This window comes from Hippoglossus stenolepis, chromosome 6 (genome assembly GCF_022539355.2).
Source record: "Hippoglossus stenolepis isolate QCI-W04-F060 chromosome 6, HSTE1.2, whole genome shotgun sequence".
Classification (NCBI taxonomy): domain Eukaryota; kingdom Metazoa; phylum Chordata; class Actinopteri; order Pleuronectiformes; family Pleuronectidae; genus Hippoglossus; species Hippoglossus stenolepis.
The window spans coordinates 6,437,790-7,014,505 of record NC_061488.1 but is presented as its reverse complement, the minus strand read 5'-3'; the positions used below and the strand labels follow the sequence as shown (position 1 = coordinate 7,014,505).

Below are 576,716 nucleotides of genomic sequence, written 5' to 3'. Positions count from 1 at the left end.
GAAACACTGATATAAGGAGCATTGAATGTTATACTAATTTAATACTAGTCTGTACCCTGCAGTATGATGCTGCTGCTCACATATTACTACCATTACAATAACATCATGAGGAGAATTAGCCACAACCAAGACACTAAATAGAATTTTTATATTAGAGACATTTTACCCAACTGCGGGACTCAAATGCTCAGACCTCATGGTTGACATGCTTATGATCAGATAAGGATGTTTGCCACTCGTATTATAACAAGAGTAAAATGGTTGTGAATATGGAGGGCCAGGACATAATAAATGACTAGATTTCCACAAATGTACTGAGACATTTTGCAGCAAACATGATGGAGGGATTGAGTCTGGGGGAAATTTAAATTTTTAGTGCAGATCTGGTTAAAGGGGCTGAGGGAAGACTTTCAATTGCTTTTCAAAAACACTGCAAGATAAAGAGGGAATCAATGTTTCCATCCATTTTTCGGATCTTGATCAATGCTGTTTTGTGAGAAAAGGACAGAGAAGTTTGCTTCATTTTTAGGGATAGTTTCCTTCTCGTTGAACCAAAACGCCATACACATAATGTATGAGAGGGACTTTCAGGAAGAAAAAAATCTGCATTCAAACAGCATCATTATTTCATTCCCCTCACCGACAGTCTGTCTTCTTTCCTCCTGCAGGGTGACCGTGGTGAGGGCGGTCCTCCTGGACCTGCTGGTTTTGCTGGACCTCCTGTAAGTAAAGTCAACACAAGTCCTTTAGTTCAAATGAAATGACAGGAAAATGTATTTCCATTCAATGGCAGTCAGACTAAATGACTGTTCTGTTTAAAATACCCAGGGTTCAGATGGTCAGCCTGGAGCCAAGGGAGAGCTTGGTGAGACTGGACAGAAGGGAGAGGGTGGTTCTTCTGGACCTCAGGGACCATCTGGAGCTCCTGGACCTGTGGTGAGTGTTTGATCAAAAATAAATAAAATATAGAATACATAGTATCTTAGGTTACATCTCTGGATCAGCTAAGTGACAGTATAAGAGTATTTAAACTGTCACATTTATGAGATATGAATGCATATCAAGTATTACTAATTAGTGATTAATTGTTGTTTCTCTTTTTCAGGGACCTACTGGTGTATCTGGACCTAAAGGAGCTCGTGGTGCTCAGGGAGCTGCTGTAAGTAAATCATGTTCATATTTTTTCACATGAACATCCCACAGTTTATCAGCAGTCTGTAGAAACACATTATACACACTGCATCACACAGCCTATATTTTAGACTTCTGAATATGGATTTATTGACTCTTTCACTGGAGGGCAGTCGCTTCAATAACTTTAAACCCTTTAAACATATTTAACCCTGTGTCTCCACCACACCTGTTAATGTGTTGGTCTCCTATTGAACAATGCTAAAAACAATGACCCTCAGTAGAAACAAATTGCTGCCGCCATTCCGGCTCTTTTGATTCACCTTCACATATTGACTTATAGAGAAATTAAATAAATTGTCTTTTCTGAACTCTTCCTGTTATTGAGGACATTGTTATTCTTTTCTTTTGACAGGGTGCCACTGGATTCCCTGGTGCTGCCGGCAGAGTTGGATCTCCTGGCCCTAATGTGAGTATTTAATCAATAATATATTCAAAGAAGACACATGTTCACTGCTGAGTCAGTGTGAAATAATTTGTGTTTGTGCCTTTCTGCTTTTACTAACTGAAATTCTCTGTCTACCTATCATAGGGTAACCCTGGCTCTGCTGGTCCCGCTGGTTCTTCTGGCAAAGACGGACCAAAGGGTGCTCGTGGTGACAGCGGCTCCCCAGGAAGACAGGGAGACTCTGGGCTGCGTGGACTTGCTGGCACACAAGGAGAGAAGGGAGAGGCCGGAGAGGATGGACCACCTGTGAGTTAGAATTTGTACCTCAACATCCACTTTTAGTCAATGACTATATCAGCCTAATATTACCAAACAATCTGAGTGATTGTTTTTACTGACATGAGAAGAGGATCTGTGCTCTCTGAATCCAGTCATGTGAAGGTGATGAGAACGTTTCATGAGTCAGTATTTTCTCTCCTGACTCTGTAGGGTGTTGACGGACCTTCAGGTCCTCAGGGTCTCGGTGGATCCCGTGGTATTGTTGGTTTGCCCGGACAGCGTGGAGAGAGAGGCTTCGCCGGTCTCCCTGGACCTTCTGTAAGTGCCCTTCATCCATGAATGATTTTAGCTTTAGGTTATGATTTCCCCATTTCTGTTTGATGCCCCTCAGCTTTTTTACAAATCACACCTTCATCTTACTGTAAGTTTGTCTTACATTTAAGGCTCATTCTTGTTAGTTGTCTTTGAGGTTTCACTCTTACTTTCATGCAGACAGAAATGACACAAATATAGATCCAATGAAATTCTGTCATTATTATTGACATATAATAAATATTTGTCCTTTGTGTTTAGGGAGAGCCTGGAAAACAGGGAGGTTCTGGTTCCGCTGGCGACCGTGGACCTCCTGGACCTGTCGGACCCCCTGGACTTACAGGACCTTCTGGAGAGACTGGTAGAGAGGTCAGAACCAAACATTAGTAACAAAAATATGTCCAAAACCATAACGTCTGGATTTCAGATATGTATCCACCTTTTTGACTTAAGAAACAATGACCACACTATGTTATTAAATCATGTTTCTGTATCTCAGGGTACCCCTGGATCAGATGGACCCCCTGGTAGAGATGGATCTGTTGGAGTCAAGGTGAGAGATTTCAGTCTCACATAAAAATCTAAATCTAAACCAAATAACACATTTTGAGAAGACTTTGCTGAAAATCTTGTCATCCTGAGTCATCACCTTGTGTCCTCCTGCAGGGAGAGCGAGGTAACACTGGTCCTGGTGGCGCCCCCGGAGCTCCAGGAGCCCCTGGTGCCTCTGGACCTGTCGGACCTCTCGGAAAGCAGGGAGACAGAGGAGAGTCTGTAAGTAACACAGGGCACTGTAAGGAGTCATAGGGGAAAGTGTTGTGCATTGTTTCATATTTCCAGAGTTGATACCAGGAAGAAAACACACTCTTGTCTCTTTCATTAGGGTGCTCAAGGACCTGCAGGAGCCTCTGGACCCGCTGGCGCTAGAGGAATGGCCGTAAGTGTCATCATCCCAAACTGCAACCTTATCAAGTTTTTTAGATTTAGATTTGATTTAGATAATTAAATCTGCTGCATATACACGTCATGAATTTTAATACATGACAAACTTTTACTTCAGGGACCCCAAGGACCTCGTGGAGACAAGGGAGAGGCTGGTGAGACTGGAGAGAGAGGACAGAAGGGCCACCGTGGCTTCACTGGTCTGCAGGGTCTCCCTGGACCTCCTGTAAGTAATCCAAATCTGACAGTTCATCCCTGCAGCACCATTTTCTTCTGTCCCTACTGTCATCTAATTTGACTTCATCCTTCGCTAAACAGGGTACCGCTGGAGATTCTGGAAGTGCTGGACCTGCAGGCCCAAGCGGCTCTAAGGTGAGAGAACTGACCCAAAGCAAAGAGTCAAAAGAGAAGAAAAACTTTTATTAGGTTTCCGTCCTGCAGCTTTAATGCCAAAAGATATGTGATGGTAATGAAGGGCACAGGTTAGTCTTTCTGTAATTCTCCGAAGATGGGGACAGGAGAGGCCACGTGCTGTAATTACCCACTGCTGTGATAAGATGGCCGGCTGAGGCATTTTGTAATTACTCTCTGCAGGGAAAAGACACAAAATCACTCCTGCTGAGATCGGAAATGGACTTCAATATCTATTCTAGATTAGCTAAGCATTCTGCAGGATAAGAAAAATGAAGGGAAATGTCACCATACAAATAATCTTCATGCATAATAAAGGCAAAGGGTCTGAGGGTGATGGGGCTAATGGAGGGAAACTGCTGGTGCATTTGAATTGATGTTATTCAAATGTGGCAGACTGTATGGTGGATCTGAAAAAATTAAGTTTTACATTAATACATGTTTTACTCATGTAAAAAGTATAGTTTTCCACTTAGGACAGAAAGCTCAGGTTCAGCAAATAGAATAATGCTTTTATCCACTAGTTCTTAATTTAATCTAAAACTCACCTGTGTCTGTAGGGACCACCTGGACCCACTGGACCCGCTGGCAAAGATGGATCTAACGGTATGCTCGGACCTATTGGACCGCCCGGACCTCGTGGACGCTCTGGAGAATCTGGTCCTTCTGTAAGTAACATGACATTAGAAAAATTACAAACCCACAAAAAAAAAAGCCTGTATTCTGTACTATTTCAGCGGTGTCTTATTGTACACTTGTTTCTTCTGCCCTCCTTCAGGGACCTCCTGGTAACGCCGGGCCCCCCGGTCCTCCTGGTCCTCCTGGTCCTGGCATCGACATGTCTGCCTTTGCCGGTCTGGGTCATGCAGAGAAGTCCCCTGATCCTCTCAGGTACATGAGGGCCGATGAGGCCTCCAGCTCCCTGAGGCAGCACGATGTTGAGGTCGATTCCACACTCAAGTCCCTCAACAGCCAGATTGAGAACCTGCGCAGCCCCGACGGCTCCCAGAAGAACCCAGCTCGCTCCTGCAGGGACCTGAAACTGTGCCACCCTGAGTGGAAGAGCGGTGAGTCGGGCGGAGGGGGGGAATAGGATTAAAATAGAAAAGAAAGTCTGCTGATGTGTTGACTTTTAGATTTAAAATGTTCCTCGCTGGTGAATACACTGCTCCTAGCTCTCTTTTAGATATCTATTTCTATATCACATCATAAATCCTCTTGGTTGAAAATGAGCTACGGTACTAATTAGAAGTACAGTAATGTTAAAGAGAAATTAATGCTTATAACAAATTTAGCAATCAGCAAGAAATCAAGTAAATAGACTTTGGTGTCTGGGTCCAATAGTCTGAGACCCCCACCATATATTCCTGCAAAATAAATACCCAACTTGATGTTTGGGCATCATTCAACAGGCCTGTCAAATATTTGTTCAGTAAAAACTAAGTTTGCAAAAGTAACATTTAGTTTCTCAGCTTCACTTCTCATTAACGCTCTTCTCTCAACCCTCCAGGTGATTACTGGGTTGATCCCAACATTGGAAGCACCGCCGACGCCATCAAGGCCTTCTGCAACATGGAGACTGGACAGACCTGCGTCTACCCAAGCATCGCCAATGTGCCCAAGAAGAGCTGGTGGACCAGCAAGAGCAAGGACCGCAAACACATCTGGTTCGGAGAGACCATGAATGGAGGATTCCACGTGAGTGCACTTGTCCACTACAGATTATTTCTTTCTGAAACCTGATCCCGAGGAAATTAAATGAGCCTCAACATGAAAGCTGCTAATTCTGTTTGTCTGGTTCTACAGTTTGACTACGCTCAGGAAGGCCCAGCTGCCATCGCTGCAAGTGTCCAGCTGACCTTCCTGAGGCTTCTGTCCAATGAAGCTTCCCAGAATCTCACTTACCACTGCAAGAACAGCGTTGCCTACATGGACCAGACCACAGGCAACCTGAAGAAGGCTTTGCTGCTGCAGGGCTCCAACGATGTGGAGATCCGCGCAGAAGGCAACAGTCGCTTCACGTACAGCGTGTTGGAGGATGGCTGCAAGGTGAGAGCAGAGGCAGAAAAAAGATTATCCGTTATATTTCTAATTGTAGCATGAGTCTGTTATTAACACATTTCTCTATTGTCAACCTACAGAAACACACAGGCCGGTGGGGCAAGACCGTCTTTGAGTACAAAACACAGAAGACCTCCCGTCTGCCAATCGTAGACATTGCTCCTATGGACATCGGAGGAGCGGATCAGGAGTTTGGAGTGGATGTAGGCGCAGTCTGCTTCTTGTAAAGCGGAGTATCACAATGGCCCCCCCCTAAATAACAGGAAATGAAATGACACTCAACCACGAAAACATTACACACACTTCCACAATAAAGAAGACTGGAAATTATAAAAAAAAAAATTGATACTTTTTGTCTAACAACAAAGTGCTCTCCAAGTTGTACTCCCTGGATGTTAGCACTGAAGGGCACCGGCAATATCTGTACACCACACCAGCAACATTCTCTGTCAACCCGCTTCCTGAGATCCAGTCATGTTTCCGATGGCCCACAGTTGACGGGAATGAGTCAGAACCAGGAGGAAGAGGGACCAAGCGGACAAGTTATGGAGAACAGGAACATGACTTGATGTCACTTATTTATTGTCTAACCTACACGGGCAGAGTTGAGGTAGGACTGGACGGGTTTACTTTGTAAGTACGACACGCCCCCTTTCCACTACAGAACAGCCGCACAACCTCTGTCCCAGTCCTACTCCACCTCCCACCCTGTTTCCCTCCTGACACACAAATACGGCATTTTGAATCAGTGTAGACCAAAAAACAATATATATATTCTCAGTAAGTAAAACCAAATCCAGGCGCTGCAGGTCTTCCACCACGAGCAGGAGCCAAAAAACCTTTACTGTGTATTATAAATCCTTGGTTCTATTGTTGTAAAGGTCTGTGTTTATAAACAACCAGATGGTTTGATATATATTTCCACATTATGTGTGTACATGTGTCTATATGCACACCAACACTTTTTGGAAAGTGAGGTTACATTTGGGATGTATGTTTCCATGTCCTGTTCCCCTTGACTGCCCATCAGAAGACGGCCCAGTTCTCGTCCCAAGAAATTTGAGGGAAATCAATTTTGCCTTTGTATCGTAGTCGTCCAGATTTTTTTTTAACGCTACCTCACGCTGAAAAAACAAAGTGAAACTGTTAAGTTTAAATCTGAGCTGACCAAATCATTATAGCTTTCTGGTGGATCTGGGGCTGAACGGCCATCTTTGCTTTGGGTTGCTCTCTCTTCAGAAGGTGCTATGAGTTCTGTAATCCCCCCCAACTCCCACAAATCCCTAATTTCCCACTAGCCTCACACCACACATTCACACTCCACCCTGGAGGAGGGGTGCAGTCGGGTTATGACAGGGGAGACAGGGGCTACTTGGAGGCCTTCTCTCGAGTCCACATCCCCCAAGCTGAACACGGGACTCTGAGCACGGGCGCTAAGGAAAAAAAAAACATAACCAGGGTGGGTTGTCTCTCTGTGTGTGTGAGGGTGTGTACATTTTTTGAATTAATTTTATTATGACCATGACCATGATCATTTTTGTTTTTATTTTGTTACACTTCTAATTGCTGTAAATTGGAAAATAAAAGGAAAACCGAATTAAGAATGAAGTTGATTTTTTTGGGGGGAAATTTGAACAGAACCAGAAATGGTCGTGGGGATGTTTTTCTTCTCTCAACAGAACCGTCACATGTGCTTAAAAGTTTTTTTTTGTTAAACTTGTATTTCTTGAGGTCAGTTACTCTTGACTGTGAGTGCGTAGTCTATGTGTGAGCGTGTGTGTGAAAGTTTAAGACTGTGATGCACATGTGTATTTTCATATTTGAGAATCTCATAACAAAAAGGAAGAAAAAGTACTGTATTCGTTCTGCGGTTTCACGTTGTCTGAACTAATAGGCATAAATAAAAAACATTTTTTGACTGGAATCATGTATTTTGTAGAGTAATTATGCATCACTACGTCACTACTGGTTTTCTGTGACCTGCTTCCTCTCTGGTCTGTCCTGAGTCAGAGACATATTATATAAAATAGAAAAGACCCTGTAATTATCCAAACATACAATTAAATTTACAAAAAGTCTAGGTTACATATCCTAGATATAAGGATTAAAAACTACACAGTCACACTCTCGATATAATTGTTTAATTGTTAAAGATAGAAAAGAAACTGCATTAAATCACATATAGGAAAAATCCACTGATTTCACACATCAAAGTGAGTCTGCTGCTCAAAGAAGTGGTAAAAGAAACTGCCTCAAGTGAAATCAGTACAAAAAAAATCTATTGCTGGATAACTGAATGGGTCTCCCCGTTCTCAGGCCTCAGGGTTCATGGAGAGAACTGATAGAAACACAACATGACCACAAACAAGCCAAAATTACTGTAAAGTAACTGACACCCAAAACAACCACAAGATGTGTAGGGCAGGTTGGGGAGGGAGGGAGGGGGGGTCTTCACATATCTGTGCACAGGGGCCCACTTACTCATAATCTGTCTGTTTCTGCTCAAATACTGTTTCACCACAAACCACAATTTGGAAACACATCAGCATCACACACAAAAATCTACTGTAATTTGAGGCTTTATACACAATTTCCCCCCTGGGATGAATAAAGTATTTCTGATTCTGATTCTTATCATCACTTTTCTAGAGTGGAAATACAATGTTATACAAGCGCTTCAATGAAGGGCAAAGATTTCAGCTCTAGCATCCACGTTCCACCACGACCTCACAACGTTCATCTGGTTCAAATGTTTTGATGAAAGAAGGAAGCAAACCAGTCGAAGTGTGTCAAGAACTTTCTAGACTTTTATTGACAATTCATTACATAAAAAATGACATATGTGTGTGTGATGGTTGGTCAAGAGATTAACTCTGTGAAGAGCGACTGATTGGCCAAGGCACTCGGCCTTTCCTGCGGGCGAGGCAACAACGGACTGCCACTCAGGCCAAAATGGGGGACAGCAGTACTCAGGAAGTAGAAAGGCACATGGGTAATTCTTCCATTGGACCAACACTGAGAACAGATGGAGAGAGAGAGAGAGAGATATCAGTGTGGAGGTGAAGCCAGTATGGTTTTCATTTTACAGAGTTTTAACACCTTTGTATACAACATTGAACACAATTTAACACTTATTTCTCCAACATACAGGCCAGTATAATGAAATGATTTACCTCTATATAACATTTTTACAGTACTTTACAGTAAGCAATAATTCCTTAAGATATACTTAAATATATCAGGCATATAACAGATGGAAAAATCAACAAAATTAGAAAGAATTGAATTATTGGGGCTTATGCTAAAATTTACACGATCGAGGAGATGATGAGTTTCTAATATCTTCTGTTAAAAGCTTTATTGAGAGTTTTCTGCAGGTCTGTCTGAAACATCTTAAAAACAACTACAAGACACTGACAAAAAGCATCCCATGTTATTTAATAAAAACTAATCAAATGAAAAACAGGGATTTGTAGTTTAAGACTAACCACAGTGAGCAGGGCTCCGTGCTGGAAATTTGGGTGGAACTGCATCAGTCTGGGCTCTGCGTCAGCTTCCCCTTGAACAAAACCACTAAACAGGGAAACAAAAAAAAATAGTAAATCCAGACGGGATACACTGTAGTACGATCCTGGGAAATGCAATACTGAAGCTAAATACAAACCATGGCAAAAGCTCAAAGATGGGGTTGGTTCTTGTCTTGAACACGGCTATGATCGCAGGTCGGTCTGCTGCCTGTGGATCTCCTGAGAGACAAAAATGGAGGCCGAGTAGAGTTATTACAACTATACTGAACTAATAATGAATGGCTTCATTGATGTGAATGAAAGAAAAGTGTGAAAGACCTTGAAGAATCACTGCGAGTCTCTCTCCTCTTGGATCCCAGGCTATAGACTGGATCTCTCCACCAAGACTGGTAAAGAAATCAAAGAGAAGTGAGTGACGCTGACCTTCAAGGATCAAATAATCAAGTGGTGAAGAGAAGCATTCATGTCGTCTCCTTCCGTTTCTCTCTGGACTGTTTGGAAGCACTAATTGCCTCTGTGGACTAAAATGCAGCCAATTAGTGATTTAGCTTAAAGATCTTACATGATGTCTCCATCTGGTGTGTTAAAGGTTGTCTCCGATAGGTCAGCCACCACAGCTGCTGCCTGTGATCCTTTGGATGTGCCTGTAGAGATGCCTGCAGAATAACAATGACAACGTTTCAAGCTGTAAAATCAACTGAGCTGCGTATTATTGAAGACGACTGGTTACTCTGTATCAAGACTGAGACATGAACCTGGTGCGTCAGTGAAGGTTAGAGCGTAGATGACCATCTCGCCCTGCACAGTGAAGAGAAGCCGACTCCCATCCGGACTCCAACAGCCAGACTGACAAAAACAGATTCATCATTAGTTGATAAATACAAAAGATGTAAAATATTTTCTTGTAACTCTGAAACTTGGAGAGAAGTTAATCACCTGGCAGCGTCCTTTCACACATGGCCAACGCTCACAGGTCCACATCCTGGTCTCCCAAACCCTGAAGAAAGGAACTTGACTTATTAATTTGTAAAAACCTCCCTCCAATTATTATCTGGGGACACCTGATTAACTCCAGACTATGCCACTAATCCCTTACATGTTCATAAATATTCATGGCGCTCTACAATCATATAGAAAGTGGCCAATGTCCACACACATTAAATATGAAGGAGAAAAATTGGCAGCTTTGCATATCTTGAACTTGAAATGTGCAAATGTAGCTCAACAAGGAAAGAGGGACTGAGGGAGGGTAGCTAGACAAATAGGAAGCTGGGTATTTTAGAAACTCCCGATCTCTGATTCGCTGTCTCTAACCTGAAGAGGGCAGAGGGTGTAGAAGTCAGGACATGGCTGCCGTCAGGGGACCAGGACAGAAAGGTGACCCCGCCTCCTCCGACCCGCTGCAGTGGCACACAGCTTTCAGCAGCGACGTCCCAAACCTGAAACGTACATGGACGTCAAAAGGCCGAACAACCTTGTCAGAATTTCAGTCAATCACTTAATATGAATCAGTTGCCTCGTACCATTACTGCAGTGTCCATGGGCGAGGCTGACACCAGAAGAGATCCGTTTGGAGACCAGGCGATGGAAGTGACTGGGGAGTGACCAGGATGAGACAGAACTTGAGCACAACCAGATGAAGGCCTGGACGGGTCCAAAGGAAGAAGAACGGGGCATCATGAAAAAAATTAAATACAACAGGTATATGAGAGTTTCTACAGGGTTTATCAATTAGATTAAAGATTTTTAAGACTCTTTTAATACCTCATAGCTTTAACATTCATATTCAAATGACAGAAAAACTTTGAGAGTAAAGTCTCCATTTATTTATTAAGTGAATTTATGGACATTTAAATCACATTTTGTCTGTACTTCCCGATAATAATCTGTAGTGATACAATTAATCAGTTCAGATGATTTGGGTTGAGTAGTGACAGTAGCATTTACGACAGTTTGGATGGTGCTGACTGAAAATCCACAAAAAGGACTGAATTCAATGGTTTTGAACACATTATACTTTACATACCTGGTTGACAGTGAGCAGGGGTCCACGTGCCAGACCAGTAAACAGTTCTGACAAGCGACAGCCAAAGCAGACGCACACAACGGCTTCCACTGCACTGCTGCCACGCTCCTCTGGAGACGGTGCTTTAGTGTGGGAGTGGTGGCGCTGTCAGAGAACAAAAGAAGCAAACGTCAATACCTAAATTGCTATGTCAAAGTTTAAGAATAACGAGTTTAGCTATTGTAGTCTTAGGGTAAAAGGGTAAAAGAATAACTTGCAAAGAAAGCAAAAGTTAATTGCTGATATGCAGTGTAGACTGTATTCTATGAGCTGTCATTTTGGCAACAGCTCTTCAGGGCAAAGTAATTGTACCTTTTAGGGTTGTAGATTTTAATGGAGTCGTCCAGGAGGGCGACAGCAAATTTATCTGTGTGAGGATGCCACGCAAAGGCTCGCACCACACAGTCAGACCTGGTCATAAAGAAGGGATAAAAGCAGAGAAAGGTTGTGGACTATTCAACAAACTTTAGTTTTAAAGTGTAAACAAAGACAATCTTTTATATCGAGCAGAAACTATGATTGTTTTCATTATCCATCAATGTATATGAAAATTTGGTTTGAGAACTATTTACTTTTTTACATTAATTGTCAGGAACACTGCTGAATGACGAGATTATTCTTTTAATCATCACAACTGCACAAATACATCTTTAATCTGTGGCACTTACCAGTTCAGTACTTGTGAAAACTCAGCTATCATGTTTTCACTGCTTAACTGTGGAGCAAACGACAAAGAGGAAATACACAAGTTAATGTAACACAACAAACAAGTGATAAACACGTGCAGCACTTTTTCTAAGTAAGAACTTACTGTAAGATGAGGAAACAAGGAGCCGTGAAACGAAGAGACCCTCTGGAGCAATGCCAGGGTGCAACCAGAACTCACTGACAGCCATTTTGGCACTGCAAGAGAAAAACATACAACAGAGTTATTGAATATTGGATATGAAGGATCAGGTAGGTATGTGTAGAGACAAAAACACAATACAAGATCCCATACCCTCTGTATTTGAATTGGTAATTTCGGTCAGTAGTCCTGTGAAACCACCATCCCGCCTGAAACAGAGAGAAGTCACATTATTACATTTCTCTGTAATAGATTTGGGACAAATTATTGATAAGACAGAACATTGTCTCGACATGATGTCTCACAGGATGTCATCTTCAACTTATACCCAGAAAGAGATGAGGGCTTGAACCACCAGCCTCAGCAGTTTAAACTACCAGCCTCTGCATTTTCATACTTCAACACAAGTTACATAAGATTCCATGTGAATTGTTTCTTTGTTTGTTTTTCTTACAATATGTTGTGGAAAATTGTAATATCCAAATGACGAGAGCAGCAAATATTCAGCAAATATAACCCTATTCCCTAGTCACAGAGAAAATGAAATATCCATTAAATTAAGACTCATATCGCTACAACAAAATCAAGTATAGAATTACCATCCTAGTTTAAACAAGGTGTATCCACTACATAATTTTCCAACCAGAAAACCCTGTTAAGTTGTACTTTTAGTGTAAAATGCCCTCTTCGGTACTTCAAAATCATTCAAAGCAAATTAAAATGGATCCTTATGAAGAATATCAATGTCATCTTCAGAAATCCTAGGTTGTCCAGACGGTAATAACTCTATTATTAAAGTTATAAATCGTCTGCTACATGTACCACACCTGCATGTTGTGTGTATGTGTGTACACAGACATGTGAGGACCATTGTCAGGGTGGGGGTCTCAGGAATGTGTTGTATCAATGTGTGTTACCACGCTGCAGCACTCCTCATCCACAGGGTCTCTGAATGGTCCAGAAACGCCGCCTTGCTGCTGCTCTCTGTTCGGCTGTGGAGCTTCAGAGACTCTCGGGGGAAGTAGAGACTCAGTGGACTGGTCTCCTGCGGAAAACAACACAACGTGGGTGAAGACACATTCACTGGACCCGGTCCATCAACATCAGCAGAGACACTGGACTAATTCAACACCACCACCACCACCATATAAGCTCCGGACCTGCTTGGCTCGGTCCTCGGTGTTGTCCCCGGGCAGCAGCTCGTTGTTGGACTCGCACAGGGTGCTCTGTCCGAGGGCCAGCGGAGGGGGGAACAGCGACAGAGAGCACATCTTCTCCGCGGGGAAAGGACCCTGGAAACACACCATGGCACAGTCAGGTACACACAGTCATAGCGGCTGCCATGTTTACACCCCAACAACAGCTGAGTGTAGCCGGGGCGAGCAGCGGGTTAGCTAAAGTTAGGAGTTAGCTAGCTAGCTGGTTCTAGTCCACTGCTTTAGTGTCGGTTGTTATAACCGTCGGTGTCCGGTGAGGTTACCTTGTGGCGCGTCCTGTCCGTGGAGGTGAATCAACACGAGCTGTGTTTCCAGGCAACAACTGTAAAGCTCATGCTTCTCTGTTGTGACACTTTCGGTTCAACAGCTTCAAGCTAATCCCGCCGTGCGGACTACGGCGAGTCGGAGGGACAAACCGTGCGCGAGTCTCCTTTTTTTGGTTGTTGTCTTAAAGCAGCTTTATTTAAAACTCACAGAAAACAAGTGATAAAGCGACATTTATTTATTTATTAGGTTGATGATATTAATGTGAAGCTAGAAACTCAATATGCGTAGATTCCTTTCTGATTTCTTCCAACTGGATTGTTTTGAAAAAGAAGAAATGTGTATTCTGTGGATTTTGGGCTCAGGCAATAAATCAAGTTTAATTCATGAACTGTATTTTTATTTTCTTTAGCAAACTACTGTTTTGTGCATCACTGATTATAAGACTAGTCTGTTTTATATTGCTGCCATTGTAAAACCCTTTGTATTGTGGATTTTGAAAAGTGCTCTAGTTTTCGTGAAGTTTATTTATTGCAAATAAACAAGTAAACAAAAGCTCCATCTCTCTGATTATTAAAAAGATCTGAATATGCAAGTGCTCCAATAAAGCATTTATATTGTATTAACTAGAATAATAACGGACATTAGTTTATCAAGTTAAACTCTGTAACAATGAATGTAACTTTACCTCATTCTTTCTGTTTGATTAAAATAATCTCTGCTGGTTAGGATCAGGAATTCACTCCCTGGTTGTCTTGCTGACATGGTGCAGAGTTCAGTGCACAAACTGCACAGAGCTGACATGTTGTCCTCTTCAGGACATAGAGCGACACTGCTGCATCAATCCTGAGAAACAGGTAACAATTATTTGTTGTCACATACAAAGCAGGGATTTTATTTTACTGTCACCCGTCTTAAATTGTTTCCTCATGTTTTTCCCCTGCAGTGTACTTCCTCCATTTTCCTGCTAATGCGAATTGTGATTATGATGAAGATAATGATGCTCTGTTTACTCCAGTGAGAGCTGAGTGCATGGTCAGCAGGATGATAATATTAAGCTGTTAAAAAGCCACATGGGCTCCTTCCATCACCCCTTTGACTATACACCATTAAAGGATATTTGTCTGTTCTAAAACAATAGATAGATGCCCACACTAAAACTGGCTGTGAAAGTATTTATTTTATGAGACTTCAACATCTCTGTGTTAGTCAAGTTGACATCTTCCAAAGTTTCCTGTCATGGCTCTCAATTGAATCAGATAACCAGGACTCACCTCAGTGTTTACCTATTTATAACTGAATCAAAATAATAGGGCCAGAGGAGACGAGTAAATAGTCTTTTCTAATCTTGATGACCATCAAAGTGCTTTACAGTACAGTTGTTCCATTAATCCATTCAAACACACTTTAATACTCTGCACTTTCTCTATTAGCACACCAGCATCCCTGGAGCCACGTGTCTTGCTCAAGGTCACATCAGCAGCAGGATGGAGGACTGTGCAGGTGAATTTCTCAAATGTGGTTATCAGTGAATGAAATGAGCACAAAATTAAACAAACACAGCATGCGGATGATTGAAAACTGAAAGCCTCGTTGTATGTGTGTGTTGTGTCTTTTGCAGAGGTTGGTTCTAGCGCCCCCACGCGGCGCAGGTCTCATTTCCGTGACGTCAATTCAGCACTGGGAAAGAGACAGCCCCCCCCTCCAAAAAAAAAAAATAACCCAGCGCGCCTCACGTTGCATGGGTCCCCGGTTATTGATAACACGATTCGGCCGCTGGGATCGGTCCCAGGAACGTGAAACTCGTGGATCTAGGAAGGCGAAATCCAAAGAGGAAAACTGGACCGAGGAGGAACAACGATTGTCTCATTATCGCGGACAAACAGAAAGCGGAGCCCACCCCTTCACTTGACAACGCGGCATCAAGCGGGCAGAAAGGTAAGGGAATGTCATACTCTCCGGTTAAATGCTGATTGAATACAGGATAAGGGTTAAGGGTACATGGAGCCTGGTGCCGCTGCTCGGTGCGGTCGCGTTCACGCCGCTTTGCACTGCACCAACGAACCGATGCTGCCAAGGAACCAATCATCGTCGACGGATGCAAGAAAATCATATTTGTGCAGCAACATTATGAAATATGCGTGTGCGTAACGATGCCAACACCATGAGTGGATGTGGAGACGCTGCGGCACTTTCACTTGGCATGGACCATAGTAGGCATCGGGCTCGCAATTCATGCACGTCGGCTATGATGCTGCTGAGTGTCATCATCACATCCTCGGTTATTTAAAGATTGATCTTCCTGCGTGTGCGTGTGCGTGCATTCGCGTGTGTGGCTCTGTGTGTATGTGCATGCATGTGCGCACTGCTCCCTCGCACAGGCCCGGTTGGTTGTTTATTGGCCGTTTTTTTTCACGCTCTCATTTGGCTCCTCTCATGCAGTGGTGCAGTATAAGACATTGAGCTGGTGTATGTGTAGGATATGTGAATAGTATACTCTCTCTTTCTCTCTCTCTCTCTCTCTCTCTCTCTCTCTCTCTCTCTCTCTCTCTCTCTCTACACCCCCGCCCCCTTCCACCTAACCGCCCCCCCACCACATGCACGCAGGCACGCACGCCGAGGTGGTTATGCAATTCGCCATATTCTTGAAAAATGCACACAATGCTCTTGCACTTGATGCACGACGCGCGACATACGGGAGCCGCTTTGCTCGGATGCTGTCAGGCTGCATGCGATGCTCCTCCGAGGGACAGTCAAAGAACAGGTGACAGTCATGCGGCGCTGAAGCTGCACAAACTCCTCTGCTCGATTCATTCATAAAGCCCCCTCGCCACTCTCCGGGTGATGGCTCCACTGGGCAGGCTGGTTTTCATTCCCATTCACAGACACAGAGATGAGGCTTTATACTGCGTGATTCACACCGACTTCTGCTGTGGAAATGGAGCGTCTGAGTGGTTAAACTGGGGGACTGGCTGGATGCCCAACTCACAGCACGACTACACTCGTCTGGTGGTTCTAAAAGATCAGAAGAGACACTAACAGTAATGGCTAGAGTCATTTCAGCACTGGACAGCTCCCTGAGTCAAACCGAGCTGTCCAGTGCTGAAATTGATCCACGTTTGTTTATATCTTAACAAAATATAGCGCACTGATAGCCATGATAATAATAGTACGAATTATTATAAACTGAATTAATAAAGAACCTGTTAAAACACAGTGACAATGTGTATTACAAGGTCAAAATGGAAAATTGAAGGCAAACAATAGGAAACAGTTAAAAAGCAAACGATAAGAATCTATTTAGAAGCAATTTGAAGATCACACAACAATAGAGAACAGATACCGACATAATGAAAGGTTGCTGATGAGGAAAGAGTAAAAACAAGATAAAATATCAACATAAAATGCCTGTAAAAATGTGTCTTTAAGAGAGATTTAAAAGAGGACAAGGGGTTTGTCAGATGGATCTCCTCAGGGAGATTGTCCCAAAGAGTGGGAGCCCTGAAAGGCCCGGTCACCTTTGGTCCACAGCTGGGACTGTGTCATTCTAATGCATTTCTTGTCATAAATCTTCTCCTTCAGGTTTACCTCTCATCTCTCCATCCTCCATCCACCCTAACCTGCGGTGTTGGGGAAACCCCTGATGAGTGGGACCTGTATCCATGAGCCCCGTGCCCCTTCCCCCTCCCTGTCAGGCTTCAGCACCCCCATCTCAGAGCCCCCCTATCGACGACTCGATGGAGACACCCCTGCCTGCACCCCCGAAACGGACCTGACCCCCACACAGTGTGTCATCCGTAACGTGCTGTCCATCGACACCGGTGGACAGGGGGCGCCTGGTGGCAGCAGCCCCACTCCCAGTGATGGACCCTCGGGCCACTTTGACAACAGCGTGCTAAAACTACATGAACATGAGGTCTGCCAGTGTGGCGGCGGGGCCGAAGCAGGGCACAGTCCGGAGGCTGGCGCTGTGCGGAGCCAGTCGGACAACATTCGACTACAATCGGGAAGTGGAGGTTTTTTGGAGGGACTGTTTGGCTGTCTCAAGCCAGTCTGGACGATGATTGGAAAGGCCTACTCCACTGAACACAAGCATAGCCATGAAGGTAAGTGGACATGTTCTACCTTTATGCTCTCTGACCTCTGCTGTGTTCTGCACAATGAATCTAAATGCCACAGAACAAAGAAAAGACGACAATTCGTGACTTAAACACGTCATTTAGTCATTTAGGATATGATATTACTGTGTAACCATAGAGATGTACCATAGAAAGAGAACAGCTGAGCCCAGGGATGGAGCTTGAACTCCACACTGATGAAAGAGCATTCACATCCTTTACTTAAGTAAAATTACCAGTGCAACAATCTATGATTACTCCACAAGGAGTATAACTGAATAAAAGTACTAATTCTGCAGAAATAGAGTCACTGTGACTGACCTATTATAATATATTACATTACAGTAATGTTGGTGATTTATCATTACACAGATACAATCTACAATTTTTTATGAAATATTGAATCATTTGACACCTTTGGGCCTTGAAAAGTTAAACCCATCTGAGATCGATAGGATTTATTATTTCAGTGTATCATGTGTTTTTTTTAGGTATAATCCTAAAAGCAACTATAGGTGTGTGATAAATGTAGTAAAATATTTCACCCTAAAATGTAGAATAGGAGTGTAAAGTAGCAGCATATATTCATATACAAGTACCTTAGATTGTGTCACTACTTGTGTACATTTTATTTGTCCTATTCCATAACCAGGCCTCCATTATTTCCATTGCTCTCTCACTGCCACTGTGTCCTTTAGCAGCACGACTGTGGTCAGCTCACCTCATAGTCATGAGACAGTGAGTTTTCACAGCTGCACTGGGGAAGCATCATGTGAATGTGCCTCCGCTGCAGCTCTCCAGAGATCTGGACACTTTGGTGGACCTCATGAAGAATTGATTCGCCTGTCTCTTTTATTCTGCCCAGCTCGTGTCTCTTTAGTGACCATGCTCTCGAAGTCGTTTAAGTCGTGTCACTATGACAGCTGACAGATTAGACCAGATGTGGATTGTTGTTCTTTTCCCTCAATTTCTCTCTTATCTCTGCATAGAAATACTCGATAAGATGTCAATTTATCATTTGTTCGAACATGGCAGGTTCTTTGTGTTATGTAATTGTGTTCTGCCAGCATATTCCTCTGCAAAACCCCCCTCCTCTTTTTCTATACTAACAAGATATTGTTACTACATATTGACATTTGGAGGCTTTGCAATATGTGATGGATATAACTAAGTGATAACTCTTTCTGTTGCTGTGTTTGTGTTTATAACTTTCCATAATTGCACATGTAGTCATAGAGTTTTGTTTTGTTTGGCTTGTTGGTCTGCGTCTAGAGTCCTGGGAGGTTCCCTTTGAGGAGATCTCGGACCTACAGTGGGTGGGCAGCGGAGCACAGGGGGCCGTCTTCCTCGGCAAGTTCCACGGAGATGACGTGGCTGTAAAGAAAGTGCGGGACATCAAAGAGACTGAGATCAAACACCTCCGCAAACTGAAACACCCCAACATCATTACTTTCAAGTGAGGAAACCCGTGATATCTGTACCAAGAGTTTAATATGCATAAATCCCACTTTTATATAGTGTTTCCTTTTCTGGTTCACTGTGGTGAGTTATCTGACTGTCTTGCCTCTAGGGGAGTGTGCACCCAGGCTCCTTGTTACTGTATCCTGATGGAATATTGTGCCCAAGGCCAGCTGTATGAGGTGCTGAGGGCGGGCCGTAAAATCACCCCTTCCCTCCTGGTGGACTGGTCCATGGGCATCGCAGGGGGCATGAACTACCTACATCTCCACAAAATCATCCACCGAGACCTCAAGTCCCCCAAGTGAGTCAACACAGCTACAGCCTGTAACGCGAAAGCCAACACAACATCTAACGGATTCTTTATTATTCCCACGTGAAATCCTGTGTAATCTCTCCTTTGCAGCATGCTGATCACACACGATGACCTGGTGAAGATTTCTGACTTTGGCACCTCGAAGGAGCTCAGTGACAAGAGCACCAAAATGTCGTTTGCTGGCACCGTAGCCTGGATGGCTCCGGAAGTGATTCGGAATGAGCCAGTGTCAGAAAAGGTGGACATTTGGTAAGTCTCATAAATGTTCTTATTTATTTTGAGCTTATTTCAATGCTGCTGTTTCACAATTATCTTTAATCTACTACTATAGATGTGCAGATAATGCATCAGTATTGTGAGTTAATGGTTTGTGTTTTCAGTGTTTCAGTGTTTCCTCAAAGGGAGTTGTATGATTTCTGCTTTCATCTTGTTGTGATGTAGTACAGTATGTATTTAAATCTCAACCTCAGTGAGACTTCCTTGGTGGAAATAGCAGTAACTAAATACATTTACTCAAGTACTGTACTTAAATACATATTTGAGTTACTTGCACTTTACTCTTGCTGATAATCTTGCTGATAATACTTACAGCACATATACTTTTACTTAGGTTAGGTTTGGAATGCTGGAATTAGTGTTGAATCAGTAAAGGATCTGAATACTTCTTCCACCATTGAATATATTCAGGTCCTTCGGGGTGGTGCTGTGGGAGATGCTAACTGGAGAGGTCCCTTATAGAGATGTGGACTCATCTGCCATCATCTGGGGCGTGGGAAACAACAGTCTTCAGCTGCCCATACCTGAGAGCTGCCCCGATGGCTTTAAGATCCTCCTCAGACAGTGCTGGTGAGTAAACGTCTGGAAACAGACACCTGGGATGAAGCAAGAGAAATAAAGAATTTGGCTTATCTGTGGTTTAAGGGCTTTATTGATTTTTACAGTGAATTGTAAATGTAAACAGCTGTCTCCCCCATCTCTGATCTGCAGGAACTGTAAGCCCAGGAATCGTCCTTCTTTCCGTCAGATCCTTCTTCATCTGGACATAGCATCAGCTGATGTACTGTCCACTCCACAAGAGACGTACTTCAAGTCTCAGGTATGGTTTCTTGTCTCATTTCCCATCTGAATTACTGAATATACACCAAATAAAAACGGCCAAATTCATAATAAATAGTCAGACATTTCTGCAGCACTAAAGAGATCTGTGTTTGAGCTCAGCTCTGGCTAGACAGAGCTTGTTAACAGAAATGTGCTCTCATCAGGCTGAATGGCGAGAAGAGGTGAAACAGCACTTTGAGAAGATTAAATCTGAGGGTACTTGTATCCACCGACTCGATGAGGAACTGATCAACAGACGCAGGGAAGAGCTCAGGTATATTTTATACTCATACCTCTCATATACCGTGTTTTATGTTTATTCACAGTATACCAATTATAACAAATTGTGTTGTACTGGATAGTGGTAATTTTACGACATTGGTCTGAATACATGAGGCCACTTACATTCTGTCCTATTTCTCTATTCCACTCCTTTGTCTGCCCCTGTGGATGAAATAAGTGCCTTGAGCGGACGCCTATTGTAGAGGATTTGGATTCTCTCATGCGTATGCACAATGACATCAGTAGCCTCTTTTCTTCACAGGCATGCGTTGGACATTCGTGAGCATTATGAGAGGAAGCTGGAGAGGGCTAACAACCTTTACATGGAGCTAAGCGCTGTCATGCTGCAGCTGGAGCTTAAAGAGAAAGAGTTGCAGAGGTACGAATAACTGCGTAGACGCAGGGTGTATTTTTGCAAAATGCTGACATTCTTCATTAATAAGCCGCACTGTTTTCACACTTTTTCTGTCCAGGAGAGAGCAGTCTTTGGATAAGAAGTATCCAGGCTTGTTTAAGCATCATAGCTCCAGGCAGGGCAGCTCCTCCAACTCCATGGACAAACTCATCAAGAAGAGAAATGTCCCCCAGAAACTGCCTTCAGGAAAGAGGTGTGAGATCTCAGTTCAGCGGCTATTTGATAAAAGTTTAAATCTGAAATGGAAAATTTTTAATATTTATAAGGCTTGTGGAGTATAGTTGTTGACTAACCCCTCCCACTCTTTCAGGCCAGACATCCTCAAGTCTGAGGTAATCATGCCAAAAATGGATTCCTCCGTAATGCAAGTCACTATCCCAGCCTGCCCCAACAGAAGCTCCACTTCTCCTAACCGGTCTCGACGGGTAAAGACCCGACATCGCAAGCCCGGTAAGGGTAGCAGTGGGGACCTGGCGGGACTTAAGGTGAATCAGTCGTCCCCTAATAGGGACACAACTGCCCAGGTTAACAGTTCTACCACTAACACCTCCAAGCAGCTCCTGGAGCCTTCTGCTGCCCTGCGGGGCCACGAGCAGCAGCAGCGGCAGCTCTCCTCCTCCAGCCCTGACCTCATCTGCACCACACTAGAGGCAGAGGCCCAGGGAAAAGGGGAGGCCTCAGTGGGTGGGCTGGAGAGAGGGGGGAGCCTCAGTGCCTCTGCGGGTTTAGGGGGGTCCGAGGTGGGTGCAGCTGGCATGGATGACATCATAGAAACTCCTCCGCGCAGCGACACTCCCAGCGAGGATGCCGCATCGTTCCCGTTCTCCAGCAGCCCAGACTCACCGTGTGGGAGGGGTGCGGCAGCAGGACGCGGATCTCTGGGATCTCCACGGCTGCCTCATGACGGAGAGGACAAAGAGGAGGGGGCCGGTGCTGTGAGGTTGCCCCGGGGGGCATCAGGGGGAATCGGGAGTCAGCACCTTACACCTTCAGCCATTCTATACAGGGCAGCTATCACACGCAAACAGGTACAGAGCAGGATGTGTGTTTGTTTTCCTCAGTGCTCTGGTCATCATTTCCATCATTTTCACTTGTGCATTTTGCTGTTTCTTACTACAGAGGCGTGGAGTATCATCAGAAGAGGAGGAAGGTGAAGTTGACAGTGAGGTTGAGTTACCACGGCGACGGTGAGTAACTTGATGTCCGTCATCAGTGGAAAATTCCCTCAAGCCATGTTCCCTCTCTGACAAGTTGTTGACTCATAGAGAGAAGAAGAATAACGTCATTCTGCCATATTGGCAATTCTGTGATTTTTTTTTAAAAAACCTGCTTTTGTTGGTGTCTGTTTTCAATCTCTCCAGACGGCCGACCAGCATCACCAAGTGCCAGTCGGTGTCTACGTTCAGCTCAGAGAACCTGTCGGTGTCTGACGGCGAGGAGGGCCACACTACAGACCACTCTCACAGCGGTACTCCAGACGTGGTCAGCACCAACACCGACGACAGGTTGGACGACCGCAGCGACGATCTCCTCTCGCAGGGGTCTGAGATCCCGGCAGACAACACTGATCCTGCGCAGGCTTCTGATGGCCTGTCAGAGAGAGACGGAGCCCTGGGCCAGGCGAAGGCTCAGCTGGACGCTGGGCAGAATCCTAATGAGGTAAAACGGCTCCACAGAGGACTGCATGTGTCAGTTTATGTCATCTTCTTATTCTGATGTAAAGCACAAGAAAACAGTGGTGGAAAGTAACTACTACTCAAGAAATGCATTAATGATGGATTTTTACACTTCTATGTCATTACCAATATTTACGTTGGTTACCAATAACCAACCTTTTTTTAGATAAGCGAGCCAAAGACAGACAGAGATTTCCGATAGATTTTTCTTGTAAATGAGTATGTTCACGTTGGTTGTAGGTCATGTGTGAAAAAACTTTTCCTCTTCTCTGTTTAGAGCCGGGCTCTGTGCGATGACTCCGACTGCGACAGTGCTGAGCTGGATCAGCCTGGCAGTGGAGAGCCCAGCCGCCCCCCCAGTGCTGGAGCATGGGTTCCACCGTCTCAGTCCTACCAGGGGCCTCCACAGGCGCCGCACACAGGACCTCCATAGATCACTGGACACTGGGGAACGACCTCCAGCCACCCGACAAAGAACAACCATCACAGGCGTACACCAATCTGTCAGTGCAGTACCTTACTGTTGTCATGAGGGATCACACCCACTAAAACACTCAGACTATGACAAGTCGACTTATGGTGTCTCATAAGTTTGTAGGCTGGCAAACCGACATCAGACGACATAGGGCATTTGTCGTAACCTGGCATCAAATATTTTGGCAGCTTTTGACATCTGATAAATGTCATTTCCGTTCAGTAGGTTTTTTTAGGCAGATTAGTTACCAGGGTAACCTTAGCCACTGCTCCAGTTCAGCAAAAACTCTTTCACAGACGCACGCACAAGAAGACACCACACTTGTAGTCCTTGAAACACTCTAACCCTCACTCCTGGAGCATCCTTCATGGTACTCCACACACTAATGCATCGGATACTAATGAATAATAATGTAAATATCCATGACATACCACATGAGAAATATCTAACTTTATTTTATTTGTAAGATAAAAAATAAAAAAAAGTAAGACTAAACGATATGCAGCCCTGTGAACAAATGCATGACTACATGTTTATAATTTATGGTTTGAATGTGTCCGTTTTATATTTTGTGAAAGTTTACACTTTTTTAATCCTGAAAGTATTACTTTTTGAGTTATTTTGATTTTGTTAATAAATGTCAGCACTCGAGAAAGAGAAAAAAAAAAGTCATAATGGAATGAAAATCTCATCCGGACATGGATCATGATGCATAATTAGAGATCTCAATAAGTGATATATATATTTTTTAACCCTCCTACCACTGAGTTTCACGCACACATAAGACACGCGTGAGGTTTTTATTAAGCTCATCGAGTTTAGGATAGGATGGGAGTCGTCTGTATATACACTAAGGTGCCAGTTTTATTAAGGTGCTACCACTAGTGCAGTCTAAATCAACAGTGGTATCGTCAGGGGTTGGACATGTGCACTAGTAGCCTATGGACTTAAATATGTAAGTAGAGTTGCATACAAACACAAGCACAACTCTTAAAAACACAGCACGTATTCCCCATCTCTGTTCAAACATGGTGCCTACATTGCCCACAATGCAACATGGAGATTTGGGTTTCCAACTGACTCACATGACATCACATGAGGCAGCATCTATTTAGAGATTATACGACTTTATTTCCCATATGTGGTAATTTAGTATTCCCAAAGACCTTTAAAAATCGATGTTGGTGTGTAAAATAGTTGGAGTTCCCTCTTTAGTAATGAACCAAAACGAGTCGTGTAGCTCTCGACGCTGACGGGCTTCATAAAAACCTCAACTGTACATTTGACCCTTTAATATTACTGCAGAAGTAGCCGGATAAGGAATAGAGCACTTCTCCGTGGTGGTTACTAGTAAAAACAGTAAGTATCCTTTGGGTTTGAATAGAAATGTTTTGTTTTTATACGGCATTGCACATTGTACCTGTAACATAGGAGTTATATCGAAAAAGCAAAATATTATGAGCAACAATAAATAATGTATTGGTTAAAAAAAAAAAAAATACAAAGCAAAACGTGTGTTTGTTTAAAAAAGACGGGCCAATGACGTAGCTGCAGTTTGCGCTGTCGCTGCGTCACATAAGACAGCTGAATGAGAAATAAATGACTATTTTCAATGACTTTAAGCATGTCCAAACTGATCCAGTGTCATTTCTTCACTTGCACATTTGTCCTTTCATACCTGAAATAAGATTCCTCACAAGACAGGACCACGTCTTTGGATTCATTATTACCACTTTCTGATAAGGTACCAGTTATAAACAGTTTAGAAGCTGTTATCGAAGGCTTTATTACGACTTAATGAATAATTTATCTATTAAATCTAATTATTTATATACCAGCTACTAAGAAGAACTGCTGGGTAGCCAGGTTACAGAGGATTAGGGTCAAGCACAAGAAGATTTATTCTTGAAATCCAGAATGAAAAAAGAAATATTCCTCGTCATATTTTGTCTTTTATTAAATTCCTCCTCCAGACACTTTTCAGTCAACAACCTGATTCATTGATTCATTCTTAACAATTACTGTTCCACCATTTATCTCCTGGAAATCAGCTTATTCACATTTACTATGCGACAACAGACTGTGTTACTGTCAAGACCTTTGCAAATTATTTATTGACATTCAGAGGTGAACCAACTATTGCTGATGGCTTATTACAAATTGAAAAACCCTTATTGCCCTTTATTAATGTCAAACTGACAATTATAACTCCATGCTGGAGGCAGTACCTTTAGAAAGTGAGAAACATGGAACCCTTAAAAAAAAAAATTCACATTTATATAAACAGACTGCTGGAAGAGAACCAGCGACCACCATTAATGCGTGTAACTGATCCATCAACTATTTATTATCCATTAATAAAGCAATTAAAAGCTTATGAAGCCATTAAAAGTGAGGCCTTATCAGGTGGTTCCAGTGAACATGACTGATAACTGGTGAATAAAGGTGTCCATCTAGGAGTTAATTTCACAATGTAAAAATTACCAACGATCTCTGCAGCATTTCACATCTTTTTTTATTTCTGCATTTCATTTCAACAATTTAATTGCACCCAGATCTACAATAGTTTGAAAACGTGCACAAAAACGTGAGTTTCTTCATCCTGCAAAGAATAATAAAAAATAAAATCTGACCCAGGCAAAAAAGGATAGCAGGAAACTAGTGTTAATTCTATAATTCTCCTTCTAGTTAATCATAATTTAATACCTCAGCATAATATACTTATAAAGACCAATATGTCTTGTAGTTTTGCCCCTTGCAGCATTCCCCAGCCCTGCAGTTAAAAAAAATATTTTCTCTATTTAAAACAAACATTTCAATGTTATTATTATAATCTTCATCATCATTACTATGGTCTTAGTAATTTCTGAGAAAAGAAAATATTTTCCTCTCATTCAGGCCCACTCCTTGTCACCGAGGCCCACCCACCCTTATCAGAATCCAATATACAACAATGCTCAAAAGTCCTGATCGAGAAATATAACGGATGGAAACACAGGAATGACACAAAACAATTACTCTGAAAATTAGAGGTGAGACTTAATGTAGCTTAAAATTCTCATCAGCACCCACACGAGGGATGAATTACCTTCTGACTGAAAGGTTGTTCCTGCACACACCTTGAACTGGAAACCATTTACACCCACTGAAACCCGTTAAAACCCACAGTTCCTCATCCAGGACCTACAGCTTCACACTGAAGATGGCAAATATTCATGAGCTCTACTCTCACAAGGAGCTGTGTTTTAAATAAAAATAAATAGATATTTAAAAAGGAAGGGAAAGAACAGTCCATCTATAATGTTATTGTCTTTTTTTCTTCATTTTAACATTTTCTAAGAAAAATCTGACATAAGAAAATCATTATTTATGCCTTTTCAGATTTTTCTAAAACTTTTTATATTTTACCTATATCAAGAAAATCATACAGATATACAACAAAATAAGAAGAAAAAACAACAACAGTATGAATCCTTTAAAAACTATATGCAAAGGGAATTTTAAAAACAAATAAATAAATAAAATACCAATATCGATGATGGTGTAATTAAAACTGAGGAAGAGTCTAACCAAAGCAGAGGAGAAAACAGTGAGTTTATAGTACTTGGTTTTTGCATTAAGTTCAATAAGGGACCTCTTGGTAAAAAGTAGGGGGAGGGGTTACATTAGGTGCTGATGATGATCCTCCATGTCAGTTGGCTGCAAGTCCAGTAGCTTCAGAAGACAGCCTGAGGAGAACAATGGAAAATAGAACTTTACGTTAACATTTCATTAAATAATACAGAAAAATGTACGTTTAAATAGTGACAACACTTGATGTAGAAGATTAATATTGATGGTTGCCAACTAAAAACAATGATTAACTATCAAACTATCTGAGTGAATGGGGTGAAGTTTGTATGTTTTGCATTAATTTAAGAATATCATAGAACACCTGCCTGAAACAACGAATTCAACCCTGCAAGTGCAAGACAAGTATTTTATTATTCACAAATTTCCTAATGAAATATTTTACTTTGTCCAAGATGGGATGTGTGGTTTCTAAAAATCTGAAAACTACATTACCCGTCATCCTACTCCAACCATGTCAATGTTATTTTAAGTAGCTTTAATGCAGGTTGGTGAAATTCAAAGCTTATTGAAACTAAGGCACACAAAGATTGCAAATGATGAAATAATTACTAATTAGAAAAAGGTTTAAATATGACTGCTCATAATTCATATTTTTACCTGAACACAATTGAATAAATTAATAACAGCAATGATAAAACACTCTAAACCAAACAACGGCTCAATAATAGGAAATTTCTACATTTACTTTAAGTTTGATTAAAATCTACTGTCTTATCCAAATCGGACTGATGCGAGGAAAGTTTTGGTCAAGCAATTGTATTTTGGGGAAATAGAGCTTTGTGCCTCTTCCTCTGTTTGTAATAAACCTCAAACTTTGCGACTTGCTGGTCGTATGGACACGATAAGACCAGATCTGTAAACCTCCACCAACCAGTCAAGCTGCAGGAAATATAGTCACGATCTCCCTTCTGTTCCTGAGTCACTGGGTTGAATAATGGCCAGAAAAGTGTTTGCAGAACATTTAAATGTCAGTGAAGCGGACCTTGAAAATATCACCACTTGATCATTTTATCCTATTAAGACATTCACATGAAAATGTACCATAATTAACCTATTAATTCCAGAGTTATGGCCAAAAATATATTTTGTGGGATCAGAGCGATTTGGACCTTCGAGCACCAAAATCTTATCGGTTGATCCAAATGAACGTTTGTGCCAAAACTTAAGAGAACCCTTCAAGGTGTTGGAAAGACCATTCATTACAATATAATGTCTCTGGTTGTGGCTATCACTGTCAGTTGAAAGAAGAGATTATGGTGTCCAGTGAACCCTTTGTACTGAACCTGTCTATCTACACTCAAGACAAAGCAAACAAAACGTAGAACACTCCTTTCAACCTGCTTTTGAAAGGATGCGTCACAGAAGCCTACAGCCTCTTTCTTACCGAGCATTAATCAGGTACTCAGCCAGGCTGATGCTGGCGTGGGAGCCAGTGATGGTGACCTGTCTGTCAGTTGAGCCCTCCACGGGGTTAGCGATCTTGATCTGAGCACCTGACATCTGACGGATCTCATTGATCTTTGCGCCCTGACGACCAATGATGCAACCAATGAGCTGAAACCAGAAGAAACCGTGACAACACATCAGCACCTTCAGTCCCACAAGGTAAATAAAAAAAAATTAAAAAAACAGGACAACAGGATATTTAAAATAAAAGCATCATGTTTCCACGTAAAAAGCAAAAGGAGGTAAATGCTACTTACATCGTTTGGAATGGTCAGCTCATGAGAGCCAGTTTGTGCAGAGGCATCCATCCCGGCTGAAGAAATGCAAAGAAATCCATGAGTGTTGACTAAACAGGTTATTACGGATTTACAGCAATCAAACACCCTCTTTCAATCTGTCCACCTACCCTGGAAGCTCTGGTTGCCGTGTGCAATGGGGAAAGGGCTCTGCTGCATGGCCAGCTGGTGAAGTTTGGTGAGCTGTTGATAAACAGAGGAAACGACGTGGAGAGCAAACAAACACAGACAGACAGACACAAACCAGGAGTGAGGAAAACTTTTACGACAGCAAAGCTGAAATGTTGCAAATATTTCCCTTTTGTAAACAGGTTATAGTGAGGATGAGAGGAAAACATGGAATGAAGCATGGGACCCATGATTGAGCCTCAAGCTTGAAAAATGTTGATGTTAGAATTTTACTCTACAATCTTTGGGTTATTAAATGAATGTGACTGTCAAGCAACTGTGGTTGAAATAAATGGGTCAGAGGGATGGAATAAGAAGGTGGCATGGCTTCCCAGGACCGAAGTTGCAAATATATTGGATCACTTACAGAGGGCCCTTCACTTACATCAGGCTGTGGAATGGCGTGCTGCCCTTGGACAGCGTATGCCTGCAAGGAGAGAACAGCACTTAGAGGGTGTGGCAGTGTCACACACACTGAACCCAAATATCCATCAGTTCACTGTCCTTGGTGAGCGGCAAAACCAAAGCCAGGCCGGCTATAAACAGCAGACCAGCTACTGGAAACAATGGCCTGTGTATAATTTGACTCATTTGACCAGAACTGCTTCAGGACAAAGTGAAACTAAAACTGGACACTGTCAAGGCAAATACTACACGTGACAAAACTAGACAAACAAAAGAAATGCTTTCATTGTTTACCTGACCACCTGCAAAGATGACAGGAGAGCCTGAGGGTTTGGGTCTGTACGGGATGGTTACTCCCTTGGGTGGAGACTAAACAAATAGAAACATTCACTATTGAAGCATCATCAACAGGAACATAGAAAATAATAATTCATCATTGGTATCAATAAGAGCCATTGCAAAAGGTTGTCTGTACCTCAAGCATGACGACACAAATCTGCTTGACACACTCGATAATGGACTGGGGGGTCCCTGCAACGGTGATGGCACGCTCTGTTGAGTTGGGCAACATGTCCCCTGCTACTTGTACCTGAGCTCCTGCTGACTGTGGACACAAACATTGACACACAGAGAGTTAGGACACTTCAAAACAAATTCAAAACATCACAAAAACAAAGAAGCCCGGTGACAAACCTCTCTGATTTCCTTGATCTTGCAGCCACCTTTGCCAATGAGCGAGCCACACTGGCTGGCAGGCACGACAAGGCGCATGGTGACTGGCGGTTTGCTGGTGGCTGTACTGTTAGTCATTGAGGTGCTGATGTCCTATACAGAAAGAAGCACGACAGGAGAACAGTGACAATTAGAACGTTTCAAAACTGTTGCTGTATCACGTTTGACGCAAGATGTGGCGAGCGACTCTAACCTCTTCCAGTTTCTCAATGATCATGGAGAAGGCTTTGAAAATGGAGGTGGTTGGTCCTGCGAGGGTTATGATCCTCTCTGGACAGTTCCCCTCTGAGATGTTGATGCGAGCTCCGCTCTGCAGAACAAAACATGGAGTATTTAGATCAGTCACAATTAAATAATGTCACGCGCAGGAGTCAGTGTCACGGAAATTATGGACAAAAACAAAAAAAACCTACCTCCTCTCTCATCTTCTTAACAGACTCTCCTTTCTGTCGAAGAACGCACAAGTACACAATATTTACAAAACACACCATAGGACAACAGAAAGATGGATTCACTCAGGCATCAACACAAACGTACCTTTCCAATGATGCTTCCAACCTCCTGCGGATGGAGATAAGAAAAAATGACACGTTAAAGCAAGATATGTATTGTTAATGGCCACCAGACCTGATTATACTGGGGGGGAGATGAATGCTTGAAATCAGACATCGCGTGCAGGCTCACTCACCTTCCCGTGCATGAGTAGCCTGATGGTTAAGGTGACATTAAGTCCTCCTTCAACCAGGCTCGAGTCCATTGCTGCAGGTAAATCCAGGGTGAGTCTTTGGTGACAGGCTGAAAGTCTGAAACGAGAGGAAAACGTGACAATCGGGGACAAACGTAGCAGCTGGACACCTCAGCCCTTTAACAACAGCTGCTGTCAGTGCAGAGGCGTGGAGCGATGCAGACAGTGCACATCTTGAAATGCCTCTTATTGTAGTTTAATAACGTGCGTGTGTCACTTCGGAGACAAGGAGACGCCTCAGTCCAGAAATTCACGTTAGACTGGCCCGACTCCACTGATTCACGTTAGCACAATGACCCACTGTCTCTATGGGGTGATGCCTAGTTCCTGGTATGTAACAGCTATGGCGACACAGATTGTCATTTATTTAATGGGCTCGAATCACGCTGGGGAAACTTTTGATTTACATCTGAGTAAGTTTGAGTCGAGTGCGCGTCCACATTGGCAACGAAAGACTGGAAATGAGCTAACGCTAACGTCGCATATCCCCTGTCTATTTTGGTGAGAGCAACCCAGTCACGCAAGGCTACGTTAGCTCGTTAGCACAGCCACATTTCTGAATAACTTCTCCTTTGTGGTGTTTGGCGAAATAATTCGTAGAATACATTCAGGGACCGACGCCAGCGCGCAACTCTCCGACGGGCCGCGACGCTCAAAACATTTCGGGGGATTTTTTTCCATTCGCGCTCGCTAGCGTTAGCATCGTACGCTCCAGCGAATAGTCGGGTCCCGCGGCCTCCGGAGCGCGCCGAGTAGTTCCTGCCCTTCATCCCGAAAGCTGCGGGAATAAAAACAGAAAAGCTGAACGTGTGTCGCTCTTACCAGAAACCGGCCCTTGAAGAGTGTTCAGGGGGTGGGTAGGGTGGCAAGGGTGGAAGGGGAGAGGTTCGGGAGGGAGTTTTAAAAGGATCCGGGGAAGAGGGAAGCGACACCGCTGCTCGATCGGACTCTTCTCTCCTGCTTAGCACAAAAGACCCAATGAGTTCAACTTTGACCTCCGCGGCCCCGCCCCTCCACGCACGGCCCCGCCCACCTCGGGGAATACATCACACACGTAAAATAAAGGCCACGATTACATTTTTATTTATTTTATTTTATTTTATTTCAGTAGGGAAGCTATAAAGATCCTGTAAGACACTATGATGAGAAACAGAATAATAGCTAAGTATCTCATTGTTATGACTTAGTATCTTATTATTATGACTTAGTATCTTATTATTATGAAGTACTATCGCATTATTATAACTAATTTTGATAATTATGTACAATTAAAATCATATTTAGTTACAGAAACTGTCTTATAAACACTGTATAAACAATGTGAATATAGGCTGTAGATGGTTGATAGATAGATAGATAGATAGATAGATAGATAGATAGATAGATAGATAGATAGAGATGGATAGATAGATAGATAGATAGATGGATGGATGGATGGATGGATGGATGGATGGATGGATAGATAGATAGATAGATAGATAGATAGATAGATAGATAGATAGATAGATAGATTGATGGATGGATGGATAGATAGATAGATAGATAGATAGATAGATAGATAGATAGATAGATAGATAGATAGATAGATAGATAGATAGATAGATAGATAGATAGATAGATAGATAGATGGATGGATAGATGGATATACAAGTTCAATTCACGCGCTTTTGCACCTTCCTTTTAATATTCATCCTACATTATATACTTTCACATATTATTGTCAGCAATGATTTTTTGACGATCATTTACTGCTACTAAGTAAAGATTAAATAGTCAAAAAATAGACATTGGTAAAAGTAATGAATAAGTGAACATGCAATATAAGAGCATGGAAGTATAAAATAGAAATATCATTGAAATGATATATACAAATGAAACAGAATATATACAGTGGAATGCATTGCACATTAGTCATTGAATTCCACAGATGGGAGTGAGTATTACATGGGTAATAAATATTGTAAAAATAAAATCTAAGACATAAAGTCTTCAATCTTTGGTCTCTCTAATTGATGTGTGAATCATTGATTCCACCTTTTAAATACGCAGGAGTAGAAGTCATGATGGCGCCTCCCTGATCTCAGACTCTTCTCTCCTATGAACATTCGGTGAGTCACTTTAGTTCTTGTTCTTCTAGACATTTGTTCGAGAAGATGTGTCACTAGTGGAGGAAAAGCTTGTTTATGTTTGTTTGTATTGTTTTGTATTGGAAAGAGGATTCACTCTGCTCGAAGTCTGAGAAATGGAATGATTTGAACTTATTAGTTTGTTGTTTATCTCTGAAAGTGTTATTGTCTTGTTTGTTTGTTGATCTCTGGACTCTATTGTATCATTCTCATTTCGTCATATTGTAATTCCGTGTGTTTACAGACAAAAATGTTTGTTAATTCAAAATGAAAAGTTTATTTGTGGTTGAAGTTGTTTCAACGTTAAAGAAATGTTTCTACAGCGTCTTTACATGTTGAAAAAGAGTCACTGAATCACTAAGGGTCAAGTTTCATGTAATAAATATTGTGTGACTAGGCCGACAGCCTGCTGTCACTACTAAGGATTTAAAACTCAATGAGGATTGAACAACCAGTGTTGAGGAAGGGGACTCTTGTGTTTTACATAAAGATTTATTTCACTGTGATGCATTGAACTTCTCTGGATTCAGACAATAAAGATATTATTTTTTATGAAATGAGGAAGTAAATGAGGAAGTAAATCAGAAAGTCACTTTTGGAGGGAAACTGCAAAGGCCTCACATCAAGACCTCACCTGCAAAAAAACAAAAATAGCCATGCGTCGAGCACTGGTCAGGCGGCCTCCCGGGGCATAATTATGAGATAATAAGTATATAATAATATATAACTCATGTTAGATATATATGAAGTATGTTTGAAATATATCATGGCATCCACTGCAAATTAAATAGTTAGAGAAATATGTTTTTCTCTAATGCTTGCTTGTAGAGCATCAAATATTGACATTACCTTGTAAAACTTGAATACATTTAATCTAGATTAAAACATTTATAATATTGTAAACGATGGATTATAACCCCCCGGTGTTTTCATGTTTAAAAACAAAGTTGAATTGTATTCTGTGGAATCTCAGAAAAACACAGTGTGAAGCTTTGACCCTGCTGATGACACACACTGCTGCAGTTTTCTCTTCATCCAACAGATGGCACAACAACACTGTGAGTACGGTCACCTCAGCACTGATCTGGTTTCAGTCTCATTTCAGGGGCTTCATCCTTTTTAGCATCACCCACATACAAATCAAGCTGAACGTGTTGACTTCAGTGTCCTGACCTTACTGAGTAAAATAACTGACGAAGCACCGTCAAGCAAATACCTTTAAACAGGCATGTCAGCCACTTAAAGATATCAAATTAAAGATAATAGTGAGGGGGGAAAAGTCGTCACTGAGTGAGTCAGCACTCTAAATGTAAATCTTCTAAGAGCAGGCAGCAACCTTGGCTACTTGGTTTTACTTACACGGAAGTTAGATGTGTGACCAGAGGGATGTAATATGAAATAATAATAATTTGTATCTATTATTTGTAACAATGGCCTTTAAAGCCATATGTGTGTTTCATTTCTAACAGCAAAGAAGAGTCAAATGGTCAGTAATTAGTAGTAATGGCTAGTAATCAGTCATATTGCTAACATGGCTATAAAATAGGCCTTTTTTTGGTTTGCACCTCCAGGCTGTGATGACGTTTGAAAATCTGCTGATACAGTGTAAACGATCCCAAAAGGACAACTCGACCTTGTGACCTGAAAATAATGAACCTCCGCTTCGTTATTTCGTCTTTTCTTTGTTTATACGTGAAATGTGATTCATGACGTTCCGCTTCATGGTGGATTTCCTTGTTTGCTTGCGAGACTGTTGTTTTGTCACATGATTGATGGGATAAATGAGGACCTTAATTGCCTGCTATACTCTTTTATTTTGAATTAGAGGGAGCACGACCGAAGCCCTGGATTGTACAGTTCAATCCTTAAACCAGCGTACAACAGAAAAACAGAGGAGACGGATGAAATGGAACAGTACAGCCCTGTAACCATGTGTTCATGGTCTGGTTGACGGAGTACTCTGCCTGAACTCACTCAGCACATGTTCATTAATCTGGTGCACATCAGAGCATCCACGATACAATTAGTCAATGGCTGGAATCACTCGCTATTGTCTGTAACCAGTCTTCTATTCCCCCTGAATCATTAATCTTTTATAAATCCAATTCTCCATCAGAACTGATGTCCTACACAGCGTGATTTACACACTGTCGTTTACATGCATGACTCGTGAATCACGTCTGGCTCAGTGTCATGGATTCAGAATCACTGCTTTCGATAGCTGGCCCCCACGCTGGAGGGGAGATGGAGCTCAGCTGATCTGAAAGCTGTTTGTCTCCAGTTCTGGGTCGTTTTATAAAATATTATTTCCCTTTCTGGTCATTCTAAACTGAATCCAGGCCGTTGGAGGCTGGATCTTGCTTTTTGCAAAGCCATCTGCAGTGCTGCCTGAACGGTGCCAGGCTCACAGGGCTGCTGGTGCTTTTAAAATAGAACCATGGCTGACCAGATTTGCCCCCCAACCAGAGGCCGTCATGCTCCAGTAACAGGTAAAACATCTACTGTAAGTCCACCAGCTGCACGCTGCATGAACAGGGTTCTAGCTCTGTACAATAACACTGAAGAGGAAAATACATTAAAAACACATGAAGCTAAAGACAAAGAGTGTTTTTTTGTTGTTGTTGTAACAAAAGATGTTTAATTAGGTTGGGAACTTCACTGAGAGCTGGGTGATACAGAGGAGAGGGGGTGCAAGCTCAACAGCTTTTGCAAACAACACATGGTCTCCCTGGCCTTTTTTTATGTGTCTCCTCCATCAAACAGGCAGCTTACGTAATCATCTGCTTACTTGAATCTCTGCATCTTTCACACGATTTCTGCTCTTTTTACACATCCTCTGCCCCCCTCCTCCCCCTGCCAAATGTAATGCATCCTCTTCTTGTTCCGTTTTTCTCCTTCAATGCTTTTATCTGACGTGCCCACTGGCACACACTCTCTCTCTACCTCTCACTCTCTCTCTCCTGTCCTTCCTCCCTCCGCTGGTGAGTGGTCATTGATTACTGTACATGGATTGTATGATGAAATGCCACTCGCCCACCTGACATCCTCTTGTCAGCTGCCCCTGACATCCCACTGCCTTCAGTACAGCTTTAGCCCTGCTATATTACTCTGTTGTGGTATGGATTCACATCTGGAATGACTTGAATTGTGGTGAGCTTTCAAGAACAGTAATAACACTTTTTTTCAAATTCCAATTTTGTAGTGGTGGGAAATTTGTTTGTGTTACTAAATCCTATTTATTCTCTTGAGCAGTAAATCGTCTGCACATAATAAAAGTAAATGATCTGGATTACAGTGTGAAACCTGATGACACACTCAAAGCCAGAGAGAGGGTTGTCCAATTAGTCACCTAATTAGCAAGTGGATGTTATTTTAAAGATTAAAGGGCTCGAAAATAGATGGAAAACAGAAGCACTCATGATTAAACCTCCTCCAAAATAAATGTTGTTGCTTGTTTTTTTTGGACTTGAACCCATGTACTTTGTGTGTTTGAGACAGAGAAAAGGTTGGGAGTCATGTTTAACACAACAGCGGGCAAGATGCACAGATCCGTTAACTCACTAAAATGGAGATACCGAGACGCACAGTGGGACTGAATTCTCTCTGCAGGGGTGTGAACAGATACAAAGCCCTGTGCTCTTGGTGACTGCAGCATCACTACCTATCCACAGCCACAGTTACATGCACCTACGGGGTCACAGCGAGAGGTGACGCATGCCCTCGTAAACTGTCCAGTCAGGAGACAGAAAGGATGTAGAGAGGCTGTGACTCCCTGCTCTTATTTTAAGAGGATCTTCCATAAATAGGTTGCTCCCACAGAGACGGATAATTGGCGCGATATCTTGGGGGCACGAGCATGAGGAGCAGTCTTCATTTTGAAGCCAGGCCCTCCACAGGAAGAACCCAGTTATGCAAGCCACTGGGCCGGCTCTGTGGACTCTGTGTTGAGGGAAACACATGATAAACCAAGCTTATACAGAGTGTGATAGAGAATCCTCCACGATATATCCCACATATGGTGAGTTAAACCAATTGTGATGAGCAGAGGAGGAGCAGATCACTGAGTGAAAGTTGATTAATAATAGACTGGAACTCAGATCTAACCCTCAAATCTCATCCTGCATTTATTTACAAACTGAAAAATCTCAACAAACTATTTGATGGGTTGCCTTGAAATTTTGTGCCGACATTAACTGAAGAAATCTACTGATTCTGGTGATTCCCTGTTTTAGTGGCATCATTATGTTGCCTTTTTTATTCTCTAATAAAATGTCTGAACAGCTATTGCATGGACTAACATTAAGTTTCATCCACACGTTCATGGTGCCCAGAGGAAGATTTAGATTTAATGCATGGATTTGCATTCATACCTTCAGGACAATGTATTCTAATGAATCCACTGTCTACACTAGAAGCCCCAAAATACACCATTGCCCCCAGAGACTAATTTGTCGTCAGTGCAGATAGTTTCAGAGATTGGTGCAATTCTTTAGTTTATGCCCCAAAACACTGAAATGCTAATAATATACCCATCAACTTGTGCTGTGTGCTAAGTGCTAACTAGCAAATGCTTAATAAAATAGTGATACTTCAAGATGCCAAAAGCAGAGAGCGGCCACAGTGTTAATATCATGGTCTGGTGGAGTCTGGTGGAGGAATCGGGGGTTTAAGTGCAGTCACAGACTTGTTGAGTTGATTGGAGAATGAATCTCAGGTGAGTTGACGGGAAAACCAAATCCGGCCCGACACACACGTGTAAACATAACAAAACAAGGACAAACAATGTACATGAGGGAAAACAGCAGAAAGACATGAGGTAAATGAGGAAGGTGGACCAAATCCTCACAGACAGAACAGACTGGTGCGACGAAGCTTGGCAGTTGATGGTAGAACAGCTTTCTCCCTCCTCCAAAACACTCTCACATGACAGCACTCACTGGCCTGAGTACACACAGAGAGGCCAGACACAAAGCAAAAGTATCCCACTATTTTCCCTCCATCTGGCAACAATGTGTCACGATTCTGCTCGGGTGACACGGCTGAAAGGAACCTTGTTTTTTTTTTACATACTTAATTTCAGAGAAAAATAAAAGTGCATGTGGACTAAATGAAGCACACACAGTGGAATACACTGACAATAATGAATGGACTGTGAATTCCTATTCTTCTCCATCTGGAACATAAAAGGCATCCGAGGAAAAATACATTTTATGGCAATATTCAGCCACATATATCTTTAAAATGTTGTATTCAGACAAACTGAAAACCACAGGCATCGGTTTGTGTTTTATTTACCTGTCTAGATCCATCTCGACTTTTACCGGCTGTTGGAGCTAAGTTAATTAGACACGGTCTGCTTGTCGCATAAGCATTTCAGGGAAAAAGCTTTATGTGCCACATCAAAGCTGCTAAATAGTATTCGACTAATTTGCTCTTTGAGGATTTTCTACCGCAACAAAGAAACTCTGGATCTTCATTATTGTTTCCTGTTCGTCTAAAATCCAAAGGATAAATGGACTTTGACGAGTTGAAACACTTTAGAGAGAACGAGAGCAAACAAAGACGTTTACATCTGTTTTCCCTGTGAGTCATTTTGGAGTCTTACTTTTCTTTTTTTTATATATGAGCATCTGCAAAACAGTAACTATTACCTCAGTATAAACTGTACATATAAAGTACATATACAGTACAATACATATACAGTAATATCATACATGTGCCTTTCATGTACACATTCGATAATACAATAGTATGAAGTAATGGAACAGAATACTACAATACTTTACTACAATATATAATTTATAGCTAATGATAGTATGTTCATGTTGGATCATCACGTGCTCATCTTCACAAAGTCATTGATTGTTTAGTGACAAACATGCAGCCCATTGATCCCCTGACTATTTGAATGACTTCAGCCTAAAGCCTGGTGCTGCACCATGTCACCAACCCACATCCAGACTCAACAAGGTGTCAAAAGATTAAATCAAACACTGCTAAGGCAGCTAAAGAACACAAGTGACACCTCACCATGCAGGTAGAGTCACAGTCACAGTCCACTACAGCTGAACAAGGAAACTGAACTAATTCTCCGACTATACATGAGCAGGTTGCCTTGAGATAGCTTGGCTCAACTCTATGGAAAAGTACAAGCTGAACAGAAAAGTATTGAGCTTGTACAACAGAACCTTTGGCTGCCTCTGTTGATATCCACGCTGGGATCAGATGCAGAGTCATTAGTCACGGTCTTGTCCAATCAGACACCCTTAATGTTTGTGCTACCGGGCATTACTTTGGAGGTCTTTTGTTGTCCGTCTGATTTCAAACTGGACATTAGTCATATTCATGCTGACAGCACACTCCTCGGTATGTGTGTGTGCCATAATATTTGCATTTGTGTGTCTAAACATCTGTGTTGCCATTATTCACCCTGACAAACAAAATTCATGACTAGCCTCCATACCTTCATGGAACAACTGAGGCCATATAAACTAAAATCCTATAGCTGCTCCACAGACAAATAATAACTCGGAGCATGCATGTCACCCTGAGGTGTAATAATACATGATTTGATATGATATATTAACTGTTTAAACACCACTCTGGGATGCTTCATAAGAGATTGAACACTTTACAGAACTAGTGCAGTGCCCAATGTAAACCTCCCTGATTTGTTTGCTTCTGTCAATGTTCCCGGAGCTACTTAAGAAGTATTCCTTGTCAATAGTGATTCCTCTTCAAACGGTTCTACAATAAACAGTCACTTTGAATTTGTTTGTGTGCTGGATTGTTGTGTGCAGAGCTTTTTATAAACCGTCTAAGGATGCAGACTGAAGTTAGAAAACTTTGTGTTCATCCTACCTGGTTCGTCTGCAATGAAGATTTTACAGCCAGTGTTTTTCATAAAATCAAACTGAATTTACTTCATTACATATATTGTATATGTCAGCTGTTTCAGAAGTCTGCAAAGCAATTTACACAATCTTCAGACGCAAGTCAACAACTTTTCATTATCATTAATTATCATTGATCCAAATCGCACCAAACTCGGCTCTACACTTCCTCTGTCTGTCTGTAATACACATGCCAAGTATGAGGCTGATAAGTTGAACGGTTTTTGAGATATGCGTATCACATACAGACAGACAGATGTTTTTGGAATAGGTAGGTAGATATTGTGAGAGTGCATGCTGTGCTGATTTTGGCTTTTACACAGGTAAGCTATGTACACATGTTTAATAACGTTTTTATCATAATCAACTGTGTAAAAGGCAACAATTATCACAAGAAAATGGATGAAATGGATGAAATTTCGCAGTAAAATGTATTTTCTCTGCCTTTGATCATCAAAGAGCCTCGCTCCATCCTGAGTAACGCGTCGAAACCCTGATAAAACACACACCGTCCACTCATATTGCCTCTTCGTTGCGCATAATGATTCATCAACCACCGTTTGCTCATCATGAGTCCGTGATTTCGGCTCGGATGAGTTCATCCTGTCGGCAGCAGCTGATGATGACTGTTCGGTCGTGGGCCCTCGGATGCCCCCACCCCCACCTCCCTCATCCCGCGTCTCGACGGACCAAACGCTGCTGCTGCATCACCACCACCACCACCTCCACCACCACCACCAGCACCGGCAGCCTCCAGACTGCGTTTTCCCCGCCGCGATGGATCCCTGCGTAAACCGGTGAGCTGCAGCCGGAGGACGCGCCGTGGAGAAGGAGCAGGAGAAGGAGGAGGTGGAGGACGACCGAGCAGCGATGACCGCGGAGAAATTGTCTTAAGGAATAAAACAAGACAATTAATATTTGCGGCAGCGCGTTGTTTACCTTCCCGACTGATACCCAGCCGGCTGACAGTGACACCGCACGGCCGACATGTAAGAGCCCGGATAACTATTCAGCCTCCATCTGCAGCTGCTCACAATAACATGAGAGAAGGTAAGAGTGTTGTCCAGGATTCACACCGGGCGTTGCGGGTTTCTGTCAAATAACAAAACCATTGAGGCTCGGTTGAAGCCCATCAGGCTGCTTTGGTTGAAACCTCCTTTGAATTGGTCCATGTTCACCTGTGCACGTACATGCGACCTGAACATGTCATGTCAGCAGCCTGTTTGCTTGTCTTGTTATTATTTTTTTTTTATGGGGTATGAATTTGACTGTTCACCTCAGGATGTCTGCACCAGAGCTGGCTCCTGCTCCACAGCTGCCAGAACCAAAGTCAACCCACTGAGGCAAAATACATGCAGAATACACACTTTAACCTGTGAGGCAATTAAAACCATTGTTTTTCCAGCTGTATGTGAACCGTATGAATGTGTGTGTGTTTGACAAAGTTACCAGACCTCACCTGCCTTGGTTTCATTGAGAAAAAAAAGAGAGATTTCTTAGAGGGAGAACCCCTCTTCAGAGAATAATTAGTTGAATCTCTGTTAGGTTGTTAAGTTGTTGTTAGATTTTGAATTAATCAGCACTAAATTACCATTTACTTGTTGGTTGAATATCTTGCCCCCTCGCTCTTAGATTAGACTGCAAAACCACAGCCGCATACTCCTCCTATAGCCTCCCTTTGAAGTTTCATCACTCCCTGCTTTAAAAAACATGACATTTATTTTGTAGGTAGTAAATAAAAAACTCATTTCTCGACTGCTGCCTGCTGGATCCCTGTGTGGACATAAAGCAGCACACACACTTATCCTCTGCTGATGCTGATGCTGATGCTGGGAGGGGGGGGTTTCAGGATCGATCAGTCAGTTTGTGTCGAGGCCTTTGTTTCAGTCGTTGTTGTCAAACAGGAGACCCGACAATTAAAAGCCCATTTTGTTGGTCGAGGGCTGATTATTAATTCATGCTCAGCTCAGTGGGACCACAAATCTGCGGATGACACAGTGAAGAGTGTCAGTGTAGCAGTGAGCGAGCCTCAGCCTCAGAGACACACTGAGTGCTCGGGCAGCCTGAAAGGTTTACACATCACAACGCAGGCTCCGTTCTTTCTGTTTTCTGAACCTGGGCATGCTTTTAAACATATAGAGGATTGATCGCTCCTATTACGAACAGCAGGAGAATAACAGAGGTACCAAACAGAGGACAGGAGCAGCTCTGGGCATCCAGTGTACAACAGCTCTGTAGGTGGTGGATTTTAGGCTCCCACTTTAGGTGTCAATGTCATATCTGCTGCCAGAGAGCCAACAGCCGTGATTATACTCCACCAGATAGTTTGAAAGACACCCAGCTGGCTGTGATCCAGGGCGGTGGGTGTTTTTAAACGGGGCTTAGTCAGGTAACCGCAGGGAGTGATCAGACAAGATACTGTACAGTATCACACACGCATCAGTGTGACGTCGAAGGACACGCAGCATTAAAAGTCCTTTCACACTAGGACCCTGTGGGATGCTGCAACAACTTCACCGGCGTTGCGCTGACACTCATATTGAAAACACTCAGTTGGGATTCGGATTGATCTCACGCTAACTGTCAACATTTTTGTCTTAATCTGAAAAGGCTGCAGTTGTTGTATTGATCCTATTTTCCAGTTTGATTGTAAACATTGGAGGACTATAACAAAGTGCATTTACTAAAGTACGGTCCTTTATACATGTTAGTACTCTGTCCTCCTATTGAGCATATATAAACTCTTTCGAAACATTTAATGAATGGTTTATACAGACTCTAGTTATAAGCATCCTCCAAGGTTATTGTTGTATTTGTCAAATACTATCACTGCATTCTCTTATGAAGGTTCACTAACAGGTGTAAGAAGGTTTAATATAAAGCTGTGACTGATTTATTTATATATATAAAATGTACCCACATGTCAGAGGCTACTATGTAAACAGATGGCTATGTAGTAAAACACAGTTCTAATATATAGAATATTATTTGATAGAAGAACCTAACATAGGCTAACTAACACTGTGGTTAAAATGAGCTACAGCTCGATTAGCAAATACGGTAAAATTACTTCATTATTGCATCAGCAACAATGATCCAATTATATATTGGTTAACAGTAGTTACTATAATTGTTTGCATAGCAAATAACTCACTTTTAAAACTTACATTTTACAGATAATACTGGTGTACCTTTACTTTTAAATGTGCAGTAACTGATTTTTAGCCACTTTGAGGAAACAGGTTATGAACTGACATATCATCATGCAGCTGCTTATTTACACATGTAGATGTCATAGAGCAACATTATGATTCAATTGTAGTCGTGTGTCATGGGTTTTTAGAGCTTTTTAATTCTCCTGCTGTGGCTGAAATCGATGTGACCAACAAGAGTGGACCAGAACAGGGAAGTTCCAGGTCGGGCAGATTCACAGTGAACTGCAACTCCCTGTAAAGCTCCAGAGTTTAAATGCAGGACGATGTGAAGGCATTTACTTACACTGCTGTATTGCAAATTTCTCTTGTCTAAAAGATCAGAATACCTCCACCACAGCAAATACTGCAATAAGGGTTGTACGTTATACAAATGACAGCAAAGAGAGAACAAGTGTGCGTCTGACCTACGCTATTAGAGCCTCAGCATTTTAAGGAAGTACGACTGCACATGCTGGGGAACATTAGCTGCATCGTGAGAAGAGAAAGAGCAGAAATGTCACGAGGTATTTGGCCTAATTGTCATTTCAATGAGCACGGACAACAGTTTCCAAAGCCCAGAGTCCCCTCTTCTCTTAGTTCTCTCGTTTTTCTCGTTCTCTCGCTTTATCAACTTGCTGCCGGTCTCTCTCTGCTGTATCAGCCGAGCACGGTGGGTGTTGAGGTCAGCTGACAAACACAACAAGGTAATTACAACATAGCAGATTCACCAGCACTTCATGTCACTCGTCACGCTGCCTGATACTGGACGATGTAAGTGCTATAACGCAGTCGGTATGGATTACTGAATTTCCTATGTTATTATGTCTGCTGCCGTATGAAGCTCATGTCTCCAGTTAGTCTGTCATTACTACGACAGATCCACACTGTGATTTACTGTTTGACGGGAGAAAAGACAATATAGGCCTCGTAGAGAACCATGAAAAACCAACTGAAATGGTTTTAAGTTGGACATACAAATTAAGTTTTGGCAATTCAATTTTATGTCAGTTATGAATTTGAATTTCATGAGTGATACAGACTCTTCATCATATCGTCATTATGGCTTAACTGAGATTTTTTGGAATCATATAATATGGTGAACATTCCCTCTTTATTTCTGTCTAGTGTATAACACTGGTCTGATGTCTTGTCGCCTGCAGTGGCGCTGTTAAAATGTTATTGGTCCTTTGACATCACTATTGACTTTTTTTACAGAACTGAGGAGAACAATGACAATTTTAAGGGCCCCACTCTGGTAATGGAGCTGCAGCTATTGCCTCCTCTAAGGAGGATGTGCTTTCATTTGTTTAGTAGTTAGCAAGGTTATACAAAAACTACTGAAGTGATTTTTTTGAAATCGTATGGAGGGGTGGAGCAAGACTCAAGGAAGAACCCATTCAACAAAGTGGATCCGAATAAATGAGCAGAGCCAAGAACTTTATTTTTTTCATTTTATTTAACATGGCGAGGTAGGGCGTTAGCATAGGCGGTGGTATGAACTCTCCAATTGCTCATTATTGAAAAATCTGTAAGTAAAATAGAGTACAAGGTCAAATCGTCAAAATCTTGTTTTGTTTTGTGTCTGTTCAAACACTTTGTCAGAAAACAAAAGTGTGTCAAACAACAACAGGGGAGTGAAAACCGTCATAGAGGAGAGAAAGATGGGATTTAGAGTTTTCAGGAAGTCATTCATTGTGTTGGACTCAGTTGTTCACTTGAAAAGTTCAGTAACGTGAAACAAAAGAGTTAAAGGAGAGAAGCTCAAACCCAAACTAACTTGAGTGTAAATGTCAGTTTGTTGGTTTCAGAATTACAGAATTAGTCGGACACAGAATGCTCCAATCTGACGTCGAAAAGGTATCTGAATATTTGACAGAGGGAAATAAACTCCAAATTATAAATTTTCATATTCATCAAGATATTCAACATTTTCCATTGTGTAAGTAGGGTAGACGGCCAAGAAAAGCATTTTTGTGAACCTAGAACCATCAGATTTTGGCATTTTTGCTTGAAAACAAATTAATCGATTATCAAACTAGTCCCAAAATCAAAAAAATGTAATTTGACTAATCGATTAATCACCTAATCACCGCAGCTCAACTGACGAATTTAAAAATGCAAACCCTCTCATGAACAGTTGACGCGACGCATTCCGTGAGTCTGACTTCATCCGACACTCGAGCAATCCTCAGAGAAAAGAAGAGAGGTTGAGGATGATGTTGAGGCCCATTAAGTTCGCTGCCTGTCTGACTATTCTTTCTACGTAACATTCATTTCTATCATCTCAAGTCGTTCCTCTTGACATTCTTGCACCATAGCAACAAGCCACCCTGCAGCAGAACTTCAGCCCAGGCAGCAGCGTGGTGCTCCGTCAGTGTGTACACTTCCTCCTTGCCATCGGTGAAGTGTCTTACTGCTCCATCTGTTCGGCTATTGTCTCATCGTTCGTCCTCCTCGAACTTCTAGATAAAGAGGACTCGGATGAGAAAAAATAAATGGTGTGATTTCATCTGTGGGGAGAGAGAGAGTGGCTCATCTCATCCTGGACGTCTTCAGCAGAGGGAGGTTTTATGACCTTGGTAACGCTGCTCTCATCGTCCGTCTCACGCAGGAGCTGATGAAGTGGTTGGAGGTGATTAAACTCTGCCTTCACAGATGCTGCTCTGTGCTGCTGAGTCAGTGACCTTTCCTGCCATCCTGCCCACCACCCCCCATTTCCTCTCCTTCTCTTTTTTGTTTTGTGCCCTCTCCTCTGCTTCGGGGCCCTTCTCCCCCTCTCCTCTCCTGTCCTTTCTTCTCCTTTAACCTCTGCTCCTCCTTTTTATTTTTTTCCTCATCTCATCTTGCCTCTGCAGATTTTTCCTCAAGCTTTTTTTCTCGTCTCCTTTCCTTTCATCCCATGTCCTCTCCTCCCCTCACTTTTATGTTCTCTCTTTTCATCTCCTCTCCTTCTCATTCACTTGTCGCATCTTGTCTTCTCTCCTTCGTCCTCTCTTACTCTCCCCTCTCCTCTCCTCTCCTCTTCTTTCCTTCCACCTGTTTACCCCTCATTTCTCCTCACTTTTTAACCTTCTCTCACTTTGCCTTTTCTTCCTCCTCTCCTCCCTTCTCCTAGTTCCTAATCTCCTCCATACACTTCTCCTTGTTTCCTCTCGTTTCGTCCTGTCTCCTCCTTTCCCCTTCCCTTTCACCTATCTACCCCTCTTTCCCCACTTTTTTAAACTCCTCTTATCATCTCATCTCATCCTCCTCTCCACTCCTCTCCCATCGCATCTCTCTCTTCTCCTTTTACCCCTGTTTTCTCTTCACTTTTTAATCCTCCTCTCACCTTGTCTTGTCATTCTCCTTTCCTCCATCTCCTCTACCAACTTCTCCTTGTTTCCTCTTGTTTCATCATTTAGTCTCCTCTCTTCTTCTCTTCTCCTTTGCTTCTGCTGAATTCTACCCCTCTTTTCTCCTCCTTTTTCAACCTTCTTTCATTTAGTCTCCTCTCCTCTCTTGTTTAACGGTTTATTTAATGCAGCAAAAAAACGAAGGACAAATCAAATCAGATGGTAAACAGTTCACTGCATCACACCAAAGAGCTCTCTCGTCCTCCTCGCATTTCATCCCTCTCTCTGTATTCGTCAAACGCCGGTTGTAACATCTTACATTTCTCCACTCTTTGCATAGGAGCTGAAAATAGAAACAACAGTTTTACAGTAAGGCCCCTGACAGGTGTCCTGTTATCTCCCTGCGTGTGTCATTTTACAATGAGTCCCTGCCTGGGCTCTGCCGCTGAATGGATCCTGTGACACAAATTTGCATGTTAAGTTGAACATTGCTCACCAGAGACCATTTATCAGCACGCAGCAATTAACGACTTTGTGTCCCCTGGTGATTAATTACGTCTCGTGTGTCCAAAGCAGGGAAGATCCTCGCAACAGCTGTTTGTTCACGTCAATGTTTTTATGACGGCCCATATTTTTCATCCTGCGTCGGAAGAATAACAGTTTTCTGGAGATATTAAGCATCAAAATATTGGGTTTGAATGAAATGGAAACGAGAGAAAGAAGAATTGATGAAGGTTTGGCTTATTTGTCCTGCTTGTAGTTTAGCATCGAAGGCTAATTGATATGGACAGGAAATAAATCAGGCTTAATGGAGGAGCAGAGAAGAAGCAATAGTGCCGAGGACGCTGCAGGAATATAGTGCAGGCTGATCGTTAAAGCTCAGGGATATTTAGTTTTCTGACCAAATTTCTTTCCTTGAATTTCTGGGGCAGTTGGTGATGATTACTTCTGTGGATGCTTGTGTGTTATAAAGACTTTGGTCAGGGACAGTGCTGACTCATTGTAATATCCACAACCCCCCGAAACCACAAGTTGGCTATAATTACGTCTGTGTAAATAGAAGAAAGCAGGTGATTTTTTTTGCCCTCTGGAAATCTGCTTCTGGCAGATCCAAAGCAAATGCGTAAATCCCCCCCCCCCCATACATATTCCAGAGAATAGCAGCAGAAATGTTCTCCTGTCGACTGTTTTGTTCATCAAGCATGTGGGAACATTGTGGTAAACAAACATAATGAATGCAGAAAGGATGGAGGGAGAAATGTAGATTTTTCAGGAAATATGTTCTTGTTGCATCAGGAAAGAAGATCAATTCCTACCTCAGAGGCCCTATAGCAGGATTCCCCAGGTCATCGTCATCAATCACCTCAGCAGAGACGGTTATGGTTTTGTTTTGTTGGTCTGTTTGTTAGTGAGCAGGATTTACACGAAAGTTGGTGGAGGGATAGGACAAGGCCAAGAAAGAAGCAATTCAATTTTGGGAATTTTGTGGATCCAGGATGTTTTCTTTCACTTTCTTTAACATTGCCAGAAAAGGATTTAGCCACATTGTCATTGATTTCTTAGATATTCAAAATGGATCTTGATGAAAACAATCAGGCATGTTTAAGCGACTGATAAAATCTGGTGAATTAAATGTGGTTTCATCAGGGGACTGTTCTACCTCATGCATTTCTAACTAGCTCGCTGGTGATTGGTTCCCTCAGCTGAGATCTCCATGTGCCGTTTCCCTCCAAACTGTAAGTGTGCACACACAGTTTGATCTGGAGTCAGAGAGAAGATCTGAGCCCTCTGAAGATTAACGCCCTTGAATGTCTGCCCTCTGGCTTCTGCCGCCAATTACGTTCACTCGAACCAAGACCTGACGCAGGATGTGCCTGTGTCACAGCCCGGGCTCCGAGCGTCATGCGGACACGGCATCTGACGGTTTCAGGTCTGTTGCCATCACCACCTCACCACTCACCCGTCACACCAGAAGACTGTTTTCACCTTTTCACATCATGCATGGCTCCACATTATTTCATGCAGAAACAAGTATCAGGGTGCTAACTTTTCAATTAACACATGACCAAGGCCAATGGTTAATATTTGTGCCTGTGGTTGCACTTTTTACATAATTATTAAGTCTGTTTGTTAGGTTTTACGTTTCACCAGACTGCGAGAAACTACATCAGACAAATAAACAATATGAGAATATCATTCAGGTCCAATACCAACATTTTTAAATTTGAGCAGCTACTTTTCCAGAAATGAAGAGAAGCATTAGCTTAGCTTACATTAGCTCCCTTCACCTTCCCCTCCTTATTTCATGTTGTTCATTTAAATAAATTTATATTGCAGCAGAAGCCTTGAGGACATTGGATTCTTTGAGACCTCCATCAAAAATCTGTCTTTTCCACCGGATAAACATTTGCAATAATTTCAATTTCTTGATGCAAATGTTTCTGGCAAACAGCTTCTGTATCTGTTTACAACACAACATTATTTTAATAAAGATGAGGGTCAGTAAGAGTTGTAATCTGATTGCATGAAGCAGCAGGACGCCAAGAAGTTATTTAGCTCACTGAGGAGTGTGCAGCCTGTTGCCTGCAGCTTTTCATCTAACAGCTCTCTATGGACACTCCTACTGTAACTGTTCCACGACTCCCGAACAAAACATTTTAAATCCTCTGCTGAGGAAAAAATGCAGAATGTGGCTCTTGTCTTGTTTTGTAGATGCATTTTGGGTAAATGATTGCAGTCAGTCCGTGTTTTGCCATTTGAACACCTTTAAATTAAAGCAGGAATAGTATTCACTCCTAATAAAAGTGAATGTATCAGTGAGATAACACCGCAGTGGATTACATGCTGCATCGTTTGTCTGTGGATCTATTGTGCTTAAGAAGGCAATCAGATTCCAGTGGGGGGGGGATACTAGACTCTGCCACTACCAATGAAAACAACTACACAAGGCTGGAAAGTTAGGGAGAGATACTGCCTCTACAATCTTACTTTCCTCCAGGGTTGCCAGGTCTGCCTTTTCCTGCACAATTGAGGTGCCGAAATTGTGTTGAAATTTTTGTCCGCGGTTTGAGTAACCCTGTTTGCATAGGACCAAGATTGAGAGGGAGCCATAAGCATCTAAACAAGAGACATTGGAAATCGTAAATATTTACTTGAAGTTTTTTCTTTTTCTTTTGCTGCAAAGAGATCATGTTCAGCCTTCTATAAGATAAACAGGCAACTTGAAATAAAACTAAATTGTCAGTTTTTCTTTTCTCTTCCTTTTTTCCTCCTCCTCTTGCCTGGATGACACGAATTTACAGTTTTTATGCCATTTTCATTTACATAGTCATACTGAGTAAAGACGTAAACATAGACACTGTATTTTAGTTACAATCATCATTAATTAAATTCCTAGGGGCAATGGCTGTTTATATTTTTTCCTAAACTTAAAGTACAGCATTTATAACACAACGTCCAGACTGTGAGAGCCCCTCACACCTTTGTGATCATCTGAGTCAAACCACATTAATCAGGAGGGGTTGTCATAGTTTAAAAAAAAAATCTCCATGTGCTGAAAAAAGCCCCTTTCTCATTAGTAGGCTTTTAATTTGAAAGAATCTACTCTTTCTCATGGAGGACGCTGACCTTTAATATCTTAACATGTCTCTGCTGCAACAGCTCTAACCTGGCAGTGTGTATCCCAGTTCCATTCAATTATTTATCAAAACACTCACACACAGAAGCACAGTGGAAGACCAATGTGCAACTGCCACAATGTGTGTCAGCAAAAAACCTTACATCACTTCCACTGGAATGTTGTGTCCAAACCAACTGGTTAATTCACACATGTCCACACACATGTGCACACACGTACTGGTTTGATTGCAGGATTTCAGGGAGGAAGACGTTGGCGTTTTGTGAACTCGCAGATTAAACTAAGCTTGAGTTGGGGACTGGAAAAAAAATCACACCATGGCTCCGCTTTGACATAATCCTGCCTATGCACTGTGTCGAGATCTTGCATAATAATGTAAAGTCGCTGCCACAGCTTGAGATAACCGAAAAGTTGGAAAACTGCTAAAATATTATAACTTTCTAAAGTTGTGCGTGTAAAGTGCAAAACCATCAACAACACGTGCAACTTGTGACAAATTAGCCCATCTCATAGATATTAAGTCAAAGCCAATGGCAAATTTGTTTGCCAGAAAACGTTTTTACTGTAACATTATTGCTGCTAGGATTATGTTTAGTTATGATATTTTCTAAATGAAGGGAAATCAATGTTTTTGCATCAAATGCAAGTCATAGCTGGATGGTGGGGGTTGAAATGGGTAAAATTATATTTGTATTGCCTATTATTGTATAATTCCAAAAATGCAACTCAACCACCACACTGGTAAGACAAGGAGGCCATAACCCAGTTGATGTGAGTATTTGGCACGAGTGTTGGGTCATGGGTCGCGGGACATGTGTTAACGGGTCCAGGCAGGTCTGCATTATTGTGGGTAACATGTCCGGTCTAACAAAGAGCTTTGCGGCTGCAGCTTTGCAAAAAATGGACCCGTGCAGGACTCTGGATACATCACGAAGGATATGACACCAGTCGTTCATATAATAAAGGTATAAGGAGGAAATTAACTTTAGTTAAAGTTTAAGAAACATCATGGTAAATACATTGTGTGTCAGGTCAGAATACAAAAAATAAAGAGTGTTAAGATGCTTAAGTGCCATAGTGAACGGGGTAATATTCGTCATACATGTGCTTTGCAGTATTTATCCCTGCTCCAAGTTTTATTCTGCATTTTTTGTGTTTTCTTCCTGTTTTGCTGTATTTGGTTGAGGAGAGACACTCACACGCACCCACACAACCCCTTCACTGTCAGGGCCACGAAGAGTCAAGAACAACATTCACCCTTGTGACACTGCACACCCGCATCCCTCCATCCCACACATGCACATGCACACACACACAAACTTTGACTGTAGCTGGAAGGAGTGATAGTGCATTGTGTCATCCTCAGCGGTGAGGCAATTTGAAGCCTGTCTCCCGCTTCCCAGATAGATGCAACATGTCCCCCAGGACTGCTGAACACAAACACTCATGATCACTCACCCTCACTATAACCTTGAAGCTAAACAGAACAGCTTAGCACATGACACAAGGTGTGCTACTATATTTGTCTGTATTACACTTCTAGTCCTTTGTGCATCTCGTTTATCAGCCTTCATTATCTTGTGCCCTGTCTAACGCTAATGATGATATTTTAAAAAACAAACTCTCCTCTTTGTTTGTGTTTGGATCTCCACATGCAAATTCCCAAAGAGTTGAAATACTGTTGTTTTGGTTTTGAACTCACTTCCGCCAAAGGAGAATAAACTTACTGAGCATGCTCACAATGTTCTTCTCTGGTATTTGACAGATGTTTACTTTATCGCCACCCACTGCTCGTTGGAGCGTTTGTGTGTGATATTTGTGTTCTTGTCAGGACGGAGCTATTTTGTCAAATGTAGGTCGTGTGGACTGACATTTTTCTAAAGAATCCAATGGTAAAATATCTGTTCGAAAAAATATGCCAGTTATGCTACTGACAAAGCTATAGCTTTGTCAGTAGCATAACTGTTACAGAAAACAACATTTTCTCAGTTTAACATCTTTTCACTCTTAGGGTCTTTAACAGTTAAAGGTTCAGTGTGTAGAATTGAGTGACATTTAGTGGTGAAGTTGCATGTTGCAGCTGAAAACCCCTAACCTCACCTTCCCCTTCTAAAACATGAACGAGAACCTGTGGTAACCGTCAGTTGTCATAAAAACTCAAAAGGTGTTTAGTTTGTCCAGTCTGGGCTACTTTACCTCCGTAGAGAGGACCCACTCCTTATGTAAATATAAAGTATTAAAATATAAATGGCCCATTCTAGGGTAAAGAAAACAACAATTTGTACAATTTAGATGAAACACAATGAATCTTAAAACATTGTATTTTATTCGTTGTTAATCCTTGACGTATAAATCCTCCCAGACTTAGTTGATTCTCTCTCCATTTTATCTCAGTGATTAGCATTGCGAGCGATTTGCATGTAAATGTGATCACATCTTCACACTCTTCAACTTAACAACGGCACGAGCACGTGCAGTATGATGGCTGCCTCTGTTTCTCTGCTGCAGTTGCTCTCTATATTATTCATCACGCATTCATGTGCATTCACACTCAGTGCACAAAGTGGAGCTTGTTGTGTTTGAGTAGCACTCAGAGCCACATGAATAATGACTAACGGTTACATGAGATCTCGTCATATTAACGCCACACGTTCAGCATGTTATGACCATCTCTTCATACGTAATATATAAAAAATTAAAGGGAAAAGTAAATGGGATCTAGTAACCGACCCGGTTGATTAGTAGCAGTGCCGTGAGAAGATGTAATAGAAAAACTTGTGTTTCTAAGTTGGTAGCAAAGTTTTTAGAATATAGGTCAAGATGTTGAATAACCCTTGTACGTTTGAAGGTCTTCTGCACAATTTAAGTTACTTCAGTTGTGCACCTTAGTGTCACCGAGTGTTTGGGCCTTGTGATCAATGATACAGGCCGAACTTGAGGGTACGTTGAGGCTAAAGGTAAATCTGAGAAATAACTTCTGCGAGTCTTTTCTGTTTGTTTCTACCTAGAACCCTCACAGTGCTACAGCCGGCTGTCGGTATCGCTCTGATTTATTCGACGTGACTCGACCTCCGGTGTCATTGTCTTCCTTGTGCGTGGAGCAGGTCACCCTGAGCTGTCTGTAAACCCCTTGTCGTGCTAACTGTCGGGCAGCCCACTCTCGCCCAGCCTCCATCCTCAGGTTATATACGCTTTTGTGTGTATTTCCAAAGGCGGTGCAGCCTCAATGTAAACACCACTGTTGCATAATTCTCAGCAGGGGGGGAGGCAGCTGTTCCTGAACACTGGCAGGTAATGGGCACCAAGATGCTCCTGAGTCTCAGAATTGCCACCTGCTTTGAGAGCATCTGTCTGTCATCAGGAAGCAATCTCACTCTTTATTAATCTGTTGGGGGTGGTAATGAATTTCATCTGGAGGAATCTGAGGACTCCCAAAGGTCACCGCTCCCATTCCAGGTTTTTTTCATTTCTTCATCTCTGCGTCTAATCCTCTGCTCTTCTATTTTAATTTGTATATTACACAGAAGCGTACACTTACAGTAAATACCATCATGTTCTGTTGTTGGTCTATATTCTCTAGTCATTAAAGCAGACAAGCCCTTAACGTTCAGCCCTGTCGTGTAGAGACAAGTTTCAATGGGTCACTTACACCAGATATTTGTGTCAATGGGAGAAAAGGACATGATAAACATGTATTTTTATAAATTGATGGTCCGAAATGATGATAATCTGATTTGCCCGACCATTGATTAAGTCAACATGTGAACGTAATTCTTGCACAAGGTTTAAAATTTACGACACAACTCTAAATCCAGATATCAATCAAGATATCAATCAATATAATGCGATACAATAAATCCATCTGGTTCAGAACAGAACATTGCTCCACATTATTGGGATGTATATCAGTTGTTTGTACAGTAAGTAGGCTCCGAACATCGTAACTCATCGTAAATCTTTTGGGGCATCAATTCAGTTTGCAGGTTTGACATAACTCATGCAGTGCTCATTGTAAACATGCCTGTTTGGAAAAGGGACTTTTCTTGTCCTGTGGTATTTCTAGTTGAATAAATGATTTACAGACAGTTTCAAGTCGTTTTCTCGACACATGACCTTTCAGTTAAGTAGAAAATACAGAGCACCACACTGGTGGGAATGTGTCTAAAACACTCCCACACTTTAGATGATCGAGGACGAGGTTTTTTAGCTGCAGCTTGTTCTCCGAAGGAATCATGCTAACTATATTGACCTTGACACCGGAATTGCACCACTCCACTTCCTTGGATCCTCATATATATATATATATATTCATACATACAGACATACACACGTATATACAGAGATTGCTTGCGTTATAGTAAAATGTCATAGACTTGTGGCTCCTCTGATACTGAATGAAAGGTGGCTGTTTATGTCTCGGCTAATATGGATTCTCCTGTGTCTATGCTGTGCAAACAATTCTATTAACTGTCTCGCTGAATTAAACAAAGCATTTTAGAGTTTGTTATAAATCCATTTCAACAATCACATTTCAATCAGGGGCGACTCAGTGGTGCGGTGGTTAGCGCTGTCGCCTCTCACCAAGAATATTAGGGATCTTTCAATGTGGAGTTTGCATGATCTGCCCGGTTCTCTGGCTTCCTCCCGCAGTCCAAAGACATGCAGATTACTTAATTGGACACTCTGAATTGTGAACATGAGTGTGAATGATTGTTTGTCTCTGTATGTTGGCCCTGCGATACGCTGGCGACCTGTCCATGGTGTAACCCTGCCACTCGGAATGGCACCAGTTCCACCCTCAACATAAAGGATAGGCAGTATTGATAATGAAAGGATGGATAGATGTTCAGACTCCCGGGGATGCAGCATACGACAAGACTGATGTGTGCTGTTTGTCCATGCTGCGTTTGATATGAATGCATAGTCTGCACCCGATTTGTCAGAAAACGTTTTGCAGGCTGAGAGGATTGAGATGGAAAGAGACGAGAGCGAATAACTTTCCTCTATTTTTCTGAATGGCGGCGAAAGAGAGAGAGAGAGAGAGAGAGAGAGAGGAGGAGGAGGAGGAGGAGGGGGAGGAGGAGGAGGGGGTGTCCATGAGGCAATATGCTCTCTGGTCGCTGTGTGATCACTCCTGCCTGATCCTCCTGCACACGCCTGGCCACTGCGCTGCGTAGTCTCATTAGTATGGGTGTCGGGGCCTCTCCTTCAGCCCAACCTGCCATGCCACTACTGTAGTAGAGCTGCTTGCCTGCCTGCCTGCCGCATTGTCCCTGGATGGCCGACGTGAGGCTGCCAGCTCCGTCTCCTCCCAAGGATGAACTGAAACGTGGGCAAGCGTCAGAATGTGAATGTCATGACTCAAGCAGAGGAGATTATGAATGTTTGAAAGTGTCGCACAGGGGAGCGTGTTTCACAGAAGGAACAGGGGATATAAAGGAGGTGGTTGTTATTATCGCTGCTGACAAAAGCCAAACCACATCAGAGTGAATTGCGACAATTGACTGGGCTGTAAAAAACTATTTAAATGAATGTGAGGGGGCGAAGACTCTGATTTAATGTAGAACTATACTATATATTCTTAAATAGCTTGGGGCTGTAATACAGTCACAAAGTACGCAGATGCAAAGAGTCAATAACCCATATGATTTCAAATGATAACGGACTCCAGTGTGTGTTTATTTCTAGAATCTTTTTGCATTTTTTGCTGATTTCAGTTGCACCAACTAATCTTGGATGCAGGTCGTCGACAGCCGAGCATGTTTGTTAGTTTATTCTGACGGCTCTGGCAGTCGCTGTACCGCCGGTCTTTTTAATAAGCTGCACAGGTGGCGATGTACAGTACAATCCAAGGTCAACACGTTCACAGAGAATAAAAAATGCTGTCACTTGATCCAAGCAGATGTTTGTGGGACAGGCTCAGCTTTTGGAAGTCATAAGAAGAGGAGTGTGAACAGGAGATGTTTGGAGAAAACAGATCAAAACAAGTCAGATATAAACTGGTGTTTCATTAGGAGAGCAGCCCAGAAGGTATCATGTTCCACCGTGCTGCATCATGTCAGGCATCACATGTGACGCTTCAGATGAAAGTGGTGGAGTCGGAGCTTTAGACCTGGACTTGACTGAGCTAACTCAAACTTAGGGGGCTTTCACACCCACCTTGATTGGTCTGGACTGTCAGACCTTTCAGTTTAAACTTAATTTAAAAAAGTCAGCAGATACAATATTGACAACACGCCAACGTCAGACAAACGCCTGCCTATCATTGTGAAGTAGGTAGACGCAGCCCACGTAGGTGATGACGACAGGAGCTATGTCTGTAAAAGTCTTTAGTGCGCTCCCTAAATTACAATGTGAAACCAAATCTAACCGGATCAAATGTAAATCGTGTTACAAAATCGTGAGCCATGATCTCTGAACTCCCTCAGAGAGACAGTTTGACAGTTTGGGAAATATTCATGTTTAATCTTGGAAACTACCGGCAGAGGCTGGTTAGCTTAGTTCAGGATAAACACCAGAAGCCGGAGCAAACAAGTAACCTCCCTCTGAACCTTAGAGGAGCTGGTAGGTGGATATTTATTCAAACTTGGGTCGGAGCCAGGCTTTCTATTATTTATGCTAAGTTAAACTAACTAGCTGCTGGCTGTCACTTCATATTTTCTGCACAGGCATGACAGATGAATCAGTCTTCTCATCCAACTTAAAAACACGCATTTCAAGGATTCCTTTAAAAAGCATAAACATTAAAGTTTCATTCTTAGAACAATAAAAAAGTTAAAAATACAGAGTCAGGGTGGACGTTTGATTTATTAGGCCTATAAATATATTCAGCTGTGCAACAAACACTGATAACACAACTTTGAATTGAAAATGCAGTGTCATTTTAATAATAAAGATGAAGAGACCTGGGAGATCTTCAGTGTGCATGACCTCTTGATCCAAACTCGTCCTATAGAACTTGGGTCAAGTCAAAAATACAGCTATATAACTAAAAACTCAAAAACTAGTTTCTCATTTCAATATAGATGTAGATGTAAATGTTGGTTGGTTTTGGAAAGTTACAGAGATGTGACAGACCCTCTGCGTTCAGGCGCTATAAATAAATCTGAAACTAAGCACGCCGGCCGTTTAAGCCTGTCAAGCAAGAAATTGCTCAGAATCTCTCATTTCAGCAAAGTATTTACTGAGCAACTCAAAAACTGCTGGTTTTCAATCAACAACCTCAACCTTTGCCTATCGGACTCAGGTTCTCCCTTTCCCTTTATCACAGAGCATTAAAGCCAAGTGAGGTTTATACTGGGAATGGGTGGAAGGAAGGGACAATTACATAAGCATGGAAAAGAGCTGAGAGCGGAGATGTTCATGTATTATATTCCTCCTGTGTGCACTCAGAGCGATTGTCCTTTGTCCCTCCTGGGTGCCAGGGGGTAAACTCTCCACCCGCTCCCCCCCCGCTGCTATGTCATCACTCCTGGCCTTCATTCAATCCCTGTGACAATAAGATGAAACTGCGCTTCTCTTTGCAAAGTCACCTGATTATGCAATATTCTGTTTTTAGCCTTCCCTGCGTCGGCTCATCTATAAAACCTGTTGTTATTGGAGCTTTATGCTGCGCTTTCGTTGATGTGATATCAAATTGACAATGCTTCGTTGTGGCGTGGTTTCACCGGGGCCTTGCTGTGAGGCGCTGCCATTTCCCACCAACTTTAAGACATCACATTTCAGTCGCCATGGTTCCCTCCCACCCGCTTCCGTGTAGTGCACGCCGCGGGAGTGAGAGTTTTTTCCAGGCATGACTCGGAGACACTGACACCCACCGGTTTTGTTCCTCGTGTGCTCACAGCGAGACATATTGACGTGTTGTGTCAGTGTTTTTGATAATGCGTTGGGTCCTGTTAGATAAGAGGCCCATACATCAAACCGTGACAGGTCTGTCAAGCAGCAGCCTCACCTCATCACTCTCATTCATCCTGTACACTTGTTTTTGTCTGTTACTTCCTCACATTTCTGCTCGCTTTCTGATATTGTTCTATCTCTCTCTTCTGGCTGTTTGCTACGGTGGCCCTGAAGTGCAGTTCACAAAGACACACATTCACAGAAGACATCCACAGTACATCCGTCCAATCAGAGACCAGCCTTGTCGATAGCATGTATCTACCTCTTACGTTGAAAGTTGATGTTTGTGTGGGGTTTTTTTTTCATTTGCTATTGTGTTTTGTGTTCTGTTGTTGTTATTGTGTTTTCTTTTCTAATTTGTGATTTGCCGTTGTGATTTGCATTTCAGGGCCACCGTAGTTTTCTCTCCTAAACGCTGCTTCACCATTCGTTTATTTTCTCTCCTCTTTTTCTCTCTCTCTCACGTTTTTATTCTCCTTGTCTCTGCCCTTGTTACTGTCTGTTCCTTCTTTTTAATGTTCTTGGCACCGAGTCTGTCGCACTGAGACTCTGCTTCAGCTCAAATTTCACCTCCCCTCAGACTTTCTCTTCCCCTTCTTTTGTAGTCCTCCATGTTTTAATTATTCTCGTTTTAAACAAACGATAAGTCACGTAAAAGGTGTGTTCCCCTCTTCTTCATCGTCCTGGTAGCAGGAGCATGAAGACATAAACATAAACACCTCACAGAGACTGTATTTAAAACTTAGGCAGGCCTTGGTTTGAAATGAGTGGGGTAAGCAGGTCCTGGGGGTGCGCAGGGCGGGACAGGCTCATTTGTCACGAGCCGGAGCCTTAAAGGCTTAAAGTGGGCGGTGGAACAGGTGAGTGTGGTAAACCACAGAGGAAACATCAGAATTAATGCTGCTTGTGCTACAGTGAGAAGGTTGTTGGGGATTCATTTCAGTTTTTATCTTAGATGGTCAAAGTTGACCTAAATGATGCTGCTGTTCCGGATGCTGATGAGGCTGGACATGGTGGACGAAGGCACCTATCGATCTCTAGCTGTGTCTCAATTCAGGGGCCGCATCCTTCAGAGGACATGGAAGCATCCTTCATCATCACCACGTCGGCCAAACTGAAATGAGATCCTCTGGTCTTCTTATTGCATCACCAGCTTCTCCCGCTCTTACAGCCGTCGCCTAGCGTCAGAGATACGGACAAAATAAGTTCTTTGATTGATTTAAAACGTTGAAAATATGTTTTTTTTTTCATGTGTACCGTAAGCTAAATTCTTTCTTCGCATTTTTTACTCGCTTTTTGCTGCCATTACCTCTTTGAAAAAACAGAAGCGCAATGAATCATGGGATATGCTTGGCCCAGAAGGAGCCTCCTTTGCTCGGGGGGTTGAAGCACACATTTGTCTGCTGCATCTGGAGGAGAACTTTCTACAGACTTTATACCAGGGGGCCAGGCGGATACAGTCCACAGATACTCCGGAGGCTCTCACTCTGACATTTGCGTACACACATGCACCTCCTCTGGAGAAACTATGGAGGAACTGCAGAGTCAGAAAGCAGCTTTAGTTTTCTGCAGGGAATGATTAGGCCCTGATCTGCATATAGAGAGAGTGCAAGCTCGTGAGCAATGACGCAGCAGCTGCATAGGTGCTGGTAAAAAGCAAGTGAATCAGAGGAGACCTTGACACGCACAGTAGTAATGAAGCAGGGCTCATGCTACTTCAACCCTGGCTCTTATTGTCCTGATTTAATACTGTTAAATCTTTTAGACCACACTTTAGAGGAATGCTTAAAGGAATTGATTCTCCAAAACGTGTCAGTGTCAGTTCTGGGAGGTTTGATTCATGAGACACCTTGTATTGATTAAGGACCCCCTCCCGCTCACTGTCTCCATCCAGGGTTTCATTATCAAAGACTTCTCTGCGCTCGCTGTCACACAAAATGCTGATCCCTGTGTTCTATCTGTGAACAAATAGAGTCTGTCTTCTTTTTCTATATCGTCCAAAATATTTTGTTTCCTCCCCCGTCGTTCATTCGCTATCGAAACAGCTCAACTAAATAATTCCTTAACCTTATCCCCACAACAGATCTTTTTTTTTTTTTATATAAGCCACTTATCACTGAATGTATCATCCCCTGGTTCCGGCGAATCTGGGCATCAGCACCACTGCAGGATATACATGAATTTTAAGTTTGCTTCAGAAATAAATCTGAATCACTGCCCTCGAACTGTTCAGACGGCTAGCTGACTCACACTATGTCTTCTTTTTTTTTTGACACAATCAACTGGTAGTGCTGATGTCAGGGATTATTGCTTACAGCCAGACTCTGCAGTCACACAATCACAAACCCCACTTTTCCTACAGTTTGAGGCTCAAATATCTGTGTTTAAAATGAAATACACAAAACGTAAATACTGTACATTCATTTAAAGATGTGATAAGCATAGGTACAAGGGACAAAAATGGTCACTCACACAATTAAGGGTGCATATTGTAAAGTGCTAAATAGTTAATCTGAATATATACAGCCCCATTTATATTTAATTTTGTTTCAGTTACAGACATTATTCCTCTACATCACAGAAAACCTGCAACAGGGGATATTAATTAACAATCAGCTTCTAGAAACAAAACCATGGCCTGTTCTCTTTATTCTACACAATGGGGCTGTAAACATTAACAATAGCCGTCAGACTATTGGTTTGAGCCAAAGTCCATTTTCAGATTTCAGCACACAGCGGTTTTTATCTTTGATTATCAATATTGGGACATTGAAATGGTTTCTCATTACTCTTTTTCAATTCCCCTCAATATAAAATGTCACTTAAAGACCCTGTATATTGGAAACGACAGACAACAATGCCAAATCCTATAAAAGGGCAAAGCTATTATATTTTATCTCACTCTTGCTTCAGGTCTGTCAATATAACAGACCTTATCAGTCACCTAATCAATACAGTTATCGGTCATTTTAAGACATTGTGGAGGAAATAACTCATTAAATCTCTTCCCAGAAACATAAGTCTACTCCTGTTTCTTAGTAGCAGTGTGTGTTGATATTGTTTATCCTCCCTGTCAAGCCTCACCTGAGTTAAAAGCCCTCGCTTCAGGCACCGTGTCGTCTAATCACAAGCTGAAGTCACTTTCAAACCGCGAGAAGACAAAGGAATATATTGTAGATATATAACAGCGAGAAACAACACTGATGAGACAGTGGTGAGTTACAGACGCAGCTGCGCATAGAGCGACTCAGCTCTTTACAACTGTGGTGAGCAGAAAAGCATCAGAGTGCACAACAAATCAAACCTTTAGGTGGACTGACGGCAAAAAGCAGGAGACCCAGTCAGGCTCCAGTGGATCTTCCGATCTTCCAATGGATACTCGCAACATGATAATGCAACATGCGGCACGGCAGAGGGCGTCTCAAACTGTTTCCATGAAAATGACATTGAGTTCAGTCACTGGACTTCAGGGCTCTTAGTCACCAGGTCACAAGATGCACCATTGTAACTCCACCAAGGAGGTTGTGTCTCCGTTGCCATCTGTCCATCTGTCCATCTGTCCATCTGTCCATCTGTCTGTCAGTTGGATTACCCAAAAACCCCCAAATTGATTATCATGTAGAAATAAGTTAGCCTTGGTAGATGAGTGCGCCTCTCCATTTGATATTTAGATATCAAACAGAGCAGCTTTAACTGAACTCTTTACTGGTAAATAAACCCTCCAAACGTTTTATGAGGAACATCTCTATACCTGCTTCTTCATGCAATTATCCAATCAGCCAATAATGTGGCAGCAGGGTGCAAAATCCTGGTGCTACAGATCAGGAGCTTGAGTTAATGTTCACGTTGATCTCAGTCGCTTTGACAGTGGCATGATTGTCGGTGCCAGATGGGCTGTTCAGAGTGTTTCTGAAACTGCTGATCTCGTGAGATTTTCACAGACAACAGTCTCCAGTGTTTTCACTCTGAACGGTGCCAAAAAACAACAATCATGCAGCGAGCAGCAGTTCTCGTCGATGCACCTTGTTGATGAGAGACGTCAGAGGAGAACGTGGTCGGCCGGTCGGGTTGGAGCTGACAGGAAAGCTACAGTAACTCAGATAATCGCTCTCCACAACTGTGGTGAACAGAAAAACATCTCAGAATGGACAACATGTCAAACCTTGAGGAGTTTCATGATGGAGCAGCTGATAGATCTGCAGAAATGATGTGTCATGATTGGGAACTGAGAGTCAGGCATCTGCTTTTGGGTCCTATCAACTATAAACCCCGACATTAAGGCATGTGAGTTTGTTCCAGAAGTCTGGTAACAGTTTAAGACCTGGAGGAAAGGGAAGAACTCATTACTCAAAACTCATCTTGAGAAATTTCATTCGTTGTTCGTTGCCAATTTCGATCTTCTGTTCGTGTGTGTGAGGCAACATTCGCTGAATTTCGATTTCACTTCAAACAAACCAAACCGAGACCATGGCACCAAACTCCAGAGAATCTCCGGACATTCTCTAGAGGAGCTGTATATGTGAGAGGGTGCAATGTGAGAGCTTCTTCCCCCTGGTGTAAAGTCTGAAAGAGCCAATGTGAGAAAACAGCAGGAGATCCTCTGCAGGACTCCCCGAGAGTGAGTGGGGGTGTTAATGACGTTTCTAACATGCAACAGAGGTAGAAGTTAAAAAAAAACAAAGATCTCCACATGAAGAAGTGGTGCCGTGCACGGAGAAGACACCCACAAAGATGTCGAGAGAGTTTTGTGGTTATAAGAGCCAATGTCGGTTTTGATGACCTGTAAAAAAACACACGTGATCTCTCCGGACATTTCTATGTCCGAGCGAAGGATCTCCTGCTGCGTTGTTTACGTCTGACAGGCAAACTCTGGAGAAAGTCCGGACCCAGTTCTGTGAACATGTCTAAAAACAACTATTATGACCTCACCTCAGGTGAAAGACAAATGAAGAATTTACATGATTCCACAGCATTTCCTGTTTCTTATTTTGAGAAATAAACTTCATGATTCAGAAGATCAGGTCAAACGATAATTTCTGTGCCAATTATAACCCCTTTGATAATTACCCCCGTACAGTTCTTATAATCCTGCTCAGAATGTAAAGATGATTTGTGATAATTACGTCACCCCCCCAGTCAGTGTTTACTATTCCTTCTTGCAGAGCAGACAACAATCCAGTGCAGGGAACAAGTGGGAAGTGCAGCAACTACTGTATGTGTCATTTCAGTGATTAAGATTTCTGTGGTGACGTATGTGAGAGCTTCACTGACGCTGCTCATCTTAGTCCTGACACTGGCTCTCTGCATGAACGACTTAGTGATAAGCTGTGTTGCGGCTTGTGTGTGTGTGTGTGTGTGTGTGTGTGTGTGTGTGTGTGTGTGTGTGTGTGTGTGTGTGTCTGTGGCCTGACAGCAGCGTCATGGCTGTGTGTGATGGAGTGCTCACAGCAGGCTGACCAGAGTAATGAAAAGTGCACGGCTGCAGCTGATACTCCGGGGCCTGGCTCACCTGAAATGGATATCCAGTCACGCACACGGCCGCAATCTCGCCCCGATACAATAAACTTAAAGCGTTTCAGAGGATGCTCGAATCACTTCATTTATCAAGCAGCTTTTTTGACCACCTTGCCACTGTGAGCAAGATTTATGTGTGATGCTATCTGAGCTTTAATGGCATGAGCCCCTCTTCGCTTTGTCAGTGATATTGACCGAGGTTTCATAAATGCTGTTGTGGAAAATTGAGCAGTTTAAGTGTACTGCACCCCGAGGATACAAATTCCCCCTTTATTTATCATGTCCGTCGCTGTGAGGAAGCTCGCATGTAGTTCCTGTGGTCGTAGATGCGGCCGGCTCAGACTTCACGCTCGATCTCACTGTGGGATCGATATGATGTGCGGACCTGTCTCATGTGTGTTGTCCTCCAGGAACCCCCTGGCAGATATTTATTCAGCCGGGGGTTTGTCTTTAGCACAAGGACGGAGAGTGAGAGCGGTCAGCGTGGCAGAGTCCAGGAGTCCCATAGTGACTTAATGGAGCCGGTCTTAAACTGGTACATGGAGGCTGCCTCCCCAAGACAAATGACAGCATCTCTACAAATCCCCAGAAACATCCCATCTACAGTCGAGGGACAAAGCCCTGTGGCCTCCATAGGAATATGACTCTTGTCCATCTGGAACAAAGGAGGTGTTAACAGAGGGATGAGAACTAGAGTGTGGACACCCAAGCCTGTCGGGACTGGACGGGTCGGCCGGATCCGGACAAAACTTCTGGTCACGTTGGCTGGACTATCTGCACGTGCCTGGGTGCAGTGTTTTGCATTTATTCATGTAGTGTGTATTGACTGCTGTGTTGTGTTTATGCGGCTTTGTGTGTTATCGGACGGCGGTGTTTGGTTTTGGGTAAAGATAAAACAGTTTAGAGTCAATTGTTGTCAAAGGCTTTGTGAGTTTAGCTGTAATTTGGGGTTTGTGTTTCCTGTTTGGAGAGGAAGTTTCAGGAAATGCGTTTTAGTAATTCAGAAAAACTATAAAATCAATCGTCTTTCCTTCACTGAACGTGACAGAATGTCAGGTTTGGGTCGGGCTTGGTTAGTTTTCTCTCAGGCAGGTTTGGACGGACAGTTCTGGCCCCAGTGGCACTCGGTGGCGGCAGGATCTTTTTTCTCTGTGCCTCCTAAAACTGTTGGAAAATGCATGTTATCATGTGACAACTCTGTGATTTAGGTAGAAAACAACTTGGTAATGTTTAGGGAAAGATCATAGCTTGGTTTGAAATTACTACTTCACTAAAGTTAGAGGATCTTTTCTTATTATATTACTATGAAAAGCACTTGGTGAAGGTTAGAAAACAGATTTGGAAACGAGAAATGAGGAGCGGTCTTCTAACCAATGTTTTGTTGATACTTCCATCTACTCCGACCTCCTCTGCACATCAACTCTGACATTTCACTTGCTCTTTAACTCCGGCCGCTAGAAGGCTTTGTCACTTCAACATGTTATTTTGAGCCACTGAAGAGGTCACTGAAGGTTGTTTTTACACATAAACAAAAAAACGGCAAATTTTCACTTTCTGTTGCCCTTTTGTATTTTTCCTCGCCTCTATCTTTGACCTCACACACCACCAAAAGACTCATATACCGTATATCCAAGGTTTATTTAAACGCCTTTAGAGTGCGACTGCTCGTTTCCCTGACAACATTAGAGGCAATCGATTGTGCTCAGCTCCTCCAGGCGTGCGGATCATCCTCGCTTCAATCACCGATGCACCTGCTGTACAGTATCTATTAGTGATTTCACAGACACTCGCTGCATGTGGAAGTTCCTCCCAAGCGAAGCAGCGCGCCCGCAGGAAATCATTAGGGCTTGTTTTACAGGCCGTGAGTGTCCTCCAGCATTAAACACTGCAGGTGAGACTGCATCGTTTGAGAGCGCTGCCATTTTCATCATCACAGTGTCCTCCTCTTCTCTTAGTGATCTATTGCTGCTTCATGCTGTTGTATCCCTTTGTCGTTTGTCTTTCACAAACCTATAATCAAAGAGCACGTGCTTGAAACCTGCTCTTCCGTCGCCGTGCCCGGGCTCATTGGCTCGCGTCGCCGCTTCCTGCTCCACAGAACCACAGAAGCTGGTGCCATACATCTCTGTTCATGATGTAACCGAGCAGCATGATGCCCGCTGCAGCGCCTTGATGTCGCCGAGCTGTTTGCAGTCATTTCACTTGCTGTCATTTCCTCCAGTGTCGAGTGCCTTGTCATTGCAGCGTCTCTGTCTCAGACGGTGGCTCATCGAGGCTGCTGTCGCTGACATCAGGCAGCTGCTTCAAGGTATCTGAGACGAGGACACACAGAGCAGATGGAGAAGCAGCCTCTTTACTGTTTACTCTTAACCTTATAGTAAAATGCGTCACACTGACAATAACCAGTATGATGTAGAAGATATTCTTTTAAACCACATCAATCCCTCTTTTCTCTCAGTCTATTTTATTAACTTTTAGTATTTACTGGTTTTATTCCCCATATTATTCTGTTACGAGTTAACATTTGCATATTGTCCACCTAAAAAAAAAAAAAATTTGTTCCCAGAGGTTTTCAAACTTGGAGCTCTATGGCTCATGGCAGCAATTAAGGTCGGCTACTTTAAAAACCTTAGCACCCAGGTTGCTTTAATTTGTGTGAAAAAAATCAATGACCAACACATAACTAAATGTGCATAAACCTGTTTATACATCACAGTGAAAAAAGACGCTAATTATAACTGCAAAACTCGCCTGAGAAAGTTTTCTGCAGTAAGTAATTCATTGATATGACATCTGTAGATAGAAAATGGATCTTCTAACATAATTTTTGAATAAATAATTTGACATACACTTAATTTCAGCGATTTATTCTCTGTCAGAAGTGAATGTACGGCTGTGGTGCAATAGTTTATATTTTCTATTTAAAACATTAATATATATATATACACATCACTGGTTGTTTTCATGTGTTGTCCTTGAAGCCCCTCTGCACTTTTCTATTCTCTCTCTTTAACCCGTGACACGCATGCATGATGCAAGGTCATCTGTCTGTGTATAATGTTTGTAGAAATCGTTTTTGTTCTGTTGTGTAATTATATGTTTATCTTTATGTGAGGTAATGGACGTCTTGGGATGCAAGACAGATTTCTGATTCTGACAATAAAGTGTAATCTAATCTAATCTAATCTAAAAACGGCTTCAAATCCACGACAAGTGAAATGTGTTGAAATTGATCCTGGGCTTATTTTGAAACATCAGACTTTAGCAGAGGTTTAAAGGATCTGTCGTTTGCAGAGGAGATAAGAATAGACTGTTTAATCACATGGACGGGGTAAACTTTTTCTAAATTATGAAGCAGAAACGCAGCAACTCCATGTTTACTCAGAGACATCCACGGTCACATCTGCCAAACATATTCTGCGAGCCACTTTACATTCTTTACCTATTTTTCTACAGAGGCAGAGTCTCTGGAGGACAGAGCCTATTAGTGCGTGATTGACATTGGTGGAATTTCTTATGTAATCCGTGGAGGGACAAGGACGTTGTTATTGTTCGCTTTCTCTGTCATCGGAGTTTAACGGCGGCGGTGCTTCTTTTTTTTTTTTCTCCCCCTTTTTTGGTTCAGCTCCCAGGGCTAAATGATTCAGAAATGCAGTCACATGACACGAGATAATGAGGAGACCGCACCACTGCAGCATGACAGCGAGGAGGCCGGCGTGAATACATTGCGGCAACGTGCGCCTGAGTATACAAGGACAATGCTTTGTCACTTAACGCTGTGTGTGTGTGTGTGTGTGTGTGTGTGTGTGTGTGTGTGTGTGTGTGTGTGTGTGTGTGTGTGTGAGAGAGAACTTGAATAAGAAACTATACCCTGGCCTTCGTACATATAGTGCACTTTAATGCGCTGCCAGGCAGAGCTGTCGGTGCGGCTTCAACTAGAGAGTCTGTGTCCTACATCCGTATGAAACCCATGTTGGATGCAAGATTCACTTTGTTTGATCCACGTACCCCGGACATTACTGTAATTGGAAGGGAATGTGATTGCATGCTAGGATAATTATCTGCCTAACTGAATCCAAAAATGAGGAGCAGAGCTGCCAGATGTACAACATGTGCCCTTTAAAACGTCTCGCTTCGTTTTAAGTGGAGTGCACTGTGATGTGCTGTTTGTTAAGAGAGCTCTCCAGTGACGGCCACGTGGGAGAGAACTGTGTCCCCTCTCCCGTGAGTTGAGGTATAGGACAATATCATAATTTTTTGCTTTTACAGATTTTGCGATTTTGATCATTTAACCTTCCTCTGAAGTATGGTATGAAACTGAGGATGCTGATCTGATTGAATGTTTCCCTTGTCAGGCATCTCTGCCTCTCATTAGGATTTCTTGGGCTTTTTTTGAACAGCAATTACAGTAAGAGAGGAAGATGTTCATTAATAGAGGAGTCCACCAGTTTAACATTGTGCTCCTATAACAGAGTCACAGTATTAAAGGCAGCAGAACCACAGATAATCTACTTTTTCATTCGCTTCCTTGTCAAAACCTGATACCTACATTACCAACAATACAGAGCAGACGGTGAAGCAAACTGTATCTCTGCCTTTTTACTATTTACTCTTTTAGTAAAATACATCATACTGACAATAACCAGTATGAGTTTTTTTTCTTTTCTCTCTGACTTTTTTTATTAACTTTAATATTAACTTTTCTTTTTTATTTACTGGTTTTATTCCCCACTTTGTTCTTTTATGAGTTAAGCTACATCTGCATATTATCCACCTAAAATAAAATAAATCTCTCTGTTCCCAGAGGTTTCAAACTTGGAGCTAGATGGCTCATGGCAGCAATTACTTTAAAAAACCTTAGCACCCAGGTTGCTTTAATTTGTGTGAAAAATCAATGACCAACACATAAATAAATGTGCATAAACCTGCTCATACATCACAGTGAAAAAAGACGCTAATTAGAACTGCAGAACTTTTACTGAGAAAGTTTTCTTTGACTAAGTAATTCATTGAGAGAGGACATTACATTCATGGATACATAACAAACAGCATCTAGAATACCCACAATGCACCTGGAGGGCAGTCAGAGACAGTGTGGTCACAGATTCCGGTGTCTTACGGCCTGGAGCCATGTAGCCTGCAGCAGAGACGAGGATCAGGCCACAGACGTCTGGTACGCCCGCTTCTCTCTAACTCCAGTTTCCTCTGGAGTCAGTGAAAGCTTTATGAAACATTTTTCCACACATTCATTATTATTACTCCCTGAAACCTGCGAGCAGACATTGATGTGTCTTTAACAGGCAGGTTCGGTGGCTGAGCAGACACGGAGTAATCCAAGACTTTAGTTTTTTGCGCTCCCATAAATCCTGGTGACTGACAAGAGAAAAGGTCAAAATCAATACAGCAGAGTTCAAGATATATCCTGACACTTAAATGGGCCGAGCTCCAAATACACTACTCTTCACTTTATGCAACTCAGTGGTGTCTTGTTGTTCGAGTCTCCCTGTCTGGTAAATGTCACGTCTTTTTAAACTCCACAGTTTGTAACACAGGCGAGTGAAATAAAAAGAATTCTAGTTTGGACCAGAGCGGTTCAGAGCCGTGTGTCATATGACTTCCTTTAAATGTCTAGATAAGGTGTGTATTGAAAAATCATTTATACAATTTTTCAGTTTTTAGCTGCCTTTAACAAACATCATTTCCCAGGAGCCCTTGAGCATTGCAGGTTAAAGAGAACAGACCAAGTCCATAAGTGAGTGAAACGGTTGCAGTTAGACTCCAACATGTGTTAAACAAATGGTAAATGGATGTATTTATATAGCACTTTACTTATCAACTATTCAAGGAGCATTTATATACAGCACTTCTATACTGGGCGCTTTTTCTATTACACATCATTCCCACACTGTCAGCACAGCCATCAGGGGAAACTGAAGCTTCAGTGCCTTGCCCAAGGACAGTTCAGCATCAGGGATCGACCCACTGACCTCCCGGTTATTGGACAACCCGCTCTCCCTCCTTAGCCACAGCCGAACACAGGAGGTCAGAGAGAAGCGGTTGCCAAGTCTTTCCGAAGCTCAACAACTGCTGCCAAGTTCAGCCAGAGAGCTTCTGCTTAACACCACCAGCATGAAAAGTGACTTTAAGAAATAAAAAGTTACCTGAAAATAAAAATGGTATCTGTAAAAACACCATTATATATATATATATATTACTAGATAAGCACTCAGAAGAGCACATACCTCCACCCAGGCTCAACAGTCTCAATTAAATCAAACTGCACCAAATTGCACATAGTTATAAATATCAGTCCCCCAAACATGACAGATTTTTTCATCAAGATCCGTGAATTATTGTCTCAGAAACTTTTGAAAACGTCAAAAAAACTGACCCATAACACATCCTTCCACTAGGTTGGTGGATGGTAATCCTTTTTTGCATGATCGTCAAATTAATCAACAAATAAATGCAAACAAGAAAACGCAGCTTCCTTGGTGGAGGTAGTAAAAAGAAATAAATGAAATAAAAGTGTTGCGGTATATGACAACAATATATGACAACAATGAACATATAGCAAGACAACACAATATTGATATAAGGCCCTGTGAGGTGTGAACTCTTTGCACATGAGGCAGGGACAAACAGAGATGACATGAAAGACAACATGATAACACAAATACAAATAACATTTTATGTTTTACAGTTTTGATTTCTAATAAACCAGGCTCTTAATGTGGAGGAATGGTAGTTGGCACAGTTTCTTATGTGTTGTGTTTGTGTTATTATTACTTTTTCTTCTTGTAATTGTAATGTTTCTTTTAAAATCTGTGCCGCTCAATTAATTAATCATTTTAATTATATAAATACATTTTCTATTTATTAAATGTTATGCAACACAGTGTTAAATATTTAAAATGCCAGGGAATTTTCAGACGGCATATTAAAGGCCTAAATGTGCAAACAACAACAACTGTGTCTGATATCTACCACAGGGTTTAGCACTGGCTCAGCAGTAGAAGGACACTTACCACAGTGTTTTGGTTTTTTTTCCTGTATTTGCTAACGCTCCACTGAACCTTCAGACAGACTACTGGCCCATGTTCTCATAAATGTACTATACATGTTTGTATTCAGCATCTTAGCCTTTTTCAGCGCAGAAAAGAGCAGAGGAAAGATCAGTCTGGCCACTCATGTGTATTCAGGCAGAAGGAACAACAGCCGGCTGCGTCCTGTAGCGACTATAGTGACTTTTGTCCTCGTCCTCCCCATTTAGAAAGACCATGCAGAATTAACCTGCCGGCTCCAGACTCCAGCAAATCTTCTATTCTCACGTTCCCACTGAAGCACCAACACTCTCATATATAAACACTCTCTGCACACACACACATTTACGGTGCTTACACAACAAATGCACACACACACACACACACTGCAAGTCCCCATCATGAATATTGATAGTAACGAGCTTTTCCTCTGAATCAGGCCTCATGCTTATGAGAAGGGATTGTCCCTCACGGCGGCGGTGGCACTGTCACCAAATGAAGATATGCAGTTCATCTAATATTGAATATCACCCTGGGTGGGATCCATAATTCATTATCTAAGTGAAGACGTGACTCTCGTGAAGTGGATGAGATTTAAAGGCTCAGTGGGAGGGGTTGATGGAACAACGGGCCGCACCAGGTGCCCTCATTCAGGCGGCAGCTGAGATCACTCCCTCTCTCACTCCCACATCCCTTTGAGAGGTGAGGTTCAAGGCTTGTCATTGCAGGAGGTTATCACTGTCTTCTAAAGAGCTGCCACAGTCCCCTAACATTCAGAGCTTATGCTAATGAGCACGAGGAAGCACTTAAAAGCTTTTAATTTGCACCATTTGACACCGTGCCATAGGTGATTTGTCTAATATATGAGCGGCGGAGTTGAAAGCAAAAGAAACATGCAGAGTCATATTTTGCTCTTATTTGCATTCACTGAATAAAAGGAACGTGACGTTGCGAGGTTTTCATATTACTGTGATGCTGCGTAGAAAACAATGTGACTGCGTTCGGCCTCATTATGTAACCAGACCGAGCCGCGCTCACGGCCGTGTGAGGCCCGGGCGCGGTGGTGCTCTGAGCTAAATGCTAACATCAGCATGTTGCATGGGAAGTGACAACATTAGCATACTGATGTTGAGCATGTGTGATGTTCATGAATACCAAGTTAGCTTTGCGTGTCTGCATGCTCACATGACACAGTACAACTTTGACCTGATGAAAACTCAGCAACACTCGTGATTTTCAAAGACTGAGATTCTCCCTCATATCGACCTGCACGAGAAGACTTGTTGGCCCGTGTGTAATGTTTGTTCTCTCATAGGCTGTTTATGGTCCTGAGGCACGACTTTTTCCTCACCCTTGATTTAAACCATTAACGGAACAGCGATGTGCCATCTATGCACGTGCTCAACCAATCACAAGTCAGTCTTAGCTGTCAATCATGACGATTCTCCCTGTTTTTATTGCATCAAATAACTTAATAAAACTAAAATTACATGAGAAATGTGCATGTGAACATACAACAGTGTGATAAGACCGAGCATGTGCTTTGATTTTGTTTTAGTTTAGTCCATGTCTTAGCTGCTAACATGGAGGAGGCAGGCTTTATGACCTATACCGCAGCCGGCCACCAGGTGGTGATCAAGATGCTGTGGTTTCACTTTTTGGGAGCAGTCATGTCGTCCATCTTTACATACAGCACGGTCTATGATTTAAACCAACACTATGCAAACCGTGGTCACTCAGTCAGCACATGGTTGGAATTGTTATTTACTGTACGAGCACATTACCATTTGTGTAAATGGCCCAATTCATCCATGTATTTAAGTGCTTGTATAGAACTGGAGTTGGTTGAATATAATTGAACACATCACCAAGCGCGGTGGTGTAATCGATCAGACTGTAACAGTAACTCTGAGATTCCCTCTTGCCCCGTAGTAGCATTATTATGAATAATTCAGATGATACACAACGCCACGTTTAATTTAGATATTCAGAGCGGCTGTGTTTACTGCATCATCCCTCGGACAGTCGGCGCTTTTTTTTGTTTTTTTTCTTCCATTTTGTGTTGTGCTCTCAGTGAGGGGTGAGACAAAGACGGTGAGATGAGAGGGGAGGAGAACACAAGGAGGCATTGATGCAGCAGCAGCAGCAGCAGCAGCAGAGATAAAGAGTGTGTGTCTGCGAGTGTGTGGACGCACACTCGCTGCAGCTCTCAGGTAGTTTGTTGGGAGAAGTGATTTATGCAGCGACACACTCGGATGTGGATGTCACAGTGACCTAATGAAACAAACAGGGAATCCGCCTGGGTTTTTAGCATTCACGCGCTGCTCGTACAATCCGCTGCGCCACCGCGGCTTGTCAAAGTGGTTTCACCGTCGGACTCCATAATTGATAGTCCTGCCCCCAATTAGAGCAGTAATTATACCTGCTGCTTTGTTGGAGCCATATAACTCCGGGGGGGTTACAGGTGATGTTTTGTCTGCGCAGCTCAACCCACAAATTACCACAGCGGCTGCATTTACTACTGTACAATGAAATAAACACATTATTATTATTGCCCTACAACATAAAATAGGACTTGGTGTAATCTGTACTTTACAGTTTACAGTTTTTCTGATAATTTTTTGTTTCTCAACACATGCAATGAGTAGGGTTGGGTCCTGAAATCCAGTGCCAATCAGGCTGGTACCTTCAGGAACGAATCACAACGCAGACTTCGCCGCCTCATTTTAGTGCCTGATGACTACACTGAAATCACCTTGAGTTCCTCTGTAACATTACATTGAAACCTGGTGGCAACAGACTCTCTGCATGGCTCTGGCAACACGTTCCGTTAGCCGACGGCAAAATGACGAAAGCTAAATGGTCGAAAGTGTGGTTGTATAGGTCGCAAAAGGACCAGGACACTGGGACGTGCAGCAGCTGTTTGAGAACGATTCCGTGTAAAAGGAGGAACTCGACAAACTTGAAGCACCTGGCGACAAATAGGAAAACATTTGCGAGCAGAGAGATGCTCTGTTTTAGACTGACCCCATGCCGAGTGCATCAGCCGGCAGTGTGGGCGTCCCTGGCCCTGGAGATGAGCGATGACGAGTTTGGAGCTGGATTATTTTGTTGTGTGAAGCACTGAACCTGTTATTTAGTGATACATTTTTGTAGTTGGTAAGGTGTTCGTCATGCGATTTTGTTATGCTCATAGAGTTAAGAGTTTTGCCAATACATTTTAACCTTTGCCATCGTTTTGTTCTTTTTAAAAAGAGAAAGTATCACTTCTGGCTCTGTTTAGGCTTCAGTATCATTTTAAAGGTATCGATTTAGCCCCCAAGCCTCGCAATTAGCAAGTAGAAGTGAGCTGTGAGTGATTGATGTCTCACTTTTAGAGATTATTGCAGGTGAGGTTGGCTGCAGGAGGACATCTGCCTCTGTGAGGACTCACCCCTCACTGCAGGACATTGTCAGTCTGCACTCACAGCTTTAATTATCCAGAAAGATGTCTCCGCTGCCCATCAGGCTCAAGCAGGAGACAGCTGACTGACAAGCAGGGTGGACGCAGGTGAACCAGAAAACACACGCAACAGTAACCCACCACTCGTCTCTCAACATGGTGTCAAAGAATGATCGAAGAGAGAAGACTGCCGCCTTTCGCCTCCACGACCTCAGTCAACAATGTACATTTGTGCATTGGAGGAATAATGAAGAAGTTAAAACTGTCTGGTTTTCAGGGCCTAAATAAAGCTAAGATGACTCATGTGGCACTTAGAGTAAAACCCTAACGGTCCGAGGCTCCGCACCGCGATGCACTTTCTCTATTTTGATTCAGCCCTTTTATCAGTGAATATTGTGGACCGTCATTATTTTGGGGAACATAAAGAAAAAGCCTGCCCTGTAAATAATAGATAAGTAACCGGAGATGGCTCTCGGTCTATAGTTTGTTTAAAAGATGCAACACAAAATAGTTCCTGATTGTGGACAGCCAAGCAAAGTGCACATATGGCATCGCATCTTATTGTTTTATACAGAAAATATGGTGGAGGATGGTTTATATCGTGGGAAAAATGTGGTTATTTCATCCTGCAACAGAGTGTGTGTTGGTTTCTTCTCTTTGTAGGAGATCATGTATCATCTGACTGCCAGAGCCTATCGTGACGAATAGTTTTGGCAAAGCCTTTGGCCCCATAATTAACACCGGTCCAGTGAGGAGCCATCTTTGCCTACGACCTGACACGCTGGCCTCACACATCAGGGCCAGTGTGTCGGAGCAGATCCCCATTCACACTGTCTGCACAAGGGTTGTCTCCCTGGACTCCCAGTGTGAGCTCCACCGAGGCCAATCCCAGACATAGTTTCCACCAAGTTTCATTACATGTCTGATCAGTGACCATCAGCATCACCTGTGACATTACAGCCTGCGTATATATAGACAGTATCATCATTATCCAGGCAAAAAAAAGAGGTAAATTTCCCCGAGCACACCTGTCAGCTGTTCCGGACTGAAAACCACCAGGTTGTTGTTAAATCTTCCATATCCTCCACCACTGCACGGCCTCCTGTGACAGAGTGCCTCTTTAGTATGGAGGTGGGGATGGACAAAGGAGACTTGGGAACCGAGGGCTCAGCGAGATTTGTCACAGTTTGACAGTCGCTTTGCTCCGGTAACCCGTTTCACACTGGGTCAACTTAATCCACCGCGTTTCTGCACTGAGAAATTTCCCAGAGCAGATAGAGGATGATGGAGGAAGATGTCGTGCAGGTAGTCACACCAGGTGGACGACGCTCCTAAGAGTTAAAATAGGTGCGTTTGATTTATGCATCAGTGTGGTTATGCTTAAGATTACAGCCAAAAATTTAAATGGCAAATAAATACTCCATGGACACCTGTTGCTACAAGTTTTTTTTTTAAGTACAAAAAAGGAGGTATCGAATTTGAGCTTCTAGGGGGCAACCACAATTCTTACAATTTAGATGAAACACACTAACAGCACAAGAATTATTTTATATTCAATTTTGGACAATAAATCACTTTCACCTAAATCGTACACACTCTGCATATGTCTACCATCATTATCCATTGCTGTGTATTAACCAAACAAATTTTAAATATCAATATAAGAAGTAGACTTTACCCTTCACATGTCTGCACCTGGAGCGCACACACACACACACACACACACACACACACACAAACAAAAAGTAACTTGAGAAGCCGTCTCTCCGTGGCATCATAACCTCCCCTTGGGATGCTCTGATTAACGATTCCTAACCACAGAGATTTATGTGCTGCTTCTTTTACATAATTCCTTATCTCTACCCCATGAATAATTCATGTGGAATTGGAGAAGTGAGAGAAGACATTGTGCTGGAGAGGGCTGGGAGACGAGCGAGGACGTCTTGCCTCAGCTTTGTTGTGAGTTTGTGACCTGAAGTAAATACTGGGTTTATAATTAAAGCACAGCGGCAACAAAAAAAACTGAATCTAGTGTGGTTCTGTGGTGAAATGAAATCCTGGCAACTTCAGCGTACGTGTTAAAAAATTCATATTATTGATTAGAAACTAACACATTGCAGAGTGTGAATCATCTAATTAATGTTTCTAATTTTCATTAAAAGTAAATGATGATCGTGGCAGCGAATGGGCAGCATTTAGAGCGGTTGTACTTTGAGCTCTGAGCTTTGCATGATACAGCATGAAGCCCAGATTGGTGGAGCGCTGCAGCCATGGTCGTCCTTCTGGAAGTTTTTCCACTCGTGATCTCTGGAGCTCAGCCAGAGTGACCATCAGGTTCCTCTCTTACCAGGGCCCCTCTCCCCTGATTTCTCCGATTGGCCCGGGCGGCTATAAGCTCCAGGAAGAGTCCTGCTTGTTCCAAATTTATTCCATTTAAGAGTCATGAAGGCCACTGTGCTCTTGGGAACCTTCACTGCAGCAGAATATTATTTGTAGCCTTCCACAGATCTGTGCCTCCTGTTCTCACTTCATCATTTTTGGCTATTGAGTCTAGATTAATTGAGGCAAAATTAATTTAAATGATTTTAGCATAGCATTATAAACTAAATGCATTCAGTTACCTTCCACCGCTGCTTCTTGTTAATCAGATTTTTTAAAACCTCCTAAAAGCTCTCTTGAATATAAATTCCTTTATGATTTCAGTTATTGCTGTCGTCACTGAGTTTTAACCTCCGGTTCTTGATAATTGTTTATGAATAACAACAGCAAGGCGACCTTTAGTGCTTTCATGACTCAGCCCTTCAAGAAATCCCATTGAGATAAGTTGTTTTCTGTTTTTTACGTTGTGGTAGAAACCTAATCGCTGGATTCTCTTCAGGGGCCAGCAGCGAGTTCTCCCTTTGTCATATGTTCTTTTCCCCAGACATTAGCACAGTTGGGCAAAGCTACAGGTAAAGCGGATATGATGGATTTAAAAGGTGACCAAAATAGAACATCCTGTAACCTTGAATACAATTTATTCAAGGTTACTAGAATAAACCAGAGAAATAATAACATTTCTCTGGTTTAGAACATTATTGGACAGATATCTGAGCTGCAGTGAAGAGCACTGGAGAAAGCCAGTGAAAATAGTAAGTGGACCTTTAGTTGAGAATTTATTTCCAACCTGCTGTTTCCATGATCCCACAGATTAATTGATGTGAATTAAGTCCAGCGTTTCTTTTGTCTTCTGGTTAAACTTTTAAAACTGTCAGATCGACTTGCTCCGATGTTCTCTTGTGTCCGCTGCTCCGTTCTGACTCAAATATTCCGTCTTGTTCTGTGTAATGTATTCAAAGGCGTTTTGGTGAAGCCTTTTTTCCCCTCTTTGAAATCAATTCAAAGTCTTGGCTGTCAGAAAACTAGCCAAATGATTTTGGGTTGGAGCTAAGCCTTCTTTTGCCTTTATGCATTTTCAATGTCAACCTCTAAATCTTTCACACAAACGCCTTTTCTCTCTGCCGGTCGGCCTCTCGCTTTATTTTCCTTTTTCCATTTCTCTCCTGCCCCGAAAGTCATTGATGCAGCCATCTACCAGAAAAATGTCTTGGCTAAAGAGAGAAAAGAGAAAAGACGTGAAGGGTCGGTGAAGACCTTCAGGGTCTATTCATGTGTTTACAATGACAGAAGGTTTGCTGAGGTCTCCAGAGTTTATTGTGTTTGTGTTTAATCCCTTCAAGTTATGCAGACCATGAATAGCTTTCAGGGGAACCTGTTTACTGTTCTGTGCAATTCAGTGTCGTGCTATTAAAGATGTAAAATGTTTGCCTAATGCTCCTGGTTCAGCTTTTTACACACATCAGAAAAACAGTTAAAATGGACTTTTATTAAAGCTCAACAGTTTGGAATGGGGTCAACCTGATTTGCCGCTCTTGGCGTTGATGTATTTGTCACAGCAAACCATTTAAAATGGGGTTTGAATAGTTTTCTGAGGTTATGTAACTCTTTATTTTGTTTTAATTCGCCCATCTTTTGAGATTGGTAATGAAAAGAAGAGAAAATGGCTTCCCATCCCCGTCACTGAGCCACAGTCATTAATTTCTGGTGGAGTTTTCGGCCGCTGGAGGGAAACTGGAAGTCGTAAAATGAAAACTGTTGCAGAGACATGAGCAGTGCGGACATTCAATGTCAAATATCACAGGAGGTTTACTCATTGTAGCACGAACATGCATGAGAACTGAAACATTTATTTAGTGTTTGATCGTAACTCAAGTCATGAACCTTTGACTTTTATCAAGAGTATTTCAGTGACAATTCAGTCACAGCCTCTTCCTCATGTGTTGTGAATAGGTCACATTAAACCTTAAAAGAATCGAAAGAGAATACAACCACAGGGCAGTAATTCCTTTTATTTGTATCCCTTGTGTTTAATTGTATTTAATTGCATCAAAGTATAAATAAAGATGAGTTTATCCTGAGAGACAGACGCACTGTTACCAGAGAGACATGTTGCTCCTGAATGTTCACTTGAATAAATATGTCTTGGTTTATTGTTTGTTGTTGAAAGCTCCATAAATTAATAACCTATCCAACATCTGAGAGACTTGCCACATTTCTGAATAGTGCGAGATGTGGTTTGTTGTTAAACCTTCAGAACCACAAGTTACAGATTTCGCAGTGTAAAAGATGTCATCCATATTGGAAGATACAGCTGCATGAATCTGAATAACGTGTCTCCGCGGTGGGAAGATCCATTATGTAATTAGGCAAAATCAATAAACATCTTATTATTCATGAGTGAATCTGTTTGAATTGATATTGGACAGCTAATGGACATATTGTGCTTCCTTTAATCACATCATGGGCAAAGTTCTCCAACTGCTGACTGTGTTTATACTGCTGCTTCTGCACTTCAGCTGAGAGTCGATTGACTTCACTTCACGCCCAGTGTATATAAGAAGTGATGATGTGAGCGCGGGGCCTTCATTTAGATGAAATTCATCCCCGGGAGATTAAAGGGAAGACTGCGATCTCTGGATCTCTGTATCATCTGAAGTGTGATGAAGAGACAAACCACTGTGACCTTTGACCCTTCAACGCAAAGGCACAAATGAGATACGGCAAAAAAAAAAAAAAGGGACGTGACACATTGCAAATAAGCTGAGGTTTAGGTTCCGCTGAGGGTTGGGGATCAGAGCCCCTTAATGATGAACTCCGAAGCCGCCTGCTGCCACGGCGACAGACGGGCTTCTTCGAGCTGATTGGCACTGAGCTGTCCAGGGTTGATGGAGCTGTCCAGGGTCCTGACCTCTGGTGCTGTCGAGCAGCGGAGCGTCTCTTCACGGGCCGAGCAGCACAAAGCACTGAGCTATTTGTGTCGTATTATGTGTTTAATATGTTGATGTTTGGTTTAGGTCAAATGCTAAATTCCACGTACTGTACAGGTTGTCATGCTTAGGATCATCCTGCAACTATTCTCCACAATGCAACATGATTTCTGTTTTCCACCGTCCTGTAGAAAATGCAGTACACAAAACAAAATGGTGTCCATTTCTTAATTCTGGAGCTGCACTTGTTTTACACATGTAAGTGTGTTCACAGGTCCTACTATTTTGTGGTAGACAAAGCAGGAATTTGCCTGGGGCCCCCGAGCTTAGAGGGGGCTCCCCAAAGTGCGAGGCATATTTTTCCATAGCAATGACTATTTTGTTGAAACATCCTCCAATTCTATGATTGTCTACGTACTGGGGACTGCAACTACACCATGGTCTGAAACCCTCAAAGCCCCATGCCGCAAGCTTTCTGATAAAGACTTTATAATTTTAGAGGTTTGGTCGAAGGCTTGAACGTCTATTTGCGTGTGTATGATGTGTCTAACTAAACTATAATGTATTTGCTATAGTGTGCACACTTTGTTTTTTTTATTTTCATACCAATAGATTAGAATGATGCGGTTTGGTATCATGTGTAACTTCTCTTTGGTTTGGTTTGATGTGGGGTCTCTTCTGCCTAAAGCCCCCATTGTCCCTCAAAACACTCCTGCTCATAGATGCTGCTTGTAATGGATACTGATAATGTCGTTTGATGATGAGGATTTATGACTCATGAATTGACTGTATAGAAACTGGAAATAGCCTCAGACAGCACGAGTACGTCACGTTCCCCTGCTCTGCTGTCGAGTGTGACTCTGCATCTCTTCTCTAGGCCACATTGTTCTGCTGCTCCCCACCAGCTGTATATTTAAATTTTCAGACACGCAACAAAAAAGTGCTGCACCAGCGCTGCCTCGGTGCCACAGATCTTTTGAGAATGGCCTCTGTGTTGCTGCTTCCTCGGAACATTGTTCCTATTAATCAGAAATCCATTTGTGATGCCGCATTAAACCCTTGGATGTCTAAAATGTGACAAATGATGATTACCTGGGGGAAATCGATGATGATCACCACACTATTAATGGTCCCTCTGCAGGAATAGTATCCATCGACGTACAAATCTGCCGAGAGTCACCAGCAGAGAAGGAGCTTTTATTTAGAACTAGCTCTGTGTCGGGTGATTCACTTAATCACAGAGGTTTGAAAAAGGGCCCTGGTTTTAAAAAAACTGTGTTTGATTCTGCTACGTCAGGTTTCTTCTGACATCACACACAGACCAAACAGAATTAAGAGTAACCCTACATTGTCTTAACTGGCCAGTGTGAGTACAGGGGAGGGGTGTAAAACACTTGATAGTGTGTGGTTGTTTTATAATAGTGAGTTTCTTTCAAGGTCAGAAACATACTCACTCATCACTTATTGCCCTTGGCCTCTCTCAGGTCAACTGGGGGCAATGGGTTCAGTGGCATTGACTTCCTCGTCTGTGCAGCCATTGGTCGAGCTCACCGTCACTTCTCTCTCTCCGCCGGGAGTAAAATCCATATGTCACCTGCAATTTATGGTCTGCTTCTGTATGTTCCCTCATATGAATAAGTTATCATATGTGTGTGTGAACACGGCTTTGAGCTGGTTAGATAAGGGCTCTAATGTGCATGTGTGAGATCATATGTGTAGCGTGCACAAGGGCCGGGCGGGGGGGCCTTTACTTATGCATTAGTTCGTGGTTCTCCAGCTGATCACTTATTTGATTTGATTTGCCATGAGAGATCCCTGTCTGAATGTGAAACGTCATGCTGGATGGAAAAAGCTTTACCATAAAAACATCAGTATGCAGGTCGTCAGAATATATTCACACATGTAGTATTATTTTCAGTGCGTAGTATTTTTTGTTGATTGTGTGATTCAGCTGCTGTAGGTGATTGTGGACATCGACCTTCCTGACCTACTGGACTCCTTTCCCAGATACCGATGTGGGCCACTTCAGGCCATGATGCAGCACTACCTGTCTTCTTGTGGCCCGGATTAAATGGATGTGAGCCGAAATATCCCAAAACAAATGTGGGCTTTATTTGGCAAACATGCGGTGCTCTAGGAAAGGTGAAATCTGGATGTGAGCTTAAAGTGGCCCATGTGGTAAATGGTGAATAAAGCCCAAATGGCACAAAACTAATTTTGGCCATCTGTGGTATATTGCTATGGTTATACTTGTTGCCCAGATCTGGCAAACAGGAGTGGAAAGTGCTATCATTCCATGCGGTATGTGGGCCGGATGTTGGGAGTGTGGGAGACAGGATATAGGCCAAATCTGGGCCAAAACAATTTTGCTATGTGCAATTTTTGATCCACCATATTTACCAGCTAGTCGGTACATTCTGTCTGTCTGCTGTTTAGTGGGCAGGTGGCAAACACTGGGTTTACCAGAGGACAGCAGTGGTGGTGGAGTTTTGAGGCCATGAAGGCAACACCATAAGCTAAATGTAAAAAATATTGATTATAGCTGCTCTAATTTAACCATCAATGACAAATATAATCTATATCTAAGTTCTAAGATTTTATTTTTTGTTGGAGAGAAAAGAGATACACAAAGATGTCATTTTGAGCTCTGTGAAATTATGCTAAGGATTTTTCGCTGTATTTTTGGGACCATTTTTTCAAATAAAGGATTTGTTGGACACATTTGAAGAAGCCTTTAAAATGGTGTCAATGCAATCAACCTTAATTTGCAGCCTTCAAAGGATGTGGCCCCTGAATTGGGACACATATAGACAATCTGGGGATTGAACGGGGGGGTATATAACAGTGTGTGTGTGTGTGTGTGTGTGTGTGTGTGTGTGTGTGTGTGTGTGTGTGTGTGTGTGTGTGTGTGTGTGTGTGTTCTCCCTTGTTTGTTCTGTTGATGAACAAAACTGCACACCCATGTAGTGGTGGTAAAAATGTTAAAGGTTAGTAGAGTCTCATTGTCCTTCTGCAAAACGATCACAGAGCAATAAGATTGTGCGCGTGTGTGTGTGTGCGTGCGTGGAGGAAGGAAAACAGGCGGAGGCAGCAGAGTGTGTGTGTGTGTGCGTGTGTGTGAATTTACAGTATGTGATTGCGCTTGTGGTAAGGAGAAGGAGAACAGGAGGAGGAGATAAACAGAGAAATAGGTATAAGAGAGAGGGAGGAGATGAGGGGACAGTGCGAGAGAAGGAAGGGAGGTGGCAGGCAATAACGCAGCCCATCAATCTGCTAAATGAGTGTCCTTCCAGCAGAGGGTACTCTGAGAAATGCAGCCTGCTCCATGTTCATCAGTCACAGGTTGAGCTCGATCTCGTCCTCCGCTCCAGCAAGTTCCTGTTGAGGAAAGTAGCAGCTGAACAAATGCTCGGTCTCCTCTGCCAATTAGATCTCATTTATTTACAGTAGGACCATGTGATACCTTGAAGGATCATACCCATGATAGTGAGGCTTTAAATTATCACTCAGTACACCTGTAGTCCCATGTCTATGTCTTTATTATTATACTCAGTGTTAATTCATTGTGGCATCTATCGACCCCTGTCTGTCTGCAACACTCTAAACTCTCTTTTTGTCTGCAAAGGGTTTTTGCCTTCAATTGCAATTTATTTTCCTGCTAGTTTTGGTGAGCACTAGCAGGAAATGTTTTATTTGCTCTATGTGATGGTTGTGTGTGTGTGTGTGTGTGTGTGTGTGTGTGTGTGTGTGTGTGTGTGTGTGTGTGTGTGTGTGTGTGTGTGTGTGTGTGTGTGTGTGTGTGTGTGTGTGTGTGTCTTTTTCGGGTTTGTGTAATGCAATGACTCTCTGGTAGGAAAATAATTATAATGTCTGTAAACTATATTCCTTCATGCTTCTGCATCCTAGCTACACCATACTCCCATTCTCTGCGAATGAATTGAAGCAGGTAGAGCTTTGATTGTTCTGGGTCTCGACATGAATCATGTTTCTATGTAAGGAACAGAAGGCGCCACAGATGGATAACCTTCATAAAGACCCGAAATCTCAGAGGAGCTTTAGCTGCACATTTGGAGAGTTTTTAGTGTCATTCTTTGCTAAATAAAACATTCTGCATATTTGGAAGATTTAGTAATTTATTTTTGCCGGAGAGAAGCAGAGATGCCGTCGTCGAGGCTGAGCTTTGTGCGTGGAATTGCTTTGTGATGATGTGATGATGATGCTCGGAGCGCGGAGCGAGCCAAGCGTTTGTCATTGTTGTCACGAGCATTGTGACTCGACCACACAATCCCATGGCTGTTTGTGGCGGTGACAATGTGAGAATCAGTGAAACACTTCGGAGATGAATGTTAAGACTCTGTTCTGTTCGCTCGCACAATGATGGGGATGTTTGATATCAGTGTCAGTCGCAGAGTTATAAAGAAAGAAATGATGCACAGATTAGAGTTAAATGAATGGGGGGGATGTTGCTGTTCATGTCTGCGTGTGCGTAATATAAATATGAAATATGTCTCAACATTTTCAACTGCCACAATGCCACTCAAAGAAATATTATTTCCTATGAATATTCCACTTGATTTAAAGTAATTATTATTGCACAGTAACTGAATGAATGATTAAAAAATCCACTTGTTTGTCCCCTGGAGAAAAAGTACTTGAACAATGTCCTTCGGGGAAGTTACTGAATCGTAAGAAATTTGTTTACGAACTTTTTTTACCCTTCACAAACATGACATAGAGTTTTTTCTGTGTAATAATAAATTGTGTTCCTAATCAGCCGAGCGAATCATTGTTCTTCATGAGCGACTTTAATTAGCATCATGTGTCTGAACAATAAAACAATTAGATGTTGGATGTTAAGTGTAAATTATCGTAGCAGTCGTTGCTCACTTCTCCATAAGTACCTTAGGAGCAGGAACATAAAAATAAAATGGAACCAGCAGCAGCAGCTGTTATTTAACTAAAGGTATTAATATTCAGATGAATTCAATCCTATTATAACTCTTGATGTTACACTCACACAGTTTTTAGTTCACAGATACTCAGAAACATGGATTGTTGGACAGCAGGCACCTGAGCACACTCATGTCAAAGTCTTCCCCCCCCTGCTGCATAACAGCCAAGAGAGATGTTTTCCATCACATAGCATCTATTTGTAGTTATTCTGTGTGTGTTTGTATTCATAGAGCACGAAGCTGCTGCATCTATTCATGCACCATCATCTTGATAAGTTGTTTCTTTAGTCATTCTGTATCCTTTTCCAGTCGTTTGCCTCTTTCCAGTCGTTTTCTGTCTCCCTCTGATTGTTTTCTGTATCTGCTGGATGTATTTGCTTTGAATCTCTTTATAGCTGTTTAATTGACTGTCCAACAACAATTTACAGTAACTTCAAACAGAGGCTGTCTGTCGCAGGGGCCCCTTGACCCATTGGGCCCCTGGGGTCTGTGCACAGTATAGAGCCTGTTTTCCACTGGTTAGAAAACCCATTTACACCCACTGACCTCACAACCTTCTCTGATTGGCAGTCATGGAAACAAGACACCCGAGGGTGAATCCGCTAGTTTTATTCATCCTTTTCTTTATTTTGGCAGCGTAGATGCTGAGGCTGCACTTTTGCCAGCACAATGTTATGACACCGATTGAACATCCGGGCATTTGAGCTTGAATATTTGTGTTCTCGTTGTTTTGTACATCTTGGGAACAACGTGCAACAGCAAATTCTTTCTTCTTCTTTGTATTGTGCAAGATGCAACTCTGGCAAGACAGTGAGTTCTCTGACATGTTGGTTTCCAGCACTTTTGTGACTTTGAACATGACTCAACAAGGGAAAAAACTAAAAGGCAAACTCCCCTTCTGGCAATGGGGAAGGAGTCAATCGCCTTTTGTAAGTGTGTTTTCCTACGTTTAAATAACCTGTGTGTACCTGCTAATTTTGGTGTAAAAGAAGTATAAGGCAGTTCATTAATCCTTCCATGTCCAAATCCAACTAAATGCTGAATCATAAACAAGCATACTAATCATCCCTCATAGGCTCAACATCAGAAAATCACCTGCAGCAGGAAGTTACTGCCCTTAAGCTGACCTATAAAGGTCACACTGATGGGCAGATCACACGTTTTCAGCGAGGATCAAACCAAACGTCTTCAGTCACTTAGGAGGAGTCTGAGCCGGTTGGAAATGTTTGGCTCATAACAGTAATTTACTCGATGCTGTGATTGCCTTTAATAATTGCTGTGATCCTGTGGCCTACACACCTGTTCACAGCTCACTGCTCTGAGTCTGTGCCCGGTGGCAGGCTCAGGGAGACAAGGATACCCTGGAGACGGGCCCGGCTCAGCGCTCTGTCCGACAGCGCTAAACAGTCCCACAGGGACGGACTCTCACCTCCTGTCTGCCTCTTCTTTTAAAAGCCGCCTCACTGACTCGACTGGCTGCAGATGAAGCGAAAGAAATGTGTCCTCTGCTTTAGTCTGTGTTTCTCACAGCCTCTCCAAAGTCCAACTGAAATGAAAAACGTATCTGTCATCTGCCCTGTGCTCTCCTTCGGCAGAAATTAAAAAGAAAACTCAAAGGGAGAAAATGATATCTATGTTTTTGTTTCATGATGGCACTTCCTATTTTAGCATTCATTTCCTGGACAATTAGTTCTCTATTTACATTACTGTTAACATACAGCCAATCAAATCTTCAAAGCCAATCAAAGCCATTATTATACAGAATGTCTCATCCTGCACATTATTAGCTTGTTGACTGAGCGGAAAGACAAACATTCATTAGTGATATTCATTAGAATATTGATGACATTTCTTTGTTTTAATTTCCCCCATTTTTTCTGCCTTTTAGTCGTACAAACTTATTAAGATATTAAGACACAAGATGCATAAATACAAAAATCTACAAAATAATAACATTTTAAAGTGAAAACACAGGACAACAAAAATCCTGAAATACGGTGTGGTGGTTGAGTTATTCCATAACAAAGATATCATGAATTGTCATAAATAACGTTTTTAAGGTAGATGTAACATGAGGCTGTTTCACAACGAAGCACAGTGTTTAAAAAAGTAAAGAATGAAACCGTAGTTATTATTTCATGCTGTTCTGTTTTCAATTCTGTTCTTAAAGCATTAATTAAAAAATAAGATTTTTTTCTTTCAATTGGAAACATCTCTTCACTTCATCACTGGAGACGTTAAATGTGCGGATGCTCCACTCTTCTCTAATCCCAGCGTGTTGGTAAGCACATCATGAGCTGTGCATATAGAAGAAGCTTAAAGTATGGAATCTAAACCCACAGACAGATGTTCTATTTTCACTTCGCCCGCTCTGTAGGCTTAGCCCCTCATCTCGCCTCCAAGATGGCTGCACAGTCCGGGATAAATTAGTCTGACACTCAACTGGCTAAACACTGCCCATCGCGCCCCATCTTGGTTGCAGCCGTTGATCCACATTTACTCTGCTTGCCGTCCCTGAGTGTCAAGCTCGCATGGGATCACAGAGCAGCTGTGGGGCGCTGACTTATGAGCTTTGTCAGCAGAGAGACGGCAGCAGAAGCAGTGGAAGTTCTCCCAGCGCTTCGCCAAGATGGAGCCACCGGCTGCTTGCTGACGGGAATCTAGAGCACGTCCTCGTCAAGATCTGAGGATCTTTAAAAAGAAAAGGATGCTGGCTGATGGGGCTTGCTCCGATCGGGGCTCACATTGTCAATATTTATTAGACAAATTCCAGGCTGCGCTTTGTGAAAGAACGGCAATTAGATGATGCCCACTTCTTGCTAGGGCACAAATCTGAATCTTGTGTCCTGCGTGTGCAACGGATAAATAAAATTACCAAGATGTGGCGGTTGGGCTTCATTACACCACGAGCATTGAAAAAACACAAGTACATCATCCCAAAATAGGGCTCATTGTTTATACCTTAAAGGACGAACATGCCTTAGCCTTGGTTATTTCTCTATAGCCTCCAACCTGTAGCCGTACACAGTGACCAATGCTTGCCCTGCTTTATCTTCACAGTCCTAAGGGTCCTATTATTTATCTGGCCATTGCTCTGTCTCATCCACCAGTGGCAATAGCTCTGTTCCAATATTTATTTTTGAATGTGTCTGACGCTAAGGCAATGTTGCAGAATGCAAGATCTTTTTTTTGTTGCCAGAAGGCACCAAACATCTTACAGTTGTAGCCACCAGGGAGATACACGGACGTCTAAAGAATCCTCTTCATCATCAAATGCATCTGAGTTCAATGATCTTGTTACAGAACATGTGAACTCTCCACTGCAGTTAAATGGGCTATATATATACTGTGATTCTCCAGGTTTATCGACCCCTCCAAGCGCTTTACAGCACAAGTTGCATTCACCCAATGAAGTGCACATCCATACAGCGCTTCTATGTGCAGGGCTTTTTCTATCATACACTGACTATTGGGGGTTCAGTAACTTGCCCAAGGACAGAATGCAGACTGGAGGAGCCGGGGATCAAACCACCGACCCTCTGGTTAGTGGATGTGCTCTATACCCTCTGAGCCACAGTCGCCCCTACAATTAAATGTGTGCTCAACACGCCTCGGCACTATGCACTACACACCGATCAAGAAAAAATGTCACATGCAAATGTACAGTGCTGGTGGAGATGGAGGTTAATGACCTCGAGTGAACCCACCGGCACAAATGATGCTGACGAACAGATAATTTATTGGTATCTTGCCTCCTTGGCTGGGGGGCAGAGTACCTGCCTACTCTCCTGCTGTGGGGCGAGGGTGGAGGAATCATTTGTTGGTTGGATGATGCCAAAGCCTCAGTTTGGAAATCAGGGTTGTTGTGCTCGTTGTGCTGGGTTGAAGCGAGATAATAAGAAAAGCTCAGATAATCTTGGTTTATCTGCATTTTTATCAGCGTCTCGGTATAAAAAACTATAGGTTATTATTTTACGCAGCTTTTTGCTCCTGAGTTGTGCCGGAATGAAAAAAACTGGCAGTCTACTCTGTCTTTTCCATGCTGACCTAATATTCAGCACTTATAGTTATGAGTGCGTTCGTGTGGCTTCTTCTGATCCTATTACTCTATCGCCGGCTGTACAAGCTTTGATGTTCACTCTAATTAGACCACTTTGCGGTTCTTTTTTAGAAGAAAAAAAAAATATCTGCACATACTTAATATGACCTTGGTGTAATCCTCACAACAGCTCCTGCTCCCGTGTAAGTGGCTGTTAATGGACAGATGTGCTCCTCCTCCGTGCAGCCCCCTGCGCTGCCCTGCTCGACCACGGCCGCTGCAGTCGAAACCTGCTCTGTGTGGTCATGTGCAGTACAAATCGAATCCTAAATCCTGATACCGTCGGACGATCTAATCCCTTCACACTGCAGAGAGCAAAACAGCATATTCATTTCATCTTGTTTCTACTGCCGGGGCCAATTTGAGCAGCGAGGGGCAGCTGCTGTTCGCCGGGGCCTGATCTTGCCTTTCGACGGATTTACACGGGACTATCGGTTTAATACGACACCCCAGGCTGGAATTTATTGTAGCTGAGGCTGTTGTGGTTTATTGTAACGCAACTGCAAAGCACCAGTGTCGCAATATACTGTAGGTTGCTCTTTATATTTCAATTATTAGAGAATAGGTCAACTTTATGGTGTATTTATTTAGATGTAGCTTATTTTAGAACTAATCTTGTCCGTGTTGGTGTTTTATTCACAAGGAATCCCACTTGTCCTTGTGATGAGAGAGAAGCAGAATATTCCAGATCAGAGTCCACACGAGCCGCAAAGGATATTTATTTTACTGTACGTGCATGTTACTGGCCGATTCAAAGTCACTGTCCTGCTGTATATTGGAGGAAGTCCCTCTGGAGGTCAGCTAGCATTAAAGGAGATAAACCCCACACAGCTCACAATGAGGCCGATAGACTTAATCCAGCCGGCACAGACTTAACCTCAATATGGGTTAGAAATGCAAAGGGCCATTAAGATACAGTGGTGCAGAGCAACGTGCCAGACAGCAGATTAGTTTAAAACTCAAACAATGCTCAAACAAAGCAATTGTATTACTTCTCATGGCATAGTACTGTCTCTAATGCCTTTTCTGTTTCCAGAGTCGACTGAAGCGTTTCCTCTCTAAGCCCGAGCCCCCGGGACTATTAAAGCTCTGACAGCATTTTAAACGAGCACTGGTGGAGGATTCACCCGGCCAGCTACTAACCAATGGCATGCAATAATTCTCCGGGGCCCGGGAGCTGTGCTTGAAGGTCTGGGCAGTGTGTGTGTTAACAGTGCAGACACTGGGCCGGGGCATGCTTAACATGCATGACACACCAGCACATGACTGCAGAGGTTGACGTGTGCAGCTTATTGTTGCTTTATGTCTTGTTTCGCCTGAGACCAATACAGTGTCAAAGTCATTTTGTCAGTGAGGCGAGTTCACGGCTCCCAACACAGCTTCGGCTGCAGGTCTGTTTTATGCAGCCAGACACACAGAGATTCACACTTTCAAAATCATCCTTTTTTACCTTTCATTTCTAGAATGTACCTTTTGGTCTCTGCACTGGTATCTTATTATTAAGTAAGATCTTAGGATTCAGTGCTCATCATTGAGCCAGTATGAAGATGGCAGCTACTTCTTTAATTTGAATCCAATCTATCCAGCACCATGTCGTGCACTCAGTCCTGCAGAGCTGCTGAACTGGACCTCTGTGGTCCGGCGGTGCTGAAGCGCCGGCACAAGATGTTACCAAATGAATCCACACTGAAAGGGACCGGCGGCGATACAGTGAGGATGGTAAATGGCCCCAGGGAAATGTGCAACCTCTCTCTCTAATTACACTTCAGTGCGTGCAGTGGTGAACGAGGGAGAGCGGTGCACTGGGATCGCTTTAATGGGCAAAGCACTGATGAGAAACCCACGAGCGCTCCCTAGCTCCTAGCAAAATGCTCCCGGCTCTAAATATTTCAGCGTGAGAGCAGCGCACCCCATGTTCAACAATGTGACGGGAAGACGCTTTCAGATTTTGGAAGGCGTGTTTGCATGCCATCAACAAAGTTCCCTGACTAGACGGCCACCGAATGACATGACATGGTGGTGTTGTAAAGAGCTCCATAGCTTTAGTAAACACAGTGGAGCGGCATGAAATATGTATTTCAGCTGCTTGTGCTGAAATGTAAAAAAAACCTCCTCCTTGATTATTTGTCTTTCTCTTAGTTTTACCACAGGATTCGACAGGATAATCAAAACGTGCAGAGTCTGAATGTACAACAACCTGGTCTTCAATAATAAAATCTAATTAAAATGTGAACAAAAGACAAAAATGCAAATCAGTACCAGATAGAGTATATTTTTCTAAAAATTATTTAGTCTTATTACCAAATACCAACCTCTGCTTCTTCCTTTTGATGTGATTGAGCAACATCTGGCAGTTAAATCCCCTCTGCAGAGAAAGAATGTCTCCACGATAGGAGATGGCCCCTGATGTTAAAAAAATCCTGTTTGAAATGAACGGTTCAGTAAATATCTCCGGCCACTCTGTCAGAATCACTCTGTTACATCTTAATATCTTTAGTTTCCAGCTTACTGGATGCTCAATAGTGCTGATAATTCTGGAAGAGCGAAAAAAACAAAAAAAACATGGCATGCCACCACAGAGAGGATTCTCGTTGTATAACTCATATTTGTACATGTGAGGTTCATCCCTCCTGGTTACGGACTTGGCCTTTTCAGCAACACAGAAACAGAAGAGGGGGTGTTTGGGTGCAGCCATGTGTATTTATGACCTGTTCTGGTCACTTTAAAGGAATAGTATATCGTTTATATGCTGTTTTTTAACTCTCAACCAAGAAACTCTGTTATTAAACTGTCTTGATGATTTAATTGAGCGCAGGTCATTAACATGTGGCTCTCGACCGCTCGATAACATATAACATGAATGAGGCAAAGGTCTGACACTTTTATTTCTGTTATTGTTAACATTGTTAACAAGGGTTTTATTGCTTTATTGTTTTAATATATTCTCTTTATACACATCTTTTGTGCCGTAAAGCATCATGAGCTGCATTTTAAGCTATGAAAAGTGCTATATAGATCAAGTTTATATTATTATTATTGTTGTTGTTATTATTATTATTATTATTATTATTATTATTATTATTATTATTATTATTATTATTATTATTATTATTATTATTATTATTATTATTATTATACATCCCCTGAATTGTCATGGTTACACTTGTTTTTGTGAGCTTCAGAGGGCAGATTTAGTTTCCTCTGGTCAGAGTGAGTCTCACAGTTTTCCCTATTCCCAGTCTTGTCTCTAAGTTAAACACGAACTAGCTGCTTGTTTAATTTAACATATTATATATATATTTTATTTTATTTTTATATATATATATATATATTTATCTCAGTGGTACAGATCTGAACGTCTAACTTTCATCCCCAACTACTCCTTTAATGCTTTAAGGCTGTAATCTATAATTTAAAAAGGCTTATTGAAATGTCAGACTTGTGATATGTTATTTAAACATACAGCATATGGAAAAATATGTTTTCGCTCCGACTGGCCCTGTTGTTGACAGAAATGAGCCTCGCTGCTCCTGCTTTCCTGCAGACGATCGAGAACAACACTTGCAGCCACAGCAAAGAACAACACTTACTTTATCGACAGGAAGCACTGATGACATAACTTTTCAACAAGTTATTAGGAGATTCTCACCAGACAGTGGGGATGGTGCTGGTTCCTCTAAAGTGTTAAACGTGCAGAAGAGAGATAGATTCATGCTCGCTGGTTGTGACAATAGATGAATTTGAAACTATAGTCTTCCCCATGTTGACTGGACGTTTGCATTAGTATGAGCAGAGTCGTGTTTATACAAAGAACAGGCTGACAGAAAGCAGAATACACACATTAACAGTTGCACAGTTGACGTTTGCAGGCAGTGATTGTATCGGACTGTAGTGTCAACGCCCTGGACGTGTGGCTGGAAGAGAACGGATGAGAGGCAACTAGAGACAAAGGTGATTATTGAAGGTGACTGCAAAAGCCGATACCTGGCAGCTGTATATTCACCCTTAGAACATGGAGCGAGCCCCAGATCAATACCGCTCTCGTTCTCTCTCTCCCTCTGCTCATCGCTGGAGGATGTAGTGGCAGTGCACGGCTACAGGAGACATTTATTACGGGCCCTGCTCGGTGGCTCCGTGGGAGACGGCGCGGCAGCCCTGGGTCCGGCTTGTTATCGGGCCACGTGTAACTGTAACGGCGGCTGTATGTCAGCGTTGGACCGTGTGACATCCCCTCCCAACGGGACAATGATGGGGGGGTTTTGACAGAGTAGCAGCGATTTCTCGGGCCCCTCGGAGGATGATTGTTTTGTTAAAGTACATTTATTGTGAGAGTTTTGTCGCCTATTTGTGAAATTGTAAACCTTGCGCAAAATGGCGACAAAATATATTTTAAACATCTTTCATTTTGCATGTTTTGTTTAGTGTTTTACTAAAAGAAAAACACAAGAGCAAAAATATGTGGGGTTTTTTCACAATTTATTTCCATCTCCTTTATCTCAGTTTGACTTCATGAATAAATGTGTGAATCATCCTCACCGATGCAGAACTGATCCAACTGTGAAACATTTATTTATTGACTTCTCTTTATTTATCGTTATTTACCCACATTTAACCAAACCTACATGCCCAGTTACAGTTATGACGTTAATTGTGTGTTTCATGACAAAGTAAAAGGCAATTTCATGCCTGTTAATCACAACAATCCTAAAAAAATTATGAAAATGTGAGTGAATTTTCTAATTTATTCACGGTCATTGAGTACAGTATAATTAATTCCATCTTTTAGAACATAACTTTTTAATGCAATCAAATGGCACAAAGGGAACATGGCATTGTGAGAGAATTAAAAATATGAATCATTAATTTTGATGCCGGTTTAAACAGATCTACTAATTGAAAAGTGTTTAATTAAATAGTTTATTTCCATTGAAGCATTATTTTTTACAAGTATTACCTCATAGTGATGTAGCGCCAGAAACAAGCGTTATCCTCAGACGTCTATTGTCAGCGCAGACTCAAAGACACCAGTGGACCAAAGACTCACTTTATGTTGCATCATTTGAAAATCCCCCAAAATCCCATACGCTGGAACTTTAAGGAAAAATACCAGTCGGAGCGCCACGCCCTGCTACCTGCGCCTCCGTGAAAACAGCACGCAATTGCTTTTACATCAGTGTCGATCAACCCGTTTGCTTTCGTTTCACAGTGTATAGGCGTCACCTTGCATGTGCTGGAGGGTGTCTTGCTACGAGGTGTTTTGTATGCTACATAAATACTATAGAGATTACACAGCTACTCGTGTATACAGAGCTCGGTACAGAAGGACCTTGACCACTGACAGGTTGTAATGTTTCCGTGCAGACTCTCAAACCACGAGTCACTGTTGTCAAATCTAATTTCCCATAATGTTTAATGGCTGTTGGGATTTTTACAGTTCACCTTCACACACCAATCAACCAAATGCCTGGATGAGTTTTTACCCTCCAGATGACCCGCACGGCACCAGAATACACAAACCACTGTAAGATCACTGTCTGCGCCACGTAAGTGCTCTGCGATTGCACATAGCATTTACATATGAATGAGGCCGTTTGAGGTTACACTTTTGATGCACAAACGCACATATAGACACACACACACACACATACATAGTGCATACAGATGTAGCTGCTGTTGAAAATGAACACTTCTCTCAGTGTGCAAGAGTCTCTGAGACAATACCCACTGTGGTGTGTGTGTGTGTTTTTGTGTGTCTGTGCGTTGTCCAGGTATTACTCATATAAACTGACAAACACACTCAAGGGGATTGTCTTCCTTGTGGGGACAAAAAAGCAAATCCCCAAAACGTAAATAGAGATGTTGTTGTGTTTTAAGGTTAGGTTTAGGTTTAGGTTAGTGTAATGTTAGGGTTAATCAAGTACTAACTATGGTTAGGATTAGTGTAACGTTCCAGGAAATCGAAGGTTAAAGGTTCACTGTGTAGTATTTAGTGACATCTAGTGGGGAAGTTGCATGTTGCAGCTGAATACCCCTCGTGTGTGTGCGTATGTGTGTGTCCAAGGATTCATTCACCTTGCATTGGTGCTACAGGCCTCCACCACTCAGACACACACATGCACTGAAGCTGTGACTGAACTGTGAGCCTCATTTCTTTCTCCTCTTGCTCCTGTGATGCTCAACACTTGACAGGGTTTCGTTGGTGTGGCGGATTGGCGGGTGGGCGGTTAGCATGTTTGTGTGTGTGTGTGTGTGTGTGTCAGTGTCAGTGTCAGTGTGTGTTGGTGTGTCAGTGTGTAGGTGTGTGTCAGTTTGTCAGCAGTGGCGCCTACAGGACGTGAACACGTGGGGGCTACAGTCAGCTCGGGTGGGTGAATTACAGCAGGCTGTGCCGTTGTAAAAAAAAACAAAAAACACGCTGGTGTGTTTGTGAGCACGCTGCTGCAGCCGTCCAGGAACAGTGACTCAGATAAGTGGCCGCTCTCACACTGTGGAGAGTGAATCGGAGGTCAGGGACAAGTAAGAAATGGCAAACCAACACGGTGGAATGAGAGCGTGCGCAGTTACCGTTGCACATTCAGCTCCCGGGCAAGACTTCATGCTTTGCTGTGGGAGAGGGCTCTTACCATTGACTGATCAGTGAGTCACTCCTCTGTGATATAGACAGCAGCTGTTAGAGTGAATTCACTGCAGCATGGATTTCTGCCGTGTGAATGATGAGTTTTCACAACCTTGATGTAATGTTATCGCCTGTTCATAGTGAGCTCGGAGAACGAGCAGTGATTGAAGAGGACGAGCCGGTCGCCCCTAAAGTATCTCTCTCCCCCTCATTTACTCTGGATTATGTTTGTGTTTCCATTCTCTCCGGTTATACAGTTGTTAAACCACTGCTGGGTGGCTGGGGGCATTTAGCCAGGCTACCCTGTTCTCCGTGATGGCACAGATACATCATACGCAGCAGGTGACAGAAACAGATTAAGCGGTATATTAAGATTAATTGTTGTGCATACATTGGAAACTATAAGGCAATGTTATGTTTGGCTCTATCCCAGAGAGGCTGTTAGAAGTTACCTCAAGCTTCTTTAAACATCCGAGCTGTCATCCCCTGTGATGATCTGTTCCACAAAATCTTTAGTTAGAACAAAGAGCTCTTCCCACAAAACAAAAGCATTCGCAGTAATAACGTTACAGCTGAGGGAAGTTTTATCAGATTGAATTCAGCATTATATTTCCCGGCTCAAATCTAATACAGATGCCACTGAAATGCAGCTAAGAGATATTTGTCGTTGCCCCAAATTTCCTCTGTTTTCCGTCAGCGGCAAAAGAAGATTTATTGTTGCCCCATGATGAGAAAGTAAAGGAATCAGAGTTTATCCCAGTAGAGAGTGTCGTTTTCAAGAGGATGGCAAAGTACCAACAGTGATTTGTGGAAATGAGGGTTTGTTTCCTGCTTGGGAACAAATGGAGCTTCTTAAATATGAAGCTCATTTACAGGTATGAGTTACAAAATCGTTTCTATGCATTGTCAGTTCCAAGCTGTAAATCCTGGTGATGCCTCAGATCGGGTCTCCAGAGGTTTCAGGTTTTATGATGTGATGGAAGAGTTCATGCACTAAACTGCAATGAGGCTCCTGTGATTTAGTCTGTTTGTCTTTTGCGTTTCACCCTCGTGGCTTCAATGTCTGTAAATGTTATCAAAGCTATGTGAGGATCTCATGTTCCAGTTGATTTCTGTCATTCCAGCCACATCTGTAAAACAGACAGTGGGACGAAAATGTGTTTCTCACGACCAAACAGTTAAAAGACAATACAAAAAAACAGAAAAAGACAAGTGCTATAATCATAAAGTACAATTAAGTGCTTGAGTTAAAACGATTAAAAAATAAAAAACATTTGAGCTTATTGTTCCAATTTAGAGAGATTTGTAATATGTAATGTTAAACTGCCTTTAACCACTTAAAGCACACACATATAAAGAGATATGTTTTTATATTATACAATTGCATAATTTTAAGCTTCTATACACATGATTTACAACTTTGACGTCCTAATTAATTTTTGAAATGTTATTTAAGACTCAAACACAATGTGTGTGGGTTTTTCACCCAGTGTCCTCTGTGCACTTATTACTGCCACCTGCTGGTTTGTTGTGAGTACTGTGACTGTGGCTCTGTTCTCTGCATCAGTCTGTGTTGTGCTGCTTCTGTTCTCTGCACCACAATCCAGAGAGAGTCTGTAATGTTTCTTTATTTAGCTCAGTCACTTAGAAGAAACTCTTGTGAATTGACTCTAACTCTAATGTGTTCATTAAATTTAAGTATAGATGTGTCGTGTTCCCACTCTGCGGCTTTATGTTCTACACAAAGGACTATTTTACTGTTACACAGTGTTAACTCGCCTGACTCAGTTTAAAACTGTTTTACAGCAAGTTTGCAGGTTCCCCCCCGATATACACTTTCATTTAACATGCACACTAAACCACATTACAATAAAAACCTTAAACAGTAAAGACTTGACTCAGGCAGCAAAACAAAATACAACAAAATACATAGACTCTACAGAGAAGAGGAAAGTGGAAGAAAGAGCAAGATCAGTGATTGTAGGTTAAAACAGAAGTTGTGGCTCTAAAGTGAGGGGGTGTCATTATTTTGTATAAAGCCTAAAAACTATCTGAATCAGAAATGTTTATTGGTTTTCGTTACAGTCGCTCGAGCCGTGAAAAGAAATATAAATGGAAAATAACAATATACAGAAATACAAAATGTAGGTATCAGTATAAAATAAAAAAAATATACAATATATAAATAGAAGCCAAATAAGAATATGTAGAAATACAGTTATGTTGTTTTTGTGTGGTTTATCTAGGTATGCGTTCTTGTGTTGTCTAAAGCAGTAAGTGCTGGCAGGTTGTTATTGTTTTGGATCTGTAAAAAGAGTTTAAAGGATGGGGTTCATGTGGTTCAAGTTTTAAAAGGTTTATTCAGAATGCGACCTTGCACTAAATAGCAGCATCAATCAGACAGTTGTGTGTTTAATGGATCGTTTCTGTGTCTCTTTCTTCGCAGGATGAGTCCTTCAGGTCTATAGACCCGTACTGACTGGAGACATGTTCTGAGGACGACACATGAGCCACCATGAAAGGGTTAGGAGCCAACCGCAGTCGTCACCTGTCTGACTCGTGTGAACCATGCCAACAAAAGCCTCTCTGTCCTCTCACCTCAGACCCTCACGGCTCCTTCATGTTGAGCCCCACCATTAACCACTATGGCACTCTGGACCCCCATCTCCACCAGTGCTCCCCCACCAGTCCCACCACCCTGCCACCTGACTGCTTGCTGCCTTTCAGCCAGATGTCCAACAGCAGCACCTTCCCGCGTCTGCACTTCACCTCCCAGAACGACCAGGTTGACTGCTCCCAGGCCTGTTTGGCTGGTGGTGGAGTTGGGCAAGGCAGCAGGGCAGGCACACTGTCCAACTCCATGTCCATGGGCATGGGCTTAGGCCTGGGCTTCACTGGCACTCCGATGATCACCAGTGGATCGGCCACCATATCGTCTGCAGCAGCAGCAAAGATGAATCGGTTACCTTCCAACCTCTTGGATCAGCTAGAGCGGCACCTGCCCCTGCAGCGTGATGGCTTCAGTACTCTGCAGTTTCATAGAGGACGTATGTCAAAGCAACGCAGTGAGAGCCCAGGACGAATACGCCACCTGATGCATTCTGTGCAGAAGCTATTTGCCAAGTCCCAGTCTCTGGAAAGCTCTGCAATAAAGGGCAGCATAAACGGGCGCTCTGTTGGAGGAATGACTGGCACCACAGGGGCTTGTGAGGACGGGGGTAGACAGAGCCGCAGGAGCAAGAGTAAAGACAGGGCTAAAACCGAGGGGCCAAAGCAGAGACCGAGGCCCAATGCACTGGGCCTCTGGAGCTCGGATGATGCCCTGGACACTGACACAACCAAAGCTGGCACTATCGCTGTAGGTTACCGCAACCCGCTGAGCATGATGACTCTTGGCAGAGCGGTGTCAGACAGCCAGGCTCCTCCCAGGCATATCCCACAGGGCTACCACACCATTTCTGCACATCCTCTCAAGACCTCGAAAAGCAGCAGTGACCTCAAGTTCCTGGCATGCCAGGCGACACAGGTAGGATCCAAGGATGCGGAGGGAAGAACAAGAGGAAGCAAGGATGACACGTTGGTGAAGAGGGGCACCTGGTCCACTCTCACCCTCAGCCAGGCCAGGCAAGTGTTGCAGAAGGGCTCTGCTACAGTCAACAGGACCCTGCTTAAAACAAAGTCATGTCACCCCGACCTGACGCAGCAGTTCCTTCAGGTAGGAGGGACAGTGAGTATTCATCTTCATCTTCATCTTCTTTGTAAGTTTGCATGGTGTCGTGGCAATTTCTGCAATCCCACCTTAACAACGAGGAACGAGACACAATTCTCTTACAGTATTGTCACACTTTAATGCTCAGAGCATGGTGCATACGGCAAAGGTTAGTTTGTAATATGCACACCGATGGGAAACAGTTCTTTGTCTTTATACATTTGGCTCATCCCTCCCACTCTGGTTGGGTTTGTTACAAAGTCAAAGGTCAGGATCTTCTGATGACATCAAGGCAACAATGCCTTAGTTAAAGCAATCAGGCCAAGATTCATTCAGTTGTACAGGATACAGCATGATCAAGGTTACATTGTATGAGATTCAATCATGATCAATCAAAGGGAAATTAACATGATCATATTGTGGTCAAAATGTTACATTTCCTTTACAATGGTTATTCTTCTATTTTCCTAATTTCTCTTTTGTCGGTTTGTCGGTTTTATTTATCTCTCTGGAGGATGCTTCCTGATAATTCTGTCAGATTGACCCTTATTCTATTTATCACATACACTTTATCCTCATATTCATACTCGCCTACACTTGACATTCAATCAAGTCCTGTTTTCTTTTGCTCCACATGCCCTGACTCATATTTAGTTCACAAAAGTAGTCCAAATCAGACACAAACCATGAAATACACACAGTATCAAAGGAACACAACTGAAATAAATATATTACAAAGTTTTATGGTCTCACAACTGTACATATATGCATTTTAATCTAGGTCCCACTGGGTGAATGGACAGGAACTTTGGGTCGCGGCCGAGCCAGGGGAACCGAGATCCCCTGTCGACGGATGCGCAGCGGCAGCTACGTGAAAGCTATGGGGGACCTGGAAGACAGCGAGGACTCGGAGGGAAGCCCCAAGCCTTCCCCCAAATCTGCTGCTCGTCGCCAGAGCTACCTGAAGGCCACCCAGCGCTCCCTGAGCGAGCAGCAGCAGCCGCCACCGCCTCCACGCAAGTGAGTCATAAAGCACGTAGAATAGACGTCAATTTTGACCTTGATTATCTTTTTATTGTTTTGCCATAGTTGAGTTTCTTTTACTTTACATTCCTCCAAACAGAAAGACGCATTGAAGGGGTTTATGTTATTGAAATTGTGGGTTTCAGCATTTTTTTCTCGTGTCCCCAAAGGTCGTCAGCAGGTGGCAGCAACTTGTCATGAATAATAGTCAGAAAGTGCAGCAGCTCTTATTGAAGTTAATGGGATCAAGTCATGGAGGTAGAGATGCAGCTTAATGGGAGAAGACAGGGCGTGACGCACAGTATCATCTTTATTTGCTGCGAAAGCAAGAGGAGGTGAAATTTGTGCCGTGTGTTTTACCCCCACATCCGCACGGACAGGCCTCGTTACTACGCTCTCATGCGGGAGGATTATCTGTGGTCTCCTCTGCACAGTGCATGCTCTGTGCAGCATCTGAGGTCAGTGTCATCCATACAGGCAGGCAGTGTGGCCCCTCCCCCCCACCCTCACCTGCCCCACCGCCATGACCCCACCGCCTTTATTTGTCTAACCCCTCCCGGTGCTTTTCCTCTCCATCTCTTTACCTTGCAGGTCCTCTGAGTGGCGTGTCGGTACTTAACACTCACCTGCTTCCTCAAGCCCTGGTTTTCATAACATGCAAATTTCCCCATGGAAATCACTCAAACACACCCTGCTGCTTACTGTGCACATATTTTCCCTCACACTAAATAGGTGAGCCAGAACAGAGGAAACTGAACAAAATGTTCCCAGATCAGTCAGAGAGTAAATTTATAAATAAAACAAATTTAGCAGTTTTACTCAAAAATCTGTTTCCTCTGTGCTGCGATTTTAAACCCAACCACATAACCCTTATCCACACATCTCGATTGTATTAAACTTTAATATACCCAGGTGTCATTTCAAGTTTCTCCTGGATATCATCATGTAAACACAGCCCTCACTTATTCCAGACTCTGATGTCTGATTATCACGTTCTCTTCCGCAGCTCACTGCCGTCCCTGAAGGAGCTGACGACCAATCGGAGCCTGGATAACTTGGATTGCCTGGTGAGCCCGCTGGAGGCCCCTCCACGCCACAGGAACCATGATTTCAGCCATTGCTCTGCCACACTGGGCAGAGCCTCGGGCACTCAGGTACGGCTGCGGTGTTATCAGACATGTTTAGGCAAATATCACACGTACGCTGATGCAGGCAAATGTCACGGGTCAATGTTCACCTGGGTTGAACTGGACTCAAACTCAAGAGTTGTAGATTAAAGTCGATATCAACCGATGTTTCCATGACAGAAATTTTATGTGTTGCTTATATAAGTATTACAAACAGCTAATTAGATCATTTTGCATTGACTCCTGTGACCCCCAAAGAGAGATGAGTAAGTGTGATCACATGGGATTGAGCAAAAAATACACAACTCCGAGGTTGAAGCTTCTGTGAGAGAATATTTAAACATATGCAATGTCTGCTGAGACGGCCGAGAGACGGTATATGAATCAACCAGTTGGGAATAAGGAGGTGGAATTTTAAAAGAAGCTTGCGCATGTTTGCAGATTGTCAAAGTGGGATATCTGCCTCAGAGTAAACTTGAGGGAGCTTGTATATCTCCATCAGCACGATGTAGAATCACACACCAGACTAATGCAAACAGCATTTACAAGTGATGGTATCAGCCCGTATTTGTACAGTACATGGGAACTTAAACATCCATCACATTAGGATTCAGAGATTCAATTTCCTTGAAGATGACAGTTAAATCAGAATAAAACATGTCTGGGTTGTAAACTACCACAAACGGAGGCAGTAGTTTTTGAGGGAGTATTATTCACGTTTATGTTCCACCCACGGCACGTTCATATATAACAGTAAAATGCCAAACATAAAAATAACTAGACTGCTACTGGCTGTGTGCTGCTTCTTTTAATGTTTCTTTATCAAACATGTCAGATCAATCCCATCATAACTTGACAAGACAAAGCCTCGCAACAAAGAGATACTGAAACAGAGCTATTTTGGGTAACTCACTGAAAGGCTGCAGAAACATTATTTTTATTCTGACTCTGAACCAAGATCTAAAAATAGTCATATCATGTAACAGCTTTAATTATGTAGACAATTTAACACTGGTTTTAAAAATGTTATAACTTCATGTGTCCATGAGATCTTTTTTAAACATTTGAACTAATATTTAAAATGTGGTGATGGACAGTATCTAAGATCCATTCATTTTAGTGTTAATACGTTTTTAGATTGTGTTTCTTTTCACCAGTCACATAAAAAATCAACCCATAGCCATCATAACATACATATAACACAATATGTTTACACTGTTTCATTATTCTTCTTTATAAACTAACTACGAATGAACCAAGTATATTAAAGTGAAGTAAAAGTACCTCAAAATTGCTGCTTTGTACTGTATGTTTTGGAGCTGCCAAGATCTTGTACCTGATTGGTCGGCAATGTTTGAATCATTCTCCATCACCTTCAGTAAGGAGAGACGATCAGTTCCCACGACTCTTGTTTCTCAGATTAGCTCCTGGAGTGTTTGCACTTACAGGTGCACAGTGCGACGTCTTAGCATTTCTGTCAATATTGGCTCAGCGGATAGTGTTGAATCACTGGAGATCGGCCAAACCCCCTTTACACTCTATGTACAATGTGTGATGGGACTTCTCAAACTTGAAAACCTTTACTCCTCCACGAGGGGTTCAGGGGTTCCTCCCCTACTTTGAACAAACATCAAGTATAGGTGTATGAACCTCTCTCCCAACCCTCAGAGTGTTTGGAAGAGTTTATTTTAAAAATTTAAAATTTTTGTTGTATTTTGTTGTTAACTTCCATTGTCAGATTGGGTTTTGTGAGACAAGATGTTGAATGTTAAATTGTAAATACATATATTGAAAAGGTTTAATAAGAGCATTTTAAACAAAAAATTATTTGACTTGAATATTTCAACTGTAGGGGATGCTTCTTCATTTATTACACACCACAACAGTACAGTGGGAAAAATGGCTCTTTATTGTCTGAAATCTACGGCTACTTTTCACAATATTATTTTATGTTTAAAAATATAAGTAATAAGCGCATAGTATACCCTTTATAATACCCTGTGACACTTTACAATAGACACAGATGAGTTATTAACAATTCCAGCTGAGTGACTTCCACTTTAAAGGTCTTAGATGTTGCATTATGAGGCACAAAGAGGTCAAACTATATGAAATATTTAATAGAGTAGAAAAAGTTTTTTTCATAGAGCTTTTGTTGTTGTTCTTTCTTACCACATCAATCCTCTCAACTCTTAAGAATTATCATACGATCCTTTGGAGGGGACCCAATGCTGTTTATAAAGTGGTGCATAAGAATTAAGAATCTAATAATGTCACATAAAACAATATGACAGTCATAGCCTTTGATCATTTAAGTACATTTCAGTGATAATATGTCTGTGCTTCTATTTAAATAGGATTTTGAATGAGGACTTATTTGTAATTGTTTTTACATTGTTGTATTTGTACTTTTGCTGAAGTAAAAGAATAATGTGTACTTATTCCACCACTTGGGAATATAGATCCAGTGAATGCATGTTTCTCAGTCTGCCCTCTGCCCTCAGCGTGTGAGTCTGCACACGTTCTTTCAGGTATGCGGGCAGGGCTGTGGGCACTCAGTGATGTACTGTGACGGGGAATCACAGGCAGTGGAGGCCCTGGATCTGCCCGCGCCGACGTGCTTCCGGTCGCGCAGCCACAGCTACCTGCGTGCCATCCAGGCCGGCTGCTCCCAGGATGAAGACACGGCCTCTGTGGACTCGGACTCCCCGCCGCCCACCGCTGCAGTCTACAGCTACTGCTCCGACACCAGTGAGTACCAGAGACAGGAAAGACAGAGCTGCTAGACATAGATTACAAAAAGTATTCACTGAAAGAGAGGAAGTACAGGACAAATATCATAACACAACACATACATTTAAAGTGAAAATTGTCCTTGGAAATAGATAAGACACAATTTAAAACATATTCACTTGTAAATTATATTCAAAACTGATTAAACTTTTCATGTTTGGTTAAGAAGAATAGGAAGAGAACACATAGTATAACTTTGGTCTTCATTATTTCTCCACAAGTATCAAATACATTTCCGCCTTTTTCTTATCTTACTTTGAAGGAAATGTTTCTGAGACACAGTTTATGATTTGTGTGATAATGTCTCCACCAATGAGAATGTTTTAGAATAAACACACTGCTGTGTTAGGAGTTGTGTAAAGGGGTTGTGTGAACACTAAGGCAAATGCATACAGCAGCATTAAATTAAAGTGAATTATATTTTACTCATTTTGGTTTTAACACCTGATGACCAACCACTCTTGACTTTATATGATAGAAATATTCCTCTTCCGCTCTTTTTCTCTTGAAGGATGTGATATATGAAAAGTCTAAATTTATATTGGACCTATGCTTCACATATTGCACATTTATAATTAATACAATACCACCAACAATTTAATTGATAGAAACTTAATGTATATTGTCTGTTATCAATTTTATGAATGTAAATATTTACTCGTGTTGAGTCTTCTTTGATACTAAACACAACGTCTTTGTTTTTTAACTCCTGGTTTGACAAGCGAAGCTACATGAGTGAGTTGATTTGCTGTAGAACAACTTCAGAACAAATGACCTCAGTATAAACAGTTAAGGTTTATAAATTCAACTTTGGCACATGGTCCTTCTTGAATGATCTGGCCTTTAAAGGGATAGTTCACCCAAAAATGATTATCTATTCACCACTATGCCGATGGAGGGTTGGGTGAGGTGTTTGAGTCCACAAAACAATTCTGGAGTTTCAGGGGTAAACAGTGTTGCAGCCAAATCATAGTGAGTAATGACTGACTTGTTGGTGTTTTTAAGGGCCCTGTCTATGGGAGGATGGGCCTGCATATTTAAATTAGTGCTAATCTTTAATTTACGCTTGGAAATTAAGAAAACATTGTTGTACAATATTTTAGATAAAGGTTTTTTTCCCCTTTGACTTACTTGAGAGAAAATATGACAAAGTGAAAAAAAAACCTTTGTCAATAATCGCGCCTTCCAGTGTTTGATGACATTTTAATGTCTGGACCGACTCGGGTGTGATCCCCGCGGCGTCCAGGGACACAAATGAAGCGCACCTTCCGCGATGAGCGCGTCCACAATACAACGCTACTCTAAACCAATCGCCCGGCTCACCGATTAGCGCGAGGAGCCGAGCGGACCAATCGCGTGCGTCGGGCGGTAAAACGGTGAAAACGTGGACTCCAATCCTGGTCGCGAAGGGCGTGTGGATCGGATCCTTTCTTCACAGCGTCGCTGCGAGTCCCGCCGCTGATCACCGCCGCGTCTCCTCCGCTTCATGAATGAACAAGGAAAATTAAGGATTTTACCCGCCGCCATTAAACAGTAAGACTTCCCGTCGCCTTCTTATCAGCGCGAGCGCCTCTGCTCGTGATGTCTTCCTGCTGTCGGCGCGTTAGCAACAGCGAAGCTAGCACAAGCTAACGCGGTGCTGGGTAAGCTAGCTAACGTGGATGAAGAAAGGGAATGAAGCGCCTGTGATACGAGCTGTTAGCGAGCAGGGTGGAGGATGAGGATGGTGGTGGTGTAGCTGCTGCTGCTGCGGTGGTTACACTGGTTACACTGGTTACACTGGTGCCAACGAGGCTTCGGTGGGAGTCGCCGGTGGCAGCGTCTCTTTTGTTGGTTCACCCACACGTCTGCTATGTGAAGCCTCCGGCTAACGTTACCCAGCGATCAGTGCCCGCGATGAGCGTCCACTGGCTGCTAGCACAAGCTAACAGTAGCCGAGGCGTCAACAGCTCCACGCCCGGCGACTTGAGCCGAGCCCTTCACTTTGTTTTACCGCTGGAACATGACCCATCCCTGCTGGACGCCATGTGCTAATATAAGCTGCTTGTACTTCACCGATCAGCTTGATTTAGAGATGATTAAAATCCTAATTCACGCGCACCGATGATCGATTTAAAATCAGAAATCCATCCCTGAATTGATTCGTACAAGGGGGAATCCGGACTAGTGGAGGGTATCGATTGGGTTTGTAAATGAACATGAGCGGTTTGAATGAGGCGAGGTAACGTTACACGACTCTTCTCTCGTATCCATGTGACAGTGATGCGAGCCCGGAGGCATGGAGGAAGCTATGATTCACCAGCCGGCCCATTTAAAGAGTCGTTAAAAAGTTTCAGCCCTTCTTCTCTCCTGCAGACTGCGGTGTCTCGTTGCTTCCTCCTGGAATGAGTCAAAAATACTTAACAAGGTCATTAACACATTGTTCTTATTGATGGATGAGAGAAACACCCTAAATGTGGTTTAATAGTTGTCTTAAATCCCATGTGGCCTGTGCAGATCCACTTTTAGTCTTGAAAGCTGCCTTCAGAAAATATTTCTACCTCGACCGCAGTGGCTATTTCTGATTTACAGTCAGTCTCATGAACCATTTTTTCACAGAGCAGCCTGCTACCACGTGTTAAGACCTGAGGACATGATCAATAATTGATCAGCTTCCTGCTCGGCTCTGTAGTGCTTTGCAGTTAGGACACTTTGCTGGGCTTTTATAAGGACCCCCTGACATAAGAAGGATGTGCTCACAAAATAAATGCAACGTCAAGAGTGAGGCACTCAAGATCAACTCATCTGTCTGTGCTCTCAGACGTGATCGATCAGGACATGTCCTGTGTAGTATTGATTTATTTTAACCAATGCTTTTAATTTTCCATTCTCCGAGGGCTTGGAAACCACCCATCAGGCTACTGAACAGCTGTCTGGGTGGGAACCATCAGCCTCATTGGCTTTCAGCTTTATGTAGCCACAAGGCGTGTTCATTGTATCCAGCAACATATTACACAAGGCGGGATGCGTCTGTCTGTATTGCCATGGATAGAGAGTGAGTCACGTCGCACTCATTGATGAGGTAATCTCTCTCTCTCTCTCGACTGAATGGGTGAAGCAGTTTCACAGTAAGGTCAACAGCACACCAGCTTCCTAAGGATGTCTGCATGTGTGGAGCTTTTTGTTAACATAGTTAACTGTCCACTTCCTGCACTCGTGACTTTCTGATTTGTGAAAGTACTTTGTATCAGCTTGTGTGAAAAGAAAATAGTCTGAGTATATGTTAAGAGACTGTTTGTGCAGTACAGTTAAATACATTTTTGCACTGACAAATTTTTCCACTTAAACAAATAGATGATTAATTGATGAGTAGAGGGACATGGGCTATCAGCTGTTATTTTTTATTATAAGTTAATCATTAAGGACATATTTAAATAGGTGTGAAATATTGTTTCGGTCCGGTTATTCAGTTATCAGGATTTGCTGGTTTATTTGGTCTGATGTCATGTGTGTTGGTTGCACAAATCCACATTTTAATGTACAGAACAAAGCATTTACAGAAAGAAAACACCAGGCAGATTAAGGAAATAATGGAAATAATCACCCTTCTAATCACAGTCTTGTTTTGTGTTTTTTTGTTTTTCTTTGTCCTGTGCAACCACGTAGCTCGATTTGATGACAGATTGAAAAGAGGTTGCATGTCTGAAGCACATCCTCACATCCGTACTGATGAATGGCAGGGTTTTAGTTTTTAACCACACTACCCACCATTATGCTGTAGCTTGCAAAAGCCAAATGCTTGCTTGTGGAGTTAAAAAAAAAAAAAAGGCTTTCGAGCTGACATAATGAATCTCTAGCTGTGTGCTTTTAACCTTTTGTTTGATTTATTTGTGTGTCGTTGTATTTATCTTTCTTGTATCTAAACGAAATCAAAGTGGCTCAGGCATGCTGTGTTAAAGTGCCCCAGCTTCCCCTCCTGATTTGTTTGACCTCAGAGGAACTTCTCACGTGTCTTAACGTCAGCTGTTCAGGCGACAACCCAGACCGCTGCCCCCGTCCAACAGGTCAGACTTAGAGCCACAGCCGGTCTTAAGGACATCGCCATATGCACCCGATAGCAATGCACAAACCAAGACTCCAGCAGTGCAAAGAGTGGACTAAATCATTTGGGTTTTGTCTCGGTTTCAATGAATGTGCTCAAGGCAAGTGCTTCATTTAAAGTTCTCCTGTTATTTACTTTAGGAACTCCCAACATTCATGTGATAGAACAAGTTGCTTGACTGGTGGTGAAATCATAGCTGTTTGTTCTTTCTACGTCATTTTTTAGTTTTTGGTGTTGTCACTGTTTCGGTCTGTGTGTTGTGCAAACGGTTTGCTGTTTTTCTATTAGTATGTCAGCATTGTCTCCTGAACAGCAGGCTGCCTGTCTCTCTGTCGCAACAGATTGTTCTCTCTGTCATGATGTCTGTCTCTGCTCATTGATTTAAATTGTTTTACTCGTACCTCTTGAGTTTGACATATTCGTGAATTGGAAGAACAAGAACATTGTGAAAACAATGATATAGGTTTTAAGGCTAAGGTGACGGATTTTAATTTAGTTCCACAAGTGAACACAGGCCAGTTTCCTGCCGATATGTGAATGTACAGAAATGAAATGATCAGTCAGAAGTCATCCTCAGACATGTGTCCCAGTCTAATCTTTCAGTCTACGACTCCCACAGTCTGTCAGCCTGCCATATTATCTTACAATGAGACTGCTAATCTTCAACAGCGCTTCTGTCACCACCTCTTTTCATGATACTTGGCTCATGTCCAGTTTCACTGAGGTTCATGCAGAAGGAGCTACAACACTGTCCATAAGGCTTTGTGTGTAATTCAGGAGAAACTAATGTGAAACACTGCACAAAAAAATAACAGTTCAAGCCTAATTAACTTTAAGCCAAATCCACTCAGGAACGAGTTCAGCAGTAATCAAGACTTCTTAAATCCCAAATCCCAAACCAGAACACCAAAACACGGCCACTGAAAGATAATCATGTTCTGTTTTTGTAAAAATTAGCAAATGGCAACAGCGTTTAAAAGAGTCGATCATGTTAACTATAGTTTTAGTCCGCTGTGGAGGGCCCATTAGTGGTCATCTGATAGCTCACAGACAAACCTGCTGATGGAGCCGGAGAATATCCTGCCTCAGAGACTGCATAGCTAGCATAAGTGAGGCAATTTACTAAACATGTGTTCATGGTGGTATAGTGGTACATAGGCATAGTGGTGTTGACAGCACTGTAATTGATCTTAATTGTTTTGAGAGTAGAAGAAAGCTTTTGTTTCACTGAATTATGTGACTCAGACAGCTGCTGTCAGTCTGTGTACGTGTGACCTTGTGCGTCACTCAGGAAAGGGAGGCTGCGTTATGACTAGTGTAGAAAAAAGGCAGCCTTCTCATTTATTTGAATGTGGCCAGTCGGGTAACGTAGTGGCTTTGCATAGGCATCCCACCTATGCAAAGGGACCTTGCTTAAAGTTGCAGGGTCGTAATGTAAATGTTGTATTTTCACTGTTAATGTTGCAATTGTAACAACAAAAGATAAAACAATTGATGCAATAACCTGCCACGGTTGTAAAGTAATTTCAGGAAATACCAACATTGGCATAAACAGCTGTTTAATTAACAAACTTGCAGAAACATTTAATTAAACTTGATTGCTTTACTCATGAAGCACTGTCTCCAGCGGTGGAAAGCAACGTCAAGGTTGACTCTTGTTTTGCTTCTATTAAAGTTAGCATACTAGCCTAGCTCTTTTTTATAGCAGGCTAGTATGCTCCAGTCTGCCCTTATGAAGTACCGCTGCTCAGGGCATATTAAAAAACGTCTTGTAAACACAATGATGGATGAAGCACTTAAAAAGTGGCCATCACCACCACTTGCCTCCGACAGGAAACCACATTTGGCAGCAGAGAAAACATATAAAAACACCTTTTGTAATTCACACCTCTAATTTTAAATTGTCGTTCATTCATGCGTTCAATGACCAGGGTTTTAACAGCAACTACGCACCTTTAGGGATCTGAAGAATTAAATGTTTCAGCTGGAGGCTGTGTGCTGGCACTGCCCTAGAGATCCAGGGTCTGGGCAGCACTGATCCCTGCTTGGCCAATCTCCATGGCCAGGGGATATAGAGCCAGCCACCACATATTGCACTCCGACAGTGAAATGGATTGTGCTATTACCTAAAGGTGTGAATAATCTGCAATTAGCCCACTTCACTATGACCCATTTGTTGTTGTTGCTAATACATCGTGCTAATGTAGAGCTGAGTGAGAAAGGCTCCTGTGTGGTCAGCTGTTGATGGATATTTAGCTTAGAAGAGATGATCTAACTCAGTGTAAATGTGTGTGATGCGTTGCAGCCTCGCAGACACAACAAGTGTTGGGCATGTGTTAAGACTTGAGGGTGTAATAAGACACATCGACGTTGGGAATGTTGTGCATCTGAGCTATGAGAACCACAAGGAGTGTATCGCTCTTTCAGAATAAATGTTCTGCTGTTTGTTGGATATGTTCTCCGAGGCGAGATTGTCACTGCAGGTCAGGGCTGCGTGTGCGACTCGTGAGTGGATTTCTACAGCCATGTTTGTGTATGTTTGTGGGATTTAATGAGGGCTTTGCTGGTGCCGTGACTCACAGGCTGATGACGGAAGTGCAGAGCCCTCACAATTATAGGGTGTTGGGTTGCTGCTTGGGAACCACTGCTGGACAGAATGAATATATTTTGTTGAATTTCTTAAATTACTTTCTTGGGTCGGCTAATTTTATAGACTGAACACTGTAATGGGGCAAAAGTATTTGCTGTGCTTTACAGCTCTTTCAGTCGGCAATGTTACCAGTCAGCAAGTTGTTTAAATAGCATCTGCCACCCCCTTACCACCACCACCACAAACTCTTGAAGAAAGCCCGAGGTTTTTCTTGCTTTCCTACGTTGCTTTACTTTAGTTGACTCTGTATCATCCACCACAACCCTGCAGTCAGACTGATGACAGGAAAAGAGGCTCCGGTCTCTGAGTCAGATCGGTCTTACTCGCTAGTAATCCACTTTCAGGCCTCCTTTTAGTTTTTCTGTAGAAGGAGTTTGGGAATCCAAGGTTCATGTGTCAACGCCAGAATGTGAAACCTTTTGAATAGTCGTTTACACTGTGTGCGCAATGGTGACTTCTCTAATTCTAATAGATTGTAACAGTTGAGGTTATAGCAGTTATTGAGCAACATTAGCATCCATGTGCAGTCATATTTCTGGCCTGCTGAAGAACGTACATCCTTTTTAGCTCTGATTTTGGTCTCTACCAACTTCTCTCAAGCTGCTAAATCCTCTATTCTGAAACAGCGTCTTGTTGTGGTTGACAATACGTTTATGAGAGCAGCAGGTGTGAGGCAAAAGAGAGTAGCTGCCAATTTGACAATATACATTGATCAAATTCAGTCCCTATAAATGTACATGTGTGTTACATTTCTGAGCGATGGGGTGTTTTCAAACAACCTATGTTTCAAGCAGAGGAACTAGAGACTGAATTTAATATCTGCATTGTAGTTCCATGTGCCAAATAGTCCCTGCTCCAGGCTTTTCAAGTGGTTCATGTTTATCTGGACAGAGTTTGGTAAAACATATGAATGAGCATGTGCTTGAGAGAGTGAGAGCTGGGGAGTGAACGCAAGTGATGAGAGAACAAAGCCAGTGAACAAGAGAATTAAAATTTCCTTTGCTAAAAGTTTAATCGCTTAGGCAGCAAGATAGAAACTTTAAATATGCAAATCTTCAACTTCAGAGACAGGCATTGAGGAGATTTTGTTCTCCTTTTGTCTGTGCATATCTCCCATTTCATCCGCTGAGACATGTAACAATAAATCTAAAAATAACAAAACGACAGGATGACTGCGGTGTCACTCGTCTAATCTTCACTGTGTTGGTGTTTGGCTAATCTTTGGAGTTCTTCAGATGTAGGAGGAATACAAACAGGAAAGCACAATAAGAACACTTTCTTTCCCAGTTTATTTCCTCAAAATTGCTTTGAGCCAGGAACAGAGTTGTCCTGTCATACGGTCCCCAGAGGGTCTGTGACGGTGTGGCATGAAAGCAAAGATCCTCATAGAGACAGACTGACGTCAATGGAGCACAGCATCCAGCAGCTTTACAGGGTAGCAGAGGTAGCATTAAGCACATCCTCATGGAGGCAGCAATAAGGGCAAAGTGCAGGTTTGTTTTTCAGATGTTTATGGTTTTATGTTTTATACTTTTGCTTTCGTTCTGAAGTCCGGTGAGCCAAAGAGCAGGTTTCTCATGCTTGGCTCTCTTTTCTTTATCTGCTTCTTCTGCCAGCAGTCAGCAATAGGAGGGCCCCTCCTCCAGTCCCACCCCGCACCACCTCCAAGCCCCTCATCTCAGTGACACTGCAGAGCAGCACAGAGTCAGCCCAAGACGTGTACCTTGACCGTGGCAGTGAGGCCAACAGCCAGTCAGGACGCAGCAATTCCTCTGACAGTCTCTGTAGCCTCCGCACAGGCAGCCTGGCGAAGGGGACCCAGCCTCCACCAGCTGCTGTCCCTGCTGTAACCCCTACACCCACTGCAGGCTCTGTTCCTCCTGTTCCAGCCCCTCGTGACCTGCCTCCCACTATCACTGTCACCAACGTCACCACTTCCACATCTACCCTACCCCAAAATGACACCCTGAGCTCTCTTGTCACCCTAGAGCAGCCCCCGACTGCAACCAAGAGGAAACTGTCCTCAATAGGAATTCAGGTAAGAGTTGTCTACTTCTGTAGTGGGACACATCATACTGGCAGAAAGATAAAGCTTGTATTTGACTGCTTTTCTGGCATCAATGATTGTTCAGGTGGATTGCGTACTTCCAAATCCAAGAGAGGAACCACTATCACTGACTACGCCCCTAAAATTTCAGTCAATTGGAGTTCAAGTGGAGAACGGCAGGCCGTAAGTATATTCTCACACTTCACATTAACAGTGAATGAAAAGCCATAAGTAATGATTTGATGGTTTATGTGTAATCCAGTCTTCAAGAAGATGTTGCAAAGAAGGACATGATGAGAATTTGTAGGTTACTGATCATCACAATTTTCCTGTTTCACTGCTAAGCTGCTTTCAGACATGCACTGGTCTCCGCAGTTCCTCTGTATTTTCTCCAGAGGAGGTCAACGTGTCAACGCAAATGTCAGATTTTCCATAGTTTCTGACCTCCTAGTATAAAGTCCGCAGAGAAGGCGATGTGTTTAACACAGCAGTGGATCCCCCGCTGGATTCACAGCGAGTGTGGGGGGGCAACAGATGCAAAAATGAAAAAACTAACAAAAAGAAAAGAAATGTCTCCCGGGGATAAGCGGCGTCATACACGTAGAAGACACCGACGCAGATGTGAAGAGAGTTTGTGGTGATAAGAGCTGACGACGTGTCGGGGTGCTGTAAACATGATCTTGGTAGCGGAGTTAATTCGTCACTTCCTGCCTCTGCCTGCTGCTCCCGGCCGCGCAGCCTCTCACCTGATTTGATTATTGGCTGTTGTGAATGCGTCTGTGCACAGAACCTCCCGTTGAGTTGTGCATGTGTGAAAGGTAAACTACGAGTAAACTCCGTAGCCAATTCTCCGGATTTTACCCAGAGGTCCTGGCTGAAAATGGCTTTAGTGAATCACTCTGGAAAGGTGTGAACGGATATTCCAGTTTCTTCCAGTCAGTGGTACTTTATTGGTTGGATAAAGGTTTAATAATTGGATAAAGGTTTAATAATACTTATTATACATTTATATATACTCATATTTTTTCCAAATATGAATATAGTGATACCAGAATACATTTTAATATTCCGATACCTTTTTGACCCCATTGACAGGCCTGGGTCTGATGCACTTTAGTTCTTCTGCTTCCATAACTGCACACACTCTGTTTTGCTGGTGAACCTGACGCTTCAGCACCAGCGAGTGGTTGAGGTCATTCAGCAGCAGTCCGCCTGGCAGCAGGACAGCAGCCCAGCTCTCTGATTGATGCCCTTTTACTCTTGCTTTGACTGTAGTGAACTGAAAACTGTGAGAAACGGACCATTTAAACATTTCCAGTACTCTGTAATGCCCCTTAATCACATTGGTTTGACAGTCTGTTTCCTTTTCTCCTCCTCATTATCTCTGAAGCCAGCAGCCTGCTGAGCTTTAATCTTTTATACCTGGTTTGCCGCTAATTTCCATTTCTCTTGGTGCTTCTTTGAAATGCACAATGCCGCACCATCATCTGCCATGAACGTCTGTCAGCTAATCTCACTGACCTCAAACTGTTTCAATGGAATATATTCGATGCATCACATCATTGTCTTATTTATTTAACTGTCTGTCAGGAGCTCATGTTTATTCATGTCTCTGCAGTCTCAGCCGGGAAAGCAGCATGTCCTCCAGACAAAACACAGAGACTGAGCCTCAGGAGCCCCAGGATGCCGCACCCACAGAAAACAACACAGCCAACTGCACCAACAGTCAAACGGTGAATACCACTGCGCCCAACGGACCGGACAAAGCCATGGAACAGCAGGCCCTTAAACACACCTCAGCCCCACCCAGGATATCCACCTCCCCTCCGCAGAGTCTAGACCCGGCTCTGGACCCCTCCTCGTTGCCACCACCAGACCCCAGCTTGGAGTCTGGAAATTGCAGCAACCACGGAGGTAATGTTCAAACTGGCACGCCAGCTTGCCTCCGAGACGGCAACTGGTTTCTGAAGCTCCTGCAGGCGGAAACAGGCCGCATGGAGGGCTGGTGTCAACAGATGGAGCAGGAGACCAAAGACAACAAGATCTCAGAGGAGGGTAAGTAACATAATTACATGAAGTCACTATCAAAACATTTAGGTCCTGTTAACACATTTGCATAAAATCCAGATACATTTTGAGATACTTTCTTACATAAACTGTATGTGTTCGCGTTCGTCACATCACAAATGTGATTTGCGATCCATATTTATTTTGAGCTACATGCAAATCATGTTCTGCTGTAATTTAGTTCAGAGCATGGTGGTAATGGACCATAATCTGTTTAGTAATTTGTTGTCTGTTGTCTGTATTTGTTCAATTCCCCCTTTCCCCCGTTGCTTCAGTGACACGGGGAAAACAGTTGTAAATTTCAGTTTCTCTTTAGCTGACGTGATCACGACAGAGTGGCTATATCCAAACACTACTTTGTAATGTAGTGCCAATGCGTGCTAGAATTTGCCGTAGACCTTCTGAGTTGCTATTACTTAAGTATAGTCTTTTAAAGACAAATGAAATATTGACATGATAAAAATGTTATCGCTAATTCCCTTTTGTGGGGAGCATTGTTCCTGAAACGAGTTCTCCCACGCTCAGTTTGAACATGAAGTACAGCGACTGTTAAAATATCCTATGACCTGAAATTGTAAGTACTGTGTAATGAGACAGTACCTTGTTCCTTGTAGAGAACATGACATATGAGCAGTTTAGTTTATATAAGTTGCAACTGTAAGTTGTAAGAAGCTTTAAGGTGCAGGGAGAGGCATTCATATACACTATATCGCTAGATTTAATAGATAGCACAGTTGTCTTCCGTCTCGAAAAAGCCATGAATAAAACATAAAAAACTGAGGCACAATATAACTGTAATAAAGTGAATAGCTTGTCAGTGAGTGATGTGAAGGATTGAATTGATGTCCCTGTTACTGGAGTTCACAGACAGGGGAGTAGGTCAGGCGACGTCCATGTAGACAATGAGGCCAAACGTGACCAACTCAATCCTGCTATTGACTCACAGTATTGCTGCTGGTTAGAGTGGGAGTAAGCCTTGTTTTAGCTTTGATATACAGCCACAGCAGAGTCATTCCACTTCTCTCTTCTCCCAGAATACCACTCAGGCTTTTAGACTGATGTATCTCTGCAGTGTCTTAAATATGAATGAGCACGGAGGACACGAGCAGCCGAGGCTCCGTCAGATTATCATTCCTGCACCTCTCTGTGGACCTGAATTATGAATTTCCATTTACATGCAAATATTAGGGCATAAAATAGCCGAATAAAGAGCTGTTTGTTGTCCTCACTTAGATTGAGTCAATAAATTACTTCTAAGGAAATCATTTACTGTCACAGAATATTACTTGGTAAATGTGCGCATAAATATTTCATTACTAGACTACGGGAATGAATTCTACCCCCCCCAGCCCTTCATTTACAGTATCTCTCCAGTGCAAAAGGACTGGTGTCTCTATCCTACAGCAGTTTATGACTTCTTTGTGGGGTTTTCAGGCTCAAATGCTTTTATTTGTTTCTATGCTCATTCTTGTCAACCGGTTGATGAGTAATAATATTCTCTTCTCTGCTTTCGTAGTGTTGGGGACGATCCGCAGTGCTGTAGGCAGCGCTCAGCTCATCATGGCACAGAAGTTTGAGCAGTTCAGAGGCCTCTGTAGAGAGAACTTGGTGAGTGGCTCCATTACATCACGTTTGTTTTTTCCTCTCAAATTCTCATTGACCCCAATTGCTTTCAATCTTTGCGCTGCCAACATCATTTGTCGTTCACACTGACGCGCAGGAGTCGATTACATTACATTTAGAGAGGAAGCGGAAACAAGAAATCCTCTGATTTGTTCAGGCAAATTTATTCTGATAGATGATCGCTCGGCTTACTTGACTCAATTGTCTGCTCTTCCTTCTTGTCAGACACTCTATCGCAGGTCTAATATTGCCGGAATGTAATAATCTGAATGTCGATTAGTGTCAGTTGTGTTTTCTCGTCATCTATTTGCTTGAAGAGAAGCTGCCCTGGAAATTTGTTTGTGCGGAGGGATGTGACTAATTCTCTCTGGTTTCTAACACTTGTCAATACTGATTCATTTTCCCTTTCCCCAGGACATGAATGCCCACCCACGACCAACAGCACAGGACCTCGCCGGGTTCTGGGATCTGCTTCAACTCACAATAGAAGACATCAGCATGAAGTTTGACGAGCTCTACCAACTGAAAGCCAACAACTGGCAACTTCCTGAGAAACCGGAGAAGAAGGTGATGTTTGGTGCCACAGAGTGTTCAAGTTCTTTCGGGTAGTAACTCCGATAGAGCTGGAAGAATTACGTTTTATTTAATGTCGACACAAGGGGTCAAAGGGTGACGTACATTTGAATTTATAGTTGAGCCAGATTTCATTCGTTGATATCTCCTCTGCATCATTAGAGTGCTTTGTATTCCCTGCAGAAAATTGATTTTACTGTCTTTCATTCACTTTGTGATACAGAGTGACGCTGAGCACTCATAGATCTGGAGTGACATCCCTGAAAGAAAACTCAAGCAGCCAACCACAGTTGTTGCTTTCCCCATGTGGTACCTCTATTGAAGGTGTAGCGCTGATGCGTAGTTACATTTCCGAGCAGGCACACGTCACCTACACCTTAGTTTAATTTATTGAATTTACCACTTTAAGAAAGTGTGGGTCATTAGGTTTAAGTGTAAATCCAGCCAGAACCAATTAATCATTCTCAGAATTGATAATAACGGAGCAATTATTTTTAACACCGATAAATAGTTTCTGACATTTCCAACCAAAGTTGCCAAACATTCGCTGATGCCAGCTTCTCAAATGTGAGGATTTTTACGTTAGTTTAGCTTACAAATAACAATATATCAATCCCACTGAAGGTTTTTGTTTTCAACACTGTACCATATCCCTCCTCTTTTCTAATTTGATTTCTTCAGGATGAAAACAAGCCGCTTCCAGCATCTGTGCCAAAGAGGCAGTCAAAGCCCAAGCTGTCTGCAGGCAAGGACAGGAGCGTGGACTCGGCTGTGGACAAGCAGCGACAAGAAGCCAGGAAACGGCTGATGGCAGCAAAGCGTGCGGCGTCAGTACGACAGAACTCCGCCACAGAAAGCGCTGACAGCATCGAAATCTACGTCCCCGAGGCCCAAACCCGCCTCTGAGGGTGAACCAGCACCAATGATCGAGGAATATCCTGACTCACTTTAAACATTCATTGACACAAACACACAAACAGATCTGAGACAAACACGCAGACACACAACGGATGCACAGAGGCGATCCCTCATAGCAGAGCAGCTGATGACGGAAGGAGCTTTGGGATCACACGGAAACAATCCAGAAAATTACAGATCATGACCCGGCTGCCATGGGACAGAAATAACATTGACCGATGTTTAATACTATTGTTATTATTGTTATTATTAATGATTATTATCTCCTAAAGTATATCAAGACTGTCTTAAATGTGCAAGGACATCCTGTACGTTGTGAGCTGAAGAAACTTGGTATCCCAGACGTTTACTCTCTTAAAAACTCCCTTCACTGCTGAGTCTACCGGCAAGTTGTGGCTGCCTGGTTTACGAGCTGAGCTACCATCCACACACACTCAGGACACACATGCAGGTGTACTCACTGTCCACAGAGTCTTCCTGTTCTCTGTTTGTATTAGGCTGCCCCTCGTTGGGTGTGGTGTGTACGCTTTACTGTGTAAGAATTATAAGACGGCGATAATGTACTCAGAGGTTTAAAAATGCAGAGAACCAGAGGAAGGCAGTAGCATATATATTAAAAATATCACACTACTACAATGTTCATTTTGTAAATGTTGTATACCAGATTATTTGTTAGAAAGAGGTCAGTGTTCAGTACCAAGGTAGTTTTTTATAGATCGAGTACATGTACTGTCATGATATATTAGCACTTGATGCAATCATTCACTCCACCTCTCTCTGTTTTCCTCTCCTCTTCACGAGCGCGCACTACACAGTCTGTGTGTCTGTGAGAACCCATTGTTAAAGTCTTACATTTGTTTGTGTTTGTGAAGCGATGCGAGGACCGACTGTCCAGCCAGTGAGCTACGGAGGAATGTATGACATGTATGCATTTACGGCTCATGTTGACTTGATCACTGCACTTTCCATTCACCTCAGATCAAGTCCGCCCCACCTTTTGTTTGCCTGATCGTTCTGACATTCACTGCATCCCCGTGCGATGCAGGGGACCAAGACTCACCACTTGATATGGCATTCCCATTCCACCAGACTTCGTGTGATTTGGGTGGGGGTTTTCTTGCTACTGGAAAGGAAATGGAATAACAAAGCAATAATCATGTTAGAACAAGCAATGCAGTAGGTACCCAGTCTTAAATTATTTAACGAAACATCTCTTAGCATGAAGGATGAATGTTTATATCTTTTCTGAACTGACTGTCCTTGGAGAAAAAACAAAAAAATCTCAGGTTGAACTCTTAAACTCTCACCAGTGCAAAACCACTATGGATTGATTATTTATTATATAACCTCAAATGAACTGGCTTCACGCGCTGAGCCGTTTGCCAAATTTTTCTAATCCAGACCTGTTCAGTGTTCTCGAAGAGGAAAAGTTACGTTCACCTAAGGTTTGGTTCAGTGAAGCACGGGCGTAATTTGAATTCTCAAACCAGCCGCCGCCTTCACGCTCCTTTCTAGCAGCTCGAGCTCCCACCCCGTTTGTTGAGAATGAATAACTGTGGTACATTTCTAATTTAAATTTTTAATGTCATTTGACGCCTTTTGTGACTTTCATCGGAAATGAGGTGAACCCAAATATGTCTTGACTTCTGTAATTATGAAAGTTACTGGTGCTGCGAGGGTATCGTATCGTGCCAAGACAACAATGATCATCAACATTTCAGTGTCATTTGATACAGCTTTTATTTAAACGTGATTATTTTATTTAATCTGCTCATGAGCTCAGCTGTCTGTGTGCGCATTCTCAGCAAAGTTTTGTTTGTGTTCGCATCAGCTCACTCCACATGCGCCATGCCTACACGTTGAGCATGGGACCGGTGTAGTTTCCATGTTTCAGTTTTCTTTCACACAAACACAAGTGCCAAGGGAACACGAGTGGAACAAGGCATAGCAGTCGTAGGTCGACTCACTAGTTTTTTTTCCATCTTTTTGTTTTAGTAAGAGCTGGCTCTCCCCCTACTGGTCAGTCCTTGCGTGACACTCCAGACATCATCTGCTCCATTTTGAATTCCTTAATTTACATCAAACCAGAAATCATGTTGAGCTGGGAATGCTGACACAAAACCAAGTTGTTGATTTTCTTATTCTCTTATTTGTATTACATCAACAATGGACATGTGCATTTCATTGTCCAAAGAAATCATTAAACATCCCTTTGCTACATGTCCTGGTCATCATTCTTGCTGTCGTTTTTATTGCTCTCATCCACATGACGGTAATATTAACTGCTGAGTTAATATTACACACAAATGAATCATTAGCATTAGACATGTCATTAATGTGTAATCTCTAAAAGCATGGCCTTCTTACATATAAAAATACACTTAGATCCTTGCCAGTGAATTTTTAGTACTCCTTTAAATGGGTCTTGCAAAAATTGATCTGAAACTGTTCAGTCTGTGTGAGGCATTCAGGGTACGTACTGCACGTAAGAGTTTATAACTGTGACGAATGGTGGAAAGTCCTCTCACTTCTTTTTCATATCATTTGAGAGCTGGATCCCTTTATTTGTCCACATACTGAACTTTAAGAGAGCACGACCTGATCAGGGAACTTCAGACGGTTCGTTTACCAGTACTTCCTGAGTTTCAAAGGGCTACAAAATGGACTGACGGTGACCAGATCTTGCAACTCTGGAGGCAGATTATGTGGAAGTGCTGCGATCTTTTTTTTTTCTTGTAGAATTTACAGAACAGTCTGAGACAAAGTCGGTTTCAGTTGTCATCAATACTGGGTCAATGTGTACGCTTGATGGACAGAAACACGCTGAGAATCATAAGCCCATTATGACTTGTGCACCCACCCTTATAGCAGCCATCTGTCCCTGGCTACACAGCCACTCTTTGGCATCTGTCCTCTCAGTGATCCAGCTTCGGGGAATGAGCAAAAACTATGTAGTTCCAGATTATCTTGTACTGACAAATATAATTTTACAAACTAAGCACATATCTTACAAAGGGTTGTTTAATGTAATGGTGTATTAGTTAGACACTGTGAGGCTAGTTTCCTTTAAGAGAATAAAGACTTGTGATTGCAATGAGTTATGTGGCATATTTTCTGTATGAAATAAACTGTAGAATTAAAGGGGAATGCCACTCAGTTTTTTGAAATGCATGTTCTTCCTTGGATATGTGTCAAAAACTAATTACCTCGATTCTTTTATTGTTTTTCCTGGATATGAAGCAGAATTAGTGCCCAGCAAAAACCTTTCTTTGTGATCCCAAAGCAACTTATGTTTCTTTTTTGTGCAGTTGTTTTTATTGTTTTATAACTCAAAATAAACAAAAGGGTCAGCAAAACACTCCATTTGGTCCACCTTAGTATGTGGTCATACAAGCAACACTTAGAAGTAACAGTAATTCACAGTAAAGCTCTGAGCAGCATTAAAGGACCCTCTCACCTTTGTGCACATTGGGGTAGATGCCCCACATGTCTAGTGCTGACTGATAATTTGACTTTTCACACATGAACACTGGACTGACATAAAGTAATAATTATGTTGGGATGGAAACCAAAACCTGGTGGCGTAAAGACTTGGGTGGAGTTTACAAGATTCCAAATTATGCTCTCACTGTAGGATGTATGTCATGGACCCAAGAGACTCGGTCTAATATGTCTGCCAACCAAATTACATAAATGTAGTTAAAACTTACCACTACTTTTATAGGGAGGCACTAGAGAGGATTTTGCCTCACCATGCAATCCCATCAAATTATACACCTTTTAGGCTTTCTGAAGCGTGGGACAAATTTTCTCAAAGTTTCCAAACATGTGAGGCCCCTCAAAAACAGCATGTAACGTGTTGCCATGGTAATTTCTTGAGAAAAAAAGCATGAAGTCTTTGGGACTATTCCATACAGATTTGCAAGATTAGCTGGCTGCTGACAAGATGGCGGATCTCCGTCCTCCATGCCAACAGACATCTCCTCACTTGACAGGAAATAAAGTGATCCTAGCAGCGAAAGTTGGTTTTCTGTCGTTTTCATCCCCAGGAAGTGGCACAAATACTCTTTACTACTATTTACTACATTATTCATTAAAAATGTATTTTAAAAGTCAACTGACACTCTGTAATTTAGATAGATAGATAGATAGATAGATAGATAGATAGATAGATATAGATAGATAGAGTTTAAAAGATATTGTTTGTGATATGAGAGAGTACAGAATGCAAAGTACTGAGTGTCAGTTGACTTTTAAAATAGATTTCTAATGAATAAAGTTTGTATATTTTTATAAATTTGTGTGTTACTCTTTTAAATCCATGCAAGAGTATTTGTGCAACTGCACGAGGATGAAAACGACAGAAGGTCAACTTCCTTTCCTTTCCTGTGACCAGCAGGTGTCGCTATGACCAAGACCGAAATTTGGCCGGCAGCTAGTGTCAATATTTTAAAATTCCATGATGAGTGTTCAAAATGTGCAGCGATGCAATGGCAACACCATGTGGTGGAAACTCACAATGTTCACAATTAAATTAAACAACTAATTCACCTTCAGTGTGCATCGCAATAGGTTTTTCATGTAGTTGGATAAAGTCTGAAAGACACTGACAAAGAACTCACAAACAGAATTTTTTTATTTAGTGTTTCCATTTCCAACCTTGATTTTAATGGTTTTATTCTAAATAGGTGAAGCAAATTACTCCAGAGGATGCTATTTTATTCATTTAATCATATATTCATACAAATACAAGTCATACAAAATTGTACCATTTAATAAGGAGTAAAAAACACTTGAGGCCCTACAAACACCTACTGTTCTTATTGCTTTAATATTCTTAAATCCATGTAATGTTTCACTATAGTGTCTGATTTAAATTTTAAAAAAATGTGTATTTGTGAATATAGTAGTTCCCATATAGAATGAAAATGTTCAACGTTTAATCTTTCTGAAATAATAAGAAAACCAGTCAATGTTGAAAAAAGGTCTTTATCCAACCAAAATTATTTCATACTAAGGCATTTGAAATTACTAATGTCTCAGATTTCTTTCAGCAAAAAACACAATTTACATTCTTCCTCCATTTTTACAAAAAACTTGGCATGTGCAAAGTTTCAGAAGATAACTAATAGTGCATTCGTTTCATTATAAACACAAAGTTATAATCAAAACTGTGGATTCACATGAAAATATAATTTTTACTTGAATTTAATGACAGAAGATATTGCACTTGGCCACATGAAAACTCAGGGTCAGTAAAGGTCTATTTTCACAAAGTAAAAACTGTATTTTTTCATGTTTATAAAAGATGTTTTATTTTGAAATCTAATGTCCTTATTGTTCTGCAGGAATGTTTATTATGTTGCCGGAAGTTGACAGTGGCGAACTTCCGGCAGCAGCAGCCGTCACACCGGGGGGCGGAGCTACAACCCCCGAGTAGAAGCAGGAGAAGAAGAAGAGTCTCCGTCGGGGGAATCTGGTGATGGCTGCTCTTTAACAAGGAGGAAAACTAACATAACCAAACACCTGCTGCCTGTTCGGTGAGTTTACACCTTTCATATTTAACTCAGACTTTCCCTGAAGGTTTGCTTCCTTGTTTTAAAGCGACATTCGCCCTGAGATAAGCAGGAGTGATGAAGTTTGCAGCTCAGTAGTGTTGCTGCAGCTCATCTGTCTGAGACAGGATGATGTTCAACTGACACACAATGGCGACAGGGTTTCACTAAGGTCACACATGTTTAACTGATGGTTTACTGTCAGTTTAAAGCTTTCACCTGATTGTACGTCACTAGTTCTGGGATTCGTGGTTTTCTTTTACCCTGTGAACGAAGGAGGCATCAGTCCTCTGGTTGTCCTGTGAGGGGCTCAGGGGGGTTATGTCATTTTATACATCATCAAATTGTATTATTAACTAATAACTAATGTCAAATAGTCCTGACAGCCTCCATTGAAGCCTCCATTCACATACAACTGAATGGGACTGATCAGTTTGCATCACTTGGTTAATCGATTAGTCGATCAGCAGAAAAATATTGTTCTATTTTGGCTCCAGTTTCTCAAATATGACAATTCACTGCTTGTCTCTTGGTCCAATAAAACAAGACATTTAATAGTGTCCCTATACTTTGTCCTGTAAGATATTGCAGCCCAATACTGCATATGTTCATTTTAATCAATAGCATTACAATATAATACATATATATTAATGTTTCTTATACATTGTGCAAGCTCAGTGAGGAGGTGTCGTTTTTTACTCACGAGCAAAAATCAAACTTTAAACTTAAAAGAAATAATAAATTATCAATTATCGCCTGAGATGAAAACTTTTGCAAAACATATGGAATCGATCATTTCAGCAAAAGAAAGCGATTCTTCTCGTCCCTAAGGCTTTCATCAGCGAACACTTGTGATGTTTTATTATAGAGAATTGTAAATTAACAACTTGTATTTCCTGTCGATCAATGATTGACTTACAATAAAGGAACCAGTTGGAAGGTCATGTTGTAGCCATGTGGTTAATGTCTGCACCAGTGTCCTACAAGTAATTCAGTTTGTTTAGTTCTAAGTCTTCAGCATTTTAAATGTATTATCATCTCGGATCCTAACACAAGTTGGCATCTGACAGTGTTTCCCTGCTCTGATCGGTGCCACTGAGCAGTGTTTGATATGATACAGCAGTGTCCTGTCCTCAACAGAGAGATGCTGACCTCATCACACCAGTGACCTTATAGCTCGCCAATCCCCACGTCAGCCGAGACGGGCCAGAAGGACACAGATCAGCCCCGTCATGGCTGCCCGGCAGCAGAAACCTGCAGCTGCAGTGGAACCTAAAAGGACGGACTACAGAGCCAGCGAGAAGAAGTGCTGTGAGTGGTTTGTCTTTCCTCTGAAGGTGAAACGTTGAATCATTACCTGAGGCACTAACCTGTTGTGTATTAATGATTTAACTCTGTGCACGTTGTGAAGTTGTGATCTGATGCTGTGTCATAATGGTTCTTTAGTAAAGACAGATAAGGTTTCAGGAGGCACTGATATCAGCTGTGACGTCCATTGTTAGGAGACGTACAGCGCATGGGTGTGTTTGCACAAGCATACATTACCACACACACATACACACCCACATACACACACATGCACGCACACACCCACACACACACCTTTTGAAGGAAAGCACTACTGAGATTATCAAGGTCAACTGTTAAAGTCACTTAGCTCCACATAATTATAACTTCACAGTCAGACTTTGAAGAATCTGTTAATCAGAAAATATAGGAAAGAAATGATTCCACCAAATATGTTGAGCACAAAAGGACTGCTGCCTGTTTGGTCTCAAAGTTTCAGGTCTTGAGTCAAGTCTTTGTTTGGTTTTGTCGTGGACACTGACAGAAGAAGGAGAATAGTTGGAATATTTTCCACTTCATGTTCCAGCCAGCACGGGCTAACTAAATTTGGTTGCTAAGCAGCAGGACTTTGAGAAACATTATCCAACAGCCGAGAGCTGACAGCGCTATGATGGAAATGTTAAACTGAGAGTTAGTCAACCGGTAGATGAACTCCGCATACGTGACTTTGGATTGTTTCACAACCCTTTAACTCCTTGGTGACAATATGTATTTGTGTGTGTTTGCACATTTATGTAAATAGTGTGTATATCTGGCCCTTTATCACCAATAGCAGCTTTGTGAGGGGATATCCTGAAACTCAGCATGTTTAATAATTAAAATCTGTGTTTGTGTGTGTGCACAACCTGCAGCTTGGGCTTCCTACATGACCAATTCTCCGACTGTAATCGTGATGATCGGGCTGCCCGCTAGAGGGAAGACCTACATGGCCAAGAAGCTGACGCGCTACCTCAACTGGATCGGAGTGCCAACTAAGGGTCAGTACAGAAGCAGCACATGTTTGAGTTTTCTGTATATTCTATATTTGATTTGTTCACAGAAAATAAAAGCCAATAAAAAAACTGAAATGGCAACGGCCAAGCGATCCCCTTATCCCACATCTATAATCACTAGATCCTGATTTTTATATGGATCTACACTCATAGATATCAGTCCCCTTAACATGCATGATTATTTTTCATCAAGATCCTTGTATTATTCTCTGAGAATTTGCTTCATCTCACAATGTTAAGAAAAGTGAAATAAAAATTCCTTGATCTGGAGCCTCACCAAAATTCTTTCCTGACCCATCTTTTCCTGACCCATCTTTTCCTCACCCCCTCAATAGGTTTTGTAGTAATCCATCCAATAGTTTTCCTGTAATCCTGCTAACTAACAAACAAATGCAGACAAAAACATTAAAACCTCTTTGGCAAAGGTAATATGTTAAAACTGAATTCAGTACCATTTTGAGGCCTGTGAAATATCTGGTTTTACAAAGAAAGCACTGTGTTATTGTTAAAGGGACATGTCTGTGTATTCAGTGCAAACATGCAGGTAAAATAGGGCGGGGCCATGGTTCATGTTTCTTACAGGAAAACTAATGACATTCAGGGATATTATGATCAAAACTCTTGTGCTTAAGGCACTGTCGCGTTAATCTGTTGTCATGATTCTGTTTGTAGTTGTACACTTACGTTGTCATTTGAAAGGAATGTAGGTGAACTGGTTTTGCAGAGGCTGTTGAGATGAAGGTCGCCACCTTGATGGAGCTCCTACAGTACAGTAATCCTTTCTCATGTCGATAACTGACTCTCTGCCTTTATTCTCTTACAGTATTTAACCTCGGAGTTTATAGGAGAGAAGCAGTGAAGTCGTACAAATCGTACGACTTCTTCAGACACGACAACAAAGAGGCAATGGAAATTAGAAAGTGAGTCAACAAAAGACATTCATTCATTACATTACAGTCATCTCTGGTGTCGCAGACTTATTCATCCTCCACTGCTTAACACCTGGTTTATTTAACATGTATATCCTGTTTTTATAATTATCATATGCTGCTGAAGATGCATTTAAATAGCTAATGATTTTCCCTGATAATTCTGTTTCCACAGACAATGCGCTCTGGTGGCACTAGAGGACGTCAAAGCTTATCTGAACGAGGAGGGAGGCCAGATCGCTGTGAGGACACACAAAAAACTGAAGTTCCTTCCCTGTTGATGAATATTTTGTGTTGTTTTTAATGTAACTATCTTACATTGTTGGTCAGGTGTTTGACGCCACCAACACCACCAGAGAGAGGAGGGAACTCATCCAGAATTGTGCCAAAGACAATGCATACAAGGTCAGAATCTCATTGAGGGTTTAGTGGTGTGACCTGATTTTACAGCGTTTATGAATTAATAATTCATATGTCTTTTCTCAGGTGTTTTTTGTAGAATCGATCTGTGACGATCCAGACGTCATCGCTACAAATATTCTGGTAAATGATGCGTTTGTGTCTGTTCACTCACGAGAACACGTCTTATCCTGCTTAGTTACACAGTAAGTCATGGCTACAAATGTCTCTTTCATAAAGGATGTGAAGGTGTCCAGCCCAGATTACCCCGAGAGGAACAGAGAACGTGTCATGGAGGATTTTCTGAAGAGAATAGAGTGTTATAAAGTCACGTACCAACCTTTAGATCCCGACGAACACGACAAGTAAGAGCCTTTTTTTGTTAAGAATTTGCATGTCTTGAAATTGGTAACACTTCTCACCTTTAACACAATCCATGTAAATGTCAGTCAGAACTTACTGTTTTATTGTTGTTTTCTTGTCTGCAAGAGCGTGTTGTTGCAGAAGTTGTCCAGCAGGTGGACACAGGAGCTCATTTTTTAATATAGACGACTATTGTCCAGTGTATTGTTTTTTCATTTACACAGTAAATCCCAAACTAGGAAGGCTTGGGCTTCTTGTTGTCAGAAATCTAGATCATGTTGTGACAGGAAAACAAAACAATTCAGACATTGTTACTTTTTAAACTCCTGTTGGCTAAACTGTGTTCCACATATGTAACAGTGTGAGGATATGTGGAAGAACCTGTTTGTTTTCTTTATTAATCAACTGGTGATATTTGCAAATCCAAATTACACATCTTGTATGTATTTAAATAAAGTAACACAACTGAGACTCGGTAGATACCTTATTTATGATCTTTAATTGTAGTCACGAGTAATAGTTGTTGATCTTGTTGGACCTTGTCACTGTTAATGAGCTGAGCTGCTGACGCACAACACTGCAGCATGTGATAGATAAAACATCAGGATATTTTGGCTGCACCAAAAGTACAAGATGTTCATTCCTTATCCTTGTGTCCATTTTAAATCTCTCCAGCTCTGTGCGTGTGTTTTTAACTCACCTTCTGTCGTCTGTTTGTCTTCTCGCTCTGACCCACAGGAACCTGTCCTTCATCCAGGTCATAAACGTCGGCCGTCGTTTCTTGGTGAACAGGGTGCAGGACTACATCCAGAGTAAAATAGTCTACTACCTCATGAACATACACGTACACTCCCACTCCATCTACCTCTGTCGCCATGGAGAGAGCCATCACAACGAGGAGGGACGCATCGGGGGAGACGCTGAACTGTCAGAGAGAGGCAAACAGGTTCTTCCACATATCCTCACACTGTTACATATGTGGATGCTGGAAAGACAGCAGAGTCTCTGAAAGTCTTAAAAGAATTGTTCGACTTATTTCAGAGTTAGATGAGAAAATGAATGCCACTCTCGTATTTGGCTGTATATGGTGTGGTATACAAATGATCTCAAAAAGCTGTGCATACAGCGTAAACTGCCGGGCTGGAGGTACTGCTGCTCCTTACAAAAGAGTGAAACACATAACCGATGTCAGCATGAATTAAAGATTCTTGATTTATGTTTAAATGTGTTAAATGTGAAGTCTGTACCACAAACATTTGGCATTTATTTTTGTCCACTGGTTGCTTGGAAACCTCACAGACGCAGGTCACTGGCGAATAACCATCAAAACCACATTCCTCTGTGTAATCCACGAAATCCATGAAATGGATTACACACAGAGCAGATTTATCGTTGGTCTTGATTCTAGAAGTGCCTGAAGCAGGACTTTGTTTACTTTTGGACAGAACCAGTCTCTGAGCCCTTCCCCCCTGTGTCCACTTTGCATTAAGCTAAGCTAACGGTTGCTGGTTTTAGCTTCACAATTGCTGAATAAGAACAACGCATCTAAATCTTGGCAACAAAGCAAAAACTAGTCCTTTATAGTGTTTGGTACAACTCAACAAGCTTTGACAAACTGATTCTGTCAAGTCGTAAAATTGACAACGTTCAGGTGGCACATCACAGATGACATTTAAAAGCATTAATCAATGAAATGCTGCTGCTGCTGCATATCAGCTTAAAGGCTTTTAGAGAAGAACCACTTCATTTCATTCACTGCAAAGTTTCTTTTCTGTGAGTAGGTGTCAGTTCTCCAGTGTAAAAGTCCCTTTTCTCTGTCTTTTTCATCAGTTCGCTGTAGCTCTGAAGGAGTTTGTTGAAGAACACCGCCTGTCGGACCTGAAGGTTTGGACCAGCCAGCTGAGACGGACCATTCAGACGGCAGAGGAGCTGGGAGTTCCCTACGAGCAGTGGAAGATCCTCAACGAAATAGATGCTGTATGTCTTCTTTAACACCACGGACAGATGCAGTGTGCGGCCATGTCATAGGGTTTTCAGTGTTTTTATTTCTCTTGTGTTTCAGGGTGTGTGTGAGGACATGACCTATAAGATGATTGAGGAAACGTTACCGGAGGAATTTGCGATGAGGGACCAGGACAAGTATCACTACCGCTACCCTGGAGGAGAGGTGAAGGCTCCTCCCTCTCTTTACTATGATGGTGTTGAAGAATAATTTGTGCTGTTGGCAGTTTGAGTGTGTTGAGGACTTTTTGACCATCCTCACACATGACCGTATATGCTGCTATATATTATCTATATTGTATATTACTTTATATCTGTGCAGGAGAATAGTGCCTGTCTAAATTCCACAGATACTCCCTTCTCCCTTAGCAGTACCCAAGGTCAGGTTATAGATAAAGGGCCGACCAACAGCTTATTGTAGCGTCTACGCTTAGCGACTTTCACACGACAGAGAGGCAACAACTTCAACTCTTTTGCGTATTTCACCAGTGGAAAGACGTAAGGACACAATGTGATTCAGGAATGCATATTTAGACTGAACTATCCAACAGGATGCAAACACCTACATGTAACATAGAGAGTGACAGCAATTCTAGTCTTTCATGGATGTGCTGTTAGAATGGGCGACGCAAGTAGAGGGAGATATACTGGGATGCTGTGGGAGACATCTTCAGACTTGGGGGGGTGACAATTGCTCATGTTACTGTGTTAGCATTTGTAAATTGTTTCACCTTCTGGTCTCCTTGATGCATCAAGTCTACATTATACTCTTCTGCATAAGACATCAGCTGCTGCCTGAGTTCTCCTTTCACTATTTTCCAGAAAACTTCCATAACAAAACTGACCTTCACTGATATGAGGGGTTGTTCAGCTTGTTGTGGTCGTATAGTACACTGCACTGCAAGGTTACAGTTAGCAGGAACTCACACTTTTCTTTTTTTGACTGTGGGAATAAAACATGCATGTGACAGGTACAAGCTTATTTGTCCTGCTTTTTCCCATGAAAAGAGATTTGTCCGTTTCAAACTTTGTAACCATTAATACCCACTTACGTCTTTGAGAGACCACAAATAATAGTTTTGATATAGCTAATGTGTAAAGAAGTAAAACAGCATAAGAAAGTGACATAATCAGCGTGTGCTTGAACACTGTGTGTGTGAATAAATCTGAACCAAACCAAACTCTGTGTTTCCTCTCTGTCCGTAGTCCTACCAGGACTTGGTTCAGCGGCTGGAGCCAGTGATCATGGAGCTGGAGCGACAGGGGAACGTTCTGGTCATCTGTCATCAGGCCGTCATGCGCTGCTTGCTCGCCTATTTCCTGGATAAGGGCGCAGGTAACTTACACGAATGACAAGACACGTTTACCTCGTACTGTTGACCCCTCTGGCACCAGCTGCTTTTATAATATTACTAGAATTTATTGGATTATTACCATCAAGCGAGACTTCTCCAGAGAACAGTAACCGAGCTTAAACTGTGGCAGAACAGCTTCACTGAGTAATTCAAGGTCATATTGTTTGAGTGTTAAACGTTTCTGAGGGAGGTGATAAAGACACACTTGAGAGATATTAAATGACCCAAACGACCAATTTACATGTCTAGTGCTTTAAGGGGAAATAGGAGCATCTGCTTTCACGATACAAAGATAACTAGAAAATAAATGCCTCACTCTAATTAGCAGATTTACAGAAAGACTTTTGGCAAAGTGCAGATTTTAGGGGCTTAGTGCTTTGTTGATGCCAATACAACGATAAGGCCTCTTGTTTTAGTTGGTCTGCTGGAGAATGTCACATGTAGCTCGACAACATTTAGATATTTTTGTGGCCTTGGGATATATTTACCCATTTCATCGTGAAACTCAGTTGGATGCTGCAGTAATGTTCACTCCTCAGATTCTGTGGATTCTGTGTTGAGCACTTTTCCCAATTGAGTAAATACTGTTGATTATATAAACGACAGCATCAATATAGAAAAGTACCAAAAATGCAGATGCTCTGTATTGAGAGCAACATTAACAGTGGATTGTTTGTATCATAAATATGTAGGTATGGGAGTGTTCCGCAAAAAATCAAGGATTAGGGCAAAATAAGTATAATTTAAAAATAATGAAATAAACAAATTAAATCAAATGGGAAATGAAGCTCAAGGCCTGATCCTGAACCTGTCATACAGCAGACAGAGGGTTTCATCAGTCGGCAGAGGAAGTGGTCATTGTTGCAGCATCTGTGTCAATGCTAAATCACAGTTAAACCAACCAGCTCTGACTGGCATGTTTCCCCACTGGATCCTCCCATAGGACATGTTGCACCGCAGACTTAAAATAGCCTTTTTACGAAGCACAGCATAAGCTCTGCAGTAGTTTAACACAAACATGAGCATCCTCTAATCTAGAATATAACCAAAGCACAGAAAGTCTCACATGTTATTTTCATTTTCCCTGTCACAGATGACCTCCCTTACTTGAAGTGTCCGCTGCACACCGTCCTCAAACTCACGCCTGTGGCTTACGGTGAGACTCACAACACAGTTCATAGGTTAACTGAACCTTCCCCCGACAGAGTTGTGACGCCTTTTTCTCTCGCCCTCCTCTCCTAGGCTGTAAAGTGGACATGTTTGACCTGGGGGTTGAGGCTGTCAACACCCACAGGGACAGACCATTAGTAAGCTTCTTTCTGTGAATGTAATGTCTGTTTTGTCTGACGTTGTCGCCGTCCACCCAGTTCACTGCGGTGCAAGCGTCACACTCAGGTCAGGGTTATATTCACAAGTTCAAACCAAAATTACACACGGCAGTTTCCGCTTTCAGGAACCAGATATTCAGTCGTTTCTAAAGCAGATGCCACAGCCTCAAGCTCTGTGTTTGCCCAGAGGGAAATCTTCACACACATTCTTCTACTCAGATGAATAAGTTCATGTTTACACTTTGTTCCATGATATGCATCTGTTTGAAAAGTGCTTGAAGGCAGACTTTGTTACTGTTTAACAGAGCATAGTTTGCTGTTTTCCCATTTCCTGGGCTTAGCCTTCTAAATAACAGGTAGTTAGCCACGATGTCGAACTGTTCCTTTCACTTCTACTGTCTGTTCCATCGGTTAATGAAAAGAACAGAGTTGATTTCATGTTTCAAAGGAATTGATTGGTCAGTGGGTGGAGCTTTAATACATCTTGATCCCTCATCTCCGTGTCTGTCCCCTGGTTGTGCTGTTTGTGTCGGTTTGTGGCGAGAGTTTCAGACAGAGTGGGTGTTAACACATAAAGACATTTACTGAGAAACCCCGCTTGTTAAATGGAGGGACTGAGCATTACAGTGGCTTCTATATTTAGTGATGTTTGTCTCAGTAGCTGTTTTTCTCTCTTTGCCTTCTCACAGTCAGTTACACAGGACACAGTGATTTCAGGCCGAGGACAGATTTAATTAGTCCCACATAAAGAGACGTGTGTTAATCCGTCCACCTCGTCCGTCTCTTCCTCACTGAGCAGAGTAAAGCCCAGACAGATGCTGTGCCGCCGGCTTTCTTCAGAAGAAACAGCTTCACTCCGCTGTCCAGCCAGGACCAGATTAAACGCCCTCGTCTCTACAGCATGGGCAACCCTCCACAGGCCCGCATGTCCCAGCCCCCCACTTTACCCAGCATGCAGTTCTCCGAGGCGTCGGAGGGGGCGGAGTTGCTGCAAAGCCAGGTCAGTGTTGTAAATATAACAGGTTTAAAGATACTGTAAATGGAGGAAAGTATATAAATGATAGTTGTGACAATAAAATAAATAATTGGTGAATGAAAATCCAAATGTCCTCACATCAATTCACACAGTAAAAAATATTTTCTTTACAATCTATTTTTACTCTTATCTTTCAGTTGCTCATTTTAACCTTCAGAATCTTAGTTTTTCCCTTGTTGTGGAGTCTCAACTCACATTTAATCATTTGTTTACCATATTTTACCCTTGCAACCGTTCACATTGTCCTTTTCGTGAAAACAAGAGGCGTCCATGTATTTCTTTGTCTGTTTGCAACATCAGTGGTTAACCAGTTTTATTACAAAGCATGTATTTTAAACCATTTTGTCTGTTTCAGGCCTTCATATGTTCAGATGTGTGAGGTCACAGCTCCCATAAAAAAACCTGCGGTTGTGTTTTTGTTGTTTTCCATGTAAACGGATGTTGACGGATGTCAAACACCAGTGCCCTTTACAAACATGTTGGATGTTGTAGTTTTTCCATGTCTCTTCCCGGTGTTGTTGCCCACAAAGTGACCTTTTATCTAAGTTTGACTCCTTCAGAAACAGGGAGTGCTTTACTTGGGCTGGTGACCTCAGGTTTTAATATTAGCTCGAGCTCAGTCTGTGCCAGTCAAAACAAACTGCTCATTCCTTTCACTGGTTTGATGTTTCTCTGAAAGTCTCTGCCTCTCCTTTGCCTTTTAGCAGGACTCTCTGAACGGTTTCAGTGCAGCAGACACAGACGACTGTGTTCGCAGTTAAAGCAGAACTCCAGAGGTATTTTCAGAGTTTTACCCTCGTATCGTTTATGTGCAACATCTGAACTCTCCACCACTAATATCTCCCAATTCTTTACCATTTATCGCAGGCTTTTCTCTGCTTGGATGTGTCACCAGTTCTGAGGACCAGCAGTAAAAAGCGCTACCAGCTTCTGCCATCATGTACTTAAGCACCGTAGTGTGCACCATGTCTGTATAACAGTATATACGTGTTGTCTGTTTAGTTTAGAGTTTTATTTTGTGATTAACCTCGAAATAGTCCAATCTCAGAGATTGTTATATTTTATGTCATTATTTCGTTTTATGGAAGGTTTATGAGGCAGCGGTAGACACTCCTAAAGGATGTATGATAAATCTGTTCAACCACATCACGAAGCATTTGAAGGAACATGGATCGACTAACTCACTGGACCAACATTGGAAAGCAGCAAACGATGGAAAGAGGTGGCTGAGGCCGTCTCGTTCGCTGGACATGTGCATGACCATATGGAAAACTGTCTTTCAAGCAATATTGTGTTTCAAATGGTGCAAATAGAAAAGTCTGTGTGCTGGATATTCTTAACTGTAAATTTCAAAATCCGCATTTGTGATCACGCATCATTATTGTGTTGAAAAAGATTGTGATGTCTTTTTTTTTTTTTTTGCTCACCCGTAATTCAGTTATTGTTGGATAATGAATGTATGTGTGTGTGTGACTGCGCACATGTACATGAACTCAATGCCTTTGCACAACAGCCTTCAAAACTGCTCTGTAATCCTGCTCATATTAATGTAATGATATGTATGGACTCATTATGCTGTATTAGATGTAGGAAGCTGTGTGAAGTGTGTACCTCAGGAGAGTGCCTCTCTACAATGCAGCTACATGCAGCCTTAATGTGTTTGAATCTTTCTTAAATTGACTTATCTCAACATTCCCAGGTAATGTGCATCCTTCCTTTGGTGATCTGATAAGATGAAGTATTTTATTTTTTAAGCATATTAAACATTAATTCGATTTTTTTGCTATGGGCTGGGATATAAATGAATGAAGCCTTTTCTGTCCCCTTTAAAAAGTGCAGCAGCTACAGTGTCTCTGTGACAGTTATTCCACTCGTCTTCAATGACTGTTGCCTTCAAGTCAACTAACAGCTTGAACACATTAAGCTTTCCACTGTGATAATAACAAGCTCATCATATTTGAACTCTGCAAAATCGATGCTGATATTTCAAACGTTAAATGATAAAGTTTTGATTGACACTGGGTATTTTACTAAACTTTGATGCCACCTACGTTCTTCGTGTATAACTTCCATCCATTATCTATACCACAAAAATACTGTTTACTCAGTACCGCCTGAATAGTATCCTGATGACATCCATTCATTTGACATTTATTCCTGATGTTAAAGTTCATCTTTTGGGAAAGTGCCTTGCAAGGCTGTGTCAGTAGTAATCAAGGTTATTTTAACATGTACGGAACATGAGATATAAAATTCTGTGGATTGGCAAAACACTTGGGTGTTTCTAAAAAGCTGTTATGTGATTGCGCAGTGTTATTTTACGAGTATCGTTAAATAAAGTTCAGTTTAAACTGTTTTTACACTGAGTTTTATTTTGACCTCAGTCATACACATGACATAAACACGACAAACAAACAAAAACAGCTCATCTCATTAAATCGTTCAAGTTCATACAGAAGAGAAAGAAAGTAGTCTTTTAACAGATACTGGGCAAATCAGCAGATTTGAGATCATTTATAATTCTAATAATTATAACACATTTTCCCTTTTTCCTTCACACGTTTACGTTATAGTTCCTAACAATATTTATATATGACACATGCTCCACTGTCAAATCTAGATTTGTCAATGAGATGTCAATGATTTATGTTGTTTGTTCACTTAGTGTGTAGAATGCTTTAAATTAAAGTAATGAACTCTTTTACTGTGTGAATAGCATTATGTTTGGGGTTTTTCCATTTGTCCTTCCATTTGTTTATGTCCCGTCCTCATGAACACTCTGAAAAACCTTGAAGGAACTTCTTCCAACTTGGCACAAATACAGTCAGATAAAGGTTGTGCTCCATATGAAAGCTACAATAATAATAATAATAATAATAATAATAATAATAATAAAGAAACAAAACAATTAAAAGCAGTTTAGAGATCACACAAGATTAGAGAAAAAAGAAAAGAGAAAAAGATAAAGCGTGACCTCAGTCTGCTCTCTCTCTCTCTGTGTGTGGTGTGTGTGTGTGTGTGTGTGTGTGTGTGTGTGTGTGTGTGTGTGTGTGAGTGAGTGACTGAGTGAGTGAGTGAGTGAGAGAGAGAACCACCCCCCCCTGTATAAATGACTCCTCTCCTCCTCATCTCTTTAATCCTCTCTTCCTTTAGTTTCTCACAGGACACAATCATGAGGAGTCTCTACTGGGCGGCTCTGGGTTTATTCTCTGCTTTACTGGCTTCAGGTAAATATCCCACCGACAAGAAGGACAAAACACTGAATGTGATTATTTCTGATGTTGTTCACTGACGGTGGCTGATCTTCCAAAAAAATAAAAGCCGAAGTGGCAAAGAGATGCTCTGCACCTCCGGAGCAGCCGCCTGCCCGGCTGGAGGAGAAGTTCAGCCGCAGACGGGGCTTCAGCAGCGGGGAGAAGGTGAGCTACACCTGCCCGGAGGACTTCACTCCCAGGGGCAGCAGGTCCGTGCAGTGTTTGGAAGGAAAATGGACCAAACTGGCTCTGAAGTGCGAGAGTAAGTTAATGACACAATTTCAGAAATACAGAAATATCAGAAATACACTTTTAATGTTGTTTTTCCACCGACATGATTCATTTCAATGGGGATCTATGCAGAGACTTTATGTGATTCAATTTGAGAAGCAGCCTAACGACCCCTAGCGGCCTGATGGGTGACCTGCGTGCTAGACAACCAATACTACACACTAGACCTGCATGGATATGAAAGAAAATAAGAAATATCTCCCATTATAACAGGGAGCTGTCCCAATGTTTATTGAGGAAGAAGATTATTAGATTGTCTTGTTTTGATTTATTTCTTGAATACCTGAGAAATACATTAAGCAGTTTTCATAAGTTCATAAGTTAGTTTTCGTGGATAGTGTTTGGTAAAACTTGCTGAGGTTGGTGAAGGATTTGCAGCAGCTGGTAAAAAATGTATAGTTTCTTCGTCTGGAAAATTCTATTCACTTTCATTTGTATGACATTGAATCACAGACACAAACATTATCTCAAGGCACTTTGCATTGTGAGGGCAAGACCTTTAAATATTCAGGTAGTCAGATTCCACCCTTTAGCTCTGATTGATTATTTACCTAAACAAATTAGGATTAAAGAATTCAACCCTCATCTAATTTATTTTCATTATTTACAAGATTGTTGAAAACTGTTTATCAACTGTGTGTGAGAATGAAAGAGTTTCAGATTCCGCTGGTTTTAAAACCCACGGACTATTAGTGTGTAGAGTACATCAGAAAGACAATATGTGATTGAAGAATGAAAGCGGCCTTTTAAAAGAAGCAGCGAACGTATGTCCCTCAAAGACATCTTTCTCTCTCTCGCTCTCTCTCTCTCTCTCTCTCTCTCGCTCTCGCTCTCTCTCTTTCACATTTATTATAGAGAGAGTGTGTGGAAACCCCGGGGATCTACCGAATGGACAGTTCAAATATAAAGGGAATTCATTTATTGGCCAGAAGGTTTTCGCGACGTGCAATGAGGGGTAAGTTGTACCTGAGGACGCTCGTATAAAACCTGGTCAGCTGTGTGTGACTGTGCTGCACATTTCCATGTTGACAGATACACTCTGAAGGGACTGAACTACATGGTATGCAAGAGCTCTGGGTGGACCGGTGAATTCCCGAAATGTGAAGGTGGGTCTGAAACTCAGTCACCTTCTTTGGTTGGCAGAAACCTCGAGGTGAATCAAACTGGGATGTATTGTGTCTGTAAGAACCAGTAACCGCTCCCTGAATGTGACACTGTTAAAAGTGAATCCCTTGATTCATTTAAGCGTAATCTTTCCACCATGTGAATAAAGCTGTGGAAATAGATATTGAGTAATCCGGTGTGACGTGACATCAGTGTTTTGTCATTTTGGAATAAACTCACCTGCTCTAAAATGACATTCTCCTCCGTGTGTGGCAGGATTGTGAGTTTCAGATTTTCTCAGATCGTCTCCAGCAGAGTTGTGTGGTCTGCTGTTACATAAATATTTCGCTTGTGTGCTTTGACGTTCCTTTAACTTCTCAGTTTATTTAGAAAATATTCAGAGGTTTAAACCTTGAGTAAGTTAAGGAATACAATTAACAACAGAAGGATTGGAACAAAGTACATTTACTTAAGTACAAAACGTAGGTACGTGTACTTGAATACTCGTATTTTCTACGTATTTGTCTCTGTTTCAGAGAAATGTTGTACTTTTTACTTCACATTAATGAAGTGTGATTATTTTCTCATCAGAGGGAGCGGCCACCTGCTCCTCCCCTGCAGTGGACCACACTGTGAAGGCTGCTGGGAAGGTGTCTGTGTACCAGCTGGGAGACAACGTGACCTTCACCTGCAGTCAGGGCTTCCAGCTGAACGGAGCTCCGCAGGTCACATGTGGCCCCGGTGGACGGTGGCAGCCTCGGCTCCCTCGGTGTCTGCCCTCGAAAGAAAGACCTGCTCAGCCCTCTCGCAGTAAAAGTACGTTTTCTTCTGGATAAACAATTATTGCCTCTGTCAAGTTTTTTTGTTGGTATGTTTGTGAGCAAGATTACAGAAAAACAACAGAACAGATTTCCATGAAACTTGATGACAGGATGCGATATAGGTCGGGAACATTTGGCACAGATCTGGACAAGTGGGATATTCTGTTGGTCAAATGTCACTCTGACGTCACAAAGCACATAACTCATGAATTAATGATGAAGTGATGATATTCCTGAGAAAGGTTAACTCCACCGTGACATCATAATGTTCTGGGCATATTTAAGACCATCACTCAGGAACAGAGGGAAAGATCGTGACCTCATTATGACACAGTCACTGTAGTTAGCAGAGATATGGAGGAAGAGGAGGAGGAGGAGGAGGAGGAGGAGGAGGAGGAAAGACTCACATATCAGTTTTATTTCAGAGAATTTAATCTATGAAGCTGTGAATATTTCCTATGACTTGAGCAAAAAAATAGGCCACATAGATGTGAATTTGATCTCCACATTTCAAATCCAGGATTATCTTTTCACTTCCTAGCTTTGTGAGACAGGACAATTTTTATGACACCAATTTCCCAAGGGAATAATTCATGGATCTTGGTGAAAAATACTTAGTACATATTTCATTTATGATTGTTATTCAATCTGTTGCAGATCCAAATAAAAATCTGGATCTAGCGGGTTTAAATGTGGTTTTATAGGGTGTAGGCTTTTTACAGGGGATGAACGATAACAAATGGGACTAAAAACCTGTAACTACATTCAAAGTGTGGCTGTGATGATGTGGATTCAGTAGAAAAACAGTTAGTATGTGTCTTTATAAGTTTTAGAACTATTTCCGAACAAACATGAGGGAATTTAATCGGACTGTTTGGCCTTGATGGAGGTTTACTCCTCACTTGTGTCAGTTCATTGACACTTTTCCTCTCCAGCAGGTGGATGTGGCAAACCGCTCGCCACCAAAGAAAACAAGGCCAACCTCGCTGACAAGTATATCACCATGGCAACCTTTGCGTCCGGTGACCGAGTCCACTACACGTGTGACGTTGGACACGCTCCAGCTGGAGGCAGCAGATTTCGCATGTGCAGGAACGGGAAGTGGACGCCGCTGTTCCTGAAATGTGAACGTAAGAACTTTTAGATTCTGTCACAGTCAAACTTTAGTGTGACGCTTTGTACACATGCTTATGTTTGAGGTCTTTGAAGTCCTGATGTCATGAACAGTATTTGATTCATAACTTAAAAGAATGTGAAGTCATCAGTTGCCAAACCCTGTTCTTAATCTTTTAAATAATGATTTTGGATTTTAGCTTGACCATTTTGCAAGTCATGCTGTGGCGGTGAACATTTAAATTTTATTTTTATTTCATGTTTGTTATCCTCCATGCAGCCGTAGTTTTTAATCCTAAACAATTGTATTCTTTCAGTGTGGCTGTCTTGATGGAGGAATATATAAAACTCAGTGATCTTTAAATATGAACAATATCAACTATTAATATCACAAATACTTTCCTTTGAACAAACGTAATTCATTACCGAAATAAATTCATTTTTAGCTGGTTATCATTTTTCTTTTTCATTTCAGTGGACATAAAAATAGAAACAATATCTTTCAAGTTAAATGTCCTGACAAATTCTAAGAGGGTTTTTGTTGTTTGTCTTTAAAAGCAAAGCAGTGCGGCTCTGCAGGAGAGATTCTGAATGGACAGTTCACATACACTGGAGTAGAGTTTGGAGACACCGCTACAGCCGTCTGTGATAAAGGGTGAGACACCAAACAATTCAAGCTCTTCTTTTATACAGACTGTTGTTTTCTACATATTTAACTCTTCTCTTTTTTATATCCTGTCCTCAGGTATACTCTCGTCGGACCGGCCACCAGGAACTGTAAGAACAACGGCTGGGATGGACGTGTGCCTGTTTGTGAAGGTGCTGTGAACAAACAAAAACATCATCAATTCTAAATGTCCTGAATCTCTTTAGTAATATTTTCTACATCTACGGCATCTCCTCCAGCTATGGTGTGTGAGACGGCTCCAGAGGGGACCAACGCAGAGAGGAAAAACCTTCAGGAGCCACCGTACACGTTCAGGAGCGTGATTGGCTATAAGTGTCGTGAGGGAACTCTTGTTGGACCAAAGGAGATCTGGTGCACCAAGACCGGGACATGGAGCGCACCTCCTCCGACATGCAAAGGTCCCAGATAGACACAGCCTGTTTTAGTACAACTTAACTTCTTCATCATGAGCAAAATTTAAATTTTAACTCCCTGTCTTTGCAGTGATTACATGTCCGTCTCCAATCGTGTCCAACGCCTCCTGGGCTGGAGCTCAGATCAACCTGTATCAATACAGGGACACCATATCCATCGAGTGTAACACAGGCTACACCATGATTGGCCAGAGCTCCGTTACCTGTGGTCTAGATGGCCAGTGGTCACCTGACCTGCCCAAATGTAGACGCACAGGTAAGTAAACAACTATTTGTTGCAGAGACTTGATATGTTTTTACTTTATAAACACTATAAACTTAAAATGAATGTTTTTTTTTTCTCTCAGGGCATGCAGTTGTGAACTGAAATGCAAAACCAGAGTATTCCATCGAGCCAATAATGCAATAATGATCTTATTTGCTCATGAAACTTAACTTTCAGACATTAAAGTGTGTTTGAAATGAAGCTGAAGTACAGTTTGTTTATTTCAATAAGTGTTTCTGGGCAGCAACAGGTACAAACTTGTTCCATTCACCTCTGTACATTTCTTTTTCTTTACAGTTGATAATGTTACTGTATGTGTATCATCTCTATAGACTAAACGGTGAGTGAGCATTTCATGGACAAACAAGCTACAAGAACATAAGAACACCAATTCCATTCATTTAAAAAGACAATACAAAATCCAGACATTTTTTTTTACATGAGCAATAACAATTCAAGTGCAAATATCATTATCAACTCTATGATACATCATAGCAAACTCTTGTTAAAAGGCAACAATTAAAAACAAAAAAAACTACAGGTTGCAGGAGAAGACGATGATGATGATGATGATGATGATGATGATGATTTTGGCCGGGGAGGGGGGGGGGGTGTTTGGGGGAATGAGGGCATGTGGGCCGAGTGAGCAGCGGCACTGGGACGCTGCGTGATGACGTCTGCACGGAGGAGTAAATGTAAAATAAGTATTTAAGTGAGATGTGTATAGAGGGATTTCGTGTTTTCATGGCTCGGCCCAGCGTTGCCCTCAAATCTGACAATGTGGTCAAATTCCCTTTGTGTCATCCTAGAGCTCAGGTACGTGGAGACGTGCAGGTGCATGGTACGACTTGTAGCGTCCCGCGTATTCTTTATTTACATTTACAAAAACATCCTCCCTGATCTATTCATTCGTTATCAGAGAGTGAGCGTGAACTCGATTTAACTTTTTATTTAGAAGGTTGAATATGTGGGTTAAAGTGGGGGGGGGGGGGATTATCATTGTCACTTGCCCACAGACCAACCATGTAGCCGTCTGCACTGATGACACTGATATTAAAAAGGAGTAGCTCAGACATTTTGGGAAATTTGCTCATGCACTTTCTTGCCGAGACTCCCGTCGTCACTGTGCTCGATCAACTCTTTAGTAAAAACCACACACTGTTGTTTCCACACTCAGAATTTTACATCAAAAAAGTCTGAATGTGTTAATAATTGAGCTTAAGAAATGTGGTAGGCAGACAGGACAAGGCTAGCTGTTTCCCTCCATTTCCACTCTTTATGCTAAGCTAACTATCCACCGGCTGTAGCTTCCATACAGACGTGAAAATGCCAAAATGCCAAATTCTACTCCTTGACTACTTTGCAGATCCTAACATGAAGCAAAGTGTCAGATTTGACTAAACATTAATTATTTCACCCTGTTTTGGTCGCTGTTTTAATTTCATAACATATATATCTACATATTTTTAAACACACCAAATACCATTATTTTTAAATCACATTTTAACGGATTTAGTTTTCTTTTTGTATTTTGCCCGTTAAGAGTACAATGTCGTTTCGAGAATTAAGTTGAAATATTGTGAGGATAAAGTCGTAATTGGGAAGAAAGTCATAATATCATGAGAATGAATACAAAGGAAATGAGCTGCTATTAGAACCTGTGTTCCACTTCGTCTGGATCCAAAATCTTCAACCAGTCTCCAGGTTTCTTGAGAAACTGTGAAACCACTTTGAATATCACGCAGATGTAACCAAAGATACACAATCGACCACCAAACATTTCCTCCTCCACAAAAAGAGGCAATTTCCTCCAAATCTGTGTCTGTTTGCTTCTTTCTTTGAAATAAACTCATTCACAATCTTTTTAAAAGTCCTGCTAAGTAACTTGAAAAGTGTAACTTAACAAAGATGCTCCCAATTCCTAATTTTAACGATGGCAACAGGTCTAAAATCTGACTTTTTATTGTCATCATTTTACGACTATATTTAAATTAAATTTAAATTTCAACCTTATGATATCACGACTTTATTTTCGTAAAACTTACAACTCAACTCTCAAAAGCAATGTTCTTTCCCTTTATGTTACCGTAATACTTGGTCGTATAAGAGAGACACGATGAATCCGAGACTTCTTCTGCCAGTAGTGACGCATATTTCATACGAGTCTCGACAAGACCGACGCCCACTTCAAACACCTTTTCACAACCGCTGTGTGGGTCACAACAGGGCGGAACCAAAGTTAAAGGTGTTATCTTCTTTTGTTCATTGAACTTGTAGTGAAAAGGTAGGATGACGACTTCTAAATCTAGTGCACAAACAACTTGACCTTCCCCTCTTTTTTAAGGGCAGTCTTTGGAAGAGCTGTCTTCATTGGGACAGAATAAAACATGAGCGGGGTGTGTATGGAGGGGTGGGGGGGTGCGAGTAAGTACTAGGTGTCTTTGGATCTGAAGACGGGCGCAACATTAAAGGGTGGAAAGTTTTTAAGGGGGGGAAGGGGGGGGGGTCCTGCGTAAACAAATTAGGATTGAAGAATTCAACCCTCGTCTAATTTATTTTCATTATTTACAAGATTGTTGAAAAAAAACAAATAATAATAAAACACGGTAAAACTAGAAATCCACTGACAGGCAATGTGAGATTATCAATTTATCAACTGTGTGTGGGAATTAAAGAGTTTCAGATTCCGCTGGTTTTAAAACCCACGGACTATTAGTGTGTTGAGTACATCAGAAAGACAATATGAGATTGAAGAATTAAAGTGACCTTTTAAAAGAAGCAGCAAACGCAATGTCCCTCAAAGACATTTCTCTCTCTCTCTCTCTCTCTCTCTCTCTCTCTCACTGAGACATGTTCCATCTTACATCCCATTATCTCATTTCCGTGGCTCTCATTATTATTATTAGTTTGTTATTCGTCCCCTCAAATGTTCGCGGGTGTTCCTGGAATAAAACCAATAAAACCAAAAAAAAACACCACCTTTCTATTTGCTTTGCAAGTTGGCTTGTAAAAGAGCGACAGGCGTGATTTCAAGGTTTGGAAAACGCCGGCGCAGTCGAGCAGACAGACGGAAAACAAAACACAGATGAACTGTTTTAACAGTAAAACTCGTGGAAGTCGCTCTAAGAGCTCAAATATAAGTAAGGCTTTAAATGACCTGGAGCGCAGCTGCGACATGAGATTCAGCGACGGCTCCTCCTCGAAGGGCGGCACACAGACACTGAAGATGGAACCAGGGTTACACAACACTTACACAACACGCACACAGTCATACTTAATGGTAGGAGTTGGAGCTGGAACTCAGACCACTCATTTAAGCAAATACGACAACAACAAGCTCTATCAAGCTCAAACCGCACACACACAAAACATCACTCCTGTCTGAAGTCGACGTTTCTATTGTTATTTTCTGTGTGTGTCTGTGTGTGGTTTTGTTTCACAACACAATAGAAAACCAAACCCAATCACACACTCTACACCCCCACTAAGGGTTTGAGCTCGGGACTGCAGACCTGCGCTGAACGGAAACGGACAAGAATTAAACCTAAAACACAAATAATGTTCTCTTCAGGTCTGCATAGTGTTTATTGTCAAAGCCTATGGAAAATACGAGAGGGTAAACAAGGTGGTAGGTTTTGTGTTTCGTTTTCTTTTCTTTTTTTTTTTTAAGCCCTGTGAGAGTTGCGGGATGTGGCCTGCAAGGCGGAGGGGGGGGTGTCGGGGGAGGTCACGATCCAATGCGTCGGCCGTGCGACCTTTTTACTTGTATGGTCGCAGGAAAGCGGAGACTTTGCTGCTGATGAGACGTATGAAGGAGCGGGGGAGCATCTCGTTGGACTCCCGAGTGGTGTACTTGAAGTAGTTGTTTGGGTGAGCCAGCACGTCGAACAGAGTCTTAATCAGTTTTTTATCCTGTGGAGAAATAATGTGTAAACACACATTTCCATAGTTATGATGACATCTTATGCTACTACACAATGCTATAAAATAAATCACACCTTCTATATGAGATTTACATCTTATTATTATTATTAATGCACCATTTGACTCATGCAAGCACCAATATATTTGTTAGCAGCAGCTTTACTTTGCCCAACAATATCTTACAGCTTAAGCGCGAGTAAAGACCAAAATAAACACAGTAAGAATAAATAAAGTTGCAAACCTTGAGGATTTCTTGGTGGTTTTCTGAAGAGTAGAGTCGTCCGTCCCTCACGATGTCCTCTACAAGCTGTTCATAGTCCTCTGAATTCAGAAACACACGGGAGACAACACAGGACACAATTACTAGCCACCGTGGGACATACAAAACAGGCTTAGTTGGGGAATAATATAATACAGAGGCATGACCAAAAAAAACAAAAAACAAGAAAAAACAAAGACACAGCTTCAGTATCAGTTGTTTATATAAACGCTGTGAAACATATCAGTATGTGTCTGCTGATAAATAACAATTCTTTTTAACTTATTTGTAAAAACCAAAACAGCGCCCACTGTGGCCACATGGAGTAATTACACATTGAATTCCATAAAATTTTCTGTAATCTTGAGTCAGTTTATTTAAAGACTTCGTTCTTAACACTTGAAACTGGATTTCCCAAACCATGTGTGCTTTATTGCTTTAAATAAAAAAATGTTACATGTAAGAGGAAGATTCTTTTGTTGTCTTTCCAAAGCTACAATCTCTAAGGTGATAATAAACTCGTCATAGAGTTTAAAAACTTGTTTTATAGACATTCATATTAGTAGTTAGCCGCTGTGATAAATGGGCGTGTTCCATACCATCATAGGTGACGTAGGGGATCTGGAAGCCCCGGGCGCTGTTGGCCTCGTTGGACTTGAAGTTAATCCACAGACGTCTGGAGCGAGCTGTGAAGGCGATTGGCCGCTCGTACGTCTGACACGTCTCATAGGTGGTGATGGATGTAGCTGACCCTTGCAGGGGCACAGACGGGACAAAGATGACCAAACAGGTTTTCAGAACTGTTCCTTACATTGTGTGCTTTCAGTAAATTGAAGACTGGAAAGGAGAGGAAACTCACAGTTCTTCCTCATCACCAACACATCTCCACACTCGTCCTCGGAGGGCAGGAAAATCTCCGGCACCACGATGAGGATCTTGCGTTTGCTGGGCGGGTTGATGTTCCAGATACATTCCACGTTGGCGGGGTAATTACCGGGGTAGTTCGGTGACTCAATGTAACCCATGAACTCTCCCATCTCTCCACCGCATTGCCTGTCTAGACATACACAAACAAAACACATTAGATTCCAGCCGCTGGTTGAGAAATCACACACAACACTAAACTGTCACTTCCAGGCTCACTCTTGCACTGCGATACGCTCGTGGCCCCATCAAAGTCCGTGGTGGTGTTTCCTGGGCAGGTGATACAGTAGTTCTGTCTAAACTCTGTCTGATAGGTCCCCACAGGGCAGCGGATGCACCGGTGTACTGTGGTGTTGTAGTAATGACCGGGAGAACACTGAACTGCAGGGTGAAGTGGAAAGAAAGACACGTCAGTGGCTGCAGCTTTGTTGATTAAACAAGTATATTTTCCTGCCTTTTTAATCAAAAAGAGCACACGCTGACCTTTGACCTCACAGTCGTGGAAGGAGCTGGCACCTTCCCGCTTGGTGCCCAGTCCTCCGCCACAGGGGAAGCACAGGGTCCGTCCCAGATCTGCCTGGTAGGTTCCCAGAGGGCACGGCTGACACGGTTTGAAGCCATCGCTGGAGAAGGAGCCTGTCGGACACTGGCCTGGATTTGATTTGAAGAACACAGAGAGTAAGCTTGATTAGGACAGAAGCTCTTAATCTAAACACATATACACCTCTTTAATATTGTCTCTGGGACTACCTGCACAGGAGGAGATGTTCCGTGCCCCCACAGGCCCGTGGCCGTCGCTGCCGGGGCAGAGGTCACAGGCCAGCTGCCCCTCCCTCTCCTGGAAAGTCCCCGGTGGACACTGGACGCAGCGCTCCTGCTCGCCGTGGTAATACGACCCCGACAAACATCTGACTGAGAGAATATCCACAACGGATCCAATCAGAGATGACAAACATTTAAAAAAACTGAAATGCAAACCTTAAACTATGTTTTGATTTCAGTTTTCTTCTTGTCCCTGGAACAGATGATCCACTAAATATGAATATACTGTTCACGTTACTAGATACACTTGAACAATCTAATGCAATTCAATGTGTAAATCTATATTATTATCATAGAGATCATAGTTACAGGCGGTGCTGAATATATTTAATCGAAAGGTGTTTTAAATGTTATTGTCCTTACGATTGACATATTAGAAACACCTCTGAATAAAGTGCAGTTCTCTTCCTCCACGGACTATGACCTCACAGCTAAAACACGCTGTATAAGTTAATTAACATCACTACGTGCACAGGAACACGTTTGGCATCATAAAAATAGACTTCATGGCTGAATTGGATCGATGTAGTCAATAAAGTGGGTAAAGAGCGTATACTTCAGTGTATTGCATATTATGGCAGCATGTGTTTTGATATAACATTAAATTCAGAGTCTAGTTTTGGTTCTAATGGATTTTGCACTAAAACAGGTGACTCGTCAGCCCTGGTCCCGCTCCACGGTCTTACCACATCGGCCGCTCTCCCGCTCCGAGCCCGGGCCACAGTTCTCTTGACTGGGAGCAGCCTGGGGAAGTTTTTGGGCGACCTCGTATTCCAAGCCCGCGACTCGGATCAGGAAGCGCTCCTGGTTGATGGACTTCTTCAGAGCCTTGATGTACGTCTTCACCTGCTTCTCCATGCGCTGTCTCAGGCAGCTGAGGTTACAACTGCCTGGTTTTAGGTACATTAAAGACGTAGAAATAAAAAAAAGAATAATGACTGACAGTGAAATCTGTGGCACAATACGACAGCCCCAAGGTCAACAACGTGTTCTTCTGAGTGAGGTGACCGACCTGTGGTGTCTCCAGGTTTGACCTCGGCCTCCAGCTCCAGAGTAATGCGAGTTACCTCTTTGTTGGACGGGTTACGAGCACGTCGTCCTTTGGTTTTCTTTGAGGAGTCACATCTGAGGTTGACAAACGTTACGAGGCAGTTGCTGCAGGGCTGCCCCCCTCCTGTGAACACATGATATCACAGTCTGTGTGAGATAAATCTGCAAAGCCCATTTATAGGTGAAAAATAAGAAATGTAGTCATTAGTAGTTACATTAGGGAAACAACTATAGATTGATTAATCTGCTGATTATTTTCTTCATTGGTCAACTACATATCGCTTCTATTAAATGTTGTAAAAAAATTCTCAGAATTTGTCAACAATCTAAAGCCCCGTAATATTCATCTAAAATGTATATAAATAAATCAAAATAAAACATGAAAAGATTCATTTAAAATATATAGAAATATGTCAAAATAAACCTGATAATATTCAGTTAAAATGTACACAAATATATCAGAATAAAACCTAAAAATAATTCAGATAAAATATAAAGAAATATATCAAAATAAAAACCTAAATATATAGAAATATAAAAAAATAAAACCTACAAATATTCTGATAAAATATATTGAAATATATCAGAATAAAACCAAAAAATATCCAGATTAAATATAAAGAAATTTCTTAAATATAAAATCAAATATATTAATAATAATATTACGTTATGTAACAAGTAGCAACAGCAAATCCTCACATTTGATTTGCTTGCAAGAAAAAACCTTTGAATTTCAAATTTGGAAAAATTATGATTATGATTATAATTTTCTACAAAAGACAGCGCACACACACACACACACACACACACACGCACACACGCACGCACACGCACACACACACACACTAAGACTGACCTGGTCCTAGTGTCCGTCCCCTGTCCTCCGTCCTGCCGGTCAGTTTGGGGTGCAGGTGACATTTGGCGTTTTTAATCTTGAAAGAAGCCGTCTGCTTCACTGGAGGAGCCAGAGTCTCTACACACAAACACAGCAACAGCGTGTAAGAGCACACAGAAACAGAGAGTGTGTTTGAATTGCTGTTTGATCATAAGAATCTGGAGGGGAATCGAACCTATGCAGCTATGACTGCTGGAGTTGAGCCTGGAGGGAGACTTTCCTCTGAAGATGGGGATACCACAACTGACTGAGTAGCTGCTGTCAGACTCTGGAAAAGATCACAAACAAAACTGGAAACTACTTTGACTTTCAGGGTTTAGCATTGTAAGAGTGCACTCTCACTGGGAGGGACGTACCTGCCAGATAGTGAGCTTTAGAGGCACAGGTGAGGGAGCAGCTCTCTTTCTTGCCCGTCTTGCTACAGGTCAGTGTTGCTTTGGGTGCCACCAGTCCAGCAAAGCACTTCACGAGTTCTGAGGAGAGAGGTAGGTAGACACAGAAAATAAACAATGCATTCCACGACACAAAGAAAACACAAAAAAGATTTGCCAAATAGCAAAAAACAAGAGCAGAAGTAAAAGGCTTCGGGAAAAAATACATTTCAGAAAATTTAATTTCAAGCAAATGAATCAACTGAAACAAGAACAGCTAGAGGCTAAACAAGTTGAGATTAAAAACTTAAATCGCCCTCGGGATGATAATGAGTTGAGCCTGAGATTGTTCTGTAAGTTATTTCATGTTGCAGGGGCATGATGAGAAAATGTGGATTTATCAAACTCAGTAAAAACAGTGAGCACCTGCAGAGAATCCAGTCATTTGAGCTCAACCCACATTAAAAGACGAGAAGAGAAAGCAGTGAGGTGAGGAAATCTGGAGTCAGAACAGTAAAGGCCTGATAGATAAATAAAACCCAGGGTGTTTCTCTAACACAGAGAGAGAGAGAGAGAGAGAGAGAGAGAGAGAGAGAGAGAGAGAGAGAGAGAGAGAGAGAGAGAGAGAGAGAGAGAGAGAGGGCCATCCCACCTTCGCAACTGTAATTATCACCAGTAATGAAGCAGATTGAAAAACAGTGTCCAACAGTTTCGGGGCTATAAATAATCTATAGAATGGCAGTAAGGTAATATATCTAAATAAAGAAAGCTGAGAGAGAGACACACACAGATATATCCCACAGCCAGAGGAGGCCGATGAGTTCAGAGTGTGACTCAGTGGATCCGCCACACAGGGGCAGTGCTGCTACGTACCAACGCAGTCCTTCCTGTTCCAGTGCAGCTTGTACCCTGGTGGACAGGTACACTCGTAGCTCCCCAGAGAGTTGATGCAGCCATATTTGCACCCCCCATGATTTATACTGCATTCATCGATATCTGCGAATAGAAACGTTTGCATATAGATGTTTAGTGCTCATGCAGATATGGGAGGGAAATAAAAAAAAAAAGGCTCACAACATCAAGAGACAAGCATCAAAACAATCTGGAGTTAATTTCTGTCGAATGAAATCATTTGAGGAGTGTCTATGAGGTCAGCTGGATCCGTCCTGTCAGAGACTCACATCCAGGGAAGATTAATGTGTTTGCCTGTAAACAGAAGTGATTCCGTGTTTGGATGACGCCACATTCAATTTCATGGTCAAAACCGCTGCGCTCCTCCGTGTGGGGACGACTTGTGTGCGGCCAACAAATTATAATCACCTTTTCCCAACACGTGCTGAGCTCAAACCACTAAAATTATCCGGGATCCAGATGCAGGCTGGCCGCCATTGACGGCCAGACAGAAAATTAGCTTAGCGAGTGGAGCAGAGGACGTGCCAGGCTGCGGACAAAGTGGTGGGGACACCGGGAGAGAGAGAGCGAGAGAGAGAGGCGCAGATAATGGCAGTGATAGATGATCGGGGCCTGCTGATATGAAATGCTCTTCCCTGTCTCATTCAATTATTCACCCTGATTAAAAACAGTCTGTGCGCCTCTGCACTCCCAGAAGAAGATGATGACTTCATCAGCCGCGGCGTGCCAGCCGGAGCTGCTGGTGAGCGATGCGCTGCTTATCCTCCGCATCAAAGCCCACAATTTAAGAGACAAAGAACTCTAATGAATATCTGATGGAAGCTGAGCTCATCCGCCAGCAACTGCTGTTTTGACTTCTCTGTTTTCCTCGCGCACTTGCAACCAAACAGACGCATTCTGACCTTTCTTCCACGTCTCTCTGTGGTCTTTTCGTTCTGTGCTCTCAGAGAACAAGGGAAGAGAAGAGCTCAGAGGGGGGAAAAAAGGACACAACAAGACAATCTAACATTTAATTCAACAACTGCTTTGTGTCACGGAGAGGAATTTCAGGGCGGGTTCGGGAGCTCATGGAAACATCAACATCTTCAGATTTTAATCAATTTTTCTGAGCTTACTCATCAACATCAGCAACTCCCAGTGCAACCAACATCCTAATGTGAGCACGAGAAGGGAGAACTCTGGCTAAACTCTGGCAAGTCTGAACAGTCAGGTTGTAATTCCCCCGACAAGAAGGCCAAGGTCTGTTTGTTTGTTTATGAACAGGATTACGCAGGAACTACTGGACTGATGACCATGAAACTTGGTGGAAGGATGTGGTTTGGATCAGGGTAGAACCCATTTAATTTTGGTGCGGATCAGAATCAGGGGGCGGATCGGGGGAATTTTATTTTTAGCTTTCTTTAAAATCGTTTTTTCAACATTTCCATTGATTTCTCAGAATAATTCATGGATCTGCATTAAAAAAGAAATCCGGATTGTTTAGGGGACTGATATTTATGAATGTGTGTAATTTTGTGTGGATGCAAATCAAAAAAAATCCAGATCTAGTGAATTTAAACGTGGTTTCATAAGAGTTACAATTACAAAACTTAAACTCTGTCTGTAGATAAAGCAGCTCAGTTCAGTTCAGCTCCACGCTGCCAGGATCAGATGACGTAAACTCAAAATCACTTACCAAGTCGGCTATTTAGCTGCAACTGCCGGGTCTATTTTCTTACCAGATAAGCAAAATATGTGTGGATTGTTTTGCTAGCTGAGAGGGAGAATGGCTGGACATACTCTCACTCGGGAGGAATGTTGACGGGCCTCGGCACAATGCTTGACAGCAGGTCAACGACCTAATTGGGTTGGTTTAGGGTGAGTCTATTGTTAAACACTGAGCAAAGCTTTCTGCCTTGTTTGACAGCTATATTTCGGCTGATAAACCACACTGGGAATAACATAACCTTGGTTATGGCCAGGAGTGGAGAAAGTACAGCAGCGAGTGCCATAAATCTCGGGGGTTATCTAAGAGTTCCGACAGCGCCGATGAAAGGCGAGGGAAATCATTCATCACCGCACCGCTCAACAATGGTACAGAGAGTCATTTACGCCTGACCATCTTCTCCTCACGGCAGCTCAGTGGGGCCTGATCACCGTCCATCATGTGAGTAAAAGGCCTCACAAATCCAATTCTGCAGCTTTTTATTCCCTGAGCTGACAGCGAGTACAGCTACCTATTGTGGAAAGGATCCTGTGACCTACAGGAGCATTTTAAAAGGCATGGTTATCTTTATTAGATTGTGACAGCGGAGATACAGACAGGAAACATCATGTAACCTTTTGAGGGTGTAATTAACTGCACTGCTGTGTTTGTGCAGACCTGACAATCCCATACATCTTAACTTTACCGCTGTTCTCGTCTTTGTTGCAACATTCCTGATCAGTAGACGTGTCAAAGTACAGACGAAAACAAAACACAGAACAAATCACTGCAGAGCTGTGTATGTTTGAGATGTGAGTGCATACGCTGTCTCTCTCCGTGTCTCTCCCACAACTACTGTGAGGCCCTGAGGCGCTGGAGACAGCAGCAGATTCTAACTGGTGATACACACTCCATCAAAGAGCCGCCACAACATCCTGATGTGCTCCGGCGGGCCTCTTTCAGCTGCCTGCCAGGCAGAGCCGACGCGCCCCCACACACCTCCTGACACCAAAGGCTAGTTCTGCTATTTGTTCCACACCAGAGTACAGTGTACCTGCTAGTGCTTGATGGACGTGGTCCTCCTCTGCCTGACGCCGATGGTTTGTCATGTTTTAGTCCATTAACTGCAGCGCAAATCGTCTACATTTTACATTACTGCCAAGTGTAGCGTAAGTTCTCAGATTGATTTCCTGCCTTCCAGGCAGCCACCTGTTTCAGCTCATTTCAGTCCATTTGAGAATCAACTTGCGGAGACTTAAAACTGGCTTGTGATGGGTAATCCATCAGAGCGAGCATTTAGCTACATGTACTTTTATCCTTGAACGCAGATGCATGCGGCAACTCTACCGTGCTGATGTTTTTTCAAGGACTGTGACATCCAGATTTACGAGGAAGCTGGTGAAAAGCAAAACAACAGCAGAACAAAAGCACAATGATGTTGATTTCTTTAGTTTCTTGTTGTTCTGCATCTCTAACATCTCTGATATCAGAATGAAGATGTTTTTTTAAAGAATCGCTGAATGTTCACTTGACAGGAACAGTAATAATAAAATGCTTTGATGGACAATCTGTCCAGATGATTCAAGTTGATTTTCACATTATTCATCAATACTGATTGTGCATGTGCTCCTCCGAAGGTCCTATTCACCGCTGTAAACAAAATGTGCTGTATTTATGTATTTAGAATGTTAAAGCAGCACCTTGACGCCTCCTTCCATTACTTACATGAGAACAAGAGCGAATACAAAGGATCAGGTGTGACAGACATGTATATTATATATAAACGTATGCATGTTAATCATAAACATCTGTATACATTAAGTGCTTTGTGAGAGACAGACACACAGTTTGCAAAGTGACAAAAATGAAACATTTGACAAGTTCACATTAGAAGTTATTAACTATTTAAAGCCGATTGTAAAATTAAGTTAACTGGTTTATAAGTGATGACGTCAGGAAGTAATGCAGGCGAACGTGTATGAAAATGTTTATGTACCAACATATCGTAGAACGTCAGCATTTGCTCATTAGCACTAAACACAAAGTACAACTGAGGCTGAATGATGGTATTTGGACATGTGAAGGGAAAAGCAAAGCTATAATAACTCGGGGTTATATAAAGGGGCGAATATCCCAATTAAACCTAGTTGGGATATGTCACAACCATAATTATTAACCCATTAACCTCATGGTGGTGCTCATTAGTTATCATGACAATTCACTCTCAATGAACTGTGAATGTAGTGAATCCACTCAATACTTGTTGACACGTTTATGACCATCTTACTAACATCACTTTAGTCACTTTGATGCTAAAAACACTCAAATAAAGTAGGAAACTAAATTTACAGACTGAAACATGCCTCGGAAATTAATCAGAAATGATCTCAAGTCGATAAAACGCTTTAATTTATCAGTTCAAACTCTGCTCTGGTCCCATATAAGCTGTCAGAATAAAATTTAAATCAACATTAATCATCTCTTTCTAGTGTTCTTGTGTTTTTCCTGCCAAACAGGGACTGATAGAGGGTTAGCGATGAAGTGCAGGATGCGGAGGAAGAGTGAGGGAGGTATGAGATGAAGAGGGGGGGGGGCTCACCTCCACAGTGTGCCAGGCCGTACAGGACGTAGCCTCTTTGACAGAGGCACTGGAAGCTGCCGGCAGAGTTCACACAGAAGTGGTCGCACGCGCGGTCGAAAGAGCATTCGTCGATGTCTGTGTGGACAGAAAGACACGCTGTTAGAACCTTCTACATCACTTCAGCAAATTACAGAGAAAAGATCTTTCCATTTTCAAACAGGATTCTCCCCGCACCATCACAGCATGGGTTCCTGCTTTCATGTTTTCTTATGTGTTCATTGTTTGCGATGGGTCAAATCACAACAACCAGAAAAAGGCATCTCTTGGGAAAAAAAGAAGACGTCTTCTGTTCCGCGCTTGGTGGCTGACCTCCTGCTGTCGTGCAGTTTTCCATTTTGATGCTCTGAAATGGAATTCTCAAAGTACTTTTGAAATAACAAGCAGCCGCAGCAGGAGACAAAGGAAATTCTGCTCTGCACCTGATAATAGGGACTGAAGGAACTTTTTTTGTTGTCCCCACACAGAACCTGCCAATCACTTCTCCTCTTAACCATAATAGAAATGACCCAGAAATGTTGGAGACTCCGTAATCTGACGTCTTTACTCTTCTGTTTCCCAGGTCACATAAATATCATGCATTGAAAAATCCTTGAAGAAAAGACACATGTAGTAGGTCACAGTATAATCTCTGATCTTTCAGATTCTCCAGAGAATCTGTACGTGAGGGACGAGAGTTTGGGGCTGATAACATTCTGGTTTCTGTTTCTAGTTTGACGAATCAGGTTGGAGCAGGCTTTGGTTACCTGTAAGTAAACAGTCCGTGTGGAGACCACATTGACTGAGGCTTCATCCACATACTACGTTTTCTTAGTGTCGTAAAATGTACGATTTAAACGCACAATAGCCCTGTGTTGCGTTCTATTCCGTTAGCCAAGACTAACGACAAATTTCTTCTAGAAGTCGTCACGTGATGGAGCCTGACAAATCAGTGAAGGCTACATTGGGACCGAAAAGACCCAATAAGCAAGTTTTGAGCGTCTACGTCATCGTTTCTGCTCGTCCAGACTAAAACATCCCAGGAGTTTTCAAAGTAAAACAGGGTGAGTGGAGTTTCCAAATGTTTCCATTGTAGCGGCTCTGAAACTCGGCAGTAGTGTGGATGCCAGGCGTATTTGTATTTTCAAACTAAAATGTATCGATATGGATGTAGAACGAAATGCATCTGCTATCGGATTTTAAATTTATCTGCATTCATTTGTGTTTTGTCTGGAGAAATGTTCTACTCTGACTCTAAACGGTTTATAGCCAATGGAAGACCTGTCTTGGCCTTGATATCCACCATCTCCACCGGAAGCCCCAGAATATTGGCCGTTGCCCCCGAGGCTAATTCATCGTCAGACGATAGCCGATTGGCCCAAGAGGTTGGTCACAGTGGGAATGAAGATAAGACGAAACTTCAACCTCATCAAACCTGCAAATCCACATTGAAACGGCTCCTTCCTGCCCGTCAGTGTCTTATCTTCTTCAGCTCCTCTGCTCTCTTACATGCGCAGGCTGATAAGTTGCTTTTAAATGTCATGGGCTCAAAGTCCGTTGGGATTGATACATGAAGCTACAGGAGACGGATGACATTTGGTTTTATTAACATCAAAGTTTCCTTTAATGTCAGCAAGAATCTGTGTCAAGCCCGGGCAGCGCATGCTGGGAGAAAACGGGGATGTGCTACAACTTCGCTGGATGTTTAATTGGTTAATTAAACAAATAAAAAATAAAGGTTTGGAGGATTTTCCCAGGAATATTGTGCATTTCATCCTTTTCATCCACTACAGCGCCAGCCACCATCAAACAGATGACACAGGTATTTCACAGCAATTACAGGAGTGCAGTTAAATAATGGGTTACCTGGAAGAAAGCAAGAAGACAGACTGATAAATGTCTGCACAAATCTCCCATGCTTTCATAATACTTAACCAAATATTCACACCAGGCATAATCCTTCAGAGTCAGCACAGCTGAACTCTGTGCAGACCAGTAAAAACACTTATTGAAGTTAGTGCTTGGCAGATCACCAGAAAAAGATGAAACGGTGCCGAGATTAAAAGTTCATTAAGTGATCAGTTTACAAGCTTTGGAGGAGATCCACAGGTTGATGTTTAAAAGTTTGAAAACCCCCGGAATGTTTCGTTGATGGACGCATGACTCAACGACACCTCGCCGAGGTGAATAAATTCCCTCCCACGAAGAAAAAAACAATCACAATTCAAATGGAACAATCTTTTAAAATTTCCAAACCTGGCGCACCCGCAGATCAAAAGTGACCTCAAACAAAAATGAAAGCAGAGAGTCCCTGGGATTTGTGGCCTCAGGTGATTAATAACAGCACAGGAAGATGAGAGCAGCATGGGCTGGCACACGCCCCATGAGCCATTGCAAAAGTGATTGTTTTGGGCATATTAAGTATAAACTATGCTTGGTGCACTTTTAAGTGAAGAGTCTAAAACCCTCTGGGAATTAGGGCGTGGTGACTGAGTTTACCCTCAGAAAATGTTGCACTAAGTGACGCCAGAAGTCGATCTGCAACTTATCATTATATCGTTATTTTTTCGGGCCATGCAGCAGAGTAGAAGTGTGGAAGACATCTGGGAGCTACAGCCCCTATTTACCAAGCAAGGTGAAGTATGCAGTGCTGGGCTGGACCACATCATGAGGCCACGCACATGCAGGGAGCAATGGAAAGATTAAGTGAGAGCAGTCATATTAAGAGACGGACAGACTAAGATGGAGTTTCCTTCAATTATTTCCTCTCTTTGTTCTCTCTCGGTTTATCCCTTTAATCTCCGCCCTTGCTGAAAAAATAAAATTCTAGGGAGGCCAAATGGCATTGGCTGAAATTCAGGAAGAGGTCACTGTTGTTTATATACAGAACAGATAAGAGCTTTATCATAGATGTTCCCTCTGGAGAACACACGCGGGCTGATGCACATCTCCCTAAGTGCCCTCATGGGGATTAGGAGTGAGGAGGAGGGTGTCGAGGGTGGAGGAATGCCGACAGGGGCTCAGCAGACGTGTCCCGTCCTGACTCTTGGGCCACGGTCCGCTGACAGCAGGGAAACACCATGACTGTTTAAACCAAGATAAAGCCAGAGTTCAGTTTACACATCTCAGCACCTCGTGGAGACGGCAAACGCCTGGTTAAGTGTCACTGATGTCACCGTGACACCTCCAACAAGCAGCAGCTTCTATTACCAGGAATACAGGGCCGTGGTCGTGTGATGGCTGCAGGGGCACTACTTTGTTTCATTTACGTGAAACCGACGGTTATGACAGGATGTTAAGTTCAGCCTGTGAAGATGTACAAATAATGTCTTCTCTGACTAAATAAGAATATAACTCTGACTGATATTTAAAGTTGGGCTCTAATGGGATTTTCACAGGCAGTAAGGACCACATAAAAGACACCATCCCAAATTAAAACTTACTGTACATATGTATAATTTAATATTCTATACTTATTATTCTTATTACAATTATACATTAAATTCAAGTTGAGTACATATAGAAGCTCTGTTAATTACCTCAGCCAAGGAGGTTATGTTTTCACCCCCGTCCATTTGTTGGTTGGTTGGTTTGTCTTAAGCAACATTACATAAAACTATTGGACAGGTCACCACAAAGAGAGGAGGTTTTTAACATTTTCACAGATTTCCAAGGTAATTAATCAAGAATCTTGACCAAAAAAAAAAAACAGGCATGTTAAAGAGACCGATAATCCTTTAACCCTAACCTGACCAATAACCCGAACCCTTTTAAATTTGCAATTTGGTGCAGCTTGATTGAATTCAAGGGGCCGTTGGGCCTTGGTAGAGGTGTGTGCTCTCCTGAGTGCCATTCTGGTTCATACAGTTTTCATTTGTTTTTTATGTAGACACATGCTATGATCTTTTAATGCCATTGTTATCCTGCCATCTCTGCAAATACATTAAGGGGAATTTGAAGTTTGCTTCATACTAGGGATTCATATTCAGGATCTTTTGGTTTATGTAGAATTGATTTTGATCTGAAAGTGTAAAACTAAATCCTTGTATCAAATCACACATTTGTAAACTAGCAGAAGATGGTAACATTCTCAGAATCACAGTGGCAGCAGCAGCAGAGGAGAAATCATGAGGATGAAGTTTGACCTCCACTGAGAGGCATTCTGCTCTTTTTTTTTTTTTTCGCCCGGCTCTCATTCAGCGAGTGAGAAAACCGCCAGGAATGAGAGAAGCGCGGATAAGGAGCAGACAGGTGACTCAGTCGGGTGGAGTGTGTGAGCCTGGCATCACCTCACTCAACAGGAGGTGAGCTTTTATCACGGCCCTTCTCTCCAGACAAAACACACAACACCAAACAAGGACAACGCTGTTCCCGAGCTGCCCCCGTGCACCCAAACAGCACATGGCTGAGTTGGTTGAGGCACGGTGCCACAGAAAACAAGCTGTGATTTACATTCCTACATGCACAGACCACATTTTCTCAGTTATCTGTTATTTTGGCAAAATAAACTTTGAATTGTTTGGCTCCAAATAATGAGGGAAAGGCATCCCACTAAAAAGCCGATACAAAGTGACAACAAAGTGGCTGCGAAGCACAGTGACGTGGTGCATGTTTTCGTTGACCACATATGATGCTGGTGCAGAGCCGTGTGATTCGGCGCTGCATTTCTGAGCTCGTTGCATGACACTGATGTGTAGCAGGCTGGATATTGATTGACCACATCAATACAGAAAGGAGAATGAAAAACAAGAAGGAGCATGTCATCTGTTTTTCCACCCAGAGAGAGACTCTGAGCTCGGCTCCACACTTCTCGTCTGCCCGCTCTCCTTCCACCAGATCCTTTCTGTAGTGGCTCGATTCTTTAAAAGAGGTTTTAGAGCTGAAGCTTTAATTCCCCACACCTGTGTTCAGCCGTGGCAAACTCTTTATTTGTTCTGCAGCTAGTCCTCCCGGCTCCTGCTGAGTGACGGCTGCCACCAAATTTAACAGAAAAACAAGCCAGAGAACCCTGCTTCGTCCAGGAGGGAGCCGATTATTGTGCCACTTGGAGAGACACTTTTGGTTAAGTCATCATTCTGTATTGAAATCTACACAAAACACAAATAATATGTTCATTTAAGCGACAAAAACGTGGTTGAATGAGCTTCCTACCTTGACAGGTTCTCTCATTGGTCAGAAGCTTGTAGCCTTTCTTGCAGCTGCACTCAAAGCTGCCGACGGTGTTTCGACACACGTGATCGCAGCCGCCGTTGTTCAGGCGGCACTCGTCAATGTCTGTGGACAATCGTCAAGAAGAGTGGACACATCAGACCACACGTCCCAAATGAACCGTGAACACAGTGTTTATGCATCATCTTTGAAATGAAGAACTCGTGTGCTAACAGCTGCCTGTTTGAATGTCCAGCAGATGGAGAGCAGGACATTTTTATCAACATTATATCAACATTACCATTATATTACATTTATTAACATTGCAAGATAGATTTCTGAAGTAATAGTTCATGGATCTTGATAAAAAAATATGCATATTTATGTGTGTGTGTGTGTAATTTGGTGCAGCTTGATTGAATTTAAGGAGACTATGTTTTTGTCCACTTGTTGCTCTGCTTTGGTCTCCACCAGCTCCCGAGAAAGACATTTGATTCATGAGCTGCTAAACTCTCCTCTATGTTCACCAGCTAGTCCCTGACTTTGGTTGCTGGGTCGGAAGCATGAGCTCATTGTATTAAAACTTTCCTGTTGAAAACAACAACACAATAGAAGCAGTGAGAGCAAAGCAAAGTGGTGTAAAGTTATGGGTCATTAAAATGAACTGAAACGCTGCACAGAGCTGAGAGGAACTGCTGAGTTGGGCTTTAATGATAAATAACAACCTCTCACGTACAAGGAATCTTGATTATAGCAGGTTTAACAAAATCTTGTGAAAAACAACGTGCTAGAAATAATTAGACATAATGTCTGTACGGGCGTGATAGTCTTGCTGAAACCAGGAATGAGCATCAGGACTTTTCCTTAATGTCCCTCAGAATGGCTGAAATCTGTTTGCGTCTGGCTGTAATGGGCTGCAGCTCTCACACGGCAAAGCCTCGATGCAGCGCGAAATCATCATTCCGATTACCGCGCTCTTTATTTCTGCAGCCAGTATTGATGTATCGTGTGCGCATTCCTGCGTTTGATGGGTCCCTGCCTTGATAGGTCTGGCAGCAGATCTAATTAAGCCTGAATTATCATCACAAATGAGGCATTTGTCTCTGGAGGGGAGTCTTCATCATCTGGTTAAAATAAAATGCAACCGAAATGGAATAAAATAATCCCTTCCTCGTCTTTGTCTCTGTTCTGCAGAAGTGTCTGGCCCTGCAGCGAGCCCCTGTCTTCTTGTGCCAGTGCTGCCTGGATTTGTTTTCCTCCTCTTCTTTCCTCTCAAACCAAACTAATATAAGCCAATGTATCATGGCTTGTTGGTATAACATTATGAGCCCTAGAAAGAACACAGATTTCTATCCCCCGGCTCCTCTGGAAACAAAGTTTGTCCTCAAGCTCTCCAAAGTTGCCTAATCCATAACTGTCAGTGGTGTCTTTAATCCCTTAGTCCCCTAATATAATTCTCTGTAAAGCTTGGAATTGATTTCATAAGACATAATATAAAAAACCTGTCAACACTAGAAAAGGAATACAATGGTAATGCAGTGGCATGATAAAAATATTACTTTAACTATAAGGCTGAACACCAGAGATTAGTGTAACATCTGTGGAACCAGTGAGGATGTACGATACAAATTGTAAGAGCACTTGATAAAGAGAGAATCCAGCTGGCGGGGGTGTTAACGTGGACGGAGGCAGCGGCGTCCTTCTCCATGATGATACCACTTATGAGCTCCAGGTGGAGAGAGACGCTCTGGAACCGTGTGGCGATGCTTTACCTTTGCAGGTCTTGCGGTCCGGCTGCAGGGTGAAGCCGACTGGACAGCTGCAGCGGACCCCCGTCACCGAATCATGACACGTGCTATCGCAGCCGCCATTGTTCACTGCACAGGTCTCTGCAGGAGGGGGGGGGGGACAAGCACTCACAGTCAGACAAACCCCTGGGAAAAAAAACAATGCCGTAGATGCTGTCTTGACCTACTTATTTCTTCCCCCCCATCGAAACATGCATGATGGTGTGATAGTGAAAATGGGAAGACACACCTTTATATATACAGCATTCCTTTTTGTTTTTTTTGGTATCTCACAGGAGACGAAAAAATATATAAGAAGCACAGAAGGGTTATAGGTGTTCAGAGGTGGAGAGGAATGAGGAGGAGATACAGATACATGAAGCAGCACAATGAGATTAACAGTGGAAAAATAATTAAAGGACACAGTCATTAGGGGAAAAACACAGACAAATATAGTGTGTACATGTGTGTGCATGTTTGCTTCCCTTTGGTCAAGGTGAATTACAACCTCCAGAAGTCCTCAGCACTGTAGGACATCGGCCCCCCCACCTCCCTCCAACGTGAGGGTTTGACTTCCAGACACACGCGGACAAAACCACCACTTTTTTTTCCTGGTTTTGACAAAAACCTTCCAGGCATTTTGGGGGATAAAAAAGCAATTTCAGCTACCTGCACCCCTGCGTTGGCCAGACTGAGTCGAGAGGAGGCCAAAAAAAAAGAGGGAGGCACTCAGTCAAGATAGGAGCGCCGCGGCCTCTTCTCCAGACAGTGACAAATTTCACTGAGACTTTCATTTTAAGCAACTGTACAGGAGAAATTTGTTCTCACAGAAGAGAGGCCCGGTGGACAAAGCCTGAGAACAACAGAAAACCTTTGCAACCTGGAACAATCTTTAACTCGCTGCACGGTAACCGGTCATTCACACAGCTCATCGCTCCTCACCGATGGGCTGGACGCCGGCTGGCAGCTTCTCTAAAGAGGGAGCTGGGTTAGTCGAAAGGCTTCACACTGGCAGCGAGATAGCCTCCCTCACACGTGGCACTAAAGAGGGAATGCAGCTGCACCGCTTCTTTTACAGGGAGCGAGGATCCCTTTGGGGAAACACCTAATCCTCTTCCCTTAAATCTGAAACTGCAGCGCCTGCAGCCGCCGTAATGAAACTTTTTAAAGCCCTTTTCTCTCAAATAAAAAAAAGCTGCTGTAGATTGGAATTATGTATCAAAGGAAAACAGGTGCTTACAGCCATGTAATGGAAGGTTTTATAGCCGGTTCACAGACAGCAGCTGAAAACAGTGGATTGCATCGCTACAGGGTGAACACACACAGCAGATTTCGAGTAAATCTTAACACACACAGGGTTTAAAAGAAATAACTGAGACAACATTACAAACAGTGCTATAAAGATGGTCTTGCTGTAAATGAATTGCAATGAATTTGGGCTGTTGGTTGATCAGTTCCACGTTGGTCTTTTAGTTGTAGTTTTATTGCAGCTTGTTGTAATAAAACTAAGACAAATGGAGACATTAAAAACTCTGCAGGCTGCTGAAACATTTCTCTTAAAAACAAAACAAAACTTATTTTACAGCACGAAGGAAGTAGGAATAAATGAAGGCAATATTAATAAGACCTACTTAAAAGTGTACATATTTAATTCAAACTTTTTAGTCTAAAATTCAGATTATTTAACTTTTTAAGACCTGGTAGCTGATCTCTTTCATCGATACACTTTTCTGTGTTTAGTATGTGTTGATATCGCATAGACATGTTCCCTGATAATCTAAATAATTCTACATTTCTTTTTATAGCTGATCCTCCAGCAGTTTACTTTAAAAATCACATATCTAACTTGACAAAATGCTTAAATAAAACACTCTGAACTGAGTTCATCATTGTGATTAAAGGCATCGTTTTAAAGAACAAAAGCGCAATCTTCTTAATTCCAATCTATAATCATTAAATCCCACCCTTGCTAGATCTGGTTCCCTGGAGCTGGATCAACAGAAGGGCGCAGGGCAGGGGGGGGGGCGGCGGAGGGGGGCTTCCAGTTAATACCTCCGTCCCAGCCCAGGCTTCAGAGCATGGCACTGTGGCTTCACATAATTGCAAAGTGTGAGCAGAGACACTTGGCAGACGAGACAATAAGACAGTGTCAGGACACGTCTCCAAAACGCTTAGTCAGACAGCCATCTCACCAAACTGTAATGATCATGCATTAAGAGAGCAAAGAAATATTTCTGACATTATGGTTTTGTGAGGGCAGGGGAGAGACACACACACACACACACACACACACACACACACACACACACACACACACACACACACACACGCACGCACACGCACGCACAGGCTCTGGTATGTGTGTGGGTTTGTGTGTTTTGGATGCACACCAGCCACATCCACACTGCACCAGGTTGGGATCTGCAATTACAGTAACAGTGGGCAGACTTTTGTAAGTATTCTCCGGGGTGATGTGTCGGGTCTTTGGGTCTGATGCTGAGCCCCGGCAGTATACGTTTCATACGGAGAGAGGTCCAGACAGTGCGCATCATCTTTTTAACAGAAGCCACAGGATTTATGGCTGCACCACTTCTTGCCTTTACGTCAGAGCTGTTGACAAGCAACCTCTGCGCGAGCTGTCATCAGCCGTTTATAACGACCGCCAGCAGAATGCAGCAACGGGCGAGAGGACAGAGAAAAAAAAGGCAAAAGACAACGATTTGCTGAGAGTTTGTCACTGGGAATAAAATGACTTCAGTGGAGAAGAAGAAAATATTGTTTCCTTGACCAAAACAGCAAACATGCAGCTATAGACAGTAGAGCAAAGTCAAACTGAAGGTGCATCAGAACAAAAAAAACCAGACTACAGCCCTGAAGTGAATGCTCTCTCAATAACACAACAATAAAACAAAACCAATGAAAGGAAGTCTACTAATGTTCAAACACAGGAAATCAGGGGACAGATCAGATAAAGCAGGATGCAACATGTCTCCTGCTCTTTTGTTTCTATTTCAGAGGAAAAAATAAATCAAAAGTAGGCCACAGAATCCTGAAATAGGGCAGAGTGTTGTATTCTAGCAAGTGGGGAACTCGGCGCTCGTGTACTTACAGTAGTAACAACTACTTACTTATAAAACCCTATTGTTTTTTGCTCCTTACCTTGAATGGGCTTCTCCTCTGGGAACAAGCCTCCTCCCTCTGTTTCTTACATGAAATAATTAAATCCCAAGTCTCTTTGATGTGTTAAGGTTTGATTCATCGCTCGCAGATTTATGAGTTTATTCTCCCACAGCTCGTCCTGAAAGTTGGGCCTATTTGCATTAGGGATATTATCATAAACTAAGTTTTGATTCTTTTCTCTCCCGCCACATGAGCTCCGCTGTCCCTGATGCAAAACCCAGTGAAACAAATTACTTTTGCCCACAAAGTAGAAAAACAAACTGGACTGATATTGATTATTTTCACCATTTCAGGCCACGAGATTCCACATGTGTGAAAAAAGAGCAAGTTAAGAGGGATTCTGTGTTTTTATCGTTAACGTGAATTATTGCTGCATCGTGAGCTCGTTACGGCTCCGTCACCACGGCTAATAGAGCACGATGATGGACTTTAGAGGCTGTGACCCAGTGTTTGAAACAACAAAAGATTAATTTCCCTTCTTTCACTTCAAAACACACAGAATTGAAGTCTTTGGTCTGCCTCTTTAAAGCCATCACAGTTAAATTGAAAGCGTTTTTAAATTGTTTGACAAAGGCTACTTGTGTTAATATTTATAATTTGTTTATGACAGCGCTCATTAATCAAAAGACAAAATGCTGTAAAGGATGTTAGCTTATAGGCAAATGTTCCTCTGTTGTCCCTATAGCCAGTTACCAGGCAACCTGAAAATAGTGTTATATATTTACAAATATCCATTTTTAATTTATTTGAATTATGCATATCATCCAAACTAAGTGTACAACAAACCCAAGATTAAAACACTAACGCTGATTAAAAAAAGAACCTGATTAAAACACATCATATTACTTTTTGTTTGGTAGATTTATGAAACTGTAGCGAAGGAAAACAGGAGTCAGACCATTTGCTAACAAGTGGGGAAAGAAATATTAATAATAAAAAGTTTCTTTGGTGGAGCAGCTAACAACTAAGACCCAACAAAACATTGTTTAATTATAAGGTGTCACACGTCAAAAATATTAGGAACCACTGATTTAATCTTACATATCATATTTTACGTTTTATATGTTTATCATAGAGTTTTTTAATGTCAAATCTAAACCTGAAAAGTGACAGTCAGGTGAATGTGGTGGAGTATTTGCCGTAAAGTACCTCAAACTGTCCTTAAGTGCAGCATTTGACTCTGACAAGTAGAATCTCGACGTGTCAGATACAGTGCATCTCCATCCCTTCACATGATGTTCATAATGCTGCTCGGAGGCTCCCTGTCTGCAGCTGTGTTTGGAAAAGGTGTGGTTTGACACGGGCAGCGGTTGTTATTGAGAGGGCATTCACAGAAGGAAGAGGAGGAGGTGTGGAGGGTGTCAGAGGTCAAAGGTCAGAAGGATGATGCCCCTGTGGGGAGGGGAAGGGCCCGGGTCAGTGTCTGCTAGGTTAGCTTCCTCTACTCCCCACACCCACAGACCCCGAGAGAGAGGAGTCGGAGGAACACATATTTACCATTGGGGAACAGCTGTGGGGCTGCCTGGGACTGGACACTCCTCTCTCCTGCATGCACACGCACACCCACACACACGCACACATTTTAAAAACACCACTTTAGTTCTCCGTACACTTTGCGTGTTATGTAAATCATGAGCATGTGACAAGATCTGATGTGGTACACTGTATATCCACCTTGTGTCCCGACCCGCGACCCCCCCGCATGACTTATGGACTGAAGCAGCGTCTGGGAGAGTTGGTGGGAGGCTACAGGTGTCTGCTCTTCTTTGGGAAGTGAATGACGTGTGAACACAGACTCTTACACAGTCTTCAATGTGATAATGTGATCATAAGAGTGAGAAGAACGACCTGAAGAAGAGGCCTTTATATATTTAGCTACTTTATTGATTCTGCTGGTAATTTCTGCTGGTTTATCAGAACCTCATAAAGTCACACACGTTTTGTCAGATGAATTTGACGGAAATTAGAAGCAGATTTGTCTTCTTTTGCTAGACAACTACACCAAAACTTACAGGAACAGTTTCTTTACATTTTTATTTAATATTTAAAACAAAGTTGTTTAAGCCACACATTTTCTTTAACTTGACTGTTGATGCAGTACCGTACCCCAAAGGGTCAGAGCAGGGATTTTATTGAGGATTACTTTTGCGGTCCCTCACAATTCATATTGCGTCACCTTGCAGTAGTTTTCTTTTTCTATTCCTTCCAAGCCATATGAAGTATTGGTCCTGAGTAGTGTGACCTGCGAGTACTGTGTTCCTGCCACACATGTTTATTGCTTGTTTTCCCGGGGTCCCGACGGGTCCGCACTATGGATCAGCTTATTGATTTAGACTTAAACAAATTCTTAAAGCAGGAGGTCTCTCCAGAAGAGCAGTATGCTGATCTGCAGGAAGGCGTCTGATTCACGTGGAACCAGTTACTGTACTCAGGACAACTAGCCGGATACAGATGACTGCACACTCGTACACCTATAATGAAATGACTATGTTATATGATGGGAACGGGAAAGTAACATATTGCGAGGGAACGCAAGAGCAATCCTCAAAAAGTTCTCGTTGTGACCATCAGGGGGCTCCATAGAGCAGCAGCAACTTGTCTTCGAACTTTCGAAGGTTCTAACACTAAGCTAACTTATCATGTGAGAGTTTGTGTTCTAACTTTATTCATATGTAACACCTGTAGCATCTCTGCTCCCACGCAGACACCGGTTCAGTGACAAGAATAACTGCGAGCAGAGTCCATAATTCATGCAGAGTATCATGAGCTGAGGAACAAGGTGGATAACATCAACGTGAGGTGATCATCTCTCCTGATTTAAACACATCATTAAAGTCCATTTATGCCCACGGGAGGTGATAATGACATGAGAGAATGGCGTTATCTTGTCGCAGCAGAGCAAACAGCAGTGATCATTTTCCAATCGCTACGACCACGCACTGCTGATGACAGCTCCTCGTCCCAAATGAGGGAGGGTGACATTTCAAGGCAAAAAGTGTTACCTCTCGACATGCAGTCATGCAAGCAGATATTCCCGCACAGCGCAGACAAAGTGCAGTGTTGCTGTTTCTAAGTGAGAGGAGGCTTCGGCGAGTTAGTACGAGCACTGCGAGCCGTGACAGACAGAGTGAGTGGTGGTTAGTGCTGCAAGCTGAAAGACAGGGACAGCCAGAATCGTGTCTGTGCTTTGGGAGAGCTGTTATGGTCCAATCATTTCAGGATCAATGTTATTACGCTGCTGTGTCAAGTCTCTAAAGGCCGTCAGGTCCAAGTGTCTCTTTGTTTATACTGAACTTTACCTCAAAACACGCCTGTTAATAAATTCTACTAGATTTTCCCACTGAATGTACATCTACACTCAACTACAAGTACACATTTTGGTATGTAGCTCATGTACTTTCACCCATGACACAGCTGGGGTGTCTTTAAATTTAGAATTTCAGTAAAAAATGAAAAAATACAGAATTTATGATAAAAAAAAAATCACTTTCCAACCCTGGAATTATCCCACATACTCTCTGAGATGGTAGTACACGGATGCCCGATTCTGACAATGACAGGTCAATGCCACAAAGCATGCTCAGCTCACACGGACCGCCATGTTTTCGACCAGCGAGTCCCAGTCCCGATATGCACCGTCCAGAAACAACCATCCACAGCAGTTAGAAGGGAAAGAGAGATACCTCTGAACACACAGAGACGTGAATCCACAGACCACCCGAAACCAGAGCGCTGTGTTTATGTCACGGGCATGTGCATGTAGAGACTGCACGGGGTTTACATGCATGTGATGCATTCATGCTGGATATCGTATCGTATGTTTGTGGGGTTGTTTGTTTAGCTTTCTGTTTGTGTTATAAAATGCATCTCTCGCTCTCTTACTCTTGTGTGTGTGTGTGTGTGTGTGTGTGTGTGTGTAGTGTGTCCAACTCTTCAGATGATTGAACTCCTGAGCATGCCTGCATCTGCCTGCTATTTGTGAATGTTTATGATTTGCTGTGCTAACAGCATGAATGCTTCCACATGACGGCTGCTCCCTCCTGATATTTTTAAACTTTCTGGATTCACAGTCATTACAGGCAAAAAATAAACCAGATTTATAGTTTTTTGGGACGATTTCAGTCAAAATCATGACTTTTTTGTTTGAGTTTGAGCAGTTGATTAAACGTGTGTCTCTAAAAGTGTGTGTTGACGTGTGTGTGTGTGTGTGTTTGAGTGAGAACAGTCCACGTGTGGCGTCCATACAAAGCCTCCACCGACATTAACATTCTCACCTACAGCCGGCACAGCATCAACAGGGGTGAGACAGGAAGGATGAAGGAGCAACACTTCCCAACCGCAGCGGTAGGATATTGTGTATTATTACAAAATGCATGACCGAGCCCGGGTGAGGAGAGACACCACAAAGTGAATGAGAAAAAGTTGCAGAATGCATATGAAACACCCGACCAGATGGATTGAACAGTGAAGCTGCAGAATACTGAAGGAGACAGGAGCCACTGACGAAGATGTGTTGGATTCTTTTTGGTTTAGGTATTTAAATCAATACTGAGGTTAAACAGGAGGGTGTTTTCATTTTGTGTAGTTGCCCTGGATACCGTCCACACTCTTAACATTAGTACTATTTCCGAACGCGGTGGCTAAAGGGTAATTATCACTACGTGCTGTATGCAGACAGCACAAAAATATAACAACACCGGCAAAGCCATTTTCATCTTCATGTGACAATTAAAACTATTTCAATTTAATAACATGATTAAAATATGATTTCTTGGCTCAGAGAGATTTCTTTTAAGCTTTGGAATAAATAAAAATGGAATCTCTTTCTTCAAAGGAGATGCAGCTGTTGCATTTAGTAAGAAGTCATACATGTCAAAAAACAATGCCAAGGGTTAAAGTATTTATACTTAAATCTGGCGCAGCAACTTGGAATATCTGTTTAAACCTATGCAGCTTTTACAGAAGTGCAGACGCTGCTTTTTAATGGTGTGTTTTTTATGGTGGAAACCCCTCCAGAATTACAGTCCTAGTGCGCGGCAGTGGTGCCTCACTGAAGGTCTTCCAACGTTCTTGTCACTCACTCTCCCGTCAGCGGCTCATTTGGCAGATTGTTTGTTTTATGGAGGTTTTATTAACTAATAGAGTGTCTGGGAGATGGAGCGCCCCTGTGTCGACCACAGAGCGGCTCGCCCTCCACCTCCGTAACCCCAGACTCTGTGGGGGGAAATCAGAGATCTTAACTGGCCGGCTGCTTCCTAATCTGGCACACCGAACGTGCATGTGCTCTGCCTTGGAAATAAAGACGGGGCTACGGCATATAATTTGGTCGCGGTAAACTTTGTGGCGTCCCCCTAGCCTAGCAGGGCACAGCAGTAATGACAGGTTGGCTGACCAGACCTTGACATTGGTCTGGCTTTCATCAGCGCTGTGGTAATAGAAACACTGAGCTTATCAGCCACGGCCCAAATCAAACCCTCAAAGTTTAACAGCCACCGAAACCAAGCGACCGTCTCACCAGTCTCGCTCTGCAGGCGCAGCATCTAATTCCATTACTGTGTTTGTCTCCCTGACACAAAAAAACTATGTTTTACCAGAATCCCCGAGGTTTCACGTTACAAAACCAGCTAATTAACACTTCGAAGCCCTGGATAAATCGGTTTAAACAGGTTTGTAATGTAAGCAGAAAACATTAAAGGGACTTCAAATAGACGGATACAATAAAGGCCTGTCTGCGTGGCTGAACACAATCCACACACATCAATCGAGGACCTCCGCTTTGACTCCTGTGCACCTGCAGGTCCCATCCGATGCACAAACTGCCCTTCAGAGCGGCTCAATATGCCCGAGTGGCCGAATGATTTTTACTCAACTTAAGTCAACTCAGGCAAACACTGATAAATGCCAGCGGAAGGTTAGGTCAGCTGTGTGAGTTAATCCCTAATGGGAAGCAGTGGAGGAAGTGACCCAGGGGCTAATAGAAGGTGTGCGTCTGACTGAGTGGCTGAGGAAGGGAGGAGAAAAGGGGGAGAGAGCTGTTGCACAGTGTCCAGTGAAGGAGAGGAGGAGGAAGAGGAGGAAAAGCCGAAGCAGATGCAGGGACTGAGAGGTTACTGGAGCAGCAGCAGAGGGGACAGCACAGTGGGTGGTAGCCTTTTGTCCTTGCATGTCACAGATCAAGAGGAAAAGACTCAGGCGTACGTCTTCTTAACAAAAGCCTGTATTTTATCACTGAACACCTCATTCCAGATGTTAATTCAATTTGCTGTTTGGGCGCCGAGTTAATTGTTTGTGGCTCAATATTTTCTCATTTGGTTTTCTTGCCCTCGTCGTTGTATCAGGGGTGAGATGACTCACCTACACAAGTCTTTCCATCGCTGTGCAGGACGAACTTCATGTGGCACGAACACTTGGGGCCGTGGTCCGTCTCCTCGCAGATGTGCTGGCAACCCCCGTTACCGTAGTTACATGTCACTATCAGAGGATACACGGAGAACGTAAACTGTACATAAAAAACATTTTTGCCTTTTGTTCAGCAGTTGGCTGCACAGAGGTGACAGGACGTGAGGATGGAGAGAGGACAGACAGATACACACAATATATATGACATTCTCTTTTACAGAATAAACAACTCAGAAACGATGTTCATTTATGTTGATATTGAACATTTTTTATTTTCTTATTCGACTTCAAAATATTTGGTTGTATTTGTGTTTTCTTTTTTTAAATGGTTTTTATTACGGTATCTTATGAATCTTTTAACATATATATGTATATTGGCCGATGAACATGTATCTGTATGTGAATTTATTTTACTACCTACTATCAATATTGGCATTGGACCCAAAAATCCTCTAGTTTTTATTATTATTTTATTATTTAAACTCAAAAACTGTTCAATGCAATAAAAGTATTGCAAACAAATGTGACCTAAAGACATTTAGGTCTATTTAACACTGAACTGGTTTTAGATTAAGGTGAAAATCTGTGAACCACAATATGCAGAAGGTCATGATATGATTTACATATTTGATGCCTTAAGTGGTGAATGTACAGTATGTTAATCACTGTCACAGCTTCCATTCATTACTCCACATACTAAATCTTTTCATCCTTGTGACTGAAGAATTACTCGGGAGTTGCGAAGGATTTTGAAAGGTCATATTTTAAAGTCTCCAGCAGCTGAGGCGTCGGCCTTGAGCAGGAGGCTGAACTCACTCACTCATTGTAAGTCACTCTGAAGGGTGCGATTCCCGCTCTAAGTTTGTGTGCTCATGCGTGTGTCTTTGCAAATCTTTAAGTGCAAATACATTTATATGCTGGCGGCTGAAGGAAGCATTAACCTTGGCACTTTAAACACACCTGTGATGACAGAGTGAAAAAGAGCCAGAGCGAGCCAAGCCTTCCACCGCCATCCTGTCTGCACCCTACCATCCCAGCGCCTTTTGCCCTTTTCCTGGGCTGTCACAGCAAAACTATAGAATAACACTTCTCCAATCCTTATCCAAACACAGACAAATCCCCCATCAGCCCCGGCCCCGGCCCTGACAGGATGATCTCTGTTGCACAGCAACAGGAAGTGTGCGCTGTCCGTCAGAGCGGTCCCCTTCGAGTAACCTCCACACTTGCCCTGGTTGTGTAAATGGTCGCTCCTTATTTGATAAACATGTTTTCCTTTTACGAGGACTATTCAGAAGATTAGTCGCAGCCCGGTAATGTAACGTAAATGTCAGGAACCGGCTTCAAATCTGTTGGAGAGGTATTTGTGGAATGAGTGCAATTATCCGACATCGGCAGGTTTCTAACCCCAATCACCTTCTTCATGAGGAGCCTATAAATCCTCCCTCCCTCCGTGTGTGTGTGTGTGTGTGTGTGTGTGTGTGTGTTTGACTTACATTTGCAGTCCTTCATGTTACGGGTGAGCTGGAACCCAGGTCGACACTCGCAGGAGATGCCCCCCTTCTGTGATTCCCTGCAGATGTGTGCACAGCCGTGGTTCTTGTCCATACAGGTGGGTCCGTCCTTACTGCCTTCTGGTTGCGCTGTGGAGGAAACAGCACGAGGAGAGAGAGAGTTTAACCTTAACTTGTTTATTATTTAACCATTCAGTCTTAAATTAGATTTTACAGGGTTGTGCAGGAGGAGTGAAAATCTTTAAATACCCGTCATGCATTCTTACCCTGAGTAGCACATATGCCTACTGCTGGTGACGTGACATGCCCCGTACCCCCGCTACAAAGACTCAAGCACTTGTTGGAACATGCTCACTTGTTTCAGGCTATAAAAAGAAGGCTGCCAACAGAAAGGATAAAACTCCCAGCAGGAGCTGATCCAGTAGACCTGTAATTTTAATTGAGGTAATCCCCCATAAAGGAGAGAGGGAGAGAAAAAAAACCCTCCTTTGTTAAAATCTCCCTGTAGAGACTGAGTTTAAAAGCACACAAAAAAAAAAAAAGTCAAGTCAAGGTCGAAGCACTTCAGTTAAGACTCTAAAAACACAAAATGAATATATCAATGATATTGAAAATAAATGCATTTTAATAATTCACAGCTTTGGTACAACATGGCACGCGGCGATGCATAATTCCCGTGTGATGTATAGATGTTTGATGAACAGACGACCACCAACGCATTTGACTCGGGACCCTCGTGTCATGAATGATGATCCAACCGGACGCAGCCCTTCCTGCACTCAGCTCCGATCTGTAATAACGCCACCGCCTTTGAGGAAGGACACAGATATTTGACTTATTTATAGTGAAACTTCGCCGGCGCTACCGACGCGGTGACAAACCCCAGATCTCTGTCTCATTAAAACAAAACAGATCTCCTCTCCTGCTCTTCTGGTGAACAGGGAGGTAGAGCACTCCTCCATTAATGTCACATTAAATCTGCTGTTGCACTGAAGGGTGTTTTCAAGTCGAACTTTCTTAATTAGCTAAACTTTTTGGCTGTAGATTCGATCATTTGCATATGTGTCGACACCTGGTGACGCTCATAGAGGTTTTGTTTGGAAGATCTCATTCATTTTAGATGCAGATCTGGATCAGGAGGGAGGATCCAGGACTTTTATTTTACTTTCTTTGTATGTGCAATTTGGTGCAGATCCATATCAACATCTAGCGAAATTCAGATTGATTTCAAACTGGGACTGTTGGGGCCTCGGTTTATGGAAATTTAGCAGCTCATACATGTAACTAAAAAATAGAGATTTTTAAAAGATTTAGAATCGGAAATAAATATTAACAAATACTTGATGCTCTTTTGTTAACTCCACAGAGGAGGTTCTGTATCTATCAGCGTTTGTTTGAACTGATTTTCATGAAAGTTTTAAACGGATTTGGATAAATGGATGAATTCAGGAAGGGCAAGATAGAGCATTAGCCTTTTTGGAGGTAAAGTATGTGCCCTTGTATGTTTTTTTAAACTTTAATTTATGCCACCATAATCCCTTTGATTTTCATACGTTGTTTCCAGAAAACAAAACTTGCCCTTTAATGCAATTCCACTGTGGATTGTCAAGAAACCCATTCTGAATTTCTCTTTCCTTCCAGGAGCTGACAACGTGAGTGATGTAGACAATCCTGACCTCCTGCTTAAATACTTTCCATCACTTTAAGTCTGTCAACACGTGTCACAAGGTCATACTATCCCCCTCAGACGTCTCCCTGCCCGGGCGCTTGTCATTCTCGCAGACGACGTCAGTCTTCACACACTAACTGCCGCAGCAGCCTGGCCCTGCTACACAAACACCAGACCAGCACGTCAGCTGAAGGAAAAAGCCACGACACGACTGAGTGAAGTGACCGTGAATGAGCATCAACAGAGCAGCTGCAGAATTCACAGTGAGCCACATTTAAGTGGGAAGTGGAATTCAGTGGTCCCTTCTCTCCGCTCCGCGTCTTTCTGAGGCCGGCGCAAGAAACCGACATCTGTGAACCTAACAGAGGATTGAATTTCCAACCAAGCAGCCCCTACGGACTAAAGATTACTTACTACGGTTGTGTTATGGATCCCAAAACTCACTTCACTCCACCCTTCATTTTTATGCAGCCCCTCTACCCAAATGCTACAGACCCATCCATCAATAGCATGCGGAGCTGGGGCCAGAACCTGGGCCTTCATGTCTCTGAGGGCCAATAAAAGCCAAAGTGTTGACACAATGGCCCTTTTCTCCAGACCCAGCTATCATCCTCCATGTGCTGTTCCCTCTAACCGGCTGCCAAGGGCCTCCAGTTTTTATCATTACTAAATGATGGGAAGCAGGAAAAAAAAACATACTTTCATTAGGAGGTGGACACAAAAAAAACAACCTCTAGATCATATATACCACGATCAACCAAAACAATCTGCTGACCCATAAGACATAATTCTTTATGTAGAAACTAATAAAAAGTATTACAGACCACTTTATAGGCTGAGAACTGGACGGGAAATAGAGTCCAACGTCTTGGAAATGAGAAGTAGTCCTTTCAAATAGCTACCGAGGGACAAACCAGGGAGGATATAGGTTTTCACACAGCTCAACGGGAACAGAAACTACTGTAAAAAAAAGGACCAATGCAATTAAACCGAGGAAACAAGTGGGAGCGCTCCCTCTGTGAAGTGACCACAACTAAAAGGTCATGACCTCTGTGTCCACCACTAAAAGGTGGCGCTGTTGCCAGGAGCCTATAAATATCATTCTTAACTAACACTTCGGTCGCTAGGGGTCCCTCAATCAAAGAAATAACAGAAAACCTAGTTTGACGATGTCGTGTGTTCACCACCGGTACCAATGAAAATCACAAATCCAGGTTTTATTCACTTTATGCACCAAACAGAAGTTATGGCAGAGACGGAGAAGGCCACAGGTTATGATGTGTATTTTATATTTATAGTTATTTCTTTTTATCTTCTCAGATTTTTTGTAAAAAGCGCTATACAGATAAAATGTATTGGTATTGCTGTTGTTATCATTATCATCATCATTATTATTACTATTTTTAAAGCTTGAATAAAACTGGAATTTAACATAGGTCAAGTTGTTTTTAGACGTTTTAATACAAAATTGTTACATCTTTAAAGGTCCAGTGTGTAAGGTTTAGGTGAAAGGGATCTATCGTCAGAAAGCCATGAAGCCATGACAAGCAGCTAGTTAGCTTAGCATGAAGCCTGGAGACAGACAGTGACCACACAACCCAACACCCGTCATTCATTTTTCCAACAGAGCCCATTGAAAAACAGAGGGAAGAGCACAGGGGAAAAACAAAGAAGAATCTCTGAGGTGAAACAATCTGAGCTCTGGCAGAAATGAGCGTGTTCATGCAGGATCCTTTCACTCACAGTAAGAAACCAGCTGAGGAAATAGGTTCTCAGCGTGACTGCAGATGCACTTTTTTTTTTTAGGCATTCTCAATATAATTGTGACCCAATAAGATTTTGCTGAGCAAGCTAAATATCCAGTGCGTGCCTTTCCTATTCTTACCGAGAGAAACAACTGCACGATCCTCTGGGAGTAAAGTGACCTACACGTTCAGGTTTTTCCATCTGAGAATCAATTTGTGCGTCCGTCACTGAGTCAGTGCGACTTGGACTTAATATGTGAGATCAGCCTCAGCACCTGCAGGACACGGCTTTAAGTTCAGGTCACATCACACGGCTCTGAAGAACCAGCAGGTCAAGACAACAGGGGGGGGGGAGAGAAGGGACATAGGGATTTACTGATGAAGGTAACTCCTGCAGGCGAGTCAGTGGGAATGAAAAGCACTTTGGAGAAACTGATTGGAGCTCAAATCACTATCTCAGGCAGGGGCTGTAATTTAAACTCTATAGCTTCTGAGCCGAGTTGTTTCTCCGGCTCTCTTCGAACCAGACGTCCACGGAAAACACAATATGCTCGGACACGGTGAAACATCTACATCTTGCAAGAGAGGATTCTGTTGCACCACATGTTGGGCTCCAGGCTCTGTGAGACTTTCTTTCTGAGGTGAAACCCGCCTCCCAAAAATACAAACAACAGTAAACTTTCAATAGCAGGGTGTGCGTTTTAACTTGACCTTAGGGAGCTGTGCAAAAGCAAGGAAAGTTAACATGGGTGCTCCAGCTGAGATGCCGACTCCTGTGATCCCAAAACAAAAGCTCCGAGGAGGCCACAAGTTCTTCACCACAGCGCTGCGAGCCCTCTTAAACCTGAGAAACATGAAGTGGAGGGAGTGAAACAATGGGGCTGAAGTAGAGGAAGGCATGCCAAGGGTTTATGGTCTGTCCTGAGTGCTCGGGGCAGTGAAAAGAGGGCTCATGGTCCAGGGTTGAGCCGCTGTCATACGTCTCCCAGAGGGGGGGACGGTCCCCTCTTTGCCCGACGCTGGCTGGAGAACATTAAGCATCTATAGCTAGTGTTGGTTAAAGAAGGGGCCTAAGCATGGAGCCACCACACTATTAAAGCAGCATTCCTTCCTCTTAGATAATGGGCCCTTAAAAGTTTTAATGGGAGGATAAAAATGTCAGCGCATGGAAAGGAGAATGGGAAAGGAGCTGCACCGGATTGGGTTGGGCTGAGCTGCGACGCAGATGGTCAGGCGGCGCGACGGGGAAGCCATCTGGTCAAGAAAGTAAGAGCAGAGGGAATCCAATCCAAGTGCTACTGTTTGGTCGGTCGCGCAAGTGCCGATTTTTCTCCTGCTCCAAAAGGCCTTGTGGAGGCTGCGCACGCCGCTTTTCAGAGGAGCCACTAAAAGAATAAACAAGCGGTGAATGGAAAAGACAGCAGAGAGAATTCCGGACGGATACTTGTCACTGCAAAAGTGCTTAATGTACAACTATATATATATATATATTATATTGTGCTCCTGAGATCGAAACCAGAGACATTTAACATGCACAGTGTTCCAAACTCTAACTGGTGAAGTGATATACTTTAAGGGAGCAGGCTGTAAAGGAGAGACATGAATACAGTGGAGACCCTTGTAAAAGGCTCTTGAGAATCCGTGTGCACGTGCGCGTGCATGTAAGCATACATTAATGTATGTGTATGCATTGACACAAGTTTATTTGCATAATGTATGCATGTCGCACACGGGCATTTGTGTGCGTCCGCCCATCTGTGTCACTGACAGTCGTGCAGCACCTGCTGGGGACGTTGCCACTTTTCCTTTCACTCCGATTCTATCAAGGTCACCTCATTGTGCAGTCCCAAAGGAGCCGGGCGTCCTCCCAACAGAACAGAGGCTGCAGAGCACGAGCACGGCTGCTATAGCTTTCTTTAATATAGAGATACAAAAAGATACGAGACACTCGATGTTATCACAGAGACGCATTCTTTCCCCCCCCAAAAAAAATCAAAATCAAAGGGAAAAGGCAAGTGAAGAAGGCGTCTGTGTCTGCAGGGCTCAGTCTGGCCCGCTGGTTAAAGCCATGACAGCCAAGTGTTAGTGGAAAAACCCCACTGGCACTCAGGCAGTCCGCAGCAGCACGCTGGGCTGGCCGGCTTAGAGATGGCCTTCAACAAACCCACGAGCAAAAGGGATGCCCATCTCAAATGAGGTAAGGAGAATTCAGTGGCGAGGCAGCCAACGTTTGCTGAAGCCCAAGCCACTGGTGTATATTTGTTCAAGGGTGGGGGCGAGAGGGGGGGGGACATGGGGCCTGTGAGAGTCTGGACAAAGAGGGAAGACGAGGGGAGATCATGACGGAAGGAGACGGGCAGAAAAAGACGAGGACAAGGACAGAGGGTGGACAGAAAGACACGAGAGGGACATGAAAGTGTCCCGTAGATGTGTGTCCTCCCTGCTGCAGAGAGTGAATAGGTAGCGGTGGAAGCACGAGGTGTTCCTCTCGCTCCACTTCCCCAGAATAGGAAAAGAGCCTGGTTATACGGTTGGGCTGCAGAGCAATGGAGCAGCGACTTCTGCACTTGTAAAAACAGTCTTGTGGCCAACGCACAGACAGAGAGGCAGGCCTGCTGAGAACCACCGACGGGAACATGTAAGAACCATGTCGGCTCCTGCGCAGTGGGACAACCACACAGCGCAAGACAAGAACATGCATGAAAAACCCATAAAATGCCTTTTCACAAACTTTTGACTTTGCAATATTAAACAGTGCATCACTGGGATGATGGAAACAGGCAGTTGAGCAGCGCGATACTTCCTGAAATGAAAGTGTGCAACATTCTGCCAATTGGATAACACAATGTTGGAAAGAAGGGGGGTTTGCATTGAAAAAAGCATTAAAACAGGTTCAGTGCCTGATTTCATACAGAAGGAATGTCATGGCTGCAGGGCAAAACTAACTGAGAGTATGATGCGGCCATTTATTATGGATTTGATCACATTTATTGGAAAATTCCTCGCGCTGCTGCAGCTCTGGCCCGTACAGATGCTGCCGTTCTGGCCGGCAAGTCGACATGCCACGCTTTGCATCTAAATGTCATAACGGAACGTGTCTGAATTTGCCTCCAGCGGGATTAAATTGAAAGTTATTGAGTTGTGCTCCTGTGCGAGTCAGTGTGTGATTATGTCCGTCATGTCGGCATCTGAATTTGAGAAAGAGAGAGCGGGAGAGGGAAGAGATTAGCTGCTTGAGGGGTAACAACCCCTTTGGGAAGCTAATGGAAGTTGTAAACACAGGAAGAGGTTTTTATTTACAGAGCAAACATTTCCTGGAAAGACAAGGCCTACTGTACGGAGAGCGGCACTCACATCCTCAGCCAGGTGCTGATAAAGAACAACAAGCCTCCTAGAGGAAAATGTTACACTTTTCTAAGATGGTAAAGACAACTGGGACAAATCCCGTCATCGATTAACCTACCGTTTTATTTTTTATAAACCAATTCCTCTATAAAGTGCGGCACGGCGCTGTGGTGGTTAGGTTAGACACCTTTGTGTCACAGCAGGAAGGTTACCGGTTCAAATCCTGGTTCGGCCGTTGACTTTCTGTGTCGAGTTTGCATGTTCTCCCTGTGTCTGTGTGGGTTTTCTTCAGGTGCTCCAGCATGCAGATTGGGGTTTGGATTATTAAAGACAGTAAATTGACTAAATGTATCGATGGATGCAGTTTCTCTTTAAAATGTTAGAAAATGTCATTAAATTCTCCAAAAGCCTAAATCCCAAACATTTAAGTTGCTTATGGTGAAACCAAAATATACGACGAAGAAAAGCCTTGAAGTGTATTTGATTGATTGAGTTGTTAAACACTTTCTCTTGATTGACGACTCAAATGATGAAATACAATTTCTCGCTCTGCATTTTCTGCAGAGCAGCCATCTACGTTTAATGGAATCCAATAAAATAATGTCTTTTTGCATGATAGACTTCCCTCTGGATTTAATTTATGCTCACTGGCTTGTGACTGTGCTCATTGAGTGCAGTGGCCTATTAGTGCATTTATACCGGCAGTGAAAGGTGACGCTGAGGCCTCGGGGCTCATGTCATCAAAGATTTCCCTGCAATGAGCTTCAGATCCTAATGTAATCATCAGGCTGCTGTGAACTTTCAGACTCGTTTCTGATATGCACGTCTTTCCTCACGGACCCAGCCTCACTCCTGCCATATTGATAAAGATGATCTTATTACCAGTTACATCTCTACATGCATCTGTTACGTGACTGGTACTACTTCAACAGAGCTGACTTTCAATATCACATAATAATTTTCTGCTGAAGACAAAAAGGACTGAATGCACAAGTTGCTGTACGTGACTTACGTAACAACTCATCAGTGAACACTTAAGGTAACTGCCCGAGCGGATATTCTGAAATGTAGAGGGCTGAAATTATGGATGTGTGGGTTGACTGAGCCTGAAATTCCTGAATTCCAATGCGCTGGATCCCGTCTCACACACATACGTCCCTGTTATCCTCCTATATAAGAGAGACAATAAATCAAACGCAAAGCACTGGAACCTTTCTTGACCTAAATGGCATTCCTATCAACCGCTAAGCACCTTGGCTGGCCTTTCAAAGGCTTTATTTCTTGACTGGAAGAAATGTTTGGGGAGAATAAATGAACTGTTACATTTTGGCCAGCGAGACAATGGAGCCTTCATTTGGCCAGAGTTATTCCTGTTCAGGGGGAAGGGGCAGGTCTAATAAGAGACAGGCCAGCAGCAGCCCTGTCATTAGCTGAGAGGCTGGCAGACCCCTGCTGCCTAATTGGCACCGGCTCACTGCTAACAAGAGCTCACCAGCAGGGGAAACAGCCTGGTATCACCGGGCGCCGCGGTGACCAGCTCTCCACCATCATCAGAAAGACTCCCAGTAGTTGCCCAGGGTACACCTGACCCATTAATGAAAGAAATGGAAAGCTGATGTATTTTTAATGAGAACAATAAAGCTCATGAGAAAACGGCACCCCGGGCTTTGCACTTAAGAAACAGAGAGACTTGGCAGAATGGATGGAGGGCAGCGACTTGGCCGAGATTAAATCAGTTTTAATTTTCTCAATTACTACTTTTTTCCCTTCCTGAGCCACCTGTGCATAATTCTTCAGTGAGTGGGGGAGAGCGGCGTTTGCAGCGATTCTGCAGGCTAACTGTCCAATAACTTGGCAAAGCCACATCCTCACCACCTCCATTTTCCTGCAGACACACAGCGTAATAAGAGCAGTAATAATAAGCAGATGAGTGGTTGTTCTGTCTGTTCGTCTTTCAAAAATAATGAAACAATGACAGGGTGGCTATCTGCCGAGCGGAGGAAGTTTATAGACTGATGGCAGCATTAATCTCTTGATCCAAATGGGCCTCATCTGGAAGCAATAAAGACAAAATGAATATGAAAATGGAAGATTAACTGAGGAACTGAGGGCATTTGTCGAGAGGGAAAGAGGAGAAAGGAAGTGAAAGAGAGACGGAGGGAGCGTGGCGAGACGGGGGCCGGTGCTCGCAGTCTGCCTCCGACACCGCTGATATAGTTGTGGCACTTGGAAACACATGATCCCGCTTTTCGCCCCACTCAAAAAACACTGCGTTTATGAAATGTAAACATTGACAGTTCACAGGGCCAGACTGATCTCATAAACCAGACCTCCAAGATCATCGGTTCAACCATCCAGGGGACTGAGGAACATCCTCGTGTAATGACTCCCAGCTCGAGCAGTTATCTCACAAAAGGCAGAGAGGAGGAGGAGGAGGAGGAGGGCAGAGATAAAGAGACACTCGGGTTCTGTCGGCTCCCTGTGAGTGAGAGAGGCTCGGCTGCAAGAGACCAGGAACCTAAAAGAATCCACAGCCCCGACCTGTCAGGGCTGAGGAATCTGAAGACAGCTGGATAATTACTTTTTGAATTAATGTGCTTTGTGATGGGGATGGCAGCTGTTCATTTTCTCTGGTGTTGCTTTTCAGAGCGTTGACGAAAAACTACTGAACAAAGTACAATGGCAGCCTATTTTGTTAAAATGCTTTTTTCCCCTTTATTTTGTTATACTGAAACTGATCTTTTATTATGATATAAATATATAATTTTGTGCAATCTTAACAAACAGGAGTGAATTTGTTACAAACTACCACCACTGTGTTGTTGTTTTATAGCCACTGTAGAAAATTGCAACGAGACAGAATGCAAAAATCAAAACCTTATTCCAGCCATGACGTTATGAACGGTGCGCCCGTGTCTGATGAGTAAACCTCAGAGCAGCCTGGCTCTGTACTTTCTCCTGTCACGTCTCCATCCCACAGGAATGCTCGAAAAACAAGAGGCGTGTCTGCCCCAGGCTGCACCTTTAATTGTTTTCTCTGCTCGCAGTACCCCGCAGGCCACTCTCATACCACGATACCTTCAAATGCTGCCAAGCACTAGATTGGTTCAATTTGAAAAGGGTGGGTGGAAAAACAAAAAGAGAGATTCATCCCTGCTCTTTTTATTCCCCTCAGTCTGGAGACACTTACCTTTGCTCGCCTTTCATTTACGCCTGTTAGAGCCGATCCCAGAGTTTAAACCTATACAACTTAAACTGTTAAAAAAAAAACTGAAGATCCACATCTTACATTGAAATAAAGAGCATTAATATTCAACCTAAAGTCAAATTCACCACATGTGTCCTGCTTTTTCCCATGAATAAACAGTGCATGCGTGTGTGCATGTGTTTAACCTTTAGGCCTCTGGATGCAGGTGTGCTGGTTGTCGCTGAGGAGGAATCCTTCTCTGCAGCGGCACTCGTAGCTGCCCATCATGTTGACACAAATCTGCTGGCATCCGCCGTTGCCTTCCGAGCACTCATCCACATCTGCCAGGAGACAGACATAAATTCAAAATTAATAACATCACTTTCAAGACAGAACAAATGCTACATGGAAAGCTGTTTGTCTGAGGGCTTGTCTGCAATCAAATCAAGACCCATTTAGAGCTGTAAATCAGAAACTGGCACGGTTTATAGGAATGCAGATATATATCTATATTCTGTTCATTTACAAGTATAATGACATCGGGGAATGTAACCTGCTAAATACAGCAAAAGTGATTGTTTAGAAAAATGCAATTTCCCGAGCTAACAGCACAGTAACTTCTGAGACTGTGTCGGATTTAATAGTTTTACCTCGGCCAAGGACGTTCAGTTTTTTGCCCGTATCTGCTTGTTTGTTTGTTTGTTTGTTTGTTTGTTTGTCAGCAGGATTACGCAAAAACTGCTGAACAGATTTCCACCAAACTTGGTGAAAGGATGGGACATGGGCCAAGAGAGAACTCATTCCAACCTGAATTTTTAGTGAAGCTTGTTTGAGCTTGATAACAAACAAAAACTGCGTTGGACAAACTGACGAACATCCCCGTTCCTTAAGACACGTGGATAGCATGGCTGTAAACCTGCTCTGTATTCTTTGTGTAAAAACCTTGTGTAAAAATAGATTAATTTTTCTTTTACTATTGTATATTTTTTCACTATTTCTTAAAATTAAATAGAATTTAAATAATTTGTGTTTTAAATAATATTTCTTAAATTCTCACATGTATCATTTAGCAGGTAAAACAAGCAGAGGTGGAGCTTTGATTGCAAATGTCACACAAACAGAAAACACACAAGGCAGGAAAAAAAGAAGTGTTTGGATATTTTTGAAAAGCCAGAGGAGTTTGTCTTAAGCCGTCTGAGAAGGCCATGTCTGTCTTAATGGTTATCAGACATGGCAGCCGACCAGAGGTGCACTAAAAACCTCCAACTGTGCAGCGCTAAGCCATAAAAATGCACACGCGGCACAATCCCCTGGCAAGAGGGGGAACCTGATCCACCTGGGTCAGAGTACCCGCTGATGACGAGTGTCTGTCAGCCCTGTGACAGGAGGAATGCGGGGAGAGGGAGGAAGGAGGAGGATGAGAAGGAGAGAGAGGAAAAGTCGAGATGGAAAGAAGGGAGAGTATTGGGGGGGGGGGCCAGGGTAACAAGCAATCATATGAATCCACCTCAACAACTGCGTACGAAAGCAGAGCGTTTACAAAGGTGTCGCCTCGGGCCTTGTTCTCCCTCAGGGAGCGACAGGGACACTGACCACAAACCAGAGCTGCTGACTTCATTTCCACTCATACTGAATTGTGCACATCCAGGTGTTCTCTCCTAAAGACACAAAACTTTTTCCGTCTCCAACTCAGTGTGGGACTCGACCAGAAAAAAAAATTGCAAATGAACAGCAGAGGATTTATCCATTAATCTTTTCAAAAAAACGTTTTTCAAAATGAAAGATGTTGCACAATGGGATGTTTTGCAGCCTTCATGGGGGATGGCGTGCTGCAGAGCTTGGCGGCCTCCGCTGTGCATGACTACGCTGTGAGGCTTCCCCCCGGAGACCCGGGCTCCGTCCCTCACCACCGACCACACTGGAACCTTATCCATCCCTCAGCTCGATGCATCAATAATCTGCTGTATACACAAGACTTTTTCTTTCTTTTTTTTAATAAACCATCATGCGAAACTAATTTACTGTCTATTTGTCCAGTCTGAGACGGCCTCGATTGAGTTTCATTTCTGGGGAATTCTCAGCCCCGGCAAAAGTTAGAAGTTAAACGTCGCTCTGTCCTTTCTTCTTTTTTCCACACAGAAATTTAGACGGACGTGGATTCACCGCGTCTCAGGACACACACACACACACACACACACACACACACACACACACACACACACACACACACACACACACACACACACACACACACACACACACACACACACACACACACACACACACACACACACACACACACACACACACACACACACACACACACACACACACACACACAGGGTGCTCGCAAAGTGACACCTGATTCGACAAAAACCTCCGGGGGCGATAAGTAGGTCACTGGCAGGTAGCACTCACGACCCCCATCAGTTTGCCAAGTCTCCTCTCGTCTCGCATTCCACGAGCAAAAACTGTCTCGTCCCTCGAAAAAAACAATGTGTCATGTCAGCTGAGGTCGACTGGGTAAAGCGTCACTCCGCAGACAGCTAAAGGGAGGCCGGTGTCGAAATAGAAAATGTTGGTCAGACTTTCATTCAGCTGTGCGGCTGCTTTGGTGTTGACCCCATGGTTTCATCTCTCCACCATGAAAGCGGCAGCAGCAGAGCGGAGACCTCTGAGCTGATGAAAGCTGCCGGCAACCTACGGCTGCACCTTTGCAGATAAACTGTTCGCAGGAGCCCAAAAATAAAAAAATGAAAAACTCCAGAAAACATCCTAACACACACATAAACCCCAAACTTGTCAACGCTACACAAATACACAAGTCCTCAATACATATGCACAAAATGCCCATGAGATATGTGACCAGCTTCCGCCGCCCCGGGGGATTTCTCTTTCCATGCCCTAAGCGCATCAATGAAGGTTTCATTTCCTGATTCCCTCATCCCTTCAAATGAGGCGTCGCCTGTCAGTAGATTTCTCCTGTTTAAATAGCTCCCATAATTGCCTGTGTTGTGTGCTGGGGCAAGGCTGGCGTCCAAAGCAAATATTTCCAAGCGGAAAGGGGTTCTGGCATTGGCCGGGGGAGAAGTGCTCATGTTATTTGGACTTAAAATATATTTTTAAAATTCTCTTGAGAGGATGGAAGAGGAAAAAAAATGTGTGTCTTAATCAAGTTAAAAGAGCTGCCTCACTTCAGAAAAATGAGACATGTCCCTGCTCTATCCTCGCTTCAGTCGGGGGAGACCAAGGGAAAAAGTAAAAGGTTCAAACGGAGAGAGATTAAGAGATTGGTCGTGTTTGCGGAGGCCATGTCCGCTGGTTTCTCAGATAGCCTTGACTGTATATATAACATTTGGCCTTGTGCGGAGCTTTAGAGCCATGTAAACACCGTGGTTGCCTCGCAGAAACTCCTGAACATATATTGGAGAAACGCTCAACTGCTCTCCTTTATTTCTAAAAGCTTGAGCAACTTCGGGGGCATTTACTGGCCCCAGAGGGTTTTTTATTTTTGCAGTGGGTGGGGGAGTGAAAAACTGCTGCTGTCTGTCATCAAAGCTGTCCATGCATCCATCCCACTGCTCGGTTTCTGTGTGATTCAGACAGAAAGGTCTCTGTCGTCTAGACGGCCCAGAGACGAGGAAGCGAGTGGACGGACTCCGGCCTCTTTGGGCATTTCATTTACAGGAGTCGAGGAGGCGCACAGTCTTTAATAAGGCAGCTAATCGGAGCCATGTGCAGTGACAGGGAGCGGAGCGGCTGGCTGGTAAGGGGGGCTCTGGTAGAAGAACAGGCACTAGCTCGGCTTCTCTCAGCATCAGTGAGTAAGGAGTGGCACATACACAGCCAGCTTCAATTAAAACAAGATCCCCTCTTATTTTAAACAGGATTACACCATTTCCTCTTTCTCTCCCTCGGAGTTCGGTGACGGTGCAGTTTTTTTCACATCACTGAACAGAGAGCACGGCGCCGGGTTTGAACCCTGAACCTGCAGGGGAGTGAAGCTGAAACTGGTCTTGTGTTAACATACTGTCAGCGGAGCTTGTATAAAATAATATGCTGCAAGATGTCCTGAACTTTCACCTGCAGAAGACACACACTCTCTTAAATCGAGTGTGAGAGTGTTACAGGCTGAAAGCTGATGTATTAAAACACTTAAGTGTAGATTTATTAGATTTATTGGCTCCTGTACTTCCTGTCGGCCTGAATCACTGCGTCTAAAACAACTGAATCATATCTGTAGCGTTTTATTCTTACACCAGCAGCACTGTTGGATTTTTATGCTTTTACATAAACAAAGCTCATTTCACTTTGATGGAACTCAGGCTTTTTCGACTTCAGGCCCGTCTCCCAGGTAACCACTTTGGTAAATAAGCACAGACTCCGCGTCCAAATCTGTCGCTGAGTTCTTTCCTAAATGAAAAGCTATGAGCTAAGATCATGCTAAATGGCATTTCTCTGTTCCTCCAAAACAAGTCTGGAAGTATTTTAAAAACAAAACCCCAGGATAAGTGTTTCGGGTGGACAGCCCTATGCCAAGCAGACAAGAGGCCCTGTGCTGACGTCTGATGGCTCCCAGTCTGCTGCATGCCTACATCCCTGAACGCAATCTCAGGCTTCAGTTTCCCCCCAGAGCCCTGCCAGTGGGCGCAGCTGGAATTGTTCATTTCATGGTGCACGGGACTGAAGAATCCTGAGAGGAGGGAGCGAGTGAGACAGCGTTCAGGAGACAGCTAATGCACCGATCTCAAATCCATCCCTAAACTCACCACTCCGGCTCCTCTCCTCTGAACTGTGGAGAGACGGCCGTGTCCGAACCCGATCCGTGCATGTTTTCATCTGCATGGAGGGAAGTGAGGAGTGTCTGTGCGAACCCTGAGCCCCCTCTGGCTGTAACGCGAGAGAAGTTAACCGTCATTGTCCCGACTAAATCCTACACGCTCAGGAGTCAGAGGTGGAAGTTAAAGGCACCTCATGCAGGCTGGGATCAGGATATTTTTCGACTCGAGCGGGGGGTGCAGAGGTTATCACCGCTGCCTCGACACATTTAAAAAGGAATGCTTTTAAAAGGCTGCAGAGCAAATCCGCGTGACGCTCTTTGATGGCCACTTTTTCCCCCCATCAGAACCTGGTCAATAATACATCAGGCTGAAACCTCCTGTTTGATTAGCCAACGTGGCAACAAGACCCCAAAGGAGTACGAGAGGCGGGGGATACAGGCTCCGAGGGCGATGCCTTAGAGAGACTACACGTTTGATGGTAAAGCTTCATCCGTCATCAAACAGTCTGAGGGACTCTCTCAAAGTGATTCTCACGTAAACACCATTGCTTTACAATTAGAGATATTAGCAAAAGACAAAAGACAGTCAACAGATCGGACCCTTTTTCTTTCTGGCCGCTTCAAAGCTGTTCTTCTAAAGCCCATTTCGAAGCTGCAGTGACATTGCTTTTGTGTTATAGATCATGTTACGTCTTTGGGGAAGGTGAAAGTAAAAGGGCATTCATTTCCCTATAAATTGCATGGGGAATTGAGCTCTGCTGAATCAATACAAACCAAATCACTGTTGGTCAATAGGAATCAAAGAAACAAGGTCTGTTGAGCTGTGTGTGTGTGTGTGTGTGTGTGTGTGTGTGTGTGTGTGTGTGTGTGTGTGTGTGTGTGTGTGTGTGTGTGTGTGTGTGTGTGTGTGTGTGTGTGGAGCCCCAAAATCAGCTCCCTGGTTACAGCAACATGTGATGAATGGATGAAATAAGGTAAGTTAACGTTTAAATGACAGAAGCTCATCTTTTACAGCGTGGCGGCGGCGGCTCTCTGTGGAACATCTGTCTTGTCCATTTGGAGCCGGCCCTTTGTCTCTCCCAGAGAGTCACATTAAGGCTGCGTGTTATTGTGGCATTTCCACTTTATGTATATAAAGTGGAAAAATATCTGCGTTGCTCCAGATAGACGTGCACTGTTGTGATTTGTGGTTACGAGGACGGGGGGAGTATTTGCGCAGATGCTAATGATATTAAGCTACTTGAGAGAGTTTAACGAACTAGTAATGATAAGCGGGCATTTGGGTTTCTGTCAGCCCTCAACCAAAACACGTAGGTCATAAATGTGGGGACGGCGGTGCTGCAGTGGGGAACTAATAGCCTTCCTGCATCTGGTTTTCATTGTAAAGAGGATGTGTGTTTTGGATTAAATTGACATTGATTCCTCTGTTTTTCCTAAGACTCGAAAAAACCCTTTACAGCCTGGCCATGAAAGAAGTGCGGTGATTAAACGCCATCCCACCCTCGCCCTCAAGATAACAGTAATGACAGTTATAAAAGATGTAATCAACTTCTTATATGCCTCACTTCCTCTCTTACGTGCGAGTTCGGAGAGGGTACAAAAGCTCCCTGTGAGGTAAATTATACAGTGAGTGACATCTCACTCGGCGCAGACAGGAGCATCGTGCTGTGATATTGCATCGCTTCCACCTTGCTGACTCCCTGACATTGTTGTGGGGTTTTAGGGCAGACAGGGGGAGACCTCAGAAGCCAGAGCATCCCCAGTGAGGCGCACGAGGCAGCGTTCTGCTTCACGCTCTGCCGCCTCCTGCCACCGCCCAATGTCATTATGCTGCCAACACATCCAATTACAAGGAGCCGTGCGGCACGCGCGACAGCGAGCAAACAAAGGCGACATGGACGGGGATGCGTGTGCGCCGGCCGAGCTCGTGTCCCTGAGCTGACAGCCGCTCGACGCAGGGTGCCCACTGGCCACAGAAAGGCCTCGGAGGGCCGAGAGCGGCAAGTTATGCTCCACCACTGAGACTTTATACTGCAATATTAACCTGAAGAGCTGAGGAAATAAAACAAAATAACTGGAGCTTGGTGGAAAAACAACACGGGGTATATCTAAAGAGAAACACCTCAGAGATCTCAGACTCTAAACTCAGAGTGAACTTTGGAGGATCAGGTGAATGTCTCCTTCTCCGCAGCCTCGGGCACATCTGGTCTTTAAGGGCTCTGAGGGTTTGACCTTGTCTGGGAACCAGCCGCTTAGGCTCTCCACTCCGGGACCAAGGGGAATAATCTTTTTCTCAGGGGCCAAAAAGGAGCTTAAACCTGGAAGAGGAAGCTGGGGCCTTAACATTAAACCCCGGCTCTACCTCTTCCTCTCCTCTCTTGTGTTTGTGCTGGGGATTATTTCCTTAGCTGAGCAGAGCAGGGGCATTAGAATAAGTTAAATTCTCAAGAAAATTAAGTCTTTAGAGTCCTTTCGGGTCTCAAGGCAATAGTAGGATTTGTACTTGACAGCTGCATATACTGTATATCGTTTAGCATTAGGCCCCATCTGCTGCGCTGGAATGAAACACATATTTTTTCATTGAATAAATAATTGGATGGTTACTTCACAAGGGAAACCTTCCAGGGACGTCTGTGCCCTCTCGCACGGACCAGAACAATAAAATAAAAAAACTCTCTGCGTGTTTGATCGTGTGCTTCACAATGACAAATGATATCAAAGCGATCAATGGAGGCAACACTTTGATGCAACAGCGGCAGACACACAGCGATATATTGCGATTACACACCTGCACGCAAGGCAGGAGCCGATCCACGGTGAAGCAAATGATCCACGCACAACTGAGCGCCATTGCTAAATGGTTTGGAAAATAGCCCGGCTTTACTCTGACACAGGAGCAGGAGGGAGAGAGAAGGGATGAAGAGAGAGACATCTCAGAGGGGGAGAAAGAAAGAGAAAGCAGACGCATCGTCAAGTCAGAACAGGTTTAATATCGATCTAAAGACGTGAGTTTTCCATTCCAGTGTCGCTTAATCCCAGCATTACATTCAGCTCACCAAGTTACTGAGGGACTGATATGATTATGTTGCCTTGTGCGTGTATAGGCCCTTTTTCGCAGTGAATCATTTGTTAAGTGCTGACAAGTTTTTCTGTCATCGCTTCACCTGAATGTGAAATCCGCTGTAGCCGCCTGCTACTTTTCTCTGCAACATACTCACAGCAGCGAGCAGGGTTCGCCAGCTTACAGTATCTAAAACCGTTTTCAGACATGACCTGTGGATAAAGTCCAGGGGAATCGGGTCCGGACTTTACCCGCAGTTTGCTTTTCACACAAGCACAACGCAGCGGGAGGTAACTAATTCAGCAACTAATTCTCTGCAGCATTAAGCTGAGGGGTGATGCAGCAGTCAGAGGATGTAACGTTTTCATTCCTGTGCGGAGATCACATGATTATCTTGACAACACACAGACACCGGTGTCAGCTCTCATCACCACAAACTCTCGGGACATCTTCGTCGTGTCTTCTTCGTGAGAAAGGCAAAGAAAGTCCGCAGATAATCCAGAGGCTCTCACTCGGACACACCTCCTCCGGAGAAAGTGCGGATGACTCTCCGGAGTTCAGTGCATGTGTGAAAACAGCTTAAGTGAATCGCATAATGCTGAGGCTGTAACCGAGAGGAGGACGATTTCTGAGGAGCAGCAGGGTCTGACTTGGGGGGGGGGAATCATAACAAAAGGAATGAAAGGTGGGTGGATGGGGGACAAGCAGCGAGATGGACAGAATAGGCTGGTGGGGGTGGATGAAGTCTATGTTTAGCAGCTCCCGGCCGCAGGAAGAGCACTGTTTTTTGTTCCCTTCATTTCATATCCTTTTTAAGTGTAACATGTTCTCTGTGAAGCTATATGAATGGCACACTGGTGAAATATTAAACCATGGGAAAGTACGGTCGGCTGACGGCTCACTCGGAGCTCACAGCTCAGGGTCAAGCTCTTCATAAATTCACCCCTCTTTCGTCAGATTTATTACCCAAAACCTCTCTTTTTTTTCACATTTAACAAAAACACACTGGAGACTACCTGCAACATGAGACTAGGAAACGGCTAATATGTGAAGCCGCGGCCTAATAAGAGCTCAGTTCAGCCCTGAAACATACATTACCATCCATGGTGTGACATGAGACGTGCAGAGAGGAGAATTTATGCAACCACATGGGTGATGTCAGGTGGAGTTTGAATTTTGACACCTGCAGTTTAATGTATAGGTTCTTCTGACAAAAAGCCTTTATATAACAAAGTGTTCCTGCATAATTAACCCAGCTGCAGAAAATGTAGGGGGAGAGAACAGCCTCTCTCTCACACACACACACACACACACACACACACACACACACACACACACACACACACACACACACACACACACACACACACACACACACACACACACACACACACACACACACACACACACACACACACACACACACACACACACACACTTATTATACGGCCGCACGTCACATACTCACCGAGACAATTGTGCCCGTCATGTGCCAAGCGAAAGCCATCATAGCATGTGCACCTGTAATTCCCAGGGATGTTGATGCACTCGTGGACACAGCCGCCGTTGTATTCAGTCGCACACTCGTCCACATCTGCAGAGAGAAGATACACAAGGATCTGTCAACAACTTGAAACAATCCAGATTCATGCAGGACTTGGGATGTGGGAGCAGTCTTCATGGAAAAGATGGGAAATGCATCTTGCACTCGACGTAGTTTGGAGCCAAACTCTCCGGAGTAGTGATGGTGGTGGTAAGCTGTGGTATTTAAGTCCTGCTCGACCAATCACAAGTCAGTCTCAGTTGTTTATAAAGCATCAAACAACTAATAACCAAACTTTTCTGAAAAATTAACATTTAAAGATACATTAGTGTGATATATGACCTAAAATGACAGGAGGCGGGGATTATTAGCTATACTGCAGTCAGCCACTAGGAGGCAATCAATAGGATTTGGCTTCACTTTTGGGAGGCCTAAAACCACTAACTGTCACTTTAATAATAAATGTCTTCATTTTCTAGTTTTGTTTTTTAACATGAAAACTGAGATATCTGAGCTTTGCAGATGTTGGTAGATGAATTGTTGCTAAGTTATCGCTGTTTTCGGTCTTGGTGCTAAGCTAGGCTAACCAGCTCGCTGTGGCTTCATATTTTACCATAAAGTCTCGAGAGCGGTATTGATCTGATAATTTCCTAAAATATTCATTAAAATCTGAGCACAGCTTATTTATTTGGTGCAAAAATCACTTTTGTCTCATCTCTGAGAGCAAATATGAAATAAACAGGGGACCACAGATGTTGTAATTTGTAGGTTCACCTGTTACTGATGTTGCCAGAGTTTCACAATTATTATTTTGGTTTTGAATGTCTAATAATGATGATAGCCAAGTTTTTATGCCATATTTTACAGTCCAATATTTGAGTGGTTTCGTGCCAAGACATTCATTTTTTTATGTTAACATTGGCAGAATGTTAAAGCATCTAAAACAGACTGTATCCAATAAGTTATATCAATTATTTATATAAAACACATTTCTGTATGATTAAAAATAAAAAGGAAAGGAACAGTTTGTGTTAAATGTGTTATCAGAGAGGAATTTCCATTAAATTAGCACTGACAGTATTGACGTTGCTGACATTACAGACTGACTGGCAGCCAATACTTAATAACAGGCATCAGACAGATAAATCAATGTTACCCTAAAGTTCATCTGTCCCGGTCACTGAAACTGAGGCAAAGCGATGCACAAAAGAAGGAGCAGAGGCAGAAAGATAAAGAGAGGCTGCAGATCGCTATGACAGCCTGAGTGGAGTTGTCTGTTACGGTTATGATGACGGGTGAGGGGGCCCACACCGAGGAGACCCAGACAAGGTGGATTGAGAACACAGTGCACTTCCACTCAGCACTTACTGGCCCATTTAGGGCCGACGATCCCAGTTGTTGGGCTCCCTTCTGAGCCCGTCTCACTCAGGGGCTTAATTGGACTTGACAGCAGAAGGATGGGAACGCAACAAAAGCAACACTGTGCAGAGCTCCGGCCTCTCCGCTACTTCCCACACAACTCTGTCACTCCTCCATCACAGCGCACACCCGTCACTGTTCGACTACACTAAAGCTGAAACACCCAGCGTGTTAATGCAGAAAGGATTCACCTCCAGCAGCTTTGAATTTGTTTTTATTTCACTGCTCGTCTATGTCGACTTTATATCCACAGAAGAGATGTGGATTTGTCTATTAGTGAAACTCTTATACAGAAATAATAATCAAGAGTTAAATTCTAAGGCTCAAATATTTTAGATGCAATATTGCTCTTTGCTTTGCTGGGAAAAAAAAGTTTTATTGGTTAAATAGATAATATCAGACTTGTGCATCAACGTCCCTGTTGTTTAAACTTACTTATTTTTTTATTTTTGTAAAGTGTGAAAAGTATGTTCACCTGAAACCAATGGAATGAAAATGTATTAAAATCAATACAAAATCCTAAATACAAAATTAAATAATAAACCGAAAATGAAGTGACTTTCAAAATTCCTTTAAATGTGATTTAGGAGATTTGGGAGATTGTTTATCATTATTATCATTATATATTATCATATTTTTTGGTGTGGACGATAAATCTTAATGGTTCTGTGTGATGATACCAACATGCTTCAACTCATACAGGCAGATAATGACACACAGCTACACTGATCGAAGCCTTTAGATAAACTCACTAGCACTTAAAGCTTTAATCTGAATCACAGACTGCAGAGACATAGAAGTTTGAGCGACATCAGAGCCTCCTCACAACCTGGAAATACGACTTTTTCCTTTCCTGCCAATTATTAATACAAAAAGGTGTCAGCCCGCAGCACAGAGACCTTTTTGTGAATGTTTAATTTCAACAGTCAGCTCCTAAAACCTTATCACCAGTTATTTAAACACATTTGTGTTTCTTTCTTTTTATCAGCGCTGCTTTTGAAATTTTCAACAAGCATATCAGCCTCCAGGAGCCATCAGCTAACCTTCAGCTCAATGGAAACCCAACCTTGCATATATTTTACAAAAGACTCAATAAAGCAAACTTTTTATAACCTACAGGCAGAAGGCCATGAAAAACACTCGGTCAAGTAAATGAAAGAATAATAATGGTGGGGGGAAGAAAATGACATTGAGAAATATGGTTTTGTAATAATACTAATAAAAATTGTGGGATATAATGATCCGGAGGTTTTGGGCACATTGAACGAGGCAAGAAAAACAGATTTGTGTCTGACAGTCTACGAGGGCCTGCCTCTGGCAGTGGAAATATCCCCGACTGCTTGGCAGGGCCTCTGACTGCCGCTTCAGCCGCTATCTTAATTCTCTCCTCTAACATGTGCAGGAAATTTACTGCTTCATTTCATCTTGTCACAAAGGAGCATTCTGCACCTGGCTTTCCCCTTTTCTCCGTCCGCCACTCGCTCCCTCCTCCCTCCTCCCTCCTCCCTCTTTAGGAGAGTCTTAAAGCTAATAAGTTGTGTTGAGTGAGACACAGGCTCTTATCGCGCCTGTCACTGGCCCAGGGGCTCACGTTCACAGCGATATGGAAAATCGACACGAGAAATGTGGTTTTACATCAGCGTATGGTAAGAAAAATCCTGCCCAGACCCCGACAGAAGGGAGCAGAAGTTTGTGCCTCCAACCACAGGAGAAAACAAGCGTATTAATCCTGTCATTCTTTTACCTTCACAATGTTTGCCGTCCCCTTTATAGCCCGACTTGCAGATACATTTGTATGACTTCAGGGTGTTCTGGCAGATGGCATCGATGCTGCAGTTGTCAAGCGCCTCTGCACACTCGTCCACATCTAGAGAGAAGGGGAGAGGAAGGGGGGTGTCACATTTTACTGATTTTCTCAAAGTAAGATTTCATATGAGCATGATTATGAATCGTGTTGAGGATACATTTGGTTAAATTGGTGGAAAAATATCGAAAAAGCCTGAATAAAACATAAAGGGAAACTAATTTAAGACAAAAAGACGTCAATCATGAACCTTTGTTGAACCTTCATCTTCTGTGATCTCTCCACTCAATTTAATAAATGAAACACTGTCCAAAAACAATTATAAAAAAACAATAAAGTCCCCCGAATTGGCTTTTGACAAAAAGCTTTCATTGGACTAAAATTAAAGCAAGATTAAAAACATGGTAAAAACTGCATTAAAAACCAAGTGGAACTGAGGCTCATTCATTTCCAGTATCTGGTCAAAACACATTGGACAAATTTAAATTCTGACGGTGCCACGAGAGCAAAAATTCAATTCTCATAAAAGGGGGACCGCAAGTGTATTGAATTTCATGGCAATCCATGAGATATGTGTTCAGATGTTTCAATAAGACAGAAAATGTTTGTATCAGTGCGCGAAACGTCAGGGGATCACAAAAGGCAATATGATTCATCCCGTGGACAACGTGAGCGTCTGTATAAAATGTCACGGTCGAGTCATTTCATGAAATACTTGTTGAGATATTTCAGTCTGGGGCAAAGTAGGGGACCAACCGGCCGACTGACACCGTGCCACCGTGTTGAAAAGCAATAAAACTGCAATAAAAACACATTTTCTCGAGCAGCACTGATTCCAAACTATGACTATAATGTGCGTCAAGAAGTTCAAAGAAGAATTTCAAACCCGTGAATAACCCAAACCTACTTCCACTGAATTCTACGGCTGCTCGCCCTGAATATCTGATGTGGACCGAGATAAAATGGTATGAAAGTTAACTGTTGAGTCACTGCTGAGGAGTGTGAAACTGTAAGAATGAAAATGGATTTAACAAGACGAAGTATGATCAGGTTTGCCTCATGGAGCCCCTAATCCCACCAAATCCCAGTTAACTAGCCCAGGTGTTTGGGATTACCCCCCTGCACACAGGGGAAGGGCAGCTTAACAAGGTTTACATAGCTTCCAGTATCCACTCTTATCACAAACCCTCTGCAGGAGCCGGCTGATCCCACTGGGAAATGACCTGCGATCTAAACCCCTGAGCTTAGTACATTGACTACATCTGCCTGTTCCTGGAGGACACGGAGTCTAGTGCTGCCGCTGCCGCTGCCGCTGCTGCTGCTGCGTGGGGAAGCAGGACAATGACGGGGCAGCGTTCACAAAAAACCCTGTGGAAAATGTGTATCACAAAACCAAATCTAATACGGCCGTGACAACACCTTTGGGCAAACGCAGTGGAAACATCACGATCGCAGGTTATTAACGCTGGGATCTCTCCAGGAGGAGCACAGAGCTGCAAGGTCAGACGTTAGAGACGCAGAGTCCAGTAGGACGCATCCTGCTAAGTTTAACATTTCACTAAAAGGTTTGCAGATGTTCCTCTGATACTTGATGACTGTGTGAAAAACTGTTAAGGGCCTGAATCAAGGTTGGTTAATAAGGCTGAGTCTGTGCAGCCAGGTCGTCGGCTCTGTGAGACTGAACTAAGGCACAGATGTGTTTTGAGCTGAATTATAACGTTGTAGCATATTTGCAGGCAAATATGCTACAACGACAATAAATGAAGAAGAAGTAATAAATACAAATTTTATTTTTAAAGACATAAGTAACAATTGCAGATGTTTTCATCCGCCTTTGGTAGGATAAAATAATTGTATTAGTCCCACAATTGGGAAATTTGTCAAAAATAGGCATCAGTAAGTAATAATAAGTAACATGCAACACTTAAGTGTGAGCACATTTAGAGAAAATAAAGAACAAAAAAGAAAAATATCCATCCCCACGTCCCCAGTGTAACTTAAAAAGTACTAAAAAGTGTCTGAGTCTGTGTTAAGCATATAAACAGGAGACGTGCACAACATGTCGAAAGAACACACTTAATATCTGATTCAAATAGATTCTGAACCTCAACGCTGGGCTGTTGAAAGGCTCCACTTCCTGTTCCACCTCAACATTTGGCCTCACATTATCTTCAAACGCTCTTTGATATGACTCAGCATTCAACAGACGGCCAAACAACCCCAAACCATGACACTTCCACCACCGTGCTGCTCAGATTTAATCTCGTTCTTCTCCTGAGAAGCTGCTTTCGCTCTTGACAACTTCATGTATGATCCGTCGGACTTTTTTGCAGGATATTTTGAGAAATCCCTTCCTTATTATAGATGCATCTCTGACCCCAACAGATGCAAGAGTTACCTGCAGGTCCTGCGGTGGAAACCTGACTTTGCTCGGCCTGCCAAATTTGCAATCTGTAGAAATGATTTATTTCAAATATTTGGAAATCTTTCCAAATCCCTTCAGTCAGACTCATGAGCTTCCAAACCTTTTTTGTAATAAAGGTTCTAGATCTTGGCCCCGATGACACTTGATGTCAGAGGTTCGAATGAGACACGCTCTCCCTACAAGGAGCCTCTGATCATCGGCTTCTGATCTGGACTCTAATTTGACAGGTTCAAAGATGTGATGGATAACAGGGTGTATATTTTTAAAGTTTTCCGTGTAACCGATCTCTTTTGTGCGGCTACATTTTTTTTTGCTGTCGTTTGTTGAAGTATATCACTTTTATTAATAGCAAACATTTCTGAGGATCAAGTGTCTGCCTGTTCAAACATGTTGAAGAAAAGTCAACATTTTCCACGGGGTGCACTTCATTTCTCTGCAGCACCTGGGAGAGTCGTGCAGTTGCTCGCTCCCTGCTAAGTTTCCACAAACCCGTTTAATGACGCAGGAGCCCTCCGAGCCCTCCATTGATTTATATTATGTGAGAACAATATCAATTCACCTGAAGAGCAGCCCGGGTCCTTTCTCTTTACACCGTCTGTCTTCCAGGATAAGACCAAGAGCAGCCAGGTGAGCAAGTGCTTTTCAATGGAGGGAGTATTAATCACTACAGAATATCCGTCTCCCTGTCAGGTTTCTTTGTTGCCGAGTCTCCGTGGTAATTATTATTCATCATGACAGAAACTCAAAGAATCCCTCTTTTCATCTTGTTATTTATGTTTCCATCTGGAGCATCGGATCACTTTATCTTTCCAGTCTGCAGGGTTGTCAACTCTCGTGCCTTTTTTACACACACACACACACACACACACACACACACACACACACACACACACACACACTTTTCAAACATGCCTCAAGCCAGAAACTACAGTTAGGATTCAAAGATTAACAGTGTAACACAATCGACTGTAAATTTAAGCAATGTTTTTCCAGAGCTATGACATACAATATGCATTCACACACACACACACACACACACACACACACACACACACACACACACACACACACACACACACACACACACACACACACACACACACACACACACACACACACACACACAATGTCACTTATCCACGTCTCCACCATATCTCTGTTTTTCCCTCATTCAAATTGCCGTCTAAAAAAGACTTTGATGCTGTGGCTCCTGCAGGCAATTGTTTGAGTGCAAAATCAAAGCAGCAGATACTGAGCTGAAAGCATCTTTAATGTTACGTAACTGGCGTGTTATGATAACAGTCACATTTTTAATGAGGGCAGAGAGCTGCTCCCTCCGCACCTCAGGTTTTAAAACCAACAAAACTGCCTCTGTGTTTGGTGAAAACCACCTAAACCGGTGACATTATGTAACGAACTGTGTCAAAACCTGCTCCCTCCTCGAAAAAAAAAATCCCCTTCCAATCAATCAACGACAGCTCGACAGCACCACAACCGCATCTTTGTGCAAATATTACTTTGACACAGTTATAGCACAAGCTGACACTTCACCCGTCGGACTCACCGGATGTAAGACCGGCGGGTACAGGCCGGCCATTGGTCGCTTATTTTAGGCATCATTCTCCTCCCCTTCCACTTCACGCCTGTTCCCCCGCCATTCGTCTTTTACTGCCGTTTGTGGCGTTTTATTTGAGGAGAGACATAAAGATGGCAGCACGACAGCCCCCCCCCAAAAGTGAAGCCAAAGCGTCTCAATGGCCATCTGGTGGCTGGCTACAGTATAGGTCATAAACCCAGCCTTCTCCGTGTTAATGGATGAGACATGGACCAAAGTCAACATTATGTTGCCAGTAAATTTGGTTTTAATTAGTTATTTGCTGCTATAGAAACTGCGTGAAAGTCATCAGCTGAGACTGACTGGTGATTGGTCGAGAGCAGGACCTCGAGACCACAGCTCCAACCCCCCGATCGCTTCTGTGTAGACTCTGGCTCCAGTTATTTTAGCTTCATGTCTGGATAGTGGGAGGAAGTGGAGACGTGTCGTCCATCTTGATATTCAGTCTATGGTTGCACCAAATCAAGTTTCCCCCCCTGACTAGTGTCTTGTGGGATTGTCACTGCATCCTGGATTTAGTGCTGTCCAGGAGAATTGTAATCGGTTTAAAAAAGACACAAACAAGCTAGAGGTTTTTTTTCCTCCTACAGCAGAATGATAAGGGCTGCAGCCAGAACTCTCTCCAACGCTGACACAACACTTCACTAACAATGAATATCAACATGAGAGAAATAATTCAACAGCCATTGCAAACACAGAGGGATCTATTTACCCTGATCTGTACATCAAGTGGGACTCAAGGAAATGATAATGAACACTAATGTCAAAATGAACACATCCACATTCCCCTTTGCCTTTGGTGTGAGCTCCACAGAATGAGATAAATACAAATTTAGAAATCCTGGCCCACAGATCATAATCATCCGTGTCCGTCAAAGCATTGTTTAAAAGATCCAGCCATGAGAGTTACTGTTCCGACGGACACGTGAACAACAAACCCAAACTGCCTGTGCCATGGAAATAAACATGTCAGAATGAATACATCCTTCGGTTCGGTCCAGAGGACGCTCCTGTGAGGGCTTGAGACAAATGCAGAGTTTCAGCAAAGCAGGCCTGGTAATTGACTCATGCCTCAGATGAAAAGATTGTGTTTTTCATTGAGAGCTTATTTCATTCTTTTGAGCTGAGGAGTCACAGTTGTTGGGAACAAGTTAAGGCAGCGGAGGACGGAGCCAGCGCTTCCAGACAAGGATGAATAAACAAAGTCGAAACAACAAAAAGCCCAAGAAGAAAGAGATGTTGGGCAACGCTCAGATGTTTTAAACAGTTTCCCCCGGGGGGGGATGTGTCATTTTGAATATTGCTGCTGCTGTAGCTCTCCCCTCTGGTTCATGCACTTGAGCATATTAAAGCCACAAATAGCTCGAGTCTGTGTTTAAACCCACTGACATTCTTGGAATATTGAATTCAATGATTTTGTTGGATGAGTCCTACAGAATCGACGCATGTTTTCTCTCTCCTGAAACCGATTTACTTCATGCTCCATTTGTACGCTCAATAAAACTTTAAATTTGCAGTGTGTCGGACGTCCAAATCCCTCAGTGAATTTGTTGCATAGTCCAGAGCAAACTTTTCATTTGTGGAGAGAGGAGGAAGGAGGGACGCAGGCCTAGACGGGCCTATAACTGGGATTTATTAGAACTGTATTAAAAGTGGCTGGATAAAACATTCTGAAATCCTCAAAGGTGACGATCAGGAAAGTTGTTCTTAAAAGTCATTAGTTCATTTATTCCAGAGCCGTCCCCACATGTGAGTCGGAGGGGGCTGCTAAGGGCGGCTGGCCGTGGAGGTGAGACCTTGTCAGAGTTGCTTTCCTCCCTGATTAATGGGGAGGCTCTGGGATAAGCAGTGTATTTAACTGGGCCAGCTTGAGGGGGTGCGAGCAGGAATCAGGCTCGGGAGGGGGGAAAGCGCGAGTGTGTGGGAGAATTGTCGGGCTGAAGGTGTGCAGTTCAAACATAGGGTAATGTTTACTTTGAGTGTTGAGACCCACGCTGTTTGCTTTGCTCCCTCCCCGCCCCCCCCTCAGCCCATCACCTTTCCTTTAGATACAGAAATAGACTGAGTGGAGCTGGGACACCCATAGGTGTAGCTTTACTCGCAGCGCCCGCAGCCAGCTCCAAAATATTGGTCAGAAATATGGACCAAGTGATGCATTCAGTCAGCGAGAGCGATAAAACATTCAGCTGTGTTTTCCTGACGGAGTGGCCGTGTGCGGCGTTTGAACATTTGCGGGCTTTTTTTCGCATTCGAGACAAAAACATTCTTTCATGACATTCTCAGAAGAAATGCCTCGTTTTCACGAGCCCCTCGCAGCACGGGAGGAAGGGTGTCGGGTTCAATTCCATAAAAAAGGTGTTCTCTGGATCACGGTGTTTGTCATGTATGTATAATTACACAGGAACAAGTATTGTAATTATCCATCTTAGAACCACACTTACACTATACTTAGGGTTGCGGTCGTGCAGGATGGGGATAAGGTCAGGATAATTACTGTAGGTACTGAGCAGTATGGCTATAGTGTGTATATGCGAACCTCTTTAATCTATAAGTTCTAAATGATCCATATTCTAGTCAAACTACTTCAATTTGTAGTAAAGCAAAGCAGCAGATCTGTAGCTGACTCATTTCTGCTGTATTTCTCGCGCCCTCAGCAAATTCTGACCAACGCAATATACATTTCTGTCAACAATAGTACAAACATTAATTTTATCCGCACACACCAGACATATTTAGAGACAAACATATTCTACATTGATTCAGTTCTTTTTTCTCAAAAGTCTTAAAATTACATTTAACTGGTTTACAGCCTCTGCAGTGTCGCCAGCGGGAGGGAGCGTGCGCCAGAAATGATGTCATGGCATCTTTCGCTTCAAAACTAGTGGCGGCTCTTGGTCTTGCACCTCCTGCCTGCCGCAAACTCATTCCAATATGGACGAATTTGAGGGACGACTGGCTGAGCAGGTTCGCCTTTACAAGCATCTCTAAGACTCGTGGAGCTGGGACGACTGTTCCAGTTCATCAAGCACCAAGAAAACTAAATCATCAAACCATTTCGACTTGGAGCTAGGCCACAGTAAAAACTCACGTACATGCAGTGTTTGGCAGCGATTACGATTGTTGCTAAGCAGCCTTGTTTCCTTCATTTCTCGGGTCTTTACCCACAAACTGTTTTCTGCACTCTGCACTCAATTCACTCCGTGTTGCATATTGCAACACGGAGTGAATTGAGTGCATGCTTGTAGTTAGCGCACCATCTATGGAGTCGTGTATGAACAAGGCTTTACTCTCTCTCACAATGTACGAACATTCAAATATTGTTGATTTCAAAAATCTGAATACGATACACAAGATGTTTCCATGTTCAGGGAAAAAACTCAATTCTCAATACTCAGCCTGAGTTCACATTTCCATTGGGAAATGTGAATATATAAAACATGTCACGTTAAAATTTGCATACTTAGTGTGTATACATCCAGTTCTATTTGTAGCACATGCTGATATAATGTGATGTGAGTCCCTCCTTTGGTCGGGGGGCCTGAGAGGAAGTGAGGACCAGGTTGCGGACGGGACAGGAATCTACGGCTGCTTGTCGCAAAAACATTATCACAGCACAGTGTGAAAATGTCGCTGATTTTTCAAGTTGTGCAGGACATGAGACTCGCTCACCTCCACCTCCTCCTCCTCCAAAAAAAAGTGGTTTTGATGAAATGCAGACGTCAACATTAACACAAAATTTAGCATCCCACCCCCCCCTCTGCTGCCCAGATCCCCCTCCGGCTAATGAAGGGACACACTGTTGGCTGTCCGGCAAGGCTCTGAAAAGTTGTGAATAAAAATATCAACTGCTTCCATTCGGGATATTTACACTCATCCTTCACACACTCTAAATGTTTAGGAATCATGACCACTGACTGATCCTGCGCTTTCAAAAATCTGTGATCACAACTTCAAAACCCCGGGTCCCTCCCTGCTTATGTCCACCAACCATGAAGCCTCAGACTAATCTGAGGAACATGCCGGCTGAGCTTCAGCAGAGCGACAGTATGTTCACATGCCTGAAGACATTAACTGTGTCAAATCGACGCCTTGTTTATGCCGACCCATGCTTTCCTATTCATTCCTTATGCTTTTATTAAAGTGCAGCACCTCATGAGGTAGAGTTTACTTTACACAAGGATTACTACTCGGCCCAGGAAAACTGTTGTGTAACGTCCCGGAGGGAGTTTTTCCAAAATGTGAAAAAGAAAAAGACCCATGATGATGATGTCACAGTGATGTTATCGGTGTCTCTTTCTCGGCTGGAGCTGGAGGCATTTTTAAGAGGAGGCCTATCTGCTTCAGCTGTCTCTGCTACAGATGACGTATGAAAAAGGAAAAACACACAGTTAGCCAGTCGGCTGGTTTTCCTTTCACCGTTTGTATAAAGTCATCATGATTCTTCATTTCCATTTGCTTCTGTCGCTGAAGCTCCCCCAGCAAAGTGCAAACGCACACAACAACCAGGTGACCCAAGAGGATTATGGGACAAATAAATCGAAACTCCCATGATTCCACGCTGCTTCACGATGTCATGGAACTATAGGTCTTTGATTTGTTTTGTAGTTTTTCAGATTGTACGTTTAAACTTTAATTTGAAAGAGGTAGAGAAGCCATGCAACGGGGCCGGGTCCAGGAGTTATTGGACTCCCCCCATTTTCAAGTTTTTGAAGTTTGATCCAACCTATGCTGCAATAGTTGTCCCAATTCTTTTTGGAATTAAATAAATAAAGTTCCTCCAACTGCAATACTAAATTGCTGAAATTGAAAAAAAGACTCTTATCTCCATCAAGTAGGTCATGTTTTCATCTGTGTTTGTAATTAAGCAGAATAACATTAAAAACTACAGAAGTGATTTCCATGAACTTTCCTAAAGGGGCGAGGCATCACTCAAGGAAGAACTACTTTTGGTCCAGATCCGGATCAGTGGGCAAATCCAGGCTTTTATTTTTTCCTCTTTCTTTAACATTGTGATGGCATTTTTCAACATTTTCCTTTATTTCTCAGTGAATAATTTTGGGATCATTATGGGATTTATATTTATGAGTGTGTGCAATTAGGAGCAGATCCAAATAGCAAATCTGGATCGAGTGAATTTTTAAATGTGGTTACATAAGGGGACTGTTGGGCCTTGGCGGAGGTTTGTGATAAACTGAGTGCTGCTTCTAGTTTCCTCCTTTATTTTCTAAATTAATAATTTGCTCTTCATTACCTCAGCGCATATTCAACTTGCAATTAATCAGTTTCAGTGTTTTGTATTTGTTTATTCACTCATCAACATCATTAAACCACAACAAATGCCAGACAACTGTCTATTCAGTCACATATTTGTTCACACAAAGAGTCAACTAGTTTCCACACTGAGGATTAACACACTTTATCTAATCTAAATATTTATTTTGTAGCTTTTTAATTTCCCGTCAATCAAAAATGGAAATTATGGAAGCAATTGTTGACTCTAATATTTTCTTTCCAAGGTTTTGCTCGGCTTCAGTCCAAAGTAATAAAGTACTTCATTTTTTTTATATATTCTACATCTCTCAGCTTCTGTATTCAACAAACCTGTATATAATGGATGTGTACTCTGGGATGTACTCAACGTCTTGACAATAGTTTGAGCCAACACATACAAGGTCTATTTATGTAATTCCTCAAACTGTTACGGCTTCCATGAGACTTTGACAGCGTCTGTGTTTTCCAACAGCACAGGCAGCGACGCCGATGAACCCGGCGACTGCAGAGTAAAAGAGCAAGTGGACGCACCTCGTGTCATTTATAAAACATCTCTGGAGGAAGCTCAGGCTCGAGCTCCGTGAATAAATAATGTTGATTCTCTGAGATTTTGATCACAGAACCGAGCATCTGGTGCTGGTCCTTTAGCATGTGTGGCCTTAATAGACTGTGACTCGCAGACCTCCGGACCACCTCCAGAAGGAAAACACTTATTACAGTAATTAAGTGAATCATGGAGTAATACTAAGAGAGCGCAGAGAGGGGCCGACGTGACACACACATCAGTGTCAGAGGTCTAATACATACAACACTGAATAATTGAGCGTAACTTGTAACAGTTCCCATTAGGAGCCGAAGAGACAGGAAATTAATTTGAACCTTTCGGGGGGGTTCTCACCCTCCATGTGGCATGTGTCCTTCACCGGTAATGATTTCTTGGCCTCGTGCAGCATATTTTATAAGCGGGTAGGGTGGCACTTAGTCCAGCTGTGTACCTTATATTTATACAACCAGAGCTAACTGACATGACACTCTCCCCTCGGCACACAGCAATTACATTCATTGGTGGTTGCTTTAGCCAGATACAGTACCAACTATAAAGATGGCAATGTAGCAATTACAGCACAAGTGTGATATTTTTAGATGTTTCCTGTCAAACTGGGGTATAAAGTGGTTCTCTGTGTAAGCTGTGAAGCAGGCATTAACTACCGAAGCTCAGAAAATGTGAAGTTCAGTGGGCTGGAACTGACTGGACGTACGCGTCGTTTGAATGCTGAGAGACAGCACAATCACTCCGGGCAAACATTTCACTTTAACAGTCGTATCAAGCGTTTAATGGCCTCTCAATCAAAGTTTGTACTGTACTTTAGCAGACTGCATAAGTAGGACGCTACAGCGAGAGAGAAAAGAAAATAGAATCTGTAAAGTTATACCTTCGCAGAGGGAGGCAAAAAAACAAGGGGTTCATGTGGAGACATAATCGGGTCCGGACTTTACCCGCAGTTTGCTTTTCACACAACTGTCGGATGTAGGGCTGCAACTAAACATTGTTTTCACGAAGAAAAGCCTCAAATTGTCAAATCTAAAAAGCCCTATTTCTTGAAATTATGATTATTATCATTGTTATTACTGAAAACTACATTAAAAGTTATACAGTAGCAGAACCTGATGGTGTATCGTCACCTGCTTTATGGACTCAAGTGAACTCTGCAGTTAATCTGTGCAGCACCATGTCATGTCTGGAGACTCCAACTTGGCTTATTACAAAAGTATAATTGTGTGGACTTTTTTATTATAAAGAAAAATTATAAGGCTCGGGCAAAAGCTTTTACCTTTAGCGATGGAGCCTATTATATGTTCTGTACTCTTTTCTTACATGTCCTGATCAGTATGAAGAAATGTAAACCAATGCACAATAAATAAATTCTATATGTATATAAATAGCTTTTCACTTTTATTTTGAATATTTCAGACACCGGGACAATGGAATTACCCTGGAGTAAATGCCTGTAGAGCTGCAATAATTGGTTGATTCATCTTTTAATTGATTAAAAAAATTGATCAACAACTGTTTTGATGATCAGTTCATTGATTTGTGTCATTTTGGCCCAAAATCCTATGGTTCCAGAAATTTGAACATTTTCTTATCGTCTTAATCTTCTGTGATTGTAAACTAAATATCTTTGGGTTTTGGATGATGTCCCCTCTGGGAACCGATGAGCATTTTTTTGCTATTTGCTGACATTTAATAGAAAATAATCAAGTACTCGATAATGAAAATAATTGTTAGTTGGAGCCCATAAATGCCTGCATGACGGATGGTTACAATTTAAACACAAGAACAAACATTACTTGCCATTAATCATATTTAGAAGCTATTACAGTCTACAATAAATATATATCTGGAGTTCAGCAGAGGTGATTAAACACTGCAGTGTCATATGGGTTTTCCCAGGCCTCTGTCCATTGAGGAAGTCTCAAATTCATCAGTGAAGTCATTCCTCTTTCTACCCAGAATGCATTGGCCAGGGCCCACCACATAAATAACTTTCTTCTTTTTTTTTTTTTCATCTGGATTCCTTGATGTATTGGGCTGGATTTTTCCATTACTAAGCAGAATAAGAGCATTTCCTTTCACTTCCAGCAGTCTCTCTAAAGCTGGCGCTCACCATCAGGAATGTAAACACACACAGTCTGTAAACAAGGCTCTCTCTGACCCCCAACCCCCCTCCGACAACGCTGACCACCGCAGACCATCCTAATGATGTCCCTCGTGGACCCCCAACCCCCTTCAAACTCTCAAATAGAGACGCAGACCCATTATTCAGCCAAGAGGTCACAGGAGGGAGCGGGGAGGAGGGCACGAGAGGAGGAACGACGGTGTGGAGTCAGTCGTGGGCCCAGGAAAGTGCAGAGGCCGAGGGGACAATCTCACTGATACCTCCTCCTGAATCACACTGTGCCCAATCAGTGAGTAATGCAAAAGGAAAACAAATGTGGGCTGAGCGGTGGGGGTGGGGGAGCGGTTAGAGAATTAATGATCTAAGAGTCTCTGCAGCTGGCTGAGGGACAGCACTGAGGCTCCTCAGCGAGCCGTTGGCGCTCGTGGAGGGGGCTCGAGACTTGCGGGGTCAGAGCGCTGTCGACGCCGACTCCATCCTCCCCCGAAACCAACAGGGAAGTTGTCAGCGCAGCGCCGCATCGGCACGGAGAACAAAGGCCAGTGACGGGGTGAGAGGCAACGAGAGGGGAGAGATGGGAAACAGGGGAGAGAGTTTTTCGGATGTTAACCACAACGCCACAGTTGAGAGAAGCATCACAGGCCTCATTTGGAACATATTGTTCAGTTTAAAGCCTCGATAAATAAACAAGCTCCACACAAGGTCTGCACTCCTTCCTCCTGAGTGCGAGGGTTTGAACGTTCTTCAACGCTGGACACTGGTACGAAAACACAAAGCGGTTTAGACGACTGAATTGATATTTATTCCCATCGTCTGTAGCATCAAAGGAAATGAGGTGACAAACAGGGTCACAAGGGCCTGATTAAGTGACTTGCTGCTCAAGGAGAGGAGAAAAGGTCCCATGACAGAGGGGTCTCAACAGCTGATCGCGTCCCCTGGGGAGGAACAGGGACTCTGCAGTGTCTGCAAGCAGGGGCGTTGTAGTTGGGGGGGTTGGGGGCGATCTACCCAGGGCCCCACTGAGGGAGGGCCCTCAAAAAGCCTGGAATTAAATGTTTGTCTTGGTTTTATGCCTAAGTACTTAATAGAGTGATTGCTGAAGCTGGAGTGAACCTGTTGTGAGTCAGGTCTCCCCCCCGAGAAAGCTAAATCAGGATATCAAAAAGGAAAAGAAAGAGATGAAAGGGGAAAGAAAGCAAAGTGACTGAAAACTGTCACTTTTATTTTTATTTTAAACTGCTGTCTTTCTGATTGATTGAAGACAAGAGCATATTTGCATCATGCAGCATAAATGAATCCATCCAGCTACACTGCTTCTCCTTTGAGGCTCATTGGGGAGCTGCAGCCAATCCCACTGGACAATGGGCAAGAAGCCGGGTACAACTGCAGTAGGTTGAGACAGGGTTCAACAATAGAAGAAGAAAAAGCAGCTCGCAGCTTTGCTTGTAGTCTTCACCTTCACAATCATGTCAGACTCTAATTAAAACATAATCTACTGTCCTATTTTCCCCTCTCAGATAATTAAATTATGTAAGACGTAGGCCAGCCAGAATACTGCAATTTAAATTTGGGACCTTTTCATTTGAAGTGAGATTAACTTAGTTTTGTGTATTTGCTTAAATATAAATCATTTGGAAGCTGCACTTGAAATTCTTATTTTCGAGCCCTCGAGTGGGGGAAGTCAGATTTCTTAAGGCCAGAATCTTTGACACTCTGCTGCAGAGAGGAAAATGTCTTGGTTTCACATTCCAGCGGCCCGGGATGAAAGTGAGCAACTGTCCAGAACGTGGAGCCCTCTGAATCGCCTCGGGTCACAGCTTGTGCCAGACAGCTCCGACTTTACATGGGCCTGTAAACATGGTGCTCGATCTGGACGTAGCCGCTGCAGCCTGCCTGCCCTAAAACTCAACTCAAGTGTTTGTATAAAGCTGCGGCTTGGCCACACCGAAGCGAGGAATTAGACGGACTAGGCACAATGCGCCGGAACCGCTCGGTTTTTTAAGGATTCTCCAAATGTAGCGAAGCCTCCTTTCGGGAAGCGAAACATTAACATCCAGTCTCAAATCACTCATCGCCGTCATCCTCATTCACTTGCAACACACCCATAGATCAAAGTCGCCCTTTGTGATTCATACCACATTGCTCTCGGACAGAATTTGTATCAAGCGTTTTCACCATTTTGCCAGGATAATAATCTCCCTGCTCTCTCGGCTGCTTTGTAACAACATGCACGGTGGTGCCGGCGCAGCACTTGTCAAGGCTGATGCTTTTTCTGAGCGTGTCGGCTGAGTGGTGAAGTGAAGCTGGATTAATCCGCTTCCGCTCTCTCATCAGCGAGTGACCGAGGGCTGCCCCGAGGCCTCACCTGCCTCCGACGCTCTGATCGTGGCAAACTCACAGACGTTTGACACTGCGCGTCTGCTGCAGAGAGCGGGAGCGACAGACTGAGACGAGCTCGGCTCTCGTCGCAGGAGGGTTCTTTTGTTTAGGGGGAACATTCGCAGGTTGGGAGCTTATCTGCTCTAATTGGGCTTAGACAGGGAGAAGCAGATAAGAAAAAATAAAGTCTGACACGTCGCCGGAGTTACATCCTGATCCACAGAGTTCTTTACTTCTCAAAGTCACAGGGCATCCCGATGAGGACAGGAGAAGTTTTTTTCCTAGTTGACCTGAATACATCTTCCATTTTCCAGGCTGTTTAAATTACTCTGAAGGAAAAATTGTGCTCCGTTACCATGGCAGACAATTGGGACTTTTGCGTCTGCTTGGTTTAAGGCACATGGAGTCTCTGAGGGGATAAGTGTCGCCGCTCGACAAATACCACTGCAGGAGCTTGTCAGGACTCGGGGGCGACGCAGAAACCACACCGCCTGAGTGGAGGGGGTGTCAAGATGTTAAACGAGGCGACCGGCCATTTTCAAAGAAGATGGTGCAGCGGCCCCTGTCCGTCTGTCATTTGTTTCCACCCCTCTCTTTTTCCAGCTGAAGAACAAATGCTCATGAGTTCAAGGCCAAGGGGACAAAGTAAAATCCCAATTTAAATGGTTCTCTTATGCAGCTGTAGGTAATGTATGAACCACCACGGATACAGCCAACACACACACACACAGCACACGCACACACACACGCACACGCAATGACACTGGCATTCTTACACAGACCTGCAGCATATCCAGCCAACGCAAAGTGGGCTGGACGGGCCTGGAGGACGCACGGTGAAGGGGGCAGAGGGGAAGCTGTGCACATCCTTTATGTTGTATAAAAATATTTAAATAGCACACTGGCCAACGGGAGCTTTCTGACACGGTGGGTGTAATGCAGTCGTTGCTTATGGCTGACAGAGAAGAAGAAGAAAAAAGCGCAGCTACTTCATTAAGTGCAAAGGAAAGGAAGCGGGGACAAAGCAAACAAAGCAGGAGTTGGGTGAAAAAGAAAAAAGGGGGTGAGTGGGTGTTGGGGGTGTTGGGGGTGGGTGGAAGGGTGGTGGTGGTGGTGGTGTGGAGGGGGTCGCTCAGAATCGGGCAGCATCTCGAGGTAAGCCTCCCCGTCACTTGGGCCTCATATTGCCAGGGCTGCTCGGTTCCCACAGTGTGCCCGGGCCCCGGCTCTGGCCTTCCTCCCCGCTCCGGCAGCCCTGCGTCTTTAGACCCCCAGGCCCCGGAGCAGAGGTTACACCAACACAGCCAGCCACAGCAGCATGTCAGCCCCACACCAACCGTTGCCTTGGTGCCGCTGCATTAGCGAAGGAGCTCCCCGACTCTGTTCGAGGGGAAAGTGATTTGCCATGACGTCTATGGCTCTCCCCTCTTTCCTCTCCTTCTCTGTTCCTCGCCTGGTGCCGATCGCTCACACTGTCTCGTCTCTGCACCCTTAATCTCTCCTGTTTCCCCCGGTCTCATTTTTCCCCTCTTTGTCATTCCCTCCGCCACATCCCTAAATCTTCCCTCCCTCATTCCACTGCTCCTTCACTTTTTTTTTTTTCCTAGAGTAATGACTGATGCCTGAAACTCTGTGCCACGATCAGACTGACAATGACGAAAAGAAGGAGACATCTGCGTTAAATAAATATTGAGCTGATAAATTGTGCGTTTTTTCGCCTCTCCCTTTCGGCATTTTTCCAAATTGCTCCCAGCTTGCCGACGTGTCCGCGCCACAGAGTTGCCACCGACGTCAAACGCTGTATTTATTTTCACTTGGGCACAAAGTATGCTCACAAATAACTTCAGACTGCAGAGCTGCTGAACAGGAACCCGGAGGAGAAGCCTACCAAGTGGCCATCTACGGCGTTTCCCTGTGTGACCAGCAAACAGGTGCACGCCACCGCAGAGCGACTCTCATACAGAAGCATTCCACACCACAATGAAGTGTGTAATCGATGTTGTGGAAAATAAAGTGAGAGAAAAGTAGTTCTAATTGCAAAATGTAAATATTGAGTTTTCCCACAAGTGGGGGCAGACCACCCAGGATGCAAAATAGTCACCCACCCCCTTTTCTCTTTTTGCCTTGTCGACCGCCTGAGAGATGTCTTTTTGTGTGTGCAAAACATCACCAACCACAATCAACACATGCACACACAGACACACACACTCACACACAAACCGTGATGTGTCTTTGCATGCAAATACTTTCTTGCAGCTCCGGCTTGGCATTTGTATTGTGGGAAAATTAAGTGATGAAAACCTGCGGGGGGAAAGAGGGCTGAGCGGATCAGAAATTGAGTGTATAACACCATGTCTGTCTTGTTCCTGTAAGGTGCCAGACTTTTGATTCAGGGCGGCCTCTCGTCTGCTCTGAATAATTTCTCACAAGACAGGGGAGCAAGAGGGCAGCCGGCCCGGGCAGAGCTGTACTGTAGCTGCAGTGTGTGACAGACACAAGGCTCCTCCATGTGTGTGTTGCAGGCCGGTGTCAAATACTTGTCTGGACTGTGGCAAATACCTCCTGCTAGTCTCACTTCAATTACCTGCAGGATTAGCTATGAAACAGAACCATTCACACTGCTGGTGGCTGTTTGAAGATCACAGACAACGGCAGAGTCCCAGTGAAACTTCATTTAAGCCTCATTATGTTTCCTCTGCTTTGGTAAATCTGCATGAATCGAAGGAGCTGAGCACAGTGGCACGAATTGAGAGAAGGTGGCTGCTGGATTTAAACTAAAGAAGTAAAAAGAAATGATTCACCAAAGTCACTTTTTACTCCTCCACATTCCAAAATAATCAACTTACAACTTCGTTTCCACTTATTTAGACAACAGATCCTAATATTTCTAGGTGTCATCTTTCCCAACACATCCAGTAAACCCAGTCAGGAGGAACCCAGCGGTCCAGCAGGAGCCAGTAACTGTTCCCCTGGCCACACGATGGGTGGAATGAAAAAAAAGCTGTGTTGAGGTGAAAACTTACCTTGAGTGCTTTTACTTCCTGAAGCGGACTGTTGGACAAAGGCGACCAGGCAGAGACCCACAAATCCAAGGCTCGCGCGTATCAAAGCGTGCACGTACATGGTAACTTTTGCCCGGAGTTAGGACACGAGCGCTTGTCTGAAAGGCTCTGCGATGCGCAAGGAGCGAGTGTGCGAGAGAGTGTGCGTGAGAGAGAGAGTGTGAGAGAGAGAGAGAGAGAGAGTGAGTGAGAGAGAGAGAGAGTGAGTGAGAGAGAGAGAGTGAGTGAGAGAGAGAGAGTGGTATATAAAGGTCTCTTGTTATTCCCCCTGAGCTCCCGCTGACAGGATCCTGTGCGATCCTCCTTCCCTCCGTGCGCCTGCTTATTGGAGTTTCAAGTGGTCGGGGTCCGGCAGCGCGGCGGAGGAGGAGGAGGAGGAGGAAGGCTTTTCTGTTGTCATGTTTCGAGTCAGACCCGATGTCAGTTAAAGAAAGGAGGGCGAGAGAGGGAGGGAGAGAGAGAGAGAGAGAGAGAGAGAGAGAGAGAGAGAGAGAGAGAGAGAGAGAGAGAGAGAGAGAGAGAGAGAGATGGAGTGCGGCGGTGGGGTCTGAAGGGGGAGGAGAGAAGAAGACGCGTCCTCGCTCCGGACTCCTCCGCCGCTCCTTCTCCCCCTGTTTTTTTATTTCTTCTCCTCCTGCATCACCTCACCCTTCAGGTGCTGGTGGACCTTGGGGGTTACCACGTGCACGGTGGGCTCGACCCCCCCTGCGTAAGCTCACCTGGCCCATGTGCTGTGCCACCTGCGCCACCAGGGGGGAGAACGCGCATGGCCGGTCACGTCCGCGCGGGTAAGAGCAATGGCTGAAGAAGAGGAGGAGGAGGAGAAGGAGGAGGAGGTGGGGAACAAGAGGGCGGATGGGTTCTTAAAAGACACAGATGGAAAAAGTAATAGCCTCGAGATTGCATCTTGTCCTCGCTCGCCGTGTGCAGGAGCTCATTCAGTCCGTCCAACAAACCATTAAACGCGTATTTTCATGGGGTCACGGGTGCAGCGTTGGTGTGATGGCGTCTACGATATCTCACATTAACGCTGGCCAATAAAGAAGAGCCTCGGCAATAACTGTTGACATTTGGAGAAGTCAAATTAAGACAAGACAGTTTAATTAGGGCGAGTCGAGATGGAAAACAAACCCTGATCCTTTTCTGTCCAGCTCCACGAGGGGAAGTGAAAAGTTCAACACACGGAGCAAAAGAAGGTAAATTGCAAAACTTATTTGAAAATGGAAAATGAAAGACTACATTTTTTTATTTCATACCTCATCATTTCCCTGCATGTCGTCCTTATTCCAAGGTCAATTGAGGGCTCGAAGCAATTCCGTGTTCCTGTAACAAGTGGAACTGGCCCTGCGCGAAGAACCGAGATCCAGGTGAGCCTGCAACTTGTTAGAAGAAGTATGCACACGAAGGAAACTCTTTTACTCCTTCTCAACAGAAAGGGCCCTGCAGATATTAAGTTAAGTTGAATGAATAAACGACGCCAGCTGTTCAAAATGAAACAGCTCCTCAGGTATGAAAACGAACAATCAGTAATTGTTTACAGGAACGCTGATGAAAGCCTTGCATGATAATCATCTGGTATAAAAAAAAGAAAAATGCAAATTATATTTTTGTGTCATCTGGTTGCAAAACCATGACCGGCACAACATTAGTCACCCGTCGGTACTGAGCATTGAGTTCCCCTCTGCAGGAGATCCAGCTCTACAGCCACATTTCCACCCCCCCCATTGATTCTTGCTCCCGGCTTTGAATGACTAAGCCCTGCTCGGTGTCATAAATCAGTCATAATGAGCTGCACTCAGGTAGATTTGAAGCAAGTTGTGGAGAAAACTTTCATGCCAATATTCCCATAAAGGAACTGGTAGCATGCATTTAAAGAGTTCTGAAGCTGAAGCTGCTTTTTCACTCCTCCCCCACCATCAGCTGTATATTCCTGCAAATCACTGATCATGAGGCTCCACGCCATTACCCCCCCAAGACCTGCAGAGGAATGAGACCTGACGAGTCACATGAATCAAAGCACACCTCTCTCCCATTATACCAGCAGCACTGGCATTTGATTTCAGGAAGCGTCCTGCAGAGGAATATAGTCCCACACCTGCTCCCACCTCCTGCATTACCGCTCCCAAATGAATGTGCTGTGTTGATGCATTTACATTTCCATTTCAATGTACAGGCAGATTCGACACTATAATTATCACTCCGGCACCCGTGTGTGATTTCTTTTCTCAATCAAATATAATTAGGAGCTCACAATGACACTGATTGGAGATAATAACTCTTTATTCAGATGATGCAGAGGATCTGAGCCACACACACACACACACACACACACACACACACACACACACACACACACACACACACACACACACACACACACACACACACTGAATCGACTGATGCCACAGGGAGAAAAGAAGATTATTTCTTATTATCTTGCATCTTATCCAAATTATGTCATTACCTGCACTTTATTACTTGTCAAATTATAACCGCCTTCAATTCAAAGGCAGATATTTCATGAACAGTTATTTGATATGTTTTTTTGTATTTTCTTCATGTTACCTCTTGTCTCGCCGGAGACTCAAGGCCCTAAATAAACAAGTGATTCAGTATAACCTGAGAATACCCCATCGCATCCACAGAAGAAGAAGGAAGAAAAAAACATGTAAATCCACGGCACAAAGTCAAGGAGTTCAGTGTAATTAAAACAACATCCGTCAGGGATATGGAAATATCCCGTGTCCCTGTGTCCAAATCTCTGGGTAATTGTGAGCACTTGTATAACCAAATGAGCTCAGAGTCACTCGGGGAGTTTGAGAAAGTCAGAACGCGGCTGCCACTGAGCCTGCGTACGAGTCACACTGCAGGATCAGTGCCGTTTTTTTCATGGCAACACTTCATTAAAGACAAAGGGCTGGTTACACTGTGCACCAAAACCCAGCTATTTTTTCACCAGCACACACCCGAGGGAAACGCAGGCTATGTTTAATTTATGATGCTCGTCGTAAAAAAAAAAAAAAGGCCTTTGGCGACACGCTGGGTGTCTGGGGACCGGCGAGGATCTGTTGTGGATAATAAGTCAAATGAAACTGTGTTATTTTCATTTTCACAAACAGAGGAGACTGTTTTTGTGCAACATGTTCATGAGGTTTGCTGCAGAGTGACTGACCACAACCTGCTGTGACTTGTTTCACATCTATAATGAACTGCGCTATTCTCTTTTTGGGATTCTAATGAATTTAAAGGTGTAGTTCACCGAAAAATTCAAATTCACCCATTATCTCTCGGTGGGTGAAGTGTTTGAGTCCACAAAACACTTTGGGAGTTTCAGGGGTAAACAGAGTTGCAACCAAACCCAATACAATGGAAGTAAATGGTGACCAATTCTTCAAATGTATAAAAACAACAGAGAAAAAACATAAAATGCCTCCATACTGCTCCTGTGGTGTCATCCAAGTGTCCGTAAGCCCCGACATCCAAATTTAACTCGAAACGGCATTTACTCCGTGTTTTTACCCTAAATGTCGCGGACATTTATGCTAAACAAACATGGTGTAAATGACACCGAATTTGAATGTCAGGGCCTACGGACACTTGGATGACACCACAGGAGCCGTATGGAGGCATTTTCTGTTATATTCTGTTGTCTTTTTTTAATGTTTAACGACATGGTCGCCAGTTGCTTCAATTGTATTGGATTTGGCTGCAACGCTATTTACCCCTGAGACTCCTTCACCCACCCCTCCATCGACATAGTGATGAGTAGATAATGAGATAATTTGGGTAACTATCCCTTTTAAGGGCATTGTCAGCTTGCTCACTTTCCTCTTTTCAGGAGCCGAAGCGTGGCACTATCTGGATCTTCATGAAAAATGTATGATTGTCAGAGATATACCGCGTTTAACGACTGATCTGTCTCCACCGGCACTTGTTTGGAAAGTCCAACATTTTTTCCCACTTCTCTGGAACCAGGAGGCAAAACACATCTTCAGACAGTTGATTTAGTCGTTGTTGTCACAAGATACTTTTACATTTTGACTCTGAAAAAGCACAGACAACACCCCAACAGCTGGTGCTGTGAGATAAACGCAAGATGGATGCATGTTGGGAGGCGTCTGTGAGAGCCACTACTGTACCTCACTGCATGCTAATGAGCTGGGAAGTTAGGTGCCCTGCAGAGAGCCTAATGTCCTCCTCCAGATGGTCATACACAGGGACACATCACCTCCGCTCCTCATTTACTTTCTTCCACTTCCACATTTGCACTCCCCGATTGTCTGAAAGATTTATGTGTGAAAATGCCGCGGCTTACAACCTCGGAACCTTTTTTACTCTTTCTCCCTCTTCGCTCTCTTCTCTGCGGGGGCTTCGAATGTGAGGTTACCAACACCACCGCAGGCCCAGCGGGGTCTCTTGGTACTCACCATGCCAGCACCACAGGGGAGCAGAGCGGCTTGCTGAGTTCCACACTTTAGTGCAGGCATCCCAGCGAACACTGTGGGCTTGCCCCAGGAATGCCTCCCGACCACAGCCTCAGTCACTGGCACTAACAGGGAGCAGGAGAGGGAGAGTGGGGAAGCGAATGCAGTTATCAAGTTGGATGAAACCGAGGTGACACACACACACACACACTGTAACTAACTTAAAGCATCACGGGCAACGACAACTCCAGTGGCACAAGTGCATTGAAGTTGTGTTGCATTTGTAATACCACACCACTGGAAATGTCACACGGGTTGAAAGCTAATGAGTGTTATGGCCGCAGTACCCTCAGGCCGTGGGGGCATGAGGGATTGTTTTCCTTGAGTCCCAGTCCCACATCACTTTATGCAGCAGCAGCAGCAGCAGCAGCAGGGAGGTAGACGAGGTAGACGAGGTACGGACAGGCTTGTTAGCTGCGTGAGGGAGCGTGCGACTCGCTGGAGGGGATGCAGGCCTGTGCGCGTAAACTCTATCTGGTGCGTGTACACCTGTAATCAAGTGGACCCATCACGATCAAATGAGACAGGACAGGGAGGGAGACATTGTCCTGGTTGGATCCGACAGTTAAGCCCCACTGATGAGCCCGCATCATTCAAAGTATCAATCATCATCATCATACAACAAAATTGTACAACGGCACACACACGCCAGCGTGCACGCCCACACAGAGGGGAGAGATAATACCCGTATATTTGAAGTAAACTCTTGATGACACAGAACCGGGCCGGGCATGCTGAAACCCCAGCACACTCAGCAGTGGCTCTGTGCCACTTTGTCTCCACTAATCCTCCATGATCAACTCGTATGTGGAGAAAGGGCCGAGGCGCTCGGCGGCCTCTTTCAGACAGACAATGTGCACTGTAAGTAGGTAAGTACAGAACGGGACCAGGACGGTGGGGAAGTCCCATGAGCTCACTGTCTAGCCTGATGGTGCTGCAGCTACGCCTACCTGCTCCACCAGCTAACAGCAGGGAGTGTCTCCGGGGAGCTTTTGTGGGTGTGTCGTAAATATTGCAAAACCTAAAATATTTTGGGAGTGAAAGAGTGAATTTAAGAACCCGTTCAAACCCTGTCAGGCTCTCTAAGCCAATCAGGAGTTATGGTTGTGTTTAAGGGTCGTCGTGACAATCGGATGAGTAAAACCTTCCAGAAAATCGCCCACGTTCAGCTCTTACATTCTTTGCTAATACTCCGACCTGATTCACTTCCTCTGGAGGGAACAAGACAACGTAATTCTGTTTGGAAAGATTAAAAAATGCAACCGAGCTCTCGGAATCACTCTGGTTCCGGCCCATGGTCCGTCTGACCGCATAATCAGTACGGGAAATAAATAATGACTTGTTCTTTCCTCAGACAAAAAACAGTATCTGTAAATAAACTTGAGAAGCAAGGAAGCAGCAGGTCCTGTGCTAAAGTTTCATGAGACAATTCATGGATCAACAGCAGAACCAGATTCTTTTTAATTACCGAACCATATTTCCTTATTGCAGAAATCCCAGATTCTGTCCACATTTCTGAACGACCGCACTTCTTGGCAGTGACGTGCAAATAAAATGGAAACTGAGTCAAAGTCATTTATTTGGGTTCGATTTTTCTGTTTAGCATTTTTGGCAGCAAAGGACTCGATCTGCAAAGTTATGACCCTTTGGCTGAATTCACAGGAAACTGACTTGTTACTCTTTCCCCACTTTTGTTTGGATGATAATAAAAATATTATACTGCTGTTTATTATGAAATTTGAATTTTTAAATTCCTATCTGGTCCGATCCTTGTGACGTTGATGAAGCATCATGAACCGAGGTCGGAGGAGTTCACTTTGAAACGCTGGAAACTTTGTGAGGATGTGTCACTGTGCCTTTTTGTATATAAAGATGTTTACTCCAAGTGTGAGCATATATATTTATATACCTAAAGAAAGTCCTTTATTTAGCACATGTAGACAAAGTGCAGTTTTTTTTTGATTGAAGGTTTATTTGGGTGATTTTTTTTTGTTTAGCATTTTTGTCTCCAAAGGACTCGATCCAAAGTTATGTCCCTTTGGCTGAATTCACAGGAAACTGACTCTCTCCCAGTGTTTGTGTGGATGATAATAAAACTGTTATATTGCTGTTCATCATAATTTAATGAATGTAAAAACAAATCTAACACAGTCTAATCATTTCTGCCCTTTAAAAACAAACTGTCTGCTGGCAGTGTGATGGTGAGATTTTCCTCCTGAATCATCAGGGTTTGAACTCAAAACAAAATCTGTTGAGTTTCAACACAGACGCAGAGAAATGTGTCATTTTGCATTTTTTACTATTTTGGAATTCATGTGAGTCGTAGAAATGTTCAAACTTTGCAGTATTCACCAGCATGTGATGTGAAGAAAACATGCGTCTGAATGTATAATATTAAATCTTACCCATCATGTGAACCCTGGTGACAGCATCAGTGGTTACACTGGGACACAAACACCAATCTGGACTGCCCTCTAGTGGTGGAGCTGTTTCTGTGGCGCTGTGAGACACTGAGTGGCCAAATCCAGACAAACTGAGACATTCACACAGCAAACAAATAAAGAAAAATGAAAATCAGCAAATAAATCACAGTCAGACAATTGTGTTGCAGTTTGGCTTGTTAACCTGAATTTGTTCTTCACTTTTTAACTGTTAATAACAATAACTTTATTTGTATAGCACTTTGTATTGCACTATATAACAATACAGATATAATACAGAAATAATAAAAATGCAGATAACAAAAGCAACAGACATCACACGATAAAAGCTTTTTTATAGAGATGTGTCGTAAGAAGTGAGAAAAAACATCTTGTCTAATATCTCAAATCTCATGGCAAGAATGATATGCTCACTCGTTCTCTATCTCTCTCATTCATAAGTGTGCACATTTTTTTAGGCCATTTGATAAAAAATGTCCCTGAATAAAATCAATCCTTGGCCCTTGAACTTAACTATTGAAATTCTATGATCCTCAGATCTGATCATAAACCACTGAATATGAAAACAACTCACTGAAATCAGAAACCAGATCAGCTTTACTTGGTCCAACATGGCAGCGACGTGGACCCAGCAGCCAGTGCGACGTCTGTGTTTATGTGTTTCCTCCCTTCTACTCTCCTCACAGCTTGAAAATCTCGGGGTGATAAACAGGTTCACTATTCATGTTTTGGGAACCTCAACACAGGCTGTAAAATAATCTACAATCTTCCTAAAATCTATAAACAAGAACATTTCTTAAAGTTGTTTCCAGTTTACTATGACATCACTGTTGCAGGATGAGTAATTCATCATCTTTTCTCCTCTTAGTTTCCATCTGGTGTCTTTGTAACTTCCTTCACACGGAGAACGCAGAAAAAATAGGTGCAGGTATGCAGATGTTGTTGGTCGCAGCTGATCTATGGAGCCTACCAGGGTGACAGGGAAAGTGACAGCTGCTGTCACTGAGTCCTTGTCAGTCAGGTCTGCTGGCAGCGGGTCAACAGACAGAGCAGGTGGAGAGGAGAGATAGCTCACATACCAACATGCCGCAGAGCAGCACAAAGCCGCCTGTGTTGGTTCGACGGCTCGAAGCTGCTTCCTCTTTTACTGGCTTTCGCTTCTACTACAAGACAAACTGATGAAGATGAAACAGCCCAATGATTCTAACTCTGATATCAGTGTACAATGAACACACACACTTTGGGTTTTATCTTTCATCTGTAGTATTCAAAACAATATTCAAATAATTTTTCCACCTGGCTCTCATTACCTCTGACTGACAACAATAAAGGGTTTAAAACACACACACACAAGCATAGAATGGAAATATTCTCTTTATAGATGGAAACACACGCAGAGAGGAAATGTTGGGTGTGATCAAGAAAACAAATTACAGGTAAGAGCAAATCTATTTGTCTCTAAAAGCCTGCAACAGTGATAAAAAGCTTTTTTCCAGACAGGCGGCCCGGCGGCTCATAAATGTGCCAGCAGGAGCAGCGGAGGTGTTGCACAATGGCTGAGGCAGGAGCTGAGAGAAACAGGTCGCACCAGTCCTCTCACCATCACATCAGATAAAGGTGCTGAAGCTGAGCCAGAAAACAGGCTCCTCTGTGTGTGATTTGACGCGAGGCCGTCACGTGGTCACATTTGTCACTTGTGAGTAACGCAGGACAGAGTGTGGTCGAGAAATTTGATCTTACAAGGCACAAAATAACACTAGTTCAATCAGCTCATGTACGTCAGATGCACACTGACACTGCTCCGGTGTTTGGAAATCCTCGTGTCTCGGATTCTTATCACTGGGCGGCCTGGGGCTATTTGCATTGAGTCTCAGTGAACTATAACCTAGAAAAGCACAATGTACTGTTTGCATTCAAATCCATTCAACATCAAAATCCTTCATTTATAAACCAAACTACACATAATAAATAGGTTTGATTCAATCATAATTAAACTTGAATATTAGCCCAGTGCTCGTTGAAACAAAACCAGACTAAACCTTCCAGAGAAGTTTGGGTAGTAAGTATAAACCCAAGTGACCTTTAAAGTTTGTGAAAAGCAGAAGTTCGATGGGAACCAGCCTCACACTGGTGCCAGTGAAGAGCCTGTGAAACCAGACAGTGATGTAGACGATTCATACCTGCAGAACACGAGACAAAATTAAAATTACAACTTATTATTGCCTCTTTGACAGTAACAGCATTTAATTTACAAGAAACACCACAGAGACAGGGAGAGAGTCAGGAAGATCCAAACAGTTCTTGCCAGATGAAGGAGAAATAAAAACACTGTACAATATCAGTAACAAGTGGACGTAAGAAGTGTGAATGACAGTATTCAGGTCAAGGTTCAAGCATAAATATGTAGTAGAGCTGCTTCCCGAGAGGTTTGCGATGCCTTCGTCACGTGTATGAAAGAGAGTCTGCAGGGAGACGAGTAGACGACGTGTACGAGGCATCAGTCCCTGAGGAGCCCCAGCTTCTTCAGGGCCTGGCGGCGGTCCTCTTCATTTTCTGAGCGGGGGCAGATCAGCACGCTGATGCCTTGGGATCGAGGCAGCTTGTGAGAGTCTCTGGAGTGCTGATAGGTGGTGGGGGCCGGCAGGGACCTCCGAGGGACCTGCAGGGACCTCCGGTATTCGGGCTCTTGATGGGTGACCACCTCTCCCTGAGTGCTTGAAAACTCCTTCCCGCTCCCCAGGGACGCTGGGCGGGGCCGACTGTTACGCAGCTGCCTGGGGCTCAGATCGCCATCCTCGCTGGAGCCTTCACTTTTAAAAGAGCTGCTTAGACCCAGGCCGGAGCGCTCCAGGGTGGCCGATTTGACACCTACGATCCTGGGTGGGGTTAATTTAAGTGGGGTTGGAGGAGGCGTTTTCTCCTGTGCGTGAACATCAGCCTCGGAAACACCGACGGCAGCAGACGGTCCATTATCTGACGTCAGAGGTCCGAGGGAGTCACAGAAAGCATCAGGTGCGGGGAGAATATCTGGAACCTGAACTGATGGTGGCACAGCAGCTGGAGACACTAGGGGGACGGAGACTGGAGGTGAGCTGTGGACATAGGTGTTAGATGGTGTGAAGTGCTGTTTGTGTGGAGAAGGAGGACCTCCCCAGGAGCTTCTACTTTTGGGAGACAGTCTGGGGCTCAGGGTAGGACCTGGATCCGCCTCGTCACCTTTTAGCAGGCCGAGCTTTCGGAGAGCCTCAAAGCGGACTGGGTCCAACACCCGGTCACTGCTGGAGGCCACGTAATGCCCTGAGTTGCCATCAGACGCTGACGCCTTGTGTGACTTCAGAATAATGTTGGGAGGAAGCTTCTTGGGCTTAGGGGCCACAGCAGGTGGACTTTTGGGCTCAACAGCATCGGGAAGAGGACTCAAGTGGGGACCAACAGCATCATGAGGAGGACTCATGTGGGGACCAGCAGCATCGGGAGGAGAACTCATGTGGGCACCAGCAGCATCGGGAGGAGAACTCATGTGGGGACCAGCAGCATCGGGATGAGGACTCATGTGGGGACCAGCAGCATCAGGAGGAGGAATCATGTGGGGACCAGCAGGATTGGGAGGAGAACTCATGTGGGGACCAGCAGCATCGGGAGGAGAACTCATGTGGGGACCAGCAGCATCAGGAGGAGGACTCATCTGAGGACCAGCAGCATCGGGATGAGGACTCATCTGGGGACTGGAGGTGACGTCTGGTGGACTCAGACCGGGATACCCTTCAGGTTGGGGCATGTCTGGACTTTCCTGGGTCATAGAGAAGCTTCCTGACGTTCTCTTCGCAGTTGCTCTCTGACGTAGTTGTTCTAAGTCGATATTTCCTCGCGGCTTGTTACTGGACGTCCTTGCAGACGGAGCAAGGTCCCTGGCTTTGTCCAGGTGCACATGAGGGCGTGGTCTGTCCATGAAGTCTGAGGGAGGTGGGATCAGAACCAGATCTTTTGCAGAGGCCCCATTGGACTGACCTTGGAGAAGCTCTGAACTGGTGACAATCTTGGGATTACCATTTCCATCTGTGGTAACGCACAGAGCCTCAGACTGAGGATCTGATGGGGGGATTTGAGACCCAGTGGGTGGAGTCATGAGGTTCAGCGATGATGGGAGCGCTGCTGAAACAGGATGCGACGGTGGTTCATGATCTGGAAAATGTCTGATACTGGAAATGTCTAAGAAAAAGAAAAACACAATTCCTGCAGTTAGTTCACAGGAACGAGACACGACGGAGATAATCCCCTGAGCAGAATGTGAGAAGCACTTACCATTTACGTTGGTCTGTCCTATTCTGTCTGCCTGAAACCCAGCATCTGGTTCATCGTTGGAGAAGCCGCTGTCCTCCTGCACCTCCAGTGCCTCGATGGTTTGCTCCAGATACATGAGACACGCTCTCTCCTCTGCAGATAAGTGCTCCATGCTGTCTTCACTCTGCACACATAACAAGACTAGTTAGTTCAAAATGAGGGGAATTTAAGACCAACATCAAGTACGACAGATTTGAATACATATCCGTGTACCAGAAATATTCTTATACTGATTATTTTAATTATTTTGACTTTGAAGACCCTGTATATTAAAACCAAAAGCATTTTCAGAGGTTTTCTCAAAGCTTTTCTGTCCTCCGTTTAACCCTGATCACAGCCACGGGAGACAACACAGCAGGAATAGGTCAAAGTTGTTTAGTGTTCAAACAGCTGCAGAGGAATGAGTAATAACAGCCGCCCTGTCCTGGTCCTGAGTTTCTCTCACTGCACATTGACTTGTCAGAGGAGTTTCAGGTGACTCCAGCTGCCTGGGAACAGCTCGAGATCTTTAAAAAAAAACACGACTCTCACTGGAACCAAACATCAGTATTGAACAGATTCACTTTGTCTCCTCGTCTCTCATGAGACTGTCTCATAACGACTGTACAGGTGTTTGAGACGCTGTTCAGACCATGGTTCAGACAGGGGAGAGGAGTGTGATGTGAAGAGTTCGCATATGTTGTGTTTGACAATAAACAGATAAGCTACAGAGTCACAGGGGGCAGATGACTGGAGCACGGCCGATTGTATTGGTTGGCTGACAGGAAAACTTATTTCATGACTTATTCTACAGATAAATATTTATATTTACATTTTACGAAAAAGTAGTTTATTTTCTTATTTCAAGTTCTATACGTTTGGTTCCATTTGTGTTTTCATTCTATTTATAGTTATGACCTCGAACAAGGTTATGTTTTCACCCCTGTGCGTTTGTTTGTTTGTTTGTAAGCAAGATTTCCTAAAAATGACTGAATGGCTTACCAGGAAACTTAGTGGAAGGAAGTGGTGAGAATCGGGGAAGAAACCTTTCAATTTTGGTGCAGATCCAGGATTTTCTTTTTCCACTTTCTTTTACTTTAACAAAAACGTAAAATCAGGCATATTTAGGGAACCGATAACGATGAGTGAGTGAAACTTGGAGCAGCTTGATTGAATTTAAAAAAGGGACTGTTTGGCTTTGGTGGAGTTTATGTGCTCTAGAGTATAAAGACGTTTATGGTAAAACTGTCAAATATCAAGACCCCCCCTCCATATCCATCAGGCGATCTACAGCAGCACTCACATAGCCAGAGTTCATGCTGATTACACTCTCGCAGCTCCCAGCACTGTCCATATTGCTCAACGATTCCATGGCAACGCCGCCTGGCCACGTGTCATTCTTCGTCATTGCATAAGGGAGAAGACGAGGGCAGAAACTGGACTTCACAGTCCGATTTTAATTTGCGTGAACCTCACCACGAGTCATTCTGAGGAAGAAGAAAGAAAAGGTGGCGCAGTTAAGACAAAACGTTCAACTTGCAGGTTTGACGCAGTTTCCCACTGGAGGCTGAGAGGAGAAGAAGCCACAGTTTGAGGTCTGTCACAGAATTAGTCAGCAAACGAAAAACAGCCATTAATGTCAACTCTTCCCATTAGTGAGACAAATTAATGCCATAAATTAAAGCTCACAGTTAAATGATCCTCATAATGTAATAACTCTCCCATTAACGTAACAAGAGGCCGCTGAGATGCTGAATGGAGTCACTGTGATGTATTGGATATAACCAGATATGCTAATTGGGTCGTTAAACAAATTAATGGATGAGTTGGAGAAACGTTTTATTTACAGACAAGACGTGGCCTGTTTGAAAACGAATAGATTAACACCAAGATGGATTTTTGTGAGATACAAAATATTTTAGATTGTAGTCCCCCTGTCATACGATGTGTTTATATCATGGAGCTGAAACAACAAGTTAAACAGAAATGGACGAATCCTTTGTCATGTCGGTCGCTGTGATTCACCGACGGCGAGACATGCTCATCTTTGTTTGTGAGCATGTGTGACATACTTCCTGTCATGTTCAGTTTGTGTAAAGACAGTTGATATGAGCGGATCGTGTTGCCGCACTACACTGCTCACTAGCGCCTGCTGCCCATTCTCCTGTGTCACGTCGGAGCACAAGCGTGCCAGCCACGACCTCAGGGGATCATTACAGGCTCCTCATCTGCTGAAGGAACAACGAGGACGGGGGGGATTTTCAGAAATTCTCACTAAATAGACTGGGAAACAAACAGGGTGGGAAATAAATTCACACGAGCTGGAATGAAAAAAAGTTCTTTGCCTCCTTACAGAGCCAGAAGCAAAGAGCACCGACAAACAACAGTAAAGAGGAGATGCTATTTGATCAAGTTCAAGTTCAAACACTCCAGTGGATTAGAGTTAACTAGGTCACACAAATGCAACATCCTGCATTGAAAAGGCTTTTAAACGCTTTATTCACCACGTAGACGCAGTCGCACAATCAGGTGCAGGTGTGTTTGAGAAGGCAGAGCCGAGTTCACTTTGTTCGTTTTTATCTCAGAGAATGTTTGATTAAACCCGAATTAAAGTTTCCCTGTATGAGTCAGTGTCACAGAGTCATTTACTGCATTAAAGCTGTGAATTTTCATTTTATACAAGTACTTTTCATGTGTTCATTTTCTGCTCAGGGAAACTTTACTTTCCAAAATTGAAATGAGCACATGGTGGATATTTTAGAGGCAGAAAATGAAATATGCTTTGATTAAACTGAACCACTTTTTAGGGCCAAAAGTGAATAATTTCATAATTAGTTCAGTGTTTTTCCACCACAGCTGCATTCCTGGCAGCGAAGGGAGGGAAAAGAGACATTTGGAAATAAGTTCTGTGAGTGAAGTAAGTAGGAAAATTCAATTCAACTTCAAGTGATTCATGCATTTTTGAGTTTTTGGATCCTAGATGTCTTATTAAAATCTTCTGACTCACGGCATCGGGGCCCCAGAGTTTCTAAAATCCTGATATTTTATGAAAATTGCATTACACTTATTATGTTTCCCACCATATTGTCGTAAGCATGGATAGAACATGTTATAAGCTCTGTTGATCTATTCTCTAAGCAGCGGATCCCAAACATTTATGCTTGTAACTTTTAAAATAAAGAGAAATCTCCAGGGCGTGAGTTTGAAACTGTTTTCTTCTTTTAGATCATTTAATTTGAAAGATTATTAGAACAACAAAGAAGGGGGAATTTGGTTATTTGACCAAAAATTCAAATAGAGTGAAATGTTTGTCTTTCATATCACTTTGATTATCACTGTTTAAATATGTTCTGTCCACAGCCAAACCCTAAACAAATCCTAATTTTCCTGAAGCAAGGTACAGTGAGAACTTCAACCTTTTACAGAGATAAGTGTTGAAAAGAGAAAGAGGAGGAAGATGTTGCTCTGAGAAAAACAAAACCAGATTTTAAAAATACAAGAAACAAACTGAATCTATTAATGGATTTAGAAAGATAAAATTTAGTGATGGCTTTTGCAGGTGTCCTCTGACTCCTTGGGGCCTGACCTCTCGGTTGGTTGATCTAGACTCAGCCTGCTGGTAAAGGGCACTGACATGTTGCCCTGTTGACATGAGGACAGCCGGGAAAAACCCGATCACCAACACCCACATTCACACATGTTTTCTGGCAACACGAGCAGCCACGGGCCTCCCAGAGAAAGCTGCTGATCACTGTAACCTCCCATTAGGGCTGCTCACATCAGCAGAGCCACACGAGTCCAAACCTCCAGCAGCCAACACCTCTCCGCGCTGAGCGAGGCACCAAACCTGTAGGGCAGCCGCGGTGGGAGAGCTGGCTCACTACACCCACAGCTGAGTCAGTGATTTAATACAGACAGGAATGTCACTTTGCTTGCTTCCAAAGTGTTCAAATTCAGCCAAGTGCTGTGATGGGACTGGGCGTTCCACCTGAGTCACATCTCGGCAGATGAGACGTTTCAAGCTCCAGGTCTTTTGAATGAGTTTTGCTGGGAGAGAACCAGACTCATTACAAACCCAGGAATCATAATTTAGAGGCGCTGATGACGGGTTACGGCGTGTTCCTGAATCCGGGGTCCCACAGAACTATGTGAAGTATGTGTTCAAGGGCAGCCAGTCAGGGAACTGGTTTAATGATTAACAGTCAACAAAAAAAGGCTCATGTGTGAACAGCAGGTTGTGAAACTCTCCACAGAAATATTCCATTAATGTTTAGCTTGTGCCACTAAAACCAACATTATTGACGCACATGTGCAAATATTTGAACCTTTCCTGACTCACTGAGACACTAAATATTGGGTGATAACACATTTCTCACATATTTGGAAAAGAGTAACTGGCTTTAATGGAATGGAAACTTATTCTAATGCCAGAAAACACTGGTTATTCTCCACTCCTCTCAACACAGACTGATGTTTGACACAGGGTGACACTGATATTATGTGCAAATGGGGAAAGTTGTCATTCACACCCTTAAAACTACAGAAATTAAATAAAATACAAGTTTGGAAAAGTGTAACTTCAGGGCAAAGTTTGTGAAAAGCAAACACAGAGACTGGTTTCATTTCCAGAAAGTAGCAGAACAACTTGTTCCTCAGAACTTTAAACCCCCTCAACAGGAAATACCCGCAGAAAAACAAGCTCTGACTTCAGAACAACTTCCTCAAACTCACCGGAGATGTGACAGAGGTGAAGTCCCAGCTGATCTAGGAGCGGTTCTCAGGTCTCAGTCCATGTTGGAGGTGAAACTCTCTTTCTCTTTCTCTCTCTCTGTCTCTCTCTCTCTTTCCTCCTGTCGCTGCTGCGTTCAAGAGAAACTACAGACTACCGGAGACCGGACAGGTAATAACAATGACAGGTGAACCAATTAGCGTCGGGACAGGTTAGCGAGTGGCCAATCAGCAAGCACCTGAGTCAGACGTCATCAAGGAGGAGCCCAATGGCAGCAGGCTCTTATAAATCTCTATACGTTGACGTGTGTGCATTACCTGAATAGTTTATATAGACTATATGTATGTGTATTATTATTATATACTTTGTTAAAAAACTATTATTAGGATAAATATGTTCAATAAATACACAAAATGTTAAGGGCTATATATAATGTATGTAAAGAATAATGCTCATATTCTTTTAGGCATGTTGTCTCATCTGTGTGGAGAAGTTTAGAGCCTTGAGAAAAACATGAGAAGAGGATGAGGTTGTTTTTCTTTTGCACATCAAGAATTAATAACGAAATGAAATATTCATAAGGTTGAACTTGATCAGAGTACTTTTTTATTATTATTTAGCATATCAAGAATATTGTCGAATTGTTAGGATTAATTTCAAGATTAACATATTTCATTTTATTTATTTGTATCTTTGACAGGGATGATGCTTATTAATCAGCAGCAAAATGACTGTAAATGAGCCAGTTAGCTCAACAGGTAAATTTTCATCTGTTCTTAAAATGGCAACCTGAAATTAAAATAAAATGACTTGTTATATTCAACACATACAAGCAATATATACAGACTAATATTCAGACAGGTACAATGCATAACAATAAGTAACAACACAACATATGAGACAAAGATCAAGTAAAACCCAACAAAGGCAAACCGTCTCTTTAAAACTCCTCGTGTAAATAAACAGTTTGGCATCAGTATCAGACGGAGCTCGATTGTTCAGGAGGAGAAATCACATAGTTTTGCAAATTGATGTTAATGAGCAAATGCAAGGACATCGATGGTTACACCTTATATCGCAAGGATGTAACGCTCTGGCAGTTTACTCTTGAAATTTCTATTTTATTTTTTATTTTAACTCCATTCTCATACTCTGGTGGTATTTTTCTCGACATCTGTACTTTATTCTGAAAATACAAAATAACAAACAAACCTTCTTTTTTAAACTTGTGTCTGGCCCCAGGACTCTTCTCTACATGTGTGAGCCTGTTTCTATTCAGTGGTGCTTTGAGTTAAATCAAGGTCCCATGCTCACAATGCTGACTTTAGCAGGTCCAACACAGAACACAGCCGGGGAACATGTTGTCATTAGTGGGTTGGGTATTAAGTAATAAAACAAAGAATTGACCTAAATTACATTCTGGTTTAATGAGGGTACAAGATGTCCAAGGAACACAAGGTTTTTACATTTCAACCTGTGGGAAAGCAAACTTTAGTGCAATTCATCCAATTGTATTAATGGTATAATTCTTATAAATGGTTTGTACCCTGAATAACAACTTATAAAGTATTAAAAAGAGGGCTAAATTATCTCACTAGGAGTTGGAACCATACTATTGTGTTGTTTGTTATTGTGTTTCCTAAAAACAAATAGCACATTATTTCCATTGAATACAGGCTGGACGCTGGGAAGCTTCAGTCAGTTAGTGAATGTGAATCTCACAGTCAGTCTGCAACAAGCTGATGTGTCCAGGAACAGCGTCTTACATCTGTGACGTCTGTTGCTCATCTATGAAAGTTTGCATATGGGAAAATTCATATTCAGAAAACATCATGTGATCCGATCTAATCTTACTTTACCTGCGTCATTTTCTGTGGCCTGAAGCAAGAAAATAACATTGTATGATATTAATTCTATGATTTTATTAATGATCAAAAGAACGGACAAATACTGAGAATCAGATGAATAATACAACATATAATTATGGACTATTTTCTTAACTATGTGCTTTATGTTTTAAAGTTTACTAGAATGACGCATTAGAAAGAAAATATAATGCATATGTGTTGATATGAGCTGGTCATAAATAATAAACACGATTTTATCATCTTTTCATATAAAATTCTAAACTGGAGAATTCTCTTGAAGGTAAACGAGTTCTTGTCTCTGTATGACACAAATACACAAAGACCTGTTGCAGGTGTCACCCGCCTCTCGCCCAGTGTCAGCTGGGATTTGCCTGTGACAGATGGATGAGTCATTACTGCTGCCATACTTCACAGAATCTGGCATTCAAATTACAGCCGTGGTTATTTTCTCTTGTTGATTTACTTCCCTTCCTGACAAGGAAGTAAATTACCGCCAATGCACAACAAGGAGTTGACATCTGAAAGACTTTTTAAATTCCCGACACAGAGGTTTCAACACAGTCTTTTATATTTAAGAGCAGGAGTATTAAAGGTCTTCACATGCAAACATTTGGCCAATTGTTTTTATTTAATTGTGCTTATTGCCCTTGTAACATGAACTCCAATGCAAAGAGTTGAACTGTAGAAACAGGTTTGCTCTGTTTGAGTTATGCCGTCACTGCAGCTTGTACCTGCTGCAGAGTCTTGACGTTTGGACTGACAGGAGAAGCCATGATGAGGTTTTACAGTCGGTTTATGTGCGTGTTAACACCTGCACTGGGCTCTGAGAAGCTGCTGTCCATCCTCCAGCAGAGAAATGGTTCTGAAATGAACGTGGAGGGCAGAGAGCAAATAGTTCCTCCTGGCACCGACCTTGTTTACCCTCCGACGCTCTGAAGGCATCAAAACACCAGCGCCGCGTTGGCTGCGATACCTGTAGTGCAACTGTAGGTCGTCAGGATCTGTTCCATTGTTGTAGTAAACAAGATCAGTGACAAGACAAAGAGACAAAGAGACAAAGAGACAACAGGGACAACTTTTCTAATTGAGCCATTTATTAGTTGAACAATTATGAAAAATATTCATAAAAAAGACTGGAAGCCCAAGATTATGTACAATCTTTTTTTTTTCTGAAGTGAGGTCCCTCTTCTGAGTCATAGTTTATTTAACCTTTATTTTTTTATCACAGGGTATTTATTCACGATATGTTTAACTTTATAAGACATAGTCCTTTTCTCTCTTTTGACAAACGTCAAAAATTACATACATACATACATACATATACATATATATATATATATATATATAGATATCTATAAAAGCAAAAATCATTCAAGTATCAAAATACAGACTGCTAGATTCATGTACAATATCATTCTCATCATTGTTGTCATCAGACTAGTCCCAGAAATATCTCTATCTCCTGATCCTCAGCGATGTGCAAAGCAGAATGGGACCAGGCCGATGGCCGAAGGTGCCAACACCAGCGAGTCGAACACAGCGTACCATAAAGTTAACGAACTGGCCTGACAAGGTACCACATATACAACAGTTAAACCAAAAAACGACCTGACTACCAACCCATATACACATGAGCCGACAAAAAAAAGAAAAAGTACCATTAACAGTCAGCGCACTGGGGAGTTAGTTAGGAGAGACTTGCCCTATTGTTCTGTTCTGAGGCTACAAACTAAAAAACGTACCAGCCTGTGTGGCAGGTTTGGTGAAAAATCTTGTCTAGATTAACAAAGACGCAGGGAGGGAGAGAGAGAGAACCACGCCTGATCCAGTTCCTGCATTAGGACACGTCATTGTCCTATAAAACAATTAAAACATACAAAAACAAGAAGAGAGACAACTTTCAAATCATAAAAAAGCCACCCCCCCTGTTACATCACCGTGAAACAGTGTTTGTAGTGTCGCTTCCTCTGCCCTTTCTGAGTTTGGTTCGAGAGTTCCTCCCGTTTATCACAGTTATATACGCATGTTGTGGATGAGAAGCTCGTGGTCGTCGAGAGACGCTCCAGTGTTTGGATAAGGGACAGATCATCCGGGAGGGAGTGAGCTTGTCCCTTTGTATCAGAACAACAACACAGAGAAATCAGCCGCTTCCACTTTAATGACAGGTTGGGCATTGAAACCTGCAGGAACATCCCCTGACGAGCAGGAAGCTAAATGGAGGCGTGTGTGTGTGTGTGTGTGTGTGTGTGTGTGTGTGTGTGTGTGTGTGTGTGTGTGTGTGTGTGTGTGTGTGTGTGTGTGTGTGTGTGTGTGTGTGTGTGTGTGTGTGTGTGTGTGTGTGTGTGTGTGTGTGTGTGTGTGTGTGTGTGTGTGTGTGTGTGTGTGAGGTGATGTGTGCGTGCAGTGTTGAGAGAGTCTCCGGGCCCGTGCGTTACTGTGGCGGGAACCATCCGACTGGCGATGTGATCTGCTGCGTGGTTAGTGGGTCACTTTCCCAACGAGAAAACAAACCCACCACGCAAACAGGGCTCTTTCTTACTGGCTGGGAGTGGCCACAGTGTTCAGCTATGGGGAAGGGACACACACAGACACACAGAGACACACACACACACACAAAACAGGGAAGTTAAAACAAAGTAAAAGTAACAACTGAACAAATGGACACACACAACATGATGGTGAGGGATTGTCCCCAAGTTCTAATCATTTACTCCCTTCACTGTCGCCAGTGAAATATTTACACGGTGAAGACACAGAAGGCATTTGTTGTGAAAAGAAGAGGAAACAAAAACAGACGAGAGGAAGATGCACTTATTCTCACACACTTTTTGGGGATTTGGTAAAAGTGCTTAGTTTAAAGTTAGTTCAGTCCAGAAGAAGAAGCAGCAGGTTTGAATCCTGCTCCTCTGATTGAAAGAGAAAGGAGGGCATGCCGGTCCCATGACAGATGGGGCTGTCTATTTTCTGGAGCATCATGGGCCTTATTACATGCGGGTCCCATATCAGCCTCTGTGCCCTGTTTTGTACCCCAGGAGAACCCCCCCCCAAAAAAATGATAACTTTAAAAGCTCCTAAAGGACGTTATCACAGTGCTACGATCTCATCCTCCTTTGGCTTCGAGCAGACCCTCTACACAACCACCACAACCTGCACCCCCCACTGCTTCAGAAACAGTCTGCAAATTCCAACAGATGCACAGAATTACAGGAGCAGTTTCTCGGTTCCCTCTGGAAAACACGTCCATCCAGGTATGAGGATGTGTGCTGCCTGCGGGGGGGTCACTCTCGGGTGAAGTAAATCAAGATATTCCCAGCACCGGTCAGGAGTCGATAGATCAGAGTGACAAGCCTCAGAGTGGCCGTCGCCTAACAGAGCAGGAAAAGCACCAAGAAGAGATCATCACCGAGAGTTAATACCAGGATGTGGACTGGGAAGGGGGGGGCGGGGGAGGAAGTTCAGGAAGCAGGCAAACAGAAGGAGTATAAGAGTGAAGCTGAGTGGCAGAAAACTGGAGAGTGAGACCAGCGAGAGGAGGGTTGATTAGGTGGAGGGGTTGCACTAGTAGTGTGTTGTTGTTAAAGCAGGACACGCGTGACGGCCGAGGGGAGACGGGGAGGGCGGGGGATCCAGCCCAGAGAGAGAGAGGGGGAGGCAGAGTGAAAGGCACACAGAAGGAGGGGGTGGAAGGAAGAGGGGTGAGACCAGGCCCAGGTTGAGAGGTCGGGAGGAAGAGGGGTCCACTCAGAATATGGTGGTCTCATACTTGGTGCTGATAGTGCGCTTGGATTCCTTGGGGTCCACGAGCCACGTGGCGCTGCCCTGGGACTGAGCGTCTCCCTCCTGGTCCACAATGTCCCCCTGTGAAGACAAGCAGCATTTATAAGATACATATAACCTCTCAAATAGTTAATAACCTGGTATAATGTAGTTTATAAGCAGAAGGAAGTGATAAATACAAGTTTCTACAAACAACTTTAATTCCTCCTGGTGAATAAACAGATATACAATAAACTTATAATAATATATGTCTGTCTGCCTGCCCGGTATATGTATCTGATCTCAATAAACACAATATGATGATAAAGTGGCCAACCAGCCCTTCTAGGTAATTGCATATATTTTATGGTTTGAAATGTTTGTCATTTAAAACCTAGTTTGACCTTTGCCTTCTTTGTCTTTTGAACTATAATAAAAGTTACATCCACATCCAAAGGTTTACTTCTATCACCTCATCAGCAGCTCTGTTCTTGTCAATGTTCAAATTTTATACCACGACAAGTTGAATTTGATTTAAAGGACCATTTGTCTACTGGTGTTTTCAAGATCAAGAAAATACTTTCAAACTCATTTAACTTAATTAAACTTACTTTACATTTTTTAACTTTTAATAATGGGATTTTATAGAAGTACTGTTTCCTGTACTGTTGCAAAAAAGTCAGTTATGTAATAATAACACAAATTTTGTGACAGAGTAACACTCTCTCTACACCAGGAGTACTTCTCCAAACTGTCACTAGAGGGCGCCCAAGTTAAACCTGACATACAAAACATTTATCAGTACACATAATACAACTTGTTTATATATATATTTAGATAAATAAAAGCAAAAAAATGTCACTAAGAAAAAATTGGACACAAGGCCGTGTGACATTTTCTGGGAAGTGAGCATGAAGATAAAGAAATAAAAGCAGAATAAGCATGAGAGGATGAAGCCGTGACAGGATGAGGAGGCAGCACCTGAGCAGCGGGGATGGAAGAGTGCAGCAGTGGGCAGGAGGGACGGTGGGTGGTGCAGGTGTAACAGTAACAGCAACGACTGTCGACAGGAGGAGAGTCCTGGGAGAGATAAACACCGCCAGGAGGAGAGAGGAGAGTCGGAGAGAGAGCGAGGGAGAGAAGAAGAGGAAGAAGAAGGGAAAGAGGAAGAACAAAAGAAACAGAAGTAGAGACAGAGAAAATGACACAGATATGAGCAGCAAGCATGAGACAGGAGGAGTCTGGTTCGAGTGTGGTTGTACTGGGAAGCTCACAGGTGTGTGTGTACGCTTCAGCATGATGGTTCTGGAAAGTGTGTAAATCCTGTATGGACAATATGTCCGATGTCCAACTCACCCCTGACTTCCGCACGCTGCCTCGTGGTTTGGGAACCGGTCGGCTGGACATGATCTCTGTGATCTCAGAACCAGGTCCCGCCGGGAGGTTGTGGTGCTGTTTGGTCCTCTGGGCCTGCAGAGCCAGCTGATAGGCCACCTCGAACGCCTGACCCAGGGTCAGTATAATCTCATAGGTCAAGTTCTATGCAGAAAAAAAAAAAAAGAGAGAAAAAGGAAGAGCTTGAAAATGTCCTGGATTTCAAGCCTCAAAGTCAGTTTTATTTTCCTCCAGGACCACAACACTGTGCTCAGCTTGCAGCGAGACAGCAAAGATCTGAGAGCAAAGTTTATTTTCCCCAACACTTCAGAACTAAGACGGAGAAGTGGCAGTTAATCTCAGGAGTATCGTGCAGCAGCAAACAGCTTCTCTCAGTAGATACATCTGCTGCATCTTCAAGTTAAATCCGCTGCTGTATTCTCCTGCTATTTCCTGTCAGCTTCCAAATAGGAACAAGTACTAAAGACAGATGATTTAAACATCACTCTACACGGCTCAGGAATTTAAAAAAACAATTATACGGAGGGAACATTTCAACATCACTTGAAAATAAGATAAAATTATGTTCTATAGTCCCACAATGAGGAAATGTGTCATCTTCTTTAATCAAGAATGTGACACAAACATGTCTGAGTCGTCTGTCTCACACAGAGTGTGGGGGGACAGAGTAGGTAATGGACGGCTAGTTATCATGGCCAGGAGTCGCACCATGTCTACAAGGGAGGCAATCAACCGCTGCTGAAGCGTGACACCTTAAAGAGATAAGTCTGGAGATAAGAGTGTCGATTGTGAAGCCCGTCACATCTGCTCCGAGTAAGGACAGGAAACGACGCTGGCGGAATTCAAATGTGCCAGCGAGGAAAGTTTTTTGAGCACATCCAAGAAGTTACTTTCATTTTTTAATCTGGCTTCTGTCAGACATGCACTGAACTACAGACATTTTCCAAAGGGGACGTATGTGACACAAATGTTGTGACAGTTGCTTGTCACCGGATTTTTCGGGAAATTCACAGTGAGCGTGTTGATGATTTTTCTTACAAGTGATGGACGCAAAACTTGAAGATTACAAATCCTCTCAGGATGAAAAAGAGGAGGCAAACACAGATGAAGATGTCAACTGGGAAAGACAACGAGATTTGAGGATTTGAGAGTTTTGGGCGATAAGGGCCGACCCCTGTTGTCTTTCCTGATGTTGTGCACATGTCTGACCCCGTCAATTTCCTGCTGCGTTCTTCATGTGTGAAAGGCAAACTCTGGAAAAAAGTCTGGATCTAATTTTCCAGGCAATATCTGGCCTTCGCGTCTGAAAACCGCACAATGTGTTTTCCAGTGTGTCTTTCAGCAGAACAAAAGGGGGCGGGGCAGCGATCCTTACCACGTCTACTGTGCTGAACACGTGGCAGTAGTGGTGGCTGGTCTGCAGGTCCTTGGTGATGTAAGCAAACGTACACAAGTCCTCTGGGTCCTGGGCTGCGCAGGAAATATTCCGGATCTCGTGCTCTGCAATGATGTTCTGCACCGAGAAGAGAAGGTGTGAATCAGCAACGGACTGAAAATGACACTCAATACAAAACACAAAAAGAAAATCAAGCTTTTTCACACACAAATCTAAGGACACGAGTCTGAACGAATTGTGAAAATATGAGGTGACAGGAGACACTGAGGCATAAAATGTGTTTCACAGCCATCGGAGGAGAGTGCAGACATAAAAATGAAAAGACGGCTGAGCTTCCTTTTTTAAAATTAATGTCAAATAAATGTCAATATGAAGAGACTTTCATCAGAGAGGAAACAGCGTGATGTCCGAGTGTAAGGCTTTCACAAAATAATACTAAAATACTGAGTTTAAAACTATGTGGAACACTGAAGATATTGAGGGTTTAAAAGTTAACTTCAGTTCGAGCATGACGTGCAGCAATGAACCTTATTGGCTGCATCGATGAACTTCACACCCTTGTAGGTGATGGAGAGGAGGATGGTCGGGACCTTCCTCATTTGTTCCGTCGACCTCTGGGGGACAACAAAAACAGAGCAGATCAGAAAGGAGAACACAGTGATTTATCGTTCATTCATACGCACAACGTCACGCTTTTGTTCACCGAGAATGGAATAGCAGATTATAGCATACCCGCATTTTGGCGCAAGCATCCTGCGTGGACTCGGTACCCCGCAGCTCCTTAATGAGCATGGAACCCAGGTACTGAACAGGGGGAAAGCAGAGAAGAAAACTCAGGGTTGCTGTGTGTGTTAAGTGGAAACTGGATCATTGAGGAAAGAGAAAGGCGTAAATTTACACTGGCTTCGTAAGCACAGCATTCGAAGATGAGCTTCTCCGGTGAGTGATGCCAGTTCTGGACGGGGGCGTAAGGCGCAGCCAGACTTGGAGGACGCAGGGTCAGACGAGGCTCCCGATGCCGCTCCTCGTACCGTTCCTGGAATTATCAATGAAAGTGTTGTACAATCACTGGATCACATGGATGTCCTGGACGTTATGCACTGCTGAAGATACAGATAAAACTCAACATACATGAGTTCTGTGTCGTTCACTGTGATGTCTTTGGGTCACGTCGTAGTCGTTATTTGGCACTTTTTTCCTCCCTGGCTCTACTAAAGGCAGCAGAGGGTCCATGGATCGACCTGCATAGGAATCCATCTGACTGAGGGGGGACGAGGTGTGGGATCCAGGCAGGTCTTGTAACTGGAGAGAGTCAGACATAGTTAGTTGAATAAAACAGTGATTGTACTTTAGCTTTTAACAACAACTTTGCTTTGCCGGATAAATCAGTGAGTGAAACCAACAGAGCTGAGTCAGACCGAAGGGAAAACCATCAAGTCTCTAGGTTCTCACCCTGATCTGAGACAAGCGAGGAGGTTTGACCGGAGGCTCCTCGTACGGTCTCTCTGCTAACGAAGCAATGATGCGTTTCCTGTGACCCAGGAGGGAGACCTTCAGCACCTGAGGGAAAAGAGGAAAATATGGAGCGACACATGAGGAGCTGGTGCTAGAAAGGTGGAGACATAACAAGGATACTCCTATTAAGAGCTTTTAACCTTAAGCTCGACCCAAAATGTCCTAACTTGTAAGAGCTCTGACTAAAGTATAGTTTTAAACCTGTGACCAGCTGAAGCACTAAAATCTAAAATCAAAGTTTGAGTCTCCTCTGGTTTCACTGTCAAACTTTTCTTTATTCCGTAAACTTATTTCATCCTCTGATACTAATCACAGTCCATCTATGTCACTGGGACTCACGTTGACAATCTCGAGTTCCCACAGGTTCTTCACACAGTCCAGAGTGCGGTAGCCGCTGGTCAGGAAGTTGTGTAAGTACTCTTGCAGTCCCAGATTGTCCAGCCAGGAGGACAGGGAGCTGCTGCCATCACAGCCCAGAGCTTTCACCTGCAGGAGAGAACGGTCAAGGAAACTTAAAGGGGTTCATGACACAGGCTGTACATCTGTATCTGCTGTAATTTTACCAGTTTTCCTGCCAAAAGAAACAGATTATAGGTTTAAGTTAAACTAATACAGTGGTAGACGTACTAGAAATAGCCCTTTACGAGTTTTGTATTTGTTTTGAAACAGATTTATCTACTTGAGTTAAAGTACAAAACTGTAACCACATGAAGATACTGTACTTAAAGTAAAAGTACTGGCAGAAGAATTGTTCCCATCGCCGATAATATATGTTATTGTGTTATTAGATTATTAATACTGGAGTAATAATCAGGTGATTTGTCACCTTAGGTAGTGAACGTGCTGCGTGCAGGATCTTCTTTCTGTGACTTGGGTCCTGGATCCCGATCTCTCTCAGGTCCTGGTCCTCCATGACATTACTACCCTGCAGAACAAAATACAGACAATGGCGCAGTTTAAGGAAATGTGAATGAACTTGAATACTGGTGCCTGTGAAAGACGTCTGAAGCACGTGCATGAGAGCAGAAATCATTCAGGGAATTCTGGGAAAAACACGATCCGACCTGCCAAACAATGTACAACACTGTAAAAGAAATCAAGTCACTTTATATGATCAGGTTTGTCTGAATGTGCGTTACCCTGAAATCATCTGTGAAAATCTAAAACACACAAGGTTAGACAAATCATCCATGAGAAGAGCCCACGCTGAAGGGTAAATATTGATCATGAGCAAACGCTGCCATGGCAGAAAAAAGGTAAATTATTCCAGAGTGAGATGTTAAAACTCCTTCCTGGAGTCCAGCCCAGTGACTGAAGGACCGGGGGCCATGTCGATAACCCCTTAAATGAGACGTAAGCGTGTGGGGGGGGCCCACAGGGATGTGTGTTTGAATTATAGCCAAACTCATCTTTGGTTACACAGAGTACCACCTCTGAGACCATGTGGCAGGCGATTGGATAATGGAGAATGGAGCGATAAATCAATGTCAGGGCTGCAGAGTGGTCAGCGACATGTGATGGATGGGTTGGAAACGAGTGCTTCGATATCTGACTGTATCTTCAGGCTGCAAGGAGACAAGTCAAACCCCCCCCCCCGACATGTGAAGGGAGAGTATTTCTACAATTAAAGTAATGTATTAGCAGATTCCTGTTAGCCCAGCTCAGTCGAGATAAAAATAAATGATTACAAAGCGTCCCGGCTCAGATAACGGGTGAATAAGGGGGTGGGGGGGTGTGTTAGCTCCACACGAGGCGTCAGCAACCAAATCTCATCTGTCAAAGTATCATGATGCGACATGGGAGCTGCTGCCCTCAGGAACGAAATGTGACGGCCCCATGCAGCTGACCCCTCAATACGAATCTCAAGTGAATCCTATGGTGCTCACACACGCACGCACGCACGCACACGCACACACACACACACGCACACACACACACGCACGCACAGCAGCGTCGGGACAGAGGAGGAAGCGTCTGTAGGTCAAAGCTGACGACCTGCTCTTCATGCAGGAGCAGTCGATATAGACGACGGATGAGGAGAAGGGAGGAGCGGGTCTGTCTGTATGAGGGGAAAACCGCAGAGTGATGCTGCCTGTGGAATCACAATGATAATTATAATTTTTTGCTGAGTAATCCGCCGACATTCAGTTTTACATTCATTCGGCGTTGCAATGTGTAAGTGTCTAATACGAGGGCGATTAGCAGCTTGCATTATAAAACCTGTGGGAATCTTGAGACGGACAGAAAGACGGGATGAAGCAAAGAGCGTCTGCACCATCTGGGCAAAGTGTCGTTCGGAACTATGGCGTTTGAGCTCAGATTTGACATCGTGACGCAGCCTCTCTCTCTCTCTCTCTCTCTCTCTCTCTAACCCTTCGCACTAAACTGACAACTTAAAGCCCGTTATCTCTGAGCGGCGCCGCGCTGATCGCTGCCTCTCCACCTGAGGATTGAATCTATTTGGGGAGCTGGATGGATAATTGTGCTTTCACAGTGCACATGGATCATTGCATTATTGTCCCACTGGAGATTAACTGATAAAAGTGTGCGTGTGTGTGTGTGTGTGGTCTTCTACTCTGTGGTTAAGTAGACGTGTTTCAATGCAGATATATCATAGGTTATGTATATGTATTGTATGGGTGAGGACAGAAAGCATTACATTTGGGTGCAGATGTGGATCAAGAAATTTTTTTATTTTTTTATTCTTTTGTCACTTTCCCAGACTTCCCAGAGAATAATTGATGGATCTTGATAAAAAAAACGATCAAGCCTGTTTCTGGATCTGATACCGAACTGACTTTTGTGCAGCTGGATTGAATTTAAGGAGACTGTTGAGCCTTGGCGGAAGTTTGAACTCTCCCGAGTGCCGTTCTAGTTTATTTTGTTGCTCCTAAAGTTTCACTGTTTATTGAGATTTACTGACATTTGAGACAGCAGATATCACAACTTGTCAAAAATGATTGTTGTTAGAAGAGCCACTTATGTTTTCAGAATAAAATGTCTGTTGTAAATAAGGCTGTGTGGGTTTGGATGTTTTATTAGTGCATAAAAAGTCGATTCTCTAACAAATCCCTAACCCTAACCCTAACAGTAACTACTTAACTGTTTGATGCATTTATCTGCATTTTCTTCTTAAATATCTTTTAACTATTAACTATTGGACCATTGGTCAGAGAAAACAAGCATTTTAAAGAGTTGGATTTTTTTTGTCATTTATTGTATAATCAAAAAAATGAATTAAATTGTCACATAGATTAAACTAATAGTGTAATAACTTGTTAAATTTCGGTCATATTTTGACTGATTTCAGACCCTTTAACATGAGGATTTGCTGCTCGTCTTCGTCTTATATAGAAACCTGAGCTTCACCTAAAATGTCACCTTGGACTTTGGGAAAGCACAATGAAAAATTCATTAAACAACTGAAAAGATATTGGGCAGATTCATTAATAATAGAATAATCCACGTTTCGCTGCCTGAACAAAAGCCGACTGAACGCACAGACTTTAAATGTGAAAGTCATTTTAAAGGGATCATCTCGTCTTTGAAAGTTAAACAAAAACATAAATATTTCATTGGCGAGAGACACAAGACTCAACAGGTTGAAAAAGTGAGGATGCACAACCGCTGACATCAGCACAACACGGGTGAACACAATACATTAGAGTGGTGTAACCTCGGTGGTTCTATGCCTTTGCTTGTGTGGCCCATCCATCTCTGCTCTCCGCCTCGCCCTGTGCTCTCATTAAAATGCGGCTGCTCTCTTCTCGGTGTATCCAGAGGAACAGCCACACTGGCCCCCTGGTTTAAAAGGCACTCTGAATCCAGGCCAGGGGCTCGGGGGCATGGATCCCTCACTCTGACCGTCTGAAGGACATAACAGCCGCACTAAAAGTCACAGTTTGTCGTCCTTAACAGGCTGTCATCAAAACACAAGGGCCTGTAAAAATATACCTGTGACAGAACGGCCAAAGACGATAAAAAACAAATGATGTATTTGATCCATACCCTGCAGAACAGTTTTTTTAAATAGCTAAATGGATGAAAAGTATATCACCACCATCAGCACAACAGAAACAAATCTATTAATCATCCCAAATCTTTGGGCTTCTAATGCACGAGGCCATTACTGAGTTTCCAATTTGTCTGCAGGCTTCATTGGCATCGACTCGTTCCAGCAGCGTTGAGGCAGAAAACAGGAGGTGGAGGATTCTGCTGAATGGAGATATCATGTGTTCTGATGTTTCTCTAACCTTTGTGCAACTTCTCTGATTAAAGTCTTTGAGTTACCTTCACCGAGGTTGTGTTTTCATCTGCTGTTTGTTAGTTGGCCGGATTCACTAAAACTACTGGACGGGTTTCCACGAAACTTAGTGGACCAATGTGGTACAGGTCAGGAAAGATCCCATTAAATTCTGGACATCTTTAACATTGTGAGACGTGTTTTTGAACATATTTATGAATTTTAAACACAGATCTTGATTTGATTGACATTGAGGGGGCTGATATCTATGAGTGTGTGTAATTTGGTGCAGCCTGATTGAATTTAAGGAGACTGTTGGGCCTTGGCGGAGGTATACGCTCTACTTAGTGCGATTCTACTTCTATGCACCAAATCACCTCCATCAATTCGGCACTTGAAGTAAATGTGTTCCTCTCTGGATCGCTCCATGATTGAACACCACGTCGACGTGTTGGAGAAACAGTTTCCTCGCAGACAAACTGACTCAGAGCTCCGTTGGCCGACACTGTCACAGCTGAACGACACGTTTTTCCAGAGGCTGAGAGTAGAGCAGGAAAAAGAGCTGTTTTCATTTTAACAAGCATTACTCGAGGACAGCGCGGCTGCACGGGAGCTTGTTTCATCGGGACATTTGCTCTAAGAGTCGATAAAAAGCATCTAATTGGTTTCAGAAGACGCTCGTCTCTGCCTCGGTGCTTGAACACAATACAATCACTGCATCTATCGATCCGCTCCTGGAGCGAGCCTGCAGGGCAGACAGAGGCGGCAGCAGTCGGACCGGCTGAGCAAACACTGTTTAATTAGTGATCTCACTGCAAAGGGGCTTCAGCAGACATGCCATTTCTCAACCCATGTTTTTCAGTGGGGGGTTGTTTTATACCCAAGGGAAGATTAAAAGGAGCCTGATGCTGAATCTTTACATTTGATGATGAAGAATAATTGATTATTTCTGAGTGTAAATGAATTTAGCCTTTTTTCGTTTTGGTAAATGATCTGTATTTATAAAGCCCTTTTCTCAAAGCGCTTTACAGATCAGTTTTTTGCCATTCACCCATTCACACACACATTCATACAGAGCATCTATGTGCAACACTTTCTCTTTTAGAAGGGGCAGTTTTGGGGTTCGATATCTTGCCCAAGGAATAGGGAGGACTGGGATCGAACCGCTTTCACCCCTGAGCCACAGCCATCGTTTTTTGGACTATAGCAGCTACAGAGGAGAGGTCATGGAAGTATGAGAGTCCTTATTAGGTTCCACTCATCCATGACGCTGCAGAAATTGTGTCTACTTGCAATATCGTTGTACTCATGAGTGTGATTTAGATTGTTTAGAGTTGATACCCTAGAGATTATGTGTGAGGCTTTGTTGCATTAGACAATAATATCTGTCTGGTCACAGAGCCCACAATGCAACATGACCTATCCTCTGCTGCATCCACTCCAATACACAAGCGCACATTAAACCCAATTAGAAAAAGTTTAGCGCAGACAAGGTGACTCGTGGCGTAATTCCCGTTTCCAGTCGAGACCAAATTGTGATTTTTTTTTTTTAAAAAGGTCAACATTTGCTGTGGAGAAGGACGCGTTGTTTAAAGGTTACGGCTCTTTTCTAAATCCTCAAGCGATCTCGGGGAGCCAGGTGGTTTTGTAAGCCGTGTTTAAAGATAGAAATATTGCCAGCTCTCCGCTCAGACGACTCGAGGCTGAGGAGGGAAGGGAATGAAAGGCTAAAAAAGACAGGAAGAAGATTAAAAACCGGAAAGCAACTTCAGAGGCTTTGACGCAGACTTAAACATGGCTGTCGTTGAGGCTGGGAGAGACGGAGATAAAGGGAGAGAGAGAGAGAGAGAGAGAGAGAGAGAGGGAGGAATCTGCTATTCTGAGGTTATGTAAAGTAGATTAAAGGTTATTTGTATCATTGTAGAGTGAAATTAGTCAGACATCTCTGGCACGTAGGTCCACAAGAGTGTGAAAGGTTCTCATGCATCTTATTGGTGTGATGTTTCTGGCTTTATAATGCTTGTTCACCAACAGTAGCTGACAGACATGGACATTGTGGTCCCTGCAAAACAACTAAAGCTCAGTGAGACAGTTCTGCTCTCTGGAGGTAAATAAGTCCCAATTTCTATACGTCTAAATTACAACATTTAAATAACACAAACCAACAGACAACTCTGATCTTCATTTGAACCAATCACAGACTGGAACAAGACGAGTGTGACACTTTCTCTGGGTTACAGACGGAGGACGAACCGAAAGAAACTCTTTACTTTGACTTAACTTCCTCATTATGTTAACTACTGTGAGAACGGAGGCTCAGATTAGTAAGCATGAAGATTAGTGTCATTTCTCAGCCACTCATCTGCATATACAGTACACTGGGTTCATTTCATTTCACTGTACGTTGGGTTTAGTTTATGGCTGCTGTTGTCGTACTTTTTCAAGTAGCTGCTTTTGAATTTTAATAATTTCACGGCCAGTAAAGTCTGTGGAAAGACTGTAGTTAAACATGAATTGTGCTCTATAGGCTCACAACATATCAACTGGATCACAAAAATGTGTTTGTGCTTCAATAATTGAATTAAACTGAATAATAATTTGCAGTTATCTGCAGTTGAACACACACGTTTTTAAAAGATATGTGAAGAGGACAAGCGAGTGGTGTGTGACTTCCAGCAGCAGTGGTCATAAAAAATAAAATATGACTTTAATGATTCAAACGGTCACAATTCAGTGAGATAAAGTGATCCAACTACTTTAGTATTATGTCAAGTACAAGGATTGCTGTGTATATCACATCCAATGTCTGGAATGAGAACAGAGCTGCAGCGGCCAATGAACACACACTTTTTAAGATCTTCAGCCAATGGAGATGGTTCAGGCTATTTTAGATTAGTACTGCACTAATTATAATGATTTAAAAGGCTCAACAAAAACCTGATTGATTCGGACGTATAGATAAGATGATTGCTGATGTCTCAAAACGCTGGATGGTTTTATCAGTGTGTACTTGGATTTGTCAGTATTACCTAGTAAATACATTGACGGTGATGTGATGTGTTTTGTTTTGTAAAGTAATGAAAGTCATTAAAGTTTGTTTCCCTTAGTTAAGGGGATTTTTAAAGATTTTGGGAAAATGTATGCAAATCTGGATCTGGGATTTGTGGTCTATTGTAATCCAATGAGCGGTAACTAGTTGTGTACATAACACATCATAAAATCTTTAATTCATGTAATTATCTACTCTCCTGCACATGTGAGGACAGATGGTAAAGATGTTGGCTGTCGTGTTTTGCCTGCATGTGACCATTTACTATTTCTCACCAATCACAATCAGTGAAATCAAACGTGGCGTTTGAAATGAGATGAGGAGCTGAACACATATGGCTCTTTATTAAAAGACGAGGCGCGTGATGGGCCTGATGGAGGAGGAGAGCGTTTTCTTCCCGACACATAAGGTGGCTGTCTCACTTCCAACGTTCCCGCTGGCTCAGCCCAACCAGCTGGGTCCCTCATCCTCTCCTCCATCAGTCCTCATTAGTGACGAAAGCACCAGCGCCAACTCACAGTGGCGTCGCTCTATAAACTTGTCGGCTTGGCAACAGCATCCCATTGCTCACTGAGACGCTCCTGCATTCTGGGCGGGCAGCAGCCGCCTCTCAGTGACTGTAAGTGAGAGGATGTGACAGTGGCCTCCTGAGCTGAGACAAGGCGCCTGAGAGCCTGACAGGACAAACCTGACTCACACGGAACCAGGCGATAGGATATTAAACCTGATGTAAACAACACATCTGACAGCACAGATCAGGCTGCGTGTTGTGTAGTTGAATGGGCATGAAAACATCTGAAAACCTTTCAAAAGACTATGAAGGGTTGTGCTGGGAATCAAATAATATCAAGAAGTTTATAAATGTGATTTTGTTCAATCCCCCCAGAAAACAACTGTTCCTATAATTAAGTATCATAGCTACTGAAACACAAGCCCGACTCACAGTGGGAGAGGTTGAGTTTCAACTAATTCAATGTCAGGTGCAGCTCAGGGGATCATCTATCAACTAATGGAGAGTGACATCAGTTGGATTAATGCACAAAGATGCAAACTGGAGTTAAGTAGCAGTAAGTGGTGACAGGTGGAAAAAAAACAAAGATTACAGAAGTGAGAAGTCAACGATGACAGTCAGAAGAGTTGAGGACAATTTGGACATTGTAGTAAGCAACTCACCATATAGTGCAGGTCGTCGAACCCGTTGAGGAGCAGCTTGCTCTCGTACTGCGGGAGCCCCACATGCTCCAGCCAGTCTCCCACGGGCTGGTCCAGCAGCCGGCCCGCAGCACCTGAGGACAGGGGAAAGCGCTTCAGGAGGGAGAAACCTTTCAGCCGGTAGCAGCGGCACTCTGAGGATGAGACGTGGCATTGCCACATCATTCTCGGCCAGCAGAGCCGAGCGCACCAGCAACAGGAAGGCGGGGGAGACAGTGTCCTCTGTGGACAGGGCGTCGGCTCCCGCAGGGAAGCGGGGGCCGAACCAAAGTCACCCAAGATGGATTATAGCACCCCTGATCTCAGGGGTGAGGGGGGTGATAAAGGGTTATGAGCTGGTTGATAACCAGCTAACAACAACACAGTGCTGCCTCACCTAAATAAGGAAAATGAGCAATAAAACAGTTCATGTCCAGCCATCAGAAAAATTCTAAATGTCCCATGTCAGGAGGTAACTTTTTTAAAAGCCTGCAGCTGATTTAAATGAGCTCCAGTTCTGTCATGAGGAGAAACTCAGAGGAGTCAGAGGAGAGCGGCCGCTCATAACTGCTTTTTTCAGGCGGGGTAATTTGTTTCGGCTGAGTGGGAAGTTGTTGGGAAACTTGCGGACAGAAGCGGGAGACAGTTAATTATCGAACTGGCTCATCCCTGAATCACAGACGCAGCTCACTCAGCACATAATCCACGGGACAGGAATCCTGCACACATGGACGGCAGCAGGACGGGAAGAAAATGCGGAGCGGCTGCAATCAGCAAAGACTGATCACAAGCAAAAGCTGTGGTGACGGCTGTCAGCAGCCACAGCTGACAGGAGCCTGACCTGCAGGAGGAGACATGTTCGCCTCTTCTCCTTTTACCATGTTACTGGTTTAACTCACTTTGAAAACACAGGAATCAATTATTACTCAGTGGAATTTGGTGAAGTTGGCTTTAACTACTGATTCGATCACTAAGTTGTGTGTGCATGGCAACACATAAGGAAATCTGCCAACTTACAAATAACAAACAGACATGAAATAAAACTACAATAGAATGAATGTGTAAAATGCACATTTTAAAGCTTTGCATTCCCTTGTCGCCGCCCTCATCTCCTCATCTCCTCATCTCCTCATCTCGCTCCAGAGAAGTCACTCCAGAAAGTCGGAAATGTGTCAAGGTAAAGAAAATAGAAATCCACTCAGGGATCCAATCAGCTACTTCAAGGAGCACTTCAGTAATTGCTGGCCCCCGAGACTGAACTCCTCTGCAGACGAACAGAGTGTGAAAACTGTCTCGCCTCAGTCTGGCACAGTTTGTGAGATGCGGTCAAGTCCAGTCAAGAAAAAAGAAAAAAAAAAGCTTGTATCGTCGTCTCCGGGGTGAAGAATGGACAGATTCCGAGGTGGCGTCCTCCTATTGTCCTGACTGTTCACAAAGCTGCTGCCTGCAATTCCTCTCTCCTCCCTTACTCTCTCTCTCCCCCCTCGTTGCATGCGCTTCCCCACTCCTCCCTCTCTCCCTCACCACCACCTCTCTGAAACACTGCAGGTGGCTGCTCTTTGTCAGTGCGAGCTACAGACCCCCCACCCCTCATTACCAGCATTGGCTCCAGCTTCCTTCCTTTCATCGCACCACACTCGATGTGTTTTCCCTTCACACCCTCTTCCACTGCATCTTTCACTCTGATGTCGATCAGCAGAGGAGAGAAAAGTAAAAGAGTGGCTGCAGGCACGGAGCCATTCAGCCACACACATCCCAGCTTTCTAGTCAACGCTGGACTGAATCAAAGAGGGGAGGGGGGGGCTGATGGGGATGCGGCTTCTCGCATGGGCATCAAACAGAGAGCTGCCTCTCCAGAGAGTCCCTCGGTGGCCTCGGTGGCCTCCCTCATTGAGATGGAGCTGTGAGCATGGCGGCTGAGGGGCTGAGTGGATGCATTTGAAAGCACGTTCAGGGCAGACAGATGCAGCCCGTAGAGGGAGGCTCACTACGCTGCTGCAGTGGTCTCAGCTTTCCTAAAGTCTACAAAGCAAAATGAGCTCATCCCCCTGACATACAGTACGTAGTGGTTAATATTTAAACAGCTCGCTCCGGCTGGGAATAAGGAGACAGCAAACTTTGTGCTAAGGAGCAACGGATCTGCTGCATTACTTAAATATATTATAACATGGCTCAAGCAAAGAGTAAACTGGGAGGGAATGTGAAATAATGTTGCTGAAGAGAGGGAGTCGATTGTTTGGGATACAGCTACGGTCCCCGGGCTCCATCCATCAACCCTGACGACAGGCTTCGCAGAAGCCCGGAGAATAAGAGGTGAACAGGTACAGAATCCTTAACACAAAGACCTGGCCCGGCCCACTTTGGTTTAAAAGCTTGGAGGCACCGTCTGAAAAAAGCCTGGACACAAACCCTGTGGTTTTCCTGTCCACTCTCTAACCACAGGGCAAGAAAGGCTGCTCAAGAGCATCGATTAGTCAGACGTTTGAGAAGAAACCCCATTTCTTACAGCCCAGTGAATAACCTTCAATGGTACTGAGGTGAGGTATAGACTGCCCAAAAGTCCAAGTGATTTCAGGGATGAGAATAAGGCATAAATAAGGCAACAGCTTTCTGCAGCAAAGGAAGCAAATCAACCCCTTTCAGCAAAAACAAAGCCCCCGTCTGTCTGTGCAATACTGAGCTGCAGGAAGTTGCACTGTATACTGTTATCAGGAGGGCGAGGAAAAGGCAGAGTGGTTGGTCATGAGTTCATCCAACAATAAGATAATGACCCACAGCACAGATCAGTGCAACACGAGTGCAACACGTTTGTGGGAACTTGTGCAAGAGGATGATCTTTCACGAACAACATAAAAAAGCATAAAAAACGTCCTAAGTGATCTTTTAACTTCAGTTCAAGAGGACTTCTTAATAGCTTTGTCTTCAATGCTTCAACAGCTGGGAAAGTTCTTTGAAATAGAACTTCTTTCAGCCGTGTAACTTTCTCTACAGCCGCAAATACCAATTCCCTTCCAGACCAACTGTCTCGCTGCATTATACTTTAGCAAATGATTCTCTGTTGTTAACTGAATCTCAATTTGTTTCCAGGTGCATCCTTCATTGACCGTGTCTCTCAGACGCCTGTTTGATTTCCCCGAGGGCCCCGATAAGGATAAAATAACTTTGGGGATGATAAAGAAAATTCAAGCAGGTACAGGCAAAGAAAGTGTGAGTTATAGGTCCAGAGGACGGAAAGTAAGGGCAGACATTGTCCTGTGGTAATACACACGTATGTCACAAACGTAGAAAGGCTGATTAAAGGTTTAGAGGAGATGCAGGCGAGGAAATGGAGTCTAAATCTGTCCAGTAAAATCCCTGCCTACAGCCAAATGGGCAATTAAGTTTTTATGTTGAAACCTAGAGAGTTCTCATGAGATTAATAACACAACAGAGGTGACATTTATAACAGAGGTCAGTAAAAACAGATACAATCTGCACAAAGAGCTGGAAAACTGGAGCGCCTCATAATTTCAACCTAATAACTAATAACTAACAGTTTCTAGGTGTTATTGAACAACTTTAAAAAAGGGAATAATTATTATACTCTACCTGGCGTAGCATATTGCTGATCTCTGGAAAAATCGATGCCGGCACCAATCAGCGTCATGATCTTCTCGATCTGAGGACAAGAGTAAAAGAGAGAAAGAGATAAGGAGCCGCAGAAGCTGTCACAGTTTAACCTCCACCTCTCACCATCAAAAATGCAGAGAAACGTCCCCATGCCGTAAACGATACACCACCAAATACAGTCACTCTGCGAAAGCAGTGTTAAACTATCAGCAGGAGAAGAGTCAGTAGTTTTATGAAGACACATAAAGTGTTTTTTGAAGGGCATCTTGAGCAGCTGCACTGTGGCTGCATGGCTGCATTTATGCCTTGTTTATTGCAAAACGCATTCCAGTGACTTCTACAGTCTCATGTTGGAGGAGTTACTGACACTGGGCTGCAGGTATAAAAGCAGCTCAACCGCTGCCTGCAGCCAAAGCAATGATGATTTACACAGACACTCGCTGGTCTCACCATCTGGCCTCAAAAGTTTTGTCAGGGCGATAAAAAAAGAGAGAGATGGTGTGAAAAAATTATACAGAAACCAAGTCAGGTTAAACCATCAGTGTTTTGATATTTGCTCAAATCATAATATCTATTGTTTCAAGGTAACTGAGGCTTTTGATAATACAAAACACAAAAAGAGTTGAATTCATAGAAACTGGAGAAAAAAGGACTAAAACTAAAACTGAAAAGACCCAGAGTCCCATGGTACCTTGCAAAAGTTGCATGCATTTCCACAGAATGCATGAGAGCATCACTAAGGTGTTGTTGTCTCCCAGCTTACCCCCTGATATCAACATGCCATACACATGCACAAATGCGGACGGAACATATATATAATATATAATATTGTTAACTTTGAATGCGTTCATAAGGGCGCTGCAGCAGCATTGGGTCATTGAGCTGTATGATGTCTCACGCCCTTTCAACCAGTCCAGGGTTGAGTATTCAGAAAATGAAAAGGTAGAATCTGACAGCGCTGGTATCACACCTGTCAGGTACTGTCACTCCAACTCTTTTATAAACTGGAGTGAAAAGCAGTTTTTTATTTACCTTTTTTTGAAATGTTTTCTCTGAAAGCAATGTCTGATGACTGCGTTTAAGTCCTGTCTGCTCCTCTTAAAGCCCCAGACAGGTTATTGGCCCGCATTAGTGCAGTTATATAAGACAACATAGAGCCATCATGTCTACATTTGTAAGTCTCCTCTCGTCATCAATCAGTTCAGTCGTGAAATAGAAGAGAAATGTCTGTCAGATTGATGCAGCTTTATAAAAAGCTCCTCGACTTGGATAGAAGAAGAAATGAATAATCACTGAGATTATGTCATTCCACTGGGGGTTCATTAAACCCGAAAGAATCCCATCTACCTCTACCAAGAGCGCCCCAGAAGAGGACAGATCCAAACCCCCAAAAAAGGACCAGGAAATTATTTTATGAAGATGGACTTCTTACGCTGTCAACGGAATTAGATCTTCGTTGTTTTGTGGTGGAAGAGGTCGTCTGTGTCTGCTGAGAGAGAAGTCAGGGTTTTGTTTTTGTGTGCTTCTGTGTTACTACTGTAAACGGTGCCAGCGATCAACCGGCAGGGTTAGTTCAACCTTCCTGTTTCATATAAAGATCCTTTACACAGTTGATCCTGAAAGACTATTCTAAAAAGAAAACCACGTGGTGCATAAGCAACTTGTTTTGTAAAGATTAAATCATTGAGAAATTAGGAGATTTAAGAACAAAGAGTAAAAACAAAACATTCAACATCAAGGAACCTGAGGACCACACGCTCCTATTTTAAAAGTTAGTTTCTTTATAGATATTTTTCGGGCATTTCGCCTTTATTGATAGGACAGTGCAAGTGTGAAAGGGGGAGAGAGAGTGTGGGATGACACGCAGCAAAGGGCTGAGTCGGAAATCGAACCTGCGGCTGATGCAGGAGGACTCCGTATGCACGGCGTCCACAGACACCCCTTCTCTAGTTATTTTCACATTCAACATGAATCCTCAGCACAGAATAAAGGACGATGATATGAGGTGTGATCGCTTTAGATTGAGTTCATCTGCCCGGTGCCACTTCTCCACACCGTCGATTAGAGTCCTGTGTATCGACCATATGGCCGGTTCCTCAAAACACACTCAAAAATTAACCTCCGTCTGTCAGCAGCACACGTTCACTTCAGAAAACGTTGATGGTGAATTGGCAGCATTTCCTTTACCTAAGCTGTAGACCCAGATGAGTCAGCAAAACAGGTCACTACTGTGTGTGTGTGTGTGTGTGTGTGTGTGTGTGTGTGTGTGTGTGTGTGTGTGTGTGTGTGTGTGTGTGTGTGTGTGTGGCTCAGTCAAAATGTACAAAGATCTACCAGCACTTTTAAAGCTGCATTAATCACCATGCTATGTCTCATTTGTTTAATCTGCATAGTAAGTAAACAAAGAATAAAAAAACACCCTGGGTTTAACTGAGGGTGAATGTGCTCTATTCTTTCTTGGCTTTGCTGTGAGGCAACGAGAGTCAACACCAGGAAGTCACTGCCACTGGCCACGGAATCATCAGTCACACAACCCCCTGTGGTTTTTCTAGACATGAGATAAGAATCTGTTAATTAAAGCTTCAGCCCTGAAATAATCCACCGAGGCGTCATATTTACCATTTACTGTCTGAGGGAGGTATTGACCTTCTCATGTAACTCTCGGCACACAAGTAAATAAGTGTATTCCCCAAACTGTTGGGTTAAGAATATTCCTTTTCTCAGTACGAACAGCTGAAACAATATAAACAGCGTGAACCCAGTGACCTATCTCTCGCTGCAATGAGGTAACCGAGTTGTAAATGAGGCGTAAAAGATAAAAAATCTCCTGCATGGTCATCGGCTATCGCTCGTGTGCAGCTGGGGAAGGATATCGATTTTGCAATAAATACAAATTAGAGAAATCTTAATGGGACGTGTTCATTTTCGTGCTGCATTCAAGATAAGCAACTATTCTAGGCTGTCAGCAAAGCCAATTATAAAGCTGCTGATGAACAGAGCTCCGCGAAATCCCACTCACTCACTCACAGCTATTGTAAGTCATGTGATAATGAGTGCAGGGTAATACTGGTGTCTCATAAAGTGGTGGAGGTCTGCACTGAAGGGAGGATAATGCTGCTGTCAGGGGCATCACTCCCCTACAATGAGCAGAGTGGCACCAACAGGGGGGGGGGGTTGTGATCTCGCTCTCCTTTGGCTCTCAGGAGATAAAACAAGTCTGTGTACTTTAAAATACCGAAGCAGGGGTTTGTAATAATCTGTTCTCCTGATTGTGGCATCGACCTCAGGGGGCCTCGCTGAACGCCTCGAGCTGCCGTGCATAAGAACAACGAGGTGACTGGTTGCATTTTAAACACGCTCACACTGCAGGTAAGGTCAGTGTATCGAGCTTTGGCATTTAAACGCAATGTGTGTGTGTGTGGATCGTAGATTGTGTATAAAGATGGATGATGTGACAGCTCCCAAAAAAGTGACGCCAAATCATCTCTATTGTCCTTCTTTGTTGGGCTGTAGTTTAGGTCATTAAACTCACCTCCTCCCTGTTAGTGGATGGGACATGGGCCGAACGCAACTTTTCTTGTAACTTTGGTTTTTTATTATTTATTTGATGCCACAAAGAGGCTGAAACGTCATGAAACGTCCGAAATCACCCACTCATTCACCAACCCCTTTACTATATAAGGACTTCTATGTACAGCACTAGTACACAGTACACTAATACTGGTACACTAGTACAGACTAGTGATTAGTGAGTGATTTCCGACTCAGTCTATGTCAAAAGCGCAAGATGGCACCCGTATCCAAGAGATCTTAACTTTTGTACAGCAGGAGAAGGTGGAGACGCGTCATCCATGTTTATTTCCAGTCTATGGTGTGGATGCAATTAGAAAAAAAACAGAGGTGCCCTCAGTCTTGGTGTTCGCTTGTCCACTATAATGAAAAGGGGAATTTCAGCTGGGCCAGTGAGATTCAGAAGCAGCTACCGTGACAGGCAGGTGTGATGCACAGTCGTGTTGGACCTGGGTAAATACATCCTATCAGGGGACACAGCCCGGTGATTTCCTCAAGGTAAAATACATCCACAACAAGAGAAAAGCCTCTGAGTGCCATGGCCGAGGAGCAAGAAGCCGTGAGAATGAATAGAGGAGCGAGGGAGAGGAATGTGTTTTTGTGCTGCAGGATGGAATCAATGCAGAGAAGTGAAATGGAGAGGCGTCCATTGTGAGAGGGGCTCGGTAGAACAAGGAGATACAATGAGGAGGGTCAGGAGTCAGCAGCAGGGTGGAGGTCAACAGCTGAAGAGCCAGCCGTGATGAAAGTTGGTCAGGGTGAGATTAAAGACACACGGACCCATTTATCATGCTTCTCCCAGCGGGCCTTCTGCACTGCGCTGACACCGGAGGATAACTCCACTGCTATTTTACTGCTATTTGAAAGCATAGTTGTTTTTCCATTAACAGCCTTGACAATCTGGAACAATACTGAACTGAGGCGCAGACAGGAGGGCAGTGGGAGAGCTCAGCTAAAGGACGCCTTGTTAGAGCCTGTGTAGGGAGAAACAAAAGGCGGCTGCAGAGAAAGTGTGCCCACACCACCGGCCTCAAATTGGCCAGCTGGCACCAAAACAAGCGTTGGAATTGAAACTGTTGACCAGTGAATGGCATCAAGGGTAACACAAACACGCCATCATCTAAAAAGGAGGTGCCAACACCTCAGTGCCACATTGGGACAAAGCACCGTCAGCAGTGCCATTAACATTACCTGAAATAGCGCAATGTCACACTTGTGCTTTTACGAGCAATGTCCCTAACAAACAACTCCACAATGTTGTCGCCTCAATCCTCAAAGGACAACGGAATATAGATCTTTAATAAGTTGAAATTCTTCATTCAACCTAGAGCAGAGAAGGCGTCACTTCTCTCCAGAGACTGGAGGTCTGAGCCCCCTGTGGCTGTCCTGTGTTGGCAGAACCAGGCCATGACCCACACCCACAGTTAGACAAGTCAACTTCAGGAGAGTTCCGCGCAAAAACAAACTGCAAGACCATGTTTTCACCTCACACAGAGTAAAATCTACCACAAATCCACCACCAGGTTCTGCACATTGCAATACAAAACTAAAAAAAACAAAGAAATGTTGCATGAACTGTTGCAGAAAAGGTCGGGAGGAGTAACTTTTTAAAGAAAACACTCAAAAGTCGGATCACAAAGACTTCAGTTAGCACATAATCGAACCGTCGTTACGAGAAATATAATATCCACAGAAAGGCTAGAAAGCGTCAATTCTCTTCTCATTCAATTGATTCAGTGCAGGTAGACAAGATTAATGAGCCGCCGGTGGAGCTGCTGCCTTCAAGGGAATCAATACTCACAAAAGCTGGTTTCATAGTGACTACTGGATCTGTGGAGTGCGAATCGCATATGAAGTTAGAAGAGCAGTGGGGCTGCGGATGGAGGGCGGCCCTCTCCTTCTGTGTCCGTCTACAGCCGTCTGTTTCCCTTTCTCTCCTCCCATTCGCGGAGCTCAGTTTGCTGGCCCACACAATGTGCCCCCTGGATTGTCATCTCCAGTCTGATTCCAAGGACCAAGACCAACCCACATTAGCATACGCTTTACACACCAGCACACACCCGCACGCGCACACACACACACACTCAGAGCCCCTTAAATGGAGAGATGCATAGGCCAAGACCTCATGCAAGTCAAATCTCCTTGTCTTGAAACCAGAGGCAGAGTATCCGAGGGTGTAGCTCAAGCGGAGAAAAGGAGGGGGGGGAGATGGAGTGAGACGGATGTAGAAAGAAAATGAGAAGGAGTGAGAACTGGAATATTTGGAAATCCAGATTAAGAGAAGAAAAAGATGTTTTTTAAAGCCATGTGTGCATGCGTCAGGGGGGTGGGTTCGGTAACGTTCTGGGACTCGTTGGGCCGAGTGCTGTCACACAGCTCAGTAGAGTGTTGCGGAGCAGTCAGTCGTGACAGGCAAGATGGCTGCCACGCAGCGAGCGCGGCTGCAGATGTTAGTGATACGGGCCGAGGAGAAGTCGGAGGGAGCGAATAGAGGAAAGGAGTTTTCCATTTCCAGTGGACAACCCTTCTAACATCATTAAAGAGAGTGCAGGCTGGATTACGCCCAATCAAACTTTAACTACTTTCCCCACACACTCCGCTCATTTGCTATGCACTTTATGTCGCCAGTGTGAATATTTCCATTTCAAGCGAATGCAGGCTTATTCCCTGAAAGGAGAGGAAGAACGATCCGGGGGCTCTCGCCTCTCTCGCCTCTCTTGCATTCATGCATCTGATTCACTATTCAAGTGAGAAGAAATAAGCATCCGAGTTCATTAATATTAACTACATCCCCTAAATTGCACAAAAGAAATTACCTCGTCAAAAAACGTCAAATCTCATTTGGGGAAATAGGTGTCAACACGCACCCCATCGTGGAATCATTAGAAAAGGTGGAGTTAACCACAGGAAACTGCTTCTTCTTAACTTCCTCTCTGAGGCAGCAGGGCTCACATTTTTGTTCTCTGCAGCTTAGGTCTGGTACTTCTTAAAATTCAGTCGAGCTTTCTTGCATAAGATGTGAGACGTGTTGTTCTAGCTGACGGGCTGGTTCACACACAAATATAGTCTGTACCCATTGTGACAGGGAACATGACAAGGTACCTGCACATACTGTTACTGATCTCCATCAGAGACCCAGTTCCTGTTTCACATTTTATTCTGCAGTTAGTTTCTTTAGACATCAACTATCTGCACGTTTGTTATTATGATCTTAAAACAGTCTTATTTTGTGGCCAACAGACTGGAGAGTAAATAAGATGCACTCCCAGGGGATGAATTAATAATTAAGGGTGAATTGTGGTGCTCGATGCCAGCAGCCTACTTTATGATTTCAAACACGCCTTTAAGCATTGTGATGAACTTCAAGCTGGTCAGTTCACTGGGTAACATACGCTAGGATGGTGCATACAGCAAATGAGGCCACCGCCTGACATGAATCTCCTTTTCCCTGATGAGAGCTTCCTCAGTAAGTAGCCAATAAAACAGCTTGTTCTCCAAGAGGACAGAGATACCTGCTGTTCGGCCTCTTCCTCTACAGACAGTCTCTTTAACGACCAGATCAATTCTCATGCTCATCTGTGCACAAGCACCAGGGAGAAGAGGATATTTTTTAGTGGCTGCTGAGGGCCACAGGGAAGAGCAGCAATCTCCAATAACAAAGCAAATGTCATGGCTGCGTTGCTGCCGTCACGCTCACCGAGCCCACGTCCCTCAGTCTGAGGAGGCGAGGTGTTCGTTAAGATGGGTAACTCGACTGCACGGTGCCCTGCCAGTGACCACAGAGTGTGAGAGGGGAAAGATTCAGGCTCTCAAGATGTTCCCTTCACTTGACCTTCTTACTCCACTGGACCATAATGTTCTGCAGAGGGAGGAACGACGTCTGGGGTAAAGTCTCTGTCATTAATCATCGCATCAAGTGAATGAAATAATCAATAACTTATAAATAACATTAAACTATTCATCATTTTTGATTGAAATATGTGAGTACTCATGATAGAGCTGGATCGATAAAATCAATCAGGACGATATTAACTCAAAACTAACGGGTCTGTCAATCGATAAATAATAAGAAATTTGGTTTGAGGTCATTTAAATACACACATGCATTATTCTACCACTTGTCCAGTAAAGCACTGACGTGTTGATTTTATGTAATTGTAAAATGTGCTGCTTGGTATTTATGTATATTTATTATTTATGTGTATTATGTATAAAAACAGTCATTGAAAAAATTGCAAAAACAAATACTTTCATGAAAATATCCACGATTATTATGTAAAAATAAAAATAACGCTAACAGTATCTACCTCAAGAATCCAGAAATGCTCAGGCTTTCATTTGTGACATGTGTTGTATAAATAATTAATCACATTATTGTGGATTCATTGATGAATCTGTAAAACTACTACTGGGCCTCTAGTTTCAGTCGTAAGAACAAAACAAACAATGCAGAGAAGCACATTGCAGCAGTGTGCAGAAGTCATGACGAGGCTCCTATTGGCTAAAACTGAAAGGCTTAGGAAATCTGGTCAAACTGTGGTAATTCTTAGTGTTTCACAAAACAATGGAGCTGAGGTGTTTACGATGAAAGTCAAATACTCTAAATTCCGTTTTCTGGGAGTGTCTACTTGCCAGACTTTGAGTTAAAGTTATGCTGCTGATGTTTGGCAGGGTTTGAAGTTAATCAAAAGAAAAGCTTCCTTGTGCTGCTCTCAGTTCTAAAATGTCAGAGACCAACTTTGCACTGACTGAACACAGGAATGGATGAGTCATGCTGCCAAGGTGCTGTGTTCTACCCTCGGGCCAGAAACGTGTTGTGAACTTTTGAACTCTTCTGCCTGGCGTCTGAAAGAGGTTTTGTGTATTAGCTCCTCTCCGTCTCAGCGTTGACGGGACAATTTCCAAACAGATCAAATATCCGGCTTCAATTTGCTGTTGTGCGTAAATGTGCGTCAAAGAGACTCTTCCAATTACAGCATCCTTGTTGTGGGCTGGAATACTGCATCACTAACAAACAGCTGCATCGGCAACATCCACATCTGGCTCGGTTTATGACACATGCCAACGATAGACATGAGTAAATCTAAGAAGCAAGCACATGTCTACAGTGGAGGCCAGTATTGCAAAAACACTGCAATAATAATACGTGCATAATTCAGGTGTGGTTGTGTGGTGTGTCGGCCCAAACACAATTAAGAGTGGACGAAAAAACACGTCTTAAAAGCTAGAAAATCTCCCACATTTGTGCAATCGGCAGACGCTTAACTAAAAGCTAAAGTTTCAGTGAAGTAGAACAATAACACATCGCAATCTAATATTTGGATTAGTGGTACAAGTCAACAACAGGTTTTAAAGATCATTTTTTGTATTTCATTTCATTCTCCTCCACAGACTCGCACCTACAACTCAGACCTGCTCTGCCCCCCCCCCCCAACCATCTCCACTCAGACCGCCTGAAAAACAAACCCCGGCCCACAAGCAGCCGAGACATCGACCTCAGAGTCTCTACCAGCTCTGCTCACCCAGGCCCATCCGATAGGCCCGTGTAAAGAAACACTAGGCAGCAACACGATCTCCTCACTGTGGGGAGAAAGAGCATCGGGGCTCGTGATCTGTTCTGGAAGGTCTGGCATCAAAACTGCAACGTGTAAGTTATCTCTCCTGCCACTGCACTGGCATCGGAGTGGAGGGAAATTGTAAAGAAAAACAAGAGAGTATGTTTCCAATCTACAGAGCAGAACACGAACAATACAAAAAGGAAAAATCTGTGAGACAAACAGTGGATACGCTCGATGAGGGCGGATTATGTTTAAACTTAACTGAGAGGCTTAGAGGAAATCATTAATCTTGCCAACAGTAAGAGGATTGTTGAAGGAAAATGGTGAAAGAGCATGAAGAGGAAACTACATGTACGCTTATATGACTGTATATACCTCTGCTCACTCGTTGGAGGATTATTAAATCACATTTTGAGATATTTTGACAGTTTTTTGACAATTTCAGAGGGAATAATTAATGGACCTTGGTGAAAGCTATCAGGCAAATTAAGGGTGTGTCTATGAGTCTGTGGAATTTGGTGCAGCTTGAGTGCATTTGAGGGAACTGCTGGGCCTCCGCAGAGGTATGCGCTCTACTGAGAGCCATTCTGCTCATTTTAAATAATTAAACTGAGAAGCTAGGAGGCCTTTTTAACACTTATAGATATTTTTAAATGATCCCGTCTCTGTTTGGCGATGTGGTTTGTGTGATGTGCGAATGGTTGTCCATCTGTACAGAGACTCAAGGTGGAGTCTGAAGCCTGAAGGGAGACGGATCGGCAGCCTGCGCTCTCTCTCTGAATCTCAATTTCTAAATCTCCGTCTCTTGTCTCAGTCTGTGGTTTTATCTCCATCCCCTCTCACTGCATGTGGCTCTGCTGAGCTCTTTATCTGCGTCCCAGACATAAGGGCTAAATGGAAGGCTGGTGTATGCTAAACAAGAAAATATTCAAGACAAAAATACACCATTTTACAGCCAATTAAAAAATTTGAGAATATAGAGAATTATGAAAGAGATTTTTGTGCAACATAAGCAGCAAATATATTCTTTAAGAAACAAACTGCACCAACTTAAATGGTTTCCTGTTCTAACACATTTTCCAACACAGCCACTGTGCTCGCCGATGGTTTGTGTTCAAGGCGGAGCTCACATTGCACAGCGTCCCCCTCTGGACAACAGGTGGGCTTTGTGTTGACAGAGCGACAACAGTGTGCGATGAAGTTCACTTCAGTCAACGGAGTGTTCGTTTTCATTCATGCGCGTTTCAGTTGTGAACTTGTGGCTCCAGCGTTAACACAAGCTGAGTCAGGGCTAACAATTGAGGCTTTGTATGAAGAAAAAAAAGTATACGGGAGGAATCCTCCACAGTATGTTGTTTGGTTTCATCTAAATCTACTGTTGAAATGAGAGATTTAACATTGGCACTTCTGTACAGTCTGTGTATATGAACTGTGATTGTAGCAGGAGAACAATGTGAAAAGTTTTATTCGAATGGTTTTCTATTTTGGATAGAAGATGTTGTTGTGATTACTGAAGAAACTTGTATTAAAATATATTTAACTTTCATATTATTGATGTGTAGTGCTGCTTTAAGACTGCAGCATTAAAAAGTACACAAGCACAAAGTCCCTAATAAGGTTAAAGACCAAACACTTACCTCGTCCCATTCTGAAGTGAAAGAGGGAGATTTCTCAAGCCTCTTCTTTCCAGTGCTACAGTTAGAAACAGACTCGCTACGATTCCCCAGTCCGCCGTCCTCCTCGCTGGGAGGCGACACCAGTAAGTCTGAGTCAGACTTGGAGAGGCTGCGTGCCAGTTTCAGGTCCCCAGGAGGGCGCATCCTTCCGGCAGCCCCGGCCCCCGAGTCCCTGTGTTCCTTGATCACAGTTGCATAAATCGCTTTTGGGTCACAGTCTGTGAGGATGGCCGCCATACTGGGACGGCTAGGTGGCGGCGCGGCTGCTGCTACTACTTCCTCTTTTACTTTGGCAGTTTTCCGTGATTCTTTCTGGCCCTTGGCGGGGAGCGGAACACCTGGGAGCCTGAAGGGCTCCTCGGCGGAGTCGAAGACAGGAGAGGATCCGTGCAGGAGGCCAGTGAACTGCTCCGGGACACCTGGATCCTGGCTGAGCTGGGAGTTATCTAGAGAGAGAAAGAAACAAGGAATGAACAAAGTTAGGGACTAAAGAGAGCAGTTTGTAAAGGCTTGGAGAGTGGACTTCTAACTGAGGGGCAGATCCTTCGAGCAGAGCTAATAAGAAACCGCCCACACAAGACCCGAAACAGATCTGTAATTGTTTCCTACGGGGAGTGACGGAGAGAAACAAGGGAGAGAGGAGAGATGGAGCAAAGGGAAGGCGTATGTTGGCTGAAGAAATAACAGAATTCCAAACCCAGCTTGCAGCCGTCTGACGGCGATGTGCTGGTGCCTGACTGCCTGTGTTGTGTAACAGGGAGATGAGGTTAGTCATCTCTGTGACTTGCTTCACCTCACAGGACCACATGTCTTCTAACAAATAATATAAACACAGCTTACAACAAACAAGAAACATGATAAAGCAGTTGGAAATATCAACAAGCGGAGTGAAACTTACATTCGCAGGCTCCTCCAACGAAAACAACTCCTTAATGAGGCCGAGTAGCAAGTGCAATTAAAAAACAATTAGGTTTTTCTCCTCCCTCTCCCAGAGGAATTACTGCCACCTAAGCCTCTTTTCCACAATCAAACCGACCACGGCTTGACAGTGCCTAGTAGAGGCGACGCTTCACCAACAACACCAGCCCGTGCCCGGTTCAGCGCTCATCTTCCTCTGCACTGCAGCGATGCCTGTTGTTGTCTCTCGTGTGACCAGCAGCGTCTGTGTTTTCTGGCTTCTAATTCTAGACCCTAATGGTGGTTCAGGAATGGAAATTTGAATCACCCCATCCTCCCCGCAGCCAGACTCCTGATAATTAGCCCTGTGACACATGGTGAAGGAGGCTGTGCATGTGTGGGGTGTGTGTGTGTGTGTGTGTGTGTGCGTGCGTGCATGTGTGCGCGTGTGCGGACCGTCTTCGTCAGGGTGGCAGGGTCATGGTGTTTGGTGACAGGGAATCTGGGGCAGTCGCACCACAAGAAAAGCAGCGACCTGTTGCAACACTTTGTTTGTCCTTCACAAAAACAACCTGCTGTTCATGGAAAGATCGGGCTGTGTACGAGTTAAATCTGCAGCCCATGAGGGGGTTATCTTACAACTCAACTGTTTGACACACAAAGTCCCTCTTCACCAAAAATGCCTCATTAGTGTTTCAGGGGCCATTTACGGTGAGGGTGGGTGCCGACGCCCTGAACTCCCTTTTCACAAGTCGCTATAGGCACAAAAAAAAAAAGTGTGTGGGTGTTTGTTATAAGCAGCGAGTGAGTGAACTGTGCACATATGTCAGGATCACAGCCAAACACCCACCCTCTGCTTGGCAGCGGGGGGAGTGTGAACGCCCTATGAGCACATCTCTGTGGCTCCAACAATCTCACACCGAGTTAACCCTTGCCAAGACTGCGGCAGCCCCTCGCTCATGCGTTTCTGTTGTGGAACATACATCCAGACGGTCACAATGCATGAGGTCACCACAGCGGTGGGACGTGCATTTAATTTGGCTCCGTGAACTCCATATCTCAGTAGTGATGTCATGCTTGTTTTACAGACACTGCAGTGCCGCTGCTGGCTGTCACTCCAGCATCTGCGTGGTCCAAAGTCAACTCAAGCTCTGCCTGGGGAGAAATAGACCTGTTTTTATAGGGTATGAACAGATATTCTAGACTCCAGGTCGCACACTGCAGAAAGTCAATGAGGAACCAAAAACCATCTTGATATGTAGACATTTACAGTAAAGCAAGTAAACAAACACCTCTATTGACAGGACCAGTCAATACAGAACAACAGTCCCTGTACTGAAAGCATCTATGTTGTCATATTCAACTGTACATAAAGGACAAGGACTGGACATTTAACCAGAAAGGTATCGAAAGTGACATTTATAACCTCTAGCTGACTTAATCCTGCTCATGTCCTCCTCACCCCCCCGCTGACCAGCGCTCGCATTACACTTTAACAAGGTGCACGTACAGGATTTGAAGTTTAATTTGTGTTTGTTTGATTCGCTCTAGAGTTTATTAGACACGTATTCAAACACATTAAAATAAAGTTCATTAATTGTAATCCAGGTAAAAGTTTGATATAATCGTGATGTTGATTTGAAGTCACATCGCCCAGCTCTATATGGACATAACATGTAAAATTATGAAGAAGGAAATCAGATACATGACTAAAACTAGACGATAATCTGTGAGCACAGACCTCCACTGAGGTTGATTGGCCAATTTATCACAATACTGCAGATATATATGTATTTCATCAGATATAAAGAGTGTTCTGCAAACTGCTTTATATTAAACCGCAGGCAAGATATCTATTCTCTGATATAGTTGAAAGGATATTTGTTACTGTACTGTAAATGAATAAAGATCACAACTCAAAAATACTATTTAATAAAAAAAATCGGGATCATCTGCACCTAATTTCCCTCTGTTCATAGATGTTAACTCTCTACAGATGTCTGACTCTTTTCAACCAGATCTCTGCACTATTTCTTGAAAATTTCACAAATTTGTTAAGCAATGTTAAAGAAAGTGAAAAACAAATTCCTGGATCCACATCCCACAAAGGTTTCGAGAAAATTGATTGAGTAGCTTTTGCGTAATCCTGCTAAAAGCAAACAGTAAGAATACAAATGTAATTAAATTTGTATTTGGCTCCGCACCAAATCATAAACATCAGTCCCCTCAAAATGCCAGAATTTTTCATGGGTTCTTTGTTAAATGAGCTCTTTCTTGATATTCCACATCCACATTCCCTCTATCTGTAGCAATCACTTACTTGAACTGGCATCATGGTGAAAGGAAGGGTTGAGTATATTTTGATGCTCACTGCTCATCCTGTGGCTAACCTGGTGTTTTCTGTCTTTACATCCATCTGTTGCTGTTTCTCTGATGCACCACATCATCATTACAGCAACACAAACATGTGTCCACCTCTGGAACAACCATTCAAAGCTTAGGTTGGACTGCAGAGGGCCGAACCCAAACTGTAAAAGCTGTACAGCCAGTAAATGAAACTTACCCCTGGCTATGTAGTGAATGAGCAGCATGCATAAAATAACTACGCCCTATGTTTACCCTTTTTTTTATTTTTTATTACCGCCTGTGGAGAATCATAGGATACTACTACCCGTGAGAAATATCCCCTGGAAACCCAATAAAACATCTACACAGAGATGGAAATCTGCTGGGAGGCAATATGCTCCTGCTGAGAACAGCAATTTGTTTGTGACAGATGATACAACGCCCTGATATCGCTGACCATGCACGTACAGTATCCTCCACCTGCTACAGAGCGAGCTGAGGCCTGGGCCCCCGACTTTCCACAAGGGGGAAGAAATCAGACCTGAGATCGTCACGAGAACCACATTCACACGAGCAGAACTGCACGTCCCCGTTTAATGTAAAAAACACTAAAGGAGGAACCCTCAATTTAACTTAGCTGATGTGCAAGAACAGAAATATATTCACACATCAAGCAAGCTTGTGGTTTTTGTGGCTTTAGAAAACAGGAAAGGAGAATAAGGCTTGAGAGTCACTCAGGCAAATATGCAAGGAAAAGGGACAGAGGGTTTCACATCTCCCTCCTTTGACTCAACACAATTTAACACTTAAACTGACCCTTTAACATTTTCCACAAATACATGAAATGGTCAATTTTAATGTTTTAAGTAACTCATTGAAGTTATCAATCTGAAGCTCGTTTGCACAAACCAACAAGTTATATCAAGATGCTCAGGTGTATTTCCCCAAAAACTAAGATTACACGTCAGCTCCTGCCTCTAAAACAACTGAAACATTGTCCAATTTAAATTTTAACTCAATCAAAAAGGGCTTTTCATCAACATTAAATGTGCTATACCAGCACAGCAATACTAAATCAAAGCAGTCAAATGTGTCTCCTTAGTTTTAACCATCATCTTTAGATATTTTCATGAAGCAATGCAGACACAAGTTCAGGGACTTAATGTGCATCACATGTTCGATAGATTTGTAAAGTTAGACTTGACGTAGCTGCAGTGCATCTACAAATTCTTTTGGATCTAAAACTGTCTTGCGACCACAGTAAGAAAGAAAGTTCCACAGTTCCTCCTGTGAACAGCACTAACAACTCTTCTTTCTACACTTCCTTTTGCAAACATGCTCCAAAAACAATTATTCAATAAAAAAAGATATCTGTACGTGTTGGGAAAACCCCAGAGGCCGTCATCCTCACCTCCGCTGCATGCTCGACTGGACGGTGTGATACATGCAGCTTTAAGCGTGGATGTGGATACGAGATCGGAGTTTCACCATCTGATCAAGAACTCGGTTTCATATTGGCTCTGAAATGAGCCTTGTCCACTTGCCTGGGAACGTCAATCAGCCGGCTCCTGACAAGCCAAATCCACCCTGTTGCCTGCGGATGCCAATCACGCATTTCCTGGCACCGCTAATCCAAGCCAGGCCCATCTCAGTCTGCAAACTCAAACGCATTTCTCCCATTTCACTGACATGCTTCGCCTGTGATTTTCAAGTGTAATGTGTCCACTCCGTCGTTTCGTACTCTCACAGCGTTGCCAGCCGCAGTTGTTGTTCCTCACTATGTTGCTAAAATCTGAGGACGGTGGTCACACTCACCTCCCGGTAGCCGTGGGCCCACCCGTCCAGGAAGGTGCAGGGAGTCTTTCATCTTGCTCGGGGGTCTGAGGTCATTTGGGGCAGTGTGTTTACGCTAAAAAGAGGAGAAAAGAGTTTACTCAGGCCTGCCAATGAAAACACAACTTCCAAACGTGTAATGCAAAGGCAAACAATCGTATTAGCATCATCCGCTTAGCCAATTAATAATCCAGGATAATCATCTAGCTGGCTTGACATGAAATAAAGACACTATCCAACTGATTTCCTGCGTTGCCCTCATGGTGGTGGGTTTGTCTTTATGAGCCATTACGTGGCTCTGCTCAGGAGGCTGCACATTAGAGCGCAGAGGACAGGGACCTGCTCATTTATTATGATTAGGCGGCTGAGGAGCACAGCTAATCCAATAGGAGCTGGAAATAAAACATGTGAGAAGATATTGTGGGCAGCAGGTGTGGTTGCAGATGGGTGGGCAGCAATAATAAAATCCACTAACCGTATGATAAATATGAAAAGGCTATAAAATAAGATGTGATGGGCCAATAAAAAGAGAGGGCCGGTTCACGAAAGGACGTTCGGTTATGAGGGGCCAGTTTAAGACGACTTCTGCCAACTGCCTGACATATGACTCAATCTCTGACTGTGAAGAGGCATTCGTCTCTATTATATAAAACTCGCTGTGGTCACACGGTCACGCTCCAGATACGAAATTCAAATTTCAGCTGGGATACTGTTCTCTGGCTGTCAAAACTCAATCCATAGGTTTTTTTTGGTGAAACTTGTGCTTGTGGAGTTCCCACAAGAGCAGACGGAAAAAATATTAGAGAGACATTTTTTGTAGGGGTCAAGACACGAGAAGAATGAGGGTGAGAAAGTAATCGATACCTTTTATCTGATCCATTGTTTAGAATTTAGGTTAGTGACATAAATAACTTTTTAAATAATAAACTTGAACTATACAACTTTAACTTGTGTGACACCCTCCCCCACCCCCAAGTTAACAAATAAATCTAATCAGTTCATCTTTGAGTCCAACTGAACAATTCTCCCTGATTTGAGGAAATTGACAACCAGAAAACATAATGCCCCTCCTGTAATAAATATTAAAAAAATTTAAGTGATATAAAAACTAACTAAAGAGTAACTTGTAAAGGATCGATTCTCAAATAGTACTTAAGTGTCCAGGATAAGACTGGTCCCTCTTTAGCACCATGAATCCAAACCACTGAACGTCGCACACTCACAACATAGAGATAAACATGTAGCCATTGAGATGTGTAACCGTAAAATGAGAAAAACGAAATGCAAACAATATACCACAATAAATAAAATAGATACCTGAGGTAGGACACTGTTGGAAGACTGTATAGTGGTATTCTCATCTGCAGAGACAGGGAACAGAGAGTTGGGACAATGACAGATTATCTCCACAGTTCAATTACTCAACAGAACTTCAGACAGCTGTGATTGTCAGGAGAGAAAACGTGAAAGGGATATAGAATAAGATCGTGTATTATGCATGGAGACGTTATCGGGCCACAAGTCAGACAGACTTTAGATTTATCTTCCTGCCATTTAAACTTAACTGCGTGTGCCGACATGATAAAGCAGTTTTAATGAGAAATTGGGCAGAAAACGAGTCGTCCAACTCTTCTATCAAACTCAAGAGAAGACGACGCCTTTCCCCTAATGGCCTCGTTTATCCACACAGGGGAGGCATGATGACATCAGCCATCAAACTCCAAGCCTTCAACTCAGTGACGTTTTCCTACTGGTGCTAGTGAAGCTGAGTAAGTTGGAGGCCCCAAGGGGACGGTATTAAAACAACTACATCAACAGCTAGGGATCAAAATGGCCTCCTAATTTAATCCCATTTAATCCAATTACATGCGGTGCCATTCACCAGCCACAACTGAGGAGGGTCTCTGCTCTTGTACAGCACACGCAGCCATGGTGAGGCTGACGGTGTGTATGTGGCTCTGCTGATGATCGGGCTGGAAAGGAATTCGGGCTAAGGAAGCATCAGTGGAGTTTTAAAAGATATTTTGGTAAATGGACCTGAGATCTACAGGCATAGATTTAAAGATCTCATGCACAAACAAATAACACTTTTTTAGAACCTGGCCCAATTATTATTATTGTTGTTGATATTTTATGTGTATGTATGGTTAAACTGTAAAATATCAATTAGATTTCTTCATCCAAACGGTTTGATAATGACAAATTAGGAGTTATTGCCATTTTCTTACAAATTCAAAATATATCTGACAATGTCAGAATACTCCTAATCGGCCCCAAAAACATTTGGGTCAGGCTCTAGACTTTTTCATACACTTTTATATACACAATTAAAGCCCACTATTACCTTTGTGGGAGTGGGACTCCTTGCTGGGCAGTGGGACTTTGGTCTGTGCAGACAGCAACAACTCATACGTGTGATCCTCCTCCACCGGCTCGCCTCTCTCATCAATGATGCTGTTAGTATACAGCGCCTGCAGAAAAATATGGAAAGAGAGCAGAGGAAAGGATGACGTTGAGGGAAAGAAGGTGAAAGGACTTCCTCATTCCGGTGTCCGTCAGAGCCGGTTATATTTAAGATCCAAATGTGTCCTTCAGCGAGAAAAGCAAAGACTGGGAAAAGTTTTTGTATGAACTCACTTCCTTAAAGTTACTTCCACAATGAATCCTCTATGGTCGGCCACAGTTCAGACCAGACAGATTCTCTCATTTTGTCCTCGCTCCTTTTCCACTTCACTTCCACTCCATTAATATTTACTGAGAGGAATCCAGAGGTGACCGTCAACAGTCCCTCTGTCATTGTACAAACCCACCATGTCCAATGCCTCTATAATAACTATTAAAGCTAGTGATACTATCGTGACCATTCATGCACTGCTACAAATGGTACATATGAATATCTGTTGTGTTGTAGATGGCAACACATTCTCCTGGATTAAAGCTCTTGGCTCCTCACCTCTGAGCTCGCCTCCTCTTCATGAACAGGACCAGGATGTGATGTGTGGACCAGACGATCTTTCTACAAATGATAAGGAATATAATTTCTAATAAAATTATGTTTGCAACTTATTTTATTATTACTTTGATGTAGCAAAGCTAAGAAATGCAATGCAAAGTCCCTGTATTCCACAGAGCAAAGTGTAGTGCTGGAGGGGTTTAGGAGCCCAGCTGTGCCGCCAGAGGACCACTATCACCCTCTAGTGGGAGATCAGCATTCTATCTCCCATAAACCCCTGAGATGAGCCAACCGGTCTACTGTGTGGATGTGTGTGTGTACGCGTGTGTGTGTAGTTAAACCTCTGCTGACCTTGCCAGCTTCACTATCCGGCCGTCCAGAGTCTCTGTCGGAGGACTTGCCGCTGGTGAGGCTGTCCAGAGAGTGACAGGAGGTGGCTTCATACAGAGCCTCGTATGGGCTCTCCTCCTCGGGCCCCGGGGCCAGCCCCGAGATCAACTCGCTCACCTTCTCCATATCACCTTGGGTCAAAAAAAGACACAGACACACAGAGTCTTTGGTTGAAAAATCAAAGAGAACACTCTTTTGTATTTTCCTGTCCAGTGTTTCCTGTTTTTTATTTGCTGACTGAATTGTTGCTTCTACAGCCAAACCACTTTTCTAGCTTGGGACATTTTCCCAGTCTTACCCTTTTTGCGTGGGCTGGGACTCTCCTGAGGCGGTGGTAGTGGTGGAGGGGGGAGGTCAATGTCAGGGGGTTTCCCAGCCATGTGACCTGCAAAAAGCCAAACAGGAGATTGTATCACAGCAGGAAGATGTGAAATCAAGAGGACACTTCCTGCCACAGCTCTGTGTTTTCGCATTTACCTAAAATGAGAGCAAGTATTTCTCTGCTCTTCTGGGAGGGCATGTCCTTGACCGTGTCCAGCGCTGGGAGGCCCTTCTGGTCAGTGATGTTCACGTCGATACCTGGAGAATGACGACAGGAATAGATGATAGAGACAAAAGCCAAGTGTGGTGAGGGGATTTTAGCTGATTAAATCACTATGGCACTGAGGTCTGACCTGCACTGAGAAGTCTCTGCACCACATCCGCCTTCCCAAACAAGGCCGCTTCGTGGAGGGCACTGCCTTTCTCCGTCTGAGCAGAAAAAGAAACCAGGAACATTTAGAGCCAGAGGCACAGAGAGAGAGCCGGGACAAAGTGAGGACACTGATGTGGATACGATTACTTGTCTCTATATGTCGGCCCTGTGTTACACTGGCGACCTGTCCAGTGTGTAAACCTGTCTCTCGCCCAATGTCAGCAGGGAGTGATCAGCCTCCCATGTGACCCTCAAGGGATAAGTGGTACCTGTAACAATCTTGTTTCAGCTACGTCATTTCACTTTGACGGACAGTGTAGGGCAACTACTGAGTTTATGCCCACCAGCTGGTCCACTTCTCTACTGAAGATGATGTGGCTGAGCAATGAAAGTGGATCATTTTCCAGTTCACAGGGCCATGCTAATTGAAACCTGTGGGGTGCAGGGCCTGAAGGACACTGGATAGATACCCCATCCTTGATTCTGAGGAAAGTAGGGCGAAGTAAAAGGGGAAAGTATCTCCAGACAGATGGATGGCACAGTTTGGTGCAGTGTCAGAGCCACAGGGTCGAACCAGTGGGAGCGAGGCTGGCTATGCTTAGATACCACATCAGTTCCTTTGCAGACTGAGAGCTCAAGGGTTATATATTTAACCTCGTAGGAACTAGTGAGAGGAAGTAATGCAAGACCAAATTAAGTAACCCAACATGATTTGTGCCATTACAGAACATTAAGAAATGCATGCACGCTGAAGCTTTTAGCTTCACACACATACTGTATACACACACATACAGAATAAAGCAACACTAGGTAGTTTTTATACCTTAAAACAACAGCTTAAAAAATAATTTTGATGGTTCACAAACTTATAAGAGGGAGAATAGTCTGTCATTGCCACAGTGCTCCCTGGAGGCCTGGAACTGCACTAGTAGACCGTGCTGGAACATAACGACCTGATTTACAGCATACGTCACAGACCAAACTGAATATCAGAGCAGATTTCACTCATTGGCTAGAGCTAAAAGAGGCCAGAGGATGAAGAAAAGTTGTTATTGGACAAGTACGTAACCTTTTGCTTTGTTTGCTATGTGTTGTTCTGCTCGCTCGATGTTGGGCTGTGTGCGTGAAGTTGTTGACTCGCTAGTTTATCATCAGGCGCCAGGTAAACCCCTTTTCGATAAGGGTTTAGCTGGCAAGTTAGCTTGTCAGCAAACGCTCCTGTGTACAGCTTTGTGCAAAGGGGGGGTGAGGCTGCAACTCGTATTTACAAACAGTGAGTGATACATCCCACCTGTAGAGGGAGCCTGAGTATAGCCGAGAGCGAATCGTGCATTGCGTGGTTTTAAAACATACCTCATAGTTGATGTCCATGCCGGCGTCCAGCAGCACCTCCACCACAGACAGGTGTCCATTCCGAGAGGCCAGGTGCAGCGGCGTGTGTTTCTTGGTGTTACAGCTGAGCAGGTTGGGGTGGGCACAGAGCAGCAGCTTGACCACCTCCAAGCGGCCGTAGAGAGCCGCCAGGTCCAGTGGGGTCTCGAACTTGTTGTTCCTCATGGTGGGGTCCGTCAACTCCTCCAGCAGCAGCCGCACCACCTGGAAGTGGCCGTACTGGGCAGCGCAGTGCAGCGGCGTCTCGTTGTCATTGTTCTGTTCGAGGGAGGGGGGGGGGGCAGATTGATGGGTGAGCGGCGGCACAGGAAAGAGACGCAGCAAACAAAGCAATAAATAGATGTAAGTAATGAAGAGAAGAAGGGACGTGGTTTGATGAAGGAGTAAGAGTAAGTGCCTCAGAGGAGTCATTGGGAGGGTAAACCAATCAGTGCATATATAGAGCCCACCACATTAGCAGATTAAAAGGTCATAAAAAGCACCAACCACAGTGAAACACATAGCGAGGCCTGAGGGGGGGAGTATCTGGCAGAGGGGGACTCTGGCTGGGCCTGAGTGGAGGACTGGCAGACATGCGTGGACTAATGAGGACAGGTGTTGGGGGCTGCACCGAGCGCCACGGGCAACAGGGCGCTAGCAGAGGGGCCGAGGCACCGAGGCAGGCGGAGAATTAGCAGACATGGGTCACTTGGACAAGAGGAACGAATAGCAGCGGTGTTGTGTAGTTACAAAGAGGGAGACGGGGCCCATTATTCTCCTCCTGTCACGTTGGGGGGCGTCACATCCATGAAGCACAACTGTCGTTCATCGCTCGCACCTGCACACCAACAACAACAACAACCAGGGGAGATTTCATGTGTGTTGATTATTGTTGAGGCCTGAACTGTTGAGTTAAGATTTGTCATTACGACATCAATACGGCTACAACATTTTTCTTTCTATTATTCCATGAGTTATTTTCTTCATTAATTGTTCCCAACGCAATTTCCCAACGCCCAGATGTCGTGATTTGTCTGATCAACAATCCGAAACCCCAAAACAATTTACCTGATGTAAAAAACAGCATATCATCATATTGAAGAAGCTGGAACCTGAAGAAGCTGGAGAATATTCAGCATTTTTCTCAATGAATGAAGTATATTAGTGTCAATAAACAAATCTATGAATAAACCAACAGTTCCAGCAATGACAACACACACCAGTGGTCTGGATAACTGCCTGACAGTAATGGAAACTCAATATTCCAATATTCTGAGCGATTCCAACCCCACACAACTCTGAAAGGATTAGAGAAAAACTTATCAACAGCCAGTAAACAACTGGTGTCCTTCACATTCAAAGTGACAATTCATCCAGAGCAAAGAATAATCTCGTCTCTGCAGCGTGACAGTTTCAGACGTTTTAAAACATCTGCAGGAAAACAAGCGAACACATGAGCCGACGTAGCAGCAATTAAAAAGCAGTAATTACAGCGTGAACTCTGTAAGTGCTGCTTATTGGATCTAATGACTCTCGTGCCACAACAGGATCACTGTCTAAACAGACCTGAGATCCTCCAGCAGTGTTGATGATCCCCACCATGAAGAGCCAGCAGGGGGCAGACCCTGCAGCCCTGGAGCTACAGTGAGGTGATGGCATTGGGAATACTCATAACAACAACATGGATGTAGGCTTCAGAAAAAACATACGGAAAAAAACTATAAAACCACGATGCTACCTTTAGTACAAAGTCTTAGGGCGGCATATGTAGCTGCTCTCAATCTCTGAAGGGGATAAAATTGCAAACAGGATGTAAACAAAGCCTGAATAACCCCAAAGCGCTGCAGCTCCTTTCAAAACACTATGTGAAAATGGGTGTGACAGCAAACGTCAGCCATTGTGGAAGCACATGCTCCGAGAGTCAGTCATTCCAGACGCGTAGAGGCACCTACAAAGGGCCGACAGCTGGCACGGGAGGCCTCCACTCCCCCTTCTGACATGGACATGCATGATGCCAGGTCGGGGCGACTCCCACAGGAACATGCCAGCTGTGCCCCAGAGGACAGGGGATCATGGTGGGGACGGGGGGGCAACGGGGCAGATTTAGACAGGTGTCAGTCGGCCCTTTTCACAAAGATCTGGCACCAGATGGGATCAGCAGGTAGCTCCTCCATTGTTACAGGGAGAGAGAGAGAGTATTGGGCTCATACTGGCAGAGCAGGTTGCAGCTTGAGCCGAGAGATGAGGTGGAGCTTAGGGGAACAACAACAGGACACCTGCCTGTGAAAGGAGGAAGCACAGAGGCTGGGAGGAAATAAAAACAACAACTCGTCTTGGGGGAACTCGACCGAGCTAAACAAGTGGAAAAAGGGTTTTAAAACTGCTTTTCTCTCTGAGGAGTCTTCAGATTTTGATGCCTGGGAAATAAAATTGGATGACTCAGCAAAATCTCCTCTTAAGTCCCATCTCAAGATAATTTTATCTGAGAGCTTTACCTGACTTTACTTAAAATCTAATTATTGTTTTCACTCCTCTCTGTGTATGTGGACAAAATAACTGAACAATGCATGGATGTATTTTCACCAGACTTTCAGAATAATTTCAGAATAATTTCAGATTTTGTGGTATCATACGTCATCGTGATGTCGTTTTGTAAAGCTTTAACCTTTTGCAACATAAAAACACTATCTACAGCTTATTTAGATTTACCAATCATGAGTGTTTATATTATGTAGATGACATCATGATGAAATGGCATCATTCCAGTATAACAGGGTAATATAATACAGTGCAGGCAGGGTGTGCATCACCTCTCTGATACCTTTCAATTTTTTTTATTTTATATTAACTGTCTTTATGACCAGTTTATAACTGCCATCTTTAAATCTGACATTGAAAAGTACATTATAAATAAAGAGAACTATTACTATTTTTAGTAGCAGCGGTAGAGGTAAAAATAGTAGAAGTAATATGTCATCAGAATACTTGTTCCTCTTCTCTACCGTCCTTGGGTCAAAGCAACTTCCATGTTCACACAGTTATGAACACTTACGTGTGAGCACGCCATCTCTCATTTGTGACGAACCATCAAGCATTTATCACAACATTTCTTCAGAGAGCTCTAATCAGGATGTTTGGATGACTTCATCAAACAAACTCACACGCTCTGTGATGACATCAGCATGATTCATGACCTCAGATATGCAGGTCGGCGGCTTCGGGAGTTAATCTAGCATACGATGATTTACACAAATCATCCAAAACAACTAACTCTGGATTGACTGAAGGTTTGTGAATGGGTGTATGAGTTTAAACGGCCTGATACCTTGAACAGAGTGTTTATGATCATGTTAACAGTAAGTGTCGCTCTCGCCAGTGTGGTGGTCAGTGCTGTGTCGCGATGTGTCAGCCAGCATCTGATCTTATTAAACATGGCTGACCAGCCACTTGACCCACAGACAGTGAACAAGCAGCCGTGTGACACCCAGCCTGGCCCCGCCTCTTCTTTAGCAAGGTATGTGAGGCATGTTGCTCACACACAGGCGCCTCTCACTTTCCAAACACCTCCACGACCTGTGTTTTCACTTTATTTTACACTAAAACAGCCTCTTTAGTGTAACCATACTGTGGGAGACATGTGATACAGCATTTTTAATGTTTTTAAGTCTTATTTATATGCTGATACCTATCCACACCTACTTGTTAAGTCCACACATCTGCATATGTGAGATCTGTGCATGTTTGGCACATTGACAGTCATTAGTATTGTCAGCACCAACATACAGGCAAAAGCTTCTGTTTAACACGTGCTATTGCCAACATTTGAAAACATCTGTACCGATTAATTTAACAAAAAGCAAAAGGAAAACAATCTCCATTAATAAAGAAGTAAAACAACTATTCAAAAATCTATTTACTGTTCATATTCTGCAGACACAGCAGATGCATTATTTGATATTCAGTCATTTATGTGATTTAAAAATATGACATAAGGGGAACAAAAAATGGGTGGCCTGATTTTTTTAAAACTACTATTAGTTTGAAATCCCAGCAGGATAATTAAAATCCCAAACTTAGTATGATATGTTATACTTAAATTTTCAGTGCAACACTCTTGCATAAGAAAGGCACAGTGAGGAGTTTCAGCATGAGATCCCACAACATAAAGACCAGGATCAGCCTCGTCTCCACCATAACACCACGTGCCGCATGAGCAGTCAAACAATCATGTACCGACAAGACAGAGCTCTGAGGGCTTTTAAACAAAATGGCACCAATGACTCGAGGCCTAGCTGGGACAAAGATTAGAATTCATATAATTCAGCCAAGACTTCCTGGACAGTCCATGTTTTCTATTGAAATCCTGTCTTTACTGCGGTGCCGCAGACGGCATAAAACCTCATCCTGATTTAGACCTCAGTGCATGTCAAACGAGAACAGATTAAGATCTGCACTGGTGCCTGCTGATGATTGATAAACACTGCCTTAACCAGCAACATCTGGAGATTACACTGCATTGTGTTGTCAGGCTGCACGATATTCTGACAGGGGCAAAGAGGTAAAACAGCGTCAGAGAGAGAGAGAGAGGGAGAGAAAACAGAGGTCGGAGGATGTTACAATTCTCACAACCTGAAGCTGGGAGACGGTAACACGGTTTGACTGGCGACCTCTGTCACGTGATACGCTGGCTGGCAGCAGCGCGAGGCAGCGGTTACGTCATCCTCGCCCCGGGTAGTGGTTGTAGTAGCAGCGGTGGGTGGTAGTGGTGGTGAAGGGGTGGGCAGAGCAGCTGTTGCAGCCAGTATGCCAAAGGGCTGGCCGTGCCCGCTGAGCGCCCGCCTCCACCTCATCTGTAATCCCACCAGTTTGTGTGCATTCATATAAATTATAGATCTCACACACGCAAAGAGGATTTTCCATTTGTGAGATTGATATACAAATATTTGGATTATTTTTGTATTCATCATCCAGTTAATGTGAATGACTTTATCTCAATTTTGAAACCAAATAGTTGTTGTTGATAATATTATTATACACATATTTTTGTTTTAATGTGCAGTATGTGTCAACAATTCTAACTTCTCCCATAAATACATATTTGATATTACAACAAAATAATTACTACAAAATTACTCTCATTATCTGTTCAAGCCTCCAACTAAGGGTGCTCACAGGAGGCCTTACAGCTGTTTATAACATCAATAATCAAATGTATGTACTTATATCTGCATATAACTTTGTTATAAACACTTAGATGCTGCCAGTGAATGTTATATGGGGGGTTCACACTATTTTATACTCGGCCTTGTCAACCTCAAAGCTACTTTTCCTTCCAGGGATGGGCTCTCCCACCCATGACCTTACTATCACCATCAACAACTCTGTGGTAGTCCCGAGCCAGACCGCAAGGAACCTGGGTGTGACCCTCGACAGTCAACTCTCCCTTACCGCAACATTGCTGCAACAATCCGATCGTGTAGATACATGCTGCACAACATCAGGAGAACACGTCCCCTTTGCACTCAGGAGGCGACACAGGGTCTGGTCCAGACTCTTGTCATCTCACGCCTAGACTACTGCAACTCCCCCTCCATGTTTTTTAATTTATTTGCAAGTGCTAAAGGCAGTGAATTGATCAATTAGTCAATTAAGTGAAAATATATCAACACAATTTCACTGTCAAAGGTTTTTATACGAGCAAAAAAACCAAATGTTTCTTGGTTTTGAGCTTTCCAGTGTAACGTTAAACTGCTTCTCTCTCTTTTGTATTTTGAGTTGAATATCTTTTTGTTCAGATAGTTGGTCGGACAAACAAGCAACGGCCCCTTGTACTTTAGAAAAGTGACTTAGTGTTTATGTTAATGTTTGTTTCTCAACATTTTTGGTCCAAGTCGACCCAAATTCCAGCTGTTTTTGCAAAAAAAAAGCAGAAAAACCGTAACGTAAATGCTGACTCTAATTATAGATTTTTAGCTTGGACACCGTCACGCATTCCACAGTAACCAGACCTTGCAGCCCTGTAATGAAATAACTGTCTGACTGGCTTCCGGCCGTAGATTGTGATTCTCTGTACAGCCAACTCTCTCCCTCGCTTTTACAGTAAAGATAAATCTCACTCCTTATATTCCACTTGGACCTGTGACAGGCTGGCGACCTGTCCAACGTGTACCCCGCCTCTCAGCCAATGACAGCTCCAGCCCCATGGCGATCCTCAGAGGACGAGGGGCACCGTTAATTGATGGGTACTCCACTTGATTAGATTGGACACACTTTCCCAACATAATTCAAAAGGCCTTGAAGTAGACGATTTACTGCAGACCAGCTCTGCTCTGAATCTCTTCTCGTCCAGGGACAATCAGCTGTCACCGACATAAAGGACTCATCCTTAAATGTGCACAGATGAAAGACAATGAGAATAAATTCTGATCCCTCTGTTAAACAACATGTCCCCCTGAGCGCCCCTCAGACATGCTCCGACCATTTCTTGGCCCGACATTTGTGGAGGACGAGAAGAGAGCAGAAGGTAAAGGGAGGGGGGGGGGGGCTATGATGATGTGTTGCAGAGGGAAGAGCTGGACACTGAGGTGACACACGGATAAATGAGCGTGCTGGCAGACTGCGAGCAATGCGCCTGCAGGAAGGAGGGGGAACTCTGCTCCACTTGATAATGAGGTGACCGAAAGAAACGACTTCTGCGGCTGCCGTCAGAAACTTTTGCCAACATGTCTGAGAGGCAGCACTGAGAGAGATGCACCATCCATCTTTAACAATTCACCTCTATTTCTAGTTTGACTTTACTTGAGCCTCAGTTTTATTCTGTTTGGAATTTGTCCGGGGTCGTGTACAGTGCATGACGCCGTCTGGGTTCACGTTGATGGCAGAGAGCCTGAACATCTGAGCCTGGGTAAGAGGATCTCATCTAAACACATATTGTATTAGACATGTGACCTATATAGGAAGATGAAGCCTGGGTGAAAGGTAGCGTGATATGAGTCAGGGCAAACCAGGCACTACGGCTCGTTATGAAAGTATAAACAGAAAATATGGTAATTACCAGAAATTAGGTCAATAAAAACATTAATAACCAGCAGTGGCTCCTGGAAATTGGATTTGGACTAAATGTCCTTATAAACGTTTATTTTTCTAATATTAACTTTTGTGCATAATTTGAAATGTTGGTTAAGATATTAATCAAGCAATCAAATTGTATTTGTATAGCCCATATTCAACCTAACCCTAAGCCTAACCCTAACCCAAATCACAATTTGTCTCATAGGGCTTTAACAAGGTGTGACTTCCTCTGCCCTTAACCCTCAACAAGAGTAAGGAAAAACAACTAAAAAACCCTTTGAACAGGGTAAAAAGAAGGTAGAAACCTCAGAGAGATCCACATGTGAGGATCCCTCTCCCAGGACGGACAGAAGTGCAATAGAGGTCAAGTGAAAAGGAGAACTTCAGCAAGATAAGGGTATTTGCAGCATTGATTAGAATAAACATTTTGTAGCATAACTGAAGGTCAATGAATTGATGGATTATTGTCAGTTATGGTCAAGAACCTGAGGAGAAATATTATATATCAAGCAGTCTTGTTGTAATCATAGTCCATGGTCAGCAGCCACCACGATCATGATCCACCATCAAGATCGGATGCCACTATATTCCACAGTCATTGTCCACTGCCGCCATCACGATCCACCATCAGCTGCCACCTCGATCGTGGTCCACCACCATTATCAGATGCCAACACGATACAGGATCCGCCATACAGGTTCAGCCACTATGATCACGATCTCTGATACGCGATCCACCATCACCATTAACATTCTCCAGTTGAAGTTATTCAAATGTGATGATCGTATGTTTTTCTTTGCTTTGTGACTGAAAATTTATCATTTCTGGGTTTTGTACTGAAAAAGAAAAAAACAAGCAAACTAATAACATCTAATAATTGGGCTTGTAGGAAATTTTCAGCAATTAATTAACCTAGGATACGCTCCTCAGATTAACCCATGATGAAAATAAATCATTATCTACAGTCCTAATTAAATAATCTAAATAGTTGCTAATTACTTTTTTAGCTCCAACGTCTACCACTTGTTTTTAAGTAAAGTCCTGGCAGAGTGTTTCCTGAGTTCTCAGAGGCCGTCGTCAGTGGAGGTCAGATCATGTGGTTTGTGGTTAATTCTCCCTTAATGAGGCATGTGAAGCAGCATCAAAGTTACCAGCTCACTCTGGACACAATCAGGGAGAGACATCACAGAGGTGAAATGAATAAACATGAGTCTGACTGGCTTCCTGGACCAGGATGAGAGGGAACTGGATCCGGTCCAGACTGATTCCTTGAGTGTCCCTGACAGGGACCACTGAAGCCTTATCTCACACCTTTCATGTCTGACATGCTCACTCCACTCAAACACCACATCTCTCCACTGGGGAAACTCACCACCACTGTACGACCAATAAGCCGTGACACTGTTACTATGACAACGTCACCTCTTCCTCTCTGGAGCGAAGCAAGCTCAGCAGCACAAACTGGGAGGAGGGAGAGGAGGAGGAGGAGCAAATTCACCCATTTACACACTCAAAGCATGGACATCTCTCTTTGATGCTGATGCAAAGAGACCGGTGCGGCAAAAAAAACTCCCATCCTCCTCGTGAGATGAGGCTCTCTGGTCCTGGAGTGGGATGAGAGGGAAGGCAGCGTGCACCCCGCCCACACAGTCACATGATGCCATCAACCATGACCACAACCAGGGCCAGAGGCTCCACGCCGCATCCACGATTTTGATTTATTCATAACAGGGCATCAATTATTCAGGCCCACGACCAGGTAGTGGCTCCCGAACTATCCTGAAAGGGTTTGCATTAAGATATCATTCATAACGAACCGCAGGAGTCAATATGAAAACCCTCAACGGACTAAATGAGAAGAGAGTGAGACAAACGCAGCCACTGCAGGAAAAGTCACACTCTAATATGTATGCATGTGTTAAAGAAGCCAGCCTTTCCATCCAATCACATACACAGCTTTACAAACAGGCCTGGTCGGGGCTCCAGCTCTGCCCCCAGAAAATGCAATCACAGAGTGAACAAACGAACACGTTCACACTGTTCGCTGCTCTGACTGTGACTCCATCAGACACCGTCGGCTCTGCAGCCTCTAACAAACTGGCTTCTCTGTCATGTAGACGAGACTGGGGCTTCCCCCGAGTCGCTGCAATGCAATGAGGGTGGTGCTGAGACTGAGATATCAAGTGGCTGGATGTAATAAACTGTGTACTACAGAGGAGTCACATAACTGAGAGATATAGAGTAAACCCTTGGTTCAACCTTGGTTTCCCCTCTGCTGGTGAGCAGCTTATACGAAAGACATTTACTTTATTTCTTCACACAATTTTCCCTCTTCAATCTTATTCTTCTCATATTATCATGTCTTATTTTCTCTTTTAAATGTTGTTGCTGCAGCTGGTGGTAGGTTTTATAGAAGACTTTCTGTAAAGCTGCTTTCAAACCTGCTGTGAACTCAGCATATTCTCCTGACATTTGTCAATGTCAAACTTTGAAAGACAACAAGATTCCACAACAAGAGATTTCGCTTTCGGCGATAAGGGCCGATGCTGGTGTTGAAGTGCTGTTTGCAAAAAAAAAAAGTGATTTCCGCAACATAATTTATAAGTCATGTCCGTCCTGCTGCGTGCTCCCCCCACGCACCAGCCCTCGTCTGAATGAAGCGGACATTTTCCTGTTGTTGTGGATGCTTCCTGACCCGGACAATCTCCTGCTGTGTTCTTCATATGTGAAAGACAAAACCTAACCTCAGCTAATTAAACCTCCGATTTTTATGACCACCTATTTCGACATTGGAATAAAAATAAACTTATCTCGTCACACATGTTTTCCTCTTCGACCTTAACTTCTTTTTTTATTTTAAGGAGTTATATATTTTATTCTTTGAAACAATATCTTTGAATTCAATTAAAAATATAATTTGTTTAATTACAGTATCCTGCAGCCAGAAATCAGGTTTTATAGAAGACTTCCTGTAAGCTCCTCCATCGTTCAACCTTCCACTGTTGATTTTCTAATACTGTAATGGGTGTCGGAGATTTAATTAATAGAGCGGTTTTGAATCAGTCAAAGTTTTCTCCTACTGCAGCCAACAACTTTGCTGACTGAGGCTGTATATTACACCAGTTTGCACTTAGTGCTCAGCCCGAAGAGAAAAGCGCCCACACAGGAACTCACAAATCACCTCCCGGGACACGGAGGGGACACGGAGGCATTAACCAAAACTTTCTAGGGCATTTCCATCCAAAGCCCAGTTTATTCCTGACCCTGCTCAAAAAAAGGCTGCAACAAGAGTATTGTAACATGTGAGGGGAAGATTAACATCGGTGGAGGGCATGCTGTAAATGCAGTGTCACTTATGTCAAACACAACAATTTGGAGATCACAAGCGAACATGAGTAGAGAGCCAGAGGACAGAGATGTAATGATAGCCAGGGAAATTAAAAGCCTCCCCCAGATCTCCAGAGCAGCAGCAAGCAGCAACAGACCAAACCCAAGCACATCAAGCCAACACAGCGGTAAAGAGAAGGAGCACTTCAAAAAGGAAATGTTGTTTGGGCAGCACTGTGTACACACCTTGGCATTAATATAGGGGTCAAAGGGCCCACAGCGTTTGAACTCTTTATGGTCTACAGAGCTCTGGGAGGGAGAAAGAGAAGATAGGCTGATGGTTTCTTTTCAGACAAGCGATGAACAAACGAATGATGAATCACAAATGAGTGCAACTAAAAATCAGATTTGAGTTAATGAACAGTCAGATGTCATGAACAGGCAGTGAGAGATGACACAAAATGAGACAGACATCTTTTTAATCTACTTTTTTTGTTAAATATCAGATTGGTCTGTTATGGTTCAGATTCAATTTCTGATGCTCATCATGGGTCATTTCTCCTCGTCCCAAACGGGACAGGCTGGAGAGTTTGGAAGCAACCAAACTAAAAATCAAACACATGAGTTAAAACAGTTAGAGCAAACAAGCACTCATCACACTGACATGGCGTCAAAGCTTCAGATTCAGGAGTTACGGTAAAAGTCACAATGCACTCTTCCTTTTTCTAATATAAAGCATGCCATGCTGAGGTAGAATTTAACATCGAAAGTTGTTAACTGTGCATTTTGTTGCTAAAACTTGCTCCTTCCTCGTTACCAAAAAAACTAAAATCCACCTCCTTTAGTTCCTGACTAAACCCTTAGAACTGTCATAATGAAACTTCAAGAGGTCGACAAATCTGCTGAAAAGCTGAACTTAAAGGTCTGTTACTTTAAAAGAAGAAGTCCTAATGTGTCAGACACACAGGCTCTGTTCAGACCCGGTGTTCACATCCGTCCTCAGAGATGCGATCACAAGTGGACAGCAGCACATGTGTCCTGAAAGTGTCTTGTGTGACCACTTGTGATCAGATCTCACTTCCCCGCTCTATTTGAGAATAAACACACAAGTAATTTCTGTTTGCTGTTTGGTTTGAGTTTACAGATGTGTCACTGTGTTTGTTTGTGTTTGTGTGTCAGCGTGTGAGTGATGTCGCCAGAGAGAGGTGTCCGGAGAAGGAGTGAATCTGAAAGAAAGATTTTTATCAATTTGAGAAGTTGTGGCCACGTGCATCTAAAACCACCTCCGCATGTGGTCTGAGTGATCGGATCTCGACACCTGAACCGACACCCTTGTGATCGGATCTCTCAGGACGGATGTTAACACCAGGTCTGAACGGGATCTCTGGCTCTAAACAAGCTGAAGAACAAATCACTGACTTCCTTTCACAACTTATGATATTATCAGCAAAGTAAATGTGTTTGAAAATCCAAAACTAGAACTGCATTAGTCAAATCAGAAAACACAACACAAACAAAACAAAGAAAAGCAGAAGAGAAAACGCTGAGCCTGACCTGCTCGTTGAGTCTGGGGTGGGACGGTCCCTGGTGAACGAGCAGCTTGACGATATGCTCGTCCCCCTTCCACGCTGCCAGGTGGAGCGGGTAGCAGCCCTTGTTGTCGGCGATGTTGGTCAAGGCCTCGTTTCGTAGCAGCGCCTCCACCACTTCGCTGCGGATCAATCGAGGGACAACGAGGGTCAGATAATGGCCAGAGTTTAAACCACACTAATAAATACACACACGGCCTTAAGAGACAGTCAATCAATAGCTTTAATGTCCCCATGGGACAATTGTGTGCGTGAGGGCAGAGCTCATTTAATGTACATACATAAAGAGACAGCGCAACTCAGGCATTCCTCCCAATTCCCAACAGTTATTTATCACCCATCTACCTGTGTCCATTCAGGGCAGCGTGGTGGAGGGGGGTGTATCCAGTGCTGTCCACACAATTCACATTGGGGCCTCTCCAGATACTGTTGAGGAGAGGAGAAGATTGTTATTTAGCTTTTATAAACACAGACAAAAACACACGCACAGACCAAACACACACTGCCTAGCCCTGTGTAAAGTCTCTACCTGTGGGTGTGACTGATCACTATCTCAGCGGCTCGTTCACATCACGCAGCCCAACCCCCTGCCAGACGACTGAAATATGAAAACACTGGGCAGCAGCAGCATCGACTGAGAAAACCAGGAAGGAAAAGAAACACCCCAGAGCAGCAGCTAGGGTGAGCTAATTTTATCTGCTTAACAGATATGCATCCCGAGCCCGATCGTTCTGAGCCAAGCACCGAATTAGAATGGGCTTTTTGTCATGCAGCGTAAGAAACAACAAACAAAGCTCTGAGGCCGAGCCAAAAACAAGCGGCGGAGGGGTAAAGTGTAAAGCTGGCCCAGCATCAGCCCGGCACTCTCATCCACTTGAGCTGAACTCGAGCTGTCAACTCAGATTGGCTTGTTTCTTTTAATTCACAAACAGCGCTGTGGCGAGGATGGAAAAGAGAGAGGCGATAGGGGGGTTAAGGGAGATGGAATGAGTAATTTAAGAAGCTGAAGGATGTCTGGTGAGACTGAGTGCCAGGCCGGGGATGTGAGGCTCTCTGAAAGACCTTAACACATCCTAAATAAATCATGTGACGTGGAAATCCCAACACTAGTGAACCAAATATCTAAGACCAGGGTCTGAAAAGCAGTCGGGCCTCACACAGAATCAAACATGAACAGATTTTTCTTCTATTTTTAAAAACTATTTACTTAGCTTTTGATACATTATAGAAAACTGTCTTAAAAAACCAACTAAAGCGACTGATTCGGCAGCGGGAAGAAATTCATTAATTATTACTGGCTTGAATTTTAATGCAAGCAAGAAAAAACTTCTATGAATGAAGTGTTTGGAGAGAGGGCTCTGCTGAGAGGAGGAACAGCATCACAGGCTGTTAGCTGGGGAAAAAAACAACAGCTCCGGCAGCAGAACACGCTCACAGACACAGTAGGAATTGATCCGTGATGTAATCGGTGTGGAAGGTGTGGCAGCGGCATGCTCGGCCTCCTCGCATCAGCTTCAGTGCAACTCTTGTGACTTTGCCCCACACGTGCGGCTCGGTTTTGTCGCAGTAATGGCCATTTTGCCTCCCCTCCCCTAAAATACATCTCCCATAATAGCTCTCAGAGCAGCCTGCAATTACACAGTCAGAGCTGTCTCATTAAATAAGTATCTCGGAGGGCTCCACAGCCTGCGGAACAATGGGCCTGACGGAGCGCAGACACACAGGGATGCACCACTCTCCTCGTCATAACCTAAGCCGTTTATTTCCTACAGCCAACCCCTCTGGCTCACGTCTTAACCAACTCAGGGAGCCATGAAGACATGAGACATCAAACGCAGGGTGGGCTCAAAGGAAACACTACAGCGGGGAGAAGGTGGTGGATGGAAATGCCGGGGATTGATGCGTTTCAGTTAGAAGATGTGTGAGCTCGGATCAATGTCGCCTCTGAAGTTGTCATACACGCACACACTTCCACTCTCGTCCCTTCCCCTGGACCAGCAATCAAATTCGTGGAAAAGAGTGCAGCAGCCCTGGCTTGCATGTGCATGGCCGGCGAACACATCAAAGTGGAAAACGGAGACAGAAACAGACCTTTCGTTGCTGTCCCAGATAAAGGAGTTATGTAACGGCTTACAGCGAAAAACCCCCACATACACAAATTAACATAAACACGAACAGCAGCAACTACGACTTTAGAGTTCAACAAAATCAGGCATGGGGCAGTAATGATTATCCGAGTAATGCAAGGAGGCATGCCATGGGGTCGGGCACATAATTAACATGGCTGTGACTTTATTGCCATGATTGTCATATCATGCAAGTGAGAATCAGGACATTTACTGATACACCACAGTGGAAATGTTAACTTCTCGTATTGTGTTATTTTTGACCATCAATTGCTTAGTCATGCAAGAGGAACCTGCAGATGTATCACAAGATAAATGCCCAAGATCAGAAGTTCTCAGCAGTTATGACACGGATGTGACATTGCCAGAAGTTCCACAAATGCCACTCAGAAACACAAACATTCACATCAGCCCAATGACCAATGAAACCTCAACAGGGGTCAAACGCATCACAAACCCCAATAACATGCAACTCTGTGGTTTTCCCGGAATATTACGGCTCTAATCAGGGACCCGGGTATTAATTAATCCTATCAAAATTATCTCCGTGTAGAGGAAATGAAGCCGTCTGCCTCTCTACTGTCATATTATTTAAATTTGCTTTAAGGCCCTGAAGCAACAGCTTTAAGTGCAGTCAAAAAGTGTTACGTCCTCTCTGCATTTTGGCAGCATGGCACTCAAGGGCATGAGTCAGAGTGGTGCTCGACAATCCACTTCATCCTCTTACTACGGCTCACAACCAACCTATCTGGGGGCCGGGGCTTAGGCCCGAAGCGGCGCAATGGGCAAAACAGAGTTGATTTAGTTTGGGAGGGGGCACATTCATGGGAACTGACTGAGGAATTCCTGTTTGAAAAGCTGCGCTAATCCTTAATTTCCCTGAGGGAATATCAACGGGATGAGGCTGAAGTTTGAAAGAGATTCTGGGGGGCTGTAATTGTGCGTTGTGCTGTGTGTAGCCAGTATGAGAGCAGGAAAGATAAAAACATTCTCCCTCTTTTATGCATTATCTGCATTAGTTTGCTAATGTTAGTCACACATTGTGAAAACTGCTATTTTAAACAGATGGTCATTTGCAAAATATGTAGGCTTATATATTAATCTCCACTGGGTTTCTTTTCCTGAAGTTCAAATGTCATGGAGCTCAAGCACAAAACAAAAAACACTGCAGTTGTTTTTAGCACTGACTCAAATATCAACTCACTGTGGACTCCATTAGATGATGCATCTGTCATTTCCTTCACATTTGTCTTGATAATGTTATTCTCTCTCCGTCAGAGTGATGAGCAGTTCTGAAACATTTGTGTATTTACCTCGGCCAAGGAGGTTATGTTTTCATATGCTTTTGTTTGTGTGTCTGTCTGTTAGTTAGCAGCATGACACAAACATTACCAGACAGACAGATTACCACTTGGTGGAAGGATGCGATACGGGCCAGGGAAGAACCCCTCACAATTTGGTGCAGATCCAGGATTTGTTTTTCACTTTCTTCATGATTTAAAAAAAAAAATCAGGCATATTTAAGGAACTACCATCTATGAGTGTTGATTGAATTTACGGGGACTGTTGGGCCTTGGTGGAGGTATGTGCTGTTCTAAGTGCTATTGTAGTTTCTGCATGAAATGTAATCTTTCCACACTGTGGGAGAGTAAAGTTGATCTTGAAAAAGAGGGATAAACCGTATATGAACATGACGCAACAAACTGGTTGTTGACAGATGAAATGAATGTTTGATACCTTAATAAATGTTCCAAATTAAATGAAGAAAATAGGTCTCTAAACACTGTTGTTGTCAATAAACTGCCTTTAATACCTAGGCTGCAGACATGGTTAAAATGTTTACTTACTTTTCTTGATATTATATAAAGGACTAAACAGAACTAATGGATCCTCTGCCTTCCAGAGCAGCTATTTTTGTGCCTTATCTCCATCAGGCTTCAACGTGTTGAATATTTTAGCAACAGCAGGTATTCAGAGTAAATGTTTGTATTTAATCCATATGCCACAAAACCCAAGATAATTCCAGTGGAATCAAAAGTCCTTGTTTACTTGTGGAGCCCCGGGGAGAATCCAAGGCAAAATCCAGCAGTGAGTTTTAGCAAATACAAACCCAGGTGAGTGTGAATCCGGTGTCAAATAAACAGATTTGTCCTGCAGCCTATTAGCAGTGTGACCACACTGCCAGGGGATTACTCTCGCCCAGGGCGCTGAGCCCAGCAGTGACTGGCGCATGTCAGCCACCATGAGGGAAAATTGGGCTTAATTATGCATACGGCTGGCGGGTGCCGAAACCAGATGCCCTGCTGCCAAACCGCCAACCTGAGCATCTGCTCCTCAGCGGGAGAGAGTGAAGTACCTGCCAGAGTCCTCCAGGCCTGCTGAAGACTACACTCACTGACTTAATGAGCTACATCTCCCTCAAGATGCCATGTTACAACTACAACTGGAGTGAAGCAGTACACGCTCATCACGGAGGCTGTGACAGAACAGATTAAAAGGATGACACATCTACAGTCGTGAAGCAGTGTTACAAGTTAGGCAGAAACACATCTTGCAACAAATCTGAAATCTATGACACAAGGCCCAAACAAGTCAATGACAAGTCTTCAAACTACTAAAAAAATGTTAATGTTTGTTAGTGATTATTTGTAGGCTTTGGTTTATTTTCTTTGGGGTGGCACAAGAGAAGAGTCCTTTAAGCTGAATGCTAACCCCCGAGTGCTAACATCTTCACAATGACAATGCTAACATACATGTGTTTTGGAAGAATAACGTTTACAATGTTCAGTATCTTAATTTAAGCACGTTGGGAAGCTACTTAGCACTTAACACAAAGTACAATTGAGTTTAATGTGAAAGTAATTGTTCATACAATGACATTTTGATCTGATAATAGAGGATTCAGCCTCTGGTGACCATAAAGTCTGTAAAAAAATTCTTGGCCATCCATGTAACAGCTGTTTGGATATTTCAGACTGTTGAACCATCCATAGTTACAACCATCCATCCATCAGCTTTACTATATATATTATCCTTCTGAGGGTTGGAGGTGAGCTGGAGCCAGTCTCAGCTGAGAAGTGGGTACGTAGCCTGGACATGTCGTCACTGTTACGAAAAGGAAGAATGTTATAAACCTTTCAACATGGCTACGCAAACATCTGAACATTTAGAGGTACAGAAACGTCTCCAAGTAAACCGTGAAACAAAACTGAAAGAAATGAAGCCAAAGACACGGAAGCTCATTTGCCAATTCAATCTTTACAAAACCTGATTGAGCTGTGGCGGCCTGGAAACGCACCATAATGAGCATCTGTGCTGCAGCAGGAGGTGTGAATAAACTGCGTACCCCCACAGTGTATGATGAGAGCAGTCCAATGAGCTCCAGCACAATCAAATTGATGGGCATGAAAAAAAAAACTAATGGCAGGATGAAAAGGTGGAATTAATGTAGAAGAAAAGAAGAAAAGCGATAAGGAAGAATGAGATGGAGTGAAAAAAAACGAGGAAAACCCTTTATATCTCACCCTGTCGCAGAGAAGCTGCCATTTCCCATGAATTCACAGCAGAAGACTACACAGATCTCATTTTGTCTCACAGGCATCCACTGAGCATTTTGCTTTAAAGACAAGCTGATATTCAGTAAGTCTGACAAACAACTACTGAAAGTGACATATTTCTCTGTTTGCTCACAAATTAATCATTTAACTGGTCATTTAACTTTTAAAGTTGTTGTTTGTTTGTGACTATGAAACAAAAACAAAAAACTTCTGTGTGTGTTAATATAAGAACAGATGCATTTCCTGGTCACCGTCTGTCGCCAGTCTGCTTAGTCATGCTAAGGCTAATCCAGCCCAGAGCCTGCCTCTTTTATATGGTTTGCAGAAACAGCAGAGCAAAGGGGAAATTTAAAGTAAAAGATCTGGGCTGGGTAGTTTCCTTAGCGCACAGACTGAGGGCAGTGCCATTATTCTGGCTCCACGTACAATGTGTTTGAAGTCTGGAGGTGCAGTGGAGGTGGGCTTGGGCCCAGCAGGTGGGCAACAAGGCTGCTGAGAGAGGCAGAGTGGGAGAGAAGGGAGACGACGCCAGCCAGGAGGCCAGACAGACTGAAGTGTCTGGGTCTGGGGGCTGCAAACACATGTGGGCCTGCACGGGACATGGAGGTCTGATGTCTGGGGTCAATGTTGTACTTTCTTCCTATTAGTTGGTTTAAAAAAAAACAGACACCACACACGTAGATAAACCACAAGCTCAGCAGCCTTATCTTTTTGTCCATTTGTTATTATAAAGGATTTCAGTGGGGTGAAATAGAGTTCACATACACAAGCACACAGAAGAGTCTGTACATATGTCTGTGTGTTGCTGTCCTGCTCCTACATGAGCTACTTTCTTTTTCGTTTTAATACAGGAAGCCCAGTGAGATGGGAACTTTAAAAAGAATAACCTTTCTGAGAAACAAGAAAACTATGGTAACTGAGGGAGCCTTAATTGTTAAGCACTTGACTATTAATAGGGCTGTTAAAATAATTTAATAGTATAGTTAAAATTGGGAGCATTGCTTGGTTTTCCTACAAGATATATTTTCTACTTCAGACAACTCAAGGGCAACCACTACCTCGGCAAACTAATCAAGAATCCCCTGACCCACTTGGATGAAAACTATCTTTAGCCCAACACCATTAGGTTCAAATAAAGATGGACATTACATTTGTCAGTTCATGCTCCCTCCACACAGACACATATGTGGAATGCATCATGCTTGCTTTCTCAGACTACACAAACACGGGCCGTAAACATAACGTGCCGAGCAGAGCATCCCAAACTCAGATGCTCTAGGAATGCTAACAGAGTGGTGTTAGATTTCCCAGCTTCCACCGCTCCCTCCTGCGTTGAACCGGCTACAGTTTCTCTCAGTTCAGAGGTCAACAACTGATGAAATGTGACTGCCAGGCCTGCTGCGTGTTAGCTTTTAGCTACCTAGTGGGGATCTGAGGATCGGGCCATTGCTGTAAAAGTGAGAGACACTGCCTTGTTAACACTGTGGCTGCACTTACAGCAGGCATGGACTCTGATAGCTACTAGGAAACACAGCAAAGGACAGAGGGTGACAGATTTCTGCTGTGAACCTGTCGTCCGCAAACACACCATCACAAGTCCCACTCTGCACCTTCACACTGATGCACACAGATCCTATTAACAAAGAAGCTACAAGGAGTTTCTGTTTTTTTTAATAGGGACAGTATGTGCTCATTATTATGCAGCAGATATTTCCTCAGTTGACACCGGTCTGACAGCATGGGTTTGCCTGGGACGAGCCAGAAATGGTGGATGTAATGGGACGGAAAGATCTGGAGTTGTGCCCGAGCCTCTTAAAATGCAAACCGAGCCATCACACTGAGAGAAATTCTTCCCTCCCTAGGATTCAGAAAAAGAAAAAACATAATACAGAAACCTCGATTCAAAAGGAAATCTTCATCGCAGCAATTTTGAGAAACCCCAACTTGATTCAGCTATAGTGATGGCAAACATTAGCCTGAATGAGGCTCCTCTAAATAGGTGGTCCGAATGACAGCTCAATTTTCTTTGTAAAACTAAAAAAAACGTATATAATGGTCTTTAGGGACTCATATGAATATGAAAAGCCGCCATTCTACGCTTTGTCAGCTGGACAAAGGACACGGCTGTGAATCTGGGAGACGAGCCCTCATCTGGCTAAGCTCTCAGAGCGTCTGTCCAGAACCCCGTGCATTCCTCTGTTAAGTTCCCCTCAGTGGGCAGGCACTCTCCCTGCCAGGGTCTTGTCTTACCTCCGGTCTGACTGCAGCAGCTGCCTGCGTTTGGACGACCTGGACCAGGAAGTGTTGCTTAAGAGCACTTCCTGTACACCTCTGGGATCAAAGCAGGTCATGGGGCCGACATATTGAGGTAAACAACACCTCAACTTAGCCCTGTAATATGCCACAATATGGACTAACCAATTACACCACACACCATTGTTACAAGCTATTGTAACCACCACTGCACGGTGGCACTATAAAAGCACGACCACAACCCTCCTACTTGAAGAGAAGCCCTGCCCAGCTCATTTTGGTGTTAATGGAGCACCAGAGAACAAATGTTTGGGGCGGCGACAGTGTTAAACATGCAGGGGTCAGTGCCGATCCCATGGCAGCCGCCGGGATGCAGCCTCCTGGGAAAGCAGACATTCCGCAGAGCAGAGCTGTACGACTGCCTGGTTACAAAAACACGACAAGTCTTGACATGCGGCCCATTCCAGAGCAAGAACACTAACAAACTAGTGGAAACACACACAACATGCCTTCAAAGCATGGTAATGACGGCCATTAGGTCTGATTATTCATCTGTATGACCTGTGGTGGCGCACATAAGATCTAACTTCCTGCTATCACAACAACGCAGCAGAGAAAGTCGAATTCAATGACTGTCTCTGGCCACCGAACAGAATAATGAAATAACAGAAACGTTCCTACATGATGATCGACACCGGCTGAAAATCTGCTGAAGAAAGCTGTCGTCCCTACAGATCAAATCTCCTTTGACAGGATTACAAGGCTACACTTCCCAAACATGGATGATTAATAAGTTCCAGAGACATTCTGGTAAAGAGGGGAAAAACACACACACACACATAAACGCCAACCAACAGCCACTGTAGTCATTCACTGTGAAGCCCTTAAACGTGTATTGACATTTTCATTATGCAAACTAAATCAAATGCACACAATAGCAACAAATCCCCGGAGCTTTCCTCTGGTCAATAATCTCACAGCTTGTTTTATTCTGAGTCTTTCCTCTAAACTCAGGTGTCCGGAAGCAACGTGGCCAGTTAGGTACAACCACCCATTAGTCAATTCATTTCCAACAAAGACTGGCCAATAATTTCCCCCGAGCCAGCATTGCCCCACATTGATTGCTCAAGTCCGAGACAGATGACACAATGGGCTCTTCAGTCCACCCACAGATCTGTGAACAGAAGACGGAGCCGGCATCGACTGCACAACATCACTGAATTGGATTCTGGATATTTACAACGGGGTTTAATGTAATTACCTCGGATACATTGAATGATCTGCGCTGAGTAACGCGGTGATGCATCACCTCGGCCCACGCCGTCACAACGTCCCTCAGGTGACGGCGGCTCCCACAGCAGCAATACTATGTTTTGATTGACGCCGGACGTTCACCTACATGTGCTTGTTACTAAAATAAGGAAGCTTTAGACACACAGCTCTCACCGACCATGAATTTAAAATAGCAGTAGTTCTATTTTATGTGTAATGCAGACGTGAGTAGGCTCTGTCTAAACAATAACACTGTTCCTTTTTTTGATGGGTGTTAACATCGCATATCGCACACTGGCTATCTCAGTAAAGGCTGTATTGTAAAACTGGATCAAATGCTCTCTCTCTCTCTCTACAGCCCAGGGAAATTCAGCAATTAGGTTGTGGTAAGCCAATAACTCCGATAACATCAGCAAGACAAAATGAAACTCGTAACTTATCAGATCGATTATACTCGATACTACTATTTCATATAACCCTGCAGCAGCACAGAGGTAGAAGGACTGTGCATTAGAGGGAGGTCTGGCAAAGCTGCATCTTCTTAATACAGTGAAGAATTTGATGCAATCTTAAATTACCACAAACAGCACAGGACCACGGACTAGTGACTCACCAATGCCTCTTTCGATATGACATAACTATTTCTTTTAAGTGTATTATTCTTTATGGGCAGAGAATAACAATAGCAAATCATTTTACAAATTTTGGGGTACAGTAGATCAATTATGTGTTGTGCCTCCTCACTGTAGTACAACACATGTTAATCTGAGCATCTCTACGTACACTGTGGTATGTGAGGAGGCGACAGATACTGTGTGTTGACCGTACTTTGCTTTATTCTATGGAGATTAGTAATTATAGGGAGATATTAGCGGGACAAACAGCCTCTGGGTGACAAGGGAAAACCTCAAGTGAGCAGCTAAACCTCTCTAACCTTCATGGTAGGTCCTCTGAAGGATGTGAAACCCACATCAAATGCTAACCTCACCAAGGCCTTTGGTCTTTGAGGTAAATAGATGTTGGTTTTTTTTGAGTGGGTACAGTAAAGATCCTGTACAACTGGATCTCTGCTCCTCCTTCCCCACTGAGAGCTCTCAGGTCTAGACTGTGTGTAAGCTATTAATAATACATGTGCACCCGTTTTTTTTTTTTTAAAAGGAAGAAACCCTGGGCTGCTTTATTGCACGTTTCTCTAGTTAAATTGCACAATTGCCTTCTGAGGTGTCGGTGCACATTTCAGTGAAAGCTGGCAGGGACTCAGCTGCCTGGGAGCTAACAAAGAAGCATGCCCCTGCTCCGGTGCTGCACTGGTTTGATTTGTTTGTTTGGCAAATGCAAAAAACATGACTGTAACCAACACTGATATTGAGGATGTGATGAGCTGTGAATGATCAGGTAATATTAGACTGGGAAGACACTGGCTCCCAGTCAGGTATACCCGCCTCTGCCTACCTGAGCAGGCTGGAGAGCGGGTGAGAGGAGGCTCCGTGGCCGCCGCTGTTGCCACCTCCGCCGATGCCCGACGACCCGCCGCCGGTGCCCGCTGACTGTCGCTTCCCGGATAAAAGCTTCTCCACGGCGGCCAGGTTGCCCGTGCGCGCCGCCTCAAGAAGCTCCTGCTCCTTCCCCATCGCGGATCCCGGAGAGAAGAAGAAAAACCCCGGAGGAGGCGCGGGGAAGAGAAGGAGAAGGGAAAGGGGAGGAGGGGGGGGGGAGTCGGTTGCGGGAGTGAAATTCCTCTGCGATCCCGATGTCAAGTTATTCCTCCCGGATGCTGCTGGAGCTGGAGCTGCCGCCGCTGGATCCGCGAGTCCCGGTCCACGGTGCCGCCTCCGCCGCCGCTGGAGCTGGAGCTGAAGGGGGGGTAAAAGTTTGGCTCAGCCGCACGGAACCAGCATCGAGTAAACTTCCTCTGACCGGTCCGCTGCGCCTCGTCCGTCACTTCCTCGAAACTGCCCTTTCTTCTTTCTGCTGCTCAAAGCCCAGACCCTGCACACGCACGAGCCCGAGCTGCTGCACACACCAGCTGGATGGGTGAAAGCAAAATGGTGCCTGTGCGACTCAGAGGCTACTACACCCATCCAGTTGGTTAAAGATCTATTGTACCACCACTCCTAGTATCCACGATTCAAAACTTTTTTATATTTGTATTCTAATTTGACCAGTCACTCATCTACATTATTATTATTATTATTATTATTATTATTATTATTATTATTATTATTATTATTATTATTATTATTATTATTAAACTAGAAGCTTGAATATATTCTTTAAAAAACTCAAAATACAGTCCCTAAATTAACAAGTGTGCACAGGTTGTAAACAATGAGGGAAAGCATAAGAATTAATTCAGTTCTGCTGATAAAACTGTGGCAGATTCCCACATGTGTGTAAACTGGGACATTTCATCACGTTTATCAGGTGACAACTCACAGTTTATGAGTAAAATTAACAGAAAACAGTGGGGATGACTGTTTTAAACTGTAAAAGTTCAATATGTAGTGTGAGATAAATGTAGTCAAACCATTATTGTATTAGATTATTATTATTTATATAGTAAATGTCTTGTTAAGTGTGTATATTTCACGTGTTTGGCACATAGACTGTAGGTTTGGCACAAGTAGTCCTCGTTGTTACTGTTAAGTGTTAATAAAGTTCTTACAAAGCGGAAGCGGAAGTGAAGGGTACATGCTAATGAAAGTTAGCATTGTCGTTGCAACCGATGCTCCCAGACTTGGTGACTTGCTTGTAGGGAATTTGCGGTGTTCACAGACTAGTCACGTGTATGTGTGTTAATGTTTTAATGCGCTAAAGCAGGTAAAGTGAATGTGTTTCGCTAACCCGCGTCAATTACGGAGCTAGCGTTAGCTTAGCTTCATCATTAACTTAGCTACACCATTAGCTTAATTGTCGCTACTGCTTTGTTGACGCCTGGCTGCAGAGGAGGTAAGTGCATCTGTTAGACTCATCTCCATCCAGATGTGTTTCTATAAATGTCAGAATTAACACAAGCTCACAAAGTATTTGTTCCTTGGTAGTTTGTAAACATGTCATGTCCCGTTTGCTCAGACTTGAGCTGGGAACTGAAGTTAAACTTAACTCGTATCCAGTCAAACCAGTGACTTATCATCATGTCGTCGTTATTGCACAGATAGGGAAGCTGCATCATGGCGGACCCTGCACGAATCAAAACTGAGGACAAATCCTTGAGGAAAACCTCAGAGGATCATCCCAAATCCGAAGAAACCGAAGATGCAAAAGCAAAACCTGGGCATGAAAGCAAAGAGTCGTCCTCGCAGGATCCGTCCAAACAGGATGTTAAAGCTGTGAGTTGTGCAGCTTCGTTTCTCTCAACAGCAGAGGAAGTGATGGAGTTCATATTAAACAACCTATGGACCTTTCCTCGTATTAATAAATAGCTTTACACCCCCCACTGCTAAGAGACATTTGTTCACACTAGTGTCGTTGTGATGCCTGAATGGTTCTGATAACAAAACACTACTACTACTACATTGTTATTGTAAGTATAGAAATGACAACATTCTTTATATCCTGAGTTAGATAAACAATAATCCTCTAATATCCCATTCAACACAATAAGCTCAACACAATGAAAACATCTTTAATTTTAAATGTTGCTTTAGTACAAGCAGCCATAAGAAAACACGTTTTCAATGAACGACTATCTGATCTGAGTTTGGGTTGAAAAACAAAAAAAACATCAAACTCACATTGTGCATTTGATATCAAAAAATGATTGCAAGGAAATGTAAGCTTTTAAGAAGATGAATCCAGATGATCTTTACTGACTTTACTTATTTGAAACTACAACAGACTTAAAAAGGTTAATTGGACACAATGTTTAAAAATACTATATCCAAAAGGAAATCTCTATAAAATAATACAAAATGAAACAACATACTTTACCATTACCATGGCTGTGTGTATGTGGTGGTTTTACAAAAGTCATCCCCTTGTTTTTAGTAGCTACAAATAATGTCATCTTCCTCTGTAAAGGAAACAGCAGCTGGAGAAGATGAGGAGGAAGGATCCTCCGGCCAGGCTTCCAAAAGACTGAAGGTGGAACCAGAGAAGAAGAAGGAGAAACGTCTCAAGGTTGATGAGGACGAAATACAGAAGATGCAGTAAGATCAAACATTTTAACTTAACAGAAATTTATTCAATTCTTGAAATTTGCACAAGCGTCTTTTTTGCTAAACTTCACCATCACCTTCTGCTCCTCCTGTATTTTTAAGGGTTCTGGTGTCGTCGTTTTCTGAAGAGCAGCTGAATCGCTATGAGATGTACAGGCGCTCGGCCTTCCCCAAGGCCGCTATTAAGAGGGTACGCTGTTCGAGACACTGACAAATTGTTCTTAAGTTTTTGAAATTAGAAATTTGGGTCTGAGGTTGTGAGTTCAAACCCTGGTTGATAACTCTGCTCATGTCTATTCGAGCAAAATGCTTCAGGAAAAGCTCATTTCCTCTTCCTCCCTTTTCCCATCTTCCTCCTATTCTTCCTCTAAATGTCAAAAGGCACCCAACACATTGTTGCTCATAGCAGCTAAATATCTTCTTCCTTTTCCCCCCCAGCTGATCCAGTCCATAACAGGATCATCGGTGTCTCAGAACGTAGTGATCGCCATGTCTGGTATTTCAAAGGTTTTTGCCGGGGAAATTGTCGAGGAAGGTGAGTGGCAGACTTACAAAGAATGTTAGGACAAAATAATTTCAAATATTTCTATATAAGCTGACTTTATTTGGCCCATTTCTCAGCGTGTAAGATTATTAATGTCATGTTGTTTGTCTTTGTCCTCGCAGCGTTGGATGTTTGTGAGAAGTGGGGAGAAACACCACCTCTTCAGCCCAAACATATGAGGGAAGCCGTGAGGAGGTTGAAGAGCAGAGATCAGATTCCCAACACCAAGTTTAAGAACATTGTCTTTCACTGAGGCACCAGAGTTTTACATTGTCTGGGGATCATGGAGACAGAGAATCGGCTGTGATTTAAAAACGTTGGGCCATCACGTGTCAAAATCCTGTCCTGGAACCATTTCAATGATCCTGCAGCCGACCAGGGGCTGATCATTCTCCAGCTCAGTGTTGACTGTAGCACTGAAGAATAAGCAGAAGAGTAAACCTACCAATCGACTCTAGTTGTCAAAGCTTAATGTTACATTTAAATTTTATAAAATTCTACTCATGTATTATGGTTGTAAATACAGTTTTATACTCAAACAAGTAATATTTTGTTTTGGTGCAGTAGTTATTTTTATGATTCAGTGAACTTTGGACACATGAGACATGAGATCTCATTAGTGGTGAACCTTGTCCTTCCTGTTTATTTCCAATCTGTGAGAGCGAGAAGGCGACTAATACATTTGCTTTCTGTGGCGAGGCAAGTCGCAGCGTGGTTGTGTGGACTTCAACCTGTGATATTTGCATCACATTTGCGTATGTGTGCCCTTATTGAGAGGAAGTGGTTTGGATGAGGGACAACAATGGAACCTTTTTTGCCAGATTTATTTATCATCTTAGTTTGTTATTGGTTGACAAATAAATCAGATGTTCAGGTTTTATTTGGAAATATGTGACACAAACTTCTCACACTAGTAAAATGACTGATACTTTGAACAGACCATGTTTTGTACATCGAAAGAATTGCGTCATCGATTAAATCACAAAGACACAACTGAGAAGTGTTCAGCAATTCATTTATTCTGTCACCTTTTTCAAATATGTTCCACATACGTTGGTTCACAGAACCAGTTTTATATTAGTCTTGATGAAGTGGTAAAGACGATACAAAATTCAATGTAATTCTACATAAATGCCAAAAAAAAGACTGTCCACAGGGGCTGCGACTTCTGCGCCACTTAGGAAGATATCACAAGGAGTCCTCTGAAGTGATTTACATTAAAACAAGTGCAATTTCCAGTGAAGTTACTACACAAGTGCAAGTAATTCACGAGGCATATACAACATACATCACTTCAGCACATGCACCGAGAGAGAGAGAAACACACCCTGAAGTGAGTCCTGCTTCCCTCTCCGTCCATCTCATCTTTTTTCATGGCACACTGGGTAAGGGTTCAGTTGTCATGGAAACCCTGGCCTGCTCTGGAGTGCAAAAAGGAAGTCAGCAGGTATCAGAGCACCAGTTTGTCTGCAGCTCAGGGACGCTACGTATCGCTGAGGCCTGACAGAGGAGTGAGCAACTCTACAGCTACATATGTCGCATCCAGAATGGGACGTTCAGTTTCGTACCACCACCACATGTTTGTTTACTGAGGCCATGCAAAAACATAAAACACCAAGAGCTGAGGAGAAGATCACAAGTACAAGTGACACTGAGGTTCAAGGGCAGAGTTGCTGCCTGGTTACACAGACTGAGGAGATGATGAGGAGTCCACATGCAGTTGAGGGGGAAAAACACTAAAAACCTGACAGACGAGTAAATTGATTTTCTTTGATATAAGTAATGTTAAGAATTCAACATCAAACATATAGTGTTACTGTTCGTTGTCATGTTTTTGGTTCAAACTAAGCTTTCTTTTCTATTGCTTCAATATTTTACATTCCTCTTTAAGAATGGAAAAATATCATTCATAGCTTGCAAGGCAACCACAGATTGAAAAAAAGATAAATACTACTGAATTCTGAATGAGCAGTGCTGTGGTGAGACAGCCACCAGAGGTCTCCAGGGTACAGAATGAGACACTGACATGAGGTCATTTTCTAGAAAGAATTCATGAAATCAATGTTACACTGATGAACAGATGAACAAATCAATCATTGTTTGAATCGATGCATGTAACAGATTTATGCACGAATAAAGGAAAGTGACAAATTTGAACTGGCAACCGGCCCCATAGATAAACTATCAGATCAGGGTGTAACATTGGGAAATATCCGTTTTTGTTGTGGGTTTGATAACATACATAAAAAGACAGTATGTGAGTATAAGCAGTACCGTAGCTTTTTAAAATGTCACCTTCTTTGATTGATATGGCTTCAATACACCGTCGTCAATCTGGTCGCACAAAAACACAGGCGTTGACAAATCTAAATAAATACACATGTAAAACAACAAACACAGTGAGCATTAAGTTCATCATGTCTGATCACTAAACATGATCAATGTGTACAGAGGTAATAACACAAGCAGTCTGACTTGTTTCCTGGCAAGCTACAATAACACGTTTCAAGAGGGTCAAGTATTCTATGTCTGGTTTTGCTAAAATACCAAACCTCTCGCAGCAGAGAGTGAAAACACTAAACCGGTTACAATACTGAAGGTACCGTGCAACCTGCTCTCCAGAGCCGGGGGGGGGGACGAAAGGCGTGACATTCTGCCACCGAGCACCGTTTCACAGTACAAAAGAAAAACGATAAACCTTTCACAGCTCGGAGAATAACACAACACTGGGGAATGAGTCGACCTGCTTTCTGAGAACAGAGAGAACTTGTTAAGTTTGTGTGACCACTGGTGATAAAACAACACAACACTGTGACACATCCCTCTCTCTATGAAAGCAGTGTTGTTATGCTTCTTCCTTCTTTTCTTATTAAATTAAAAAGTGCTTTGATTTCCCTACCTATTAAATCACATCTCCAACAACAGGTAATACCTATTTTATAATACTTGTAAAAGAAAAGAAAAAACATGGATCTATCGTATTTAACACTTAAACAGAGGAACTCTACGTCACTTAGCCTAACGTTATGACTATCTGTAAATGTGCTATGTGTAAATTAGCACTGTTCACAAAGCATGCTTGACGGTAACTTGTGTTGTATTTTGCAGAAGGAGCGACTGATGACTGTCTGGCAGTGTCAGTGCATGTGAAGAGGAGGTTTTGGCTTGTGCCTGACTCAACAGTTTCGTAACACTAGTATTAAAGTGGAGAGGATTAAAGCTGGATGATGTTTACTCTTGCATGCTTTGTGACAAACACTGAAACCACACACTGAGTTCACTGTCCACACTAATGAATTAGTGAATGAAACAACCACAATAACTTGGGTTTAGTGACGCAGTGAGGAATATCGACACTGCCCAGTTGAAATATAGTACCAATAATGTACCTATAAGTTAGTCCACTAGCTTCCCCTTTAAGTAGTTTTTATAAGGGCTCTTTTCATATCTCATGAGTAGCATGATAATAGAATGGGAAGTGATCCAAAGCCTCAACTTTCATTTTCTTCTCAAACATGACTAATGCCCTGACATGTCTTTACGTGAGTCTTCAAGTTTCCTGACCTTCATCCTGATATGTCTGATCACAGTCAGTCAGCACTGATCAGGGGTCAGAGAGTAAACGCGGGGTCATACTTTCTGAGTTCCAGAAGGAGGCGCTCTCTGTCACTGAGGGCCTGGGTGAGGACAGCCTGGGCATCAGAGAGCTGCGACTCCAGAGTCTGTCTCTGTAAGTGCAGGATTATTGAATCGGTTAGTTTCAGCTGCAGGTAATGGGGGCGCTGGCTACGTGCTCCACGCCAAGAGGGCAGATATCAGATTCTGACAGACAGCAACAGGTGTCATTACGATACCATTACACAAGCTTGTATACAGAGATATGCTGTGTGTATCTTAGAGCTGACCAGTGATCAGTTTAACAGCTGTAATTAAGACTTATATCTGAAACATGAGTGGAAACTAATCTGAATGAGTCAAACTTTACTTCAGTTTGACAGGACTTTTAAGTTCTGATGAGGAAATTTACATAATCTTTTTGTGTGTGGTTGAAAAAGAATCATAAATGCCAAATTTGATAAATAAAAATAAATATATTTTACCATCTAAATAGTTTTGAGTCCTACTTTGTATATTTTTCAGATCAATCTTGTACAGCTGTATTTTGTTAGTTTAGGTTTCCCTTACCTCTCTCTTCTGTAGAACAGCACAGGAAGTGTCTGTGTTGTCTGGACCAGCCACAGGAGCACCTGCTAAGGATTCAATCAAAAGAGAAACCGTGACTATCACTTTCTGTTCATCAGTCTGTGAATATGCAAAAAAATAATAATGTGTCTTCTCTTGCCCACCTTTGAGCCTCATGATGCCATCGTCACTGCGCTCCAGGAGAAGCTGATCCACGATGAAAGTGGCTGGGACAGGTTGAGGGGCTGTGGGATAGTTTCTAGGGCCGTCATCCTAAAAAAAACAAAGAACGAGGGATCCTGGTAATTCACATATCTCCAAATAAATCAAGCCTGGCTGCAAATTGCTGCTTCATGCTCTTTACTCCAAGAGATTACAGATTAAATTCCATTTACTTCTAATTACCAGGACCAGCCACTTAGCGAGGTCTTTCTGTTTACAACAAACAACTAAACAATTTGTTGAGGTCGTTCAGTTCAGTTCAGTGGAGAAAAACATGTTGACATCCAATCGTGTCAAATATTCTGACTTTGCTTGACCCCAAATCCAAACATGACCAAGAACCAACCTTCATGGTGATGGTGATGTTGCTCATGTGTAACTTCATCGGTTGGCCATCAACACTGAATTCGTCTTCGAGGAAAGGCCCGATGTTAGTCACTGTGGAGGCTAACAACTCGGCCTGGCAGTCCTGCACTCTCACATCCAGGAACCCCAGAGACTCAGCCAGGGAAGAGTGTCGGGCTGCAGACGGACCCATTTCTGCTCGCATGCGCACCACTGGAGACCCACCTCGCCTGTCCTGGTTCTGGACTGGTCCACCGGGAGCTGCAGAAACAAAAAGGAGAAGATACATTTGTGTGAAAACTTTACACTGCAACCAGTTACTGCAGGCTTTCTTTTTTTTTAGCAAGTTAGAAACCATGTTTTGATTTGAAGGCATGTATACAACAGAAGAAAAAGAGTGCTTATAAGTTTTGTGTTTATACTATTCAACTCAGCAGTGGTGCCGATCCTTAAACCTGTCATGATTTGTTTGTTTGAAATTGCAAAGAATTTAAATTAAACTTAAATTAAACTTCTGGATGCCAAGGAAGTCGATTGATCTTATTTCTTAATCCCTTTTCTTTAAGTTTATCCAAAATACTAATCTACATATTAGCTTTTTTAGAATATGATTAGCACCTGTAAAATATGGAGTGTTGCATAGGACTCATAGGAAAGAGACTTTAAATTATAATAACCAGTTTACCTTGTACGAGCCCAGTCAGCACGTCAGACACCTTGACGGTGCCCATCTGCACAGGGCTCAGGCTTTGGGCTTCCACAGCCACAACTTGGTTTTCTCCCTTTACTTCCATGGTACATGCTGCTCCACTCATGATCAGTAACAACACCGAAGACTGTAACCACAGCACAATGAAGTCACACTTTAATTGATTTGAATTATTCTTTGAGATATTATTTGTTCAGGCACATAATCAACCAATCTTTTATTTGTATAGAACTTTATATTAGAATAGTAACCCACCATGTCCTGGGACACGTCCTCAGTACTTTGGGACAGGGAGCTGCTGAGGTCAGCTGATGAACCTCCCTCTGTCCCTGGGGCGGGGCTTCCCCGGCTGCCTAGTGGAGTGTTGTTGGGTCGCATGGACTCCACACCTGACTCTGGAAACAAAATATAAAGCTGTAGTAGGTGTCACCTGAGGTATTCAGAGAATTTGTTATGGAAACTTTCAAATACCTGAGTCCATGAGAATAACAAAATTGTCGCTGACGTCACTATCCACATGATTCTCATCAGGTAGGCTGCCCTCCAAGATAGCACTATCGAAGGAATGCTGGGAAGGAGACTGCTTCATTGGTTGGTGACGCAGGCCGGCAGCCAACGAGGGGGAGGACTCTTCTGAACGCTGGACCTGTTCCCTATGAAAACACAGTCGTTAAGGGACAGCCAGAGAAAGCATGTAGTGCACAGCAGGGGTCCAGGCACACAAACAATCGTATTGTTGTCACCAACAGCCCAGCAGGAGAGCATTGGCACTTACTTTTGACTGAACAGTTTGCTCATCCCCGAGCCACGACTCAGGATGCTAAATGCATCTTTTGTTATTGAAAACGCCCCTTTTGTCAGGTCCAGCGAGGCACTGATGGCATCTTTAGTCGCATCCTTGGTGACGTTAATGGCGCTTGACAGCTCTCCTTCCAGGCTAAAGCTGGACGGCACGCGGGAGAGGGCAGGGGAGTGTCCAGGTGACAGGGGGGGTGAGAGGACAGCATTGTCCACTTGTGTTGACAAACCGCCCTGCTCCGGCCCCTCCTCCACAGCCTCACACGCCTCCTCCACGTGTTCATCCTGATCAAACGCAGAGGAGATGCCATTTTCCAACCCACCGTCCTCCAGGACCCCCTCTGCCGAGTGATGAATCGGGGAAATATCAGAGTCTGTCATGCTGTCTGTCTCTGGAGTGTGGGGGACCTCTTCCTCTGGCTCTGAGCTGACTGGTGGCAGCAGGAGACCTAGTTCTGCCGAGTCCACCAGAAGGGCAACGCAAACAGAAGCAGGGTTGTTTGTCTTCTGGCCACGTGCCTGTTTAACATCTCGCAGATCCCGGCCCAGCTCGGCCCCCAACCGAGCCATGGAATCCTTCATTCTCAGCAGTGCTACATACTGGTAGTGGTTGAGCCACAATTTCACTGGAGTGTTAGTGTGAACCAGGAAGTGGATGGAGGCAAGTGAAGCCGGTTCCTGTTCTGGAGAAGGCTGGTGGGCTCTGCTGGGACTGGAGGAGGAAGACGATGAAGCGCTTTTAAAGGCAGCAGGCTGACAGATCCACACGGACACGGCAAAGGGCTCGACAAAGGGCTGGGTCCGGCCTTTGGGGAATCGCCGAGCTCCATCAAAACCCAGGGTTACACGGGACAGACTGAGGGACCAGACGTCCTGGGATCGTAACTGCTTTCCCTCTAGAGGTTGAGGCTCCGTCTCTTGGGAGTGATGGAGGAAGGACGAGGGGATGGGGTGGAAGGCACTAAGGTCTCTGGGGTAAGAGCAGGGTGACGTGGGTTGGAAGAAAGAGCAGCTGGCAAACTTGTCATAGATGGTGTGGAGGTCAGCTCTAGAGCCATGGGGGCAGAGGCGACTGTTGCTGAGAGCCATCTGGGGAACAGTAATGCATAGAGACTGTGGACGCTCTGGATGGTCCAGTATGGAGGAATCCAAGGGAATGATCAACTATAAAACAAAAAAACGACATTACTTTTAAAGATGAACAATTAATGAAACAAATACAAAAACAAAATCACAAACATATACTACAAACCATTGTGTATTCACCTTAAGCTGAGCTGTATCCATGCGGACGTCCAGATGCTCTTCAGCCTTGCTACTGTCTTGCAAATGGTAGAAAGCTTTGACCTGGTCCAGCGTGTGCAGCAGACCCCTGGAAAACAGATTGATCCACAGCACGCTGGCTGGGTCCACACACAGCTGCAGGCCATTCAACTGGGCATACAGGTTCGAGGTGGGCACTGGAAGAAAGGAAGAAGGCAGGAGATGTTGATGGGGGGAGAATTCTTACATCATCAATTATAACTAACACAAAGTAAAAATTCTTTAACATATCCAAGAAAAATATGTTGGTGGTGACGAAAACCTTCTGTCGTGTGAATGTAGCAAAGCAGAAGCACACATCCGCTTTGAAATACAACACCATACAAAAGAATGTGAGTAAAACTGACACATTTATCTTAACTTAACGATAAACTAAAAGATAAGTTGGTACCTGAGAGACTTGGGTTGTCAGGAAAGTAGTACTCAGTGAACTGCAGATGAATTGCTGGTACGCAGTCTGGCAAAGCTTTACGGTTACAGGACAATAAAGACTGGGTCTTCTTGTTCTGACGGCCCCTTGTAGACACCTGCAGGTTGAGGATAGAGACAGTGGTGGAAATATCACTCAATGTGGGAGACACAATCAATCAATTACTCAACAAAAGTAAACTGTGAACAGAGCTAAAACACCTGAGTCTGCATATCAGTGACTTCCTGTCTTAAGGTGGGGGTGGTGTCCACACATACAGAATTTACATACAGAAAGTGTCTCTCGTTCTAACAAATGAGGAACTACAACTGTTTTTAACTGAAAATAACCCAGAAAGCAATCTCGTTCTTTTGTGATAAAAAAAAAGTGTGAAATGCAAAATGTGCCCGAGAGTGTAATTTGAATAGAAGGGGGGTTTCTCCATCTTGGATGAAAGACGAAACAGCAGGTGAAGTGACATTCATGGTGTTATTGTGTTCTCACTGAGAATACAGGAGTAATTTTGCTTAAAACTTCAGGAATTTCATATTGAATTCTGTGGTCTTTAGTAAAGCAACACCAAGAAGCAGTCTGTACTTGCAAGGATAATTTGATGCCAAATATTTACACATCATCCCATTAATATGTCAAATCAGCTCCTGTTCAAACAAACTGAATGGCTGTTCCGCAAAGTCTGTCATGCAGATGCCTCCAAGGCTGATAATCTGACACTGTCTATTCCAATTTGAATCAAATGCAAGAGATGATCACACTGAAGCACATGAGAATCTGAGGAAGAGCAGACTGTCCCTCTCTTTCCATCTTCAAAATGTCCAAGGCAACTGTGTGAAGTGATTTTAACATTTTTGAATGGAGACTAATATCTGCAGTATATTTAGTGTTATTGTCACAGAACTATTTTCAACATCCACTCATGTAATCTATAGTCATTATTGTAATCCACAGTGGGGACCTGGTGGTCACATCTGGGGATATCATTTTCTGAGTTAATTCTTTAAGATATAATTCTACAGGAGTTGCTGCTCTGTTCTCTGTGCTATGATCCACAGCAGATAACCACCTTTTAATTGGAGAGTAAAGCTTCTGTCAGAGCAGGTAAATTAAATCAGCTGATGATAAAAGCTTGCCTGGTGAATGTCCACGTCATCCACCCTGACCACCACGCAGCTCGACCGCAGCCTCTTCAGTGATGACCCGGTCGGAGCAGTGCTCCTGGGGGTCGTCTGGTCTTTGTCAGACTGTCCATCTAACGTGTTTACACAGGAGAGTAAACACTTTAAATAACTCGCTTCCGCACAAGCAAAACAGAAAACACAGATTTTTATACAGATAAGGATTTTTGCCTCCTCATAAAAATGTTATTCTTATAGAACCATATGTAGGTTTGTATGTCGTAGTGTTACCATCACCACTGTGCACCAGTTCTCATTGATAAAGTGATGTTTACAGCATCTCAGTTGTTTTTCTGCCATTTGACTGTAGCTACGAAGATTCAAAATAATCACGATTTTGAGTCCACTTCCTTTACAATCACATCACTCAGTCTTCATCAGCAGATGGAGTTTGCTCAGTTGCCATGGAGATGTATTTGTTGATATATAGGGTGTCATAGCAATTTGCAATTAGTGTTTCAGAGATTAACCATGGCAACAGATCCATCTCCAACCAAACTTTTAGAAAGTGGATTTTAAGTTTGAACTGTAATCAAACCATTATTTCTTATGTCATTGTATCTGTTTTCTTTAGGAAAGAAACTGATTTTTTTTTATGAAAATTCAAACCTTTACATTCACTCCTACCTTGGCCTGGCTTTGCAGGACAGTCCTTGGTTGGCCGGGGCCCCTCAGTGTGTGGCCCTGGGAGCCCGGAGGCCTCTACTCTCCTGTGGTACTCCTGCAGCAGTTTCCTAGCCCACTGGGCCTGAGCCTCCATGGCTCCACTGTGACGCTCCCAGTGTCGACACCCATCAGCTGGATTAGAGAAATATCAAAAAGCAACTATGATTCAGCAATCAGCAATTATTACTTGCTTCAGTCTGCAAATTGTTTAAAGAATGTATTGGAACAAAATATATGAAACAAACAAATCAAAATGGCAATTTAGGACTCACACGTGGAAAGTCATGCTTTACCTAGATGAGGTCTTTAACTATTTAAAACTTAAACAGATCTCTTGTTGCAAGTCTACAACCCAGTAAAATGTGGAAAATCAAAGGAGCCATAATAGTTTTCAAACCCCATTATCCAAACGTGCAGATACAGAATATGAATTGTGTAATTTGTGTTACAGTTTCCTATTTTCATATTCGAAAGCCTGTTATATAAAATAAAAGCTTTTTTAAAACTTTGTTTAATTGACCATAAGGGCTTGGAGGCTGATCTACATTCTACACTTCAGGAATTCCACAAAGACTAATGGCACTGGGCACACTCTCTCAGGCCATTAGTCTGCTTGAATAGTAATCCTCCTAACAGTCACTCTTAACTGGACGCTGTGGTTTTCGGTCGGACAAGTGCAAAGCCTCAGGGAAAGCGGCAGTTAAAATATGGTCGCAGTCATCCCACTCACCAGGTCTGTGGATGGGATAGTAATCAAAACCCAGCTTCCTGAAGGTCAGCTGCATCGCACCCTGCAAACCCGGAGGAGGCTCATCTGTGCAATATCACATTACAGCCGTTAAAAACACCATCACATGAAATACTTAGCAATTTACTCAAATTTAAGGGTTATTTTGAGAGTACGATCTTGGCTTTACACCCATACAGAGCAGCAGAAAGATACTGGAGTTACAAGAGAATTTCAATAGCTGATGCTTTTAGCACATGATGAGTTCTTCCCAACAAACCTTCATCCATTGAAGAACTATCGTTGCATATGTGTAAGTCCAAGCGGGATATGAATGTGTGGTACGAAGACTCCTTAACATCGTAGAGATCAAAGTATTGACTCATGTTGTTGGGGGTGCCGGTCGGAGCAGGCGGGGGCTCCGTCCACAAGCTGTGGAGGCCAGGAGATGGAGGAGACGTCTGAACCACAGAGGGAAGGAAAACATCTCAGAATGATCAACCAACAAAATTAGGAAAAAGTTTCTCGCAATACAAATTCCCTTCTACAGAAAGCTCAGTGTCAGAGTCTTTCTCAGTGTCCTTGTAAGAGGAAACTGAATGAATGCATAACTGCAAACCAATCTGGAGTCTGACGTTGTATTGGTGGATGCGCTGAGTATGTTCTATTTATAGTAACAACTTTATTTTTATATTATGCATAGACAAGATCAAAATCAGCTGAAAGTGCTGATGCGAGGCTTTAACACAGTAATTTTCTTCATGTGTGGAGAGTAACTTTTTTATTAAAAATACATAAAAATGAGTTGATATAATAACACTTTAAATAAATGTTTTTGTTTTGTTTACTGTATTATAATTATATTTATGTAACATTTCTAAATGAAAATAGTGGAACTTCTTTTATTTTAACAAACCTCGAACTGTAATATTTGTAAATCTATTTTAATTGTTTTTGTTTGTTGTTGTTATCTGTGTCCATTTTCTTGCATTCAGGTTCCTGGCAGCTTTATACTTAAAGTTAAATCGATGTTTGTCTGAAAACATTCATTTCATTGTCAAACATCAAATCCATTGAAATGTATGACTGAATCAAGCTTAGATGTTTTAATCCTGACCTTGGCCAAGATTATCCTTTAAAACAAATGAAGTATGTGTAGTTTAAACTTCTCAATGTATATTTTTTTAACCAATCATCAGTGAGCAGGAAGGAGGCGGTACCTGCAGGGATTCAGCGGTCATGCTCTTCCTCTGCTGGGCCGACTTCTCCATGGCCTCGCTGAGAGATTTGGCGTAATGAATGATCGCTTTGAGCTGAGAGTCGGTCAGCACCCACAGCAGGTCGTCCAAAATGAAGAGCAGCTTGGACGCCAACACATTACAGTCCTTTATCTGGATAGAACAATGAAGAATTCAACAGTTGGGACAAATCATTTGTAATTGGGATGACTTTACACATGTGATATCTAACCAATCCCATGAACAGTAGAAACACAGTCGTACTTTGCGTTTCAGAGCGATGCGAATGCGTCCCTGGTTGGTGATGAGACGTAACGGGGTGCTGCCGAGGTCCTGGTCATCACTCTCAATGGCATCCGCCTCGATTCGTAGACTCTGCCAGTTGATTTCTTTGAATGTCAAAACCTAATGGAAACAAATCAAATCTAAATTGAAAACGATCAAAACAAAAAAAGCACTAATTTCCAACATTTATATGGAATTATTGCTACTGGTGTGGTAAGGGTAAGATCTGTTTTTAGACAAACAGAGAAATAAAAAGCAATTCCCTCTAAGTGGATTAGAAGATCTCATTCTGAAAGGTTGCTCATCTTAACATTGTCCCTCCAGCTAATAAAGTCCAAGCAGGGCACTTATGTTTTCTGTGGTAGAAGATTGTATGTAGTGGGTTAATGAAAGTGTACCTCTCCTCTCTTTGGGTCGGTGACGCGGGTGTAGCGGAGGTCACTGCGCTGCCATGTGGGGTTGAGGCTGTTGCCTTGTAGCTGCCAGAGCTCAAAGGAGGCGTGGAAGGCCCGAGCCTGCACCTTGATGGTGATGGAGTTGATTCTAACAGACATGCCCTCCACCACTTTCTCAGCGAAGCCGTACTCGCTGTGAATGCAGAATATTAAGATGAGCGAAGGCACAGTTTACCGTGTTACATGACATGTGATGTGGTTCAGGATTCATCGTTAGATGCGTAGACTGACCTCTGGCCTGCTGTGATAGCGATAGGAGAGGGGCCGTTGGGTGGACGAGGCTCTTCACACGTCCTCATCTCCACCTCGACCTTATCCAAGAACTGCACACGAGAGGAAACCAATACACAGCATACCACTGAGATAGGGTACATAGAGATGGCCTAATATTTACCGATGATAAGCAGCCTATGGTGCAGTATAACAGTAGAATATCTGTAAAGGGCACTGCTGGAGTCATGCCACAGTTTGCTTATTTTGGATTAAAACACAGGGGAAGCTTAGTGTTGAAGAAATGTGGAGGAATTCTGCAGAGGGACAAAAATAGAGCTGTTCTTTACCAGGCAGATAGGGCTTGTTTTCAACTTCGTCCATTGTATCTGAAAAGAAAGGACAGCAGGGTCAAGAGCGTCAGTCACGAACACTTGCCACAGCATTCTGCACTGTTTGTCATTCACCGAGCACAAGGGCACAGTGACACTCAAGCTCCCACAACATGAAGCAGGGGCAACAACAATAACCTTCATTTCTGCCAAACTGCCTGTGCTGCTGTTTGTTCAGCAGCACAGGCCCAACACAGGAAGTTAGAGAAATAATGTGTGATTTTATGATTAGAAAAAATAAAAAAAAAGGAAAAGGATAATAAGGTTCATAATGTTTGGGATCAAACAAGGTTAACAAATATTAAAAAATGAGTTTTTATGACATGACATTTGTAAATAGGTAAATTGACCCACCCATTAACTGGAATTACCAAATGGCAGTCGTATGCCTCCGTTCACCATATACAGTAACTATCTCCCCTACTATGGATTATGTTGCTGAATAATGGCCGTTCAAGTGTCTGTGCAGAACATTATGATCTCACAGTGAATGTGACCTGTGACCTTTTGGATATTATATATCATTATAATGTCCTTTTACACATTAGTCCGATTTTTTTCTCCTAATAAGTGCATTGAACCCTGAGTTATGGCCCAAAAATAAAGGAGGATCAGCCAACACGAAAACATAATGCGTTGTGCCACGGCTGTTGCCAGCAAAGAGGCATTGCAATCCATTAAACAGTCTTTATCTCTGGGAGCCTTAAAACAAAAGAGTGTTTGTATAAACTAATATCACAGTTCAAGTTTCAAATTAAAGCTTTTTTAGAGAAGTAAGCCTGAAGCATTTCTAAAGAAATAGTAAAAGAAAAACATGAAATTGTGAAGGAGAGGTTTTGAAACAGGAGTCACTCTGTTGACTGGTTGCAACACCACAAACCTCATTATTGGGTTGAACTGAAATTACTACATCATGGTTGTATGTCTCCACCAACCAATCAAGTTACACTTCACATTCAGGTCTATCCGGACTCCTAAAATGGATGTAGAGACCTTTAGTGTCTGAGGTCGCAGCGACCTTGACATTTGACCACCAATTCCTATCAGTCATCCCTGAGTTTGTGCCAGAAGTCATGAAATTCTCTCTGGTAATTCCTTTGAGCTCAATTTGAAGATATTCCCTCAACGCCAGGTCACGTTCAAAAGGCCAAAAGGCGTTTTATGAAATCACAGAGACCCTCATCCTTGCGCCCAAAGCGAATTCCTGAGATATTGTGTTTTCAAGAGTGAGTGGGACGGACAGATGGACGGATATAAAACCTCCAACTGTCACTGGTGTGGAGACAGATAAAATGAATGCTATAAAAGAAAGCTATAAAATAGCTTTGGGTTTATTTAGTCAATAAAATACAGAACAGCTGCAAACATAAAACAAACTAAGATACATACATACATACACACAAACATATGAAATACCTGTGTGTAATATTGGACGGACTACTTTAAAGCTACTTTTAAATGTCATGTTTTGGGGATTATTTGAGAGCACAAAGCAGCTCCTTACAGCTCAATGTACAGCAGCAGCCAGTATATCTCAGGATCACTTTAGCCTCTGGCCTGATGTGTCCCTCTGAATCACGACATGCTCTCCATTATCAACAAGCAGCGCTGGTCTGGGAGATCACAACCTCCTCTCTGCGGTGCCTCCAGCGATTGTGGCACTGCCACTGCTTATTTGCTCAGTGACTCTACACACTTTCAAAAGCACCTCTTTGGCGTTAATAAACAGGAAACCTTTGATTAGTATGAGAATCAACAAGGAGACAAGAGTCAAATTTACATAATTGGTGCAGCATTTCTGCAGCAGCCCTGGTGTTTCAATAGAAAAGGGAGAAAGCTTCACTCGTCAGACCAGCCACACAATCAGGTTTGACGGGTCAGGAACGTACCCTGATGGCGGCTTTGTTGCAGTAGACCCGTGTGACAGCCAGCCAGGTCGGCAGGTCAAGCATGTTCTGCAGAACCTCCTCATCGAGTTCAAGGTTGGACAGCTGCCCCTCCCCCTTCAACGTGCTCAGGTTGATCTTGTCCGGGGACAGATTCTTGGTGAACCTGAGGAAAGGAACCAGATAAATATGTTAAAGCTAATTGTGTTAGAGGCGAAAACACACAGGCTGGATCTGGAGAGGTTCAGTGTAACTTCTATCAGGGAAACACCAGCATACGTCACTAATGACCTGGAAGATAAAAATGAATTATGCAGCTTGACTAAGATGAAGCAGTGCATCTGAATGAGTCATCCTGAGAAACCGTAGCAGCCTCCTTTGCTTGAGTAAAACCCACGCAGCCGCACTCCTCAACTAGGTTAAGAAGGCTAACATAGGGAGCTCCAACACCCTACAGCCCAATGCAGGGTGAATATAGGAGCAATCGGAGCAAATTGATTTGTCACGTATTTTTTATTTTGCATACATCACATGATCGAAAACTGTTCTGACGAATCCATGTGACATTTTGGAAATCCACCAAGAAATGGTGCTGAAAAAGCCACAGAAACCTTGAGTGTGGCTCACAGCTTGAAGACGTGAAAATTGATTGAACTTTGTTACAGCTGTTAACACTGTTTGTCCCAACACCTCGCTGCACCTGATATACCTGACAAGCCGTTCAAAAGCTACTCAGCACAAGAATAACGGCTCAACACAACCTGATCAACTGCTTTCCTAAAACTAACGTTTCATATTAACTCCCCCCCCATCGAGGTATAAAAGCACGTTGACATGTCTGAACATACAAAACAGCTTTGACTCAACCGTACGACTTATTCCGTTTTCAAACAAGTGCCAGATCGGCAGATAAGAGTGTAAAGAAGTGATTTGTGTTGTGTGCATGATTAAGAACTAAACATTGGAACAAAGACTAGCGTTTCTATTATTTCTTAAATAGGCTAATTGCTGAGATTAACATGGTTTAAGAAAGGATGAAATTCCACAGCTTCTTTAGGTAAGAAAAGAAACCATTGTGATAGTATCCTGCAAATGCACAAATGTTTAGTTTAATGATTGCAATATAAAACAATTAACACAAAAGGATCAGCCTTTAAGTGTCGATTCAATTTAAACCCAACAACCCTCAGTAGTTCACTGTGTGTAAATATAACGCTCCATCTGTATGTTTAGGGCAAAACATACAGTGGCTGTGAACTTTATTATTGCCCATTAATGGAGATGCTGTGTCCTATGTGGTGCAAATAATAGTTTTGATCATTCAGTGACAGCGACAACAAGAAGGAAAATAACCATCACTCGAATAGAAAACCTCTGATTTAACACATACTGTTCACACTCGAGATCAACTTTAGCCTTTACCCCCGTCCAGCCGGGCTACGAGGGGCCTTTTAAACACATTTCACCCAAATTACATTAGTTCACTGTGAGCTGTGCTAAACTGAGAGCGACAGAAAAAAACACAACACATTCTGCCTCAATAAAAACTAAAAAAGGAAATAGATCCAAGCGTGAAGGAGGATATCAGAGGACATTTAGGTTAAAAACATTATGTAAATGACCTAATTTCAAGTCGAATATGAATGTCTGGGCTGACGGACACTTGATGACACCACAGGTCTTTCTGTTTACATTTGAAGAAGTGGTCACCAATTACTTCAATTGTATTGGATTTGGCTGCTACACTGTTTACCCCAGAAACTCCAAAAGTGTTTTGTGGACTCAAACATTTCACCCACCCCTCCATCGGCATAGTGCCGAGTAGATAATGAGTGGATTTTCATTTTGGGGTTAACTATCCCTTTAATGTGTCCACAGACATACATGAGAATGAATGCTACTTCAAGTACAGCAATTAAATAATCATAATGATATTTAGGGCCCTGAACCACTAAGATATATAAGTAGACAGTTGGGTAAAGGCAGAGGAATCATTGGGGATCATTTAATCTATTATAGCAGCTTTCTAAAGCACATTTTAACGCAGAATACAGACGCTTTAATCTTATTATTATATTATTGTTAACCACACACACACACACACACACACACAGTTGGTAAAGTGATGGTGTGCTGAGATGATTGTCTGTCTTCACTGTCTCTGTCAAACCTCCTCTTGTTCCCCTCGTGTTCAGCTCCACAGTTTGTGAATCGGTGCAAATGACAGACACAGTTATCTGAGTTACATTCACTGACGCTGGACCCATCCTGCAGCCGAGCTAACAGGCTAACGCGCAGACGAGCCGGACACTTACCGGGACAAATGTTTCAGGATTTGCTTTTTGATGATTCCGGCCATTTCTCCTCGGGTCCGTGTCGCACTGAGCAGCGGTTCTCCCGGTTAAACAAACACGTACCAGCCGGTGGGAGCCTCCATTCTGAGCAGGGAGCTAACTGTGAGCATCTTCTGCTAACTGCTGCTGCTGCTGCTGCTGCACAGCTACACTGCTAAACACCGGACGCATGCACAAAAAACACACACACACATTTTCTTTCTTTCTTTTTCTCTCTCTCTCTCTCTCTCTCCCACTCACACACACATAATAAACTATAGCAAGAAAACACAACACAATGCTGCCATCTGTTGGGTGTTCAGGGAAAGGACGTGTGGGTGACAATCATAATAATAATATTAACAATAACAATTATAATAAACTTTATACTATGTTAAAAAAAAGCCATATGGTTTAATTATTGTATAATATACTCAGTTACTTCTACTTCTTCTTATGTGTTTACAAACACAACATTGCAATTGAAACAACATGAAGTGTGCTATGGGCATTGGGCAGATACAGTTGTTAGCCTGGGTGGCCATGTTTTTTTTTTTACAGTAGCCCAGACTGGACAAACTAAACACCTTTTGAGTTTTCAATAACAACTGAACTGAATTGAAGTTGCTGCAACATGCAACTTCACCACTAGATGTCACTACATTCTACACACTGCACCTTTAAGGAAAGGAAAAGCAATTTTTTATTCATAAGGCACCTTTTCATACACGGACATTTAAAAAAAAAAAACACATAGACAAAACAGAAGAATTTAAAATACGAAAGCACAGATTACAACAATCATCAAGCAAAATGAAGGAAATAAATAACACAAATAAAATAGAAAGAGCTGTGATATAATAAAAAAAATAGAATAAAATAGCTCGGTTGTGTGAATAATAACATTTTAACCCAGTTGTGTTGCGGTTAGGTGACATTACAACACAACCACAGACTGTATATAAAGATACAGCAGCAGCACAGAGGTCAGTGTTTCCCAGGCCGCAGGTGGAGGATGAAGTCATGTGACATGCGCACTCGGCCCTGTTGTTTGAGTTTTGTTATGACAAGTCGAGGCCTCGGACTAAATTTGTAGCGTCGCCCCCCCTCACGCTCCGTGTCTGTCCGGGCGAATCCGCGATGGAGGGCATGGAACTGGACCTGGACCTGGACCAGGAGCTCATGCAGAAATTCAGCTGCATGGGAACCACGGACAAAGACATCCTGATATCGGAATTCCAGAGGCTGCTCGGGTTCCAGCTCAACCCCGCCGGATGCGCCTTCTTCCTGGACATGACCAACTGGTGAGCCCGGGGACTCGCTGTGGCCTGCGGGGCGCTGCTCGGTGTCGATGCAGTGCGCTAGCTAGCCTGTTTCTTTTTTTTTTTTTGGTACCCCCCGCTGCTTGTTATCGTACGAGGAGAAATCGTGACTAAAACCGCGATTGAAATGATTGTTATTACTGTGTTCCTTCGCGGTGACACGCTGATTTACGTTAGCTGCGTAAACGTAGGGGGCTGACAGCGGAATACGTTGTAGTAACGTAACCAGCTGAGTCAGTGTGTAGCCCCGACTCCCGACTTCCAGGGACGGACACGGTGCTAGCCTGTTAGCTTAGCAGGGGTTTTTATTCACGATTATCCAGTCAACACACACTCTGGCATTAAAATGGCCGCGTTTATTTTTTGAATGAATATAAACGAAAGTACATTTTTACGTTGAGTGTCTTTCGTGGTGTGCTGCGCGTTAGCTCGCTTGCTCAACGCTTTTTTTAGCATCAAGCTAGCTCTGGGGTCGTCACGTCACTGGACTGACACCGTGATTAAAATGTGTTTGCTCGAAAGCTTTAGGGTTTTTTTTTATATTGATCAGATTCAGGAGGCCCCGATCGCTTCTGTTATCGATAAACACATCGATCACACGTTTGTGTCTGACGACGGAGGATCACTGCGGGTTGCGTAATGTCGGAGACGCTCGGTAGTAATGTCCTCCCGCAGAGGAGTGTGAGCCTGGTTCATGTTTTACATGCAGATCCTGGGTTAATGTTCATTTTTCACCTTCTTAGACTAAATCAGGACATAGTTCATACATGTGCAGTGTCCCTGTGTGTAAACAAACACATCAGGTCATTCTGAAATCCTCCCCCCATGTTAAGATCTTGTCGTGTGTGTGTGTGTGTCGTGTGTATATGTAGAAGAACAGGCAAGTTTCATTTTGTATTTTTCCACCTAACTCTAGTATAGACAGTCAACATACAGTATCGAAACAGAAAGATAAGATGGTCATGGATCGTCACGTGTAAATTATATATCCAGAACAAATAATGAATGAAAACAGCAACAACAACAAAGGAGAAATTTAACAAAACAATTTAGAGGAAGACGTGACAGTTTGTATTCATCGACCAAACAAAGCAATTTAAATGCAAACGCAGAATCTCAAAACTTGAAGGAAAAGGAGCAGAAAGAACAATAATCGTATCTAATCTATATACCTCCTCTTTCACAAGACCTACATTAACAAAGCAAATACTTCAATACAATTAAAAGTTAAAATAGCTGCAGGCCAACACATCCCTCTATTAGTTCCTAAGTTACAATTCATTTTCAAAGAAGCTCACAATGATTTCCCTGTCAACCTGTTCTTTAAAAGTGTTGCAATCATTAATTGTTTTGATGGTATCTTCTTTTGTCTTCGGAGAGGGAAGTTGTCATGACATGTACTCTTCCATTTCTTTCATAAATACAAAGAATTGGGGGGGTTGTTAGTGAACATGCAGGAGAACATGCAAGTGGCTGTGGGCAGGGCTGTAGACCGTCTGTAGTAGAATCACGTGAGGTTGTGTAATGGCTCCTCTGCAACGGGCTGGCAGGCTAAAAATAAAAACCACCGGTTTATGGAGGAGCAGCACGTCAGGGAAGCTCCTCGTCTGCATCTCTTTGCGTCTGCAGACATCTTAGCTGTGGTTGCCCTCAGTATTCTGCATTGGGATCAGTCAGTAAAACAGCACGACATGCTGCCATGAATGACTGTAGTGTGATCACTGTACTGAGTATCCTACAAATCATAGTAGTACTAATAATAGCATCACTTTTACTGGAAGAATATTTATATTTTTTCCCGAGATCTGGGTACTCAAAGGCCCTGAGCTCTACTAGAGTCTTTCAAAGGCAGATGTGTGCTCTTGTTGTTTCCACCGTTCAGAGCTAAAAGAGCTACATTCAATAGCTGCAACCTCCATGCTGCTTTACAGTAGCTGAGATTTATGCTGCATGGGAATGTATGCATGGCATTAATGTTTGTCTTATGAGGTTGTTAATAAAATATGTTTTGAGCTTTAGACTGTTAGTTTAACAAAACAAGTAATTTTAGGATATCGGTTTAATCGTTATCAAATTATAAGAGTCCTTTTGTTATATCTAGCTGTTTATAGATCACACGATCAAACAAAACAGATAGGAAGTTAATTGATATCAAAAATTATCCTTAGTTGCAAACCTATATGATGTTTGTATAATGCTTTAAAAATGGGGTTGTTTTTTTATTTTCTTAGTTGAAATTATGAAATTAATGTCCACACTAGGGAGATTTTGGCTCTGTGTGGATCCCATATTTGGCTTAAGCCCATTCGCAACTGTGCAGTTATACTTTAGTTTAGATCTGGACTGATCGACTGGATTTTCTGCCTCCTGTTGTCTCAGGAATTTACAGGCAGCCATCGGAGCCTACTATGACTTTGAGAGTCCCAACATCAGCGCGCCGTGCATGTCCTTGGTGAAGGATGTGACGATCGGTGAGGGCGAATCAGTTCCACCTGACACGGCTTTCACAAAGACCTGGAGGATACAGAACACTGGTAAGTTTGCTGGATTGATGATATGATACAACACCGAGCTAATTCTACACCTTGTAAATGTAAAACAATTGCACTCGCATGTCGTGTCGAGTTCAGCATAGATGTGTGTTTGTTTTCAGGTGCAGAGTCGTGGCCTCCTGGGGTTTGCCTGAAATATGTGGGAGGAGATCAGTTCGGTCACGTGAACATGGTGATGGTGAGGTCTCTGGACCCCCAGGAAATGACGGATGTTAGTGTACAGATGCAGAGCCCTGTGTCTCCTGGCATGTTTCAGGGTCAGTGGAGAATGTGCTCGGCTACAGGACTATACTTCGGAGGTGAGGACAGCAACCGTCACACCACAGAATTATTGCTGCTCAATTGACATGTATGCTGAACAGACTGAAATGAGTAGTTCATTAATCAATTAGTCGATCAATATTTAAAAGAAAAACAAAATTAAAGTTTTATAACTTTTTTTAGCAACGGCAATGTGAGGTTTGGCAGCTTTTTCCTGTTTTACTCCTTTTGTAAATGGAAGATTTGGTTTTTTTGACTTTTGGGAGGACAAATATGCAGTTTAATAATCAATCATTACAACCCTTAAACTAAGAAACAGAATCTTAATGGTTTTGCCACTTTCCTAATGTTTGTTAGTGCTGAGATCCAGCTCCCATCAACATTAAAAGGTTGTCATCCTGACTTTGGAGCTGCCAGGCTTATTGAGCCATCTTTTCATTATGCTACTGAGTCTAACATGCAGATGTATGCAGCCAAGTGGCCTTAGGAAGCAGTCATTATTTAAGATTAACTGCCAGATAATACCGTTTGCATTTACCTCTGTGCAAACTATTGTATGATGGGCCACTATTAACACTCACAAATTAAATTAAGAGCCATTAATTCACTGATTCATGTCGTCCTACAAATTCAACATGTATGATGGATCCTAACAGGAAGTCCCTCAGGACTTGCCCACTTACAAAGTAAGCAGTGGAGGGATAAATTATACTTAACCTTAATATTTCATGTAGGTGTTAATAGCCATAATTCATCACCTAACTCCATCAGTGGCTTTAAGAGAAAGAACCAGAGACCTGGAGCGCTAATAATCTTTAAGGAGATCTGAGACGTGTGGTCCACTTACATGATACATGTGTTGTTCCACTGAAATTCTATGAATTCTAGTTTTTGGTCCATCTGCTGGTTAATGTAACCGTTGGGCTTTTGTTTCTCTTGACAGATGTGATCTGGGTGATCCTGAGCGTGGAGGTGGGAGGCCTCCTCGGCGTCACACAGCAGCTCTCCTCCTTCCAAGCTGAGTTCAACACCCAGCCTCACCGCAGCCTGGAGGGAGACTACAACCCCTTCGCCTCGCCAGAGAAAAGCAAGTGCCCCAACAGCAACAACAACAGCCTCCATGATGACAGCGGTCACCGGGTCGCGGAGGAACATTGGCAGGGAAACCCAAACCAGCTACAGCAAGATCAGAACGGACTTTCACAAAACTCTGTGGATCTAGTAGCAAACAGTCTACAAAGCAATCTATCAGTAGTCTCTTATAACCAGGTAAGATATGATCACAGGGGAGGAAATACTCTTTTCCTTTCTTCTTTCCTTATGTTCTTTCATATTTCTATAAAATAAAGTGACAGATTAAATTCAAAAGCTGAATTAAAAAAATAAAAGTCATATAATCTATTAAAAATTATGTTGTTAGCTAGCAATGCTAACTCATCATTAGGGTTATGATATGTGTTGTTAAAGTAATACATAATATGAAAATATTAATTTACAACTAGTCGTACAACAAACAATACATTTTCATAATTGATTCATCTATTGATTATTTGCCTAATAGATCAATGTTGTGATCTATAAAAGTGAATAGAATAAAGTAGTAGAAAAGATAATCAGATGTACTGTCAAGGAAACGAGGGAATGTTTGGTATTTGTGCTTGAGAAACAACTTCAATAATCAAAATAGTTGCTCATTAACTTTTTCTATTAACTAATCATTACAGCTCTACAGCCAAGATTTTGACTGCACAAAAAACTAAAGATTTAAATCTGCATGTATATATGTACAAATCTGAGCCACTGTGAAAGTTTATATATATATTTTTTTCTGTCTCATTTAGTCGATGTCGTTACTCTCTGTGCTTTAACCGTTTCCCTTCGTTCCAGGGTATACAGGAGTCCTTCCCTTTTGGGCACTCCTAAACCACGGGACTTGTAACGGTGCAGCAGCACTAAACCGTACCTCTGGAGTTTGTCACACCCATGAGAGAAAGAAGAGGCTTTATCAGAAGCTGCTGGAGATTCAAAAACACTTTATGCAAAGTCCAGCTCCACTTTGAGGAACCAGAGGCTGACGCTCCTGACATGCAGCTCAACTAACATCCCACACCCACTGTATGCACGTGTGAATGCTAAGTTAAAAATGAGTGCTGAGTCTTTTTGAGTGATTTGTTTTTTCTTTCCTTTTTTTTTTTAGTTGTCAGAGTGCAAATGAAATGACGATGACAGGATCTATTTGTGAAGTTTAGTGTATAAGTAGTGTGTGTGTGCATTGTGCAACCTGAAAGAAATACTTTGGAGGAAAAGCCATTTATTTTTTGCCAACTGATTCTCCAGTTTCTGCTCTGACTCTTTAAAATGTTTATTTCTGAATCAGTTCCCTTTAACTAAATCTAATAATATAAGTTTCTCTTAAACTAACCATTGGATATCATCATTTACTTTTCATCTTATTCATTTAGTATAAACATTTTTTTAAATTTTTTTTTTGGAGAAGGGTTAACGGCAACATCCTCCAGAAATATATCTAAGGCTCATTTAAAAGCCCGTCAGTTTTTATCAGTGTTTTTCAACATGACTTGTTCATTTATGGGAATTAAATTCTATGCTGTTATTGTACCTGCAATGAAATTTCCCTCCAGTTGAGGGAGTCAGCAATTACTCTAACACGAAGGCACCGAGATCTGAGAAACAGAATATATTTTATATTTATAACATGGCTCCTATGATTTGGTGAAGCGTAACCTCAAATATTTTACAGAAACATTATTTTCTAAAGCTAGACTTAAGAGCAACAATAGAGGTAAACCAGACTGTAATGCAAAGTGATCTGATTTGGTATGAAAGGTTTCAAAAACATTAACTAGACTCATTGCTGACACTTGGATGATACATATCTATATAACATTAGAGGAATAGTATTCATTATTGCAGTATTAGAGATTCCCCAGTCATTGTCTTGATAAAAGATATAGTTAAATTTTACATGCTTGAATTCAATAAAAACACAAAAATAAGAAGATTAATGTACCTGATGCCATAAGCTATGAATATAAATGGTGGTAAATACTCACAGTAACATCACATTATTATTATTATTATTATTAATGTTTTGTTTTTTGTTGCCCCGCTTTGACTTTTCATTTGAAATCTGTCTTGGACTTTTATCACGTTAAGTTGAATGTATCCGATGAATGTAGTCGTTTTTTTGGAGACATTCATTTTCCCAAAGATTTTACATTGTAAATTTTAAATGAACTGGCAGTTTTATGAGTGTAATTATTATTCTGCATTTTCCCCGTCTCTTGTTACAATTATTCTTGGGATTCTTTGAAGACGAATTGGAAAAAATTTACCCTGTTATCTTTTTTTTCCTTTTTTTTCTTATGACATAAACGTAACATCATCCGTAAAATTAAAAACTTACAATATCATGTTTTGGTTTTGGAATTGTTACGGCTTTACTTACTTGCACTATCCAGCTGATCTATGCACTGAGTAAGGTGACCTCCGTTGGGAAGGTCTGTGCGTGTTGTCCTCCTCCACGAGAACAGTTAGGTCCCGAAGGGTTTATCAACTCTGTGATTTTTATCTGTCACCCAGAGCCCCAGTGTTAGACCACCCTTCTATGAAGGAGCTAACTGTCGGGCCCCAGGGTTACCCGGCTCTCTCTCCGTGTGGCGGTAACGGCCCCAGACTGCACGTGTCAGGAACCTTCGGGCTCTTTGTCGTTTCACAGAATGTTTTTATGTTTCCTGTCTAATTGAGAGATGACTCTTCTCTCCACTGTTAGGTGTCACTTCATCAAGTGCTGAGCGCATTTTGTTTCCGAGTGTGATGTCTCATGTCTGAAGTTTCTACTGGCCGGCTTGCAGAATGGATCAGTTGGCATTAGACTATTAAAACAGCACATTTGTGAGAGTGAGGAAGTGCAAACAGATGAACAAATGAAAGCTTGTTTCCTGTATGGATGTTTGGTGAATGTTTGTATGATTAAATTATCACTGAAAAACTGAAATGATGGGATTTTGTGTCATGTTTGTGCAACAGCTTTAGTTTACAACTACCAGGGCGGATATGAGTTAACATGATAAACAGATTTTAACACCTATACTTAATATTTCCACCAAATTTTCTTCTCTATATAAAAGCAGTTATGATTTGACTTGTCTTTGATTTTATATCTTTCAGCCTCTGCCTCAGTTTCTTGGACAAATGCAATTTACTATTAAAACAAAAGGTCTTGCCATTTGAGGTTTGTAATTTGTGTTATTGCATTTGAACCAGAAATGACTTCATGTTACTGGTTTCACCAAATGTACCTGTGCACAGTGATGAATTTGATTTTGATTTGATTGTAGCAGGGACTTTTCTGTTTTAGCAAATTATACAATTATATGTACAATATATGATTAAACTGGGGATTGATCCGGTTTCTATGCACTTGCTTGGCCCTTTTAAGGATAAACGAACATTCAAATGAACGTGAAAAGCATGATAGGAGACACCGCTCTATAAATATATATTCTGTTTTATAGACCACATTAATGTGCTGTGCAGCACTTGAGGGCCCAGTTGACATTTACTGCCTGTTCCTTCTCATCACCTTTTACATGCAACAAAAACAAAAATATAAGGGTGAGGACAGGAGTTTTTTTAATAGGTGTTAATGCAGTGAAAATGATTGTCTACTAAAGGAACTTAAAGCTCAAAGACACTTACCATGACAACGGAGGCACAGAAAGCTCATCCCATGTGGTTTTACCTCTTTTTTTTGCATCAGATTACATGTTAGCCTGGAGGGCTACTGGTCAAATGCTGCACGCAGCCCCTCAAAGGAGCCCCACCGTTTGTAGGGGCTGTTTGAGCCTGTCAACGTCTCATTCCAGCAGCAGCAGCAGGCTGCAGATCGGCCGGAGGCGGCAACACTTGTGTCATTTGCTCTGGCTGAATTTTACATGTAAATGTGTCCATGCAAAAGAAAGACAAAGGCAGCACAGTAAGAGCAAGATTATCTTATGAGTGACTCACTGCAAATATCCAACCAACTAAAAACTTGTAGTTGTTGTGGTTCACGCAGACCTGTGTGACCCCATAGCTCATTTTGAACTTTCTCAATCAAGGCTAAAAACTCACTGAGCTGCTTTTTCAAATTGCAATTGTACAATATTCAGGAAAGGACTTGAAAGAGGATTTATGTGGGTGGATACTCCGGTTGCAGCTCTTTGGAATATTTCAACATAACCGCATAAACATTACTGTTTGGTTCAAGCAAATATTTACTCACTCTCGCTCTCTCGTTCCCTCTCTCTGTCTCTCGTGCTCACTCTGTGGACCAGTTATTCTACTTTTCCAATCGTTTTACACCTTTGAAAACAGCCATTTCCCCCCTTGAGAAGGTTTATTGATATTTCACAGATGTTATTGTCCCTGCTCTTGATCCCATGTATCCTCAGCCAGAGAAAGTTAAAGCCCACAAAATACTCACTAACCTCACGATCCTGACACTTTCTGACAAAAGCCATTTGTCACTGTCCATATAATCATCTCTGTCCCACACAGGGAATCTACAAAATATGTTTGAGACCTCTTCTACACCATGAAAGTTCACTTTCATCTTCCTCTGCTTCAAGGGAATTAAAAAACTATAACATGCAAATGCTGAGGTAATCCTCAGTATTTGAGTATAAAAACCTGCCTGATAAAGTTTGATTAAACATTTTCTGAGTGTCCTGAGTTTCCAAGTTGCTTCAAGTCTAAATGTAGATGTTAAATACATTTTGCATGAATTACTCCCAATCTGACGGTGAACTTGGACTCGAATTCCAGGAGATCAGATTAGATAAAATAAAAGTTCACTGATGTATAGCTTCAGTATTTTTTATTTAAGTCCCCCAGAAAATGGAGAAATCACCTTAAAAACAGCCTCTCTTGAAAAAGGACACCGAACACTTTAGGTGCCCTCACAGCTTCTCCTCCAGGCTGTTCAGGCCCAGTCTGTCAAGACTCACCAAGTTTGTTTACTTAAGGTGAATATTGCCCCAAGTCATTATTAAGTAGGCACTCACAGCAAACTCCCTCATTGAGACACACCCTTTCTTTCAGAATTGATATGTCACGAAGGCTCTGTGTCCAAAGTAAGTGCTACTGCTGCAAGTCAAACAAGGTGTCCCAGAGGTTGCAGAGGACTGAAGAGATCCAGCTCCGAGGTGCTGCTGGGAGACCAAACGTACGGTGCATCCTCACCGGAGGACGAGAGTCCCAGTCTCCTGAGGACCTGGAGATTAGTCCACACTTCAGCTAGGACACAAGGAGCAGAGCTGAGAAGAAGCATCAGCTACTGAAGCAACTCTATTCAAACACTAACAAGGTAAGACTGCATTTCATGATGAGGCCAGTAACGCTCCAAAGATCTACTTTTACCAATATGATGTAAACCACCTGCTAACACTTCTGTTACCAGTAGAAGAAGATGGGTGCAGTTTCTTTAACGGAGCTGAAGTAGAAATATTATGAAGACCTGTAAATGGTCCTTGTCATTGAGTTTTATGATAATTGTTTTGTACAAGTTTGTGACTCTCATCGCCCCCCGTGGACCAGTTATTCAACTTTTCCACCTTTGAAAACAGCTCTAACGATATTATTCCCTCGGTTTATTGATGTTTCACAAATGTTTTGCTCCATATTCTTGCTCTCGTGTATCTAAGCAGCGTTTCTTGTGTCTTATGAGTTGTAGCTGAAATCGAGCCTATAAAAATTCACACAGTGGGATGTTCATCATAAATCATGACAAGTTCTGATACAAGTCAGTTGATAAAAAATCTCACTGTCCATATTTCATAGATGAAGTCTCCTAAACACCCCGAGGGGACTGATTAGTAAAGTAGTTTGAGACTATTTACATAACAGGGAAATTCACTTTTACCTTTCTCAACTATGCGCTGATCCTCTGATGATGCAACAACGTGTTTATTTTAAGAGAGAACAATCATATCGCCATGACGCATCAGGAGCTGATCATTTCATTGTGTCATTGTTTGTTAACAGTTTGAATAAATGGTTCCCGGAAAAAACTAATTAGCATCGCGTATAAATACTGTGATATATGACATTTCGATAAAAGAAGTATCATATACGACCTTTTTAGTGACAATATTTTGTTAGGGACACATGTGCTTTTCCTGCTGTGAAAAAAACAGATTTAAAAAATATATCAAAACAAGTTCAGTTCAGCATATTATTAACAAACGAGAAAGAACAATCAAATGCAGGATGGCACTTTTTAATAAGAGACTTGATAAAAAGCGTAAGCAGCAGTTTGATGTTGTAGTTTGACTTTAAATATGTTGTACTTTGGACTATTTATGCAAAATATTCAGGTGCATAAAATTAAAATTTAAGTTAAGTGAAAGATCCTAAAAATCTTAAATTTGTACACTTTAAATTGCATCTACTTATACTCAACAACCTTTCTCCCATTATTACTGTTACTGTATTGTACTGAATTTATTATAATACAGCAAACAACACCTATCTGTGATCAAACAATGATTTTGTTATGAGTTTGCTTTCTTTGTAAAGATTTGTTAACAACTAAAATGATCAAATATTATTTAAAGTCATGTATTTTAACTATAACTGACTATAGATGAACATGGGTGATTATTTCGGATGTTTAAGGTCTCGACCTCACTATGTAAAGAACCTTGAGATAATGTGTTTAATGATTTGGTGCTACACAAATAAAATTGTATTGAAGTGAATTATTTGGTCCAAGGAACAGTGGAGCAAGTGGAACGCAAAGGAGCAGTGAACAAACCTTTCATATCGACTAAATGCCTCTGATATCAGTCTGACTGCAATCTAACAAGGTGTTAAACACTGCAGCAGAAGTCTACAAATAATAGGCTTGATTTCATGAGCATGCTGCTTTCATTTGAGCAGCGCACACACACACACACACACACACACACACACACACACACACACACACACAGAACAAGCATTTGTTCTCGGAAGAAACTGTAACCTGGACGAGCAAGTTTCTTTAAAAACTAAACATTTAAACAGCTAATGCCTGTGGACGAGAAAAAAATAGTTAGAGACTTGGAGGTGTGTTGTGTCGTTACATCACGGCAGCGTACTCTCGTCACACAATTACAACAGTGTCTTCTTTTAGAATAAAATACTGTAAAATATTAATGCTGTTGTCATTAGATTCTATAAAAAGAACATCTGTGATGATGCTTTTTTATTATTGCTAATCTACATTAGACATAAAACTCTATAAGATCACGGTTCTACAAATGATGAGTGTTTGAGGTAAATTGAAATAAAGGGGGAGACAAGCAACAGCTATGACGTCATTATTGTCATCTTCTTTTCTATTGCATCTCTTTTAGGTCTGTAGAAAAAATAATAAATATTTTATCTTTTGTTCTAAAAAAAAGTGTGATACAGAGCAACGTTTCACTCTTTAAGTCAGAATCTAAATAATTTAAAAAACTTGCAAAGTAATGGAAATTAGCCCCCGACACACATTTAAATATTTCTCTTCCATCACTGGAAACTGAAACGTGCTGTATTTAGTTTTAGTGCAGGTGCATAAAACTTAAATGAAATATACCAGCATGTCGTACCACTCCCTGACTGGTGATCTGTTCTCTTACTCACTCTACAACGCACACGTTCCAGCTGCTTATCATAGAATACGTGTCCCACCCTTTAAGCCGTATCACACTCTCCTTTGTCATTAACTTGAGATCCATCATGATGACCTGATGATGTTTTCTTTGAAAGCCACAGGGTGTTATAACGTCACAGATTTCTAGTTCCCAAACAAGACTTTGATCTTCTTCTTTGTCTGTATTTATGATCTGAAAGGTGGAGCAGATTGGATTCTGATATCAATGAGTCACGATAATGGACGGAAGGCTCAGAATTCCGTCCCCCGCTGAACCCGTTTGACCTGAAGGTTTTAACGTATAGATTCATGAGAAAACTAGTTGTTTCAAATTGGATAAAAACAGACCAGTGGTGTATTAAAACACTTGGAGGGACAAACAATGGCCTCAATGGATTTAACTGTCACAAAGATTCCAGTTGGCTGAGCTGGGATAAGTGATCCCTTGTTTCAAAGTAAGTTCCAGCTAAGTAAATATTACAGAACAAATGTCAGGTTTACTTTGGGATTACTCCAGTTTGTATATATGTCGGCATCAGTGCCACTGTGTCTCACAAGTGAATGTCACTGTTCACAACTCTTCTGAAAACCGCTGCTTTCTTGTTTCAGCGTTAAAGGAGCCTGAGCATGGGGAGTCCAGGTCGTGAGCACCCGGGCTGCACCATAGGCTCGCCTCTCTACATCAGTCACCCCCACACCAACCCCAGGGTGGCCTGGCTGGACGAGGACATCAAACCGAACCGCAGTTTGCTGGGGCTCCCTGAGCTCAGCTGGCCGGGGGTCTACCTCCCCTGCTACGACCGATTAGTCATAGAGGAGAACCCCTGGGTGCTGGGGATGACAGAGGCCCCCGCTCCCGCCGCTCCCTCCTGCAGGACTCTGGAGCCGAGCCCACCTGCCCCCGGCCAAGCCCACGCTTCCTCCCCTGAAGCGGAAGGTCAGGTGGAGGAGCGCTGCCTGGAGCAAGTCCAGACCATGGTGGTGGGAGAGGTGCTGAAGGATGTGGACACGGCCTGCAAGCTGCTCAACATCGCACCAGGTAAAACACAACGCTGCAGGTAGAACAGAAGACTGCAGGTAGAACAGAACAGGGTAGAACAGAACAGCAGGTAGAACAGAACAGAACACTGCAGGTAGAACAGAACGCTGCAGGTAGAACAGAAGACTGCAGGTAGAACAGAACGCAGCAGGTAGAACAGAATGCAGCAGGTAGAACAGAACACAACAGGTAGAACACAACGCAGCAGGTAGAACAGAACACACTAGGTAGAACAGAACCCTGCAGGTAGAACACAACGCAGCAGGTAGAACAGAACACACTAGGTAGAACAGAACCCTGCAGGTAAAACAGAACCCTGCAGGTAAAACAGAACCCTGCAGGTAGAACAGACCACAACAGGTAGAACACAACGCTGCAGGTAGAACAGAACACAACAGGTAGAACACAACGCAGCAGGTAGAACAGAACCCTGCAGGTAGAACAGAACCCTGCAGGTAGAACAGAACACTGCAGCTTGTTGGCAGAAGTTTTAGTCAAATTAAATTCTACTTTTCAAAGCCTCTATTTGTTTATTTGCTCTGACTTTGACACTGAACTGACACCTGGTTAGCTGCTGAGGCCCGGCCCGCATTGTGCAAACAAGATCATCTTCACTTCAAACAGAGGAGTCATCAAGAGCCTAAGATCACACACTGTTCGCCCGAATATTTGCTTTTGCTCCGGCAGTTTTTCTTTACTTAAAGCACAATACATGTAGCATAGGCTGACGTATTCATAATGCAGCCATATTTGAGTTAGTTGGCTGTTAAATTCCCACATACTTCCAACGCTGACTTGTTTTCAGCATCAGGAATCAAAGCTGAACATGTCGTCTCTCTGTGTTTTCCTCGACAGACCCTTTGGACTGGAGCTGCATGCACGTCCAGAAGTGGCTGCTCTGGACCGAGCACCTGTACAGGCTGCCGCAGGTCAGCACCATGTTTCAGGAGCTGACTGGGAGGGATCTGTGCTCCATGGCCGAAGCAGACTTCAGACAACGCTCTCTGCAGTTTGGAGACGTGCTGTACGCTCATCTGGACATCTGGAGATCTGGTGAGAGCAACAGGGACGCCGGGAAATGGAAATGCAGGAACTCTACTGTAATGATGTCAAACTGTTTGCTAATTTGCTGCTGAATTTGTTTTTATTTTGTTTCTTTAGCGGCTGCAATGAAGGAGCGCTGCCCACCAGAAGAGAGCAAATCTGGTGAGTTTTCGGTGCAGGTTCAACAAGCTGCAGTGATAAAAACATGGTTCAGTCAATAATGTGTCATTTGGTTTCTGGATGTCAGCAGCAGATGAGGATTCCTGGTCAGAGGTGATGTGCACCTACCCCAGTCAGCCCATCCACTTGTGGCAGTTCCTTCAAGAGCTGCTCCTCAAACCACATAACTACAGCCACTGCATCCGCTGGATCCACAAAGAGAAAGGTAACAGATCCAGAGCCGTGCACAGAGTCAGTGGCAGTTTTACTTGAAATTAATATCAGGTGTTCATGATAGTGTAATACTGTGGACTTTACACCATGTTTTTAGCCTAAATGTCCGCTGTTCTCAAAACATCAAGGATCAAAACATGGTGTTCGATAATATGATTTAGTGACAGGATTAGGAGTTGGAGTTTTCCCTAAAAAAGATCATTTTAAGGGTTCAGTGTGTAGAGTTTAGTGACATCTAGTGGTGAGGTTGCATGTTGCAGCTGAACACCCCTCACCTCACCCTCCCCTTCCAAACATGAAGGAGAACCTGTGGCAGCCTTCAGTTGTCATAAAAACCCAAAAGGTGTTGAGTTTGTCCAAGTGTGGGCTACTGTAAACAACATGGCGACCTCCGTAGAGAGGACCCGCTCCTGATGTAAATGTAAAGTATATAAATATAAAGGGCTCTGTCATTCACTCCATAGTCCAAACTAAATGAATTTTCTTTCCTCTGTCCACAGGAATATTTAAAATCGAGGACTCGGCTCACGTGGCCAAGCTTTGGGGCATCAGGAAGAACCGCCCAGCAATGAACTATGACAAACTGAGTCGCTCCATACGCCAGTACTACAAGAAGGGAATCATCCGGAAGCCCGATGTCTCCCGCAGACTGGTCTATCAGTTCGTCAACCCAGTATGATGGACGGGGATCAGCCGCTCAGACTGAGCTCATGGCCAACCAAAGATATGCTGGACATACAGTCGAATGACATGAACTCTGGCGCTCTGTTTGTATGTGACGTTTCGTGTCACTTGTAAAGACTGCCTACAGAAACACGCACTCCTGCCTATGATAGTTTTGCTCGACTTTATAATTCTCTTTGTTGTCTTCAGCCCTCGTGTTTAAAACGACTCTTCGGTTTGATGTCTGGTTTCTCAAAAGGACATTTTTCTCCAGACCGTGGAAAAGAGCTTTTTCTCTATCCTGCAGAGAGTTAGATGAAAAGATACCACACGCGTTTGTGCTCTAAGTACTGGAGGGAGCAGCCACTCACCTTAACTCAACGTCGAGTCTGGAAACTAATACAGCTAAGATCTATCCTAAGGTAACTAGAATGGCCCTCGCTGGAGCACAGACCTCCGCCAAGGCCCAACAGTCCCCTCTTCATACCACATTAAAATGAACCAAAGACAGATTTTGATTTGGATCTGCAACCAACTGCACAAATATTAGTCCCCAAATCATGTCTGATTTTCGTTCTCATCAAGATCTATGAATTATTCTCTGAGAAATGACAGTAAATGTTTCAAAATGCCAGAAAAAAAAATCCTTGATCTGCTCTGATCCAGAGCTGCACCAAAATAGTTTTTCCACATTTCCTTCGCTCGTGCTAAGCTAAGCTAACTGGCTGCTGGCTCCAGATATATATCTATTTATTCATACTGACATGAAATAGTTTTTTTCGCATGTAACTTTTTATGGAAAAAAGTGTAATTCCCAAAATGTCAAACTTTTCCTTTAAAATGTTTTGTAAAATTACATCTCCAATCACTCCAATAATTATTGCAGAGCAATGAAGTACGTGGATATTTTTATCAAACCCTGCAGTGATAAATATTCCTTTGCGTTTCCTCCTTAGATTTGATGTTTCCGATCTACAATAAAGAATTACATTATTACCCGGTGTTGTCCTTTTAGAAGAAGAAACGATAAATAGCCTGATGAAACACTGAAGATCACACGTGCAGTCCATTCAAAAAACACACGGACACTCACGTTTTCAACAAACTTGTTTCCCTTTCAAACCAATATCGCAATATTGACACCACCACAACAAATTTGATTTGGGTTTTTCATCACTATCATCAATATTATCTGTGATCATAATCATTTTTTATGCATATTTAAATGAACTTCTTGTTACATCAAGATGAACAGGCACTACACCAGTTAGGAGATAAAAGTACATCACTAACTATGAACATACATCTTCTAGACCGCTAATATAGGGGTTTCCACAACGTGAGCTGCTGTCCCCTGTGTGCATAAGGAAGAGATCATCAACATAAAAAAGCATTTACATGTACACCTTTTTACTGCCTCAACATGGTTAGGTCTCATTTTCAACTCAACACAGTTGTACAGTTACAATAGAATATAATCTTTAAATTACATCATCATATACAAATCTGACAGCGTGGGATAACGTCACGCTTTTTATGATACACTGACAATTCCATTGCAATGAAATTCATACGATATGGTTCCTATTACTTTATATGTTTTCCGTTGCTGTTATTTAAATGAAACACATTTACATGTATAACACTACATTTTGTCTTAATAGTCAATCACTTGCATTTTTTTTTCTTTAAACATTTTTTTTCTGTTACATTTACACAACTCATACACACTGGATGATGAAGATGTCTTGCCCCAAAATATTTACCTGGTCAGGTGGATTATGTGTTTGAACTTGCATGTATTGTGTATATCGCGTGTTTAATGAATGTGTATTTGTGTGTGTGTGTGTGTGTGTGTGTGTGTGTGTGTGTGTGCATATCGAGGACGTGGGACAGTCGGATGGTAGAAGTCCTTTTTGCTATGCTGGACAGCTGTTACTCTAAGACACAACTTGTGAGCTGGTGATGTGTTTCTCCTCGTGTGTGTGACCCAAACCTGTCAAATCAGAGCGAAACACATCTGCTGACTGCCGTTGGTTTTTTCGCTGAAATTGAAAAACTCCAGGACAACTAAGTTAAAAAAGCGCCTCTCTTGTCTAATCGGAGATTTGGGTGCAACTTGTAGCAAGACGACGAACTAATCAGCATCTGATGAAAAACCAATTCCTGTGATAAATGTTATTATCTATGGAGCAAGTTGAAGATTTTTAAGAATGTAATGCGCCGTGTGAGCATCGTCTTACGTGCACTGCAGAACTGGTGACGAGCGGTTTCGCTGTGTCGCTGTGTTTTGCAGACATATGGAGTTTGGGGTGGACTGGGAGGCAGCTACAAGTTGATCCTCACTGAAGCTGTCTGTCTACGTGATATGTGAAGTTATTGCATGGAGAGAAAACAGATAGTTGATGGTACTGGGTCATTCTTTGGCTCAGCAGGGAAACGGGCCACATTACTAGTGCTTTTTGCTAGTTGGGGCTTTAACTGACAGTGGAGAACCATGTTTAGACAACATGACCTCTTCCAAGCCCAAACACTAGTACATTCATGTCCTGTTGAAGAGGCTTCAATCTTCAGACAACAGTCTGTAGCACAGTAACACATTGACACGCCTCCATCGCCCCCTCGCTCTGGAAGAAAAGTGCCTGGCACAGGCATTGGTCAAAACCCTCCTCTCATACAACGGTGGCCCCCTTAAAGAAGATGATGTGATCCGGCTTGGCTCAGAGGGAAAGTATCGCTCCTCTCTCCTGTCAGCAGTAAAGATGATTAAAGTGACTCCTGATTTACTGAACCAAAAATGAGAGCTGCTGCAGAAACTGTATCATTTCCATGGAGTGCATGAAGATGATATTGTCGAATGACTTGTGATGCTAAGAAAAAAACAAAACCAATGTCAAAAACAAAACATAAAATCAGTTCATCAACACGCTTCCTCACATGAAAACGGAAGCATGTGCATGTCCAGAAGCATGTGATGCTTAAAAAGTGACTCTCTGCATTTGTAGTTGAAGTGTTGCATCAGGTTGTAGCCCACACAAGGCTGCAGGATTCAGGGAATGCAAGTTGTTGCATAGCACATGCTGCTATGCAAGCTTAGAAACAGTTAAAAACACATAGCACTGCACACACCGGAAAAGAGGTTGGACCAAATCACAAAGAAAAACAAAAACAGAAAAGAAAAAAGGAAAAACAGAGGATACTGTCTGTGGTACTTTTTAACACTACACAGCATTCCTGATGTAAGAATGACGACTGACCACACAGCATTAAAAATGCTACACAAAAATGGCATCACACTGTATATACACAATGCAGGTGAGAGAAGCTCGTCTTTGTTCGAATGGGTATAACTGATTATATTATCTTCCCATTCCCACGAGAGAACAGACCGCAGTGTACTGCAAGTTTAAATAAGCTGCATCATATGTTACTTACAGCTTTACAGAGAAGCAATGTGTTCCTGCACTGTCTTGATGTCATAGCTGAGTGTGTATATACTGGAATAACGGCTGCTCCTGTTTTTTAAATGTGTAAGTCCACCCACCTCAAACGCTGGATAAAATATATAATACTGATATATTGTCTTTTTACGTTACTAAGTTTTTATTTAGGCAAGACTGCTTGGCGCATCTGTTGGGCAAGGGATGTGTTGCTCTTAAGTCTCTGGCTATGTGCGGTGCAATTGGACGGGACAGTTCAAGCTGCCTCCAATGGCTTGTCCTTGTCCAGTCGCGGGACTAGATTGGCTCGACGTAATTGGCCGGGTACAGTCCCTCTCGGCCGCTGTCCAAACGACCTCTACACCAGCCCTGCTCGTCCTCGTCCTCGGTCTTGGTCAGTTCGTCACCTGCGGAGGAGACGCCACTCTTCAATTAACATGGGTCAAATATTCAGTGTGACCATATTCAAAAATATATTTTTAAAAAACACTCAACATTATTGTTCTCTACATTTTTATATAGTACAGTACAGAACCAGTAAAATGTGACATTAAAACAAACATATATTTTGATTATTTGGAATTATTCATGTTTGATCTACTCAGTTAAAGAAGAAGATTGACATGACTTTTGTAATTTTACATTAAATATGAGAATTATTCCAGCAGCTGGTTTATCGTAGCATAAAGAAAAAAGAAAAAACTCCACACCAGCACGTACAGAGTAAAACGGACTAATTAACACGTTCCCAGAAATAGTCTGGCACCTAAACTCCTGGGACAACACGGCTTGTTGTGTGTCTTACTTTCGGATGAATTTGTGCTAAGCTAACAAACCACCTGCTCGCTCTAGATACACATTTAACTAAGTATAAAAAAAAGTTGTATTGATTTTTCTCATCTGACTCACACACAAGCTCCGGGGTGACAAAACACAATTGTGTAGATTATTCCACTGATCTACAGGTCACAGTAAAAGTGTCAGGTGACAGGAATATGCCAAGAAAATGCAAATTAGATTAAGAAGATAGCTCCAATTTAACAATCTCAAATGTTTTCTAAGTAAAGAAATGCATTCAACACTACACTCTATTCAGCCTCAGGGATTCACACAGCACATTTTGGTGAGTAACACAAAATTGTAAACATATCTTTTGTTTGTTTGCAAGAAAACTCGAGAGGGCACCTTTTCATTTGTTTTTCAAAAAAGAAGTAAAAGAAAAAAGTCTTTAAATATTCCCTCCAGTCTTTGCCATTCATCCCTGACACCTTATTTTCTAACTGTGAGGTTACAAAACAGCTTGAGGAAAACAGGATGCACAGCTGTGGCTTCTTCAGTCGCTGTTTTTCAGTGTAATGCTTGTTTTTAATCCGTTAGTCACGTCTCTGAAGCACTTTTTTCAGACCGTTTCGTGTTAATTGGTGGCAAGTGCCTGTAATTTGTTTTCCATGTGGCCATTATTAACTAATCACTGCTATCGTCTGAAGAGGAAGGCAGCTTCAGAACAGGAACCAGGACGGGGTTGCAGTTATTTCAGCTTTTCATCTCATCGTTGACCCTGTGCCACGTGCTCGTTGACCCTGTGCCACGTGCTCGCTGACCCTGTGCCACGTGCTCGCTGACCCTGTGCCACGTGCTCGCTGACCCTGTGCCACGTGCTCGCTGACCCTGTGCCACGTGCTCGTTGACCCTGTGCCACGTGCTCGCTGACCCTGTGCCACGTGCTCGCTGACCCTGTGCCACGTGCTCGCTGATAACTACCTGCTTTGAAGGTGAGCTCGTCCTGCTCCTGGCCATCGTAGTCATAGAGGGCGCGTACACGGACGCCTTTGCCGGCGCTGGAGTCTTCTTCGAACGAATTCCCATTCCCACCGTTCCCACCGGTCACACTGGTCACACTGGTCCCACCGTTCCCACCGTTCCCACCGTTTTCGTTGCCGGAGTAGCCAGCGGGCTGCTCGTCGTCAGACCATTCAGTCGAGTAAGCTTGATTCTTTTCATAGCTGCTCACACTGGATGGGGGGAGAAAACGCAGGGTGAGATTTAACATCAGACGATCCCATAAGATTAAGGATTAAGGTGATATTCTCTCTCGCTCATATATGTTTTTCCAACTGTTCTCAATCTCATGAGAAGTTCAAAACCAAGAATTAACAGATATTACTGTTTAGTATAGTTTTTATAGCTTAGTATTCCATAAAGCTTACAGGCCACAGATCTTCATTGTTGTCCAAAACAATTAAATAAATAATAATGAGACGCAGGACGACATGTTCCTTTATCGCTCTGATTCAAAATATCATTCCATGATTAAATTGAATGGTGTTAAAACGCGATGGATGGGATTGTGGAGCGTAGATTCCTTGAACTAACCTGCTACGATCACCAGGTGGAGCCACATGGTCAGTGCTGGGAGTGGGTGGGGCTCCGTCTGGTTTCTTCTTCTTTGGAGGAGCACTGGCCTGGTCTGGGTTGTATTCCTGGTGAGAGAGAGAGAGAGAGAGAGAGAGAGAGAGGGAACGAACGACAGCAGAATAAGGACTAGTCTCAAATACATAAAGAAAGAGATTTTTTTTATGTTCTGGTCAGAGGGTTTGGTTTTGTACCTCGAACACAGGCCAGTTCATATGCATCCCAGGGCCGTGGTTGTTGCTGAACCACTTCAGGTCCTCTTGTGTGTTTGCACCCAGGATGGTGCGCTCCAGTTCTCTGTATATTGTGCCATAGCTGAGGAGAGAGAAGTGGAACAAATGGTGTCAACGAAAGTGCCAGAAGGGGCCTGGAGGGGCGATGGTGCCAGTTTGGCAACAGACCCGACAGTGTAGTTCAAACTCTGGGTTGAAACAGATCCAACACTGGGGTTTGACCAAAATGAAGTGTCTCCCTGAGTTTTCTGCTGGAGCCGAGGCCCTGGAGTCACTGTATAGTTGTGACATCACAGAGTTATATAAGTCCTGACTGCTCAGTTTAACACAGTTTCTGAATCTGTGCTTTTCTCTCTGTGCTTTATAATAGAAAACAAGGACATCTCACTTTCTACAATACAGCAGCTTTAAGCAAATACAAGATACTACACCTCGAAACCTCAGTAAAGTAGATACAGTATATATATATATATATATATATATATAGAAATATGTAAGTATATTAAAACTAAAGGGAAATCTTTCACTGTGGTTATGATCAGATAGATCAGATTGGCTTTCAACAAACAGACATTATATCATTAATCTAAGCACATCAGTTTCTTCTGAGTGCTAATCTAAGCCTTTTAATTTTCAGTATGCATCCACATATGAATATGAATAGAAAATCTAATGTTGTGTTGTAAATGAAATCTGGAAATTATATATTTTTTAAGGATAACAGCTTCCCTGTTGTCTACTTTTAAGAAGGATACATGTACTTTATCAAATGTTATCGAGGAGGAAAGAGAATAAATCAAATAAAAACTGTAAAATTATAATGCTGAATAAAGATGAATGATGAGTCAGGATGAGCGTTGCCGTGTCTCTACTCTCTGAGCAGCTCGACTGCACAACAAAAGACGGCAGGTTTGGTTAAATAGTCTGATAATCACTTTGTCACGGGGGGCCATCTTTGTTGTAGCACGCAGGTTAAAACCCGCCTGGAATATGACAAGCATTCACTCTGAGTAAGAATCAGTTTGGCAGAAACGTCAGTGACCGAATCATCAATTAATTAAGCGCTGCGAGTCTAAAAATCTCATTAGAAACGTGTGGCTGGTTATGAAATGTGTTGAAATTAATCAATTTGAAGAGAAATGTGCTGAACGTGACACAACAAATCAAACTCATCTATTAGAGATGTGATTATTTTTGATTCAAAATTAAGAAACGTGATCCGTGTTGCATGTAAACATGGGACATAGAAATACACTGTACATATTAAATGAATGCAATGGTCTGAAATTAAATAGAAATGTAGGGGAGCGATAGAGATGGTGGTAAAAAACAAACAAATTGTGTCTCTTTCTTATATAAAATAACATGATGAAAAATCTGAGAGGTCTGTTTTTTCCATGTACACAGCATCATATGTCGGAGTAAACACAGTCCAGTGAGTCTTTATTAATAAAACTCACAAACCTTTGGTTCTCGGTGAGGTTAAGGTGGCGTTTGATGTCCAGCAGCGCCTCCTTCAGGAAGGTCAGCCTCTTGACTTCATGCTGCTGGCACTGGTCAAACACCTGCTCCATGCACTCCATGTACTGAGGGGTGCACTTGTTCAGCTCCTCCAGAGACTTCTCATACTTTTCTTTAGCCTTTGATAGGAAAAGGAAAACGCAGAACACACGATTTTACAATAATTCCTGTTCCAATAACAAGCTTATTCTTATTTTGAACTTGAAATACTGAAAGTGAACTGAACTCAAACATATTCTGTGAATCTTGTTTTAGCGTGGTCTTGCATTGCAGCTTATTTCAGAGGGTTTTAAAGTAAGTTGCTGTGGTTTGTTCCTATAAGCAAATATATAATTTCAAAATAAAATAAAAACTTCTTGCCTTCACACTGCAAACATCAATCCGATAGAAAAGTTTGATCAATCAGCTTAATCAATATCCATTAAAAACCCTGCCAGGTCATCAATATGCAACCAGTAAAAAAAGACAATATGATACTTGATCTGTATTCATAGAAACTTGACATCTACTGAAGAATGAACCATGTACTTGAGTATTTGTGTGTATTGATATACTCCGTGAGCAGAGAACATAATCCTCCGTGAGCCAAATGTGTTCTTAACTTGTTTTGCCTTAAAAAGGGATTTGAATTAAAAGACCGAAAAGCTGTTTACTTGCTTCTCTGCTCGGTTTCTCACCTTCAGCATATCCTGTTTGCATTTGTCTACTTTCTCGTGGAGCTTCTTCTGCTGGTCCGGCGTGACAGACGCCTCCATCTTGCCGTTGGCCTCTCGGGTAGCGGCCAGCTTCTCCTCCTTGCAGGCCAGGTGGTATCCTTTCTTAGCCGTCTCCAACTGTACGTCCAAACACACACGTTGTCATTGCAAATTGTCACATCTCCTCATCTCAGAGCAGCAGCGACCTTGTCCAGACAGGATACTCCATTTTATTGTGATCTCTTAACTGTATACAGCTACATAAATACTATTATGCTCTTTTATCTGGGACCAGAGACATATTTGCTTTTAAGACTTAAAGACCAAAGCAAGTACAGACATATAGGACTCGTAGCACAGGAAGGGAAGTCATGTTTATCGTGTTAGAGTCATAAAAACACAATTGTATCTGTATCTACTGAGGTCTAACCCTATTCTGTGCTCGCTAATATCTCATGGAGCCACCAGGAAGTAGTTCCACTCAAATAAAGTGGAAATTCAATCTTGAACATTGAACTAAACCGATGGATTTAGGCAGCAAAGTAGTAGAAGAAATGGTTTGACATTCTGGGGGAATTCTAGGGTTTGAGTTAATCGATCCACTGTATTGATACGACCAACACGACCAGTGCATTTGGTTTTAATTTGTTATTTGATGCTAAATTACATGTCACGATTGGCAGCTGAGACTGAATAGGTATCGGCAGAACCTCAATACTGCAGCTAAACTCCACCTTCTCTACTGCGAAGACTCTGGCCCCAAATGACATCAAACGCACAAGATGGCCGAACCCGTATCTGGGGTTTTTGGCTTCTTTTTTGTACATGTGTGTCTTTATTTACTCAAATACTGACAGTGTGAGGAGAGATGACCGTGTTTATGTGACAACAAAACAACATTTGTGATATTGTTACTTATATCCCTTCAAACCCTTTTTTACCAGGCACAACGATGGTAACTGATGGTAACTGATGATGAATATTTGTTCCATCCTCCTCACCTCCTTGATCTTTTTGGCCCACGGTTTCTGAGCCTTCTTGAATCCCTCCTCCGCCTCCTTGGCCTCTTTGAACCCTCCGATTATTTGCTTGTGGTACGCCTCCTTCTGCCAGTTCTTCACTCTCTCCACGTCGTCGTTCACCAGGTTGTTCTTCACGTCTTGGTGCATCTCACTCACCTTCTCTGCCTCGGTCATCACACCCAGCCAGGCTCTCTCCACCGAGCCGTACTGGGGGCCTGGGGATCGGCGGAGGAAAGAACAAGATTATGCAAATATTCAAAGAGCGCAAATATCAGACGGAGCTTTGGTAAATTGACAGACATGATTCAGGTACTTTCAGTTGCCGAGCTATTTATTTGATTGACCCTCCGCCACACGCTGACCTTTCTCAATGAGCTGTCTCCATCTCTTGGACCAGGCCGTTAGCTGATCACCATAGGCCTTCTCTATCTTGGCACGTTCCTGCAGGCAGCCCATGAGGTCATTGCAGAGCCGATGGCCGTCGTCAAATCTCTTGACAGCACGTTTGTAGTTCCCCACCTGAGACAGACAGACAGATGCAGGCAAACATGTCAGTACAAATATATAAATACACACAAAACTGACCAAAGGCACATTTTTCACAAGAGGAAGATAACCCAGGATACACTCTGTGCTTTTTACTGACAAAATACAAGAGTGTATAAGGATTCGGTAGAATATTAAAACCAGTTACCGATGCTCATAATGACAGTTTTAGAAAGAAGAGCTCCAGGAGGCTGTTTGTAGGATCTACTGCAGCACTGCAACATTAAACTGCATATACTTCTAGTTGTGTTCTCTTAACCTTCAACCGAGTATATTCAATATTGCAATAATAAGACTGATCGTCAGCTTGAAAGCAAAGCATCTGATTTAAATGTGACTTCAAATTCCAGCAGGAACTTTATTCTATTATTGTATTAATTGAATTTATGCTTGAAAAATAAATTATTCAATATTTAATATTGCAATAAATATTATGCTACTCTATCACATCTATTCAAACACATTTAGAATCCAAGCAGGAATCAGCTCTATCTATTTTTATCTTCTGACCAAAGGTAAAAAAAGCTACGTACATTTTCTGTATTCAAAGTGAACCCATCAAAGAAAATAACTGTAGTTTTGTCTGCAGTAATATTCTGGTTCAAATGCAATAATTGCAGTTGATGCAATAAAGACTATTCACATTCCACTTTAAATAATAATGTCAGCTGTATCTATACGTCTGTTATTTTCCCTTCATATTTACATGTATTTATAATTGTACTGTGTGTGCACTACATCTATATTTTCTATTCTATCATTTCTTATCCATTTTTCCATTTTGGATCTTGCCACCTTAAGCGAGGCTGCCTTAACAAAAACAATACCAGGCCGTGTGGCTCCACCTCCTCAGTGCCTGCAGGGGGCGTGAGCTCATGGTGCATGATGAAGGGAGGGTAGTAAGGGGGGGAGGGGGCTCGTGCCTGTGCATGTGTAGTTATGCAATGACATGGGCCTGCGTTTGCGCATGTATGCCAGTGTGTGTGTATATGTTGGCATGTGTGTGTGTGTGCACAAACTGTGACTGCTCTAATCCTCTTGAGTGGTGTAACACAGGCAGAGAGAAACACACAGGAACCACAGACATTGTGGAGCACACGCCATGAATAAAAAAAACGTCTTATTCATCTTCACGCAGACATGAAGTCATGAGGAGCATGTCTGATGCAGAGCTGCACCGTGATTGGTCCTGACGTGAGGATGCATGTGTGTGTGTGTGTCCTGGTGGAGCTGCAGGGAGACAGCATGTGAGACAGGTGTGTGGGGGTGTGAGCTTTGGCCTGTGTGACCAAGTCACACCAGCAACAACAACACACAGGTGGACTGGTCCTGCACGTGAAAACACACACGATCCCCTTGTTTTCCAACAGCCTGGTGATTATCTCATGGCTGTAACAAGGTCGATTGTGCGTCTCGGCCCGGCTGAGTCAAATGTTGATGTTTCTGATGACAACATCTGAGAATAAAGCATTTTTCCCGGCGTTTCTAAAAAACCATGATCTGACCCGAGCTGTGTTGCTGGTGAAGAGATGCTATAGGCAGGTGCATGTAGTGAAAGGACGTCTCAGAGCAGCCGATGACTGAAGCTCTTTGTCTGTGTCTCTGTGTACGAGCCATGATACAAAGAAGACTCTGTACCGAGGGAATTCATTAACGCTAATTTGGCGGGTTTGAAAAGCAAGCAAGCGCACACGTACACGAGTACACGCACACACACACACACACACACACACACACACACACACACACACACATATGCCGCCTTTTCATTACAAGTGAAGATGCTATCACTTATATGACGTTAATATCTTTTGTGATATGGTCTATCATCGTACAGTCTGCGACAAATATGATTTACATCATTACAAACAGGAGAACGAACATTCTCTCACTTAACCTGCCACATTTGATGAAACAAAGTAAAAGTACTTATTGTAAAACTATCAACAAATAAGGAATTATAATTATTATCTGAAATTATATTCACATTATTTATCCATTTATTCATCCTAGTTAGAATGATGGAAGAAAGATGGATAAAAGGTAAGAGATTCTTAAAAAGAAAAATGAAACTAAATCCAGAAGAAAGTCTAATTTAAAAGGGGAGCATAGCTGTTGCTGTAGCAGTAGAATATTTCTTCATTGTAATAAGAGGAAATAACAGCACTGAGGAGGTTTCTCCAACATAAACAAGCTCCGCTGTCTCTCTGACTGGTTTTGGCGGCCGTGGTGAACTGCAGATGGTTCACACTCACCTGCCAAGTACATTTGCTCTTATTCCAAACTGTTTCAAAACCATCTGGTGCATCAGATTCCATGTTTTTTTTGCCACAGTGACCAAAATCACAGACAACGCAGCTTCACATCGACATGACAACATGTTTGTTAGCTGCACGTCGGCATAAGGAGGTGGAGAAATCACTAATCAGGCTACTTTTGAAAAGCTTCTTATTTAAAGCAGTGGTTTGACACTTCTTTGTATTCCTGTAAAGATTCAGAGAAGTTTAATACCACTTTATATGTGAAGCTACAACCAACAGCTGGTTATCTTAACTTCGGCTGCTGGGGGTCTCTCAGTCAAAACAACAACAAAAGACCTAGATTGATGACGTCGTGAAGCAGAGTGGGATCATGGGAGTTGTTGTCTTCACCACCGTTGCTGATGAAGATCTACCTGACGTGACTCAAATCGTGGCACAAATCATGTTCACGCATGAGGTCGTGTGTTAAAGTTTTATTCATGTTACGCATCAAGCTGCGATGAATAGTCATCGTCCGTCACAAGTGACCGATACAAACAGTGAGATGGAGAAACAACCAACTGGCAAACTGGCTAACAGTGTGTTTTTCCTTCGTCAAGCGTAGTTTGCACCAGATGTTACGGCAGAGACGGACAAAGGTGAAGTGGATATGACGTAATTAAAAGGCGACAAAATGAAATGTCCTGTTATCTTGAATAAAATTGTGAATTTCTCTGGGTTTGAACATTGTTGGGAGTATTTTGGAAAATGTAAACAATATAAATAACATAGGTCTCGATGTTTTAAGACATTTTAATGAAGAATTGTTACATATTATATCTTTAACATAAAGAATGAAAGCAGGGAAATGTCGTTACCTTAATATCAATGAACAGACATAAGAGCAGGATTTTTTTGCCTAAGTGTTTGCAGGACACCTCACTGCGACTTAACGAATTTCCTCCTAAAAGCTTAAGGACTAGTAATCTCATTTTCATGGTTTCATTGGGGACTCAGCCAAATCAATACAAGACGGGGGGGGGGGTTGTTGTGTTGCAGGTTGCCACCAGACATCAGAACAGACGCCACGTGTCCTCCTTACCTCCCAGAAGCTGTCCATGGTGTCGTCAACACCTGCACATTCATCGTAGGAGCCAGACATTTTGTTGGATGTGGCAAAGCACTCTAATGACTAAACCTGTCCTCTGCAGCAGAGCTGGGTTCCTCATGCACTGAAAGAGACGGAGAGAAAAACACGGTGAGACAGTAACTTCACACAAAGCACGGAGAAGTGAGTCTGAACACACATCGGAAGGAAAACATCTCTGTGTTACACGACACAGCAGCAGTGGGGCGATTTTCCCCGGGCGACTGCAGGGGAATCTTTCAGAGTGAGGGTTTCTGTTTGAGGCGTTTATAATAATGGAATAAAAATAGGTCTCCTCCACCACGCATGCATATAGCTCCCTGCCCTGAGGAACGAGAGGGAGCATCTTCTATGTGTGGTGTCCTAGAAACGACACCAGAGAGAGCGGAGCCTCTCACAGCGCTGACCCGGAATCCTTCCACTGTGCAAACCTGCGTCATTTTGAGACCTAACATCTGAGAGAGAAAGCTCAACAACAACACACACACACACACACACACACACACACACACACACACACACACACACACACACACACACACACACACACACACACACACACACACACACACACACACACACATGCTACACACGCATCTTCATGAACTCCAGCAGCCCAGAAACACACTTTACGTGTAAACAGAAAGGAAACAGAGATCTACGCGGCTATTTTTACACCCGCACGTGTCCTTTAATGATGCGGGTTTAATCAGCTACTCCTCTGTAAAGCTGCAGAATACAGTTCCTGCAGGATTTCCTCGAGCATTAAGGGTGATTTATATTTATTTGTGTGACGTCTGGTCGATATCTTACCACCGAGGTTAAAAGAGAAGAGACTGCTCGACGCTCTATTGGTATCGAACCCTTTTGAAGCCAAATCCATTTTGCTCACATGACTAATGCTCTTCCCGTGACAGAGATCTCTCCATTTGCACTGCAACATCCAAATATGACAATGCATTAAAGTGTAGGTACCTAATAATGAGAATAACGAGGCTTTGACGATGACATTTGTGCTCTCATGTGGTTTCTTAGCTGTTATAATTGATTAAGGTTGATCTTGCTCATTATCTAATTCTGCACATTGTCTCACAGTCGTTCTTCATCTGCTCATTTCAATGAAATGTTGGTTTCGCACGCCACACAGAGGTCAAGGCAGAAGAACGATGATTCATGGCCATTTTAGATTAAATTCTGAGTCAGCACTCTTCTGTCTGCAGCAGCGCCACGAATGTTTGGTTTCAAATATTAACGGTGTCCTCGATGATTCCTCCGTCAACCTCCCTCTGCAGTCAAGTGCAAATTAACTCCTGCAACATCCTTCATCCCCGGGAATGAGTCACGAGCGACGACTCCCCGCGTTAGGCTCAATTTGAACGCGCCAGGCCTCACTCTCCTTGTACACAACACAACAGCGTAATTGTCCTTGTGAGATAAATAAAGAGAAACTAGAACGTCAACCTGCGAGTGGAAAGTAGTTCTAGTAGCAGCTCCCTAAAAACGCACTCTAATGAGGTCTGAGGAACAGATAATACAAAATGTACCCAACATGACTGGTTCTGGTTTCATCTGAAATCTAGTCCAGCTCAGTCAGTGTTTTCTTAGCTGTTGTGTATTTTAACCATTACTGTCAGCAACCGTCACACTGGTAGTCTGTGGAGATCATACTAGTTTCACTCTGCGCTGGATGTAAGACCGAAGCAGGAGTTCATGACTTAACAATTTCACAGTCAGTGTCTGAATGGGAGACAATTTGGGTCTTTCAGCTGCACTGAGATCAGCAGCTCAGTGTTATTCTGGTGAATCATCTGAAAACAGGGCTCTGACACTGACACCTGCTTCGACTCTTCGTAGGAAAAACAACATTTCACTGGCCACAGGGAGAGACTGGGTTCTATTACTACTCCAAATATTGACAGTATCCTAATTCAGACCTGTAGATCATAACCAGTCGTGTACTGGGACACCAATATAAAGTGAATGTGATGAAAAGCACTATATCCAACATTTTCTGTCCCTGCATCACTTCATTATCATCTCTGAAACCTTGTTGGATAGTTTCTAGTCGATCTTTTTCATGTATTTGAACTCGTGTCAGTTTCACTGGACCTTCAACGAAATGTGTGACTCCAGATGAGTTGGGACACACCCTCACTAATCCCCTTCTTCAAAAGAGGGACATGACCCCCTTTCTGTAAATCCAACACCGAGGAGACGTGGCAGCCACCACAACAGCCGGCTGTACAGATTAAAGAGCTGGATATGTAATCCATACCTGGCTCCACTGAATACGACTCATGACAATAACGAAACTCCAGTTACATCACTGATCTACAATACAAGGACAAGAACCTCTCTTCCTGAAGACAGTATAAGTTTATATTAAGAATAGTGAGACATTTTGGGAACTACACTTTCCTGCTGGGTGTTAGATGAGTAGAGTAATACCACTCTCATGTCTATAGATCAAATATGAGGCTACAACTGCAGCCAGTTAATTTACGATGGAGATGAGAAGCATCTATTCCGTCCAAAATAAATAAAATTTGCTTCATCAAACGTTCACATATTAACATGTTAAATGTTTGTTTTATCAAAACCAACAGAGGACAAGACCTGGTTTTCTGGTCTTTTTAATCTAACTGGTCAAACTATCCCTTTAAAAATGAAGCTAGTGACGAAGTGTCCAGTGGGACGAACCATTGAGGTTGATATTCTTCAAGCAGTTGGACATGATGTTTATTGTCTCTGGTACAGGACACATGAGTAACTATAGGGCCACTCAGAGCACAGAGCTTTGCCACTTTATCACCACTTTCCATAAATATACAAATATATTGAGATCAGATACATCCAGATCATTATCCAGATCTGCAGTAAATCTCACCTGTTAGATATTAGTCCTCTACACATGCCTGATTATTTTACATAAAGCATTTTGACTTTAGAAATTCACAAATGTTGAAAAACGCCGGATCTCAAGGTCTAACCATCTAAAGGTCTGTAACGATCTAAAGGTTCGTCCCTGAACGACGCCGCATCCGTCCACCATGTTTTAACCCATGCATTACTTTTTGTGTAAACCTGCTAACTTACACAAACGCAGATGAAAACACAACCTCCTTGGCGGAGTTAACAAAGTAGTTAATACTTGTTCTACTCTTCCTTTAATTAATAACTTTTCAGTATATTTAAACTAATTCCAACATGAGACTTGCCAGTTTGTAACTATGGTTGATGATGAAAATGCTCCCATCTGGGGGATTATTGTGAGGCCCCCTCTCAGCAGAACTGTGATGCACCACAGACCTTAGACATTAATGAAGAATAAAAACACACTTAGAGCTTTGACAACACATGAAGACTCATCTATCTGATACGTGTCATGCAGCTGTAAGGTTAAACCGCACTAAAGTAATAATCTTAATCTCGGCAACAAATAAAGACCCATTGATCAAGCTACCAACCCATTATCCTGGTCATCCAATAAGCTGCGGCATCCGTGACTACAACACCTTGTGACATCAAAGCCTGTTAAGCTGCGGCACCGCGCCAGAATCCCATCTCACAACAAAACCAGTGTTTCCAGCAGCCAGTTTAAACAAAACTCCCACCTAAACCAACACCTGATGACATATGGAGCGCATCTGGAACAAAGCAAAACAATTCCAACAGCCAGGTCCACATATTTCATGAAAAACTCATGTATCATGGATAATTACATGTGCATGTTCATGTTATGACAAAAGCTGAGAGCTGAAGAAGCTTTCAATTTCTAAAAAGAATAAAAAATACCACAAAATAAATAGATTCTGACGTCTGGATTTGTTTCTTCTTTCCTCAGACAGTGTGGACACGTCATCTGCCCTAGTTGACTCTAGGTGATACAGCGGAAGGAGGACTCATCACAGAAATGTCCCAGTTTGGCTGCACGGTGGGAGAGTGGAGTGTGTCCCATTAGAATGATAAGCGTTGGGGGGGTGGGAGTGGTAAGTGTCCTGAAAAGGGGCTTATGCTGCAGTCATTGAGGTCAATCCACCTCACTTTGCATTCCCCTGGTGTAAGAACTGGCGAAGAAGACACAGTGAAGACAGAGTAGAGCGATTCTAACATTAGCCTGCTCAGGCTATATGGGATCGAACAATGAAAATGATCTGTATATAAATGCAAAGAAACAATGCAAGAAATATTGCACACAGGTAAATAATCGTTACTCGAAGAAGCATGAATCCACTTTCAGTTCAAAACCACCGACAACCCACCCACTGACTGAAACACCTGCTGCTGTCAAATCATTTGCTTTTGTAGTAGAAAGTCTTACGGGAATCTGTTGTGACAGCAGAGGCAGAGGCGGTTCTCTGTTCTCTGAAGTTTACAAAGTACAATTCAAACTTTTGCACAACTGTCAATAACTAGACATTCTTCAGGAGGATCACTTACCACTGTTGGCTCCATAATTGCAAAAAAGAAAATTGTAATCGTAAAACAACTCCGAGAAATGTCAGACTCCTCCTGGACGCACGGTTTTATAGTCCCAATATTTATATATATCTCCTCTATGGACCGTTCTTGGAAAGGTTATGGCTGTGCTGCAAATGTTAGTTTTGCAGCTTTGACCTCTGTGGCCAGAGCGAACCTAGAGAGGACGATAAGTCTGACCACACCAGCATGTCTCAGAGGCTGAGGGATAATCCTGCAGTGTGCCACTTGAATAGCTTTAGAGGGGGAGGGAAGAGGAGAAGTGGATCGGATGAAGAGAGACGGAGAGATAAAAAGTGGGACGAGGAATATGATATTGACATCAAACTGTTAATTAGCTATTTACTGACAGGGTAGCATCACCGTGAGAAACTGATAAAGGAGCTTAAGGTTGTGTTTCCTAATCTTTATTTTATTTTTACACACATTATGAATTCATGGTTTGGCTGCAGGAGTTCACAGCAACATGACCCAACCCAATTCTGCAGGGACTTGATGAAGATGAATGTTTTTAGGACAGTTAAAGAGAACTCCTGACACAAACTTCCTTTACACAGTCAGCTGGTTTTAAAGCACTGAATGGGAACCACAACAAACACGTAAGCTCGTTAGAGTAAGAAGATTTTAGAGAGATGAACTAACTTTACTCCAGCAGATTATTAAACTCACTGTCTCCTGACAGCAGCAGTGTGAAGACCAAGCTGCTGACCAGACGCTCTCGAGAAACGTACAGTGATTGAAAAACAATACATCTAATGTGCCTCGTCAAACCCAATCAGATGTTTTGTTACAGTTGGTTTACGATGGCTTCTTGTTGGGATTCTGTCAGATGAGAACAGCGTGTCCTCCCCTTTCACTGACTGACTAAACGAAGACGAGCGAGGAGAGAGACGGAGGGAGGCTTTTCATTGACATATGGCGAGGAGAGAGAGACAACGAGGCAATGGGGGAAGGGAGGATGAGACGGAGGTAAGGGACGGAGGTGAAGGGCTAAGAAGTTCTGGAAGAAGATGCAGAATGTGCAAGATGCTGCGGTCAGACATCCGGAAAGATCCTGAGTGGAACAGAGAAAGAGCCGAGGGGCCGGGACGGCAGCTGAACACATCAGGACAGAGATGTGATTCATCTCACGGCGCAGCACAATATAAGCGGGCTGGTTGGATGTTGCCAGGAGACAGAGCTGCCTTGTGCAGACTTCACATACACACACACACACACACACACACACACACACACACACACACACACACACACACACACACACACACACACACACACACACACACGCACACACACACACGCCGTTACAGCCCAGGCCGTCATTAAGATGGCCATGTGACCATCGCTTTGGTGCAAGAAGGCTGCTTGAGTGACGCAGTGTCAGCTGTCACTCACACTCGTGGGACGTCCTCAAGTGAGCACCGACACTCACAAGAGAGAGAAACTGGTGGAGAGTCAATGAGTACTGACGCAAAAAGAAAGATGGAGATCGGGGAAGAAGAACGATGCAGCAATCCGAGTTAGATAAAGGAGAAACAGTGGAATATGATCCCTGTGAGGGTGGAGGGTGGTGGTGGTGTTTATCAGCTGAACGTGTTATGCTGTGAACGCTCCTCAGTGCTTGCTGGGGCAAAGAGGAGGAGAGTCAAATCTGAACTGACGTGTTGATTCAGACGGGGAATCTGCAACAGAATTTAGAAAAACAACCCCTCATACCCTCTCACATCTTCATCAGCTCAGTGTTGGCCTTACAGCCACCGGGGCAAAGTCCCTGAAACGTCAGTATACGAAGACATAATTGCCTTTATTTGTTTAGAAACATCCTGGCAGAGAAGCAGACAACCAATATAATCCGATGTACCCGAGAGAAATGTGCTACCCAGGTTTCTTAAAACAGGAAATGCTTTTTCTGTGAATCATCCTGCAGCTAAGCTGGTAGCTGAGAGGCTCTACACAGGCACTGTGGTGCTTTGATGCTGATGTTAGCATGCTAACATGCTCACAACGACAACATGCCGATATTTAGCACATCTCATGTTTAGCATGCTAACATATGCTGTTAGTGTTAGTTGTGTTTTGTCTTTTGTCACAATTTGACAATAAAGTGAAATCAAATCAAATATTTTGCACCAGATGAAAGAACTGAGGCTGTTAGAGATGTGTTTAGCTGCTGTTTGGTCAAACGCCCAAAGTTTACAATGTTAGAGGATTCAACTTCAAGGGGGCAGTAATGTCTAAATTAAATTTCATAGCAAGATCAGGATTCGTCCTCTGGGGGCAAACAAATGATGAAAGCGGACAAACTTTCATGTCCACTCGCAGTCAACCCAAGTGCAAGTTTATTTTAATTTGAACCAAAATGGAGGACCTACATCAGCGCCATATTGCTAGTGTGGGAACAGAGTCTGTATGTCTGAATGCCCACCATCACATGTCGTACACAACCTGACGAGTGTGAGACTGTAGCTTCTCCATAAGCTGAGATCAGTTCTGTATAACCTGTAGCACTAGAACGTCACTTTCTATCCGTCTCCAGCATCAAACGCACGAGACATTCTGTGAATAACTCAACTCATCACAACAGAGCAGCTACTGTTCCAACACACATTTCATTTTCACTTTTTGAAATGGGTTTATTGCAACAGCCAGATGCAGCAGCCAGTCCATCGCAGACGAGCTGTGTGTGTGTGTGTGTGTGTGTGTGTGTGTGTGTGTGTGTGTGTGTGTGTGTGTGTGTGTGTGTGTGTGTGTGTGTGTGTGTGTGTGTGTGTGTGTGTGTGTGTGTGTGAGTCAGCCAGGTGTGTTATTGCTCAACTCAAAACAGATTAGACCATAATTCATTATCACTGGGATTAAAAATGAGAGAAAAGATGCCGGTATTATTATTAAATAATATTGTACATCATTGAATTCTGTAGGAAAATATTCTCTTTCTCTTCCCCCCCATCCCCACAGGGAGGTCAGAGGTCACGATCAGCCACAGGTCATGGGAAGCTGGTAGGGAGAGCAGAGCGAATGCTGTCTGTCATGTGACAGCCCTTAAAACTGTTTCAACACAGGTTCGAATCCCCAGAGTCTGGTTTGATAAAAGCACGATTCAGATTCTACAGAGATGTGAGGTAATGGCACCGGGTAAAGAAATTAAGTTTATACCGGCAAATAAAAATAAGAATAAAAGAGCAAAATCCAATTAAAGAAATAAAAGATGTAATTAGAAAAGGTTGTTTCCAAAGCACATTATCACAAACATATCTCATAGTGGAACTAACGAACAACTAAATGATCCACAAAACGATGCAAGAAAATCTAAATACAAACGAATGAAACAGGGGCGTCCTGGTAATGAAGTGGTTGAGGTCATGTAACTGCAAACTTTCCAGTTCAATCTTTGTCTAATAAAATAAAATTAACTTTATTCTAAATCCATAAGAGGAATATATATCTGTAATATGTTGACCCTCAGAAAAGACAGTGAAAAGGACAAATCTTGTCTTTTGAACAAAAGATCCCAGGACCAAAAAACACAATCAATCATGAATAAAATGGACACTAATACAAATTAGAAATTAAAATAAGACTTAAAGAGCCATAACACTGAGTAAAAACCACATGTATGAATCACAACAGATGGAAATCCAAGGGCAAACTCTTTTAAATTCAAACCCTTGACTGCAGCCTTGTGTTAGATGGAAATAAAAATCACTATCAAATCAAATGTACTTTATTGTCCCATAGGGAAATTTGTCTCGGGCCAAAGTGCCACAGCAGCTGCAGAAGAGTACATTCAAAAAACAACAACAACAAAAAACAAGGACATATCACACGAGACCCAGAGTATTGCACCTGCCCTAAAACATTTTAAATGATCACTATGTGAGACCAATAGTCAATGCATTAACACTACAGTATGAACAGAAACAGCCAATCTGTGCACTACATTCAGGCAAAACTAAAATATCAAGACCGTTCTTATTAAGATGTTTCTTGCCTGTTCTCTCTTTCCTTCCTCTGCCTTGTGTTGCTCTTATCAAACCTGAATGTAACCTCAGAAGCCTGATGTCACTGTTGTTATTCTCCTAAAGCTCAATCCTGCAGCACCTCTCCGAGTATCTTCTTTAATACTAGTCACACCAGCTTAAAAAGCAAAAAAAGGTTAAAAAAACATGAACCCTCAATGAAAAATTCCTTGAGAAAGATCATTCAATGAGCTGTAGAGAGTCGTTGACATGACAACTTGACTCACATTCTCTCCTTGTGTGCAGTATTACTACAAAGCCGGATCTGTGCAGGCCTAGCGTGAAGCATTTCAATGACAGAGAGGCATTGAGCATTTATCATCTATTATACAGCTAATTCAGAGCAGTGCAGTGCGATGCATTCAAGGATCCGGGAGCAAAAGTTGTATTCATTCAGTCTACGCACAAGTTTCACCTCTTTATCATCCCTCCAAGATTAATTAAAGTAGCAGTACAAGCTACTATCAGTAAAGGCAATGACATAAATTGGTTCATTGAAAGAAGTCATACGTAGAAGATTGAGGACATAAACTGGTTTGACAAAATAGGCAATAAGAAAAAGCCAGTGAAGCTTCCAAAGATGGGTTTAAATTTTAGGTTGAGAATAATAGAAATTTAATAAATTGTCTTTTCCTCCAGCACCATCCTCAAGTCAAATTATCAATTTGATCATTAATGTGTAAGATGAAACCTGCAAAACTAGCTTTGTATTGTTTTCTGAATCATCATCGTGGGAAATATATCAACATTTGAATTTTTGGTACAAATATTCCGGTTCCTCCACAGGAAGTAATCACTTTGGTGATCCCTTTACTTCCATAAAACATGTCCAATACTTTGATTTATGACCAAAGACCTGTTGGTGGACCTGTTAATGTATATAACATTTGCTATACAAATAAAATGTAAATGAATTAACACATACTATATAGGTATATACCTGTTTACCATGTATATATACACCAATCAGCCTTAACTGGTTTTAATTATGTGGCTAACGAGTGTACATTACTGTGTTCTTAGCAGTTCACACAGTTATTAGTTTTGCAGGTGTTTGATCATATTAAGGTTTTAGGTAAATTGATATTTTGATGTGATCATATAGCATTTAGAGGAAAACAGATTCTCCAAATTCCATGGCAATCCAGCCATTAATTATCTATTTGAAAAAAGATAAAATTCCACTGTAAAACGATACAAGACATTTCTATGTTTCTTGGATTCATGTGGATTTACAATAAGGAAGCTAATATTGCTAAAGGCTAATCAATGTGTACAGAGACTTTGGTGAAGATCCTTTCTGAAGAGCAGATAAACAGTGAGAGATCCCAGACAGCTGGAAACAAACGGTGGGAGACAGGAAGAGACTATTGAATAAGTCTCTGGGATTCATCCCCAAACTTGGCTGTTAAGCAGAAACATACATTTCACAATAGGCAGCATTTATAAGATACACACACACACACACAACGGAACAGAGTTGTGATCTAACACGGTGTCCCGAGCGCTGCTGCAGTGGTTATGTAACTATCAAGCCTCATGCCACAAGCCTCCTGGTGACAGTGTGGTGGAGACGGGGGGAAACTGCAGGGGGAGGGCAGAGAGAGATGGACAGGAGAGGCAGAGCCGAGCAGAGGAGGCAGTGATGGGGAGGTGATGAAGGAATGAACTGCAGGAATGCAGCATGTGGCTATGAGATGGAGCAGAGAGGACGGAGGTCCTGGTTCCAGTCCAGTTTTTCCTGATGTCCAGGCGGAGAGAGGATCCGAGGAAGAAGGGAGGGAGCACACGAGCAAAGCAATAGTCACATCGGAGAATGTTGCTCTTCACACACAACAGCGTTCCGCCTTCTCACCGCTGAGCGGGGTGATGCTGCACTGAATACTGATGGGCTGCTTCCAAATGCATCGTGTGTGTGAATTGTCGAGAAGCGGGGAGAGTGGGAGGTGGAGTCACAGAGAGGGTGACTATGCTACACATGATTTTATGTGCATTGCATATAGCAAAAACATACATAAGACTAAAATCACCATGTATTATTATATAAACAATAGATGGGAGGTTTATAAGAGTTAATACCCATCAACAGGTTTGTTCATAACCTGCTGGTTGTTTGTAAATGAAAGGTTTCAGCTAAAGGCAATGATTGAATCAACAAACCATTTGGAAGCTTGACAGAAAATACACCTTTGCTTTTATTAGTGCATGAGATGGAAAGAAAGGAGGGAAAGAAAATCTATTACAATCAGCTGAATTCACTTTGTATTTTTGAAGATGAAAAGAATCGGATCAAATTTTGCCAAATTTCATGGCAATAGAGCCAGTAAATGTCAAATACGAATCTCATGGTGACTCAGGGGATCACTATGGTTATTATGGTTCATCCTCTAGGGACCATGAATGAAGCCAATTTATAAGAAGAGTAAATTGGTGCTGAATATTTTGTAGCAATGAAAATCTGACCGTACCATCACCATGACAGGAAACTGACCGGAGAACACAAGCAACAGCACCAGTTGCCCAGAGAAGCGTCAACGATGTCCAGACCATAATCACCTTACGTCCCTATTTATACCCTCCTCTAATACCCGGAGGCCATTTAGGAAGAGTGAGCGCCTGATTCCACCGTGTGATAAGAGACCTGACGCTCAAATCGGAGAAAAGTCAGAGAAAATCCTGCAACGGACTCGCAGAATTTGTGCGAGTCAACTAAAAAGCAAACGAGCATTTTGACTTGAATTTAAAATCTCAGCAAGCGATAGATCTTTTTTAAAACTTTTATTTGGATCCATATTATGTTCTTAGAATTGGCACAAACGTGAAGTGTTTATTTGAAGCAGCCTTAACCAATGTTGCCAATTTGGCTTGCGGCGTGATGGATGGATGCTAACCACGAGCCAAACTACTGCTGTTAGTTGTCAAATAAAGAAGCAGATAAAATAAATAAGTATGGTGTGAATGTTTCTGTGCGAGCGTTGGCAAACCATCCCGAAGGCATAAACAAGCAGGGAAGCTTGGGCGACCTCCTCGGCTGGCACCAGGAGGACTCACTCTAAATCTGACTTTAACAAATTAGATTAAATTCGACATTTAAACGATTAAATTAGATCGCTATCCTACATTCAGAGGTTTTTATAGGCCGCGCAGCAGAGTGTGGCTGAGCACAGGTAGAGAGATGGTTATGCTATTATTTATTCCTGCAGCAACAAACTCATTCTATTTCACAATCGTCCTTTTTATTTGCAAATACAGCAGAATAAAACAGATGATAGAAGCCAAAGAGCGTTTCCAATAATGCTGACGGTGATGTTATTTTCTTTGAAGCTGTGTTTTCCCTCAGTTTCTTTCAAACAAACGAGCACACTTTGTTTATACTGAGTCTATATTTTTCTGACCCAGCTTCCCCTCCCAGTCTGAACCGCCCAGAATCCCCGGAGAGGCCTTTCTGAACTGGGCCACGGTGTTCTGATGAGCCTCCTTCAGACAGTTACTTAACCTCCCTGCTGCACCGAGGTTCTGTCATGATTCACACAAAATGAAGCGATCAAACCGGGGAATCAATAACTACCCCGGTGCTATCATTCTTCTCCGTGAGACGGCAGCAGTTTCTCTTAGAGACTCCTGAGATAATCTCCTCTAAAAAACAAAATATGAGAGAGTTCATCGTGCACCTCCACCACGGAGCGAGTGCTTCATTTCAAACCAGTTGCAAGAACTGGGTCTCAGACTGAAGAACTGGTCTGACACTTTGCTGATGTAGAAGAAAGTGCTGCTTACGTCAGGGGCAGAGATTATTGTGAGCAACTAGACCAATAAGACCAAGGTTGAATATTTGTCCGAATGTGTTTTCTCCAGGTACTCCGGCTTCCTGCCACCGTCCGAAGGTGGAGATTGGAGACTCTAAATTGATCGTAGGTGTAAATCTGAGTGTGAATGATTGTATAATATCAGCTGGGATCAGCTCCAGCTCAAGCTCCAAAAGATAAGATGTACAAGTCGAGTCAAGTCCAGCACCTTGGTCGAAAAGGGTGAAAATGCCTTAGAGACAACAGATCCGTGGCTTCAATCAACTCGCTATGAGCTGAAAAGCAGCCCTCCAACATCTCTGTAATCCGATATGTGATGTTGCACCTGCTCATGCACTAAGCAGAAAACACGAAGAGGAATCTGAAATACACGTCTCCAATAAGCACCAAACTTGACCCCTGCTAGTTAGCTCACGGACAGACTGGAACACTCTCATTAAATATTAACAGCATTGGCAAACAGCTACTAATTACTTTAAGTGGTGTGTGGAGCATAATACGGGAAACAAAAGTACTCGGGTCTTAAAGCCTGATAAAGCCTGATACCTTTTACCTGTGCAGCTTCAGACTAATTGAAGTTGAGGGAAACAGGCAGATTTTTTAACGCGAGACGACACAAACAGGAAAAAAATCCACTCACCTTCTCCACCAATGGGAGGTCAGGTTTCCATAAACCTTAGAGAGAGCTGTTGGTCCCCTGCAGGAGATCACCTGTGGAGAGAAACACGAGAGGGAGCTGTCAGTGCGTCCGGCTTCCAGGAAGAGTTGAGTGCTGCTGAGCTGCTCTTTAATGCAAATCAGCCCGACGGTGTCCAAACACCAACTATCTTTACAGAGAATAAAACGTTAAGAGATTAGTAGAATTTTATTTTGAACTTTCACGATCAATGGGAGCGTGAGAGGCGGAATATTTAATACTATTAGCATGTTGTGCTTCTTCAGAGCAGAACAATAATACAACAAGTGTGGTGCAGAACTAAGGTTGATGGAATTATAAAATAAACCAGAATCAACTTACGACTTGAATAAATGTGTTGATCTTCTTTAAATACAGTAAATAATGTTTATACATTGTAGCAGGAAAATCCTTTTTTATTACTCTGATATAACATGAGCAGTCTGGAAGCTGCTTGTTGCCAAAGATAATGTACATTTTCCGTATTCAGTAGTTTTAAAAAGTGCAACCTCTCTGCTGTCACTAACACGTACCACATTTTAACGGTGTGCAGCCCACACAGAATCCAACACATACAGCTCACCCACACCGCTAAACAATTTTAAACAGAACCATATAACTGGAATTAGTGTGTGGGGGGGTATTAGAGAATGTAATGTTCTAAAAAACAGCCGCACCATGAGCATTAACTGTGTCTCCATCTCACCAGAGTTAGGGAAAATAAACCTCAGAAAGGTAGTTACTCGTTTACAGCAGGGCTTCATTTAAATGTCTCTATTCAAGGTAAAAATCTCCTTTGACAATATTTGAAAGTCAATTAACTCACTTCACTTCAGGTTTAAAGCTTAATTTCGATGTGAGAATGCAACTCCGTGCTTTTCTTGAATTAATCTTTTAGCTAAAGCTAATAATTTTGTTAAAATATGAAAGCACCATGTAATTGAGGCAAATGGGTTTGAATCCATTCTACAACCCCCTGATGCCACGCTTGTTTTTGTAGATTTGTGGATTGTAGCTTCATCTACAACGAGAAACAATAAGTCAGTTAAATTATCATTTATTGTTGTTGGAGCTAAACCTCAAGTTCCAGTCTTGAAATTTGAGGTTTTGTTGCTTTTCTCGGTTAAGAAAAGCATAAACTATATTTTGGGGTTTTAGGTGGTGGAAAGAATTGACAATATCACTTCGGTAAAACCAGGGAAAATCAAATAATAAGAATAAAAAGATGAATCCATGATAATAACAATCATCAGTCGCAGCACTAGCTTCAAAATCATTCATTATATCATCAAGCGGCCATTTTGTCTTGTCTTCGATGACAAGACATACAGTGTAGACTTCATTATTCTGTTCACATGACATATTTAGTAACTTTAAAGAGAACATCTGAATCTTCCTCTCACACAGCATCATGAAGCGTGGACCCGTGGACTGAAGCAGCCTGAGATGTGGGCAGCGTCTGACGGCTCAATGAGACACGCCTGATAACGGCCACATCCGGCTAAATCAGGAGCAAGTTCATGGAAAACCACTGAGTCATGGTCAGCTTGCTTTTGTCGTTTTTTTCTTTTTCACATATGAGTCACCGAGGACAGTTCTGAAGGATACAGAGCCTCTGAATGAAGGAATCACTCAGAGAACGGCTCATCACTTAACAGCGGTTTGATCCATTAGTAAATAAACAGGAGATTAATCAGCGTTTGACGATTGAGATCTTTTTTTAATGTCCAAAACTATGTGCTTCATTATCTAAGTCTTGCTCTGGGAAACTGGGACGAACGGGTTAGTCGTGATTTGTCTCACGTGTCGAAGACGAATTATCAAACGAACACAACACACTAAGGCTCATTGATGGTGAAGATAATGGTTATTTGCAGCCCTGGCAACACACTGTTAAACACGTCATCCGGTCAAGTGGCCGCTACCTCATCATTTGGTTCCTCTCTGTCTCTTTGAATATGTCCATGAGGAACACACCCTCTAGTGTTCAGAGCATTGACCTGAAACGGCTGCATTCACCAAAGAAAACCCCACTGATGATGATGATGATGAGGATGAGGATGAGGATGAGGATGACGGCGATGATGATGATTACGTTTCACCATTCAATCCAGTATCGATCCACGTGCACGACGCGGCACACCGGGACTCCATTTTGAATCCCCCAGAAGACCATGACACACACGGGGAGCGTGCTCGGCCTCAGGTTGAGCCCCGGCGACATGGGGATGATTCAGAACAGACACTGACATGTGGTGACGCGGCATGAACCCAACACGGCTCCACAGAGAGAAACACACTGTTTGCTGTGTAAGTCATATCCACAGCTAAAGCCTTTTTCATATTCATGGTAAATATTGATGCTCTATTTGTCCACATTACATCTGGTAAATTGATTAAATTGATTATTACATAAATATTACATTAACGTCATCTTTGTTTATTTCTGTGAATTCACGGCGACAGATCGAGAGAGAGAGAGAATTCGATTATTTCTGTTGGGAGACACGAGCGGTGGATGTTTTGAGTCATTTCCAACATCATAAATCTTCCGGCGAGGATGTGGAGTCTCCCCCTGCGTGTGTTCTCCTCTGCACCGACAGATACTCGACTCTCCGGCTGCCCTTCAGACTCCACGGCCTCTTTTCTCACACCTTGTCAGACACCACCATCTCGTCTTTTCACGGAGGAACAGCAGCGTTTAACCCTTTCACCAGCAGGCACATTTAAAGAAGGTTTCAGAAATAAGACAAAACAACAACCTCACTATTTCACACGTTGTCCTCCCTCCCTCACACATGATGTCTCGGGGAACATCCTCCGACAACTGACGACAACATGCAGGTCACCAACCACACACCACATTCCCTCCATGTGGAATCTATTGAGAGAATGAGATCATAACCAAACCCTGTTTTTGGACTGTTTGGTTGTAGATTTGCATTTAAATATTTATCTGTCATCTCTGCAGGTTGTTTTCAAAGTCAAAAATACAAATTCGGATTTACCTCATTGTAGTAGATACTAATATATATTTATTAAACTAGAATGGCTATTATCTTCATCTGCCTTCAGGTTAAAACATCTCGTGGTCAGTTTTCTACGAACGGAAACACACATTTATCGGATTCTGTGTCATTGTCCACGTACAAGAAGAAAATCTGAAATGCTGTTTAAACATTGAATTAAATGAGCTGTTTTATAGCATATATTCTTCCCTTTCTCTGTTAATATATGTAAATGTTTTCTCTTATACTATATAACCTGTATTGAAGATTTTAGAGGTTTTGTATTTGAGTAGTTTGTTATATTTGGGTGTTGTTTTCATGTTGTTTACATGTATTTTTAACATTTAATTTATGTATTCATGTTGTACTATTGTACTATACTAAACTAAACTATTCTTAGGCCTCACTTTATCTTTATATATTTTAAAAAAACATCTCAAATGTGTGACCAAGATAATGAAAATCAGGAAAACAAATAAATGATCCTTTGGGCTCTGAAACTATGTTAAATAAAATTAAGAACACATGCAAATAGCATTGAATGTGCTCAGCTCACTTGGCAGAAGTACGGCACCTAATTTAAACAGGATGACGGATCACGCTCCCATTATTCCTTCATCACTTATTATGTCCATGTCCAAGAGGAAACCAAATTGAGGCTGATTAAACACAGACAATCAATTAGAAAAGAAGCCTCACTCTATTACTATTATTTTTACTGGAGATCTAATATCACTACATTCCCTGTGGTAGATAAACACTCACCACACAACTATTCTATTAATGGCTCCAGATAACAGCGAGTCAAAGCAGTGGTTACACCAGTGAAAATCATAATTAACAAACCTCCTGAGCAGGAAGATGCTACCCCGTGCACCGCCAATGGAAAAAACAAAGCAAGTCAAGCGTGGAGACACGAGATGAACGGTACCGCGGATGCACTGCGGGCGCTACAGGAAGTCAGGGTGGACATACTTGTGGCTTCAGAAATGAAACAGCAGTCTCGAAGGAGAAGGGATGAATAGTTAGTGACTTAATTAATAGCTCTTTGCCTCTCAAGGACTCAGAGAAGCAAACACAGACTCACAGAGACAGGAAGTCAGATCAGGAAGTGATGCTGTTAAATCACTTTTCTTATGGTTTTGATACCAGAATAATAAAAAACTAAATAATAAAAAGTTAGATGTTGCATAAACACAAACAGCTTTACTAGATTTTATACATAGATAGATTTTATATTTCATACTAGACTTTGAATGGACTCCATTGGCAAATGTTTGATTTATGTATAAGTAAGAAAGATTTGTTAAGATGATTTTCCATTCATTCATCCATTCATCTATTCATCCATTCATCCATATATATATTTATATATATATATATTTATATATACAGTAGGTATATGTAGACAGAAAGGTGTAGGCTGAAGTAATATCTTACTACACCTACCTACCCTGTATACACAACCAATGGAAGCTTTCAGGGGCCTCATGGTTTTCATTATTGGCTATAGACCCATTTCAGATGGTACCAAACTATCAATATTCTCACTTGTAGGGCCCGAAATCTAGGCCCAGTTAAACTGATCTGATCTGTGTTTCCCAGTTTGGGGGGTAAATCTGAAGATAAATGGTTTGGACAGGAAATAAATTACTATTACTGCAACACAAAATGATGTTTACTCTTTAGTTCTTTTTCTGCCAAATACAGTAAACTGTCGCCTCTTACTCCTCGTAAAATCCTTCAAATGAAGTGAGAGAGGAGAAAAAATACTCTCGAGGCCAAAACTTGAGGGAAGAGATCACAACCGCTCATTTCTTTGAAGATACTTACAAGCATTTTCAGACACAAGAGCCAAAAAACGTTTGAGAGAAAAAAAAAGCTACAGATGAATGCACGGATGAACTATGCAAAATAATGGAAAGAATTCTGAGCAATGCATCGAATAGACAGATTCTGCCTCCGGGTTGAAACGTGAAGGAGCTCCTGGCGAGACCCTTTTGACTTGGCTGCACAGTGAGGAGTGAGGAGTCTGCTAATAAATAGGAGGTGCTCTTTAACTCTCGTCTCTCCGCAACACAATTGGATTACCCCCACCTCCCGTCCCCGTCCCTGTGGATGTCTCATCGTCTCCTCTCTGCAGCCCTGCATGTGTCAGGCCCTCTTGGGGGGCACCTTGGCTGCTGACAGACGTGCTCTTCAGTGGATTCAGCGCCACGGAGAGAGAGCTCAAAACAAACCAGCACAGGGAACAGGGACCTGTCACCTGCTGTACGCCACCTTCACCACACAGAGCAACAGAGCAAATAAACACAAACAGAGCTGTGGAGAGAGGGGCTGCGTGTTTACAGGATGGTTTTTTAGAGGACAGGAGCTGCATGGTTTGGAGGAGTGATGCTCCAGCCTCCATCACAACCATCCTCCTCCTCCTCCTCCTCCTCTTCATCATCATCATCACCATCATCACCAACCACCACCACAACATCTTCTGCTCTCTCAAATGTGGCTCAGTGGGATCCTTCAGTCAGCTGAGAGCCTGGATGCATTTCAGCTCGGGGAGCAGATTTGATGAATGATTAAACGGCCACATGCACCTAATCCCATGAAGGAGCCCAGGATGCTCCTCCTCTGTTTCGTGGAATAAAAAAAACAAAACAACACACACACACACAATGACGCCGGAGATGGCTCATCGCTCTGCTGTGACAACCAATTACATAACGTCAGAGCTGAGTGCTCTCATTTACATTCGCGTCCATTTCACCGAGAAAACGCTCACGTACACACAGCAAGGCGACGACTGACCCCCACTCTGCGCTTATATCGACGAAAAGCATAGAAGTGCGCACGGTTAGGACACGTTTGCTCGACGTGTTGTTCATATTCCCAGTTGTTGTTTACCCGTTTGGCGCATGGCAGTGGACATAAAATGGCAATCCTTCATGTCAGCCTTTGCCACCACCACCTCCATCCACTGTAGTGCACTTTACCTGGCAACAGCCCTCCTGTCATTTCTGTGCTGAGGAGGAGGGGGGGCTTTCTGCAAATAATATGTTGTGCAGATAAACAAGCTGCATAGGATTTGGATGCTGAGGTCAAATTTGTTCATCGAAGGATGCACAGGGGGAGGGGGGGAACAACACCCTGCATCATCCGGAGGAAGTAAAACCCATTAGTGCAGAACCGAACTAAACGGCTCATTCATATAGTTTACAAGCTCAAGCCTCTCATATTAATCCTCGGGATGATGCAAGATGGTCCTCTTCACCCTTGGCGCATATATGCAAACAGCGGCACACCAGATAAAAATGACGCATGCATGATAGAGAAGAGCCGAGCTGGTGAATCTGTAGTAATGTGTAGTACTCGGTGGGGATTCGCATGCAGCAGAGACATTAATCAAACGATGGGGAAATGATAGCGAGGTTTCTTCATCCCTGCGTCGCCCTTTTGCTAAAAGGATGCTCAGCTCCTCTTCATCCAAAACACACTCACACTCATAAACAGGACTCACCAGAGATGCTGCTGCTGCTGCTGCCGCCGAGGTTCACTACAACCCGAGAGGAGTGCGCTGCAAAATAATTCAGTATTTCCCCTTGCAGCGACAGAAGGTGACCCTGCGAGTCTCTGCACGTCTCTGCATCCACCAGATCACGATGCGCGCAGCGAGGGGGAGCTCCACGGCACAGGCGCGCGTCGGGGGGATGGCCCAGCGATTTCCTTTCAATGGACGACAGAGCAGGGCTGCAGGCTGAGAGGGAGGCTGAGCTAAATGCTGCTGGGAAGCTGTTTCTAAATCCCCACCTCACAACAGTAACCACATGAGCTTAAGGGGGGGCCAGATGTGTCCACATGTGCAGGTGCGAATGGGTCGTTTGGATTTCAATTTATCAGCTTGATAAATGAGAGTGAATTATTTTTACATTTGGTTCTGTGGAGAATGCACAGCAGAGATTGGAAGATGTTTATTTTTTTAATATATAGAGAATAAATAATATCTGAAACATTATGGGAGTTTCTGTAATGGGGGGGAGTCCCAAATGTGACTTCCACTTTCCAACCAATGAGGAGAGAGGGTGGTAAGAGTGGGCGTCCCCTCTTTTCTTGTCAATCACGTCCACATTGCACTACACTGCAGGGGAGGTGGTGTTTTTGTCCTCTGGCTGCCCAGCAAGTCATATTATATATATATGCACTGTTCCAGGTTCATATAAGGAAGCGCATACGTATCAACATTTTCTCTAAATGACTAAATATGACAGTAACTAGAAAGGCACTGAGCAGAGCGTATATCTCTGGCAAGGCCCAATAGTCGCCTTAAATTCAATTAACCTGCACCAGGCTGCACAAACTTATAGAAATCAGTTCACTAAATATTCCTGATTCTTGAAAATCAAGATCCATGAATTATTCTATAAGAAATCAGGGAAATTACCCATATGTAGAGACACACTGATTTGGATCCGCACCAAAATGTCCCCTGACCCATAATGCGTCCTTTCACCAAGTTATGTGAGCGTCCATTCAGTAGTTTTTGCAAAATCTTTCACACAAACAAAAGAACCCACCAACATAGAAATGGACCGGAGTGAAAACATAACCTCCTTGTTGGAAGTAGATAAAAAGCATTGTACAGCGAGTAGTGACCATGCAGCCAAGAGGTGAGGAAGAAAAAGCTGGACACTGTTTAGGAAACATGTTCAGGGTTTATAGAGTCAGGTACTGAAATCTTCTGAACTCATGAACTCAATAATGTTATCGGTGCTGATAATATCCAGAAACACTTTGGCTCCTACTCTGTCAAAGAAGCAAATAAGATTCAATTTAGAGCTCTTCATCATTTCATAATATACTATTAACATCTTGTCTTTATTAGCCAATGAACAGATGGCAAAGAAATGACATGTCTGCTGTTTTGTGCACAAACACAATCGCCAGGCAGGGCACGCTCACAGTGCAGCCTCTTTCCATTACCCTTCCCTTTCGAGTGCACTTTGTATTAAATGCACAAACAACACCATCTGCCTTTGTGCTTCATGGACCGGTGCAATCACAACCCTGTTAAAATGTGGACAAACAGAGAAAATGATCTAATCCACCAGAAACACTGAAGTTAAGGAATCACCAAACATCTCTGTGTCACTACTGGTCCCTTCGTACGTCAGTGGAGCCAGTGACCAAGCCAGTTTACTTCCAACACAGGGGGAGGAGATGAGGTGTTTGGTTCTGTGGAGGCGAGATCGTGGAGGAGAGAATGTCTTGAAGCAGATTAAGTGCATGATGCTAATTTTGGTCTGATTCAATACATGTTGTGCCAATGATTTAATGAAAGCAACATCACTCTACAACACATATATTTAATATCAAAGGATTAAACAAACACACACACACACACACACACACACACACACACACACACACACTATGTAATACTCACTTACATTACTTTGTCTATATTAAAAGTTTCTGATAAACTGAAATTACAATCCTTTTAGCTTTGATTTCATGAACTGCCCCATATATTGTGATCTATTGTTATAAATGATTAGACAAAATGTACATGGTAAATGGAAATGAGACATTTTACCCTCAGTGATGTTTTCATCTTGGTGCAACTCTGACTCTGTTTAAATCAGTGCTGAAGACTTTCTGTTTGCCAGGGCCTTTTAATATATCAAATAATTACTACATTCTTTCACTGTTTTATTTATTTATTACTTACATTTTATGTTTTTATTCTCCAGGTAAAACCTTTTAATCTCTTTTCATTTCTTATGTTGCTTTTACAATTTGTAACGATTCCTTTTACATTCTATATAAAAGCACTCTGAATTCTCTTGTTGCTACACAATCTAACTTTCCTTGTTGACACACAGGAGTTTAGTGACATCTTGTGGCGATGGACCAACAGCACAAAACTTATAACTGGAGTAAACACGGTGAAGAGAGGATGACATGCATTTCTCTTCACTACTTTAAAAAAATTATGTTTTTATGAAATGCGTTATATAATTTTAGTGTTTTAGCGTTTTAAGAGGTTTTAGGGCAGGTGAAATATTCAACTCACTTTTATTCTGCTTTATTGTTCTGGGTCTTACGTGATATGTCCTTGAGTTTTGTTGTTGTTACACAATGTTCTGTTCTGCAGCTGCTGTGGCACTTTGGCCCAAGAAGAATTCCCCAATGGAAACAATAAAGTATATTTTAATATGATCTGACATCCTGCAAAGATTTTAACAATTTAACCATTCGGATTAAACACAATATCGTCATATTTGCAATAAACAAAAACTATTGTTATGTTTTTAAACTCATGTATGAAATTTTTGTTAAAATATTGTGCAACACTGGAGTTGCTGTGAGAGAAGATATTTTTTATGATGACACTAAGGTACAAAACTGTAGATTTGTCCCTAACACCCGCTGTTGGTCACTAAGATCTGATAACATCAACTGGTGGTGGACATTAATTAGTGCAATGGAACATACAAGGGATATTCTCCATCTTGTCCTATGTTCTCAAATGGGACAGTGTTTAGTTTAAAAAGGCAAAGAGGTAATGATGTACTGAGCGGCCACATGACTTTCATAGTGCTGCCATACAAGCCAGTAGCCTGCAGTCAGATTTACCTTTAGCCTGAGCCTGTATCATTGATTACAAAGCCAAAACACTCGATGACGCTAAGGTGCACAACTGATATTATGTTCCTAACACCTGCTAACATCTGATGGTAGCTGGTAACAGAAGATCTTAAAACGTACAAGGGATATTCACCATCTTGTCCTATATTCTAAAATTATCACTTCAGATCAACTGAAATTCAGAAAGGAAAGAAAGGCTCGACAGACGAGAGGATGGATGAACAGGATCGGTCGATATATTGATATTTATAGAGGTATTACAGTATGTCATGATAGTATTTGTAGTTTAGTATCTAGCTGGTATTGTTGTACTACATTCATGACACTCTCCACCAACAAATACGTGGGTGTGTTCATGTGGTAAAAAGAATAAAAACACAGTAGCAGCTGATCCAAGCTCATAAAATAACATAAACCATCTGCATCTGGTGACTGCTTTTATTACTGTGGTGGGTTTTTTCTTCTAAACTGAGCTCATCGAGCTTCCGTAGTTTTCGCGTTGTCTCTCTTATTGTGAAGGGCCGTGACCGGAAGTGGCGTGTCTTTCTGCTGGAGCCGGAGGATGCGCTTCTTCCTGTGACTCGCATCATCTCTCCGGCTGAGACTCTGCTCGTCGCACAGTGAGTTGAGACTTTACTGACGTTTAACACGGGGGGACAGCCGCAGGGGACACTGAACCTCCCCTCGGGGTGCGTATTGTCCTGGTTGTGCGGTGTAAGAAAACCACTCGTCCGGCTGCGTCACCGGCCGATGCTAACAGCTGCTAATGTTTATGTAGCTGTCGATGTGCTGGCTCATGGCTTCTGGTTAACGGGGACGGGGGACGGGGACGGGGACGGGGGTCCCACATGTGTCTTTGTGGGAACTCAGTGAAGTAAAAGATCAAACCCCAGAGAGATCGCAGCAGGAGAACAACACGAAACTGCAGCGTGACAGTGAGTTGTGAGGTTTGAATGATGGCTGCCAGGTTGACAGCATCTCAGGGAGGAGGGGGGGGTCTGTCCCCTCAAAGTCACTTACACCCTCCGCTGTTTGACCTTTTTTGTTTTTTAATACAAACTCCTTGATGGTGTCTCCGCCCCCTGTTCCAGATTCCTGTCCCTCCTTGCTCCCTCAGATTTCTCGCTGATTACGGGGGGAGGGCGGTGAGGAACCATGTGGGAGTCACATGAGCGACGAGGATGAGGCGTAAACAACGAGGGGGCAGCCCGAGGAGCCAACAGCTGCACAGTGTCCACCGCTGGGAGGGGGTCCGCTGCAGCCCCCCGTGTGTCCCCGTGCACCCCCCACCAGCCCGGTCCTGAACGTATGCAATGAACAGCACCACTCAGCCCCCCGCCATCGTCGATGGGAACGTGGCGGCCAGCTACGTGTTGGTGCCGTTCTTCCTCCTCACCATCATTGGGATAGTTGCGGCTGTGGTAAGTGGTTGGACTGGCCCATAAAGAATATGAATAATTATCATAATATCATGTTCATAAAGTGCAATGCAACATGTGTTCAATTTAATCCATATTTGATTTAGGGTCTTTGTCGTCTGGTCACAATTCCATCTTATCTAGTAGTTACATGTTTCTGTCCAACCTCAGCTTGTTGTCCTGTTGCTACTGTCTCATACAGTTATAGTGATTATAATTCTATTAGCACACGGTAGTTACATGTCTACACCGTAGTTAATTTCCTAGTATGTGCACACGTACATTGTGAATAAAGCTGATTCTGATTCAGTGTATATCAGTATATTCCATATGCAAACACAGTGCAGAGGTATAACACACAGCTGATCCACCTCAGATTAGTAAAAGTGTGTATCAAGTCACTCTCTGCTCACAAAGAAGAAATTAAAACCCCAATCTTCAGATTAGTCTGAAAGCTAAAACTTAAAGTAAATAAAAGTAATAATAATGTGATATTTATCGTGATAATAAACATTATCAGCTAATGTGAACATTTTTATCTTGATATTATTTTTGGCCGTATCCTCCAGCCCTACTGGAGGTCGCAGGTCAACTTCCACAAAGTTGACAAGCTGGGAAAAATAATATTTCAGTGGAAAGAATCCTGCTAACATACTGCAAACCAAGCCAAAACCGATAAACCTATTTCTACACCATTAATGCAGCGCTCTTCATTTTGTCTCTTTCAGTGCATGTATATCCGGAAGAAAAGAAGGCAAGTCTCTTAATCTACACATTGATTTCCTCACAGAGCTTTAGGTGTAAACATGATTGCGTTACTCAGTGCGGGTCGTGACATGTTTGTTTGATTCCCTTGATTTGTGTCCCTCAGAATTGACAGACTCCGTCATCAGCTGTTACCGGTTTACACGTACGATCCTTCAGAGGAGCTGAATGAAGCCGAACAGGAAATGTTGTGGAAAGAAGAAGACACACGGGTATGACGCGACATTGGATTCCAAACTTAAAGAGTGTTTTCTTCTCCTGGACTTTTTCACCTGTGGGTGGGAAAGGTTGTTGTCATGACATCAGATGGAAACAACAAGATCATAATTTAGAAAATGTTATTTTCTGGGTCGAAAGTGGTATTTCCAGTTGTGTAGGACTGTCTGACCACATTTTTTACAGTGAAAGCCACATTGACAGTTTCTTTGTCTTTGGTCTCATCTTTCACTCGAACAGAACAATAGTTCCTCTTTTAGTCACTTCCTGTTTCACAGAGGAACATATCTACAAAAAAGTAGTAGTATAGTAGAAAAGTTGCACTTCCCTTTTTATGTGCAAACCTCACAGCAGTTGGTGACTTGTTTTTAAGATCTCTTCATTGATAAGTTATTATCTTCACATAACACAGAGTTTTCTTCCCACACACAATTGTTGGTACAAGAATTCCAGTTTAGAAATGGCTGGAATAAAATTAGATGTCCGCGGCAGCAAAGACACCAAATTCAATTACAGAACAGGCTGATTGTGGTTACAAACAATGCACTGAGCCATGGGAAACACTAGGTGGCAATATTTACAGGCATAAGCAGCTTATTCTATTTTACTCCATATTTGTGAAAATGTGACATTAATCACAATCAAGTTATGCATTGATTTAGGAGGCTGTTATTAAATAGTTATAGTTAGAACTGAAACTAGAAACTCGTTTTTAATCTTGTGAGGGTTTTGTGATTTAAGTCGCTTAGATTTCTGCTGCTGATCCAACACAGGAAGTGAATTTAATTGAATTTGTTGTGCATAAAACTTCAAAAAACGACTTGTCTCTCTGTCTCGGGTTCTGAGGAGAATCCACAGAACACAACACTTCCCTGTTTTCACTGGGACTATTTCTTTTATAGAAAGTAGTTCACATATTTAGTAGCACATATTTAGGAATAAGTGAGGTGTGTGTGTGTGTGTGTGTGTGTGTGTGTGTGTGTGTGTGTGTGTGTGTGTGTGTGTGTGTGTGTGTGTGTGTGTGTGTGTGTGTGTGTGTGTGTGTGTGTGTGTGTGTGTGTGTGTGTGTGTGTGTTTAGGTGGATTGACCCTTTACAGTCATAACAGCTTTTCATATTCTCCCCGAAAAACAATTTTACACTTGTGTTATGGCTTTAAAAACTGACTGCGCTGAACTAAACTGCTTTTCATTTTACATCTTATGTCCTCAGGTTGTTCAAGGCTGGGCTAAAAGTTATCAACAGCGGCGCCCTCTCCTGACCAAAGATGTCAACGCATGATTGCGGCGAACCATGGCATCAAACATTTGTCGGCGTGGAGACGACCTCCTGTCATGGCTTTCCTCTACCACCCTCTGGAGCCGTCTTTGACTACATCATCCGAGAGTCAGCTTTCTCCTCGTTGGGCACATAGTGACTGTTGGTTTGCGAGGTTCGGATGCTAACCCCGTGTGCCTGCCGGACGCTCTACCTTACACTTATTTATTTGAAATTATTTATTCGACCTCCGTTTTACCGTGGTGTTCGGAGTGAAGAAAGGTGGCGTGCGGGTAGAGATCCAGATTCCTGTGGGTGTTCTCGACTGTTTATATTGTCAGCGTGGGCGACAGTTCTGTTCCTGTGGGCGGCAGCAGGGATTTGTTCTCACTATGTTTTAAAGGCTGTGGTTAGAGTTTGAATGTTCTGCACTAGTTAAAGAAATCCCTCCTGCTGCGACAGGGGGTGTGATCGGTGCCTGAGGTGGTTTACATTGCTTTAAAAAAAAAAAAAAGTTAGTTTTCAATTAGTCACATTTGTTGCTGTAACACTGTTTCCAAAGAGCTTTAGAATTATAGCTGTTGACTTAGGTTTGATACATTTTCTGTTTCACTTTGAGTCAAGGTTGAACACGTCCTCTTTGGTTTGAAGTTGCCCACCAGATGATCTGCCTCTTTTTTTTGATGCGGTCGAGCTCAAATCCTATGACTCCTATCAAAGGCATGAAAAGCCAGATATGCGAGTAAATAACACCAATATCCTCTCAGCACCCAAAATGAGAAGTGACTAGTGCCCTAAAAATGTCCTGTCCATGAGGCATGGCACCAGAGGAATCCGCTCGGATGAATACCATAGGTCTGACTCAGGAAAAACCTGTCTTCTTTTTTTAATTTTTTCCTCCATGATCGCTAACCTCTCGTGACCTTTGTCTGCCTCGCGTTTTGTGAATGTAAACCTGAGAACAATGGAACTGTGACACTTTTTCCGTGACGGGGGAACAACTCGTGCATTGTAATTGGTCTAATGCTCTGAACTTGTGATCGATGTACTTCAGAATGAGCTCACGCAAAAAAGCTTGGAGGTGTTTGTGCAGGAAACTAACTTGACCCCCCAGAACATGCTCCTTGGTGCAACCTGCTCATATTTTACATTTCATTGTTTATTTTCTATGCATAAACTGGATTTCTTTTCACGTAGAATGTTAAGCGTGAAATTGGCCGTTCACAGTTCAGACTGTACAAATGTCGGAGCATATAACTTTTCATGGATGACTCTGATTTCAGGTCAAAGACTCAAAGAACTACTGATGTAACTGTCGACTGTGAATAGAAGCAAAGATATTAAGTTTGACTTGTCAGGCTGTTGTTGCTTTAAGTGACCGGATGAGGCTGATTTAAAATGTTGAAGATGTAAATAAAAACAAAAAATATTAGGATGGATGTTTTCTTGAAGATACAAAACAATGACAGAAATGACAAAGAAAATTCTCTTTATTGACCATTTCTGATACAAATTGTTGTAGGGCACCATAGAAATATAGACATTGTACATTTATATACGGTGTACATTAAAAAGAATGATCCCATCCTGTTGAGTTTTACGGTATATAAATGAACGGATGCAAGATGTCGGTATGTAGAACGACACCGATATTGTCAAGAAGTATTTGGAGGATGCTGAGAGAAAAAAAAAAAAAGAAAAAAGGACGTGAAATGACCGTTGTACGAGTGCCGAACACACACACGTCCAACAGAACAGTTAAGTGGAAAGAGCGCCCTGTCCGTCACAAACACACAAACATTTGTCCATGAAAATCGGAACCAACATTTCAGTGCACCAGAAGAAATAAACTTTTTAAAATGGATAAAAACACACCTGCTAATCTACCACAGTCAGCGAACACAGTTGTCAAGCTGACAGGTCTCTCCCTGACTGGCTTCGAACACAACCTGTCTGCACGAGCCAACACGTGGTTTCGTGTATGAACACGATCACACGGTTGACATCTAAAAAAAAAAACCAAAAACCTTATAACAGTCAGAAAAAAAAAAACCAAAACCAAAAAGTAAGTTACACAAACTTTGTAATAACGACATCTTTCCATCTCATGCCAGAGGTTACATTTCAATAACAGAAAAACCAGTTAAATGCATTTGTAATGGTAAAGTAAGCTGTTGAGTGAGGTATGAAAATCCAGGCCGTGTATCGCCTGTTTGCAGTTTTCCGGGTTTCGTAACTGAGGTTGTAGCAGCTTAGGTGTATGGAAAAACCCAGTTTAAGTGGACTGTGACCGCGGGTTCCCTGACACTTAGAAATACACAAAACATTTTTTTTTTCTTTAGCCGATGTCATACAACACACATCTTCAAAAAAAGACTAAGAAAAGTAGATTTTTTTTTTTAACGGTACAAAGTTCTGACAAAGACCGACCCCTAGGTGAAGCAGTGAGTGCTACGTGGAATGAAAACGTTCAGCCCTGTTGGACAGCAGTGCCTCCCACTATCCTCCATTACAATCCTCTGCGTGTCTGCCTCGAGTGATTGAGCGAGCGCGTGGAAACTGAGGAAACCGAGGACCAATGTAACAGCATTTTTTGTAAAAGCTCCCTGAAGAAACAACACTGATGCGTTCAGCCTCTGCCAAGTTACCCTATCCTTTAAAAACACACGTTATACCATATAGATTTGAGTTTTATTATGACATGAAAAGCAGCACACCCATGTTTGTTTGTTTTTTTGTCTTTAAATGGTGAGTAACCCCCGAAGGAACAAAAACAGTAAGTCTGATCAGACTATTCTGATTAGTTAATGATACGTCAACATCTCCCCATTACACGCCGAGTACCGAGAAGGAAGAAGCATATCTAGGTTTAAACTGTCCTACAGGAAGAGGAGGAGGGGGACGGTGGCGACGATGATTCTGCTCTACTGGTGAGACGAGGGGGTTGAGGTTAGACACTGGGAAGAGGGGTGGAAAAAAAGAACAAACACCATCCGTTACCTATTCTCCTCCTAAACGCTGAAGTTCAACTCCATCTATAGACGTGATTGCAATGGTTCACCACTTCACATGAACACACGAAAAAGAAAAAACAAACAAGTATAGGTAAAATTCACCTTTGTCCAGTACAAAACACGGAGAAAACTCTATATGCCCTACCATCTCAGATGCGGGAACAACAAATAAGTAACATTGAGCAGAGAAAATGTCCTAGAAACCATCTTTTAGGGGGAAAAAACAGAAACATCCAGGCTCTGTAGAGCCCACCTTTGTCCAGTATAAAAGACTTGTGATAGCATGACATGTAGAAGAAAGGGCTGTTACCTTTCATGTAATTCTGAGATCTATGCTTGAGCAAGGTCCATCTGTCTATCCAGTGCTGTTGCATGATTATGTACTGTGTTAAGCCTCCTTTTGGCAAAGAGGGTCCTGTCGTGAACAGTGGTCATGTGGTGGCACTGGTGTTGGAGATACAGCCCAGTTCTGGTTAACAGTAAGTCAGTATGTTGAGTGAGGTAGCATGCGTTGGGAATTACTGGTCCTCTTCCTCCTCCGCCTCAGATGATTCCTGGGACGCTTTTTCCTCCTTCTCCTGCAACACAAAGAAAACAAGTCAGACGTCAGAGTACGACCGTGTGGAAAATGCTTCACGTTCCGTCAATGTTCCGCAACAACAAAAACGCCTGCGATTCCAAGCGACCTGTTTTTTGCTTTCAATCACCCGACCACTCCATAATACAAAAAACATGTCCTGATAAAGTGCAGCGGCGTGACGAACACCCAGAGGAAGGGTGAGCCATCTGTAGTGAAAAGTGATTCATAGGATTGGTGAGTCACAGCGAGGCGTCCTGCATTCCCCCCCCCCCTCACACTGCTGCTGCCAAAGATTCATTCATAAAAACGAGGAGGGCTGGTTGAAGGGGTAACTTTGGGTCATTCCTTTCTGTGACTAATGCAACACAGACCTCTTTAAGAACACGCCCTAACCACTCGTGCACGTGACAGAATGTTACTACAAGACCGCAATTCCTTACGAGATTAAACGTGCCTTTGTTTGCAGCTGGCAGGTTATTTCACAGCTACAAAAAAAAAAAAAGATTAATAATCTCGCTGTCAGTTGTGGAACCTTTGCATCGAGGGCACGGTTTTAGTGATAATTTGTCAGATTGGCTTTTTCAACAAAACCAGGCCAAGACTTTAGAAAGATTGCAAGAACTAAAATGGCTGTGATGAGTAGAAAGGACTTGTCAGGGAGGAAGAGGGCGGGCCGGGGAATTAGGAAAATGCAATTTCGCCCTGCAGACACTCATACCAATCATAATTGAATTGGGAGGAGGAGTGGTTTCACCAACGGGAGCACTGATGCTGCACTGTTTGTTCGAGGAGTTGCAACTTACCTCCTTCTTGGGTCTTCCCCTGCGTTTCGCCCCTGCTGTAGATGGGGCCGGCGTCGCCTTCTGTGAAAGAAAACAGCATCAAGTTAACAGGGGGTCCCCACGATGCATTGCACTGTGTCGTCCTGCTCAGTGAAAAGGGTTTTTTGGGGACGAGGGGCGGATCAGTACACATTGTGGTGTGAACGCTCCAGCTTTCCTGTGCCTGGAGCGGCCTGCAGGTGGCAGTAGTACCTCTGCAATGACACAGATGGAAGAGGGGGCACTGGGTTCATTGGCTATTATCTGGAAGGCCAACAGGAACTGCACACAGGGCACTCCAGTTCGCTGGCCACCTGGTCTGAGGCTCAGAGACAGCTGGTGGAACCGAGCAGAGACACAAACCCCTCCGCAGCTCGGCCCTCGCTGCTAAACCTGTATCGCACACCATCGCACATATCTTCTACCCCTCTGCCGCTATCTCTCGCTCCCTTTCCCATGCGCGGCAGCGAAGACAAGAGACACGGGGGAGCTGGAGGGTTGGGGCTAGGGAGAAAAATCAGTGGTTGCTATGGAGACGACAGGCAGAGAAGAACTAGGGCTGTGTGCTGGGTGGGGGCGGAGGGGTGCTTAGTGTCAGCCTGGAAACAGTCTTGCGGCCTCTGCACCTGCACCGCACTGTGCATGACAAGCTGCAGGAAGCTGGAGGACAGGAAGTACAGGCCAAGCACCACCCACCCGTCCCCCCCTCAAAAAAAGGCAGTAAACCAAGGTCTTTACAATGGGAAACCCAAGCCAGGCTATTTCTGACACCAGGGGGGGGGGGGGAGCAGCCAACCAATACATCACAAGTAAGAGCAGGACATCCTTTTCGGGCGACGAGTTTCGCTACCGTTAAAAATTTTATCAACCAAAAGGAATCGAGGGGTTTAGAAAAAGGAAACGCTTGCAGGGGAAGATGGGACGACAACTGGTTTGTGCAATGTCAGTACGTGTGTGTGTGTGTGTGTGTGTGTGTGTGTGTGTGTGTGTGTGTGTGTGTGTGTGTGTGTGTGTGTCTTTCTTGGCATTGCTGTCATCCGGTGTGGGATGCATGTTAGCTGCTGTTGAAATCACTCCTGCACACAGCGTTGACTTACTTTGCCCTTGCCAGATGACTTGTTTTTGCTGCCCTTTGGCCGTCCTCTGGACCTCTTTGGAGTCGGGGACCCACTTGGTTCCTGACAATCAAGAGACATAATAAAAGTTAGCACAGCACCACACATGATTTTTTTATATGTACACACTCAATCTGAATCTGTTTGGGAGGATTCGGTGACTGCCGCTGCCTCCACAGTACAACACAACCGACAAGACTCCAGTGGAGGTTTTTAAGGTCAACCCAGCTGATGTGTACCGGGGCTGACAGGGCCACAGGTTGCCATGATCTCACATAAAGAACATAGCTCCATGAACTGTCACACATTAACATCTCATGAATAAAACGAAACATACTGGTGGAAATAACATCAGCACACGGTTGCTCTCAGCGTGCGGGGGAGACATCTTATTTCATATGATAACCTGCGGTCGGAGGCCATGTCATGGCAGACTCGTCTCCTGTTGCATTTCTCGTTTTGTTTACAACTGCAGCTCGTAGCAACCGAGCAATTCAATCCTAACGCACAGAGTGGCGGCTGTGCGAGCCAGTGTGTGCTTGTCATCCATTACATGACAAGCAGATGTGTGCCTTGAATGGGTGGGAGGGTTAAAACCGGTTTCTTTAAAGAAGAAAAAGAAGAAAGGTGTTGGGTTACAGGTTTGCTGACGAGCACAGGAAGTTTGTAGTAGATGATAAGAGCGGATTATCACAAGGCCTCCGTGCATGAGACCTGGCTTCAATCAGGGCCTGGTGGAGGAGCAGTGATGTGAGGGAGCAACAACATCCAGCTGCAACAGATGTGAGCCACTGGATCTGATTTCACACCTCAAATGACACCATGCTCCCTCTCTCTCTCTCTCCCCCCCTCTCTCTCACTGTGGATTCTCCTGACATGCAGAGGTAGAGAAGGGAGAACTTACGTCAGCGGGCTTCACCTGGGGCTGCTTGCGGGGTCTTCCACGCCCCCTCTTCCCTGTTTCCTCTTTAGGTGAAACTGTCCCCTTGTCGCTCATGTTTGCGTCGCTTTTCACACCTGGTGGGGGGGATAAATCACACCGGTCAGGCTTTGCACACGCACACACACACACACACACACACTCTAACACAATGCTATTAAACTCGACGACCCGGGAGAACCGTGCACCGGTACCGCGTCTGAAACTCGATTAATCCGTGCTTCTTATTTCCAGGTCTATTTGTGGCTCCGCTGCACAGACGGTGGTTGTGGCCGAGGCTCAGTGGGCGGTCACAGGCCGCGCAGATCTGCACAAGACGACTGAACCCGACGCTCCCTTTCCCCGCAACGACCGTGATCAGAGGCCCCCCCTCTCCCTCCACTGTGACCGAGCATCGGGGCCTGCACGCCGGGGCCACAGAGACACATCCACCGACACAAACAAACAGACACACACACACACACACACACACACTGGTTGGCTGGTGTGTTGCTCGGTGTGGGGAAAATGCACTTTAAAAGAACCCCACCACCCCGTTCCTCCTCCTCCTCTGCACGGTGGCTTTATATTTTAAAAAAATAAATAAATACAGAAGAGGCGAGGGAAGTGCAGGCAAGCAGCGAGGTGGTTGGGTTCATCTGCGGCGACGGGAGCCCGAGCCAAGGCAACAAAAGACGGCTTCATGTTCAGCGTGTGCAGCCTCCTCTCGCTCCCCGGAGCTCCGTTAGTAAAAAGGCGAACAGCGCCCGGGCTGCGATCGAGCGGCTTCCCCCCCCCACTCACCTTCACAGCTCGGCCGGACCCACTGTGGCTGAAGATGTTTCCTTTAAGGCTGACTGGTTATACCCGGTTAAAGAGCCTCGCACTGATCTATAGGCTCCAGCTTTTTATTCGTCACACCGCGCGCAGCCCGCCCCTTTAAACCAGCTCATGCAGCGGCGCGCACACACACTCACACAGACACACTCAGCAGAGAAGCAGACTTTTTAAGAGAATACATGTTATTTACCTGCAGCTCGAGCAGCTTATTCCGACGGAGTCCTATAAATAGCACGTGCGTCTCGTCTCCTGCAGATGAAGAGAGGTGGGGGGGAGGCGCGAGCCGGGGGGAGTCGTGGGGCCATTTAAAGAGCCGCCCTCATGGAGCTGGGAGCCGGAGGGCGGAGATATGATAAATGGGCCACCAACAGAACGACAGCAGCCCCCCTCCACCTCCTCCAACCTCCCCGGATCCTGTGCACGTCTGAGCCCACAACTCACAGAGACGTGTCTGCAAGTTGCACAACACACCTCCAGCAAAAATGCACAACATGTATACAGCCTGTTGTAAAGATAAACTGTAATGCAATGTATGCATTATCTCTCAGTCTCCATGGTGAGGGTACTATGACCCCCACACACACACACAAACTAGTGTAAACACAAGTCACCTTTAAGCTCAGGGATTCCTTCACTTAACATTTAAAATAGATCAATACATCTGCTTCAATATATCTTCTATATTATTAATAAATAGTCAGATCCTTCTTGTGTAGAAATAACAGTGTACCAATGTAAAAATGCTCCAAAAGTTAGTAAGTCAGCAGAATGTAGTGAAATTATCAAGAGATTGTTATTATTATTATATGGTTGTATTTGGACTTACATGTTGTAGCTGAAGCTGTTAAGTGTAAATCCTGTTACTTTATAAGAGTTTTAAGTTAATTTTTAGTCATTTATATACAAAAAAAACAAGTTTTGTCTGTAAAATAACTAAACTAAAAACCATGTAATGAGTAATCATAGATAAATATAATAACAAAAAACATAAATATTCCAATGGCCAAGAACTCTCTTTGACTCACTTTGTGAGTGAGTCAGTTCCTTGTTTGCAGATTCTAATCATTACAGCAGAATTTGTCATTTCCCTCTTCCACTGGGATGTTTCAGAGTTTTTCAGAACTTCAATCAAGCTAAACTAAAAATATTTTTTTAAATAAAACCTAAAGAAAAAGATGTAGGCTACTTGTAAAAAAAGATACAAAGATTGAAGAAGCTGCAGAATCCGATGGCAACAAATGTTTTTCCTTTCACGGTTGTCACATGACGTCTTATCTTGTGACCCCTGGGTGGGTCCTGTCCCAGAACCAGTGTTTGCATTTCATTTATTTCGATGGATCTTTATTTAAATATTAAGATAGTTTTTGATTAACCTTTGTGTTGTTGAAGAGGTTATACAGCTTGTTTCTAAGATTAAACATTTTATCTGATTTTTATCAGAAAGGTAATTAGGATTTTATCTCTTTCTTATTCGTAAAAGCTGTTTTTTTAAATTGAAGTTTCTGGAAAATGTTTTGACAATTAATTTCCAAAATAAACTTTAAAACTTATTTCCAAAGGGCAGCAAGGTACAGTGACTTTCACATATTCAGACGAGAAAATTAATTGTATCCGACTTTTATTATTTTGGACGGTTAAGTGGAGAGGACAGAGTTCAAATAATTTCAGGAGGAAAAAAACTGATAAATAAGCAGCACTTAATCAAATGAAGACTCCTGTTCTGTTCTTAGTAAGTTTCTCAGTGGAAATGGCAGCAAATTTGTTTTATTTTTGACGCCTGTGCAGAACAGACGATAACACATCACATCAAGTTTATTTCAGCTGCAGTGTTTCACTTTAAATCAGTGAAAGTTCATTCATCTTTACAATAAAACCCTCAGTTTCTCCGTCCTATCACCAAGTGGAGGTTTAAAGTGATTTTCACCCTCTAGTGCGAGTGAACTTTGGTCCCTTCTTCACACTGCCCCCCCCTCGACTGCTGCTGGGAGCATATTTGTATTTAAATGAAACAGATAAACATCTGATGTGTGTTGCCTGGGTGTGGCTGATACAGGGAGATGAGATGGTGTAGAAACTCTTCACACTGTCGTCTAATCAACCCCCCGCCCTGGTACTTTCACACAAGGGTTTCTGATGTAAATGAACTGCCCATCTGGAGCTGATGGCTCTTCAACTGAAAACAGATACTGAGAGCGCAGACATGAAAGTGGCCAAAGCAGCCAGTGTCCGTATTTCACCTCTGCATGTCTTTTGTCCGGGCTGATCTCAAACACACACACAAACACGCACTGAATCACTCAGTCCCCCCCGAACCTCTGTGATCTGCACAGAGCATTCAGATATCAGTGTACTGTACGTACATGATGACAGGAGTGGGAGTCTGGTGAAAAGGGGTTTGGATGGGGGCATGAATGGAGGAGCGCTTTTTCTCAATGAGTCCAATGTTCTGCTCAGCATGTGCTTGCCGTGCATGCCACCCCCTTCCCTCCCCATTTCTCACTCTATTCACTTCCTTCCTCTCAGTCTTCCACAACTACTTCAGCCCCATCCCCCACACCCTCACACATCTCTGCCATACCCAGCCCCTGACTGGAGTGGATGGAGACAGGGCAGGGAAATAGGTCCTGTGTGTGTGTGTGTGTGTGTGTGTGTGTGTGTGTGTGTGTGTGTGTGTGTGTGTGTGTGTGTCCTCGTGAGGAATGCGGTCCTCCCCAGTCACTGGCACCACTTGAGACAGTCGAGGGGACTGGATAATGTGACTGATCAGTGATGATTCAAAACAAATGTTGTTCATGTTTGCATTTAGCTGTGAAGAAAAACTGTCGCTGACAAATAATCTGTGCAGTTATTACAAATTGAAAACAGACCGCGTTTTATTACATTTTCCAGGTTATTAGGCACTAAAAGCACAGAATGAAAGAAACAACACAGAACATGATAATAGTGAACAATATTAAAACTATTTTTATAGGCTGAGTAATACTCGTGTTGAGTAAACGGAAAATAATTTGTAAAATTGCTGAAGTGCACTGATGAATAACTTATTGTCGATTTAGCTTTGCACTCGTGGTTAAAAAAAGCATCAAAATATCTGATGCTGATCTTTTTTATTTCTTTTCTAATCGTGCTTCTTCAGAGTCAAAACCTGGCGCTCACATTACCCACAATGCAATCCAACGCACAATAGAGTCTTAGTTAGTTTATTAGGTACTAAAACCAACACACTCTAAAACAACAGCCCAGCATTTCCTCCCTCAATGGAGGATTTAAGGTTGATTCAGTTTTCTTTTCTAAAACTGTTAGAGAGACCTGGAGTAAACGGTCTGATTATTTGAAAGTTGCGTTTTTGTTGAATTGCATTTCATAATACAGAGAAGTGTTTCTGTTATTTAATTTATTACTTATTGATGCACAAGTGTCTGATAAAATATGAGAAATGTGTAAACATAAAGTAACGGCACCATAAAAAAATGATCATTCAGATGAATTTAAAAAAAGCTAAATTCATCATATTTGTTATGCTTTCTCAGAGGAGTTTTCATCATTTGATATTTGCTTAATTTCATTGATGCCAACAAGCACAAGGAACTGAATATTATCACTGTTCAGATAAAAAAGCAAAGTCTTGTCTCCAGATTAAATACAAAATACGTTTGTTCTCATTAAGGACTGATTGGTTTTAATGGGAGGAACTTCCTTAATAAACCAAAAGCACATCTTATCAAAACCTAGAGTGGCACAGAGTAGAGTGCCCACCTATGCCAACAGACGTAAATCAAGCTGCAGCAAATTACACACACTCTTAAATATGAGTCCTCTAAAAGTGTCCCCCCAAAAAACGCCCTATATCCCAAATTTACAGAAAGTGATTTAAAAAATGTGTTGATCCGCTGAATAATCTGGATCTGTACATAAAACTTAAGGGTTCTTCCCTGACCCAAACCACATCCCTCCACCGAGTCTTATGGAAATGCATTCTGTTGTTTTTGCGTAGTCTTGCTAACAATCAAACAAACAAACAAACAGGCAAACAAACAAACAATCAAACAAACAAACGGAAAAGGGTTAAAACATATCACCCTTGATGGAGATTCAAAAAAGTGCAAATCCTGGTAAAATGCAGTTATTATTTTATGAACGCTTTACGTCTCAACTAACACTGCAACTGCTCCACTCACTTTATTCAGCTCTTATTTTGAAGGATGAAATATATCATTTATCATATAAAGATTTTTATCATAATCGTCTTTACTTTATAAACATTTGTGGATCATTTCTTATATCGTATACTTTATAAAAATCTGCTCTCAATGGCCTTTCCCCGTATATATAAAGGTCTAAATGAATGAATGAACGAATGAATGAATGAACGTTAAGATGTAAACTTGCAGATTTAAGTGATGATAATTCAAAACCCTGCGATCAGATCTTAACCTGTAGCATGAAACCAACCAGTGAGTGAGTTTAACTGTTGTTCAAATCTTACAGGAGACAAACACATCAGACGCTCTCATCATCAGAGTCGTCTCCTGGCTCCTGAACTCTGCAGCAGCTCGGGCCAGACAGAATCCTATTAACCATGGGGTTGGTAGTTGTGGTGGTGGTGGTTGGGGTGGGGGTGGGGGTGTGCTTGGCCCACTTTGACATGCCCACCCCCACCCCCACCCCCACCTATGTCCTCCTGCCCCCCCACCCTCCCCTCCTACATGCTCATCCGTCTTCCCCTCCTGCACGCTCTCTTGCTCATTCTAGCAATCCATTTTTAGGCGCTGCGTAAACCGCAAGAGGAGCTGCAGCCAAACCGACTAACAGATGTGGACAAAACATCCTATTCCTGCCTGCGCCTGGGTTTCCCCCTGCCTGTGCTGCTGTTGGCCCTGGATGAGCCTGAACATGACTAACACACACAAACACACACACTCACACACACACACTCGCACACGACACTCACATCCTCCGAAGAGGAGACGAAGGGGGGGAGAGGGACGGAGAGAGAAAATCCGTTGGGAGGAGAGAGGAAAAGTGTGGGAGCAGTTGAAAGGCAAGGTGGGCGGAGATGGGAATATGTGTGTGGGTGTCTTTTATACTTCTGCGAGGGGGCGGATGGAGGTTAGTGGGCGGGGGATGGGGCTGATTCAGTCTGCTCATGAGTAGTATCTGACTCACACAAACACAGGAAGTAGCGCGTGCTGCCTGTTTAGTGGATTGTACTGTATTTATGTGATACTCCTGCATGCGGGGAATAATGGGAGCTCTTATACCACCTAATTTCACCTCGGCACGTCGGTCAGTGACTCAGCACCCCACTCTCCTTTTGCAAATACTCATATCCACATCCTGAGATTTTTGGACACAGATCCAGCGGGTGCATCAGTCATAGTGTGAGTCAAGCCTGTGAAATTTCTAAGGGGAGAAAGCATTTCCATATTTAAAACTTCCTTTGGCAACAACAACCTCAACGTGCCAATGGGTCCCACTTTTTTACGTTTTATTTTTTACTCATCACATGAGAATTGAGCAGCGTTCAAGCCAGGAAAACGTGGCCAATTTCTACTCACCGTCCACAATCGATCGAGTTGATAAAATCAATTCCATCCAGTTACACTGTATAATCACCAGGAATCAGGCAAACTGGAGGTTTTGCATTACAAAATACTCCATATTGTTTTTTTATTATTGTTCACGTTAACATCTCTTCATCCCCGAAGGCAATCCATCACGTCCTGGTGCCTCTGCAGGGAGGTCAGAGGTCAGGGTCAGCTACAGTGCAACACTCTTCAAGGTAGGCTTTAAAAAAACATCATACATAATACATGGGCTACATAAAACATGTAATATTCATATGGATTTAAATGTGGGCCACACACTGTGCCATAGTCAGCGGAGGGATATCACCAAGTACGATTACTTTGTTGCTGTACTTAAGTACATTTTTCATGTATCTGTACTTCACTTAAGATTATACTCCGCGATGTATATTAACAAATATCAGTACTTTTTTTCTCCAATACGTTTTTCCAGTGCATTATGTTATATACTTACTTTTAAGTGATCGATAATAAGAAGGAACGATAATGTGGTTAGGATTAGGGAATCTGATTATATTTACCCAAGTAGAAAAGCTGTGTTACATTTACTTTTACGAGTACATTTTATGTATTTGTGTTTTAACTTAACTAAAAGGTTTGTGTGCTTCCTTCCCCACCTGCTAAATCTCTTACTGTGTGGATTTATACAAATAAATGTATATTGTATTTCAGAAGCCTCACTTTCAAAAGATTATAATTAGATATAATATTGATGATGGGAGTATTTTTATTTATTTATTTTGTTGACAGAGAGCAACATTTTCTCTTCGCCAATAGGTGGCAGACTGTGATCAGATCTGAAAAGTTACACTGACTGAGGCCAACACATCTTTGAGAAATGACACCATCTAGTGGACGTACTTATACACAGTCGATCCTTGTATAATGAGTTGAAATATATTCTCCTCATTTCCTTTGAAACATTATGTTCGGCTCATCTACACATCAGAGGGAGAACTAAGTAGAAGCAGCAGCTCTTCTCCTGGTTTCCCCACCACCTGCTCTGAACAGATTTCCCCTAGAGACGTGCTCGTCTGATGAAGTGACGTGAAACACACCTCAGCTCTTGTTGCTGGCTTCCATGCACAGGAGAAGTGAAGCCCAGCAGAGGGTGGTGTTACTCTGAGGAAATCTGCACTGACTCCTCACCTGAAACTGACGTGCAGCAGGTTTGCAGTCACAGAGGAATAAAGACAATGCAGCACACAAGCGTCGGCCATGTGGTCGTCAAGATGCATTGTACGGAAACAGGTGTTCCCAGACAAACCATAACAATCCTGTGGAAAACACAGTTCTTTTCTAAATGCATGATTTTTAATCCAGTTTTGCAGGTGATGCTCCATTTCCCTCATTAATTCCCTCACTTTGCAGCGTGATGTAAACCTTGCCCTCCGCAAATGACAATCACATGCAGCAGAATTCAGTTACCACTTAATTCCACGGACCCTCATCAGGTCCAAGTCCAACTAAAGTGCAGGAAACGAAGAAGCTCTGTCACCCTGACAGATGAGTGTAAGCTCGGAGTGGTTGGGAGGGGTAATAGATGAGAGTCACCTTGGTGACGGTGCATCTGGAGTTTTAGAATTCACACTACCCCGCTCTGTCGTACCTGATTGATCAAAATGGAAGGGGCCCGCCTGCCTATTTTGGGCCTGTCACATCTCCGCGTGACAGCTGGAGTCCCGAGAGAAAGCGGCTGGCCTCAGCTACATCTGGGTTGGTTACTTGTGGAGGCGATTTGTGCTGAGTTTTATAACTGCTTTTTATTTCCATTGGGAAGGGAAGGAAGATTCTCCTGGCAGAGAGCTGATGTGATGGCCGTAAACAACAAATAAGAGCCAGGCCGTACAGCTGGGGATAAAAGGTTTACAAACCCCCTCATCAGAAACGGGTTCGACGACACCGCAGACTTCAGTCACTTCAACATTTGTCCTATTGATTGCACTTTGACTGGCATTCCCCTGTCAGGCATCTTGGAAAATGGGCGCTCTTGCCTAAAGTTTACACAATCTGTGAGTACACAGCAGCCAGAGTGTGACATTTTAAGAATATCACCAAAAACCTGGAAGAAAGAACTAAATTCAGTTTACCCTGTTTTCCACACAATCTGTGCACTAGAATCATGACGTCTGTGGACTCACAAACACTGACTTAAAATAAAAATAGTCCAAATTGACGTAGCAGAGAGATATAAAGTCTTTATAAAGGTTCAGATAAGGCCACATTATAGTGTCTTTACCTGGTGATGAAATCATCAGGGTTCCTGCAGGACAGCGACAGCAGGGCCTTGTGAATACGAAGGTCTCTGACTGACTGAGGATGAAGTTACTCCACTAGTCAGTCGAATGCTGCGTGACAAGAGGATGAAACTAGCTGGAACACTAGCTTTAAATATCTACTCACTGATTTAGCTTTGCATTCCTATAACGATGTGAAACCTTGTGGGGGACAGTTTAAAAACTGAAGCCAGTAGTGGCTCATATAGACTAAAGCAGATATGGGGCGATATTCTAACAACCCAATTTCTGTGTCCTTGTTAAGTGTTAAATAAAGTGGATCTTTTCTGTACGAGGAGAGAACTCGGAGCCTGTCATCCAGCGGTTGACGCTGGGAAGCCCCTGTGTGGTGTCTGGAGTAATATCAGTTGACAGATCCCCTCTCTGACACCAGGATGTCCGTCTCTGGCCTTGACCACATCACAGTGTTGGGTATCCTGTGTAAGCAGGTGTCAGATAGCTGCCTATTGATGAACGATTAGAGTTGCTGAGGACGGACGGTGGCGCTGCCACCCGGGGGGGTCTAGGTGAGACGGATGGGCCCATTTGTGATGCAGAGGGGGCCCCACAGCTGCATTAACTATTAAAGTGTGGTTATCTCAGGGAAATGGTACGCCAGCAGCACTGAAACTAAACTACATTGAGAGAAGGTGTAATCCTAATGTTGATATATGGGCTCTGCTCCTGTAGATTATAGGCTCCATTCAACAATCGGACTGATTATCTGTGAAACGTCACATGTGGTTGAGGAGGGAAATGAGTGAAAATGATGTAATCTGGTGTTAAACTGTTGTGTGGCCATTACATCACAGTATATGACAGATACCGGACATAACTGGAGCAATAGTTACACACTTTAATCAAAGGGAACGCTACATCTTCACACTCTGGATTTAAAGTGAGTTTGAATGTTAAAACCTTGATGTTAAACGCTGTTGGCAACAGTGTTTGGTTTATTAAGCGATTCAATTAAAATGCTTCACAGCTGGTTACTCCACCTGGGAAGGACTTTCTTGGTCTTAACCACACTCTCACACTCTGTCTGTGTGACCAAATGATCTTAACCTTTGATAAAACACTACAAAGGAAGGTTGGCACAGCGGCTCCGCTTGCCAACAAGCTGGAAATGATGAAGTTACCGCCGGCCTGCCTCCCAGCATGGCCAGTAAATAAAGCAGCGACCCATGAAGTGAGGAGGGCAGCACTTGTGTGAGGGGCCTCACCTTTGGCTGCCCCTGGTATCTGTTTTCTACTTGCCAACATTGTGAGGAAGTTCACTTGTTTAAGCTTCTTCCGATGGTCAATAGCCTCATCGCTTGTTACCAGTTTAAGTCTCGGGAAAAGAAAGAGAATTGATTCCGACGCACCTTTCCTCCTCTCATTTTGCCACCCTGAAGCCAGTCTTGTAAGTGTGCCCTCAGAGTGGATTGGCCTGAGGGATGGAGGGGGACAGGGGGTAGCTGGGTGCAGGAGTGAGCCATCCATCCTGGGTACCTGGAAGGAGGAGGAGGGGGATTGTGGGGCCGCGCTCCACCTGCCTGCTGAATAAATCATCGCTTAGTCCATTCTGCAGCTGCAGTCCAATTAACCAAAGGGGAGCCTGTGAATGCAGTTAGGACTTATGATTAATTACCCAGCACTGACAATACACACCAAATAACACTGTATCCCAACTGGCCGACAAGTAAGCCTTCACTTTGCAGAATTTAGAAACTATTGTTCCCCCTTGGATATACATTATTATTATTGGAAGTATTTACAGTTTTGCTGATGAAGAGTTTCTTATTTTATCTGTATTCAATGCACAGTCCGGCCTGGAAGTGGTAGGAACTCTCCCACACTGACAAATAAACACAGGGATGCACATATTTCAGATGTTTTCCACAGAAGAGTATTTGCAGACATATGAAAAGAAAAACGAGGAGGAAGATTTATTTTTGTATTCCATGAATAAAGTTGAATTAATGAGAATCGAGAGGAATCGGTGGAATATATTTTCTGTACTTTATGAATAGATTGGAAATGTTGACAATAAATTTGAACTAAAGCAGACGGAGACTTTTTTGTATTTCGTGAAAAAACATAGAGAATAAATTCAAACTACATTAAAGGAAGATTTTTTTTGGTATTTCGAGAATAAACTCTAAATGTTTAGGATAAATTCGAAATAAGAAGGGTTTTTTTTGCATTTTGTGAATAAATTAAAAGGCGAAATGTTGAGAATAAACTGTTTTTGATACAGTCTTGTAAAATTGCCCGTACTGATTACTACACTGTATAATTTCACAAATTCATCTATATGAGACATTTTGTAGAGTCGGTCATATGCTCTAACATTAGTGGTTTGATATATTCTTAACAGCTCCACTTTAAACGTGTAATTTCATGTTTATTCTCAACATTTCGACTTTACCCTCAATTTGCAAAATGGAAAAAAAAGTTTGTTTCCCTTATGCCTGAGACTACTACCGTAATCTTCACACCTACACACAATAAATCACGTGCAAACCCTTTCAGCCTCAGAAAGCCCAACAATCCAATACATTTACAACCCAGAGGATTTTTCACCTCTTAGAAGCCACGTTCGCTCAGAATAGGAACTTAGGGTGCAATTATTTCCTTTTACATGGCCGGTGACCAAGCTCTTAGTCTTACCACTGCAGCTTTTTTAAATCGTGCCTTTAATTGAACGTAAAGACACAGAGGGGAAGGCAGAAAGGAAAGGTTAATGGCACTGACACAAAGGGCAGACAGCACAGGAAGTCTAGCCTTAAGTGTCACATCCTGCTTGCATCACAGCCCCTACAAGGAACCAATTAGGCCCGGTCAGTAATTCAGCCCACTCTATACGGGGCGGGCGCTGGCTTCGGCTTTCTGGGGGATTCAAGCCCTCTTCTGCTGGTAATGACCTCCACCCCTCCATCAATGATATGCTCACACGCTGACGTCTGACTGCTGCCACCGCCGACGGAAAGGTCACAGAGGATGTAACAAATGAGAACGGAGGAAAGGGGAGACAAGGAAGTAATTGGAGGAGGGTTTGGTCATTGGGAAAAAGGACTGCTCAGCCATTGTTTACTCGTTGACAATCTTCACTCAAGCTGCTGCGATGGAGAAGATCACCGAGCCGTCCTCTCTGTTTCCGGCGTGTGTGGCTCGTTTTCGCTACAACAGCGGAAAGACGGTAAACATGTCGGTGACATTTTCCAGCCAGCTGCGGTTTAAAGGTTACACTCAGTTTCAAAGCGAAAAAAACTTGCGCAAGATCCGCGGTTAAGGTGTTATATTTGAGAAAGGCTGTGTTTGTATGTGTCCTCCAGATAAATGATTTTCATCAGAGCCACACAACGAAAACAGCTTTCTCACAGCCGAGCATGAAGGGAATAGAGGATCTGATAGAAAGTCACAACAAACAACCAGAGCGACAAACGCTGCAGGAATGATAGACAGTTGTTATTTTGTTGTTTTGGGATTACACCCTTCAGTAGTTTGGCTCACATCTGTGTCGAGCTCAATAACTCAGTGTTTCTGATTTGTCGGAATTGTATAAAAACAGCAAGTTGTGGCTTGATGTCACTTTATTAATTTCTTTAAATGGACTTACTTGTACCTATAGAGACCAGGTTTATACTTCAGCCAGCCACCAGGGAGAGATTAAGATCATTTGGCAATTTGCTATATGATATATATTTAACCAAAACACTCATTTATGCTCAATGTTACATATGTATAAAGAAACGGACAGAGCCTTCTGTCTGTGTTCGTTTCGTCCTTATTCGTGCACATGTTCTGAAAACACTTGTAGTATTGATGTAGCCTAGATTTCATGATTCATTACCCAATTTTAGGCCTAAAACAAACTATTATTTACATTTTCTATTAATCGCTTTATTGTCAACAGACTAAATGGAGCAGTATCACTGGAAATTGTGAGGGGGCAGTGTAGCTAATAGTTCAAGTGAGACAATCATAGGACATTTCAACAACGGTGGAAGTTTCCTGAGTGGAGACTTTAAGAGTAAAGAAACTAGAATGTGAACGTGGCTCCGGGCTAAAAGGCTAACAGCGGACATTTAGGCTAAAGACATGGAGTAAATGACGCCGTTGAATTTATATATTTAAATATTTTTCGTTCGTTTACGTAAAAATCCAAATAAGTGAAGCAATTTCCAGTTTTTGTTCTACAGAGCATGTGGATGTTGACCTGGAATAAGTTTGGATGGTAGTCAGTTCGAACTTGTTTCTTTTAACGAATATTATATTCTCCCGAGTAAATATCCTGCTGATTTACCTCTTGTGTCTCACCCAGTTTGCAGGTTTATATGGTTTATAACAAACATATTTAAGCTGTTTTCTAATCCTCATAGAAACGGCTGTACGGCAAGAACACAAACTGAGTTATCGTCAACACTGCAACAGTAAAGGCGGTTTAGTTTTGATGGAGTGCTGAGGACTATCACAAGCAGAAGCAATTAAGATAAGCTGGAATGCTCAATGTACTTTATGCATCTTCAGACTGAGCCATAACTCTATTTAAAATGTTCATTGTGTCCAGGGGGGAACATCTTTCCGCGATTATGGGATGCTGCATGTAAATGCTACTGCAAATACATTTGCATTCTGACAGTAGTTAAATCTTTGTATATTTCTCTAATGTAACCCCCGAACAGCTTTTATTCTGCAGCTGGCCATTGATAATCCTGTTGAATAAACAGCGTTTTTCATGTGTAAATATATTTGTGGGTTCATCTCGGGAAGCGTCGTCTCCCACACGTCACAGGTTCATCTGCGACAGAGGAGTAGTTGTGCTCCGACTGCAGCAGCCTCTGAGGATTAAAACCAAACATGACTTATCCTGCACGCTGCGATTGTAAAGGCGGTTTGGTGCCTTTTTCCAGATAGGGTGTCTCAATGTATAACAATGACTCTTGGCCGCAGCTGCAAACGTTTCCCTGAATTGGATTACATCCGCACAATGTATAGCAGGCGACACTCTCAACCTAGATAAACTGTGGCGCCGGATGAAGGAGAGGATGGGAAGAAAAACATGTCGGAGTGCAGACGTGAAAATTCAGTTTCAACTGAAACAGGAAGTTTGCAAAAGCTCACTGTTTTTAAGAGTGCAAAGCGTAGGCTGCACTCAGAACTGGTTCATTAGAAGAATACTTTGATATTTTTGCTTTGACACAGATTAAACAAACAAGATAAATCATGCACTATGCTTTAGATGAGCTGGTAGGCGGAATCTCTATAAGACAGAGCCGCGCTATAGCTGATTCCCTTTTGCTGAGCTAAGTCAAGTGGCTGCAGGCTGACAGATAAGAGAGCGGTATCAGTCTCCTCATCACAATCTCAACAAGAAAGTGAATAAATGTTTTTCTTCTATAGACTTATTCCACGAACAGAGAAAATATAGAAGAGAAACACACATTACATCCACTTTAATCACAAGGGCCCCTGACTAGACTGCTTCCGTAAAGAAAACCTTCAATACTACTTCACATTTTCTTTCGAGCACTTCCACTGAATGCAGTTGTTTAGTTGCCAGGTTGCTCATCAATAATTCACCAGGATCCTTGGTCAGTTTGTGATGATTCACAGACCAAACCCGAGAGCTGGAAGTTAATCATTTCAGCCAAGGTTTATCATAAAGTATTTTCTGGAGGTCAGGTAGAGCTTTGCTAATACAAACATTAAAAGCAATGGAATCTGCCTTTTTGAATAAGTCTGGGGGGGGGGGGCATTTTAAGATACCTGAACGTATGATTTTAAATGAAACAGCTTCTTGATCAGTTACTGTGAAGTGATGAACCAGTTTAGATTCCATGTGTCATTCTGCAACTAACTATTATTTTCATTTAATTGCTTTTTCAATAAAATGTCACAAAATGGTGAAAAATACCCGCTGACAATCTCCAAGAACCAAACAAACCAAGTTTGCTGTTTTCGTCTGAAGACTACAAAACTCCAAATAATCCGTTTTCAGTCATATATGAAACAGAATAAACAACAAACACTCACATTTAAGAAGTTCAGAAGCTAAATGTTTGACTTTTTTCCTTCACAAATTGTTTCAACTCTAGATTTAACATCAAACTACATCCTGCATAGAGCTGCCGTCACTCAAAGTCTCAAACTGTCTCTAAGATCTGTCAAAGGTTAAAGTCAAAACTCATTGGGTTGATCCGACGAACCAAGACAAACCAAGTCTGAAGTCGTCTTTGTAGAAACTTTTTCGACAAGAAACAATGAATCAGTTTATTACCTCCTCTGAGGAGATTGTGTTTGTTTGTCAGGATTTTGCTAAAACTACTGAACCAGTTTCCACTGAACTTGGTGAAGATCCAGGATTTATTTTTCTCTCTGTTAAACGTTGCATCAAATCAAAACTATGTTTTAGTTTACAGGACTAATGCACCAACAGGGAAATACTTTTACAGTAGTAAGAGTTTTTTTCTATATACGTGCTATCAAATTCACCACAGCACCAAATCAACTCTTAGATTTAGTCAAAGTAAATAGGGTGCATTCGTTTTACACTGTGCATTAAATAGACTAACATCTGGAGAGATTCCTCCTCTTCCCACTCATCTCTGTATCCTGTGCTTTGATTTCGCTGCACTGCTCTTTCACTAAATGTTGTCGTGTGATTGATTGGGGGGTTTGATGCCTGTAAATTCCTCTGAGACGCACTGTGCTGGTGATGAATGGCAACAGGAAGAAACTTGACTTTACATTTTTTTTATTGCAAGCTGAGGGAGAGGGGGGGGGGGGAATTAAATATTAAATGTTGTACAGTGTGCTTTGATTAAAAAAAGCCCAAACCTACTTACATCCCGATCAAACTAGACTAACTAGAGCAAGTATCGACACTGACGTGACATTAGAAATGAGCTCATTTCTGATGCAGATTGTGTCAAATAGGTGGGTAATTTCAGACAGGACGGAAAGTAAGTGCTAATTGAAGCATTAAAGCAGGAGCTGAACCGGGTGATAAGAACATTCTAACATTGTCTCAGGTGTGTCTAAAAACACTCCATCTTAATCTGTTTCTGATGGTGTGATATAAAACTTTGAGGCTTGTCAGATGGTGCGATGAATGTCTTGGGAATTTTAATGCTGTGATTGAAATAGAAAGAAAAACAGCCCCAAGCGTGAACTTGTCACAAACTTCCATCGTGCCTCAGCTCTTTTGGTCGGAAAATGTAGGAGAACGATGAAGAGTAATAAAAGTAAATTAGAGCAGGAGGAGAGTATGGAGTCCATCAGGGAAGGAAAAGAATGGTAGGTAGGGAGTTTGTCGAAAATATGAATATTTCTTAGCAATTCCCTGTTTGCCGGTGTATTGTGCTTTATTTCATATTATTCTGAAAGTTAATTTAGTAAATGTAACTTTGAGGGATTTCGGTATTACTGGATACTGGTGAACTACTAAAATCAAAGACCAATGTTTTTCAATGACGTGCTATCCATGTTTTCAGTATTATATTTCAACATTCTTCTGCACCTTTTATGCTGCCACAGATTTAATTGGTTAGCATCGAAAACTGAAGATTTCTGGCTCACGATTGTTCAGGTTAAGGTTAGGAACATCCCAGAAGTATGTTAAATTGTCCTTTAAGGACACTGTCGTCTCCCCATTATTCAAATCTGTCTTAAAACAGCAGTTGGATGCTCATATGCACTTTATAATGTTTCCTTTCTTGCTGTAATCATCCCTCATGTTCACACTGGTCATTCTGGCACATGTTCATGATGCATTTTCAGTATAAGTGATACGAAAAGACTTCATGCACTCAGAAGTTTATTTTAAGTAAAGCTTCAGTCTTACACAAATAACGTGGAAGGAAACTCCCTCAAAGTACAAACCCTTCATGTGGATCACAGCAGTGTGGGGAGTTGAATCCTCATGTTAGATTTACATCATGCCAGACAGTGGATTTGGTTTCCCATCACTTACATTGAAATATTAATGGTCAGACTAAATGATACATGTAAAACCTGCTCTACTGTGGATGTGGTATAGTGTCTTCAGACAGACTCTGTCCTCTGTGGGATTTGCTGCCAGTTCCAACCCGTTGGACAATCACACCTAATGTCTCACTTGGCAGAAATCAGTTGTGATTCTGAGTCTATTCATTATTTGCCCAGGCTCAGTGGCTTTTGGAGCCTGAATTACTCTGCTGGGTTTGGTCAATAAGCATATGCATGAAACATTGAATAGAAAACGTCAATAGTTTATGCTGAAACAATAAACATTAAAAAGCACTGAGGTAGAACCAAGTACAGACCCTGGCAAACACACGCATCTACATTAATAAAGTTCCACATCAGCGATGAGAGCAGAGAGTTTTCTGTACTGTTAAGCAATGCTTAATGCTGTGAAGGCCACCTGTGGTTACATTTACATCTGTGGAGAGCTGCAGTGTAGCTGAGCAGGACACCGGGCACAGACAGATCCATGGCCCGACGCCCAGAACTCTGCTGCCCTGTCCCGAAACTGAAAGTGCCCGTCCCAACCTGCTGCGGACGTAACCTCTATCATCACCTCCCAAAGTACGGACGAGTCAGAGAGCTGCAACACACTGTAACACAACAACCTCTCCTTCAAGGTCATACAAACGATATCCACTGCTATCAGATGTCGCTGTAGCACCAACATCTTGGACCAAAACAAATCCTCTTCTCAGAAAGGGGTTGCCTTTATAGTTGTGTTGTGAAGCTCAGTGAAATCGTCTCATAAACACACAACCAGAAGCACAACTGAATAAAGTTAAACAATCCAGCGAATTGCCATGCAGACTAAAAATTGCTTTTAAACTAATAGAAATCATACTTGGAGGCTTAAGGATACTCCACGCCCACCTACGCGTCCAACCTGCACCCATTGGATGGTACCAGCTGTCAATCGCAAAAGTGAGCATCATGCTGTATTGAAGAAGACTTGAGACTTGTGAATGAGTACAATCATCTTCTCACAGACTTCTAAAGAAATTAACAGACTTCTTTTTGCAACCAGTGGAGTCGCCCTCAGCTGGTCATTCGAGAGAATACAGGTTTCAGGCACATCCATTTTAATATTCAGTCTATGGGCTGCACTCGCTCACACAGAGCTAGTTAGCATGGATAGCATTGACATATACTGCCCATAGATTGTCTACATAATGTGTAGCTGCTGTGTTTCTGGTGTAACTGCACCGTGGTGAGCAGGTGGCCGACGTGTGTGTGTTTGTTTGTGTGCAATGAAAGTCATCACAGAATAGAGAAGGTTGAATCATGTCCACCCGGGTGTCATGGTTACATCCCTTGAGTCAGAGCTGGAGGCATCTTGCTTTGCAAACATAAGGAGGACCAATGGCTCCACAGGGAGGGGCCTCACGTGCACTAACGCCAACACCAGCTCGGACCGACATCACAGAACACAGAAGGAGAGTGACTTCATTCTCTGCTCAGGACTCCACCACCATATCTTTCCATGAAAAATAGTTGTTGGCTGCCACATTAAAGTTTACGATCTTGCATATACAACCATCAACTTTTCTTCACCCTGTTACCTCATGTACTTCCTGTTGATGTCTGGGTTATGTAACATGTACATCACACGTCCATCTGTGCTGAGAGCGAGGTGCGATCACAGACAGAGCCCTTCATCTGCTGTGTGCTCAGGATTGAGAATTCAACAGCTTTGTTTACAAAATGATCTTTGGGATTTAAAGTGTGTTTTTATCATCTTAAGTATGTCGCCTGCTCTCTCCCATGCAAGGAGGATACAGAACGTGTGAACACTGTTATTGAATCAACACACACCTGTCCCGCACATATGGACTGATAGGGGCCGGACATACCTACCGGACGGATGGACGGACAGATAGTTAGATAGATAGATGGACGAATAGATGGATGGACAGACGGACAGACAGATAGATGGATGGATAGATGGATAGACGAACAGATGGATAGATGAATAGATGGACGAATAGATGGATGGACAAACGGACAGGCAGATAGATGGATACATAGATACGATAGACGGACGGATAGACGGACAGATAGATGGATGGATGGACGAAAAGATGGATAGACAGACAGATAGATAGATAGACAGATAGACGGATAGACAGACATACAGAGAGATGGATAGATGGATAGATGGATAGACAGATAGACAGATAGACAGATAGATGGATAGACGGCCGAATAAATGGATGGACAGACAGAACAGATAGATGGATATAGACAGACAGACAGAGAGATGGATTGATAGATAGATGGATACATAGATAAGATAGACGGACGGATAGAAGGACTGATAGACGGATGGATGATAGATGGATAGATAGACGGATAGATGGATGATAGATGGATATATAGATAGAAATGTGTAAATGACGCCCATTCAATGTCCTGATAACAGTCAAATTTCATAGAGCCATAGTTCATAGAGACATCGATGCAGCTCATCTTTAACTGGATGCCTCTACTTGATCAGAATCTGTTGGTAATGGTTTGGTCTGACTCACGATCGCATGCATAATAAAAAGCCCAAATTCACAAGCGTACATTAAAATAGAATGAGTGGCTGCTTTTGATTTATTAAACATAGAGAACATGTTGTGAGACCTGTTCCAGGTTATCGTCTGTTTGTCCACATCTGACACTTTGAGCTTTGAACACATGATTTATTGAAGAACCCCACGAAACTCTCAGTCCGAGACCCAAGAAACGCTCGTCAGATTTACTGAAAAACTGAAGATCCCCTGCCGAGGACATATTTATTGTGGTGTGCTGACTCGCAGCTCTCTCAATGCTTTCATTAGGAGCCCTGTTAGCCTGGTTGGCTCAGTCTGCACTGCATCACCACCCTGGCAGGAGACAGATAGCCATAAATATGAGCAGGAATCCGAACACCTCCAAATAGCTGCATCTCATCTGCTCGGAGTTTCAGCGTGAGCAGCATTGCACCCCATCAGAAAATTAGGCTTCCTGTTATATTACAAATAACCAGAGCCCTATTCATCTTGATTTATTTCATATTTGGCTTTAAATAATGTGGCGAGCTTTTAGAAGTTTGTCATTTTCTCATGAATTTTGCACTAACAAGTTGAGAGAGTAAAACACGGGGCAATCCAAAGTTGTTTATGTCTGTTTTTTCCACTGTGAGTTACAGAACATACTCTGCTGAGGAAATGTTTGTGCCCTAATGGATTTTTTACATCAAGTTAAGTTTAGTAAGGTCTGTTTTTGCATCATTTATTAAACAATCCTTGGAGCGGAGGAAAAATCTAAAACAACAAAGATTTAACAGATATCTAAATATTTCACGAGAACCAAACTTAACATTATTCATGGGGTAGATTAGGTTCCAATAATCCAGAGAGGTCGGCGGACTGGGTGAATGTTAAGGTGGAAATCAGAAGAGTATTTGAACATTTGGAATCCCCCATCGGCTATTGTCTGACAACTAATTAGCCTCTGGGGGCAATGGTCAATATTTGAGGGGGTTCTGGTGTAGATGGTGAATTTCTGGGCCAAGACTCCATCTTCCATTCACTGTTTACAGCTTCTTCTCTCACACAGATGGAAGGTTTCTTATACCTTAACACAAACGGTGATAGTTTTTGTAGGTGTTTAAGGTCCAGAGGACATGTTGGCTGATCTCTATTAACAGCAGCCTGCACTGGGATGCAGATATATTAAAAAGACGACAGCTGATTCCTTTTCAAAGCGTTCCTCCTCTTTAATACTTCACTACCAGAATATGAGTAGAAACAGTGGAAACAATGAGCCATCCTGTCTGCTGGTAATAATATGAGTGGGCTCCATCACAAACCATCAATTAGAAATAACTGGATTCTAGTAAGCCATCAATTCTGCAGCCAGAAGAAAATATCAATATCAATCAGTTTTTACATTCACAAATCACAATTTGCCTCATTGGGGTTAACAAGGTGCGACATCCTCTGCCCTTAAACCTCAACTAGTGTCAGGAAACTACCCCAAAGAAACTCTTTAACATGGGATAAGAAACAGAAACCTCAGAGATAAGAGGAGCACAACAAAAAGCAATATTAAAAATATTCATGAGGAAAGAAAGTGTCTCACATAAACAGAGAGGTGCATCATTGTTTGAAGCATTTATACAAAAGACTGACAGAGATTACGGGAGAAGCCATAACAATTATAATGATAGAGGTATTGCCGGTATTAGTGGACACACTCACACTCAATTATGCACTTTAATAACTAAAATACTTAATAAGGTGTCCTCCTATAAATTAAAAAGATAACTAAAATCATTATCAACTGGTTTGAATCCAGCATTTGGTGACTGTTGTGTATTGGAAAGTGTTGTAGATGTGTTTTTTAAATGTAAATAAAGTACGTTAAACCCTCCTAATGTTACAGGAACGTTGTTTTCCATCTTGCAGACTCTGTGGTGTCACAGTTTGTAGCGAACACAGTTTAAAGAGCAGCCTGGAAACGGAAGCAGCTGGATGGGCTCTGTCCGTTCATTAGTGTGTGTGAGTGTAGAGCCACTGATTAGACTGATGGATCGATAGGCCTAACTGCAATCAGCTCCGGTAACGACAGACATATAAAGGAACGCGACTCCAATGAACATGGCGAAATTACCCGAGGGACGACGCCCAGGTGATAAGTGAGCGATGTGGGAGAGTGAGTGAGGCGCGTGCGTGATTGAAACACGTGCGTGCGTGATTGAAACACATGTGTGCGTGGGGGGGGGGCAGCTCCTGCAGCTCCTGCAGCAGGAACTCCTCACACGGGCGGAGACAGAGAGAAGCAGTGGAGCCAAAGATGCGCTAGTCGGCGCCTTAAGAATGAAATGTGATACTCGTGTGGTGGACGGACGATTTGGACACACGCTTCCTGCGCAGTTCGTTTGAGTCCAACCTCCCACACAACAGACACACGGTTGAGATTTCAGAGCCAAAAACACACACACATACACACAAACAGACACACACACACATATGCATCCACAGTGTGTTATTGCGTTTAAACCGCCCAGTGAGGCAGGGATGCGTCATGCGTAATTTCTTGAGCCGAGCGTCCCCTAAATGCAGATGTCAGGGGGAGTATAGTATAGTAAATATATATATATATATGTATATAGAGAGATAGAGAGTTGTGCAGGTTGTGTCTCTCTTTGCTTCTCCCAACAAAAGAGACAAGCAGCTTTTTCACATTCCTCCGTCCTCCTCGTGTGGCTGCGTGAGACCAAACTCCTGAAACGACTCATCAGCGGCTGCAAACCATCTTTCACACCACGCGAAGACCGCATTTAAAAAACACACCACACACACACACACACCATCTCTGTCTGTGTCTTATTCCAATTAAGAGATTCACTGGCCTGGACCTCGGAGTTAAAGTTATTGATCTGTTTTTTAAAATGCGCCTGATTTCGGTGTCATTTTTCCAGCCATCGATTTTACGCATTCAGTTCCTGTCCCTTGTTTTTGTTGTTGTCTTCCTCTGTTGTTCTTGTTGTTGTGGAATGGCAGTCAGTGTCAGACACAGCTCTGTGATGTGCAGCACTTAAAAATATATAGAGGAGAAAACGGAGGAGAGGTCTTTTTTTTTTTTCCAGTCTTGCGTGCGCCGGTGGGAGGGAAGATCTGTGCAGTGGAACAGGAGCAGCAGGAGAGGAAGGAGTGGGAGAGCAGGGAAAGTGGGGGAATCTCTGCAAACCCTGGAGTCTCATTCAGCACCAGCCGCCACTGGACAGCGGCTGAACTGCGGAGTTGATCCAGAAACGGGAGATTTGGCTCCAGCAGTCTGGGACTAACACCTCAGGGGCGCTTTGGTTTCCACACTTAGTAAAAAAAAACCACGCTGGTATTTTTGACTCCACACACCTGTCTCTTCTTCCCTGTTTCCTCCTCCTCTTATTCTTTTTTAAAAAATTTGAATTTCATCTGTGCGGCGCTTCAAACAGCAGGCGGGTCCGGAGCGGACTGGAGGGCAAAGACGCAGGAAGAAAAACGCAAAACAGAAAGAAAAGCTGGATGGCGGCAGAAGTTCACTTTCACCACTTTGGACTCACTGGCACGAGGAGGATTTAAAGGTAAAGTGCATGTGCTGTCTTTCTCTTACACATCAGCATCGGTGTGGTTCGGTGGTGGATGTCAGGCATGCATCGCAGCAGCTGTGTTGTGGCTTCTCTTTGCGCAGATATGACTCTTAGCCACGTCTCCTGCATGGTGGCATTTGGGGATTGAGCTCAGCCTCACACAGACTTTTACAAACCCTCTCTTTGTGAATGCTGGTGTGTGTTGGTGTGTGTGTGTGTGTGTGTGTGTGTGGTGTGTGTGTGTGTGTGTGTGTGTGGTGGGGCCCGAGGTCCCCCCTCTGATCTCGGGCTCAACAGATGAATCGGCTGGAGGCTTTTGGAGCAAGAAGGAGGCTGTGCGTTCCTCCATGGAGCTGATGGAGAGGAGGTGGTGGTTGTTGGGGGGGTGCGCCTGCCAACACAATGAACCCCTTCATCAGCTGTATCTATGGGAGCCCCCCCCTCTGCAAGCCCCCCCTTCGCGCTCTCTCTCTCTCTCTCCTTTCCGCTCCACTTGGCTCGCTGTTGTTCCTCAAATGGGGAAATCAGAGGAGTCTGTAGGTCCGATCAATGCACAGATGGAGACAGACCAGGTCCATTTCTAACTAATGTGATTCAATTAAGACAGTGGATGCAGGTGCCCCTCGTAAGAACTGCAATTCATCTTTACGTTCAATCATTTTCAAGTGACGCCCTGCTGGGTTCATATGGTTTGGTGACACCACACTGGATAATGCATCACTGTCAGAGATGCTGCTCATGCTGCTGCTGCTGCTGCTGCTTGCGAGGCTGGTGAACACATTCTTTTTTTATGTTCAAACAGTCAAAGAAAAGCTCGTATTGTAATTTCTGGAATAGTGTTTCATGCTGCGCTTTTATTTCCCCTCTGAAAATACTGTGTTCACACACTTGATGACATTTTAGTTGACATTTTTTTTTGCATCAGATAGAGCTGCAGAGCATCGGCCCTATCTCCACTTTTCATTACAGTTTTTAATGGCGGTCTGTGTTTGGCTGGAGGTTTGATAAGTTCCACTCTGTAACCCTCAGGTTCCCTCATGAGTTCCACGTCTACTTCAAATGAGTCACTGGATTTCAATGACTCACGATGATTTGAGATCTGCAAATTCAAATATGTACTTCAAGTCTCGACTAGTAGCAAATGACATCGACTCTCAAAATGAAACACTTCACTACAGAAATGCTGAAGACACAAACATTTTCATTTCAACCATTTCCTTCTGTTTTTTGGAAAAACAGGCAAATTAGATTTTAGTTTTTTTAATCCCTGCAACAAACGCTTTGAAATACCCATCAGGATCCCAATAACACATTTTCCCTCTCTTTAATCATTCATAAATTCCCTCTCACAGTGAGAAACAGACTCGGTGAATCACCGCAGCTCTCCCCTTTGAGCAGCATCCCACTGTCTGGAGTGTAATTCTCCACAGCACATGCATTACAGTGATTACACACGAGAAGTTCTCCTCAACCTTCACTGAAGATTAACATGTGACACTGTGGACAAATAAGTGAGAAGCCAGGGGGATTGTAAATATCATAGAAGCTGAAATGATCAGATTCTGTAACGCTGTGGAAACTAAAGCTGCAGAGAACTGAAGTGTTTTTCAAATATCGTTTCTATTACCTGCTTATCAAAAATTAGAGTCTTTTAAGTCAAATTAAACAAAGTTAAATTTCCCACCTCTATTGTCAGGTTCTGACTTGATGGCCTTCATCAGATTGTATTTGAACTTAGTCCTGCTCTTAATGGATTTTATTTCTTTATTTATACCTATAGCTGCAGGTGCATTGCAGTCAAAACTATATGTGTGTGTGTGTGTGTTTGTGTGTGTGTATGGCTATAAATATTGTGAAGGTGTTTTTGTGCAACCTCCTCCTAATTTCCTGGAAGACATGATGTGCAAAATTTGCAGCGATGACCTTTCTCCTGCCCTGAACCGAGCTCCCTCCCTGCAGCTGCGCACCACCCACAACAAGATCCGCCGATTAAACTGCAGTGTTTGGTTTTGGTTATTAAGGTTATGGTTCGGGGCCACAGTTCACCCGAAGGTCTGCCAATCAGAGGTGGGATTTGTGCACAGCCTGAGATGTAAGTGCTGCCCCAGAGACACAGGAACAATTACTTCACAATTTATTGTTGGGAGTGTCAAGCAAAAAAAATTGCATCACAAAAGAAAAAACAACCTTAAGTTTTCCAGTGCTTGAGGAGAATAAATAAAGATTAAGAATATACCAGCTGTTTTCTTTCTAATGGCACAACAAAGTGTTATTTAAAAAAAACCTCATTAATAACTTTCTCCTCGAGACACAGCAACAGAATACGAGTCTGACTGTCAGCAGAAAGCCTTTACTTTACTTCCAAATGAGTGTCCTCGCACTCTAATCTGTTCCAGACATGATGATGTTCCCCTTATACCCAGAAAATCACCCATGGATACGTTTACTGTCGTTCTCTTCATTTCTGGTAATTCGTTTTCCATGCTGCTGTGAGTTAGTGTGACATTATAGGAACAGGATGGGATGAATTACGCTCCTCTGTCCGCTTCTCCCCCCTGTTTCTTTTCACACTGAGCTAAAGACGAGGGCACGCTTCCGCATCCACAGACAGACAGATGGACGGACAGACAGATGGACGGACAGACAGACAAGACAGGCAGGCTGGCACACTGTGGTTCTCTCTGTGCGCGGCTCATCCATTCCTCTGCTGTTCCTTATCACTGCTTCCTAATCACGGAGAGCCCACCCTCTGGATCACCTCCTCCTCTGTCTCCTCCTGGTCGTCCATCTGTTCGTCACAGGGACGTCTGTGTGGCCTCGGCGCGCTGACCACAGTCTGACCATCTCCCAAACAGCAGCAGAGCCTGATTCCTCTTTCTCTCTCTCTCTCGACACAATCCTATTTTCCAAAGTGCTGATTCCTTTTTCTCTATGATCCTTTAACAAGCTTTCAGTTCTTTTTTTTTTTAAAGGCTTAGTCATTTCTGCCATATGTGACGCTTGGTAAAATATTTGTATTGCAGACTTTGGACTTTGAAAGTTTCACTCTGCAGTTTTTTTAATTTTGTTCTGATGCTCTAACATAAATAAGAAAAACAAACTCACTCATCCCAGAGCCAGTGCATGATAGCTCTAGCACGCCTACAGGTTGAACATCTTCATTAGAGGCCTGTTGACACTAATCAGAGATGACATCCACTGGCACTCTGGTTAATTTGGAAGATTTACAACACAAACAATGGAGCAAATAATCTTTCCATCGCAGCAAGACAGCTCCTCATAAAGAAGACGCATTTGACAAGATGTGGGATGAATCTCAGTTTGTTATCAAAGGCTTTAATGCCACATGCTGTCCTCAGCAAAACTGGCTTCAACTCCCATTTTAAATCATCTACTTCTCCCGACAGGCAGAGTTCATTCAAACGAGTCGGGATCATAACGGAGCTGCATCACCAACACACAAGTAATAACTCAGATGAGAGTTCTGGTCCAAGTTAAAGACACATGCAAGAGAGATAAAGATTTATAATGAATACTTAAAGAGATGAGATTCTTAGGGAAAATGTCAAAACGACTAGATGTTGAACAATGTTAAAATCCAGAGAAATCCCCAATTTTATTCAAGGTGACGTGCCGTTTCACTTTGTTCGCCTTTCAGCGGCGTCATATCTGTTTTGCCCGTGTCTTCCCCCCCGCCTCTACTCGAAGTTTAGGTGCAAACAACATATGATGAAGGAAAATCACACAGCTAGCCAGTTAGCCAGTTAGCCCTGGTCACTCGTAATGCATCACAGTTATTCTTTGCCGTTTACAGCATATAGCTAATAAAACTTTACTGCTGTTTCACAACGTCATCAAACTGGGTCTTTTGTGATTGTTTTGATTGAGAGACCCCTAGTGGCCAAACCTATATATTCTACATTTAAATAAAACAGTGAACAAGCAGATTTCTCTTGTTGTTAGTTCTGGTTTCAACTGTTAAGATATTTTCTTAACCAAGCACAATAAAACACACTTTAAATCATTTTACTCACTTTATACAATAAAGCTTTGGAAAATCACAATTTGTGAATTTCTTACTAATTAGATGATCATTTTGCTGCTGATGTCTCTACTTCCTGATTCAGTGGCTCAGTTCTAAACCTACTGCTCTGTTTTACCATGTATTTGTTGATTCCTTATGAGCGGCTGGGGGTAAAATATTTGTATCTGCAGCTTTGTGAGGACATTAACCTTAAATCTCTCTCACTGGAGGCTTTAATACACACACCCTTAGTAAAACACAGGTTAAACCACAGTCATGGCTCGGTCAGGTTTCATTAAAGATCCTGATTTGGGTTGAAACAACCACTCTGTCAACCATAACCACAGGATCTAGGCTGTTGAAGGTAAAAAGAAACCCATGTTAACTGTCAGAATGAAAATGGGAACTTTAATCTCCAATTTCTTCTGTTATCCGATTCTTCAAAACCTCTTCCCTCTGCGGACTGTGTGGCTCCAACACTTTCTCCTTTTGCTGCTGACGGACATGACTCGTATCTACTTCAACAGCTTCAGCGTAAACATAAGGCGTTTTGGGGAATTAGCCAAAACGTCCGAAGCTGCTGTTTTTCTTCGAAGGGCTGTTTCTGTAAATTCTGCCTGTTGCAGGAAACGTAGTCAAACCAGAAGCTCCTTCCTGTTTGTGTTCTTGTTCTGCCGGCGTTCAGCGTGAAGTAAATCATATTTTCATTAGGTCACCTGTTGTTCTGCTGCGTTTCCGTTTCAGGTTGTTAAATCACATTCTTCTTTTCTTTGGTTTCCTTTTGGTGTTTTTTTTCTCTCTCTCCCGTTATCTTCACCGCAGTGCTCGGTGATTCACGTGTCGCCATAGCAACCTGAGTCTTGTGGATTTGTTTTCATGTGACATCTTTACAGTTTATTTTGCATATGATAAACATATTGTGACCACAGAGGGATTTTAACTGTGGTGCTGTTTGACGGGTATTTTGTGCCTTATATATTATGAATATCTTTAAAATATAAATCAATTTATAGATTAGATTCCTTTTATTTTCAAGGGTTCTTCTGTTTGTGGTTATAAAGCTGTCTCGTCAGATAGATGTTTTCACAGCCTGTTCACCTTCACATTTATCAACAGTACAACACAGACACCCAGGATTCATGCAGCTGCCGATAGACAGAAATATACTGCAGGACACTCTTGTTTTTTGAACCTCAAAATTCACAGAATTTACTTTTATTTGTGTGCAATATAATGTTACTCCCCCCCCCCAAGGGTCATATGGTGCCAGGGGTTGTGATGCCCCCTGGTGGCTCATTAATGAGAGATGTTTGCCACATTTGGACGTGATCTTGCCTGGATTTTATTCATTTACTATCTGTCATCCCCTGTTTTTACATTCTAAAATAAATATACGTGTTCACGTCTCACCTAGGGGCCCACCTCTGGGTATTTTTTCATTGATATTCACAATGTGCGAGCCTTCTTTCTTTGTCAATGTTACAGCCTGCCCACTACTGATGAATATTTACGAGCACATCTTCAGAATAAAGAGAACTCGATTGTAAACTACCCACCGGTGCCTCAAAAAGAAAAAGTCTCTGTGCAGTCAAAGTTTAAAGCTGTAAACTCCAAATGAACAATATTGCTGATTTTGTGTCTATAACAGTGCAAAAATTATACTTAGAACCAGCTTTAATAAGCTTTTTGAATTTTATGTTTCGGTTTGAATGGAATTCATCGAGCAGCAACGCCGAAAAACTAAATTGTTCATAAAATCCATCATTCAAGATACATTTTCAACATATCTCAACAGCAGAAAATTGTGGAAATGAGAGGGAGGAATTACCTCTCCCATAATGCGTGACCTCAGGGCCAGTTCCTTTTAGCTGCAACAGACCACTTCAGATTAGTTCTTGTTCTGCACACCAGCGCCTGGCACAAATGTCTTGCCAGCAGCGGTGGGAAGCGACAGCCGAGTTCCTAAATCCTGCAGTCAACAGCCAGCCAGCTCTCCGCGCACTATTCCTGGCCCTTGATGACAATTTGTGTGCCACAGCAGCTGGCTCCAAAGTAGAGTTCATTTTGTTAATGAATACGATTAAATATGTTCACGAACAACCTTCTTCTCCGAGACAAAGACAACACGATGACTGGATGTTGTTCAACACAAACTGGGACTATATCAACATGATTGAAGAAAGACAGCTCGAAAATAAAGAAATAAACTCTTACCAAAATCGTTTTCTGAGAGAATAGTAAAGCGTTTCTTATGATTTTATATAAATGTATATATACACTACCGTTCAAAAGTTTGGGGTCACCCAGACAATTTCGTGTTTTCCATGAAAACTCACTTTTATTTATCAAATGAGTTGCAAAATGAATAGAAAATATAGTCAAGACATTGACAAGGTTAGAAATAATGATTTTTATTTGAAATATTAATTTTGTTCTTCAAACTTTGCTTTCAACAAAGAATGCTCCATTTGCAGCAATTACAGCATTGCAGACCTTTGGCATTCTAGCTGTTAATTTGTTGAGGTAATCTGTAGAAATGTCACCCCCCGCTTCCTGAAGCACCTCCCACAAGTTGGATTGGCTTGATGGGCACTTCTTGCGTACCATACGGTCAAGCTGCTCCCACAACAGCTCAATGGGGTTGAGATCTGGTGACTGCGCTGGCCACTCCATTACAGACAGCATACCAGCTGCCTGCTTCTTCCCTAAATAGTTCTTGCATAATGTTGAGGTGTGCTTTGGGTCATTGTCCTGTTGTAGGAGGAAATTGGCTCCAATCAAGCGCTGTCCACAGGGTATGGCATGGCGTTGCAAAATGGAGTGATAGCCTTCCTTATTTAAAATCCCTTTTACCTTGTACAAATCTCCCACTTTACCAGCACCAAAGCAGCCCCAGACCATCACATTACCTCCACCATGCTTGACAGATGGCGTCAGGCACTCTTCCAGCATCTTTTCACCTGTTCTGCGTCTCACAAATGTTCTTCTGTGTGATCCAAACACCTCAAACTTTGATTCGTCTGTCCATAACACTTTTTCCAATCTTCCTCTGTCCAATGTCTGTGTTCTTTTGCCCATATCAATCTTTTCTTTTTATTGGCCAGTCTCAGATATGGCTTTTTTCTTTGCCACTCTGCCTAGAAGGCCAGCATCCCGGAGTCGCCTCTTCACTGTAGCTGATCACTGGCGTTTTCGCTGTACCATTTAAAGAAGCTGCCAGTTGAGGACCTGTGAGGCGTCTATTTCTCAAACTAGAGACTCTAATATACTTGTCTTCTTGCTGAGTTGTGCACCGGGCCTCCCACTTCTCTTTCTACTCTGGTTAGAGCCCGTTTGTGCTGTTCTCTGAAGGGAGTAGTACACACCGTTGTAGGAAATTTTCAGTTTCTTAGCAATTTCCGCATGGAATAGCCTTCATTTCTAAGAACAAGAATAGACTGGCAGGTTTCACATGAAAGTTCTCTTTTCTGGCCATTTTGAGAGTATAATCGAACCCACAAATGTGATGCTCCAGATACTCAAACTGGCTCAAAGGAAGGCCAGTTCTATAGCTTCTCTCACCAGCAAAACAGTTTTCAGCTGTGCTAACATAATTGCACAAGGGTTTTCAAGGGTTGTCTAATCATCCATTAGTCTTCTAAGGCGATTAGCAAACACAATGTACCATTAGAACACTGGAGTGATAGTTGCTGGAAATGGGCCTCTATACACCTATGGAGATATTTCATTAAAAACCAGACGTTTCCACCTAGAATAGTCATTTACCACATTAACAATGTATAGAGTGTATTTCTGATTAATTTAATGTTATCTTCATTGAAAAAAACAGTGCTTTTCTTTGAAAAATAAGGAAATTTCTAAGTGACCCCAAACTTTTGAACAGTAGTGTATATGTGCAGCAGACCTGTTTCCTAGGCTGCCTGCACCATATCAGGACTACTGTTTTTCAAATTTCAGATAAGACTAAATCTAATGAGAAAAAAACTTTGATGTAAAAGACAAAATATTATTGGTTTTGGCTCAAACAGTTTTCAGTGATTAAATTTGATTAAGCTACAGTTTTATTTGACTAAGATGTTTAGTCGCCTACAACTTGAATTTAAAAAAATCAACTATATATGATAAAACTAACATTTGACACAGGACTAAGACTAAATTTAAAATAATAGCCGACAAAATCAATGCTCCAGAGAAGAGGCCATGTGGTAGAGAACACTGTAATGAAATATCAAGTCTTGGTCAGTGTTGTCGTGTGACAGGTTTTTTAAAAGGAAACCAACTTACTGTAAATCCTGTACAAACATGGTGAACCAGGTACTAATCTCATTGGGCTCCTGTTCTGTTCCACTGTGAATGATTAGATCCACCATTCGGATCAGATTTTCTCATTAGCCTGCCAATGCCCTGAAGGAAGATAGATGTAAAATGCGTTCATCTTCCCAACTAAACTGGTTCAAAGACCCGTATACAGGCATCACGGCTGCCAGACACTCGACATGATTAATTGCAATCCTATGTTCCCCCTTGTTGTGCCGAGGTCCACAGTCTCCCCAATCGAATATGAACCGATGCAGGGGGGGAGCTTGGGATAAATATGAGGAAGCACAATCCCATTGTTTCTGAGCAAAACGCATTAACATATTGACTTTGAACGTGCACGCCGGTTATTTCAGGTCACTTAATTGGCGAGCACAAATTAGCTCAGGTCGGACATGCTATCAGTGCACAACAATAAATAAATCTAGGATAAAACAAAACAGTGAAGCAAAAAAAAATGCAGGGTCATGTTTTATTCAGCATCCCCCTGCTATCTTTGTCAATAGTTCAGTCTGGCAGTCACATTTCACTCCTCCACATCCACAGAGTGTGTTGTGTTTAACAACATTAAATTGTAAAGTGAGATTTCCATTAGAGGCGTTAGTTGTCTCACTCAGTTGTGTTTTGCTTTATAATGGGCCTGTAGGGCTACTACGTGCACTGCAGGTCCACTTAATGGTGTGCTGATCTGTTAGAGCCCATTAGTCAGAGAATCCTTGTCATTGCCCTTGCCCTTCCTCAGCGCCACACTTCAGCTCACCGGTAATGAGATGTCTGTATTTACAACAAGTCCTGATTACTAATGCAGAGCGATGTGGGATACCATGTCTACCACTCCCAGCTTTCATGTCTGACACCTGGAAAGCGGGGGATTAAAATACGGCTACTCATAATGCAAACATGCCCACACACACAGAACTGGATGCGGGTGGGAAGTCAGATAAAAACATGTACACTGAAGGAGGAAATACAGCATCTACAAATATATGAGTGTTATGCTGTCACAAAAACAGTTATTTTTTCCTACTGATAATCTTTCCTGCTTTCCTTTTGTCTTACATGTGGTTTAAGTTAATCAGGTTAATCAGGTTAAGTGGTTATTGGTTTTTACATTGGCCCTGTGATAGACTGATGAGCGTTCACCCTGCGTCTCAGCAAATATCAGCTGGGATTGTCTCCTGCCCCCCCCCCCCGCAACCCTCAAAGAATGAGCAGTGTAGCAAAAGGCGTAGTTGTGAGCACTGTTGAAAAAGATTCAGGAAAGATTTTGGTTAAATACTGAAAATTGATGGGTTTAATATCTCTTTGAATATTAAACCAAGACCACAATCTTGCCTAAAGAAATTCAACCTAATTCACTTTCTAACAGAGCTAGATGTGAAGATTTATACCCCCACACATATAAATATATACTATATACACCGTATAAACTATATAACAACTGGGAACAGGGAGAAACAGCTAACGCTAGGGGCTGATTTGTTGGACAGAGCCGGACTCACAGTTTCCCCGTCTCCTTGTGCTCGGCTTGGTCAGTCGGCTTAGCGTGCAGAGGTGAGAACGGTATCAGGCTTCTCATCCGACTCCCTGAAGACAAAACAGAATAATATTTCCCCCCCAAAAGGTCGAACCTTTCCTTTAACCAAGCACTCGGGCTTGTGTGAGGATCAACAGAAAAATCCTGCTAGAAAGATACAGAGACATTGTAAAAGACTTTAATGAAAGAGGCTTCACATTTTGTGACTTTTTTTGAGTGGATATGTTCATTATCACGGTTTCTCTTATCATCTAGATGTATGTTGCATCTGATAATGATATTAATGTACCTTCCAGGAGACGGGTCGATAATTTGATGTCTTTTTTACATAGAGTATTCGTAAACAATCTTTTTCAGAAGGGTCAGCTCATTTTCTAAACTGTTGTAGAAGCTCAAGAACGAATGTAATTTGTTTTAATTATGTTCAATGCAGATGAACAGAGTAAATATTGTTTTGTTCTCGGTGTGAAAACCTTCAACCCGAAGTTTGATTTAGTGAGCGATGACTGACCGGTCATATTTCCTTCAGCGTCGCAGAGTGAACGGAGAGAGGGCGTGGACCGAATATTCAATGAGCTGCTTGTGAGCCACATTTGTTCAATGAGTGAAGAGACCTCTGACTTCCCGTCTGACTCACACAGCGCGTCCTGTCTTTGTTTACAGCGTGGCTGTAATGGGGGCTCTGCAGACTCTCCTCAGTCAATACAAACACCATTCCAGACCCCGGCTGCTTCATAACTTGGCAGCGTGAAGCACATGCACATTAACACACACACGCACGCACACACGCACACACACTCAGCAGCCCTGCTACAATGCCTCCGGCTGTTCTCCTCTGGATGTCTCATCCATGTAGAGAAATATTAGTACATGGTATGGAGTGCATTTGATATATTGGGACGTTCCACTAGATTTAGCTCCACTTGCACCACCAACACACTGGAGGCTGCGAGGATAAGATTAATGGCCACTTTATTAAAAATGCTACATCAAAGGAAAACATTTTGTATTCAAACTGTCGTCTGCGGCTGATTTATTTTGAAAGGATGTGACCAAATATGAATATATTAATCAGATATGAAGAGATAATGCTCCCTGAACAGATACGAAGAGCCGATCTGATCTAATAAACGTCAGATTGAAACTTAGATTCTGATGAAATTGTTTGTGTGAACAGGAACTTCAATTAGACAAGGCACCACTTTGTCATCGTGCATATATCATCACAAACAAACTAGTGTGAATCTCAATACGCTCCATTGAGTGGAACTGCCTTCCATTTCGATCTGACTTAGCTATGAGGTTCATATTTTTTATGGTTCACTGTGAAATGTCTAAACCCATTGGATGGATCGCTGTGACATTTGGAGGAGACGTGATCCCTTAACTTTCCTTCTAGCTTCGGCATCAGGTAATAAAAGTTAGAAGTTTAGTTTCAGACCGGATGCGTCATCAACAAAACCCCCAGCTGTACTGAGTACTGGAGTTTAGATGTAATAAGAACACTTTTTATTACATTACTATTACATGTCATTTGGCTTTTATCCATACAAAATCTACGCGGGGCCATTCAGGGGTTCAGTTTCTTGCCCAGGGACACTTCGGCATGCAGATGGGGAAGACTGAGGATCGAACCGCCGACTTTCTGGTTGGTGTACGACCACTCTACCCCACAGCAGCTTTGGCATGTTAACAAGAGCACGGTTCACTTCTTAATCTTAATCTTTCTGGGTGAAGCTTTTCTGGAGACGGGTGATGATTTATTATCAATACCCGATGGATCACGGAGACATGATACAAGTTATCTGTTGTATTGTCACCAAATCTGAGCTCTAACCACAAAACAGTGCAGGATAATCCTATAAAGTCAAAGTGGCTGCATACCAGTAGATTATACGTGGAGTTTCTCTAATGGACAAGTATTTCTAAACCTTTTATTTTCTCACCAAACCATTGTTGTGTCTCTGACCCCAAAGAACATCAGTGGATTCTGACAAAGGTATTTTCTTAACTCAACCTTGAATCTTACGGATATTTCAAAAGAGAACAGGGAGATCTCTGTTATAACATAAATACGTTGGATACTCTTCTCTTCTCTATTTCCACATTACCTAAAATATATTTGCTGTATTCCTGTTCGTGTACATGTACTGTATATGTAGGGATGTTAGACTAGTAGGAGCTTAACAAGAGCAGGTATTTCACCATCTTACAACCGGATCTAAAATAGCGCTGTCTCTCACAAACTGTAATTAGGTGCATCGTGAGAACAAAAGGCCACCCTCCTTCCAGGTGTGGGCACTCCAGCAGCCAGTCTTCCATTACAGTGTATTAGAGTGCAACAGCAACCACCCGTACAGACTCCGTTCAGGCTCTCTAATGAAATGCTCCATCTCTGTCATCAGACTGCCATTTTCACGATCTATTAAACCTCATACATTCATTGCACTGTTATGCATTATGTGCCATTGACTTCTGCTATCCCGCAGCATTGTTTCAATTACGAGGAGGAGCGGCGGCCGTGCCGGAGCCTCATCAGGGAGTCATATCATGATTTTACATTTAATGGAGTTCCTTTTTTTCTTTTTCGTTCAAAGAGTTCAAGATTGTTTTTTTAATTTCCCACCTTGTGTCCTGACCTTCCCTCTGTACAAATTAAGGCAGAGTTATAAACAGAGGATCAGTGGCTGGAGTTTAAAATGTGTGCGTTACTTTGATGTTAATGTGTTTAGCAGCCACCAAGTCCTACACACAACACACTTTCTCCCAAGTTGCACTCCACACAAATGACCACAGGGTTGAATTTGGGAATAATCTCCACCAACAGAGTGGTGGGGCTGCATGTAATGGCATAGCTTAGATGTTTATTGGAATTTAGACCACAGTATTTGCCCACAAGGTACAAAATAAATTATAAGTTTCCAGCTACTTGGATCATGCGATGTGGCAACTTCCGGAAGCAAAAACAGGAACGAGCAAGCTCCATCGTAGGATTTGATAAACACTGAGTTGTTCTAACGAGGGTATTTCCATTTAATGCTGCTTTATATATCATCTCCAGCACATTGATTTGACAGCTGTAGTCACTGGTTACTTTTCAGACCAAGATTTTACTTTTGAAAAATCTTATGAAATGAAATGCATTCTCTCTCGGCTTGTGACTCCTGACATGTTGTTTGCACCTAGAGTTTGTGCTGGTGCACCTAAAGTTAGAAAAAGTTTGGTGCAACCAATGTAACAAGTTAGTCTGGAACCCCGCAAACACTTTCTCCTTCCTCTCCAATCATAGATCATCGAACATTCATGGGAAAGAACGAGAGGCTAATCCAATATCCCGCTGCCCACACTTCATCACGGTGTGACAGAGATGCAGGGATGATTAAAGCACTGAGCGCAGATAGGGCGTTTTTATCAAGTAATGAATGTGTGCTTACTTTTTAGATGTTTATTTTTAAGCTTGATCATTCTCTGATGACATTTCTAAAATGGTAAGATCACAACAACTTGAAATATATTCATCAGCTCATCAGCAGAAAGTTATTGAATAATGTCGGACATTTTTTTATAACAATATCAAACACTCGTCTGGTTTCAGTCGCTCAAACTATTTGGGATTTGTTGCTTTTTTCTGTTTTATATCAACAGAATGTGGGAAACAAATCGATTGTGATGAATATTTTCTCTCGCAATTAAAAGACTAAATGATTAATAGGGTTTTCCAGACCATAATATCAAGCAATCAATACAAGAAAATAAATGTTAATTGCAGGTTTAATAAAAAAACTGGTGAAATCCATATTAACCTATAAGCATAATGTAGCAATAGCAAAATCATTAGCAAAACAAATGATAAATAATAACATTACATATCCAGTCGTTAACATAATCAAATATTGTTAAACCGTAGAAAACATGCAGCTATTAAAGGATGTTTCTCTGGTATTTACCGATCAAATGTTTGAGCTTCATGAATCTCTAATTCTAACATTGTTTAACGAGCCCGTTCAACCAGAGGCTGTGAGACACGTGTCTGTTGTGAGAAGCTCAGGATCATTAGAGGCTAAAGTCGGAGAAGTTGAGGTCAGCGGCTGTCGGAATGAAAACATACAACCTCAGTGGACGACATGTAAAGCTGGGGGGGGGGGGATTGAACAGAATTCATGTATATGCACCATAACTAAAATGATTAGTTTGGTTTGATAGATGAATAGAAAATTACTTGGCAACATTTGGTTTTAGTTTAAAAAATGTGAGGATTCACAGATTTTTTTTTAAACATCTTAGGGTTTTGTACAAAACATTTGAAAATATGACTTTTGGAAATTGAGTCCAAGGCAGCTAGGCTAAGATATTGATTTTGTCTAAATGTTTACCATGCCAATATTTGGTATCCTTTTTCCCCAGAACACCATTACCTTTATGACCAGACAATTTGTTTTTCACTTTTTTAAAAATTTCTACTCTGTGAAGTTTTGAAGCAGTCTCACGGTTTGATCAAGCAAGAACTTTTTAGATGAAACAAGAAAATAACTGATTAATTAATAAATTAGTAGATAATTGTTAGTTGTAGTTTCACTATTCATGAACTATCCAGTGATTTAAACTCTGATTAAATTTAAATCTACTCAGCCAGACAACCCTCAGCAAATACTCAGAAAACAATCTGATCACATTTTCAATCTCCGCTGACATATGTGATCCCCTCATTGTCTGCAGCACTGTGATTCAGCTTAAACAAATAATAATGCTTTGTGAAATCCCTTTGTAAATTATTTTCATACACTTGCATCTCCCCCCCTCCCCCCCTCCCCTTGTCGTATGGAACATGCCTAATCTACTTAAAAGAAGTTGATAGACTGGTAATATTAATGAGAGTTGCTCGGCCATCTGAGGATCTGTCTTCATTACGAAGCGGATCTGGAGAGGGTTTCTATTAGCTCACTATCAAGATGGGGATACTGTGAGGAGGAAATTACGCATGTCACAAGACAAAGTGCAGGCGGCCCCACGGCTCAGCCCAATGGAGGATGAAAAGCCTTAATCAAAAACAAGGACTACCGGTGACAGGGTGCCATGATCGCCCCATGTGTCACAATGGAGGAGATTATATCCAGCCTCTGACAGCCTGACGGGTCCCTGTGCGAGTTTGTGGCGAGAGGAGAGGAGAGGATGGCACCGTGCCTCTCCTCTCCTCTCCTCCTCTTTCCTCCCTTGGTTCTTCACCAGCGATTGTCTTTCCCAGATTTGGGTCGTAATTTTTTTGTCTCATTTGCAAGGGTAATAACACTTACTGTTCTTAGAGAGATAACAGCAGCCGAGCGAGCCCCAGGAGGACCGTACCCATAACTCGCCAACACGGCTCCACAATAAATTACAGTTATAATGGAACTGAAGGTGTTTTTGTGTAAAGTGTCTTCACTCAATTTTAAAGGTCATGCTCCGTCGGAATGGGAATTCGGTTTATCTCATCAACTTCCTGTTTGTCTCGCTTTTCCTCGTCACATTACTTCCATGAATAACTAAGTCAGCAGAGCTGGTTAGAAACATTCTTTGTTAATTTCTGACACTCGTATAAAGTACCTAAATCAGCCAGGTACCACTATGGGGTGAACTACAAGCATTGCTTTTTATCCTATTGTGTGTCTGGTGCAGCTAAGAGGGAATCTTTATTAATAGAAAAAGTTCCCTGGAAAGAGAAATGATCATAACTTTTGCCTGACCTTCTAAGTAAAAGTTCAGTGACTCAGAGTTTGTCTCGGAAGTTGCTTTCAGAGCTGCACTGAACTCCAGGTATTTTCCTGAAATTATCCAAAGAGGCTTTATCTGAGAACTCAAATGTCTAAGTAATTTGCTCTGGACACTTTCCTGCAGCCCCCTGGTGAAATGACCGGAAAATGTCAGAGTGATCCCATGAGAGATATATCAGGAAGATATCCAGAAGAGAAAAAGTCACTGTGAGGGAGTCAGTGTGTTGAAGACGTTTCTAACACGAGACGGAAGAGGTGCCACACATGTAGAAGAGTCTGACAAAGAGTGACTGACCTGAAATATCTCCTGATGTATTCTTCATATGTGAACTTCAGGAACGGGGAAACATTACATCCATGATGCTGAAGTAAAGAAAACTAAGATTGTCTGCACCTGCCTGTTGATCCACACTTGGACGGGCCAGGCCTCCCAGTTCTCTCTCCGTCATGGCTGATAATTAATTTGGTCCTTTGTGGTAACAAACAATATTTTCATCTCGCTCTCTAATGAAAAAGGTGCTAATTGTTTGTGAATCACAGCCGGAAGGCCGGGCTGCTTGTTTCCTCTCAGCTGTGACCACACCAGCGGTTAAATCTAGTCTTTGTATGTCACAGGTCTCGCATAAAAATCACTGTGTGACTTAAACAGTGCGAATACATCTCTTTATTTATTCCCCCGTGTTCTTCTTCCTTCTCATCAGTCTGTACCCACAATGCATCACAATCAGAGCGATCACACATCACAGAGATCCGTGTGAAGCCCTGAGCCTCAAGCAGAGATGAGGAGTGGGCTACAGAGGGTTGATGAGCTCACGTCTCTCTGACTTCACACCTCCTGATTCCGTTTTTTTTTCATTTTCAAACATGTATCGCAACTGAAGCTGGTTCCAACGACATCACATATAGAGATGTTCACATTCTGATACCAGCATCGGTACTCTGCCTCAGGTACTGTGGAAAATGCCAGGTCAGGCATTGGCGAGAATGCAAATGCTCCCAGATAAAACTGCAACTTTCCTTTCCAGGAACTAACCTCTTCTTCCACGTTCTAAAACGGTTGTTCTGGACTGAGTAGCAAAGAAGAATTGATTTGATGCACCATATGCAAGGTGTCAGTTTCACTAGTGCTGCCAATTACAACACATGTAATATACAATGATAGCAATCATCTCAAGTGTCAAATTACATTATTTAAGTTTTTCTTTTTATTAATGCACTGGTATCAGGTCATTTCTCTGTATCGGCCAATGAGTCCAGAAAAATGGAATCAGATCATCACTTGAGGAAGTTTACTGGACCCACACATGGGTCTTCCAACTTTTTTCATATGGAGTGTTGCTCCCCTAAGACCTGTAAACAGACTTTGATGAATTGACCTTTAACTTTACAGACTTTTCTTTATTCACAGTATTTAACACAGGGACAGGAAACATAAACTGACCCTGAAACACAGTCTTAGTCTCAGTTGGAGCACTGACAGTTGCGATCTGTCGCTTTTAATGACTTATACAGTAGTTTATGTTCGTGCTGGTCTATCCGTTTCCCAAATGAGGGCATAAAAAGAAGATTTAAAGTATATTTCATTTACAGTCCGGGAATCGATAGAAGAGAAAGTCGTCATTTTGACAAAAGAGAGAAAAATAATTTTGATAATAAATTAATTATTTCAAAACATCTTCTGGTTCCACTGTTTTATAAAAGAGAACAAACCGATGGCTCATCAGATTCAGATGAGGAATGAAGAGAAGACGATGAAGATGGTGAACTGGGGTCAAAGTGACAACATTATCTACAGCAGCAGCATCACGAGAGCCAATAATGACAGGGATGTTTCCTATGGGACACAACAATAAAATAAAGGAGGACATTCAAAGTTTAATTTCTTGGACAAATATTTGTTCTATTATTTTATCCCATTATTTACAGATGATAATACATTTGAATTTAGCTTTTTCATTCATATTTTGGGAAGAAAGTAAATCATAAATTTAGGTTTTATGGATCCTAATGATTTGTAAAATAACAACAGTTGTCCACTTAGGGGTTAAGATCAATACAGTCTCATATGATGTGGACTGTGGGTAAAAGCCTGACATTGACCCTTCTGCTATCTGACTGCCTTCCTTTTTCAAATCCCATTCTCTTTGGTAAACACCGACCTCAGCAGATTAACACCAACAACTGCAACTTTTGACAAAGACTTCACGCAATCGCACAGTCGACATCCTGTAGCATTGTCAACTTCTCATCAGGGGCACCGATGCTGCATTCTGGTCCCAGCGCCGCTCACAACAACTGTGATTGTTGTAAAGAAATACAGACAAGACACAGTGTTATTCCCCCTATAGCGGAATGATAATGTGAGCAGCCGGAGAATTCTCCAGCGCTGACACAGGGCTGTGAAGATAAGTCTGGCTCTGCGAGACCAACATCAATTTGATGTAAATGTGCTGGATGTTGCCAAAAGGCTAATTTTCATCTGCAGGTTGATGTTGTGCAGCAAATGGAACAAACAAGCAAAAGAGAAAAAAAGCAGCACAGCGTCAATGATGCTGCTAAGTCGCATCTTCACAACGCTGCACGACTGTTTAACCGTCTCGTACCGTTTCAAACCATATCTCGCTCAACGCTGTAATTGCTAAGTATATATGTCATGCCTGGCATACCAACGACTATATTTCATTGCAGGGATATTTGCTTTTTTGTACATTTGCTGCACACTTCACTTTCCGCCAGTAATGAGGCTTGTCGCCCGGGGTTGTGCCGACACAAGGGAGCGTGCTCTCTGCTCCGAGTAAGTGCCAGGAGAGAGAACCTGGGGTTGTAAGGAGGAGGCACAGAGTGTAAATGCCTGCTCTCGAAATCCCAAAAGCTTTATACAAGATTGAATGATCAAGAGTGGATATAGCCTCCAAACAAAAGTGAGAGATACTGACATTTTAGGAGATTTGTGAAGAGCTGCTTCAAAACCCACCCGACAGTTTTTAAAAGAAAGTTTATGACGTATGATGTGAAGTGCTTGTCTATTCTTTGCTGACCTTTATCACAAAGAGCCGCGGAAATGAGTGAAGTTCGGTGTATTCTTGCGGGCGGTCGGGCTGCGGTTTTCAGGGGAAACGTATCAGCATGGCACAGTGACACTTGTCATCTTGAATGGTCGGCTGGGAGCGGTGACGGGGCAATGTGAGCCCCAGCTAGTCTGTCACCTGTCTCCGCTGGGCCGCCCACAGTGATTAAAAATGGCAGGGCAGTTGAAACCCTCAACCACAAGCGCCCTTCAGAGTTTCGTGTCACGCTCACTTTGTTTGGCTGCGTATTGAAAAGGAATAGAAGAACTTTGAGTTGCCTTCGTTTGTTCCCAGATTTTAAACTGAATCTGTGTTTTAGATTAACACTGAATGATCTGCCGCCAACTAGGTGATTATGTCGATGTGTCTTAATTGATTTACATTCTAGTTAAATTATCTAGTTATGCTAAACAATTACTAAAGCCAGAGTTAACCAGAGTTTAACACATGCACAACACAGCGGGAGGTTTTCACAACAGCATCAAATCCTCTGTGTTATTCCGGCGAGAGGTGGAGCAGCCGGGTGCAGCAGACAGAGGCAGAAAGTGACGTATTAACTCCACTGTGTAGATCACATGGTTTTGTTGACAGCACCCCAACACCGTTGTCAGCTCTTATCACCACAAACTCCCTTCACGTCTTCGTCTGTGTGTTCTACGTGTGTGTTGCCGGCGTTTCCCCGCGGTGAATCCAGCGGAGGATCCCCTGCTGTGTTCACACATCGACTTCTCCTGGATTTGTACGGAATTTTATACCAGGAGCTCAGGTGGATAGAAACTTTACGGAGCGTCTCACTCTGACATTTGCGTTCACACATGCACCTCCTCCAAAAAAATGGAGGATATGCGGATATCCGTTTCAGGTGCTGAAAAACTCCAGACAAGGGCTGGATGGCCGGCTTCATTTTTTTTAAAACTAAAATGTAGTTGTGTGATTGTAGCAGCAGCATCTTCAGTTTGCTCAGAGTCTCTTCAAATTAAGTGCAGCTTCTCGCCTCAGGACGGGGATCAGAGCCTTGAGGGGACATCAGAATGAATCTTCTGCATTGACGCTCGGTGGGCGGCACGGAGTTCACACAAGTGCCAGTTTAAATGATTGAGTCGGACTTTCCCAACGTGCCAGAGACACAGCTGTTTGCCTTGTTGGTTGAAAGTTAGACAGAGACAGGGGACAAAGCAACCTCCTCTCCATCTTTTCTCTCTCTCTCTCTCTCTCTCTCTCCTGTTATCAGTTCGCTCCATCTACTGCTCGGCTGATAGATTCATTTATTCACTACGAGACGAGTAAACAAAAAAGGAGATTTAAAATACTGTAGCTGTCACTCAATTCAACATTTAGTTGGTCCTGGTGAGCGTGAAGTCAATACTGCATTTCTGCATTAACTTTCTGATTTTTTTTTTTGTATTAGATTTCATAGTCATGAATTTATACATTTTCAAACACAATGTAATACCCTGAGGAGTTCCAGCTCAGGAAACCCTCCATCGACCAATTACTAAATGACATTACGGTACAGTGAATTTCATTATGAAGCTGAACTATTACAGATAGTTCCGTAAAGAATTACATATTCATCCACGACAACATTTCTAAACATCAATACGTCGTGTTTGGTGCAAAACCATTTAACTGCACAGTGACTGAAATGGGAAGAAAAGAATAATTGGAACAGCAGATGAAAAATGCCTTTATCTTTGAAGAGAATGAATCCGAAGCTCAAATGAAAGTGAAAACCAGATTCAGGTGCGTCAGCAAGTCACAGCAACATGAACGCAAAACTTTTCATGACGTCAAATGCTAAATATACCAAACCGTGGAGAAGACTTATTTTAATTGGAACAGATTACTACAGAACAAATATTTAATTAAACCATGTTCAAATGGTAGTTTGAATCTCTAATAAGAAGAAGAATCACAGCACTTCTGCACACGCTGTAATTAAAACTAATATTGTGCCTTTGGCGAACGGCAAACATGGAGAAACTGTATCACTAAAAAAGGAGCAGTTGTCTTACAGCTCGTTGAATCAACAGGAGACATTACAGAAACTGGTTTAAATATCACTAAACTACACTTCTGTGTCGTGGTATAAACAAACATCACATATTACCAAAAGTCATAAATGTGGCATAAAAAGAGAGGCAGCCATTAGGAATCTGCTCAACAACCAGTGTGGTTGAATGAGATTAAAGCACATTGGGATCATTTAACAGTGGAAAAAACCCACTAATCACAATGGGTTCAAATTTCAAAAAATGCTTTTCAGCTTTTCATTTTAAACCAGTGCCTAGAATGGCCTGACATTTGGTCGGGCCGACTGTTTGCAGAACAGCAGCCAAACATTGTGAGACTTGTTTTAACAGCACCGAGTTGCAAAAGTCACAATGTTCCTTGTTATTAGGAGAACACACTGTCACCTCGCACACTGCCGGACGGATCCAGCAGCACACCCCACAAGTCAAACTGCTTCCACATGAACCCTGAATGAGATGTTGTGGAGAGCAGAGTGCAGAGCGGAGAGACCCACCTGCCTCAACCCGCAAACAGCTGGAGGCTCTCTCTCCTAAAGGTAGGTCACTGCCACACAGTTCTGCAGGGGGCTGGATATGGAAGCCTCCTCGGGAACTGAAGCGGAAAAGAATCCTTCACTACTTTCCAGATATGTCAGTGTTTTGTCTTAACTTTAGAAAGAACTTTCCCGGCGCTGTCACTTCATAAAAATAGAAGAAACGGCTGAAATCAGTGGAATCGACAACAGATAAACTAGGTAGACTTATATCCCATAAAGGTTTAATTATGAAGAAAAGTTGACATGCACCAGCTATAATTTGACATGTTTTCATGACTGAAAAAGCACAGAGTTGCTTTAACGTAACGTGATGAGGAGATGAAGTGAATGAGGTTTGATCAGCAGCTAAGAGATTTTTGAACAATTTATTTGTTCTCTTAAATATCATCTCATAAAACCACTTCAACAAACTATGAAAGACTTTAAATGCATGTACAGAACAAGAGTCCCAGCTATTTTTATGAGGACTATAATACAGTCATCACAAAGCTTTGATAAATAATGTCGTTAAGGAGAAGATAGTTTTGAGGATTAATTGTGAAAAACTGGGCTGTTTCCTCACACACAAACTTTTTTCAGTGGAAACATCTCTAACAGTTTCACCTTCATACAAACCCTGATCATATTGAGATATAGAAAGAATTTCTTAAATCATATTGTGTTTTTGGGAATTCAAGTGCTTTAACAATCTCCTTCCTGTTTGTAGCTACATCTAATGTCATTGAAGAAACATGGACCCTTACAACCGGTGCACTTTATTTTATGTTTTGCAGGAAATGCTGCATTGACACAGAGCTTTATTTGAATCTTATGATAAAGTAAAACAGGAGGAAAAACACCCCAGTTCACAAATTGTGTGTCAATATGTGCAAATGAACCCTCTCTTAAAGAAGGTAAAAGAAAAACTCAACACATGAGTAAGTGCTTTAAGGATGTAAAGTGTCTTTTTCTAAAGAAAAGGGAAGGAGGACAGACGAGTCTTTTAAATTGGCTCCACAGCGAAAACACAACATGCTGCCTCGTCGCTTATAATAGAACTCAAAAGCGAGGCCTAACAGTTTTAATTAGTTGTCAGGATGGGGACTGGGGTTGTGAATCTTGCCTCTACCCCTCCTCGCTCAGCTTAAATGCACGGTCTCCCTCTGTTCCCCCCTCTTTAGCCTACTTTCTCTCATTGATACGCTCTGCGTGTAAATTGACGGAGGCATTTCAAGGTTGTCTCCATCTTTGATCGTCACACAGCGGAGCCCATAGGAAATATCAAATATTAAAGCAACAGAGCTCCTCAGGAGTGCACACTTTGAGACGCGGCACGCCAGGAGAGCGCATGGCGTGATGTGGAAATGCAAAGCAGTGGTGTAACAGACTCTTCAACGCAGATCCCAGGAGATCTTCTTTCCACTTCTTTGAACAGTTTGAGCTCACGAACATTCCTGGAGCTAGGAGCAGGATGACAAAGAGTCTAATCCAGGTTTGTCAAATCATGTGTCAGGAAGGGCAGAGAGTTTTCAGATTAGACTTGGTGACTAAGAGGATGAGGAGAGAGGAGGAAGTAATTAGTCAAAATCGTATAGGGGTCATGTTCACAAACATTCGGGAAAAGTCTCTCAAAAAGCTGTTTAGCATAAAAACTTCCAGCAGACAGTTGCAGTTTAGAGGGGATTTTTTGAGATGAAAACTTTTCTCAGTGAGGAGGTGTGCACGTCTGTAAAGTATGAGCTCCCACTCCCAAAACTCCAAAATCTCATTATACAAGGCAAGACAAGGCATTTATTTCTATAGCACATTATCATACATAGAGGTGGGAAAAAAGTACAGATAAGCATAGAGATAAGACAAAAACTGTAAAAAGTATAGAAACAGTATAAAAGCAAAAACAGCAGCGGCAGGAAGTGACGTGTTAACACTGCTGCGGAGATCAGGTGATTTTCTGATCACACAGACATCTTCGTCGGTGTCTTCTACGTGTGTCCTTCTCCTTTAAAGTGCAGGATTAAGTGAAGCCATTATGATTTGATTTCAGCAGTATAGTGGAACAGGGCAGTAGTTTACCATTTTCATCATCTTGACTGGAATCATTCTTCTCTGAAGATGCCTCCAAACGACACGTCTCTCCCAAATCCTCTTTAAGGAGGTGGGTTCAAAATGTGACAGAAAAAAGGACGTAAACGTTAAACTCATCAACATCAATGACATTCAACTGACACCTCCCATCAAAGACTCAAACGTCCTCTTCACTTCATCTTGGATCACTGCTGAATATCAAAAAAGAGGATATTAAAAGGGAAAAGGCATCAGGGAATTGTTCAAGATGGACTGGAAGCTGATTGCTTGCCAGATTAAAAAAAAAAAAAGGTCTATATGCATTTGCCTCCTCAAGATGTAAATGTAATGCTCACTCCTCCCAAGTATTACTTTGTCAGCAAGCGGTCGGTGGAAATAACTGCTCACTCGGTCGGTCCCCTGTGATAATGGCAGCTGAAGTGACTCTGAAATTACACTGAAATCTGCCTTTTCTTCCTCTCAGCTTGAAAGCGTCAGGGAAAAGCGGCTCTGGCAATTCCAGACACATTTGGTGTCAGAGAAACTGCTGCAAACTGTGGAGGAGTTTATTCGATCGCTGGTTCAGGTGAACGATCTGCATGGGCGTCTTCCTTGTTGTCCATAAATGCAAATTATCCATGTGTTAATGCTGGTTGAATGCTTAATAACGAGCTGGTTGAACTGTGAGTGTTACGATACACGTGAACTAAGGAGAGAGCTGGACTGACAGGACTGATTTTCATTTGCATTAAAACAAAAGCAGTTACATTTTATTCCCTTTGACGGAGAGATTTTCTGTCTGTTGATTGGTTTGTTTGTCAGCAGGATTGTGCACAAACGGATTTCCATGAAACTTTGTGGAACACGGGCCAAGAAAAGAATCAATTACATTTTGGCGTTGAACCGGACAACTTTCTACAACAACACTGAAAGAAGTTTTTTGTAGTTTGAGCCTTTTTCCCAAGGGAATCCTTCATGGATCCTGATGAAAAACCAGACACATTTATGAACCTGATATCTATGAGTGTTTGAAATGTGGAGCTGCTTGGCTGAGCTCAACACTCTTGAGGGCCTGGTTTGATACTGTTCCCATACTCCTGTTGTAAATAGAGCCGACATGTGTATTTCTGTATAGAAGATATTTTTTTACATCCTGTCATATCTCATATCATCATATCTCGATTATTAACCTGATTTTCTTATAGTTTTGCATTAAACCCGACATCTCTGGGTTAATTGTGTGGATATGATAAGTGGCTCATTACACTTCTTTAACAAAGACTTATATCAGGGGGGTGGTGAACATGAGTCACAGCTCTGACTTATTTCTCGCCTGAAGTAAAGCGTCAGGCCCGATAAAAATATGTTCATTGTTCGTTTGTCTGGTGACGCAGTTGTGTCTGTTATTTGCATGAATGCGTCTTCGTTGGCTCACAAGGGGCAGACGTCCTCTGGTAATGACGTTTATTAGAGCTGTGAATTCTTAATGGAGTCAGAGCATTGATTTATCAACATAGCGATACAAACTTGGCTCTAATTAGACGGAGATCTAACACAGATATCAACTGTGTACGATCTAATGTGAAGGACCGTCCGGACTTTTTGTTTCTCAGAGTCCAAGGCCATTCTTTACGCTCATTAAAAAGACTGAACAATCAATACAAGTCCTTCTTCCCACTCTTAAGGGTTTTTTATATTACCCGTATAACACCTTTATATTTACTAAGATTTCGCCTTTTGCCTCATAATTTCACCACAAGCAAAACTCACTTGAAAGCCTTGTGAACACAGACTGTGATGTAGAGATGGTTCAAATGAAACCTGCACACTTGCCTGTACCGATCACATGACTTCACACCCCTGTTGGAAACTGTGATGTCACCCAAAGACGGTGCTTTCACCGGGGTGTGGATATTCCATTTTCTGGGTCAAAGCACCTCGGTGAAACTTACAAAGTTACAAACAGAGTTTTCACTTTGTTGCCGACACGGAACTTCTCGAAGGAGTAACTTGAGCAAATCGCATTTTCTGTTGAGACAGTCGCTGTGAATAGAAAGCAGCAGCATTATTTGTGCCTCTGACAGAAATCGTTTGAAAGTCATCGAGCAAAACAGCACCGTAGATCCGCAGGAACACGCTGTGAAGACCGTTTCCATCCTGTGCGACGGATAAGGAAGAAGTGACCCGACCCTCGCTCCAGCAGCACTCATGGAGATGAGAAAAGCTGAAGGGGTTGTCAGAGTTCATCTGACGGGTCCACAGGAAAATGACCCTGTGAGCACATTAGCTCTCTGCTCCTCTCACTTCTAATGTCAGATGTCAAAGTGCTAATAACCACAAATCTATGTCAATAAAGCTGTCTATACATTAGCCAATAGTATGCGTGCTTGGCTGCCAGCGCTTCTGCAGCATGGCAACACCGTACCTCCTCAGTATCCCTATGTGCGTGTGGTTTCCCTACAGTAATGCTAAGGCAGATTGGATCTGAGGAAACATTAAAGTTTCAGAGAGGGTTCCTGGTCTCTGTGGAGAAGCAGCAGGTGCTGGATGTATGTTCTGTGGTTTTAAATCACATTTACAAACCAAACCCCCCAGGCATCACCTAAGTGAGGAAATCGTGCAATTGTTGGAAATGGAGGCCGAGCAGGATGCAGTTCCCTTATGGATATAGCTACAATTCATGTAGTGAGAATATGGATTCACCACTTTTTTCTATATTCACTTATAAAATAGGTTCTTGTGACTTGAATCAGAATAAGAAGCTCAGGTTTTTGTACCTTGCCAAGGAGGTTATGTTTTTGCCTCCGTTTGTTTGTTTGTCAGCCGGATTACACAAAAACTACAGAATGGATGGGACATAAGAAACAAAGCATTATATTTTGGGAACCGGATCAAGAGGTGGACTGAGGAATTTGTTGATCACTTAATTTAACATTACGAGATAGAAGAATTATTTATTTTTTTTTACATTTTCACAGATTTCTCAAGGACTTATTCATGGATCTTGATGAAAAAAAATCAGGCACATTTAGGGAACTGATATCTATGAGTGTGATTAATTTGGTGCAGCTTGATTGGATATAAGGAGACTGTTGGGGGAAGTATGGGCTCTACTGAGTTCCAGTATCTTCGCTGTCTGTCTGCCTTCAGCAGAATTACACATAAATGAATGTGTGGATTACCAGAAAACTTGGATGCGGTGTGAGTCAGGAAAGATCCCATTTAATATTTTGGTGTGCAACTGGATCACCGGTTGGATCCAGGATTATTTTTCTCACTTTCATTCACATTGCTTTGATTTCTCAGGAAATATGTGTGAATTTTGGTACAGACCCATTTACAAATGTGGATCTAGCTGATTCACATGTGGTTCCATGAGAGGACTGACAGCCGTGGCGAAGTTATGTGCTCCACTGAGCACCAGTCTAGTTTGATGAAGTGACAGCGTGTCACTGTCGCCTCAGACAGGCTCATATTTAAAACACCCATGGACACACACATTTCCACACATAAAAGACAAATCTTACTACTGTATGTTTAAGAAGCCTGAAGGTGGAATTTAATAACAGCCATTTGGTGGAAACTTTGATCCAAAATGCCGTTTCATACCATGAAGGGATTACATTACAGTATGGCTCCAACTCAGCCCTCGTAGTCACATGATCTACTCCGTGAGATGTGCTATGTTTATATGCTCGGGGTGTCAGGAACTCAACTCCTGCGAAAACTGGTCTAAGAGTCAGAGATCATGCTAAATCAACGCAGATCAATGGATTCAAGCCAAATTACACCTGGAAATTAAGAAAAAAATTCTATCTGGTTATGATTCTTCCCATGTAAAACTTCTCTCTTCTCCACAGCGCAGTGCTTCTTGTGTGTCTCTTGCTAAAGTGCCACATTCTTTAATTATACATCAGCTTCAAACCATCACAACGTTCCATCTGCACCTTCGAATTGCACTTTGCCAAACATGCAACAATAGTCTGCAACATGCAACCTGTGATTTCCATTCCGTTCATTTCCACCTGCCTCAGTTTCGATTTTTTCCGTACATCAAAACAGATTCCATCTCTGTGTCAGATAATGGACTGTATCCAAACGAGAACTGAAAAAGACAGTGGGAGGGATAAAAGCATCCAGCATATGCACATACTGATTCTCACACACACACACAGTTTTCTATACCTGGGATTCTATCAGTCGGGCTGGTTGACTGGCCAAGCGTTAAGTGTTTGTGTGTGTCTACCACAGGATGGTTGATCCATCTGCTGCAGTCGCGGAGATTGATGGTGAGATTCCCGTGTCCAGTGGAAAGTGACACAAAAGCAAAAATAATTGCGGCCCATATGCTTAAGGACAAGAGGAACCATTAAGAGCTGAGAATCACCGAGCAGCCTCACTTCAAAGAGACAAACAGCCGCGCTCGGAGCGTCTTCCTCTTCTCGTCATTACGCCCGTCTCGTCTCAGACTTTCCCCGCCATCACCAGACCATTAATAAAGTGGCAGAGAACAATGCAAGAAGTGACACTTTTATCGAAACAAGAACACAGAGGGGGTTGATGCTGTCTATGAATTTAGATATCTAGCTTATCTGATTGTGAATTCACAGAGCGTCGATGCTGTACTATATCAATGACAAAGAACCGCTCGACTCTGGGGGAGGTCGTCTCCTTCTTAAACCCTGTTGCACACAAACTAAAGACGCCTCTGATTATGTATGGAAATGAAGGTGATTACTGTAATGTGGAAACCTTTGTGGCCCTCTCAGCTGTAACAACAGCACAGACCTTTAATAGGAGCACCGTAGATAGAACAGCTTTATTCCTTGTAGTAATTAAAGATCTTCATAAGTGTGGCCTTGTCTTTAAGGAGAATGTTTCCTAATTGCTCTTTGTCGCGACATTGCTGCTGTTTGAATGGATAATAAAAGCCAGTCAGGGCAATTGTTGCTTTATGAACTCGTTTGTTGGAACTGTGCAGGAATGTTTCTCCCCAGAAACAGGTTATTGTTCCGCACTACCTGCTGCATCCCTGCACAGATGCTGCCAAATGATGTTGCATGGCAAAAACAGATATGCTGAGAAATTTCGGATCGTGTGAAGAATTGAATGAATAATTTGCGAGGAGGCGATTGGGATTTCAGAAGTTATGATATCTTTAAGTTTCATCGAGAAAGGCAAGTGGAGACCTGCACCCTGCCCCCTGAAATTGATATGCTGGTCAGTGAAAGCGATTACTATGCCTGAGGTTCTCCCTCCCACTCCGTTCCTGTCAGCGCTTCACAGATAATGAGACAGCACACATTATTTGGCCTTGTTGTGATCAATTCAATAACTTAGGACAAGCAAAGATAACCAAGTTATTTCAATAGTCCTGTGCCGTCAGAAAACCGTGATAAACCCACCACCTTGCTGTAAGTCAAACATGACTAAAGACACATCATCGCCTAAAGACTCTAATCTATCTTGTTTTAATCAGTGGGAAATTGATTGCTGCATATGCAAAAAAATTGCCCAGTGTGGGTGAAAGCTGCAAATGTGGGAGCGTGCACATGCAAACTCTACATATAAATATTATCTATTTGACTTGTAGAGAATCATGAATATTTGCATTTATTTTTCTTCCCATTCCCATTTTAAAAACAGCTCATGTGCCCTTTTCACTGAAGATGTGATTGTTGAATTAGCATGGAATATTTAAAGTGTCAGTTTCAATAGATATTATGTAAGAGAAATAATAAGATGGGAAAATAACCATCCATGTCACCATGCTCCATAAACATTAATCGTGTATGAAAGATCTAAAAATATCTACAAAGGAGTAAAGAACTGATGTGTGGGTTTAGAGGTAAAAATAGTTGTAACCTTTTAACACAACACATCACATGTTGTAAGATATCCTCTGAAAAACAATGCATATGAGTGTATTTCCAATTCATTGATCTATTAGGGATCAAAGAGTTGAAGCAAAGACAGGTGACTGGGCTGCACGATGCAAATTTCACTTCTACCTCAAATGGACTGAGGTATATTCTAGTAGCACCATTGGTATTTTAATTTGACCTGTTCTCTCATTATGTTTGCTTTCCTCAGAGAAAAGGAGGATAATGAATGTCAAAGAATGAAGTGAATGTCACATTAATGAGAGGAGAATCTCCAGGACGCACACACACACCAAACCAAATGTAAACACAACAGACACCGACTACAATAGCTGTGATTTAATTTGTTTAGTGTTGAAGTCTGACATTATGAGAAATGCACCTATTCTCTTTCTTACAAAGAGATTTAGATGAGAAAATCAACAGCGATCTCATAATTGCTGGTTAAACATAAAGCTGGAGAAGAGTGAATGGAACGATATTCACCCGCCTGCATGTCTGAAGCTTCGGTTACTTTGACTTTACTTTTTTCAGTCTATTGTTGGAGCTATTCATTTGTTTGCAATATTGAGTAAATATATATTTCTTTCTTTCTTTAGTTTATATTTCCTATCATTATTATTATTATTATTGTTGCGGCCGCCATTGTTTTCATTATAGGATTATCATGGTTAGTTTTGAGTAATCGTTGATTCCTTTATTGGACAGGGATTCACTGACAGCTATCAGAGCTTATGAGCAAGAGAGACACCATTACCCTTTGGTTCATTGTTTGCTTCCCAAATGGTACAATAAATAACACAAAGGTACAATTGACCTCTTTCCCTGCGTACGATTTCTTTCCAGGTGAGTTTTATGTTTCCCTTCTTTTTGAGGACAAATAGCCACGACACTACTACACTAAACCTAACCTGAACAAAACGTAAAAACTACATGCTGTGGTTTAAGTGGAGACTTGTATGATGACCTATGTCTTAGCACGGGTTTCGACAAATTACATTTAACATTCTAATAAACCTTTTACGAGTGGAGTTCTCTAGCCTCTCCCTGTTTCCAGTCCCAAGCAAAGATAAGCTATGCTAAGCTGAGCAGCTGCTGAGCCACATATAAATCTACAGGGGATATTGAACTTTCGACAAGACAGCAATAATATTTACATTTGAATAAAAATCTAAGTTAATGGGGCGTCGTCGGGGCTTAGTGGGCTAATCTGACTCAGGACATCAATCACATGTCAACCCCTGGATCTGTCCTGGGCTTTTCTGTGTCGCAAACTTTGGTGGACAAAGATGAAAATACCAGGAGACATACAGCAGCCCAAAAAAACAAAGGCAAAACATGTTATCCCCTGAAAAGTGGAAACACAGAGAAGGGTGGGCCTTTACACCCGTTGCATGCCTAATCAACATCCACTGAGTGAGTTCTGGCTCATTAAACAGGCTCTTTGTGCCGGCATTAATAATGCAGAGGCAATGTGAGAGTCATGAAGTGCTCAAAGACCTGCCGCCTCGTTAATGCTCCATTAATCACGCAGGTTAAGACAACAGCCTCAGGGGCAGTTGACCCCCAACTCTCTTTAGGGGGTGGGGTCAGAAAACCAGGGCACGTGTTCCCCTTGTCATGGAATTCACCTGGAAACCCCCCCGGATGGCTCGCTGGCTGACACAACAAGGAACCAAGTGAATTCAAATAATAGAGGCAATCAAATGTGACACTTAAAATGTCGTGCAGTAATTTAAACCATGTTTTTCACAACACGCCTCACCTCGTTATTTTTGTTTGAATCTCGCTGGGGCAAAATAACAAGGTGGCAAAATCGCACCGTCAGAAGAGAGAGAAGAGCGCGTTCATTTAGGTAGCTCTGAATTTAATCCTTCATTCTCTCTGAATACATTATACCTGCATAATCCTCATGAAACTGGAGGGGGAAATACTGGAAAAATGTATTTAGGCAAAAGTACTGTCACCGAAAAAATATTCAACTCAAGCAGAAGTAAAAATACTAAAATGTTCTCATAAAACTACAAAGTCAGATTCTTGAAAAACAGCGGAAACAAGGACCACAGCTCACTGACGCCTCACGGACACTGGATGTGTTTTAATGTTGGTTTCGCTGATTTCAATATATGACGTGAGAGGACGAAAGAAGGAGCAGAAGTCGTCTTCGGAGACCAGAACGTGACCTAAATCTCCTCAGCCTCAGCCCCACACGGACATTGCCACACTTTATCTGACTACAGCTCCCTCGGCCGGGGATACGCTGCTACTTTAACGGCTTTTCTGACTCGCTACTGCTCCCTATTCCTCCCACCTGCTTCCTGAACTGAAATCAATGTTCCAGCTCTTTCATCCTCTCTGCAGATTGCTCCAACCAGAGCAGAGTCTATCAGCCACCACCAAACTGACATTTCCCTCAAGCCGCAGCACCAACGGGAGGTGGGGGGGGGGCTTCATAACGAACTCAGCCCCCCCTAGGACAGATAATCCCAGGCTAAAACCCACAGATTCTGTGATTAATGATATGTCTAGTGGTTGTGACCCTTGTTCTCTTGCTGTGATGCCTCATGTCGAGTCCGGGGAGCTTTGGAGCGCTGACAAGGGAGACCTGCACAATTATGCACTGGCAAAGCAAAGCAGCCCCCTGGCAAACACAGACCAAGCCTGACAGGACCTTTATTAACAACAAGACATACGGTGCATATACTGTACAGTATAATAAGAAACAAAGCCGGAATGTAGCCACAGTACTTTATGAGACTGGTCTGCGGCGTCAACACACAGCGTCAATTTATTCAAAATGTGAACCTGTGTGTGGTTAAATTCTCTGATGTACAACACAAATGTATTCTGCAAATAATCACCCATATTTTACAGGCACCTTGTGGAGTTTTATTTAAAATCAGATGCATTGTGTTGCCGTGCATCCTTGAGGCATAAGAACTGCGATGAATGAATCGTCTCCCTCATGAAACATTTGTAAGGCAGATTTTTTTTTTTTTTTTATATTTTCAAGCCCGCATTGTTTGCATCAACATTTACATCATCGAGCATTTCGCCACCTTCGGCTTGTGCATTTTTTTTACAGTTTTGTTAAGCATTACTGCCCCCAGCAATCAGTCAGGGCAATATACGTCATACAGATTGTATGCAAGGAATACTGCAGTAATGTGCATCGCCTGCTTGTGCATGTGTGCATCCTAATGTAAAAACAGCTCCATGTTGCTTCTAGTGGTCATAACTCCTTAATAACTGCATCTTTAATGACCTCCGGCGACGAGGTTCTGTTTTCACCCGTTTGTTTCTTTGTGCGTTGATTCTTTTGTTTGTTCGTCAGCAGGATTACGTAAAAAACCCTTAAAACGATTTCCACGAAACTTGGTTTTTAAGGACTGGACATGGGTCAAGAATGAACCCATTACATTTTGCCGTGGACCCGGACAAAGGGGTGGATGCAGGGATATTTTTTCACTTTGTTAAACATTGCAATATTCACTCTACTGAATGCCATCCTAGTTTACTCTGGACTAGTGGTGTCGTTGTTGATGCTATTTTTGTTTGGTCTGCAGAGACACAGGTTAGCTGAACTGGAAAGCTGAAACTGCCTCAGGTCTCAGTTTCAGTCTGAGTGTGTTTGTCTGGTGTGTCTATTCAGAACTAGTGATCTGTCCACTGAACTCCTGGTGCACTGCATGCTAGAATACACACGACTACAACACTGGTGGTCGGTGCAATGGCTGTTTTACATTCAGGCACCAGGAGGTTTGAAGGATGTGTCAGAAATCGGTCTATTTCCTTCTGTGTGAATTTTGGAAATGTTTCACTTTCATCAGAGCAGTAAGTCGGCGGCGGCAGCTCCGGCGGGGCTTCTCAGTGACCTGCAGATAAAACTGTGAGACTACTCTGCTGCCTCCAGCTGTGACTGTGTGCAGTAGGCCACAGGTGAAACAGAGAATTCACGCCCAGCTAACCGACACACTCACAGAGAATTTCCTTCATGAACGGAGCATTTTTCACAGATCTACAACAACAGGTACACACTGGGTCCAGATGTAAGTCTTTCTGGCTGAAACTACAGTTACTACTTAGTTACATCAAGTCTCTGCATCCCTGCTTCATTTGCTTCTGACTTGGCTCTATTAAACACAACTATTGGAAAACCAGTGGGGGGTCATGTCCTGGAAACTGGTTTGGTCAATAGGACCCAGTAAACTTATGCCTACACTCATCCCTGCACCAACAGTGATCGTTATAGAAGTAACAACCCCACACTGTAGAACAATATTTCTAAGCATTGCCTGATAATGTTGTTGTTTAAAGGCATATTTCAATTATTCGAGGTTCATCACTGGTGCAGATTGTACAAATAGTATCACATTTACAACTACGCAGTTGAAAAATGTGTAAATGTTGATGTATCTCACTCAGACTGAAAGTTTTCAGGCAGACCCACATGTTGAGAGAAACAAGATAAATGTTTGAGAGAGACTCTGCAGATAGTGCCACTGAAATCCTGTATGAATATGGATACTTGTCTGCTCTGAAGTGGAAAAATGTAACTGCTCGTTTCAAGTGTCACCATTTCACTCTTTAGCAGCTAATCTCCTAAATACATTGGCTTCAGTTGTAAGTGGGACCGATAAGCTGATATGCAATAAATCTATTTCAAATGCACACAGACAGAACCTGACGGGCTTAGTGGTGGGCTTTTGTTTTCTGATCCTGACGCAGATCAGCGTATCACAGGAAGACACGTGATACTTCCATATAATCTACATCACAGCATCGCAGGGGATCCAGTATAAACATCCTCGTACAAATCTTTTACATGAGCCCTTTACCGATCAAAGTCTTTTTCAAAGCTCCCCGCTCCAAGAATCCCAATTGCCCAATCAGACACCTATTTCTGCTGAGGAGCCTCGAGTTAATGACCCCGTTTCTTATCTGGGCTCCTCCCTATTTTCCTCTGGCGATGAGGGTGAATGCTTAATCTTCAGGGGGAGCTGTCAGAACATGATGAATGCTCGCAGAAGACAGGCTCTCAAAACGTGCATTAATTTTTAAGCACAATTAGTAGAACAAAAGTTTTTAATTCAGCTATGCCAGATGACTGCAGAGGCACAGGGAAGGCCTGGAGTCACGCAAAGGGGAATATCTAAACTGTATTTTTGTTTGCATCTTTGAAGACAATCAAGAGGGTTTTGTTGTCGTGTTAAACAGGAACATTAAAATGAGAGTTTTCACCTGGATCTCCCGGCTTAGATGGACGTTTTGTGGGGCTGCTAACTCATTTATCTCCCTACTACAGCTGTGGTTTGCAGTCAATGTCCCACACGTGCTCTGCCACATCTCTTCTGATCCAAGAATTAACAACACAGATGAAAGAAACTATTTATCACATTCAATGCTTCACTTAAAGTCGCAGTCTTGACGGTTTCAGTCCTGGTTGACACAGCAACACTAGTGGTTAGTGGCGGTAACAGCAAATGTGGTTTAATACTACAGATCACAACAGAACAAACTGCTGTTGTTTTCATAAAGAATTCAAAAATGGACTTTGCTCATCACTCTGTGATCTGATCTCAAGCTTCACAGGCTCGAGTCTGTGCACAGCAGGGTGCAGCGACACAAGTTGTGTTACCTGGCAGAGAAGTTGGAGGAGTGAAGCATGTTGCCTGAAGCTCTTCATCTAACAGCTCGGTGTGGCTGCTCCATTACTCACTGCACTATTTCAAACTGACCCGCTGTTGAAAAATGGGGGGAAAATGACCGTTGACTTGTTTTGTAGACGCGTGTTTGATGAACGACAGCGGTGAGCGCTGAGCTCACTGGCGAAAAAACATCCACACTTCTATGTTTTACTTTTAAATGCATCAGTGTTGCTACATTCACACCTGCAGTCCATACTACTGTATTATCTCCATACTACAGAGTTTTCTACTTAAAACGGGGTAAGCAGTGTTGTAGTAACTGTAGTATGGACGTGCAAACACGGAGACGTTTGGAAACAATGACGAAGTAACACGCATTCGCTTCCTTATTGGTTCTTATCAGTCACGACTTGACAAGCAGGGGCGAAGGCTAAATGTTGTAAACACAGTTCCACGTTGTTGGCGATGCAAGAAAAGAAAATCCCTCGTCTACATTTCTTGTTCGTTATATTTTCTGCAAGTGAGCAACCGGCTCCAGAGAAGAGAATCTGCTTCCTGTGTACACCAGCACGCACACGCCCAGTGAACGATCATGTGATATGCATTCTCAGGTGTGTTAGTATGGATGGGGATCGATGAAGTAGCCTGTGACTTCTTCAGAATAAAAGCCAACGAGTGTTTTGCCAGTTAAATGCTTTAAATGTGAAGCTGCAGATGTAGGAAATGTTCAGTTTGCAGTTAGCATTTCTAATAACGTTGCCACTGAAGCCCAGTTCTTTACATTGCAAATATCATAGGAATAGGTTTATTCACCATTGTGTTCAGTAGGAGCGACTTAGACGACATGTACTCAAATAAAAATATTCGAGGTTGCCACTTACAACACTGCCTTACACCAAGTTAGCCTGGCTTATGCTAAGCTTTGCTACAGGCGGAGGTTTGTATCCTCTCACTATGTGCTGCTGAGATTTTAACAAAAGAGACTGAGGGGAGAGATAAAGAGAACTGAGGAGGCTGTGAAAATCACAAAATAAAGCAGAGCTGGGCTGAATAATTAATAGGTTGTATTCAATTGCAGAAACCCAAAGATGCTCTCAATAAGCCTTTAAATATGAATATTGCAAAGAGAGAGAGGGAGAAGGAGAATCAGCATTTCAACAGTCCTAGTATGTCAAGACCCTGGATTTAAAGGTGCCGTCTTTTATCCCAGTGAATATTATGTTTATGAGGCACAGACCTTGAAGTTCAGACACAGGGATTTAACAGGAAGAACCCTGGAATCAAATGTGTTTGCTGCTCAAAGCCACAGAGGAGGCACAAGGCCGTGCTCAGAATATCTGCTGTTGCTGTGCATCGACATGTTGTATCTTATCACAGTCTGCAGAAGAGAGCCACGACTATTTGTTTGCTTTATTATACTGTGGCCGTTTTTTAACGAATGCAACCACACAAGGATAATCAAGGTGTTGATATGTAGGTGCAACAAATTATTATTTTCATTCTTTATTAATCTGCTAATTCTTACCAACGTCAAGGAGTTTACGTTTTCATCCATGGTTTGTGGAGAAGAACATATTCACTTTTGGTGCACATGTGGAGTGCAGGGCAGATCAAGGAATACTTTTTTCACTTTCTCTTTCATATTTCTAAGGTAAGATTTAGACAATAACGTCAGTTTGGCCTTGGCAGAGGTATGAACTCTTCTGTTATCGTTCTACAGGTCTTCATTTACCATTCTAGTTTTTTGATTAATCCTTTGGATCATAAAATGTCCGACAGGGGACATAAACTCTCAAGATGACTTCTTCAAACTGCTTTTTTTGTCCATGAATCCAAATCTTGAAGTTATTCAATCTGCCATCAATTTATAAGGTTTTAAGATTTTATAACATTTTTGAAATGATTTATCAAAACCATGATTCCCTTTTTTGTCCTATGATAAATGCAAATATTTCAGCTTTGTGCCACGTTATGGCTACGATCTATGTTTTGACATTGTTAATTTAGTATAAATTTGGCTGTGGACACTGAGCTCTTCTGAGATTGATGGACAGCTGGACATCACGTCTCATTTGGCCATTAACTCCTTCAGAGGCTGCAGATCAGCGCCACTGATTCAAAGCTCCTTGAAAGGTTCCTTTCAGTGTAAAGACTTAGGGCAAACTAAAATACTTCTCTGAAGCAGAACGGGTCAGAGGATTCTGACAGAAGCCGGGCTTTAGTGGAGGAGCCCTGTGGCTAAGCTCAGGGCCAGTGACCCGAAGCCATGTGCTGGACCTTCTCTAAAAGATGTATGTGTGTGTATCGTCTTTTAAATCCCTGCTTCTTCGACTGAGCAGCTGGTGTCAAATTTCTGATTTCCTGTTCACAAAGTCAAATGAAATGTATTTGCATTGGCTGATAATCTCGTTATGGCCCTGGAAGACAACAGCAGGGGTAATAAAACAGTAAATGAAAAGGACAGACCCTTCACACCAACATCAAACTGTCAACCGAGAACAGAAAATAACTGCTTTGTAAACATAAAGTGGACAGAAAATGGTGTCAGAGACGACAACAGCAGTCATTAAGCATCGACAAAATCTCACACTGCCATTTAATACTGTTTCTAAACTGCTGCAGCATTTTTTTGACTCTAACAATCATCATGCACTGTTTGCCTGCAGTGCTCTACTGTACGTCTCTGATGGTTTGCAACACACTCTGCCAAGAATCACAGAATATGGAAAATAAGCGGAAGGGAAAAAAAGTGGCACATTTTAATAAGGCTGCACTGGCGTCCCACTTAGCACCGATGCTAAGCTTACAACCTTATAGCCTTTGATTCACTGTTTGTATTCCTGTACTTAGCTCTCAGTTCCACTCCTCTTGGCAGACTCGTAACATGGTCTTTCAGCCACACTCCAGCTGCCCAGCATGCACATTTGACAAGAAAAAAAAAATCACTTTTATTCAATCTTTAGTCTAGGGATTAAATCCATGTCATCAGACCAAAGGCTGACCGGGTTCCCTTTGAAGCTGGATAGTTCCCTCTAAGAAGAGATGAATGGCAAAGTAGAGGAGAGGTTTCAGTGTTGGCAGATAGCATTAAGGAAGCTGAGCTCCGCGCTGCACTTTCTTTTCAGTAATGATCCCACTAATAAGAGAAGATGACAGCACGAGGAAGCGAGTGTGCCTGCTTGTCATCATGACAGGGACCTTTGATACGAGCTGAGGAGTGCGTGGCCTGATGCTCCAGCAGCAAAACACCAGCACTCAGCGGCACAACACAGAGCATCATCGAGTTACTGTAAGAAAACACAGTGCAGTCTGGGAAATTAGGTCAATTATTTTTGGAGGACATACACAGGTTCTATTGGTTTTGGAATGATGTCTGCAGTGGTGGGTTTAGACATAGGCAACTTCTGGGTGCACACAACACCCCCCCCCCAAAAAAAAACAAACTGAATGGTTACATTCCCATGTTTGGTTTCCTGGCGCTCATTGGTCACGTTAATGATATAATGTCACCGTCAGTTATCCCTGTAGGAGTCGGTGCCCTAGTGTGGTCAAGTCAGCCATCATCTGTTTCTCCGCGGTCAAACCTTCCTAAATTGTGCAAACGTATTCTGCCCCGAGCGAACTGACATGAGCAACTTTTGTTTTTTTGCAGACCACACACTTCTTTTTCTTGCACGACACAAAAGTCAAATGTTGGGATTATTTTTAAAACAAAGAATAGAGAAAAAACAGCGAGCTCTGTCTGAAAGGTAACAAACTCCACTGAGCACCACCTCTAAGGCTTTTTAATTAACATTATATCTCATTTATTAAATCTGTACAAAGTGTTGGAGTATTTCTTGGTTGGGATCAGTTGCCTGGCAACCAGTAGGGACTCCAGGAGGTCCTTTAACGTTTCATAGAGAAGCGATCCAAGATGATGTATTCAGGATAAAAACGTTTGCAACTTTGTGGAAATGTTCACTACTGAAAATGTAATGTAAATAGCACAATTTAATTCAAAACATAACTCTTGCAAATACAATGTATGAAGGTAATGTGCAAGAACATGAAGAGGACTTTAGCTTTAAGTTTGATTATAGTAATGTATACTTTACCTTACTACAATAGCTATAGCGTCTCAATGGAAGTCGCTACAAGCAGCTCAACAACCTAATTTGCCCCACTAGGGGTGATTACATTTTCGGCAAAGGTTACATCGCTAAACGCTGCTGACAACAAGAGCAGGTATTCTAGAAGCAGTAAAATGGATATACTAGAACATTAAAAATCTATAAAATCTTGAAGGTATGATTGTGGTGAAAAAGGAAACATTAAAACTGATAGATCTGGCAATGAAGAAATGAATATAACCGGGGTAGGAAGAGCACAACAGATTAAAATTCCAGAGAGTTCATCTGAACTCTTGTACAGAGGACTAATGAAACATGAGCCTTGGTGCTTTGTTCTGTGCACGGGGAGAGAAACATGTTATTAAGGTCCTGCTGCTGTGACCTCCTGACACTCAGGGAAATCGCTCAGGATGTGCTCCGTTTGGCCCTGCCAGCCTGCCACAAGCCGAGTAGTGACAAAGGTGGTGAAACCTACTCATGAGTAGATGGGTTAACATGACAGCCCCATCAGCGGAAGATCAAACGACGTGATTAAACAGCTAAAGCTACAGCAAGACGTCTTAAAGGGAAACAAGTTGCATGATTGGATAAATGTCGTAAGTATCAGGAAGGAAGGAAATGTCTGAACGGCTCCAGGCGACCGTGATCAGGAGCATTTCAAGGCATGTCGAACCCCAGCTTTTCAAAATTAATTATTAAATCCATACTGTACATACACATAAATAAGTGTAGAGTAGTAAAGTTTAAGGGAAAACCTCCACCATCATCCCAGGCAGATCATAGACGCTCTCGACTTCAACCAAACCTCTAATAGTCTGGAAAAGGGCTCGTTGCATGGGGCCTTGTTAGGGGGTTTTCGACCATGGTGTCAGAGCAGTTTCTTGTACTTGGTTAGTTAGAGACTTCTCATGAAATTGTTGTTTCTGTGGATTGACGTATCCGCCCCCTCTCGACTCGGGGCTCCAGACAATCACCTGTCTTGCCCACCCTGTTGCAACGCCCCTGACCATGATTGATGTCAAAGTGCACATTCATGTTTGGGCATCTTGCAAATGTCGATAATTTTAAAATTTCACACTAAGCCGTGTGAATCAATTGTGTTTACCAGTCTCTAGAGTTTTCCATTGTTTGCCTCACGTGGAAGTGCCACTGTTGTCAGGCCATCACATACAACGCGTGTCATCATGTGAGCCAAATGTAAATGGTGCGGAAAACACACCCATCTGGCACAAACCGGCGCTGTGCCGCTCGCGTTTGGAGCTCACCCCTGCGTTCCCAGGGAAACACAGCATCTCAGAAAGTGATGTATGATTATCTCCACCGGTGTCTGTGCCCGTGAAAATGAGCACCAGGTGTTCAGCAGGGAAATCGTGGCAGGGATGTAGAGCTGCGCCTCTCTCTCCACTGATAGAACTCAGGCCTTGGAAGTAAGTGTTTGGTCCAAAGACTAAAGTAGAAACAACAACTGATCCCGAGCAGGTAAAACAGGCACAGACATTGGAAACAGAGCAGCTCCCACTCCAGTTCCCCCCCATCGAACACTCAGACCTCATTTTAAACTGGGACTCTGGCTGGTGGAGACACACATACATCACTTTCTGTTGTATATGGATTTTTAGGAAAGATACGGGAGCTTCTGAGGCTCTTGTCCTACCTTTAACTTTTCAAACAGGATGTTGGCTTTGAGCCCTTCAGGAACAGTCACCACTCGCGTCTGTATGTAAGGGAATGCACAAGAGAAGTGAATGGCGATGTTCTCATGATAGAAATTCCACTTTATCCATTCGAGCATGCCTCAACACTGAAACCCTTTTTGACAGGGTGGCAGCTACCACAGGGATGCAGTATTCATGGCCTCTGTCTCCAGGAGCGCAGATCAACCACAGCTATACTTAGAAGCTCAATGTGTGATTTGAAATATGTGATTCCTCACAAATACGCCCTTGCCCCCCTGTTTTCACTGCTGAGAAAGGTGCGCTTATGGCATTTGCTTTCTGTGGCACAACTATCTCCCCTGCACACACTGTAAAATGGGCTCAGCACTGTTAGCCAGCTATTACTTGAACTGTGGGAGGGAGAGGTTTGCTAGAACCAGAGCAAGCTTTACACGGCAGCTACTAGGGCTGCGTGATATCAGGAAAACATGCGCATTGCGATAACATTGTTTAATATCTTGATGATGATATGACTTGCGATAAATAAACAAGTGCTTAAGTATACGATGTTGAAGTCTTTCTGCTTTTCTCTCCCAAACTGAGCGTGCCCCGCCAACTCCCCATTGTCTTAGTTTACAAATTCTGTTGTTTTTACAGAGTCTGAGTTTACACGATTGTCCGATGACCCTGTGTGTGTGTGTGTGTGTGTGTGTGTGTGTGTGTGTGTGTGTGTGTGTGTGTGTGTGTGTGTGTGTGTGTGTGTCTGGATTACTTAGTGTGTCAGTGAGAGAGGAGGAGAGCGAGCGGGACGGGCTAATGAATGCGTGCACTGCTCTGAAGAAAGATTTAACTAATTTAAGAAAAGTATAGATCATTTTGTGATGATCAGTGTTGATATTTTGGCGTAATTGCAAAGAACTCAACGTTTTAACTGTAGCGAGTCAGAGACGTCAGCTGAGTCTGTGAGAGAGAGAGACAGAGAAGTGAGCAGTGGAGTCAGTGTGTGTGTGTGTGTGTGTGTGTGTGTGTGTGTGTGTGTGTGTGTGTGTGTGTGTGTGTGTGTGTGTGTGTGTGTGTGTGGGCTGTTACCATTCCCTTAGGTCTGGGACTATAATAAAGAAGCAACGCAATTCTTTTATAGTAATCAACCGCTGATAGATATCTATTTGGCCCGGGGCATGATCGATAGCAGTTCCCACTGTACTAGAATCTTTGTCAGCAGGCGGTGGCAGCATGAAATTTGTTGGATGCAGCTTCTTGCAATTCTCTGTGTAGGAAAAACCCCAGACTGTCAATGATCTGAATATCTTTATCTTATTATCTAGGGCAGCAGGGCTCCATCTGTTTGGCCAAATATATTGACATGCAGGGTGTGAATGCATGGGACATAGAATATCATTTATCGCAGTCTTTTGCGATACGCATGTTGATATTGCGATGATGGTAAATTTTCTATATATCGCGCAGCCCTAGCACCTACCTGTCTCCCTTAGTATATTTTCTGTGGAGCAGATAAGAAATGTATGCGTCAAATTTATAGATAACACGTTATGAGTCCACCCTGTCTCTTTGACGCTTCATCCCGACATGTATGACAAAAGTGTATCGATCTGAAGGATCAAAGTGTCACAGCATCTTCCGGCTCGACCATCGATCACTTCGATCGGTTGAATTCTTTAGGAAACGAAGCCAAATCCCGAGCGACATGGGGAGCCGCTGGGATGTTCAGCATGTACGTTATTGTTCCACTAATGCGGGTTTAGACCGGTGGATCTATATCAGGATTTGTTTCTGAGTCACGGTTCACCGTACAGCAAACAAGCAGCACTTTACATGGTTCCTCATACTGTTCCCTCTTTAAGTCTGTCTCATTTGGCACATTTAGGACACCGTAAGTCAAGCTTTTAAGAACTGCTGCACTTGGCTCCTCAGCAGCTGGGCTCAAAGGCTGCTTTTTGTGTGTTGATGTTGTAAACTGTACTGTGACATGAAAAATTAGTTCAAGCAAAGTGGGACACACACAAAGCCTCAGCCGGCGCCTCTTGTTCATTGCTTCACTGCCTCTCATACGCACATTTCTTCTCTCGCAAGACTAATCTGTCTTGAATTAGATATAAAGGAAAACACCAGGACAAAGTCTAATCTTTCCTCCGCCCATAAAATCTCTCTACACTTGATAAATGCAGATACCCTAAGATTTAAGATACGAAAGGTGTAGGCGTGAGAATTTTTAATATCATTATTATGCCTCTATGACCCCTTTAAAGTTTTCTCATTCTGCATTTTCACAGTTCTGTTCTCCACAGAAGTATTGAATCATTCTCTCTTTTGGCCCAGGGCAGCAACAACCGACTGTTTGTTAATGGAATCTACATTTTGCATGAATAAAGTGTTAATGAGCCCTAATATCTTCAGCTCTGGTGGAGTTTGCTAATGGACATTGTCCTGCAGAGGGAGCGAGGCTAATGGAGAAAAGGGGAATTACCTTACAGGAGGGTGTCTGAAGTCTGTTATGGAAATGGGATGAATGCAGACAGCCTGGGATACAGAGTGACAATGCACGTAATGAAGCTCTGTGCACGTTCCCCCTCTGCTTTGCATTTCTTTCAGCCACTTTCAGAGTCCCTGCACCCTTGTTTTTGTCCTCGCTACCTTGAATATGACTCATCATACAAGGAACATTTCACACAGAGCTAAGGTGACACTGACTCAAAATATGATGCACTATTTGTCATTTTTGAGTTGCCTGCCCTTGTAACCGATTCACAGTTTGTCCTAAAGTCACCTGTTGCCTGTCAGATTTTAAGACGCTTTTATTTATTGGTGTTCGAACGGATCTGTGGATTGGTGCGTGAATACTTTTCAGAAAAGCTTTTTAATATATACTCACTCAGGTCCTCGAACACTGGTCTTTCAGGGCGAGTGCAGTTAAAGAAATGGAGACAGCGTTTAACATTATTGTCCTCAGGCATCACAATCTGTAAACACATAGAAAATAAATCATTAATCACCATTTTAGATTTGCATTCTTTTAATGTATGTGCGGGTCTTATAACAAAGCATATCCTGTATATTGTATTACTGTATTGCAGCTTTGTGTGAAAAGCATTATGTAAAAGTTTAATTTGATTTGTTCGCACATCGTCCCTGAGGCCATTCTGAGTCATAACTAAATCTGAACACACAGAACTGTGAAGCATTTTTTTTTTTTGATTAATTGTGACTTAGGCTCTTGAACTTTTCAATCCTTTTCAGATCCACGATTATAATGTCCATAAACATCCATAAATCTGCTGAGTGACGTAACTACAACATAGAAATAGCCTCAGAATTATCGCCTATATCAATATATCAATTTTTTCTTAATACTAATCGAGTAACAGTTGTGTGTGTACGTCCATGGACACACTGCAAACAGAATTTGCCAAATGTAAATAAATATAAGTTGTGGTTCCAAAACTCCCCGCAGGTTGAAGTACAATGTAATAATGGGAGTGACAAAAACTTTATTAACTTTTGTCATGAAGCAAGATCGATCGATCAAACCCCGACATACATATACATAGCAGCTTATTGTGTGTTATGTAATTCCATGCATGTAATTAAGTATTTGTACAGACCACAAATCTAAAGAAATGTCAAGACACACATAGAAACATGAAATGAAGACATTTTCTAACATGCTGTAGACTGCATCACATTTGCTGACTTGTAAAAAAAACTGCATTCTTCTCAAATGCCATAACCTGTGAGTCACTGGTTTCAGATGATGTCATTATTCTTACTGGCAATGAGAACAATGACTTTACTTTGAAAAACCAACGGTCACAGTCTGACAACAACAATACTCAAGCTCCTATTTCTTATCTGGCAGTTCCTGACACACAATGTGTCACAAAGAAAAGATACAGAGGTGACTTCATATTACAATTACGCATCACTTTTGGACTTCTGGATTTTTAAAACGATGTTAGAATCATGTCTGTGCAGATTCTCAGTCATCCAGGTCAAGTGTCACAGGCAACTGGACACAAGCAAGCAAGTCCAGTTGCCTATGTGCCCTTGTACAACTTCTGAAAATGTTAGAATCCCAATGAAAGGGGCACCCGGTGGTTGGTTTACCAGGCGCCCCATGAACAGAGGCTTGGTCCTCCCGCAGGGTTGCAGGTTCGGTTCTGACCCAGCCCTTTGCTGCACGTCTTCCCTGCTCTCTCTCCCCCTTTCATACTTTACTCTGCCCTGTCAAATAAAAGCTTAACGCCAAAAAATATCAAAAAACAGCTGCGTTCTTCACCCTTCCTGTTTTCTCACACGCAGGTAAATTCTCGATCATGCACAAACAATACAATGCACTGAGTGAGCACGATGTAAAAATGAGTCAACAACAAATCTGAAGCTACAAGAAGCCCCAGCAGTATTTTTAGCAGAGCAGCACATAGACACGCAGGCAGTGCAACTCTCCCTCTGCAGAGGACTTTATCTCCATTCTCCGCTGTGATCACATTGGCCTTTTGGGCCCAAGTATCTCCTCCGCTGAAGCAGAACGGCCAAAACAGCAGTTCCCCGTCGGATTAGGGCATCACTTTCAGACGGGCGCTCAGCTCCACTCTGATGGACCTATTAGCTCGATGCGTGTCATTGTGAAGCTTCACAGAGATGACAGGGAGGAAAAAGAGGGGCGTGTCTTCATGCATTTTACAGAGAACAATAAAAACGGCAAAACATGACACAAAGAAAACAAAAAGCTGAACACGTTCCAGTATTTTCTGTAGTTATTGCTTAATATATCTAAATTAAAAATCCCATTAGTTTGCCTGGTTGTATGGCTTTGCAGATTGTGAGCTCTACGTAGATGCAGATGTCAAATGTTTCAAATGTTCAAGCTTTTGAAATATGTGTCGTAAAGGAGACACTGACTGTTATTGCTCCTGTGAATTCAAACCTTAAAGATGCTTTGAGGCTTTAAACAATAACTGAGATGTGGTGCACATGATTAAGAGCAGCTTTTTTTCCTCAGAGTGGGAGGACGTTGCTGAACGAGACTGATTATCGCTGTGATGTCATACATACAGCGTGAAGACAATCTGAATCTGCCTCAGAACCAGTCTGGCTTGGTGGGAGTTTGCTCGTCGCTGGCTGGCGAGTTGCCATCGCCTGATTCAAAATTTAGAATTGCTGTCGGCAATCTTTGATCATTTGGAAGTGATTTCTACTTTTCTTACCGTTTCAGCAGTTCTTTTTTTGTGTCTTAGTACTTTTTTTGCTGCTCTTCAATATGGTCAATCCCAGGGCAACCTGACAGATGAATGGTTATTATACCACAGCAGGTCCCTGGTTCAACTCCTGGTCAGCCAACAGTTTTTCTGAACTGCATGTCATTCCCTAACTCTCTCTCCCCATGTCATTTTTCACTGTCTCTTTCTAATAAAAGGTACAAACACATATAAATATAAATAATTTGTAATACACAAACTTTGTTAAATCCCCATGCGGCCAATAAACTTTCCTATGGTGGTAACAAATCCAAGTAAATTGCTCCAAATTAAGATTTCAGAAGAGAGAGTGTGTGTGGTGTTCCTAAAAAGAGCCATAAAGAAAGAAAGAAACTTTCTACAAATTGCTTTGGATATAATTAGCAAGACAGATCATATAAAAATATTAAAGATCATGTCAAGTGCTCCTTCTCCACAAATGTCATAAAATATATTTTTACTATCAAATACAGACGTCAAGAGATAATTTAATTACCCCATTGTTAAGTCTATGTTCAGCCCCATGTTTAGCTTCACTTTCTTTTTACGCCGGTTTAAAGTGTAAAACAATGTTTACTGGTGAAACGGCTTTATCGGCTCTTTACGGCTGCAAAGTCGGATTAATTTGCTGTAGAATGTAAAGAGACAGATTTTAATAGTGATTAATTCTGCTTTGATGAATGGCTCCCACTCAACCGTGTGAACGTGCACAAATGCTGATGAAAGACGCTTCTTTGCCTCTCAACTCTGAGACACACTCCAGTTAATATTGTATTCAAGTTTATCTATAGAAATGAGTCATGCCATGTTAGAGAAACATTTGCCTGAGTAAAGCTGTTAGCTCTGCCAGGCATCAGTGTGGCAGCGCACACATCAGCAGGGGAATGTGGTCGAGTGCAGAGGATGCTGGAGTTCCTCCTCATTGCAGTGAGGGGGGGGGGTTGCTGTGAGGATTCTGCCATTTCCCCCAACTCCCACTCCTCTGCAGACAGCTGATGTTTATCTGCTCTGCCCATCTGGGCCTTATGACTAAACATCTGGTAAAGCTGCCACTCTGCACGCAGTGTTTCACAGAGCGATGACAACGAAGGGGCACTGCTGTCCACCCCTTCCAAAAAGATCTCCTGAGGCAGGGAGGACTTTATCTGGGAGATGTCAAAGCAAAAACCCGACTCAGTTACCAGAGGATTGTCCAGCGTGCACACAACACATTCATCTGCTTGTTTTGCCTTATTGTTGCTTTATTAAGGATGGACTGACAAATCTTCCCTGCAGCTCCTCTCTTTAATTTTTAGGCTTAAGATCTCATGGAAAATGATCTTGTGGCCATTACTGCCTACGAAGACAAAGCAAAAATGAAGCAACCAAGGCTGCAAAGCTTGCTCTGAAGTATTACTGTGGTCCATGCAACATAAACCGTTTTGCTTTATATGTTGTATTTGTAAAAAACAAAATGCCTGTTTCTGGTGGTCCGTTTTCAACTCTTCTACAAAGGAGCGAGCCTGTGAAGCCAGTGTTTCCTCTTCCCTCTCTTCTAGGCTTTCCCCTCGAACGAGATGTTTTGCAGTGACTGGTAGGCCTTCATCCATTATGGATGCTGTGTTTCAAGGGGATGATCTGTGCAGGATGATATAAATATCTACTTTTGGTTCCCAGCAGAATGGGAGAAGCAGCACAAGACAGGCGACTGTGTGGTGTAAGGGGAGGGCATCTTTACTATTTGATTTGATGTCCAAAGTAAGAAAGTAAAGACACACACGTGACTTAGCAGATGGCAAAGCTGTGTGTATAATTCATGAGTGGTGGCAAATCTCTTGACACCTCACAGAGATGGTTCTCCAAATGTGTATTCAACGTTAGAGAAGAAGATGAAGTGAGATGGAGAAAAAGAGTCATTACTGCCAGCACTGCACCTCCAGCCACATTCAAATATTTGCAAAATATCACGGCTCCACAGCTGCTGCAATGTTGCACAACTTTCTGATCATTTGTGATTTTTTTGCCCTTCATGTCCTCCTGCTACAAAACGGCGGGAGTCCGTATGTTGACATAGAGTAGCAGTAAAGCCTGAGAGGGATGTGCTGTGTGATGGTCAATTGAGAGAGACAGAGAGAGAGAGAGAGAGAGAGAGAGAGAGAGAGGGTGCTGCAGGCCTCTCTCACTGTGGCCATATCCACCCCTCTGTTCATCTGGCACTATGGATGAAGCCGGCAATACTGTTGAGAGAACCCACATGTGCATGCATGCTCCACACACAGACACACACAGACACACACAGTGACACACTGTGGGTATGGCTGCAGAGACGATACGAAGGATGGGCTGTTCACAGAGCAGATGGGGTTCACTCGAGGAATCTTTCGTCTCTGATTATCAGAATCCGCTGCTCTTAATTTACTACTATATTATTTCAGACTTTTTTGGGGGTAAAACCCTCTGGAGACGATCTACATGAGCAGAACAGTGAGTGGCTGTGAAGTCTGTGGAACGGTGCCAAGCAGCAGCGAATCAGTTATGCTCAAGGCACATAGAAATAATTCATCGCAGTGCTCTGAAAGCAGTTGAGGCATGGGCGCAACACAGAACAGATTTCCTGTGTGGAGTGCCGGCTCTACATATTATTTATGCCGGAATTTTAGGGTTCAGAAACCGGACTGGAACTCTGACCGTCCAATGCAAATGTGGTGTGAGCTTCGGAATGTGATGTCGATTAAAATATGGAGAGTATGACAGCAGCTTATATTATATCCACTGACATAAGTGGGAATTTGAGGGAGATTACACAAGAGACCATATCTCAACTGTGTTGTAAATTAATATATGTTATCTTTCAATTTCATATATTTCCAGTGGATGCTCTGACTGCTGTTTCTTCAGTGTCTCACAAACCTCTCCTCTCTTTTTTTCAGGAGCTTGCTGTAGCGCCCACCGGCTCGTCTCTTGACATTCTGCCTGCATGAAGAAGGACTAAATGCACCCGAGTAGTTCTGGAGAAGGAGAGAAGAGAAGCAAACCCCAGCTTTGTTCCTGTCTTCTGAGTGCGCTCTCTGTGGACTCTGTGGTCTCAGCTCACCCTGCACTGTTTAGTTTCTCCATGTAGCCACTACTCACAGGTGCAGGAAAAGACTGAAACACAAAGAGTAAAGAAGAAAGGGTAAAAGACAAAGAGAGCGAGGCTGCATAATTAGTATTACCGAGTTTGTGTCAAAGCTAGAGACCATGAGAAGAAGCTTCTGAAGACGACTGTGCTCTGAAAAACATTGCAGCTAACCTTCAGGACATTTGCATGTGCGGGCCGTTATATGCGTGCATTCCTCTTTCATTTTCAAAGGACTTGAATTTGTATTTGGATGCGGATTTAGCCTTTCATTATGACTCTGCGAGGAGGCTTTGAGAGAATGTGGACTGGCTGCTGTAGAGGTGCCTGCTGCCGGGTGCTGCTGCTGGCTTGTTATTTCCTGATCGCCTTGGCAGCCAAGCCGAAAATGCCAGGCCACACACACCTCAATTCAATACGCATTGATGGGGAGATATCTCTGGGCGGACTGTTCCCAGTGCATGCGAGAGGGAATGACGGCAAAGCCTGTGGGGAGCTTAAGAAGGAGAAAGGGATCCACAGGCTGGAGGCCATGCTATTTGCCCTGGATCGAATCAATAACGACAATGAGCTGCTGCCTAATATCACTCTGGGGGCCCGCATCCTGGACACCTGCTCCCGGGACACTCACGCTCTGGAACAGTCACTGACATTTGTTCAGGCGCTGATTGAGAAAGACTCAACGGATGTCAAATGTCTCAGCGGAGGGCCGCCCATCATCACCAAGCCTGAGAGAGTGGTGGGAGTGATCGGTGCATCTGCCAGCTCCGTGTCAATCATGGTAGCCAACATATTGCGTCTCTTCAAGGTCAGTTTCTCCACCATCATATACTTTCTAATGAATAAACTTTATTCCTGGCTGCAGAGAATGAATATTTCCTGTAATCCCCTCCAGTGAAGATACATTCTGGAGTTCATACTTTCAGTTTGTATCTAATTAATTTACACAACATATAATACAAAGAGGGCAAAGTTTGAGTTTTAATCTTATATCATCTTACATCACCACACAAACCCACATACTCACAGACATGGGTTACCCTCTTGTTCAGTATTTCCCAGTTCATGTTCTTATTGCCTTTCTTTTGACCTTTTTATTTTCCTCATAAGCTTAAATCACATTCGTTTCAGACACGTTTTCCCACTGTCCAGAAAACTAGGCGCTGATCATTGCACCATAATTCTCCCCACTAATGACATTAATTTGCCAGAAGTCCTTAGTGTTTCCTTCCCCTAATTAATTCAGGGAAGCCATGCATGGCACCGTTGAGCTCATTGTGCTGCTATCGAACGTGGTGTGTATATAAGAGCTGGCTCACCATATGCAAATGTGATGTGCAAATGAGTGCAAAACATAAACAATAAATGACAGGACTTTTGTAATACCTGCCCGGTGCTGTCAAACCAGACTACAGGACACAACCGAACTAATGAGCATAAGGACTGTGTCAAAACAGGTTGTCTTTTATTTTGTGCTACCCCAGCACTGGTGGCAGAATGAAGCAGTGTGAAACCGAAGGGTGAGCAACAGATGAGGGATCCCACATGTGTAATTGATGTTGAGTGAACAGAACAGAGCAACATATTAGATTAACTGCATGGACTATTAGGGTGACATTATAGATTGTAAACATTCATGAAAAAATATGAAGGATGATGGAACAACTTCCATGTGCTGCCACCAGGTAAGGAACATGACCTCCTATCCAGTATGACTGAGTACATAAACATACAAGAGACAAAAACCCCAAATTAGAAGAAAACGAATTGATGGAAAGGGAGACAAGGAGCCTGGGACTCCTGAAGGACAAAGATCCACATCCAACACATCTGGAATAAGACACTAACAGCCAAGAGAGAGAGGAGACAGGTTCTAGGTTGGCCGATCAACCAGCAAAGTGAGCATCAGTGAAAAGAGAGGACTGAGAGAAGAGAATAGAGAGAAAGAGAGATGTAATGTACATACTAGGTTTAATGGATTCATTCGAGAAGGATTTGCTTACAGCAGAAAGGAAAGAGGTACCTGGACTGAAGTAAGAGCATAAGCCACTAAGTGAAATTTAAGCTGAGTTTTAATTTGGGATTTAAACACCTCAGTGAAGTCTGGCAGTGTGATTTCAGCAGAGAGGTTGTGCCAGAGGAAGGAGGCATTATAGGAAAAGGTCCTAATGTTGATTGGCGTCCTTGGGGACAGACAAGAGCCCTGTATTTGGAGCAAAGAGCATAGGACGGAAAATAGGTTCAGAGAGATATGACGGGTCCTGCCCATTTAGGATTTTGTATGTTACTTAGTCAAACTGGTTTTCATGTTCAGCCAGGACAATGATCAGCATTTAAGTTGTATCTGAGTTTTGGAACAGGGACTTGTCTTTAAATACATCTCCTCACAGTAGACCTGCAGGCTTCGAAATTTGGATAATCCAAGAAGGGTCATCAGCTTTTACAGGAAAATAAAGCTCATCAGAGTAACAATGGAAATTCATTTTAATCGAATGATTTCCATGCCTGCATTTGTTTTGGCCAAGATGTAAAACAGAGAGAAAAGCAGAAGACCAATAATATAGCCCTGGGGCACTCCATATTTCAAATCAGAAAATACTGATGTAGGAAATCCTGATTGTAAACTAGGTTCAAAAAGATTATTGTCAGATGTGTTGGCTGAAAGCTGCTGCTACACAGCTGTTTCTAGTAGTTTTAAGAACTAGTCAATAGTTATTTAATGACCCTGGATCTATGAGTGTTAGGGATCAAACATAATGGATTTGATGGGGGAGGCACTCAAAGCATAGGTCTGTGATCAATATGAATCTATTTAACACTATAGATGCTAGGCTTGTGATAGCTTTACTTTCCCTGTAAGTAACCCATTGAGTACAGTATGTAGTGACTAGTGGAGTGGCAGACAACATGGTTAGAGCCTCCAAATGGCAAAGAAAACAATATGTAGCTGTTTACACCAGCTACATATTTTAAAAAGGGAATTTCATGACGAGGCCTGAATCACCCTCTGTGGCATTGATTCAACAATGTCTCACCCCCCTGTTGCTATTCAAGGGCTGACTAAGTGCTCAGCAGAGGACAAGAGGTTTAATAGCACAATACATCACATCACAAGCCCGACTGACATGTCACAAGTCAACCAGAATAAATGCTGCTCCTACACCATCGCCGCGTTTTTAGATGAACTGTCTGACACAAGGCTGACATCTGTATCCAGGCATCACAAACACCATCATTTTTCATGGGCGATTTAGAGAAGGGTTGCATGGTCCTCACATTCATGGCAATCAATAATGCGTTCTTATTATTCTTACCTCTGAGCTAATAGGAGGTTGGTGACACACCTCACAGAAGAACGGCCTCATTGCATAACACTCCAAGCGAAGCAGTGGTTTGGCTACAAACATGCACTGACCGTCTCTCCTTATGCTATTCCTCAACTCCCTAATCCAAGATTGGGTTAATGCTGCCAGAAACCTTTTGAAGGCTACACGGACCGCCAGAGGAGGGTCTGTCCACTCACAAACCTTTGAGACGTCCTCACACAGCTAATTGTGCTCTGTACATTCTTGGTTTGCACGGGATCTAGCCAATGACTTGTTGTGGGTTCCAAACAGTATCAGCCATATCCTGCAGTGGTAATACATTATTTATGTTTTTACTTTGTTTCTTCTCCAAAGGGCTGCACCATTCAATACTCAGTGTTCCTGGGCAAAGAAAGAGTTTTGTGAGCATAGAGCAACTCAGATTTTGATATGTCTTTGATGAACCGGAGCTGGAATCCTTTTTTGATGGACAATGGCCTTAAAGTGATCTGCCCTGTGGGCTTGAACAGCCTCCTTGACAGGGCCTTGAGCACAACTGGCAAATCCTACTGAGAGACGGAGGAGAATGTTAAAAGATGCTGCCACTTCACTCCAAGAAGGAAACACTACATTTCAAGAGGTGGTTGGTAAAAAAAGCATCTCTAGCTGACACACTTTGATATGTGGTACTGACATACAAGTCTAGCAGAAGGAGTAGAACTTTAGAGGGTTTGTCAATTTCTTGGGCTGGACACACGATGGATGGTCTTTTCCCTGTGTTGAATACAATCCTACAATCTCCAGTCGGTCCTTGACATGATACAAGCATTGAGAGATTTGGGGAGAGACCATTAGGAGATTCTGCATATCACAGCACTGCTGCACAATGAGCAGATCCTGTCTTTTCCAGTCTTTTCCTCAGCACTGGGATCAGATGGAAGCAGAGGCTTTTAGGTATTGGAGCATGTGCATCCACTTGTATTCGTGGGAAACAGGGAGGGAAAAACATTCAGTACATAAAAGCTCAGACAAAATCCTGTCAACATTTCAGGTTTGTTTTGAAACAACAAAATGACCTAACAGCACAACTTCTTGCAAGGTTTTGACAGCACATACTGTCATGTCCATGTCCAATCAGGTATATGGACAGCGAGTGTTCCTACAGCTAAAATCTGAAAGAAAGATTCTTCATCAACCCTGTCTGACTGAACACAAGTGTGGATTGAACAGACCCAATAATAAAAATTAGACAGATTAAACAATAGACAACCTTTCTTGAAACATTGTTATTTAGATATTTATTGCTGCAGCATTACAAATAAATTTCAAAGAACCAGGAAGCTTTAAAAGCCTTTAATCCACTTATGCTCTGTTTTGGACTCGACAGGCGGAACGTCTTTTCATGAATCACACTGATGGAGAAACAAGAAGCCATGTAAATGTGATTTGTATGGGGCCCAGCAGTGGCCCCAGGTGAAAAGAATAATAGAGGGTTTAATATTTTTAATAGCATTAACAGGAGAGCAGGTCACAAGATGATACTGCACATGGATTAGATAGATCCTCTACAATGGCTTTACATTTCCTGAAGTGCACTAGATGCATATCACTCATTGTGTGAGGGTCATTGTGTCCTTGTTTCTATCATTGTATCTTTAATCTTCATGCAAACAACTGTATTTTCATGATAAAAGGTTCCCTGTGCTAAATTTAACTCTAATCTACCATCCACCATCCTCTCTCTTTACTTCATTGTATTGTTTGGTTTCGTATCATTACCCTAGATTTGGTTTAGTAATGTGATTCTTTGTAGAATAGTCTTATGAGGTAAAAAATCGATTTGTTGATTGTATTTTACTTAAGGTATAAAACTTAATTGTTTCACGGGTGACAATGCTGCAGGCAGTGCTATTGCAAAAAAAAAACAATTACCCACAATATATCTAGAGCCTCAGCTGCTGTTAAAATGCAAACTAGGAGGGGCTGTTTTCGTGCAATTGGTCATTTAGTTGGCTGAGTTTTCATTTTCTCTCAGCTCTGGTGCTTGAATGTCTGGTGGCTTGGGAAAAAAAAAAATGATGCTCATTCTCTGGCAGTTGTCCAAAGGCATTGTGGGAAATGCAGGTAATTACTCACTGAAGTAGAAGATGAGTCAGGTGGAAGAAGAGCAGGTCTACTCAAAGATATTTCATTCAATACATAATCTAACAATAACAGCAGAGAATATCCCAGGGCAGATTTTTAGTTTCAATAAATGTTATGATGAGCTTTCACAGTGGCCTTTTTGAACAAATGTCCCACTGTGGACCCATCAGAAACTCCTCCACTGCAATCAAAGGCAATCCTCTGCACTTGCTGTGAGGATATTGACTAATAATTAAAGGTTGGACTCTCACATGGAGCGGCTCAGAAGGTTCTGGTTCTTTTCTTCATGATTAAAGGCATGTAAAAAAACAAAACAGAGTGGGACTCCCTTGAGTGGCAGTGGAAGCTCTTACTGCTCACCACTTACTTCTAATGACTTCAGGAGTTAGGCCTGACGTCTCTCAACTTATTTCTTTCCCTAACCTGAGCTGTTGGATTGAAGCTAAACTGATGATGGTGAGTTATTATTTTTTATTTTTGCATATAACACAGTTTCTATATGCATTATGTGCTCTGTGGCTTGATGTCTGCAGGATTGTTCTTTTTTTTTTTAACCCCAGTGTTTTTTTGAGAGTTCCTTCATCAAATTTTCATATTTACTTGATGATTTGATAAAAAAGAGTCCACGCATGAAGTCATGCAAACTTAACATAATATGCATTAACTATTATTTCAGAAATGATGCTGCTTTCCATCCTCATGCAGCAGGAATCTGTTTTCTGACTATAATGTAATTGGATTCATGCTTGCAATTGTTTGTCAGCTCCTTACTTTGAGCCTCTCCTTATCCTCCTCACAGTCTTAGAGTGGCTGAGGGCAAAGTGTTTGCTCAGCACTTCAGAGCAGGCAAGATTCCGTCCCCATGGTGTTTCATGAATATTTTACTATATTGTTACGTAATTTACGCCCAGGGATTGGGGTTGAAAGCTCCCTCTCTGCATCCCCTCATCACTGGGTCCGGCTCTTGGTCTGTTTTCATCAGCTCGGCCTTTATACTGCTATATAAGCAGGAGCAAAGTGCACCAGCACTTGAGGTAATTAGTGGCTGGTTGCTTATGATACTCAAGACGGAGTGTAATTAAAGTCCCAGGCTTTTGATTGTGTCTCCTACACAGTGATGAATATAGCTACAGCGGCCGGCTTGAGGGTTATTACTGCAGCAGACAGAAACTGCAGGAGCATGCACTGTTTCAGGTGTTGAAGTTGACTTGCTGAGACAATCATAAGCTTTCAGACAAAGAGCTTGGGCAACTTGCAGCAGCTCTCTAAATTAGGTACAAGCAGCCGCAGTCTGTGAGCAGGACTAAGTCTCTGCTCTGTGGAGGAGGGAGCTTGGAACAGTGGAGACAGGTGGAGGGAGCAGAGATGGTAGATGTATGTGCTCTGAGCAGAGAGAGGAGGGTTATCTCGTGGCCTGTTGTGCTGGCTGTGAAGCAGAGACCTTGTATCCGCCTTTCTCTTCCCTCATTAGAGACAGAGGCAGAGGCCCTCAGGCACACACAGTGCCTTACTCCCCCTCAGCATTTCACTGTGTTGAGGCGGGGCTCTTGTTGGATTATCCCATCAGCCTGCAGTGAAGACACCCTGATAGCTTAAGAGGCTCTCAAAAAAAATATGCACACGGTCGCTATTTACTTGCACTTGTTAATGGTCGATCTTTTCATCTCGTCATTTCTATCACCATCAGAATGAAAGTGGAGAAAAACACAGCAGCATTAAAACAAATGGTTGCATGTTGCTGTGAAGCTTCAGAGATGTGTTTGAAAGGGAACAAGTAAAAAAGATAAAATCACAATTTTTAAGCCGAGCTGACAAAATCTCCACGGAGCACGAAGGACAATCTTTTTGACAAATGATTTTGATTAATAAAATTGGGCCAATTAAGGGGACTGATATCTATGAGCATGAGGGACTGTTGGGCCTTAGGGGAGGTACGTGCTCTAGTGAGTGCCATTCTAGTTTTAAAGCTTTGTTTACAGGCGACCAGAAGTCCAATATTCCTCTTCCTTTAGCTCAGACCTTTAAACTTTGTATCTGATTTAATGATCGTGCGGATTCCTGACCTTTTAAAAAGTTGGTGTGGTCAGATGTGCACAGACTTACATTGATAATAACATTATTTATAGCTATTGCCCTGTTCCATTCCTCAGAGTGTAGTGTTGGCTGTATTCTGCCTTGTTAGTGCTTTGTCACACCTGGCCAGGGCTCCCAAGGTGTGCCCTGTCACCTTCACAGAGCCTCAGCACCCTGGACCTGGCTGGTAATTGAGGATAGAGAGAGGTCTGGGCTGGAGAATTGATTCTGACTGGGCTCACTCCCATTCTGTGCAAAGTGTAATTTGGTGCACAGTACGCTACATTAGTTCATTCACGAAGCCCATTCCCCGAGACCAACCCAACCACCCAGGCTCAACGAATGCCATGTAGCTGCTGAAATCCCTACTCCCACACAGGCCGACCGATGCAAACAAATAGGGAAGCGAATCAAATATAAATGCCGTAAAAAACAAGCAATTGTTTTCAGTGTGTTCACAGGCCAGTGGGCTTTCTGTGGGTTTTATCTGTGGCCCTCAACTTGACTTTTACAAGCGAGCCGACCGAATCCATGAAGCTGTGTCTCTCAAACGCAGATTGCAGACGTCCCCCCGCCCCCCATCTACCATGCTCCCGCTACAGAGCAGCAGCTCCTTTAGTTCAGGATTAGTTCTGACTCAACTCACTTTGCCCACCCAAGCTCAAGCGGTCAATTCCCAGGACAGTTATGAGTGAGGGCTGCCCAGAACCTTAGCCCCTTTTTTTATATTTTGTATTCTTGGCAGCATTTTATCCTCTTTCTCCTGCTGTTTGCAAATCCCTCTGTAGGCAATCCGAACCACTGCTGCTAATCACCAAGCAGAGTTCCCAAAAACTACTGTGTGGCTGTCTCCCCTCGTGCGTCCTCGTTCTCAATATGTTAAGTTTCACTCAAACTAATTTCTGGCGTTTAATTAGTGTGCACTAACAGGCCTACAGAGGAAAAGCTGGCAAGTGGGGGGAAAAACTGTCTTTTCTTTTTCAAATGCTGAACATCGCTGTGAAATTCTCAAAGCCAAGAGCCACAGGGAGGACAACAACGTAAATACCAACCAGGTTTGCTTGTGTCCTCTGTTTTCTGCTGTGAAACTTTAAGATACTGACGTCTTCACAACAGACTTTTTACAAACACAGCACAGCCGTCACATCGTTTCCTTGAAGAGAGCGTGGAATTAAAGGCTCGGAGCCATCTCACCTGAATAATCTCACCATCAACCCACAGATCCATCACTGTCCCGATGCCTCAGTTTGAGTTTAACAACAGCTTGAAGCAGCGGAAGAGAAAACAATGAGTAGCTCAAACACATTTGAATTAAATGTAATCCATGGTGCTGTGACAGATTCCATATCGATTGAGACTGAGTGATATTTATTGTGTATTTTTGAGGGCTTAGCTATTCATCTTATTCAGAATCAGAGTCGTGTTTATTGCAAAGACGGTTTCCACCGACAAGGAATTTGCTTCGATGTTTTGGTGCATGACAAACATAGTGAGTAGAAACATAAGCGGAAAGATAAAGCAAATTAAAAAAGCAAGCGATGTGTGTAATAAGAGAAAGAAAAAGACAGGAACTTACAGTACAAGAGTAAAAAAGTATACAATAGAATTAAATCAAAATATGAAAATATGTGCATTATGTCACTCGGAGTTACAACTGTACGGATTTTGCAGCTTCCGTGCACTTTGGTAGACTGATAAATCTAAAACAAGCATGAATAGGTCATCATAACAACATTTTCCGTACAGCCACAGCAAAGTTTGCCTGAGATCTTAAAAGGATTTTTTTTTTCCTGTCAGCCTAATGCCAGCGAATACACTCAGCCTCCCCTGCAGCAGGGAGAGCAACAGAAAGTTTGGCCGCCTTCAGGCTAAGCAGCTTGGACATCATCCAGCCTTCCAGCGCACGAGAAGACACTGAGGCTCCCATGAGTCACTGTTGTGTCACACAAAGGGCCTCGCTCTCTGGTCAGAGGCAGTTTGGGATTTACCATGAAAACACAGTATTTCAGCCATAATTCTGAAACAGGGGCAAGTTCGTTATAAACTTTCCACATTGTGGTCGTGACTGGGACAGTGCTGAGATTTTGACATTCAGCAAATACAATGATAACCATGTTCAGTATCTTATCTTAGCATATTAAAAGGATAATGTTTGGTAATTTGCACGAAACACAACGAGCTGAGGCCGATGGGACTGTCATGAGCTTTGCAGATATTTAGTGATGAACTACTTTGTCCAGATCAAGCACAGATCATCCTACAGGGAACAGGAATCTGCATCAAATACAACTGGAATCTGCTGTTCCATCTGATAGATGCTGAGCTATTTCACTGGATATCTGGAATCTTAACCTGCTGGGGGCACAGTGGGGAAACCAGATGAAACCAGCTGGATAGATTTGTTGGGAAATTGGTTTGCAGCAATACTCACCGGGCATTTCCACGCACCAACACAACAAAAACATCAACGGACATAACCAACAGTTACACAACATACTTTGCACCTTTGAGCAGCTCTGGATTGGAGGGGTACTTTTTTTTATCTGTTTATTTAAAACACATATAGCCAAAAGTGTCTGTAGTTACTGTTTGTCTCACAGTCTTTTCCTGAGCTTCAGTAGCAACAGACGAAACAGAATGTCGAAACACTTTCATTAAAGTACAACTCAAATGTCTAGCGTGAGACGCTGCAGGGAAGCCACAGAACAGCACCTCCATGATTCCAACTCAATCACCAAAGGCATTAGGATTCTTCCTCTGAGGAACATGGATGTCATGGTGATTCATCCAATACGTCTAAACTGGACCAAAGGGAATTCAACAAACCACCGATACTTGCACGATATAATAGCAACCGGGCTGCTGCTTATTGACTAGTACTCATAATTGACAGTAAATCCTATTAAACAAGATAAATTAAATGGTACCAAGCTCTGGGCCCTGAGATATAATTTGCTTTAAGTGACGTTTAATAAAAATGTCATATGTGGATTCAGCTTTTGATTAAGAAAATATAAACTCTGTAAAATGCAAGAGCCAATATAATCATTATTTCCCAAAACTGTATGCATCACTGTGCAGTAATTTACTAGTTGTGGCACCGTAAAAGATCTAATGAGGACAGCGCTGGTGCCAAGGATTTCCACTAATGAAATTCTACATTAATTCCATTGATTTCCTCAGCAGAAATCATTTTAAATTGATGAACCTAATCTCACCCAAAACATGCTCTGGAGACACATTTTAGCATTTTATTTTTTCCAAAGCTGGGGATCCATGGGATGAATAGGATATTGATCAGCTCAAGAATATTTGGTTCATTTATTTTACAAACATCTTGATTTTTAGAGACAAGTCAGGATATTCAATAACAGGGCTGTTTTGCTTTTTAAAAAAAAATATTGATGGTTATAAAAATGAGCTGACACGAAACAGCATTAATGAAATGATCTCAGTGAGTGTGACAGCTGTTTATATATGCAGAAAATTACTTAGTGGTGCCTGTACTACTTGTTAGGCTGTTTGCAGTAGCTCCAGTATACAGTACTTTCCTAATATTCCACCAGATGCTCAGGCTTGTGAATTTGTTTCTTCACTTCCACTGTTTCCACAAAGCAAAGGTGGAGCCTGACATCTCAGAAAAAGAGATTATTGCCGTGACTTGTCAGTAGAACCCTTTGTTATGAAATGAGTTCATATCTAAATTTAGGGTCCCCCGAGACAAGCTGCTCACGTAGAGACCCAACACACACAGAGGCCAATCATTCACGCTCTCTCCAAATATTTGTACACATTCACAATAATAGCAGACAGAGGATCAATTTTAATCTACAGGCTAATTATGATCTCTGGTGTTTCCTCACTCTGTAAAAACATGATGAATCCTGACAGAGCCTTGTATGTATTACCACCCCCCCCAACCACCACCTTGCTTCTTTAACCTGCGATTGATGCATTATCAAGACCCGACGACCTTCCATCACAAACACACACATGGATATCGACACAGCGTCTTCAAGCTGCAGTAAACTAATGTTAACCTCGTCCTTCTGTTTGTGAGTTCTTATAAAAGATATAATCAAAACAACAATAACAATAAGATTACTCCGAGATTACAGTGTAGAACAATATAAAGTAGAATATAATGCAGTAAATAAAAGCACAACAACAAAGAATTAAGTTTAAAATAAAGAGATAAAAATAAAAGTGTATTGTAAATGAAATAAAATCAAGTGTATACTGAGAGGAGACGAGCAGCTTCTCTGTGCATGGCCGCCTCGCTAACGTCTACAGATACCCTGCAAGCGAGCCATTTAGGGAGCAAACTATAAATTGAAGTGTGTACATGTGAGGCATTCAGGAGACATCTATAAATCATAGCTACAGAAAATACCTTGGGTTAGACTGTCCCCCGCATGACCATCTGTCACCCGCCGCCTCACCCACCACCACCACCACAAGTAAATTCTTACCACGGAGCAGCAAACTGTCAACATCTTTATTCTCTGACTCCATCTCTGAGGATAATATCCTGGATTTTTGTTGTTGAATGAGATATAAATAATAATTTTATCTGTGGACAGTTTGATTATAATACAGTATGTACAGTGTAATGTCCCCAAAGCAGTAGATCTGACATACATGAATATAAAACAGAATTAGTCATCTCTCATGAGAGGCTTAAGAAACAGCATTTTGTATTACATGTTTCAAATTGTGTGTATATCCTGCGGTGCTTTGTATGAATCACTGCTATTCTGTCTCATATCATATAATTTGTTACAGTTAAACATGCTTCTTATGCAACATACAGTATCATGTAGGTTATTGTGGCTGATGGTTTCATGCTCCTGGCTACGCCAGAAGTATTTAAGCACTTTACGTGTGAATGTGGATTTCAACATTAATAATAATGATGTAAACTGGATGAGTGTTTCTGTTTTACTGGACGTGGTTTGAGATTTTAATACTTCACACTCAATGGGACTTTACAATGCCTGAAACCATTAGACCAGGTTTTCATGTAAACATGCATTCCTGGATGTCTATTCTAAGGATTAACAACTTATTTTGTGGAACTTTTGTGAAGTAAGAATGAAATTAATAATTACAGCACATTTAATTACAATATACTTGTTCCTGGGTCAGATGTACAGATGCAGATAATGTGAACACTAAAATTTGAAATCGCCCTCTAGACTAAGTTATATTGGGATTATCTGATCTCACTCTCCTATAGAAAGTCAATATCATTAACCAGGATTTAAAGCTTTTAAAACTTACTGTTACAAATTGTAAACACAGTTTAGATGGTGGAACAGCCACAGTCAAAGACCTACTCGGTTTAGGAAGAGACCTTAGTGAGCTGAAGGCACCTGATGTAAAGCAGTGGACTGGTCTCTGATAAAAGAAACAACAGTGATTATTGTTCTGCTGGGTCCTTTGTTCTGTCGGCTCATCCATTCTCCCTGCACCTCCTCTGAGAGAAGACATTTTATGCAGTTCTTCACCTGACTTCCTCCTCTGGTCCCTTCACACTACGGTCACCTGAGGTCACCGAACAATAAACCAGAACTATGGGTCGTAACAAGCTGCTGGTGCACATGATATATGAGGTCGTTGGACTTTTTGCTGTATTGTTTTCTGTAGATGCTGTTTTCTTGAGGTGAGTCTCGTTTCTAATTGCAGACAAACATCTTAAGATTTGACGACATGAGAAATCTTGCTCACACAATGTTTTTTTTACAACTTCTGCTGGTTTTACAGATGTAACTCCAGGAGTCATTGTAATGGATGCTGCGCTTTCCCATATCAAAGCCACATTTAGACCTTTTATACAACGTGATATCGTCTCGGGGGCGATCACGACCCTGTTGGGCTCCTGAGTGAATTTCTATAAAACTGAGGCCTGATCCACAGCCTCAGCAGTTTTGTGAGACACTCGCTGCCCCCCCAACGCTGCTGATTTGTAGTAAATGAAATGTCAACAGAGTTGCGTTTTGACCACATAAACAAAGTCACATTCATAATTCTCTAATTCAGAGAGAGGATTTACTTCTCTTAATATCACAACCTCCTGTGTTTTGTGTGACCCCAGATTTACTGTCCTATGTGTCTTCAGTGACACGGCAGAGTCAACAGTGCAGACGTTAAATCTGCATGATCCCGTTGACCCCTGCTGGAGCATGAGCGTTACTTAAAGCTCAAGCAGTATCGACACGGGGAGGAATACAGCGAGTGGATGGACTTGTTCCAAAGTCATTCAGAGGTGCTGTGCCTTTACATTGGAGTGATACGGCAGCTTGTGTGAGAGGAATCAATATCCGTGAATGAGCATAGCAAAATTAACATTTCTATTAATTCTGTCATTGATATGTGCAGAATAACAATACTGCTGACACACATAGTTTGTGTCTGTTGAATGCATCAGGGGGAAATGTCACTTTGGGTTTATTGTTTGTGTTTGAAATATTCAAAGTTGGGTTGGTAAGTTGTTTCTCAAACCCTAAGTCATCTGAGTAGAAAAAAAGAAAAGGGCAGTTTTCAGGCCCTCATAGAAATTTAATAATCACAACCATCTGGACCGAATAAAATGATTGGCTGCCGTACCCGTCCCGTCACTAAGCGACCTGCCTGCCTGCACCCTGTCTGTTCTCTTACTGTGCGTGACCGCAGAGACATACACCGCTAAAGCAGAGATGATAGCCAGAAGTTAACGAGCACATCACAGAATAGTTGGTTTCTAGCAGTGGGATGTACCGGTGGCATATTTTCAAAGTGTAGCTTGCTCTTGTTTGCTTTTCCAAGATTACCAACCCTGGCTTTAAGAGATGGCAATTCTTGCAGTGCAGATTTATCTTTAATTTATATCTATCTAATATTGACAATTTCTCCTCTTCTACTATTCAGAATAAAATCAATATATGTATATAAGGTACATGCATGCAAAATGAAAAAGCATTACATCACAGATTTCCTGTTAGCGAGCATGATAGCTCTCACGGTGAAAGTAAGACACACTCCTTACTTTAAGCAACTTAGCAGCCGAGGGCACAAAACTGTATATAATTATATTCAATTACAGGCAGCAGGTAATTATGCGCAACGTGAGAAGGAAGCTTAGTTTGATCAATGTGTTTTATATGGTTGATATGTGGTCTGATGATGGTCGGATGAAGAAAATAACAAGGTTCACATCAATTATCTAAGTTCAAGCCATGATTTGTGAAAGATTTGATCCATTTAATGGGGAAAATGCTTTTTATGAACAAAAGCAGTCGTTATAATACAAAAAAACCTGCATCCTTCCCGTCTCTCGTCTCCTAACAGCGTGTGTCTCCTCCAAAACAGATTACCTGTGCAGACAGTGACACTCTCATGTAAAAGCCATTACCATCGACTGGGTGAATACATTACCTGCCAGTGTACCGTTCTCACAGTTAATCAACTGGTCAGTGTTAATGGAGGCATCAGATCCTGACATAGACACCTTCAGTGATTGTGCAGCTGCAGTCGTGCTTTTTCCACCTCCTCTCACACACTTTAGTTAAATGTTTGTAAAAGCAGCTCTGGTCAGACCGAATGGTGTTAATGTGGTGTCTACGTGGGGAAAAAATGAAAGCAGTTTTCAAAGCAGCCCAGAGTCCCTCAGGAAAACCTGACATTTTTAATGAGTACACAACAAGAAGTGGCAGACTACCTGTTTTAGCTAAATGCTCTGCACATCCATCACATGTGCTTCACGCATGAATGCATTTCCTGGTAATGTAATTCTACAAACAAGCTAATGCACAATATGGATTGCATGTGACAGAGACACACACTCCAGTCATGATACCAACAGTAAGAGGAACGTGGAAGTTTATCGGGGGGAGTTTTTAAGCATTGAAAAAAGACACCTCGCAAGAGAGAGAGGCTGCAACCTACCAAACAAACTAACAAGACAATTCAACAGGGAGATCTGTGGATGATCCTGAATTACGAAGAAACTCCAGTACATTATAGAAACTGCAAAAGGGGGAAGAAAGGGATATATGTGTTTTAGCTACAGGTAAATCAGAGAAAAAAGTGCTTGTGCATTTGCAGCTGTAGTTAAGGATGCGAATTGGGAACTGGTTCCAGTTGAGAACAGTCGGAAGCACCAGAATTGTAAAACTCCAAACTTATCAATTCCTTCCATTGATGCGGGCTTGTAAAAGAATGATGTCAAACAGCGTCTGCACTGCTGGAAACTAGTAACAACACGGAGTCCTGGTGGAGACAAAGACACAGTTCAAAGTGTGGGTCTGTTCTCAAACAGAAGGAAGATGCAAGTGTGAGCTGTAACGTCTGCGGAATGGAAATAAGTCAAGATAAAGTAAAGATGGAAACAACTGAAAATGACCTTAACATGCAGGAATGCTGCGTTTGACACTTTGCACACGTGTGCCACAGTTTCTCAACCTGACAAGCAATGCGCCTCATAAGTTACTTGGACAGGTGCATAAAAATCACTCAGTTTTAACTTTAACATTAACACTCGCAAACATATTCTCACACCTGTCCAAGCTACCTGCAAATGAGGCGTTCAGGGAAAATCTGTAAATAGCAGCGAAAGAAAATGATCATGTGTTAAACTCTCCCACACTGAACTGCACGCACACCTGTCACCTGCCGTGCCACTCACCCCCACAAGTTTATTTCTGCACTGTGTTTAGAGAAATTAACAGGAGAACCAGAGTAAAACATACTTTACTTCCATTTGATTAAGAAAGAATCGGACTGATAACCAGAATCACTAATGTCATTGGTATCAATAAAATTATCGCTGCAACTGCAACAGGATTTAACCGTGAATTTTGACAAAGTAATGAACCATTGTCACGTTGACCTGTGCTTCAACAGTTCGTAGAGTTTTATGATTTTCAGCAAGTTTACTTACTGTTCTGAATATTTCATGCTGCCGTCAGTCTTTGGAAAAGCAACATCAACAGCATTATGCCGATATTTCGCCCGTATTTACATTTGCAGGTCCTAAACTTCAAAGATCTGCCTCGGGTGGAAAGCCCAGTTTGCTTACACATGGAGAAGTTAACCGTCTGTTGGCATCAGTGTCAAAGCGCGCACAGGGATGACTAGATTGAAACACTCAGGCAATAAGCCCGCACTGCTCACACACATTAGCCAGGCACAGTTTGATTTTGAGCAGGAAAAAAACTACAGGCACTCACTCAACCCACTCTGTTGTCTCATAACTGCTGCACACTGCATCTGCTATCAATGCTTTTCACTGCCCCACTTCTCTTTTCTGCAAGTTAAGCGGGAAAAGAAGGGAGTAATAAAATATTTAAAAAACAACTATTGGGGTTTGCAGAGCAGCGCCTTTCTTTCTTTCAGTTGCACGTGTAGGTGTCGGCCCAACTTGATGAAACACACCTTTTTTGGGGGGGGGGAGGCATGGAAAAGATTGAAAATGAGTCGAGACTCAGTTTAGATCGATTGACTCAGGTAATATGAGTCGAGCCAATGAGAGCGGGGCCGTCTCACTTGTTTACCTGGTGTTGAGACAATGCTGCTAAAAGATTCTATTGGACTGGTCTCTGTGGGATGGATTTTAATTTGATTAAGCAATCTATGCAAATGAAATGTAATATGCACGACCTTTTGTGCAGCACAGTTGGTTATCAATGATTAAAATGCTTCAGAACACGGGAGATTAGGACACGCTGGACACCACAGGGACACGACTTTCATAATCCTGAGTCAAACCCTAAAGTGTCAGAACATTTAGAGACACTTTAATTTGTCATTAGTCGATGGTGCAAACATCTTGTTTAAGTTGTATTGTTCTATTCTGCTGAAATGTCCTCATTCGACTCTAAAGAGCAGTTTCAGAAAGTGGTTTGAATTTAAAGACAAATTTATTTTACTGTCAGACTTCTTTTTTTTTATGGTCTGTCACAGAAAAGAAAGAAATAACCCTGTTACCTCTTTTTTATTTAGTAAGAGGTTCTTAATAGCTTTAAAATGGATTAAGTGGTCCTAAGGGATTTTCAGAGGGGACTCAAATCCCATGATATTAAAAGGACATTTAAAAGTTACCCTAGATTCATTTCAGAGCCGCTGAATGACAAGAGACGTTCTACTTAAGTTTGTGTTGAGAAACTTGACAATGGGACCTGAGCCTTTAAGGATATTGTGATTTCCCCCCCCCCCCACGCTTGTATCAGTTTAACACCTTAAAACTTTTGAGGGGACCGATCTTGTTCATTTGATTTTGGTCATTCAATACACATCCGATGGTGGAACAGCCAAAGCACACAGATCAATAGTGCAGTCAAAGGCTGCAGGATGAATAGATGGCAGAGTGCTTTGAATTATTCAGTGGCGCTGTGGATTTGTCTCTTTTGCGCTGACCGGCGTGTTTACACAGCTACAAAATCTGAAGAGCAACAGCCAAGATGTAAAATATCAGAACCGACATGCTTCCCTCATAACTTTTAATCCGTGTGAGGTTAATACTCGGAATAGAAATATCAGAAAAAGGGAAAAACCCACATGTCAAACTAAATCCCCATTTAAAAACACACAGGATCTTTGTGCCTCGTGTGCCCGCGGCTAAACTGCATCGCGGTCTATTACAGCAATCAGTCGGCACATTTGGCCTCCTGATGAGAGGAAAGAGTAAAACACACTATCAAACGGGACCCGGGACTTATTTATGAGGGTTTAAATAATGTTTAAACTTGAACATGGTACATGAATGAGCCCACTTCGCACATTATGCATCCATTGATTGGTCAGTTATCCAGTCATGAAGTGTGTGATTTACTTAACTCTAACGCTTAAACACTCCTCAGCCCCCTTCCCACTCCCCGATCCCTCAGATCCTCTGATCACTTGCTCCAGTCCTTCAGAAGCTTTAGAACAGTTTACCTTTTTTTTTAAAAAGTGCTCCAATTCTGTAGATAGATTTAAGACTAAGCTGAAGACCCTGAAGTGCTCTTGCAGGCTTTCAAGTGTCATTAAGTATGTTTATATTCTCTTTATACATTTTCAAAAATTTAATTTTTTATAGTTAGAGGTTAGGATTAGAATAATATTTTAAGTTAATTTATTTTATCTTCATCTCGTTTTTTTTTCTTTGTGTCTTATTTTATTAAAAAGCACTTTTACAACTGCAGTTTTTTTTTTAAAATGTGCTAAACTAAGGAACACATATGGGTGTCACTTCAAAGTGGACCTAAAGTGCCTAAGTCGGGCGTCAAGTCATTACCCAGTCACATTTAGTCAAGACCCTGCAATCATTGCTTTAGATATGGAAAACTACCCAACTCCACTGAACTGAAGTAGCAGTAAACAAGCAGGTTGAGAGAAAACATGCAGCTTCCCACCAGGTGGCCACTTATTGTCAGTCCTGACAACACGCTGCATGTTAGGGTGTCTTCACTGCTCAAGGCTCTGCATGTCGGCATTAAGATGAGCCAGTGAATGTTATTAAGGTCGGGCAGGACGACGTGCTGCAGGGATCCTGCTGGACGTGACATATTTCTGCAAACCACAGGAGGAACAGGAGGAGTGGATGCATTTCTACTTCCACCAAGAAGGGGATGTTTTCAGCCCTGTGTGTGAGTTTGTTTTTTGGTTGGTTTGTAAGCAAGATTGCACCAAAACAACTGAGCATTTCCACAGGTGGAAGAATGAGGTACGGGTCAGGGAAGAACCCATTCAATTTGGTGCGGATATGGATCAGGGGACGATCCAGGACTTCTTTTTTCATGGATTTAGGGAACTGATATCCATGAGTGTGTGAAATTTGGTGCAGCTCAATTGAATTTAAGGGGACTTTTGGGCCTTGGTGGAGGTATATGCTCTGCTGAGGGACATTCTAGAGCTTCACGTTTTTGACAAATAAAGATGAATATTAGCTCTGTGAAAGTTCAGTTGCTTCCCAGATGTAACCTTGATTTTTCATTGTTTAAAAATAGTAAACATGTGAGCCAGGTGATCAGGCTTCTTGATTTCATACTTAGCTATGTGACTAGGATGGAATGTATTCTACTTATTATCTGCTAACAGCCAATCAGATTTCGGTGCCCATTTTATTCCTATGTTAACAATAGTTTGTGTCATGAACATCTGCAAATCATTTTCCAGTTCGGAGAAATAGCAAAAAGTTAAGTACTCTATGCTGACGAGGGGAACTAATTTGGTTTAAAGTGTCTTGTTAAGTGCAGGAGAGAGAATCTAAAAGAAACTGAACAGAATAAAAAGAAATCGGAGTTAAAAAACGCAAAAGCTCAAAGAAAGTTCAAACAACGGTGAATCAAAAGTTCTAAAACACAAAATGAGCTCTGCCGTCAACTTAAATACGAACCAAATGTTGGATCTGTTTACAGCTGGTACTCAAGGCTCTGCAGTAAAATGAGCCACATTAGAAAAGATGTCTGACAATCCCAGACAGTGATAATCGGTTTTCTGCTAAATCCTAAAATACAAAAATAATCTCCTCAAAGAGGACGACTTGAGAACATCTGCACCTGTTCATGAGTCAGTGTTTACAACTTCCTATTTCTGAATTCTATTCATGCATCGTTAAGGAAGGCTGATCTGCAGCAGATAGACAACACAGCTCGACTTCCTTCTTGTTTAGAACATGTGTTGCAAAGTTGTCAGTCAACAGCAGAAACATTTCACAGATCTGAATTATGGTTGTGTTCAGGTGTGGAGCCTCTGCATGTAACTGCAGTGGAGGTGCAGCTCTTTAAAAATTCAAGTACAAGTTGGTCGACATGAGCTGCTTTTGTTTTCTTGCAGCAGAGGTTGTTAATAATAACAATGATGACAACATGGAGCAAGTCAGACAAAAGGCTCAGTTAACAAACCTTCCTCTGTTTCCCCTGCTCTCTGTCACAGTGAATGAAATGATGGAAATTCAGAAACTGCATGGAAACATCTCATATTCAAAAATAATACCAGACCGACCTTGTATCAGAGAGAATGAAAAAATTGCTTGACAGTTAGGTTGTTTCCTAGAAATAATTATAAACCCAAAACTGCGACAGAAAAGATGTTTTGTGGGAAATGCGATGGCGCTGACTGGATTATATATAGACACTTTGTTTGAATGAATGACGCTCAGATTTGTTAACGTTAGCACAGTCAGAGATGTGGTGGATGGGAGGCATTAAGTTCCTGTCACAACAGACTGGGACTCACATCCAGTTTTAGGATCAAGATTGTTGTTAAATGTAAATAGGGATAAAAACATACTTTTTAGTATAGTGAAATGATGTTTAAATACAACAAATAGCAACATTTAATATGTTTTAAGGGGGGATTATCACATCGGAATACATGTTCTATCAAAGTAATGAGGAAAAGTAGTTAATCTACACATTAGTCATAAATATTTAAATATAAATACATTTTTACAGAAACGTTATTTGTTTTCCCCAAATGATCAGATGTTGCAGTACAACACTTTGTTGCGACTTTAGCATAATTAAACTTTTTATGGTTATGTCTATGTCTTGTTATAATTCAGAACAAGTTCACAGGCACCACAGCCAATTGTGTTTAATTACATTTAATCAGAACCATGATCTTTACCCTCGGTATTAAGTGTTTCAAAGGTCCTGTTGACTCCATATAATTAATACAACAGTGGATTGAAACTGCTTTGAGAGATGAGAGTCGAAGAGTGGACGGCACAAAAAAACGCTCTCGGCTCTCATCGAGTCGACACCTGTTCCCATTTACTCCACAAGACTGAGACACTCAGACTTGTCAGCCGCAGCTCGGGGAGACCAGATCTAATTAGCTTCTGTTCCTTAGCCTGGAACTCCAACCCTCTTCTCCCGACTCCGAGCCGCAACTATCGTTCATTTCCTGACACTGCAGTAATTATCAACTTGCAATTTTATTAGCCATTTGTACCGGCTCTTGACCAATTATGAAGTGGTCGGATAATTAGTCGCCTTGGAGAATGGGGGGGGACTCTCAGTTGTAAGTCGCTTGAGGCTATCTTTGAGGAATTATTCGTCAGAAAAGAGGCGAGAGAAATAAAAAACGCCCCAAAAGTAGGGGAACAAAAGTGAGCGGGTTTAAAGAGGAGGAGAGGCGGTGTCGGTGGAGCCGTACTCAACTCCTGAAACCGTCTCTGAGAGCTGAAGCCGCCCGTGAAACGGCTTCCGAGGGTCGTGCAACCCCAAATTGGTCCCGGGCAGAAAAAAGAGGTTGTATATAATGGCATGTTTTTTACCTCCTCCTACTAAGCCACTGAGCGATAATGGCAGGGAAAACATACAGTAAAAATGTGGGCAGAGTCTTCAGGCTTTGTCTCCGTTTGTGTTTATCAGGCAGCCACAGATCCCTTCCAGTGTAGGCGTCGAGGGTAATGGATTAGAGTGCTGGTGCCAGTGATATCATGGTTGAGAGAGAACTGCATATTTTAGAGTTTCTTTGTCTCCGTGTGGGGCCTGTGTATTTCAATGGCGAGTTAGACTGCTACTGATATGCCCCCTGGCGTGGCAGTCCAGCGTGAGTGTAATTTAGTGCAACAACACTGGCCAACCCGAGGGTGTGGAAAACGGTGGAGTGACAGTTTGGCCTTGGAGGATTTAACGTTAGCCTGAATTTGTGGCTGCAGGATTACGGAGACATTTTGCAATACAAACGTGTCCAGGTGCACTAGCATTAAATAAACAACAACACTGGAAGGTTTTTACCTACCGACTTTTCCGTGGTGACTTCGGTTCATAGTGTAAATATAGTTTGTATCATATTTCGGAGCTTGAAGTTGTGTTTTTCTTAGTTGCTTTGGGTGGGAAGTGGCATTCATGCAAACAACTGGCTGGTGAACACAATGACAAGCAAGTTTCTCCACCTCATGTCAGAGTCATTCCTGTTTTCTCACCTAAGAGACCCTACACCCTGTTTAAAGTGTAAAACACCATTTTCAGATACATGTCAGAGGAATTTTTAAACAACAACAACTGAAATATGCAGGATTTCCGCAGCTTCCCTAAAGTGCATGTTCTGTCACATGCATTCCCTCATAATCGACATCATCTTTCAGCCATCAATTTTAAAATGTGTCTTTTATGGAAGGAACAGACGCAAAGATGAAACAATAACAAGATGCTTCCTGACGTCTTATTCTCATTGATGCCTCCTGAACTCCCGAGATGCATAAATTGTTCCTGTGTCTCTAATGGAAAGTTGCACTGCCTCATTTAATATGTGAAGTTGTCAACTCACATTCTGTGCCGTTCTTGAAGAACTCTCGTTTCTCATCAATAACATGCGAGTATTTATGTGAGTTTTTCTTACATTTTGGGCACAGAGGAGGCATTAAAGTGTGACTTCAACCCAAAGTTTGGCGATGAAGTGCATCTCCCTGGAAATTCAAAATGACTCCAGTAACAGCACAAACCCTTTTGCAACAGAGGTGGAGGCTTCTAGCCTTTGGAGTTTCCTGACAGGCAAAACCACATTCGTCCCAAGCTGTTTGAACCGCTGGCACAGGAATATAGTGCCAGCAGTAATGTATTTCATCAAAGAACAGTCATAATACTTCATTTAGAGCTCAAAAAACACATCTCTTTTATCATTATGTACAATCTCATACACATTTACTGAGTTGAAGAAGAATCTATACCTTTGGAAATGTGGTGTTTTTGGTAAAAAAACAGCTTTGGGGCTGGCGTTTAATATCCCTCTACGTGATTACTCAAAAAGCTGAGGTGAACTCAGCTGGGGGCATCCTGATATACTCACAGGACACATTCACGTTCAGCTTGTGGCTGATTGCTCACATGCCGCTCTCATACAGTAGCTCATGTTGGAAGTATTCCTGACCCACACAGAGCACATATATTGGGGAGCTGAAGAATTTTTGTGAGCACTCTTTGGGAGGCCGAAATACACCACCACAAATCCTAGTGGAGCAGAGAGTTTGTCTTCAAAACTGCATGTGTGTGCCTTATAAATATTTAACAACATGTTTCGCATTTTACAATATGACTTTGGTGCCATATTTGTAGCCATCTTAGTAATTAGTTGTATCCCACAATTCAAAAACATGCAAGTTTAACATACCCTCTCATTTTAGCTCTGTTTTGGTTTTCCTGAGGGAAGAATCTGTCTCTTAAGTTTCCAAATCGAGAGTCAAAACAAAGTTGGAGGCTGTAAAATACTAAATAATGAGCTTAAAGTTCTGTAGGGCTGAAGGGAACTGATAAACCTCAGCAGGGTTTTATCACTATGAGCGGCCCTTGATCCACTGCTAATAAAAACATTTTGTTTATAGCTGCTTTTAATTTGCCCTGACAAAGGTTACAGACAGTGAATCTGTAGCATGCTTTGCTTATTATTTTAAACTGTGAATTTGTGTCAAAACTGGGAAGGTGCTTCTCAACACTAAGGCAGCGGATAAGTTTGACCACATTGAGCAAATGAGGGTTGTGCTTTCAAGTTTAGTTAAAGGGAAGTAAAATTAAATGTTAGGTGTTGATTATAGATTCTGGAGTGAATTTGGTAAAGTTAATATAATACTATGTTGTATAAGAAGACTTGCATATGTGATTATTCTACCTGCATCAAATGAGAAGAGGAAAGCCGAGCAACACTATTTTGGTGCTTAGATGCTGAGTTGTAAGGGTGGATGTTCAAGGTAAGACAGTAAATGGTGGGTTCAGGGATGCAGGCCTTGTTGATATGATGAGTAAATTGGAAGCCTTGCAAAGCGAAAAGGCTGTGATCCACCGACTCCCTGGACCATGTGTATAAGCTGGAGCTAAGCAAATGGAAAGCTACCATATAAATGCTGAACTAATGAACATGACAGGACGGCGGCTCACTGCTTGGTACTTGACTAGGATCAGTATTGAAAGAAGTGAGATAAGAAATCACTACCGACATTAACTCTTAGTTAAACCAGCAGCCGTGCTACTGGATACATGCCTCAACTGGTCACTGTCAGGTGACACAAACAGTCACCAATCACCCGATTCAATTAAACCAGTGAGATTGTCTTGAAAATGTGACAGCAAACATTAAATCTGCTGATACTTAATGCCAGTGCGGCTGTCTCTGGTTTTCCTCTTTACTACTTACAGTGTATCTCATTAAGCTGCTGCCAGTGTTGGTCGCTGAACTCGCTAAGAAGCCAAAGGTCTAATCTTGGATTGATTTAGGCCAAGGGCCTTTCATTATATCAAGGCCTCACACAGTCATAAATTCCTGCTCCAGACGTTGCAAACGGCTCATTATCCTGCTGCCTCCATCAGCAGCCACACATGCACTGGATCTTAGACACTGGAGCTCATAGAAAACACTTTCCCTTGAACTCATTAGACGCCGTAGCCTTCACTTCCAAACACATTGTGGACACAAAGAAGTTCTCTTATATGAAAAATACTGCTTAAGAACGCTGTTAACGAAAACTTGAGCGTCAGCGTTATCTGAAGAAGAAGAGGAAGACACCCCACAGTCACAGCCTGAGGCTTGAGAGACAAGGACACTGTTGAAAGTTAGGGTCCAAGGAATTTGGTAGTGTGGAGATATTTTGGCTATTTAAAGTTAGACAAGAAGCAGAGGAGCGTAAGATGCAATTTGTGTCGAAAGCACGTTCCCACAAAGACGGGTAATCTTTTTTACCATCTGAAGCACAAATGACAGAAATAGTACATTTTCATATCGTGATATATATATATTGAAAAAATTATTGCAATACGACTTTTTTCCCCATATCGCCCGGCCCTAGCTACAGTAACATCTGAGAGTTTCAGTCTGACTCACCCACATTTATCAACAATCTTGCAGAAGTCTCTGAACAATGCATTTGACATTGCATTCATTCTACAGTAGAAGTAGAGGAAAGTTATAAAATATCCTCCTGATTGTCTGCAGCTGTAAAACATTGTCTGTACTTTGCTTTCTAAAGCCAGATAAAATAACCCTGATGATTAACATCAGGATGTCTGGTGTTTGGACCAAAAGCCTCCGTTACAAACTGGTGGTGAGGAGATTTAACAGCACGTTCACACAGCAGGAAGGATCTAATGAAAGACCCAACTCAATTGTAATATGGGAATCCTAGTATGCATGGCTTTTTGAGCTTGTACCATATACGTGACTGAAAGTCAGAATATTGTATCTCAGGCTCTGCTGCTTCAATTTTGACTTTAAAAATCTGTCTCTTGAGTAACTCAACTTAACGGGAGTGAAATAAGAAATAATTTAATATAATGTATTATAAATTATGTTGATGGAAATAATAAACACTTTTGATACAGAAATAAAAACGTATGAAAATTATGCTGTTTATAAATGCAAGACAAAAGCTAATGTCTAAGCATTGAACGCCATCTTGACCGGGCGGCTGTGGCTCAGGAGATTGAGCCGGTCGTCCACTCACCAAATACGATCCAAGTCTGGAAGAACAAAAAAAGTTGTGTATAAATACAAACCAACCTCCTTCACTTAGAATCAAATTCAGCTTATATAAAATACTTAACTTTAGTAAGCCATCATTCTTGCATATATAATATCTTAAAGTACAAGTTGTGCCTGAGACATTTGTCATTCTGTGCAGCTCCGTGGTTTGTCTCCATCATTTGAGGATTTCAAGTATGTTTCTGAGCTCACATCTCAAGTGAAAAATAAAAAATATTCATAAACAGCCAAGAAGAATTATAATGTTCGCTCACATTGGCTGAATATTAACTACCGGGAAGAGTGTTGTCGTGTTGGCTCTGTTGTTACGGCTGTTTCCAGGGCGCTCTTTGAGAAATCAGGAGACAGAACACTGCCTGGGTTCATTGTGGAAACATTTTCAACAATAGGGCAAATGGGGGATTGCATATGTTCAGGGAAGAACGCTGCAATCATTCCCCTCCATCAGTAAGATCTCACACCCACCAATCACATTGAAGTAAGGCATTGATGCGGTCCTCATCATTGACAGCATCAAGTGTCTTCTCCGATCAGTCAAGCCAATACAACACCACCACTTAGTATTCATGTTGAAGAGAGGAATCAGTCGCTCCACGGCCACAGTCTCAACCCTGTGTATTATCTGGAAGTTCATTTTTACACCAGGTTTCTGCTTTTCCAACCATTGGCCTCATTGTGGACACACAAAGTGGCTGCATCTCATTAATTCCACATATTAAGCCCCTTTAGAAAATAACAGCTTTGATGACACTGTCACTTCACAGACACAGAAATGTAAGTACTTGACTTTGTGGTAAATCGGTTTCCTTTGGGATGCAGAAACAGTGAAATACCCTGAAAGCAGAAAGGTAAACGTCAAGGCATAATTAGCCATTTTCTCCTAATTAGCATTGACACCCTTGTCAGCAACAACACAACACTTTGTCGCTCCAACAAACAAGCTGTGTTGTGTCATTGTGAATTGTGTCATTTAGAATTCATACAGCACAAAACAAACCTCATCATTCACACAAAGTATTTGATTATTAATAGGACGTAATTTCTTGGCATCAACCTCGCCCATGTTCAATTATAGGTTTAATACACTTGCAATCTGTTTTCAAGCATAAACTAAAATTACTGTCGCCTCATGAATATAAGATCCTGTTTTTAACACCACATGCTTCTCGATTTATCAGCAGGTGTCTATACGTTTAAGGAAATTCTGCTTCCACTAATGTGTTTCATGGGGTTTTGGGACAAACAGTTGCATTCTGGGAGCAACATCTTTCTGTTTAATTTGTGAACTGCAGAGGAAATTGCACAGAGACTCAGTGGAATGACTGCAGGAGGTGAATGGGGATTAGACTGAGTGTGGCTCGCTGAGTGTCGATAGATTTTAAACAGACAAAAGGAAGGGATACCCTGTTTGATGAATCAGATGTGCTTATCCACAGAGGAAGTATTATAAATTCAAATCTCTCTCGTGCTTACCAAACAGAATTTATGTTTTTAAATCCAGGAAGGAGACATTTTGTTGTGTGTTTCCTTTTCCATCCGAATGCAATTATGTTTCAGTTTCTTAGTGGAGTCGCTCCTTCATGATTATAAAAAAACATAACATAGAAGGTGGTCCAGGCATGCATGACTGCAGGTGGGATAGTGATGCATTTAAATCAGATGGAAAACAGATGGTGTGAAGATGACAAGAAATATTTCACTCTTGTTCACCAGAGAGATGTTTGACTTAGTTTGAAAGGTGTCAAACCGCTGGATCTTAAGTTTTTTTTTATAATAACACATTTAACATGGATATTATGATCTCATGTGAAGAATTTGAGCAGTTTAAGAGGAACTTCAGTCATTTTGTATTTCCAATTTCAAAAGAATTTGCAGGAGACAGAGTGTGCAGCCGTGCTGGAGGCTCCATGAGGCTGCTCTGAGGCACACTGGTGCTGTGAGCAGAATGCCAACACCAGCATGCTAACACAATCTGATATTCACCATGTTAGCGCAGAGTGTTAGTGTGTTTAGATTTGCTGATTTTTATTAAACAAAGAAAAGCTAAAACTGGTGGGAACAGTAAAAGTTCTCATTGTTTTTTAGACGTTTTTAAATTCCACAATACCAATTTGTGAGTCAGACTTTGGTTAATGTATTGCAGTCAAGAAAAGAGATGGTCTGATAATCTTGTTAACTCAGGATATTGGTATTCGCTCTCTGCAGATATGGCTGTGACAGTCAGTGTCAGGCAAGTAAAAAGAAACTGGCCAAAGATAGTTTGAGGAAAATCTACATTAAGAAGTTTTTTGCATGGCTCAATTTATTTTTCATCTGTAAATTTAGGGGATTCTTAAAAAAATAGTTAATGTAACTGTAAAAAACTGCCCGATATCACCCATAAATCTTAAATGTCATCAGCATACAATCAACATTAGATCATCATGATGAAGTCTAATCCAAGATAAACTTGATGACACCACTATATTGTCAGACTTAATAGAATTCCCTCTGCAGCAACAGAAGACATGAAACAAGTGTCTTCTCTGGTAGCACACACCCCCCCACACACAATGAGGCAACTGAATAGTTTGTGTGAAATGAGAAAGGATCATTCCATGATGTTGATTGTCTGCCATGACATTAAAAAACACGACTTTAACTCAGTAGAAAAAAGTCTAACAAATAGAACAAATAAAGTGACATTAATCATAATTAATTTTATTGATTAATATGGGATTTAGTTTTTTCTTGATGTAATATTTGGCCCAGCCCCTGGAGCCTGGTGATTTGCGAATGAGCCTGTTGTGATACTATGATTGTTGTCGACTGTGGGAGATGGTCTTTATTACAAATCTGCACCAAATGCTCTGAAGCAGTAGTGTCAAAACTGTGACAACTTGTTTTCTTTCAGTAGCTGCTACTTTCATCAGCTGCTACTTTCATCCGTCCAACCAGTGACTTAATTACCTTCAAGTTTCGAAGAAGCAGAGTGTGAATGAAAGAAGCAAAAGGACACGGGAACAGCTGTGCACTGACACTGGAGCTGTTCATCCAGCTTGTGGAAATTAATGACATTCATCATTGAATATGAAGAGATAATGTGTCATTTATCATGTTTTGATGCTGCTTGTCATCTTTCTCATTTTTACCATCATAACTCTAAAAAATACCTGTGGTTATCTCTGGGCATCTGTTGGCATGGCAGCACACACACACACACAAACACACACCACCTCTGTGGCATTTGTGGCACTGGCAGCAGAGCTAATGTTTGCTATAGGGCTCATTAAGCTGAGCTGCCGAGTGAATATTGTTAGCAGCAGTTTATTCTGTGGTGAAAAAAGTTGGCAGGAAACGCTTTTACTTATCTTTTTGTTGGGGGCATTTTATTACTTTTTTAATGAAATAGCAATGAAAAACAGTTTAGTAGCACTATATTTTTTTATAATAGTTCTATATTTGTTTGTGAAGTATAATATAATGTTTTATGAATAACACATTTGAATTAGTTATAGTCCTGTAACTAAACAGCTGTCATTGTTCTAGTTAAACGTAGGCCAACACATACCAGAGCATTGTTTGGTAAAAAAGAAAGACAAACTAATTGTGAGGTTGTACTTAGCTTTGAGTGAAATGATAACATCTGGATCATGACGTGCTCACAGTGTCCGTGCTAACATCCTAACAGCAACCAGGCTTATAATGTTCACCATGTAAATGTAGCATTTCAGTGGGGGGGGTACAGCTGAGACCGATGGTCACCAGTAAATCTGAATTCATCCTGATGGCATCAAGTCTGAACCAAATCTGACACCCATCCAAGTTGAGACATTTTAATCTGGGCCAAGACTGAAAATACACAAGATTTACTCTTTAAATAAAATCATTTCTAACATATGTCATGTTAAGTTTGTCCATACAGTTTACGTTTCAGTTAATTAAATGGAGTAAGTAACCTGTGGGTTTGCGTCATTGAAATAACACAGCGGGGAGACTAGAACATATTTTTGATCCAAATGCTGAGGGATCATGTTTCAAAAATATAAAGCTTAGTAAACCTGTATAAAATAGAAATCATGTAACCTGTTTGTTTTAAGATCAGTGTTTCGCAAAAACCTCCCACCGAGCCTTTCATGGGCCACTCAGCGGAGGGTTCACACATCAGAAAACATTTACTATAAATGCCTGGCAGACAAAGCAGGCTCTCAACTTGGCGGTCTTGGTATTTCAGAGGGTGTAGGACTGAGGCATGGTACAGAAGTTATTTCACAAAATTAGACAGAATTTCATCACTGTTTACACACCTAGGGCAAAGACAAGCTTTAAAATTCAGAATGTGGAGTCAGACATACAGTCAGTAGCATGATGCACAGCCTTAGAGGGAAATCAGCTTTGTCGGACTGTGTAGTTTGCAGGGAAAAAAATCATGTTATTATTCTTCCATGCAAATATGGATTGGCAGACTTTTCGTAAGAATTTGTCACTTCGCTTTTAGCGGAAAACCCACATTTTGTGTTCGCACATGAAAGAAACTGCAGCGTTTCTAACCCACGTTTCCAGTTTCATCTTTACTGATCTGAAGAAAAACAGACAGAAGTCCCACGATTTCTCTCTGGATTTGGACCGACGCCCAGAAAAGCTTCAACAACGACACAGATCAGTCAACATCAGTCACCTGCGAGGCACCAATGACAGACAAGGAAAGATATTTCTCACAGCCGAAGTGAAGTTCAGGAACACTCACACAAAAAGAGGGCAGTGCAACAAAAGTCAAGGCACCAAATCCCAAAACGCCAAATCTGTCAGGAGGTAATTGAGAAAAATCCACCTGCAAGGTTTGAATACGATTCACTGATCACGACACAGTAATGACTTGTTCTTACACAGATAATCAGCTCATTTCCATAAATTTATGTTCCCGTTAGCATTATTGATGAGGGGTACGGTGATGTTTAACAAATGTAGGCAGCGTTGAGTTATGATTTTAAATAAATGCACAGTCATGCATTCCTCGGAAAGGGATTTATAGTCTCTGCCCTTCAGCAGAAATGTCAGCAGAGCTATCGCTTGTTTGCTTCCCCTCCCCAGTGCACTATTTACCAGCTGGAGGAAGTAAATCTCTTCATCTAAATCAATTAATCAAACAACAAACCACAGTTTACTGAAGAAAGATGAAGCCTTCATAATCGTATGAGAGCCACCAACTATGAAAACCATGAATGCAGTGGAAAACCGAATTAGCCTATAGGTTAACTACTGTAACCTTAAACTGATGAACATGTTCATTTTTTTTCATGACTGACAGATGTTCCATGTTTTCATTTTTCTAAACACTATGTACTATACAAGTAACATTTTTTTACCCAATATGTTTAAAACAGATTCACTGTTCGGTCACACACATAATTAGTAAAAATATCTATTGTCATACATGCACCAGGAACAGCTGGGAAGTGTTTGTCGACCGTGTCCTCGGGACCGGACAAATTCTTTCAACCCTGCCAGTTCTCCATCGAGTTGCAATTCATATGTTTGTTGGCAAAACACACTGAGGCAGCGATTCAACATTTCAAGGCAGCTGAAAGACACAACCTGAATATTAATCTCTGGATTTACAACATAATTCAAAAGATGAAAAACCAAGAAAATAGACTTTTGTACCTTCATTGTCTCACACATTTTCTATACAGGTGCGTTCATGTTCCACAGGGGTGTTGGTCAGTGCTGTCTCACTTCACTGAGTCCACCATGATTACGGGCTGGAGCTCCTGCTCACCTGGACAAGCCAACATCCCTGAAGAGTGAAGTGACTCGTCAAGCACAAAATTGAAGGATAAGCTTTTACTATAATTGTCCAAATTTAGACTCAAAGGCGTTTTTCCCAGAAGACGTCGACATGTCGCATTAAGAAATGCTCAGGTAATAATGATGCATAAGTGACGGCTGAATTTAGCCGCTTTCAGTTTCGTGGCTCTGGTTTGATACCTCGTGTCTTACTGGGACTCGTGAAGCGAACAGAGGTATTGTTAATGTTATCACCAACACTTGTGCTTTTCCTCCTCTGCTGGGTAAAAGGCCTTAAATGGTTTGTATTTATATAACATCAGGTTTTTCCCATTCACCCATTCACACAGCGCTTCTCATTATCACACACATTCATACACCCTCGGCACAGCCATCAGGAGTTGGGTCAAGTATCTTGGCTAAGGACACTGCGGCCTGTAGAAAGCGGGAGCTGGAGATCGAACCACCGATCTTCTGGGTAATGGACAATCAGCTCGTGAGCCACAGTCGCCCCCTTTTGACATTAATTCAGCTGAACACTAAAGAAAGATCTATATGTATTCAGACTCATCAACAGACTAAGTGAGGTGCATTAGTTACTGTTGAAGGCTTCAGTATTGTACTAAATTCTATACAAGTTAACACTGACTAGTGAGACAAGCACAGGGAAGCAATTCAATCTGAATGATCAATTTTTCACTTCTCAGTCCGCTTACATCTGTTTCCGACATTTGCTCCTACATTATGAGTGAGGCTGCATTAAACCGTAGCATTAAAGAGGGCTGTTAATGACATGGTGTATTATTCTGCTGGAGGTATCCCTTTTAAAATCTTGGACTGTAGCCATGAAGTGGATGAATGGAGTAAGCGTACTCGGAGTGCTATGAGACTGTAGTAGAACATGAATCTGCGAACATGGTAGAGAGCGGTCGTCCTCCAACCAGCAGGCCGGTGGTTCGATTCCAGTCCTGTCCGCATGCCAAAGTGTCCTTGGGCAAGATCCTTAACCCCAAATTGCCCCTTCTCATAGAGAAAGTGCTGCACATAGATGCACTGTATGATTGTGTGTGTGACAGCGCTTTGAGTGGTCATCAGGACAAGAGAAGCGCTTTATAAATAGAGTCTTGAAGTAGAACACAACCCCCACTTTTTAATATAAGTAAATGCTTAGGTGCTTTGTGCCTATGTCCTATAACGGTAGAGAAAACCCTGGACATATCGACAACCATTTCTTGATCCTTATCGTCACTCCAATGTCACGCCAGGAGTTTTCCACTGAGCTCTAACCTAAATAGTTACTAACAGTCCTGATAACAAAGGTCTTGCCATGTCCTGTGACCTCTCTCACCGGACAATGGATGCTATTGGGTCATCACACATTACTTGAGAAACTCTAGACTAAAATCCCAAACCTAAAACTTTGACCAAACACCCCAGAGCATTTCTGAGATGTATTTTGTTTTTGAAATGTTAAATTATCTGCTGTCCCTCTCTACTTCACTTAGTATTCATGTGCGGTTGTTAAATCCACAGAGACGAGTGGCCAATAATAACAGGGACGTATCCAGAGGCCGAGGGGCGAGAGAGCATGAGAACTACAAAGGAATCAGCCGTGGACAACGTTGTATGTCATGCGTATCATTTCCTCCATCCGCAGTACTTACCCTCTAACAACGGGATCTGTCAGTGAGATAGACGCACGGATGGCGTATCGAAAAAGGACTGAACGCCTGCTCTTCGTTTTGTCTGCCCCAGGGAAACTCTTATCTTAACATTCTGCTGTTACAGACCTTATGATACACAGTATGAGGAGCAAATGTAAAAAAAAAAAAACGTGAAGATACATTTTAAGTTCACAGTCACAGGGGTATTACCAAAGTTCAGATAACAGCAACTGCTACTGAGGCAATTCTTTGACTCAGCATGCTGCCGCTGCTGGAATTTAAATCTCTGGTGGCAGAGCTGAGATCTAAACCTTTCAGGCGGCAGAGCAGTGGCCCTGCTTTCTCCGATCATTTAGAGATTTTCAAACTCACACGATTCTATCTGGAAAGTCCCATTAGCTCGGCGATCCTCGGGATGTGTGGCAGAGGCGACGGATTTCCTGGAGTCCAGTCTGACACACTTTGATCTGGTGGCCAGGCTTTCTAACCCCGGGCGCCGCTGTGTCAAGTATCCGTCCCACATAGAGGAGCTGCGAGGTCCGGGCGGCAGGAACGTCTCAGTCTGTGTCTTGTGGCTCCAAACAAAGGCAGAAATCTTTAGAGGACATCCAGGATCGCGCCGCAGTTCAACAAACCAATCGTTCCCCCCGTCTTTATTGCAGCATTGTGTTGAGAGCACTCTCGCAGCGGGGCACTGACCAGTGGGAACTTCCATCAAGACTAAATGCATCATACAACTCTTCTTTGAGACACTGTGCTTTATTTACCCAATGTTTTCTGCTTTCTCTGAGTTGGGCAGTTGAAGTCCAAAAAATGAGATGAAGAATAATGACAAAGCAACATTAATATAATTCAGTTTCATCCTTATTCATAATTTCCACCCACACACTCGCTTCTGTTGCCTAAGAGACAGGCTCCCTTTCTGCTGTCATTACCAACATGTCTGAACTGGTCCCTGAACTCACACATGGACCTTCCGTCTCTGTTGAGATACTTAAATTGTAAATGGTTTAAGTTTCTGGGTAATAGCAATCTGTAAAACCTGTTAACAACTAAAATACTGCATTTTAATATATACACAATAGTTAATACACAACCACACACGTATTGCGGAGTGAGGCTGAGGTTCACCCTCTTTAACATTGTGAGATGGAGGTTTGATACTAAACGTGTGTAATTTGGTGTTAATCCAAATGAAAATCTGGATCTAGTGAATTACAATGTGGTTTAATAAGGGGACTGTTTGGCCTTGGCAGAGGAATGCACTCTACTGAGTGAGTTTAGTTCAGCCAATGCGAAATTTAAAATCACATAAAAACCAGGTATTCAAAGCAATTTACAACAATCCATTCAAAACTGAATAAACATAATTGGCTCTGTAACCTGAATAGATTTTTAAAACAAATTGTATAAATAAATAAAATAGACAGCATATTTTAAACTCAAACAATAGTTAAGTTTAATCCCAATTCTTTTCAACACAGAATTGCAAACTCTGATTAAGACCTACTTACTTCTAGTACAATACAATCACATTTATTCCATGGTATATACTGTATGTACCTTTACATCCACCTTTTTTTAAAACTGAATTTCATATAATTCTTTTAAAAAATAAAAATCAATGATTCCAGTGTCGGCTGTAGATGCTGTGAAAATGGAGACTCCCACACAGAACGTCCTGTGAGGACCTGGGCTGCAGAAACATCTTTCTTTGTGCCACTGGTCCACACAGGCAGCGTTCAGGATTACCCCCAAATGATTTACAAACAAATATATCTCTTCTTTCCTCTTGATCTCATTGAAAAAAACCTTTTCACAGCATCTTATCAAAATACTCCCTTCAAAGTTTTCTCTCTAGTTTTGTGTCTCCCTCTGAATCTCTGCTTTCTTTGTTCGTGGCATCATTAAGCAATAAGTCAGTAACCACATACAATATTAAACTGGACTCGTGTATTGTAATTACAGCTTGTGTCACTTGTGTTTGTGGTCTTTTCAAAATAAATGTATGAGAGGTCTGCAGCTTGAGAGCGATAATATAAAAAAATTAATAATAAAGCCACAGTGAAATTGGAAAACACGATGCCGGTAAGTGTGCACCATTTTTGTCTAAATGTTAGCTCCTCTTTTTCTCCTCCTCCACTAATGGCTCCAAAACAAGTGGCACATTTAAATACGCTGAGCCAGAGAGGTCCTGCTTAATCATTTAGGAAAAAAGAAGAGTACTTTCATGTTGGTAAGAATGATAATGAAGTGCAAAATCCTCTTTTACTGGGAGTGTCTAATGAGAGAGGTGCCCTACTTTTACAAAGACTATCTTTTGCAGCGCACACACAAAATCCAGACAAGACAAATATAGATAACATAATTAAATCAAACAATGTGGAAAGAAAGTAGGAGCTCCGTTAGATGAGAAGCTCAAAATGGTGAACTGGATACTGAACAGCAAAGCCCTGGAGACATTGGAGACATATACAGTGAGGAGGATTTCTGGGTGATGGTGGAGTGTTATTCTTGTGGTCTGTGCTGGATGTGATGCTCTGAGGGATTCAAATGTGGGTTTGACAAACAGAGTTTTTAATTATTGCTCCTTTAAAAAAAAAAGAAAGGTACGCTTCTTCTGTTTTACCTTCTAGAATGTGGAGGTTTCACTCACTGTTAATTAGACTAGTTCAAGGATTTTCCTACGTGCGAATCGTCAGGTGATTTGAAACATTTTGGTGGGAAACATACTGACAGCATCACTGGTGAAGCAGGTTGGTTTAAATAATACATTTTCACTTTTCCATGTGAACTAATCAAACTCTATATGCTGATAAAGGCATAAGTTTTGGCTCAGATGGCAAAGTGGAAGTTCACTAATTAGATTTGATACAAAACTCTTGTAGTTTGCATTTCCGAGGTACCCTTGGGCAAGACGAAACTCCAAATTGCCCCTGATGGCTGTGCCGGCAGTGTATGAATGGTGCGTGATAGCAAAAGTGCTGAATATAGAAGCGCTGTATGAATGTGAGCATGTCTGGTTGATTGCGTGAATCACTGAGTGTTCGGTCAGACTGGAAAAACTTTATATCAATATAATCCATTTACCAAACGTCGTTATTTTAAACTTCTACTTCTCCACTGTCCATAGAGTTGTGATTTTATTCCACCGTTATTATCAAATGGACATTTTTGAGTGGACATACTTCTGCCACTTTTACGACAGTGAAATGTGAATGAACGTGTAAACAAGGAAATGAGAGACATGCTGAACAACACCTGTAAGTGCCATGACCTTGATCACTGCTTCTTTGTGGCAGGTGCCATCATAGCTGTTATTAATATATATATATATATATTTATATCATAGCTGCTGACAGCCCCCCAGCAGGTCGTCCATGTCGGAGGTTTTCACAGGCTCTGATCGCTGCAAACTAATGGCTTTCATTTGGCTCTGACAGCTTGGTATTTGCAGGTCCCTCTTGAATTGATAGATTGCATAATTTAGAGTCATTTGTTTACCCAGCTTGTCTTGTGTGTGTTATTTCTCCTCCGCAGAAATGTAAAATAACAAAACAGGAATTGGATATGATTAATAGGACGACTTATAATGTGAAAGCCACCTCTTGTAAACTAATAATTCAGTGGGCTTTGTTTTCTACCAGTTTTTAGAACATGTTATTTATGTGTAAAGGCAGATTTGTTAAAAGTCTTTACACGAGTGTGCACATCACATGTCAGCTGTGGTGTAAACATTGAACCGCTGGATATGAGCCGTATCTGACTTCTCAATGATGTCAGGTAATGCAGACATCTCCAGACTCCAGGTCTGCTGCTGCACTGGGGCATAATCAAACCAACTTGCACGGCAGCCTTCACACTGATAAAAAGCCAATCAAATCCACTGCCCAAGGAGTCTGGAGGGAGTTTGTATATGATGGAAATCTGCGAGCATCTCTAGCGGAGAGCCAAGGAGCCTGAGCTGAGATCAAAGCAGCCAAACGGTGTTTCGCTGTAGGGAGGCAGAAGATCTGCACTAAACACTACAGAAACCTCACTAGTCAACAGTGCTGAGATGGGACACTGATCAGTAATCATACAATATGAAGTGTCTATTAGGAAAGACGCCCAGTATCTATCTAATAATTCCAGAAGTCTCTGTATGTGGAACACATATCTCGAGTCCCACAGTCAGTCTTTGTTTTGCAGTGGCTTAATTACTGCAGGTCACTTTTACAGTGACAGAAATAAAACATCCAGCAGCATCACCACAGGCCGAGCACACAGCCCATTCAGTGTGTAGAACAGTCACAGCACTGGTACAACAGCATTTTAATGATAATTATTATTTGGATGAAATATAATTTTTCATTCTTTTCATCCATGTGAAGACAATTTTTAGAGAATAAATGTCAAAATGATTTCTACACTACCTGCGATAGCACACATAGGAGATTCCCATAACCCAGACTAATGTGTTTTTTATGTATGATATGTCCTTCATGTCAAGGTAACCAACAGCGTTGGGGTTTATGGGTGGAGGGAGACCCATCAGAGTAGAGCGAACACGGTGAAGTAAGGCCTGGCTACACAGCCAAGAGAACATGTTGGTCCACAGGTATCAGCCACACGCTACAATCCTCTCCCTCAAACTCTGTTAATCTCACGTCGCCTTCATTTTCCGTGTACATATGTATGTAAAACCTATTTTTTAAAAAAGGAATGTGCCATGATCAACATACCTGCACACCTGCTATCACAGCATGCAGAGACATGTTTTGAGTCCAGTTCAGTATGAGTGACAACGTCAAAGACAGATTTTGTTTTTCTTGAGATTTTCCCCAGAGTTTAAATCTTTCATGTTTAATTAGTAGCCTATTAAGCCTCAAAAGAATTCCGCAACAGCAGCCATTAAAGCGGATGTGATTAACATTTTCCGTCCACAAGCGAGAGTAATTAAATGTGCACACTGCGACCAAAACATGCAGCACGATAACATAACAACGCACATATGGGGCGATAAATTATATCTAGACGTAAATTATCAATTAAATGGTCATTATGGTACCAAATGCACGCCAGTGTGTAATAGTGGAGGGCGATGATTTAATAGATCCTCTTGTGTTGTGGGGGGGATGATGTTGCCAAAGTGAGATCAAGCCAAAAGCAACACAGTGCCGACTGTGAAGTCAATGATGATGGGTGTGTTGATATCCACTCATGGCTCCTTGTGCTTGTTGACATTAGACAAACACTATTCAACACCATGATGAAACATGAGGAGGATCAATGTTTGCGTGAGAGCAGGTTTCAGTAAATGATAAAAAAAAAAGTCAAATTGCTTTCCTTCATGTTCTTGCACAGTTGTGTACTAGTGTCCTCCAATCTGCAGCCATGTGATGAGAGACACATGGAAGTCTGCAATAAGGGTGACAGATTGAGAGCGGTTTGTACAGCCTGATGCAATCAAAGGTAATATTTGTCTTTCAACTTCGTCTTGCTCCCTTCTCTTCACGTTTCAAAAATCCAAAGTAAGTCGTCTAAAGTAAGTAAATAATATGTTAGTTTGCCTCACTCATATTTGTTTTGGCAGTTTCTAACTATTTCTAATGTCAGATAACAGCCAGTATGAGTGGCAGGTGGTATTTCTCTCCATTTGCTGGGAGTAGGGTGCCACATTCAAGCTGTGACACATTGCTGCTGCACAGTATAGAAAGTAATGTATTACTGCAACCCAGCCGCGTGCATTTATGTTGCGGTGTAAATAATTAAAGAGCTGTGTTTGTTCTGCGGCGTTCAAGAACACGTGGAGAGTTGGTATCCCAGCACGAGGCTGCTTGAAGGATTTCATTGACTTTCAAGGAGTGTAATCACCATTCGGGTCTTGGTGGATTATTCTGGTCATACGAGTGCAATGTGTGGGAGAGAAGGTGAGGCTGATGGGATCCGTAAAATTGGCAAAGTGGTAAACTGTATGGGACCCTGATGAATGTCCTGGAAGAGAGATGCAGGGTAATATTTGGGAGGGGAAATCTCATTTTCTCCAAGCTAGCTTTAGGGAGCACTAAACTCAATCAAACCTAAATGTAATCAAACATGTCATCGCTCTTTGTAGCCTTAGTGGGATCTCTCCGGCCACAGACTCTCAGCTCTCTCTCTCTCACACTCTGTATTCCTCCCTCGTTCTCCCATTCATCAGTCCATAAACAAAGACACAACAGTGTCAATCCGTGTGGTTAAGGTCGCTGTGAGGTTACATTGAAAGTGCACGAGGGAAACATTTCACTGCCTCTGTTTGATAAAATAATCCTGTTTCATCACACAAACTGCAGCTCACATTGCATGAGAGGCCTCACAGATGCAGTTCTCGAACAAGCCGGCAATAATTTGCTTGACTTTTAACTATAAGTTAGCGTGGGCATGATTCCTGCCTCACGTATCTTGCACGTATTTTGAGGGTCAGAAAACTACACTAAGCGTCTTCAAGATGCAATATGCACCTGGATGATAGGGGCCGTGTAGGAGCAGTATAACAATGTGACAGGATGGACACGTCAGCAGTTTGGAGGACAAGCTAGTAGACAAAGAGGAAAACAGACTCACCATTTTCAAAACGTGCCTGATTTTCTGTGATTTTATGTTTTCACGATTTGCTGGGACTTGGACACACAAGACGTTCAATATTAATAAACTCTGAATAAACAGCTGGCCGGCGCTCTGTAGCAGCGGCGGCTGGAACCTATCAACGACTGGTTGTCTTTGTATCGCATCAAGCTTCACTGAACTTTCAATAAACAGGTGAACAGGTCTTTGTGCAGCAGCGGTGGTGCAGTGTCATGGTTCTGAGTCCAGAGCTGCACCCAGCATTGCCACAGATCCATCAGTTCCATTCACTATGTAGCCAGTTGTATAACTAAGCATATCTGTGGTTTTATTCTTCAAGACTGAAGAAAAGTCAAATGAAGTAGAGTATTTTGAACTGCGTCTCTTCTGTTACACTGCACACACAGGAAAATATGTGTTTTTCCCTCCTTGGAGGCCAAGGACGGCATCACCGGCTGCCTGACAGAACTCCGACAGGCCACTGCTGTCGATATCCACGACACGTGCAACGCTTTGAGCACCTCAGCACCAGGCATACATTATGTCCCAAGGGAAAACAGAACCAGGGGAGTGTATTGATTAATGGGCCCTCCATTTGTAAGATTGCACAAGTACTGGAGCAGTTCTCAACATTCTGTGTAGCTGCAGGGGTAATATGTAATAAGACAGTGGGGGTTGAACCTTATATACATCAACCACTGTGTCCTCAGGCTCATAGTTACAGCAGTTGATACAGGACTGGCTTTGAATGTGTGTGTTTAAAAGAATGTGTGTAAAAACATGCATTATTTTACATGTATTGATATGGAGGAGATGTATTATGAAAGCTAATTGGCTGGAGGAAGGGTAATGGAAGGACATTGGGTCTCAATCCATCATCAGAACACGTCATGGTGGTGCATCTTAAGCAGAAAAGTTTCTTTACCCCGGTACAACACACCCCTTTATAAAGTGCTGTGTCCTTCCAGGCAGGTTTGGAAGAAAAACCATGGAAAATACTTCTGAGGATTACAGGGAGGGGGAAAAAATGTGTTTATCCTTCAGTTGCAATACTCGCCTTTCCTGGGGTTTCAAATAAAGTGCTGAATTTAAGTGGAAAACAAAGAGACTCCGAAAAGCACAAGCCATCACAAAACTGGTATAGAACACTGCTTTGTGGAAATGAAAGGGATGTGTTCCATCACACAGATGTGATATGGATGCGCAGGTAGAAGGCATAAAGAGACTTGAATGTAACAGCTGGCTCGAAGCGGTATTATTGGAATATTAATTAGGTTTTTCCCTGAATAACTTACATAACTAATTAGAGACTCCGTCGGTTTGCTAAAGGAAAAGACTTCATTTCAGTAGACAAGCTGCTGTGTGCATGTGACCTGTCAATTCATCAAGATTTTATTTTTTATTTGTTTAACAGCCACTACAGACAACAAGCTCAGGCTTTTGGCCGCGGCCGTGAATTCAAGCCAGATTTGTAAAAAGACAGAAATGCATTTTTGTTTCAACCAGCTGTTATTTATATTTTCCACATGCAACTTTGTAAATTATGCTGGGTTAAATTTCTTCACACCTTCTTCAAAGTTTCCCTTTTCACCACAGAGACAAACTCTCACCTCGATTTCAGTCTAAACAGCAAGAAATCGCTTGTAAGACAAAGGCAACTGTGCCTTAAGAGGATATTTCCAACAAAGCGACAGTGAGAAAGACAGAGAGGAGTCTGTGTTGTCCTCAGATCAAACAGATGCAGGAGGCCCCGGTTTGAACTCAAGAGCTGCATCAGATGTTTTTAAGAGAAGGATTTGCTCCAGTTGCAATTTCCTAATGCAGCTGCATGATAAATAATGTTTACCACTGGTCAATTACCATATCAAGGCCCATTAGCAGCTGAAGTGTAGTTGTGTGGAATGAATTGAAGAGGAAACTGTTCAGACGTTCACACAAAGGTCTCTTTCATTAAGGGATCAACGCGTTCGGTTGCATATTTTCCGTTTAAGTCTGTTTTTGACGCATTTCCAAATAAGATTACTTTGGCGTCCATCCAGGTTTAATAGCCCTACTTTAAAAATGATAGATATCATCAAGTAAAACAACTCGCTGTAGTGTTTTTTGCAGTTCTTATGTTCTGTATCTCGGCCCACGAGCTCTGGATTACATGTTATCACTGACAGTTCGCCCAAAACCAAGGGAGGACTCCGCTTTGTTTTCTTGACTCTTGCTGATAACATATGAAGCTTCCCTTTGTGTTTTTCTATACCATCACCAAACAACTACAGCACAGCAATGAAAGGCATTATTTAAATGACTCCTTGGTGAATAGCTGTGATCTCTACAAGACGACAAAGGCTCCTTATCGGACGGCTCATTTCATTTGGTTAAAGTATTGATAAGCCGGGGCAGTGACTTTGAGGTGATTGATTTTGGTTTGAAGAAAGAAAAGGTCACGTTTAATGACTTGCAAGTGCTTCCGTCAGCCTTGATCCATTTCAATATTAGACAAGTAAACAGAACAATGTTTAATCAAAGTCAACAAGGATTTAATTAGTGTTTTACCCCGTTAAGAGCTTCTACTGTAGGTACCAGGGCCGAGGGATTCACAAAATTCTCGGTTCGGTTCGTTCCACAGTCACGGTTGTCAGATCGGTTCGGTAAATTTTGGGATGAAGGGCACTGCAAAATTCAATATGCTTTTTATTTATCTTGTAAAAAAGTCTATAACTGTTTCTTCATTGTCAAATCTTGAATTAATGTTAAAATAATAATTCTAATTAGTGCAAATGTGGCCATGTTATAAACTAAAGCCATCAACATCAAGGCAGCAACACACAGGGGCTGCATACCTTTCACACTAAACACCCCTGATGCTTTCATTATGGATTTCCCACTGTCTGTCTGTCTCTGCATGAAGAGGCTGTTTAAATGCTGCAGGGAGCAGGAGCTGCTCTTCCCTGCCCGGCTCTCTCCTCCTTGTCAACGGACACAGTGCAGAGATGTCTTCTTAAACGGTTCATCGTCACGGAAGTGCCGCTGCACGTGCCACACGAGCTGCACAGTGCTTGTCACTTTTTTTTTTAAACGTCCCTGTCATATATATATATATATATATATATAAAAAAACTCTAAATCCGCAATGCACAGTTGACCAAAACAATGGGATTTCTGAGACTGACTGACAGCTGCGAACTGGGATGTTTCACAGAGTTACTCTTTCTGCACAGCCCTTATGATTTGTTTCAAATGATCCGAACAATGCATGCTTTCCCTGAACTGCGACCAGCGAACCAAATAGATCCGGTTTTCTTACTTGAACTCTGAGAATGTACAGATAATACACTTTCCTCAAAGAGCACATGAAATATAAGTTGACAACCCGACTTATGCTGCATAAGACAAAGGACTGCAGGGTAACAGGTTTATAGACTGTGACGTGTCAGGGGCACCTGGCTTGTGTCTGCATGTTTGGACTCAAAAAGTAATTCCAAACCATCCAAAACCATCAGAAGCTTGTATGTGAAGAAACTATGCGAAAAAGACAAGCCCATTTCTCTCTCTGACACCCAGAGATTAAATAAACGACACCTAAGTCATATCAATCTCCATCTCTTGCTCTAACTTGACTCTGATTTCCATTGGGCCATTTCAGTTCAAATTGGGACAGACAAGTGACTCCGGCAGAAGATTCTTTTATGGGGCAAATAATGAATTCACAAGACAAGAACTAACAGATGTTTCAAAGCAAGTTTCCCTTTATACAATTAAAACTATGACTTGAATCCATTTATATTATATCATCAGTTTGATGATTTTAATTTGTTTTTGCGTCCTGCCAAAATTAATATCGAGAGAGAGTCCAAATTGCAACGAAAGCCCTGAAGACCCAAGAGGCAACATGTCTCTATTTGACATCTTTAGAAAACACAAATCAAAGCATGCACTCCGTTTGGTTGTTTCTCTCTAATGAATGCAGACCCTTTAGTCAGTGAGCGACATACTGTGTACACATGTTAATGATGGCTGGAGGATATCGGGAAAAACTCGTGAGCTGTTATCTGTCAAACACGGCACAGAAAAGTTGATGTGGTAACTTTTCTCCAGGGACCACTTCAGTCCTGTTGTGCACACAGGGTACAGAGGTACTTAGGAAGACTCATTTGACTTTCCTATTAACTGCTGGTCCCCTGGTCTCTGTGCTCCCCCCTCAAGTATATTGATTTGAGTCGGTCCTCAGACTAGACTAAAACTGCTTAGGCTTAAATTCTAGACTTTTTTAAGCCCCGAGTTGAAGGGGGACAGTTTTGTTTATGATGTGGCACAAATCATCAAAATACACCAAAAACAATTAAAACTGGATATGTGTAGCATTATGTGAGTCCACACGATCTCAGGTATGGATCAGAGCAGATCAGAAAAATGGAGATTGGTCTTGAGCAACTAGTTTTGAATAAACTTAAAACTTAGTGAACTACTATAGCTGGTGACCTAACCATGTAGGAAAGAAAATGGATATATCAGCCAATTTTATATATATATATAAGATTTTTGATGAATATTTTTTACTTTAAATTATAAAGGGGGGGTCATAAAATGTTTTTGAATCAGTAAAAAATAATTGTGTTCCAAATTGGAACTAAGGATCTGTCTAGTGTTTACAGTCCCAGCCAGCTGTTACTGTTTGTGAAAGTCAGACATTATCAATGCGAGTTTTAAAAATTCTGAAATGAGCACTGAAGGCACCGATCCATAAACACCAACTTCAGTTTGCCCTCCAGCTGTAAGCTGAGCTGCGCTGTGCTCACAGGGGCGGTTGTACTGCCAACAGTGGAGTCACAGCTCTCTTTTGGACAAACAATGCAACAGTGACACTGACAATAAAAAAAGCTATGCTTAAGAACGTGATTAGCATATATCGGCCACTACTCTGCTCCTGTCTCATAACTGCGTGAAAGTAATTCCTCATATGGAGACTGGTGTTTACACTAAAACAGCTGAAGATAAATAAAGATGTAATGGACAGATATGTGGACTGCAGGCCAAATTTTAAATTGAATTCAATACAGCATTTGCCAGGACGCACTAGTCAATTCACCGATTGTATGGATTCTGTTGAGATTAATGGACTTTGTCACTTTGTGATGGTACATTATGGCTCAGTTATGTTGTGGGTTCAGTAAATGTGTCATGTCTTTGTTTCAGTCTTGGTGGGTCATCCGGAATCAGCGGGAGCCACACGCAGATATCACAGACTTTCCATCATACCATTGCTCTATTTATAAGCCTCCCCGTACACCAGTGCCGCTCTCCGGGGAGGTCATTAATTTGCCTCTCCGCCAGTGGTATGCCCCACAAAAAAGTCCATCAAAACGTATCTGCTGCTTATCTTGTACGGCTACGTTTGCTATACTGGAAATGAAATCAGTGTTCATTCTCATTAGAAAAGAGGGTTGTGTAATTACGTGTCATGGCAACTGCTGTGAAGAAGCCGAGGAGACGACGGCCCTCCTATTTTGGTTTCTTGTGTTTTGGCTTCAGACGATATTGAATTATCCCGCGGCGGCGTCCACAGTGATATAACAGGTTAGATCTGACTGCTGTGGAAAATTGGATAAAACCATTTATCTTTGCGGCCCAGTCCACCACTCACTCACTCCCAGCCCTGGAGAAAAGAAATCTCCTTAGTGTTGCCCACGCACTCCGCATCGTTGCCACATCTTTTAATATTCTTTTTTCATTACTTTCTTTGGGTTCAAGTGTACAGTGATAAGATATTGGGGACAGGAACAAGGTGCACGACCAGATGTTTCCCAGTGGAGATAAAGTGCTCTCTAGATAAATGTGATACAGCCTCCGATAGCCTTGTGCCTGGTGTGTGGCTGTTGACTCCCGGCTCCTGTCTCAGCATTTATCAGTGGACCCCTATTGCAGCTTGACCCCATGACCAGCAGGAGCTTATATCACGGTTTTCATTCCAGGCACACTGCCACGGTGGCGGTGAAAGGTGTTTAATGAACTGTCTTGTAAGAAGGTTGCGCTTGCCCATTAGCGCCCATCCATCCTCCCTGTTTCTGCATCACTTTCTTATTTACAGCCATATCTCAGATGCTTTTTGCTGAGCTAGTGCATCCCCCGAACTGGAGAGCCCCGGAGGTGTGAAGAGTTCATCTGGAGAAAGATACATCATTTCTTGGGATTTGCATCTTACAGGAGTGTGTGGGGAGGGGGGAGAAGAAAAAAAGTGTTTCATAGGAAGACAGCAGGGATACTCGTTCATTCCCTTCACTTGATCTCTGTATGCACATGATGAAACTTCTCTGTGATAGAGGAAATTATTTATGTTTGCTAAAAGCCAAATATGAAATAATTTTTCGGGGAAACTGCGTAATTGAATCTTTTGGTCTACAACACCAGCCAGTGGTCAATGGATCTTTGCTGGAAGCTGCTGGGAGTGTGTTAGATCACAGTCCGTGTTGATTCATTGAATATTGATCAGTCTGCACATGAATAGGAGCCTTTGTTTTATTATTATTTGTTCACTGCTGAATTATTGTATATTTTGAGTATTCTTTTTCAAACTTACTGATTTTTGTTGTCCCCCATCGAGACACTCAGACAGCTGACTGATTGCTTGCAGTCAGCTCTCTGGATTTTGGGACCACAATCTGTTTGCTTTGTGCAATGTGTTCGGCTGTGATGGCTTCAGAGGAACAACTGCACCTGATTCTTTTCAGTTATAGGCAAAGAATATAAAAGCATCACTTGTTTTTGTCGCCTAATGCTGTCAAGTATATGACTAAAGCAATAACTCAAGCACAACAGGCTGAGGAACAGGACTGTAATTTACTGGGAGGAAACTGCACTTACAGGAAGAGTTTTCACTAAAGTACACTATTACATATACTGGACGACACTGCAAGAAAGACAAAACCTAGGATTCAAACTAAGAAGCTGGGATATGTTGGGCAAGACATGACTTTTGAAATGTTTTTCACTCGAACATACACTAGCGTCCACTCCCAGAATCTGAGTAATGTGTTTTCCTTCAGTTATATGAGATTGTTTTTGATGACAGTCTATAAAAAGCTTACCACCTGCTGAGCTCCTTAGCAACGTGCACTCGCTATAAGTTTATTTATGCAAAGGAGCCTAACATATTAAATAGCAGGAGCCACAGCCAGAATATAACACTAGAATATATAGGACCGGCTGTCGTGAGATGGAGCCCAGAGTGGTGATGGGTGAAACGTATCGAAACGTCTCTCTTCATCCTCGCCTCAGTCAGCCTTGGCAGATGTATGAGAGGTATGCACTCTCTTAGTTTTGGTAATATCATTTTTATAATAAAGTTAAATATTAGAAATGTTGGTCTTTTCTATGATTTTTCTTTTCTTGTCCAGGATCAAACATTTTTATAAAGCTGTTTTATAATTGAGTTGATTCATAGTTGACTTTGTACTGAGGATTATAAATTGCTATGCAACCATGATCCTGCGATAATATTCTGGCTTCCAGACAGAAATATTTCAGTCAATGCCAACTGATGATCTGTGATGTTCTCTTCATCACAGGAGGCAAACTGATTATATTTGGTTCTCTGAGGCCATTCGTGTTGGCTAACCATACTGTAACAGTAGACACTGATCATCAGCAGCAACACAGAGTCAGTACACAGCCTCGGGGAAGTTACCAAACATCCAGTCATCACATTCCTCATCACTCTACATAGATAAGAGAGAACATGACCCACAGATTGAAAAGACAGCTTTTGAACACAGTGTCTGGGGTTTGTTCTCCAGAGGAGCCGTAGTGGCTGTGGTTCAAATAGACAGCTCTCAAGTTAGAGCCATTTCCTGTCAGTATATTGACCAATTTATCACAAATGCTAAACTTGAGTCTCTGTTTTTTTGAGCTCCCAATGAATCTGATTTGCAATAATGATTCTGATAAACTATGAATCTGATAATCTAAATCAAAATATAATTAAAGAAACAACAGAAAACTTAGCACATAAGGAAATTCCATCATCATGTCATGATTCTGTCTGTGCACTGGTAACAGTGTGCAGTGGTATTGGGGAAAAACAAAACTTTGATCACTTTCGCATTGAACACAATCCAGATGATTTTTATTTTGTATTTGTCCAATATAACATTCTTTCTAGATACAGGCTTTAAGGAGGAGGTCTGGTATGGACATATCAACAGAGTGATAGTAAGAGGCGCTCTACACCAGCATGAATGTGATTGGATGTTATTGGTCAGCTGGTAGCCAAACCACTGAAGAATAAGCCATCACTGGTGAAGCATGACTGGAATGCAACTGCTGTGCTCTGCTCGATGCTAAATGCTACTTAAAAAGAAGCACAGTATTGATTCTGTATCCTATGTGAAGTATGGAGGGCGAGAGATATAGTTACAGCTGAGGTTTAAATCTGACATTTAAACAGACATATCACAAAACTGGTGAAACCATTTCCTCAAAAGACTTCAGTGTTTCTGCTTTTATTTAAAATTATTATTTCTATCTAACATAGGAGCTGTTTTATATGTAGACAAAAGAAAAGGGAGAAAAAAAACAAGGGGAATAACATCATAAATACATAATAGCCACTCTACTGTTATTAAGCCTCGTGCACTGCGCTCCTTCCTGAGCATTTAGCTAAGAATCATAAAACATATACAGTAAACACCATTTGTTAAGGATTTATAGCGTCTAACTACATGTCTTCAGGATAATTTTATGTTTTATAGAGATTTCTTTAATCTCTTCCACTCGACAACAGGTCAGAACTCCCATGGGGACTCGTTCCAAATTACAAAGTGACCCATATTGTCTAAAAATATGTACACTTAACTGATTCACAGGCGCAGCATTTCTTCAACAAACTCCCAAATCACTCAAGGTTTTAGGCTAATTCAGTGCAAAACAAACACAATTAATGTAACACTTAAAGGAGCAGGAAGCTGCCGGGAGTAAGTGTTCCCACATTTATGGAACTAAATTAGATCCAAACTGTGTTTGTTCCTTTACAGATCTGAAAGATGCAGCGTAAGTCATGCAGGCTGCATTAATCTTTAATGAGATTAACATGGAGAATGTAGTGGCCTGCACGCCCCCCCTCATCTGTCATCCTCAGTACTATGTTCTGAAACAGAGAGCGGTAGAAGTATGTGGTGTGTGACTTCAGTTGGGCTTTTGACACGAATAGAGAATAAGTAATTCAAAGTCCACCCCCCTGTTTATTAGATTTTTCAGTTTTTTTGTTGTGTTGGTTTTATATTTCCCTGCTGATACAGTTTTATTAAAAAGGTACTTGACGTCTGCTGGCGTGGCATCGCCGGTTGATAGGAGTGAGCGACAATTTTTTGGCTCTTCAAACCAACAACAATACGTGTTTACCTTGCTCACCCGGGGACCCGTCTTCCTATCACACCCTGGATTCAATTTTGTTTGTTTGTGAACAAAGCAGCTGGGCAGCAGTGGTCCCTCTGACCTCTACTTGTCTTTAGTCCTCCCTCTGGAATGAGCCCTTCTATCCCGACAGATTCTTTATTCCTCCATGAAAATTGCTCTCAGACACATTTTAGACGTTTACCCAGTTGTGAAAAAAAAGGCATGAAAAACTCAAACTGTGTTGTAGAAGCTTAATGAACAGAATTTGTCGTCTTAGACAAACACAGATGTTTGCGCCATATACTTTCTGGTCATTAGCTCGGTTTGAGCACATGAGTTAATTGTTTATATAGTTTGTGCATATCTCTATCAAATGCAAAATGCTGGAAAGCAGCTGTACTGAAATGAGGAGACGGCTGACAAAGATGTCTTACATGTAAGTGGACTGAAAATAAGTTTAGTCAAGGTTGTACAGCTACGGGAAATTAAATTAAAACAGTTTACTAGACTAGACGTTTGTGGACAAGCTCTGCAGTTGAGTCAGTCACGCCCACTCAAACCATTGGATATTTTTTAGCAACTAATATAATGATGGGAATTAAAGGGAGAAACCAAGCTACCACCTTGACTTTCTTTATATGGATTCTGTATTTCTTCTTTATGTGACACGGCGGAGACAGATGTATTCATCATGAACCTTTTGAAGCAGTTTGTTTATCAAGATATGAGGCAAAAAAAATACAGTACTTTTGAAAATACTTTCAATCTGTAGCCACAATGTCAAACTATCAATGATAAGTGGCTTAAAGGTCAAACATAATATGCCATTTATTTCATTTACAGGCTCTTCAGAAGCACAGTGTATGTCTCATCTTAGTTTTTATCTTCAAGCCACTAAGTTTACATGGTTTCTGCCGTCGTGCTTTGTTTTGTCTCGCCTGACATGATTGCCGAAGTGGAATAAGTAGTCATGAGGGACAGGAGGAAGGAGCCGTGGTGAAATTATTTGGGACGTTCCCTCTGTAAATGGAGCTGATGATGACTAATTTAGGAAGTGGCTCCCTGTGGTCTACCTGCTGGGGATACTTATCTGAGCTCCCTTTAAACACTCAACACCGTGTATTTTCCATCCTAAATAAATGTTGTCACACGAGGAGTAATTATGAATAATTTATGAGTCCATCTTTCCATAATAACAGATGGCTTTTGTGGAGAGAAAACACTGAGGGCCACCAAAGCCAAACTTTTTCTATGTCGACAAACATTGGCTTTAAAGCGTGAAAACAACGAGTGGTTTCTTTTTCAATATGCCAGAGTATTTACGGTTTTGCTACACCCATAGAAATTGGGTCAAGCAACACGAGGTAATTATCAAATAATATCCAGTTGAGTTGAGATGAGTAACTTTACTGCCATTACGATAAATGTTAGCAATTTGCCTTTGATGTCTGACCTGCCTCCAAACGGGTATTTCCTCAAAGATGGGAGATGCTAGGTGAGAAGTATCATGTTTGCTGAATTCATACATTCATATGCACATTATATAATATGTATGTTCAAATGTGCATATACCTTAAAGAGCAAGACCTAAGAGCGCTAAAACTAACATGCTTTTGATTTTACCATGTTCGCCTTTGTACACCTGTATTTTAGTACAATGCAACATTTGACATTTAACTTACATGTGTCAATTAGCACAAAGTACAGCTGAGGCTGATGGGAATGTTTTGTAGTTACTGTATATGGCCATAAATCTAAGCATTGGAAAAACTGAACCTTTGACCAGATTATGGTCATTATGATATTTCCATGGGGACCTATGAAAGTCAATGCCATTTAATTTTTTTGAAATGATATCCAGCATCTAATAACCAGTAATTGCAGCAAGCTCTTAGTCTGATTTTCTGATGATCTTAGTGCTAAGTATAACTTTCTTAGCAATAGTGTGAAATATGGTATATGCCTATATCCCAAAGTTGAATCAACACACAAATTGCTTTATTATTTTGTTACTATAAAAAAGTTTTTCTTCACTAGTAGTATCACAATATGAGTAAGTTGGCTATTGATGCTACTGATGTTTAGAAACATCACTGTACGTGCATCCCTGCAGAATAACTAGGAATAATCATCTGAAATAAATGTCACACTTATTAAAGCAGGGGGGAAATGGAGCTGGTTAAATAACCCACATTTGGAATGGAGTATCGTAAATGAGCCAATCTGAACGCGTAGGAGATTAGTTTCTTTATTTTTAACATGATATTTCCCATCAGGTTAGGGTGCACGCTCAGGAAAATGTGATTTGTTGTGAGCTCATTATTTTTAATTAGCTCCATCTCCTCAGTCAGTTACAGCCAGTTTTACCGATAACACTGCTGTCTGTCACCACATGTTTGTGCCTGCCGATAGTGCCGATGGCCACTGCCGGCAAACTAAGGGCGGAAATAACAAAAGCTTTAATGAACTGGCCTGGGCTGCATTTCTTTAAGGTCGGAAATCAGTGGCGCAGAAGAATGAATCAGGCGTGTAATTATACAAAGAAGTTATGAAGTGGCCAGAAGAAAAAACAAGAAGTAGCTGTGACTCCATCAAACAAAACCGTCCGTGCTCATTGGTTTGACGCATTCAGTGTTAAACACTTCTAGAGTTTTGTGGCTCCTATGCAATAACAACCGACATCTCAACTCTTCAGAGGGCTTGTGGACGACTGACCTCATGATGTTTTCTTTGAAGACGATGGGCTGGATCAATAAATAAAGAATGAATCCGACACTGGATCTGAATCTTCCCAGAGATATTAAATCCATTCATATCCCAAGGCCCTGGGAGAATCTCCCTTGTTTACTTCATTGACACCTTTTGAACCACTACGCTGAGCAAAGGCTGTTGCCCGTAGGGACGAGGCAGCGGAGGGGAACCTGAACACAACATCCATCGTGTTACTGCAAATACATTCAAACATTTCACTGTAATTCACATGTATTAATCATCTATTGTGATTCTCCTACAAGATGCTGGCTTTGCACAGCTTAGTGATATTTGATCTATAATCAATCACTTGAGACAGAGAGGATTTTTTTTTGTCTAAATGATTTAATGGTATTTTGAATACACGTTTCCACCTTTTTGTCTTGTTTTCAATGTTTCATCAGTGTTCAAACCTTTGCATTAATTGCACTCTTTACAACTTCCTTTCAAATGTTGTGGTAAACAGGTGCACTATTGTTTATGCAGTGACTCATTTATCAAAAATGCCGTTGAGTTCAAATCTCACAACATTCTGAACCTTTAGTTGAGATGATTTGCATTTTTAATAATTTAATTTGTAATGAGATGATTAATCACAGTTGCCAGTGGCCAAATTAATGATTGCCACAGCTTAACAAACCAAAGAAGTCTGTAGAAACAGCAGAGAGTGGCTTTCAGAGTAGAAGATAAACACTAAGTGCCAGGGCTCATCAAATATTTATTTCAGCGGCAGTGTGTTTTGTTTTTGCTTTTTTATTTTTTTTGTGGGCCAAAGCAAAGTATGAAAAATGAACTACCTATTTGTGACAAAAGGTTAAAATGAAATGGAACAAGCCACCCTAGGAGGGAACGACACATAAATTCTTATCTAGTAAGGCCTGTCTGTTCTCTTTTACCAGCGATGCAGAGATTTATGCAAACTGAAACAATGCACAAATGGCTGCTGGCTATACTGCATTTGTCTGCACTGCGTTTGGTGGGTATATGTGAGACGCTGCACAATTGAATAAACAAAGGAAGAGGAAAAAAAAAAAGTTGTGCAGACCGGTTTGTACGTCATATTGGACTTTCATAAATCAGGAGCACTAAAGTGGAAGATACTTGAGGTTTCTTCCTGCAAATTACACTGGATAACATACTTTAGAAAATAAAGTTGCGCTAACACAACTTCACCAGATCAATCAATTAAGCTCCAACCAATGTGTATGCATTGTATGAAGGAACACCAAGTGCTAGTATATTTCAATATACTGTATTTCTTCAGCGTATCCCCCCATCAATAAAGTCGTGAACAAACTAATAATTAATAGTAATGCAATGAGACCCTTTTTCAATTAATGAGGTCCATTTGCCCGAGAGATAGATATTCAAACATATAAAACAAGAAAGCAATTACATTTCTGTTTTATGTTACAAATAAGTTCCGTTCACATAAGCTGTAGTTTTCTACTTTTGTTCTTTTCACAACTTAAACTGTGACCCAAATATTCTTGGCAGTTATTAATCAATTCAAAGCTCACATAGTCCATTTTCAATAGTAAAATAAAGATTAAAATTACTGCCAAACTTATTGAGCAGTGTACCTAATTGACAGACAATGGAAAAACACCAGGCTCTGACGAAAGCAATAAGAACACGGGGACAAATTCAGTGAATGTAAACAAACACCAGTGGCTTTTAACTTTTACTTTAATCTTTCAAACAACTTAAATGAATTCCCACAAAGTTCAGTGCGACACAGGACACATACAAAGCCAAAGCCTTGATAGATACGACCCTTATTTATCAAACAGCATCGAGGAACGTCTGTTGTCGTCCTGCATCCTGTAAACAGCACAAGTGGTAACGGTGGAGTGAGGGGGGGGGGGGCAGGGAGACACGGAGATGTAACACATTATTTTTAGTATTCGTGAATGAGGTGGTCACTAAGATTGGCTTGTTGGCTTTGTGTGGATTTTTCTCTTTGGAATTCAGCGAAGAGGAAATGTGAGTCTTAGGTCATCCTGTTTTTTAATATGGAATCCTGCCTTTTATGCTTTGTTTGGGAATCTTGTTTCCTATAAAACATAATTTCTAATAAACGTGTTAAAGATTTGAACACAGAGACTTAAAAGCATAATGTGAATGCACCATGGTTAAGTGTTAAACCCACTCAGGTAAAGGATTTTGTAGAAACAATTACTCAGCGCTCTGGATTTATTTGGACAAATATATTTGTATTATTTTTTATCAAAATAAAAACCTTTTCTCATTTTTCCTGCAGGCTACTTGTTGTAAGAGCAGCAGAGTCTCACAGAATCCAATAATATGATAATAGGTTGACCAACAACCCCATTCAGGTGGTGATTATTTGTGTATCAAAGGCTGTAAACATTCATTATTCTTGCAGTGGTGATCCGTCAGTACCTCAGGGCAGCGTATGCACATCTTAAATGTTTTTTGGGGAAGTCAGCCTACGGCAAAAAAAACAGCCTCAAAAGAAAAGGATGTTCGAACACTGAATAAATATTCTTAAGAGAGAGCATTTTGAATAAAAATAATGTTCAGACTTAAGGTCCTGCAAATAATAACTCCACTATTGTATCTTGATGGGCCTTTCGTCAGGGAATGTGATTGCGCCCCCAGTGGTGGATATGGACATTATAACGGCAAGATGTCTGTTGTGATGTGTGGTCTGTATTATTGTGATTAGGGTTGCAAAATTCCGGGAATATTCAAAGTTGGAAACTTTCCATGGGAATTAACGGGAATATACGTGAATTAACGTGAATTAACGGGTAATTTATACTAACTGTATTTACCTTGTCATATACAGACATAAATATAAACATTTTGTTTTGTCATAAGCTGATTTGAGCCCTGAGGAAACTTTGGGCACTTGACTATATGCTTCTGCATCTTTGTGGCATTCTTAACATAGGTCTTTGCAAATGTACACAGCCTTTCCTTCTACATTGGCTGGGGTGAAATGTCTCCACACATGAGATAGTGCACGTAGCATTGTTCTGTAGAATAAGATGAGAAAAAAACTTGTAAAAAACACTAATGCAGTAGTTAGCTAAACAATTGGAATCGTCTTTAAAAATATTTTACAATTGATGGATAAATGAATAGAAATAGGCTAGATGAACAGATGAACAATCCTCAATCAGCATGCTAATATATTTTCCCCAGTAATATCATCAAAACTTCCCTGACTAGTCCTTGGGCTAATGCAGTAGTGTGGCCTCAATAGCCCTGCTGTAGTGTGCAGGATACTGGGAATTATCTGTGCATGTGATGGAAGAATGCACTGCACATGTGATGGAGAAATGCACAGTGCAGGGTTGAAATTCAACATGCAGCGTGTGCTGCATTCCATACATCTTTAAAATAGAGTTTTGAATGACGTTTTTATTGCTCAGCGTTTAATTTGCGGTAATTTTTTTTTTTCAAAATTCCCAAAATTCCCGAGCTTAACTTCCCATGGAAAGTTTCCGGAAATTTTCCGGAAATTTTCCGCCCCTTTGCAACCCTAATTGTGATTGATGAAAGAACTGGGTTGAATTAAGAGTTTATATGTGGACATTCTTCAAATGCTGATACCTGATGAGGATGTAAGGTCAAAACACTGTGTGTGTATTTAATAAAGTACTAAGCAGGATTACTTAAAACCTACTGGATAGGTTTCCATAAAACTTGGAAGGATGGGACATGAAGCGTCCGGGCAATGGGGCAAATCCAGATATTTTTCAACAATATGAGTATAACCCTTTTAATTTCACCCATTTTCCAAGGAATAATTCATGGATCCTGAAGGACAAAGGCAGACTGATACTTATGAGTGTGTGCAATTTGGTACGGATCTTAATACAAATCTGAATCAAGCTGATTTAAATGTTTCATAGCAGGGTATCCTTTAATTGGGATAGTCCTTTTTATCAATCTGTTATTCTTCTGCAATGGAGATTATGATTTCTTGGGCCATGGTGGAGGTTTGCCCTCTACAGAGTGCCATTCTAGTTTTGGAAGTATTTATTAAATGTACAGTTTTCAATGTACAGTGTTTTTTTGCTTCTAAGACAGACATGAACAATAATAACTTTACAACATTACTGACAAGCATAGTGTCACGAATGTAAATTCTGCATATACTGCATCAATTGTATTACATACCTCTCGTATATACAGATTCACTTTCTTCATCTATGCAATTCAATTAAACCACCTTCTCGTACCAAGAGAATAGTATATCGTAGATATGGGCTGTCAAATGTATGTACTATAGAGAATAACACCAACACTATTAATTATTTACAGTGATGGAGGGTCATTATAGTGCACTAGGTAGCAAACAGGGAGGAATTTCAGACTCTTTAACATTAATTTAAAGGCACACAAAGCGTCCACATCATGAAAAACGCTGCTCGGCTCTGAGAGACGTGTCAGTGGACGTTGGCTGTGTAGCTGAAGCTTGGAGCGGCGCCAAAGTGTTTCTACACGGCTTTTAATGTCTCCGTTTTACTTCCCTCCTCCGAGAACAATAAGTGCATTTGTTGACAGTAACATCTGACACTTTCTGTGCGTCTTGGGCTTTTTCAGTCTCCTGAATCTATTAACAACTGGATTTTATTAAGAACACTAAATTTGTGGGATCTACACCCATGATGTTGCCAGCGAGACACTCTGCTGACTGCAGGGAGTTTAGTCTTGCTTCAGTTACCCTTATGTTGATTGGACTATTTTTAGCCTGGCACAGTGGCTGTCCTGAACCCAATTACAGTGTAAACAGCAGAGCAGAATGATCAAACTGTTGGAGGAGTTAACAGAATAATACGTGTTAATCTAAATTAACGTAATAAATATAAGTATTTCACTACATTTTGGACTCATCATTTTCTGAATTAGAATAATCCTGTGCGCAGTAGAAAGAGTGCGTTTAATGACAGCTCTCCCAGAACCAGTGCGGTGAGATAACAATCTGCCGCAGCTCGATGTAATGCAGCCAGGACCAGTGATTACAGCCCAGACATTTTACACCATGCACTTAAGTCAGCACATTACTGATCAATAATCACATTACAGTAATCAGCATAAATTCTGTCCGATACACAATGTTCTGTATTATCAGGATGGTGCGGTTAAGTGAAAGTATGGTGATAGGTTCCTACGTTTTCTCAGCATTCTGATTCTCTCCTTGAGGCTAAAAGGTTATCACATATTTAATACATCTGCAAATTATGGAGCACTGTGTGTGCAGATTGCTGCAACCTAACAAAATGTGAGACAGTGAGGGGTCTGAAAACGTTCTGAATCCTCTACACACATGAGACTGTGGCTATAACAACCAAAGAAAAACGTCAAATCCTGCCGTCATCCCTTTCAAAGTAGAAACACTGTGCAGCAATGCACCGCTGGCTGCTGGCTGCCCACGCTCAGGACACTGGCTGGAAGTCTCATTCTGCATCAAGCAAGCACGTCAGGCACCATCTGCAGAGCACGCTGGATGTCCTCCACCGTGTCAAAATGCTGACCCTACAGCTTGAGGTTTTATTTCTGGGAAGAGGAGGAAGTCACAGGGAGCCAAATCTCTGTGAGCAGGTGCATTGCAATTACGGAACACCCAATTGCGATTGCGCCACAGTTCAGGTTGTGTTCACCAGATGTCTTCTTTAGATACTTTAGAACAGTCAGTACGAGTCAGTCTGACCACGGGGGACAAATTCAAACCCTGCGATTGTCACGCAACATAAAGAATACTGACACATGACGGTTACAGCTGTACATATTTCCATGTTGTGCTTTTTGCATCCGTGCTCAACAGGAACAGTCTGAGTATTTTGATTGCACCTTTCTCTCTCTCTCTCACACACACACACACACACACACACACACACACACACACAGTCAAAGAGGTCAAAGTCAAAAGTGCTCGATGGAAATAACTCTCAAAAGGCTGTTAATCTTTTAGTGGGAAAAATATTTGCGATTCTTGCAAACAGGGAATGCTGAAAAATAAGCACCTGCGGTACCCGACAGAAAAGCCGATCAGACTTTGAATCTTGGCCCAGGCGTCTGTGTGGAGTTTGCATTGTTCACTTGCAAGTCTCATCATATTGATCTTGGTAACAATGGGTGGAGAGATCTCAATGTGCTCTATGACTCAGCACATTGGTGCTGCAGCTAGTCACAGGGTGAAGCCAGGCTGGAGAGATAGCAATCTGCTTTTACTTGGCAAAAGTAATGCGTCTTAATGACAACACTGAAACTGTTGAGTAGTTGAAAATAAGAAACCACATAAAAACTGTCTGGAAGACAATGGCTTGATCAATCCGTATGCCAAGAGGAGAATTGTTTAATTTATCACTCAGTAAGAATGGAAATCTACACTGTGGGGACTCACTGACCGAAGGCTTCACCTTGGATAATATCCACCTGCAGCTGCCTCTTAATGGAATGGTGAAGACTCCGGTGGGTGTGAGCCATTCGCCTCTCGGGGCCTCAAAAGAGAACAAACATAACTACACTTGCCTCCGTCTGAACATAAAAAGCAGGTGTAAAACTGTTCTGTCAATTACAAGCTACAGTGTCATTATTAGGACTAATTGAACAGTTTCCCTCAAGGAAACTGAAAGGTGAAAGAGTTTGGGGAGTCGAATGTTAAGTTAAGTTACTGCTGCTCTGCAAGTCGAGCTTTCCATTCTAGCACAGTACACCTGCAGTTTACAGTTGCAAAAGCATTTACCATTCAAAAGCTCTTGATTTCACAAATAATGGCTATAATTTTCGCTATAATGGCAACTGCAGAACTTTAATCAGCAGCTAGCAAGTTAGTTAGCTAGTGAATTTTAAACCTAAACTTAGTTTTAAACTTAAACTTAAATTAGGCCACAAGTCCCATGCAAAAGGCGACATTAAGAGTTTAATTGTTTGTGTACTGCACAATGAAGCTGTTTAGCCCTGGTATTATGTTATAGTTGTGAAAATAAAAATGTAATTAAAATGCCATGAGATGCTTTGTTATAGTTCAATGTTTTCTGGACCCAAGTGCAGAAAATCACACAAAAGCAAGAATGTGCAGTGAAGACACTTTTAATTAAAGAAACCTGGCTTCCACACAGACAGATGAAATAAACTGGAGAACAAGCTGCCAGGCAAACAAACTGCACATGTCCAAACTCTGTTAATCCAACAACTAAGGCTGGAAAAAAACAAAGCCCGAAACTGGATGCATGAGTTGAGAACGAGTGAAGGGGAAAACAGACTTAAATACTGAGGGAGACAATGAGACATAGGTGAAGCAAATCATGGTTTTGCAGACAATCACAAAGGCAAGAAAAAACAGATGAAACCACAATGGACGCACAAGAGGAGTAATTTAAAAAAGAACACATATACCACAAACAAATGATGAAATGCCAACTACAGAAAAACATTTGTGCAGCAATGCAGATATAAGATTTATCCTTTTAAGTTTAAGTTTTTCAATTGAAGAGGCGCTATAAAACTATTTATGTTCAAGCACTCGTGACTAAAGGAAGAAGGTTAAGTGAATACGTTGTTGAACAAAACACAGTCTTCGATGAATCTAATGTTAAAACCCACCTGTTCAAAAAGGCTTGTAACCACTAGTTTCAATATCACCAGCGAGCATTTCTAGGATTATATTCTGTCCGTGGTGTGTTTCATATTTTTGTTTTCCAAAATTTAACACAACATTGAGCACCTTTAGTAAGTTATTACTTATTATAATGATGTATAAGTATGCATATAATCAAACTTTTACCTCATCATACTTTATACTAAGATGAAATATCAACACCACAATAGCAGCTTCCTCAAGTTACTTCATTCAAAACATATTTATTTTTCCATTTTAACAGGTCAAAAATATACAGTAAACATACTGTACTTGTGGGAAGTATTTACGGAATCATTTAACGAGCCCGACCGAAGCTTTTCATTTTCCTTCCCCAGCAAACAGTGCAGATGTATAATATTTCTGTTCAGTTCTAATGAGCATCATTACTCCTGCATTGATGCGGTGCCAAATGAGCTCATTGAATTAAAAAAAAAAAAAGGAACAGTTATTTAAAGCAAGTGATTTGAACATTAAATCTGCATCAAAAATCTGCTTGAAACTCACATCACAGCAATTAAGCATATTTCCAAAGCCCATTAGCAATTATATAGATAGTTCTGGGGTGAGTGGGTACAGATTAAAGTAGTTCTAGAAACTTAAAGGGGGGGGGGGCATACTGTATTGGTATACTCTCTATGAAGTAATTAGGTCACAAAGCACTTGCATCACAGAGAGGAAGCTCCCAGCCCGAGCAGATGGTAACAGATCACTAAAATGGAGCCCCCCCCGAACAACCTACAGGGATCTTCAACGCTCGATCTAGAGTGGGAGTATAGTGAGCCATCTTGAAATCAGCTGCAGTTTTCATATATCAAACCCCTGCCAAGATATCCATCCTCTCTCTGCTGCATACAACACATTCTCCCCTTTGCAACACATCACATCTTTACTTTTCCCCCTCACAATCCCCGTTTCTTTTCATTCTCATGGGGGAGGGTTAACCCTAACCCTAACCCTCAAAGAGGAATTAAATTTCTTGACTCAATGCTAAGAAATGATTGTGTTCTATTAGAGGAAGCAAACTGTTCAGGACTATCGCTCTAGTCCAGTGAGCAAGAAATCTTGCCAACACAAACATGATAAGCTCTGCCTGTCCCGGTTCTTGACAGAATGCTGGAATTGTGTGATTGTTGCAGCCGTGAAAATCCCTCAGGTAAAAAAAAATAAACAAACACTGGGTACCTTCGCTGGAGCCCCGACTTATTTGGCAGATATGGGACGAGACACGTGACTGTGGCCCCACAATACATGACCGCAACTAAATTGTAGAAATTCAAACAAGGGACGAAAATATTTATATGGATATTCGGCCTGTGCAATAAGACCGAAATCAAATCAGAAGTTCACTAAGCGATTACCAACATTACCAAAACCTCTATGGACGATAATAATAGATAACAATACTATCAGTCATTTTCATCTTTTACTTTGAGTTAAATCACATCTTTGGCGAGTGAAACATGCTCACAATACTACAAAATACTAACATCTAATATAGCTGTACAGATAGTACATGATTAACATGATTTATTTTTTTATTCTGATTATGATCAATACTTATACATATCAGAACTTCTAATTCACATGGATACTTGTTGCTCGGATTTTCTCGACCATTGTAAATTTGGTATCATGTCTTTTCTGACGTCACAGCTGCCATCATCTCCTTCAATTTTTGTAATTCTTTGCCATCTTTGTCCTCTGCCACACTTATACTTGTGTTGTCACCTTGTATTCTATTCTTAAGAACAGAGAGTATTTGCAAAAATAACCAATAAAGAGCGTCTATCACTCTATGCACTCTGAAGAGCTGAGTGAGCTGTAGGTGCAAATTGCTAAAAAGGCAAATTTTCACTCTTCTGCTTGTGTGTTAGAACTTTGGACTGATCTAAAAGCAGACATCATTAACACCTTCCCAACACCTTTGCACAACACTTTAAATTCAGTTTGCTTGATCCCCCATCCACCGAATGACGTCAAAGAAGTGTGAGAAGAAAACTGGCTTCCAAGAAGGAGAAAGAAACAGATGTAAAGAGAGAACAGTTCAACTCAGCGTCAGAGCAGACAAAGTAAGGCAACTTGGGGGATCAGGTGTACATTAGTTGGCTATTACTGCCAAGTGTGAAAACGACAAGTCAGCTGACAGCCACCGGTTTCGCAGGATCCAGACTCAGATCCTGTCAAGGTCTGCGTCTCCGAGAGAATCCCAGAGGAAGACGAGCAGGAAACATGTCTGCCTCCAACACTGATGTCAGTCTGTGCTCACAGTTTCATGAATCAATGCAATTTGCACGAGCAACTGCAGCTCAAAACAAGACAACTAACACAGAGAGGCCGTGTGGACACAGCACAGTGTGACGGGTGGGGACAACTGAAAAGCCGTCAGTCCAGGTTCTGACATGCAGCGTGCACATCGTCCATTTCCACGCACACAGGTTTTCCCTTTTCTGCCTCTTCTCTCCTTTGAGAGGAAATCGAGTTAACAAGGCAGCCTTTGATCGGCATGTTTGTCGCATTTCAAATCACCACCTATAAAGCCGAGCCTGCACCGGAGCACCGTCGACCTCGAACACCGGATATTATTACATCAGGTATATAACAAATTCTGCACTCGCAATCCTCTGTTCTGGCTTCACCGAGCAAAACCCCACAAAGCCGGTGTGAAGTTACGAGTGGTGAGGAGCTGTAGGTCATTGGTACCGACTGAACAGCTGTGCTCCTCACACAGGCTGCGGCGAGGAGCAGGGAGCACAGCAGAGGCAGGATGAGTGCAGGGCTACAGCTGACCACATCAGCTGTAGCCCTGCACTGGGAGGTGAGGGAGCAAGGAGAGGATGATATCTCTTCCCCCAGCAGCCTGTCTGCAGGTACTGGAGCAAATATTGGGAAAGTAGGACTGTTGTTAGATAAAGTTTACTTTGATGCAGCGAGATGCAAGTACTGTAAATGGGTTGGTAGGTAACCTGGATTTCCCTGGAAACTCACCATTTCTATGTTGAAATGCAGGTTAATAAAAAAAAAACCTAGATGGATAGAAGGTTTCATCTTCTAAGCTGCAACAAATTAATGTTGTTTGAACATAGTGCAGGTTTCAAAAATGTTTTCCGGTGTCATATCCAGTTTATCCTCCGTCCACACGTCCCTTCATCTCAGTGTGGATTCCTCAAAGACGACAGCATTTGTCAAAATCCCCGAGGGGGAAGCTGAGGTGCCATGACAAACAGTATTTGGAAAGGATGAGTAACATCTCATTCGCCTGTCAGTCATTACGAGAAGGCACAGTACAAGCCCACTATTTTGGTCTTTGAATTTATCATCAGAAAAACATGGTTATTTATTCCATTAGTAATTTATTAAAGTCATTTCTAAAACAAATTACAGCAGTTTATAGATATAGTCACTGGCTATAGCAAATTGTGTTGAGACCATTGACTGTATATAAAGATGGACGACATTAAAGCTGTTGTATAAGTCGTAAATCCCACCTACTCCATGTTAATGGATGGGAAACGTCAAATATATTTTTCTCAACGGTGTTTTCTGTCAGTTTTTTTAAGTAGTTCTTATCACACTGCTGTATGTGCTCGTTTTCTGTTAAGTGTGGTTTTAATTAGTTATTTGATGCTATAAAAACGGGGTGAACATGTCTCAAAATGACTCAAATGCTGTCAAACTATATTCAGATTTAAAGCAGCAGCTGCCTCCACTTCTACTGCCTGAATTCATCAACCCTTTGGAATCAGGACAAAAGAAAAAAACGTGCGTGGGCATAAAAAATGTGTCCATATTTGAAGTAAAACCCCCGAAACACATTATTGAATGTCGTAAAATCTGGTCAGTTAAGTTCCCAACTGTGCAGCACAGAAGCCATAGAGTGGGGAGATCACAGACGCTAACGGCAGCCATAAATCTGAAATAACTTGAGGAAGCAAAAGTTCAGATTAGCAGCTCAGAATTTCATCCCAGAAGCGGCTTCTGAAACACTTGTGTCGGGGAAACAGAGGGATTTAAACCTTCCAGAGGAGCCCGGACACAAGGGCAACCAGAGGGCTGAGAGCTGTACTCGTCAACTTAAGCCGTTTTTTTGTCAACCTCAATGTTTTCAAAGGTTCGGAGTTACTGTGTACTGTTATTTTATTTAATGATTCTTTGAAGATTATGTGTCAGTTTCCATCAGGTCAATACGTTTCTTTCAACCTCTCCCATGAAATTTGATCTTATTGTATTCCTCTTCCATTCAAATCTGAGAAAGACAATACCTTTATATATTATATTTATTGTTTTCTAATTCTACCATAATGGATAAGTGTGAATACATGAAAACATTAGTGTTGCTTGACTGGTGTGGAAAATACTCCTCAGAAGGTAAATCTGTGATCATAGGAACAATTTAAAGCAACAGCCAAATATAGGGGATGAATACCAATGGAGAGCAGTGGAGGGATTTCAGCAGATGTTAGGTGTTGTAATCATGTTTTTGTACATGAAACTGCAACGAACCTTCCCACTTTATATATAATTAACTTTGACAATGCATATCATTTATACATTTCACTGCATGTAACCGCATCTCTCTCTTTCTTCCTCTCCTAGATCCCTCAAGTGAGCTACGCCTCCACGGCTCCAGAACTGAGTGACAACACCCGCTATGACTTCTTCTCCCGGGTGGTGCCCCCGGACACCTACCAGGCCCAGGCCATGGTGGACATCGTCAAGGCCATGCGCTGGAACTACGTCTCCACTGTGGCTTCAGAAGGAAACTACGGAGAAAGCGGCGTCGATGCGTTCATTCAAAAGTCCCGAGAGGATGGTAAGTCTTTCTTCCAACGTGTCTTCAGGCATCCGTGTTTGTTCAGACGGATGTGAAAGTGTTTTTCACAATGTGAATCTCATTCTGTGTGCTGAGAAACACACCCAAAGTGTTTCCCTGTGAGTGGACAAGGTTTTGGGTGTCTTGAAGGTAGAGTAAGCTATTATAATCCAATACACTTACCGTCAAATTCAGTGAGTATCTCCTCACGGTCCGCTAGATGTCCCTTCTGTGTGTGTGCTAAAAGAAACAAACAGCCCTGACTCTGTAAAAGGGAAGTAAACAAATTGGCCTGCACCAAGGCAGACAACACTACAGCGGCAGCATGAAGCATAAAAAGAAAGGAAGGGGGGGTTGGGGGAAAGGAAGGGAGACACTGTAAATCTGACACGTGCCAGCAGATAGTGATAATTAAATGATTAACAGGGGAAGCAGCCTCCAGCAGTGTATACCAGCGGCACTACACAAGATAAACACGGTGTCATGAGGGAGAGATGGCAGAAGAACAGCCAAAGAGAAGAGGGTCAGAAGATTAAAATCAAAAGAAATGCTATGATCAGAGCCTCTTAATCTGAAGGCAGGAAAACAACTGCAGAGATTGTTGTTTTTGCTTGACGGAGGCAACAACAGTTTTCCAAACAGCTAATGTTTTGTATAGTTTTGTCTCTCTTGCTTAACGGTGCGATAACTAATCCTATCAAGTTAGTAAGAAAACAAGCACTTCAGTACTTACCAACGGACATTTGCAATGCTTACTCGTATGCCAAGAAGTTTTGTGGGTGTTGTGTTAGCTATAATGGCCGGAAAGTAGTGAGTATCCCTGTCTGGAACTAATGTGCTCGCTATGGGAAACTAGTTTTGTCTTCTCTGTATATTCGCTTTGCAGCAGCAGCTCTAGTTGCAGTTTGTGGTCTTGTTGTTTGCTCTTTATCATAGTATCTGTCCATCAATCATATGTCACTTGCACAGTGGATTTGGTTGTATGCATAATTCAAAATGATGTCCCAGGTAATGTTGCCTTTGTCATCGGCTTAGATACAAACCTACTGTCTTCTATTCAGTCGCAGCATTTTTGTAAAATCATTCTAAACAACCAATCCTTCCTAGTTTTTACTCCACCATGTTTGTTTGATGACATTAAATATAACAATGTTTGCTTTGCTTCATCTTGTGAGAGTATCAACCTCCATGCTGTTGAAGAGAGTCCAGATTCTGACATTGTGGCATTCCCTTGCTGCTGGTCCATGAATTTGGGGTGGGGAGCTTCTAGTGGAGTGATGAATGAAGGGTTTGTTAATGTTTGAACTCAACAGTGAAACAATCGTCCTCCTCAAAGTTCTTACTGGAGCTTCAAATATGTATTTTCAGACAGCTTCAAATGAAATGTGACACATACCCTTCACAGTGCATCCAAGAGTAAAAGGTATTTTTTGGGAAAGACCTGTAAATGTTTACAGTTTATGTTTCATAAAACAGAGACTCTTGGTTTTGACTTATACTGAAACCTAAATTCTTCGCCTGAAACCTGACTTTACAGTAAACTTACCTTCCCTCTGGGAAATATCTGCTGCACAGGTGCATTCAGTGGATGCAATGATGGAATTGAATTGGATTTTCATACTGAGAAGAACTGACAGTGTGAAAGGGATGCTGCAGAGCTAGCCTGGAGCAACATAAGAAGATGGTATCGTACAGTCACTTCGGCACAGGAAGCTGCTGGCACATGCTCACTCTGACCCCTGACCCGTTCTGAAGCAGAATGTAATCACTACCGACATTTTCAGTACTCGCTGTGCCACTGCATCCCTTTCTCTGCTACCAGCTCTAAGCTGCTGCCCATCATCAGTCATCCTACAGCAGCACCAGCAGCAGATTACTCCTGCAGAGCCCCCCCAGTCAGTCCAGCTCAGCTGCCTATTTGCCTAACAATACATATAAAGGGGATTCAAAACCCAACACGACAGCTCCAGCATGGCTTGAGCTTTTGCTCATTTATTTTGAAAATAATCTTTTATTATTTTCCCTACATTTATGAAATGAAGACTAAACTTGCATGTATAATTCAAATATTTTAATATGAGCCTTTGAAAACCCATCAGTTCAGAATTTCAAATTACCATAAAAAGTCATGTAGAGGTTGTAGAGAAATCAATCCCCTACAAATTGTGGTGTAACTGTTTTAAGGATATAATATGTAACAATTCCTCATTAAATTTTCTAAAAGACTAAAGGTTTATTTATATTTTGTTAAGCTGTGAACAGTTTTTTCCTTCCACTGTCACTTGTAAGTCAACATGATTATTCACTGCCATTTGCTGCATATAATGTGAATTAATCTTCAACACACTATCTCATCTCTAAACATGATTTGCGTCATTACAGGTTGATTTTTCTATCAGCTATGGTGAAGACAGCTTGGTTAAACTAAGTGTGAATCCTTATTTCATTGTGTGTAAACCTCTCTCCATGCGGCATTAGTTTAATACAGAGGTAGTTATCTGTGAAAGGTTGGTAGTTGATGGCTGTTATGTTCTGAAGAACAGCAGAGGTTAGTTTAAACAACTCTGAAAATTTCAACAACAACAAAAAAATGATTTGTATGACATAGGAAACATATTCAAAGGTTCTGTTATGCCTCCAGGGTAGATAAGCAAACTTAGCATTTTTATGATAAATATTTTTGTTTCCTTTTCAAAAGAAAACTCTAAAGGGTATAACGCGGTTTTAAGTCACACAACTACACTGTGGATGTGTTTGTGTCTGCTGTTTTGTTTTGCTCACTTGGAGTCAGGTGGAGAACCCCTGAAGTGAACCCCAACTTATTTTTATCCAAACTCAGCCTTTCATTACGTTGAACCTACACTGAGTTATGAATGCTTCGAGCCCTGCAAACTTCAATTTCCAGCTGCAGAGACTTTATTCCTTCTGAGGGGTTTTACTGCTTCAGTGATATCATGTCACAGCCCAGTGTGCCTCCCGAGGTCACACCTTAATTAGAGAGCTTTTGTTTGGGGAATTCCAACATGCTTGGTACATTATGTAGGTGAGACTCATGTATTACTAGTATGGTGGTTTGGGTGGTATCTTGTGCTGTGTTTTGGGGACCTAACTAGTTACACTCTGAAACAAAAGCTAGACAGCTATTTGTTGCAATTAATAATCTAATCTTCTTTACCTACGGTCTGTCAGACGTTATTTGAAATAGTAATGAAATACTAATGATGTGTTGCATCTATCTGAGTTGTAATATCGCTTATTTAGACTATCAATTAGAAAATTGCTGCAGAAAACAAACATTTGCTGAATTTCTGCATCAATACAACCACAAGCACTGTTTTTATTAAAGTGTGATGAAAGGATTAAACATCATTATTAGAAGTGGTAACTAGTAGCAGGGAGGCTAAATAATACAGTATAGTATAGTATATACAACATGTAACTGAAAGAGCAAACAAACAAGGCAACCATAAGAGTGATAACCACTGTAGAGCTGATGATCCTAGGTCATTGAGTCCCTTCATAACTTTATACAGTATGTACATCCACATGTACTTTACACCCTCTAATGCGAATTTGTGATGATTGTACAAAATGTATATTTATAGTATTAGGTCTGGTCGAATGCCTCAAAGCTTTGACTGTGACCATTGCAATCCACATCCAAAACCGTATTTAAATGTGTTTATATTATTGTAATTACATATCCATTACCAGACAAATCACAAATAGATCATAAAGTAATCAATCACAAATGTTTCATTATGCTTCAGTAATATTTATCATTGGTTATTCTTGGACAAGGACATTTAATCTTAAGGACAGTTTTGTGCGTCACAGCTCTTATCAAATGCTACCAGCACCAACACTAAGACAGTAAAGTGACAATGTGACCGACCAAAAAGTTTGGAGTAACCTTCAAATTTGGGAAAGTGACACCAAGAAAGTAACTTTGCCGTCTCTGATATTCGTGCGACCTCCATGCTGAAGTGAGACTTTGTGTCCTTGTGTAAAGTAATTCTCTCCGAAGCTTCCATGGGCCTTCACAGTTAAAAGGCTTAGTTTTACACATTCATTAAGTACTTCAACAGTTAATTAAAGAAATGTAGAGTAGAAATGATTAATGCTGTTAGAAAGTTATCTTTTGCTGGTCACATGTAGACGTGCAGTAGTATGGTTATAGAGCATATGTGACTGATGCCTCAAGTCTCATCCCTGCCATGTTTAATGGACATTTCCCAGAGCTAGATTTGAATATCCCAACACAAAGGGCTAAACTTCTGTCCTCGTAGACATTTACTTTTCTAAAATGTCATTTTTAATACTGGACCTGTTCAGGAAACTCAAGGGGGCACAACAAGGGAAAGACTTTTAGTTTTGACAAAAGATTTGTTTGTTTCTCAGACGTCACTGTCACTTGATTTAATCACCTGACAATAAAAGACAACATCTCAGACGCAAACTGTCAAACACGCGAGCAAAATCACTGCTCAGAGACAAACGTCTTCACCGCTCTTCAATTATGAACAAGAATCCAGACAAAACATCTGTCATGTCGGCTGCTGCTTTCAGTCTGATGTGACTGGTAAACATTTACATGTCACATGCTGAAATACTGTTTTGATTCCAACCTACTGCCCATCAACCAGGCTTTGATTGATTATGTTCTCTGTCAAAGAATCAGAGCCACAGGTATTTGGCTGCTATATGGGATCCACAGTTGTCTGTTCACATAATAAAACGTCTGGATCAGAACTGGACAAATGTTCTATCACATTAAGCAGCCAAAGGCCACGAGCAGCAGTCTCGCCCACCTCATGTCAGAGTGGCCCCGTTCTCACTCAGCTACTGAGCTTTGAATGGCAGAGTTGTGCAATGTGATATCGGTAAAAAAAATACAATACAACCTCCAGTTCTATTAAATACAATCGCACGTTTTTTTCTTTTGTGTTAAATTCATGTTGTGAAAAACAGCAATTATCGACATGACTGCTCTGCTAGAGTCGATGAAGTCAGTCAGCTTTATTAATTAAGGTCTTGCATATTGATATTAAATGCAGTTATATTTCTAGTTTAGTCCACAGCTTGTCCCAAGCTAAAGATTTAGCTGTTTCCTCACAGTGTCCTGCAGCTTAATGTTTCTGTTGAAGGCTCATTGGAGGACACATGTAAATAATTGTAAAAATGAGTGAAAATGACGGAATAATTTAAATATCAAAAGTAGTCTGGACATTCAAATATGCATTTTGTATTACTGTAGGTCCACGTACTTCCTTGCAGAAAGCAATATAATGAAATACATTTATTATATTTTACTTTTAAAAAGGCCCTTAGTTACAGACACATTTTTTATTTTATATTTAACACTTTCAGAAAGTATCAGTTCGTGGTTTGGGGGCATGTGGGCGCTGGTGTAGGTGTTTAAGTGCCTGCTGGCGAGGGAATCTGATATCATTAGATCCCAGCTTACTGGGCTTTCGTGTGGAACGAGATTTAAACTGGAAACTCACACAGCATTTGATCACACTGGCCGGACTCGGGTGTCAGCACCGTGGAGCAGAATCAGTCTTAAGGCTGCGGAATAAGTGTTTCTGTGACAGCAAGCGTGAGCTCAAGCTGAAAAGGTTAAGACCAATTGAGATGACTAAGGGGGGGGAGGGTATATGCTCCATAGATGATCCTATGTCTTGTACCTTAAATCTAGAGTTAGTTCAAGATGAGTTAGAATATGTCCTTAACAGACAGTGCTATTAAAATATAAACAGGTTTTGAATTCTCTGAACACAACAAACCTGAAGCATCCAAGAATGTTCGAACCTGAAACAAATACAATATGTTCTTGTCTGTTGTGATATTGCAGATGGTGTTTCTGACTAAGGGTCTTCTGCACTGTTCATTTCAGCAGTTGGATATTTCTTTTTCTGCCAGAGTCGAATACGAGCAGCAATGTTGAATCATTCACTCTCAGTTGTGAACCTTTCACACCCCATCTACAGCCTGTTTTCTTAAAACATGCATGAGGCTCTTCAACCCAACTGTAACATCTTTTACAAATCTGGAGGATAACAATGCTGTGATGCATGGACGTCATCATACATCATCCTGTTGTTAAAACGTAGGCTGAACATTTGATGTAACATTTTAACCTGCTGGTGGTGCAACCAATCAACAGGTCGACCAACCACCCAACCAACCGACTAGCCAAGAAACTGACCAACCATCCATCCAACCAACCAGCATTGCCATTATTAAAGCCATGACACTATAGAAGCCAAACTACGATAATAACCTTTTTCCAATCATGATCATTTTGCACTGAATATCTGCATTATTTCAAAATTCTTGCAATATCAAGATGATTCAAACCAATTAGTAAATGAGACATTACAGAAAACAGTTTATTCATTCGGCATTCTTAGAAAGCATTTGCGTATTCGTTTAAAAGGAGGCGGGACACAGAAGATGCGGTAGAAGAATTCTCAGCATTTCCATTTCAGAACAGGGGAAAAAAAGAGGCATAAATATTTAATGTTAGACCATATGAGCTTCACATACAGAACCTGTTTACATGGGTCTCTTGAATGTGTTGCCCCCCCCCGAGAATGAGCATGTGGAAGAGTGTCATCATCAGGACTTTTTGTCAAATGGCGATACGAAGGTCATCATTCTTGTCTGCAGCTGCTGTGGACTGTTTCTGAAGCGTTCCATCTTTGGGGCGCAGAGCTCTTTTCAAAACGCTGCATTTTCACTGGGGGTTTTCCCCATCGTGGAACATCTATCAAACTGCCCCTTGAGATTAAGGCTGGAGTGTCATTATGGAAGATGATTACGACAGAAGAGGGATGAAACTGTTTTTCACTGTGATGTCGAGCTGTTGTCACCCTTGGAAATGCAAGACCTGCCTTGATGCACGGTTCTCTGCTCCCCCTCTGGAGATTTCTTTCTGTTTGGTTCCTCCAGTGTCCTTATTAGAGAGCAGTCCTCCGCAGCAATGGAGGTGGACACACCACGTCACTTTATCCTCACCTCATGAAAGGTAGTGCGATTTTCTCTCAGTGGGAATTGTATTTTTTTTATGGTCTAATTTAGTGGATTCTATTGCGTCAGGTGGTGACATTCTTTGGGAATGAAAGCATTAAGAATTTATCTCAGGCAGGCATCTAAAATGAAACACTAAATATCTATACAACCATTTTTAGTGGTCTCTGGGTTTGCCTTACTTTTCCCCAAATCTGGACACTAACACTAAGATTATTTGGGTAGATACTTTGAAATTGTAATTAATCTTTTTTTTTTCTTCCTTAAATGACAGTTGAAGCAGAGGAGAAGCAGGAGGGCAAAGACAGCAGCACAGAGACGACAGGGAGATTATGCAAATGTTAGAAATGATGGTTGCATACTGCGCCCTTTGTCATGAGGGAAATGTCATGAGGAACGATTTGAATACTCATTAAGCTGAAACGTAGAGTCAAAAATATTCTCTGAAGAAGAGTTTCTCTCTAATATTTTCTAATGTTTGTGTAACCAATGCACACAAGGACATTACTTATTATGTAAACACACTTTATGAGATTAGGATTATACAACAATTAGGAAACAAAACACGAGAGTCTGTGTAGTGAATAGATTTCTTGTTTTTTAGGTTCCTAGTGTCACGATCAAAAGAATTAACATAACAGCTGAGCATTTTAACAAATAAAGAGTTAGCATTATGCAAATCTGTAGCTTCCACAGTATTCCCTGCTTAATGTAAATGTGTTATTCTAATTATAATTTTGCGGAAAAAATTAGAGAAGGGACGAATAAAGGAAATGAAGAGAGGAAAAAAGGTGGGAGTTCCTGTTCCTCTCGGCTGATCCTCCTGCTTTACTGTGTTCGGCTTTCAAAGAGTTAAAAGAGACATTAGGGGAAATTTCTTTTGACGGTGAAACCTTGACATTATTTTTATTACTGTGTGGCTTTACAGTGGAAGAGTGAAGCAGAGAAGTGATGAGCAATATGGAAAAGCTGCTGTATATACACAATTCATGTTTAACTTAAGTTATGAAAAAGACAACGTAGGCTAATAAACTAAAACCGCACATTTGAGTCGTTTTGTTCAAAGTGTAAAGTTTGGGATATTGTGTCGTGCAGTTCTGGGAATTCTCGGTGACTTGATAGAGATAAAGCACATTATGCAGATCTGTGACAGCGTCTCGACGATCTCTCTCTCTCTGTGTACACCTGCAGCTAAAACCCTCCATTGATTTTCAAACTGTCTGAGGAACCATGTTCCAGGTGGTTGAAAGAACCATAAAGCAGAGCTCGAAAGTGTAGCTGTGGCAGTTTTGAATAAATGAAACCATTTGCAAACTGTTAATCAAACAAAGTAATGGACAGTGGAAAATAGAAAAAGTGCTGAATGGGCAGAGCAGCGTAACAATGGAACTGAAATAACTTCAAAAGAAGGAGAAATATAATCGAAATGTTATTGTTTGGATGAAGTAAACTCTTCTATTCTATATTTGTTAAATCTGTTGGAGTAGAAAGTATTGTCTTCAGAATGTGTGACTAAGATTATGACATATTTTATGTCTGTACATGAACAATTCAGTTGATGAGCTACTGCAGGAACGCCAGATGCTCTTGTGGATATTTAACCTTGTTTAATATGAGGGCAGAAGCATTTAGAACAATAAATTGGCTCAATAACAATTCAACAAAGAAGGAAAATCCATCCGAGGCTTGTTCATTATTGTATCTTGGAGAAGCTGATTGCCCTGCTAGGCTCCTCTGGCCTCCAAAAAGAGGCTGTCCTGGGGCCTGCCAGAGGCGATATTAAAGGTGAAGGCACTATATCACAAAATGGATGAACCTTCAAGAAGCTGGATTCTGCTGCAGCTATGGGGGGTATCTGTTAACCTTGGTGCAGTCTGATGCTGCAGCACCGAGTGGAAAGAAGCAGAGGCAAGCAGTATTTTCAATACATGTACTCGAAATACTATTTTAAAAACAATATTCCAAAGTTTGTAATGAGTCACTGCGCCAGTAAAAAAAAAAAAAATCCATTACCTTCTTTTTTATAATGCCACTGTGGATCGGTTTCATGCCTCTCTAAGCACTTAAAAATCTATTCTCTCACAAAAGATGAACTCCTCGGTCATTCACTGTGTGTTGATGTTCCATCAAACTGCCCCATTGAGTCCAATGTTAACCAAGTCTGGCAAATCAGGAGGAAACAGAGAGGGACCTTTTTAAATCACTGTCTCCCCCACACATTTGACACCACAGACTTAGATGTAGCAGAGTCTCCTCTCAAATAAAGCTTGAGGTCTAAAGGTCATTTCTTACACCTACTCCTGCAAAGTAGCACAGATTGTGTAGTTCCAGACTGATGATGTTGTCATATTCTTGTCTGTATTGTTTAAACAGTAGATGCACTTGTGTCCATCTGAGTACACTTGGGGCGTGCTAGTTTAAACGGAGGCATAGTCAGATGGATTGTTGGTGCACAGATGTTTTGAGGCAGCGGAAAGCGACTTTAGACCCACAGACACCTGGTTACACCCAAACTGCACTCTAAAGTACTTTCAGTGGTCATTAACACTAGAAAAGCTCTATCGATGTTAAAGCATGAAATAATGAGCAGGTTCAGACTTAGCATTGGTCACCTGAATCTACTAACTACACATTAAAACATTCATATTTCATCCACTTTTCGGCACTAACGACTGCTATGTTGGTGAAGAATGCCAGTAAAGCCAAGAAGCTATTCATCACCTGTGGAGCACTGAGAAAGAAACTATTGTGATGTTCAACAGGATAAAAAATAGGGGGAGAATGAAATTTAGAATGTGAACCGTCTTTTCACTCATCTGTCATTAGAAATGAATACTACCCGGTGATGCTATCGTATCAGCCGATAGACGCTGACAATCAAATGTAGTGGCAGGGAAGTTTTCAGCAGCTCGTTGACAATGTGACAAGGCCTCCAGCGGCCGGCTCTTCTTCTGTCCCCACGCCTGATTATACAGCACCATTACCGTTGGCTCTGAGCAGACGCGGCATATACTTTAAACTCTTCAGTGACGCTTTAATAACATTTTAATCTTAAGAGGCTTGCTATGTGAATTCTCCTTGGTGAGAGGAAAGTCCCATGGTTGTCAGGTGAGTTATTTTATCACAGCACAGAAAAAGCTCATTTCACAGCGCTCAGAGGCCTGTCTTTGATTTATAAATCATTTGCACTGAGAAGGGAAATGTCATTCACTCGTTTTGAAATCTAATTTACAGTTGCCCCGGAACCTGTTATCATGTAGTATTTTCTCATTCAGGATCTGGGAACAGAAGTGACAGTATGCTCTCACTGCTGCTCAATGGCTGACAATGACACTATTCTCTATATGAATATAAAAATGCATTAGCAGAATTTCTGTGTATGAAGCGTGTATCCTCCGGTCAAATTTCCACAATTGAACCCAAAAAAAAAAAGAACTTGGCTATTTAAAGACGGTTCAGGAACCTCAGAGTTGCTGAAAAATGGGGCAGTGTCATTTCTCAAGCTCCGGCAGACGCAGTGGAAATAACCGTTTTTAAAAATTTGAGCAAAGGGACAGATCCAGGATTGTTTTCTGATCATGACGAAAACAATCCGGCACATTCAGGGGACTGATATCTACGAGAGTGTTTAACTCCATGCAGCTTGATTGAATTGAAGGGATCTATTGGACGTGGGCGGACGCATGACTGAAGTTTCTGCTGATATGCAGTGTTTTTATATTGAACTGTGACATTAAGTATAGTATGAAGTGTCCAATCACAGTGTGACAAGGGCGTTCACTTTGATTAATGATTTTCATCAAAAAGCGCCATCGATTAAACACTAAACACAGAATAGAATCAAAGTTCATCATACACATCGTCTCCTGAAAACCAGCCACTGTCTATATTTTAATATTTCAAACCTTCCCCTAAAATAAAGTGCTTCCAGTAAAATGTATTACAGTGATGGCAATGCATTGTTACAGCATGCATCAAAGTGAAAGAACAGTGTGGGATGAATAATAGGAACAAAATAACATGTTCTGTCAGTGCTGCCCTCTTGCCCTGCATGAGCTTCCCCCTTCACTGTGGGGATGAATAGCGAGTGGGTCTATTTCCTCCCGGGACTTACGGCGTGCTGATATCGAGCAGACTTGCTGACAGATGTAATACCGCGACTGGTGGCCATTTGGCTTAAGAAAATAGCCATGCCAACAAATACTTTGAGTTGATCCATCAACTTTGAGGCCAGAGTGTAACTACAGTTCCAGTTCTGGGGTCTCGTATATACACTTCCACCGATTGTTTGCAGAGTCATCAATACAAGCCTGAGTGGGTGATTCTTTCTTGTTTCAGGGAGCAAAGATTAGACCCATGCACTTCATAACACTCAATTTAACAGCTAGTCCAGATTACAGCACCTGTTGTGGCACTGCTGTTGCATCACTGCTCCCTTTCTTCACATTTATCATCATGAATCATCCGTTTGAATTAATTCAATCAGGTAAATGAGGCAAGAAATGAATCCCCAACAATAAGAGCAGGTCTGGGAAACTATCTGCAGTCAAAAATGTTCATTTTCAGTAAAATTATCTTATTTGCAAAAACAAACCTAATCTCCTCCGTAGAGGAAATGTAAAGAGAAGAAGACTGAATATGTTTTAGAGATTTAGATAAAAGCTGATATTTTTTATAGTCACAATGTCTGATGCAGCCAATGTTGTAGATGATTAAAGAACATGCTTTCATTTTAGATTATCTTTTGTACAAGCGCTGGAACACTCCTTTTACAGAAACCATACATGAAGCACACATGAAGATGCATCACAGTAATCACATCCATCTTTAATCCTATTTGATTTCACACACACCGCCAAGTACATGTATTTCCTATTAACATCAGAGCATCTCCGCCTTGAGTACATTGGAAACCCATTATGAGCTGGAAGCTGGAAAATTGCAAATTGCTTCCTATCATTTTGTTTCATCTCCTGCTCCTTTGAAACCCAAATATTCAGCATCACCACTTTGTTTCAATGACACAGAACAAGCCAGGCTGCAGTATGGTGGTTATCAAGAGAAAAAATTAAACTAATAAAGCCACAGGAGTTGTTCATGCTATCTGCTCTGATTACTGAGAAGGACACAGCAAATCAGCCCAGTAAGGAAGATATCATGAACATAAAAACATATTATACGGAGATACTTTGTAGAATTAATGATTTGCTTTGAAACATTGCTGCACTGATGTTTTCATTGTTATATTTATTGTTGAAATACAGGAACGTGATGGTACATAATGTGTCTATAAGGAGTAATAACTGCCACGGAAAAACAAAGACAGATTTACATTTGTGATATTGACATTTATTGCCAGTTATATCTCAAACACATTGTTTTATGCTGTAAGGTATAATGGACATTTTAATTTGATATGCGTTTGTGCTGTGAATTGATTCATTTCATTTGAAAAACAGTGTTTTAAATAGATCTCTTCACATTTTATCCTCTGACATATTTGCTTTATTTATTCCTGAGACATCTTTACATATCTCTGAATGAACGACGATATGGAAATTCTTGGCCGATACCGATATTTAAAACAACAATCTAGCCGATAGCCGATACAGATATTTGTTTATTACTTGAATAATATGAAAAACAGAAAAAGTGACAAGTGTAACTTTAGATGCCATGGATGGACATAGACACCTATTCAGCCAAACATTTAACAGTATCACCAGGCCTACTCAAGACATCATCTCAACTGTAAACAGATGCTTGCAAGCCTTACAAAACACTAGCATAAACCCTTAGGGAATGCCATATAAATTCAAGTCAAGATGCAGTGCTACTACTAGCCTGCTGTGCAACACAACACAATAGGAGGCTCTGATTACAACAAATAAAATTTAAAAAAATGTTTCGATGAAAACTGCCTGCCATACAACTACCTACTCAATGAGTAGCGCAGCGTCATTCTCAAGCGCGCAGCCGCCTGGCTGTTCACACCGGACCCGCATTTCTCCGCGCCGGTCAGCCCGCGATTCTCCGCTTGTTGTTGTATGTAACCCGTTCAATGTCGGGTGTCGGGGGTAAATGACGTATTCTCCAAGCAAGCCTTTACCCCCCCTCTCTTTTTATCTATATGACTGCTTGTGTGGCTGTAGTGGATGGGCAGAGGGGGACATTTAATTATGTGATTGGGAAAATTGGGAAAATTAAAACTCCAGGACAACAGAAGGGGAATACAAAGTATGGGATGCATATTTGATCATTTATATCATGTAAAATATGTCATTTATATCGTTTAAAATGTTTCTGTCTGTTTCCTGGCGCGATACGCTCGCACGCCGAAACCATTGGTGAAGGGCGCTGGCGCGGCGCGGCGCATCGCAGCCCATGTGAACCGCACAAAGGTTTAACAGGGGGGTGGATGGGAGGCGCCTGGCTTTCTTGGCGCTGCGCGGCGCTTCAGCGCCCGGTGTAAACCCGGCATCAGTGTACCATAATCTGGATGCCAGATTGGCAGGCTGCAGAAAACATACCAATGAACATCGGCCAATGTTATCGGTGAAAGTCAAGTTTATTACCGATACGCTGATGGCAGTAAACGAGGCGAATATCGGCCGCTACCGATATACGGCCGATACATCGGTGCACCACTAGTTTTTTTTATATATATATATCACAGTGGTGGAATATTATACTTAAATCGTATATCCAAATATTGTCTTTCTTTCTGGCCACTTTATACTGTGTATAATCAGTTCTTCACTACACATATTTATTTACACTAGCAGAGCGAAGCTGAACCCAGAGTACACATGAGCTTGAGAGATCTGAGTGGGAGAGCTTGACTCCTGACCAACCTCAAATTAAACCATTCAGCAGCAGTTCAGCCTCGCTCTCCCAGTAGAACACACTGGTAAAACCCAAGACTCATCAAATCCAGTCCAAAGCTGCTCCTTGATATTAACCTACTGCCTGATAAGCTGTGGGCTGCACAGAAAGTGCACTCAGACGCATCCATGTGTTTGACATGAATGTTAAATGAAGAAACAGTGAATACACACACACACACGCCAGACACGATTTACACACAAGATTCTGGGTATAATAAAGATAAACTGCAATGATATATAGGTGAAATTGGGGTCATTCATCCTCTCCGATCTAATACAAGAACCATTCAAGGTTCAAATCAAATGCAATCTCTACCAAAATATTCTTTCATATAAGATGTTATTTGTTCATTTGTGTTGTTTTCCCCATGTTGCAGGTGAGATTGATCTGAGCCGTCCTCATAATGTTGTAATAAATAAAGTTTTGTAGTTTGGTGTAGGTTAGGGGTCTACATCCAACGGCACAAACCTCCTCCAAGGCCTGACAGTCCTGTTAAATTCAATCAAGCTGCACCACATTTCACACACTCATTAGACAGATATCAGTTCCCTTAATGTGCCTGACTTTCTGTCATCAAGATCCATCAATTATTTTCTGGGTAAAACTGAAAATACCCAATTTTGGCAATGTTAAAGAAAGTGAAAAGATTTCCCAGATCGGCCCCCTGATTTGGATCTACACCAAAATGTAATGGGTTCTCCACTGATCCACACTGGATCGTTCCAGGAAGATTTGTGGAAATCTGTTCAGTCGATTTGGTCTAATCTCGCTCACAAACAAAACAAACAAACCTGTCTTCATTAAGTTTTGTTCCTGGAATTTGAGTAAAAAGATGTTTCAGCAAACTGCAGGTTTTTCCAGCCTCCCTTGCTCTTACCATTTCACAGACCTTACCACTAACACCACTGTCATCTTTGTTTTCATTAAATGAAGCCATGCAGTGTCTTCCTCTTGTTTTAAGTCTCCATCGATGTGGGAATTTTTTAAGCTCTGAGACACATGATTTCGATAGGCCGGACACTTCCCGTTCCAAACTGGAACCAGCTCTCAATTCCGAATGCCCTATTTGTGACTCAGCAGTCTATAATAACTATAATGGGATATTATACAGTAATTGAACCCCTGAGGAGGATTTCATTACTTCTTATCCTCTTAACCCAGCACAGCGCACAGCGTCAGTGACAGAAAAGTGCCTCGGGGACTGTGGGGGATTTAGTTTCTTGCTCCAGGACACGTTAGCAGGGTGGTTGATGAAACAGCGGACTGAACCTGGGCGTCTTCAGTTCAGGGTCATGCTGCCCCAATGATTTCTCTCTCACTCTCTCCTCCCAGAATTTCACTCCCACTCGCTTTTGGCTGTATTCCCGCAAAGAGGAGGAACACGCAATAAGTAACAAAAATTTATAATATTTTGCTAGCAGGGATGGTCGGGGTTTTACCTCTACTGTTGTTTGTCTTGCCTAAAATCAATCCCCCCCCACACCCATCCATTTTCTCTCCCTCTCGGGGGCCCAAACGTGTCCCAGCATGCATTGGACGAAACGGAGAAAAACATCGGACAGGTTGCCAGTTGATGGCGTGTCTCTGATCAACTGATTTCCATAAATCACTGCATATGCAGTTCCTTTAATCAGAGGCTGAGGGTCACTTATCTCGCTATTTAGCTCCGTCCACATCACCTTGTTTTGGTTTGATATTCTCAGAATATTCGTATAATATGAGCCACTGTGATCAGCTTTGACTGAGCGTAGCCAGAGAGTATACAGTACCACCAGTTGATTGATGGAACTACATTGAAGGTCAAAGCAGATGGGAAATTTAAAGTTGCCTAATAAATTTGCTGTAACACAACACGAGTAACAGCTACAGTGTTAAAGTTTTCATTCCAAAATAAAGAAAGGGACATTATTATTATAATTATATACACTTATAATTATACTATTAACATTATCCAGCAGATTAAACCTGCTTGTGTAGGTATTTCTGTGAAAGGTATCCCAATAAAGAGGCTATTTTTATCCCGGGCACTTTCACCACCACAACTCCCACTTGGGTGCATTTTGTGTGCATCTGCAATACTGTTCACCGGGCGCAGGGAGCTGTGCTGCAATCAGCCACAGTGCCAGCAAATATTTAATGTTTACGGCAGCAGTGTCACTCTCACAGGCGTCAAATGAGAAGGAATATTAGTGTTCAGAGCTGTTAGGAGAGCAGAGAGCAGAGACCGGGGCTGACAATGGGAGACACAGGAGAGGAGGCTCACTGTCTCCTCAGCAACGTATATTTTTAGAGGTGCTTTTTAGACACGGCTCGGATGTTAAGAGTCGTATAGGATGAGTGTTGGGAGGAGAACACACGGCTTGTCAAGTTCCTAGCAGAATAAAAGGAGGCTTCGGTTTGACTCTGCACTTCCCTACTTGGCTTAAACACAACACACAGGTCGTCGGAGAGATTAATGAATTACGACATTTTTACTATTTGCCAGACCTAAAGCACTGCTCAGTACTTCAGTTTGGTTTTACACAAGCCACTGGTTATTAATCTGCATAGACCCTTTTTAGGCCACTTTAATGCATATACTATATGTAATGAGCACAAGATGCTGTACGAGTCTGGAGACAGAAACATTAAGGCAAATGGTGGTGGGTTTTTTTCTCAGCTGCCACATGTTTGTGAGCAATTGCTTTTTAATTGTCTCTCTGTATGTTCGTGTGTTGACAGTGTAACAGGAGATGGTGGTCATCCATTAAATCTGAAGGAAGCCTTAAAGTCCTTAAGTGGATTGTGTCCAGTGGCAAAATGTAATCTAGCCACGTGTGATATTTAAATGTGATTCATGTAGAGGGAATTATTTAGTTAGCTAAAATTAATATAATATATGTAATGAGCAAGGGCTGCAATTACCAAGACCAATTAAAAGCCACTTAGGCCGTATTAACAGCTTTCACAGCTGAACGTCACAGGTATCACAGCATGCAAACAATCAACTGTGAGAGGAAATAAAATCGTATATATTAGCTTTGTGCAGATATGATGAAATGATATAGTGAACATTGTTAGTGGAAAGGTGCAGGTTCAGCTCCAGTGCTTGGAGCAGGTGCAGGGATTGAGTGTGTGGTTCAGTCAAAGGGTTTGATACCGTGTATTTGACCATCCTATATACTCAGCGAACTAATAGACAGTTGCAATGAAACAAATAGCTTTGTCTACCCTTCAACTAACAGAGTTACAACACAGGGGCCCCTGGAGAGCCTCGTTGAATGTGCTTCATCTCCCAGTGGTTAGGTTCTCATCCCCTGGTTCTCTCCCTATAGGTTTAGCAACACAGCCGCCTGCTGCTGCTGATGAGAGGAGAGAAGAGTAGAGAGGGATGAGTGCTCTGCTTCCACATAGCAGATGTTGGGGGAGGGGGTAAGGGGGACTGAAGTAGCAGTGATGCAAAGACATCGTATCTAATGTTTGAGAGAGTCGCTTGGAGCAGAGAGCTGAAGCTGATAAATTTCCCATGTGCCTGTGTTGGTCATGTCAGTAGAACTGAGAGGGACACAGATAAAACTCTGCTTCAGTTTAATCAAAGAGTCAACAATCAGGAGCATGTAGGTGCTAGAAAGGTGTTCGAACTGTGAAAAGCTGTATTTGAAAGCTGATAGTGCATATTATCATACATTCCATTTCACTTCTTCTTCAGTAAAACACACAAGTAAATGTACAAAACAAATGTATAACGGCCAAATAAAAAATGAGGTAAATAAATGCAAGAAGTTTATATATTGGTATAATTTGATCTATCTAAAATCTAATTTTTGAGTCTCAAATCTGGGATTTACACTTATTTCCCCTTTTTTGGGGGATATCTTTGCTCAAAATAAGTCCTGCCTGAATTCAGAGGAAAACAAATCCCCACAACAAGAAGACAGAGGCCAGTAAATACAAACAAATTAGTCTCTACACTCTACAGCCCTTGAAGGAACTGCTATAACCAGCCTGCTGTGAATGTATAAATCACAACAGTCGAGCTGTAGCTCACATGCATGACCGGAGGAAACATATACGTACATAAAGCCGCAGAGAAACCACTGCTTTGAATAAAAAGAAAACAGGATTAAATTCATCCACAGAACAATAAAAAAAAAGGCCAGTGACTGAAGCCCCTCACTGAACTAACCGGAAGTGACTCTTTACACCCATGAGCAACGAAGCTGGTTAATTTAATGGCATCCGCTTTTCTTTACTCGTATTTCCAGTTTCCCAAACCCTATTCATATCTGAGCTGAGGCCAGGCTTTGTTTTGTGGTGCGAGTCCAGCTATCATGAACTCAACTACAGGGTATTATTCCTGCACTGGCTGCTCTTTGGACGGCTTTGCTCTGGGTCACGAGGGGAAATTCATTAGCATGCACATACTCTCTGTGGCATTTTCGTAGAGCGACAAAACAATTATCCTGAAATGTTGCCCAGAGAATTAAAAAGGCTTCAATTGTGGGTAACCAGGGGGACGCTGCCTTTAGAATGATACCAGAGGTTCTTTAATGGTTGAGGACGCTCTTTAAACACAAGCATGAGGAATTTAGTAAACAGTTTGCAGGCTTGAACCAAATTAAACAAGCCTGTGTAATAATAAAAAATGGCTCAGTACAAATGGAACCAGTTTTCAATTACAAAATTGATGTACTTCCAAATGCTACCAAATTCCCCCGGTCTCACTGACAGCGCCATAAACTGAATTGATGGGTCTCCGGGTCTTAAAACTGCCCCTTGTGGTCCAAGGAAAGATTTTTTTTAATACCTTACATCGCTCATGCTGTGAAATACTGCACCTGTACACATTTAATACTGCATCTATCACCAAAAAGTCCAAAGGATTGAAAAGGTGTTAAAAAAAAGAAAAGAAGACATGTTTCCGGGTAAACGAGACCTTGAAAAACACAAATAAGCAATCGTAGTTAAAATATCTGTTAATGAGATCCATCCAGATGTATTATAGAGAAAGAGTTTTTCAAAGTCCTTTTAACTATTTTTTTCTTTTGTCTTCCAATTAGGTGGCCTGTGCATTTCACAGTCGGTGAAGATACCACGTGAGCCAAGAACTGGAGAGTTTGACAAGATAATTCGCAGGCTGAGTGAGAACCCGAACGCCCGAGTAGTCATTATCTTCGCCAATGAGGATGACATCAGGTGAGCACAGCGGAATTCTAATTGCTGCCAATTAACATCACTGTTAACCTCACTTTTTTTCCCACTTCTCTTGTTGGATACTTGCTTTGTAACAGTTACCTGACACATTTTGTCAATGTTCCTTTGATAAGTTGAAGTGACTCGGTTTGCAAATCTTACAAATGTCTGACGTGATAAATGTTGTTTAGCGACGTCTTTACCAGAGGCTGGTTTTTAAAATGTCATACATGTCTCCTGTGTGTATAACAAAATGAAAATGCCCTTTTCTCATAAAATACAGTCTGCTACCCGTAAGTTAATATTTATAAGTTATAAATGGCAAATATGTTTATATTTGGGTGTATTCACATTTACTTTAGCCTCGTCACTGAGGACAATGCAGTGAAGCAGCTGGTAAATACAGAGACGAGAGACAAATAGTAGGACCCAATAGAAGCTAAGGGAAAAGCCTTGGTAGAGCAGAAGTACACGTGTTTTATTTTTCAGGCTCTCTCCTTCAAAATATCTAATAATTAGACAAAAGCCCTAGTTCGGTGTCGCTAGCTCTGCCGCTAGTCACCTTGGATCAGCAGAGATTTGTTCTAGTTCGCCCAAAAGTGCCGACCTGTGCGTTACAGCAGCACCAAGATGACAGAAAGCAACGTTTGCAATGCAAACAACAGTTATTCCACAATTTTCACTGTTGGTGCTGCCTTCAGGTGCTTCCCGAAAACCAAAACACTACACAGAGTGAAACCAAGATCAAGTCTCCTGGTTTACAAAGTTTGCCCATTTACTAAAGCAGTTTTTACATATTTAAAATTAATTACAACTATTTCTTTAAAAACCATAGTGAGTGTTGTGTGTAATTGCAGTGTCGTCCACTCAGAGCTTCATCTCATTCTGACGTACTGGAACTCATAACTGACGTGTGAAGTAACCAGGGAAAATACAAAGTGTCTGCTGATGTCTCCAAGATTTCAGACAAAGGATTCTCAACTGACTTTACTTTGATCTGTCCAAAACGTTTTGATCCCCTAAAATGTGATCACTATGTTTAAAGGGATATATTTCCCTACAATGTTCTATTCATAGTAAGGTGAACTTACTCAATTTAAAGCTGAGACCAACTTTATACATTACTCAGGTACTGTACTTACATATCGCATTGAGGTTGAACTCGATGTAACTCCATTTTTACTTAACTTCATTTGAAAGTTCCAAGTTACTTTCATGCAAAACAAAGATTTATGTCTGACAGCTGCAACATTAAAAAGTTGCCTGCATGTTAAATGCATAAAATATACATGATTATATAAAACTAAATAATTGATACTAGATAATGAATTCCTTTGCTACTTTGTGTATTTTGCTGAAGAAAAATACAAATGCTTTTACTAAAATTGTATATTTACCGTGGTATTAATACACAACCGCTACGTTTCATTGAGGCTGTGTCAGAGGTGTTGACTGGTTTATTCTGAAGCCATATTTCATCATGGTGTTGTTGTACTATATTGAGCTGCATCTCATTTGAGAGGATCCACCCCCCCGATGTCCTTCCTATCTGACTAATAGCTTCATCCTCCTCCATTTGACACCGTCTTCTGTCCCCATTTATTTAAATTTGACCGCATTTTACGATAGAACAGTGTCCCTGCTTTCCACGTGAGGACAAAAATGTATCAATTTAAATCCATTATCTCCTGTTGAGACAGATCGTCTATATTAAGAATTAATTAATTGGCTGTTGCCTGAATCCACCCACCAGACACTGTTGTGGCTTTGCAAGGGGGGGGGGGGGAATGTTTCCAAGCAACCCAGTTAGTAGGCCAGTGTATTCCTGGTGGAAGGGAGCAGAGATTTGGGGCGGCCTGGTGATGAGGACCAGGGCAGAAGGCCCAGTGCTCATTGACATAATCCGGTCCTGATAACGGCTAATAGTCTGGATATAGTAATTACTGAAAGCCGGGGGGACTTCAGCCCTGCAGAGCGTGATACCCAACTAGTTACACAAATATAAAGCCTCACTAAAGTAAATTATGTTGCTGGAGTTAACCTGTAGGTTTTCTAGTAAGTAACATTTAATTCCTCTGAAAGATTGATTTAAAAATTCCAAAGTCCCTTGAATTGCTTCTGATTTTGTTTCATCATGTAAAAAATACTCACTTCTAAGCTGGGTAAATTGTGTTATCATAAATACAGCTTCTATAATGAGTATTTTATATTAACGTTGGATGTGAGAAAGTCACGTGGCAAAGTAACACGTCTGTGTAAGCTTGAGCTTTTACTGTAGGATAATTACAATTTCACTTTAAGGGCCAAGAACTAAATGTGTGTCAGGAGCTGAACTCTCAACCTCTAGTTGTTAAGTCTAAGAGAAGCATCCAACCATGAACCATCCGCAACCCCGACACCTTCACTTTACTTCTCACCGAGTTATTTTTGTATCAGACTTGTCAGACTATCTAGTCATGTCTGCGTTATGTAATCTCCCGATGATGGGAAAATCTATTCCTTTCATTTTTCCTAAATGGAGCGCATAATTGCATCTTAAGACATTCTCATTTTGCTAAATTTCTCAAGAGCAGAATGGGGGGGAATCATTACCAATCCAACATAAATCCTCGGGGTCATAAAATAAGGTAAAGAGGCATAAAGTTTGCCGGATGACTCACTGTGAGCCCGCTACACATTTTACAAAAATCTGTGGTAATTATTTTACAAGGTTATAACGTCCTTTTTTTATGCAAATACAAGGTTTTATATAAGATGTTAAAGAAGTATCTGCCATGTAAAAAAAAAAGCTGATGTGGTGTACAACACAATATGACGCTTAATATTTATAGCTCTAGCATCTTTGGGGCAATATAATGGCTGGTAATGCTTCACATGCCAGGTGGCCGGGTTTAGATTTTATGTTGCTGTGCTCCAGACTTCTTGATGTTACACTGCTGCTGTAGCAGGAGCTCACTGGCAGTTTTTTATTTCTTTACGACTCCCCAAACTTACTCCTACTGGCAACAAGCCTGGACAAATGTGGCAAGGGTCTAATTCTGCCACTGCAAAGAGAAACTTCCCTGCACTGGGAATAACTCGGTGCCTGCGGTGGTGTTTAAAATCAACTTAAGTAGTTACCTGAGTACGACTTTGTCCAGACTCATTGTCATGAAATCAGCTGCTCTTCAGTTTTTAAAGTGCATAGGTGGGAACCCGCTGTTAAAGATGATAATTAACTGAATGTGCAATGATTTTTATCAGAAAATAAATGAAAACGCAATATTATAAAAGGTCCAATTATTCATCCTTCTCCATCTCTGTCCCATAGACGGCTCCTTCAAGCTGCTAAGAAGGCCAATCAAACAGGACACTTCATCTGGGTGGGGTCAGACAGCTGGGGCTCCAAAATCTCCCCGATTCTGAACCAGGAGGAAATGGCTGAGGGCGCCGTCACCATCCTGCCCAAACGCCAATCCATCAAAGGTATTCATAACAAGAGCCTGACCGAATGCGCACGACTATTTTATTTGTTACTTTTGACAACGAATACAGTTACATCTGTCATCAATTCCTTTCAGGTTTCGATCGCTATTTCGTCAGCCGAACACTAGAGAACAACAGGAGGAACATCTGGTTTGCAGAGTTCTGGGAGAATAACTTCCAGTGCAAGCTGAGTCGACATGCGGTGAAGAAAGGATCTGGCATCAAAAAATGCACAAGTGAGTATACAATGAAAATATGTGAAGGCACAATGGAAAGCAATCAGTCAATGACTAGGTATAATGAATTGGTCTCCTGTGAATACAATATGTGTGTACTTGGTTATAGGTAAACAATCACACTCCACAATCTCATCTGGGAAAAATGTTCCCTAGGGCTGCTTCTAACAGCTATTTTGATAATCTATAATAAAGTATTTTAATAATCACTTAATCCGTCAATTATTTGTTTATTTTTGTCTGATTAATCGATTATTAATCAGATAAAAAGGCAAAAGCTAGATAAAGTCCTTTCCAGCAGTTGATTCAAAAAGCAACTTTGTCTTCTTGTACAATGCTCCTACTCAAGATACCTTGAATTTAGTTTGAACGAGTCAGAATGGTGTTGCAGATATCATAAACTTGAATCAGAATTTAATTGTACATATATGAACTTGTGAAAAATCTAATTACGTATGTTGAAAATTGGAGTTTTGAGTAGTTTATTTATCAGAATTAATGATACTGTTTTGACTAGTCAGAATGATGTTATAAATATCTAACATAAAAAATGTTCTAGTCACAATTAGAGTACGACTACTGGAAAGGATTTTGTTGATATCTATAAAGTTAAAATGGCTTGTGTGCCTCTGTGAGGCCGAAGGAGTGTCTGTCTCTCACAGTGGACAAGCTGTACTGAGCTGGATTCAGTCTGTAGGTCTCTCGACCACCGCTGCTCTCTGAAGAAGCAACAGTTGTTAAAAGTGTCCCACCCCCTCAGGAGACGAAGCTACAGTGTGAGCCGTGTGTTAAAACAGACCCAACTAACTGATTACTGAATTAGTTGCCATTATAATCGATTATAATCAATTGAATCAATTACTTGTTGCAGCGGGAGTGTTCCCATTATTTGTCTGTTGACTGCTTCAATTTGCAGTTGACGACAACAGCAATCAAAACACTGCGCCTCTTGAAAACATAATCAATAGTGAATCCAATCAGCACATTAGATACAAGCTTTTAGGTCATTAAAATGAGTCTTCTCTTAAGGTCTGTCTGCCGCCCAACACGGCAGAGCAACACTGCATGTCCAGTAGTCCTGATTTAAAGCTTGTGACTGTAAAGTATCCAGGGGGAGCTTTCCTCTGATATCTGTGTTGTGAGTGTTGTGCAACACAAACATCAGCCTGTGTCATTCATTTGTTAACTGCTCATGTTAGAGTCCAATCCACAAAGACTGACTACTGCTTACAAAACGTATTTTCATGTCCATTACTAGAAACAGACATCTTATGCAGGACACTTTCAGAGAGCACGATACCTGCACAACAACAAGGAGTATACACCAACTATCCAACCTACAACTGTAATTTACATTCTACTAAATATTAAGTCATAAAATAACTACTAAGTGATCAACACTTTCTGTGAAGTAAACGTTATAAGCCCACAGTTTGGGATAATGTTAAGCATAAGCACTGTGAATAATGAAGACACTTGAAATGCTAATTAACAATACAAGTTTGCAATTAACCGGTAGTTTATTATCTGCAGTAACCTGCTACCTACTGAGAGGCAACTTCAGTTAAACAGCTTTTTAGAAACGTCAGAATGAGAGCACATTAGTTTGGAGATAGCTCCCGTAGTTTTATTGTTCTTTTTTATTTTTTAAGAAAAATGACAAGATTTATTCCTCTGCAGTGGCAATAAACACAACACATGGGCGCTCTGTTAACTGGGCTATATTCAGAGCTTAACAAGCTATTTAGGGCTGACAAAGAGTTGCGTTAATCACAATAAAACACATGGCCATGAGCTCACACTGCCCCCTCCCCTCCACACACACGCACAGCAGGAGAGCCTATCACAGTAAAGCTGCTAACCCAGCACAGGTATCCACAGAGTGACACTCTGATGGCAGCTGCTCTGAGCTGGTTCGCTCGACTACCAGCTCGACATTGTTGCTCATGCTGCACTGAGCAGACGTCGTGCAACGTCTCCTCGTGAACCCTCACACACCCTCTGATGAAGTCACGCCCCCTATAGTCGTTGCTCCACCCACTGTCTTGTTGAATGTCTTAATCTTAACTTGTAAAGCAACTGGGATGTAACTGTTTTAAAATGTGTTACACCCTGGATAGGTCACCAGTCAATCACAGAATCAAATGATTCCCTTTTTTAAATCACATAACTCTCTAACCCAGTAGATCACATATTATTCTACCTCCCGACTTCCTGATCTAGCAGATATAAGATACAATGTCCACAAATACTATCTAAGAAGCACTAAGTTGGTAGAATGGAAAGCTAACCAATTAAGCAGAGATTTATTGTCAACTCTCTCTACAACAATGTGTCCCTTGGTAGAACAGAGAGATGTTTGCAACAATCAACACTTGCTGGTTTCAGGAAAACACATAATCCTGAATGATTTCTGCATCTATCAGTTGTCATGGTGGCTGCTCTTGAGCTAAATTGTTGCAGCCCCTCCAGGGCACAGTAAATCTTTACAAGCACGAGATGCAAACACATCACTCAAAGCTTTCTGCGACTTTCCTCACATTATTCCTCATACAAGCACAATCCTTCCCTGTCGCCACGTATGGTCTTTGCTAGTCACAATACTACTGTACAGACCATGGATAGTGCATCAAGTAATGTGCTACAAACACATTTTAGGCAAAACACTGTTAAAAGTATTTTTTAATAACCATAAGGAAGACTAATCAACCACTAAAGACCTTAGAGTGATATTCTTGAAGTACTAACATGATGAGATGGGCATGTAATTATTTTGAGTGAAATCAAAGCTTTTAATCGCACATAACAAGTCACTGGCCTCTGATTTATGTGCCAATAAAACCAGTTAGTAACAGATCATCTTCCAGGACTGAGATATTAAAGCGTATCTGACTCAGAGTGCAAGAAAAACAACACTGAGTGCAGATGTATAATTCACATCCTATTACTTTGTAGTTCCAGACTGACATCGTCCTACGTACCCAACTCACACGTCACGATCGTACGCTGTATGGATTTTCCCAGAATGTAGCGAAAACGCTCTGAAGAGTAACTGAACGCAGGTCATAACGTACTTTAATTCTTCACACATACAGTATATATCACTTAAAAGTCCTCTCTTGGGTCAGCTTCATAGAAAAAAATGTGGGGGCGGGGCGGCTTCAAAAGTGACACAGCAGCGCTCAGGCTGTTATAAATAACTTACAGAAACATTGCGTGCAGTAGGTGTTGTGTTATAAGTAAGTCAAGGCTGATACCCACCCCTACTTCACCTCGCTCTCTCAGAGCCACACACACACACACACACACACACACACACACACACACACACACACACACACACACACACACACACACACACACACACACACACACACACACACACACACACACACACACACACACACACACACACACACACACACACACACACAAGGTGCTCTTATGTGCTTGTTGTCAATAATCCACTACATTACCAAAAAAAATATAAAGTAGCCCTGCACAGATCTATGCACCCAGACTTTGATTTGTAATGAGCCCGGCCTGTCTTATCAGCAGCTTCATCATCAATTCGGTCGATACCCGTGTTTTAGAGTGTTGATGAGGGTTCACCTCGAGATTTTAACTCTGAATGGTGTCTGCAACATTTGTTTATACATCAACACAAAAATCTAAACTTTGTCAGAAAGAGGAGGCTGTGAATGTTGACGTGATGGACTTTATTAGAGAAAAGAAGTAATAAATTATATTTTAAAACAGGAGTAGCAGGTCAGGTCCTGCTCGTAGATTAAGGCATATCTTTGGGGGTCGAGCATTATGGGTTGACACTCACAACAAATCGCTGAGGGCGGGTGATAAAAAGCTTTGACCTGGGCATCAGTACTGAGTTTGATTTCCGGCCTGGTAGGAACTGCAGGAAAACCAGGATATTTATGAGGATAGGTGGACACAAATCTAGCAGCGAGCCAGCCAGCAGACAAAATCTAACTCATCCTGGTATGGCAGCGCTGCAGAGCTGTGAGTGAGCAGGAAACTACTGACAATGAGTTATGACAATATCAGCTGAGCTGAGGGAAGAAAGATTTAACAAGTTAGAGAACAAATAAGACAAAAAACTTGACATGCAATGTTACACAATCCTGATAAATCGTTTTTCGGTGTGGCCTTGCCCGTAAAATTATGAAATTCAGGCCTGTAAAAGCCATTGCCATTGTTTTTTATAGCAGAATAAGTGAGAACACCAGAAATTCCAGGTTACAGGGACTGATATGACATAGGTTTGTGAGAAATCAGACACGTTTATCTTGAATGTATGCTGCTTAAAATCTATTAAACCTTAAGTCTGAGAGACAAGAGACAAACTGATAATAAGAAAGATATTGCACATTATCATGAGATTCTCATTAATAAAGTTATCTTATGTCAGTAGTGAACAGAGCTGACACATCAGTCACAATTATTTTGGCGTCAACTGACAAACACCTCTTCAAATGCACCATGTCGAGAATGTTGTTCCACAAGAGCATGACAGAGCTTTAATTTTCTTTTCCCAAAATATTTCCAAAAGCGTTATTTTAATTTGCCTCCTAAAATATGAAACATAACAGGGAATAGATTACGGACAAGAGGATTTGACAACAGTCATTTCATGCAGTATTCAGTCGAATTTGCTGTCTTCCTGCGCCGCTGGCAAAGACGAGATCCTCAGCAGACGTGAAGCTTCTTGTTGACGTCACTCCAGCGCACGTTGCGGCTCAGCTGGAGTGAAGCAAACCGGCTTGAGTCACTCCGTTGCTTTGCATCTCTGCAGACATGAGTCATCAAGGCTACCACACACGAGCACATGCCTGCTCGATTGTCTGACGCCCACTGCTCACTGAAAACATCAAGGACACCACGTGCAATTAAGCAGCGTTCGACAGCTCTTTGATTCCCTGGAGAGACAATGCAAATGAAAAGAACAAAAGGATGTTTCTCTCCACCGAGCAGAAATTATTATTGACCGGCAGTGGTTTGGAATAATTACTCTGTATGAAAGCGGAGGGGGGGTGTCCCATTTAAAAGTAATTTGCTATCCCCAGTTTCTTACCTAGACGTACATACATGTTTCCTTTAGTTCAGTTACTGAATTGTTTTCCTCAGCTCACGGCTGCAACAGTGGGTTTATTTCATCTGACCAACCGTGTCTTGGGAAGCAGTGATGACAGGCGATGTCAAGCACTGTGGTCTATTCCCGTCTCCAGAGTTATAATGCTCAAACTTCTTAATTAGATAAAGACAATATGGGGGGCGGGGGGGGGGGTTGCAGTGGTGGTCAGTCAAGGTTGGTCAAGCCCTCATTTGAACTGTTGCTTTAGAAACAATACATGTTATGTCATCTGATATATTTTGACACGATACAAAGAGTTTAAAAGGAAAATAATTATATATAACTTTGTTTTATATTTACTTAAAAGAAAAAGTCTAAAATACTGACATTTATATACATAATACAAAATTGTTCCTATAACTTTCAGTTTTATGTAAATTACATTGTTTTCCATTGATTCATAATTTAGAGCAGCCAGACCCATCATTGGTTGGCTAATATAAGCTTTTCAGAATTATCGGTGTCTTCGTTGATGTTTGTTGATATGTGACGCAATGACAACATTTATTTTTAAAAGATATGCATTTATGTTTACATTTTTGTTCTTATTCAAGATATATATATAATATAAATATAGGCAACATTAAGAATACAGAGAATGGGGTAACATGAAAACACTAGTGAATATTGAAAGCAAATACATTTTTTTCACTTTCATATAAACCTATTGTGAACACTGCATCATGCATTGTTCTAAAATGTGGGTCAACTGTTGTGTTACATTGAATTAAGCCTAATCCAGACTAACAGAACCTTCCAGTGTGCTCATCAAAGCACATCATTGGGCAGGTAACCTATAATTTTTAGCACCGTAAAGAAAGAAGTCACATTGTGCTCAAATTATAAAATTATTTCTTTTCACCTGAGGCCGAAACGAAACAATTTTCCTCCACTCAAAGGAATATTGAGCCGAGAACATACAGCCCTCTGGATCACTGCATTCTTTCAGGATCTCAAGGTTGCCTTGATGAAAACTCCTGGAGTACTGATAAATAGATACAGTGGCAAGGTTTCATCTTCATTCACTCCAATGCTTGTTTTGCACTGTTGACTAACCTTCCTGCAGCATCCAATTACTGCGCTTTCTCTATTGATCAGCCAATGGAGCCAGGTTGGGGAGAAAGTCTTTAAACGTACAGAATGTATGAGGGAGAATGTTGGAATGGCCGACAGAAACAAGTCATGTTACCCTCCGTTTCCATCTCCCAAGTTTTTATGAGAAACAGGGGGAAGTACAGTTACCACCTTGCTGTTTTATGCCTCAGCCAAACAGTCGAACTACACAAAAGAATCGTCACAGTCTCCTCATTTGGTAAATAATGGCCAGAAAAATTAGGATGTCAGAGATAATTCGACCTTTGACCTTTTGGATATAAAATATCTATCCAATTAGATTAAAAGTGGTCAGTGCTGAAAGGGTTAGGAACCATTAGTCTAATCTGCAGGAGTTGCAGGATTTGGACTATGTGGGGAAACTGGAGCTTTAAAGGAAACCTGCATCTACACAGGCCTTCTGGCTGGCAGCCCGCTGAGCTATCATCCGTTCATTAATTAGCCAAATGTGTGTGTGAAATAGATTAAAAGAGGAAAAAAAGACAGCGGCCCATCTACTCAAGCTTTTCTTTGCCTGTAGCACACATTCGTAGAATAACTGTCAATATTGAAGCTCTTTAAATCATTCAGAGTTGTGTCACTGATGTTGAATTGCTTCTTAGAAGTGAGAAAATACTGGGGAGCACATACAGTAGATAACAACAACACAAAAACTATTCATCTGTTTAAAGCCAACACTTGTTAAAACCTAGTCTCTCTGTCGAGATAAGAAATACCTCGGACATCTTACAAAACACTGTTCTCCTTTATCAACTACTCCATGTTGTGTTTTTTGTTATCTGATCTTGAGGCACTCTTCACGTTGCCTTGTGTTGTGCTTCTCTTGACACAAACTTAAGAAACATACAGTGAAAAAGAGAAACCTTTTGTTGAGTAACATGGATGTTAAGCTTAATTGAAAGCAGTGATGCAAAGTCCTGCGATAGGCTACAGCTCTATAGACGACAATAAGCATATTATTTAAATTGTATATTTCTGTAATTATTATTAATGTCAAAGCAATAACAGCTCTTAAATTATTAGGAAACAGCCTGCAAAACACCATTTCTACTTTTTAACCTTGTGTTATTGACATTAGCTATTGTTCAGAATTACTTATTCAAGTCATTCCTAAAGGGGTAGTTCACCGAAAAAGGACAATTCACCCATTATCTACTCACCACTATGCCGATGGAGGGGTGGGTGAAGTGTTTGAGTCCACAACACACTTCTGGAGTCTCAGGGATTAACAGTGTTTCAGCCAAAGTGACCTCTTCTTCAGACGTAATAAAACAGAAAAAAACACGACATGCCTCCATACTGCTCGTGTGGTATCATCCAAGTGTCCGCACGGCGTCATTTACACCAAGTTTTAAGCCTAAAAGTCCACTAACGTAAGTGGCGATGCTAGCGGACGTAGCTACACGAACACGCACCCCACGTGTGCACTTGGGCGAGAGTGTGTGCGGTGTTCTGAGGTGCCCGGGGGTACATGAACACGCCACCGAGAACTGGCTTTTCCGTGCATTCAGGAAACTCTGAACAAGGCTAAGACGACCTGCTTTTCTACATTAGTTGCAAACGGATGAGATAACCCCAGAGTCATTTCACAAACCATCAATAAGCCACTTCAACCGGCTAAACAATTTTGATGCCTCCATAAAACTCTGCTGGGAGTTTTATGGTTACATCACAAATCCATAAAAATTTACATTATCACCACCCCCTCTCCCGTGTGTTAGCTCTTTTTCCACCTTCTCTCCTGTCACTGAACAGTTTGACCTAGTCACAAATCCAGGGTCGACCATGATGCATCTTGACCTCATGCCCTCTCCTTTCTTATGAAATCCCACCCCCTTCGAACGCAAATCATTTTAGTGTAATTTGTTAAGGTTGTTTAGTTCCAGCTTAAAAGTACCTGCCATCAACCCCATTCCTAAAAAACGTTCCTACTTCCCTGTCACATTTAAGGCAATGCCAATGCAGACCACTAATTTCAGATTGTAAGAGTCAGTCTGCAATCTTTTTTTCATTCATAAAGCAAGAGGGAAATTAGCAGCACACAAGAATTAAAGAATGGCAGTGTTCAAATGGGTTATAAATTAAAGATGCTGAAAGCAGCGCGCATGTGGAGTGTCTGTGTTTACTCAACCCTCTTCATCACAGCTGTACCACCACTGAAGTCTGTGATGGAACAGAGTCAGAGATCTGTGAAAACTTGGTTTGTTCACGTTTTGCTAATGCTCTTAATTTTGGGGGTACTCTGAGATCAAATAATGAAATTATTAAAAAAACTCAAATTAGTTTTTTAAGGACACAGAAAGCTGTAGTTGCATACTAATTAAAGTTATTTGTTACCTTCATTTGCGCTCACTATTAGCAAATAACTCTAGGACAATTCAGTAATTATCAGCAGGTCCTAAGTTGAACAGCAAAGCGAACAAGCTGCCTTCAACAGATTTTATTTAAAGCAGTTAAAGTGTCTTTCTGCTCAGCTTATCTGTTAGGGCCTTGGCTAATAAAAGGATAAGACTGCTAATTGAAACCTCGCTTGGCAATTAAAACATTTTCAAAGCATTAGATCAACCCCAGCCATGATTAATATACACCTGTCATAACTAATTACATTAATGCTGCAGAATGATCGGGCCTGTCTTGTTGTGTCGTGACTTACTTAAGGAGATCATACAAACAGGACCTGAGCGCGCTCATAAGACTGTTCCTAAGCAACATCCCCAATCTATGTTTGCATTGACAAACCTTTGCTCAGTTTCACCTATTTGAAACATCCTGGTTTCATGGAGCCATGCGGTGCCATCAGCAGCAAGGAAAAAGGCATTTTAGGATGCATGGACCAAAAGAATCGTGCTGAACAATCTCGTGTCTAATCTGTGATCAGTGCACTATAATGAGAGGGGCTGCACAGGAGGCCATTTTGGGTTTTGTAGAGGGAGATTCTGTGATTGATGTCTCCAAGAAATAGCTTATAATTAGGCAGTTAACAGGCACCATTCGATGTCTCAATCACTAAATAAATTAAATATGGTGGGGAAAAAAAAGAGTTCACAATTGAGTAATCATGTCTCTTGAAAGGCTATGATTTGCTTGATTTTACACACGGCAACCGTCTTTTATTTCTTACATTTTTGACTGATTGTGGAACAGCTTTTTTGTTGTGAGTGTTATTATATTGTCTTCCATTTAAAAAATATTCTGGTCTCAATTGCCTGTCGTGATTGCCAGTGAAACACAGCATGGGAATATATATGAGTTTTACCAAATAAGCGATCACATTTCCTCAAGTGTTTATGGATTAATCATGTCAGTGCTTTGTGGGAGACATTTTCATCATTTCTAATATCCATGTTGGATTATGTTTATTTATTTACTTTTAGATCACGAGCGGATCGGGAAAGATTCATCTTATGAACAGGAGGGGAAGGTCCAGTTTGTGATTGATGCGGTGTATTCCATGGCCCACGCTCTACACAACATGCACAAAGATCTCTGTCCTGGAAAAGTTGGCCTCTGCCCCAAGATGGATTCCATAAATGGCACAATGCTGCTCAAGTACATCCGCGATGTCAACTTCACAGGTCGGTATATCACAGGCTCACAGCTGCATGCATGTGTGTATTTACCGTACATGAAGTACAAGTTGTTCATCTGTGTGGTGTTATCTGAAGCTGCTTGTATATCCTATTTTGGACTCAGCAACCTGCCCATGTCAGTGTACAATGGTCTCCAATTATCAGGCTACTGAATGTAAAGTACTCCCAGCCAGTATAGGGGGCTGAGATCTGTAGGAGGGGTTGACAATCAGCAGCAGAACAGCGTGTTTTATCATCACTGATGATGTGCAGGAACTGTGTTTTGTGAGATTTCCCGCCTTATCTTGTCAGCATTGAATTGCCCACGCAAAAGATCTTCTGCTGTAAGTGTGCTGGCTGCTGAGTTAAAAAAATTTAACATGGGAATGAGAGGAGGAAGAGACAAGACAAGACAGCAGCAGCAAAAAGAGGCATCAGTAGTTTGCCAGTAGTTATCCGATGTAAACTGAAATTCAATCTTTTAGTGTTGACAGAGAGAGTTTGCAGTTATCTCTGACCAGGTCACATCACTGTGACACTTGTATTCTATAAGTCAACCCTATAAAGAGGACCTTATTCCATCAAACTAACAGAGAAAAACTGACTGGACTCTTTCTGCATGTTAATAGAGAACTGATGTGGTGTATATATTCTGGCCAGACTATATACTTTTTCTGCAGTTTCTATCAGTATATATGCTTTTGCTATTTACTTTTGGAGAGCATCATAAATGATAAAGTGTTGAAGGTAATAAAAAAACTGATATTTATAATCATAAGGCTTAAATTTGCAGTCTAAAAATACATGATTCTACAAAAGCGACAAAATAGCATACGATAGAAAGAAGTATGATGCACTTTGAAACTTAATTACAGGCTGACGTGTACAAGAAAAGATCCATACATAAGGAGTCCATGAAGGCCACATGGGTAGGAATCCACTGGCTAGAACACATAAGAATGTACGCCACACAGGGTTTGACATAGGTCAACATGAGCAGATATAATTGTAGGTCAGAGGAGTAGAGGGTCATAGTGTCCACGCAATCAAGCAGAATGCAACAAGAGGAGTTACACACAGTCTTAAACCGGCTCCACCATCGCAGATGATTATACAGCACTTAATTGTACGACAGTTACACAGTGGGATCTTGTGTGAGGGACAGTTGCATCACAGCAAGTACATGGTGGGAGTAACTGACAGTAAATGAGAAAAAACAGGAGCTGTGGGATGAAAAAAACACTTTCCCACTGCTGCAAGTGCTGGAGTGTTGGAAAGACATCATGTCCCACACTAACAAGAGCTACTGGTTGGTCTGGTTGATCAGCGTTTGAGGGGAAAGCGTCTCTGATGATAACTGTTACTGTCTGTAGTGAATCCAGATACTTGACCACAAGAAGACATTTGCACAAATGCAAAAATGTACTGAAAAGTAATCAGGAAAGCTTGGTTGTATCATGTTGCAGGACAGTGACAAACACTATATTTTGATGCCTAGTTGGGTGGACTTGATATTCCATGCAGGGCTGTGTCTCTGCAGAGCCACAGTAGGGGTTGTCAGCAGCAGGGATCAATTCTATTGGCAACTATACTGAGAACTAAAAAAAAGGCATTTCCCAAAGAGAACATTGCAAACAATACTATCAGGATGTTTTTAATGTAGTCAACATAACCTTTATTTTTGGGGATAATAAAGGTCAACTTGACACTAAGGTCTGCAGCACATCCTCTTTATACCGAATAGATAAAGTGAAAGTGCGGTGCTCTGCAGTGTTCTACTGAAGGCCACATCTTCAAAGTCTTAGCATTGTTTACCTGTTCCTGGGTGAGCTTATTACTATGTAAACAGGTCAGTTCTCATTTGTGTTAAATAAAGGAAAAACAAAAAGCTTGGAATTGTTTTCCAAAGTCCTATTTGCTTTGGTTTTACAATATGGATCAATTTAATATGAGTATAGCTTTAATCTGAAAACACTGTACAATCAGTTTGTCTTATAGAGTTAAAGTCTTTATGCATTCCCTTTTTTCATGTTCAAGCCTTATTTTACTGGAAGGCTCGTCAGCACCGAAGCCATTGGGGTTACAACAGGGATGGCTAGAAAATCAATGCTACAACATTACCGGCATAGTCTTGCTTTTAAGAGTCGTTTGGCTCAAAGGGGATGGAGAATTTAAAAGGTTCATAGGAAAACAGCAGGAAACTCTACATGATCCCAGTGTATTCTGGGAATTGTCTATAGTATGTCCATGCTGAGTAAAGGAAAGAGGACACCCAAGCACTAGATATTGTAGATGACATTGCATAGTGCCATTTTGTCCTGAGGATGTTTTGTTTTTATGAAGTATTTAGCAAATACAGCAAATATTGAAAGCCTAAAACATTCTTTTGATCAGTAACATAAAACTCTGATAGATAATCAACCCCAGAAATGCCCCTTAACTCTTCCCAATTGAATCACTGATAACCATGTAATGCTGACAATGTCTGACATCTCTGAATCTTCATTTTAAATGAATGCTTAACATTTATAGTTATATAATTGTGTTTTCTTTAAGCAAATTCCCTCAGCCAGATAACTGAAGCCACCCACACATTTTAAGTTGAGCAGTAAAATCTGTGTCTTATTTTGATCAGTTGTTATTCAACATGTGTAAATGCATCACATTTCTCATCGCTTTCGGGAAGTGCTTAATGGAGTGTAATGAATATTCAGGTTTAACTGCAACAGTGACATCCTGAAAATTACTGTTTTGTTAAAGCATGTAACCAATTCTTAAGAGAAGCAAAGCACAGCTTTAAATGTGTGTCAGTCTTCAGCAAACAAGCCATAAAATCAAGAGATGCATGGACAGGTTTGGAATGAGCAGACTATTTACGAAAAGGGAAGATTTAAGGAGCACAGGAAACAAAGCTGAGTTTTACAGCCATACCAGAAACATTAAGCACGTTAGCGTTAATATGGAGTCTTATACATAAACTGTTGTTATTCTAGTTGAGCATATTGAATTAACATAGTATTCTGATGTGACCACATCGTCTTCAGAACATTTGTGAAGAGCTGATGTCATCAGATCTTTATTTTTCATGGCCAAAATATGAACTGGTTATTAAACAGGCAGTTTCTTAATATCCGCTGAGTGTGCATAAAAACAGAAATGCTTTCCTGCAAGTTAAGGAGGTGAAACTAATCAATTAAGGCAATCAAATTAGTTGGAAAATACACCCCACTCGATTCTCTGTATTGCTGAGATAGGCGAGAAAATCTTCATAATTACACGACTGCCTGTTGTTGTCTTAGACGTGCCCTCTAGATAATGCAGCAGGATTGTGCTCAAGCAATTATCTCCTATGGGTTTTAATCAGACCTTTGACACACACAACACAAAGAAGTTTCGGTGGGGAAAAATAAGTATGGTCTTAAAGTCTGACACACAGGTTCTCAACTCCGACTCACGGGTTAAAAGAACCAACACACATTGATACTGTGAACAATTAGAGAGAATAAATAATTCTGTTTATTCTTATACAGTAGAGAGAGAGTAGTCATTATTTGTAAAATATGTGCAACTCTCTCCTGAAGTGCAAGAGCTTGAAAACAGCAAGTCAAGTTTATGGGCGTGATGTAATATCCTCTTTCTGTTGCAGTAAAACAGAGTCTCATCCCTTTGATGGAGCAGCAGAATCTATTCGACACTACATCAACTTAACTTCCCCCCCGCACACACTTCCACATGCCGCAGAATTGCTGAATATTAGGGGATTGCATTAAGGAAGCGAAAGCAAATTTGTTAAAAGCAAACACAACGGTAGCCTCCCATCACTAAATCTGCAAAACCCTCACACCACAATTTTAAACCAAGCTGTGAAGCGGAGGAAGGGGTTTGTGGGTCGTCTCGGAAACGGACAGAAACAGGAAGCAGAGGGATGAGAGAGACCTCAAAGTGGTCATCAAAATCAATGCCGTCATTCGTTAGCACTCTGAGTGGGGGACCTTGCGGATAACAAGCAATGGGGCAATGAGCACAATGAAGGAGTGTGAAATGATGTGGGAACAGGAACAGACAGCCGCCCTGGCCCGCCTCAAAGGACCAGGACGACACGGCTGTCAACATCTATCCGGCTAACATCATTAACACTAACAGCATTGGCTTGAAGTCCCCTTTGCAGCCTCGTTTCATCTCAGGGCATTGTGAGAATAAGAGAGGGAGTTTTTACTAGGTTTTAGATTTAGACATTTCTAACCTCTTTTTCTTTTTCTTGTCTGTAGGAATTGCCGGCACACCAGTGGTCTTCAATGTGAATGGAGACGCTCCTGGTCGCTATGAGATCTACCAATACCAGATGGCAAATAACACCACAGAGTACAAGATCATCGGCCACTGGACGGATCAGCTCCATTTAGAGGTAGGAGTTTTTCTAAATAGTTCAAATGTGTATGGAGGATTAAACTTTGGGGTTTTCATCAACAACAAAAGATTATTTATATTCGTCCTATATTTGGACATTAAGCATTTCATTACTAAATTAATTTAATCTACAAGAAAGACAAGGAATGCTCGTCACACGTATTCACAAGAACAAACTACAACTAAGTGCACCATACATGAGTTTGGATTAAAGCAACATGATCTCAAAATCTACTTTCCATTTGAATTTATTTTCCTTCTACAGCGCCAAAGCCATCTCCTGACGTGTAACAGTTACAGTATATGTGACATTTACAGCAAAGCTAATATTGCTACACAGTAGAGGGTATTCACCTTCTCATAACTTATCACTGTTATCAAACATTATGCAGAATGCATCTTCCTTATGTCGGGTTTTACAGGGCAACAGCCGACAGCATTATATTAATAATAAATCCTCCTCTTCCTCGTCGCCTTTACAATGTGTAAACACACAGGCTAACAGAAGCTTTAGGTCAATACAGAAAGGGTCGGAGAGTATTTCCAAAGCATTTCCACTGAAAATGCACATTAGTCAACAATGGAATTGCCACATTAACCTTATTTTGACATTATGAGTAGATTTGATCTGTTTCCTCTTCAACATATCCGCATGGAACACAGAATCTGCAGCGTCGCATGTGTTAACATCAAAACTGCTTAGTTTCAAACTTTGTGAGAAGCAATGTTCGAAACAATGTTGAGGAACAAAGCTCATGTATTATTTTCATTGTTAGCATCATTTATACATGAACCCCCAGGCATTTTTATTTTGTTAATGTGCATACTGCAGGTTCAGTATTAGGTTATTGTCGACATGAAGGTTCTGAGTTACTGCTGCACTCAGATCCACTGACCTTAACACGCATGGCACTAAAGTCAAGAAATACATATGAAGATATTTTAAACCACAAAACTAATCATCCAGATATTGGTTTGAATAACCAATACTCCATATCTACACCTAATTCACTTAATAAGGTCTTCAGCTTACTATTTTGTAATGACAATTAATAAGCTCCATGCAACAGTACAGGCACATGATACCACATTGCACTGTGTTGACACTGCAGAGCCACGAAGCTCGACTCTATTTACCCAACGCTGTGAAACATTCCTTGGGAGCAATTAAACAGCAGTTATTTCCTGTTGAGCTATAATTCAGTGAGCTGTATTAGTAAAGAAAACACCACTTTCATTAAGTGAATATGTTATTTACAGTTTGTTCATTCTATTCTAACAAGTCTTAATTTAATTTTAACAATATGCATCAAAGTGATTTACTACACCGGCCCTTGAAGGTTCGTTTGATGCTTTTTTAATTGTGCTTTTTAATTTTGATTGGGTTTTTTTCAGGTTTTACGTGAGTAATGGTGTTGATATGGTGAAATTCCACAAAACCATGTGCTTTCTGATAATTTCCCCCGCAGATCGGTGAGATGCAGTGGCCTGGGGGAACACAAGAAGTCCCCTCCTCTATTTGCAGCCAACCTTGCCGTGCTGGCCAGCGCAAGAAGACAGTCAAGGGAATTCCATGTTGTTGGCACTGCGAGAATTGTGACGGGTACCAGTACCAGGCAGACACTTACACATGCAAGATGTGCCGTTTTGATTTGCGGCCCAACGACAACCACACTGGCTGTGTTTCCATTCCCATTGTTAAGCTGGAGTGGAGCTCCCCCTGGGCAGTCATCCCTGTCCTAATCTCTGTCTTCGGCATCATGGCCACGATGTTTGTGGTCGCCACCTTTATACGCTACAATGACACACCCATTGTTAAGGCATCGGGTCGAGAGCTGAGCTACGTGCTGCTGACGGGTATTTTTCTGTGCTATGCCACAACATTCCTCATGATCTCCACTCCTGATGTGGTAATATGCTCACTGCGACGGATTTTCCTCGGCCTGGGTATGAGTATAAGCTATGCAGCACTGCTTACCAAGACAAATCGGATCTACAGGATTTTTGAGCAGGGCAAGATGTCGGTCAGTGCCCCTCGATTTATCTCCCCGGCATCCCAGTTAGTCATCACTTTCAGCCTGATATCAGTGCAGCTCCTCGGAGTGTGCATCTGGTTCGGTGTTGACCCGTCACAAGCCATCATCGACTACGAGGACCAGCGTACGACCAATCCTGGGATGGCCCGTGGTCTTCTGAAATGTGATATATCCGACCTGTCCCTCATCTGCCTGCTGGGTTACAGCATGCTGCTGATGGTCACCTGCACGGTTTACGCCATCAAGACCAGAGGGGTTCCCGAGACATTCAACGAGGCCAAGCCCATCGGCTTCACCATGTACACCACTTGCATCGTGTGGCTCGCCTTCATCCCCATCTTCTTCGGGACCTCACAATCAGCAGAGAAGGTACTGGCTGATACTTCCACACCAATATGAAGTCACATGATACAACATCGCTCAACATTTGCACATTTCATGCATAATGAACTCTGACATAACAGGTAAAGCAGGAGCCGATATCTTCTACATGCACTGGAATCAGTTGACCAGTCACAGCAGTGTGGGCCGACTGGTCAATCAGAGGAGACTGGGCTTAATCGAGAGGAGGTTCTTAAAGACACAGGAGCTAAAGTGATGCGTTTTCTGCAACATTACAGCATGAAAACCTTTTCAAGTGATATCCCCAATTTAAATTATGAACTAAAATATCAGAATAGTATTTAATTAAATAACCAACCTAGTTTGACTCCTCCTTACAATTTCTTGTGTGTGGTCTGTGTTTTCATAAGCCAACACACACGTAAGGTTTCATCTGTTTCATGTTATTTACTAAAAGGACAGTGGCAGCATGTGATTTAAATCCACTTGTGCATGTAGGGAGCCCGTTTTCCATTTAGACTATTTATACCTTCTGTGCGTCTCATTGTGAAGAAAATGGCCACTCAAATTATGTTTGTTGTATAGCATCAGCCTGTATTCATCATGAGATGATGGGCTTTGTGCTCCACTGTGGGGCTTAAAAGGCTTTTAGAGTCGACTTGTGAGGGTAATTGATTGACCTAACGTTTCTTGGATATGTTTGCTTTAATTGTAGTTCTGTGTGTGTCTGACTCCGCTTCACTGGGTGGAGACCGAGCAGTTAATCACTGCACATTCATTCACACATAAAAGGTTGTTTGTGAAGTAGCATAAAATTACAGTATCTCTTCCCAGTGTAAAGTCAAACCTCTAATAGTGGTAATTTTGAGTTGGTTCAACACAAATGCATATTAAACGCCAAACAGCTTTGACAGTTCTCCACCTACCACAGACCATTAACATCTTTTGATGAGTGGCCTTTTTGTGCTTTTAGCCTGCCAATAGTTTCTAGCTTTAATCATGTTTTTAGGTTTTAAATCCTTTACTCTATGTAAGGAATGACAGCTTAAAACTCTATATTTAGTAACACAAGAATAAATGTGGAATTACCCTGTGGCAGAATCCACTCGGCCCTCATTGCCAGATGGGTTTTTAGTCGATTGGGTCAAATTCCTTTAGCATCAGCAGACAGCAAGGCTGCTGGCTAATGCTACATGACTACAAGCTGGTGACTTGGTTTAATCTTTTCTGTAACCTATAGTTAAGCTGTTGGCAGGACACCATAGGCAGAAGGAATATTCTTTCAACTGGTTTATCGTTTTACATCAAAAGACAGAGTTAGAGTTATCGGGAGGCTTTTCCATGTGCTCAGTAACAAAGTGAGATAATCTTTATTTCTATATTTCTAAATGGAGTTCAGAAATCACTCGATCTAACAGTGTTCCAATAAAATCAAATTTGGAATTTAGGTAGTTTGAAGACTTGAAGGTCATTTATTTACAAAAGAAAAAAATAAATCACAATCAAATCACTAACTTTTAATGTATGTATTGTGTGTATGTTTGGAACCAACCACATTTGATTCAACAGGCTTTTGTACAGCAGAAACCTACAGCACAGGGTTAGCCTGTGTGCACATACATATCCCATTAACAATGGCTGAGTTCAATTAAGTTTCCCAGCAACCCACATTCACTATGAAAAAAATGACAAGCATCCTGGATGGAATACAGTCATATGCAATGTAATGTTATTCATTTAAAATTTGCGTTTAATGCCATGACATGAAAAGAAAAATATGCAGTGAAAAATGTCTACGGGCGTTTCTCACAGCTCATATTTTGACTTGTCATAGTAGGAAAAGCACAGGCGCTACTAATTACTGACATTAATGACGGCTTCATAATTCTCACATGTCCCAGAAAGTGAATGAGCCTGAAACCAAAGTAGCCACATGTGATTCATTAAATCGTATTATTTACAACTTCTCTTTTTAACGATGACGTGTCTTCTGTGAAAAGCCATATGGTGTCCTTGGGCCAACAAGAGGTGCACATGATAAAATATCTCTCTAATAATTTATTCTATGTTCAGAAAACCTTAAGCCCAAATAATTGGATACGAGAACTTGGAGTAGATGTGGATGTGCGTTCCTGCTGTCGAGTTTTGCATGCAGAAAGGGACAGCTCTGTGGCAGCTGTCTGCACGTGAGATCTGATGCCTAATGACAAAAAGGAGCAGTCCAGCTTCACATAAACTTCATAATGGTTCGGCTCGCTGAGGTTGCTGTTCCCAGCCCTGTTCTCGTGCCGTGCCGATGGAGCAGATTGGCAATCATATCGGCATGTCAGGGAAAATTTATGTCAACGGGGCCGATAGAAGTGGACAAGGGGTCTTGGCTCCCCTCACAGAGTGACTCCACTCTGTACTCCAGAGGGGTAACAATATTGTTCTGTACTCACCCCAGGCCACATGTAATCTTCTCAGGAGATTACAGCGCTCCCCCTCTGTCGCAGAGAAAGGCTCCTGTGCCGCTTGCTGTACGACAGAATACAAAGCCCCATCCCTCCCATTTAGCACTGACATTATTTTTCTCAACTGACATGATATTAGGATGCTTAATTATCACAATAGTTTTTATCGCACTAACATCATAGTCAATGTATGAGAGATTATGTTATTTATATATTTTCGTAGGTGCTTTATCAAAAAAACAATGTCCTGCATTTGCAAAAAATTGTGTGGCTACACATTGCCCTTTTGAAAACATAGGTAATATGAGATATTATAATTCAATACTGACATTTACCTTAAACGCTTAAACTTTCATGATGGTAAAAAAAAAAAAGCATAAAATTCATAATGCTGAAGCGTCAAAAAACTCATATACCAACAACATATGTGATAGTCCCATATTGGGAAACATCATCCATTACTGTTGACATGCTGGCATGGTGCAGAGCGCTGTGGGCTATTCCCATGCCAAACGACTCAGTCATTTGTGATGTCTGAGAACGTAATGTCAGACGAAACCTCAGGCAAAACTCCATGAGGGATGTCTGCCAGCTGTGTTTCCACTGTACACCATTCGCCCCGTGTTCACCGGGCAGCAATATTCAACCAAGAGGTGTAATCAGTTGTTCTCTTCTTCCTCCTGTTTTTCTAATGAATGTTTTTAAAACTTTAGTACTGGGGAAAGAAGGAGTATGAGCTTGAAATTCTTTATTTGCTAATGAAATGACAACTTCAACCTAAAGAAATCCTTTTTCAACATCATCTTCTGTATTTGCTCTATGCAGATGGTCAGTATCAAAGTGTCATGATTCAGTTTTAAATATGATACAGCCAGTTTTATTTTTACAGCCACTGCGTTGACTCACCTCAATCCCTGCATCAACAAATCAGAGATGGACTCTGTATGAGCACAGGGGTGATTATCATAAATAAAAAATCATTGGCAGCCACTTTAATGTGCTTTAGGATGTTTTTTTTCTGCTCCATCATTGTTGCCTGTAGCTGTATATCTGTTACCCAGCTGTGAGATGCAGCTGCCATAGACCTCAGAGATAAAATCCTTATGCTGTTGTCTAAAACCTCAGGGTAGAAAACATTTATCCGCAGAAAACTTAGACTCCCATAAGAAGGGAGGAGGTTATTCTATTAGTTGTATGTCATAAATTAACAAACACAGCAATGAAAGTGGAATTCAGAAGTGAAGAAACTAGTTTAAAAGAATAAAAGAATGTGAATAAAGGCCACATATAAGTGCTTTCTTTGTGAATTTGTAGTTACGTGCAACTATTTTCCTCTACTATCCACATATGACTTGTTATATCTGTCCTGCATGGAAGTATTTTTTCAAACTGCAGGCTCAGCCTTCATTACCGTGTACTCAGCTTAGCCTGACAGTCTAAAACAACAAAAACCACTGCCCATCACTCAGTGTAACCTCAACAAATGATTCTGTTTTGTCTCTCACACGATACAGATGTATATCCAGACCACAACCTTGACCATCTCCGTGAGCCTCAGTGCTTCCGTCTCTCTGGGAATGCTCTACATGCCCAAGGTCTACGTGGTTCTCTTTCATCCGGAGCAGAACGTACCCAAGCGCAAGCGCAGCCTGAAGGCTGTAGTCACTGCAGCCACCATGTCCAACAAGTTCAACCCTAAAGGTGGCCTGAGGCCCAATGGAGAGGCCAAGTCTGAACTCTGTGAAAGTCTCGAAACACAAGGTTAGTATCACGACTGATGGAGCAACAAAAAGACGGAGGAAAAAAAAGTAATGTAAAAAAAAACAACCTCAACCAACAATTGATTTATATAATGTAATAAGCTGTTTCTGTGAAAAATGGTTGCAGACAAGGTTTAATATATATATAATATAGTACAGCATTTAAAAATAATTGACTAATTTTAGCTGACAACATAATTGATGACAATATTACTTTGCGCTTCAGCAGTTAGATAAACAGCTTTTGTAATATGGCTTCTTTTTGAACCATGACCCATTGCCAGTGACTTAAACAGAACTGTGTCTACAATCTGGACTCAGTGTTTCTCATTAATTGCCTGTAGGTGGCAGGCAGACATAGTTTAATTTGTCCAGTCACAGCTTCATAATGATCCCAAATATTTTTACACTTCTCATTATGACAGTTTGCATGTTCTGTCTGTGTTGTTCTCTGGGTATTAAAGCTTCCTCCTGCAGCCCAAAGACATGCAGACTGGGGTTTGGTTCATTTGAGACTCTAAATTGACTGTGATTGTGTAAATGGTTGTTTGTTGGCTCTGTGATGGGCTGGAAACCTGTCCAGGGTGTTTTAAGGATAAGCGGTATAGATATGTCTCTCTCTCACATATATAACCCCTCTGTCATATTCAGAGTGGCCATCGGCAGCATCCAGAGAAATCCCACCAAATCAGTGGGCCGGTGGACCATCTAAACGTCCATAAAGTTTTTAACATCATCTGCAGGCAGGCAAATCTCAGCATAACCTGTGTACCTGTCATTAGATTATATCTGTAGCTACATCCACAGATAAAATCTAAATATATTTGAAAATGCGTATTTCCAATAAGCCTCTAACTAGAATAGTGTTAGATAGAAAGCATACAGGTTAATATTTGCAATATATATCTTCTTTAATCATCCAAGATGAAATTATACTGTAAATATGTTCCTCACTGCTTCCTCAAATGCTTTTAAAAAGGCAGAAAGCCACTGTTCTCTTTCACCGGGATAATCCAGCATTTTCAATACATGGGAGAGAATAATGGTTTCATTGTGGCTTACTCTCACCACAGTGGATTTGTAATTGTGACGTGTGACAGGGTGCCCACACTTCTTGATTTTGAAAGGGACGAAGGAGACGGTTAGCTCAGTGTTGAAAAGGAGACTATTTCAATCACCGAGATAGAGTGTGTGAGTAGGCAGCCCCTGTGTGGGTGCAGGTTTGGATCCAATCAAGCAACCCCACATGTTCTAATTACTGAAGGTCCTGATTTTACACTCTGACAAGCTGCACACTATACAATGATGTGTATTACGACTACGGAGCCTGTGCCTCCACTTGCAACCATGTCTTTTCTTTGAGGTGAGAATGGAGTTGTAATATCCCATCCTATTAAAGAGCCCTTTTACAGGTGCTGATTCTCACCCTCTGGTTTGAACTGTGAATCTAACAAATGTTCTTTGTGCTTATGTGTCAGACTGTGTTGAGGGAGGGGAGCCTTGTGGGGGACTTTAGGCTCTCAGGTAACCCAATTAGATAATGATTTTGCCCTTTTATTATCTGTGACCACTTTTCTTTTACCCCGGTTAATTTCTGCTAATGTTCACCACAACACCCATGCCTGCATATACTATGCACAAAGCATCACAGTGTGTGTCGTCCCCCCGGCCAAAATACAGCACCCTGAATGACACATCACAGTATCACGCCCCCGCAAATCCATCTCTGACCAACAGACATTGACTTGAATGGACAATATTGGTGTGTGGCGCTGTAAAATGGCCAATCGGCATGGTAGGGCCTGTTTATGTGGGAAGATGACACCACTCTGCCTGAGTGCAGGAGACAAGCGATAGCCATGTGTCCCCTGTAATTTGTATCCCTGTTGACAAAAGGAGGAATATGTGGTAATGGGACAACAACAATAAGAGTGAACAGGAAAAGACAGATGGGTCTGCCAGCTCCAATTCTTTCTGGACCATCTATTCTTTATCTTGGCCTCGCAGCACATAAATATTCAAATAAGGTTCATTTATCAATGCTTCTCTTGGAAGAGATGCTTTGGATGAAATGGCGAGGAACACCGCCCCCCATTCACACAGCCAACGTGGCACTGACAAATATACGGAAACATTTACCATTACAGAGCTCTACTCTACAGCACTTTTGCCCTTACTCTGGCTTTCTTCTGATTGGATTCATCCCCTCTGACATATTCAATCAGCCAAGGCTGCTGTGGGCAGATTGGCAGTGTGATTACCTCCATGGAGCATGCTCGCTGAGGACAATCTTATTTAAAAAAAAAAAAAATGACAAACAGGTACAAGCTGACACTTGCACACAGACATGCGTGCAGACAAGCATGACTGCACGCATACACACAGGTACTGTATGATATGACAGGGACGTTTGGTCGTATGGTCTCTGAGGTCTGCCCTCTGTTTATCTGTCTCATGTGTTTTATTCACAGCCCATATAAAATTCCATGATACATGAAAACATTAAAGAATAATGAGCACTGTTATCAAAAATTGATGACACCACTTGTAGTGCCAAGTCCGATCACATATTGTCTCAGTATCATTTTACATCTAATACGCTGTACAATTCAAAATAGTATCACACTGACTGCTGCTGCATGCTTTGCTTGGTGCACAGAGAAATCTCAGGTCTTTGCATGTGGTAAAAGACTTGCATATGAATGAGTACTAATGCATTTTATACTAATGTGATCTGCTTGGTGATTTTTGAGACAATTTCATGATATAATCAGCTGTGAGGAAAACATTATGACAGTTTCCCTTAATTCCACGAATAGCAGGTGTCTATGACCATCGCCACAGCCATTGATTCTGAATCTGCATATTAATGTGCTTTAGCAGTGGGCTCAGCATTAATTATTTTCCAATATTATAAATTCATGAAAAAAGGATGTTTTAGAGCTGAAACCATTGATCCATCAGCAGAAAAGTAATGGCCATTTCTACAACTTGTTCATTGTTTGAATAATTTTTCAAACAAATATCACAAATATCTAGTTCTATTAAATGTGGGGATTTTTCTGTTCAATATTATTGTAGATTGAATTTGTTTCAGTTTCAGTGTTTGTTCAGACAAAAAAATCTGTTTTAATTTTGATTAATATAGTTATTTGAGAACTTGATTTGCAGTCTAATTGATGATCAAAAGGATTAAAAACAGTATTTGTAGCCCTTTATTTTACCTCAGTGTAACAGTTAATTCCTGAGTCTTCATCTTCACAAATGACACATTTCAGTTTAAATGACACATACCAAAGACAAGACGTAACAACCTGCTTGAAAAGATTTCAGTTTCACGGCCATTTGAATCTCACCTGTTGCACTTTTAACCTTCTTTCTCTGTCTGCGACACTTCTCCCTTGCAGTACTGGCCTCCAAGCAGACTTACATAAGCTACAGTAACCATGCCATCTAAGACAGAGACGAACCGTACAAGTGGAGCAAGGGCCTGCCTGAGGAGAAATCACCGGATTCTGGGGAATAGTGGAGAAACACTGGAGGACTTCAACACTTCTACAGCGGAGAGGACTGGGGTGGAAAGATGGGAATTCGTCACTCCATAAATAGAAAGGATGTCATATTTTTCTAGAGAATCAGGTAAAGGCTCGGATGCCAAAATTTATGAGATAGCGAAATGATCCGCAGGAGGGAGTTGGAGAGACGTCGGGGGGGAAATTGGACAGTTAATTTTCCTCTTCCCACCCTTTCTGAGATGCGAACGAGAGGTTGAACAGTGACGTTTTCCCAGATGCAGGCTGAGTGAACACCTGGAGCCGACCGTACCGTTTTCCTTCTGAAATGTATAGCACACAATTTCAGTTCTCTCCGAGGCTGATCCATTTTTCCTCATTTCAACAAAAACGGGGAAAAAGAGAGTTCTGTTTTTGCTCTAGTCAAATGCAGTTTACAAGATGAAAGAGTAAAAAAAAATTATATTCATTATTTTTGGTTACCGGTATTATTGTTGCTGAAAGCTGCAGTACTCTCCAAACTGCCTTACTATAGTACATTCAGTATTCCCACACGAACTGACCACATGTGAAACACCTAAAAATAAAGCAGCGGGTCATCCCAGCGGGGTTTTTTTTTTTTTATATAAATGTTTCATAATAATGATGATGACGCCACCATCTTGGCAAACCTAGTGTACAGTCCCAGAGCATGCGTGTGGGAGCATCACGTGTACTGTGCTGTGTTGTCAAACGTCTATGGAATGCAACATTTGTCATGGTTGTCATTCACAGTGGAGATGTCATTTTGAAACCATTACCCACTGGGTTACCCCTCTGCTGAAAAAATAAATAAATTCAAAAAAAAAAAAGAGTAATTCAAAACACAAAAAGGAGCCACACCTTTATGGCTCCTGACGCACTCTATAAATGTCAGCCAGGACTTGGAGACTTGGCGATGCATACTTTAATCATCCAAGATTTATTGGCCCTTATTTATCATGCGCTTGTTGAAGCCTCCTGAAAGTCAAGCAGTCAACACTGAAGATGCTTTTCTTGAAAACAACAAAGCAACCAAGGTTGTTTCCATACTACGCCATGTTTTTTTGTATTTGTGTATGGATTTCTATTGCAGAGGGTCTAGATTAACATGGTTGAGAGAGATTCTGTCAGTGAGTGCAGTGCTTGATAATTTTTACAGGAATAATATACCACAGCAGTCTGTTGTCATTCATTTCAAAGCTTGAAGGTAAGGAATGGGAGCTATCACACTAAGACCCGCTGTGATTTGTGGTAGGTGCACAGATTACCTGGGCCTCTTGCAAAGTTTTCCCTCTCCTCTGCATCATGAATTTTGACACTGCAGTAGAAATGATTCATGAGGTTTAATGGTAATTTTGGTGCAAAATTAGACTCATGTAGCTTCTCAGCAGGAAGACCCATTTGGAGAAGTTGCAATCGCAGTTTCATCAAAGAGCAAAAAGATAACTAGGTGAATGACATACTGTACCGCAGCATGTGTGTGAGAGTATTAACTTTTAACCAACTCAGTGTGGCCTGTGTTCGTTTAAATTTAAATAGTCTCCACAGTCCTTGAGAATTAGATTTTGGAAATTGAGAACTTCTCATATGAACGTACATTTAACAGTCACTTCATTAAACCAAATACTTTGGATTGCATTTACATTAGACCAGTATTAAGTAACAGTGTCCATCAAAGTGTGGATTAAGTCCGAAGCTATACACAGGTTTCAACCTCATTAAGCTCATTATTTGTTTGGTTTTTTATATGACTTTGTGGTAAAGTTGTGAGGATGTCAACAGCAAACCCTTTTTGGGCTCTTACTTTTTTTTGAGTAGCCTACTGGTATTCCTAAATTTAAAAAGAAATAGAGACCTAGAAAAACAATTAGGGCCGTAGTTATTTTTTTAAGAAATTACAATAACTCATCTCTTTTTTAAGCATTAAGCAAACACTATGCAGTGTGTAAGACCAAGGTGCAACATTACTTAAAAAAGGAGATTACTAAAGAATTCTGGAGCAAGACAGAAAACAGTAAAACATGGAAACTAACAAAGGATCTGTTTTGCTGTGTGTTTCAATAATTCAAACAGGGTAGTCTATTAAGTAATTAATCACTAAGGTTTTCATTGGAAGTACAGTGCCGACCTCTGCTGTGTCGCAGACGCTGTGTGTGCGTGCGTGTGTGTGTGTGTGGGGGGTCGCTGTCAAACACTGCCATGGACAGCAGAGCAGAGAAAGACAAGGAAAGCTGCCTGCACTGTGAAACCAAACACTCCCATACATGAGTAAAAGTTTTGCATTGTAGAGCCCTGCAGCAAACACTTGTCAAGCCAACACACTAATGCATCCACGTATCTAGATTTGATTTTAATATCTTTTAGTGTCTCCAGTGTCCACATTGAAACCAGTTTGTGTACATTCCCAAAAATTTAAATAACAACAAAAATTGAAGAGGATGGATAGAAGACGATGGTTTTATGTTTGCTAGCCGTCTGAAAACTGGTCGCATCTTAACTTTATTCCACTGTCTTGAATCAATCCATCCTAAATGTGTCTTTGGTGCATTTACACCTCTTTTTCCATGTGGTTAAGAACTAGCTGACCACAATCTGATCAGGTGTGGATGGACAGCATCCATCCTTCCCAGCAGGACACAGCAAAGATATGCAGTAAACCAGTGAGTGATTTAGTTTAAGACCCAGATGCTGGAGTTGAATTTGTCAGGTGGTCAAAAGGACGACTAACAGGATACTGATGCCAATATGTCGATGGGTCAGTAGTGTTTCTGTTTTTTGTTAAGCAACTGGGAAAAAAACACTTAATGCAGCTTAAAACTTCTACTGAGATGACATCCACATCGAAGTCTAAGACAAATGATTTGATTTCCTTTTATTTTCAAACGGATCAGGTGGACATACAGCTGCTTGAGAAATAAGGGCCAGTGCCTTCATTCTGTGCCTCATATACCCATTCAATTACCACAGCCAGTCTTTCCATGGATCCTTCATTTTGCTTTTGTATCCATTACCTTTCAAACATGTGTGTTCCTTTCAAATATAAAGAAGAAAAGGATTACATTTACAGTTTGTAATTGTGTGTGTAACCTTCATTCAAGTCTCTGATCTCTAAAAATATTTGTTATACACTCTGGAATTTGTCTCATTTAATGTTAGCCTCAGCGATGCAAAAATCTGTATGTTGCATGTCAGAACCCATAACAAGTCATGTGAACACTTTAAGACAAAGGTGTAATGTCCAGAAGGAAAAATACTGCAGAGGATTATAAATAACAAATATTTTGGTTTGATAAATTATTCTCTCAGCTTCAACAAAAGTCTAAAATGTTGCCGCAAATGTTTTCTCATCATTTGATAAAAAAAAAGTATTGTTTGTGGGATTGTTTGTGTTTGTGAATATGATCATTTCAGTTTTTTTTTTTGCCACAAATCATTTTGTTTTTTCTAAAACACTTTGTCTGTGTTACAAAATAGAATATGTAAGTGCTGACTGAAATTAAATGGCAAGTTAATGTTCGTTATTAAAATGGATTGATCATGTCTGCTTTATGTACTGAATTATAAAAAAAAAAAAGAAAGATAAAAAATAATTACAGTGCCTGGATATTTATGAATTATCTATAGAAAAAAAAAATGTGTAGAGCATGTTCATTTTTATACAAGATATTTCTAATAAAAGACTGTTTTGCTAATAAAGTGTTGCTGTTTTTTTTCCTTTGATAACATGTTTCATTAGCAGTTCATTTTATTAAAGACTAACTTTCTCCATTATTGGAACAAACAACCATCATCATCAGTGATCATTACCTCCACCAAGGTGCCTATTTAGTTTCCTGATTTGTTTGTTTTTTAGCAGAATTACATAGAAATTACAGAACAGATTTCAACAAAACTTGGACAGACGGGACATGAGCCAAGAAATAATCCATTAGAGTTCAGAGCAAAAGTGGCGGATCCAACATATTTTCATTGCTATCGGTTCAGTGGTTTTTGAGTAATTCTGCTGACAGACAAACATACGAATGAAATCATCACACCCAGGGTTTCATGCATATCACATACCGAAGGAAGCAACCGATTTGCAGGGATGGGTTTTCCATTTGGTTCCACTATAACATTAAAATAGGTATCAGACAAGAAGCTTGGTGAAGCTAATTATCAAAAATTGAACAAACTGAGCTGATGATTAGAACAAAAAAGGTCCAGAGACTCTAAATCCAGCTATAACAATCGTAAATAAAAATGCAATATCTTTAATTGATCTGAAGATGTCACATTGAACTCTGAAAGCATTTCTTCAGTATTTTCTGGTGTTGTTTAGAGTAAATGAATAATCGCTCTTTCGAGAAAAACTCTGGCAGCTCAATCAACAATGCACAAGTCAATTGTAAACTACTTGCTGACAGTATGTACTAAATATGTCAAGTGTTAAAGAGCAATCCGTGTTCAAGCTTTGTTGGTATTTATGGAATGACAAATTCAAGTTTCTCTACGTGAATGCACTTGGAGACTGGTGGATAATTCATCACTGTGATTCATAGAGACTAGAAACAAACACTCAAATCATACATGACAACTCCCATGGCTGGCCCTGCACGAAGACATGTACTTTCGTGGTTCGTCAGGGGAGAGGTTGTCAAGGGTCTGGGAAGGCAAATGGATTTCCGCATCAGTCAAAAACATTAAATTGTAAAGTAACACAGGGAAGATCTCAAGGACTCTGTGACTTATGAATACAGGAGCTGAGAAGCTGTGACTTGTTTTTCAATGCGTTGAGACTTGTGCAGAGACGGTAATGAAACACGAACACAAGTAAAATATAGCCGAGAATAAAATGCTGGAATGCGTGTTGTGAGTTTCACCAGTAATCAGGGAAGCCACAACCTCAACCTCGGTTTAATGGTGGATCAATATGGTCAGCTACACCTTCAGCACAAGCCTTGAACAAATTGAGAAAATATCATACCATCTATAAAAGCTGACAGAATTATGAGCCTCTCAAAATGAAAAGTAGAGCCAGTGAAACTTTATAGTGGATTTATTGCAGGAGTGGAATTACCACCTGGGCGATCACTGATACAGCGTTATCATTAGCCTTGTGTTTAGTCAGTGAATCTCTTGCCCTGTACAATTAGCAAAACAACAGTATGTACAAAAACTGTACTGTCTTTTCCTCACTGTGATAGATCGGAAACTGTCTAAGGAGAGAGTGGACATTTTTCAAGTTCTAATAAAGTCTCTCCTCCCTGCTGCTAACTTCCCCCCCACTATACTACAGAGCATTTCTGGGTTCAAACAGAAAACAAGCCTCTCATACTAATGGCTATTGCTGTTTTGTTCAATGAATGTCTTAATTAGTCTCTCTTTTTAGTGGTAGTAGAATACTGTCCTAACTAATATGACAAAATTAATGAGAAAACAAAAACACCTTGGCAAGATGGGGCCTTTTAATTTGCAGTGCACTTGGTTTTAGTTTCTTAATTCAAATCACCTTTGATACACAAACAAACACATTAACAGTCTGGAAGTTTGAATGTGGCATCGATTAAGAGGTAATTAATTAGAAAACATTAAAGTCTTCATTCAGGTACCAGCTGTAAACAACAATTCAAAACAATGTTAACACTTTTACCAGACCAATAATATATCAGAGCCTTTTCATCTTGTGTAGCTTATTGAAGGTAACTTTAACAATGCATTAGAAATTAGATACGTATGGTAGTAGTTTAATAGATAAAGTAATAAAAGATTAGTGAAACTACTGGATCCAACCCGGACTGGAAATGTTCATACAAGTAAGGTAAACGCTACAGTGAGTGAGTCCTTAATTCAATCTAATGACTTCATTGGACCAGGTGAAGAAAATACTACAATCACCCAACCACAACTTTTCTTCACAAGATGTCATGACAAAGTGTTTCAGTAATTACATTAATTAAGTTTTTAGTCTCATTGAGCTGTGACAGGCAAAAAACCCCCCAAAAGAATCACTGAGCTTGGCTTTTATGTACAAAGTACTTAATTTTACATGCTCTTCTAAAACATTTTCCCAAAACATGACATTGAGATCTCTTACATTTATCAGACATATTGCTCAGATACCACATTTTCACAGACGTGTCTTTTCCAGTGCCAGCACGGAAAATCATGTGTTGCAATTCCACAACTGACTTAATTAGCCTCGCCATATCCACCCTTCATAATTCTCAGCTTCACAGGCAGCGGTTACATTTTTGTCATGGATGAGGATGAACAGCTCGGCCGTAGAAAATTCCCACTGCAGGAAACTGATTAACTTGTCAAGCATGTGCAGTGTCACTGTGACGGCAGGACGGCCCCCGAGGGCTGATGATGTAAGACTCTTTCAGAGAAACTTATTGTAAATACTACTTTTACCTTTTTCTCCATGCTGTCTGCAGGCTGTCTGATAACCACATACCATACGTGCACCTGTTTGGCACAGTCAGGAAATAATTTGTCATCAGTCATAATAATCAAAGGCAGCTGCCAAATGCATGTTTGGCATGGTCTTGTGTGTTTTGAAGGTGCAGAGGTGTTAGAGCAGAGACAGATATTAGAACAGAAGTAAATGGCAGCAGAGAATGGTTAAAATTCAGCCCCTGACAAACAGGACAGAGCTGTTCACTGACTCCTGTATTCAAACACCATCCCTACCATTTGTCATAACCGACTTTATTCTCATGCTTTATATTTATAGTATTTGTTGGTAATATTAGTACTTTGGGAGGCATTGGGCAACGTCATTGGTTAAGAGGTTAAGAGGCTTCTTTTATCTCTATTATTACCATTTTTTTATGTACTTCCTTCTGTATTTAAACCATTTGTTTTCTGTTGTGCAGTACTTTGTACTATGTGTTGAAAAGTGCTCTATAGATAAAGTAATTGTTAATATTGATTGAGTGACAGGAAAAGTTGGGGTCGAGAGAGAAGCAGTTTTCTGCAGAAATAAAGATCCATTTTCAGAGAAAAACCAATTAATGACAAGCATAAACTCTGCATGTGATGATATGATTTGGCAAACCACCAAATTCACCATCCTCTCATTGACCTTCCTGTCTTACTTATATACAAGAGACGCATGTACAAGAATCTTTGGGCGGTGAAGAGAAACAGGCCTGATATCAGGTGTGAATGTCAAAAGTTGTTGGTTAGACATCCACAGAGTAAAAGAAACGGTAACTCTTACAGGGTGGAAATGGAAGTCGCACACATAGCGCCAATGCTAAAAGCTTTATCTAGGAAGTTGTTTCACCGGTGATGTGTTATTTCTCCTTCTGGTCTGAAAGGTTCCCCCCCGTCTTCACACAGGAAAAAGCATTTACACTTAAATCATTGCCTTCCTATCCACATTTCCTCAGAGATATATTTTGCACTTCTGTTTGACTGAGAGGGTAAAATGATTTAGAGAAGGTGCGGGATGGTGTTACAAAGTAATATAACTGTTTAAAAGTGGTCACGAATGCATAGAGCAATGCAAGATGAAACGTGGGGCCGAGGATAAAATGGTACAAGTATGAGTTAAAGAAAGGCGATAGGTCTTGAGGCTTTTTACACTCAATTAATTAGCTCACCATTAATGTTTTCAAACCTGTATCCTGTCAATGCAAGCTTTTACATTAGTGACGGAATTTCACTGAGTGCTATTGCAGCTTTTATTGTTTCAAAACAAGCTGGATGTTGCCCAGGTTTCACTTCCGACATGAACACATCAAACCAATCGGAATTAACAAAGTCACATTTTCAGAAGAACAACTTTTCAAAAAACTATGATCTTGGTGCCGGCTGTTGCAGCAACTCTTCACTGTCCGACAAACATCATGAAATACGCCTGAAGCTTTATTAATATTTTACCAATACTTTAATTTGTATTAAGTAAAAACACTGGGTCATCATCACTTGTTATAGATTCCAGCTTTTCTTTTCCTGAGGTGGATTTCTTTCTACTTTTATAATCAATTCGCTTAATCGAGTCAAGCTCTTGTTGACCCCAGCTATGCACTCTCTGTGCAACTCACAGTGGGAAGCTGTGGGTGGAGATTCAGAACACCACAACTGTAATATTCTGAAGAAGATTTTCCTGTTAAATTGTTCATACATGTTTTATAAGACCAGAATGCATTGTTCCCCATATCACTTCCCACAAATTACCAACGAAACGCCACATCTTCCGAATATTCTCCCATTAAATCTAAGGCTATCACAATGACATTCCCATTGTGCAAATGAATAAGTACATTTCCACGACATCATCTCGGCACTACACCACGCTGGAAATAAAAAGATTTCTCATTTGAAATATCACTTTAATATTTCCACGCTGCTGCTCCAGTCAGGGAGTGGGTATTTCATTTCTTCAGACAGGACAAAAGCATTAAAATGCGTCTGAGGCATTTGTTTCTCTCTCAGTGAGGTGAAGACACAAAACCAGATACCGTGGATGGGGTAAGCGCAGATTGAATTTAACCCTGCTGGATTCTGGTGCTTTGTTAAATGCAGTGAGCTGAAGGAATGGGGTCAAAAACATTCTGAGGCCGTCCCTTCGTGGTCAAACACTGTGCTTGTCCTGCTTTTTTCTCACACATACCCTCGTGTTGTTCCAGCAGCTGTATGCAACATACCATTGATCTTAACTTCATGCACATGCATCTTACTTTGTGTGACTGATGCAGCTCCTGTCAACTAATGCTGGCACCAGACAGGGTTTTACTGTGAGTGATGGAGCTGGAAGGCTCTAATGACAATGGGAATGAAACTAGGCCGTTTGGAAATGGCTCTTTGCATATGTGGCTGTTCTTTCTCATGAAATAAATAATGTAAAGTATAATGTTGGTATTTTGCAGTGTAGAAATAACACCTTCACACTCCAAAAATACCATCCAATGATCTGTTACGGAATTAAAGTTTGTGATCTTATCATTTTTATTAAAAAATGTTTGAAATCCCTCTCACGATGCACGTATATCCCACTTTAACTTGTTTTCACAAACTTCCTACAAGAAGTAAAAATAAAACACAAAAGACCAGAAGGGGGGGGGACATTTCCTGGGTAGAACAATAAATCACGATGACATCCCATACACTGTTTGTTGGCCCATTACAGCACGCCTGTAGCAGGAATTTCATTTGGACCTCCCCTGACTAGTCACAAAAAATGTCGTAATTGCTGTGAAATAATCAGAATCTAGTTTCTTCTCGACAAATGCTCTGCTGTCCTGACTGTGTCCCGTCTGTGACAATTTTCTGATTGGGAAAGTAACACCGAACTGAACAGATGCAACAAAATTTAAAGCGTCGAAGGCTCATTTCAGCTACAGGAGGTAAACATCACCATAAAGCCAGCGGAGTGAAGGATTCTGGTAATTCAGCACTGTCAAACTGCATGTGTTAAAATATCCGTTAGGAAATATATCTACACACCCGACCAGTAGCTATACTGCTTCTCCTTCGAGGGTCATGGAGGGGCTGGAGCCAATCCCAGCTGACGTTGGGCAAGAGGCGGGGAACACCCCTGGACAGGTTGGCAGTTTAACACCGGGCAGAAAGCAATCTTTTCATCCCCAAAAGAACAACTAAACACCACACAGCAGTCTGAACGATTAGCAGTGGGCCAGAGTGCAGTAAAAGTGTTTACAAAACTCCAGCATACACAGCAAAGACGGGGCACTATACTAGGTTTGTGGAGATGGAACCAGGCATGTGAAATATATACGAGTTAAAAATACTGAAGACCAATGAGTCTACGGTAATTTATGAAAGCTGGATTTATGTAGCAAGTGTTGTATCACTCAGGCTGCTCATTTTAATTACTGCTTTTGTTTTTGGCTAAATGATTTCTTGCTTCTGTCAGCACTTGAGTTCAAACTGAACAGTTTAAGGATATATAACCATGTTTGTGTCATTTAGCTGTTCCTGTGCATTTGAGAGTTTTACTCCCGACTTCCCAACTGTCGGTTGTTTGGCTGGAGAGATGCAAAAAAGATGAAAGTTTAATTTCAATAAGACGGGGCAAAGTGATGTTTGGGTATTTCGATGAAAATGTATTTTTTGCCAAAGGCCAAACAATAAATACAGCCCGACAACAACATCTGTATCTGGCACATCGCTCGTGTGACCATGACTCATTTAGTGAATTCTGTCAACAAGCACACACTGATCACCTTGTGAAAATTAGAATGAGTCTCAGTAGAGTGCAAAGTTTTGTCAAGGCCAAACAATCATTCATTTCTTTCTAGTTCTCAGGGAAAATAATAGGAAAAAGGAAGTCAATTGATAATCTGAACAAAACTGTACAAACTCTTACATAATCATTGACTATTCAGATTTAACATCTCACTCTGGGTCACATCTGGATCAGTATTAACTTTACACGTTTAAATGTGATTATAACAGTAACATTAATAAAAAAATAACACATTGAGCTGAAGAACAATGGAAATCTTGTAATTCATATTCTCTGTAAAATTCATCAAATCCTCACCATAAGGACAGATGTCTGCAACAGTTCAATTTACTCTGATTAAACCATGTAACATGAAATGGAAGCAGCACTGAATGTTGGACAACACAACAAGGAGTTTAAACAAAATTAATTCTGTGAGCCTACAGCTGCCACTGTTTTTACAGCAACAGCTGAGGGCAAACCATCCACACCCCTGAACATAGCCACAAACAAAAAAAAACGAGTTGGTAAAGCAGTTAATCTGGAGGGAAAGCCATTAACAGTTTATGCATGTCCCAAACGCCTCCGCTCGCCCTCCCCGCCAAGAAGTGCTTGTTCAATTTGTTTGAACAACAGCATCAGCCTGCTTCTTTATGAATGTTTAAAGGGCTCGTGTATCTTGAGATGACATGTGGTATTTTAGCGTATACGTGTGCAGCAACTTTTACGATGATTATTTCCAACAAGTTGAAGAGTTTATGGACATGCTCCATCAAACAATCAGATGGCAGAAGTCTCTTCACTAGAATCTGATAATTGAAATTCAAATGAGCACGTATCCACTACAAACATTTAAATCAGCCGGTAAGAGACTCATTATGCATAATAGCAGCCTCTTTGTGGACCTAGAATAATCTTAACAAACTGCGTGACAGCATAATGGAGGAGGAAAGATAAATATTCCTTCGGCAAATATTAAATCATATTCCATTAGCAGCCCCATCCCCACACTTGGCTTGCTCTTTAAACTTGTAGACACAAACTCTGTGGACAAGTTTGTTCGAGCAGCAAACAAGCAAACAACCTAACCCCGTCATCTATTAAGGTAACAAAAAATAATGAATTAATGACCTTGTTGCTAAAAATCCTCGAAATCAGAGTTTAAAAATCTAATCTGAAGAGGTAGCCACACTGAAATAGTTGGAAATGGATCAATGCAAGGATCAAGGATATAGATGTTACTCAAACACTGGAGGGACGTGACACTCACAGCTCTCATCGCAGAGATGGACCAGATATTTCAACTTTATTCGTGAAATAGTCAAATATAACGGTATTCCCAAGATGGAACATTTGTTTTTTTAGTTTTGACTTAATTCTCAACATTCTTGAGATGTATAATCGAATATCTTCCTCCAAATAGTATTCTATACAAACCACATTCCAACACAGTATCCTTTCACATTTTGGAATGAAAATGCTCAGATGTGTTTAACTCAACAGACAAATAATCCATTATCACAACTTGCACACACGATTTCTCTTAAATTAGGATTTAGACCCTAACAACAAGAAATACTGCTCTAGTTTTTGTAGATGTGAGTCTCCAGCTTTGTTTCTCTGGAGTATTAGGAAAAACCTAAAAAGTACTTATTTAGTTCCAAACCATGATCCTTCCTGACCAAGCAGTTTTTGTGCCCGTGTATTGAAGTTGTAGTCGTAATGAAGTGCATCGTGCATGCAGATAAATCAGGTATTTACTTAGTTTCTATTTCCTGGACTGTAAGGTAGAATTAATATTGTTTCCCCCTGTGTATTTTTTTTTAAGTTTAGCTTCAGCAGCTTTTGTAGATTCTGCAGCTGCAGCATAGCCCTGCAGTGAGAATTGTTTTTTCCACACAGGAAAAGGAAAACTGACTGTGGACGGGGTTAATGAACGTCCCAGAGCAGGAATAAAATATGTGGAGCGAATCCTTCACCCTTTTATCACAGAAGAATATCTGAATCTCAGAGGTTTAGCTGCGATACAAAGTGAGATCAAGACAGCACATATTTTTTTATCTCCTAAAGAACGAAAGATTCGATAAAGGATTCACGTTCAAGGAAATTCTATCCAGCCCATCTGTATTCACATTACAGTAGAAGGGGGAGCTTCATGTGCACATTACCAACACTCCTTACACAATAATGACAGCATGCCCACACGGACAGGATAACTTAATGGGCCTGATCGCAGAGTAGAGACCTCTCATTTATCTGCGTGCACGTGAGTGTGTGAGTACGTGTGTGTGTATAAGCTACGAGTTGGATGAAAAGACGGGTTACAACCCCACTCTGTGCAGTCCGTGTTCTGCAGTGGTCTGTCACATGTGAGGACGTGTCAATCAAATGTGTACATGCCCCGACAGGAATTCGATCATATTCTTCTCAGCTATTTTTAAACCACTCTCCACAGCTGCTTGTGCTGTCTCTTCCTGCCCTGCCTCACTGCCTGGTTCACACGTGGAGCATCCACACAAAATAACAAAATTGAACCCAATCATATGCTGCATAATTATCTTTAACATTAATTATATGCATCACATCTACACATATCTGTCACATGCATGATACACGTCTTTTTCAAATATGAAAACCCTGTAATGTGTGTATGTGCGTGCGGTTGCCACCTCGGCGACACTATTACAGCTGGTGATTTAGGACCGTCAAACCTCCGAGCCATTACTCTTCACACACACACACACACACACCACATTCTCTGCTCGTTCCTCTGCCTCACCTGGGCCGCAGTAGGTATTTACGTGTTCAGTTAGCTGTGCGACTGAAGAAGCCGGCCCATATGTCTCCCTGAACTCTCTGAATAATTTAGCTCAACAGCCATTCCTATAAAAACCCCATCTATATTAATGAGCAGCCTCCAACCATTTGGATCAGTGCATGAAGGTTGTGGTCCCTCCATCATGCTTGAGTTGTCGTAGAAAGCCCGACTTCGCCAGACAATCTCAGGCAGTGGATGTGAGGGGTAGATACAGTGTGAAAAACTGCTGTGTTCAAATTTAAAATCACACCTCCTCCCATTCATCAACAAGCTTCTGCTTTCACTTGGTGTCACAGACACACAGATCATCCCTCCCTTGCTCAAGCCAAGCTATTGTGAGGCATCTATTTAATATCATTCATGTAAAGGGTTTGGTTCGTTGCCCTTTCTGAAGAGCTTGAATAAAAGTTCACCCATGTGGAAATTAGGTTTACTGCCACAGCTGACTTGCAATTTCTGTAGCAAGAAACCCAATGATGTAATATGACCACAAAAAAAAAGAAAAAAGGGCCAGACTGACAGTTAATTAGCTTCATGATACTTGATGTACACTTTAGTTTTTTGTGCTTCATTTTATCAATAAAAGATCATGAAACATAGTTAAAAAAAACTGACACAAAATGTTACCATTTAGTTTTAGAATTTAGGACAAGACAGAGAATATCTGTGTGCCAGGTTTATAATCTGGGGCTGTGCTTGTCTGTGGGCTCCTAGGTATCTGAGCAACCTGATGGTGGACGTTGCAATAAAATCCCTGTAATAAAACTGTAATCAGTTTGTTATTACAGCATCTTTGGCAAATATACTCTTCAAATTTTTTTCTTTACCTTCTACAACTTCAGACTGTGCAAAAGTATTAATATTATTGCAATTACATTTTCATCAATAGCAATAGAACAAGATTTTAACATATATTGATTTATGAATTGTGGAAGCACAGAGAGGAGGTGTAACACATAATTGATCTACCTCAGATTTGTAAAATGTTTTGCTGTTCAAAAAGTTTAAACCCACAACCTTCACTCAGGAGCCAAAATGAGTCTTTAAATATTAATGACATTTAACTCGATATATATTGATATTAACTGTTTAGAACATTTTCCTAATTATATAATTTGGGCTATATTGTCAGCCCTTTAGAGCAAGAAGCTGATAGAATTAAGTTTAAACCACTGTTCTCCATTAATTATTGAATAAAAACACAAAAAACTATATGAAAATACTAGTTTCACAAATCCTGCCACTTCTTTAACATTTCCTTCAGGGTCTTCTCCAGCGTCCTTATGTGTTGATTGGAATTCTAAATATATGGCACTTTCTCTGAAATATTCATAACTCCGAAAAAGGCCTTCAGCTTGCTGGACCGTTTGGTCACGGTCCAGTGGCAGGAAGTTAACTGTACTCAGGGATCAATTTACTCTCCATCAGAACTCAGTTTGAATTGTTTATGAGAGTTGGGACATCTCCTCTGTTTTGTCTACGGAGCAGAAATGAGCTGAATTTCATTTGTGCAACTGATATGCATGTCCAGCACCATCAATCCTCCGCAACACTCGAGGAACACTACAAATACAGAAATCCATAAATGCGGAGGCTGTTTTGTTCAAGTAGACTAAGATCCAAGTAATTACTTTGGGAAAGTGGATGATATTTTTCATCAAGTGAGACACGGGTGGAATTAACTTCCTCTCTCATCTGTCTAATGAAATAACGCTGCTGCCTCAATTCATCACTTTTTTGTGCTTTCGAATGTTTAATCTGGGAAAAAGAAATCACAGAGCTTTAACGTTGTACTTACAGTAACAATTAGTAGAGCAAAGCATTTTGATTCTATTATTCCACATTTACCCTAAAAACCTGGTTCCTGACTTCACTTCAGAGACGTAGGAAAAACTGCGAAATACTGCAAAAATACCACACCTACACATTCGCATTTCTTTAGATCCGTATTCTAAGCCATCATCTTCCCCCCCCTCAACGCAATACACAAAATGTAATTGTCATGACATTGAGGTTATAAGTTGTTATTATAAGTTATTTTTAAACTAATCCTATTAAATTGCTTTTATTGTTGGCTATGAAAAGGCTGAAGGAACAGAGTTTTCCCGCTGATGCCTTTATGATGTGTCAGGTTCAAACACTTGCGATGCTATGAAGCCACTATAGTGGGACAAACAGCTATTGATCACCACCAGTTGGGTGAATTGTCTTGAAATGAAGATTAAAGAGCAGTCCTGTGCAGAATTACTCGGACTGCCCGATCCTTTCAATCTCTCGCGCTTTCTCGTGTTCTAATAAGCATCCAATAACACTGCGCCATTCCTCAGTGGAGCATCTGCTGCCACGGCCGGCCATTTGTCTTTATGGTTAGTAATTCACTTAGAGAGAGGAACAGTGTATGGCCCAAACTTTCATCAGAAGAAATGAGGTTGTTATATTTGAGAGCAAATGAAATGAGTGTAGGAAATGAATAAGCCAGGAAATAAAAATGGAACCTAAGGAAAAATGAGAAACTCCACATGGCCAACCACAGAAATTCCTCCAGGAGTGCTGCTGTACACTGCAATAATGGGTATGTGTATATGAAGCACTTATTCACTGTCAGCATCCAACAGCTTGCATGTACGTTGCGTGGCCGCCATCCAGTGAAACAGTTTGCATTCCTGTCTGCCACCTGTCCTGTCTGAGCCCTGCCGACATATCTATGAGAAGAATAGGAGCTCGCCCCGGAGATTATTCCTCAACGCCTTCTGGCACCTGCAGTAAAACTGCTGTAATCACTGTGCTCTTTTAAACCCAGAACGCGGTGGCCTTTCTTCTGCTGCCAAATCCACCGTGACAAAGAATCTCATCTGCTGATATAGAAGTATTAGTCCTCCTTCATATTTTGTCTGAATGGCAAAAAGCAGCATGTCTAATTGTAGATTTCTAGTAATAAATAGAGCCTGACCGATTTATTGGTTTGCTTATGATATTGGCCGATATGAGCCAAATGCCAAATTTTCTGCATTGTCAAATGCAGAAAAGATGTGCATTTATGTTTACATTCAATATTACAAAATTCTGTTTATCGTCTTAATACAAGTTCTATATATCTGGTTGTATGTGTTATTGTTTGTATGTGTTAAGTTGTTTGTAGTAAAGTTTATTAAAATATATTAATAAATAATATCTAAAGTAAATTTCTGTCATAATGGTTCGATAAAGAAATCTTAGGAATGATTGCCATTTGTTTATATATACATTAGCTACTAAATCGGTAGCGTATATTGGTATCAGCCAACCAAAATACGTAATGGTTTAATGTTTAGCTCACTGTGAAGATATTTAAACATGCACATATAATGTGCTGCAGCTTTGATGGCTATATAAGGAAAGTCTTTTTCTTGCTCCTGCAAATCAGGTGCTTCATTAAATCTATATCTCAGAAGATATGTAATGATGCATCCTTCACTTTCAATAAATGTTAATCATTCCCACACACCAAGGACCTGCTGTAGCTTCCAGAATGCAAAGCCAGACACAATCATAAAACTACAAACAGAAGAAATATAACACATATGGCTCTGTCACTCTATTACCAGCGACTTAGCTTTTGCACTCTGAAGTAAAAGGTATAACTA

At 42.2% G+C, this 576,716-nt stretch overlaps 18 protein-coding genes across 48 annotated transcripts in view; 10 read left to right on the top strand and 8 right to left on the bottom strand.

Moving 5' to 3' along the window:
- col2a1a (collagen, type II, alpha 1a) overlaps nucleotides 1–7,508 on the top strand; it is a 20,916-nt gene extending 13,408 nt beyond the window's left edge. For both annotated transcript variants that reach the window (XM_035160371.2, XM_035160370.2), the window contains 17 exons: nucleotides 669–722; nucleotides 829–936; nucleotides 1,106–1,159; nucleotides 1,547–1,600; nucleotides 1,724–1,885; nucleotides 2,069–2,176; nucleotides 2,432–2,539; nucleotides 2,670–2,723; nucleotides 2,837–2,944; nucleotides 3,054–3,107; nucleotides 3,231–3,338; nucleotides 3,431–3,484; nucleotides 4,084–4,191; nucleotides 4,302–4,590; nucleotides 5,034–5,221; nucleotides 5,330–5,572; nucleotides 5,665–7,508. In XM_035160371.2, the coding sequence (XP_035016262.1) occupies nucleotides 669–722; nucleotides 829–936; nucleotides 1,106–1,159; nucleotides 1,547–1,600; nucleotides 1,724–1,885; nucleotides 2,069–2,176; nucleotides 2,432–2,539; nucleotides 2,670–2,723; nucleotides 2,837–2,944; nucleotides 3,054–3,107; nucleotides 3,231–3,338; nucleotides 3,431–3,484; nucleotides 4,084–4,191; nucleotides 4,302–4,590; nucleotides 5,034–5,221; nucleotides 5,330–5,572; nucleotides 5,665–5,811 (2,001 nt within the window). In that variant the 3' untranslated portion in view covers nucleotides 5,812–7,508. The remainder of the gene's footprint in view (nucleotides 1–668; nucleotides 723–828; nucleotides 937–1,105; nucleotides 1,160–1,546; nucleotides 1,601–1,723; nucleotides 1,886–2,068; nucleotides 2,177–2,431; nucleotides 2,540–2,669; nucleotides 2,724–2,836; nucleotides 2,945–3,053; nucleotides 3,108–3,230; nucleotides 3,339–3,430; nucleotides 3,485–4,083; nucleotides 4,192–4,301; nucleotides 4,591–5,033; nucleotides 5,222–5,329; nucleotides 5,573–5,664) is intronic.
- An 858-nt stretch (nucleotides 7,509–8,366) lies between these two features.
- Nucleotides 8,367–13,642, bottom strand: aaas (achalasia, adrenocortical insufficiency, alacrimia). The gene is made up of 17 exons (XM_035158999.2): nucleotides 13,504–13,642; nucleotides 13,184–13,315; nucleotides 12,941–13,068; nucleotides 12,177–12,232; nucleotides 11,988–12,079; nucleotides 11,845–11,891; nucleotides 11,489–11,587; nucleotides 11,138–11,281; nucleotides 10,635–10,755; nucleotides 10,426–10,550; nucleotides 10,048–10,108; nucleotides 9,867–9,957; nucleotides 9,674–9,767; nucleotides 9,430–9,497; nucleotides 9,249–9,330; nucleotides 9,073–9,157; nucleotides 8,367–8,599 (listed from the first exon to the last, which is right to left on the bottom strand). The coding sequence occupies exons 2-17, from the start codon at nucleotides 13,292–13,294 to the stop codon at nucleotides 8,444–8,446; spliced, it is 1,560 nt and encodes a 519-aa protein (XP_035014890.1). The 5' UTR covers nucleotides 13,295–13,315; nucleotides 13,504–13,642; the 3' UTR covers nucleotides 8,367–8,443.
- A 1,528-nt stretch (nucleotides 13,643–15,170) lies between these two features.
- Nucleotides 15,171–24,979, top strand: map3k12 (mitogen-activated protein kinase kinase kinase 12). Of its 2 annotated transcripts, none has more exons than XM_035158998.2 (14): nucleotides 15,171–15,442; nucleotides 17,087–17,610; nucleotides 18,895–19,078; nucleotides 19,193–19,384; nucleotides 19,487–19,645; nucleotides 20,084–20,242; nucleotides 20,384–20,492; nucleotides 20,659–20,768; nucleotides 21,039–21,155; nucleotides 21,250–21,384; nucleotides 21,502–22,219; nucleotides 22,311–22,378; nucleotides 22,553–22,850; nucleotides 23,145–24,979. In XM_035158998.2, exons 2-14 carry the CDS (start codon nucleotides 17,148–17,150, stop codon nucleotides 23,298–23,300), a joined length of 2,868 nt encoding a protein of 955 aa, XP_035014889.1. In that variant the 5' UTR covers nucleotides 15,171–15,442; nucleotides 17,087–17,147; the 3' UTR covers nucleotides 23,301–24,979. The 2 variants fall into 2 exon arrangements, with proteins under 2 accessions (XP_035014889.1, XP_047196305.1); XM_047340349.1 differs by having other exon boundaries at nucleotides 15,174–15,442; nucleotides 18,883–19,078.
- An 859-nt stretch (nucleotides 24,980–25,838) lies between these two features.
- LOC118110868 (poly(rC)-binding protein 2) lies at nucleotides 25,839–31,749 on the bottom strand. Of its 2 annotated transcripts, none has more exons than XM_035159000.2 (13): nucleotides 31,590–31,749; nucleotides 30,711–30,825; nucleotides 30,560–30,583; nucleotides 30,436–30,468; nucleotides 30,216–30,332; nucleotides 29,984–30,115; nucleotides 29,766–29,894; nucleotides 29,585–29,659; nucleotides 29,253–29,312; nucleotides 28,828–28,900; nucleotides 28,679–28,734; nucleotides 28,360–28,529; nucleotides 25,839–27,070 (listed from the first exon to the last, which is right to left on the bottom strand). In XM_035159000.2, the coding sequence occupies exons 2-13, from the start codon at nucleotides 30,777–30,779 to the stop codon at nucleotides 27,034–27,036; spliced, it is 975 nt and encodes a 324-aa protein (XP_035014891.1). In that variant the 5' UTR covers nucleotides 30,780–30,825; nucleotides 31,590–31,749; the 3' UTR covers nucleotides 25,839–27,033. The 2 variants fall into 2 exon arrangements, with proteins under 2 accessions (XP_035014891.1, XP_035014892.1); XM_035159001.2 differs by having other exon boundaries at nucleotides 29,271–29,312.
- An 8,673-nt stretch (nucleotides 31,750–40,422) lies between these two features.
- Nucleotides 40,423–119,648, top strand: dlgap4a (discs, large (Drosophila) homolog-associated protein 4a). Of its 7 annotated transcripts, none has more exons than XM_035159251.2 (12): nucleotides 40,423–40,836; nucleotides 97,264–98,544; nucleotides 99,308–99,546; nucleotides 99,930–100,007; nucleotides 100,556–100,703; nucleotides 103,181–103,427; nucleotides 111,817–112,238; nucleotides 112,333–112,430; nucleotides 113,866–114,302; nucleotides 115,831–115,922; nucleotides 116,352–116,504; nucleotides 117,192–119,648. In XM_035159251.2, the coding sequence occupies exons 2-12, from the start codon at nucleotides 97,333–97,335 to the stop codon at nucleotides 117,414–117,416; spliced, it is 3,351 nt and encodes a 1,116-aa protein (XP_035015142.1). In that variant the 5' UTR covers nucleotides 40,423–40,836; nucleotides 97,264–97,332; the 3' UTR covers nucleotides 117,417–119,648. The 7 variants fall into 7 exon arrangements, with proteins under 7 accessions (XP_035015142.1, XP_035015144.1, XP_035015143.1 ...); XM_035159253.2 differs by having other exon boundaries at nucleotides 40,424–40,836; nucleotides 97,264–98,532; XM_035159252.2 differs by having other exon boundaries at nucleotides 40,425–40,836; nucleotides 111,820–112,238.
- A 3,182-nt stretch (nucleotides 119,649–122,830) lies between these two features.
- On the top strand, nucleotides 122,831–135,089 carry LOC118111488 (6-phosphofructo-2-kinase/fructose-2,6-bisphosphatase 2). Of its 3 annotated transcripts, none has more exons than XM_035160131.2 (17): nucleotides 122,831–122,968; nucleotides 124,124–124,294; nucleotides 125,182–125,307; nucleotides 126,146–126,242; nucleotides 126,427–126,493; nucleotides 126,582–126,656; nucleotides 126,738–126,794; nucleotides 126,891–127,015; nucleotides 127,752–127,959; nucleotides 128,844–128,990; nucleotides 129,076–129,180; nucleotides 130,221–130,350; nucleotides 131,463–131,525; nucleotides 131,612–131,676; nucleotides 132,497–132,697; nucleotides 133,441–133,509; nucleotides 133,601–135,089. In XM_035160131.2, exons 2-16 carry the CDS (start codon nucleotides 124,216–124,218, stop codon nucleotides 133,492–133,494), a joined length of 1,599 nt encoding a protein of 532 aa, XP_035016022.1. In that variant the 5' UTR covers nucleotides 122,831–122,968; nucleotides 124,124–124,215; the 3' UTR covers nucleotides 133,495–133,509; nucleotides 133,601–135,089. The 3 variants fall into 3 exon arrangements, with proteins under 3 accessions (XP_035016022.1, XP_035016021.1, XP_035016024.1); XM_035160130.2 differs by having other exon boundaries at nucleotides 133,438–133,509; XM_035160133.2 differs by lacking the exon at nucleotides 122,831–122,968 and having other exon boundaries at nucleotides 124,186–124,320; nucleotides 133,438–133,509.
- A 709-nt stretch (nucleotides 135,090–135,798) lies between these two features.
- LOC118111400 (C4b-binding protein alpha chain) lies at nucleotides 135,799–140,883 on the top strand. Of its 2 annotated transcripts, none has more exons than XM_035159967.2 (11): nucleotides 135,799–135,960; nucleotides 136,055–136,249; nucleotides 137,134–137,233; nucleotides 137,311–137,384; nucleotides 137,974–138,198; nucleotides 139,142–139,333; nucleotides 139,875–139,971; nucleotides 140,062–140,135; nucleotides 140,223–140,402; nucleotides 140,488–140,673; nucleotides 140,765–140,883. In XM_035159967.2, exons 1-11 carry the CDS (start codon nucleotides 135,843–135,845, stop codon nucleotides 140,782–140,784), a joined length of 1,461 nt encoding a protein of 486 aa, XP_035015858.1. In that variant the 5' UTR covers nucleotides 135,799–135,842; the 3' UTR covers nucleotides 140,785–140,883. The 2 variants fall into 2 exon arrangements, with proteins under 2 accessions (XP_035015858.1, XP_035015857.1); XM_035159966.2 differs by having other exon boundaries at nucleotides 139,139–139,333.
- A 2-nt stretch (nucleotides 140,884–140,885) lies between these two features.
- On the bottom strand, nucleotides 140,886–212,601 carry scube3 (signal peptide, CUB domain, EGF-like 3). Of its 2 annotated transcripts, XM_035159964.2 has the most exons (23): nucleotides 212,113–212,601; nucleotides 194,659–194,781; nucleotides 191,421–191,546; nucleotides 182,318–182,452; nucleotides 172,148–172,294; nucleotides 170,610–170,726; nucleotides 165,753–165,800; nucleotides 161,061–161,177; nucleotides 159,292–159,414; nucleotides 154,123–154,239; nucleotides 149,801–149,923; nucleotides 148,913–149,029; nucleotides 148,732–148,824; nucleotides 148,518–148,634; nucleotides 147,624–147,785; nucleotides 147,298–147,501; nucleotides 146,540–146,701; nucleotides 146,273–146,440; nucleotides 146,009–146,170; nucleotides 145,725–145,922; nucleotides 145,465–145,617; nucleotides 144,848–144,927; nucleotides 140,886–144,594 (listed from the first exon to the last, which is right to left on the bottom strand). In XM_035159964.2, the coding sequence occupies exons 1-23, from the start codon at nucleotides 212,210–212,212 to the stop codon at nucleotides 144,442–144,444; spliced, it is 3,045 nt and encodes a 1,014-aa protein (XP_035015855.1). In that variant the 5' UTR covers nucleotides 212,213–212,601; the 3' UTR covers nucleotides 140,886–144,441. The 2 variants fall into 2 exon arrangements, with proteins under 2 accessions (XP_035015855.1, XP_035015856.1); XM_035159965.2 differs by lacking the exon at nucleotides 165,753–165,800.
- A 7,831-nt stretch (nucleotides 212,602–220,432) lies between these two features.
- On the bottom strand, nucleotides 220,433–228,260 carry LOC118110561 (specifically androgen-regulated gene protein). 3 transcript variants are annotated; one of them, XM_035158443.2, is made up of 4 exons: nucleotides 228,128–228,260; nucleotides 224,700–224,883; nucleotides 223,379–223,541; nucleotides 220,433–223,285 (listed from the first exon to the last, which is right to left on the bottom strand). In XM_035158443.2, exons 2-4 carry the CDS (start codon nucleotides 224,802–224,804, stop codon nucleotides 221,574–221,576), a joined length of 1,980 nt encoding a protein of 659 aa, XP_035014334.1. In that variant the 5' UTR covers nucleotides 224,805–224,883; nucleotides 228,128–228,260; the 3' UTR covers nucleotides 220,433–221,573. The 3 variants fall into 3 exon arrangements, with proteins under 3 accessions (XP_035014334.1, XP_035014335.1, XP_035014336.1); XM_035158444.2 differs by lacking the exon at nucleotides 224,700–224,883; XM_035158445.2 differs by lacking the exons at nucleotides 224,700–224,883; nucleotides 228,128–228,260 and adding an exon at nucleotides 224,399–224,672.
- A 2,809-nt stretch (nucleotides 228,261–231,069) lies between these two features.
- On the bottom strand, nucleotides 231,070–294,644 carry LOC118110559 (ankyrin repeat and SAM domain-containing protein 1A). Of its 10 annotated transcripts, none has more exons than XM_035158433.2 (29): nucleotides 294,083–294,644; nucleotides 283,768–283,848; nucleotides 283,388–283,544; nucleotides 282,080–282,142; nucleotides 271,418–271,714; nucleotides 270,045–270,120; nucleotides 269,848–269,949; nucleotides 269,669–269,755; nucleotides 269,332–269,501; nucleotides 268,981–269,043; nucleotides 268,372–268,498; nucleotides 267,345–267,388; nucleotides 266,010–266,103; nucleotides 260,913–261,397; nucleotides 251,580–251,636; nucleotides 250,127–250,196; nucleotides 246,521–246,633; nucleotides 238,882–238,980; nucleotides 238,395–238,541; nucleotides 237,993–238,100; nucleotides 237,672–237,842; nucleotides 237,439–237,576; nucleotides 237,273–237,344; nucleotides 237,068–237,154; nucleotides 236,520–236,657; nucleotides 235,106–235,288; nucleotides 234,731–234,829; nucleotides 233,757–233,851; nucleotides 231,070–233,358 (listed from the first exon to the last, which is right to left on the bottom strand). In XM_035158433.2, the coding sequence occupies exons 1-29, from the start codon at nucleotides 294,259–294,261 to the stop codon at nucleotides 233,343–233,345; spliced, it is 3,618 nt and encodes a 1,205-aa protein (XP_035014324.1). In that variant the 5' UTR covers nucleotides 294,262–294,644; the 3' UTR covers nucleotides 231,070–233,342. The 10 variants fall into 10 exon arrangements, with proteins under 10 accessions (XP_035014324.1, XP_035014325.1, XP_035014323.1 ...); XM_035158434.2 differs by having other exon boundaries at nucleotides 231,070–232,558; XM_035158432.2 differs by having other exon boundaries at nucleotides 231,070–233,851.
- A 646-nt stretch (nucleotides 294,645–295,290) lies between these two features.
- taf11 (TAF11 RNA polymerase II, TATA box binding protein (TBP)-associated factor) lies at nucleotides 295,291–298,324 on the top strand. The gene is made up of 6 exons (XM_035158872.2): nucleotides 295,291–295,579; nucleotides 295,785–295,959; nucleotides 296,651–296,778; nucleotides 296,890–296,977; nucleotides 297,226–297,322; nucleotides 297,454–298,324. Exons 2-6 carry the CDS (start codon nucleotides 295,801–295,803, stop codon nucleotides 297,582–297,584), a joined length of 603 nt encoding a protein of 200 aa, XP_035014763.1. The 5' UTR covers nucleotides 295,291–295,579; nucleotides 295,785–295,800; the 3' UTR covers nucleotides 297,585–298,324.
- A 5-nt stretch (nucleotides 298,325–298,329) lies between these two features.
- Nucleotides 298,330–314,946, bottom strand: uhrf1bp1 (UHRF1 binding protein 1). The gene is made up of 21 exons (XM_035158870.2): nucleotides 314,687–314,946; nucleotides 312,375–312,537; nucleotides 310,444–310,482; nucleotides 310,115–310,206; nucleotides 309,827–310,016; nucleotides 309,408–309,548; nucleotides 309,126–309,296; nucleotides 308,186–308,366; nucleotides 307,909–307,992; nucleotides 307,140–307,310; nucleotides 306,468–306,586; nucleotides 305,302–305,437; nucleotides 304,854–305,047; nucleotides 303,565–304,751; nucleotides 303,261–303,442; nucleotides 303,045–303,184; nucleotides 302,766–302,916; nucleotides 302,082–302,341; nucleotides 301,678–301,786; nucleotides 301,517–301,581; nucleotides 298,330–301,059 (listed from the first exon to the last, which is right to left on the bottom strand). The coding sequence occupies exons 1-21, from the start codon at nucleotides 314,728–314,730 to the stop codon at nucleotides 300,943–300,945; spliced, it is 3,936 nt and encodes a 1,311-aa protein (XP_035014761.1). The 5' UTR covers nucleotides 314,731–314,946; the 3' UTR covers nucleotides 298,330–300,942.
- A 737-nt stretch (nucleotides 314,947–315,683) lies between these two features.
- On the top strand, nucleotides 315,684–323,004 carry LOC118110606 (protein ILRUN). Of its 2 annotated transcripts, none has more exons than XM_047340329.1 (5): nucleotides 315,684–316,008; nucleotides 318,406–318,560; nucleotides 318,680–318,877; nucleotides 319,783–320,108; nucleotides 320,736–323,004. In XM_047340329.1, exons 1-5 carry the CDS (start codon nucleotides 315,845–315,847, stop codon nucleotides 320,760–320,762), a joined length of 870 nt encoding a protein of 289 aa, XP_047196285.1. In that variant the 5' UTR covers nucleotides 315,684–315,844; the 3' UTR covers nucleotides 320,763–323,004. The 2 variants fall into 2 exon arrangements, with proteins under 2 accessions (XP_047196285.1, XP_035014426.1); XM_035158535.2 differs by having other exon boundaries at nucleotides 315,685–316,008; nucleotides 320,727–323,004.
- A 1,997-nt stretch (nucleotides 323,005–325,001) lies between these two features.
- On the top strand, nucleotides 325,002–331,626 carry LOC118110605 (SAM pointed domain-containing Ets transcription factor). The gene is made up of 6 exons (XM_035158534.2): nucleotides 325,002–325,209; nucleotides 328,132–328,561; nucleotides 329,417–329,614; nucleotides 329,723–329,767; nucleotides 329,853–329,990; nucleotides 330,499–331,626. The coding sequence occupies exons 2-6, from the start codon at nucleotides 328,150–328,152 to the stop codon at nucleotides 330,675–330,677; spliced, it is 972 nt and encodes a 323-aa protein (XP_035014425.1). The 5' UTR covers nucleotides 325,002–325,209; nucleotides 328,132–328,149; the 3' UTR covers nucleotides 330,678–331,626.
- A 129-nt stretch (nucleotides 331,627–331,755) lies between these two features.
- LOC118110604 (protein kinase C and casein kinase substrate in neurons protein 1) lies at nucleotides 331,756–363,629 on the bottom strand. 2 transcript variants are annotated; one of them, XM_035158531.2, is made up of 11 exons: nucleotides 363,417–363,629; nucleotides 356,859–356,929; nucleotides 343,873–344,002; nucleotides 340,347–340,503; nucleotides 339,964–340,199; nucleotides 338,945–339,100; nucleotides 338,211–338,386; nucleotides 336,708–336,828; nucleotides 336,475–336,581; nucleotides 335,863–336,113; nucleotides 331,756–334,508 (listed from the first exon to the last, which is right to left on the bottom strand). In XM_035158531.2, the coding sequence occupies exons 3-11, from the start codon at nucleotides 343,930–343,932 to the stop codon at nucleotides 334,399–334,401; spliced, it is 1,374 nt and encodes a 457-aa protein (XP_035014422.1). In that variant the 5' UTR covers nucleotides 343,933–344,002; nucleotides 356,859–356,929; nucleotides 363,417–363,629; the 3' UTR covers nucleotides 331,756–334,398. The 2 variants fall into 2 exon arrangements, with proteins under 2 accessions (XP_035014422.1, XP_035014424.1); XM_035158533.2 differs by lacking the exons at nucleotides 356,859–356,929; nucleotides 363,417–363,629 and adding an exon at nucleotides 348,358–348,596.
- A 3,428-nt stretch (nucleotides 363,630–367,057) lies between these two features.
- Nucleotides 367,058–371,631, top strand: smim29 (small integral membrane protein 29). Of its 2 annotated transcripts, none has more exons than XM_035158893.2 (5): nucleotides 367,058–367,164; nucleotides 367,636–367,965; nucleotides 368,691–368,716; nucleotides 368,834–368,939; nucleotides 370,155–371,631. In XM_035158893.2, exons 2-5 carry the CDS (start codon nucleotides 367,858–367,860, stop codon nucleotides 370,221–370,223), a joined length of 309 nt encoding a protein of 102 aa, XP_035014784.1. In that variant the 5' UTR covers nucleotides 367,058–367,164; nucleotides 367,636–367,857; the 3' UTR covers nucleotides 370,224–371,631. The 2 variants fall into 2 exon arrangements, with proteins under 2 accessions (XP_035014784.1, XP_035014785.1); XM_035158894.2 differs by lacking the exon at nucleotides 367,058–367,164 and adding an exon at nucleotides 367,387–367,479.
- Nucleotides 371,632–371,671: 40 nt separating this feature from the next.
- hmga1a (high mobility group AT-hook 1a) lies at nucleotides 371,672–377,812 on the bottom strand. 3 transcript variants are annotated; one of them, XM_035158896.2, is made up of 5 exons: nucleotides 377,679–377,812; nucleotides 376,634–376,746; nucleotides 375,712–375,792; nucleotides 374,597–374,656; nucleotides 371,672–373,791 (listed from the first exon to the last, which is right to left on the bottom strand). In XM_035158896.2, the coding sequence occupies exons 2-5, from the start codon at nucleotides 376,724–376,726 to the stop codon at nucleotides 373,732–373,734; spliced, it is 294 nt and encodes a 97-aa protein (XP_035014787.1). In that variant the 5' UTR covers nucleotides 376,727–376,746; nucleotides 377,679–377,812; the 3' UTR covers nucleotides 371,672–373,731. The 3 variants fall into 3 exon arrangements, with proteins under 3 accessions (XP_035014787.1, XP_035014786.1, XP_035014789.1); XM_035158895.2 differs by lacking the exon at nucleotides 377,679–377,812 and adding an exon at nucleotides 377,453–377,606; XM_035158898.2 differs by lacking the exon at nucleotides 377,679–377,812 and adding an exon at nucleotides 376,864–377,430.
- A 21,173-nt stretch (nucleotides 377,813–398,985) lies between these two features.
- On the top strand, nucleotides 398,986–563,787 carry LOC118110521 (metabotropic glutamate receptor 4). Of its 2 annotated transcripts, XM_035158321.2 has the most exons (12): nucleotides 398,986–399,441; nucleotides 448,211–449,206; nucleotides 512,721–512,937; nucleotides 531,900–532,035; nucleotides 535,343–535,497; nucleotides 535,593–535,733; nucleotides 545,370–545,570; nucleotides 549,833–549,969; nucleotides 551,441–552,376; nucleotides 556,317–556,563; nucleotides 558,041–558,086; nucleotides 559,970–563,787. In XM_035158321.2, exons 2-11 carry the CDS (start codon nucleotides 448,673–448,675, stop codon nucleotides 558,076–558,078), a joined length of 2,742 nt encoding a protein of 913 aa, XP_035014212.1. In that variant the 5' UTR covers nucleotides 398,986–399,441; nucleotides 448,211–448,672; the 3' UTR covers nucleotides 558,079–558,086; nucleotides 559,970–563,787. The 2 variants fall into 2 exon arrangements, with proteins under 2 accessions (XP_035014212.1, XP_035014211.1); XM_035158320.2 differs by lacking the exon at nucleotides 558,041–558,086.
- Nucleotides 563,788–576,716: the final 12,929 nt, after the last annotated feature.

Coding starts and splice junctions, on each gene's coding strand:
- aaas (XM_035158999.2), bottom strand. CDS start 13,294: ATGTGCTCTCTGTCGCTGTTCCCCCCTCCGCTGGCCCTCGGACAGAGC. Junction 12,080..12,176: donor TACCAATTCAAATACAGAGG/GTATGGGATCTT, acceptor TTTCTCTTGCAG/TGCCAAAATGGCTGTCAGTG. Junction 9,498..9,673: donor ACACCAGATGGAGACATCAT/GTAAGATCTTTA, acceptor TTTCTTTACCAG/TCTTGGTGGAGAGATCCAGT.
- map3k12 (XM_047340349.1), top strand. CDS start 17,148: ATGAGTGGGACCTGTATCCATGAGCCCCGTGCCCCTTCCCCCTCCCTG. Junction 20,769..21,038: donor AGACGCAGGGAAGAGCTCAG/GTATATTTTATA, acceptor TTTTCTTCACAG/GCATGCGTTGGACATTCGTG. Junction 21,385..21,501: donor AAACTGCCTTCAGGAAAGAG/GTGTGAGATCTC, acceptor CCACTCTTTCAG/GCCAGACATCCTCAAGTCTG.
- LOC118110868 (XM_035159000.2), bottom strand. CDS start 30,779: ATGGACTCGAGCCTGGTTGAAGGAGGACTTAATGTCACCTTAACCATC. Junction 30,333..30,435: donor TTAAGAAGATGAGAGAGGAG/GTAGGTTTTTTT, acceptor TTTGTTCTGCAG/AGCGGAGCTCGCATCAACAT. Junction 29,660..29,765: donor TTTGTGTCGTCATGCTTGAG/GTACAGACAACC, acceptor CTATTTGTTTAG/TCTCCACCCAAGGGAGTAAC.
- dlgap4a (XM_035159251.2), top strand. CDS start 97,333: ATGAAAGGGTTAGGAGCCAACCGCAGTCGTCACCTGTCTGACTCGTGT. Junction 99,547..99,929: donor CCGCCACCGCCTCCACGCAA/GTGAGTCATAAA, acceptor CCGCACGGACAG/GCCTCGTTACTACGCTCTCA. Junction 100,704..103,180: donor GCAGAGCCTCGGGCACTCAG/GTACGGCTGCGG, acceptor CTCTGCCCTCAG/CGTGTGAGTCTGCACACGTT.
- LOC118111488 (XM_035160130.2), top strand. CDS start 124,216: ATGGCTGCCCGGCAGCAGAAACCTGCAGCTGCAGTGGAACCTAAAAGG. Junction 129,181..130,220: donor ACCGCTACCCTGGAGGAGAG/GTGAAGGCTCCT, acceptor CTCTGTCCGTAG/TCCTACCAGGACTTGGTTCA. Junction 132,698..133,437: donor CGGAGTTGCTGCAAAGCCAG/GTCAGTGTTGTA, acceptor TTTGCCTTTTAG/CAGGACTCTCTGAACGGTTT.
- LOC118111400 (XM_035159966.2), top strand. CDS start 135,843: ATGACTCCTCTCCTCCTCATCTCTTTAATCCTCTCTTCCTTTAGTTTC. Junction 139,334..139,874: donor GCTGTTCCTGAAATGTGAAC/GTAAGAACTTTT, acceptor TGTCTTTAAAAG/CAAAGCAGTGCGGCTCTGCA. Junction 140,674..140,764: donor GCCCAAATGTAGACGCACAG/GTAAGTAAACAA, acceptor TTTTTCTCTCAG/GGCATGCAGTTGTGAACTGA.
- scube3 (XM_035159964.2), bottom strand. CDS start 212,212: ATGTACGTGCACGCTTTGATACGCGCGAGCCTTGGATTTGTGGGTCTC. Junction 172,295..182,317: donor CTGCATCCAGAGGCCTAAAG/GTTAAACACATG, acceptor TTTCCTCCACAG/CGCAACCAGAAGGCAGTAAG. Junction 145,923..146,008: donor GAGCGTATCGCAGTGCAAGA/GTGAGCCTGGAA, acceptor GTGTATGTCTAG/ACAGGCAATGCGGTGGAGAG.
- LOC118110561 (XM_035158443.2), bottom strand. CDS start 224,804: ATGACGAAGAATGACACGTGGCCAGGCGGCGTTGCCATGGAATCGTTG. Junction 223,542..224,699: donor TCAGCATGAACTCTGGCTAT/GTGAGTGCTGCT, acceptor TTATGTGTGCAG/AGTGAAGACAGCATGGAGCA. Junction 223,286..223,378: donor AGGACAGACCAACGTAAATG/GTAAGTGCTTCT, acceptor TCTTTTTCTTAG/ACATTTCCAGTATCAGACAT.
- LOC118110559 (XM_035158432.2), bottom strand. CDS start 294,261: ATGGGGAAGGAGCAGGAGCTTCTTGAGGCGGCGCGCACGGGCAACCTG. Junction 261,398..266,009: donor GGGCCCACGGCTACCGGGAG/GTGAGTGTGACC, acceptor TTCTCTCTCTAG/ATAACTCCCAGCTCAGCCAG. Junction 233,852..234,730: donor CTTCCATCCCCGCTGCTCAG/GTGCTGCCTCCT, acceptor TTGTCTTCACAG/GGGGACATTGTGGACCAGGA.
- taf11 (XM_035158872.2), top strand. CDS start 295,801: ATGGCGGACCCTGCACGAATCAAAACTGAGGACAAATCCTTGAGGAAA. Junction 296,978..297,225: donor CCAAGGCCGCTATTAAGAGG/GTACGCTGTTCG, acceptor TTTCCCCCCCAG/CTGATCCAGTCCATAACAGG. Junction 297,323..297,453: donor CGGGGAAATTGTCGAGGAAG/GTGAGTGGCAGA, acceptor TTGTCCTCGCAG/CGTTGGATGTTTGTGAGAAG.
- uhrf1bp1 (XM_035158870.2), bottom strand. CDS start 314,730: ATGGCCGGAATCATCAAAAAGCAAATCCTGAAACATTTGTCCCG. Junction 310,483..312,374: donor GCAACAAAGCCGCCATCAGG/GTACGTTCCTGA, acceptor CTTTCTTTTCAG/ATACAATGGACGAAGTTGAA. Junction 305,438..306,467: donor ATGACGTGGACATTCACCAG/GCAAGCTTTTAT, acceptor CTCAACCTGCAG/GTGTCTACAAGGGGCCGTCA.
- LOC118110606 (XM_035158535.2), top strand. CDS start 315,845: ATGGAGGGCATGGAACTGGACCTGGACCTGGACCAGGAGCTCATGCAG. Junction 318,561..318,679: donor CTGGAGGATACAGAACACTG/GTAAGTTTGCTG, acceptor GTTTGTTTTCAG/GTGCAGAGTCGTGGCCTCCT. Junction 320,109..320,726: donor CAGTAGTCTCTTATAACCAG/GTAAGATATGAT, acceptor CCTTCGTTCCAG/GGTATACAGGAGTCCTTCCC.
- LOC118110605 (XM_035158534.2), top strand. CDS start 328,150: ATGGGGAGTCCAGGTCGTGAGCACCCGGGCTGCACCATAGGCTCGCCT. Junction 329,615..329,722: donor TCTGGACATCTGGAGATCTG/GTGAGAGCAACA, acceptor TTGTTTCTTTAG/CGGCTGCAATGAAGGAGCGC. Junction 329,991..330,498: donor CTGGATCCACAAAGAGAAAG/GTAACAGATCCA, acceptor CTCTGTCCACAG/GAATATTTAAAATCGAGGAC.
- LOC118110604 (XM_035158531.2), bottom strand. CDS start 343,932: ATGTCTGGCTCCTACGATGAATGTGCAGGTGTTGACGACACCATGGAC. Junction 336,829..338,210: donor AACCTCACCGAGAACCAAAG/GTTTGTGAGTTT, acceptor CTCTCTCCTCAG/CTATGGCACAATATACAGAG. Junction 336,114..336,474: donor CCACCTGGTGATCGTAGCAG/GTTAGTTCAAGG, acceptor CCCCCCATCCAG/TGTGAGCAGCTATGAAAAGA.
- smim29 (XM_035158893.2), top strand. CDS start 367,858: ATGAACAGCACCACTCAGCCCCCCGCCATCGTCGATGGGAACGTGGCG. Junction 367,966..368,690: donor TTGGGATAGTTGCGGCTGTG/GTAAGTGGTTGG, acceptor TGTCTCTTTCAG/TGCATGTATATCCGGAAGAA. Junction 368,940..370,154: donor GGAAAGAAGAAGACACACGG/GTATGACGCGAC, acceptor TTATGTCCTCAG/GTTGTTCAAGGCTGGGCTAA.
- hmga1a (XM_035158896.2), bottom strand. CDS start 376,726: ATGAGCGACAAGGGGACAGTTTCACCTAAAGAGGAAACAGGGAAGAGG. Junction 375,793..376,633: donor CCCAGGTGAAGCCCGCTGAC/GTAAGTTCTCCC, acceptor CTTGATTGTCAG/GAACCAAGTGGGTCCCCGAC. Junction 373,792..374,596: donor GGGGAAGACCCAAGAAGGAG/GTAAGTTGCAAC, acceptor TTTGTGTTGCAG/GAGAAGGAGGAAAAAGCGTC.
- LOC118110521 (XM_035158320.2), top strand. CDS start 448,673: ATGACTCTGCGAGGAGGCTTTGAGAGAATGTGGACTGGCTGCTGTAGA. Junction 552,377..556,316: donor CCTCACAATCAGCAGAGAAG/GTACTGGCTGAT, acceptor CACACGATACAG/ATGTATATCCAGACCACAAC. Junction 556,564..559,969: donor TGAAAGTCTCGAAACACAAG/GTTAGTATCACG, acceptor TCTCCCTTGCAG/TACTGGCCTCCAAGCAGACT.